Source organism: Neopsephotus bourkii, unplaced genomic scaffold (assembly GCF_033783945.1).
Source record: "Neopsephotus bourkii isolate Nb327-2 ecotype Australia unplaced genomic scaffold, CSIRO-AGI_Nbou_v1 NB_1792, whole genome shotgun sequence".
In the NCBI taxonomy this organism is placed as follows: domain Eukaryota; kingdom Metazoa; phylum Chordata; class Aves; order Psittaciformes; family Psittacidae; genus Neopsephotus; species Neopsephotus bourkii.
The window spans coordinates 7,998,900-8,438,805 of record NW_026902266.1 but is presented as its reverse complement, the minus strand read 5'-3'; the positions used below and the strand labels follow the sequence as shown (position 1 = coordinate 8,438,805).

At 40.8% G+C, this 439,906-nt stretch overlaps 5 protein-coding genes and 7 long non-coding RNA genes across 18 annotated transcripts; 4 read left to right on the top strand and 8 right to left on the bottom strand.

The window, feature by feature from the left end:
• Positions 1–45,225: 45,225 nt before the first annotated feature.
• On the top strand, positions 45,226–56,803 carry LOC133226525 (uncharacterized). Of its 2 annotated transcripts, none has more exons than XR_009729532.1 (3): positions 45,226–45,276; positions 53,672–53,772; positions 56,350–56,803. It is a non-coding gene; the product is annotated as an uncharacterized LOC133226525 (long non-coding RNA). The 2 variants fall into 2 exon arrangements; XR_009729533.1 differs by lacking the exon at positions 56,350–56,803 and adding an exon at positions 55,414–55,956.
• Positions 56,804–64,802: 7,999 nt separating this feature from the next.
• Positions 64,803–120,696, bottom strand: LOC133226584 (uncharacterized). Its single transcript, XR_009729568.1, has 5 exons — positions 120,636–120,696; positions 118,282–118,374; positions 112,448–112,541; positions 66,645–66,865; positions 64,803–64,975 (listed from the first exon to the last, which is right to left on the bottom strand). It is a non-coding gene; the product is annotated as an uncharacterized LOC133226584 (long non-coding RNA).
• On the bottom strand, positions 95,233–105,258 carry LOC133226585 (uncharacterized). The gene is made up of 3 exons (XR_009729569.1): positions 104,489–105,258; positions 97,904–97,999; positions 95,233–96,006 (listed from the first exon to the last, which is right to left on the bottom strand). It is a non-coding gene; the product is annotated as an uncharacterized LOC133226585 (long non-coding RNA).
• Positions 111,126–115,909, top strand: LOC133226580 (ferritin light chain-like). Its single transcript, XM_061380263.1, has 3 exons — positions 111,126–111,430; positions 113,833–113,979; positions 115,264–115,909. The coding sequence occupies exons 1-3, from the start codon at positions 111,248–111,250 to the stop codon at positions 115,741–115,743; spliced, it is 810 nt and encodes a 269-aa protein (XP_061236247.1). The 5' UTR covers positions 111,126–111,247; the 3' UTR covers positions 115,744–115,909.
• A 996-nt stretch (positions 120,697–121,692) lies between the features above and the next one.
• On the top strand, positions 121,693–124,989 carry MYOD1 (myogenic differentiation 1). The gene is made up of 3 exons (XM_061380262.1): positions 121,693–122,493; positions 123,973–124,051; positions 124,674–124,989. The coding sequence occupies exons 1-3, from the start codon at positions 121,933–121,935 to the stop codon at positions 124,922–124,924; spliced, it is 891 nt and encodes a 296-aa protein (XP_061236246.1). The 5' UTR covers positions 121,693–121,932; the 3' UTR covers positions 124,925–124,989.
• Positions 124,990–133,343: 8,354 nt separating this feature from the next.
• Positions 133,344–142,925, bottom strand: LOC133226541 (uncharacterized). Its single transcript, XR_009729541.1, has 3 exons — positions 142,826–142,925; positions 142,167–142,276; positions 133,344–133,496 (listed from the first exon to the last, which is right to left on the bottom strand). It is a non-coding gene; the product is annotated as an uncharacterized LOC133226541 (long non-coding RNA).
• LOC133226540 (uncharacterized) lies at positions 133,512–138,549 on the bottom strand. Its single transcript, XR_009729540.1, has 3 exons — positions 137,165–138,549; positions 136,014–136,142; positions 133,512–135,193 (listed from the first exon to the last, which is right to left on the bottom strand). It is a non-coding gene; the product is annotated as an uncharacterized LOC133226540 (long non-coding RNA).
• A 121-nt stretch (positions 142,926–143,046) lies between the features above and the next one.
• On the top strand, positions 143,047–267,350 carry KCNC1 (potassium voltage-gated channel subfamily C member 1). 6 transcript variants are annotated; one of them, XM_061380241.1, is made up of 4 exons: positions 143,049–144,148; positions 227,711–228,644; positions 245,337–245,525; positions 265,323–267,350. In XM_061380241.1, exons 1-4 carry the CDS (start codon positions 143,579–143,581, stop codon positions 265,502–265,504), a joined length of 1,875 nt encoding a protein of 624 aa, XP_061236225.1. In that variant the 5' UTR covers positions 143,049–143,578; the 3' UTR covers positions 265,505–267,350. The 6 variants fall into 6 exon arrangements, with proteins under 6 accessions (XP_061236229.1, XP_061236231.1, XP_061236225.1 ...); XM_061380242.1 differs by lacking the exon at positions 265,323–267,350 and adding an exon at positions 247,541–249,726 and having other exon boundaries at positions 143,050–144,148; XM_061380244.1 differs by lacking the exon at positions 265,323–267,350 and adding an exon at positions 247,259–247,559 and having other exon boundaries at positions 143,050–144,148.
• Positions 217,048–232,977, bottom strand: LOC133226587 (uncharacterized). Its single transcript, XR_009729572.1, has 3 exons — positions 232,919–232,977; positions 218,641–218,746; positions 217,048–217,184 (listed from the first exon to the last, which is right to left on the bottom strand). It is a non-coding gene; the product is annotated as an uncharacterized LOC133226587 (long non-coding RNA).
• Positions 256,383–408,753, bottom strand: SERGEF (secretion regulating guanine nucleotide exchange factor). Its single transcript, XM_061380261.1, is given in 12 exon segments — positions 256,383–258,898; positions 258,901–259,050; positions 324,118–324,154; positions 374,264–374,424; positions 398,909–399,067; positions 402,447–402,509; positions 402,811–402,924; positions 404,243–404,303; positions 405,641–405,735; positions 406,062–406,217; positions 406,922–407,060; positions 408,629–408,753. Coding segments are annotated over 12 exon segments (1,302 nt in total). The 5' UTR covers positions 408,653–408,753; the 3' UTR covers positions 256,383–258,755.
• Positions 408,754–409,203: 450 nt separating this feature from the next.
• On the bottom strand, positions 409,204–424,363 carry TPH1 (tryptophan hydroxylase 1). Its single transcript, XM_061342540.1, has 11 exons — positions 424,290–424,363; positions 420,630–420,767; positions 419,467–419,650; positions 417,962–418,062; positions 417,234–417,301; positions 415,541–415,737; positions 414,930–415,065; positions 413,758–413,884; positions 412,571–412,666; positions 411,894–412,027; positions 409,204–411,592 (listed from the first exon to the last, which is right to left on the bottom strand). Exons 1-11 carry the CDS (start codon positions 424,356–424,358, stop codon positions 411,418–411,420), a joined length of 1,425 nt encoding a protein of 474 aa, XP_061198524.1. The 5' UTR covers positions 424,359–424,363; the 3' UTR covers positions 409,204–411,417.
• Positions 424,364–426,225: 1,862 nt separating this feature from the next.
• Positions 426,226–437,780, bottom strand: LOC133206493 (uncharacterized). Its single transcript, XR_009723791.1, has 4 exons — positions 436,878–437,780; positions 428,532–428,588; positions 428,010–428,357; positions 426,226–426,334 (listed from the first exon to the last, which is right to left on the bottom strand). It is a non-coding gene; the product is annotated as an uncharacterized LOC133206493 (long non-coding RNA).
• Positions 437,781–439,906: the final 2,126 nt, after the last annotated feature.

Here is a 439,906-nt window from a genome sequence, read left to right as displayed (position 1 = left end):
TTTATTCAAAAGTTGGAAAACCATTGCTCATCAAAACAAAACAACACATTTCTGACACCAAGAGTCAGAAAGGCTGTTTGCTCTGAAAAAACTGGGGAAAGGGGTAAATTTCTGCACAGTACCTTTCCCCAGCTTCTTTTTCCTAAACTGCGCCTCAGTATTGATTGCAGTGAGTAGACTGTTTTGAGCGAGTGTAGGCATTTTCTTACAATATAGTTTTGTAGTGATGATTACCCTGCAGTACTTAGGGCCAGGTAAGTTGTTAAGATCTAACTGTGGTATGTGCAGTCCCTACCCATTTAGTTTCCTTTGCTCTCAAGCAAGACAGTATTAGCTGTGAAGCGCCAACCAAGTGCACGAAGGACAGAATAAGAGCCGGAATTAGGCCAGCCACCGTGTTTCCCTTGGCTGCGGTCTGGTCCCTTCTCTTGCCACTTGAGCCAATAGCAAAGCCTTCATTGCTTCCATCAGCACAAGGCAGCTAACTCTGAAAACTATTCAAGACACAAACTTTGAACTCTTGATTGAAGAGCAAAGTTAATACTGGCAGTGAGAGTAGAAAGCAGACTGTAGTGTATCCAGTAACTGTAATCAAGCACTGCTACTGCTTCTACTTCAGGAGTAAAACAATAAATATCCTGTTAAGTCCCTTCTTGTGGTTTTGTAACCATTAGGCTTATGCTGACAGAGACAAGGGGAAAGATCCAAACTGCCTATAGCTTGATAGGGGAAGCCACTTTTGTCCTTTTCTCATTATTAAATTCCTCCATTGTTAAATTCCTCCATTAGCCTGTCTGTGGTTAGTTCAACCTGGGCCCTTAACATGTATTTTCCTTATGCTGTCTTCACACAAAGCATCTCAGCTGGAAAAATATTTTTTGCCTTATTTGTACTTCCATGTCTTCAGAAACCAAAGGACCTTGATGAGCTCTGGGTTTCATCTGACCCTCTCAAGCAGGAAGAGGCACTTGAACTGTAACAATATCTGGGTCCTAAACCAACTTTACTTTCTTTTTACTAAGAAGTTGTCTTTTTGCTTGATTAGATAGGCACAATACAAAAGGTATACAGCACTGAATCTGTACTCTTTAGTATACATCCATTTTACTATCACAATCTTGTTTGTGTCTGTTTTACATTTAAAGGCAGATGAACACTTGCAGATAATGGACCTTTTGTATAAGATCTCACAGTGGCAAAAGTTAAATCCTGTATTCAGTTCTAAACCAAGTTGCTGCAGAGAAACTTGCTTTCAAAAAGCATTGCTGCCATGACATGCTCTATTGCTACAGTTATTCCTGTTGCAGCAGTGCAACGCACATGCTTCAGGGACAAAACCATGACTGGATCCTTCACTGATCCTCCACAACTTTTGCAGGTTTTAGAAGCCCAAGAGAACAAAAAGCTGCCTGTGTAGCAAATACCAGATAGTCTTTCGGAGGGCCACATCAGCTGGATGACTGCTGTGCCAGCAATAGGTGTGAAGGCTGGAGCAAACACAGGGATGAGGCAGAAGAAAACACCTGTGCTGATGCCATTCATTTACTGCCTCTCAGAGGGAAGCCTGAAAGCATTAAGAAGAAGCCTCTTCCCTCCAACTAAAAAGCCAGTTTGCACCAGCTGAAGCTTGTTTCTCTGGGGGAATAAAGGTGGAGGTGGTAGTGGGCAGGGTGACTTTGAGATAAAAAGCAGTGTGAGGTGGGTGTTACTTTGTTGAGTTACTACTTTATGCTAGAAGGGGGAAAATCCCAGCTGATGTGGCATCTTGGGGCTGTAAAATGAGGGTTAGGAGGTATGTGGCCTTAGAGCTCTGGCAGAGGTCTTTAATCTTTCCATTGTGCTGATCTTGGTGTGGCTGAGATAGGTTTGAAAAGGTAATCCTTTGTTCTGCAAAAGCTGACTTGCAGGTGGTGAAAGAAGAAAAAAAAAAAAAAAGGTGATTGTTGGAAAGCTTTGTGCTTTCAAACAAACTGTGGTGTTTCCAAGGTGTTGGAAAGCTTTGTGCTCATACAACAGTGTTGAATTAGCTCTTCAGACTCTACTGAGAGAGGTGGCTCTTGGCTGGAGAGCAGACCTGTCTCACTTCTGTAAATCTGCAACTGGTGGTTGTTAGAGGAAAACACAGCTACTGATGTCCTCTACTTTTCTTGCCTTTTGTTGGCTCCAAGGCTGGCTGCAAAAATGGACTGCTAGAGGCTCATTACTTTAGATCAAATTCAGCTATGTGCTCAGGTGATTCATCCAAGCAAGCACCCTTGGTGCTCTGGTGGCAGACGTTTTGTGACTGCTGCTCTGCAAGACTGAGTGGGTTGTGGAGTTGTTTATCCTCAATAAAAGAAACCAAATTTGAAAAATTGTTTTCAGACTTTTTGATCTCTAACATCACAGCAAATAACTTTGTTTAACATGAATGAGAATGCTGAGGGAGTGAAACCTTGACCTTGAAACTGAGGCCTGGTTCATTTCTTCGCAAGTCTCCAAGCTTTATTGCACCTCTGAAGGCCATGTTCTACTCACATGTGTTTGCATATCTGGAGTTTCTCCACAAAAATGATTTGCAGTGTAGGCACAAAACCACCACAATTTGTATCCTGTTAAAACCAGCGTTTAAAATCTTTCCAATGATGGATTATTTTCCATCTTTGAATAAAACATTTGATGATTTGAGTATGGAAACACTGCTTGTTGTGGTCTTGATCACTTATTGGTATCTCCTTTAAAAAAACACCTTACATGCATTGCCTCAAGCAAGCTTACCCAGTCATGATTCACAGGAAAATATAAATGAATTGGCAGCTGGAGCCTTAAGTATGATGGATATTGGCCATTAAGGAAAGCCTTTAAAAAGAAATGTAATGATATCAATTGTGCTATCTAAACTCTCACTGTCTGGGTTATTAGTACATCGTCTGGTCTCAGGATAACAGTCTCTGGAGTAATGCTTCCTCTAATTAGCGATAGTGTTGCCTGGTGGTTTGGTAAATTAATCTGAAATATTGGCAGCTGTTGGCCTACAGTTTAGTGTGAACTATTAGTCACAATTAAATAATTGGCATCTCCTCAGGCAGCCTTTCAAGTACACAGTACATGAAGTCAGACCAAAATCACTTGAAAAATCTCATCCTCGCTCTTCTCTGGCCACACCATCATCCTACTCCCCAGTGCAAGTGTCTAGCCATGAGTAATTAAAATGAGGTAACAGCTGCTATGCAGGTGGGGAGTTTTTAAAAAGATCCCCTCTTGGACTGATGAAGACATTTAACCCCTTTAGAAATAGTACCTGACAGACTGCCACTCCTCAGGTCTGCTTCCTGTATGGACTTCTTATCATGTCAGCTCACTTCAGCTGTTTAAAACAAGATATATGAATTAATTCATGTGTCCAGGTTCTGTCCATCACCAAAGAAAGGCACATCCAGGGGGTAACTCATACTGTCCTAAAATAAATTTCTATGATTGATGTGATGAATCCAGATGTATCATCTTTTCACTCTAAAGAGAACCTGGATAGCAAGATGTGGTTAGGCACCTCAGTTTTAGGTTGTTAAAATGAGTTGGAATGAAATTCACCTGTAGTGGTTAAGGATATCTTGACAGGCTCTAAATCAGCTACTCTGACAGTGTATATGGCATGTTTTATCTGACCTCTTCATGAGGTAATTAATGGTAGTATGCCATTTGCATGAAGCTGAATGTTATGTGATTTGTCTTGCACAGTTTTTCTTTTATGTCTTAAGGTATATTCATTTTGTATGGCAGCTATACCTGAACTATCCCTGTATCTCTAGAGCTGATGAAAGATGTTGTCATCCACCAAAGATTCAAGATGGAAAAGCACAACTGAATTTCAGAAGATGTGATAACTGCCATGACAAGGTGTTATATTAGCTGGAAAAAATCTTTAAGGTGAATGAATTTTAAAGTATTTCTGTTTTATAGACCTTTTACAGTGTAGGTGTTGGCTTCAGCCTTGTGGGTGATTTGTGATCTTGCTTTCTAAGCTGTTGGCTTCTAAGAGCCTTAACGCAATGCAGTTCTTCAGAAATTTATGTCACCTACTTTGTGTTTTAGCTCTACAGATTGTCTATGGTTGAGGCTTTTCAATGCTCAGGTATTTCCTTACTGTTTGAGATTTTGTTTGGGTTTGTTGTTTTTTTTGGCTACAGCTGCCCAGCAGCAGAGTCGGACCCTCATTAACACACTTGAATGGAATATTCAGATTTGGTGATATGTTTGTTTGGTTTTTCTTAAGACTTATGGTTGTCAGTTAAATATGTGAGATTTGTCCAATATGCACCTTGTTGTAGAAGATTGGAAAGGGGGGGGAAATTATAGCAGATCACTTCCTCAAAATTTCTTTTTGATTAATAATGCAGAATTCTGACCTTAGGCATGAGATATCAAAGGCAGAATAGCTGGAGTAATGCCTAATGTCAAAAGCATGCCTGCCCTTGGTCTCTACTCTTAATGCCCCGACTGTCTCTTTTGGACCCCATTCCCTATTGAGCTCCATGTTGATGTTTTATTTCACAAAATAGGGGAAAAGCAAAGAAAGACCTTCTGAGAGGATGGTATCAAGGTGCCTCATATAGATCTGTCATGATCTATACCTGGCTGTGTGCAGCATGGTGTCCTTTGAATGTGAAACAGGAATGTCACTAATAATGTGCTCCTCCATCTCCTATCAGAACAAGAGAGTTGCTATATTTCCTTACCCCCACTCTGCCAAAGCAAACGTATTTTGATGAGTGGTAAAAGTTAGCTCTGTGACAATTAATCACTGCAAAGTGTTCTTGTTAAATATTGCTGGAGTGATTAGAGGTTGCTAGATAACCCAGTCAGTAGCATGTGAATATCACTATTTTATATTGGAATGGTAACTTGTATAGCCCATCATTGTCTTCTCTTGCTCCTGAGGAAACTTCAAGAAGGTGGAAGTTTTAGATTGGTGGTTTTGGAATAAAAAAGGTGATTTAGAATTTTGCATGTGAAACTTGCATTTTTAAGGAAATACACCTGTGGGCTAACACTGTACTATCAAAGTCTCCCATCTCTTATGAATCATTAAAAAAAATAGAACCCAAACCTTTCAATGATATTTGCTCACAAATTCACAGGCCAATTGGATACTGTGAGGAAACACATGGCTTCACAGTTAGGTGCTTTTCAGTTTACAGGAGAGGAATAAGCCCTGGCTGTTGGTGCCATTATTGTTAGATGCAGGTTCACTGTAACCCTCTTTAAGGCCACATTGTGCACAGGCAGCTAGAGCACACTGCCAGTGCAGTCTATATGCTCAGTTTGGTAAAAAGCTTGTCCTGTCCTAGCACTACTGTTTGTTTCCCCACTGCCCATCTGATGGGATTGCAAAAGTACCACTCGGGGCAGGACCACCTCTGTGGAGAAAGGAGGACAAGTGTATGTTGCACTTCCACTTACATATTTTCCTAGAACTCAAAGTGTTCCATATGAAAACTTCCTAGATGAAAACTGAGGCCTAACTAAAGGGCTGGCTAAAAAATGAATAAATGCTTATTTTATCTGCTTGGGATAACTTGGAATAAATAGGGGGGGAAAAAAAACAACAACAACAAACCCTTTCAGCTAAAATGCTAAAAATGGGTTTCTAGCAACTTCCTTATTTCCAGGCATGTTGTTGGAATATCAGTATTAAAGATACAGACTCTCAGTCTTTTCGCTTCTCTTCTTGAAGGCAGGGAGAAGGGAGACGACGGGTGAGATTTTTGAGGGAAACAGAAGTTTTTCTTTTTAAATTGGACTGGCAAACAGAATTCTCATGAAGTTGTTATAGCAGGGAAAATGGGAATCGGCACCTAAGGGGCCTATTGTGACTTTAGGCATTGGTGGGGGGAACCCTCTCTTGATGATGGAGGAAAAGTGATGTGTTTTGTGATTATGATGGCAGCAACAGGCTTTAGTGCTGCTTTTGGTGTAGTATTAACATAGGTTTGCCATGTGTACCCAGTCCCCATTGCCCATGTGTTTTGCTGGCTATGCCAGAATATGGCCAGAGTGAGCCAAAAAGGCAGCAGTTGAAGACTGCTGCTGGTTTCCCTAGCAGATGCCTGTGGGATATTTGAGAAAGGGTTTTGGTTCTCTGAATTCTTTCATATCTGGATCTGTCTGTGCTTTTTCAGGGCTGTGGTTTGGGACTTGTCTGTAAGCAGTGGTGGAGCTGTAGTGGCTACACAGGGCCACAAAGTTCATTCTTTTTATAGCTTGGCAGTGAAGTTTTGGGCTGCCCACCAAAATAAAGAATTGTAGATCACAGTTACTGCAACACAGAAATCACACCCTTGCATTATCAGGAAATGGTACTTTGTTACCAGGTCTCTCTCCTGTATTCTTTTAAATAAGAAGAAATATTCTGCAAACCTGCATTTAATGGGAAATTCTGCAAACATTGCTGTGCATAAAAAATATGATTTTATAATATTTTTTAGGAATAGGTACACTTCTATCTTGTCCATGTGTCAGGATAAAGGAGAAATACGAGGCCTTTGGTTAGCTTTAGTAATGGGAGTCCTATAACTACCTACAGTGGACATGAAATGAAAGAAAATATCACCTAGTGCCCTATAAATACTGTACTCAAGCTAATCCCTGAATGAAATTCACAGCACTGTTGCACATTTGTTTTTCTGCTCCATGACCAGAGGAGAGGGGGGAAGGGAAGGTAGTGTTTTTAGGCTTTAGATTTGGCTGGATTGTAGCATTTCTAAATCTTCTGTCAACACTGGCGTGACGTTGCATTTGTTACAAATGCATGACCTTTTTAAACATCCATCTGTTATATAAATAAAAATAATGCAGCCCTATATTTTTATGGTATGCTAATCCTGCGTGGCCATGGTCTAATAATCAAATGATTTCATGCTACCTTGGTGGCAGGCAACATCCAGACCACTGAACACTTGCTATGGATCTCTTATTAAATCCCTCTTGCACAGTTTCATTCATAAATTTACCATGGCTTTTAAAGCAAAATAGTTTGCTTATACAGCAATATCAAATAAGAGCAGTATGTTTCCAGAATGCAGCAACATTTTTTAGATACTCCACTTCATGCATGACTGAATAATTGGTGGCAAACTCTATTACTGATGCCTTTTACCTTGAATGGAAGACATGTTTCTGGTAGGTAGTGCTTGCCAGTTATGCTCAAAGATGAGATGCCCTGGGTGTAACCTGTTCATTCTTCTATGGAGTGTGAATGTTCTACTCTAAGTAGAGCACTAAGTTTCATGTTGACAGTGGATGTCTTAAGTTGGGTATCTATGCTCCTGATCCACACTGTTTTCCCTGCTCTGTTCTGGCCGTGCTGGAGCACCACAGATGTGCTGTGGTGCCTTGCGGCTTTTGCTGGTCCAAATATTTCTCCAGCACTACCCCGTGTCAGACCCCAAGAAAGACACGGTGCCTTAGGACTGACTTTGGAAACATATCATGTTACACTGGGAGAACCAAAAATAAATAAATAAATAAATAAATAAACTAAAAAAAAATTACTTGGTGGAATTGGCACTTTTTTACCTTTGAATACAGTGCAAATGGCTTATTCCCAAGGGACTGCAATTGAACGCATTAGCAACTGAATGATTGAAAACAGAATTAAAGTGTTTGCCCAGATTTATCTTACACTGCAATTAACCCTAAACAATTTCATGCCATCCATGCCAACCTAGTGCCATCTGGTCTTTTAAGAAGGAAGATTTGCAGCTTAACAAGAAATCTTCCTTTTGTCTTGTAACTAGCAGTGCTCTGGTAGTATCACTTTCTCTGGGCTTGTATCATCCCTCACTGTGTTTTTTAAGGCAGAATGTATCCCATAGATCCATTTCTTTTGATCTGCCTCTTGATCTAGATCATCACTGTCTTCAGTGATACCCTACTGGAGTGGAATTGCATAAAATTGTTTCTACCCTTGTGTGAGGACTGCTACAGAGCCACTTAGCTGGGCACAACTCATGGTGGTGATAAAGAGCCTCTGACCCATTGAGGGCAGATGAAAACACTGACAGCAGTAAACATCACCAGTATGCAGGTAGCTGGGGGGATGCTGGGGAGGTGGGAGCGATAAGCCTTGTAAATGTGAATTTGGATTAATTTCCCATCCTTGGTGTGGCTTTTTTTCTCTTGCTTGATGAAAGTTTTGTCACTTTCAGTACTTCCATATGCTAGTTCAGTCACCTCACACAGACCAAAATATTTTTATTGGCTTTTTATGTTTGCCCAAAACTGTTTCAAATAAAAATGAGATAGTACCCAAGGAGTGATGTACATCCATGTGTTACCACCACCCCTGACCTCCTGCTGAAGTTTAACAAATTAATTTCCCTCTCCTCTGACACAACTAATTCTGATTTAAGTAGTTATAATAAGCTGGAAATGTCAATGACTTGTGTGCTTATTCACTGAAGTATGTGACTTGCTCACTGCTTACAAAGTCTATTGTTTTGGTTTTTTTTACCAGGTCATTTGAAGTTCAAAGTTGTTGAAGCTGTTTGCAGCATGCTCTTTAAGGCACTCTTATTCCCTGCGTAAGAAAATCATTATCTGCAGCATTTTGAGAAATGCTTGTTGAATATGGAATTTGGGCAAATTTTCTTCTAAACCATTTGAATAAAAGGTGTCTGGGGACTACCAGGGTGCCAGTCCATGGTATCATTCCAGCCACTTCCCTGTTCTCTTCCTGCCAGTAGTGGGTCTGCTTGAACCATGTCCCATGCGCCCAGGTGTCTGAACTGCCATTGTCAGCAGAGGTTAGAAAAGCACAGGCAAGGGACAGTGGCATGTTGGGGCATTAGATGCATGTATTTTAAAAATAAAGTTTTAGGGTTTTTGTTGTTTTGGGGGGTTTTGTGGGTTGTGTTTTTTGTTTGTTTGTTTAATTTAACCTCTTCTGTTGATTATCTGAAAGCTGTGGCAATACAGATGGTAACAGAAAAGTCCCCAATAATCAGAGCAGCCTGCCTAATCACTACGAGCTTTCTCTGCTTCTGCCTGCTCCAAACCAGACTCTGACTGTTCTGTCAGCTGGTTTGCTCTCTCCATGGTCCAGCTGGTGTGTATGAGGTACAGAATGGTGGAGTGTGGCTGAGCTGGGATGTGGGGAAAGAACTATCTCTGGGCAAACCAAATGAACTTCCAGAAGCTGAGGCTTTGTGCTCAGGTCAGTCTTGGCCATGTTTTTGTTCTCAAGCCTTTAAGTGCTAGAAGGCAAATGACTCCACAGACATATATATATACTTTAATTATAGGGACAAGTAAACAGCTATTTCCGCTGAGATTTTCAATAGCACAGGTAGCAAACTTAGAGAGGAGTACATCCATAACAGGAAACTTCTGCCCAAATCATTTGCTTGTCAAAACTTTAAACTTGCAAAATTAAGATTTTTAAAAGGGAGAGTTCTAGGTAAATTACTTGGGGGAGTGCTGCCATCAGCTATGGCAAATAGTAATAATGCATGGAGGATTCATGGATGTATGATGTATGTATGAACTATAATGGATGTATGAACTTTGTCCAGGCTGAGAAACTTGGGGCTGTTCAGCCTGGAGAAGAGAATGCTGTGTGGAGACCTCATAGCAGCCTTCCAGTATCTGAAGGGGGGCTATAGGGATGCTGGGGAGGGACTCTTCATTAGGGGCTGTAATGATAGGACAAGGGGTAACGGGTTAAAACTTAAACAGGGGAAGTTTAGGTTGGATATAAGAAAGAAGTTCTTTACTGTAAGGGTGGTGAGGCACTGGTATGGGTTGCCCAGGGAAGTTGTTAAATGCTCCATCCGTGGCAGTGTTCAAGGCTGGTTGGACAGAGCCGTGGGTGATATGGTTCAGTGTGAGGTGTCCCTGCCCATGGCAGGGGGGTTGGAACTCGATGATCTTAAGGTCCTTTCCAACCCTAACTATTCTATGATTCTATGAGCTGCTGAAATGTGTTGCTTGCTCTGCGGCAAGTGCTAGTAGGAAGGAGGAGCAGGAGTGTCAGCTTACAGGTGTTTTAATTTTGTCTTTGTTGGATATTTCATGAAAACATCTTTCATTTTATACATGTCTGTTTGTACAAGTAGGTAAAATCAGATGTTACTGTATAATATGTGTGGTAATAGGGTTTTTTATTCAAAGCACTGGTTACTAATCAGATTTTCAGTTCAGTGACCTTGTCACATCTCTGCTGAGTTTTGAGATTTAAGAATATTTTCCAAACGGCCAAATCTCATATTTAAAATTCTAATGTATTTTGCATAACATAAGAGGGGTTTAGTACCAGAAAAATTCCATTTTCCTCAGTCCAGTTTCAGGTTCTAACCTGATTTTCTGGGCTTAATCCTCTTCCTGTTGAAATCAATAAGTACATTGTAATATAATGATTCACGTTTAAGGTTCAACCATAGAAAATTAAGGCTGCATGCTGATTTTACTGCCATTGTTGAAAGATGATCTCTTAAAATGTGTAAAAGCACAATAAACTTTAACTCTTTCATCCCTATTCTTTTTTCTCTTCAGAGAGTCTAAACACTTAAAAACAGATCTTTGTTCTAGACCTAATGATGGCAAGAATATGTTATTTAGATAGGAATATCTTTTGTGGTTTCAGTTACTTCATGATGGGTCAGTCACTGGGCAACATGGATGATCAGGAGATGCCAGGAAAAACATAGTTACTCTCTGCACCTTTCCTGATGCTTGACTGTTACTTCGTATTTGCCACACACAAAAAAGACACATGCAGCTTCAGAAGAACTTTAGTCTGAAAACATATAGTTACAAAGTACACTTTGTATGGGTGTCCCTATTGATTCCAGTTCAAATTTATCTATTATAGTGCAAGATGCTACATTTGGTTTTCCTTATGGCCTGACCCACCAGGAAAGGATTGTCAATTTGCAGATACTATCCTCTCTATCCCCAGATGCTGGTTTGTGCTAAATCGGAGAGGGTTAGGCTCTTTTGTTGGACAAACAATGGCTGATGCATGTTTGACCAATGAAACTTCATTGAGGAGAAAAAGGCTTAAAAGGGAGCAGGTATAATAGGATACAACTTGATCTCCTTGCGGATGTGCTCCACCCTGCTTGTGGAAGAAAGGAGTTGGCAGTGGGTGGTGCATCAAGTCAAAAGTCACGGGTGTTCCATACTTTCCAGTGAAAAGGAAACTTCAAAAGAAACGCTAGCACGGCTGGCACCTCCTGGTGTCTTGGACTTCTCCAAATGCTGTAATGTAAAGCAGTGACGAGAAAAAGTGGATGTTTCTTGTCTGGCTCATATACCTATGTGAGGAATACTTGGACAATCATGTTAATTTCTTGATCTCTTAAACAAAAAAATAATACGAAAAAAAACCCACCCTGGTCTACTTTCTCTTTGGTTTTCAGATTGGTTTTTGTGGTCTCTTAAGACTGAGATTTATATGTAGCCTATACAGACAGCCTCAGATGCTGAGAGGGAGGACTGCGTGATGAAATCAAAGCAAGCTGAGAAACTAATTTCGGAGGCACCATTGCCATTTTATTTTCAAGTATGCCTTGAAGCTCATAACTTACTAGTATAATAAAAAGTGGTGATTTGTTCTCTTCCAGGGTTTCTTTCTTTGACAGGTAGTGATTCTGGCCTGTTTGCTAACAGTGGAAGAAAGGTTGTTTCCAGGAGCTGGTGACTGGTACTTTGCTTTCTGGATCAGAGCAAATGGACTTATTTTTAGGTTGGTCTTAATATGGCTGTGGGCTTCCAGTACACTCCAGGAATTTGTGTTGCATAGTTTCCCCAGCAATATCTAACCCTTGACTTCTAGAAGTGTAATACAATATACATCCTAGATAAAAGCATCACAGTGACAATGCTACTTGGAATCAGTAAAAATTTTGGAACAAATGGAAACGCTTCTTAGAAAGACATTACAGCTTGCACTTGCAAAAGCTGTAATGGACCATTACTTATTGATAGCCTTACTTTTATTAGATGATATCTTGAAACTATGAGATATATGTAAATAGCTTGAAGCTGTTGCTACCAAGTATTGTGAACAGAACAGAAGGGTGGCTTAAAACTTAAATACAGGATTTATATTTTTTTTCTTGACAACTAGAATCTAGTTTCTAATTTTGCTGAGGATGATGTTTTTCTGCGTGTGAAAAATGACTCCCTAAATATACCCTGTGTTTGGTGCTCTGTTGGATTTACACACCAGATCCTAGATGTCTTAAAAAAAATACGACTTATCAATATGCATGCTGAGGGATGCCGTGAATATGAACTTTTGTTAAATTTTACAGCTTGTAGAAATTTTGAAAGACTTAATTTTGGATCAACCTGGGAGAAAACTCTAAAAAATTTTGAGAATTGCCAGCAAGACATCAGAGCCACATGAGCTCACGGCCTCTGGGTTCATGGTGCCTTCTGCCATTTTGGCAGATCCGCTGCCTGATGCAAACTAGTTTAGTCCCTGGGAACTGCAGTGAAAGGTAATGCTGCACCTTGTCTAGTCCTAAGCTATGTGCTGAAGTCACAAGGTAGCTGGTTGACTGATAGTGATGAGAGTTTACTGCCATCAGGCCTATTAAACGTACTGAATGGCATTTCTACTGTAGCACTGTGGCAGCTGGACAGCTGTGCTTAAAACAAAGCAGTAACTCTTAAAAGGCAGTTAATAAATACCCAGGGTTTGAGAATTGCTGTCAGGATATTGTTACTGTTTATTTACATATACTGTTTAAAGCAAGAATCCTTTATAGATGAGTTCCTTACCTGATGCTGAACAGTTGTTCAGCTGATGACAGGGCTTACTGTCTGCATTTACATTTATTTCTGTAGTTGTAGTGTTGAAGTGTTTATTACAAATTTAGAGATGGAAATGTTTCTTTGGATTGTTTTTGACTTTAATGATGCTCTTTCTGCTCTTGTAGTTCCTCTTGTAAGTGCCAAGATTAAGTATGCTGGGAGACAAAACTGATGCTTGGCATAATTACTGTAGATATTGTTCAATATGGGTGGTGGAAGACTTCTGTGAGGCTACTTTATCAGAATCCAAAAAGGGGAACGTGGCAAAGAGGTTCTAGAGTCCCCAGTATTCTGTGCCCACAGCCTCAGGAAGGGGCATGTCATCCCCTAAGTACTGGTAGCTAGTAGCAGATGTAACTCTTGAGGGAAAACTATAAAAGTAGTAGTCAAGGAAACCAGCCTGTGAGTATAGACTGATTGACTACCCCAATATATTATTACCAGAAAGAAATAACTAGTGATATCAAAACTGTCTCTGTTAATGTGTTTATAAACACTTCTGGTAAATAAGAGGTTAATAACTCTGTTTATTGTAAGAAAAGATCCCTGCCCAAGGATACACACACTTCACTGTACCCAGATAATCCCTGAAGCAAGGAGGTTTAAAGTAATTTGTGGTGCAGCTGTCCTTTTCTGGAACATGAGCAAATTCTCCTGCACATGGTCAGCTGCAAGAACAAATGTCTATAGCAAATGAAAAAACAAGATGTTCAACCACAGCCCTCTGCACTTGCAAAAGGGGCACGTGAGCTGGGCTGTTCCTCCTGCATGAATCAAACTCCACAGCACGAAAGGGTTTAGTGTGTGGCTTATGGCCAAGTGGAAGCAACGTGTCAGCGGTGAGGGAGGAATGCTGGTGATGGAAACCCAACTGATTGACATACGGTGGCTATAAAGTCATAGTAAATCTATTGTTTCAACAGAAGGAAGCAGGATTAGAAAATGTATAATCATTACAATCCCTGCACTATACAGCATCGAGTGACGGTTGCTCTCCCATTGGTGGTGTGGCTCATACTTGCTTAATCCCACCAAAGTCTGTACTTAGGTTAAATCTACATATGTTCTGTGTGGTTCAAGCCATAGTCACTGGGATGTTTTACCCAAGGAATACCTCTATGGCACTGCAGAATTTAGCTTGGTAGTTTTAAGGAGATACATTTTTCTGTTGTGTTGCTGCAGAGTCCCACTACAATGCAAGTGGAAAGTTTAAAAATTACTGTCTGGGAACCAATTCCTAATAAAATTACAAACAAAAATCTAATTACTAAAAGGAAAACCCAAATCTCTGATACCTATTATTCACAAAGAAGTAAAAAATAGGAAAAAAAAAAAAACCCAGAAAAAAATACCATTAACGGCTATTGGCCACCGTCACTTGTGCCCTAACTGAGATGAAGGAAAAAGCAGCATTTTGAAGCCTGAACCAGCATCATACAGAAGTCTGAGTGGCCTGAAAATGTTTGAGAGGGAAATAGCATATGCAACTGCACCCTCAGTTCCTTATTAGCTGACAAACAAAACAATTGAATTATCAAAGTCTGCTGCATTTTTTTTAACACCTTGAGATGCAAAGATGCTTCTGCATTTGAATCATGTGTTGCCCCCAAATGTAATGTTTTAGATTTCTGCAGTTCCACTTGTGTTGCAGGATAAACTTTGAGTCTCTTTGACTCTCTGCACAGGATGCTTTAATGTCATGCAGAGGTCTATATTAGCTATTAGCACAAATGTGCCTCTCAGGCAGATAAAGTGAGGAAAAAAAACAAACCCTAAAACCCAAAACAACCACCAAAAAAAAAAAAACCTCAAGGAATTTCCTATTAAGGACGAGAAGCTGAAGTCTCTAAAATAGCTTTGGAGGTTTTCCCATTACGTGAATGAAAATTTTGGGGGGAATATTACTTACATGGTGGATTAAATTGTAGTTAGAATCATAAAATCATAGAATAGTTAGGGTTGGAAAGGACGTTAAGATCATCAAGCTCCACCCCCCCCCCGCCATGGGCAGGGACACCTCACACTAAACCATGTCACCCAAGGCTCTGTCCATCCTAGCCTTGAACACCACCAGGGATGGAGCACTCGCAGCCTCCCTGGGCAACCCATTCCAGTGCCTCACCACCCTAACAGGAAAGAACTTCTTCCTTATATCCAATCTAAACTTCCCCTGTTTAAGTTTTAACCCATTACCCCTTATCCTATCACTACAGTCCCTAATGAAGAGTCCCTCCCCAGCATCCCTATAGGCCCCCTTCAGATACTGGAAGGTTGCTATGAAGTCTCCACGCAGCCTTCTCTTCTCCAGGCTGAACAGCCCCAACTTTCTCAGCCTATCTACATGTGCTCCAGTCCCTGAACATCCTCGTGGCCCTCCTCTGGACTTGTTCCGACAGATCCATGTCCTTTTTATGTTGAGGACACCAGAACTGCACACAATACTCCAAGTGAAGTCTCACGAGAGCAGAATAAAGGGTCAGGATCACCTCCTTTGACCTGCTGGTCACACTCCTTTTGATGCAGCCCAGGATATGGTTGGCTTTCTGGGTTGTGAGCACACTGAAGCCGGCTCATGTTCATTTTCTCATCGACCAGCACCCCCAAGTCCTTCTCCGCAGGGCTGCTCTGAATCTCTTCTCTGCCCAACCTGTAGCTGTGTCTGAGATTGCTCCGACCCAGGTGTAGGACCTTGCACTTGGCATGGTTAAACTTCATGAGGTTGGCATCAGCCCACCTCACAAGTGTGTCAAGGTCCCTCTGGATGGCATTCCTTCCCTCCAGAATATCAACCGAACCACACAGCTTGGTGTCATCGGCAAACTTGCTGAGGGCGCACTCAATCCCACTGTTCATGTCAGAGACAAAGATGTTGAACAAGACCAGTCCCAACACTGATCCGTGAGGGACACCACTCGTTACTGGTCTCCAGCTGGACATTGATCCATTGACCACAACTCTTTGTGTGCGGCCATCCAGCCAGTTCTTTATCCACCAAGTGGTCCATCCATCAATTTGATGTCTCTCCAATTTAGAGACAAGGATGTTGTGTGGGACAGTGTCAAATGCTTTACCCAAATCCAGGTAGATGACGTCAGCTGCTTTACCCCTGTCCATCAGTTCCGTAGCCCCATCATAGAAGGCCACAAAATCAGTCAAGCAGGATTTCCCCTTAGTGAAGCCATGCTGGCTGTCACCAAGCACCTTGTTGTTTTTCATGTGCCTTAGCATGCCTTCCAGGAGAATTTGTTCCAAGATTTTGCCAGGCACAGAGGTGAGACTGACTGGTCTGTAGTTCCCTGGGTCATCCGTTTTCCCCTTCTTGAAAATGGGGGTTATATTTCCCTTTTTCCAGTCATTGGGAACTTCACCTGACTGCCATGATTTTTCAAATATGATGGACAGTGGTTTAGCAACTTCATTTGCCAGCTCCTTCAGGACCCACAGATGGATTTCATCAGGACCCATGGACTTGTGCACATTTAGATTTTTAAGTTCCTCTCCTACACTGGGCCCAAGGTCTTCATTCTCACAGTCCCTGCGTCTGCCTTCCAAGACTTGGGTGGTGCGGTCAGAGCCTTTGCCAGTGAAGACCGAGGTAAAGCAGTCATTCGGACCCTCAGCCTTCTCTAGATCCTGTGTAAATAGTTCTCCCGTCTGTGCTCTATGTTGTTCTGCATTTGACCTGCACCGTGATCCCATTGTGACTTCTTGCTGGCTGCATGTACCAAAGTTGTTTTGGGGATGGGTTTATGTTTTAATATGGTGTTTTCTGTAATTAACATGTATCCTGTTTTCTTTCTGTGTGCTGGGAGTATAAGAGGATAGAATATGCCCCTTTATGAGCTATTTCTGAGACAGGAGACTATGTGTGCCTTATAAGTGCCACAGAACAGGAAATGAAAGTCCAGATGGGATGATGTTTGGATTTTACCTACTCTTGATGCTCAAGAACAGCAAGTGCTCCTTGTTTGTAGGAAGACCATATGAGAGGATATGAAGGGGTTCATCTGTTAGTGTTTACAGTACAGAGGCAGGGAACTTTCTAATTACTTTCTGTTTTAAAATATATTTATAATTGAGATAACTATGAAAATGGCATTTGCTATCTAAGGGTTGCACCTACATTAGCATACTAGCTAGTGTAGGATTGGTAAGGTACTACTGGAATGCAGAGGGCAAGTGTTCAGACAGTGGTGATTCAATCTCATCTACTAAAAAAGGTGGAGAAGTTTGATAAACCACAGGCTTTAGACTAAAATAGTGACATTTTGTCATATAGTGAAATGGCTTTGTATGTGCTTCTTTTCTTTTTTATCAGAAATATGTAACAGGAATGTTATTAACTGGAATACCTAATGCATACATTTCTGCTGTGTGCTTATGGTTACCCTAAGCTGCACATAGGAGGGTTTCCTGTTGAATGTGGCTAGTACTGCCTTTTTGTGTGTGTTAAGGCTATCACAGATCTTGGGAAGAATGAGAATACTATGAATTTGCCTAGGATTTTAAGGGTTTGGAAAAAACACTTTTTCCGTTTAGAGTGGAAGCCACCCCACCCCACCCCCACCCTCAACTTTCTGATATAGAAATCTTTTAGTCAGTTATTAAAATAATTTTGGTTTTAGAAAAAAAAAAATCCCAATTTTTTCTATTGGCGTTTACCTTTTTCTGTTCATACCATCTAGATCAGTTATACCAGGAGTTCTCCTTAGAAAGTTGGAAGAGGATATTTTGATGTGAACGGAGTTCTAGAATCTTGCCCCAACTTTGTGTTGAGTAAGATTTTCATTTCTTTCTCCCCTCTGCCCCCCGGGAGGCCTTGACTTCAAACTGTCTATGAGTTCAAACAGGAGGTAAACAAGATGATGTTGTTTGAAAAATTTTAGCAATAGTAAGGTTTATTTTTCCTAGAGTTGAGAAGCTAAAATCATGAGCAATGCATGATGAGTACCTTGGGAAATGATGTAAGGTTTGGAGTTTCATTTTGGTTTTAATTGGGTTGGAATTCATGACTAGAAAATAGAGCTGCAGTATCTCACTCATTTGATTTAGGATAGAGCTTGATTTTGCATTAAATGCTTGTGCTTCCTGTATCTTACCTTTGTTTTGAAGTATGTTTCAGGTTTTGTGGGGGTTGAATCTAACATTCGTAGGTTGGGATAAGGAATTTCTCTTTATATTTAATTAGAAGGGTGAATTTGACTGAAACACAAAGCAACTCCTTTGTCTAAACTGGGAACTGGGTTATGTGGGCTGTTTAACAGCAGAAATCTGCTCCAGAGCTTTTAGAGAAGTCACTAAACTTCTCTCCTTGTTTTTGATCCTTCCTTAAAATGGGGCGAGGGTTACCTAGTCCAGTAAGAAGTTCAGTAATGGCAGGTTGTTGAGATTCTTGACTAGGTGGAAGAGAGGAAGCAGGCTTTAAATTCATTTTTCTGAGAAACATGAAAGCCCTGAAGTGAATAAAATGGCAAAAAGAGGGGGAAATGGAAACAACCATAATTCATCCCTGGGATTTTGCAAGCAGCTGAGCCCCATGGAGGTGATGCCAGGAAGGGTTAACTCAGCAACAGCTGGCCATCAGTGTTTGGTCCTTATCTCACTCTTATCCTCTGCTATTAACTGGCCACAATTACAGACCGTATCGGTTACTGCCATCTGTTTTTTCACGAGGCGTTGGTCGGATTGCGGCCAGCAAAGGGGATTAGGAGGAGAAAGGCAGAAATGACAAAACGCTTCTGCGGCACTGGGGCGCTGCGGCGGGGTCCGTGTGTGGCTGGTGCCTGCCGCCATCCCCGACAGCTGAGGAGAATTAAGCGTAAAGATAAACTGTGAAGGCTGTTTCAAAGCTGCTGCACAGGAAATGCATTTCTGCCTGCAGTTGTAATGCAGGGGCTGTGCAGAGAAAATTGAAGTGTAAAGTGAAGGTGGTCAGTGGTGGGGGTGTGTTTTGGGTGATTTCTAACTTCCAGTGTGGATTGTTATTGGTAGGGTCAAACCTCACCAGCCACAGGCAAAAAGCAACAAAAAGATGGATACTGGATATGTTGAAAGGGAGAGAAAACCAGCTTCAGACTGTTGATTGAACTACCCCTTCAACACTTATTTTTGCAGTAGAAATTTCCATCTGGGCTATGGCTAAAAGAAAAGGCGTGCAAATTGGGGACTGCTTCAATCACCAAAGTGTGTGACCAGGGAAGGAAGTGTATTTCAGTCCTGATTATCAGTACTTTAAAGAGCAATAAGACTTTTGACAAATATTAATTGCCTGCAATACTGTTTTTCTAAGCTTTCTCAAATGTCAGACCATCTTACAGTAATGCGAGAAAGGGAAAGTTTTCAGCGTGATAGTAGGGATTCAGGAATCATTATGGCTCAACAGCTGTACTTTGATTCCAAATTTTACTACAACCAGATTAATTAAATTATTCCAAAGTATGACATGCTGCCAAAATAAGGCTCTCTTAAGGTTGGGTTTTTTTTTTTTATTATTATTATTTTGGGTAAATTAAATTAAGGCTAATACAGATTTTAATGCTGGAAAAGTAATACTTAACTAATATTTAATATCTTTTCTTAATTTTTAATACATGATAGTTAATATTCTAAGGATTAACATCAACAGAGGGACAAATCTAATTCTTTATAACACACTACTTAGAGGAATAACTAGAGGTGCACCATACTTGGTAAAGCTACTTCTTTCCTTCTCTCTCTTGCTGATACACTTGAGTAACAAATGGGGAAAGGTGTGGAAGCATGTAATGCCTTTTGGATTTTTCATTATTTCAGGTCAGTTGATGGTTTTTGGCCAGGCAATACTGGTGCTCTTTGCCTGCTCTGTGCTCTAGATTTAGGGTTTATGGTTTTGGGTTGTGTTTTGGTTTTTGGTTGTTTTGTTTTGGTTTTTTTTCCTCTGTATATGCTTACAGCTTCACTTATTATTTGGACTAAGACACATATGTATGAAAAATAAAATGAAGCTGACATTAGAAGTCAGTGGTATTAATCTAAGACATAACTACCCTTTTATTCTGTATTTAAATAAGGATAGATGACTATTGTAGTACTGTTCATTAGCAAATACTGAGAAGTAATAGGTAGTTCTTTGTTACTGAATTCTTTATCTCTGTTTTAAAACAAGCAGAAATTGAAGAAGTGATAAGATCACTGGCTTCTTAGAAATTATGTTTGGTTATTGTCCTGGATACTGTTTATGCTGCAATGTTTAGCCATTACCTGGGCTTGGATCTGGCAGTTACAAAAGTTACACGGCAGCTCTTAGTTTGCTCATAGCCTGAAATCGGGCAATATCTAATAGTGCTTTATGCAAACACAATCACTGCTGGCCCTTCTGGATACCACTAAAATTATTCATGTATGTCATGGTATTTTCCCTGAGCAGTGGTGCTTAATCCCTCACAAACAAGTCCTTTCTTACTTCGGCCATCAGAAGAAATCTCGGGAGCTCAGGTTCTCTTCCCTACTGTGGTGCCTGCAGAACCCCAGTGTTTTTCTCCCCTACAAATGCTAGTTTAACCCCTGTGGCAGATTATTACCGTCCAGGGTACATGGCTGCCCAAAGGGCTAGTGGGGGTAGTCTGCATCCAGGATAACTTGAGCAGAGTCCTTGCCAGCTTGTGCCAGGACCTGGCATGACCTCTTTACTGTCCCACCTTCACCACACAGTGGTGACTTGGGATTGGTGCTGGGCTTGCCTGCTTACACTATTTTCAACAGAAGGATGTAATAATCTCTTAAATCGTCGCATCAGCTGCTTTTACTTCTACACTGTTCAGGGTAATTGCTGAAATAATATGTGTTTGTTTGTACATTGCAGAATTATGTTATTACTATTCCTATGCCCAAATGGGGTGTAAAGTAGCTCAGCATCTATTTAGAAATGTTTGGGTTGGTTGAAAGTAACCCTTTACACCTTCACACACAAGGGAAAACCTGTGTTGTTGAACTCTGTTCCCTTGAGACTCAAGGTTAATCTGTCAACAGAAGTCATAATGTTAATGTTTCCCACTTGCTGAGATCAGTTTATTGATTTTGAAAATTTGTACCTTCTTTCCTTGACTGTTTATGCATAAATACTAGAGTGCTCTTCACTTACCTAAAAGCACACAGAGGCATATTGGCACCATATCCCTTCAGCTGCTGGAATACGTATATCTCTATCAGAATTTCTTCCTGCATGATTTAAAGATGTGAAAAGATATGCACAGAAAGTTATAGTGTGTACACATGTGCGTTCTTATATCCAAGATTAAATTCAAACTCTTCAAAAGTATTTTTTTTGGGGGGGGGCGGGTGGTTTTGGTTTTGTTTTTTTAATATCTACTATTTGATCATTATTGCTCCCTTTATATTCCTCCAGCTATGAGACAGCTGGCATTCCAGACCTTTTTTGCACAGTGTTCATCAAACTCATGTATGCAAGAAAGAACTTGACTATGTGATGGTTTATGGTCTGCCTGACAGTTATAAAAAATAAAAGCTGTCCAAACCTTCAGTTCTTTACTGGAATCTTCATGGGTGAATGGCAGATGTTTAAAAACTATTTTGAGGAAAGAAACACTCTTTGCTTATTTGACTCAAGTATAAAAAGTGAAGTGGAGTAAAGGATGTTAAATAACTCTGTCTGTTGTTATTTGCGTTTGCATGTCCAGTGATGTAACCTCTGCATACACTTGGGTAAAGTATTTAACTACCCTTGTAACTGGTCTGTGGAGATGAGTCTTTGGTGAAAACTTTTAGCTCTTAGAGCTATGTTAAATGCTCTTGGGTCTGAGCTGCCTACCCTCCCATATGTCACCTAGTGTGGTCTCTAGAGCTATGTTATAAACTTTGTGCCAGTCTAAATTTTTCAGAAACGTTAAAAAAATAAAAACCTGTGAATTTTGCTCGAAGCTTGTAATTCTGTCTGTTCATTTTGTAAATATTGCTAATTGCCATGAATTTTGTTTGCTCCTGTTTAATCGACTCTTCCCTATGAAGATAAGCACTGGTTTTACTTCTGTATTATATTCTATGTTGTGCAAAAAGCTTGCCCAAAACATTTATACACTCACATCATGCCAAACTGAGATATTGCATAGATATTTCTTGCCATTCATTTTGTTCCAGTACAGATGGCAACTTGGAGAGAAAAGAATTTGTTTCAGTGTAGGTTGTCAGATTGTCATGCTTGATTTCAGTCTGGGTAACGTGTTTGCTGCTGGAAGGACTCAGTTGTGTTTATTGCACATTCCTAGGAGACAGGAGTGATTGCCTTCGCTGCAGCACAGCCCGCTTTGCAGAGCTCAGGAGTGGCCTTCCTCGATGTCTTTGGAGAGAGGGACAGAGTGGAGGTCAGGTCATGGCAGAATAGTTTCAGCTGTCAGGGCAGTCCATTGCACCCTCCCCTTGAGGGAAGAACAGGGTGGGTATGAAGATACAGCATAGCCCAGCAGCACACGCCACCACCACCCCCCGCTCCCCAAGGAGCATTGAGTAAAAAGCAGTTGGTGGTCCCCACTGCAGGAAGCTGGGCTGTGCTCACCAGGCATGGGGCAGAACTAGTAAAAGCCTGTGCTGCTTTGTGGGTGGCAGTGTCTCACAGCCAGGGGCTTACAGGTAGTGTGGCAAGGTGGAAATGATTTGTGAGTGACTGGAGGGCTCATGGTTATCACCAGTCTCCCTAACAAGATGTCTTGTAACTTTATGTTGTGTAAAAGGGGCTGTGAGTGTTCCAGTTACTCTGCCCAAAGCAAGTGATGACAGTGTGTGGTGGAAATCAATAGTGGTGAATGTCTTATGTGGCCTTATTCATTCATTATTTATCTGTAGTGTTTATATCTCTCCAGTCCTATAGCTAGAGAGAGAAGTAAACTTTCTTTCAATGATATCAAACCATGCAAGGTGCTATGACACTGAATGCAGTCTGTACTGCCAGAGCTTGTACGAGTGGTGGGGCGAGGTATATCAGGGGTGGGGGGGCAGAGAGGAAGGGGAACTGAAATAATGCTTTTAGAATTGTTTTTTCTTGGAAGGTTTGTAGGGATGCACCAGTCATGGAGAAAAACCTTGTCCTTACCCCATCTTGGCATCAGTCTTGTCAGGGAGCTGGAGCCTTGGAGCACACATAGACCTGGACAAGTGCTGTGGTCTGAGTGGGTCAGGGAGGAGACATTAGTGTTTAATAAGGCATTCAGTGTTTGCCAGCTTCTTTCAGCTGTAAGGAAAGATCACTATTTCCACAAGTCATGGAGCATGAAACTTGATCTCTCCTTACCCTAGCAAATATATTTGGTTACTTTTCCAGAAGATGACATGGATTGGTATTGGTGTTGCGCTTTGCTTAGATAGCTGTGGCAAAGCCTGTCTTCTGTCCCCTGTTCCTGCCCCCCCTCCCCCATCCCCCAAATATTTAACGACTCTTTGACTGGGGGAGCCACTTCTGAAATGCAGGAGATGTATGGTTGTAGGCTGAAACCAATGGATTTATTTTCAATTTATCCTGCAGGTGTGGAGACACTTCAGACTACCGTGTTTTCCATTAGCAGGCAAAAGGAACCTCATTTATTTTCTTATCCTATCTTTCAAAACTTTTTTCACGATCCTGCAGATATTTACAGCAATCTTTGGTTAAAAAAAAATGCACTAGATTTATTTAGAAACATTGATGCATTGTTAGGAACATCAGATAGCAACATATCTCAAACCTCTTTGGTAGTGGAAAAATGAATGTACATTTGTGAAACGTACTGGTAATAATACTGTGTGACAGTGGTAACTTCACCTTAAGTCTGTCTTATAAAGGGCTTCTCAAATTATCATGACTGATGCTTAAACAAAAGCAACAGTTTGAATTCAGTATGAAAACTGAAACTGGGCAGCCTCACTCGGATCACTGATTAATCTTCTCCCATAACTCACTTTCTTCCACTTGAGGGGGAAACTAAATGCTACTTTCTTTTTTTTTGCTCCCCCCCCCCCCCTTTTTTCCCCTTGAAGACCAATACCAACTAAAATGATGAACTTACCTTTTTAAAACTGATCTCAGCTCGAGACCTGGGAATTCTGTGGCTTTGAGTAAATCACCGCTAAGCTTAGGTCATTTCTTTGGATAGAAGCTAGTTTTTCTGTGATTTCTGGTATGTTTCATTTTTTTGCTGTCATAGTGAGCAATGGCTGAGGTGATCTGTTAATTACATTGCGGCACTTGGCAACCTTCTCAACAAAGAATTCGTAGCCAAATGCAGGGACTGTAGAGGGTGACTAATTGGGAGCAGTGTGAGGTCTGCCCTATATACTGTATCTGCATGAGTCTAATGGAGCAGGCAAGTGTAAGTGCGAAGCTGATGCGTATGTTGTTCAAGGGTGTTATACATCCCATTTTATAGCTTTTTCGATAGTCAAGTTACTATATAGAAAGCAAAGGAAATCCTGTCTGAAATAAAAAATACCTCTGACAGTAAATCCTGAAAAAGAAACTTTTCCTTTATTCAGTGAGTGTTGACAACTTCAAAACCTTGAAGTGTAAGTGCATACTCACCCACAATAAAGGGGAGAGTATAAATTAGACTAATCCAATCTGGCACACCTTGTTCTGTGGAAATATTAGTAACTGGAGTTTTAATCCAAAAGGGCTTAGGTAAATCAAATGAATCAAACTCAAATGAAATATGACTATAAAATAAACAGTTTAGTCAAACCATTGCCTTGCAATGGACAGAAAGCTTCATTTGGAATTATTTTAAATTACAACATTAACCACCATAGATTAATAGAACAGTTTGGGTTGGAAAGAACCTGAAAATTTAGTTTCAGTCTTGTGCCATAACCAGGGACACCTTCCACTGAGGCCAGGTTGCTCAAAGCCTTGTCCATCCTGGCCTTGAACACTTCCAGGGATAGGGCATCCATGAATATCTGTAGATACCTACTAAATATTGCTAACGAAATAAAAGCAGGCTATGATTTCTATTCTAATTGCCACTAGGGGTTTGCACTATTTCCCGCAGTAAGAGTGCCCGGTATTTGGTGACTACTACTGCTGATTTCTGCCTTGTGTCATATGGCTGCATCATGGCTAACCTGTGTGTTTCTGGCACAGGTCCTGATCATAACCTATATTCAGCACTGCTTTTGAAACTATCTGCCTCTAGTAATACAGTATCTGGCATTTCTGTGTGGTTTATGTGAACTTATAATATCTGTTGCTATAGTGGTTCTTTTTGCATGACTTAACACTGGAGTAACATATTGCACACTCGTGGTTTGATGTGCTGGGGTAAGATAAAGTTAAGAAAAAGGACAAGGGATAATGTTTTTAAACTGAAGAAGGTAGATTAAGGATAGTTATTAGGAAGAGGTTTTTCATTATGAGAGAGGTGAAACACGCAACAGGTTGCCTACAGAGGCTGTAGATGTCCAGTCCCTGGAAACATTCAAGGTCAGGCAGGACAGAGCTCTGAGCAGCCTGCTCTAGCTGAAGATGTCCCTGCTTATTCCAGGGGGGTTGGACTAGATGACCTTTAATTGTCCTTTCCAACCCAAACTATTTTGTGAATCTATGGGATAGTAGTTCCAGCATTTGGATGAGAAGGGTTCCCTTCACATGTTTTATCATATCTTCAAATACTTCCCCTCTCTTTGTAGATGTTAACGAGAAAACAGTCAGTGGTATAAACTTGGAAACAGTTCCTTGTAAATGACACATTTTTTCAGATCCTTAAAAATCTCTTCCTTACCTGCATATTGCATGCTCCATGAAGTGCTACTTCCAGACAATGGTATAAGCCAAAGCATTTCTGAAGGTTTAAGCCAGAAGAAATCAGCAGTGGTGCTGCATGAGGAGCTGCTGACTGTGAGGGAGTCAAGTTCTTGCCCTGGAACAAGGCTTTACAGTGAAACTTGGTGTAGAAAGATAGGGCTGAAAACAATTCAAGGCAAATTCTTACCCCCTCAAAGGAAAGAAATGAAACAAGAATTAGGGTATTGTTTGGAGTGGGGGCAGGATGTTTGTTTTTTGGGGGCTTTTTTTCTCTTGAATTAATTAAAACTTCAGATGGAGAAACTTCTATTATATGTATTAGCTCTTATAAGCAGATTTCAAACAAAAGCTATTGTCCCCAGTTTAACAACTCAGGGGCCAGTTATCACAAACATGGTGAAAATGTGCACATGGGTTTGTGCTTTGGTTTTGTGGTTTTGGTGGTTTTTTGGTGGTTTTTTTTTTTTGTTGTTGTTTGTTTGTTTTTTTTTTTTGCTGTTTTTTCCATCTGAAATGTGCAATGTTTGCAAGTACGAGTAGGAAAGAAGGACAGTGCTGGCTGGTGGTGAAGCTCCCAGTGTAGGGTGCATGATAACATTCAAACTATGTCCCTCTCTTAGACCTGGCGAATCATTCATTTATAAACAACTACATCCCTTTTATGAAATTCTGGTCTGTGAATACTATGGGAAAAATGACACTGAGTTACCCCTATCTGGGTTGAGTGCAGTTCATATATGTCAGTCCTAACTAGAGTGGCTGTAGAGTAGCTTATCTCATACAGCTGCTTGGCATGAGTGTGGGTAAGATAAAATAGACTCAAAACCCACCAAAGGTTCTCTTTTTATGGGGCCTATACTACATCCTTTATTAGAGAAAGCACTTGCAAGACCAGAGGCGAATCTCTTCTAAATTTGGTGTCGGAGTGCTCTTGTGGCTCATGCCAATTCATCTTCACCCAAGGGCTGCTGCAGTGCACTACTGAAGTTGGCTGCACACAACCGCATGTGCTGTTAATGCTACCAAGTGCTCTGCAGTTCCAGCTGTCATATCTGCTTCAGAGCAGAAGCACAGTGATGCCCTAACGGGCCTAAAAGCCCTCACAAAACACATCCTGAGAGAAAGAATTGTATCGCAGCTCCCAGCAAAAACATCGTTAAGTAATCTTTGCAGATGAGTAAAACGCTGTTCATTTTAATCTGAGTAATTTCTTGGTTAAACACGTAGCTAGGTTGAATGCTGGGCTATGTGGGACACCTTTAAAACCTTTTTCTTCTTCCCATTATCAGAGAACTGGTGAGCAAGAGAAACAATTTCTAAAATGTTTTTTTCGACACTTCCTGGTTTTGTAGGACTTGACCTGTTTGTACGTTGAGTGGCAAACCTTTAGAGGGTTTCCTCACATGGAGGTGGCATAATAAATTATTTTTTCCTATGGTCCAGTTGCAACTGTGTTATGAAACTAAACACAAGTAGAAAGCTGGAGAGTTGTCTTCAAAAGGAAATCGTTAAAAAGACCATTTATATATATATATATATATATATTTATAATATATATCTTATAGGATTTATGTGATCCCTCTTGTTCTTGAAAAGCAGAAACTGTTATTTAAAGAAAAAACAAACCCAACCAAACAAAAAAAACCCAAACCGAACATAGCCCAAAAATATGAGCTTAAGATTTAGTGGCCAACAGTTGCTCTTTTAAAAGTTACATGGAGCTAAAGCATTTGCTTGCCCAGACAAGTAAAGTGCTGGGGATCTGCTAGTATTTGAGCAGTCGACTCCCTGCCACTAATATCATTATTTATAGTGTGGCATAAGGCAAAGTGACTTACTCCAACAGACACAAAATAGATGGGTAATATTTTTACACTCTGATGTTTCAGTGGAAAGTAATCAAAGAGGACTTGCATTAGTCATGGGGTAAGCAGTTGAAAAAAAATAATCCTTCAACTCTTTTCTCTATTTCACCACTTATACAAGCAACACATTTCTGCGGATAGAGTTATAGGTTTTTCTCCTTCTAAAGATGTCACATAACTTTCAAAGAGCCCAGTGTTCAGCTTAACAGCTGCTCTTGCTTTTTTTAAATGGGGCTTCTTCATTCATAAGAAAATAAGGGAAGTGTGTCTGTACAGTGTCTGGCAAAGTAGTCCCCTGATCCCTTACTAGATAGGTAGGTGCCACCAGTATTTAGGCATACTTCAAAGATTGTTTCATGCATTGAGAAGGGCTTTCTCCTTCATGATCTTTTGAAGTGCACTTATTCACAGTTCATTCATTAAGGGTGGAAGTGTTAAAGTCCCAAAACTATTACACACACCACATGCACAGCAAAATGACCATTTACTGTTGTGTTAAACATTTGCCTTTGGAGCCATGCATTCGGCTTTTCTGTTGGCAGCTTTTTGGCATTTGCCTTTGGCACTTGAATGTGGTGGGGAGGGCAAATGCTGGGCACTAGAAGAACAAGATGTTCTCATGCTTAGGCTTTGAGCATTTACAAGAGAAATAGGAGGAAATGGCAAACCAGCCAAAAAGTTTTTAAGAGCTCAGTGTGATGTGTCACTGCCTTAACCTAAGTTCAATTTATGTCTTGGTTACTGTCAGTAGTAGCATCATGTTGCTATTTTCATGAGTGGAATAGCAAAGTACCACAACTCATGATAGCAATATTTTGAAAAACCCTCTCCCACTGGCTATTATTTGTTCGTATTTCTGCCCTTCTGTATTTTCCCCAAGAGCAGTACAAGTTTTAAACAGAGATATTTTTAGATGTAAGAAAGACAGGCAGTGTTATATGTGTGTACCAACAGTTTTCACATCTTCATATTAGTATATGAGTGTTTCAGCAACCTGGATTTATAATACTGGTTTTGTCCTCTGCCACTGTCTTTATGAACAGGGCTCTTAACTCTAATCAGAGTGTTAGAAACCATCTAAGTTTTCAGAAGAGGAATAATCATCTCAGGAAGTGGTGTTCTTCACTCCTGAAGAGGTTGGATAACTTTGAGGTCTGTTCTGCTAAAGGATGATTCAGATAGTAAATGGTAGTAAAGGTTTACTCTATTCTGACAGATCGGACTAGCTTTCCTTCCTATTCTGAATTGCCTATTTAATGTGTTTGCCAAGTGTCTGTTGAGTCATTTCAATGCCTCTGCTCCTCCACAGTGTAACAAAACTTGCTTGGTCTGCTTCTTTTTTTGTATTATTATTATTATTATTTCTAAGACTAGAAATGGCATTATACAAAGATGCAATTCAATAAAATTATTTTCACATCTTATGGCTGGGGAGGTGCGTAAGGCCAAATGCTCATCTGGTGTCCTGCTATGGTTCTACAGGTTTTTCAATGGATTTCTGACAGCTTACCCCACCAAAGGGCCTGCCTTTTCCTCCACAACTCTCAAATTATATTGACCAAGCATTCTGCTTGCAACAGAAAAGTGTAACAAATTATGATTAGTAACATCAGCTGAATACCAGCTCTGAAAAAAGCTTCAGTTATATTTTGACATGACTTATTTACAGTGAATAAGAAATGCATTTAGTCAGATATGTTAGTGTATCTGTTAAGGAAATTAGTAGGCTAGGGAAGAGAATGTAAAGATTTCTTAGACTGTTAAGCAAGCGTGCCAGTAACCTCTGGCATAGGGAGTTAATTTGTGTATTAAATCATGAAGAATGGTGCAAGAAGCTGGAGAAAAGGACCAGATGTAAAAACAAAATAAAATTCAAAAAAGGAAACATCACCACCAGGACTCCCAAACAACCTGGGAGCACAGAGGTGCTGAGGCAGAAGCTGCCCCTCTGGGGTCAAAAGGGAACTTTTGAGGTGCCGGGGCCCTGGCCAACTCCTCTTTTTTGGTTTTCGCTCTTTTGTCTTCAGGCAGACAGGACACACACCACTTCCCTGGCTCTGTGGAAATACTACTAATGAGAGGATTAAAAGCCTGTTGATTCGGGGCACTTGGGTGCTGGGTTTGTCATGATTAAGCAAACAAAAAAAAAAACAAACCAAACCAACCAACCCACTTCTTTTTGTCTTCTTGGTCATCTTTTCAACTAGCAGGCTGGTTCTTTTTCCAGTTCTGCAATGCTTTTAAAAGATAAAAAGTGTAATACACTAGAGTGCGGCTAACCAGGGCTGCCCATGATTTCACTGTTTGTGGCTGTCTTGGGGAGGGGAGAATTATTAGTAGGAAGCTCACCAAGCATTTCTTGGTACAGGCAGGATGACGAATGTAATAATTATGGAACTTATTTTAACTTTCTTAAGTTTTTAGTAATTTCTCTAGATGGAAACCTATGTTTTAGTGTTTGACTAAAGCCAAATCAATGGGACTCTTTGGTCCTAGGTTTCATATTAGAAAGTGAAGGGCTGTATACCTACAGGTATTTATTGTGCCAGTGTGTTTTCCCCACTCTGTTTTCTGCTGCCTTGTACAAATCAACCAGCAGTACTTCTAGCTGCATGTTGTTGTTACATGGGCTGCTTTTGTATACCCAGTAATCAACCTTAGACTAGAGGCAACAGAACTCAGCTCTACAACTCAGTTCTCAAGCAACAGATAAAACTGTGTGAACATTGCTGTGGAGAGATGTATGTTTAATATTTTAAACAGTTGTAAGATATGGAACTTAACGTTTACTAGCTTACAACTTGAGAGCGATTTCCAAAGTTCAGTTTATAAGCCTCTGGGAGGGTTTTGCAATAACTAGGTATTTCAGCTATGGCAGGACTGAATTTCATGCTCCTCTAGTATCAGACACTATTACTTAAAATAGTTCCACCCTGCTGTGGGCTGAGCTGGTTTCCCTTACGCCATGGCAGACAGCAGCCCACTGGGAGAAGGGCAGTGTAGGGGCATGCCTGAGCTGCTCAGGAAAAATCTGCTCAAACAGCCATCTGCAGATGAAATCTAGGGATTGCTCATTGGGAAGACCAGTGATTTAACCTTTAGCACCTCTGGTAGAGTCTTTGTCAGAGACAGCCCCATGCTTTCTGCTAACCTTTCCTGACTAGGTATTTCTAGCCAAAGCAGCCTCTGGTAAGAGCCTGAATTGCTCCTTTTAGCTTTTCTTTTAAATAGTCCACAGTGTTTCAAATGTATGTGCTGATGAAAATTGGTACAGCAGGATGTCCTTTGGAAGAGGTTGTCAGATGGAGGTAGATGTTACACATTCATGCACCGCAGCAGAGCTTAAGCAATTTCTATGGTTAAAGGCTCTGCTTTGATGTTGCTGTGTGTTGCTTTAGGCGGCTATGCTGTACATTGTATCTGCTAAGAGTGGGTTGCTCTGCATGCTGTTCTCCCAAGCTAGAGATTTTCCTTTCACCTAGAAAGCCTGTCCTCTAACAAGCATGGATCATTTTGGACATTATGTCTGAAATGAAATGACGAAGGAGGTCATCCTGCCTCTCTACTTTGCTCTCATGAGACCTCACCTGGAGTATTGTGTACAGTTCTGGTGTCCTCAACATAAAAAGGACATGGAACTGTTGGAACAAGTCCAGAGGAGGGCCACGAGGATGATCAGGGGTCTGGAGCACCTCCCATATGAAGATAGGCTGAGAAAGTTGGGGCTGTTCAGCCTGGAGAAGAGAAGGCTGCATGGAGACCTCATAGCAGCCTTCCAGTATCTGAAGGGGGCCTATAGGGATGATGGGGATGGACTCTTCATTAGGGACTGTAGTGATAGGACAAGGGGTAATGGGTTAAAACTTAAACAGGGGAAGTTTAGATTGGATATAAGGAAGAAGTTCTTTACTGTTAGGGTGGTGAGGCACTGGAATGGGTTGCCCAAGGAAGCTGTGAATGCTCCATCCCTGGCAGTGTTCAAGGCCAGGTTGGACGGAGTCTTGGGTGGTATGGTTTAGTGTGAGGTGTCCCTGCCCATGGCAGGGAGGTGGGAACTACATGATCTTAAGGTCCTTTCCAACCCTAACTATTCTATGATTCTACGACTGCAGTAAAAAGAGTTAGCTGGAGCTACTTGGCATCACTTTCAGCATGAAGGAGTGGAAGCCACAACATCTCCAGCTTGTGCTAACCTGGCTGGAAGGGCTGAATTAGAAATGAGATGTGAATGTGGATGTGGGCATAGCCTGTTAATTTTTGATGTTCATATGCTATTCACAAGAAATACTGTCTTTGGAGACAAGAGTTGGTACACCTTTTTTACTTCTTTTCTCATATTATTTTTTCCCCTTCAAAAATACTCTGAGCGTAGTCAGCCAGGTGTGAGAAAGAGGGGGGCAGGCTGTGGGGAAGGGGAAGGTGGGCACTAGAAGAGAGAAAGTGAAAGAGAATTTTTAGAGTTGTTCAGAGCTGAGCAGTACCCACAATATGGTATTTAAACCCTGTGCATGTAACTAATGAGGAGAAAGGTGCTGATTTTATCCAACTTAAAGGAGACCAAAATACCTAAATATTTCTTATACAGAAAAAATAAATAAATAAAAAATGGCTGGGACTATGGAACTGCCACAGAATGAGCTGCTTCAAACCTACTGATAATGGTAAAGTATTTCCACTATGTAAATGATTGTCTACATACTAAAGAGAGGATAGCACCAAAGCTTTTAATTCTTTTACATATAAAGAAGCAATTACTATTGTCTGCATTATTGACAGTAGTTGATTTTGTGTACGAAGTTCAGCAGGGATTAAAATCAGCTTGTTAAGGTGCCAGGGAGCTATAAAAGAGAAGAAATTTGGTTTATACATAAGATCATGCCATTTCAGCATTCAGAATTTAGTCACTTTATTGGAAGGATTTTTGAGATCTAGAGATTGTAGTGAAGAATAAGCTTAAGGAAAAAGTTGCAATAAACCGCAGCCACCTGTAGGAATGACAAGCAGTTGCTTGGTTGAGTTAAAGTCTAGAAGGTGAAAACATTTGTGTGTAACACAATAGTTCTTGCTGAACAGAAACTCAAAATTCAAAAGGTGTATCCTTGATGGAATAATTTAGAAATGTCACACCTAAAATTTTAAAGGTAGATACAGAACCTTCAGTTTCAGTATTTCTAGAATTATCAGGGAAGGTTTAAGGAGCATATCCATATTCATAAACTGAGGAAAAACTCTGCCACTTTGCCTCTTGCAATGAAAACAATATAGAAACAAGTGTTACATGTCCACAAAGCTGTCATGCACTGTGGAAGAAGGTAAGTCAGAGAAATATCATAGAACTTGGTCTGGGTTGGAAGAGACCTTAAAGCTCATAGAGTTTCAACCCCCTTGCCACAGGCAGGGACACCTTCCACTAGAACAGGTTGCTCAAAGCCCCATCCAGCCTGGCCTTGAGCCCTGCCAGGGATGAGGCAGTCACAGCTTCTCTCCGCAATCTGCCAGTGCCTCACCACCCTCACAGTGAAGAACTTCTTCCTAATGTCTAATCTAAACTTGCCTTCTTTCAGTTTAAAGCCATTACCCATATTCTATCACTACATGCCCTTGTAAAAGGTCCCTCTCCAGCTTCCTTGTAGGCCTCCTTTAGTACTCGAAGGCTGCTCTAAGGTCTTCATGGAGCCTTCTCTTCTCCAGGCTCAACAACCCCAACTATCTCAGCCTGTCTTCATAGGAGAGGTGTTCCAGCCCTCTGACCATCTTCATGACCCTCCTTTGGAGTCACTGCAACAGGCCCATGTCCTTCTTATATTGGGGGCCCCAGAGCTGAAAGCAGTACTCCAGGTGGGGTTTCACAAGAGTGGCGTAGAAAGGGAGAATTGCCTTCCTCGTCCTGCTGGTCATACTCCTGTTGATGCAGCCGAGCATATGGTTGGCTTTCTGGGCTGCAGGTGCACACTGCCAGCTCATGTTGAGCTTCTTGGCATCTAACAGCCTCAGGTCTTTCTCCTCAGAGCTGCTCTCAATCCACTCTCTGCCCAGCCTGCATTTGTGCTTGGGGTTGCCCTGAGCTGGGTGCAGAACCTTGTGCTTGGCCTTGTTGAACTTCATGAGGTCAAGCAATTTGGTGCTAGAAAGAAAATAAAGAGTTCCAGTCCAAGATCACTTTTGTGCATGGAAACTGAAGTCTTTCAGAAAGTTTTGGAACCTTAAAGCATATGAATGTAAAATATGCTTTGTAAGAAGGATATCACCATTGAAAAGAGAATGGAATGTAGCTATAAAACTACAGTGTGAAAAAAATCGTTGTAGATAGTATCTTATTTAATTATATATACTGTTATAGTGGAATGAAAATAGATTTACGAGTATGTAAATCTCACAAAAACAGTGAGTCCAGGTGCAAATCCAAACACCCTCATTACTGGAGGCTGCTACATCTACTTTTTTTTTTTTTTTAATGCCTAAAGTTCCAGGTCTGTATATGGTACAAATTTTTGCTGTAGAAATGCATAAAATGGTTGAATTTGTTTTTGAATATACTGAAACCTAGGTAAGTTCTAATATATGACTTCTTGCTACTCTAGTCTATTATCAAAGGTCAGGGCACCATTCCTGGAGGTGCTAAAGAGGTTGCTAAGAATACTACTATTGCAGAGAGCTGACAGTGTCTGAGTGGTGATTGCAAATGAAAGACCACCCACCCTCCCCTCTTCCCCACAAAACCCACAATGAAGACCACTCACTATGGATGAGGTAATGAAGGAGTAGCTGCCTGTGCCAGTGCTGATGCTTTAACTGCTATGAAATGGAGGGGAAGAATTATTTATTTAATTATAAATATGCCTTTGGAGTTGGCTTCAAGTCCCTGCTCCATGGTGGGTTTGCTGTCTAGTATCAGACACTTCATATAGAATTCCCATAACACTTTCTGTATTGTTATTTTTTAATTTTTATTAAATGAATCTGCCTCTTGTCTTTGAGAGTTTTGCACAAGTTTTCAGTTTGGTGTAAGAGCTGTGAGTATTATGGGAATGGGTTTTAAGGGAGTTGGTTTTGAGTATTAAGTCAAACTCAAGTACACTTCCCGTGAGACAGTTGGTCTCTTAAGCACAGTGTGCTTGGCACAGAGGAAACCAGCTGTGGCAGTGCTTCTTTCTAATTCTTCACATAGCCTTTTTGATGTATAACTCTGTATTGTTCTTTGCTTGAGGAAGAAAAAACAAAGCTGCTTTGTGAAGGTGACTGCATGATCATGTAGATCAGTGGTTTTGGCGTGATGCTGGCTGGCTGAAAGAGAGAATATCTTCAAGTAATGCTTGCTTGCTGTGGTTGGTGACATTATCAAGTTTCCCAGTGCAAATACCTTTGAGAAGAGCAAGCCTTCAGATTTTCTTCTTAGGATCATTTAATGAGTCATTATTTACTTTTGTCACATAGCAATGTAGGACATAATTTCTGGGAAAAAAAAAAAAAAAGGTAACTCTGCCAAGTTTGTTGCTGAACAGAAGCAGAATACTTCCCATAACAAAGTTTCAGGTCATCACATGCGAAGTTTCCAGATATAACTTTGGTTGTGATTTCTTATTTTCCACTACGTTCCTGAAGGACAGCAGCTCCTTTCAGATAGTCTGCTAAGGAATGAGCTTGAGAGCAGTTTCTGCTTGGAAAAGGGAAATCCATTAACAACACAGGAGAAATATTATAAAAAATTAGGACGTAAAGCTGGGAACCGTTCAGTTTGAGTTATGACAGCAGTAATTATGGGATGGTCAGATGTAGAGTCTTTGCGTAGCCTGTGTATTGCTGCCCTCCTGCTGCAGGGTGGGACAGAGTGCACTTCCAGATTACAGTCCTGGATTTTAGTTTCACCACAACCCTTCAAGCCAAGTAGTTTCAAGGGTCTGATTTTGCTGCTGTCCTGATGGGGTTTGGAGAGTGGTGGGGGAAGAAACTTGATTTCTTTTGTTCTGATCTTCTCTGGTATCTTGTTTCAACAGGGTGGGTTGTGTTTAGGGGGTTAGTTTCTCTTTTTTTAAACTGAGTAACAAAGCTAATGGGCTAAGAAAGTTTATAGAGTGCTCTCCAGCTTAATAAAAGTGGGGTAGACCATACTGTGCCAAACCAAGCCCTGGAGTGATGGTGTGGCAAATGCTTCTCTTTCATGTCTCAGATGAAAAAGAGACCCATCTATCTTCCTGTGTGAGAATAATTTCTAACCTTCATTCAGACAGAGAAAATTGTTTAGAAGGTGTCCTTTGCAAGCCTGCAGTACCAGGGCAGTACGAGAAACAGGCAAAGAAAGAAGTGATAAGTTTTCTTCAGACTAGCTTGGACAGTTTACCAGTTTGCTAGAGAATTAGGAAGAAGTAGGAACGATTTTTAACACTGTGATGGTATGTGAGGTTTGCCTCTGTATCATACTCGGCCACGAAATTGGTAGGAACAGCACATGCACAAAACAGCTCTTAACTTCTGCACGACTGCAGTGCCAGGGTCTGATCTGTTATAAATAGAGGCAACTTCAGCAAAGTGACTGTGATTTATGCTGGTCAGCGAATTGGCCTAAGGTGGCAGGTGACAGGAGGAAGTCTCTCTGGCTTTTACTTTCACAACTCTGCATCCAGCTAGGGCTGCTTCTTTCTCTTTTCTTCTTCTCTGCTGCTCTTGTACATACTGTACATTTTTGTTTGTCCTTTGGAATTGCAACAAATCAAAACAGAGGTCTTGTGGTTTGTTTGTTTTGTTTTTCCCTGTTTTCCTTTTGAATGTCAACTCCAGTGGAAATATAAGAACTTTTGGCTGAACTCCTGGCCTGTGAACTGACAGTAACCTGTTCCTAGGATGTCTTTCTCTTAACCAAAACATGTAATAGATACCTTGCAGTGAAGACTACATGAAACTTACAGAAGCTTTCTTAAAAACAGATCCAGGCAAGCAGTCAGCAGTCTTGTATGTGGGTCTTTCCAGTTCTTGGACTGCTTGTTTGCAATCCATGAGTAACCCATGGCATCAGCAGTATTAGCAGTTAGTATGAGGCTGAACAAAGCCTTGCATTAAAAATATGGAATATGAATCACTTTTTACAAAGAGCGAATGCTAAAACTGACAAAGAGAAAGAGGAAAAAATGAACTTTGATTCTTGAAATGCTTAAGGGATGTTTCTCAGCCAAAGACTGAGAAAGTGTTCACAAATGTCAGCATGAAATCTTGACTGTTTGCCCAAATCCCATTATCATTCAGGAAGTTTGTGATGAGTAGATTTAAGCTCTAATCATGCAAAGCATAGGAAAGTATGTGAGAATACCCAACTTTTATGGCATGGCATTTGTTGGCAGTATCGGCTTGGTTGTAGCTGACAAGATTAAAGGATTAGGAAGTAAGCCAGATACCAAACTGCTGCTGCTTAAAGTTGCCATTTGCCAGTATATTGATTACAGAGGATTTGAGTTTGGTTTGGTTTTTTTTAAGCCTTCAGAACAACATCCTGTGTCCTTATTTTTGTATTAGCTGGTAACACTGCATCTTTAATAAAAAGACCTTATTTCATAAGAAATGTGATGTCTCCTGCTGCTGAAATGCAGTCAGTTAGTTTGGCCCATTTCTGTAGCTGTGAATTTGTTTTTTCCTTTTTTTCCTATTAAGTTGGCTGGGAGAGAGAGAGAACCAGACCTTTGAATGTAATGAATTGAATGTTAAACTCCTGACTTTCCCTTTTGTGTGAGTTTACACTCAGTAGGATGCTTTTCCAGAAGGCTCACAATATGGGCTTGTTTTTTTTAACAGCACCAAGGGAGCAAGCTGGTAGGAAATACTCCTGGTGGATGTGAGGTAGTGTGGATTAGTCTGGAGTGGGATGCAGCAAAATGGAAATCCAAGCAAACTGCTCCATCAAGTGTTGAAAGGTAAAACTGGCACTACAAGATGCCAGGAATACAGGTCTTCCTTGGGCCAGAAGCAAGGTATTCTGCAAGTGTCCCATACAAGTGAAACGTACAAAATCCTTAGTGCCTTTCATAAGGACAGATTTCACTCTGAGCTGCATTTTAAGGGATAGCCTTCATTTTAATTTGATATTTACTCCCTTAAATAAATACACTGCAGTGGCAGGTTAAAAAAGGCTGACCTTTTTCTTCCTTAACAGCTCTAACAAAAGCAAATTGGATGTAAGGAAGATAGATTGGATATAAGGAAGAAATTCTTTACTGTTAGGGTAGTGAGGCACTGGAATAGGTTGCCCAGGGAGGTTGTGAATGCTCCATCCCTGGCAGTGTTCAAGGCCAGATTGGGCAAAGCCTTGGGTGATATGGTTTAGTGTGAGGTGTCCCTGCCCATGGCAGGGGGGTGGGAACTTGATGATCTTAAGGTCGTTTCCAACCCTAACTATTCTATGATTCTATGATTCTAAATAAAATTCAAATGCAGACTTTAAAAGTGAAGATTTGCTTGCATTCCTTTGAAATTGTATAATCAGAGTTGTAAGGTTTGTGGAGAAAAGTAAGCAGTCATTTAGTCTTGAATTTTAAGATTGTATTTAATGATTCTGTTAAATGTTGAGGCTGGTAAGGCCTCAATAAATAATGAAGGCTTGTCTACATGGACAGATGTCATTGTAGGTTTAGATATGGCGAGCTGACTTGGTTTCACCATGGAAATTGGAACTTTCCTGACCTAAACCTATACTTTATCTATTTACTTGTTCATTTAGGATATTTGCATTGCTCACTGCTTAGAAAAAGTTTAGCATCTACGTGTAGACTTTGATTATTTCCAAGATATGGTTTTTTCCATGAGATGAGTCCATTCTCCCATAGCTACTTGAATCCAGTGAAGTAGCTTTTTTATAAAGTTCTTGGCTTCTAGGGCTTTCTGTGAGAAGTTATGACAAAAAGTTTCTGAAACCTTTTAAGGAAATAAAAAAGTTATTGGCTGGAAAAGCCAACTAGGAAGTGTACAGGAACAACTTAAAATGACTTTATTTTCATGCAATTGCACTCCTATGAATAACTGCATTTTTGAAAAAGGAGGTAACAGCTCTTAGATGTCAGGTCTTCAAAATGTCAGAGCTGTTTAGACTTAAAAGCCATTGCTGACAGGTTTGGTGGGGGTTTGTTTGGGTTTGGATTTTTTTATTTAAATCTTTTATTATATTTTTTAGCTGGGTAGCAGAAAACAGGTAAATGATTTCTTTTAGTATTTTTTCCTTAAAGCCACTTAACTTTTGCTTCTTCCTCCTTCGCAGGGTTGCCCCAGACTTGTTTTATTGCATCCTGATGAGCCCCTTGAGGAACCCAAAAGCTATGTAGAATCATAGAATCATTTAGGTTGGACAAGACCTTAAAGATCATGTCCAAACGCAACCACACTGATTTATCATCTCCATTCCCAAATGCTGAATGAAGCTGGGGGAGTGTACAAAAGCTAAAATTTTTCTTGTAAGCCTCAGAAACAGGTGCCTAATATTCATGCTGCTGATCTGCCAGGCAGAGGCTGGAGCTGAGCAGCCCTCTGGCCATATCCAGTAGCTGTTCTTCATCATTGCTTTGTTTTGTGGGGTAATGGCAGCTCAGAAAAACGTGCAGCTGGGAAACAAGTCCTTAATTGTGAACTTAAGTTGGATTATTTCATTTAAAATTTGCAAATTCCTAAGCTTTTTTATTGATTTCAAGGATATAACATGGCATTCGTCTTGCCTAACACTAGATACCTACAAATGGTACCTAAGCTAACTTAGTGGAGAGGAAAAGGTACTTTTGGGGTGCAATTCAGATGAATGTGTTAGTCACCTTAGATATTGCTGGGGACCTTATCTGCGCTGCATACAAAGGACGTGCAGATGTCTTCCTCTGGTGCGTATGTCTATGTTGTAAATGTACCGCTCTGACATGGACACTCCTGGCCACCCCATGCAAGTTGCTAAGGGGAGTAAATGCAGCTCAGTGTGCTCCTCTCCTCAATCCTGCACCCTGTTTGTAAATAATTATAAACAGTATATTTTATAAATATATTTTTTATGAAAATATTTCCAAATTGCACTTTTCTTAAAAATGTGGGTAAAAATTCAGACTGGGTTTGTACAAGAGCAGCCCAACCTGAGCAGCACTGTGCATTTCTCTCCATTTTTATCAGCACCTAGTGTCTTTCCTGAATTTTGAACTGGTGAGAGAATTATTAGTATATAGAGAAAACTAACAACCAACCCTACCTTATTTCAGCAGAAGACGTGGAGAGTGAGTTACTGTCTTGGGACCTATTGCCTTCAGTAAGGTGCAAATAGTGCATGTTGGACAGCTTCAGGTGCCCCCCTGAGTTGCAGGGTGGTTTTGTATTGATGTATTCAGTTAATTTGTCAACATGGCTGAAAACCGGCTTGAAAAGGGGAGTAGTAATTGTTGGGGGACCTGTCAGCAGAGAGTAAAGAAAAGGAGGGTGAGTCAGTGTACAGTGATACTGGGTTTGTTCCAAAATCCCCCAAACCCCCTTCACTGCTGTGCAGAGTAACAGGTGTAACCACAGGCCTTTCCTGTGCCCTCCCCCCCACCGTACAAGCTAATTTGGGTTTCTAAGCCTATGGAATAAGTACAACATGAAGGAGCCAAAATCTATGGAAAAATATCCATCCTAATACAGGCTGTAAAATAAATACAAATGAAGGCTAAAGTAAACCAGCTTCTATTCACATGGAAAAATAAACCTGTTAGCTCTGATAATCAATTAAAATATGATAGAATCAAGCAATCACAGATGTAGAAGCTTATCTTTCTTAAAGTCATTATAAATCGCATCCTCTCCTAAATCTCTCTATTCCCTCTTATTACTTACTTTATAATCCCTCCCCGGGTATCATTTTCATTGCTAAACATACTGTTTGCCAGCCAGTTTATTAAGGTTTGTCTTGACAGTGCCAAAACAAATGCTTTTTTTCAAAGATAAAAGGAAGGCTAATATTAAAATAATAATTTCACCTCTCTGCTAGCAGAGCCTAATTATTGAAGAAATTGGCACATGAAATCTCTGAGGTGATAGGGAATTAGTATGTCAATAGGATCCTGGTTTGAAGTTGACCCACACTGTTCTTGGTGGTGCTGGACATGTCTGGTCTCTTGTAATACAATATGGGGAAAGAGAACTTCTCTTTTTCGGGAAAGTGGAACAACTAGCAATAAAACTGTTCTTTCTTTACTATTTTTAATAAGTAAAAGCTTTCCTAAAAGTACGTGGGATACATCTGAAACACAAAAAATAAAAGCAAACATAAGAATTATAGATTTGAAACTGAGAATAGTAAAGAGGCTTTTAGGGCCCTGGGACAATTCAAGAAATGTGAAACTATTGTTTTTGTGTGGGAGTCGTGGTTTGGTGACATCAAACGTACAGCAGTGATGTTAATAAAGTGCTCCTGAATACTGAGAGTGCATTAGGTTTGAAGAGCTTTATTGGATATAGTGAGAAGTGCTGTAATTACTGCTACACAAGCAAACAATAGCCTGAAACTGTTGCTGGTCGACTTGAAGCCTGGAGGAAGGATGAACCCAAACAGCTTAAAACCCCTACTGATTTATGTGGAAAAACTATTGCAAACAAGAAGCACAGCTATTAAAACATGTTAAAACAAGCTTCAAAACAGATGAGATGTAAATGAAATGTTCATTTTTTTTTCTATGGTTTCATTAGTGGCTGGTAAATCCAGTGCCAAAGAAAGCTGACAAGGTCATAGCTGTGCCAGTGTTCAGTGGCCTGAGCACAGGAAAGAGAAGCTGTGAGTAAGTGGGAAGGCTCTCAAGTCCTGCACAATCATAGAACCATAGAATCATAGAATAGTTAGGGTTGGAAAGGACCTTAAGATCATCAAATTCCAAACCCCCTGCCATGGACAGGGACACCACACTCTAAACCATATCACCCAAGGCCCCGTCCAACTTGGCCTTGAACACCGCCAGAGATGGAGCATTCACAACCTCCCTGGGCAACCTATTCCAGTGCCTCACTACCCTAACAGTAAAGAACTTCTTCCTTATATCCAATCTAAACCTCCCCTGTTTAAGTTTTAACCCATTACCCCTTGTCCTATCACTACAGTCCCTACTGAAGAGCCCCTCCCCAGCATCCCTATAGGCCCCCTTCAGATACTGGAAGGCTGCTATGAGGTCTCCATGCAGCCTTCTCCAGGCTGAACAGCTACAACTTTCTCAGCCTATCTTCATATGGGAGGTGCTCCAGTCCCCTCATCATCCTCGTGGCTCTCCACTGCATTTGTTCCAACAGATCCATGTCCTTTTTATGTTGAGGACACCAGAACTGCACACAATACTCCAAGTGAGGTCTCACGAGAGCCCAGCAGAGGGGCAGGATCACCTCCTTCGACCTGCTGGTCATGCTCCTTTTGATGCAGCCCAGCATACGGTTGGCTTTCTGGGCTGCAAGCGCACACTGAAGCCGGCTCATGTTCATTTTCTCATCAACCAACACCCCCAAGTCCTTCTCCTCAGGGCTGCTCTGAATCTCTTCTCTGCCCAGCCTGTAGCTGTGCCTGGGATTGCTCTGACCCAGGTGTAGGACTTTGCACTTGGCATGGTTAAACTTCATGAGGCTGGCACCAGCCCACCTCACAAGTGTGTCAAGGTGCCTCTGGATGGCATTTCTTCCCTCCAGCGTATCAACTGAACCACACAGCTTGGTGTCATCGGCAAACTCGTTGAGGGCGCACTCAATCCCACTGTTCATGTCAGCGACAAAGATGTTGAAAAAAACTGGTCCCAACACCAATCCCTGAGGGACACCACTCGTTACTGGTCTCCAGCTGGACATTGATCCATTGACCACAACTCTTTGTGTGCGGCCATCCAGCCAGTTCTTTATCCACCAAGTGATCCATCCATCAAGTTGATGTCTCTCCAATTTAGAGACAAGAATGTCGTGTGGGACAGTGTCGAACGCTTTACACAAATCCAGGTAGATGACATCAACTGCTCTACCCCTGTCCATCAGTTCTGTAGCCCCATCATAAAAGGCCACTAAACTGGTCAGTCAGGATTTCCCCTTAGTGAAGCCATGCTGGCTGTCACCAAGCACCTTGTTGATTTTCATGTGCCTTAGCATGCCTTCCAGGAGAATTTGTTCCAAGATTTTGCCAGGCACAGAGGTGAGACTGACTCGTCTGTAATTCCCTGGGTCATCCATTTTCCCCTTCTTGAAAATGGGGGTTATATTTCCCTTTTTCCAGTTGTCGGGAACTTCACCTGACTGCCATGATTTTTCAAATATGATGGCCAGCGGCTTAGCAGCTTCATTTGCCAGCTCCTTCAGGACCCGCGGATGGATTTCATCAGGACCCATGGACTTGTGCACGTTCAGATTTTTAAGATGGTCTCGAACCAATTCCTCTCCTACAGTGGGCTTAGGGTCTTCATTCTCACAGTCCCTGCATCTGCCTTCCAAGACTTGGGTGGTGCGGTCAGAGCCTTTGCTAGAGAAGACCGAGGCAAAGAAGTCATTCAGAACCTCAGCCTTCTCCAAATCCTGTGTAGCTAGTTCACCCGAGAGCTTCCTGAGGGGGCCTACATTCTCCCTAATCTGTTTTTTATTTGCTATGTACCTGTAGAATCCCTTCCTGTTATCCTTAATATCCCTAGCCAAGTTTAATTCTAACTGGGCCTTAGCTTTCCTAACCTGGTCCCTAGCTTCCCGGACAACATCCCTGTACTCTTCCCAGGCCGCCTGTCCTTGCTTCCACTTTCTATAAAACTCTTTTTTCATTTGAATTTTCCTCAGCAGCTCCTTATCCATCCAAGGAGGTCTCCTGGCCCTCCTGCTGCACTTCCTTCTGGTTGGGATGCAACACTCCTGAGCTTGTAGCAGGTGATCCTTGAAGACCAACCAAGAGTCGTGGGCCCCCCTTCCCTGTAGGGCTATATCCCATGGAACCTTACTAAGCAGGTTCCTGAAGAGGCCAAAGTCTGCTCTTTTGAAGTCTAAGGCAGTGAGCTTGCTGCACGCTCTTCTCACTGTCCTGAGGATCTTAAATCCATCAGAAAATTTCAGTTTGAAATCCTCAAGTTACACATGGACTTGAAACAAATGTGGACATGAATAAAATCTAGATTATATGTCATCCTAACATCTCCTTTATATATAAGAACACAGATATATATATATATATGCACAAAATCTTATTGCAAAGAGTGAGCCAAACAACATCCCCTTTTTTTTTCATGGGTAGGACCAACTAAAACAAGAAACAGAAATGTCTCCAGTTCATGGCAAATGGATGATGTATCACTGTGGTTGGACTTGTATGGACATCAGGAAAAATGGCAGTGTAGTCTCTAGTAGACCAAAAGATTAGGAATATCAGTACTTGAGATAAAGAAATAATTCAAGGTGAAGTGAGGTAGTATGGTTCATGCTTCTTTTTAACTGAGCCTGAGAGATATGGCTGGCTTTCTGGGCTGCCAGGTCATGTTGAGCTTCTTTCTCATCAACCAACCCTAGTCATTCTGCTCAGGGCTGCTCTCAATCCACTCATTGCCCAGCCTGTATTCGCGTTTGGGATCCAAGTGCAGGACCTTGTACTCAGCTTTTTTGAGCTTCATGAGGTTGCATTGGCCCACCTCTCAAGCTTCTCAAGGTCCCTCTGGCTGGCATCCCTCCACAGAATCACAGAATCCCAAGGGTTGGAAGGGACCTCGAGAGATCATCTGGTCCAACCCCCCTGCAAGAGCAGGGTAACCTAGAGTACATCACACAGGAACTTGTCCAGGCGGGCCTTGAACATCTCCAGCACATCATTGTTGCAACACAGCTTGGTTTCATCAGCAAACTTGCTGTGAGTGTACTCAATCCTACTATCTGTGTCACCACAATGTTAAACAGTGCAGGAACTAATACTGACCTCTGAGAACTGCCATTGTTATGCCAAATTATACCAACTGGTAGTCTGGGTATGGAGATACCCATAAAGATTTACAGTAGCTCAGAGAAAGGCAAATGTTAAGAGTAAAGTGAAAAGTTATTTACTATTGAGCTTAGTATTTGCATTAATGTAACCATACTGGCTTTGGTGTAATTTTTTCAAGTTTGTCTCCTAAGAATAAGCTGTCTGTTAGGGTTGATCAAAGGGCAAGTACTTACCTATTCAGCTGAGGGAAGGACGTTTTTATTTAACCCCTCTCCCCCCCCCGCCCCCCAAGAGTTATTATCAGATTTGAGCACTTAACTTTTCATTATAGAATTTGGAGAAGAATGCATGATCCCTGGGGCACTCATCCCCATGACCTAAGACTTTTTTCTGCTTTGGAAATGTCATCCAGAGATGGGACACTCTGTGAACTCAATGTACAGGACTGAAGTTCTTATCTTTTAGAGTCCTCATTGCATCAGTCATATCAAAGTCTGATTTTTAAAGAAATGGCTGTCAGGAAGATCTGTTTTGTTTTCTGATTGTTATGTAATTGTTGCAGAGCTCTATTTTTGACTGCTGCTGTAAAGTTAAGCCTAGACCTGAGCTCCCCTGATACATTGGTTAGTTGTTTCCAGCAGTCTTCTTTATAAAAGTCCTGTTTTATTAAATTTCTGGGCTGTGTAATGAGTTCCTATGTCAAAGTTGATGAGACTCCAATCTCTCCTCACTGCAACCTTGCCTCAAGGCAGTAAGTGAGCTATAAACGTTCAGCTACTTCAAGACTAAGATGAAACAGCTGAAATCTTTCACTTAAAAAGGTACCTAAAGTGAGTCTACTTCTAGTCACAATTTTTCCTGCCTGTGTGAAAACCTGAGTTTCTTGGTGTCCCATTCATTTAATGGAGCCATTGGACATTTGGTGATACTGAAAGCTGTTTCCAAGCTGCTTCAATGTGAATAACTTTAAACACATAATGCAATAAATATTTCCTTGAATGTATATAGACCACTATAAAGACATAAGTGAGCTACTAATTCTTCTTTTGATCTTACTATGTTTAGTTGAATTTCTGGAGCAATTAGAAATAACTTTTTTAATGTTCTATTAACTACAGAAGATGATGTGTGTTAAGATTGATGTAAAGTTTGGGTTACATTTTTAAATGTATTCTGATTTGGATTAAGTGGTACTTTTCTGTGTGAGTATATGTATAAACATGCATACGTTCTGTTAAATTTTCTGCTTTTAAATTCATCACTTTGGTGTAGAGAGAAGGTTATCTGAATTGATAGCTCAGTTTGAGACGCTCATGGTGGAGTTGGCCTGGTGATGGGCACCACGTGCTCAATGCTGAAAATGGTGTCCTGACCCTTTCCTGGCACGCACAGTCTGGATGGAAGCATATTTTGACTTTTTAATGTGATATGAAAGCATACTGATACCCTCTTGTGAAACACAACCAACTTACATGTTTTATGTCACTCTGCTTTGAGACAGCTGGAGCTGCAGACAAGCTGTAAATATAAACATCATCAGTCCTTTTTTTTTTATCTGTATGAAGCACAGCACTCCCTCCTCCTATGCTTTTAGACCCATAAGGACGTCTACCTGCCCCACCTGCACAGCATAGGTGTGTGGAAAGGTGCCAGGTAAACTGAGACAGTGGCAACTAAACTTTGGTAGTTTGAAGGCTGTGTTAGTATTTCCTTGTTGAGCAAATACTAACTAAAAATGAATGTTAAATACTGCTTAAGCCATAAGATTTTTATTTAAAAGTCATAAGAGATCCTTCAGGTTATTTAAAAATAGGCAAGAAGAAAGTAAGACTTAGTTGCTGTCCGTAAGGAGATGCTTTGGATCTAAAATTGTTTCATGAAGCTCTGAGAAAATTCTGTGGACTTAACTGGGTAGGCGGTCGAGCTGGTGCTGTCTGGTCCTAACAGGAGTTTAACCTCTAGTAATTAATCTCTGTAAACTGAAGATGAATTTCAGTGTCTAGTAAGAGTGGTGTGATGGAGGTTTTTTGCCTTTTAAAATGCGTAACATGAGCTGACATGATTGTAACAGGAGCATCTCCAGGGCAGCAAGGAGGAGACATGACCTTGGGAGACTGATTGCAGAGGCTGGGATGTCCCTGGGCATTAGGGCACACCAGGGAGATGAGGACAGGGACTATGTCATGGGCAGGGGGATGACCAGAGGGATGCATACAGCATGATTGAAAAAGTTTCCTGGCCTTTCATCCCATCAGCAGTAAAGGCTGTTGTCTTTGGCCATCATCCCCAACATCAGTGTTGAAGAGCATGTGCAGTGACACTGCTGGTGACCAGAGGGAGGGTACTGAAACCCTCCCAGCTGGCTTTTGAAAGCTGGCGGGAGAACATAGGCTAAAGGAGGGTGTTCAACATGAGTGCACTGTATCTGGATGAGCCCCTGGACATAACAGCTACTTAAAGCACACCCCAAACTCTCCTTAAGGAAGGGGAAGGCTTGTCCAAGGGCAGCATCTGAAAGCCTTTTGCAGTCATTAGTGCTGTCCCCTGTGCTGCAAGCTGCCTGCAATGAGCATGTCGACATCCCTGCGATGTGCTCAGATTTCAAAGGCAGTTCTCCCAACCAGCTGCATCTGAAGAAATTGAGAAATTTTTTTAATTTTTTTTTTTGAAGGTACCATGCCAAGTCTTTTGAAATGAAAGCTGGGGCAGGACTAGTGGAGATTAATGTAGGAAAAATGCTGCTGGCTTGATAAGCCACAGATGTCTCTGAGATTTGCTGAGGCTGTTGACAGCTTGCGATGGGTTGCAGCTTGCAAGGTGCCCCTGCCCCAGGACCAATGCACCGGATACATGGCCTGTGGTGTGGGGCAGGGTTTGGGCCAGCATGGTTGTTGGATGAAGGGTTTGAGGAGACCTGGAAGAAAAAGTGATGGGAGCTTTAGACCTGTTCTGGGCGCAGACTGCTGCTGCAGGGTTTTCTCGTGTGCTGTGCCTATTGGTGCAAAAGGAGTGACATTTTAAAAAAATATGTCACTGCTGGCAACTGTGTTATAAAAACAGTAACAGAAAGACATAAGCTGGTGAAATTCCACAAAAACGTAAGTTGGTTTTGGATACTCAACCTGTTGTGCTGATCCTGGGGGATTGAAAAGGTGACTAGTGGAACCGTTGCCGGGGGTAGATAGGAGCTGTGCTTCTGTTAATTCTATGTATATAACTAACACCACATAACTTTTTTTAGAGAGCACTGTCATTGAGTACTGCCAGGTAGCAACACTGACAAATTGATAACAACTTGTTTGCTCTTTTTAAGAGCATGGTCTCATCAAACACTGTTACAGGAGCTGTGCAGAGTGTGACAGGAGGTACCCCTGCAGCATGCTAGGAAATGAGATGGTCTGGATGTTTTGCTTTTAGAAAATTGAAGATAATTGCTTAATATCATAAAAAGATATGTCAAAACTCATAATTTCTTGACCTTGTCCACACATATAGCATACCTTTTTTGTGAGATGCTGCCAGCTAGACTATTTTTGAATTGTGCTCAGTTGCATTCATCATACCAAGGCCAAATACTTCACTGACTTGTGGTGCTAATACACACACGAAATTATCCCTTGCACACTGTCAGTGACTTTTCATGCAAAAATCCTCTGAGAGTCTCATCTTCTGCTTGGATTAAGGTTCTTCTGAAGCTGCATTCCTTCATGCCCTGATATTGTATGTTTAGATCTATTTTTAGTAAAAAAAAATAAAAATAAAAATAATTTGTTAGTTTTAATTCTGAAATGATGCTTTTTTCTTTACCTTAAAAAACCCTTGCACACAGTGATGTTTATATGCAACTTCTTGGTACCCACACTTCCTACATCTGGGTAACAGATTGGAATTGGTACAACCTCAAGGTCCAACAAATGGAGAAAATTGCTTTACCAAATATTTTGAAAATACTTGGAATCAAAATAGCCTTTTCTTTTCTTTCATCTCAAAACAGCAGCAAAGTTTTATGTAGACTTGTGATAAACACTAGGTAAGAAAGTATATTCACATTAACTTGAAATAGCTGTAGTGATTTAAATGTAATTTTTTTCTATAATACATAATGTGCTTGTAAATGAATTATCAAATATTTAAGTCTTTCTTGTAATCTTTGTGATACCATCAGTTTTCCCTAGTGGCAGCCTTTGTTGCATACCCTGGTTGGTACAGTTTGCCTTGTGTATAGTCAGCATCTCATGGTACAGCTCAAAGGCAGTTGGTATTTTGCGTTTTTATTGGGACAACCTGTCCATTGATAGCACACACATGGTTGATAAAGACAGCTGAGAAATAATTTCCATAAATCATAGGGAAAATTTTATTCCCTGTACACTCTACAGTAGTTAAAATATGAGGGGAATTTCAAAGGAAAATGGTATATAACTTTTTCAACAACATGACTTTGGTTACGTAAAATGTATAGAAGAAGTAAATTGAAAATTGTTTTATTTCAATTTTTCTATAACATAAAGAGGTTCCAATGTTGGCTTTTTTTTTTTTTTTTTTTTTTTTTGGAGAAGGTGAGAAGTTGTTTTGTTTTGTTTTTGTTTTTGTCAGGTCTCTTCCCTGGGGCTTCTCAGTGCAAAGAAATATTCTATACTTGTAGGGTTTGTGGCTCCTGTGGGGTTCTCTATAAAACTCCCACTATGCTAGATGTCACTATCTAAAATCCTGTATCCTTGGGTGGCATTTAGACCTTCAGTATGCAGGGTGCTGTTTTTCCTTACCCAGAGGGATAAATTATCATTTCATCAGCTGTAGTTTGGTGTGTGCCTCTGCAGGAAACCCAACACTGTAGTGTAATTTCAACTGTAGGAGATGGGCAACAGGGTAAAAACATCCCTCCATCTGGGATGGGAACATGCCTTGCCATCTCCAGACCAGGTTTCTATTAGGTAGCTCATCTGTTGTGCCAACCCCAGCTGCAGTGGGGATGATTTCAGCATTCTTCACAGCTTTCTTATGGAAGTCTGTAGGGTAAGACATAAGGTCAGTTTAACGAGGTTCTAAGAAAGAGTTTTGAGTAACTTTATATACAGACTGCTGTGCTGTAGCTGAACTATGACTGCTAGGTAGTTCTTATTGCCTTAAATTTCTGTTCATGCTCTTAATGCTTATGTTATTTAAATCCATTATTTGTTGGGTGGAATGGGTCTGTAAATGATGTGTATGGTCTGTATGAAGTGTATGATCTGTAAATGCCTTAAAGTGGAGGTATCTGAATAAAACTGCTCTTGAAAACTTCTTTGTGGAAATGAAAATACAAAACTTGCCACTTAAAATGTCAGCAATGGCAGTGCAACATAAAACCCCTGCAGGATTTCTTTTTTTTCTTTTCTTTTTTTTTTTTTTGAATAAGGAAAAAGTGTAATTCGTGCCTAGAAAATTAGTAGTGTTTTAGCACTGAAATGTACACCACTTGGAGGACCAGCACCAAAGCCTTTCACACCTGCACAGCGTATGAAATTCCAAGCAATTAAAACAATATTTGCTTCTGAAAAGAAGTCTGTTGTGCTTTAGCAAAAACCATATTGCAGGAGTGAAAACAAATGGGGTTAAGGAGAAGGTGTGATAAATAGAAAAAGTACTGTCAAAGACATTCTGACACATCTTTTCAGTGCTGAAATTAAATATGGAATGACTTTGTGAGCAAGTGTCCCTTGCGAAGATGAATTTATTGTAGTATTCCTTGTGAAAGGTTTTTGCTTTTCAAGAAACAGGAACTTGTGTGGTTTTGCTTCTTTTTTTAAATTTAAGCAAAAAAAAGGCATAATGCCATTTGGTCTTCCCTTTTACACTTGCATAGTCCTTGAGTATCATTAGGTCTTTAGCTGTTAAATATAAAACAACAAATGTACCTTGGCAAACTGAATACCTAAAAGGGATCTTTTAGTTGACAGCTCCACATGTAATTCCTGAGTGTTTGTGGAGGTATATTAAAATTATTTAGAAGAAAAAAGGAGATGAAAAAAAAAAAAAAAGTGTGTGTGTGGGAATTTGATTTTCATTAGTTTGTGGTTTCATGGTCAACTTGTGAGACCTCACTTGGAGTATTGTGAACAGTTCTGGTGTCCTCAACATAAGAACAAGTCCAGAGAAGGGCCACGAGGATGATCAGGGGGCTGGAGCACCTCCTGTATGAAGATAGGCTGAGAAAGTTGGGGCTGTTCAGCCTGGAGAAGAGAAGGCTGCGTGGAGACCTCATAGCAGCTTTCCAGTATCTGAAGGTGGCCTATCTCATGCTGGGGATGGACTCTTCATTATGGACTGTAGTGATAGGACAAGGGGTAATGGGTTAAAACTTAAACAGGGAAAGTTTAGATTGGATATAAGGAGGAAATTCTTTCCTGTTAGGGTGGTGAGGCACTGGAATGGGCTCCCCAGGGAAGTTGTGAATGCTCCATCCCTGGCGGTGTTCAAGGCCAGGTTGGACAGAGCCTTGGGTGATATGGTTTAGTGTGAGGTGTCCCTGCCCATGGCAAGGGGGGTGGAACTTGATGATCTTAAGGTCCTTTCCAACCCTAACTATTCTATGATCTTTGTATAGAAAGGGTGAAAAAGCATTTAAGAAAATAAAAGCTGAAATCCTTCATGCCCCTGGTGCAAAGCAGGAAGATATGCCTGCGCTCCATAAGCACTTGGTGCCATCTCTTTCCCAGTTCCCTATTTTTGGAAGCCTCTGTAGAAGGTCATCGGGAAACATAACCCACAGATCCTAAGGCAAAAGGAGCCTGGATTATCATTCATGTGAAACTAAAAACGGAGTGCTAGCAGAGAACAAATAGTTTATCCTTTAATATTTCCTAAATGAACTCAAGTCTCTTAAATTTCAGTTGTTCAAAATTAGTAGCTGAATTAAAAGAAAATGTTTAGCTCTTAATTTCTGGTTTTTTTTCCTCTTGGTCCATTATTCATTATTTTGACCTAATGTTTGAAATCTAATCACTGCTGCTGAGGGAAGTATTTCAGGAAGCTATCTAGACAAAGTATTTTAACATAAGTATTAAGAGAACAGCTATTCGTCAATTTGATAAGAATAAATTGTGTATTGTACATTCATGATCACATGCTTTATTCAGTTTAAACTCGCAATCGCTACACTCATCATAGGAAGCAATAAGCATCTATATTTACACTTTGTGTGTTTTATTAGAAATAATAATTGAAAAACACACAGCAGATTGCAAAAATATTCCTCATTTCTCTGATAGTTGTCTTACATTGAGGCTTCTTGGTTCCTGTCTCTGTGGTCAGATAGGGATGCACTGGACATAGAAGGGTGCTTCCCATATCTGTGAGCTGTGCTGGCTCTTCTCACGAACAAAAAAAAATAAAAAATAATCAAACCCAAAACAAAAGACACAAAAAACCAACAACAGAAACAACAAAAAAGGTGGGAATTGAGATACGGAAGAGTGTTGGGATGAGATAAATGGAGGATCTGACTCAGGGTTTTGGTCCCAGTACGCCTGTGTCCATCCTTTCTAGCTCCAGTTCTCCAACAAGCACATTTACATGACTACAGCAGCACTGGGGAAGTGTTTTGCCTGTGGTGTGGTTGGGGTCTGCAGCTTTGTCCCTCTCATGCTGATTGGTGGTTGTGACTGTCTTGATGATATCTCAGTACAAGCCTTTACCAAGGAAGCTGAATTTGTGTTGTCTCTTAAAAATCTTTTCAATTTTAACTAAAATAATAAAATTCTGAAGTATGTTTAGAAGCTGCATTTAAAAGTCTAGTCCTTCAGAAGGAGAGAAAGTGACCATTTCACCATTTGATGAATGACATAAATTGATTTACAGCTTCTTTTGACACTCAGTCATGCAGCAGATGCAAAGGAGCAGCTGGTAATGCAACCAGTAAAAGTTAAAATAAAGAGGAGGAAATGCTATATAACAGAAGCAAAGGGATATTATTAGCTCCTGCATTCTGGTAGAGAAGAGCCGTGGGATGAAAGAAGCACTTTAGGAAGCCAGGGCAATTTCCCTGTGGCTCCCATACCCATCTCACACACACAGGACTGGTGTTTCCCAGCAGGAGCTGGTCTGGACCAGGCTGTGCCACCAGAGAGATGAAGGGCAATAGATACAGAGAGGTGCTGGGTGATTGCAGAGCCAAACCCAACACTTGCAGTAGTTTTGATAAAAGGGATTTCTTCACTGTACTTAATTGCTGGATAAGAAATTAAAATGTCATGAGTTGAGGCAGCTTGGGGAATTAAAGTAAACCTTTTCCTGTGTGTTGCACTATCAAATTGGGCAAGACCAGGGTGACCATTTTAAGGCAGGTGGTAAAGTACATTGATAATTGCACCTGGATTGCAATGCTTAGAGGATGCCATGTCAATAACACATGGAAAATCAGGGTTCCTTTTCCTGTGCTGTAAAGCCCTGGATCATGGGTGTCGTGGTTTAAGCCCAGTCGGCAACTCAGCCATGCAGCCACTCGCTCACTTCCCCCCCCCCCTCCTTCCGCTCCCAGAGGGATGGGGAGGAGTATCGAAAGACTGTAACTCCCACAGGTTGAGATAAGAACAGTCCAGCAACCAATGTACAACGCAAATCACCACCAATACCACCAATAATAACATGATAAGGGAAATAACAAGGGAAGAGAATACAACTGCTCACCACCGGCTGACTGACACCCAGCCCGACCCGAGCAGTTATCTAGCCCTTCTGGGTAACTGCCCCCCAGGTTATATACCGGGCATGACGTGCTGTGGTATGGAATACCTCTTTGGTCAGTTTGGGTCAGGTGTCCTGTCTCTGCTTCCTCCCGGCTTTCCCTCCTCCCTGACAGAGCACGAGACTCACAAAGTCCTTGGTCAGAGTAAACATTACTGAGCAGCAACTAAAAACATCAGTGTTATCAGCGCTGTTCCCAGGCTGAAAGTCAAAACCACAGCACTTCACCAGCTACTAAGAAGGAGAAAAATGACTGCTACTGCTGAACCCAGGACAAGGGACACTTGGGGCAGTCCCTCTCCTAATCTTACCAAGCTCACCCTTAGAGCCTAGAGATTTGCTCGCACATCTTTCAATGAGGAACTGCTCCAGACATTGATTGCCTGACAGGGCAACCTCCTCCTCCCAACTCCTCAACTGCCTACCTCCTAAGAGGAGCCATCAACTGCTCGAGCTCAGTAGGCTGGCAAAGTGTGAGATGCTGTAATGTGTACAAATACAAATTTATGCAGGGAGTGAAAAAGCAGGAAAAACTAACATTGGTAATACTCAATTCTTAAAAACAAAACAAAAAAACCAAACAAACCAAACTCCCCACAACCTCCAATCCCAAATTTCTTAAAACAGAAAGCTCTTCACATAGGAAACTATAGAGGGAGCATTTGGAAGGGCAAAGAGAGAAGAATTCAAACCCTGGAAAAGGTACATGTGATACCAAATGAGGCCACGTATGGCTCAGAATTATTTTTCTCTGTGACCCTTCCCAAATGCAACATATTCCAAATAAAATTCCTTTTGCTGAAATACTGAGTTGAACCATATCAAATACACTGAAGGAGGTACTGTTGACACTTACATAGTGGCATGAACACTTCCCCATGTCTGCTAAGAACTCCTCTTCTGATACTGTAAGATCACGTTCACCGTTTTTGTAAGTGCATGATGTTGATGCTGGTAGTTATTGCAGGACCAGCTCAGGCACACAACTGCTTCTCAGTCCTTTGCAGCTTTTAATGAGCTAATAAACTGTAACGATAAACCCTTGAAATTAGTCTTCAGCATTTAACATTCTGTTTTACACAATGGAAAGGTCACCTTCACTTGCATTCTCTTCTTAGGTTTAGCTGGTTCCTGGTATACAGCAGACCCCCAGATGCCTTTCTGCTGGCAATACTTTTCAACATAATTCATTGAAAGATTTTATATTTTTGTCTCAAGATAGTAAATGAACGTACACAAAATTCTGTCCCATAGCTATTCCTAACAATCTCTTCCAGTCATTTTTCTCTAACCTAATACTTCACTTCTCAAAACATTAATTTCCATTTTGTCTTGGCTCAACTTCTCATGCAATTCATAGTTTCTCTGCTAATCTTTAGTCTTCTTTTGAGTAACGTTTCTCGTGTCAGCATGTCAAATGGTTTATTAATGTCCAAACATGAGAGCTCTTACGTCAGCTTTCTTTGAGAAAAGTTTTCTGTGGGGAAAAAAGTCACTTAGTTGGTAGACACAATACTTGGTAGGTTGGTCTCTGTCATACAGTCACTTTCCCCTTTGTCTCATCAAACTTCTCTCCTCCTTCCTTCAAGATTTCTTCAAAAGCACTAAACACTTCAATCTATTTCTCTGGAGTAATTTCTCTGAGCTCTGTTTTTAAATATCAGCACTCCTTGGCACTGAATTCTTTTTGATCAGCTGGAAGCGTCTGTGACTGGGAAAACTTATACTTAATGTAGCTGCTTCTGCCTGCTTTTCACTTCTGTGTCCACGTTTTGAGTTTTGCTTCCATCTTAGTTATGATCACCTCATTTCCTGATCCACCTTGAAAACTGAGGTCAAGTTCTCATTTAAAGCTCTGTCTAGATAAGCCTAAATCTATGTCCTATCTGTATTGTAAAACACCTTTTTATTTTTCTCTTCTGTTCTCTTATTTGTACACAACCTTATTGCTGTTTGTTCTGAAATGCAACTCTTCAAATTTGCAAAACGTATTTTTTCAAATTATGTTAAAAATAATCTTTCTTATAGTGTTCTATTTTTTATACATCCAAAACTTGTTTCTAAATCCATTTTGCACTTTCTAAAATCGTGTGCATTTGTACAATCTTAGAAAGTGAGGAATGTTTTATTTATTAAAAAATAGAGCTAAAAGAGAGAAGCAACAGGCCCAAAGTGCAGATTGAAAATTAGTTTGTCCTTAGCAAGTGAGATGGTTTTGGCAGCAATTGCACTAAACAGGGATTTTCCAATCTTGGCTGCTAACATGAGATTCCTTGTTTAGGATCACATTGCTTGTAGATTACAGAATTGGCCACAGAATAGACACACTACTCAAATGACAGATTTGTCCAACCTGTGCTGTGTTACAGGAAACGGGGCCATGTTTCGTAAACCAGAGCTAATATTTTCCATCTGTAACCAAGTACAAGACTGATGAAGGACATACAGAATATTCCGCAATGGAGAAGGTCTGGAAGAAGAAAACCCTACTCTTTAAAAATAAAAAAGCAAGCAAAATGAAAACCCAAAAGCACCAAACTGCATTTAATTTGAGTTTATTTCTCTCATTATAATTTGTAGTGTCCTTAAAATGAATGCTACTTTTTTTTTTTTTTACAGAAAAGTGTGCCTTAAACAGCTCAAAGCAGCTATGAGCAAACTGATTGTCCAGAGAGAACTTTGTAGCTATTTTGCAGTTTAAGACAAAACATTTCAATTTAGTAGATCACTTTTTAACATTCCCATGAAAATGCATTGCATATGTTGTTGGGCAAAGTCTCAAAGATGGGCCAGTTATGATCTGCTTTCTTCCTATAGGACTTACCAGGATTTGCCAAAACTGATTTATTTTCTAGTATACCCAAACTTATACATGTTATGAGAAAACCAAGACTCCTGCTTTACCCCAGCAATCCCCACTGAACATGACTGATCTAGAGATGCAGTGCTAGATACTGGCCACAAAGAGCAAGAGCTTCCTCTTTCTCACATGAAGAATGAGCAGTGGTAAATATTTCATGTGTGTCTAGTTCCACAGATACCATAGTACCTGGGGATAGTCAACTTTCAGTAATAGATATATCTAGCTTATTGTAGTGCTGAAGTGTCCCCCTGAAGTACCACTTCCCATGTGGGGAAAAGGCAGAGGGACTTTCCTAAACCACTGAAGAGATACATTGGAGGTGCTCCTCTTTGATAGTCAGTGGACAGAAATAATGATGTATCTCTTCCTGAAATAGAGATCTGCAGTAGGCTGGGTGAATCCTGCCCTCAACTGGTCCCTTTTTCCCTAACTGTAAAGGGAGATATGCAGGTGTTTGCATTGTACATCCCTGATCCTCATAGTTGCTGAGCATCTTGCAGTCTATAAGCATAACATGTGAATACACATCTCAAAGGAAGAGCCCCATACTATGGCGTGAGAGCTGAGCTGTGGGTAAGTAAAGGACCTGCTCCTCAGTGCTCCCCACCTTTATCTCATGGTGCCCTAACGCCCTGGGTCCCTGTACAGTGTGTTGCAGAGTCCATAAATGGATCAATGGCAGATGAGCTTGTGTCTGTGGATAGCTGCTGGGTTGTGGGCCATTCCTTCTTCCCCTCAAAAGAAAAGGGGATGGTGATAATTTGAGATGTTTTTCTGATTTGTCCTCACTAGAGGAGAACTTGCTTGAGAGATGATGTGTTTTCAGAACTGGTTTGGAGAGAAGGGGAAGCTCTGGCTGGGATGGCAGCAGGGTAATCCTCTGTCAAGAGATCTTGCTGAACTCATCACATGTGGACCAAGTGTGTATGGACAGGAGTTCACATTTACAAGACTGGAACCTTGTTTTAGAAGATGGGGCCAGAAGTGCCAGTGCGAAGGCAAGAGCTGTGTGAAACTGAGAGCTGTGAAGAAGGAAAAAAAATATCATAATGACCCTGAATGGATGACAGCAGAGTGTGAGAGGGGAGATGCTTTCCAGCCTGGGACTTCGAGGGTGCTGAGCCAGTGCCTCCAGCAAATGATGCTGGGTTTGTGCAGAACAAATGGCCACAGAAGTTTCACACCTGTGGAAGGAAATCTAAAAGGGCAGAATTTGGCTCAAAGTATTCCCTAAGGTTGTGGTGTCTTCAGCAGTTGTGGGGCTGTGCTTCAACCACAGTGTGAAAAATGCTGTATGTAAAAAAGTAAAGAATTCTCTGCCCAGTTATATTCTATAGCAGTGACTGCACAAAGTGGCTAATCACTTTTTTTTTCATTAAGATTGTCACTCCTGTAAACCACTGCACACACTTCCTCCCTAATTTCGATCTGCACAAAGTAGCACATGCATAATCGAGGACCATGGTAGAGGTGTATAAATATTCTGAAGTGCCTCTAGAAAGCAGGTTTTATGTATACAGATCAGCACATCATTGGTGGGAAACACACTTGGCTCTGTTTCAAGAGAAATAAAGCAGCAGAGGTGACTTTCTTTTACCCTGCTGTAAAATGTTAGTTAGTAATCTGTATTTCTAACAGAGAGAGATAATTTAAGTAACTTACTTTCAATTAAGGCTCAGTATCAAACACAGTGGTTTTCTCATACGGCATAACAAACTTTTCCAGGAGGAAGCAGCTTGTAGTGATGTTGCAGCCCCAGCCTTCAGTAGAGTACATAAGAGAAAAACTGGTATCCTCTCACATGGTAACAGATTTAGGGGCTGTTACTTCAAAAAATGTGCCATCCTACCCTAGGTAGTCTGTGTCTATTAAAATAATGATGGAAAAAGATAGATACTGTGATCAATAGGGATTCACCTGAGGGAATGGGTACCTGCTTAAGGTGGCTGCTGTGCTGAACTGGGAGTCTGTGCTAGTCTTATTGTAAGTTAATTAACTGTGAGCAATTGTCTGGGACATATTGTGAGGTTTTTAACTATCACTCAAGTGAATCCTAATTTAAATTAGTCACAAAGAGAGGGTTTGAGGAGTTTATCAATAAGGTGGAGTGTTGCTTTTTTTTCCCTGTATTTTCATTAGCTAAAAGAGGGAGTTTTTTCCAGGGTAAGTCTTGAATTTGCTTTACGTTGGGGTTTAGGATAAGAGTTCTCCTTCAGCCCACAAGTAGGTGTACTTCTGTATTTGATAGTACCAATTCTTCTAGAGTGAACACTGGTATTGTTTTAATGTAATATCCTTTTCACCTTATGAAGCAATAATCATTGATGCTTGGTACTGGTTTTGTTAAGTCTAGTGTTCAAGTTTTGCTTAGGTCTGATTTGAGAAACAGAGAAACAGTTCACCTTCCTCAGAGGGAGATGGAACAGCCGAGCTGATTGACATTTCCCACAGTTTCAGCCAGGAGGAATTGAAAGAGCAGCACTCTAGTGATTGCAGTGTGGAGATGAAATTAAGTTTGGAATTGGAGAGCTTGTTTGACCCGGATAACAGACACAGTAAAACTGACTAGAGCTGGTGTTGGAACTAAGTGCTGCCTCTCTCTTTCAAAGCAGGTCATGGACAATGGGCTATCTCTGTTCACTGAGTCAGGGCTTAGAGCAGTATGTTTTTTCTGGTTGGTTCAGCTGAAAGCTGGTCATAAGTCTGCTGTGTTATGCCAGTTTGGGCCAGTTTTTAAGGGCAGACATGAGCTGTCCCACGCACAGGCTGCTCCCTTTTCTGCTGACGTTGATTTTAAGACTGGTAAACAAGTCGGGAAACAGGGTTGTTTCAGAAAAACAGAGGTAGCTGAGCCTACATAACTCGTGGATCTCTTACTGTTTGCAGCTATAAGATGAAGGCCAGCTTTAGCAGATACACACATTTCTGTTCAGTCTTTGCCAGAAATGCCCATGATGACTGTGACTAGGTCTGCTCGTTGTGGCTTTATGACTAGAACTGGAGCCAGCTATATGGCTGTCAGCGCAGGGATTCAAGTACACATTTATTGTGGGAACACAGTCCTGCATCGGTTGGATGAGACCTGCTGCAAGAAGTTACTACTCTTTCGAGCAGGGTTAAGTTTTAGTTTTCCTAAATTGAACTAAGCACCTCTGCAGTATTAAGGCAGTGGATAGTGGTGAGATGGAGATTCCAGCTAATGAAAGCCAAAGCTGTTGGCTCAGTTCTTGGCAGTCTTCTACTGCAGTCAAATTTGAATGAGGAAAAGCAGAATGCTTGATCATGTCTAGCACTGGTCAGGGGTACACTGTCCTGCTAAATAGACCCAGCCTTTCAGCTAGCCCTGCCAGGACCTCAGCTGGTCCCTGTAACTGGTTTGCTGTTGTTGATTCAAGAATAACTTTCCAAAGGCCCCACCTAGTGACAGCCAAGGATGGAGGTTAGCAGTGGGACTGCAGACTTGCTTCTGGTCTTTGCCCTGCCTTTCAGGTTTAGGTTGGAGGCTGGGTCTGATTGTGTGGCTGTCTAGTGGCTCATTCTGTGGCAGTGCTTGCAGGTGGGATTACAGTGGATTAAATAAAATATGGGACCAGAAGGAACTAACACATTGTTCAGTTCTTCCCATTGTTCATTCCTCCCGTCTGTTGTGGAAAATTTACTTTTCAGGCTCTGTTCAATCCACTTGGAATCTCCATTGCTGGGTGATACATGAATCTCTGAGCACAGCTCTGACCCTTTACATTTCATTTCAATGGTAAGTTGTTATTTATAGCAATGAGCTTGACAGAGGCTGTGGAATTATTGGCTGTATGTTTTATAAGCCAAGCCAAACATGGAACAAAAATAATTCTGATTCAAATTCCTCTAAGCCCAAGCTCTGCTGCTATTCATGGGATCCACAAAAACATGCATTTAAAGTCTTTCAGATTTGTTCGGCTCTTCTGTTATCTTGCAGAATTTGAACTTTCAGCCTAATTAAACTCTGGAAATAGAAGGACTTGGTGTGGCTGAAAATTTTATAGCAGACATGGAAGATGGTGCCTCAACTCCTAAATTGCTGCCATGCAAGGGAACTTGATGATCTTAAGGTCCTTTCCAACCCTGACTCTTCTAGGATTCTATGACATGGGACAGGAGGAATACATGGAGCAAAGGGTACTCTGGCATTACTGTTTGGGAAAAGTGGTTGCGTTTTGCGGAGCGTTTCTCCAGGACAGGGAACGACCTGGGATGCCCTGGAGACATACCTGGGCACCAAGTCAGAGTCATGTGCAAACACATGGTGAGGGACTGACTTGCACTTGGCCCTGACCATTTGCTTTTCCATTTGCACAGCGTGTAGGTTGGTCACTGTGCAGGCAAGTTAAGAGGCTGCCATCTTCCTGTGGCACAAGAGCAAGTTCCTGGGGTGATAAAAGCCATGGAGAGGGCAGTAAGGAAAGCCATGGCTAAACGGGATTTGGAAAACACTAGGGAAGAATGGGGAAAAAAGTTGTAATGTCTGCATTACCTGCATCAAACTGTATGCATCTTTGTGTTGTAAAAAGCTGTGGCAGTGCTCTGCAAAGAATCAGGTCTGCAGTGAAATGGAAGCAGATAGAAATTGGAAGAGATCATGCTACATACTACCGAGGCTTTACCCTTCCAAACATTTACATTCCCTTCCTCATAAACACCAAACTTGCTCAGCACTGCAGGTTATGGTGGACTACGTTCAGGTCTGCGGCAAGCCTGGGCTTTCCAAGTCCATCCCCTATCCTCCAGCATACTTGCTGTGTGATTAGAGAGGCTGGGCTGCGTGTGTTGAACCAGAAGGTCGTGGGGGCCATTCCTGCCAGTGTCCCTGCAGTGCACATCATCCACACTTTTCTCACCAAAGGGCACACTCCCAGAGCCTGATATTTCATATTGCCACGTTGCCATGACCCTCCATGACAAGGAGAAAATTTCAGGCACTTGCCTCACTGGGTTGCAAACCTTTATGAATACTGCAACTAATAGCCTGGGTAAATGGAAGATTAATTTCTATACCACCTGGCAACAAGCTGTGGATTAGGCTGCTGTCCCTCGTGTGGGTTTAATGTTGGAGGAATGGGGCACCCGAGCACCCAGACAATCAGCCTCTTGTTTAAACAATAAGCTTCTCGGTCTTGTTAGCCAACGCTCTTAAATTTTCATTTTATTCCGGTATGCAGGCGTGTGTGATGTGGAGAATTGCTTCAGCACAGAAAGACTGCAAACCTGTTCAATTAAAGGAAATGCTCAGATCCAGCTGTTGGCGTCTGATGAATGCCAGTGCTCCTCGTGGAGTAAACAAGACTGACACACTCCGCCCTTGGAACAGATATGATGATTTGCGCCTTAATTCTTCTGAAAAGGAGCCTTTGTTGGGGAAGGATGGTTGGGGAAAAAGGGAGGAATGCAAAGCTTGGTGCAGAAAATGACCAGTGAGACAAGGTCTTCTGCAGATAACAGTGAGGTCTCTATAGCATAAGCCTAGTAACAAGGCACCATACGATGCACGTACAGTACAAGCTCCTGTTACAGCAATGGAATTGTCTTGTAAATTTAGAGTGCTTTCCTCTCATGAAAAAAACGTGTCACAGAGTAACTTACCCTATACTTTCACCTCCAAAGAACAGGCTAACAGGCATAGCAGTGGTGTGCATGCACCCACCCTATGTGCAGGCCCCTGCTCACATTTGTGTCTGGTTTTTCAGTTGCCTTGGTTTTGGGTGACATGCTGCTGCACTCAGTCGTAGGCGACAGGATTGTCTGTGCAGTATTGGATGGTGAGATGGTTATGCCAGATGTCTTTGTTTGGGTCAGCAAGTGTGTATATATTGTTTCTCTCTTTCATATATATTTTGTATATCTACAAATACCAATATATATCGTATATTAGTAAGAAAAATATAATACTTGGTATATTTATATAAAGAGTTGTAGCAGTTTTAGTAGGTATTGAATACACTTCCAACTACAACTGCATGGCAGCTGACCTCATGCTTGTGTCTCAGGCAGGAGCTGAGTACCTGAGACTGGATCAGGAGAAGGCATAGGGCTGGGACAAACTACAGGAAGAAATGCTGGGCCACTGACCTGGCTGCAGCTGGGCAGCATGACCCATCACCCATGGCCGTGGGGGTAGTGGAGCCTGGCACCCAGAATCCTCACCATGGAGAAGGGGCTGGAACCCTCTTGTCTGCAACCAGGAACCACTGTGTCTCTGGGAATACAGCTTTCCCCATTCCTGAGGGCTCTTCCCCAAAGTCTATTTTTTTTTCCTGTTTGAAATCTGTGACATGGGGACTTTGCAATGGTACCAGCAGCAGTTTCAGCTGCGGAGTTGGAAACAGGTCTCTGGCTGGACAGTGAGAGGGTACCTGCTGCTGGCCCTTAGTTCCTTAGTTTGAGCATTTCTGCCATTTGTCACACAGGCTAAAATGGGAAAGCTGCATTTTATCTTACTAGCTGGGCCTGTGCAGTGCACAAGAATGCAGCCCATGGTGGAACTGGGTAACCATGTGCTTGGCTGTTAATGGCCACTCCAACTGGTTTAGTCAAACATATGTCCTATGTCATCTGTCTACCTATATATGTATTTACATGCAAATAAATATATGTGTGTACATTATATATATATTGTACTTGTAGCATTTATGTACATGCACATATTAAAAGAAAAAAAACGCCTTTTGCTCTTGCTAGGTTGGGAAAGTGCTTTGAACTTGTGCAGAAGATGCAGCTGCCAGTGGCTCCAGGCTTTACATCTTTTCTAATGTGTGTTGCTTGTTCCAGGCAGCAGCTGAGCCCACAGCCTCTGTGCACATTTTGATGAAGAAATCCCCTCTGTACATGAGCAGTAGCCCAGATCAGCCTTCTCTGATGGATGGCAAACACTGGAAGAACCCTGAAGGAAACTTAGCATGTGGTTTGTCTTGCTGTTTAAGTGAGGTACAAGTAGCACCCTTTGTCCCTGATTCGTGTATTTATTACTGTGCCTATTTTTTATTATTGTACTTAAAATACACACTACTAGTAACAAATTGAAACAGCTGCTTTGCAAATCAACAAACAAACCTTCTAACATTCAGCATATAATATGCATATGTTTGGGGTTTTTTCAGCAAAGTTAAAATAGCAGAAAGGGAGAAGAGTTGTGATCCGGTTGCTGAGGTGGTATAAATCAGAGCCAGGGCACTAAGGTGAGTAGGCTGAAAACAAGTGATGTTCTGCTGTGTTTGAAGCAACGGTTACCACATCAGAACACAGACTTAATAGCCAAAGCTTCCACACAGCTCCCCAGCCAAAGCCCCGTTTCTGGGTGGATTGTTACAGATGCTTTCCAGACTTCAGCCCAAGCAGACTAACTCTAGCGTTAACCCAAGTGGTACACAGCCAGAGGGGTGCAGTGAGGGAACGTCCCTAACCCTTAACCTCGCCTTGGATTTAGGGTTTTTCGGATTGCTGCCATGAGGCTGCAGAAGGCTTAGCCCCAAAGGCACCACCTGGGACATGCTCCTGTGCCCTCAGCATTGCTCCCGCTGTGATGGAGGTGCTGAATGTGAGCTGAATGTGCTTTGCCTGGCCTTCACCTTGAGGCCTGGCCTGTGGCTGATAAGGGTGGGCCTTGCCGTAGTGAAAACCCACTGAGTTGCAGCATAGAGCAAGTGTTACCCCTCAAACACAACCCCCTGCTGCAATAGGCCTTCAGCTCATACAGAGGAAAGCTGCTCAGTGAGGGATACATAAACCCCCTCCAGCCTTGGAGAACAGCAGTAGGGCTGCAGGCAGCCAGACTGGCCAGCATCCCAACAGCACACTTCATCCCCAGACAGCTACAGGCAGCCCCCAGCACCCATGTGGAGCAGGAGAGAGGGCAGCGAAATCCCTCAGAGATGGGTGGAGGAACATCGGTGCCACTTCATGTATCACTCCAACTGCATGTGCACACCACACTTGAGAACAAACCACACCACCCCCTGGAGACAAACCCCACTACTCAAACCTGAACAGAACAGGTGCATGCTGCACCCTTGGGATACAAACCACAGCATGACAGAAGGGAGACAGGACCTGGCTGCTGCTCATGCAGGTGAGTCACAAAGTGGTGTGTGCCCTTCAACACCTCTGCTTGCTACTCAGAACAGACTTCCACCACAACACACCTGTGAGTATGCAATACTCCTGTGTGCCTACACCTGACCATCCACATGTATTGCAGAACTGCACCACAAACACTCCGATATTGTACTTATGCTCCACAACAGTTGCTGCATCCACAAAACACAACTGCAGGACACACTGCACTTCTATAAGACCATACGTTTGCCACATACCTGTAACATACCAAACATTACACCCCACATATATAATGCTGCACACACAACCCCATGCTGCTGCACACCCATGACACTACACCCATGCTTGTAGACATGACACCACAAATGTGTGCTGCATACCACATATGACACTGCACACACAACGCATCCCACAGGACATTCCATGGGTATACGCCAACATACACTGCTCATGATACAAACCGCATCACACAATACCACTTCCTGACCACACGCAACATGGCTACCTATGATGCACTGTATGTGCTCACTGCACACTCACCACCATACATACCTACATGCAGCACCATGTACGTCCTCCCCTTGTTTCTATCCTTGTCATGTTCCCATCCACAGGTACTTACTGTGTGAGGAAGATGCTGTCCCATAATACAAGCTCAATAAAGTCTTGCAACATTAATCACAGTGGGTTTGTTTGTTTGCTTTTTTAAGACATGTTTGTTTTATTACATTGGACGTGTTACAGCAGAACAGATATTCTTAACAACATTGTACAGCCACTCTTAGTCCATTCCCTGACAGCAGCCCCCACTGTACACCAGGGGATGTTTTTGCAGTTCTGGTTTCCCATCTGCCTGCTTTCTCACACTGGTGGTAGAGACAGGAAGCAAAACCAAAGCACACCCCCCCCTTGGCAGTAGAGCTGAGGGTGAAGGCAGCATCCATCCAGCTTCACTCAAAGTAGGCCTTTCTTCCACCCACCACCTTTAACAACACATCCAAATAGCAACAATAGCATCTCTTTGCCCATCTCAGTCTTTTACCTTCCCAAGGCAATTTTCCCTGTGACCCTCAGCAGCGCCAACGTGCTTTTGAGCATCACTTGAGGCACTACTATAGGTGGTAACAGCATGTAAGCAAGCCCCGTACGGCTCTAATGATACAGCTGGACAGCACAGCAGTAGAACACTGTAGAAGTTGGCGAATGACACTCATTCCTCCAAAACTATTTCATAACTTCGTAACAGTGGTTAATTTCAGTGACCCAACACAGCTGCTCTGCTTCTCTTGTTTGAAGAAAATAACCCAACCCAACAAAACCCGTAAGCTTTTATTGCCTTAGCATTACATGCAGAGTACAGCACCCATGCCTGTGCAATCTGGGTTTTAGCTTGGATGACTTGGATCACAGCTCTCTGGTCAGAGCTTCATTTTATTCGCCAACTGTGTGTCCTCCTTCCCAAGTAAAGCATTTCATTTAAGCAATCTGGCTATCAACTCACCCTCTTGCCTCTTTTGGGAGAACTGGATACACACTCCAACACCCTCAGGTAACCTAAGTAAGTCCATCATACCCATTCTGGTCCATAAAAACGTATGTTAAGCAGTTTCTAAACGAGCTACTACATTAGTTGTGTTCTTAGAATCATTCATCAGATTACTCACAAATGAACATCCCTTCCCCCTCCTGGCACCCACTTTTTATTTCCCCTCCACTCCCTCATTTATTTAGTTATTCAGAGCCAGGTGAGCACACTCTTCCCCTCTGGCGCACTGACCAGCAGTCATGCACCACAAGTAGCTCACTCACAGCTTGAGGCCATCAGAACTGCACATCTGTGAGAGCCCGTGGCGGGGGGGGGACGGGACAACAACATTACCTGCAGAATTTATGAAACCTGGACGCATTGAACAACTCAGAATTGTCACACAACGAGTACAACTTCCACTGCATAACACTACTGCCAACTATATCCCCCCAGGAACTGTGACCACTTTAATGAGCAGTAGTGGGTAATTTCTCCCAGCCCATGTTGAAGGGCAAAAGACACCTTGGATCCTTTGTTATACCTGAAAAAGAACAAAAAACAGAAAAAGTTTGCAAATGCAGTGGGTTTCTACAGTTCTTACCAGAAACATCTTTAAATTTTATTCAGACTTTTCATGCTACCACAGATTTGTTAGCAGTTGTTACAGCTGCAGTCTAACATAGATATTACAGGATAACGCCACCCCATGGTGCCACGGAGTCAAAACATCTGCTGAGCTACCACCACCACAGCTGAAGTACAAAAGATTGACTCTATCACCTCTAACCTCGAGTTTAATGCATCTTAAAAGCAAATTTCCATGTTACATATATTCTGACACCTACCGTCTAAGGTGTATAATACTTAACATTTAAGCACTATGCACAAGACCAGAGTCACAGAAACGGAATAAAAGCAACTTCAGAGGTCATCTGGTTCTTCCCACCATTATTTTGCAGTGCAGATAACATCTACAACAGGCCCACAGATGTATGGGCATCCATACCTGACCCACGCTTGCCAGCTATATAATGCACACTACAGAGCCCCTTGCTCAGTCTGTACATAAAGTACTGCTAGGCAACCTTACTTCTAGGGCAATCTGTGGTATTGTCTAAACTTACTGCTTTTCTTTGGCAGCTGTACTTCAGCTTTCGTTGTCTTCTGATTGAGGTTAAGCAGATAATTCCTCGTATTGCCTTCCTTGGGTGTCATGTTTTCTAGATGCAGTTCTGGGTTTATCTCCAGTGATACAGAGAAAGAAGCATTCTCCCCCATCTTAGCTTAATGGTCAGAAGAGTCAAGAAACAAGTCCCTCTGGAGTCAGTGATTTTTATCCTGTGACCTGGGAGACATCATTTGCATTACAGCTTGGATGATATTTCTGGAGAAACACATGAAATATTAATTATGGGAGCCCGGGCCTGTGGAGAGCATTCCTGTGTATCACTGACTCTCACCAAGGGCTTTACACAAGTGTTTTGAACACAGCCATGTTAGACTGATCAAGTCCAAACTTACAACTGTACAGAGCATTAGACTTACCTAGAAGCATCCCTTCAGGAGGATGACAGACTTCATCCAATAAAGCCTAAGGTGCACGCAGGAAACAAGTATACTTTCTGGGTACTCAGGAGGTTAAATATTTAGCTGTGCTTTTTGTAGAAACTTGAAGGTTTTCCTGCTGCTTAACATGTTCCTGTGACATTTTGATCAGTTGCTTACCTGTCACAATGGATGTATTGTGTCTGGATGTATTGCTCTAATCATTAGATTAGCACAGGTTTATTCCCACTTCTATCTGGCATACAGTCATTTGTCCCTAACCTCAAAGATGAGAGGGCAAAAAGAAAGTGACCCATTGACCTCATTACCATGTCAGTCATCCTCAGACAATGAGGTTTGTATGTCAATTACACCACACACATACAGCCTGTGTTAAACTGGGGTTTAACACACACCATTTTCCAGGGTTTTACAGAAGTTTCATCAGTCACTTCATAGAAGTACCATTTACCTGGGCTTGGGTCCATGGTCTGAGACCACTTAGTCCAGCACTCTGCACAGGATGGTTACAGCTAATAAGGGTTCTTTTGCTAAACTAGGAATAGCTTTGAACCAGCTGCCTTCACTAAAAGGCAGGCCACAAAAAACTTATTTTGCCCTCTTCTTCCCCTGCATGTAGATACGTAATATGTTCAGGAGACTCTGAATATTTGAAATGAGAGATAGTAATTTGTCTTTATGGGCTGCATCAAATGGTGGATTTGAAACAGTTGGAAGTATAGAGGGCAAGGGTAGGAACAAGGAAACTTAGTTTGCTTCCTTGGTAACAAAATCTACAGCACAGCAGGAGAACAGAGCATGATAATTAGGGAATTACAGCTGTTAGTCACAGAAAATATGCTGCAGTTGCAGGTCACAGACCTGAGGTTGTGGCACAGGAAGGAAAAGTGTAATTTAGAGTCTGCAAGGAACTCACTGCATGCATTAGACTTCTTGCTACTTATAGCATCTCTACACCTGTTTTTCAGGGCGGAAATCAAACAGACAAGAACACAGATCAGCAACAAGCACCAAGAAAATAGTTCCTCCACAGGAGTCGAGAGAAGAACTATTTTAATTGGAAAAAACGGCTATTCCATCAGCTTATTCACTGCCCCTCCTCCTTTGTTGGAAATTCTTTCTAATCAGGACAATCAGAAGCATGAACTTAAAGATGGAGAGGACAAAACATGATCCAGGCAGTTATTCTGGTAGATAGCAGCTCCCATAAGAAGCACCAGTTGTTACAAGGGATGTATAATGCAAATCCCTTTGAAACAGGGCTTGGCTTGAAGACATTTGTATATTAAGCCAGAGCCTTACATCAGTTTCCTGCAAGTGGTAGCTGTTCCTGAAGGGAACTTTATGAAGGACATAGAGAGAAATACAAGCCTGAGACTAAAGACAATAGCACTAAACAGACTTCACCTTGCAAAAAAGGAGAAAATAAATAAAAATAAAAGGCAAACTCCAGTCAAAGGGACGCAAGAACAAACCCAACAGGTACTGCAACTGAATCATTAAAGCACCTCTGATAATAGTTCGGCCAAAAGCCATTTAAAGGAGAGAACCTGTTGGTATAGTTTATGACTAAGACACTCGCCAAGCACCTTCTGTGAAATCCTATGCACCTCCTCTTCTTCCAGTGGGAGCTGGTCCCATCCCAGAGGACCAGGACACTCCATAGCTGCACACACCAGGAACCTCCACCTGACTTCAGCTGTCCCCAGAGCCGGGCAAGAGGCTGTCATGACTTGTGGAGGTGCATTTTTATCTGGACAGAGTCCTCATCATATTCCAAGTGAAGTTACATGCAAACCATGTCCAAAGCAACTTGAAAGCTGGACTCCCATTTCAGTTGAGAAAGAGTAACTTTTCCAGACCCTGAAGGATGTTAAGTTTTAATATTCTTTCAGCGAGTTAAGCAAATTCATAGAAGATAAAACACATTCACACTGCACTGATATGCATGACTCTTGGAAAAGCTGATCTATTAAACTTGTGTGCTTTACTATAACCTTTGATCCAGGATTTATCCTCCATACGGAGTTCCTCATTGCCATTCCACTCAAGAGGGGAATTTTTATTCGTTTACTTCTCCAAATCTCCTCCACCCTTTGTTCTGGTCATGTTTGGGTTTATTTATTATATTTGGTTATATTTTTTAGATAATCTTCCTTTACTAAAACTTTAGCGCATGTGGAAAAGCATCTTTCTAACTTTTCTGTCCTTAAATCAAGTTGCTTCAGAGCCAGAGCTGACTCCTACAGATGAGAACTGAACATACGCTAACTTGAGGGAAACTAAACTTGCTGAGGAACAGAAGAAACATCCACCATATCCTGAGGCTCACCAAAAGCTGACAGCCTCTTTTCAGACCTGCCCTTGTACAGCCTGACCACACAGCTCAGATTCAAAGGAGAAATACCTCAGGCCATGAGGCTCAAAGCTCTCCATAGAGCATAACTTGCTCATTCAAATGTTAACACGTAAGACTTTCAGCATTTGCTCGCTGTACTAGCTACCAGCTTTGCATCTCAACTAAGCCAAACTCATTCTTTCCATGGTAGAGCAGCTATTAATAACTTCCTATTGCCCAGCCCAGCCTGCTAACCAGTAGCCAGGCCTCCCCACTTCTCCTTGAAGGCTGGAAGCATGCCAGCCAGATCAACTAATTCAAACTATTTTGGGCAGGAAGGCATTTCAGTGTTCTAGACCCTCAGGATGCCCTAAGCCAGGCTGTTTCAAGGTGATACTCCAGGAATGCCCTCACTGCTCTCAGTTGTGCAAGGTGTCACACAGAGGTGAGAAACCCCCATGGGCTCTGGGGTAAAAAAAGTTCCTCACTACTCTGCCAGCTGCCTGATGTCATGGTTTTCTGACCTTGTGAGCTATGACGACAATTGGCAAGTGCTTACCCTCAACCAAAGAGCTAGAATACTTTCATTCTCCTTGGTGAGTTGCTCAGCCTAGGACCTGTGCCTCACTCAGAGTTAGCTGTCACAGATGGTTTACTCACCTGAGGACTGGGAGTTATGTCATATGTTTGATGGAGACTCTTCCTTCCCTGTTTCTGGTTATTATCAGAGGTGAGTTGGGTCTCAATCTCTACTCAAAAAAAACCCTTTATTCTCCACCTTACTGATATCCAGCACCCCAAAGAAGAGGCACTGCTGCCATCTGGGACAGACTTCCTTACGTTATGAACAAACAGCAGCTGAGTTGTACCTTGGTCCCATCACTTTTTCACAGAGCTACTTAACCATAATAATGTGATGTTTAAAACCTTGAGAGGAAGGCTGTAATTTGCATTTTAGAGTCCCATGCAGTGACTTGCCTGAGATGTACCTACATGTGGCTACACCCAGCAGTTGTTCTGCTGGTACATGTGCAGCCATTTCTTTGGGGAAGACAAGGATTCACTAGGCCTTGGTGAAACACAGCCAATGCACCTCAGTAAAGTTTTGAGTCCGTCCCGATAGTGCCAAGTGCTTGATGCCATTTTTAGCAAGCAGAATAACTAAGTATTTAAGGACAGATTCTTCCCCAAATAGACGAGAGGAGCCAATCAGCAGCTGTTTCTCTGGAAAGATTTTGCCAGCATTACAAATACTCCATATGGAAGCAAAAAGATGCTAGTTCTGAGCAATAAATGCATGTCAGATGACACTACCACTAAATATACCTGGTGACTGTTAGCACAATTGTTCTGCTTACAGTCCGAAGCCCCTCTTTGATGTGGGCAGCAAGGACATCTTAAATGAAAAAGCCTGAAGATGAACTTAATTTAATCACTGAGTGTGAAGAGGGGGGGCAGGGAAGAAGGAAAGAGAACCAATATTAAGTGTGGAAATTAATACAAAAAGCTGCTGGGATATTAATAGTGTGCTGAACTAATAAGATGCAGTCAAAGCGATGAAGTTTCTGTAACACTGCAGCAGCTGCTACTGTGAAGTAAGAGACTAGAGTAGATCTGTGTATTTACAGCAGTTATCTGAAAGCCTGGGCATGTAATTCCACTCAGTATCCCCACCAACACAAACACATTAAAAGCAAACTCAAAAAGCTCCTGTAAACCCACTAAGCACAACAGCTAAAGTTTCCACAAAAAATAATTCATAGCACTACAGTTATTCGCACATAGATGGGCTAAGAGCCTTACAGGAACAAACATGGAGCAGAAGCTCTTGATCACTAGGCTGTAACTGCAGCAGCCCAAGTGCCTTCCAGCCCTCTTGATGGCTTAAAAAGCCTTCTAGGACATGAACTTTTAACATAAATGTAAGTCTGCCCCACAGAAGTTATGCTAGACAGGGAAAAATTGATTTGTCTATTATGAGATGAGGCAAGGCATCCATTTCCTCCAAGAGTTTAATTCTGGAGACAAAAAGCCCCTGTCAGCCAAGCTCTCAGCCCTGCTTCAGCTGCCTCAAGAACTGGGAAGCTAGCAATGCCTGCACCATTCAAGGGTTACAACCAACCACATGGAGAAGGAATACCAAGGCCCAACTTCACATGTCTTAAGGGAAAGCAAGCGCTCCTTTGGAAACACTATCTTCATGCCGTTTCTGGCAGAGAAAGGACAGCCATAGGAGGTCAAGAATACAGGCCCAGCACAGACTGCTGAACTAACAACAAGCAATGCCACTTACCAAGTCTTTGAAGGGTTGGCGCTGTAAGCAATTCCTTTGAGTTAGTTCTGTCCTAATGCTTTTGTTTTCGAGACAGCGAGGATTTGCAGCATAAGGCAGTTTGCACAACTTCTGCTCAGCTCTTGCTCTTGCCCAGACAGACTCACTGCCGTTAGGCTTGCAGATGGTGGAGTGACTTGGCCTTGCTGCCTGGCAAGCCTGAGTTAGAATCAGCTGCAATCCCTTTGTGCTTCAGATCCTTTCATTTGCTTTAAGGACTTGATGGACACTTGAGACACTGAAGTCTTTGAGAAGTACGTAGTGCAAAGGTTGATTTGAACACAGCTCTAGGAGACGGCTTCAGGCTGAACACTTGGATGCTTTATGCTCATGAGCCTTCATGAAGTAGCCAGTACACAGACTTTTCTTCTGTAAGCAGATCACAAGAAGGACCCAAGTGCAGAGAAGAGCCCCACAGAGCTCAGGCAAAGCCCATAGCACCCACCACAGAGGGTGGGAACTCTCCATGCTAGCTGGCAGATGTCAGCAGCATGCTCATTCCCGCCTCTGTTGTGCCTCTGTGCTCAAAAGCCGCCCATAGGCTTTTACACCTCACCACAACTTTGCAAAAGGCTGAAGAAGCCTACATGATTGGGATCTCTTCATAGAGGACCACAAAGGTGGTATTCGGTGAACCCTACAGAAGAGGGGGAAAACCTCAACATACTGTACAGGTGGCACTTGCCATAGTTAACTATTCTAGTGAGAGCCCTCTGAAGGCTGCACAGCAGCCTTATGTCAGATAGCAAGACATTAAGGGAATAATAAATGCCATTTTGTTAAGTAAGTTTTAGAGAACAGTTACAGTTTTGAAAACTCATTTTAAGCTTTCATCATTGGCAGGGAAGGGGGTAAGTCAGATTAACTGCTGTTATCACAATTATCAAATGGAAGAGACCAGCGACTTGAAAAGAACACTGCAGTTCACAGCAAAATTCCACCTGGTTTTTCATTAGGTGTGTCCAATTACTTCCAGTATAAATTAGCCAGGCAGTTGAAGGCAGGCTCGCAGAAAATTAGTTTAACACTATTATCAAGTGGAAAAATAAAGAAAACAAGGAAAGATTTGTTTCCCATGAGAGTCAGAAAAGTCTAAAGCTACGTTGGAGATCTCTAAGACCCTGCAACATCTTTTAGGCTTCCCATATGCTTCATCAACAAGATCCAGGACTTCAAGATAGCACCTGATGCCAAGTTTGTGCAAAAGTTCTAGGAATAAAAATCATCCAAGAACTTACTAGGGTCATCTCCGGTAGGGTTGACTTCAAAGGGCACCTTCAGGCTGCTGAGCAAGTGCAGACGCAGGCAGATGGCTCATAACACTATTCTACCAAATTACTCATACAAAGTGTTGCTAATAGAGCCATTCAAGTAATATTACAAACCCAGTCCGCCACCCTACCATCTCAGTGACCATCCATCTTGTAAATTAACAAGTCAGCTTCAGCACCTTCAGTTAGGTCAGAAGGCAAGTATGGAAAAGAAAATAGGAGTGATACCTTAAACTTTACCACTGGTAGTTTGGGCTGTGGCTTTCTCTGAAAATTTAGGTAATCCTGCTGACTGTGACAAGTTTCTTCTAGAACACCTTACAGTTTTCTATTGTACTGACATGCAGAAAGCCTCATCCTATTTGCAATACCCAGCTCCAACAAAAGGGGAGAGTACATCATCCTATTTGCAGTAGGAAACTTCAAAAGCAGAATACATCAACACCTTGTTGAAAAGGTCTTTTAATCAATTTCCATGTGGCAAAACTCCAGAGGCCTATTCACTTTATTTTCACTTCAAAACCAAGGCAGGGAGGGTGAGAAACCTTGGAAGAGCCTGGCCCCAGCAGTAACCCCAGGACAGAAGGGCACTCCCACCTGAGCCCAGTGTCTGCTTACCCCATCTTTTCTCCCCCCATCAACGACAAGGGGCCAACCCTCACCGAGGCAGCTTTCGGGAGTGCTTTACAGGATTACATATTGCAAGGAGACAGGCATATCATTGGCTTCAAGGCACACTGCTGTCAGGTGAGCGGCAAGTTTCTCAGTGGCAGTTTATCCAGCCTGCCAAACACTAAGGGTGCCCACACTCCAAATTTGGTCATTAGCTGCTGAGCATCATGCAACTTAAAACTATTCTCTAGAAGTGAACCAGCCAGGGCTTCTTCTTTCACTCTCAGAAAAAGAGGGGAACAGATCTACTTAAGAGAACAAATGAGAGCCCAAAGCACAGCTGTGCCTAGCTCCCCTTGTTGCCTTCATCTTCTCCTTACTGAGTGGAATTAAGACTGGAAAAAACTTGATTATCTGGAACAGTGCTGTGATCCTACATTTTGCCCTTTTGCAGTTGGGTGGAACCAGACTGGCTGCACAGCACTGAAGGCTGAGCCATTCACACATGACTGAGATAGGAAGGGACACTAATAAAACCTCCAGGGCTTTCTCAGACCATCCTGTCATTCAGTATAACAATCAAAGAGGTAACCCCTCCTTATCTGAGCTAGGCATTGAAAATAGTCAAGCTCCAAAATTAAACAAGCACACACTTGCTCAAGCTCAAGTCAGTGGTACAGAAATAGGCAAGGTTAGGTTTGGTTGGGTTTTTTGAAAATATTAACACCCAGTTTCAATCAGAAAACATTACAGAGAAGAGACAGTCATGGTTTACAGTGATCAAGATAGAGTTGGTTGAAGGAGAATTTCTCTATGATACTTTGCTCAAGGCAGAGTCTCATGGCAAAAGGTTGCTCTTCAAGGCAACTTCTGTTGCCAGTTACAACAGCCATATGAATACTCCAAGCTCTTACTACAACACACTCATAATACAGAGTTAAAGGCTGTAATATCTATACAATTGGACATGCTAGTCCATGACTACCATTCATGTCAGAAACATGGATGCCTGCGTTGAGCTTCATGCAAAACAGTTTCCAGTGATGCTATCATGACTATGCAGGAGCCAGGAGAGAACATTAAGATTTCATAGACTTTTAAAGAAATTGCTTTCCACACACATTCAAGGATAAAGCCACCACTGCACACAGTGACAGGAACCATATGCTGCCTCAGTAGGTCAAGGGTGTCTCAGGCATTCCAAGGAAGAGCATTTCTACTGCTACTCTTTGCAACTGTCACAGCAAACCCCACTGTGGAAAGCATTGTGCCTGCTTGGCAAGGGCAGTGGAAGTTAAAATCTTTTCACACGAGGGCTGCTATAATGCTGTTAACAATGCATCCTGTCCACCCATGCAGCTTTGTAGCTTAAGTGAAGTTCAGGCATCTAGCTTTAGGTTCTAAACATTTGTTTTACCAATCAAATCATTACTTCTGATATTTGCCTTTATTCACAGGCAGATTTCAGCATGGACCAAACCTGCAAGCTTTTCCCATCCTGTGTCTGGACCAGCCACTGGTTAGTCATCAGAATTCAATTAGAGAAGGTCTTTAACTAAGAAAAACAGATGATGAATTTAAACTATGTACATGATAAACTTAAGATACAGAGTCATAAACTAAAATAGGTGTTGAAAGCACAAGTAAAAGGAATCAATGTTCACAAGGAAAGGGCTGAATGACCAGGCAGGAGAGACAGTGACAAGCAGGTCACAGACGTGATACTAACAGAATTATCTGAAATAGTGGGATTTCACCTAAAAACACTAAAATCAGAAATTTAACCACCCTACAGACAGGTCAGAGACTAGAAACATCTTCATTTACTTCTATCTAATCACACAAGTATCAGCTGGAGTCAGACTGGATGATCACTGTAGGATCCTTACAACTGAAATATCCTATTCTAATTGTCTTCCACAATGATGATCTCCAGACAAGGACCTGGTCAGTGCCACAAGACTGCACAACACCACCCCTTTCCTCAAGTCCCCAGCTCCTCCAGCTACACGGGGCTCATCCACCAAGAATTTACCACATTTTTGCCAGTGAGAAAGAAGTAAGGAGGCAGAGGGGCTGCTCATTTGTATTTTCGCTCATCACTTCCATGGCGCAGTGATATCCGGAAGAACCAAGCTCGACCATATTTTTGGAAGTCTTAACTCCTTAACTCAAGAGACCTTGCAACACCCTCGTGTGGTTAAGAAGATATTGGCTCATGCCACCCACCACTGAAATAGACACCCCTAGGCTGGAACAGAGCAGCTGTATGACACCACGTAGCAACACTTCACAGCATTTTAGGGTAGAAAGCAATTAACCTTTGGCTGAATCCCCTTAGCTCCAAGCTACAGAAAGAATGTTTGTTCTGTTTTCTTCTCTACCCCCACCTTCCCCAAGTGTGCACAGCTCTGGTGTTCTCATTAGCTCACAGTGCCAGCTGCTTGCTGGACCCTGAAATGGAGAACAACCATTGTCATCAGATTAATGGACTGTTTATTCAGATATTAATTTTGGTTTTGATTCCTTCTGCTCCAGAGCAGTAGCAGCTGATTCAGATAAAATCAGGGTGAGACTGCAGTGTTTCTATTCAGACAGTAAATACGCTAGAGCTGAGACCTGCTTGAGATCTCAGCAATACTTTAAAGGTCAAGGAGTTTGAGCAAGGTCCTCTTTACAGGTCTGAAAAGAGGGACAATTTCAGCTGGGGGAAGGTATCTTTCTGCTCACTGCTATTTCTTTATATGTCTGACTGAAATTTAGTCCTATTTTCTGTATTAAACAGAACCTTAATTTTCAGGTCCTGCCCTAAGACAGAGCATCCCAGGCTCCAAGGGGGAGTGCAAAGTCAGCCTGATTCAGGGGCAACATATTTGGTGTTTTGGAAAGCAGCCTCAGGAGTAGTCTTTCCAGTAACCTTCAGGGACCATAAAGACCTGCCTGCTCATAGGACCAGCAAGTGCACACGCTTTCTAAGCTGGTGAGAAGCAGCAGCCCACTGCAGATCCTCAGCCCCAGGCCAAAACCTTGTTTTGCTCCTTTTTGTTCCCATCAGCTGAACAACATGAAACTTTCCACCAGCCCTTCCCAAATTAGGTTTCTCAGCTAAGGAGGGTGTCAGACTAGAGACGCATAAAGCTGCCTGGGTTTAACTTGCCTCTTAGCTTGGCTTCAGGTCATTACTCCTGTGAGCCTCTGAGTCCTAAAAGCTGGTCTCTGGGCCACTGCACCTCCCCTTAGGCTGTACCTGCACAACAGAACATGTAGTGCTAAGCCAGGTCAGTAGCAGAAGTGCCACTGAACTGCTGGCAACAGGTGACCCCTTTCCTAGGTGTTATGAGAGGAGATTTGAGTACAACCCAAAACCTTCCAACCCCTATTGTGAGTCTGCTCTCACATCTAAACATGAATGCTACATTCATGTCCTCCAGTACCTGAAGTTCCTTTTGCCATACTTATCTACAAAAAAGGTTGCTGTGAACACTCCTTCTGGAGACAAGCAAGATGTCAGTAAACAAAGCAGTGCTTTCCTTTAAGGCAGCCTTACTAGAGTCATGCAGGCAGGAAAAGAGAGCCTGCATTATCAGATACCCTGCTAGTAGGCTTAAAGGAGAAGGAATCCATAAAACCTCCAGGCATTCCAGCAGGCTGGGTACCCAGGATCACTTTCACAGTTTAGGGAACGGTTTCATCTCAACCCCCACAAACTGACCTTGGCAGAACATAGAAAATTTGCACACAACAGCCATATTTGTGCTATGAGTAATCCAGTACTCTCAGCTAATGCTCCATTTTGTTGGTCAAACAAAACATCTTGTTATCATGTGAACAAGACAGAAAAACAACCTCAAAACCAAAAACCCCCACAACACAAAAAACAAAACCCTAAACCACATTAAAATTACATTGATGAGTATTTCCTAAGTCCATTTAACAAGATGCATGAAATTTCATTTCTTTGTGCATCTTCATGTCTTTCCCATGTAATTTTCAGTTTTCCACATTATCACTTTTTTCCAATACATCAAAGTACTTACGCTCAGGCTGAAACAACAATGTATGGTGGCCAGTTTAATATGGGAATATCTTCTCCAAAAATAGTCAAACATGGATTTTTCAATTATTTACAGCTCAGTGAAAGGAGAGAGGGTGATACATTTACAGACAATATATATAGCCTTATAGTAGTATCTTCCTTCTGCTTTCTGTTTCGTCAAGCTTATTGCATACACTCAGAATATCACAGAGTTTTTTGGGTTGGAAAGGACCTTAACATCATCTAGTTCCAGCCCCTGCTATGGGCAGGTATACCTCACACTAGACCAGGTTGCTCAGCCTGATCTTGAAAACTGCCAGGAATGGGGCAGCCACAACTTCCTGGGGCAGCCTGTTCCAGTGCCTCACCACTCAAACTCCACAGTTCAGCTTTGAGACCCACTGTGTACCTGAACATGAACAGGAGACTCTTGCCTGCTACTGGGCAGCAAGGGAAAGAACAGCTCACTGGGACAGCAGAAAAGTGTTGCTTGCATATCCTCTATCTTATCCAGTCAGCTAGGTTTAAAAAAAAAATAGAGTACTGCTGTTGTGGTTTAACCCCAGCCAGACAGCTTGATCCACTTGTTGGTTGTTCTGGTGTTCCTCAGTGGCCCTTCCGCCTCCATCACCCACCCAAAACATCATTATTATCAACTCTGCTCCCAGCCTGAAAGTCAAAACACAGCACTGCACCAGCTACCAAGAAGGAGAAAAATGATTGCTACTGCTAAACCCAGGACAACTGCATTTAAGGGTTTGTAGCCAAGTTGCATTTCTGGTTTTTATTCATTTGCTCTTCCAATTTAACTAGTTACAGCAACTCTCCAAAAGAAAAGTCTAAGCAGACACAGACTTAGAATCCAAGGAGAAAGATTCAGAAGTCTCATCTGTGTCCTATAAATGCTCCATGACTGCTATCAGTACTCTGCAAGGCCTGCTTTTATCTCTTAGAAGAGATTGCAATTTCAGTAAATAATCTGTGCCAGTTACATGAAAATTAGGTCAGGTACCTTACCTATATTAGACACACTTGTAATCACTTCAGAAGCCCTCTGAGATAAAGCAGTATCTAGAAATAAGGACTAATGGATTTGGCCAAATAAGCTGTTACCTGGGGGCCGGGAGCAGAGAAATATTTCAAGGCTAATGAGGAGTTCACATTCAGTGGAAGAAAGATGCCTGCTTCACTAATGGGAAAAGGTGCCTATTTCTAGTCCAGCTGGGCCAGGCAACACAAACCGCTATAATTTAGTTATATTTAAAAGCTTGAATCTAGAGTCAGTGACAGGCTGGCTTTGCACAGCAAGAAGATGTTGAAGGAAGTCAACGCATGAAAGAGAGATTTAAGTTGTGGTATGTCTCTGAAGCTCTTGGGAGACTTGGTGTTAGAAGGATCCACAGAGGAAATAAGAAATACTGCATGAAGAAACGTGTGGCATCCAAGTTCATATAGTTTATGGCTTTGCAAGTTCTCACACAATTAGGACATCCACATGAATTAAAGGGTGGGTACATAAACAGACTGTATCTTTGGCTGCATTAATACCACACTTATTAGGACTGATAATATTCATGAACAACCCTCTTCTCCTGTCTCTTCCATACAGACACTAATATACTGAAGTGCATCAAGTAGTTCATGGGTATATGCTTCCAACAGTATCAGAAGTGCAAGACTGCCTTGCAAAGGATGAGTGCTCAGCCTCCCAAGGAATTTGGGAGCAGACAGGAACCGATGTATGGATGAGGAAGTTAAAGGTGACCAATGGTTCCAAATATTTGAAACACACCAGGTAAGGACAAGGCAGCAGACAGCTTACACCAGACAAATGCATGTAGATGGTCAGGCTGCGCTCAGAGGGATAAGCAGTTGCCCACACCACACTTGCCAACATCAGAGGTTCTGTAACTTTTAGGCTGACATCATGCAACTATAGCTTTTCAATATGGAAACAGGATGACTCCCTATGGTTTCTAATTCCACTGTGGTCCAAGACAACACAGGAAAAGAAAAATTCCATCTCTTCTAGCTGGTCCTGTCTGAAAGGTGAGCCTAGGTATGGATTCATAGCTGAAAGCCGGAGGCTGAAGAACAGCCCATCATGAGTCCCTGCCCGCCAACCAGAATAACTAGCACAGAGCAAAGATGACCTACTCCACAGGAAGGGCTATAGAGGCAACTGACTTTTCTGGAGCAGAAAGAAAAGCCACAGCTTAGAGGTGTCTGCATACAGGTCCTTCACAGATTTCCAAAATGATGCAGCAGGCACTACCCCACCTATGCTTCCTGCACACAGAGAGGATTTTTAAAGCAGCATTCCCCAGGATGGGGTGAAAACGTTATTCCCAGCTCCCACGCTTATTCTCACAGCTCCCATCTGCCAGTGGCTCCCACTGTGTCAGTCACACATGCACCACACAGGCTTCCCCCGCGGGGGGGCCCCCCCCCCATGCACATCCAGGCTTTTTACCGTTGCAAAAAGAAGGGAAGCAAATCAAGGAGAAATATATTCAGCCTAGTGCTATCTGGCAATGCTGAGTGAGAGAACAAGTGTTAGGCAGCTAGTGCAAATGTACAATGCAATAACTAACTGACAAGCTATTGGAAGATCTATAAAGTGTCCTTTCATTCCTGCCTGCCCTCAGATGGGCAGGTGCAGGCAGTAAGGCAGAAGTGTAGAAAGAAACTCTCAGCTCTCCAGACAGTATAGTCTCCAAAGCTGATATTATGGTCAAATAGCACAGCCCATAAACCAGTCCTTTTCTGTCTGTCATCATTCTTGCCTTATTGTCCTGGGCTTTGCTTTGTTCACTGTGAGCGGGCATACTCCAGTTCTCAGCCACATGCCAGCAAACATGCTGGCATGCTGCCCACCCTAAGTACCGTGTAAGCAGGATGGCGCCTCCAATACTTAAAACAATATTTAATGTTTTACATCATTGTGGGCCTGTAGATTATTTTCTAAACCCATGCAGCAACAGTGGATCAGCATGTGGCTTGCTAATGCTGCACAAGGTAACAATGCGTGAGGGGAAGAGATTAACATGGAGCACTTGAAATTACAGTTGGCATTAGCTATAGAATAACATATAGCATGTGATGACCTACTTGTCCCAGGCTCCACAGTGCTTCTAACAGTGGACTCTTAAGCAAGGCTCATATGGAAGGAAACCTGCTCAAGAAGCAGTTTCACTATTCTAGTTCTACCCTTCCAGATCTTTAAAGAAAAGTTCCTTTAAGAATTGCTTAGAGTAATACAATTGCTAAATATTAGCAGGGAGATTGTTTTCAGAAAAGAGAACACAGGTTTAAGATAAAAACCTCAAACACAAGCCTGCTTCTCATGCACAAATTAAAGGTAATGACAGCCAGGGAGTAACACACTCTGGTTGATGCTGACACGTACCACAGCGACCAAGTTCTTACTTACAAAGCATCAATGGACTGTTTTTTATACCACTAGGGTGACCACACTAATGTTAAAAATCACCTTAAAAGACCTGAGTGAACACCATGGCACTGAAGTGATTATTAAGATAGTGGTATAAAATGCAGGAGTTCGACAACAGTATCAAAAGTGAAAATATTTGGCATTTGTTAATAGGAAAAAGTTGCCCATAAGCGCATGAGGATATCTTAACACTGTCTTCCCAACTGTATTTGCTTGTTCAGTGATCAACTCTTTTATGAAATTAATTTTGCAGGACTACTGATAAATCCCTTTTGATTGCCTTGTGTTTGTCATTGGTGAAGGTGACAGCAAGGAGCACATCTGCCTTTCCAGAAGTCTGACAATAAAAAAGAATCTGTCAAAGATGAGCCTCAAGGTCAAATGGCCCTCAAGTCTCCAATACCGCAGTTTGAGAAGCCACCCACACATTTGTATAGTAACTCACATATGCATAGTAGGTACCAAGAGCAGAGACTAACACTCTAGACTGCAAGTACCTAGATTGCTTCCAGCAGCCACCACGAGGAAACTTAAGCAAAGGAAAGAAGTTCCCCTTAAAGATGAGGACTTAACAAAAAGCTATTTCACCACACAAGCAGCCACCTCTGAAATCCAAGTTCCCTGGTCCCACTCAGATCCTAATACAAGTGCAAGCTATTCTTGTCATGGTGAGTAGCCCTGTGTTTTTCAGTAGACTCTTCAGAAGACTGAAGATTTAGCCCTGGCTATCGGGTTCCAGTCGTTGACCAGAAATGGCTGAGAGTGCCAGTGACACCAAGATCAAGCACAGTATAACATAAAGTCCTTCCCTGGAAGGAGACACTGATAGCAGAGCAGCTTATGTTTGTTTCCATACCAAAAATCTTAGCACCGGGCTCCAAAGAAAATGTAAGCATACATAAATGTGTTTCAATACGACAACTAGTATTTACTTATCTGAACTGAGCCTAAACTCAAGTAGTGTTGGGCAAGGTTTATCTAGGAGAGCCGTCCCAGCTTATTTGGGGTTGTCTGTCCTGCCCTGTCTCCATTCTTCCGCCTCAGCGTTACAGAAAACACTGTGTTTTGAAGCTACACCTGCATGGGAACTCAGACAGTGCTCACTATGGTCATTCTTGTTAGGTTTTCTCACTTCAGACGCTTCACCCAGTGGTCAGAACTGGGTCTGGATATAGAAACTGGAATTCAGACCCTTTTTATGCTCTGCCAGGCTCACAGGACAATTTCAGCAGCTTTGTAACATACCCTACACTTCGTAACACTCACCCTACCAGCCACATGTAAAGAGGTAGAAGACTCCCACAGGTGTCTTGGGAGCGGTATGTGACTTCTGAATCCTACCCTCTGAAAAACCAATCAACCAACCAAAAAAAACCAAACAAAGCCAACACAAAACACCAACAAAAACACCAACAACCAGATTTCTTGCCTTTATGTAGAGAAAAGGTTTGAAAATGTCCCAAATTGAAGCAGCATTCTGGTTTTGGAACACATTAATGCCTTAATTCTCTAAATAAAGTTTGCAAGTTTGCATGGCCCCAAGTAATTTTTCCTTGCCTGTCCAGATGCCAAAGTGAAGAAAAACAGCCAATTATTCACAGCCCCATTTTTCAGCAGAAGTCCATTTAAAGGAAGCTTCACCATGTAGCCTTCACTGCTTAGCATCGTCTCAATGCTACGAGAGCTACACCACCCAACATTTTCCCTCTTCAAAGAGTACTGACCACTGAAGTCACCCAGCAGTGCCTTCCCTGCTTATTTACAGTACTGCAGCAAAATGCATTTCTGAAGTTATTTGTATCCTAGCGAGTGTCACTATCACACATGCAGTGCAACTGTTGCTCTTTTTACACTGGACTGGTTTTTTTTTTCACTTAATGGCATTTTTCTGTTATTTCTCTGTAGAGACTTCCAACTTTTGCTGGATACAAAAATACATCTAAAACAGTTGTGCTCCAGAGACATATGCCTACCCTATGACTCCAAGATTATTTCCTCTAAAATTTGATAGGGAGATGTGTACTACTTTGTAGTATGATCCATTTCAACTGTGTTCCACCAAGGTAGGTAATCCTACACTATCCCAGTTTTATAACAATCCAGGCAATTTGAATTAATAGCATAAAAGGATAGTACTTGCCATAAACATGGAACATTTGCTTTATTGCACTTGTCAAATGCATTCCTCCCTTTGGTCACAGTTATGGTAAAAGAATTTAAAAAAAAACCCCACACTAAATGGCAATTCACAATAAAAAGGAACTCAAAGTCAAGGCTGGAGAAAGCATCACGTACCCTGAATGTCTGAATTCTTACGTTTTGGTAGGTTTTTTTCCAGGCTGATTTCTTAGTTCAAAAAGTTTCTTATAAACTTGTTCAGTACAGATTCCTTGTTCAGTACAGATTCCAGAGTGGAAAGGGTACCAGAGAGGGTCTTCCCCTCAGTCTACCAATAAATACAGAGCTATCAAACAAATAGAGCTTAGTAAACACCTCTAGAACGTTTCAAAGTTTTTCTGGTTCCACTGCTCCATAGACCAGGCAAGAAGAAATGGTCATCCTCACCATCTCACCTTCTGAAACATGCTCATGACCAGCTTTTATGGTGGGCACCACTCCCTTTGGGAAGCTTCAGCGCTCCCAGGACTTAAGGAAACCCTGGGCACTTTGCACAGCCTCCAGCTACTCCCATCTGCCCTATGGTAAATGGGGGATGACAACTTGAGAAGTATTGCCTTTTGCTCCTCACCAAAATCCTCTAAGGGCCAAGTGGGATATGCAGACAGCCTGAGCTTATACTGAATGCCGGCTTCCTACATGAATAAGAGCACAGGGTCCAGACATCAGCCTGGCAAAGGTCTGTCCCAGAATTTACACGCTTCAACAGGCTCACTTTGGACAAACCCTTAAGATCATGAGGTTCAGAAGTACTCTGAGCCCTGACACAGAGCACTGGCTCAAATCAAAGAGCATCACCCAGTTTCCCTGGAGGAAACATCTGAGCCTTGCAGTGCACAGTTTGGAAGAGAGAACAGCAACATTTACACAGCTCCTTTGAAAACCATTGCTGATGGCAAGAGATTAACAGGTGTGACTGGAAACACTAGAGTGAACGGATGCTGCACACAGGATAAAGATCTGCTCTATTTGCTAAACAGAAACAGAAGCAGTAGCTATGCGCAGAATGGCTGACAACATTACAGCCCAGGTTATTAACCTAGATGGCTCATCATGTGTACAGCCACCTGCCCACAGCTTCGCTTCAGACCCAGCATCTGAGGGAGAGCCCGCAGGCTGCTATGCCCACACAGAGCATGGCTGGAGAAGACAGATCCTGCAGCACTGCCAGCCCCACACCCTGCTGCCAAGCCCCAAAGTCTAGGGAATTCTGTCCAGCAGCAAAGAACAACAGTGGATAGAAAGAGATCTCTCACATGGTGTTTAGAAAACAAATCCATTTATTTTTTAAGCACTACAACTGATACAAAAAAAAATCATGTTTTTGCTATAGTAGAGGCAAACAGCTTGACAGACCCACTTGACAACAATTTACCATTTCTAATGTGGCATGGTGGTGGTAGAAACCATAATTTCATCTGCTTTTGCTGTGCTGACCTCTGAACCCCTGCATTGTAACATGAGAAGCAGATGTGTGTTTAGACTCACAACACCCCACTACGTTCCTCAGTCTGCTGGGCATGGCAAGTGTCACGCCTGGCGATCAGCACAGCCACCAAGGCGGCTGCCACAGGGGAAGACCTAGTGCCCCCTGCCCAAGACAGGTGCACACCACTGTCACTTCCAGTCGCATGTCCTCCAGGCTCATTAACAGTACTGTCATTAAAGCGGGCTATTATCAGTAAGAGCGACATCACACAAGAGACCCCCAGTAGTTTAACATCTTAGTGGTGCCTGTCAAAGGCTTATTTTCCTCCAGAAGTGCAGCAGGAAGAGTTTAGAGATAAGCCAGTGGGGTCAGAGCAGAAGATGCTGCAGGAAGCTTTTTTGTTCTCAACAGAAAAAAGTATCTGACTAGATAAAAGTAATTTGAAATCAGAGAACAGTTTTTTCTTCAACTCTGCCACAGGCCTAGTTAAGAACTGTTCTTTGTACACAAAGTGTAAAAGTCATAATAGAGCAAAAAACTTGAGTTTTTGCTGAAAATGAAAAGTTTAAGAACGTGTCTAACACTTGCCAGTCATGGGTGTATTTCATTCAGTAATCCTGCAAGCCCAGGGGTCCACACGAAGGTTCTGAACTCTGCCTGTTACTTGAGAACGCAATGGAACCTCCAGCACATTAGCATTTTGGCCCTGACCCAAGAAAGCACTTAAGCACATGCTTAAATTTAAGCACATGAGTGCTCCCACCCACATAAAAGGACCACTTACTGAAAATCAAGCATCTGCAGAAATACTTTACTGTATCGGCTCCTTTGCTGAGCATCTTACAGGATTACATCCTATCAAGTGGCTCTGGAAAAAAATAAAGATACCACCTAAATAGGAATTGACTTGAGGCTGGACTGCTGATTGCCAAAAGTTGCCTAAGCACATGTGGCACCACGCTATGGAGGCCACATCCTCCCTGGCTCTCACAACAGCTGCACAGTAGCGAGGATCCTCTCCTGAGGGCAGCACATGTTTAGAGATGCTGTTTCAGCCTTTGCCTTGTGGTTCTAAAAAAAGTTCTGTAGAAGCTATTCACTGTGATCATAAACTTGCCTGCTTCACTGAAGGCTAGGGTGTAAAGTATGGACCTGCCACAAAGCACTACATTGCCTACACAAGGCAAGAGTTGCTTTCAGTTAACATGAGTAAGGTGTTAGAATGAAAACATCAGTCCACTCCAGGTTCATTGCTTTGGATCAGGCCCTAAAGACCTTAAATTATATACAAAGAAGGTGGTGAGGGGATAACCACAGCACAGAAATCAATCTATCCAGGCATAGGGTAAGGCAATAAAAAACAATTCTAAGCAGGCAGTGGAAAAAGACTGTGTCATTGTCACCCACATGCATTTTTTGAAGGTCACAAACACTATACGGCTCAGGCTCCCACAGCAGAGTAATACTCATCAATTCCTCCAACTAGATTTCAAAAAGATAAACTACTTCCAGTGATGGATTACGTAGCCCCAAGAAATGCCCAAGCACTCTGAAGTCCTTCCAGGATGAAGCCTACTATGCCTCCCTACTGAATGCTGAATCCCCCTCCCTGGGAAAAACAACTGGGTGCTGAAGGCTCAATCCAGTGAGAGCAACCAGGGAACTGAAGATACAGTTCTATGTTCCACAAAAAGCGCTTGCCTTAACATTACAACTTAACATTACCATGACCGTTTCAGAGCTAGAACTGGTTTGTTAGAGACAGAAGTTTAAAGGCATTTACATATGAGTAAGTATATAAGAAGTGCTGGTGGAAACAGCAAGATAGCAGTTTATGGCTTATAAAAAAAATATTAGTCTGACCAGCAGAGCTGCTGGACCTATCTGAGCAGCCCTAAGATACAGAATAAACCCTTCCTTTGCAGTGCAGCTACATGGTGCTGCCAATGCACCTTGAAGTCAGAGCATAAGCAACTATTACTGCTTCTGCACAGAGTTATGCAACAAGCTGCTCCTAAGCCCAGAATGTGATTTATTTGTACTAAAGTCACAAGCTGGCCACCCACCACGCAGGTTTCCTACCTGCTGCTCCACACACACCAAGGCACATCCTGCATGCAGGACACCAGCACAGGCACCTGTCAGCCCCTGTAATTTGTGACACATCTGACAAGGGCGGCTGGAGCCACTGTTTACAGCCCAGTGTCTCTTTTGGCTGTGTGCATTCCAGCTGCTGCTGTTGGGAGCACTTCCCTTGCCAACTCAGATCAAAGGCTGCACCAACACAAACACGAGTTTCACAAGTCAGTCAGCTGTGCGCTGTAATGAAGGTGTGCCTGAGATGCTCCTTAACATTTCTCTCCCCATACCTAAAATTGGTATCAGCTTGTGCAAGGATTAAGATCAGGTAGACAGGAAGTACTATCCACAATGTTGGCACCAGAGGACAAAGTGACTGTAAGCAAGATTTATGAAGTAGTTTCGAATGAACATGCCTTAGTTTTCAGTCACCTTCCTATAACGGACCAAATGCAAACCAGCTTTTTTTACTACCTAATCAGATACACAGACTACTTCAAGATCTAGACACTTCAAGATCTATCTCACGGCACGTGAGAGTTTCAAGTGGTCCTTTTTCAAGTGGCAAAGAAAACCTTCGTGCTTCTTAACAACACCATCTTAAAATTAGAAGAACAATAAACCTTGCACAAAGATCCAACATGCAGGTCTTGTTGCGGTAAAAACACCAATACACGAAGCATGGGGCAGTCACTGACCAGGCTGGAGCAAATGCAACAGAAGTCAAAGTTTCCTGCACCATTATTTTGCTTATGAGTCCTAACTTTTAAGTTTTACAAGGAAGAAGACAACCATTTCCACATTTGACTATTTCACTTTGAAAGGAATGTAACCTAGTCTTGGCTATTTTCTTTCCACGTGTATCTGGTAGATACATTTATCATGAAGAGATTTTTCTCCTCCACCCACTTAACAGGTCTTGACTTTGTGTGGCCCCTCCATGCCAGCATATTGTTTGTGCTTTTCGTAAGGGCCTACTTTAAAGTATGACATGTTTATGTAAGAGGCATTGATGGCTAACACAGGCCTCAGCGCAGTAGGGCATTTGGGATGGTGTCACAGAGGAATGCTCTCCCCTGATTTATGAGCATGTTATAGTTATTCAGGTGGAGTGGCAGGACCTGCCAGTATGCACCATCATGCAGATCAAATGTGTTTTAAGTTCACAGATCAGGCTGAAGCACTGCCAGTTGCCAAAGGGTAGTGGAAACTAAGCCCTCTGTTTTCAGAGAGCAGTCTCTGAAGACAAGGAGCTGCCTTTCTCCTTAAGCCTCACTAACCAAAATCTTGCACTGTTCTCATCAACCCTGTTCTGCAACTGGATGATGGCACATGCGCAGATTCAGAGACAGATGATTATGCTAGCCTTCAATATTACACTATTCTTTTCATAAGACAAATCTGATTCACTTGACTTCACACACTTTTTTAATTGCTTGAAGTCCTTTGACACTTTTAATCTGCTTTATTTATAACAGATACAAATTGAAGAGATGTTCTTTAGAGACATGTGACAGGTTTTCACGTTTATAAGCCCATACACTGTATAGTGTGCTTGCCTATAGAAAGCAAAAGCAAGCTTTGAAGCAACATCTGCTCCCCCAGCACCCAAGCCCCACGGCCAGTGTTTGGCTGGACCCTTTCTAAACAATGTATTTATTTAACATTTTCAGCTCTCAATTAAATAAATTTCCCTCATTTCCTTTGCAGACTGTTCACATCTGCAGTTTGCATCTTTGAGATGCCAGGCTTTATTTTTTTCCTTATGCTGTTATACCTTCCCCTGATACTACCAATTTGGCAACACAACTCTGTGAACCTGCTCTTGTATCAATGCTTATGCAGAATTAACACACCTCCCATGAAATAACAGGAGTACAAGTCCTTCACAGTTTGTAAGAACAGGTAAAAAGAAGCAGGAAAATAAGTTCTCAGCATCTCTCATACTAAAACTCCTGAAGTTACTTAAGTGAAGCCATTTAGGATACTATCTGTTCTTAGGAGAAACTTACGACTTTTCCTAAAAGTCTGTTTAATAATTATGAGCTTTATGTGCTACTCTTGCAGACCTAGTAGAGAAGCTAGCTCTTAGTTTAACGTTAATCCCTTAGTTTAACATTAGGGAGCTACTTATCCATACAGTGACAATACAAGTGACATAGAACCACAGAATCATTGAATAGTTAGGGTTGGAAAGGACCTTAAGATCATCTAGTTCCAACCCCCTTGCCATAGGCAGGGACACCTCACTCTAAACCTTGTCACCCAAGGCTCTGTCCAACCTGGCCTTGAACACCACCAGGAATGAAGCATTCACAACTTCCCTGGGCAACCTATTCCAGTGCCTCACCACCCTCACAGTAAAGAACTTCTTCTTATATCCAATCTAAACCTCCCCTGTTTAAGTTTTAACCCATTACCCCTTGTCCTGTCACTACAGTCCCTAATGAAGAGCCCCTCTCCAGCACCCTATGGGCCCCACTTTGGATACTGGAAGGCTGCTATGAGGTCTCCATGCAGCCTTCTCTTCTCCAGGCTGAACAGCCCCAACTTTCTCAGCCTGTCTTCATATGGGAGGTGCTCCAAGTCCCCTGATCATCCTCGTGGCCCTCCTCTGCACTTGTTCCAATGATTCCATGTCCTTCTTATGCTGAGGACACCAGAATTGTTCACAATACTCCAAGCGAGGTCTCACGAGAGCAGAGGGGCAGGATCACCTCCTTTGACCTGCTGCTCACACTCCTTTTGCTGCAGCCCAGGATATGGTTGGCTTTCTGGGTTGTGAGCACACGCACACTGCTGGCTCATGTTCATTTTCTCATCAACCAACACCCCAAGTCCTTCTCTGCAGGGCTGCTCTGAATCTCTTCTCTGCCCAACCTGTAGCTGTGTCTGGGATTGCCCCAACACAGGTGTAGGACCTTGCACTTGGCATGGTTAAACTTCATAAGGTTGGCAACAGCCCACCTCACAAGCATGTCAAGGTCCCTCTGGATGGCATTCCTTCCCTCCAGCACATCAACCAAACCACACAGCTTGGACATAAGACATCATGAGAAAGTATTCACTAACTGTGGCTGTCAACCAACTCAAGTGTGTTACTCTTTTTCAATGTCAGGCAGAGCTCCCCCCACACACACACATTAGGGTCAGTAACTAGACTCAAAATTCATCTCAAAATCCCAAAAGACCCAGCCCAGTAGCTTGACATACAGTTCTGTATATAGCAGATACATATGCTGGTAACCAGCCTGTTAAAAACTACTACTTTAAAGTAGTGAAAACTACTTTAAAGGGACTTCTAATACAAGACCCAGAAGAACCAGTCTCAGTGGACTCACTACAGCATATCCCACTGCTCTTTTGTAAGACCTTCATTTGTTACAGATGAAATTTTACAAATTACTTTTAACTTCCTTTTTGACAGCTACAACTCCAGAACAATAAATCAAGCTTCAAGGGTCAGTTACATGCACTACAACCAAAATAAAAGGCATCAGAATCTGCTACCGTATTTCCTTACACTGAAAAAAAACAAGCCCATAACCCCCAAAATAACTGCCATCCCAGCCTCACCACCATTTTATCCTTCAGAAATGACCTTGTACTTGTGATCACTTTAAGATGAGTGCCTTTTAGAGGCTCTTTGCTGCTCTGTAAAGAAACCCACATCAGCAGAGTTTATTCCAACTCAAGCACCTTCCAGAAGCCTCAGCCTCCCTTACTGCCCTTCCCAAATGACTACACGTCTTTCTTTCCCTCCTCCCTCCCCCTGCCACTGCCTCTAGCCTTGGTGGCAGCAATCCTGCCCAGGTGCCCACACCTGCAGCCAGCTCGATCAGGGAAGCTGGGGCTGCACTTGGGTGCACAAAACACAACCCTTAGAGCAGCCGTCTCACCTCTTTGCAAAGAGCACTCAACCAAATTCCTATTCCTTTTTCTATCTAGCCTCCTTTAGTTATAGTCTCAGAACTGAGATACGAAATATCAAGTCAAAGAACTTATCCCAGATTGGTTTACAGGTGAGGAAGGTTCAGGTGAACCTGATCTGTGTGGAATTTGGGAGAGGAGAATAAAAGGAGTCACCTGTAGCTGGGTTAATAGTAAGTGACATTATCTGTGTTGGAATAGAACTGGACTATTTCTGCCTTTCTATTTTTTTTTTTGGGGGGGGGGGTTTGGTTTGGGGTTTGTTTGGGGTTTTTTGTGGGGGTTTTTTTTGTTTGTTTGTTTGTTCGTGGGGTTGTTGTTGTTATCGTTTCTGTCTGTGCTCAATGCACAATGACCACAAACAATGGAAAAGCCACAAACATAGTTTGGTAGGTTTGAAAGGTTTTTAAGTCTGCTTAGGACTTTGCGCAAACATGAAAGGACTGTTAACTACATGCAGTTGCCTTACTGGCTTTGCAATTTTTCCATGCCAGCACATACCCAAATTTACTCTACGCCAGATCAACTGCTTACAAAGTAAGCTCCACTAGAAAGTTCTCAACTGACATGTAATTCAAGGAGCTATGAATTACACAGGAAAAAGTACTCTCTGCTAATAGTTTCATTTACCTTTTTAATTTCTAAGTATTACCACAGAACCACACATACTGGTTGGCATGAACTTCCAGTGGTCTCCAGTTTAGAGCAGAGCCATGCTAGACCAAGCTTCTCGGGGCTTGTGTGGTCAATTTTGAGCATCTACAAGGATAGAGATGACACCTCCTCTGCGGACCCCAGCCTATCATGTTTTTTGGGAATATTTTTTCTAGAATTTGAAATTTCCTTTGCTCCACCTTGGGCCTCTTGCATCTCATCCAAGACACGTCTGACGCAATCTTCTATGCACCCTCACAGCAGGCAGCTCTTGACTGTGAGGGACAGCATCTCTCCATGACAAACCAGCCCAGTTCTCTCCTATGTATCACTGGCTGCAGCCTCTCATCTTTGTTCTGTTCCAGTAAGACAATGTCTTTTTTGTTTAGGGCAGACCAAAACTGGACATCATGCTTCAGATGCTGTTTCTCACAACACTCTGCAGAGGGGAATAACCACTTCCCATAATCTGCTGCTCCTGCTAGCTGAGGTCAGATTCACAGAACTGTAGAATCATTTCAGTTGGAAAAGACCTTTAAGATCATAGAGTCCAACCATTAACCTATCCTCAATGAAAACAAGTTTCAGGCACTTTAATTCCTACCAACAGGAGTGGCAGCAGAATTGGCCTGATGGGATTTCCTCCATACATGTCTTTACACTTTTATTCCAGTGGAAGCGATCAACTACAAAGTGATTTAGCTGTAATAAAAGCATGAAGGACAGTATCAGCCTTTTTTGAGCTATGAGGAGAGAGGTCTTCTGAAGACAAATAGGAGGTGGGAAAAGACCTACTCCTCAAAAATAATAAAGAGTTTCTGAACTCTTTGTCAATATTTTAAGAAGTCTTCTCTTCATTCTCAGAGTAAATACAGCACCTTTCAATCCAAAAAAATGTTCCAAGCAAAGTATGTGTCACTGAAGATAAGGCAACTGACTGGCAAGTATTTGTATAGGCAACTCTTTCTGTAAAAGTGGCCAGAGAAAATAAAATATCTGTACAAATCACTGTGTTCAATTATTAGGCTACATAATTGGAGAGTACGTGTACAGTATTATATGGACATTTCCATTTATATCTATTAATTAACAGGTGTACAAAATTAATGGGTGTTAAATTGAAATTGTGTCCCCCAAACCTGAGCTTCATTCAATCAAACATTCATCTTCCCTTTTAGCAAACATACATAAGTAGTGGTATACTATTTTTTTTCTTAGCATGAAAGAGAATACAACAGTCTGTGTGGCATATCAGACAGCAGTTATCACCAAAATGCCCTTGGGCCATCAGACATGTCTTTGCTAAACAATCTCAGTGTATTATTTAGGTTACATTACCCCAGTGTTTAGAGACCTAGAAGCTGACTGATTTGGAGAGGCCTGGTGAGCCGGTTCCTCCCGCAGGACTCACAACTGATTCCACTCACATTCACCAGAGGGTACTTGTGTAGTACAAGGCCAAGCTGCATAAACCTGGCTGGCAGTCCCATTTTGAGACCAGGCTGTGGTAAAGGAAATAAAAGTCTCATTTTTTTAATCTACTGAAATGCTTTTAACTCCTTTCAGATTTGTCATAACAACAATACACTTAAGGAATAATCTGCTGCTGGCTTAAACCTGTGTTCAGTACAGACTGCAAAAAATGCTGTTCTCAATTTGATATACTACAGTGACATATTGCATCTTTCTGTATGTTTCATTCCCTTATGGTGGATGAAATTTACAGGTATTACACAATGTAATAGCTAGCCCCAAGTGAAGCAGCTAAACCTACAAATCTGGATGTACAACAAATATGATGTAGTAGAAGCTATTTAATTGCTCTATATCCATCATCATTCTGCCACTACAAAGTTTCTTCCCCTTCCTCTCAAGAGTTGTTTTCCTTCACTCTATACCATTTCTGACTTATTTCCACCAATGTCCAAAGCTCTAAGGCTCTCTTACATAAACCTACACTTCTTCCCCAGGCCTACTGGCACCATTTCCATGCATTTTTGACTTTCTTCCTGGTTTATTGCACAGGATGTCTATCTTGAGTTTAGTCCTGAACTCAGAGCAGCCCTGCAGAGAAGGACTTGGGGATGTTGGTCAATGAGCAAATAAACATGAGCCGGCTTCACTGTGTGCTCGCAGCTCAGAAAGCCAACCGTATCCTGGGCTGCATCAAAAGGAGTGTGAGCAGCAGGTCAAAGGAGGTGATCCTGCCCCTCTGCTGGTCACTCGTGAGACCTCACTTGGAGTATTGTGAACAGTTCTGGTGTCCTCAACATAAGAAGGACATGGAATTGTTGGAACAAATGCAGAGGAGGGCCACGAGGATGATCGGGGGACTTGGAGCACCTCCCGTATGAAGATAGGCTGAGAAAGTTGGGGCTGTTCAGCCTGGAGAAGAGAAGGCTGCGAGGAGACCTCGTAGCAGCCTTCCAGTATCTGAAGTGGGGCTATAGGGGTGCTGGAGAAGGGCTCTTCATTAGGGACTGTAGTGACAGGACAAGGGGTAATGGGTTAAAACTTAAACAAGGGAAGTTTATATTGGATATCAGGAAGAAATTCTTTACTGTGAGGGTGGTGAGGCACTGGAATGGGTTGCCCAGGGAAGTTGTGAATGCTCCATCCCTGGTGGTGTTCAAGGCCAGGTTGGACAGAGCCTTGGGTGACATGGTTTCATGTGAGGTGTCCCTGCCCATGGCAGGGGGGCTGGAACTAGATGATCTTAAGGTCCTTTCCAATCCTAACTATTCTATGATTCTATGAATTGAATACAAGTCCTCAGTGCCATCTGGATGTGGCTCCATAGATGTCTGCTGCTCCTGCTTCACTCTCTCAGACCTGTTCTTTAGTCAGCAGAGACAGAAGCAAGGCATTGTAACTACCTTCTCTCAGTATCTCCTCCTGTTTCCGTGGAGGGATGTCGAGGTAGGGAGCAGACATGAACTCTCCTTGTGCCCCTCTCTAAGCAGAGACCAGGCACACCCACAGAGAGGCACCACACTAACTGGCAGCTGGCACTGTCTGTCTCCCAGCAGTAGGGCATTAATAACCATTAACAAAATACTATACAGTTCCAACATGATGTCAGTGGTATTAACCTCTGTCATTCCTGTATCAGCAATAGTGAATGACTGGGGTTTTTTTTTCAAAACTTACATTTGAAATATTCCACAGTATTAAAACCAACAGTGGCTACTTAGAATAGCTCTTATTTTCCAGTTTTGAAAATGAACTATCAGTTACCAGTAGTGTCTATGTTGAGCAACAGCTGAATTTCTCTCATTCGTAACTTCTTAAAGAGCTTTTAAGAAGAGCCAAAGCAAAGCCTTTATACTCTATAGGCTTGTGAGCATTTTTGGGAGGTACTAAGTATTTGGCACTTATTAAGAGAAAATAGGTGCAAGAGATTTAAGACTTTTCTTGAACTGATAGTTTATGAGCAAATCACCCTGAACTGGTGTATTATAGCAAATACACTACTGCTTTTAGGAGTATGAAATATAAGTATCTTTTCTCAGTTCAAACTAGCAACCAGAGCACAAGCAATTCTTTTTAAATAGTATACTTATAAAGCCTCTTACAATCTTACAGTACCCAGGTATGCACTGTTTCCTAGCTCAACATAAAATAAATTCCAGCACTATAAACACATGGGATAAGGCCTGCAGGGAAAGAGAATGAGAATCATTTATTACAGTAATAAAGATTACTGGAACAAGATAAAATTTTCATGTATTCAACAGTATCTCTACTCTTAGATCATTAACAGGAACAACCCTGTTGAATTTCACTGTCTTAAGATGGTCTGAAAGATTGCTGGACTTTCAAGACCATCCTTTTCTTTTTTATAGTTACAGATTAAGATCATATTTCCATTGATCATATACTGTGTTATTTACTGTCAAACTCCAAGGTATGAAACATGCCTAACTAAACTCAGATTAAGTGCAGTTTTATCCCCCTACCTCCTACAATGCTTTAAGATGTCCATTTTATCACAATTAAGTCTTTGGTTCTAGAAAATAGGATGGGGCCATCAGATAAATGTTTGCATGGCAAGCTAGCCCTTCCCATCTCTGAGTCTACACTCATGCCTAAAGGCTATCACATTCAATAGGTACAGGGAGTGGATATGCAAGATCAGAAGGAATGGGAATGCTTTGTATCCCATGCACTGTATCATGCACATACATATTGCAGCTGTTTCTCCAACTGGGGTTCAACAGTTGCATTTTTTTAACCAAAAAAGCTTTACCTCTCTAAAAAAAAACCACACCAAAACCCAAGAAGTTCATGTCATGTAGACTTTCAATTGAAAATTGAAAGAAGATACAGAAGATTTGCCACTTTTGGTATGTAGAACACACCAAACACTCGTCTCAGTGGAACAAAGGCGAGTATAAACTCATCTTCTCTATGAACAACATGGCAACAAGGGATACTGCCACCAAGAGCAATGTCCGTTCTGTATCAGCTTAGTACAAACCTCCACCACAGGGCGTTTCAGGGTGATTTTGCTGAGAGCGCAGCGCAGGCTCTGCAGTTGTGTGGAAGCAGATGACAGGAGGGAAAGGATGTAAGATTTCCAGTTCTTGAGCCCTGTTGCAGACCTCCTGAGAAATGGTATGCAAGGTTAAATGAGGTCTTAGGGACACCCTCTACCACAGCCAGCAACACCTCAGTGAGAGGCAAATCTGTGCCCCGGTGGAAATGGTAGAAGACTGATTAATTTAATTCTATGTCCTTTCCAAGAAAGGATACTAAGTGATAGTGAGGGGCAAAACTTGTACACATGTTCCGGTGTCTTCATCCTTCTTTGGCAAAGAAAAGGAGGAGCAGATTCCAGTTGTCCACCCCTCCCCTCATCACAGCAGTCAGTAGAAGGCGGGGGGGGGGAGGAAGGGGCCTTCTGCAAAGCCTGTGCCTTTGAGGCAGCAGAAGGGCAAGAGCTCAGTTTTATGACTCTTGGCCCCAACACAATTTACCATTTACAAACTAATCCTCCTCCATTCGAGAGCACAAGGCCTGCTAAATCTCTCATGTCCACTTCTCTGATTCTTCATTGTCCACAGTGACAGAGAGAAGCCGAAGACCTAATCGGTGTGTAATTCAATCGCTGTCCAGGCTGTGTCACAACACAATGCTCTGCTTGTAGTGCCACGGGTTAAGTCAGCCAGCTACTGTTATGCACCACAGCAGGTGTGAAGAATGTTGCTCGGGCTAACTGTATGTTACCATTCTGTCAAGGTCCATTTCTGACACTACTTTCACTCACCACTTAATGATTGTTTTTTCTACTCGCACCAGGCTAATTGTCAGCTGTACCATAGAAGGGCACTTGCAGTATTTTTAACCCTGAATTGGGAATTCCTGCACAGCATAACATGGGCCTCATACAAAGTAAACCCCTCAGTTCTCCAGATCCCCAAAACATAGAGGCCTGTTAAAAGGCAATTTATTTCCTTAGCCTGAATCCAGCAATTAGTAAGTTTTGACTTTACTACATCCAAAGTGCTTCACTTTCTTGTTCCTCACAAGACAGGACATTGGACATTGCCACACACCTTTTGGGAATGGCTTAAATCTGTGAAATTCCGTGGTACCTAATTACATTTAAATTAGCATGAGACAGGCACTTCATCAAAAAATTCTTTTCCACATGTAGGTGGTTAACAATCTGAAAAACAAAATTAAATGTGCCGCCACACTTAAATACAGATCTTGGGCCACACTGAGAATGGTATTTGTTTGTTTGTTTGGGTTTTAATTTATACTCCAAAAGGAGTAGAAAGTTGCTTCAATTTTTCTTGAGTCACATCACTGTGCAAGGAAGCTGAGGTAGAGAAGTACAGAGACAAGGCAACACCTGCCACTTCACTACTGCTAGTGAAGCAGCAACGGGTGTGTGTACCATCCAGCCATGATACCAGGCAGGGGGGGCAGCGGGGAACTACTGCTGATAGGCCCACAGACCCACGAATGAACTGTAATTTACTGAAAGTGACAAAAACATAGGGACAGTAACCAGGAGCACATCAGAGGATGTCTTCCCCTCACATAGATGCACATCACACACTTATTAACAGCCATGTGTAGTGTTTCTTTCCACGTGTAACAGTGACAAGTCCAAGGGCCGTAAGAACAGAAACTCCCTATTTCTAATGCAGCTATTTCCTTAACAGCCTTGAGAATTTCATTCGTGTAGATTTTCTGGTTCCATTTCTCTAATTTTCATGTAGAAGAAATACAGGTAAGAGGAATACCTGACGAAAAAGCTACACGGGGACAGAAATTGTACAAGCCTGTACCATCAGTGGTCATCTTTCATCTAAAAGAATGAACAACTGAAGTCAACTGGGTAGCCTGGCCAATTCAAGAAGTGGATAAACCAGAACAGAAACCATTTGCCTGCACAATTTAAGGTCACACAGGTGACCTTAAATCAATATATTTGGCTGTTTAGAGTATTTCTATGTAATTCTATACAAGAACTATGGTTACCAATCTTACCTAACCCTGTAAAGGGATGAAATACTTCATCACACTTTCAAATCCTGAGAAGGCATCAAGGAGATGAAGAAAGATGATCCAGCTTCTTGCCACTTGCTACAGAAAAGGTCATAATATTCATTATTCAAAATATGAATTGGACATCTGTATTTACAATGTTTAACAAGTCTTGTTTAGTGCTGAAGCCAAGCTGCTCATTTCACCCATACTCATCTACTGTCATCATTGACGGCTGATTTCCAAACATGGCCAGACAGCAGTTTACATGGCAGGGGTTATAAGACATTCTTGAATCCTGAATCAGGATTTAGCAATGACATGTGCCAAGCCTTAGAAGCATGCAGAGCATCTGCAACTGAGCACCTGCGGAAATCCCATTTCCTGACAAAGAGAGGCCTCCAATATTCATATTTTCTCTTGCTCATAGGCCTTGATGTACTGAAATATGGCCTGAATAATCCTTTTATAGTTATACAAAGAAATGTCCTTGCTTATCATTTACCCCTACTTATGGAGGTTCAGTGGGAACTTGGTTGAACAAAGATACACAGAATGAAAAGCCTCACTGACGGGATACAACTGAAACCACACACAGGGTAAAGGTACAAAGTGGACATGCAGGTTATCAGAGAAACTGGAAGGACTCTGGTAGCTTTAGTGTATATAGGTAAGAGGACAGCCCCCTGTGGAGTGTTAATGCTGGCAGTGACATATGCAGGCACAGCCATGAGACTGCACGCTCATGGAAAGAGGCCCGGAGCAACATCACTAGTAGCATGTGAATAATCAGAGAGCACGGGATTGAACAGAGACCTCTCCTTCATCTGTGAGAGACAATCCAAAGGAAATACTTTGAAGGCAAGCTGGAAAGAAAGCAGAAGGGGCCAGTTGTGAGGCCAGCTATAGGAATGACTTTGGTCAGTTTATACTGTAAGACTCCCTGCTTTGCAAGACACTCCCCCAGTACCTCCTGCTGCAAATTTAAGATGCCTTCTTCTCTTTGAAAGTTGTGATACCCTTACCCCAAGCTATCCTCTCCTGCCCCTTCACTCTAACACTGGATTGCTGCTGCTTTACCTCAGACATGGATTATTTGTGAGCCATGGATTATTTGTGAGCCCTTCTCAAACTCTGGCTGCTACTTCCCAACACATCCACATGTCCCACACTGTCTCCTCACCCTCATTTCCCTGACACTGTCTCCTATGGCTGCTTTGTAACCCCAGATAATCTCTGCTTTTGTTCTCTCCTCTTGCTGCTGGCTTTGGCAGCGTGAATGTGAAGCCCAAGCTATCACAAGTACCAGACTATTAGCCTGGACACTGTTCTGTGTCTAACCTCACTTTTACTGGGCTGCACATTGCTGCTTTAAACCAGTGACTACAAACACTGAACAGCTGTGAAACACTACCAGCCCTCAATATCCTCACATGCTACCATGTACCTATATCGTATCTCCAAACTACAATACAAGCTTGGCAGCTTAGAGATCAATCATTTGTCATGACCCTGCAGGTCTTCAGTGGTCCCTCAGCCTCATTTTGGGAACCATGATCCATCATGGTGCCCTGCAGGCTAAGTGGATGCAGAGTGACAGCCACTATTTCCCATTTCCACAAGGAAATGCTAGAACAACTTTTGTCTGTTAAATGCTAGGTATAAAAGTCAAGTCTCTGTGGCACACTCCCTTTTCCCTCCTTGCTGCTGATCAGCTCTTTTTTCAAGGGACCTACCCCCTCCTCTTGGCCATGACAGTGTATATTCAAACAGCTGCTAGGGCTGGATGAAGCACCTGCTCTGGGCAACAGCAGCTGGAGTTCATTTTGGGTCCAAAGAGCCGAGGCCAAGCAGGCTGACCGCATGTGCACTAATCCAGTATCATCACCAACTCCACCAACAACAGGTGCCTCTTTGAAGAGGGAAGGAAAAACTATTTGGGGAGGAATCAGAGCTTTATAAAGGACATTATGGGCCAAGCCTTCAGCAGTACATGCTCAGTTAAAGCATGTACTCTGTTGAAGTTACATGAGTAATGCTCATATTCACCAGTAAGATTTGGCCTACTCTCAGTGCTGCTTCTCTTCTGGTTTTGGTTTTCATAAAGATTTTTCACCTCTTCTCTCTGCACTGATCTTTAGAAAAAGAAAAGAAACCTTCCTGTCCCTCACTCCAGATCAAACAGTTGAAGCCACAAGCTACATATACCAAACTTCAACATCCTCCTCATTCCTGCTTGAGTCCTGAGTCCAGATCATGAGCATCCATAAACAGGAACAAGGGCAATCCTACCCTGGAACAAATCGAATCAGACCCTGTCAAGGTCCCTTAAGAGAAGTCTTTCAGCTTCTAAACGATTCTAACAGGAATCATTAAGAATTGACATGCGCTTGCTCAGGCCATTGGTCCACAAAGCCCAGTGAATTATTGCAGCGTATGGTCACTACAAAATGACATGGGAAGCGCAAAAAAAACCCCTGCCGAAACCAGCTATCGGTCAAAGTGGCTCCAAGGAAAATTTTCTTATCTTACTTTGCTAGAAGCTGGTTTATGACCTAAAGCATACAACTCTCTTCTTAAAGTCCCTTTTAGTGTATTATGGATAAATGCTTGTATTAATGAAAGCCTTTACATTTTTTCTTTTGTGAGTCCTTCCATTCTGATCTCCAAAGGTCAGTTCTGCAAATCTGGTCTCACTCTTAGCAGTTACTCTTGTGCCTCTTTCCAGAGAACCTCCAAGTTTTCTGGAACCTGAAAACAAAGCTGAATTCATAAAAGCAGCTCCACAGAGTACTGCCAAAAGCTCACACAACGTGAGTAAAAGTAGGCTTTCCAAATTCCTGTTGATACACTATTAGAGGAAAACATGACCTTGTTGCAAGCTGCTCACATGAACTGGGCACAGGCTTCCTAACTTTGTGTTCCAAAATTTATTTTCCTGAATTGTGCATCTTTTAATTCATGACTTTCTGAGATTAAGATTTGTTTAAGTCACTTTCTCTTGCGACCAAGTCTCAGCTAGGTTATATTGCAAAAAGAAGTAAAACAGAGACGGCTGAAGGAGCAGAGCTGGTGGTGAGAATAGCACAGGCAGAAAAAATAGTCTCCAATCCATAACAGTTACTGGCATTTTATCCACAAGTACACACAAGTGTAAATTGTACTGCGTTGGCTTTCCCATTTAAATCAGTCTCTGAGAATTTCCCTTGACAAACACTGAGTACAGGCTAGCCAACACCATTTCCTCACCAATGAACAGACATTCACACAACCACACAGGAATGCCCAGTGCTAGAAACATATTCTCAGCTGGTGCAGACTCACATATTTCCTTTGTGGCTTTAACCACAGGTCCAAAGTTGGAAAACATCAAAGTGCTATCAGCATACAAAGACAATATTGTACACTTATGTGTTGGTTTTGTCCATATATATACCTAACAGAACCATGTGGCAATCATCACTTTGTGTACTCCACCACTTTGCGTACGTCATACTGAGCAGTACAGATACTCTGTGCTGCTGCCCTTCACAGCAAAAACAATAAAACACTCCTAGCATGACAGGCACAGAGCTCTCCCTAACCCTCTGAATCCTCTCTGCGGCTTACTGTCACTGGGCACATTTCACGCAGGCCAGCTGCACAGGATTTATTCTACCAGTTTTGGAGCGTCAAAGCTAACTTTTTTTGTCTTTGCCCCAGGCAAGCACTTGGTATGCAGGATTTAAATCAGAGAACAAAATGTTCTGTGAAATTTGTAAATACTCGTCACAGTAATTTCTAAATTTAAAAAAAGACAGCAATTAGAGGTAGGGGTTTAAAAATCAAAAAGCATTTCACTGCATCACTGTGAGTAATGCCACCATGTCCTAAAGATCAGAATAAATAACTTCCCAAACTACTAGTTAATGGGGCTGACCACCTTAAGTGACAGGGATCAAATATACTCTTGAGTTACACCTCATAATTCTAATGAAATCAGGAGAATGCCCAGTCAGCAAGTGTTCTGCATAAAGACACTGAAATTGAGAACAACTTGTTTGATCCTTGCAAATTGGCACAGAAGACTTTCCCTGGGATATACTGCCACAGACTACAACCTAACACCTACTATTGTAAGTTTTTTTAATAACGTATCTAAACCCATTAAAATTAAATTAGGCAGAAAACAATAGGGAAGGAGATACCTTAGGGAATCACAACACACCACAAAGGATAGAATGCAGTGGCCTAAAAGAGGAGTTTTGAGCAGGAAGCAGCAATAAAGGCTCATCTGTGATGAGAAATTACTTCATCAGAATTTAGCATGGCCTTTAAGGTCTATGATGTTTGAGTGAAATTGTCCACTTCTGTTTTGTCTGATTCACCACCACTAACTCATGTTAATATAAAACTTAAACCAAACATTCTGCTGATGAATGTTTATTTAAAGTTTCAAATAAATAACCTTTTCATTTTTTTTTCTCAATCAGTTTCATTCAAACTTTGAAAAGATTCTTTGTCAAACAAAAACTGTGAAAAGGGTTCATTTGTTTTTTGTCACTCTGAATGCTAAAACATTTAGAATCATTTCCTCTTCACCTGTAAACATATCACACACCTCTTACCATAGATGTGGCTTTAACTTCTCTCTCAAGACAAGTAGCAAATGGCTTCAGTGAGGGGTACCTGTACTTCAGAAGCAGGTGCTCTTGATAATAGGCAAGAACTCTACAAACACCAACTATCTATAGCATGTAGCAGCAAGGCAAGAAATGGTTTCTGGATCTTCAGCCCTTGCTCATAGTTAATTCTGCTAGCCCAAATATTCTGAGTATGGACAGAGTGCATCTGCTCAGGCTCACCTCAGAGAGGTAGGTCTGATGCTCCCTCAAGGGCCATCTGGAGCACAGAGTACACCTACTGAAGTTTATACTCCCTGGAAGGCATTACCTGCAATCACTGATTGCAGATGGCACAGACTGTACAAAAAAAAAAGACACTACCTTTTTCAACATACCAAGTCTTATTTTCTCATTTGTCCAAAAGTAAGTACAGATTTTTACCCACAGCTATGGAAAGGAAGATAGAATAGAAAGGCAAGATACATAAATTATGCCAGGCTTTAGTCAGTTTGGGATTGCACAACCCCCTTACGCAATGTTGCCTGGGGTATGCCACGTTTTCAGAAATTCCACAGAATTCCTTTACATTTGCTCCAGATCTGGGACCTGGTGGCTTTAACCTCCAGTAAGGGACTGGACTTACAATATGCCATGGACAGATTGCAAGGACGAGCCTTAAGTTTGCTGGCCTATGTTTTTTTAAATGTGGCTTCAAATAAGAATTGCAGAATCGCAGAGACAGATGAACCCTGACAAATTGTTTTAACTTACCCCAAAGCACATCTCTTTGAAAAAAAACAAGTGGGTAGCATCAGCCAGTACCACCTGAAATTAAAAATCCACTTACATCTTAAGTGTATTTATAAAAGAAGAAATGGAGATTGAAGGGCTAGTGCTGCTGACCAGGATGAAGCTCAACTCAGCCTGTCTGCCCGTCCCCTGCCGCCACCAGGCAGGGAGCACAGCCAGCCAGCCCCCATGACTCCAGCTCTCCCTCCTGCCTGTCTGCCTAAGTCAAACCACGGGCTTCCTGAGCGCTGGCAGACGCAGGGCTCTTAAAGACACAGAACTGCCGAGAAGCCTAGTCGCCACACCTAAGTATTTTGTAAATACAGTGAGAAAAGACCAGGGGAGAACAACTCAGTGTAGGTGAATCGTCAACATTTAAAACTGCACTGTGAAGAGTGATAATGTGCTTCAGAGAAAACAGTGATATATAGCTCCTAGACAACTTCGTAGCAGCTGTGGAGCAGTTTTACCTGTAGCCCCAGCATTAAGCCTATGCACACATACACAGTCTCACACACACTCAAACACGGCCCCATGCAGCTGGAGATGAGATGCAACAAGACAGCTGAAGGTGTCAACCATAAACCAGGTTAAGGCAGGACAACAATCACAGCCAAGAGTCTACCTATGCAGTTCACCAAGATGCAGTTACATCTTCTTGGCTGCACACGCACACAGCCCCCAAATCTGCTATTGGCATGGTGCTTTCTGCAGGTCTATAGAAGGGAGGGTGGGAGCAAAGGGAGAGGATGAGTCTGCCTGAGCACTGCTGTTGTGGCAGCAGCTGGAAAAGAACCTACAGGGAGAGAGAGGAGAAGGGAGGGGTGCCTGGGAGCCTGCAGGAGAGTGAGGGCAGGTGCTTATGTAGGCAGGATGTGCCCTGAACAGCAAAGTTACAGCTCAGAGTGGCCACAGTGGCCACCAAGGCTCCCTGCTGCCCTGCACAGCACCAACCTCTCTGGGTCCCTGCAGCACCATGCCAAGGAGGAGCTGAGGCCACCTGTCTCCTCTCGGCATTAGCTGAAGCAAACTCTCTACTACTGAAAGGGTCCCACAGTAAAAGCAAGCATTAGTTACAGATTATCTAATTTAAACACTGCGGACAAGCAAACAGCATGAATCAAGAAACCCTTCTATACCTGTACTGTGACACGAGGTTAAAGATAAGCTTTGCTTGTATTTCAGAAACTCTTACAAGCCCATCTTCTACATCTCAGACGTGACACAGATAGGCCCATGGCCTGTGCGCATAATCTGAAGCACAAACTGCAGTCAGTAAAGTTTCAAAGAACTCTCCATATATCACAATGTCTTACGTTGTTCAGCATTTCCAAAGTTACTTAAGGAAGAGCTTCACTGCAAAAGAAGAAAGCCAGATGACCCAAATTCTCAGTATCTGTGCCATGCAGACTTGTGTCAAGGAAGGCTGTGGAATTGAACTGCCAGAGATTAATTTACACCAGAGGTGCGAAGTGTCGCAATTTTACCAGGCTACAGATGCAAAGTGGAAAACTGAATGAAGGCAAAAAAGGCATGACTGTTTCTAGGACAACTGAAGAACACCCTCAAATATCTCAACTGGCTTTAAAAACAGCACTAACGTCTTGCAAATACAAAAATATCCATGCCAGGAAGAAAATCTTTGACTCTAGAAAAGGAAAGCAATGGAAAACTAAGTTTCAAGAGTATGTGACGGAAGTGCCAAAAAAAGGCATTTTCAAAAATTACCTCCAAAATAAAAATGAATCCAAGCATTTAACAAACAGGATTTGTGGTATCTCATTTTAATAATCTGAACAGATGTAAAATATGTGTGGCCAGAGCACTGCAGTTATTTTCAGTACTTGTAAGACCAAGAAACAGGCTTCTGTTCGCTCTGTTTTATACCAACAACATCAAGACTCTAACTTCAAAGTGAACAGGTTTTAACTTTTACTTTTGGGAAATCCTTCTCTTCTACAGCTAAAAAATTGCACAGCACTACTTTCCATTTGCTCAGTGACTACAGACAAAAAGCATTTTCCAGAGGGTCCCCCTCACAGCCTGGTAACAGTGCTACTGTCACCAGCACTACAACAAACTGGACCTTTCCGTTTACTCAGTAACTACAGACAAAAAGCATTTCCAGAGGGTCCCCCTCACACCCTGGTCACAGTGCTACTGTCACCCCAGGGCCATCTTATGTTTTGCTGATGACTACTTTTACTGTGAGACAGTTAAAAAAGGTTATTTTTTTTCTATGCTTACTTAAGTAGTAAGCTCCCAAATTTCAGGCTGTTTTTTTAACTTTATGAGTCATACAGCGCAAAAAGGCAACAAAACAACTCAGAGGTTTTGCTAGCTTTCCCTCCATGGAAAAAAGAAATGAAAAAGACTGGGATCAGATAAAATAGTGAAATGAAGCACCTGTTGAGAATGGAAAAGCATACAAAAATGGGTTAAGTGACCTCAAGTCCAGTATATGAATACACGTGAATTAATTCATGTTTGTATGAATCATTCTCCATTTCCTGCCAGAGAGGTTAATTACAAAACAAAATTATGAAGAAGGCTAATTCATAGGCATACATATCATACATTTATTCACTTACTATTTTTTCCACACATAGCCTTCCACTTTCATCATAGCAATTGACAGGCACTAAATGATCGCATAGGAAAAAAGTTTGGCAGCAATAGATACATTATCTGCAAAGCCCATGAAAAATCTGCCACAGTTAGAAATAAGCTAACAGATAGCAACTGGAGAGAAGCAACAGCCACAACTCCTGCTACCTGGGGTTAAAATGAGAGAGAATCAAGGTAGAAAATGGACAGATACAACTAAAAGTAGTCTCAGCAGAAAGGATATTTGCAGATGACTGCTAAAACCCACCGACACTGCTGAAGAACAGAAAGAAAGGGGAGGGAGGAACATGTGTGTGTGTAAAAAAGTTTATTTTGCTGGAATTTTAACTGCAGTTCTGTATACCACACTGTGGTTGTTTAGCTTCCCACTCTGCCATACACTTTAAACACTCTTCAAAATGTTCTGTACCAAAGTCATGCCAAATCATAAAAACAAATAGATACGTTTCATTAAGGCTCATGCCTAACACTACACATTTAACCCTAGATTACGGGAATAAGCAGGATCAATCCTGTCATCAACCCTATTTACAGATGTCACCGATCCTTTTTACAGTGACTTGCACATAGCTACCTGCTCTTGCTTTCCCTTGGCCAAGATCACTCAGTGTCCAACCCTCTTCACACAACATCAGTTTATTGAGGACATCTGCGAAGTACCTTGGTACTTCAAGATTTCGTGGGAGTAAGGATCTAACCCAGATTCAATTATAACAAAGTCATATACAGCTATTGCTACCCCAAGCAGGCAGTTTGGAAGAGATATGTAAGACTTCCCCTTCAGTTTAGGGCAGGTGGGAAAAAAAGCAATCCTACCTGATAGCAGGTAGCTGCACTTACTCTGTGCCATGTTGAAATGTTTTAACTAAGAAACTGAACAAAGTTTTTGTTCCCTAGAGTACAGCATTTCTTGAAAATCAAGACTTGAGATCACAAGTTTTTGGAAAAGATAATACTGTTCTCAGACCAGATACAACCAGTATGTGACAACACCTCATGCTATGTAGCAAGAATCCCTAAATTACTTTGTAATGGAATTTTTCCACAGTGCATTTTATTACAATACAAATGACATGTACTGCCTTTAGTTCTATGAAGCACAAAGCAAAATAAATTGAATGGTGTTCTCATAAAAAGAGGAGTTAAAGAACAGATGGAGACTAAGGAATTTAGAGTCAGTTTTCAGATCAGGCTGATATATCATAGGTACTCTTAGGAAATGTCTTTGCATCTTAGCTCTCCATTACTGAAAATGGGTAACTTAACATTGACTTCCACGGAACCAAAATCCACCAACACAGATGGAAGCATCTATGAGCCAATATGTTCACAAATTGTTATGAACACCACCTAACAAAACATAACTGTAAACTTTTCCACAGACACTAGCTAACTTGCTTTCTATTGCAATTTAAAATTATTTGGACTGCCCACAGAAACAAGGTATTCTATTCAGATTAGAATGTCAGTGCATACATGCACACACACTCATTCCTCTTCTGAGGCAAAGGATTATTCTGGAAAAACAGAACATTAGCAACTATTTTGCTTGCCACAACAAAGACAGTTGGAATGAAGGGAGCTAAAAGGTAACTGCTAGAAGTACGTGTTAATAGCAAAAGACCCTAGAGCCCCAGTGAAAGAGGGCATATAGGCATTCTTGTCAATGAATATAATGTAGCTTACGAATTTAGGTACTTATTTTAGCATTGAAAACATTACAAGTGTACTTTCCTCACATGCAGTTTCACTCAAGTGCTTAAAATAAGGATATGCTTAAATGTTTGGGATTTTTTAAGGTAAACTTAGCACACTTTTACAGTTTATTTGCTGGAACTTCAAATTTAAATACAGCATAAAGAATCAGAAGAATGAAAACAGCACAATTACAGTAAACAAAGAGGGGTGAACAGCATATGAGATGGAAGCACCTAACTAGTATTTAAGTTTTTTTGTCATGAGCAATTTTCCGACATCTTTACGTGACTACTCTCGGATGCATGCTCTGCTCTGGGTAGTCAGATCCAATAACAATTAACATGTGTGACAGAATACACCTACACCTGGGTCAGAGCAATCCCAGGCATAGCTAGAGGTTGGGCAGAGAAGAGATTCAGAGCAGCCCTGCGGAGAATGGCAGGATCACCTCCTTCGACCTGCTCGTCACGCTCCTTTTGATGCAGCCCAGGATACGGTTGGCTTTCTGGGCTGCAAGTGCACACTGAAGCTGGCTCATGTTCATTTTCTCACCAACCAACACCCCCAGGTCCTTCTCCACAGGGCTGCTCTCAATCTCTTCTCTGCCCAGCCTGTAGCTGTGCCTGGGATTGCTCCGACCCAGGTGCAGGACCTTGCACTTGGCATGATTAAACTTCATAAGATTGGATCAGCCCACCTCACAAGTGTGTCAAGGTCCCTCTGGATGGCATTCCTTCCCTCCAGCGTATCAACCGAACCACACAGCTTGGTGTCATCGGCAAACTTGCTGAGGGTGCACTCAATCCCACTGTCCATGTCAGTGACGAAGATGTTAAACAAGACCGGTCCCAACACTGATCCCTGAGGGACACCACTCGTTACTGGTCTCCAGACAGACATTGAGCCATTGACCACAACTCTTTGTGTGCGGCCATCCAGCCAGTTCTTTATCCACCGTGTGGTCCACCTATCAAGTTGATGTCTCTCCAATTTAGAGACAAAGGTGTTGCGTGGGACAGTGTCAAACGCTTTGCACAAGTCCAGGTAGATGACATCAACTGCTTTACCCCTGTCCATCAGTTCTGTAGCCCCATCATAAAAGGCCACCAAATCGGTCAGGCAGGATTTCCCCTTAGTGATGCCATGCTGGCTGTCACCAAGCACCTTGTTGATTTTCATGTGCCTTAGCATGCCTTCCAGGAGAATTTGCTCCAAGATTTTGCCAGGCACAGAGGTGAGACTGACTGGTCTGTAATCCCCCTGGTCATCCATTTTCCCCTTCTTGAAAATGGGGGTTATATTTCCCTTCTTCCAGTCATTGGGAACTTCACCTGACTGCCATGATTTTTCAAGTATGATGACCAGTGGCTTAGCAACTTTATTCGCCAGCTCCTTCAGGACCCACGGATGAATTTCATCAGGACCCATGGACTTCTGTAGGTTCAGTTTTTTAAGACCGTCTTGAACCAGATCCTCTCCTACAGTGGGCCCAAGGTCTTCATTCTCACAGTCCCTGCGTCTGCCTTCCAAGACTTGGCTGGTGCAGTCAGAGCCTTTGCCAGTGAAGATGGAGGCAAAGCAGTCATTCAGAACCTCGGCCTTCTCCAAATCCTGTGTAGCCAGTTATCCTGATAGCTTCCAGAGGGGGCCTATGTTGTCCCTAGTCTTTTATTTGCTACATACCTATATAATGCCTTCCTGTTATCCTTAATATCCCTACCAAGTTTAATTCTAAGTGAGCCTTAGCTTTCCTAACCTGGTCTCTAACTTCCCGGACAATATCCCTGTACCCTTCTCAGGCTGCCTGTCCTTGCATCCACCTTTTATAAGCCTCTTTTTTCCCCTCTAAGTTTCCTCAGCAGCTCTTTGTCCATCCAAGGAGGTCTCCTGGCCCTCCTGCTGCACTTCCTTCTAGTTGGGATGCAACACTCCTGAGTTTGTAGCAGGTGATCTTTGAATATCAACCAACAGTCTTGGGCCCTCCTGCCCTCCAGGGCTGTATCACATGAAACCTTACTAAGCAGGCTCCTGAAGAGGCCAAAGTCTGCTCTCTTGAATTCCAGGGCAGTGAGCTTGCTACACGCTCTTCTCACTGTCCTGAGGATCTTGAATTCGACCATCTCGTGGTCGCTGCATCCAAGGCTGCCCTGGAGTGCCACTATTTCCAACGAGCCCTTCCCTGTTGGTGAGCATGAGGTCAAGCATGGCACCTCTCCTTGTCGGTATCCTGGGCTGCATCAAAAGGAGTGTGACCAGCAGGTTGAAGGAGGTGATCCTGCCCCTGTACTCTGCACTCTTGAGACCTCACCTGGAGTACTGTGTGCAGTTCTGGTGTGTCCACAACATAAAAAGGACATGGAACTGTTGGAACAAGTCCAGAGGAGGGCCACAAGGATGATCAGGGGACTGGAGCACCTCCCATATGAAGATAGGCTGAGAAAGTTGGGGCTGTTCAGCCTGGAGAAGAGAAGGCTGCGTGGAGACCTCATAGCAGCCTTCCAGTATGTGAAGGGGGCTTATAAGGATGCTGAGCAGGGGCTCTTCATTAGGGACTGTAGTGACAGGACAAGGAGTAATGAGTTAAAACTTAAACAGGGGAAGTTTAGATTGGATATAAGCACTGGAATGGGTTGCCCAGGGAAGTTGTGATTGCTCCATCCCTGATGGTGTTCAAGGGCAGGTTGGACAGAGCCTTGGGTGACATGGTTTAATGTGAGGTGGCCCTGCCCATGGCAGGGGGTTGGAACTTCATGATCTTAAGGTCCTTTTCAACCCTAACTATTCTGTGATTTTAATAATGATTCTGTCCTTAGCATGCTGGGTTTGGGGAGGAGTGGGGTGATCTGCTAGAAAAACATTCCACAGAACAGCACCTAACATTAAGCTTACTAAACATAAAGTCACTGATCAGAAAATTATTAAATTTGAAGGGTGTTGAGATTACTTGTATTTCCACTCCACTGGCCTGAGTCTATTAAAGGTAAATAAGTGCTCAAGCAGTAACATGCACGGCTCCATCAACAGTATATCAGGTGAAAAACTCAGAAACCTTAAGTCAGAAACCTGTATCTTTAAATCACTCTATAAGCTGAGAATTATTAGTTACAATACAAAAGATGGCTCAGTCTGCCAAGGTAGGACCAGTTCGACACAAACATTTCTTGTAGCCAAGACCCATTCATATACACTGCTCAGTTCGCAGGATTTTCACCGAGCACACCCTCCCCATGACTGCACCTGACCGCAGCTACCATCAGCTGCTGCGGCTTCAACTGGGCCCCGCTGCACTCTCGTAGCTCGCTCACTGTTAAGCGACTGTCCCTCAAATAAGCCCCACGCAGAAAGGCCGAGTCACTGCGTGGCCTTTCCCACCCTACCGACCGACGCCAGGCCGAAGGGGGGTGGGCCGGCCCCACACCGGTCCGGGCTGTTTACGGCCGCACTAGCCCGCGGGCGCGAGCACCATGGCGGCCCTGCCCTCCCCCGGCGAGGGCGGGCAACCGCGTGCACCTCCCGCCGACACGGGCCGGGAGGGGGGCGGGAAGGGGCGGCCCGGCGCTGCCGGGCGCGGCGAGGTGTGTCCCAGGTGCCCGCGCTATATCAGGCGGCGCGGTGGGGTAGCTGCCTGATGGCGGCGCCCGCCATGGCTGAACCGCGCTCCAAGCGGCCCCGCGTCACGCTGCCCGCCTGCCAGGCGCACCGCGCGCTGCCCGGCAGCCGCGTGAGGCAGAGCTTCCCGCCCGCCGTGGAGGAAGGCCTCTGCGGCGTCACCAGCGCCCTGCTGGAGCTCGCCTACTGCCTGCAGGCGCTGGTAAGGCGGCGGGACGGGGCCCAATTCGGGACCGGGACAGGGCGACGATGTTTCGAGAGGCCGGCGAGGGCGCAGCATGGCTCCCCCCGGGCCCTGCCAGAGCAGCCGCCCGGCGGTGGGGTAACAGGGTACCCGGGGGCTGGAGCAGGTCTCGTCGGCGCTGTCGGGGGTTAAGGGGGGTTTCAAAGCTGGGCAGGTATAGAAGAGTGGTTCTGCCCCATGAGGTGACCCAGCGGGATGTGGGGGCGCTTTTCGCATCCAGACGCGGCAGCGCACCAGCGCTGTTGTCGGAGTCGGCTCCAGATGGTCGCTGCTACCGCTGCGCTTAGCCCGGTGCAGCCCCTGACACGGCTAGTGGAAAGACAGCGAAAGTCCGGAACTAGCGGGTGATGAAGTAGGCACTTGTGTTATCCCTGTGAAAAAAGGGACTGTTACAGGGAACACCAGCAAATCTGAGCTATTAACTTCTCAGAGTTTGGGATTTTTTTTTTCCTCCAGACTTTGTATGTAAAATAGCTGTGTGTGGTTAACTGGTGAAGTAAGTAAGTTTGCAAACATCACCGTTTCCTTTGGGTGTTTTGCTCCACATGCAGGAATGCTGGACATGAATTAAAAAAGTTATAAAAGTTATTTCTGATACCATGTAACATGCATGCCAAAATTGTGTCCAATTACATACCAAATATTAAGGCAACATGTATTTTAACAAAGCAATTAAAATCATAAACCAAATCATCAATGCTATCCCTTCTGATGCCAAGCATCCACTGAGAAGCAATACAAACTGTATTCCATATATCCCCAAGATCTCTTGATCAAGCATGGTGTCAACTATTAGTCCACTAAAAATGTAAGTATGCAGTAAAACCTCTACTTGTTAATCATGTGCATTAGAATGATACTAGTGATTGGCAGCTGGGTGGGATGGGGAGAGCTCAATTAGACATTGACTGTGGATACATCAAACCTGGAAATGTGACCATATTAAACAGTTAATGATTTACATGAAAGATTTACCTTAACAGTTAAACAGGTGTGGTAACTTGTGCTCTACTTGAAGTCACACAGCACGCTTGCACTGAGGAACTGGTTATAAAACATTGAATCTTGACTCTCCTGTCAACAGAAACAAGAATGAGTGACTTCAGGAAAAGGATTATGCAAATACTTCAATGAATGTTCTTAATAAAAGATTCCAGTATGTGTTTTCTCTTGAATGGTTTTATGGTCACACATGCGTATGTGTGTCACAGGTCTGGGGTATCCAGCTGGCCACAAAAATACAAGAGAAACAACCTTGTACTGTGTATATAACTCTTCTGCATTTGTTCTGAACAGAGCAGCATAGATGAAACACAAGTATTTAATATCTAAACAGTAATAGATGAAAGCAGGGAAAACAAGAAGAAGCAGAAAAACTTAGGAAATGCACATATTTGTTCCTTCCCCCTCACAGGCAGGCTACAAGCCAACAGCTTGAGATGTAGTGCTGCAATCCAGAGCATGTCCAGAAGACAAAAGCTGTATTGCGTTACATATGCATGTCTAGAGAAGCAGCAGATCAAGATACTAACTACCTCAATTTGGTTCTTGGCATATTCCCAGCTACTGCCTCTCATCTTTCTCAACATCACAGCTGTACAGAGCCAGTATAACCTGGTGGCTCTCCTTTGCTGCCTGTCTCCAATAAGTTCTCTTTATGGACAGCACTACCATGGATAAAATTCTTCTAATGTGAGAGCTGACAGATCTATTAGCATGATTAAAATACTGCAGTGTTTAAAGGTTTACTTTCCCATACAGACCAGAACAAGACCTGCAGCGTGTTTAGGGTTATAATACTTAAGCATTCCTAGATGTGCATACAGTACAGTTCAGTAGCAGTATTCTTTATTTTGGAATAACATTATCCATAACAAAGCTAATAAATAGATGCAAAGTTATGCTTTTTTATTTGCCTCATCTTTTTCATATCTTTGAAAGCTAACTTTTCACTGGAATGCTGACCTGAAGGGATAAATTTGATGTTCTTTGTGTGACTGTGTTTAAAAAATATAAAAAGTAGCCAAACAAAAAGCCCACATAAAACATCAAAACCCATCCCCAGCCACTCATAAATAAAATATTCTGGAGGTCTCTGCTGCTGAGACAGAACATAACTACTGCAGTTACCTGTCCAGTATTAAAGGGCAGAAGGAGTTCCAGTAGAAATATATATATTTTTTTCATTTAAGACCATAACTACTTCATTTATTGCAGAAATTTGGATTAGGTCTTCAAAGTGATTGTGCTGGTAGAACAGCTTCCATTGGAAGGCTCTCCCACGTTTTCATAAAGCCATGTTCTGCTGCAAACGAGTCCCATCTCCAGCAAATCTTAATACTCATGTTTTGTGTGCTTAGGGTGAATATTTTGATCAGTCACATGTGGCTCTACCAAATGTTTCAAAGTTCTTCTTGCATCAAGCTCTGGAAGAGAGAAAAGCTGCAGAGGCTTTGATGAAGTATCAACAAGAAAGAGGTGGCCATTACTGTTCTAAAACAATTCAGGTGGGTAGTAGCTGATAAGCTGTCCAGCAGTTGCAGTCCTCAGTAATTATTCTAACTTCTTGCATTATATTGTTGGTACTTCAGATGTCTGCATTCATCCGCTATTAGATTTCCAGATATAATTTCCTTGTCTTATTAGTGGTCATGGGTTTATTCTTGATTGTGATGCCTAGAAACTGTGAGACATACAGACCTAACTATGTGGTTGCTTTCTAGCCCAGAAGAACAGTGGTCCCCTTTTTCTTTTATTCAGCTGCTGTTTCCAGCATGCTGTAACGGATTATGAGACTGAAACAGCCAACTTGTCTCCTTCACACTGGAATTAAACAGAAGCCTAGAATCTATTAGCATCTAAGACAGGTAGTAAAGAAGTAGGTAGGAGAAACATCCAGCTTGGGGCAGTAGTTGTCCTGCTGGAGCACAGCTCAAGATAAAATTTGACCTGGAGATCTGATTCAGGCTTGCATAGGTACAAAGGAGTAACTGAAAGCTATCAGGGGAAAAAAACACCCACTGCATCTGTTAAAGACCAAGTGGCTGATTCTCCTCAACTAAATCAGTATTCTGTAAATACTTAATACAGAATGCTCTTCATTGGCCTATTACAGCAGTTGTTAAACTGAATAAAATGAAAATAAAAAAGCCATCTTGAAAAACTTCTAACTATTCAGTTTCAATCAGGGAAGACTTTATAATGGCCTTACAGTATTTAATGGGTGCTTACAGGAAAAATGGGGAAGGACTCTTTACCAGGGAGTGTAATGACAGGATGAGGGTAAGTTTTAAACTGAAAAAAAACAGATGTAACAAAAAAGTTCTTCCGTATGAGGGTGGTGAGGCCGTGGCACAGGCTGCCCAGAGAAGCTATGGCTGCTCCATCCCTCACAGTGTTTAAGGCCAGGGTGGATGGGACTTTGAGCAGCCTTGTCTAGTGGACGGTGTCCCTGCCTATGTCAGGGAGATGGAATAAGATGATCTTTAAGGTCCCTTCCAAACCAAACCATTCTGATTCTCTGGTAAGTTTTCCTGGGTTAAGAACGCTCCTAAAGCATAACTGCTGCCATGTGTATCTGTTTCTTGAAAAAGCGCATGGGTTCTGCCATTTTTGTATGTTTACAGCATCCAACTCTGCAAAATAACAACAGATGCTCCCAACTAGAAGGAGCTGTTGCAAAATCCTAGCCCATCTTGTTTATAGCACAAGGTAAGTTGCAGGAAACCATCAATGAATACAGTAAGATGAGCTGTTCTTATAAATAAATGTAATTCTGTCTTTGTTTTTAGAAACCAAACTGTGAGTATGCAGTTGGTCTGATGAAAGCCCTGGAACTAGCAATGGTACAGTGGAAAACTATGGTACGGTATTTTGAAGAGCTTTATGCCCTGAGTATTGAAAATGCTGACCCTCATAGCGCAAGCACTATCAAGAAACAATTTATCGGGCCCAAAATCCGGAAGATCAAGCTGATGGGAGATCTGCTGACCAATGCTCGCAGGCTTGACTGTTCCCAGGATGGCAGGAATAGTCTTGGGGATTACTTTATGGACCGGTTGCAGGAAGAGTTCAGAGCAGGCATAGAGCCCTCCCTGCCTCTGCAGCATTGTACAGGAGCTGCAGAGGGTCTGAAGGAACCCCCGAGAGAATCTTCCCAGCATAGAAATGGCATAGGGCCAATCTGTGCAACCATATACTGCACTACCACGCTGCCACAGCGTAATGATGGGACAGGAGCAAAAGTGAAGCAGGGCAGGGAGGGCCTTTAACACTGTGGCTGTTTCAGCTACAAGGCAGCTCCTAAGGCAGACCTGTATAGAGGGTGGACTTGAGACCAGGACTCAGGAGACATGATGCTGTATTGATCCTCCTGCCTTACACTCTGTCCTCTGTTGAGTGACAGTTCAAAATCTAGCCCATTTCATTATTGTGTTTAAAGGGCACTCTGTCCTCTGTTGAGTGACAGTTCAAAATCTAGCCCATTTCATTATTGTGTTTAAATGACAGCAAGGTTGCTACTTACCTAGATTGTTTGCATTAATCCCAGTTTTATATATGTAATTCTTCCTAGAAGCTTTTAAACCTCTTTTCTATCTTAAATGATTAGTTAGTGAAAATTATTTCTAACAGTATATATAACTTTTATTAAAAATAAAAAAGCAACTTTAGTATACGGAAACTTCTATGTGGCAGAAAATCCAAAGATTTAATTTTATAATATTAAGTATTTTATATTACTAACATATTTTACATTACTAACAAGTATACTAACAAAATGAACTTTTTTTGAAAAAGACTTTTAAAACAAGGTTTTCTTATTTCTGTAATAGTAGTCTAATGAGTAGTCTAATTCATTTACTTATCACCCAGCTATTTCTACTGGTGTACTTCTCCAGGATGAAGGATGCAAACATTTTCTTAACAGTGGGAGTAAGATAATGCGCTGGTATTCTCTACAGTTATTTGCCTGTTTGGCTTTTCTCATCCTCATAAAGCAGAGGAGAGACATTATGGGTTCTCATTAGATGTGATCTTTACACGTTCTCGTGCATATTTTGCAAGTGTCACTGAAGACACTAGCTCTAGGGCTCTGTTCAGACTTAACCTAGGGTGGATGTTTTAATTAGCATACAGACCCCTCTTTCAGCTAGATAAATTATGGTATTAGGATGACATTACTGCTCTTTCTTGTATTTATCGTGGTAATCAGTAGAGGAGTAAGATCCTAGTGAAAATACAGCACGATTAACTAGAATTGCATCCTAGAGAGCGGCCAGTTCTGCATTTCAGTTACAGCAGCATTCAGTTAAGGAGGCTGTTAGCACCACCACACCTAAGGCCTTTGCTTTAGCCAGCTTGGGTAAAGTTCAGAGCTGTCCAGATTCTTTCTGTTCATCTCTTACAGAAGAGCCTCTCTGTACACTGGCTACCAAGGTCACCTGAGAAGAGCAGCTGGTTAGATCAGCTGCCTGCAGCTAGCTTTTTCATCTCTGTATACATTACCTTTTACGTACCTGGAGTTTGCCTCACTGACAGATTGTCTCATGCTTTTATGTAATACCATGATACTTTTGTTATGCTTGACAATAAATTCAGTTCAGAAATGGCAGTTTGCATCTATACTCTATTCCTCAATTTTTACTGCATAGGCATGCTGGTATTCTCTCCAAGAGAGTTTTGCATGTGTCTACAAAACTGCACCAGTACGTTTCTGCTAAGAAAGTTGCACGAGATGGAAGACCACAGAATGACAATAAATGCCAGAAAACTGCATTAAGAACACTGTGCAACAAAACATTTTCAGTAAACTGACTTTTATACACAGCTGCAGTTGTGATTTCTGCAAAACTGCATTATCCCACCTACTTTCTGTTGGTGTTTTAATGCAGGGCAGACAACAATGCAAATGTTTTCCCAGTCTTTCTCTTAATATGATTCAACCTTGGGAGTGGGGGATGGGATCACTTTAAAACAACCCCTGCATTTATCTGTAAAAATACTACAGTGTGCCACAAGAACAGCTTGAAGCACTTTTAGCAACGTGCTAGATTTGCCTGTATTAAGATGGCTGCTCTCTAATATAGCAGTGGTTTAAAAGATATTTCCATCCGGGCTAGATTCCACACCCATCCTCATGCTGAGCATACCTTATTCAACAATTAGTTCCACTGACTGCAACTCAATATGAGTTAAGAGCAACGGAATCCATTCCTCTCAGTATTAAAATACAGCTCACTAAGTATGAACAGAGCAAAGCTACTCAGCAACTTACAAACTAGTGCCAGATAAACCCACTCCAAATACGCCAGAAGTAGGTAATGCGTGGCCTACTTCTGCAACAGTCTTCTTTAAGAGCTGGTGACCTTCTGAAATGGAGGTACAGCCTCCTCCATGGTTTCCAGCACTTAAAACTTTTACCTTAAATGAATTCCAACATAACAAAGAGCCCAATATTTTGGGTGGGTTTTTTAAAGCAGGACTTGCTTCTTTTGTCCCTGAAATACTGCCATGTCTGTTTCTCTTCTCATTATTCATCTTTCTAGCCATACATATCCACATACTCTCAGATTGTAGGTCTTTCTCTCTCTTCCTTTTCCAAAACACATTCTGGGCCCTCTGCCTGAAGAGACAATTCTGTTAATTTTACATAAGCTCACAGTCAGCTATTTTCCCAGTCTCTATCCGATGAAAAGGGAAAAAGAAATCAATCAGTTACTGTAGATAGCAAGCTCCTCTTGTCCACATGCTGCTTCTGCTAAAGGGGCATGTATGCTCATGAATATAATCTCAAACTGTGTTAACAATACCTGTCTATTGAACATAGGATGAGTATGTCCATGCTTCTCAGCACAGGAAGTACAACCTGTCCCTGCCTTCTCAGCTTCCTTTTCAATAGCACCCTGCAAAAAAAGGAGATGAAGGATAAATGTGGAACAGGTATAAGAGCAACAACTCTTACAGGAAAATTCAAAATTCTCTTTCTCTGCTTGTTCATATACACACTCGGTATCAGTACCTCCAAAGCAACACCCAAACCATCCACACACAGAGTCTGGGGCAGCTCAGAACAGCAGCACTTGTGCCCTAAATACAGCATCCAAACTGGAAGCTCTGGAGAGACTTAATCTTTACTGGAATTATGAGTTATAGCCACAGATGCTCCAAACAGGTATTCCCAATAGCATAGTTCTAAATGCTTGCCACAAGCACTGCCTATGGGTGCCTACTCTCAGAGTGAAGAATTCACTTGCAGTCTCTATGTGGAAATCATGCTGTCCTTCATCCTCTCTGCTATGACCACACAAAATTGAGCAGAGCACCTCAGGATCTGCTCTTTGCACAGACTTTTTTTTCAGTCCCCACCATACAAGGCAACATCTTTGTGGACAAACCCATCTTGTTAATAATACTGGAAAGTGAATGTTAGTTCTGGTCACAGCAGCAGAAAAGGAGTCCTCAAGGGCACCTCCACTGGAAGATCACTCTGCGCAGAATTCATCTGGTTATGGCTTTCTCATGACTATTTCACTTAGATCAGTTCATGCACTTAAGCTCATTCATGGACAATTACTGGCAGTCTCCTTGTACTGCTTATCCAAGTTCCACCATTTGTCACCACTTTGCCCAAGGTGACCGCTATGCACACAAGTCCCAGAGTGCCATTTCCTAGGGTCAAATATAACCTAGAAGCACACGGTGACAGAATACACTACAACACTGACCAAATATTATGTAAAATTACCTTTTCCACAAATGAAACCAATGATCTAGAGAAAGTGTCTTGAGTGAGTCACACAGCCAGCACCAAGCCTTGATATCCCAATTTACACGTTTAGTTGTTACAACATACAGCTATTTCTCATTTATACTTATTATGCCTTACTGTATACCTAGCACTATTTTTGAATATGAATTATTTTTACTTAAAAACCACCAAAACCAACCCTAACAAACAAACCAACCAAACCCAAAATCTGCTCATTCCTTCTGGATCAAACAACTTCTGTAATAACAGCGAAGTGTTTCCACAAGTTTGCTACTCTGCCTCTTGGAAACAGCTGGGACATACACTTGTAAATGTGTAAAAGTGCTCAATAGCTGATCCCCTTGGGACATATCACTTTTCAGCACTGAACACACTGAAAGAGTGAGTTTGCACAGAGTCTAAAACATATAGCTTAAATAAAATGTTATCTTTTGAAGATAATGACAGAATGTGACTAACAGTCGTTACCTTTAATTCTAGTCAAAGACATTTAAGTAGAAAATTGGGACTGCAGATTAGGAACTTTTGCAAAAAACAAATCACGTAACAACAAAAGAAGTCACCATAGCCCCTCTGAGAAGTCATAGGCACCGGGACTGGGGACTAGATCATTGGTGGATGTCTTTTAACTTTTCAGAACCTCTCAGCCAGCCCTTTGCCTTGCTGAGGGCTGAGCTTTGCTTTTGATTTTGACTGAGTTTCAATTTTACCACCTGCTGCAGAATAGAAATTAATTTTATGGCACATCAAAAATACCCATAACTATTTCAATCGTGAAGTCAATGAACTCACACAGCTGAATTGCTGAAGTGCTTCTGTATTGGAAGAACCAAATTCCTCATCTCAAAGGATTCCAAAATCAGAGTAAAAACTGCCACCCTTGAGAGATGTTACCGAAAACCAGCCCAGTTCTCCAAGGTCCAAACTCTGCCACTGCTAGTTAACCCAAAATAACAAATTAATATTGCACAAGCAATCCAGTTGCAGCACAACTACATGTGCAGAAAAAAAGCAACTTCACAAGGTGAAGTCTCTCTCTTCAAAGATTTCAGAATAAGGGTAAACAGAAGGTTGAGTTTAAAGTACCTGAAATGCAGATTTATATATCATAGCTCATGTGAAATGAGTAATTTGCTGAAGCGATGGTTGAACGTAACTCAGGCCTCAGCTCTCCTTCAGTACATCATTACTAAGCCATTACTACATTGCTTATTTGGAGGAATCAAATGCTTCCTGTGATAAATATGGCTGCAACTTGTTCAGGCATTAGCTGGTGTTTCAGCCACTCCAGACCTCACCCTCCCACACAACCTGATTTTGCTCGGAGCTCAAACAGTTTCAATTAACAGCGCTTGAGTCCTGTTCCATCCTTGGTAATGTATTTCTGAATTGTACCTGGGTCGCACGTGGGCAGGGACACCCTGATTCCCAAGACTCCAGGCACACACGCTTTTTTCTGCTGGTAATTCCACACACACACACACCCCGGCGGAGGGCAGGGACCATGGCTCCAGAGAAGCTGCTCTCCGGGACGAGCGCGTTCACTTCCTCCGTCATCGCCCTGTCCCGGAGGCCTGGCTGCCCCTCGCCCTCCTCCTGCCGCAGCCGTGACCCCGCTCACGGCGCGGAGGTGACGGCGGGGACGATCGGTCCAGCCGGCCCAGCGCGGCGGGCCGCTACCCCCACCTAGAGGCCGCCATGTCACGCCGCCACCTGCGGCCAAGCGCAGCGCCACCACGCGGCCACCATTTTGAAGGCGGTCGCCCGCCGGCTCCCCTCAGCCACGACCTTTCCCGCCCTGCCTCTCCCTTCACACCCTCTGCGCCCGCAGCGCGGGAACGGCGCCGGCTCTCCGCGGCGTCCCTGGCCCGGCGCCGAGGTGCCGCCCACACCGTCCGCCCTCACGAACGCACCCGCAGTAGTTACCCTGTGGCCGCAGAGCCGCACGGCAGGGGCCGGCGCCGAGAAACCCATCCCGGGGCTGGGGGCTTCTTCCCTGGGAGAAACCAGCGGAGCCGCCGCCGCCCACCGGCCGGGATGTGCAGGGAGACGCGGTGCAAAACGTCTCACACCCGCCGGTGCATGCGGGAAGAGCGGAGCGCCGCCAGCCCCGCGGGGCGGAGGGTTGGCGCCTGCCGGCACCTTCGGGCACTGGCGAGCATGGCTTTCCCTGACGGGCTGCGCAGGGCAGGGGCGGGCGGCTTAAAAGTGGGAGGGAAAAAAAAGTACAAAAAGAAGAGAAAAAGACCCGTGCAGCCCAGCGCCGGCAGCTGCTGCCGTAAGCTCTGCAACAGCCCCACCGCCCTCAGCAGCGAGCCGCGGTACTCCCCGCGGCCGAGGGACACTGCTCCCCCCCACCCCCATCCAACGCTGCTCCCGGGGCTCCGCTGGCCGCGGCCCCCTTCACGCCCCGCCCAGTCCCGTCCCGTCCGACGCGCCTCGTCGGGGGCGGGGGGGGCTCTGGCATAAATGCGGCCTCGAGTGGCACTCCCTGACCGGCGCGGTTGGGGAGGGGCTCGGCGGCAGCCGCTGCTATCGCTGGTGGGTTCGCTTGGGAGAGGGTGTTCGGGTCCCCGCGCTGCAGCACCCTCTTGGCCGGTGTCTGTGGCTGAACGTCCCGGTCGAAGCCCACTCTCTTCTGATCTCCTCACTCCCCCCCTCTGGCACAGCCACTGTATCCGCCGCTGCCCCCATGGACTTACTGGGCCCTATGGAAATGACGGAGGGCTCCCTCTGCTCCTTCGCAGGCGCTGATGACTTCTATGATGACCCGTGCTTCAACACATCAGACATGCACTTCTTTGAGGACCTGGATCCCCGGCTGGTGCATGTCGGTGGTCTGCTGAAGCCCGAGGAGCACCCACACCACCATGGGCATCACCACAGCCACCCACACGAGGAGGAGCACATCCGGGCACCCAGTGGGCACCACCAGGCTGGCCGCTGCCTGCTGTGGGCCTGCAAGGCTTGCAAGAGGAAGACCACTAATGCTGACCGCCGTAAGGCTGCCACCATGAGGGAGCGGCGGCGGCTCAGCAAGGTCAACGAAGCCTTTGAGACTCTGAAGCGTTGCACCTCCACCAACCCCAACCAGCGCCTGCCCAAGGTGGAGATCCTGCGCAATGCCATCCGCTACATTGAGAGCCTGCAGGCACTGCTGAGGGAGCAGGAGGATGCTTACTACCCGGTGCTGGAGCACTACAGTGGGGAATCAGATGCCTCCAGTCCCCGCTCCAACTGCTCTGATGGCATGGTGAGTGCCGCAGGGAGGACACCCTGCCACCAAGGTGCCCCAGACACTGTTGGTCCAAACCTCTGCAGGGCGAGTTGCCTTCTCCCACCTTTCCTATAGCAGCTACTTTGCATACCTCTCAAGGCATAAGACAAAGTGCTTTTTCTATTGTCTTGAGCTCCAGCAGCAAAGGGAGGTGGGGGTCCACACATACCAGGATCTCTGGGAAAGAAGAAAAATGTCTTGCACACTTTTTTTCCCTGGGATGAGAAGTTAGGCAGGTCCCGCTGTGTCCTGGGGGAGCCAAAGGAGAGCTGCTGGGGGAGCACCATGGGAAGCTGCCTGGGATGGGGACATGGGGAGCTACAGGAGCCCTGCCTATGCTCCTGTAGCTCCTGTGGTATCTCTGTTCCCATCTTTTGCTTTCAATCCTCTAAAGATAGCAGAGAGGAAAGTCCCCTTGGTCATGGTAGTTACAGGGGAGCTGATAAGTGCTGGAGTTGTTTTCTGCCATTCGTCATGATAACAGGAGGAGGGTCTAAACCAACTAGAGTTTTCTTGACCCTTACAAAAAAAAAAAACAGAAAAAATGTTTTTTTTTTATTTCTCCTCTCACTTCATCCCCTCCATTGACATTTACCAGAAACAGGAAGGAGACCCCAGGCTTTCAGTCATGTTTGTATGTTATGGGGAGGGAAGATGAAGGGTGGGTGCCATACAGGGTGTCTCATCGCCACATCTTCTCACTGCGACTATAGGCTCAGACTCGACTCTGGGGTGGTGGGATGTGGTGGCTGGAGTGCAGGAGAGCTTCTGAGGTGGAATATTGACAGCACTTTAAGACCTGAGGTTTATTTTCTTTTTCTGTGCTCTGGTGGTGATCATCATTACTGAGTTGAATATCTGCCATTATGAGATAGTTGGCAGATTAGAGAGAAGACTTATGGATAGGATCCCTCTTCAAAATACAGCCTTTTTCTTTTGTCAGAAAGAGAAATTTAATTGTGGATTAAAGTATTGGAAACAAATATATTGGTCAATGTTTTGATGCTTTTTCTGTATAAAATGGAATTAGGAAAAGAAACTAAAGAAATATAAAGTGACAAAGGTAGACAGAGCCTTTTTAACTTATGCTTGGAAAACCCTTAAAAAATTAAATGAAAAAAAGACTCATTCCCCTTTTGGTCTCCCTGTTGTAAATTGAAGATATATGTAGGGCAGTATCTGATCAGAATGCTGGAAGACCGCATCTTATTTGTAAAGCTACAGCATTTGATGCAACAGCAGTGGTAATTTTCCTTTGTAACAGCTGTGCCACATGAAGTATTCTGGGGCGAATCCCCTTTTAGCCAAGTTTTGCCTATTCAAAGAACTACAACTTGATGGCATTTAAGCCAGGACTGGAGTGATGGCACAGACTAGGGGCTGAAAGGCAAAATGGGATGGTTACTGGGATTTCAGTAAAGGCAGTGACCTCACCCAGATTGCTCTCCTTTCCAGATGGAGTACAGTGGGCCTCCTTGCAACTCCCGCAGAAGAAACAGCTATGACAGCAGCTACTACACAGAATCACCAAATGGTGAGTACATGCTGTAACGTCTGCATGGAACATAGAGATAGGCAGTCAATGCATCCATGCCTTCTCTGCCTCCAGTTGTTTAGCTGACCTCCCCTGGACTGAAAGAGGAAACTGTCTTTCCAGCTAGGAAGCTGTTGATGCTAGTAGAAGCATTGGATTTCCTCTAGATGTTATTTGCAAATATGGGAGTATGTTATAGCTGCCTTTCCTGTTTTGCAAATATAATATCTGGATGCAAGTATAGTCTTCCCTGCAGTTAATTTTAAGTGTTTAACAATGTGTCTCATGAAGACTCTTCTAACTCTACCTATCATTAATCCAAACTGGAGAAATTGGCAGTTGATTCCAAATGTTACCTTCCCTTTCTATGGACTTAAGTGAAGCCCTGGATCCATCCTGCCCCAAAAGTAGCACTTTGGTTGGATCTTTCTTCCATTTTGTAGTTACCATCTCTTACTTTCTAATAACTGGTTTCCTTCCCCAGTATTAATTTCCTCTGAATCTTTACATGGCCACAGGTGCATACTGTCAGCCAGTCACTGGGGGTTTATGAAAGAACTACATCCTACTGACATTTAGTACACATTGGATAAACTGAGCACCTTTTTTGCCTGTTTTTTAGATCCAAAGCATGGGAAGAGTTCTGTTGTTTCCAGCCTTGATTGCCTCTCGAGCATTGTAGAGAGGATTTCCACAGATAACTCCACATGTCCTATACTGCCTTCAGTGGAAACTGTTGCTGAAGGGAGTCCCTGTTCTCCCCCAGAAGGAGCAAGCCTGAATGACAGTGGAGCCCAGATTCCTTCTCCCACCAACTGCACCCCACTTCCCCAGGATAACAGCAGCAGCAACCCTATCTACCAAGTGTTATAAAGGCAGGTCCAATGGATTTCACTGAAAACTCATTGCTCCACTCAACCACACTCCGAGACCTAAGACAGCCACACTCCAAGACCTAAGACAGCCACACTCTGAGACCTAAGACTGAAAAGGCTTTTTCCAGTTTTAGAATACCGTTCAAAATTCCTTCAAATATATAACTTTTCAAACCTATATTATTTCAAAATACATGTAGTTATTTATTGGTTGTTAAACTAAAGTTATTTAATATGTTTAGAGAAGAAATTGTATACCATTAAATGGCCAATGTTTAATCTGGGCTTTGGGGAATAGGAATCTGGTTCTTGATTGCGGAGGAGAACATAACAGTAATGGCATGACAGATCCTTCCTATTACTCCTCTTCTGGCCAAAATAAGGTTGTGGACCATTTTTTATAAAAGTTTTTTGTATAATTGTAAATAAGAGTTGCTTTGCAAAAAAAAAAAAAAAAAAAAGGGAAAAAAAAAGAAACAAAACCAAAAATGAAAAAACAAAAGGGAAAAAATTAAAAAATATTTAATATTGCTTGGTTTGTTGTGTCAAACTTTATATATTTATACAATGTGGTTGCCAATAATGTTTCCAACAGTATTCTAAATAAAGACCCTTATTTATAAAATCTGTGGTGTTATCTTGACTTTCATTAGGGCTTCTAGAATTACTTGTGCGTTTAGGGGTGATACTAAGATCACTGCCTTGGCAGGAAGAAGATATGAGCTCTGATTCAGCAAAGAAACAACATGCTCCAGTGTCACTACTTTCAGCTACTTTGCATAAATAAGTTGCTGAAAAGGGGTCTACTTTCTTCATGTTATATCCTAGTGATTTGTAAACTGAGTCTCGCACATCACCTTAAGGAGATCTGTAAGATAAATAAACGCATTTCTTTTTCTCCCCCCAAAGTTTACAATTATGTTGTAGAACTTGATCTTACAAAGATGTGTTAGAACTAAAAATCACAATAAATTAGGCTCTCCAAATTCCAGTGCAGCTACCAAAACTTAAAGTCATACAGCAGTATCTCACAAGACCAGGTACAACAATCTGGGACAAAAATTCAGGTTTTTCACTGAAGTTCTAATTTTCAAGTGTTTGTACCACATTCGTATATTCTCAGGTATTAGAAACTAATTGCAAAGGATTTTTTGTCATAAAGTTCAAGGGACAGATCAGAGTTTTCCTCAAGTTCAGGTTGGAATTTAGGCCAAAGATAGGCAGTTTTAATTTGGATTTGAACTTTACGCATCACTGGCAGCACTACTCCAGGGATTTACTTCTTGTTTAGAGCCTCTCTAAAAATAACCAGTGGGCTATGTTTCATTCAGTGTATATGTGTAACCTTGCGAGCTTGCCATGAAACTGAACAATGTTAAGCCCTAAGCAGAGTGTCATTGGTAAGTAACCATTAGGGCATTTCTGTACATTTGGACAAGTTTAACCAGCAGCTACAGCCGTAGTCAAGCAATCCATTTCTTGTCATATGCCTGTGATTTATGGTTTTGTTTAAACATCACAGTAAAAAAAACCAAACAAACAAAGAAAAAACACACACAAAAAAACAACAACAAAAAAAACCCCAAGCAAACAAATAAAAAACAAAAAAACCCCACAACACCCTGAAAGCCAACTTTGCTATTGTCATCAGCTCTAAATACGTGATGACAGATCAGTCATTGTAGTCTCTCTTAGGTGACTATTAAAGAAGGAATTTGTGCAGCTCTTACCTCTTAAGCAGGAAAAAGAAAGGGGGAACAGCTAATTCCATGGGAATGTCTCCCACTCCTTTAGTTGTGGGGGCCTTAAAGGTCAATGCTGCATGGAGAAGAGTGAGTGGCTTTGTGTCATGAGGAGAGCAACACTACACTTGTTTCTCCTTCCTCCTGAGGAAGAGGCATGTTCTGAGCCTGCTGCCTCATCCAAAACCAGAGGGGCAGGGCAGGTAGCAGCCAGGGGGATTCAATCCTCATCTGAGTTCTTGTGACCATGGTGGATGGTGAGTCAGTGTCGAGGCACAAGTACACTCTGTGGAGCAGGCCAGGCTTCCATGGATTGGAGGGGACTCTGAGGCAGGAGTGGCCCTTCAACATCTTCACTGAAGTCCAACTTTCTAATGGTCTCCCATTGATTTCACTGTGGGCAGAAAACAGTCCAGCCTATAAAGATCAAGCTTACCCCTTTCATTTTTTCATTAAAAACAAAATTTAAATGAACTTATGAATGTGTTAATTCATACTAGAATGAATCTGGAGGGTCTCTATTACAGTTAAAAAAATGCCCCAGGTTAGTTTGAAGCCTATATCACTAACTTACAAAAACTAAAGAGACACAGTTGCCTCACAAATCAGTACCTTGTACATCAACAGTAAAATTTTCACTGCCTCCAGCACACACTCAGGCCTACAATGTGAAACATTAAAAGATGCTTTTGTGATATACTACAGACCTTGCTCTCCCCAGACTTTGAGGCGGGTAAAAATATCTATATTACTGTCACGTAGATGGCAACCAAGTAGTCTTTTGCCAGCTCAGGAACTACAGAGACTCTGTACATACTGGTAGCACGAAGTTCATGCCTGCCTTACATTTCTGTGGGACACAATAGGGTGTACCTAGCGGTAAAGCTGACACGGCAGAGTGGACATGGGGTGCTTGCGCTCAACCATGTACATGCAGTTCCACGTGAAGTCATGTATATTGCATTTCACTGATTTATTTTAGCAACCCAAGTTTCCACATACTGATGTTAATGTTACAACAGAGAACAAGCATTTAGCACATCCCAAAATAGATGGATGGATGAAGAAGAAAAAATATTCACAGATTTCCTATGCAGATCCCACCTTTTCCCCACTCATGTCAGTGAGAAAAATCCGCTGGAGTAAGGCCAAAGAGTGTCTCTGCTGATAAATACATGTTTAAGTTACAACTGTATTTATTTTTTAACTTAAATAACAAAAATACGTTCCCTGTGCAATTTCTTCCTGTCTATTTCTAAGGTAATATATCTAAAACAAACGCCTGGCGTTACTTTACTCCCCTGTGTATCAAAAGGGCAGCATGTTACTGACAGAACTATATCCCAGTCTATGGGCAAATATTTCAAAATATTTTGGTTCAAAGCTTTAGTTTTAATTCCAACAGTGGTAGAGAACATAAGCAGAGCTTAGGAACAGATACAAGACTGATACAACATTTGCACACTTTGGTTCTTAAATTTGGCTCCTGGAGATCTGTTCAGGTATTTAGGGCTGGTCCTACAGGACAAACTGCAGTCCAGCTTAGTCTACAGAAGCACTGCAGCGTGAGCTATAAACATACACCAACAGCCTGAAATCATTGGTTTATACCACACAGGCTCTAGTTCAGTATTCTGCACCTAAAGAAACACCATCTGATTTAAAAAGAATGTGAGTCCCACAGATTGCACTGACATGCAGAGCCTGGGAGAAGCTGGGGGTGACTGCAAACCAGACTGATCCTTTCCCCAAGCTGCCTTGGCAGGACAGTACAGAGCCTGCCTCAACATGGGCTTGGAGCTTTACACTAACAGTGTTAGGATTGTCTGATGTTTCCTATGGAACACTACTTCCAAAGGAAAAAGTCATGCAGCTATGAGGAAAGAAAAAAATAAAAGTAACTGTCTTTGAGCATGAATATAAGTGTGCATCTTAGGAATTTGGTTTGATTTTATTTGGCAACTTAAGAAAGCCCTACTGGGGCTGCATAACAAATCCAGTATCATCAATTTATCTTATTCAAAGTATTGCTATGGAAAAAGTGAAGAGGAATAGATTTATACCTCACTTATATATGCTAAGTGCTTTGATTTTAAATTTCAACAGGTCATTTGCAAATATGAGAATAAAGAGGAACCTTTCTCCACTTTCACTGTTTCACAACAAAAAAGTGCAAGTTGCTGTTTTTTAAAAATAACGTTATACACCATTTCCCACATTATCATTGAAGCTGCTACAGGATTTTTTCATATACTGAAAATTCAATTCTAGGTAAGAGAAATATAGGAACTATTCTTGGTATACTTTTTCCTCTTAAAATTTTTCACCCCTGTATCTAAATATATTGAAAAGATATTAAGCTGGCAGTTGCTTTGCACCAGATGCTGCCCTTTTATGCACAAGATAAAAAAAAAACCACTGAAACGGAAAAGAAAAATAATTTCCATTTTACAGTTGGTATCTTGCAGAGACATTTGAAAGGGTCAAACTGTGCAAAGGGCTCGTTTTGCTCATAAAAATGGTATTATCATCCGCAGAACTACATACGAAAGTGAACAGACAAGCAAGCGTTTGTATCTAATACCACCTGAATGTTAATGAGAAGAAATTATTTCCCTTTTGTTTAACAATTTTTCATTTGTTCCTTGAAATCAGTGGCAAAACTTCCAACTTCAGTGGGAACAGTTTCAAGGTACTGCATGTAATAACTGTCTGGGATAGCATTCACATAGCAGTGCAAAGCCATGACAAACTCCTTGCTGTGCCCCTTTGCTCTGCTCGCTGACCCATTACTATCACAGCCTTTGGATGTGCTGATCCCCTGAGCACAACGACACTGAAAAAGCTTGCAGGCTTTACTGCTAACCTGATCTCAAAAACACAAACCAGGAACTATCCCCATAATAACTCTGAAAGTGTACAACATTTCCAAGATACGTGTCTGAGATGGAGCCTGTGGCAGGAGGAGACGGTATGAAGGTCATTGTGCATAACTTGCATATGGCGATCTTGGCTTTGCCAACACTGGGTAAAATAGTCTTCTTACAGTCAGACTGCAAATCTTTGACAACACGATCTACGTTCAGTGTGTGTGAGTGGGGGATGGAGCTAATAGGCACACATGTGAAACTTCCTAGAGATCATCTCATGAGGCATACCAGAGTACCTCATTAACACTATTTACTAATGCTTCTCAGCTTGCCCTGTCAAATCACTTGCTTTCCAGTAAAACTGTGGAACAGTCATGACTTTCTGTCCTTGATCTATGCAACGTGCTCCCTTCCCAAAAGTCTGTTGCACAACTGGGAATGTCATTAAGTGGAGACCAATGTCTCTCCTTTCAATGTTTGAGATTTCAGGGCTAATGAAGGAGAGGACAGTCCCTAGTATAATATAGAAGAGCCTCCATATAGTCCTTTCTCACCCAGGTCCCTCCAGGAGTTGGGAACACGTCTGGCATAATGCCATTCGGGCCAGTAGAAGGAACCCAGAAACTTCCCTGCCAACCCAGAAATCTACCTTTCACCTACAGAGGCACTTTTGAATAAAGACCTTAAAATTGTAAGTTTAATAGTGAAAACTGACCTATCCTGTAACCAAAGGGCAATAGAAAACCTCCAGGTTTTCCCAGTAATACAGTCAGCACGGCACTGAACTCGCATTTCCTTTCTAAAACCTCAATAAATTTTATCTTCTATACTCATCTTCCAACAACAGTGGTATTTTATGTAAGACTCGAGGAATAACCCCACATTCATCAGTAGGGAAGCAAATACTGCACATGAAGTGAAGCTTTCCACTATTTATTAAAAATATATATTAAAAGCTCTGACAGACAATAATCCGCTTAATGAGAAGATTGAGGAGATTGGAATTGTGGTCAGGGTGTTGGGTTTTTTTGCTTGGAATCAGATTTACTCAGAGGCCTGTGTCTCAGCACAGTGACCTGGTGCTGCATGTCCGTGGTTGTAAAAGGGGGTCTCAAGGGACCGGATCTGGAGATGCTGGCTAAAATCATGAAACTGTTGAAACCCTCAGAAAAACTGACCTCCCTAACCCACCTGAACGGACCTTGAGCCGGTTTTCTGGTCCAACAGCAACATCTGCTGGATAAGACGAAAATTGCAGTTCTTTCTGAAATTCCTGGTGAATTCAATGTTTTGTATTTTCATCTTTCTATTATGGAACATCTGTTAATGGGTAAACAGAAAAATATTCACTGTCTTCAGGCAGCACCTAAAGCCCCATACAATAGGAACAGTAGGAAAAATATGTGGGAGAAGCCAAGCTCTTCCCCACTGAGAGCCTTCCACAGAAACAGATTGAAAATTGTAGGAATATATGGGATTTTTTATTACTGCAAAAATTTGGGGGTACCACTTTATTTTTCTTTGCTTTAAGTAAAAAAGAAAGACAAAAGGTGAGAGAAAGTGGAAAGTCTTTGAAGGCATTGTATGACCTGTGCTGCGAGCAATGATCCTAGGGGGTATGAGTTGCTTACTAGAAGGCAGGTGGCACAGATGCACAGGAACAGATGATGACAGTGGGACTATTATGCGATTCTCTAGTGGCCAAGTCCCTCAGTATGGTGCAAATCATTGTGGCATGCAAGGTAACCCCCACATAGCGTGCAGGTGTAGAAAGAATAACCTGAGAAACAGTCTTGCATATTTGGCAAGACCATTTGGAGGCACACAGGGGAGAGGTAAGCAAACATAGAGGCAACATACCTAAAGATTATCTACCTTATACTTTGGCCATAAAACATTCCTTTCTTTCACATTGATGCTGTACTTCTGAATCCTAAAACAAACACACTTGACTGACTGAAAGACGAAACCTGGAGAAACTGTATTTTACCTGCGGCTTGGGATTCATGCTCTGTGAGGACAGAAGGATCCTCATGGTTCAATGACAGCTACTGTGTGCAGAACTCTGTGCCTGAATGAGTGTTGGGCCAGGCCATGTTTTTCAGTGACAGTTCATCACATTTGGGAACAAATGTCCTGCAAGACCCATTAATCTAAATCATGGCCATTTTCTTACATGTGATTCGTTTTCAAGTCAGGGCTTTCTACTGTCACCGTGAGGCAGACTAGTACAATCCTGCCATTTTCAAAAGCTTATTTTTAATCAGTTGGTAGCAGAAAAGAGTCCCTTGGCCTGTACTGGTAAAGCAATACCCTTCTGTTACATATGTCTTTACTTGGTCTTACGCCACCTGTGGGTTTCCTGAGGCTGAAGCCTACACAATCCATGTGCCTATGAAACTAAGAGGTACATTTTATTGCTACTTGCTGCAGTGTAAGTGGAAACTACATTATTGCAATCAATAAGCAATATGTATGGGTTGTTTTTTTTTTCCAGACCACTGGAGGGCAGCATTTCTATTAAAAAAAAAAAAAAAAAAAAAAGGACGTGGACATAATTCCTTTAGTGCTCGTGTGTGGGTTGTTGGTTTCTTTTTTCCCTAAACTTTTATATCCATGCCTTCCTCCATTCAGGTACAGAGTATTATTTCACACCAAGGCAACTGAAATGAAAGAGCTGAATTCCTCCTTAGTGTAAATTCATCATTCTTATTGGCTGTTGACACAATATTGGTACAATTATCTGTTAGAATTAGCACAGCAAGTTCAAATTCCTGGCTTACAAAGATGTGCTTCTACATGAAAAATCCCACAGGCTTTTGTGCCTATAAGGCAAGGTATAAGTTATAAGTTGCCTAAAGTGGGTTAGGATGAAGAATATCTTATAGTAAAGCACTTACACAACAGTTAGTAGAGGGAGTCCTGATCTTCAAACAGGGCACATAATGCTCATATAACAGATACAATACCATAGAAATACAAGTGTATGCAGGGAGGAACATGTCTTGTACTGGTCACGTCATTCCTTCTGGAGGGGAAGCACAGTATGTGCTGGGCACACACGCTTTGCTCTCTCAAAGGCTGTCCTCTACAGAACTAGACACTTGAAGCAGACTGCAGTTTAAAGCCCGCTGCGCAAAATGTAGCCCCAAACATGCCTTTCAAAAGCTCCACAAATGCCAATTACATTAAACAATATGAGAAAAGCAACAAAGTAATGTGTCTAATTAACAAAGCTAGAGATAGGGCCAGCCATTTGGTTTGAAGTACTTCCAAGAGAGATGTTAAAGCCAATGGCCAGAGCAGATCTGGAAGAAATAAATTAACATGCTGGGTTAATATTTCAATCTCTGTGGGAGTAAAAAGTGTATGTGGTGAGGGGAAGCAAAGGTAAAAAAATCACAGGGTGCTATTTTGTTTGTTTGTTTGTTTGCCAAGGACACTTCAGCTTTTGCCATTTAATATTCTTCATGGTATGCTAGAAAATATGCAAGAAGACATAAAAGTATCAGCATTGCATCACTGGATTTCCTAGATTTATCTTTTCCCCACCTGTTAAATCTTAGCTCAAAGTCAAGAGAAACCACTACTTTGAGTGAACAAATTATGGGGCAGACACGTTCACAAAAATACACTAGGAGTTTTCTTTTATCTTTACTACTATGAACAACCACAGATTAAAGATTCCTCCCACCATAGGACTTCTCTGAGAAACAAGTTCTGGTCGCTTGTTCAGAGAATGCCCTGAACATGGCTTTTGTTCCACAACAGTTTTTTGCCCTCATAGCTAAGAACTGAGTAGCTGTCTGGTTTCAAACCTTAGATACCTGTCACTGGGTTAGCTCAGGCCATCGCAAACTCTCAAGTTCCAGCAAGTACTGTGGCTTGAATCCTTTCCAGTACTCATCTGCTGGCAGCTGTTTCCATCTGCTCCTTCTTGAATGGTTCTGCTTAATCCCTAGGGAAGAGCAGGAAGATTGTCAATGCACTGAACTTGCTTGTTGGGATCTGGCTGCTCATGTTTTACCTGAATCTGTCATTTCACCTTGTCTGCTCTGTGGCCTTTTTTTCTGCAGTAAGAATTCTGAGTGCTGCTGTGTATCAAAAAAAAAAAAAAAAAAAAAAAGCGCTATTCCTCAGATGTGGATGATGAAATATTATTCCTTCTTTTAAGTACAGATAATTATTATTAAAAAGAGATATGGAAAAGAATTATCTGTTCACTTAATCCTTACAGCTGCTATGTATGTAGTGATTCCTGCATGCATGTTTTGTAGCTGAAGCTACATATCCTTTATTATGTATTTGCTTTGTGGTGAGTGAAGGCATATGCCCTTCAAGCCCTCCAGAACCATGACCATTACCTGGGGGCTTTATTTGTTTGGGGTTTTTTTGCTTTTTGTGGTAAACCACACAATGTAGAAAGAAAATCAAAACCAGCATCTATTTCCATGTCTTCTATTTTAGACACCAGCGCTTACATTTCCAGACTTGCAGCTGAACCTTTAGGAGCTTTGGGTGATTGAGCAAGTGTCTACACACATAAGGCTCCTCTATTAATCTGTCCCATTGTTTCCTATGTACTTGTTAACTTCCTATGGAAGGACTAACATTAATTGACCAGAGTGAGTTAAAAGATTTTATTTCTTCTTAACCAAGATGATTAGTTTTATATTTTCAGCTCTGAAAATTCTGATTCATATTTTGATATACGATCTCTAGCCTGATTTCTAACTGGACCAAATCCTCTTCAAATCTCTTAGGCCTTCAAACAGGTGTGGCTGAAAATGAAAACATTTTTTTCTCCTTCCAAAGTACATCGAAGTACATTCCTAAATACAAGCAACATTCTGCAGATCCTCCTCAGTTTTAGCTTGGGGAGGGGAGAAATAGTCAGTAAGACAGGCAATATAACATAACATTGAAACAAAGCTGAGGAAGAATCCATTATCAATCCAAATGTAATCATCTGGATTTCTTCCTGACTAGGATTATATGTATTTCTGGGTATATAAGAAAACCACCTCCTAAGTATATATTCAGGAAAACTGACAGTACTTTCATTGACCTCCCACATCACCTTTTCTGTGGTACACTGTCCTTTTGAGAGTACATCTCTCTGCCTGGATTATGCAGTGATCAAACTGGGCTACAGAAGCACAGCACCACTGTAGTACTTCTGAATAGACACTTGTCATATCCTGAAGGTTCTTAAGGGCTTTGGCCTGATAAAGCAAATAAGAAGCTAAAATACTTCTAAATATATAACAGAGAATGCAATCTTTTTCTCTGCTTTTTAACGGGCAGGATGCCTATGAGCTAGAGAGTAATTTTAAAAGAACCTGTAGAAGTATATTTCAGATTTTACTGCGGTCTGAAAAATTCCATAGAAAGAAGGACTTTATTATGGGTTTGAGAGCTGGGCACCCCTTTCCTCTCATCTCTTCGCAGGAAAGACAATAAACATGCTATTGGGGGCTCTCTTACAGGGTAGGAATCCATCCTAGAAGAACAGAAAAGTCCAATTGTGCAAGAGGACGTATCTGAAGTAAGATACACTTAAAATTTCTTCTTGGCCAACTCTGAACATCTTGTGCTACTGCAGTCTTTCTCTGCTTCCTCATTATTCCCCAACCCCTTCTACTTCTGGAATACCTAGAGGCAAGAAGTACAACTGCAAAACCTGGCAGAATCCACAGATGAATCAGGCTGAATCAGTCAACAATGACTAAAAGCTCAGTACCTTAGGAACAAGCATATCACTGTGCTTCTTAAGCTAAACCGTTTAAATACAAATGTGCTGCAAATCCTGTATGTTAACAGCATTCCCAGCCACAGTCTGGAGGGCAGGTACACTTTTGTACAGAAGGCTTTCCCAGGTCCTGGTAACTTTGGGTAGAGCATCTTCCAGTTCCCTGGAGAACACAGACCATTCATTGTATCTCAGAAATGGAAGGCTGAGGACAAGCTAATAGAGGTGCCATTCTGTCACTGCCTCGATGTAGCACTCAACACCCCATTTAACTGGAACAAAAGGCTGCTGCTATTATTGAGCCACAGGCCCAGGCACAAGCCAGGATCAGGAAATCTGAGTTCCCAGCAGCTGGCACAAGATTTGCATCAGAAAGTGGATTCTGGATTCCATTCATTCGCACTTACATTGCATAAATCCTGGTTATTGACAAAAGAACGGTAGCAGATTTAATCTTTAGTAGTAATTATTAAACTAGCATCACTGGAACTGTTATACTTTATATCTCTTCACATGGAGCATACAAATGATTACTTCAACAGGACTAAATGTCATATTTCATGGGACTGGCTGCATAAATATTTACAAAGCTAGAGAACACCAAAGACATCCCAGAGTTACTGACTCATGTCAAATATTGAGAAACTGGGTTAATCAACGGATTTAAGCAATGCTTTAAACCTTTGAATCAGCATTATTGAGACTTTTTTGAATTACTCTTACCTTTTAACATCCAAAGTTTTACAAGCCATTTATAACAATAATGATTTACAGGCTATTTTCCCATCTGCTTGTCTGGGAACATTTCAGTCACTCGTGCAAACTCAGAGTAGGCTGGAGAAGTAATAACAGCTGTGGAAAGTGAATCATTCAACAAGAATAAAGTTCTCATTTCAGTTAAAAAATAATGAAAAGAAAGAAAAGTTCTAATTAATTTTTTGTAGGAAATGTTTTAATTATTTTTTCATGTGGTTAAATGAAAAAAAGATACTTGAGGTGCTGAGAACTGCATGCCTTGTTCAAGAAAAGACTAGCACCTCCTGTTCTGTGTTCTGTATATAGTATATGTGAAATGTATATGTCTGTATCTATGTGTTTGTGCCTGTTGCTATGTTCAGGCACCTGCAAATTGGCTGAGATTTTAAAAACATAGTGACAGCATTAGTAGAGTTATGTTTTCAGAAAAAGCTGACTAGGTCACTCTCAGAAAGTCAAGGACATTTTAGGACTCCCCCAAACAAATAATCTAATAAAATAAAGCCAAATCATTAGTCATTTCTGAAACTCTAGAGTACATGGTAGGAGCTGAATAGGTCAGAGCTGTGTGTGCTCCTTTACTCTCTTACAAATGCAGATTTAGAGCCTTCAGAATGACTGCAATTAGCTCATAGTAACATGTATTTAGCATCTTCCCTAAGCATATTTTTTTGTTATGTGTCATGAATCTTCCAACAGTCTAAATTGAATTTTCCTTGTCAGCAGCTGCTTGTTGTGCTAGATCACACCTAGGTCAGCACAAAGGTGACAAGAGACAAATCTATACCCTTCCTACAGCTACAGATTGTAACAAAGTGGTACATTAACCAAGCTGTATGCCTAATTCCAGTTACTTAAAGTAGATTTTTCTGTGATTTAGCTCCATAATTTCTTCACGAACAATTATTTGTGTTTTGGGGAATGCCTCATCAAAGACAAATGCTGACACTTTTACTACAGCCTTGACTAGAATACTATTTCTATACATCCAGAAACTCACACTGTTTCAGATCAGTGTACGTACTCCAAGGGAAGCAGGACCCAGACCAGCTACATGCTGGATTCAAGCAGTTGCTGGGTGTAAGACAGACAGCTCAACAGCTGTTTATAGTGCTTACTGTCCCTCATGTCAGGAAGGAGCAAACTTTTCTTTCCATACAGGAAAGACAGTTTCCCCAAGAAACCTCCATAGTCCTTTAGCAAGCAGCAGAACAATTCTGCCAACACCTTGCCTTGCTCAGGTGCACCAATCCGGTCATCACATTTACTCAGCTCCAGCTCCCATAAAGTTTCAGCAAAACCGAACATATTCAGGTGGGAGCTTCTTAGTTACAGGAGTAAAGACCAATGATAATCAATAACATATGACAATATTACTTCCATTTTTTTCCAGTGCAACTTCCCTTTATCACAGCTTGATATGCATCTGATTAACACTGATATTTCTACACCAGCAGTCTTTCTGAGGGATCCTAAAGGATTTGCAAAACAAAAAGACCCTTCACTCACAAACGTTAGCCCAGTACAAATGGATGGAGAACAAAATGCAACCCAGCAGGCAGAGCATAGTAAATGTTTCTCAGCTCACAGCAAAGCCCTGCAACAGTTGAAGAAGATATTCAAGAAGGAGATATTCAAGTAAAATTTAGGTAATTAGGAAAAAAAACCCTAGCTAGATGTAGATTAAAGTTCAGGAACTAGAATTCAGGTATCACTTCTGCTGCTCTAGCTACTCTTCTTAAAAAGAGCATGACTTCTTTGAATCAGGCTTTGGGCTACATAGCCCTTGAGACCTGAAGTACTTCTGTGACTCCCTCAATCAGCTTTAAGCACCAACCATTTTCTCCTCCATTCTCATTCTTTCAATGGAAGGCTTTTGTCCCACTGTTGACAGTTCTAAGGGGTAAATCTAACCTTTCAGAAAAGTCATATAATCTATGCAACTGCAGCTTGCTTTTTTTCTAAATGATTTTCAAGGACAAAATGAGTACATTGTACACTGAAATGCACCTCAACTTCCTATTTGAAGACCTCAAACCAAATGATTTACATGAATCAATATTAACAGATTAAAGCAATTCACAGCATGATGTAATCTAAAACTGATAAAGAACTGCACTGAAATACTGCTAAATTGTCATGAATTTGATACAAGAAAGCACAGGCTGAATTCTAGCATTCAAGCGTTACAAAAGTGGTATTCCAGCCCTACCTGCCTTTTGTTTTGAGATTGTAACTCTTACAAATAGGTCTCTCTCTCTCAGCTTCCTCCAGCTTTAAAACATTTTGAATGTGCTCCCCAGTTGCATGCAAAGTCACAGGTTCTCCGAACATCTCTTTTCCCTCTTTATGCTGTTGCATTTGTTAGGATTGAGCAACAAGTTCTACATAATAACCCTTTTCTTTGAATATAAACTGGATGATGAACTCAGACCTAGGCTTAAATTTCAGGAGTAAATGGTTCATTAGCTGTCACCTTAGTTGGTATCCTCACTAGAAACCTCAGTAATGAGATAATCTTGGTATACTAGTGAAGCCTCAAAGCATACAACAAAGCTTCCCTGTGTGCTTTCTGTGCCTATACAACAGTGTGTGATTTTGATCTGTTAATCCAGCATCTTCCATAAGTGGTAAAATGTCTTCATAGGAAAAAAAAAAAATAAAATCACTCCAAAGTTACCAGTTATTAAATTTAGGAATATTAGGGAATATACATTCAGTCATGTCCCACACTGAGAAGAAAGCTCCCTGGGAGCTAGATTAGAAATCACTGCAGTTCTTAGCTAAAGCAGTAAGCAGAGAGCAGTGGGATTAACAAATGAATAGCATGTGAACCCACAAGCTATTTTTTTCTTTGCAGACATAATTTAGACTTCTGTCTGAAAGACAACCTAGCTTTCATTGTGTATTGTTACTCTGAAGCATAGGGCAACAAAGGTGATCCCAAGAAACCAGATACAGAGGTGAAAGAAGGACTTACTCTTCCTGTGTCATCAGAACACAGGAGGGAGTGGAATGACCTAACACAACTGATAAAATCAGTAAGTTTTTCTGCTACACAGTAGCTTAGAAACTAAAATAGATCTATGGCTTAAAGCTATTCTTTCACTGTCATCATTAAAAGTGTTGACTTAGAAGAACAGCTAAGGTTACAAGTAGACCCAATGACTCTAAAAGGGCTGCTAAAAGTCCATATATACTCTCCTGGGTAGCAGCTGTGCAACTGGCCTCTCTGAAAGCTCCCACAAAGGAGGCCTTTAGAAAGGCCTTTGTAAACTCTACAGCTTGTTCCAGATTTTGGTCAGCCCAGTTCAAGGTGGATGATCATCAAAATCTCTCGCCAGTTGTGAGAATCAGCTTAGAAGACAAGATGTAATTCCAAGGCTAATGTTTTCCAATGCATGTAAGAATTTCTGATAACATTACTTGCTGCTGCTGTACCAGAATCCTTTTTCAGACTGTGAACTATTTGAACAACCTATCAACTCCATGCCTCCCACAGAGGTCTCCAAGAACTACTGAAGTTGGTTTAATTCTTTTTAGCAAGTAAAACTTAGTAAGCTTAGAGCTTCTGCAGTTGTGAATATGACCAGAAAGATCCACTGGCCTAGGATTTACATGTCCTTAAATCTCTTTCCTGGGTCACCTGCTTTCCTCAGCCTTCATAACTTAAAATGACAATAGATATCACAGAAAAAAAGTAGATAACTCCTGGACTTACATATACACCTTCACATCAAGTCCTCCCTGCTTAACTTCTCTTCCCAATGTAGAGAAGACACTCATCAGGGGAGTATAGAAAAGACTGCTCAGTTCATTGATAAGGGATCTGAACTTCTAGTCATTCTTTAATTTCATTCATTAACTCCACTGAAGTCAGTGGCATTGCACGAGTGACCAAAAGCATGGTCTTGCCTCTTCAAGTTATTGTACTTGTGTCTAAGGTAAGTCTAAAAGCATAGAGGAGACACACAGCTATGCCAAAACCAAAAAGACTGAACATGAGTTATGGCTGACTGGGGGAAGCTAATTTGTACATTCAGCTCACGTACACAGGGGGGTATGTATCCATTATAGCCTTGGAATTCTTTGCAGAGTGAGGGGAGATCCTTTGACACCCCAGCACATGAAGATGGAAGCTTATAGCTTAAGATATCAAATCTGCTTAAGCAGATTCTTCAACCAAAAAGAATCTTTAAAAATGTCAACTATAAACCAGAAAAAAAATAGTTGTAGACTAAGGGGGTAGAAGTATCACTATACAGCTTGGGATCAAACAAACTTCTGTGGAAACTTTTTACCCATAAATTAGATCTTCGAAAATTATTTGGTGTGCTTTGTCTACCATAGTCCAAATATTAACAATTATGGATATTTTTTTTTTAACTAAACCAGAATTTTATGTCACTGTATGGCATGCTTAAAGCAAAACTTTGCTGATACACAGCACCTGCTGGGCTGACTTAAAATATTCGTTATGTATAAATCAGGAACTGCCTATCTGGTGGTATCAACTAGCACTAACTAATTAAACAAATGCAAATCATGCTGTAATCTACAGTGCAAAGCAGAGTCTTTGTATCTTCCTATGCAGTTATGTTGTGTCACGATCCTCGTTTAATATTATTTTTCTAACACCTTCCTCTCTCAAACCTCAAGGTAAGCTTCAAACATGAAGTTATCTCTCATTTCCCACATCAAAATAATGTATGAAATTCATATTTCAATTTGTATTTCTAAGAGAGCTTCCCATTTCAGCAGCTGTCTTGCTCTGCATCTCAGTTTCTGCTTGATGATCAGTCTCTGATCTGAGGCCCTCTCACATGTATTTTGAACTATCCAACTCTTCCATGCCTACCAACTGCTCCTTTATCAATTACAGTCTTAGTATGTTCAAAGAAACCTCATAGGTCACTTAAGTGTGGCCTCCTCACCCAAGTCTGTGAAAACTATCTTTAAACGAGCTTTCTGGTCTTAACATACACTTTCAGATGACTTCTAAGGTCCTGTATTATGCCTGGATAAGTCAATGATGTGGGATAAGGCAACACAGAAGGCAGGAGCTGATGACCTGGGAAGAGCCTCTACAGCTGTGGATGTGACATGAAAGACACATTGCCCTAGGATTGACAAGTCCTTAAACTTCTTTCCTGGGTTACCTGCCTTCCTCAGCCTTTGTAACTCTCAGAACCAACCCGAGTGCTTTCCTATTGATCCTTCTATTTGTTACTATCAGAAGTAGTACTTACTATGATTACAAAATAATTGTCACTTGTGTTATTTCTGTCAATGAGTCATCATTCTCTTTTCCTTTCTTAATACCAGGCTTGAGTTCACAGACCTGCCCTCACTTCCCTTTCTGCCCTCTGTCTGGCAATTCTCAAGGATTTTAGATAGCATTTCTGTGCTTGTGATTCTCATATTTCCCCCTCTGTCATCAACCTTTCTGCCTCTGCCTGGCATCTCTTCCTGGAGACTTTGTCATCAATTTATGCTTGCTGAGGTACAAGGTTGTGCTGGTTTAGCTTCACTTTCCCTTTTCCCCTTCACTACTGGCAGCAGTAACACACCCCATTTCCACTATTCCCCCCCTTCCCCCCCCCCATGAGTCACACACAGATCCTCGGCCTTCATTCTACCCCTCCAGCTTCAAGACCAATCTGTTATCATTTTCATAGGCAAATCTGCTGTTTAGGCCTCTTTGGTATACCCTACCACAACTACTGCAAAGTTCTCTTCTCTACACTCCAAACATAAAATGCTCCTTTGCAACCTGGGGAAGATGTGGATGATCAAACACCTCTCACAAACCTGACCACGTCACTTACTCCATAGCAGCCCTCCACTTGTTTTTCACCTACTGTCCTACTTCAAGGCCCAACCTAACTGCATTCCCCCAGTCTACTACTCTTCTGTTGAGACCCATGTTGTCCCCACCACTTCTGCACTCCAGCAGTATTTCTCAACCACATACCCTTCAATCATCTCTCCACCTCATCCGCTTATGGTTACACAGCCTCCCATGATTCATCTACAATGGCTCAGCTTTCCAGGCTCTTTCATAAGCCCACTCCTCCTCAGATGGTGTCAGCAAATAAAACACAGAACATGTCTACATACCTCTGTTACTTCCCTTCCACACCACCATCTCCCTGATGTTCTTCAAGCTACTTGCAAGGCAGGAACAGGTTTTCTGTAGATGTCAAACTGCTCTTGGCATTCTTTTTGAACTAATGAAAATTAAAAAAAAAATAAATAAACAACATGAACACAAATCACAGCCCCCTACCTACCAAGCCGGGTTTTAGGGAAGAAACAAGTGAACAGTAGGAAAAAATGGAAGAAAATATGGGTAAAAAGAGCAGGTGTGTGGGACCACGTAAAAGCACGATGCAGTAGGACATTCAAACCCCATCCCTGCTCATGGTGGGAGGAATTTATGTCTGGGGAGATGGTGAATTTTGCCCTTCGGTGCATCCAGTTCAGGAAGGACGACAACAGCCATGACTGACTTCAACAGAGCTAGACAGGGTTACTCCGAGCCCAGTGCAGGGCACCACGGGCAAACCCAGCGCTTCCCGACGGGGATCCTAACTCAGTGCGACCATCGCGCCGCTGAGAGGAAGAGGCCGGTTACTCAGGACGTGAGCGGAGGGCGCCCTTGCTCCAGCCGGGGGTACCAGAGCAGGGAGCCCTATCCCGGCACCGGTACAGAAGTACCCGAGGTGGCGGCCGAGGGGCCGCTGGGGTCGGGGAGGCGGCGCGGCCGGCGCTAGGACCTGTGGAGCGGCGGCGGGGAGGGAGCAGCGCGCCTGCGCGGCGCTGCCCGGAGAGCGGGCGAGCTGCACCGAGCCGCCCGGCGGCAGCGGCGGCGGCAGCGGGAGGAGCAGCGGGGGTGCTCGGCGGGTCCCCGCCGGCAGCGCGCTCCACCCGGCCGCAGGGGCGGAGGCGGCTCGGCGGGAGGGCGGTGCGCGGCGCTGTCCGTTCAGCACCGGCGGGAGCTCCCGCCCTTTTCCGCCCCGCACCGCCCGGGAGGGCGCGGGCACAGCCCCGCCGTACCCCCAAGGCGGCTGCAGCGGCACCCGCGCCCCGAGCATCTGCGGGCAGCGCCGGCGCCGCGATTTTCCTCCCTTTTCATTTTTCCGGTTTTTTTCCCCCTGTGCTGTTGGCCACGTCCAACCAGGGAAGGGCCCTCCCCCTCCGGCACGTCCCCGCGCCCCGGCACCGCAGCGCCCGCGCTCCCGGAGCATGGCCCCCCCTGCCCCTGCCCCTCCGCCGCGGCTGCTGCAGCTACCGCGGCCCCCGAGCGCCTGACTTCAGACGACGGCGGTGCAGCGCCGGGAGCCGCCGTCAGCGGCTGCCCCTCGGAGCGGCCACAGGAGAGCCGAGCGGGGCCGGCGCCCCTCATTCTCACGGGCCTGGATCGGGGCTCGGCTTAGGCACCGACTGCCGCCGAGCAGCCGTCCCCTTACGGGCTCTCTGCCTGCCGTGCTTGCTTGGATGATTCTGCGACATGCCTAATAAGAGACGAGATGGGCCAGGGCGACGAGAGCGACCGCATTGTGATCAACGTGGGAGGGACTAGGCACCAGACCTACCGCAGCACCCTACGCACCCTGCCCGGCACGCGGCTGGCCTGGATCGCTGAACCCGATGCCCACAGCCACTTCGACTATGACCCCCGCACGGATGAGTTTTTCTTTGACCGGCACCCAGGCGTCTTTGCGCACATCCTGAATTACTACCGCACTGGCAAGCTGCACTGCCCCGCGGACGTGTGCGGGCCCCTGTATGAGGAGGAGCTGGCCTTCTGGGGCATTGATGAGACCGATGTGGAGCCCTGCTGTTGGATGACCTACCGGCAGCACCGTGACGCCGAAGAGGCTCTGGACAGCTTTGGTGGGGCACCCCTGGATAGCAGTGCTGAGGACGGAGACATAGATGGCACCGGAGACTCTGGTGATGGTGAAGAGGAGCTGGAGATGACAAAACGCCTAGCACTTAGTGACTCCCCAGATGGCAGGTCTGGGGGCTTCTGGAGACGGTGGCAGCCCCGCATTTGGGCGCTCTTTGAGGATCCCTACTCCTCCAGATATGCAAGGGTAAGCTATGCAATCAGCACGCTCATCAAAACACTCGAACCTCCCTTCAGCCCCACTTCCTCCCAGCATCATCAGGGTTATCTCTGCTGTCACAGCTGAGCAGCCATCCATGTCATATAAAAATCAGGTATAGGCTATGGGAACATAACCCATGCTCTCAAGCAGGCCCCATGCATGGGGCATGAGTGAACACCAAGGAGTGAGCTTGTACGCATATGCGGGCTTTAGGAGAGCCTTATTTTCTAACAGGCTCCTAAAAATCCAAAAAGCCCGGGGCAGGGTCCCATTCATGGGCCAGGGAAATCTCCATTACACCAGGTAGTTTCCCTCCCTGCACAGATTTTTACAGCCAGTCGTCCCCTAGTAAAGACAGACACCTTGTCCAGCCCTCATATGAGCTAACAGCTGTCTCCCCTTTACAAGATGGAGAAAGGATCATGGGAGCAGGCAGTCCCTGGGCAACCAGGAGATTCGGAGAGTTTCTCAGCCTGGACTGGAAAGGGAGCCTGTTCCTTTCTCTTTTCTCATACATACCAAGTTAAATATTTATGATCATGCTTCTCTGAGAATGGGTAATTCGGTTGCTCACTTTCCTCCTCACTCTGTCTTTTCCCTTGTGGGAAATGCAAAGTATTAATCAGAGGAGGTGGTTCATTCATGTAGAAGGGACACTGTGTTTGACGGGTTTCTTGCCTGGCTACTGAAGGACAACTCCTCCCCCTCCTGAGCCTGCAGTTGTTTTGGAAAGTGAATGCACACTGGTGCAGTTCACAGCATAGCTGTGGATAAAGATGGTCTTTAACAGTCACCTGACTCCTCTAAGTATGTACCTGTCATGCTATTACATATGAGGCTAATTACATTAATTAGGGCCCGATTCTGCTTCTGAAGTCTAAAGTAAAGAAAACCTTTACTTCAGGAACAGCAGCAGGATTCACCCCCAAGATAACCATATTGATAAGCAAGAAAACAGATAGGGTAGTGCCTTTGCAAAGAAATTGGTTTGTGTAGATTTTACTCCTCTTTTAAACATACCTTTGCTACAGCATAACCGCTGCCAGACCTCAGTAGGGATGAGTGATGCTTCGGTGTGGGAGGATGATCAGTGTTCCTGAGGAGGATCAAAGAAGTGAGATCAGATTAGGGAGCAAATTGGACGGACGAGGAAAGAGAAGTGGAAATGCAGAGAGCAAGGACAGGGGAGCTGGTTGTGTATGAATGGGTGGTGGAATAGCACTGCTGGAGATTTGAGGTCTGAGCAGAGATCTTCAGCTGGGAGCCGCTAGGTCTGCACACTGAATGAATGGGGAAAGCTGGAGCAGAGCCTGGAGTTATATCTTGGTGCATTTCTACAGATTCTTGTTTGCATACCCTTTGGAGACTTCCTCCCTGAACAAAGAAGTTAATATTTTAAATGAATTCCTTTAAACAGCATAGGGGATAAAAGAATAATAAAATATTTACCATGAGATGAAAGGATGATGCTGTTGAATTGCAGCTTTCAAATCCCTGATTTCTGCCAAGGGAACATGGAAACTGAGGGAAGGCTGGAGGGTATCCTTCAAAAGGCTTAGTTAGCTTCCTTTAATCAAGCCCAATGTTAGCAGGCATTGGTTTGAATAGCAGATCTCTGGTGTCCAGGAATCTGTTGGTAAAACACATTTCAAGTCAAAGCAGTGTGTTTGTCCAGGGTTTTCTGAAATGGTCCAAAAGGCAAAGTGATAATGTGCCAATGAAAAGAATACAGAGGTTAAAAAGCCCTTCTGCTTGAAAGCACTGTGGAATTTTAGGTTGGAGGATAAAATCTATAACCAATATTAAGAGTCTTTGTGATGTACAAGCTGGAATTCTAGGAGGATGTAAAACCCATTTTCTAATTCTTTATGGGTATTTTCATTTAGGAGCAGGCATTTTATAAACTGATTTGGTTTGTGGTTTTTTTCTCGCAGTGGATGTTACACCATTTATTCACAATTACATGCGTGTACCTGGTAGAATTCAACCCTTGATTTACCTTTAACTTGTTCTTTCCTTAAAGTATCATTAAACTGGAGAAATATGAATTCTGATCAAAGTTGAAGTGTATACTGAGTATTTCATGGCTTAAATATGATTCTTTAACTTGTATCTATGGAGATGTAGGCCTATATGCATTAATATTTTTCATGAAGGAAAATGGCTTTCATCATCAACACATGCATATACTGTCCATTAAGAAGACATTATAAGATGCTTAACATTTTCTAATAAAAGCCATATGTTATGGTTATGGATGTAAAAAGAGATGGGAGGTTGATTTATGCTCCTGTAACCTAACAGAGACATGGCAAAAAGACCTCAAACTCAAAGTAGCTAATTCACAGTAAAATAATTGATATCATCATTAATAAGCGCATGGTAAATTAAAGCAATCATAAGTAGAATCCCTGTTATCTCACTTTTAATTGTCTACACTACTTTCAGTTACAAACTGTATTTCAGTCATGCAAAAATTTAAATTCACATTGTCGTTTTGTCAAAAAAATCACAAAAATTTATCATCCTGATTGTATGAGACTTGACCTAATGGTGGTTACTGTATACATGTTTGGTGTCTACATACAGCACCAAACTGCATGTCAAGGTAACATCTTAATACAAGCATCAGTTTACATAACCATCATACTGTTACTCTTGGGAAAGTAAAAGGAATACAGTATATGAATATTAAGATGAGATGAAAACCTGCATACCTGAATAAAGCAAGATTTCTCTGGACTATGTCTTATACACTGTTTCAGTGAATGCTTAGGAACCGTCTGTGGAAAGCTCAACATTTAATCAAATCTAGTAATTCTTGGAGTGTTCTGATGGACACTACTTACAAATACAGGTACCTTTGACTGTTTTGCTTCACTAACACCTAACCCATGCTAAATTATATCCGATCTCATTGTAGATGGGCAGGGAAGACTAGAACAGCATTTGTGTATTTCAGGCAAAATCAGCTAATTCTGCATATCTTGTCTATTTTTAGACTTACTTTGATAAAGCATAAGCTCCCAGTCACTAGTTGTTTGTCTTCAGGTGAAACATAGTCAACAGTTTCTTGTTAAAACAGTAGTGGCTGATTTTAATTAAATTCTATTTTTCTAAACACTAATTTCTTAAATAAGGTAGTTCTTTTCTAAAAAGATAAGACACTTAAAAAAATTGCATTGTCTTCTAAGTCTAATAGAAAACGTAGCTTATTTCAAATCACAAGATTGCCTTAGACATTTACCTTAGTAAGATAAACGGGTGTCACACTTCTCTGTAACTTAAAGGATCCACATTTGGATAAATGGAGGCAAAGTCTGGTACCTGGAGGTCTGAAAGGAGTAACAGATAAGGTGATGCAAATTTGCAGAGATACTGGGTGCATGTGTAAATAGACAGGCATCCAGGTGGATGTTCAAAAGCAGCTGATCGGGCAGCTAAGTATCACTGCATGTCAATGGATATTGTGTACCTAAACTGGCGAGATGTTTCTGTAAAGCTTTTTAGAGCTGTCATTTTTGCATTGTCAGGGAACTTTGTAAATTTATTTTTTGTGAGTAGATGCAAGGGTGAAAAGAGTCACACAGAAAGCTACACAGATATACTAAAACAGCGTATCTGAGAGTTACGTTGTAATAAAGCTGCTTTCTGCACTCATTAGACTTCATAGTTCCCTCAGTTCACAAATGTGTGAAAAGTATTTCTTAGCATCCTCTCTCGTTTATATTCAAGTCTGTCATGCTGGTTTTACACTAGGAAAGCTCCCACTGACTTCCTGGAGTTTGTCCTGCAGGTATCTAACATCTTTGACCCCTTCCTCCTCCTCCCCAGCAGGATAAGGTTGTATTTGTGTTAATTCACAGTTAGGTTAGTCAGTGTTTGGGAAACAAGAGCTTTCAGCTGAGATTCTGCACTAGTGTTCACATTCAAATTGGACATTTAAGCTTCATTAAAGAAGCCTCGGGAGAGCTTTTGCAGTCATTCCAAATAAACATTTTTACTGTTTTTAAATAAAAGCTGGTAGGGGTCCTATAGAAAGTCCTCAACAGCTTGACTTGACATCCTAGCATATGCTATACAGCTCTAATCTGGAAGAGGAAAGGCAAATCTCTCACTTACCCTTCCCTCATAGTCTCCCTTCATGTCCCACAGAACAATCTGCTTTCCTCAGTAGGGTGATTTTTGAAGGACAAGTTTCTGACACTGAGAAGCAGACAGGAAAAAGAATAGTGGGGAAGAGATAAGAAGTTATTCCCCAGGGATTTCTTCCAGCTTTCTTTTGTATGTTCAAGAGCATTTAAAACTTGCTATGTTCATTTAAACTGATTTTTCTCCTTATAAACTACATACTGTAGGCATAAGGCGGCTTACAGGATCCTAGTTCCTGAATAACCATATTGCCTGGAGGCTTAGAGGTTGGGGTGTTTTCCTTTACCCTGGCCTAGTGCAGCTAAGCTCTGAAACTGGGGAAAGTATCAGGGAGTGGGAATAGATACTTATGACCCTTTGCAAGGGGAGCTTATTCTGCAGCCATCTGAGGTGGGACACAGCGCACAGGAGTGCTCCATGGCCAGTGCTCCAGGGGGCCCCACTGAGCACGAGAAGATAGGAGAGAAAGGAGGAGAGCTGCCCCACAGCTTTCCCTTACCCACAGGCACCCCTCTCACCAGGAAGAGATTGCGTCAAAGGGGCCCTGCTGGAGCCCTCCCACCTTGGGCCTTTCTGCAAGGTCTCCCCTGCAGAGGCGTATCTAATCCTGCACTGAAGCTGGCTGCAGTAATTCTCACCATACACTTTCACAATTAACAAGACAGCCTAATTTTAACTGCACGCTGCATTACAGCTCTGGACAAATGAGAATCCACATTAAATGAAGTTTCCCCTGCATTTGTAGTATAATGGAATTACAGCTAGACATCTATTAACTACCGTTCTATCATTCGTTATTAATATAGTTCCTAAAATCCCATTTTATTCTTGTTTTTTCCCACCAAGGGACATGTTACTGCAAATCCTTATATAACCCATTAGTAAGCATGGTATAGTCTTCTCTCCATCCTGTCTGAAGAAGGCTTTGCAGTGCCAGCTAGAAAATGTTCAGCGGTCACACCAAGTCCCACATTCAGCCCCTATCGAACTAGCCAAGGTGGAAGCAGGCGCACACACAAATAACTCCTGAGAATTATCCCTCTGACTTGAGAAGTAATAAATTTTTAAACTATCACAAAAGGAAAAGAAAAAAAAAAGGAAAAGGGTCATAACAGCCATACAGAATCATGACTTCATTGGTTAGAGTTGTTCAGAAACACACAGGAAGATATGTCTGCCCAGAACATCTTACAATCTCTTTGAAGTCACAACCTCACAGGGAGATGAGAGGGATGATGTTATCCAGCTGACAAATATATGGCTGGCTAGTACAGACTTAGCAGTTTCAATTCAAGGAAGTCTTTTTTTTAATTCATTGCCTATTTCCATTTTTATTTCTATTATTCTAAAACCTCAAAAAAAGAACAGCATCTGTTGCCATTTTACTTTTTTTTTTTTTTAATCTTACTTAATTTTAATGCTTCTAGGTTACAAAATTTACTTGTTTTAGCTCAGGCTGCAATTCTATGGATCATACCATCATATGCATACACATATATATACCTTCCTATCACTGCCACCTCCTACAAGGCTGAGTGGGATTTCCATATGAGGAAGGACTTAAAAATTAAACCATACTAAAATACTTCTAAAAATGTTACCGTGGTGCCACTGAAATCAATATGAATTTAGTGACTGGTTTCAGTTGATACTCGGTCCCTTCTCTCTAATCCATCCCTATGTGCCTCCAATTATTATCTTTGCCCTTCTCCTGACATTGGCTATTTTGGTTAGGAGAAAAAGGCAACAAAATACTGGTATTCTCTGTTGGTTTATCATGAGACAAAGGACAAAAGATATGTGGATCAATCATAATATTTCTATTTTGGAACGTCTCACAAAAAGGTGATATGTCAGACTATACCTAGAAAAACTGTTTTTCCATCTTGTTTTCCCTTCTGCTGTGCCATCTAGTATTCAATGGTACTCACTCAGCTTTCTCATTTGCAAAAATACGTGACTGATCTGTATATATTTATAGTAGTACTTTACTAAAGTCTGTACATACTGCCTTTCTTTTAACATAAGGAGAGATGTTAGCAAATCAGCAACAGAGGGCCCAGCCTTAGTGTTATTGAAATTCTATGCCAAAATTACCGCCGACTTCAAGGACAGAAATAAAGTTTCCTGCAGTATGGTTCAGGTTAACAAATTAATTGCAGTGTGCTGCTGTTTTTAACAGGGATATTGCATATTTCCATCCCAAAGCACTGAAGTGCAATTTACTAGAAACAGGCACATTCAAACATATATTTTCATAATCATTTAAAGACATGAGCATCTCTAGCACACTGCATCAGAAAATAGAGCTCTAATACTGACAAAGCTCTTCCTGATCTTACTGGCGTTTTTTTACTGCGAAGGACTGTAGAATACATCCCCATTCAAACCACATGACTTAAATTAGTGTTCAACCAAATCATATCCAAGCACTGCATTTCATAATAAAAAGGGCTAGCAGGGATATTCAGATTGAAAAATGGGGCCCTAATTGATAATCAAGTGTGTAATTCTTTCTCAGGCGAAAACAGATGGCAAAACTGAGTTTCCATTTTGTATGAGCTTGATTTTATGAAATTTCTGTGTATTCTTGGGGTTAAGACTAATAGAACAGCCATTTTGAGATCTTTGCAATTGTATTACACTTAGCTTCTCAGTTACTATATGCTGAATTTGATCTGAGGAAAGAACAGTATTAGAAGGCTGACTAGGCTTTCCTCTACTGAATATTGCATTACATAAATATGTGATTCACTCCAAATGGTACACAGAAGTGTTAGGATCAGATGAAATCAGAGAAATCTATGGAGAACCACCCCCTCCCCCGGAATATAAACCACATGCTGTCATTTCTAGAATAATTTTTACATCTCCTGTGCTCAGTAAGGACCCAGATTTTGCTATCTTTACTCCTACTCTTGTAGTGATATCTTACTCCAGGAATATCCCCATTTCCTTTGGGCTGAGAACAAGGTATTACCCAACATGCATACAGGTGAAAGGGCCAGGCCCTAACTGACTTTCAATTTCTTTCAGATATGATTTATAAGATATAATGGGGGGTCTAATAAATCATGCTATAAAAATTATGAATAAATCTCAGTCCAAGGCTTTTTGCAGTGATTGCTTATGATGTAAGACCCTTTAATGACAGGGAGCTAAAATTGCATTGTAATGGCCCTTTGTAAATGCAATAAATCTCAGATTTCAGTGTGCTGCGGACAGCCAGCAATGTGTGTGCTGCTGCACATGAGCTACCAACACAGGCATACGCTGCTGGCACACGCTTACATAATTATGTTGATAGTTCAGGAGCAGCAGTAAATCTTAGAACTGCTAGATTTACTTTGAGAAAATGTTCGATCACATTAGATGGTTTAAAATATCCTACTGGCTTTTCACTTGAAAACCTGCAAAAGAATGCCCCTTTAAAGAAACAGTAAGATGGATTGTTTGGTTTTAAATGACAAACGCAAAACCTATTCTTACCAAGTCTTATATTTTCGATAGCCAACTGCAAGTTAAAATGAGCATTTATTTGGGTCTGCACAACCACACTGAATGCATCTTCTTCCCTTAATTTCCTGGAGCATGTAATCAGCATTAGCAAAAAAAATCAAAAATGTACGCAGAAATACACCAACAGGATAATAGCTCCTTGTTTCAAATGCAGCAGAATCGCTATTCCTGCCCAGGTTTTCCCTCAAAAAAGCCCAACTTCACTTTTAAAACATTACCTGTATTTCCCTATACAAATATGGAAAGATCTGGTCAGTTCAGGTTGCTTATTATTTGACATGCATCAGAAATTCAGCTGCAGATTTCACTTTGAAAATTTACTCCAATAACCTTGTTCTAGTTTTCAGTTTGGATTCTTGCAGTCTTCAGTACACCAGATTAATTGACAGGTATAGGTGAGGGAGGCCAGTTTTGTGGTTTATCCAGCTATTAATGAAATGAAAACCTTCCATCAGAATGCTCCAATTTGATAACAGAATTTAAAAAAAATAATAGGGGGAAATCCCTAAACATTCTGAGCACCTATAACCTCCAGTGGAAGGGAGGTCATGTCTTATACCAGAAAAGGACATGAGTAAGGAGTTAAGAGAACATCAGTAAAATCCCATCCCACGACCCCGTAGGGCCACTGCCACAGGTATCACCGATTTCAGTGGGATCCAGTGAGAGACCAGTGCAGACCTATTTCAGGCAAATTTTTCCAGGACAAGGACAATCGTGTAATTGCCAGAACACTCAATGCAAAAGGGCTTGTCTTCTGATCTCTGCTCTAAAAACAAGACAACATGGTATCAGCCACATTGTGCTGTTCCTGGGGTTTTTTGGGTTTGGTTGGGTTTTTTTAATGTGAGTCTCCCCATTGCTTCTAGTGTGGAGTTTTGCAAGGAATCTAGTGACGGTACATCTTAGCACTTCCCAGAATGTGTTCCACAAAATGCAGAACTGATTTCAACTCAGGCTTTTTCAAGTAAAGCACTTGTAAGGACAAACCAAGAACAACCAAACTGTGCTATGATACCTCAACCAATCCCAGACTGAGTCAATTGCTCGGTACTGGGGTGATGTTTGGTTTTGTTTTTATGGGGTGCTAGCACATCAGCATAGATCTGAATTTTGCTTAAGCAATATCGCAATTTAGTGTTCGGCTGATAGGAATTCAGTGTTTGTCCTACCAAGAAGTCCCAAAGGTACTAGTGATTTATTAAAAGACCTAATGTAAATTTCAAAACTGTATAGATTGCTTGAAATGTTAGTTATGTCTCAACAGCAGGAAATCAATAGTGCAAAAGTGCATTTACTGTTCTAAAGAAAACATCTTTTGGAGAACCTACTCTGCCAAGAAAAGAAGCTCAGTTTATCTTATGAATGTCACTGATATGGACTAAAGGCGAAGTTTGAAATTCAATAGCAATGCTATAGCATCTTCAACTGCAAACCACAAATCTTCACATCAGCTACGACAACTTCTAAACCTGACCATTTTCTGTCCTGAAAGGGTATCTTGGCTAGGACAGCAGGATAAGCCTTTGTTCTTATTCAGAGATATTTAATATTAATTTGGAACAGTCCACGCTTGTCCACAAACATATTTCACAGACTTACACAGTGTGAATTTACTAGAAAGCAAAAAAACTCCAAACCCTGAAAAACCCCCAAAACCTGAGATTTGGACAGATGATTGCAAGCAACTGAATTAATACAGTTTATCAAGTGAGCATTTGTCAGCAGATCTGACTAAAGTCACTAACTGCACCCTACTTGCTTGCATATGTTAGCTCTGAAAAATCCTCCCAGGGGTTTTAAGTTAGCATCTACAGAATGCCAGTTGTACAAAGGCAGGGCATGAACAAATGAATATAATGGCACAAGCACATGAACGCCACGTTATATTAGCTCATTAAGCCACATTATTTGGGTCTGCTTCAGTCCTTCCCATTTTCTATGAATTTTACTGTGTGGGGAATCATATAAGACATTTAATCTTAATATGTCATTTTCAAAATAGGAAAACACTTTTCTGAGGTTACTTGCTTTGCATTTTTTCATCTCTCCCTTAGTAAATGTTTATTGCAGTAACTGGCATAACAGTGTTTTAGGAATCTCTGCTCATGATTCCTAAGTTCTATTGCCATAAAACCAGCAAGTTAACAGTAAGTAGCTCTGTGAAGAACTTCCACTATACTCAAATGTAGTGTTTCCCAAACCAACCTGCACTGGAGTGTATCACCCAAAGCTATGATCCTTCAAGAGGTGCAGTGTGCATATGAGCTGTGCCAGCCAGTGCAAAGACAGCAAGGCTGGGCACCCACTATCTCCTCATCACATCATCTAGCAGTCAGTTCCTACATCTTCAGTTCTGAGGCCAGACTCATGAAAGGACATAGCCAAATAAGAAGTTTCAGTTTTTCAAACTTACAATTCCCAAAACACTAACCCTGGAGATATAACTTTTTTAAAGCATATTATAGTTTTCCAGTGCCTACAGTATTGTTTCTGCCTGTGCTCAGAACTGTTTTAGTATTGTTGGCAAGTGCCTTATATCAAAGCCTTGTTAATGCCCATAATTTTTCTTTGCTAACAGGCACAGTCTTGCTGCATACACACTGCATAGAAGCTGTTTTCAAAAACATGCTACTTTTTTTTTTTCTTGGAATGTGAAATTTCGGGTTTAATATCTTCCTCCAACTGCACGATTTCACGTTTTCATCTGTCTCTGCTCAAGAGACTTCTCAGCTTCAGAGAGCTGCATAATCCAGGCAGTTAGTGAAGTTGATCCAGTTCACAAACCAATTCACAAACCAATATACTGGTTTGATCCAATTCACAAACCAATATACTGGGTACGTTTCAAAACAGCCTTTCCCAGTAATGTGGAACCAAGAAGCTGTTCCTGTGTGGTAGTTCTGGGCTACTGAATTCAGGAAGACTAATAGCAGAAAACAGATACATGTAGTGATATGGTCAGAAGCAGCATTACTTTACCGTGTGGCAGGGCCAGTTTTTTATTTTCACTCACTACTTTGAAGCCACTTCCTATTAGGAAATAACCATACGTCGTCATCGTGTGGTTGACTCTGGGCTAAGCCATGTGCAGATTCAGTGATCTCTGAGTAGTCCCTATGAAGAAGTAATGGACAAAACATAGAAGAAAGTATGAGATGATATGTAGAAGCAGAGAGAACTTTTACACCCCAGAGTATGAGCGGTTCTGCCACACTGAAAAGCAAGCTCCCAAGTCAGAGTAAGGGCACATCACATAAGTTGTTTTGAAAAGACCTGTTTCCCAGGGCTATCAATCTGTTGCCTTTCACTCATGCCCTATAAATACAAGCATTCTTGAAGGCTGCTTTTTCATCAAAATTTTAACATAAACATTCTTTAATTGAAATGGAAATCAATCACTTACATTTTATTACTTTTTAATAAAAGTGCATTATCACCATTAAAGGAAAGTGGTCTCAATTAAACAATTGCCAGGACAAATTTAACCTGGAAAAGCACTATAAGAAGTTTTTGCAAGGTGAGGGCCTTTTACAGCATGTGTGCTTTAGCTCTGGTATCAACAACCAACACAGAAGCGATCAATAAACATTCTAACATATTCACTGCCTTTCTGATACATGTAATACTAGTTCAAAATCAGACTAGAAACTCTGAAGGATATATTGTTAAATATCCCTCTCTACTGTAATTTACCTTATATAGGAGTCTTGCCAGGGGCTCTAATGAAGCAGAGGCAGTTTTGCAGTTTTACCATCTGTTATCACATCTACTCCTGCTGTAAGAAAACCACTATTTTATTACAATTCAGAAGTGACAAAGATTGAAAAAAATATTTCATTGTTTCAATAGCTTTGCTGTGCAATTTAAGGAATAAAATATTTCAACAATAAACAAAACAGTTAAAAAACATATTTATTTAATACCCAAGATACAGCAAAATAATAGAATTTTGCTCCATAACCATGACACAACAAAGAAGTATAAAGAAGAAATCATGTTATATTCCACAGCCTTCAGATTTAGATTTTAATTCAGCGTAACACGTCCTTTTTTACATCCTGCAGAAGGAAAAAAGACACAACAAACCACAAAACAAACCTGTCCCAAACAAAAATCCCCTTTGAAATATGAATATCATTGAACATTTTACAAATGATAGATCTGTGCTACCTAATGTAGGACCACAGGACCAAAATGTAGAGAACTTAGGAAATGAATCCTGCTATTCCTCTTTCCATCCTAGGAAAGGACTGCAGGTCCTTTTTACCGTGCAGGGGTAAAAACTCCAAAGAACACAACAGTTTAGCTTCACTTTTGTGCAATGGACTAAAAATGAATACTTAAGATTTATATGAATCATTGTCAATGTCAAGTAAGATGAGGCTTATAAAAATAGAACCAAATCAGGGAATGAGTTTTAAGACTCAGTGGGTAAATGCCTCTTTACGTACGGTATTATTTATAGGTATTTTTCTAATCTGTTCTGTCATCTTGTCTCTTAAATTATTGGAAAGGAAGAAAAGAAGGAACTACGGCAAATGTAGATTAAAGAGAAATCTTACTGGGAACTGTGGCAGGAATATGAGCAAAAGCTATGAAGTTTGGAGCTGTGTTTCTAGGCTTCTTGTTCTCTGAATGTTCTACATTAAAACCATTCCAGCCTGTTTCATAATTAAATATGTATGGGTTTTTAACTACTGTCTTGCAACAAGAGGAATGGTGTTTTTAACGCTATGTTTGGTATCCAAAACATACGGCACCTGAAAATGTGCTGAAAACAAGCTAATCATAAGCAGGTTTCAGACATTGGGCCAACCCTTGTGTCAGTGGTCTCGCTAAGCCTTGGGCATCCTGCAGTAGCAAAAATCCCCTTTAGATAGAAATAATGATCTCACAATGAAGGTCACAACAGGGATTTCAGCATCAGATCCTGATTTTCATAGCTCACTTTGAAGTCAGTGACAGCTGCAGATGGTCTCTTTAAGTTGATCCCCAAAGGTTCTAGTATTAAGAACGTTTTAAAATGTCAGTTGCAATATCTTTGTGTGTCTGTTTATCATCATTTGATAAGGAAACTGCCAGCACTAGTATCTCTCTGCATCAAGAGGTTCTGTGAGTCTTAAGCATTTATAAGAACACTTTAAAAACTTTTACAAAAAGGACAAGATATAAACAAAATATTATTAAAATTGTGGAAAAAAATCAATATTGAAGTGCAAAATACTGAAGAGAATTAGCTTCTTACAAGCTAATTTTAAGAAGGGGGCACATCCACAATGCTTATGCTGGGTTCTTGCAAATAGGGGAAAATTATCATCCATGTGTAGGAATCTAGAGAGGTCATCCTTATTTTCTTTCTGCTAGGAGGTGGAGAACTCAGCTAGGCATCAATTAAGCCATTTGTCCCGTTATGCAAAGACTCACATTACACAAACTCCATCGGACAGAAATTAAAATTGGGTAAAGTAGGCATCTACTCTCTTCCCTGTATCTACGTGGTTATGGAATACTGCACAGGGGGACTACGTATCTGTGTACCACTTTTATAAGCACAAATGTGAAGTGCATTTTTGTACTCTTTTCATCCAGGTTTGATTTCAAAGTAGCTGTGTATCTGCCAAGAACACACACAACTGCTCTGTTTTTATGGCATTTCTTGCAAATACAAGCTTTTCCTGCTCTTTACTTCAGCAGCACAGTCTAATTCAGATGAATGAGAAATTTCTTCCAATCTTTTGATCCTGATTGTCCTAAATGTGTTTTAGAAGTAAGATGTATATGCTTACAAGTGCAACAATTATGGTAAATTTAAGGAGAGGTCCTAGATGGGAATGTTAGGAGCAACAGCCCTTCTTTTCTTTTCTTTTCTTTTCTTTTTTTCCACCACAAGGACATCTGATGGCATTGTTCATCCCAATAGCCAACCAGGTTTTATTTAGCAGTGCCAGTCTAACAGCTGTGATTTCCACTTACGGTAGCTGTGGACACATTGTTAATTTTAGTAACTGCAGAACTTATAGCAGAAATCCCTTTCTAAGGCATCCCATTCTCCTTACTTTGCTAACTCTAGCAGAACAAAACAAATAACAAACAAAAAGAGATTTCTATTATAAGCTTGTACATGACTGTCCAGATACAGCAATAGTTTGGTCTAAAGATCTTCCTACAAGGGCTTGTAATGTGCACAGATGGCGAAGGGCTCAGAAATACATCCAGAAAAACACAGTAGACAAGTCATGTGTGGAAACTGTTCACCAACCCTGTGCCATGTTTATTGAGAGACCAGAAGCTGTATTTTTAGAGGCATATCAATAAAGATTTGGATATAGATGGAAAAAAAAAAATCTTTCATTCACTACTTGCACTGCATACAATACTAGCTATAATACAGAAAAATTTCAATATGACATAAAACTATCAAGCTGCATAATTCCTGCTAGTGCTTACTGCAAGTGCTCACTGCAGTCCTGCTATTAAAATGCTCACAGGCCACAAAAACACTCTTAAGCCGACTCACTAGCCCAAATTATGAATTCTTCTAGTTAATAGAATTCACCACACACTTGCAGCTTAGGGCAGAATACATTTTCCCCCTTAAAATACAACTGCCTTCATAAAAACACTAAATAGTCACTCATGGGTTTGAACCTCCATTATGCTAAGGGAGTGATTTTGTTTTTTAAACACACACATACAAAGAGATGAGTCAAAAGTAAAGTCATGTGCATGTCACCAGCCCCTCTTCAACATTTATTCCACAGCCTTGTCTTCCAAATTCAGCTACTTGTGGGGGTCTCAAGGGAGGAAAAAGGTTGATGAGTTCTTGGGGGACTTTGTGTTTTTGGAAACTTTGCAGATGATGTTTAGGGAGCCTTGCCAGTTTGAAGTCTGCAAGATAAATACAACAAATTTTGTTAAATGTTTTCAAGGAAAACAAGGATTTCGTATGAATCTTTCTTCAAATAATTCTCAGCCTGGCTCTTTATTTCTCTAGCCCTTTGTGGACATGAAGCCACTCTTCCTTTTAGAAGGATCAACATCATCTTGTCCTTCTGATTGTTCCTTTCTCAGAGGCTATGGCACCAACTCTGTTTTTTAAACATCATTTTAATTGTTGGATAACTGATCTGCTCACAGAGCATGGGATGCTATGCAGTGGAGGAACTGCAGTCATCATCAGACATTACAAAGACACTCTTCTGAATAGGAACTACAGAAAATAGTGATTCCAATGTCAGCAATCGGAAGGAAAATGTCTGGTGTAAGATGTATCAACAGTAAATAGGAGATGGAAGGAAGCTTCAGAATCAGAAGAATAAATCACTGTGAAGAGAGGGAAGTCCCACCCCTCAATGTTCACTGGACATTGAAGAACAAATAGTGTTGGGACTCTGGAAAAGGAATGTAGGGTGACAAATCATAAGCCTACTAGTAGAGAAACAAGACCATTTAAGAAGTTGAAATCTCAGACTGTGCAACGTACAGGAAATCGTTTTCCAGCAAGGTGAGAACCCCATCAGAGTAATTCAAATGAGTTAGCAACATGCCAGTACATTCTGCATGTGCTGCAAGCAAGAAAGCAGCCCTCACAAGAGCTCAGGAAGAAGGGAATTTGCAGTAATAGATTTTGTGGTCACATTTTGCTGTTGTGAGCTTGCCAAAGAATAAAAAAAAAAGGGTTAGATTTCACAGCAAAAAGCCTCATATACTAAAACCAGTGCTAGCAGTGGAGAAGCATTTGCTGTAAGGACATTTGAGGACTTTGGATACCATGTTGTGATGCATTCAGTTTTTCTGGTGGCCTGTGAAGGTCAAACACCATGACAGCTGCCACAAGAGCTTGACAGGGAAAAAAGAGGCCAACTTCATTTCTTTAAGAGCTCCAGGAGTTCAGCATTTCAACCCAGCCACACCAGCTTTTTTTTGCTTAGGAGGCCTGCACAAGAATTATGGCCTTCACCACGCACACGGAGATTCCTTTCAGCTCTAATCCAAGACTAAATGGGATTTCAGGAGAAAACAACTGACCTAATAAATGTACAGAGTGCTTACAGAAATAAGAAGGAGCCATAGGCTCTCGCTCTGTCAGATACCACACAAGTTTTGGCAGCAGTCCCCATAGGCATTATTCTGGGGACTATTCTGATTGTATGTTAAATCCATGGGACAATTAGCATGCCTTCACCATTGCTGATCAGATTAATAAAAAAAAAAAGTCTAGAATAAATGGGCAATATTTAATTGAGAATATATGCTGTCTAATGAAAAGATGTGACTGGTTAATGTTTCTGTTCACTGAGGACTCCAATATGAATATGTATTTAAGTTTCAGTGGCAAATAGAGCAATGGAGTTGAAGCAATAAGGAGAGATAAGGTAGACAGAGTGGTACGATCTTGCGTGGTAAGCACCAAAACTTGATCGGACTTCAGCTGTGACCTCTGGCAAGTTGCAACTTCTTGACAGTGATTTAAACCTATAATCAGGATAATAGGACATTATTTATCTACCTCTTCTGGGTATTGTGGAGACTAATTAATGTTTGCACAGTAATCAGGAGAGAAATTGGAGATGCTGGATGAAATTCCAGTATCATGTTTGCTTTCAGCAGGTGAAATAAGGACATCTTTTCAACACAGAAAGAAAGAAAGTTGTTCTCAAAATAAATCAGAGGCATCAGAAGGCAATCTTAGCTTCATTCTGATTATTCAGCATTCCATAATAAGTTTGACAGGAAATGAGAAAGCAAAGCTTCCCCTGATCAGGGAAATAAAATTTAGGAACATTTAACACTGTATCTACAAAACCTTTCTAAACAGTTAAAAATTCAAAAGATCCTTTTTGCTCTTTCAGAAGAAAACATAAGACACATACAGTAGAATGCACATAACACACTGACAGATCTACTAAATAACTTTTAATTAAATAATGACAGGTTAAAAATGGAATAAAAATGTACAAAATTAAAGCACTAGCAGACTTAATTATACCCTGTATTTTAACTGGCCCCAGTTTGCAGCAACCTCATAAAGCCAGAAAAGAGTCTACGTGAATTAACCCATTTTCTCTATAATCTGTGTATTCTGAATAGAGATTTCAAATTGAAGGAGCAAGTTATACATCAGCCCTGAAGTGCCAATAGAATGAACTCTTGATTTTTATTTTTGTTGTTGTCAGAAAACATGTTCTGCCTTCCCAGAACAGTCAGACTAAGTACGAGCTGAGAGCTGTGTCTGGCAAAGTGGGTCTCTTCCAAGAGGACAAACACCCTACAGAGTAAGATGCCAGAGCAGATGCTGTATATGCTGACGCCCAACATACACTGAAGCTCCCTGAGCAACCACAGAAACGTACAGAGCACACTGGGAGCAGTCACTTTTTTTTTTCAGTTGTGTTGGCTTTATCTCCAGAATCATCTTTTTATGACACAAAGGCATCAGACAGGTATTGAAGATAAGCTCTTTTCTTCTGAGGAAACATTCAGTGAGAAGTGGCAGAGGTACCATGACAGATCAGGATGAGAGGCAAAGAAGTCAGGAGAGACACAGCAGAATGACACTTGGACCTCTTCTGTCACTGGCAGTATGTTGGGACAGAGACTATCTTAGTTATTCCCCCCAAAACTCAAGGAGCAAGGCAGATGATAAAAGAGTTGAATATCTGCTGTATAGATGCCAATCTCTTTGGAAATAACCTTTTGACTAGGATGCAGACCACAGAGTGTATTTGGGAGTGTGAACAGCACAAGACCCACTTTTGCTGGTGCCTTCTTGCTCTCTAATAGTCTGGTAATTCTTGGTATAGAAGAGCAGAAAATAGGTAGGTGCCAGTGACACTGCTCTGGAGCTATTGTGTTCCTCAAAAAAACCCACCACACTGCTTTTGAAGAATGAATTCTAACCCATGTTTACCATGGTTTTGTTTCCTTATGGCATACATATGGCCTGAGATTGCTTATATCCTAGTTGTCTAATTCAAGGGGTCAGGCGTATCAAACTTGGCCTCCCTGGTGTTTTGGCTTTTTTGAGTAATTCCCAAATCTATCATATTCCTCTTCCAAACAGAAGAACAAGGGAAAGCTGCTGTAATTTTAATAAAACACCTCTTTCTTCCTCAGTGTTCACTGATTATAATGAGTATGAAGTTAATCAAAACTCAAAGCAAAACAAAATAAGGTCAGAAAGCAATTACATTAGAAATATGTTCCCCAGTCATTTGCTTGCTTTTCATGCTTTAGCAATATTGTAATTTCCGTATTTACACAACCCCCATAGAATTTTCTAGGTCTGAATTCCACTTCAAAAGCATAAACTTCTCACCAACCAACCCCTTCAGGTCCAAGCCCAAGAACCTTTTCTTGGGAAGGGTGTGGGGGAGAGAAATAAGCTTCCATTTAAGTCTCCTTCACACTTTCAGCTGCCTCAGACACTACCACTGCATCAGTATCAGGCGCCTTCCTTCCTGCTTACTGCAGATCAAGTAAAGGGTGCTTTGAATCATCTGGGAGACACTGCCTCATAGCACACAGCCCTTGCAGGAATAAAACTTCTGGGGAAATCAGTTTATCAGTTTATGGCAGATTTCGAATTGTACCAGGTTAAACAGCATATGTATCCCTGTCCTTTTAGTGCAAACCGGAATAAATGTTATTTACTGAAGCTACACAGCCAAAAAGCATACTTTAAAAATACACACTGTAATCAAATGTCTGTTTGTAATACTTACAACGAGGCAGATTGACTTACACATCAGGCATACGTTTTGATGGTTAATTTTGAGACCTAATGCATCAGTCTTCTACCTGGCTGGTGTCTATCCTTTTCAAAAAGCAAAGGAGTGCATAAATTATGTTTAAAAAGAGGTAGGCATTTTCTACCCACAGTATAGAGTCACTGTAGGCGGATTATTATCCAGGAATACCAGAGGTAAGAAGTCTGTGATTTAACCCATTCTTTATAGTCTCCTTGCCTGCTATTTTTTTTACTGCCAACAGGCCGAAATTATCCATGTGATGGGATTTTTCAGTAGTTCAGCAGCATAGCAGCTGCATTTCTGAGAGTCAGCAGGAGTTAAAGCCTAAATCAAGGATTTTATTCTGAAATAATACCAGGTAAGCCCAGCAGTAGCATCCAGTTGCCTCCGCTGAAGTTGGCAACTATGAGATTGCTCCAGTTTACTCCTGTTAATATTTTCCTCACTGGATCCTGCACTACAAATGCCATCTATTAGCATAACAGGATGAACTCTACACCGTCTTACAGTTGACCAGCAGGATTTTTAAGCCTATTTCTTCTGCAGTATCTTTCCTACTGGGGAAAACAGAAATCAATAGCTTTCACACTGCAAACTGAGATATTTATACATCAGATTATGGACATGAGCTTTAGCTAATACAAATAGGCATAGAGATATTCAGCTGAACAGAGCTACCTGCACTTATTCCAGTTGAGAACTTGGCCTTCTTCATGGAGCTCAAAGCAAATATTCTGAATTGTGATTAAAAAATAAAAATAAAAACTAATTGGCACAGGCTGAGCATCCCTAAATTCCAGTGATTTGCCTACAAGTTGCTGACAGTGAGCAAAAATAGGACCTGTAAGAACAGCCAAAAAAAGAAGAGGATTTATAAATGTTTAAGATGAGTTTTAGATTATCTTAGGTATCACTGTTCAACTTCTACACTTATTTATACAAAGAAACTAAAACTTTTCTTGTCCATAACACCATTTTTTTCCAGAAATCCAAAATACGTCACAAAAATGACTTAATCCTTTCAGCATTTCACTCCTCTCTGTGGCAGCAGCATAGCGGCTGCCCTCCCACCTTCCTCTGCAGATATTACCAGTAGTGACTTGGCCACACTGGCTCACAAGCTGCTCAGTTTAAAACTATCACCAATAAACCGAAATTCTCATTTCTACTCTGAACCTCAGGGGTACTCAGCAGAACTTCCATCATGGTCAGACGTCTCCTACCCCATAACAAAGGATACTAAATAGTATCAGCATTCTTTCATCTTCATCTTCCTTCAGCAGCCTGTGCATGGGATTGCCTAAGGATCCCATTTTAAAACCCACACATGTGGAATTTATCCCTTTGCATTTCCATTTCTTCTTATAGCAATACTTCAGTTATCAGTTGAGATCAGCTATCGTATATGGAGCATTAAAGTAAAGGCTCCTTGCTAAACAAGAGTCTGGGCACTTAACTTCTGACTACCGTAAACTCCTGAGGTACGTCTCTCAAGTAAAGTCCTGCTCAGCTCTGTCCTGGAGCTCTTGAGTAGCTGTATTTTGTTTGGTAGTTGACCCCTGCCACCCTGTACTTGCTGTTACAGTTGAGCTGAAATACTTATCTGTGGTCTTCTCAGGACTGAAATTTTTGTTTTGCAACTATTGCCACTTTCCTCCCAAATAAAAGAGAACACAAAGAAAGAAGAATTTTATTTTCCCACTCTTTTGTAACACAAATCACAGGGAATGATTTTAAGATCACATAGAAACTGAGGGCACCATCAGCATAAGTCTAAATTCTGTTTCAAGGCTGCCAAATGCTGCTGCTCAGGAATAGATAGATACAGAGAGTTCCAAAAATAACTTTTCTACCCTGAAAAATTCACACAAGATTCCCACCAAAAAAAAAAAAAAAAAAATAAAAATCATACTACAGTGTTTATTACTTGATCACACAGAATCACAGAATCCCAAGGGTTGGAAGGGACCTCAAGAGATCATCTGGTCCAATCCCCCTGCAAGAGCAGGTAACCTAGAGTACATCACACAGGAACTTGTCCAGGTGGGCCTTGAATATCTCCAATGTGGGAGACTCCGCAACCCCCCTGGGCAACCTGTTCCAGTGCTCTATCACTCTCACAGTAAAGAAGTTCTTCCTGATGTTCACGTGGAACCTTCTATGCTCCAGTTTACACCCATTGCCCCTTGTCCTATCACTGAGCATCACTGAAAAAAGCCTAGCTCCATCATCCTGACACCCACCCGTTACATATTTGTAAACATTGATGAGGTCACCCCTCAGTCTCTTCTCCAAGCTGAAGAGACCCAGCTCCTTCAGCCTCTCCTCATAAGGGAGATGTTCTACTCCCTTAATCATCTTTGTGGCTCTGTGCTGGACTCTTTCAAGCAGTTCCCTGTCCTTCTTGAACTGAGGGGCCCAGAACTGGATGCAATATTCCAGATGTGGCCTCACCAAGGCACAATAGAGGGGGAGGAGAACCTCTCATGACCTACTAACCACACCCTTTCTAATGCACCCCAGGATGCCATTGGCCTTCTTGGCCACAAGGGCACATTGCCGGCTCATGTTCATCCTCCTATCCACCAGGACCCCCAGGTCCGCTTTCCCCTTCGCTACTTTCCAGCAGGTCAGTCCCCAACCTGTACTGGTACATGGGGTTGTTCTTCCCCAGATGCAAGACTCTACACTTGCCCTTGTTGAATTTCATCAAATTTCTCCCCGCCCAACTCTCCAGCCTGTCCAGGTCTCGCTGAATGGCAGCACAGCCTTCTGGTGCGTCAGCCATTCCTCCCAGTTTAGTGTCATCAGCAAACTTGCTGAGAGTACACTTGGTTCCCTCATCCAGGTCGTTGATGAAAATATTAAACAGCACTGGTCCCAGCACCGACCCCTGAGGCACTCCACTAGTCACAGACCTCCACCTAGATCCTGCACCATTGACCACAACTCTCTGCCTTCTTCCTTCCAACCAGTTCTTGATCCACCTCACTACCTGATCGTCAAGCCCACACTTCCTTAGCTTATCTATGAGAATGCTGTGGGAGACAGTATCAAATGCCTTACTGAAATCAAGAAATACCACATCTACTGCTCTACCATTATCCCTGCACCTAGTCACTTCCTCATCCTGAATGTTACATAGTGTTTTTTGAAGGAACACTCAGAGGCCCCAGTAAAGAACAAGGCCATACTATACTAGCTCATTTAACTAGGGAGACTTGATACTGATTTTAGTAGTAATTACAATGGGCAAAAGAACCTTAATTATATAGATACATACATATATATATATTTTTAAACTCTGAGAAACATGTCCTTTTTTTCTACAAATGTGGAGCCTAGCTGAAAACTAGAAAATACATCTTTCTACAGAAAATAGAGCAGACATCCTCTCCCAGAATTCACCTCTGAGATCTTAAATCATTACATTGTTAAAGTTAGAAAAATTGCTGGGATTTTTGAGAAGTTTTCTTACTCTTGAGCCCTGAAAAGATGAACTGATAGCAGCCTATTTATTTGTTTCTATAGGTGTGACTTATGAATAAATAATCCCCACATGTTTCTGAATATTTCTAAAGCATTCATAAAATAGTTGTCTAACATATCCCACAGACAGCCATTTGTGGGAAGACCTTCGGCCTCCTCTATCAATCAATCTAGTCTTCCCTTTGCGTATTGCTAAATTTGTGCCCCTCTGTAAGAAAAGGGTAACACCAGTGGAAACAGTCATTTAAATGCTGTTTCTCTTAATACTTGTATTTTCTTTTACTGCCTATATACTGTCACTTTTTTTCATCAGGATGATTCCTGTCACAAGGCGACAGAAAGTAGGGCAGTGCATTAATGTCCATGTGTCCAATTTTAAATCCTATGCTACTCCAATATAATATAATCAGTTTTTCCAGGGAGAAAGATACTTCTCCCAGGGATAGCTGTCATCTTGGGTCTCATCAGCTTTCAGATTTCTCAGCTGAACAGTTTTTATCGATACTCCAATTGTTATTTCTTAAAATAATCTTTTTTTTTTTTCAAGGACCACCCCAAGGAAAAGCAGATTGAGAAACTACAGGTTTAAGAAATTGAACACATAAGGGGTTGGAGCTTGCTAATGCAGCTGATGAATCCAGGTATACTATAATGTGCTACACTATTTGTATAGAAGAATTAGATGCTACATTGCTTATACAGTGCACACAGTTATTGTGACTTTTGTCTGGAGACTGACTTCTCACACCTCTAGTTTACACCCTCTGTTGAGGGAAACAAATGAGGAAGCCCAGCTTTAGGCTTTATCTGACTGAAGCAGGACACATTGGCAACCAAAATACTGGGAGCCCAGAGATCCAGAACAGCAGCCTGGATGTTATCCATCTAATTTCATTATCTAATCTCTCTAGACACTTATAATATGCCACTCACTGGTGTGCTCCATCTTAGCTGATAGTGAAATCATTTAATACAAGTGGGTAGCAAGGTAGGTGACAGGCTGATTGATGGCAATATCTTCATTTAAAGCCATACAACACCACCAGACAGAGGTCTAGAGCAGCTCAGTAGAGGTCTGTCTAAATATGTTGGTATCCATGCAAGTTTATAATGCCAAACTGTGGCTTATACAATCTACTAAATCATTTACCTGAGAAAAAAAAAAAAAAGATATCTTAAACCCATTTCTTAAAGCAAAAAGCACCAGCATTTCACAGGATACTTAAGAGTGAGATTACACTGAGAATTATCATTTCTCTCTCTTGAGTGAGAATTTGCTTTCCCACTACTTAATGGTAACCAAAGTGAATACCAGCTTCTTGAACATATCTGTATTTTAACTGTGACCTCTAATGCCTAGGCAGCAAAGCTGGTGCTGTCTGACAATAAGCACGTACACACCCCAGCACTGCTCATGCTTGGTGTCACAACTCTGTCCTGCATATCGTAAGAGTGGGAATCAGACAGACCCTTTGAGGCAAATTTGGCATCCATCATTTGCTACAAATAAGGGAAGCCAGCAAGCACCAAACACACAGATGGAAATAAAGAGATGCTCCTGTAAAAACTGGTTCCTCAACATTAATACCAATAATTAAAGCTTAGGAAAGCTTTCGTCCCTCTATTTCTTCATGGCATTCCTGCTCAGAGTTCCCAGAAGGACAGGCTGGATCCCAAAGTGAACACTCTAGAAAGTCCATTCTTGATGAGCCTCCAGTTGGAAGTGTAAAGGCAGGGTTTCGTGTAAAGGAAAAAGAGGCTGTACTGAGTTTGGAACAAACAGGAAGGTTTGTTCCTTTCCTTTCTTAAGGGCCTTAAGCATGTGAGGTTAATAATTTGTGCCCGCTTTTCTTTTCCATTCCTTAAGCCCAGCTGGTTCTAGGGAAAGCAACGGAAGAAGAGTCCCTGTCCACCCTTTTATTGCCACGAAGACACAAGCTGACTACAACCTCTGCACCCACAAATTCCCCCAAACCCAAAGAGCTTTTTGCCTACAGACAACCTATTGTTCTGTCTTAAGGAAAAAGATAAAGGCAAATTAGGTCCTTTTCACCTCTACCAGCACTCTCGTGGAAACTGAGTCCAGACAGCTTCAAACTCTCTTTTCAAGAGTGACCTGCAGAAGAACTTCTGAATGCATATTTATTTAGCTCTTGTGGAAAAAATCAAAACATGTTCCCCTTAATTCATAAAATAATATCTGTAGGTGGTGGCTAATTCTGTCCCAGTTCTTCCATGCTCCATTCAAGCTCCACATTGTGGGGCTGTTGCCAATCCAACAGCAGCACAAAGACAAGCTTTCAGTAAAACCTGCATTTTCCAAGGTGTTCAGATGGGCATAACTAAAAGCATTTCATTTCCCTATGAAAGTCTGAATTGACATTTGCAATGAGACTGGCATACCAGTGTTATACGCCCTTCAAACAGCAGGGATAAGATGAAGAAAATTTTTATGCTAGTGATTGTCCTTCTTAATGAAGGAGCTTTATCTCTCCCAGTGCTGTGTGTTGTTGCAGTTTCTGTGGTAACGACTGACTGCATAGAAAAAGCAGTGGCAGCACAGAAGTCAGTGTAAATTGTCAGCGTGTAAACAATGGCTACCTTGGGGTCTGTTTTACGTCCATACTTTTCTTGACTCAGTTTATGATCAGTTTCTGGAAGGTAATTATTAAAGTCTACAATATTTATTACTTATATTTTAGAAACCACTGAGTAAATATCTTACATGACGTACTTTATATGCCATACTTTGCCAATACGTAAATGCAACTTCTAATCTGGGATAAAACCCATTTGATTTTTGTCCAAACAGGAAAAACTCATTCTTTAGTCCAGCCTAGAAAATGAAATGTAAGCTTGTTCAATGAAAATCACAAAATAGAAGATATAAAAGCATAGAGCATAAAATATATATACACATATACAAGCAAAACAAAGCAAATGGAAGATTACTTGATGTGAAAGATAAGAGCCAGTAAAGCCTTTTTCCTATTCCACTTTCATGGAAGAAGTTGATGTGTGTTAATCTCAGGAAGCAAACATATCAGAACACCAAAACTGCATGAGCACTTCAAATGAGTGAGACAAAGCAATGGAGACTACCAGGCTTAAAAGCTTTCATTTAAAAAGATAGTTCATATTCATTTTAGTAACCATACGCAAAACCTTTAAAATATCTCAGGAAATGCCTTCAGAAATAAAGACTGCAATGATTGGTGCCATTTCTTTCACTACCCACATCTACTCACACCCTACTTCTCCAGAAACACATTCTCAAAATGGAAGCAACTTCTCAAGCACCAAGCTGTGTTTCTGGTTTACTGAATTCCTGCAGAGTATTGAAGTTTCATTGAGTAGAAACTAAGGCATCCAGACCGATTTGTTTAGTCATGAAAATAACAGAAGAATGGAAGGCAAACAAGTTGCAAGGATGGAAACTCCTGAACTAGTTTTCTACCAGCTTTTCACAATGCACATATGTTTTATGAAATGTGTTTGTGTTGGCTAGGAGGCAGGGCTAGCTGCTTAAAAAAATGGGGCACAGTCATTCACTTCTCTCAGTCGAGATCTGAAGAATGCTCTTTACCACAGAGATTCAATGCTGTTGTAACCACTGCATCAACTAAATCGCTTTCTTACCTGAAGGGTAATGGTGATACCAAACATCCCATAGAAAAATGTTGGCATATACCAACCACTTTGCAGCTCAATCCTACTGCAGTCAGTAACAGATCTATGCTAGCAGAAACAAGATTTTCCTATGTATGGATGTCACTTGATGTACTGGTTACATGGCTGAAAACAAACAACCCCGGTTGTTCTGCTGTTAGGTTTGACCGTGGCAAAGCTGACTTCACTCAGCTGTGGTACCCAGGAGCCAGGGTAAAGGAGGTTTCCAGCTTGTCCTGGAGCACTCAGACTCAGTGGTGCTACAACTGCATTTCCAGGTGATACAGCACATTCTTTAATATTACATTGCTTCAGTTTCTGAGTGAAGGTAGACCTCAAGTTGCTCTTCACAGGGGAATCCTTCTAGGCAGTGCTGCTCTTTGGCTTTTAGCATTTCCTTTCATAACAGGCAACAGCTATTCCCATCACCTGCTGACTGTTTGTCATTGCTGTCCATCATATCAGGCTGTCACCATCAAGACTGCTACAGAGCTACAGGCATACTGCAGTCAGCTCTGCTTTGCAGTGGGCATGATGGCCCTGAAAAGGCAAACAACAGCCCTCCTCTTCCAGCTGAACCCCTGCTGTGCTGCGGACAGCCTCAAGTCATCCAGAGCTACTCTCACACCAGAGGCACTGAGGCTGCCCAGTACTATGGCGTAGGCAAGAAGGAGGAAAAAAGCAAAATCCTGAAGACCACACTAAAGTTGTCCCCTATGGTTAGCTTTTTTTTACCAATTGAAACTATACATCTGCCATGAGTCAACAGAGCCTTCGTTTCTCTTCACTGCAGTTTCTCCTTTGTGTCTCAGTACTATCATCAAATCTCAGTCAGTTCAGAGGGACAAATCTGGGCCCAATCCACTCAGTTTGCCTTGTTCCTGCTCAGGATTTTTAGATAAACTCGTGTTTGAAGGCAGCTAGCATCCAATTCACATCCTGGGAAAAGGATGGTCAGCAACCTAACTATCCAGAAGCCTGATCTTGAATGAAGAATTCAGCACTAAGTTCAGTCAGCCATTTCCTTGAAATGAGTTACCTGGTGCATGCTGAATACTGAAGCAGAGTTCTAAAGCACCCTGAAAGTACTCAGTGCTTAAGTTTTCCAAATTTAAATAAAAAAGAATAATTTCAAGAGGAATTGGCACCTAAATCAACAAATCTCATTACAGATTTTCCTTTTGAGAACTGATCTGCTGGTTAAGTTTTTTAATTGTATAACAACTTTACTAGTTGATATTTTCTAAACAAAGGAGAGAGATTAATATCAATTCTTTTATGAATTGCTAACTCTCCTTCCATTGAAGGTAACACAGTTTTTCAAATAGAAATGAATGTAATTTGCAGGTTAACTACAAATTTGCTAATTGGCTAGCATTACACTCTATCAAGAGAAAAAACACTCTGTTTTTATCCAGTTACGGGGGAAATGTATCTCATTGCTTGGGTATGTAAACTGTCACCCTTTCATTTAGGAGATTAATGTTTTAAAATTATGACTGGTTAATATTTATCCTAGGATAAAAACAGTGACAATACTTATGCTATTCTTCAGACTTAAATAATCAGACCCTTATCCCAGTGCAAGCAGAAAGGAGAAGCAAGGTATGTGCAAAGCAATCAGGCATTTCAAGATACTAATTAATATTTGAGGACGCCATGGGTTTAAACATTACCCCAGATATTAATTATACTGCTCTTGGAGAATGGCAAGCATTTCATTATTGACTGCAGTGGGAACAGAGCCTCACCTGTATCCTGTTCTCCATACTTAACTAAACAATTCATCTAGTATTGACAGATGTCTGGGATAGCAGAACTTTCATGCTGCACTGATGCTAAATAGAGCAATTGGCAGCATTCTCTCTGGCCAAATGAATTTATGCCATCAGAGAAACTACTCCTGACAGGAAGAATTATTTTCTTGAGTATTTTGCCCAAGATTTTAAAGCCTGTATTAATAATTTGCAAGCTCCTAAACTGAATGACAAGTTGGTGCCAATGTTTTCTCAGGGTCTTGCTCAGAATCCCTTAGCAGTCTATCTTCTCCTTAAGATGCAGACGTTCTTAACAGTTTTCTGTAATTTATGAAGTTGACAACATGTCATCACCGTAAGATCCCAAAAGTCTTTCAAGACAATGTCCATGGCCTCCCCTCCTTCATATTATCAGGGTGCTATATGGAAGAAAGGTCTTCAGACCAATGAGGAACAGACTGCTGCCACAACTATCATAATCTGTTTAGCTGATGGTCCATTTCTTATGTGATCAGAAGTCACCATCAAAAGAGGAGACTGTTTCAGGTTGCTGGTGACCACATTCCATCATGGAGCAATGCCTGGGCACACCAGGACACCCCATGCTCTTGTGAGCAAGTCAATGATAAACAAACACCTTGGGTGTAATAAAGACATGTAATCTACTTTTTCTGTCCATGTAGATGAACAGTGGTCAGAGCACAGATTTACCCTGTGCTTCTGGCTTAGGTAACTATTTCCTTCTGGGAACAAAGATGTTCAACGGAACAGCGTATTAATGGCCAAGGTTTTTTGTTTCTGTTTAGCGGGGAGGGTTTTGGCTAGAAGCAAGCCTTGGATGCCAAGAGATCTATATAAAGAATGTAGCCTTAGTGATTAGGTCCTAGGATGCGGGATGCAAAACAAAAACAAACAAGAGCAAGAAACAAAGATTAAGATTCATGGTCCAAACCAAGAAGCCAAGAGCACTTGTGGAGATTCCCATAGCAAGCAAAGAGCAATGAGTTAAGAACACGAAGTACAACAAAATTATAGGTTACCTAAGGCAGAACTGGTAAAAATGGATTGGAAAGTTTCCAAAGGATGCCTTTTTGCTTTATTATTTATAATGGCAGCTGCTTTTTATAAACTACCTTACACAATTGTTTTTGCCTTCATCCTGATTTATCGTACTTTCCTTGACAGATGCTGCCAGAACTGCTTAAATAATAATTTGATGTGCTACATGCAGATTTTCCTCCGTCTACCCTCCGCCCTCACACGCACACAACCCAGCAGTCTAAGCGAAAATTGCACAGGGATCCACCAGGCAGTTTCTCTACATAAAAGTTGCTGCTCTGCTTTCAGACAGAAGAGCTTTGACTCTCTTGAATGCTGTACAGACACAAGAAATTAAGGCGGGGGAGACATTACCACTGTGACACTTAAAGACAATTGACTTCTTAGGGGTAACACCACACTCCCCTTTCACATTCTCTGCGTCATCTGCATGCAGAGCTTTCAGTGACACTAAGAAGAAGCCTGTCAGGGAGAACTGAACTGAGAAATGCAAAACTGGTTAACAGAGATTCTTGCCTTTTGAGCACATTACCCAGTTAACAAAATAAATACATTTGCTTTGCATGGACTCTTCGATGTTTTCTAAAGTGCTTTGTACTGTTTGAAAAACATTAAAAAACAAGGAGATTGAAAAAGCTTACAAAGAGATATAAATTCAACGTAAGTATTAGTTTAAATGCAATCTGAAATCAAAAATCATAAAGTAAATACACAGAAGAGGATACAAATTACAGGAGCTGCAGGAGCTGATAGCAGTGAATGATGTGGAAGGGTTAAGCCTTAAGTCCATTTTAGGACAAGCAAAAAAGACACAGACATAGACAGGATTTGCTTGACAGGTTGGAGTAAATCGTGAGAATTTGCAACATGCCAAATATATAAAAAAAAAACATAACTGATTTGGGGGGATTTTGGTTTTTGGGTTTTTTTGTAATTTGCTGCAGTTGACAGTAATAGGAAACCATGAGCCTGTTCTTTAAAGCAGGGTGGGCATGGAAGGGCATGCCCAAATGTTACCTGCAAATTTTTCAGTTTTGTGTTCAAGTCACACATGCGTGCTCCCCTAATTAACTGGATGAAACTGGCTGGGCAGTGGTTTCATTTGCCCACAGGATAACGTCTGGGCTAGGCATATGATTTTTTATTTTGGTTGTTGGTTTGGGAGGGGGGCTGGTTTGGGGTTTTTTGTTGGTTCTTTTTCAATACACACTGAATTCAGATTTTCTAGGATGGTTGGAAATAAAACATGCCAGATCTTGGCGTGACACTGACTCAAGTAGGACAACAATGGTGCTCTTGCATACACAACCTCTTAGCTCACTCAAACTTACATTTAAGAGTTAGCAGCTAGACAGTTCTCTGTGGTGCTTTACAACAGCAAGCTTTCTTCCCTGTGTCACCTGTGTGAAGTCATGGCTTGTAGATACCCGCAAAGTCCATTCAACCAAAGGGCAAGAGCTCCAAGTATACTTGAAACTGCAACACACTTCAAAGGTCATTATTTATCACCATTCATCAAACAAGCAGCAATGAATTTTTAATGGAAAATCAAGTCAATACATCAAGGGCTTTTTCTGACATGCCACAACTTCATGAACTGCTGGGAGAAAACGAGGTAGCCTGTGGGGAAGCAGGAAATCTTTTATTTACCAGTAAGGAGGATCCTAACAGGTGTCTCTTTTGTTGTCGTATGTAAGGTAAAACACAGCCAGATATTACAGCAGCATTCAAAAGCACATAGCACAAATATTTCCCTCACACACAGCCTGTTTTCCTTCCTTCTAAATATTTGCAGTGAGAGTTCATTTTCCCTCCTGCTTACCCTTTCACCAAACAAAAATAGTGCTAGAAAAACACACTGCACACAAACAAAACGAAGAAATAGCTAACAAATATCATGTAGTCAGAATGACCCAGGCTAGTTTAATCTCATTCTGATTTAATGAGCCTATTTTGTTTAAGTTACTCCACTTTCTTAGGAAAAAACAAAACCAGAGAGAAACAGTTGAACCATGCTGCTTCATTGCAATTTGTGTAAATGACTGGTGTAAACCAATTTGTTTACACAAATCTCATCTGAATAACATGAGAGGAATGGAAGAGTCTTGTAGTCTGTCACCTCTTAGGATATTCCTTTCTAGGCCAAGTGCTTTTAAAGGGATGCTAACCTGGAACATAGCCACAAAGTCTTCCTGCCTTGGGCCTGGCCCTCAGGCCTTAAAATCACTAATCTCTTCAGAGGCAAAGACTCTTCATAAAGATCACACTCATATCAGCTTCGTTTCAGATAGCCCCTGCAACTCAGATTGTGGGGACAGGTAGAGAAGCAGAGAGAGGAAAAGTTTTTTCACATATTGGGTTATCACAGCTTTTGTTGCGGATGTAAAGAGACACTGGAAACTCAGGGACTGCCTGATGTGGAGGTAGTCATTTAGCAACCAGCACAAACGAAGGGGATGGACAGTCAAGTGCTCCAAAAATGCTGTATCACAGAGTTCTGGAGATACTCTAAACTCTGCTGATCAACCCCCAAGATACAAAATGAAAAGCAGATTCCTGCAAAACGGAAATCATGTTCCCGATTCCTCCTGGCTGGGGGATGGAAATGCTGCACACAGAGTAAGGTAGCTTTTCCTCTCCTAAAACATCTCTAAAATATCAGAAACTAAAGTATAATAGAAAGCCATCAAGTCTCCTTTTGTCAGTCACTTGAGGGGCTATGGATCCTGGGTGTGACAGACATACAGAAGGGCAAATGAATATAAACGCAAAAGATGACTCTAGCAAACACATGGGACCATGGGACAGAGAGGTTCAGAAGACACAGTCATAAGCCAGGGGTGGACAACTGCACTGCAGAAGCAGACATGAGGCAACCAATACAAGTGGGCGCAGTTGTCCAGATATGGAGCTGACAGATCACACCCTACACTGGATGAGTGCCCTGGTAACCAAGAGCAAGATTTGCTCGTGATTGTTTCATTCCCACATGGTTAGGGTTTAGTCACCCAGCAGCTCCTGACTGGCTTCAGTTGACAGGAAATTACAGTCCCTGATGGTTTTCCATTATAAGGCAGAAAGCTAAAAGGACTTCCAAACAAGTAAGAATAAAATTATTAGCTGTAATGGAATAAAAACTTCCCTTCTGCCCCTTCTCTGTGCCACCCCAATCCAGCTTTTCTACCATCTTTGGCACTTCTAACATGTCTGTCTCCCCAGAACAACTATATTGCTGGGACAGGATGGAAAAACGTGATACTATATTTTCCAGCCATAAGAATAAACAGGACACTAAACTCAGATTAATTCTCACTAGGATCATCTAACAAAAAATAGCAGCAACAAAACATTTGAGTCCTTGTGCATATGTTGTAGAGAACAGCTAAATTGGGGCTGTGCTACTGTGTTCAGTGTTAATCGTTTTGCCACAGAGATCATAGAATAATACTTTTTTCAGAGTTTGCTCTGCAAAAGGGCAAAATCCTGAAAACACATTAGTGATAACTTTTTGACACAAAGGGAGAAGAAACTAATTAGGAGCAAGACTTCTCTTCATTTGACTCTAACAGGAAATGATGTAGAAAGCAATTCCACTGCCACCAGCTTATCATCTTTATTTTACAATTACCACTCTGCAGTATTGCATGGATCCTCTGAATACTTAAAGCAAGTGGAAAGCCAGGTGAGCAGACAAGTATGGAGGAGTGAGTACTGGTAGTGTGGGCTGGACCAGCTGGGTATGAACCACAACTGAAAATGCAACAATGCATTTAAGTGTCTTCAGCAAACACTACAGTCTCAGCCCTTCTATAGTGACCAGAATTAGGAGTTAATAGATCCAAGTATGTTCTCACACCACTATTACCGTAGTCACTGCATTAATTTTAGATGGTTGCCTTACTGATTTACAGGGAGGCCCAAGAGATCAAAAGTAAACCATTGATCTCTCAGCTCCTTCCCTTCTTATATCTTATTGCCAGAAAATCCATAGTAGCACTGGTGAGATTTAGCCTACCATAATTCTACTAAGTTCCATTTCAAAGCTCTAGTGTGATGTGAAAATTGGCCTTGTTTAGTGTAATTAAAGTTCTAAAGGGATTATTCTAAGCTTAGTATAAAACATCATGGAAAATATCTGCATGCAAGTGTGGGGATTTACAGCCTACTTAATAACTTATCTGTACTCTCTATTTCATTCTAATGAAATAACTGGAGCTCTCTGACCCTATGAAATGTCTTCAGTACCAAAGAATCATTATTAAAGATACATAACTGTGATGTTACAGAAAAACCTAACCCCAACCCTGTGCCCCTTGTCTTGCCGTTCTAAAACTAACTTAAATTCAATGTAGTCTGTAAGCATCAGAAAGCACTGAAAGTCTGCCAATGTCCACAGGAAGATTAGTGCTAATTGGTAGTGATCTTTGAAAAGAAATCAGTGTGGAAATATTAAAAGGGAAATATAAAGTGGCAACTTACCAGTAAGTCATGGGAAATATCTTTGCTGAGCCGTTGCACTAATTAGAGAGAGGGGTAAAAAAAAGAAAAGAAAAAAGTGACCCCAATCTAGCAAAGGGCTCAAATAACTTAAATCCATATGAATTGGGCATCAAAGTTGTTCATTCTTCAGAATTAAACATGCATTTCTTGCTTAGCTGGACAAGGGCCCAGAAATAGGAGACATAACACATCTCTCCCTTTAACTTTGAAAGCTGCTTTAACAGTATGTTGGTGATCCAAGTAAGGAATAACCCTCAGTTCTTTGAAAACAGCCTTTAAGTTTTGCAGTTGTCAGTCTGCCCACTTTTAGACCCATAGTGCAAAACAATATGCCAGATATGTGCCATCATAGATGGCCTAGGTGCTGGGTGCCACATGGGATTGCAGACTCAGCATCTGCCTCCACCCTCCTAAGAGCCAAGACTGTTTCAAGCCATTAGCCCATCCTCCCCTGACAGACAAACTCGGAAGTCTTTCAGCCTGCCCCTGCCAGGAGTGCACCTCACCTGCCTGAGGGCATCTGTCCTCCCTGCCTTACCCTCCTACTGCACCCCACAGAGAGGCCTGCCCAGCTGTGCTCATCTGTCTCACCAGTCTCACAGGAATCCAACCTGTTCCCTGTAATTCTTTTCTCTTACACCTAACCTTTTCTGTAGTTTCTGAAAGATATTGCTGTTCTCCTCAGGCACCATACCTTTAGTTAAAGGGCAGAAGCCTGGGATGGGGCCTTTCTCCCCATTAAACTGCCAGTGTTAAGTATTTAAGATGATTTTCTAGTCCCACTAAGAAGGGAAGATACTAAACAGTTTTGAAAAAGAGGTCCATTTTTACCCAGGTACCACCTTGTGTCCCAAAGAGCCCTAAAAGCCAAATTAAAGGAAATGTTCCCTGAAGTGGCATCCTATTCTTCACTCTTGATTTCAAATGCAGGTATTCAAGATCCTGTAGTTCACAGTATTCCTTTATCTTTTGCCAGTTAAGAGAGGATTTTTCCCCCTACATTTATTTTATCCACTATTTTTCCCCCTTTGGAAGGCCTACAGTGAAAGACAGCCTTCACTGAAATCAATGACAGCACTAAATGAGTTGAGGCTGGGTCAGTATTTCAATTCACCTCTTGTCTTGAGACTAATTTCTAAACATGCATAAGGATTGGATGATGATGTGACTCCTTTGTAAGGGGGCCTATAGGGGTGCTGGGGAGAGACTCTTCATTAGGGACTGTAGTGATAGGACAAGGGGTAATGGGTTAAAACTTAACCAGGGGAAGTTTAGACTGGATATAAGGAGGAAATTCTTTCCTGTTAGGGTGGTGAGGCACTGGTATGGGTTGCGCAGGGAGGTTGTGAATGCTCCATCCGTGGCAGTGTTCAAGGCCAGGTTGGACAAGGCCTTGGGTGATCTGGTTTAGAGCGAGGTGTCCCTGCCCATGGCAGGGGGGTTGGAACTTGATGATCTTAAGGTCCTTTCCAACCCTAACTATTCTATGATTCTAAGATGCAGCCTTCATTCTCCCCTCTAGAACAGAAGTATGATCAACACCACTTATTTGCCTGTTCTTAGGAGTTCACAGGAGTATCAGTGTTCTTGGCTGTGCGTATGAGATTATTTCAATACATTATAACACTGTAAAAACCACTGAAATGCAGTAATACTGTTGCAATTGCTTTTAACCAACTATAAAAACTAAAATGTTACCTTTTTTCCCCCTCCATCGGTTTTGGGAGAAAGCCAACCCCCACTCCACAAAGTGTTATTTGCAAAATGCTCCTACCTTGCCAAATCATTAGATGTAAACCTTTTTAAACAGTGAACAGGATATCATAAACCCTAGATAGGCTTTGAATGACTCTACATCTCCATTCTGTCCCTTTGGAGTCATACAAGTGCTATTTAAACATGATACATGTTTTAATACACCCTCATTACTTCGTATCTTTAGTCAATCACTTCCCAAGCAATCCTTTTCACTTAATGTTAAGGACGTAGAGCCAAGGCTGTTATTGAAGACGATGATGTGCCTTAAGGATAACCAGATATTTTCTGGATACTCCCAGAGGAGGGGAGAGGTGAAGATTGGGGTCTACAAGAACCCACACTGTTACATTAATTCTAATGTTATATTAACACTGCATTAACTGTCTTTTTTTTCTTTTTTTGCCTTTTCACTTTAATAAAAAAGGATGAGAATCTCAAGTCCAAATCATTGAACTTTCAAAGAAGCTTGACTTTTTTCTTCCACGTTCAGATCCATAACAAATATAATTTTGCTTCCAGGTTCCACATTTAAAGCTGCAAGGAAGCATACCTACCTTTATTGAAGAATCTGAGATTTATGCTTATTTATGCAGAGCCCTAACACACAAAATATAGCTGGCAGGATTTTAATTTCTATCAAACTCAAAGTGCAGAAGGTCCTTACAGCCTGATTTAGCATCAGTATAAGGACCTACTATGAACCCAATCAGGACTCTAAAATTAATAACAGCTTTGGTAAGAAACCTGAAAAACCTGCCATTCAAAAGGTAAGAAAAAAAACCCTTGCTCAGTTCCAAAAAGATTAGGATAATATCCTACCAGTAATATTTTCTTGGCTTTCCAAGAGAATGGTCTTCCTGCTTGAAATCCATTCATTTGGCAAACCAGAATTGCCTAGATGCAGTTCTCTACTGCATAAGCTTTATATTTTTATTCTCTTTTAATTACTTTGATTTAGACAAAATGAAGCCACTTAAGACCTGGCAGAAAAACCCAGTTAATATTTCCCTTCTCATCAAGCTTGGAGATTAATTATGCATTCTAATAAAGGCTTAAGGACTTGTTTCTGACAGCTGCTGGCCATTTTCATCTTAAACCGACAATGCCTTTAAACACATGCTTAACCTAATTGTCTAAAAGTCCTTTCACAGTAAATAGCACTATCGAGAGCCACAAGAATTTAGGCAGAGGAGATGACCAGAACCTGAGAGCTGAGAACCTGTCAGGGCTTGGGGGTGGAGGGAGCAAGAGATAAATGATCTAACTTGAAAAATGCAACAAAGCAGGTAATAGTTTCTGTTTCTCATATCTTAATACATTCTAGCACTTGTATCCTCTAGATTTGTAAAAGGCTTGGGTAAGTTAAAGTCTCAATTTGTTAAACATCAGTGGAGTGAGACTAACTCTAATCTTCCATTAATCTTAAATGCCAGCTACTTGTCAGCCGTAATATGTAATTATTGTATATAATAATATTCTATATTCTATATGTTATATATTTATCATTTATAATATTTATTAATACTAATTATATAACTATCTAGAATGCATTATAATTATAGTTATAGTTGTATGCATTAATTATATTTATAAATTATTTATATATATATGTATGTATAAAAAAAGAATATATATGGTCTTCCATCTAATTTCAAGAGAATGAGCAGGACAAATTACAGTGTCCTGCTCAGCCAAGAATTCAGGGATTGTGTGATTTTAAGAGAGAAAGGGGGAAAAAAAGAAATACAAAAGAAAGCAGGAGCCAGATTACTGGGCTTGTGATTTCACTGAGTAGTTGGCCTGATTTAACTGCATTCAGGAACTGATATGAAGCTTGCTGGAATCAAGGGCAGTCTTTAAACTAAATATCAGTAGAGCTCTGCTGGATGTGTGCATTAATGACAAGTATTTTCTGGAAAAGCTATGTACTTTTTCTGTTTGCCGAAGATACCTGAAAATGATGGTTGAAAACACAACACAAACCAGATCTCCTTTCTTAAAGATCTAAATGGAAAGAATGATAAATTAGATATGGTGTCTCCACACCCATCTCTAACTGAGAAAGTTTTCACATGAATAAAATCATTCTGTTGCATGACTGGATGTGATTTAAACTACTTTCCTGGGTTACAGAAAATAAAATACGTGCAGGAAAGCAAAATCATCTGAATTCACTGCAGTGACTGAGTCTGGGCTGAGTTCCAGTCTCATTAAAATCAGAAAATCATGGACCAGCCCAAGATGCTGGCACAGAGACAAGAGCAATAGGGAAATTCCTCCCTGCTTTCTTCGTCTTGACATTCACATGTGAGGACAAGGACATGTCAGTATTGCCCCACATACAAACATAGCAAGAAGGACAGTACAAATAAGCTGGCATAAAGATTGGTAACTAATTGTCAAGGAAAGCAGTAGGTAGTTCTTCTGCAGAGTTATATAGTCGAAATGTAGCTTTGGCTTAATAGTTCACTATTCTGAAGATGCACTGTCTTATCAATGTACATAGCTTCAGCCGTTTGGAAATCTGAAAGTTTGGGGTGTTTGGTTTTTTTCTTGTTTTTATTTTATTTAGACAACTAAGATAGAGTGGCAGAACATGGGCAGAGTGTGGCTTTATAGAAAAGAGCCTCTAAGGATCAGTTTCTTTCTCAGCTCTGCTCAGGGAGATGCAGCTGCCCAGTCTCCAGGCTGTTTAGAAAGTACAGAATTTACAAAGAACATTTTTTCCCCATTTGTATGGTAATAAATGAGCTTCAAATTAACATGATCAAATGATCAAAGCTGCTTTTCCTCCACAAATACCACTGATCTTGAAAGACAATTGCTTCCTCAGTGCCTTCTGCACTGAGAAAAGAGATCAACATAGGAAAGTTGGGTATGTTTTGTGCTGTTCTTCACATCATTGATCCTTTCTGAGTGGAGATCCGTGTTGAATTAGAGCTAGTCATTTCTGACAGATCAATACTACTGCAGCTAGACTGGTTGTGAAGTTGCTGTGGAATATCATCCCTTCAAAGAATCTAATACAATTATTATCACTATCCTAATTTGGTTTCTTATGACATAAATTCATAATGGAGAAGAGTGTTTTATAAGGGTGGTGAGGTACTGGAATAGCTTGCCTAGGGAGGCTGTGAATGCTCCATTCCTGGCAGCGTTCAAGGCCAGGTTGGATGAGGCCTTGGGTGATATGGTTTAGAGTGAGGTGTCCCTGCCCATGGCAGGGGGGTTGGAACTTGATGATCTTAAGGTCCTTTCCAGCCCTAACTATTCTATGATTCTATGATAATTGATCCTTAACAAATGCGAAGGAAAAAGAGGCTTGCTTTGTCCTTCAAGCAGTTCCTCCTTTCATTAACATTCAGAGCCATGCTCCAACTGGAAATAATTCTTTACCAAAAAAAGGTGGGGGAGGGGGGTGGGGGTGGAAGATAGGTGTCAAAGAGAGTTTCTGATACAAGGGAAAAGATCTTCTGAAAGACAATACTTACAGATATACCCTGCACAGAGCACTTCTCATTAATAACATCATAAACTTGTGCAGTTTTAACATGCAAAAGGAATATATAGGTCAAACACTACAAAGGAGGAGAATACAAAGCAGCTTTCAAACAGATCTAGATGGAGTTGCATTGAACAGGCTAACTTGGGTTAGAAACAAACGGAGAGGAAGATCAGGGCACACAACTCTTTTTTTTTTTTTTGTTAATTTTTTTAACTAGGTCTTATGCAAGTGATTCTTTTCATTTAGATACATTCACTGTGACTTTCTTATCCTTTAAAAATGCTAGTGCTGTAAAAAGAGAGAGGGAAGAGAGAGAAGTATTGGTTGTGTGAACACAATTTTTGTTAAAACTCTATTTATGTAAAATTATTCAGCTGAAATTCTTCAACTGTTTTCAAACATTTAAATAAGTGATAAGAGCCTGTGAAACTAATAAGAGATATTACACTAATTTTACAAAAGGGGCTATACAGCTTGGTTGAAACTCATTGGCAGGGTTGAAACTAGAGGAAGAACCTTTCTTTGGAAAAGGAGAGCTGATAAAAATCACCGGTTTGAAAACAGCATTTGGCTTTAATCTTCTTTTGGCATAGGAGAAATGTCCAGGAGCTATCACATTCCACTCTCCAGATCAGATAATTTCTAAGTCATGGCACAGCTTTTACCTTTAAGGTCTAGGGAAGAATATCCCATATTCTCATTTTCTCCTGTAATGAGATATCCCTCATAGGAATTACAAATCGTTGTCCTAAAAGTTAAAAATTTAATTCTGAAGTGGAACTTCTACTGTCAAGATCTTTACACCACCAGAACAGCACAGTCTGCGTGCTGTTAAGGATGGCCTGTGACTAAAATCCTGTGGTTATAATCAAGAAGAAGGTTTATCAGTCAAACGGTGAGGGCCCATCTTGATCAATGTGAGTTGCAAAAGTTCACCATGTAGCAAAACAAGAACAGGGGCAAAGGCATCAAGGTGAAAGAAATAACAGTGAGGTGAGAAGTTATACACTTATCCAAGGGAAAAAGGCAAACATATACAGGGGGAACAGATATTCTCTAGTCCTGGGAAATGGTTTAAGTCCTAAATTTACAATGGCAATTCTGGAACTCAGCTCCTGCATTCCGAGCTCTGTAAGAATGCTGAAGCTGCTGGATTTGGGGGACATTAATGGAGCTTCTAACCCAATAAAATGAAGCTATTTGAGGATTTTAGGAGGCACCCTTTATTGGGAAGCTGTGGGATATATTGCATGCTGTTAAGTTTAACGCTGGGTTTTGCCTGAATTTTCTTGATGCCAGCTGAGTGGGTCAAATTCATTCTCAATGCCTTGTGCAATACCCACGTTGTGGCTCAAGCTGAGAAGATAAACAGAACCAAAAGAGAAAAGTGGAAAACAGAGTGTAAATAATGGATAACTGCCACTTGAAAGTAACATTAAAATACCACAGAAATAATGCTACAGATCTTTTTAATATAACTTGTTCACTAATTACCTACTTCTCTAAAGTTTTATGTGCCATCTTTTCTTCACAACAGCTGTACAGAATCTCAGCCTCCAACTATTTGCAGGCTGGTTGTTGGCTGTGTCATAATGCATGACAGCAAATCTGCTTGCCACGTACCAACAGCTGTAGTTTGTGTGCTGCCATCACCAGTCCATCTGCCACCATCACCCCTGCCAGTACAAAGGGCATCATTATGCAGCACTGAATAAAAAAGCCAGAGGAAGAAAATACTCTGGCAGCAAAACATTCCTGCTCCCAATGCTCCTTTCTGCTTCCTTGTTTTCATCAGTGTTCAGTTCTCCATCTGCTCTCCAGGGGTGCTATGGCAAAATGCTAAAAATGAATGCAAGGCAACATAAGGCAAACTACAACCAGAAAGGTATTCTTGGGTCATTTCTACTCTTGCCCTGAGAGAGGAAGAAACATCAGTCTGATGCTTAAGGTGTAAATGAAGGTACACAACAAGAAACATGGGAGAGTTTGAGGCGTGTCTTACTCAATGGAAAATTCCTAAGTGTTGCCACCTAGTCTGAAAGGACAGACAGAAACCTGCCACTATTGAACTTCACATTAACAGCTACATGTTATGAACAGGGGTGCAGGAAACAAGGGTCACTGTCAAGCTCTCCCTTCCACTTCCCAGGGCTCAGCTATAGAAATCCAAACCTTTCTTCCACCCTCTGACACCGTATCTCAGGATAGGACTGTGGAGCAGCAAATTAGTCAGCTAACTCCCAATTGACACTACTAAGCAAGCAACAGCAAATCCTTACTTCTAAGACTGTGAATATTCTCCCTACCAAAAATACCATTTTTTTGCCTCCATTAGTAGGAATAGTGTGAGTCAGACAATGCATTCTCTTTTCAAGACTGCATGACAAGTGTAATTTCACCTTTAAGTCATGGATTCCCCCACTTCAGGAAACCAGCTTTGTTTTTAAACTAACTGAAATGAAACATTGACATTCCCCTTAGAAACCAAGCCTCCTTTCCCATTGCTGGGGAGGAGCAAATAGGGATTGAAATACAAGCTTAAAGCTTTACAAATCACCTCCATACCTGACAGGTAAGATACCTGGAGCTAAGGTCAATACAGCAGAACCTGCTGAAAATTAAACAAACCAAAAAAAATATAGGATACTATAGCAATTCACAGTGATTACGGATCTGACTCATTGATTCCAGCTTTTCTTTTCCTCTCACTTATGGAAACCAGAAGTTGTCTCATGAAAACAACAGACAGGCATGCGTGCATAATAGAAGAAATGGACCCCTAGTTTTTGGTAAATGCTGATCCCCTCTTTTCTATACGCATTAGTTGAAGTACTGTATGCATTAGTTGAAGTACTGTAAGTTGGCAGTAAAGACATCAGTTCTTTTTGCAGTTACAGCTGAATAGAGTCAATGCTTGGGATAAATTCGCCTTGAGCAAACCTTAAAAAAATTGAAGTATTTCCTTGCTAAGTGATCCCAAGAGGCATATGTCTCTATAAAACAGTTAAAGGGAAGCTGCTGACTTGCACTCAGTGAGTTCAACAATTTGAAAATGATTAATTTTGTTTTAAATCTTACAGACCCACTTATGCAACAGACAGCAAGGAGAGAAATTAATTCTTTTTTAAGATACTTCCTATTTGGAAGATTAAGAGATGGAATCAGTGGTACATTACAATGAAATTTTAATTATCAGAAGTTTGGCACAGTGATAGATTCAACTGCACTGCTTTGCCAGTGAACTATGTCTTCTAGAAACTCAACTTCACACCCAGCCTTGAGCTCCAGTTCATTCAGTTTGGAGCTTGCCTCTCTACAAAGTGCTCTGTTTTGGAACCGCTGAGGGAGGAAACAATCATTTGCCATTGATAAAGACCTTATGGTAGCTTTCTCAGTGCAGCTGCATTGGCCCTCCTGCAGTCATAGGGGAGAGGGTCTTGTGTGCCTCCTGAGGGCTGGTAGCTCTCAGGAGAAGCTTCTCCAGCATGAAGGGAGATCTACAGCGTGCACTCTAGACTGACAGAGGATTATGATTGCATGCACCCTCACTGTCCTGTACACAAAAAAGCAGTGGGACAGCTAGTGCAGTAAACAGCTCCAATACGTTTGTGCCAGCACATTACTCCTTTTTGCCAACTGAATTCCCAGATGGCCATTAGCACCCAGCTATTTGACTTGGATACTTTCAAAGGCTCAGAGCACAGTGTCTGCACTTATGCCAGATTCCTATAGGGTAGCTGTAACTATACCATGCTCACTTCAGCTCTTCCAACAGGTCTGCTCAAACGTGGAGCATACTTAAAATTTTCAGTCCCTCATTACAGTGGCTAAACTTATGCCGTCTTCACTCCATTTGATTCCAGAGGTGAGAAAACTCACTTGTGTATGCGCTTTATACACATACATTGTATACGGGGTTTATATTTATCAGGGTAGGATTCTCAGTTGAGATAAACCAGAGTAGGTTTAGAGATGAACCAGAGTAGGTTTAGAGATGCTCTGATTTATGGCAAAAGAATTCATGCAGACAGAGGCTTTAGGATAAGAGGCGGTACAGAAAAGCCAGGCATTCTTATTAGTCTCTGTTTTAGCCCTCCTATGTAAAAGAAAAAATTCAGTGATGTGGAATCAATTCAGGAGAAAACACTGTTTAATAGTAAAGGCTAGAGATTAAGTATATTATTAACTACATGTTCTCTGCATATTTTTTTCAGAGCCTACTGTGCTATTCACAGTCACTTTGTCTATTTAGGACAGAGCTGTCCCTGGGGACTCACCCAAGAGTTAATAGAGTTACTTCAAGAATTAAAATAAATTGGTGGAGGTATATCGCACCTTATGGCAACTGCAATTTTCCTTTCAATTATGAATCAAAGAGACAAAGCCAAGGGCTGCAGTAGAAGTGGGGCTGGAAAGGGGCTGACCACAAGGCAGGTAGGATGCCAAAAACATTTTCTTGGGATTTTTTTTTCCTTTGAACCATCCCTGGGGTTTTTGGGCTCAGCATCAGCCCCAGTAGTTGCCTGGGTTTGGAGCTGGGATAGAGACAAAGCAGAGAACTGCTTTTGGAGTGGTAGAAAGGGGCTGCCAATCCTGCTGATAAACTTCGGGTTTCATTAAGATAACTTGAATGGAAGGGTAAGAAATGCATACTCCCCCTTAGGGCATTCTACGAAGAAAAACCCTGGAGGAAGGACATTGATAAGCTTTGAACTTATGGAAGGAATGTATAGCTTTCTGCACGTAAGCAGGGCTGAGGAAATCTGTGTAGTCTTCCCAGATTGCTAGGAGTGAAGAAATATAGCCTGTTACATTAATAAGGAAAGGCAAGTAACCAGTGACTTACAGGATCACACCTACTCACCTGCAAGGAAGGTTAATTTTTATGCATAAAACAGGAACTAAACACGATTGTTGTTGACTTCCATAAGACCTGGAAATAGAATAAAACAAATGGATCTGATTGTAGCTTCAGAATCTATGCAGAGAGAAGCTAATTTCTTTTTGAATATGTCCTGTGTTTGACTGGGATAAAGGTAGTTTTCTTTTTAGTAGCTGGTACAGTGCTGTGTTTTGGATTTAGTCTGAGAATAATGTTGATAACATACTAATGATTTAGCTGTTGATAAGTAGTGCTTACCCTAAGTGAAGGACTCTTCAGTCTCTTATGCTCTGCAAGTGAGCAGGTGCACAAGAAGCTGTGAGGCAGCACAGCCAGGACAGCTGACCTGAACTAGCCAAAGGGGTATTCCATACCACAGCACATCATTCCCAGTATATAAACTGAGGGGAGTTGGCAGGAAGGGGCTGATCACTGCCTGGGGACCAGGTGGGCTTTGGTCAGCAGGTAGAGAGCAATTGTGTTGTGCATCACTTGGATTTCTTGGGGTTTATTCCTCTCTCTCCTTTTCATTAAAATTACTATTATTATTATTATTATCTTTGCTTTGTTGTGTTTTTATTATTATTATTATTAAACTGGTTTTATCTCAAATGACAAGTTTTATCTTTTTCTGATTCTCCTCCCCATCCTTGTGTAGGGGGAAAGAGGGCAGGAGAGTGAGTGAGCAGCTGCATGGTACTTCGTTGCCAGCTGGGGTTAAACCATGACAGAATAACATGCTTATATATACAGGATCCTAAATCTGTATTGGAAACCTAAGGAGCTGTCCTGATATTCTGAATCACCCAGTGAATGAGTTGAAACATTTTTAAATGGCTTCAGTGGGAATTGCTGTATTCAAGAGCTTTGGATGGAGAGAAGGAAACCAAAGTCTCACTCTGTTTCTTAACTTTGGGCTTACAAATCTAAGACTTGCATTTTCAGAATTCATCACTCTGCAGTAATGCCTGGGTTTGCTTTAAATACTGTACTGCCAGAACTATTAAGTGTGTGGATTTTTTTAAAACGCTTTCAGACTCTCTACCATTTAAATAAGGATATTTAACACAGAGTAAACATAACCCCACTTTGCTGCCATGCGAGTTTCAAACCTAGATAAAATAATCCCTTCAGCAAAAGCAAAGCTGTATAAAAAGTGCCATAGCAAAGCCATGTGAAAGCCAATAGTAAACTACATTTGGGAACATTCATGGTATGTAAAAGGTAAATTTCTAGTATCTCAGTTGAGGAAAAAAAGCAGAGTTCTCATGATTAATTAAACTGTAGAGGCCTCTATTTCCCACAAATTGGCCTTTCTTCAGCAGATTCTCATCTTTTTTGAGGTTGCTCTGTTCCACGTCTTAGGCACTGGTATCAGTATCTCCCATTCAGAAACATTCTTTTATTCTCCCAACACCACAAGACTGTACAAACCTTTTTGGAAAAGAGCTTGTGTAAACCTGTGGCCTAACCAATCCGTGCCAAAACACAAGGGGACATCATGTATTACTGCTGTATTATTTCCTCTAATGGCTTCATAGCATGAAAAACCCAGAGTTCGTTATACACAATATTTGCAAGTGCAAACATTTTTAAAGTGTTACTGATTTTCTTTAGAAGTTTTGAAAGCTGGGAGAAGAAAAAGGTATATTCTCACTGCATTCCTTTTATTTCACTGTGAATATTTGTAAGTTTTAGTGGAATTTGTTATTTGATTAAGATATGGATGGAATACCCCCAAGAAAGAGTAAATACAGGCATCTCCACCTGCTCTACACATCTCAGAGACTTGCCTGATAAATGACTTACACATTAAGCCACATTTTAGAGAATAGATACTCTAAATTAGGCACACCTTTCTGCAGAGATAAGTTTTAGTTTAGTGTACTCTTCATAGTACAAAATACACATACACACAGGGTACCATTATCAGCAGTCATGAAGTAAAAGCTCATTAAAAAATGAAAGACAATTGAAGTCTTACTTTTTATAATGCGGAAATGCTACTACCCAGAATGAGAAAAATGTCAAGACTATTATTTTCAGCATAGAAATGTCTATGGGCACCACAAGCAAGGCTGGCAACCCTTTATGACAGGATCTGCTTGAGTACTAGCTAGAGGTGGTCATTACCAGCAGTGATCATATTTGTAAACTGACAGACCAAAGACAAGGAGTGGAGCAGAACAGAAATGAGCCATCAGACCAGACTAGTGAGGAATTAAAGAAGCTGCTCCCATCACCCCCTCCTGCAACACCACCAACTTTTAACAGGCCAAATTTACCCCTCAGATAGGCTCATGTCATTTCTGCATTTTCTGAAATCTTGCGTGTGTATGAAGTGCTTTCAATACCAACTGTAACAAAAGCAAAGAATCACAACTGAAATTTATACATCAAAGCCTTTTTGTGAAGTCTTATCACCTCTTTCCAAATTCCCTATTGACTATGGATTGCCACTATGCCCAGGCAAAAAATTTTCCACACCCTTCAATAGCCATTGGCATGCAGATGGCAAAATCAGGCTCTCTGCTGTCTGAAAGCTTTTATATCACTTGGGGGCAGAATTTCTAGGCAAGGTTTTCAAAGCACAGTAAGGAATATAATCACCTTGCATCATTTTCAGTGGAAAGCACATGAATCAAAGCCTGCAACCCCTCAAAGAGTTCAGGAGAGGCTTGCCTTCTAATCCCTGACCAATCCTTAATCTTTTGAGTAAACTCACCGAATCTGAATCTATACTGTATTTACTGTTCACAAAAATGTGTAAAAAGAGAGGACTTACAAAAATTCTTCAAGTTTACTTTTGTTGGTTTTATTTTTTTTTGTTGGGGGTTTTTGTGTGTGTGTGTTAGTGTTTGTTTAGGGTTGGTTTTTTTTTTGTTTTTAGGTTTTTTTTTGTGTTTGTTTTTTGATTTGGTTGGGTTGTTTGGTTTGGTTTGTTTTACTTTAGCCATGACAGTTTTCCCTTAAAACATTCATTCTAGGGCAGGTGATACACCCAAACACATGCACTGCTGGACAGCACCGTTATCTTGCAATTGTAAAGCTGTTTAAGAGTGTGGTACTTCCAGTACTACATCTTTCAGATTGCTTTAAAGCAATGATTTCATGGAAAAGCTGACTATTAAACTTTGCAGTCTTGAGATAGACACTAGTAAACACTAAGATCCCAGCTGGGACCGAAAGCTTCTTCCCTGGGAACCATTCAACTCATAATTCAGCAGTGACTGCAGTTTCTGCAAGCAGGCAGGAAGTAAACAGAACATCCGTACTGCCTCCTGTCATGGGTGTCACAGTCCATATAGCAAAGGAGAGGGGAGCTTTCCCGCTGCCCCACAGATGGCTGAATGTGTTGTTCTCTCCCTAAAATAGGCACAGAAGTGAGTGCTCCTGAGCACACCACATAGACCCTCAGGGTACATCTCCAAATGTCTGGGACCACTGAAGAAGAGACTTGAAAAGGAAAATAAGAGGAATAAGAAGGAAGCTTTAACTCCCTGATTTAAAGTCGTTTCTTAATGCCATCCCACCAGAGTACTGTGCAGCCCAAACCACTTCTGTCTCCAGGATTAACAGTATGTGCTTGCAGAAGAGAAGTAGTCTTGTGGATGTCAGTAAGTCACACACATAAAGCCCAGAGGAAATGCATCAGAACTAGACTGCTGGTTGTATGAGTACCGCTATGCAGTACTTATTTCTCTACTGTAACAGCAAAAATTTCCATTATATTATTGACTGATCTATTGGAAGGGAACCTACTAGAAAGCAAATTTCAGTACTGAAAAGTGCAGAAGTAAAATGACAACACTGTTTAATAGCATAAACAACTGGTAAAAGACATAAACCCAAAGGATTAGAGTCCACATAGCAATACCCAAAGCTGACAATCTTTCATTCCATCCCTTATATAAAATACCCAGTGAAAGGTACGGAAATGGCCACTTTATATATAATCAGAAACCCAATGAAATAGTACCAATCTAGATCTAAGTTGCCTGTAATAGTCCTTCATATTGTATACCAGCTATTTCCAAGTGGACTTCTGTACTGAAGCACACAAGTCTAGGTACAGAAAGAGGACCAGCATGATCTACAGATATAAAGCTCCCCACAGCTGGTAACAAGCTATAAAGCTCAATGTTTTCTACACTGCAAAGGGGTAGCTTGTGGTGTTTAAAATTATTTAGTAAGCTGCAGTATTTCAAACTGAATCCTTGAATCAACGGGAACTTCTCTCAGGCAAAAATGCTATAGGATTTAGATCTCATTGACTGAAGTGACAGCATTCCTTCACTCTGTTGATAGCACAGAATTCCAGTGTAAGAAGAACAAGATGACATACACAGTGATTTCCTCCAAAAGATACTTCAATACCATGAAAGAGAAATTGCAAAATAGGCAGCCAGGTTCTGTTTTCTGCTGGAGTATGTCTGCTTAGCCAGTTCTTTAGGATACAAATATGATTGGCAAAGTCTATAGCGAATCAGCTGACAACAAGACATTAGTCAGGGGAACGCACAGATGTTACAAACACCTACACTTCATTCCAAAATTAACTTTTCTATTAGCAAACATTTGACGATCTCAGGTCTGACTTAGAACAACAGTCTGCTCATGAATGCTCATCGGGAAAATGTTGCCTATTAGTTCAGGTAATTTGATTTTAGAAAACACAGATATAATATTAACTTGAACCAATAGGTAGAGGAGAAAAGAAAGAGCTATTTAACCATATACTCAGCACCACTAATTACTTCTCCCTTGCTACTGCTACTGATTACAGTCATTTACTGCACACAGCAATGTGTCCTGGATAGTTTAAATATATCATTATGCTGATAAAGCCATTTCTGATGAAGTTCTGAGAGCAGTTTTCCTGCCAGATTTAGTATTTGCTTATGGTCCCAAAGTTTAGGTTCCCCTATACTGATCTTCTTTATGCATTGCACTGTCTTCCAGGACATTTGGTCAGACTCTCATCTGATGTAAGTGAACCTGGCAGCACTGCAGGGAAGAGAATCATTTCCTTTTCCACCAGCTGAGTGTCTGGCACATACTTTCGCCTAATTAGGATTCATCTTTAGGTCTGTGTAATTTGTGGGAGGGAGTTAGTTGCCCTGGAAGTCCTAATTGTTTAGGAGCCTGGACAATTTTCCTTGTTGCTTGCAACCCTCACTGAGAGCAACTTACTTATTAAAAAATGAGACTGTTATATCAATTGTCCTCAGTAAACTGACACTACACAAACTAACATGGATCTATAAAGATATTCATAGTGCCCTTCAACCTCTCACCTCACATAGCTTAACAACTAAGCAACAAATAGCACGAATAGCGTGAAGGTCATAGAAAATTCCAACCGTATTTGGAGAAAATCTGTATTTCATTTTCTTTACGAAATCTGTGGAGAAATTATGGAAGTTTGGTAAACAGAAAAGTAAACAGTTCTGTAAAGACTTAGAATGTTTTCAGGAACACAGAAATACTGGAAGAGTTAAAGTTCAATTATCAAAAGGTGGAAGAACTCTAATCCCATAGACATTGAAAGAAATACACCTAATCCTTGAAATTGCTCTTAGACTCCTAAGTCACTTGGGCACACTTAACATTTTAAACCTGGATACACACACACAAAATACTGTAGTCTTTCAAAGCCACAGGGAGAAACATTCATGAATGAGGAGTTACAGAAACATTCAGGAATTCTGTCTGCTCCCTCTCACCTCCTGTCAACATTGTCATGTAGTATCTAATCTACAAAAATGTTGTATATTTTCATTCTTTAGTCATTTATTTATCTTTCAAAAGAAATACCTGTCCCAACTTTTGTTTCTTTTAAGTTGTCATTTTCTCTACCTTTTCTTTTTCCACTTATTTTCCTCATTTTTAATCCTTTTAACTCTGCCCATCGAAAGAAAAAGGCTTTCAAAGCCAAGGGACAAGGTCAGACGATCTACAATATGGATGACTTGCATGGGTGCTAGGCACAAAAGCTGACTCTAGTAACTGGTCAGAGTTAACAGAGCTGGAAATGGTAGTAGCTTCCTGAGGCTCGGTACTAGATTTTAGACACTGAGCTGTGACTCCTTTCTCTCCCCACTCCCTTTCCCAACATTTCATCTGCTGTGAAATTTGCATGAGAACTTCATCTCCAGTTACCCTTCCAAAGCGTTTCCAAAGAGGAAACATACAGGGTACAAATTTCAGACGTACCTCCAAATGAACTGCCAACATGATTTCCAGCACTAAGGCACACCTACATAAAATGAAAGAATCTTTTATTTTATGCAAGTGGCTTTGAAGTCAACCAGTCTTTAAAAGTGACAGATGTGCAGCTCAGTCTGAATGAATGCACTGGATACCACTGCAAAATGGTACTGATTTTCAAACTTCTTGAAAAAGATTAATTTGCTTGCAGCCTAAGAACTCAAGACATTTGCAACACCAATCCCAGTCCCACGACAAACCACAGACACTTCCTTAATCTGGATACAATCCCAGGCAGCTTCACGTCAAAAAAGAAAGAAGCTGTTAAATAAAAATTGCACATATGCTGATAGAAAATAATAAACTTCCTAGCTTCCATCAAGGATTACCTTCATAAAACGCAAAGTCCATACAGAAAAATTGCAGTGATCTGTGTGAAAAATTCTTCTATGAATGATAACTGAACTCTACTATATTTTTTCTGACTGAATATAGAATTTATTCATAATTCCTGTATTCATTTTTTCTATATTTAGTTTATTCTATATCCAGTCAGTTAGGACTGATTTAAGGATTTTGATTCTGGATATCTCCACATAGAGGTCTATGTGTTTTTACATTTAAAAGTTAAGTAAGTTTAGTGTGTTTCTAAACATAGTCGAAGGTATGGCAAAGCTCCAGATCTGGTACAGGATGCTAATTAATGGCTCCTTAGCTGATCACTACTCGTGTGCATTGTTTTACAATTAATGTTTTATTTTGTTTTAAAAAAAGTACATTGAATTATATTGAATGCTTTATAATAAGTGTTTAATTTGGTCTCTCTGACCAAACTTGCACTTCAGGAATCAGAATCATAGAATTGTAGAATGGTTTGGGTTGAAAAGGACCTTAACATCATCTAGTTCCAACGCCCCTACCATGAGCAGGGACACCTCACACTAGACTGTGTTGCTCAAAGCCGCATCCAACCTGGCCTTGAACACTTCCAGTGATGAAGCAGCCACAGCTTCTCTGAGCAACCTGCACCAGTGTCTCACCACCCTCATAGTGAAGAATCTTTTCCTGATATCTAATCTAAATCTTTCCGTTTAAAACTGTCACCCCTTGTCCAATCACTACATTCCCTGATAGAGAGTCCCTCCCCAGCTTTTCCGTAGGCCCCTTTTAGGTACTGGAAGGCTGCTCTAAGGTCTTCCCAGAGTCTTCTCTTTTCCAGGCTGAACAACCCTAATTCTCTCAGCGTGTCCTCATAAGGGAGGTGCACCAGCCCCCGCATCATTTTTCTGGTCCTCTTCTGGACCCATTTGAACAGGTCCATGTCTGTCTTGTTTTGGAGATTCCAGAGCTCAACACAGTTCTCCAGATGAGGTCTCACAAGAGCAGAGTAGAAGGGGAGAATCACCTCCCTTGACTTGCCTGTCACGCTTCTTTTGGTGCAGCTCAGCATACCTCCAGACTAAACAGCCCCAGATTTCTCATCCTTTCCTCACATGAGATATTTAATATTTCCCTAATCACTTTTCAGATGAGACATTCCCCAGCATTTTTTTTTCCTGGTTACTTAAAAGGCTCACCTGAACCACTTAAGCATTTAATTCAAAATGACAGCAGAATGTTTCCTCTGAATGACATGTAGTCTGCTCTACACTTCAGAGATGAACAAGGAAGAACACAAGTTCTCCATAAAAAAAGAGAGTTCCTTAAAAGCACCCTATAACAAAAAATTACATTTTTGCATCTGTTTGTTCCACACAACATCCCCCCACCACACTTAAAAGGGAACTTTCAAGTAGAAGTCATATGGCATTTGTTAAATTCATGGCTTGGATACTTGCAATTAAACTATGAGGCTATATTTTTTCAGAGACAAATTATTTTAATAGCCATAATCAACACAATCAAGTATAATCTGTCTGTCAAGATAACAACACTTCAGAACCATTTACAATAATTTTGTACCTTGCCAACTCACGTATATATGATTACACCTGGGAAAGATGTGCGACTCTGAAGTTTATGCCTCTATTTCATTAACTGCGCTATGTTATGTATTTTCATTTTTGTTCTTCTGTATCCTTACCCTCACCTCTCCCACTCTCTTAACTTTTCGAGAATTTTATTCTTGGTCTTTTCCTTTTCTCTCTCCATTGCCCTCTGTTTCACTTAATTAGGAGAAAAATTATTTGTTTACAGTCATCGGTGAAAAAGAAAGACCAAGACATTACACTATACAAGATACATTTCCCCCTCCTTGAAACCATTAGATTTATTACATCAAGAACCAAATAAGGAGCTTAGTCTTTAGGAAGGCAGTGTATTTCAGTGTTCGGTAGCTCTCATGACAGAAATTAAGGAGAAAAATCTACTTGCTCTTGTTTAAGTTATTGTGATTGAAGAAATTGAAACTAGGTTGACTTGTAGCATGTGGGAACCTAGCCTTCTGTCTTTACTGCAGTCTACAAATACTCAGCAAAAACAATAGCTGTTTGCCTGACCTTCCAAAGAAAACAATCTATTCAAAACCATATGATATAGAGCCCAGGGAAAAGACATGAAGGAGGGAAGAGTGTACAAATCCTATGCTAAAGACCAACGTAGTTGTTCTTCAAGGGAGTACCATTACATATATGACTTCTGTTGCATCTACTTCTCATAGACAATTTCATAAAACCATGTCACTGTCGGACACATTGTGCTATTGGGGTTTTTATGTTTGTTTGGTTGGTTTTGGTTTGTTTTTTTCTTTTTAAACACAGAACTCCTAAAAGCAGTCCAAGAAACATGGGCAGTTTTATGGTGACGTTTGTTATTTTTTGTTATAACATTCAATATGTTAAAAACCTTAAAATGCTTGCAAACACTAACAGATATCAATTATTACTGATTTTCCTGTATGGTAAATGGGAAGGAACAATGCCTATTATAGAAACTGTCTGGATATAAAAACTGATGACCACATAGTTGCAAGCCTTAGCCATAATTTCCTTTTTGCTAGCAGGAGTGCTTGAGTTCTTTCTGAAATCCTGTTGCCAAGAGCAGACCTAAGCTTCATCTGGTTAATTTGCAAGAGCATCTGTCCTAAAAGCTCAAAGCACTGGAAGCTAGAAAATTCTGGACTGTATTTTAGAGGGCTGATGATAATGTGTCATGAAAGGGTAATAAAAAGCTTCAGATGTAAACAACTCTGTATATAATTCACTTCCATCTACAGCAGCAGCACCTTTCCCTAACTCTTTGCCTGCTTCTTCCTCCTTTGCCATCAACTCACTTGTGACACGAACCTATCCCTCTGCCAACACAACTGAGGTGTTTTTTGCAATGGCAATACCATTAGCTTCTGTCTTTATTATTGACAATGCTTTCTCCAGACAGATAATAGATGCAGTTTTAGGCATAGCAAGAAATAATGAGACATGGACTATACCTAGAGTTTAAAGTCTGTTTAGGCCTGTCAAGTGGTAAGAAAAACAAATGTAGTATGGATCACGTTTTACCAGTAAGTACTGAAAACGACCACGATGCTGCCAGAGGAAGTTTGTTGCAGAGCTATGAAAAATCCTTTATATCATTTGAGTCTTAGTCCAGCACTTTGACTGACTCTGTGCTTATTTCATTAGAGGGTTTTGCAGGGAGAAGGACCTTGAAGTGAGGAGGAGGGTAGCATGGAAGAGGACATTTTGCATTGCTTCTTGGGCCCTAAGCTAAGGTAATTTACAACAGCCTTACCTAACCAGAATTTTTTGTGATTTGGGCTTTTTTTTGTTGTTGTTCAGGGAACTTTGCACAGGAGTACATACAAAGAATAACAAAAAGATATGAAAGATAGTACTTGAGGAAATTTAAAGGTATACAGCAGCCAGTCACAGCCTTAAGAGCTCTTTTGAAGAGGACAGCTCAGTAACAGAGTGGATTCTATTCATTGCAAAACACATCTCATGTATATGAACAGATGGAGAGGGTTTTTTTAAAAAGCCACAATGATTTGGGCACCTCAAACATTTTTCATATTTAGGATGACCCCAATGCAGTGGCACAGGTTCACATTACAGACGTGGTTGCATTTGGAATATATCTTTGTTTCCAAGATACACAGAAGCAGATGTGCAGACATAAATATAAATAAAACTACCTACTTCAAGGAAAAAAGATCTTTTCATTAAATCACAAGGCCAAGAATCAGAAACTCCATTTTTACTTCCACTTAATCTGACACATCAGCATCTCTAAACAAATGGACCACATTCATAGAATCATAGAATGATTAGGGTTGGAAAGGACCTTAAGATCATGTAGTTCCAAACCCCTGCCGTGGTCAGGAATACCTCACTCTAGACCATGTCACCCAAGGCTCTGTCCAACGTGGCCTTGAACACCATCAGGGATGGAACATTTACCACCTCTTTGGGCAACCCATTCCAGTGTCTCACCACCCTCACAGTAAAGAACTTCTTCCTTATATCTAACCTGAACTTTCCCTCTTTAAGTTTAAACCCATCACCCCTTTCCTATCACTACAGTTCCTAATGAAGAGTCCCTCCCCAGCATCCTTGTAGGCCCTCTTTAATTACTGGAAGGCTGCTATGAGGTCTCCATGCAGCCTTCTCTTCAGGCTGAACAGCTGTCTTTAGACTTCCAATATTTAAAATACAGCTTCTGTAAATTGTACTTTCATTGTACTTAATTTTCTTCCTTGATTAGCCAAATAATTAATGGGAAGAAGGGGAGGGATGACTTCAAGTTTGTTTCCTTGTTTAAAGAGCTGATTTCCATTGTTCTAGGAAGGTTCATGACCTTTGGTCATTGCAGTCATTCTGGGGACAAAACACATAATTGAGTTTGTGTCCTCAGCTTAGCAAAATGGCTTTACATCAGTAACTTTTCAAAACACAACCTACTTCTAAGTATACTAGCAATAACATCCATGTGAAGAATTTAAAATATATTTTAAACTGTAAGAATTAAACCTGCCAGTTAAGATGAAAGCTATCAATGATAGCTGGAGTTCTTAATATTCCTATAGAATACATGACATCCAAAATTTGGAGACTATATATTTACTTTCAAACTCATTCTCTATTGTCACCTAGACTGCTCAATGTAGCACCTGACTTCTAGCACCAGTTTTACATTACATGTTCTGAAATGTTTAGCAGACTTAAGTACGTGTTGAAAGCCAGGTGAAATCAAAGCACCACTGAACCTTGTATTAAGCAGCAGTCCTTCCGCAAGGAAAGCAGAGGGCAAGGAATTCCAACTGGGAGCACTGAGGGAGAGCAACACTATGGTTACCGGACCCAGGCGACTGGCACAAAAGACCAGAGGGAATCCAAGAAAGCATAAGGAAGGAGGATAACAAATACAGGATAATATACACTAACTGCTATACGTTTAGCAAAATCCCAAATGCTAGAATAAAAAGCAGAAGAAGTGGGGAAACAATAATTTCTACCCTACTCACTGGACACTATAAAAATAGGAAAGCTTGACTGAGGAAGAGATTTCATCAGAAGTAAATCTTCAAATGTACTAAATGAGATTGTCAGCCAATAAAAGTCAATGCAGTGGAGCTCCATGCACACACAAAACGCTCAAACCACGACAAATAACCCACTCCAAGCACCTTCCCAACCCCATTTTAGATTATGAACCCCTCAGATCCACTCCAAAATCTTGCCTGTGTGAGCAATTTCATTATGAGGATACATGGGTGTAACTTACAGGTGCCCCATGCACTCTGTCAGTATTAAGACTGCCATTCAAGACAGCTTAAAAACTAGGAAAACCTAGCAGCAGCAGCTTTGGTCAGGAAAAAAAACCCTACAAAAATAAATGGCAAATTTCCTGCATTTTGTTTCATAGCTAAAGAACCATCCTAATTTTCTATGTAACACATTTTTCCTATGTTTCAATTTTAGAAAACCTTATGAAGTTACAGAAGAACTTTGAATTTTTAAAATGGAATCTGCTTTTCAAAACCAAAAATCTTCTCTTGGTTTAATACTGTAGAATATATCTGTGCATTTATAATATCATGAAGGTAGACATCACATTACCAGGGAGGATAACTTCACAGTATGGAATGCTAATTTAAACAGGCACCAAAAAGTAATTAGATCTAAAATTACTTGCACTGGTTTCCAATTTGCATACTGACATGAAATGCAAGGTTTCTGCCTTATTAATGATAGACACATTTTGGCCAAAAGCTGCAAAAGTCCTTATTCATTGTGTAGGCTCAGGACAACAGTCCAAAGTGAGGTGAACCTGAAAGTTTTGCAAGTACCATGTATATTCCTTCTGTCAGGTGCTGTACGTAAAATCCACTTCACAGGTCTTGGCCTTTCATGTGTACTGCAGCAGTTTTATAAATGGATTTCTACTTCGTGATCATTTTGTTGGAAGTAGAAGGGGCTGTCATATGACATTACTGGTCAATTTTCAATGACGTCCATATAGGTGGCAACATCTTCTAAAGACAAGAATGTAGGTTTTAGTGCTTAGATTTAATGTGTCTTTATTGTTTTAATACACCAGACTCATTTTTACATGTAAAAATAATATCTTTGCTTCCTTGGGAGCTGAGAATGCGAAAAGATAGGTGAACATTCAGGTCCCTGCATTGCCTGAGCAGATGTCAGTTTTGGGAAAGCAACTGAATGCTCATATTCCCCTACAAGAGCTTTAGTCAACTGAATATTAAAATCCACTCCTGAAATGAAACAGATCTGCTAATTATGTGAAAAGAGTTACTAAAAATATAGGAAAGAAGAAAAGTGAGAAGTCCAAAATGTGTTCAGTAGATAAGCAATTGCTCAATTCTTCTGCCCTTAGCAATTTGAGGAAGCATTTAATGCTGTTATGGAGTATCAGAGGTGGTTAGGTAGAACAGAGGTAAACTTGAAGTTAATTAGAAAACATGTTTCACGTTACTCATCCACTCTCTAGTAACAGCTGTTTTGAGATATTGCTATAGGGATGATCCCACTGCAATACTGGTTTTTGAATGCCTTCCAAACCCTGTAAAATGTATTAATCTGTGACATTCATATGAATAGTACAGACAAATTACTTTTGCCCCTCTTCGTTCTGATTCATTACCTTTGATGTGCATAGCCTATGCCAAATAGCTATCAATGATACTTTGCTTATGATGTGATTTGAGATACCTATTTTAAATTTGTTCTGTTCGGGGGCTTCAGCTAATGAAAAAAAACAACCTTACTATGTAAGAAAAAAAAATATAACTGGCTTCAATACTCCTTCAGGAGCCCCCAGATTTGGAGGTCTTTGTTAAGCTAGTTGTTGGAATAAAAAAGACAGCAGTGGGAAGGAAAATGGAGGAAAGATGTTTTTCTGAAGTACTGCAAAATCTGCTACCATAAGCAATCTATACAAAAATCAGAGGAGGAGAAAATACTGCATGTCAGTTGTCATGATCGAGATAGATTTGTCGGAAGGTGCAGCAGGGAGCCTGGCTGCAAAATTCCCAAGCCCAGCCAGAGGCTATCCTGCGTACTTTGGTTTTCCTTACATTGATTGAATGTAATTAATAAGAAAGAGGCTCTTCTGACTATCCTGAAGATGCAGTATGAACAGTAGCAGCTGCCTGGACTGGGGGACAAGAGGAAATGGCACCACAGGTGGATCCTGTTACTTTAGAATAGCTAGGATACTCTCAGAGCTTTTTCAAAAACACGGCCAACCCCAGGGTCCCCACAGCACATTGCTATAGCTCTGCTAAACTATACAGGGGATGCTTGAAATCCCCTGTTAATGTAAACTTGTCCTTTAAGGATATTAGTGAGCTCTACCATGCCAGCACGGCTGGGAACGGGAACAGAAATTAAGTGTGCTCAGGCCCATCTAAAAGGATGAGGACAGTCAGTCTGCCTCAGAGGCTGCTAATGTGAGCTCTGGGTTTTGGCTTCCCACAGAACTGCACTGAAACCTTTTCTCTTTGGAAAGGGCCTAGAAGAGCTGAGAAAGGTCACTGGCCATATTTTAGAAGCATTCATAAAAACAAATCAGTGACCTGAAGCCATACTCAGCACAGAGTCCCCAGCCTTGCTGCCAATATTTAAAACAGAAAGATTTGATCCAAAAGCCCAAATGGCTTTGGATCATACCCTAAGCCTGCAGCATATCTCATGTCGTTGGCACTTTGAAATGGCATGTGAGGGGCAAGGCTTCCAACTGCCCTGGATCAAAACTCAAACAAATGGCAGAAAGGGAAGGGGGAGCCCAGGACAGGAAAATCTGACAGATGCAAGCCTGTTGGGAGTGCTGTTCTCCATGGACACAGCCAAGGGGACAGGAAAGAAGGATGCATGAGCAGGGGGTGGAGGACAGGGACGACATTCTGACATTAAAAATACAAATAGTTGTGTTGAATATTGTGTACAAGGCTTAAAAATAAGTGTTTGCTGCTGACAGGGGGGTCGGTGGTTTTGTTGTGCCTTGTTTTTTGTTTTTGTTAAGTGCATACATCACATTACCCCAAGCTGACAACTCCAGTCAACCGTTATGCTAGAGCCGCAACCCTGCAGATTCCCTTCTGTGTATTCTGCTTGCTTGGGCACCCTGACACTTCCTTCATGACAGCTCTGGAGACCTAAGGACACACTCTGCTTCTACTGCACGCACAAAGTCTCAGTCATGCTGATAATCAGCTACCCAGGCAAAATGAGCTCACCATCACCACCACCGTTCTTTTTTTTTCAGTCCACAGCAAGTATCCTTTCATGGGAAACTGGAATCCCATGTTGGTGAATAGCTCACTTCCACTACATGCTGGAGAGGGTGTCTGATATTTGTATCTGTTCATGCTATTCCTGGCCCAGTTTTCTCACAGAACCTTTAGAAAATTAAATCCAAGCAGTAGCTGTTCATAGTCTGACACAGAAGGCAAGTGCAGCTATAGAGGAATAAAACTCATGACTGGCTTCTTAGATTACATTCCAGTCATTATTTCAAAACACCTGAATGCATCCATTTGCATTTTGCAAAGTTATACAGAGTCAGATTTTGTGAGGAATCTTCAGGAATCACATGCCCCATCCCATTTAGGTGGGAAGAGTTCTGGGTTCCTAATCCACTTTGGTTCACATATAAAAATACCAGCTCCTGCAGCTAACACCCTCAAATCTTTTATTCTATTTCTGGTGCTGTCACCACCTGTAAATTTGGACAAAGCCAGAATTTTCTGAATGACTCATCCCCAACAACAGGGAGCAGCAAAAACTCAACTTCCATTGCAGGAGAAAAGCTAAGAGTACCCCCTAGTGTTCTGGTGCAATCTTAAAACCTGGCCAGACCATGAAACCAGAGACAAGCTCGTTTAAGAATATGGCCGTTAGTTGTTTGGCATCTGTCATTTGCCTCTGGAAAAGGACACTTGTTGCAGTGTGATTATGTGAACATGTCTCCAAACCATTGTTTACCACAGCTTGCGAGTGAAGTCATTACTAACCAACTTTATGACTTAAACATACTCAAGTAGATTTATACCAGTGAACCCTTCTTTGCATTTGCAGTGGGTTAAAGGTGCTCTCAGTCACCTAGAGCTGTTCAGATGCAAAAGTCATTAGGGTTTTGCTAACTCAAGAGCTTCTGATGCTCTATGGATCTGTGTCTTAATTAATCTGTCGAGTGTTTCAATATCCATGGAGAGAAGGTGCAGTATAATGTAAGCAATTGTTATTTATAACTCTCCCCCCTTTCTTCACAAAAAGCCACATTACCTCACATTAAATCCTGTTTTAATGACAGTAAAGTTAAAAAATAAAAAGTATAATTTCTGTTAACTGAATCCGTTCCAGACATCCAAGTTCCTTGTCCTGCTAGGTAAGAAGACCAGCGGGTTCTGCCATTAACCTCCTGCTGAATGAGTACAGCACATCTTTTCACTTTTCTAGGGCTTCTCTTCCACCTAGTCCCTCTAGAGATGTTCTTCCTGCCAGGGTTTGTCACCATGTGCATTTACTAAGTAGTAGTAGTTATTTTGGCAATAACAACAGAAATTTGCTTTTGTTGTTAGCAATAGTCTGAATTCACTTTATCTTCATTGCTTTTCTGGGATAATAACAACTGAGGGCAAGTTCCATTTGCATCCAGGGAGGCACATGGGAAGTGCAGCACTTAACAGGATGTATGTAGGTGATAACATGCTTGAGCAGCCTTGCCAATAGAGTAATTGCAGTAGCCCATCCATCTTGACTCAAGTTCTAGCCAATGATGCAAATTTAATGACGAAAAATAAAAGTTTAAAATGCCAGCTAGTAGCAGCAGCTTAGAGTGGGGGAAAAGTCATGAAAGCCTGTCACCTAAGCATCTTACACTAGAAAAAATATCTTTTTGGAGCAAGGCAAGCACATTAATAATGCAGCAGTGCTAGCTGAGGAAAATGGCTGGTTTGAAAAAGCAATTCCAACTGTAAGGGTCCAGGAAATGGAATCGCAACAGGATAAGCAACACTTACATGCTCCTGCTAAGATGACTCCTTTAGCAAGCCAGAAAATAACTTACAAACAGGTCACAGTTTACACTCCAGCAGCACAGTTAATACACGTTCCAAGCGCCCAATCTGGAGGGAGAAACACTGTAATTATAAAGACAGTGCAACTTGTGCAGGCCAGGCCACAAAATGCCTGTTGTGGGTCTTTCAAAGCATCTTCCAGTTTCACATTAATACAAAGTTCAGAGCGTTTTTTGTTGCAAACCCTGCAAGGCACACAGGTTTGTGACTTTCTGCAATGTTTTGGGGATGTTTACTTTCTCTGAGAGTCTGTTTTTCTATTTTCCTGTGATTTTAGCTGGACCAAATATGTTTTACTATTAACAGGTTTTCTGTGCTTAGACTCTAAGTGTAGCTCTGTGGTGTTAAAAACAGGAACTAAAACGAAATGCAAGGCTGTCTGAAGCCACAGAATATAAACTGGATTCTCTTATTTTTCCGCTTAATCCAGGGTTCAGTGTTCCCTTCACTTGTTTCTTTTTCCTGATTTGTCCTGCTTTAGGACACATGAAGAGGGTTTGGGGTTTTTATTTCTAGACACACTATAGCTTAGCAGCAGAGAACTGCTTTTCAAAGAACATGGCAAGCATGCTACAGAGGCTGCCAGGTGTACATATCACAATGTTTGAATGTGTCATTGTTTAGAATTACACAGCCCTGACCAAAACACAATCCAACCACAGTTTGTTTTCCTGTCAGGAAGCTGAATTGAGAACAAACATAAGATTCACATAAAAAGATAATGCAGCTTTTCTAGCTGTAATAAAAACAAAAAAGCAAATGGGATATGTCCCACCACTTACACTCAAATTCACTTGTGTATACCCGCTGCCTCTGAGTACATTCACAGAGAGAGCCCAACTTTTTCTTCTGCTCCTCTATCACTGCATAGAAATCACCACTTGAGCTCCACACTGATCCCCTCTAGCTTTTTGTCACTCCCATGCCCAATTCCACATCGGTAGAAATTCTGTTGTGGCTTCAAGGAAAATTAAGGAGAGAACATTTTTGTCAAATGGAGTCACACAACAATTTATCCAGTGCAGAACTTCCCACATCACTGCATGACATCAATTTGCTGTGCTAGTATCTGTAAATATGCAGGATGCTGGGAAAAGGTGGATAGTGTCAGGCAGAAGGCACTTGGAATGAGAAGTTGTGGATCTGGGGTATTTGGTTAAACCTCTGTGTGGAGAGATGGGGTCCAGGAGGTCTGAGGACTGCTGAAGGGTTGCTCCTTCACTGTCAAACATTCTTTTTAGGGCATACAATTCCAGCAGTTCTGGTCCTGTTTCACTGACCCTTCCTCTCCACATCATCACCAATTCCAATTTAACAAGGATTAACAAGGCTACAGCATGCTGGGAAAACATGGGACTTCTGCAGATAACAGCTAGGAAAGTTGACTTGCCTCAGACTAGGTGAAAGATCAGTGCAGGCTGTTGTTCTGATGCGTCATTAGTGAAAATGGATACAGGAGCTCGGATAGAGCTATTAAGCTATTTCTCCTAGCTTACTGAGATGCTCAATATACAGGCAAAGTATGAGCTTTGAAGTTTCTGCCTTCTGCTACCTGCTGTCAAATGCCCTAGTTTAGGTAGTGAAAAACTAATGCCAGCTGTAACCTAATAAAGAGAAAGGGTTTGGACTTCGCATGCATAACCAACACCTGTCCGAATGACACTATAAACCTGCTGCTGCAGCATTTGTTCTCTCAAGGGTGTATAGTTCAATATAAAATGGAGGACAACAGAGTAAGATACCAGTATCTTTGTTGCACATATCTACAAACACCTAAAATTCAGTATTTTGAAGCTGAAGCCAACAATGCCAACTTGCTATGTGAATTGTGAAGTGGGAATTGGTTAGCATGTACTGCATATGTACTTTTGCTTTAACTCTGCCTCTCTCTTCCCCTGCAAAAGTCAACAACTGCCAACTCCCACCTCACTCCCACCAGGACCTGGCCACTTTCCTCCATTACTGGCATTATCAAGTCCTGACCGTGCCCAGGAATTTCATTGCCTACCCCACTGACGTTACTTCTTGGCAGTCCTTCATAAATATGGGACATCATGTTCTGCCCTCAGGAGACTCACAGCATGAGAGTCAGGAACCTATTTTAAAAGGACAGGTATTCCCCTACCATGAAGGGCCAATATTTCTGTCTGGCTATATGTATTTGAGTGCATATTCCCTGGCAAAATGAGACAGTGAAGAAGGGATGAAACCAGGATTCATTTGATGTTCTAGTCCTCAGGCCTGGTAAAACCAAATATTTAACAGATACCCTTCTGAAGTGAGGGATCTGTCCAAACTGCTAGGTTTGGGTAGTGATCCTGAAGGACACCTCTGTAATCTTTTTCTAGCCTACCCAAAAGAATGACAAATGGCATCCACTAGTTCTATTCTCGTAGGATACCAAATTCCCATTTTAACAGATCCCTTGCTACATTTACAGATGCAAGAGCTTTAGCTCTGTTGCAGAAAACAGGTCAATCCCAAATACATTGTCCAACCTTTTCACTTATCACCAACATGCACCCAAAGCATTACACAAAGGTGTCTCTCCTTCTCCCCAGAAACATTTTTGGTATCGCTTCATCAGCTGCTACAAAATGTGGTAAATTGATTACAGGTGGAAGGGATAACCTTTCCATGCACTGCAAAATCAACATGGCAACAAGAAACTGAGACAGGGAAAAGCTATAGACTGAGATTTTATGAGTGAGTTTGGCTCAATAATGAAAAGTTCACAACTGCTCTAGTGACTGCAAACAGCTTTGAACAAAAGACACTAATTGCTTCATGGATATTAGAAGCTGAATTTTCTACACACTGAAACAAGCCACAGAATATCTACTGATTTCAACAGCAGCATTATTTTGGCCTAGGTGGATGTTTTTTGTGCAAGAACAGCAGTGTTGCAGCTCAAGTACTGAACTCCAAGGACTTGTACGTAGCTTCTAATTCTGCAAGAAGCTTCTTAATTCAGTCAGGCAAGTCACTTCAGACTAAAGTCATCCCCCCTGGGATGCAATTCTAAATATTATATACTTATAAATTGCAAAAGTAATGATATACATGGGTTTCTTGTTTCCCCAACTGAATAGGAATAAAAGCAAGCATTCCTCAAATTGTCTTTGTGCTTCTAACCACGTAGTTCTGCGCAATGGGCAGACAAATTCCATAATGTTTTTTTCTTTGGCAGTTTTGTTCAAAGAAGTTACTTCCCAAGTTTGGGAAAAAAACGTGCACACTGTTTTGTAAATATAACCCTCTATGACAAAGAAGTCTATCATGAATATCTTGATGCCCAAGTTAAAAGGACAGCCTGCCAAGAAAATGTTGATCACCCAGTTTGCAAAGTCTTTAACTATTTCCATAATTTCAATATTCTGAACACCAGTAAAACTTGAATTTTCCCAGAATAAAGCCAGTGAGCAGACTCACAAATGCAGCATATGCACCTACAGTTTGTCCTTGCTCTCCCACCAGTCTCATCACTCACCAATAGCTACTTGGGAACTGATTTCCTGTGGGGCTAAATTACCTTCCTTTGTGATATTCTTGTTATCTTTCCAACCTCCTCTGTTACCATAATTTGGTCTGATGTAGACATTGGGGAGATAAAACATACTGTACATAATTTTAAGCTCACAGTCGAGAGCTGCACCCTGAATGCAGCCTTAAACACAACAAAGTGCTTTCCTGAAATCTGCTAGATTTAGAATCATAATGAGGGTAAAAACCAAAGCTATGCCTTGACCAAGTTAATTGGACAACTATGTTCTTTTAAATAAATTACAAGCCTACAAATGAAATTGCAATATGAAGCCTGTATCTTTTACCAGTCTCAGCAGTTCTTTAAATAATGAGTCAGGGAAAAATAAGCCAACAAGCCCTATCATTTTCTGAAGACAAAACATCCTTGGAGGTAGATAAGAGCATTCTTGTTCTAATTTTAAAACAGCATGAAATGGACTACAGAACTTTGTTTTCTGAATGGCCTTACGTTCAAAACATGCCTAACAGGCTACATCGACTAAAGACTGATGTTTGCATTTTCTCTGACTGTCCCATTAAGCTGTACCATTAATACAGCAAATGAATAGAAGCATCATAAGCCACAGTGCTACCATTTAGAAGCTGGCTGGCTTCTGTCCCGTTTACTTCTATCTTAACAGAATTTTCAAAGAAACTGACTTAATGAATCATGTTTAGTTATGCCAGAATGCTCACTGACATGATAGTTTAAAAGCAATACCTGCTCTCAAGGGACATTTTGCCATATCTACATTCCACACAAAGTTCTGGGTTGTATTTCTTTATTTCCTAGAAGCATATATTTGTTCACTTCACTAGTGAACAAAAACAATTTCATATTTGCAGCTTAATCCTCCCCATCCACAAGAGAATTAATGCTAGCATATCAGTTTTTGTAAATCATTTTGAGATATGCTCATGGGAAAAGCCATTTAACACAAAACTATTAAACTTCACCACTGATTTCTGGGGAAGAAGGAACAGAACACTGTCTTTTTCTTATCTGCTTTCCACCTGATTTTCTCCCACTTAGGTTAAAAACCTACAAGGTAGTAAAGTGCAAAACGTTATTAGCTGACACTGAGAGGTCAGTTCTGCAATTTGGCTCACCACTGTAGAAATAAGTTCCACTGGACGGAGGTTTTTGTGAGCAGATTAGAACACAATTAATATGTGAGAAAAGGTAAAGTAATAGGACTCATTAATATAAATCAGTATGCACTGCTACCAAACTTTGAGACAGTCTCTCAAGTTGGGCTTTTACTTAGAAATCCTGATGCCTCATTACACCTTGCTCCAGGTACAGAAACCAACTGCAAAAGCATGACCTTCACTGTAGGAAAAGGGTCTGTAAGCATCAAACACAGTGGAGTTGCTTCTACTACATATGCTGTTAATGTGGCCTTACAACTGAAAAACAGATTTCTGGAGATCACTGAATACAAAACCTAATACTGGTCTAAAAAGCTTTCAGGAGTGCTTTATTTTCCAACCACTAAGCTTTTCTATAACTTCAGTATATTTTGTTTGCATCTGATATTCTTTTCATGCAAACATACTCCTGTCCCACACACTTTTTTTTCTTTTATTTAAAGCAACAAAGCCCATCATAATGGATAAAAAAAAGCCACTATTTTCTGACATCTGGTGGACAGGCTCACACATTTGAGATTCTACAAAGCACTGATATCAAAACCTATCAGATACCTTGTGCAGTAGGTTTTTAGCAGACTGAAAATTAAAGTGTCACTTGCAAATAATAAAGGCATAAAACTAACTAACCTAATTCCACAGTGCAAGGAACAACTGGAGCAGCTGAGGGGTATGAAGGGAGAGCCAGCTGCATCCTCACTGGGGCATCATGGGGGAGATGGCTGAGGATCAGCTCAGGGCATTCCACCAAGTGATGCAGATGCCGTCAGGCACAAACCTGGAAACAGGGAGGCTATAGTCCTCTGCAAGTCTCAATGGCATGTTCTAGATGATTATGTGAAACGGAGGTGAAGATTTGATTTTAATATGCTTTCTACTTTGATGATCTCTCTTTTCAAGCACGTTATATCCAAAATAATTATATTTAATTTCCCATTCTTTTCCCAATGCCACAGAGCACCTGGTTATTTCTAGTCTGATCTTGATGATTTCTAGGAAAAGAAATATGGCAATTTTTTCTTAGCTGAAAGCTCTGCAAAGATCTCTCTCTGAGCAAGGTGCATAAGAATACAGATTTACCTAGCAAGCTTTACTGGGAAAATGAAAACAAAACAAGCAAACAAATAAGGTTGGGCAGCCAAAGGCAAGCAAACCTCTATCATGCTAACAAAGTAATCTGTATCTAGACATCTCCATCACTCTGGAAAGGAAAACCACATCTCATCACACTTCCACTTCTGTGCAGTCCTTGCTCAGTGCCCAAGACTTAGTATACTAATGAACATATACTATTTGGACATTATATGTTGTCAAAGGATGTTGTGCCAGGATAGGGGATGAACTCAGCCTCGACCCTATTTTCCTATTCATGAGTTGAAAAAAAAAAAAAAAAAAAAGAAAAGAAAAAGGAGAAAAGGGTAGAATAAAATAAATAATTAAATAAATAATATGTCAAATCCTAAGTCACTTCAGCCTCTTGCTTTTCCGTTTAGTCTTACTCCTATTGCTCCCAAGTAGTATTTAGTTGTTGCCAAGCAGCAGAGAGCTAATTAGTGCAATGTCATGTTTCCTTGTTTTCATCACTTGCTCCTTCCCACTTACATGCACACTGCTCCTCAGTTCAGCTGTAGACGATGAAATCCCAGAATAAAGAGAAAGGGAAATTGGCTGCAACGAACAAAAGAATTAAAAGCACAGTCTTGCATGCAACCTATAGGAACACCCTCCCTCAAAGCACTTGTTCTTATTAGTAAAAATCACCCCTTAAGCTTTGGGCACAGAGCACACATTAACACCTCTAGCCAAGCAGCTGGCAGGCTTGGGCTGTGCTGCTAACCCACCTACCAAACCAGCCAGCTGAAAGCTACAAGTATTCCCACAGGAGATACAGTCACTGCAGTACTGGTGAAGCTCCTGTGGAGGGCAATTTAGAAAATCTAATATTTGTGCTGCAGTGCGCATAGGACAAAAAGCTGTCAGAAAAAACTAACAGCAGCTTCTGTCAATTCATTTCCTAGGATGAAAGAGATGCGTTATTTTAAAGCTACTCATTATATCCTATTCAGACATGCCACCTTCTCCCCATTTTGTATTTCATTGCTTCTTCACAATAGATACATATTTCAGAGTGGTGGAGGGCAAAAAGATTTTGTCTTCCAAAATACAGACTAGCACCAGCACTCCTTTTTTAACCCAGAGATACATGTCCCTGGTATTGTAAGAATTTACTGCCTTCTCAGAAGGCTCCAGTCTATTTCTGTATATGAAGTAGCAGAAGGACCTAAGAGCAAATACTCCTCCCATTTCACACACACACACAGATGGGAAAGGGATCCCAGAATGCAGAAGCTGTCTGCACATACAAATCAAATAGAGAATGCGTTTAAAGGGTCAAAATAAGGCAGCCATGGCAATGCCAAGCAGAGACTGACTGCACTGGAAAGCAAGATTGTCTGGTTACATCACAGCAAAGAAGGTGGTTTTCCAGCTCCTATAGCCACTATCCTGTACCATTAGGCTCTAGTTCTGTGTGTTGTTTTTGACCCCTAGCACTTTTCCCAAATGCTAGAAGGATGTGACAAACCAGAGGCTGTATCTGTGTTTCCGCTTACAAGACTGGGCTAAAAGGTCAACCCAACACTCATTTATAACTCAGAAAAATCAGTGGCTATGAAACTCGTTGTGTTAGGAGTGGAAGGAAACTCCAGTGTTGCCTTCAGGGGAAGATCAGCAGTTACCCTCTCTTTCTCATAATTCCTCATGTATCATATTCCACTATAAGAGCTTTCTTTGAAAAATACAAAGGCAGGTGTAAACAAAGTAACACCTCTCTGTTCTCTGCTTCCCCATGTTTGACCCAATTACCTTCTATTCTAGCTCTAGCCTTAACAACCACATCACATCCAGAGTCCCTGGCCCACAGGATTAATGAAGCCAGGCCACTTCCCAAACACCTCCCAGGTAACAACGTCAGTTGGCATTTCAAAGCCTAGAGTAGAAAGTTCATCCATGCGGCTACTATTAAACCTAAATGAGAGCTGGGAAGGGAAATCCTCTAGTCAATGTTGAAAATACTGTATCCCAGAGAGCAAGTCAGAAATTCAAGTCCACATACAAGAGCATGACACTGTAATAAGCACACTGCATGATACTGCTTGCATTCATGAGCCACTGAATCAGCTTAGATACTCTTTATGTTCAGGCAGCTCAGCTATCTTGATACAGTTCCCTGTCTGGCAAGCAATGGGGAGGGCTGTGTAAGTGAAGTGTATCTGTCAGTTAAATCAGACAAGAACATCTTGTACTTGAGCTGCTTGTTGAGTAGGTTTGAAAGGCAGACAAACCGGCAGACTAATTAGGTTTTTTGAACTGTGGTATTGAAAAGTAAAATCCTTATAACATGCTATCAATTTAAACATGTCTGTGCATGATAAGAAATTCTCAATAACAATAACATCTAAGCTTCAACTGAACACCAGCGAAAGTGTTAATATTCAAATTAAAAATGTTCCAATCTAAACTGAGCTTTGAAAAGATCCTAGCATTCCCCATCCTTATTTTTTAGGCAACCATCACTAAAACCAAAAGATACTTTTGCAACCTGGAATAACTGAAATTAAGATGACAGATTGAACCAAGTCAATATATCCATTTCTGATAAGAAACTGACTAAAGAGGTTAAAAAGTAGTTTGCAACGATCTGATAGGCACTTTGACCTTGGAGGGAAAAGCTAAGCAAAAAAACCCCAACATCTTGTAAATATAAATAATGGGATGAAAGAGCATGATAAGGCTCAACTGTTACAATCCCCTGAATAACCCTGGAAAGGCCTCCTGGCTGCAGCAGGATGTACAGGATATACCCTTTGGAGTTTCTCACTTCCAAGATTTCTAAGAATGATGTCTCATCTGAGATGGCAAAAAGCTAGGATTAAAGCAACACCTATTACCAGATTTGCTCATCTAATGGGAGTTGATGCACATGAAGAATGAATAGGATTTTCTGAGCAAGAATGACTCATGCTAGTGGTCATTACACAAGAATACCAAGAGGACTGTAATAACATGCTCATGAGCAAGCACATGTTGGTCAGAGAAAATAAGCCAAGCACCTTCAAAATCCAATGGCTCTGTTAAATCCCATGACATCTGCCTAAATATTTATGGGATTTTCATGGCAGGTTCTTAGTCTTGCCAGTCTTACGGCATTGCTGACACCACTCATCAAAATAAACAGATCTGAGGGAACCTTCTACAACTCCCCTTTTCAGCAATTCAGAATTTTACTTGGTTTTAGACTGTAAGATTTGGAACTATTGAAACAACACAGCTATAAACACAAGAAATGAATGCAGCAGGCACTTCATATACCCAAAGAGCTAGATTTTGCTTGCCTACTAGTGCTATCCCCACTGCATGTTCCTGAATGAGTCATCTGTGCAGGGGAAATACCTCAAAATTAGAAGATTAGGAATGGCAGATCATAGAGATTTGTACACAGTGTCATGGCTACGTTCCTTCCAGACCCAAGCTGTCTATGCTCATGCAGCTCTGATGACCTTGGACTGCATATCCCAGCACATCCTCCTTCCAGAGTCAAGCAGCTCAGAGTCTCAGCATTCTGCTCCACTTCAACAAAATTGTGTTCTCCTATACTTCTCCTTGTGCACATAGGCCAGTGGCAAAGTCTGCAGAGTGGAGAGTACAGAAGGGGGAGAGGAAAGCAAAGGCATGCAGTGCTGGTGCATCCACCCAAGCTAGCAATGACACCAGAGACAGGGTCTAAAGGACAGGTCCTGGCCTTCACTGCACATGCATATCAGAACACAAGTGTGTTAGCCTATTGCATAACTTACACTGAATTATGCAATCCTTCAGTGCTCATTAACAAGCAGAGGCTACCACAAATAATTATCAAAACCAAGCTCATAAGGGGAAATTCTGAATAAACATCACCTGGTTTAATAATAGGCAAACCATGCTTTTAGGCCAAGAAATTATGCATATTATCCCAGGAATAAAAGTTACTGAGCTGTAAGTAGTAACAAGTTCACTACTAGTATTAGAGAAGGCAAGCCTATGTATATGCTGGTTTGAGTAAGTAACAGTTAATCTTATTGGGTAAGACTAAAAATGTCCTAATTTGTTTTTAAAAGTAAAATCTATTGTAAATTTATTTATACCAACTTACCTGCCTGCCTGTTCTACATCACTGGGCCTGCATTGATTGTTTGAGATGGAACTCATTCCACATTGTATTGATTTAATTCACTAGCAAATTTTTAGCAAAACATATTTTGTGGTTTCAGGACAGAAGTACAGAAAACTCCATTTAGAGACTGCAGGACTGGGGCAGGGGGTATTGGGAGGGGACTAGGATTTCTCCAATGAATAAGACTTAAAACCAGCAATAATATGAATAATATGTTTCAGATAGAAAAAAACATTTTCTAAACAATAAATAAGAAAAACTAGGAGCAGGAAAAGCCTAGATACATTGATAAGGGGAAATAAAAATGGGGTGAATAATTCATAAATAGTAGAGTGCATTGGTCATTTTAACAGACATTTTGATTTATGGATTTAAGTGCCTAAAATAGCTCAACAATTTATAAAGCATTTTAAAATCAACAGATCATGGGTAGATTTGTCTGGCTTTACAGCAAGGCAGTCGAGCTGCATCTGTTACCTTGGTAACTGAAGGTACCACAGTTACCATGGCTACTGCTCCTTTAAAATACGATTGGCAATTCCTCCCGCCCCAACTTTTGTGACTATTTTGAAGAGGGGGAAAAAAATCCTAGTACTATGTAAACACCTGCATTGAGACAAAAGGTCTGTAAAATGCAAATTTCTCAGCCCACAAGGCCAAATTAAGAATAAGCTAATTTTTCTGTTGCAAATCTTCAGCTCTCAGAGAGGCTGTGTCATGAAGAACTTGGTCATCACATACCTAGCACAACAGTTCACATCAAAAACCAGCTTTACTGCTCACTGGAAGAAAGTGCATAAATGGACTCCTACCACACTGCAATTTCTCTGTGTATCAAGGTTCCCCTCAACAGGGCAGCTTCCTGAATTGTTTAATGAAACATAGGGGAATGGGGGAAAAGATATGCTGGGTTATTGTTTCTGAGGCAAAGGAGTTGGCAATAGGAGTGCATTCATTTCCACGGACTCCAGTCAGTACCCAAGATAATTTTCCTGTACAATCCAGAAGGGACAGCTTTATGCAGGAAACAATTTACTGCACTCAAATTGGTGTGTTCTGAATTACCCTGAGGTTGGAGGAGCATTTATGTTGCCAGGTTGCAAGTAAGGTGTTTATGGAAGTTGTTTGCACCTAATACATGAAGATGAGAAAAGGGCTTTTCCACCTTTCTGGAAAATTGTGCACCTTTCTCAAAGCACAGGGCATTCAAGGAAGACGTCACAAAGGGAAGCTTCCTCTTCCTCCTCACTGAGGTTATACTGCAAGTTAAATATAAAAATACTTCAAGCTCTGATGGAGAAATAAACAAATTTTTTTTTAAATATCACAAACTTTGATTTTGGCACCTTTTAATTACCCAACTAGTTCTATGCATTAAAATAATCCTTAACATTTTCTGCCTGGGAAGTAGTTTCTTGTGCTCTTCTTGACGTTCACTCACACATTGTCCATGCCCTAAGCAGTCCTGTGGCAACACAAAATTGCCACAAACCACTCAAGAATCAGAAAAGGAACAGGTGAAAACAACCCCTCTCGGGTGAATGCTATTTTCCATCCTTGCCAGCTAACAGAATATCTTGCTTGAATGCAAGTTCCAGCTTTCTCCTCTGTTGACTTTACACAAAGGACCCTCTCCCCATTTGTTTCCTGTAGCTGACTGTATTTACCTTACCGCCCCCAAGTCTGTGAATTACTTTATTCAAACAAGTCAGCATTCCAGACCACTCCTTTTTTTTTTAAGACCTTATTTCTAAATAGACTTTTGTATGTAATAGTTTGCCCAAGCTCTTCTTTAAGCAAAGAAAGGTATGCTACAGAAAGGACATGGGACAGCAGGCTGTCTCACATTCAAAAGAGAAAATAAAACTCATCCAGATGTTCCCAGAGAAAAATTACATTCTTGGAATCAATGCATGTTCAATGTCAGTTCATTTCACCCATTTTCCCTTAATTTTTAATGCAGTTTTGTGCCTACTGTAGAGAAGAAACAATAGGGAAGAATTGCTAGAGAATTCTAGAGGATTCCAAAAGTGATTAGTGATTTCTGGTGATTCAAACTTAATGAGTCTCCAACCCCAAATCTCCTTACAGGCCAGATTTTCATAAGCTGTCAGTCTGATCCTGTTAAAACATATGATAAGAAATCATAGTGTTAAGGAATTCAGAGTCTCATGACAAACTACTGAAGTCACTAGAAAGGGTAGTGGAAAAGTTATCACCATTCTGTAACCCAGAGTGGCCATTTCTAGAGGTACTGGTGTAGTAGAGTTGCACAAGAAGAACAAACCTCTGAGAGCCTATGTAAATATACAGAGTTGCCCCCCCATCCTTTATACCCCCACCCTCCACGTTTGCTGCATGTTGGGACTCACTGAACTGCAAGGTTAAAAAGAAGAGCATGGGTGAAAGACTGAGCTGGAATTTCTCTACTGGATGGCTTTGATCTCTGCAAACACAAGTTCTGGGGGACTGTATCTTGGCTACCAGACACAGTATCCTAAAAACAGCTCAGCACTCAGAATCTGACAGTCTTATCCATCCTTGTGGAAGTCTGGTTAGTAAGACACGTTTTGAATGATAGCTACTAATTTAGCCCCAGTCTAAGGCCTCCATACTGGCAGTTGTGTAGTCAAAGTTAAAACAACACACTTGAGAAACAGAGGCTCTAACATTTCAGCCTCACAATCACCTCATCTATGGAATAGTATCTATTTGGTTTGCCTTACAAAACAGCTGCAGAGATTGATACCTATATGCCAACACTTCAACAGCACTTTCAAGGCATAAAGAGCTTCACACTGTTAAATGCTATGCAATATTTCAGGTTCTTTGCAGTGCAGGTAGGTGAATAATATTCAAATAAAGCTACTTCAAAAGAAGGATATTTCCTTTATATCGGAGGATAGAAGTCAGAAACTAAGTTGGCTCCTCAACCACAGTTCACATCATACCTTTATGTGCACTAGAATAAACTAGAGAAATGCAAATACAGCACAGATGGTGCTGTATTTGGTACAGCCAGAATACAGCAAACAATAAAAGATGAGAGGATCCTATTATCCCACAAGATGTTGAGTGTACTGCAGGACACAAGCTAAACACAGTTGCATAATATTGCTAGTGAACCTTTTAAATATTGTAAATTGCTTTCATCTCATGTAGAAAACAATTTTCCTCTAGGTTTAAGCTATGACTTACCTTGGTTCCTTTTCCTTCCATCTTTCTTTTAACCTTGACTGCATGAGAGGTTGTTTTTTGTATTTGCTTGTTGTTTATGCACCTCACTGTAGATGTTTGAAAGTCTCCTTGTCTCAGTAGTGCTGAGCCTTTTACAGCCCCAACTAAGAGGGGTTAACAGAGGGAGATAGTGCAGCTGCCCAGCACCAGATGGGATTGTAGCTGCCTGCAAAGGGCTGTAGGAACACTTTTGAACTGCTGCGAGCAAGATGACAATGCTGTGCAACCAGCCCTGCAGCAGTATCCCTGGAAATCCAATCTCTGCAAGACCTTCACAGTTGCTGACATCAACCTGGTTTATTGGAGAGGGTTAACTGATAGAGGGTTAGTATCACAGCTGCTATAAGTGACTCATTAATTTAGCCTTAAAAACATAACAATGAGGACAGGTTTTTTTCAATTGCTCTCCTGCATGTAAGCACAGAGGTTTTGTCTGTCTGTAAGTATGTACTAGTGTGGCCAGATTGGGTACAGTGAATATACACAGTAGGAGAAAATATTTTACCAGGGAAAGAAAGGATGATACCTCCCCTTTAAATCAGGATAGTGCTGTCAGTGAGGGGAATGGGAACCACAACATGCACGAACTACCCTATAGTGAATATTATGATAAGTGCTCATGGGATGGCCAGTGCCCTCATAAGTTTTGGTTGGAACTGTCCTATCTCTTCCTGAGGTTTTCTATGGTCACAGTGTGCCTTGTAATTACTTGAAGTCCCGAACAGGCACATGATTTGCCACAGTATTACAGAGATATCTTCATGGTCAAAGAAAGAACTAAGTAGAGTTAGCCAAGCCGAAGTGATTCTTTTCATGTAGGCAAACTCAAGCTCTGGAAGGCATTTTTGAAATGAAAAATGCTGCCTATGTTAAAGAGTTACTCATCCTGGAAAATAGGAAATCTAACTAGTGTTATCAAACTCCACAGCAAAAGGACATTTTTCTTATTTTTCATGTATAGGAGCAATAATTCTTATAGACAGCATTCAAAGAGATTAAAAAGACACTCTAGGATAGTTAAAACAGACTAAGGTGCTCACTACTGAGAAAAAAAATAGCTTTCCCTAAATATTACATTTATAGCCAGGTGTCTCCACAGTCCTTGAGACAAGTATTACATACCTAATATATAAACATGTGCGTATATTTAACATTTTTCTATGTGTAATTTGGCATATTATAGGTTTTATATAAGTTATATATTAGTAGGATGTATTATTGTATGTATATTATAAATGTTAAGCCGGACATAGTATGTAACATGTATACCATGTAGTATTGTAATAGAGTATAGTGTAACTAGTATGTATGCAAATATATATGTGTTCAGAATTTATATCTTAATCTTATTCTATACATATATATATATACAAAAAGATTCTTTTTATTCTACCATCAGTGACACACATCTTCATATACACTTAGGATTTTATTATTAAGTGGAAATTTGTAGCCACTCTGCCACAGCAAGTGAATTCTGAAACTCTTCAGCTGCTTGTGGGGACTAGCACTGGGGAAGTATTCTATATTTTGGAGCACTACCATGAATATATACATTACCATTCCTCGATCCTGTGTTGCAGGCAACATAACACCTTACTGAGAACTTACTCTAGATAAAAAACAGTCAGCACTCACTGGGTCCAATACCTTCAGTCTTGGTGGTCTAAAACAAGACAGGATATACGACAAAAACTGTTTCAGAAGTTGCCTCAAAAAAACTACCAACACAGTTTTCTAAGTTATTTTGTCACTAATTTGTATATCTAAAATAGCTTACAGCCAGTCAAAACTGAGTACTGGCAAATATTGTTGTCAGTGGAGATTTTGTATGAATGAGGATGCTACCATCCAGTGCATTATCCTTGCACAAATTAATCTGTGCAACAGACTCTGCCAAATTGGGAATGAAAACATTTTTTACTTTCCCAAATATTTTCTCATATGCTGTAATAGTTGTTGGAGATTCTTAAAGTTTTATAACAAATGAATAAAGTGATAGGACCAGATAATTTAGATATTTGGTATTTAGGTTTTGTAGAACAAAGGAACAAATGATGTCAATGTTTTTTAACATACTTAGGCTATCTAGGAGCTTATTAGGTCTTTTCTGCTACACACTGCAGTGTTAAGGAAAGAACTGTGGCCATAATACTTTAAAAGCACAAAGTGATAGATACTGCTTAAGCTAAGCGAATTACTGTGGGAGGAAAAGTGTCTACAATACACTGTTGGTCACAATCTGTAAAACAAAAAAGTTAATGAAAAAAGTTTTCACTGAGTAATACGAAATCACCTAAAATGAAGCAGTCATCAAAATGCCTGGGGTTTTTACACCTCATTTTTAGCCACCTTGTTAAGAAGCCTGGCTTTTCAGGGACTACACCATCTGTGACATCCACATATATGAGCGGCAGTAAAAGCAGGAAATCCTGAGCTCTACATTTAGTGACACCAAAGGGATCCCAGGGCTTCTAATTTTTCGGAGTGTTATTTTGAGTGCCTCATTTCTGAGGTGCTCAGCTCAACTGTCAGAGGGTAAGCACTCAGCTGCTCCCGGAATTCAAAGATCTTTGGAACATCTGTCACGGAGAGGTTAGAAAATGAGGTTTCAAAAATCCATTGTCAAATACAAAAAAGTTGGTCTGCGTCTCCAAAGAGGAGTTCTATCACAATTACTTTTGCTACAGTATTGCTTTTGGAGAGAAATTGGATTAAGGACACCACTGCAGCCACTGCAGACCCAAACTGCTCACCTTTGGGGGCTGATGCCTTCTGGATCTTCCCTAGTCCTACATAGGAGCAGCCACCATCTTGACTGTCACACCCTACCAGCTATTGGTGAGTGCTGATTCGGAGAAATGGAGGATGTGCAGATAGATTTCATACACTGGCCAAGGGTGGTTATGTAGCCAGCCTACCCACATTTTAAGCCACTAGAGATTTGACAGCTGCTTATTTTAGTTTGTCTTGCAGCAGAAGCATTATTGTCTGAATACAAACATGATCTGGAACTCACTCCAAATACATTGGCTTAAAAATCACAGGAGAAAAGTTGGCCTTGTATGTTAGGTTAGGGAGTTCTGTATTCAGGACAAAGCCTTGCTGCGTATTTCTGGTGTTTCCTTGTGAAGTTTTGCACTTAATACCTCCACATATTAAGAGTGCTTCCTCTTGCAAAAAACTATTTAAGCAGGGCACATTCTTTGTAATGGAGCTGGAGACCACCAAGTACCCTCTGCTTCATGCCCATAACAATTTTATTCCTTGGGTCCTAGTGCACAGCTGAGTTTGGTGAATGAAACTGCACTGAGGGTGGACCATGAAAGCCTACAGAAATGTGTCTCCTACTCTATGAAAGGCTTCTAGCACCACTCTAAAAGTATGTTTGAGAGAGTCTGTATAAGTGTGAGCACGTGAATTGAGCCACCTTTGGGGAAGCCACGGTGCAGAAGCTGTAACAAGAAGGGGAAAAAGACTGGCAGCAAGTTAGAGAGGAAGGACGTGTGATTTTCTCAGGAGATAAAATAGCATCCAGAACAAAGGTGGTGAGGTGAGATCCTGAATATCCTAATGCATGACACTACCACCAGTCATTGCTACAAAACTCTCCTTTTCAGTTTAAAACAGAAAGTATGGAAAGTCCTACAAAAGGTTATGTAGTGCCTAACAGAAAAAGACTGAAAAAAATAGTAATAGGCAAGTTCCCTGGTTTCATTTGTCATGTTAGTTTATGTTCCGGTGTGAATTGTTACCTGGCTTTCTCAGTTTCTTTAATTCTAGGGCATTTGACAGAACTGTCAGCAAAAAAGTGTGTGGCATCATCTGAAAATGAGATTAATAACTATATTGAATTTATGCAGCAAAAGCATGAGCATATGAAAACAGGAGTCTAGGACTCATAGAACATTTGAATGTTTAGTGGTTATTAGCTTACAAAAGAAGGAAAACATCTGCAAATTTCTAAATGCTTAGCTGTCTGTGATTGGTATGACAAAAATGAGTAAGCATGAGATGTAACAAAGATGATTTAGGTTAGGCATTAGAAAAAAAAAAGAAAACAACAGATAAAATGTGGGATACATTTCCTGCAGGATTTCTACAATATTCACAATTAGAGGTCTTTAATAACAGTCAGCATAGCTGTCTTTCAGGAATGATCAAACACTGTTTTGGGACAGGGGAATGACATTTGGAGGTCCCTACCAAATGAACACTTCTGCAGTCCCTCAAAGAGACATGAGGATTACTGTCACATTTACAGTGTCCCGTATACCTACCTACCTGCACAAGTCTTGGGGTTTTTGGATCAGGACTCTATGCTTGTTAAGAATTTCCCTTTGAGTTGTTGCTGAGCAATATGAAATCTTTCTTACTCCCACCATACTGTCTCCATATAGTTCTCACTACCAGTCAGACTAGGGAGTAGCAAGGAAGCTTACAAAATAAATTCACATCTCTTCTGTGACAATGTTCCTATTAAATCACAAGATTTAATCTATCCAAGATGAAACTGGAAAATTTGCTTGTGAAGAACCATTCCAACCTTTCACTGGTGACCAGCTGGCTGGCCATGTGGTCACTGAGAAATACTGTACATACCATACTTCCAGTTCTGATGCAGTCTTTCTTATCCCAGTAACTACCTTGTCAAAGCACATGGCTGCCTGCTAGGACTAACATTTGAGAGACCTGCTTCTAATTTATTTATTGCAATGTCAACACCGAATAACTTAAGCATATTTTCCACAGATGACTGCACATTCTTTTTAACACGCTGTTTCATGTCTGTGTGCCACTAAGCATTCCAAAATTTTTTTGCAAGCTGTCATATATTTTTTGGCATTATATAACCATTTCATCCATGAGCTGCTAGTGGACTTTGACTCCGGAGCAAGCTTTGTCTGTCTGCAAGCCTACTTCTTCCATTTGTCTCGGCCAAGAAACATGAATCTGAATAGTCTTGTGAGTGAACCAGTATGTTTGCTGATGTGAGCTTCTCTATTGATTGCCTTATCATCTCACTGAAAGAAGACAGCCAAGATAATCATTTCCCCCTTCACAGAAGAGCTTGGTGGTTACATCTGAGTGTGCCTTCGTATACTTCATCACACCTACAAAAGCAGAACTGTTTTTTTCCCTTTGTAAATAATTTCAATTTCATAATCATTGCTCAAAGGATCTTGAAACATCTTACATTAGGATTCTTAATGGAATATTACAGAGCTTGCTTTTTGACAGAGTCCTAGCTCTTGCTCACTTCCACCGCATTATCTGGTTGCTAGTATCATGTGCCTCCATTTAGTCATTCGATCAGTCATACAGATTCAATATTTCTTTCAACAATTCAGCAGAATTACTTGCACATTCAGAATGAGTCATTTGTTTGAATCAGGGTCTGTATCTCTAAGAAAGCCTGGAAAAATCAGTCTTGACAGATAACAAAGTGGTTATACAGCTAAATATTTTAAAGCAGCTTTCATTTAACCCATACTTCAGCTGAACTGCAGCAAAAAGATTGTTAGATCTCTTTTGTTAACATTCTGGTGATACATAGACTAAGTTTTCATTGAAGGTTGGTTGAAGTACAGCTTCCAGATTAAATAAAAACTAGGCAAAGCTTTGTGATTGCAATCACAAGTAGAAAATGTTGGCCACTTCAGGCAGGTGTAATAGTTTTCAGAGACAAACCTCAAGCAGATGGACTACTGTAAAAGAAAGTGAGTAAAGTATCTTAAGAGATGCCTTGTGAATGGAAATCATGGGGGTTTATGCAGGCTAGCAAAAAGCATAAGGCTCTGGGTATACTGGAGTTACTGATGGTTTGTAGACAACCAACTCATGGGTTGCCAGCACTGACCTGAAATTTTTCTGAGCCTAGCTTGTTCCTGCAAGACATACAGCATTTACTGGTCATAGACTGCCTGAAAAACCACTAGGCTTGGGATTTTGTTATTATTCTCCCCACCTGCTCCCTGACTCCCCTCCATTTTCTCCCCCAGCAAAACAAACAAACAAAACACAACGCCAACATACTGGATCTCACTAATCATAATATACTTTCTGGAAGCCCGACAGCACTAATAGCAAAGGTGAGAGTGTTCTCATCTCCCACTTCAGTGTTGGCAAGTCATGAGTTCACCTATGGAGAAGCAGCAAATCTCATGCTGATCATAGGCCTTACTCATACAAGCTAAGATGACATCTGCTTAGCTCCTGTGGTTTGTTGGTTCAACAGGACCAGGAGAGTTATGAGGTAGTGATTAGAATATTTTTGTCACTAAAACCAAATCTCACTTGAATAGATCAGTATAAGGAGATGATGAAACTTCTATCAAAAATGTCCTGATCCTTCAACAGCTGTAGTTCAAACAAAATGCCGTCTTCCTTTGCCTTTCACCCAGACTTTCAGGGAAGGGTAGAAATTTCCTGAATTTCTCTATAAAACAATAAGGATTAAGAAACACTTTTAAAATACTTCTGTTAGTAGTTGCAAAGGGAGAGGCTGACAAATCTCTGAGGGTGATCTATTTCTTTTCTCCCAACTAGCTTGAGACAGGATTGTTAAATGATTCTGAGCAGTATCAGGGGAGAAGAGCACCTGTCTGTGGTGTGCAGCTTCTAATAACTCACTCTGAACACATGATCAGGAATGAATTATGAATGGTGTGTTGTGTAGACCGCTATCTACTAGAAAACAAACTCTTAAGTTACTGAAACTTAACTTGCAAAAGCCATGTAGCTTTTACTGTCACCACCCACTTTTCTTGTTGTCTGTGTTCCAAGAGTAATGTCCCTGTTACCAAATGCTCAGCCAAGGTGTCCCTTCCCAGGTCCCCGCTCCAAACATGCACGCTAAGTGGAAAGATACTGACTCATTATTCATGACAGGCTAGATATGATCCTATTACCTTGCTTCTTTTACAGCTATGCAAAGCTGATCTGAAAAACTATTATTCCAAATTAATTGGCACTTAACACTGAGCTGGCAAAAATGGCTAAATTGGACATAGGACAATGGAGAAGCAGGGAGATGGCAGCCTCTTAGACTGATAGATAGATAAAGATGATAGATAGATAGATAGATAGATAGATAGAGAATCAGAGGTAATCAGAGGCAATGTGAATTACATAATGAAATCCTCCACTTCTGGGCAAGACATCTTTTAGACTCCTTTGAAATAATCTTATTCAAATATATCTGCTATTAACAGAAATTATGCAGAAGTGTAATTTCTTCTCACTCCAGAATGAAGACATTTCTATGATTTTGGACAATCAGATTTTTCTTTGTTGGTATTAGAGCCAGAAAAAAGGAATAGCAGCAGCATCTCTAGTGAAATAGGAGTCATCCACATACGTAAAAGCAGATAAGAGTTTTGATCACTTCAAACACTTTACTTAGGTATTTTCTTTAATTAAAGAAAATTTTAGCTGCCATTATGTAGCACAACAGTATGTGACATCACTTCATAATATCCTCACTCTTTTCCCACAGCCCATTCAGATGCTAGGAAGAAGAGAAATTCTGTTGTAAAATGTAATGAGAAAGAAGATTAAGAACCACTAAATAATACAAGAGCAACCCATTGGTTTGATTAGTGTTCAGTATTAGTGAATGTCCTGGGTAAAAAGTAGGAGGCATTTTTCTGCTTCTTAGTGGCTGGTGCAATGCTGTGTTTTTGACTTTCGGCCTGGAACGGTGCCGATAACACTGATGTCTTTAGTTGCTGCTCAGTAACATTTACTCTGACCAAGACCTTCTGAGTCTCATGCTCTTTCAGGGAGGAGGGAAAGCCGGAAGGAAGCAGAGACAGGACACCTGACCCAAACTGACCAAAGAGGTATTCCATACCAGAGCATGTCATGCCCGGTATATAAACTGGGGGGCAGTTACCCGGAAGGGCTAGATCACTGCTCGGGTCAGGCTGGGTATCAGTCAGCCGGTGCTGAGCAGTTGTATTCTCTTCCCTTGTTATTTCCCTTACCATTATTATTATTGGTGGCAGCAGTAGTGATTTGTGTTATACCTTAGTTACTGGACTGTTCTTATCTCAACCTGTGGGAGTTACATTATTTCAGTTCTCCTCCCCAACCCTCCAGGCGTGGGGGGAGGAAGGGGTGGGGAGGAGGGGGGGAGGGGGGGGAATGAGTGAGTGAGTGGCTGTGTAGTTCTGGATTGCCGGCTGGGCTTAAACGATGACAAACAGTTTTATTTTCCTCTCTGCTTCTTATCTGTGAGTGCTACCGGACTTAACAAGGTGTCAGCATTTCCTTCCTCAGCTTCAATTCTCAAGGCTCTGTGACTCTACAGTAAAAATCTGCTCTAGGCTGAAACAGAGCAGACATGCTGAGGTGCTAGGAACATTTTCTGAGTTCTTACTGCAAGATGCATTTTGTTTATTGTTTTACTCATACTCAGACAGTTGGGGTATTACCCTCCACTTAAGCACTGAATGTTAACAATATCACACACAAACTGACCACTTAAAAGTCTCTTCAGCTTATTTTTCTGGGAGCCTGTTGATATCAGTGTAATTATATACATTTTTTTTTTACCTATTTTACAGATGGAGAAACTGTGCATTGAGAAATTTCCCTGTTTAAAAGGAGAATCTTACAAAAAGATACCCACAGTCCTGCTTCTCAGTTTCCCTGACCTGCAGATTGTTTATCTTCCAGACAACTATTTTATATCAGACATTGATTTTAGCAGATATCAGCAGACATATTAGACCATCACATAACAAGGCTAGGATGATGTGAATCATTTAGTGAAAGGAACTGTTCGTATTTTCTTAAATCTGTGACAATGGCTAAGTTCTGATCTCTTTGGCAACAAAGTTGAATTTGAAAAGCAGAAGAGCCAGTTTGTTTCTGTATCCGTCCAAGCTTATTTGCTCTTACTGGCCAAATACTGGCACAGGCTATCCAGAGAGGCTGTGGGATTTTGGGGGTATTCAGACCTGGGCCAGACAAGACCCTCATCAACGTGACCCAACTTTGAAGTTGTACCAAACAACTTCCAGAGGGCCCTTCCAAACTAAGCAATTCTGTGATTTTATTCTCTGCCAGCTTCTCTGTATTTTGGTAAATGGTTCACCCCAAACTGTGGCAAATCCTAGCTTCTGTGTTTGTTTGCCAATATGGAAGGTCAAGTGTAATTCTGCACTAGGTCTACCCATGACAGCAGATGAGGGACATCTTAATTACAAGACAGGTAGTTTGAAGCATAGGTTATTTTTAACTGGTCTATTCCTTTGGCAGCAATTGTGCTTAATTATTCCACTGCATTTACTGGCAACAGGTAATTAGAAGAAATTTGTTCTTTTAAATCCCTATTTTGGCTACACTGCAGAAAAAGGGACATTAGGAACAGCTGGACAGCATAAGATTATTTGACTAACATTTTAATTACCACAATTGCTTATGAAGACAGTAAAATAGTATTTTATGTGATGTTTCATGTCAAGGTGACACACAAGACAAACAGGAAGATAACAGAGGTAGGGAGTGGAATGGAAAGAGGTTTTAGCATTACTGTACCCCTCCAACACACAGAGACCTCTTCAATTCATGCAAACTACTTAATTGATTAAAGGAGGATTGAGCAGAGGAAATGTGACTGCAAAAGCCTGACTGTACCCCTCAATTATCCTGGAATACACCCAAGAGATCTCCTTTAGGCTGAGGAAGGCCTGAGAAAAGCTGAGAGAGTTTGGGTTGTTCAGCCTGGAGAAGAGAAGGCTCCAGGGAGACATTATTGCAATCTTTCAGTGCTTAAAGGGGGCTTATAAGAAAGATGGGGACAGACATTTTAGCAGGGCCTGTTACAGTAGGTAGAAGTCTTACATTATAATGAGAATCTCTTACAGAAAACCTTGTCTGGTAAAATCCAATAGATCTGTCTCTTTTCAGCTCAGCTGACAGGCTTACTTGAAACCTCTCTCTTCCCCTCCCTGTCCCCCAATCCTGAAAGGTCTGGAGAAGGGAACTGAGGACAGAGACACTTACTCTAGGAGAGCTTGGTCTGATATGTGACTGTTCCTCAATCTGTCCCTCAGATTTGGCAAGAAAGTCTGGTGATGCCAAGCAGGACTCTGCTGTTGTAAAACCCACCTGAGACTGCCATTAGCATTTACTAGCACTTTACTGAGACCTGAAATACCATAATTTTCACTAAGCTAGGAGCAGGAAGCAGCCACTATGCCACTGACACAATACTGCAAAAAGGCTCTTGCATGACAATTGTCCTAGAAGAGGTACTCTATTATTAAAGACCAGGAAGTAACAGAAGACCAAGTTCAGGAAGGTAGAATCTCAGTATGTCTTTAACCTTAAAACCAAGGGACAAGATTTAAGCAAGATTTAAATGCTTGCTTAAATTTACACACACGCTAAACCACTATCGGTAGAGGAATGGATTTTAGCATGTACTTATATACTGCTCTCCCTCCAAGTTTGAATGTTAGGCTGTCTTTGCAGCTGAGACGTGGCATCTGAGGCCCAAAGGAAGAAGGGTTGGCATTATCTTCAGTTTTAATACAGCTCTTGTCTCTTGCTGGTGTTTCAGAATCAAAGCCCCTGTACTTGAACTACTGCTTAACATTTCTCTCCTTTCTTTCCACAGTATGTGGCATTTGCCTCCCTCTTCTTCATTCTGGTCTCCATAACCACCTTCTGCCTCGAGACCCATGAGAGATTTAACCCCATTGTGAACAAGACAGAAACTGAATTCATCGGGAATGACACCCAGGTGCGGCACTACAGGGAAGCAGAAACTGAAGCTTTTCTCACCTACATTGAAGGTGTCTGTGTGGTCTGGTTTACATTTGAGTTCTTGATGAGAGTCACTTTCTGCCCAAACAAGGTGGAATTTATCAAAAACTCTTTGAACATCATTGACTTTGTGGCCATACTGCCTTTCTATCTAGAGGTTGGACTCAGTGGCCTGTCTTCCAAAGCTGCTAAGGATGTCCTGGGCTTCCTCCGCGTAGTCCGTTTCGTGCGAATCCTGCGAATTTTCAAGCTGACCCGCCACTTCGTTGGGTTGCGGGTCTTGGGACACACTCTCCGTGCCAGCACAAATGAATTCTTGCTGCTCATCATATTTTTGGCATTGGGCGTCTTAATCTTTGCCACGATGATCTATTATGCCGAGAGAATAGGTGCTAAACCAAATGACCCTAGTGCCAGTGAACACACACACTTTAAAAATATCCCCATCGGCTTTTGGTGGGCTGTTGTCACCATGACGACCCTGGGCTACGGAGACATGTATCCTCAGACTTGGTCAGGCATGCTGGTGGGGGCCCTCTGTGCTCTTGCCGGTGTGCTGACCATTGCCATGCCTGTCCCTGTCATTGTGAACAATTTCGGAATGTATTACTCCTTAGCTATGGCTAAGCAGAAGCTACCAAAGAAAAAAAAGAAGCATATCCCGAGGCCACCCCAGCTGGGATCCCCCAATTATTGTAAATCTGTCGTAAACTCTCCACACCACAGTACTCAGAGCGACACTTGCCCACTGGCCCAAGAAGAAATTTTAGAAATTAACAGAGCAGGTAGGAAACCTCTTAGAGGAATGTCCATCTGACCGTTAACCTCCATCCCGCGTAGTGATTTCAGATTCAGCCAGACTGCTTGCTTAGAGCAATGGGTAGCACATTTATCCATTCTAGTCCCACCATCACACAGTGAATAATATGTGTGAAGTCTAGGTTGCAGGGACAAACGGTACAGTGGAGGCTGATCAGCAAAACTAAGGATGAGAGCACGCTCTAGGAGCCCAAACTTTGGTCCTGGTTAAGGGCATACAAGTCTCAAGATATTTGAAAAGCTTCTAGTGGAAGAATTTCAATTGAGAGTTCTACAGCTATGTTGCTGGACTGGGTAATGCATCTCAGAGGCTCCTGAGAGCTGAATGCTTCATAGAGCAGAGTAGGAGCCAAGTACTCAGCAATTAGAGTTTTCTGACAAAACAGGGCTGGAATTCGAAACAGCCCGATGCTTTCTCATTTGTTCCCATTTGGGACCTTTCAGCTGTTTTAAATGGCAGATATTGTACATCTCATTACAGAAACTAGGTGCCTAGTAAGTTGAAGGGACAACCATACCATCATGCATATTCATGAGACAATCCCGTCTCTTTCTGATGATTAACTGCAAAGTAGAACAACAGCTCAAATTCTTGACACTAATGCAAAATGACTCACTCTGAGACAAGACGAGATGTAAGGATGTTTATTCCATGGCATGCAAATCAATCTATTCTATAATATTCCACTGGAATTTAGCATTTTGAACTTTGAAAAGCTTTGAGCCACATTTTCTAAAACATGCTCCTTTTGCAAGTGTGGGTTGGTGAGTTACAGCTCCTTCAACCTTTTAGCACACAACTGCTCCTTCTAGCAGCTAAGGCCTACTGGAAAAGGTCTGACTGGTCATTACCGGCCAGTCTGGCCTAAACAGAGTGCCTCATAATATGGTATTCTTGGTTTTAATTTAATTGATTCTCGTTAGCAATAGGTGAAACCAGAGCAAAATTAATCATACTAATTCTAATGGGAGGGGGGCAGAGAAATGGAAAAAAATACTAGTCACCATGGAATATATTATAATATCCCATGGCTAGTGGTTAATTATGGGAATATCTCAGTTTTATGAGAATCCTCCTAAAGCACATGAAATTACGGGGCTCCAATTTGATTATTTAAACCCCATAATCTACCTCTACCCATGGAATACAACTATTTATTCTATGGAGTAATTTCAAGTAGATAACCATGTTGAAAACAAAGCCCACTTAATTTTTGGCAGGTGTTCCAGTCAAGTTGCATAGTAGACATTCTTCAGCTTATTCAGAATATCCCGCTCTTGTATAAGATCGAACAGATAACCAGCCAAGTGATTTTAATTGACATCTAGTAAAAAAGACATGTTTTGAAAGAGCTAGCATATACCTATGATGGTCTTGTGTTACCATTTTTTTACTTTGAAAAAAGTTATAATTTGTTACTCATTGTGAGTGAGGTATTCTCTTGTCATCTCATAGCCATGCATGTTAATGTCATTGTGAGATGCACAAAGAAAGTGAGACTTTCCTTTGTGTGTGACTTCACCAATGCCAATGCTACTTATGGAGGGGAAGAGCTAGTGGGAACCCTTCTCTTCTTTTCTATTCTTTTCTCTATCCTTATTTCTTTTCCCTTTTGTGCAACTATGTAAAATCCATTCAGAAGGTAAATACCTTTCTTTATTATTTTTTGTTAAAGGCTATTCCATTGCAACAGGCCAATCACAATTCATACGTGAGAATAGACTGTCTCTTTCCTATTGTATATTTGGTGCACAAGCATATGGTTTTATCATCCATCCCCCTCAGGTTGCAAATGCTTATCACAACTCATGTCCAAGCAGCAAATGTTCTCATGAGTAGATGTCGCTGTGGCATCACGTGTCAAGAGGGAAAGAGGGCACAAACACTACTGTTTGTCCCCTACTATGAGCAATATGCCAACTACCCAACTGTAACATGCAAGAGATGCCAGAACCTTGAGTACTTTAGCAGTCAGCTACAGAGTGACTTTCTTCTCAGAAACCCCTTACTTTACAAAGTTGCTTCCATTACCTACCCTGGTCCTCTCTGGAAACTAAGAGGACTAAGAACTCTACGAGTTCAGTGCAATTCCACACTGGTATCCTGAGAATACATGTAATTTTGGTTCAATGTGGAACTGTTTTGCCACCACCAGTGCTCTAAAATCAGCTGTTACCACAATATCCATGAAGTATTGATAGTAACAGCAACTTATCTGTTTCTGCAATAATTAAGAGAGACTATTTTTATAGAAGTATACAAGCATATATATTTTAAGAAGTAACAAAGCACACTTACACTTCAGCTAACAAAATGGACTTGGTGACACTGTTGCTGGAGTTCAGTTTCTCATAATTATTATGCATCACTAGCAGCAAAAAATAGTGCCTGTGTCTCTTTGCTTCCTAATAGGGAAAAATCTATATGTGTGAGAAGTAAAAGTAAAAAATAATACATAAGATCATACCAAACTGTAAAAACAAGATCTGCATTGCCTTGGAAGTTGAGGTTCACTTATCTAATACGAAGAATTGATAGGCACTGACTTGTTCCTGAAATTATAATCTGCACATTATACGAAAACAGAGTTTCAAATAGTGTTTCCCATACTGTAAAATATCTGGATTGGTAAACAGCACCTAACTGTAAACATCCAGTTAACACTGTAATAGGAACACAGAATGGGTGCCTAATGTTTCTAAAATAATGCCTGTGTTTTCCAAGATATTTCTTGTAAATTTTAACTGTAAAGCTTCAGTGTGACAGTATCCAGGTGATACAAGATCATATGATGTGTATTTAATACATTATTCCAAAAAAAGCCTGCTTAGCTGCTCAGGTGTAAGGGACATCACATGAAGTTATTAATTCCATATATCATATGTGGTAGAATGATTAAATGCTTCACAAAACAGTTATGATTGTGAAACAGTTTCACATATGACTGTCCCCCTATAGCCCTCTAATGGACCGAGTCAGCAGCTCACAGCTGTTCTTGGTCCATACACACAGGGCCAAGGGGGCACTACAGAGAGCTCTGCACAGCCACAGCCCAGTGCCTCCTCTCCGGCTAAGGAGCATTTTCCTGGCACAGACATGCAAACAGCAGAACGTTGCCCACAGGCTGCACAGCTGCTGCTAATGATGCTATTATGGTCATCTATAGGCAAAGCAAAGATGGTTTAAATTTAAATTCTGGTAGGATTGAATTAAATTTTTAAATTGTCCCCAACACTCTCAGCAGCTCAGTCCTGGGCTAGTCTACACCTGGCAGGAGGGTATCTTTAAATAACAGCACTTGGTTTTAATCTGATAGGAAGAATGTCAGAATTTAACCCTACCATGCCTCCCCTTTCTGGGGAGGAAAGGCACTTCAGAGTACAGTATGGCAGAGCTACAGCTGCAAGGCAGGCCTTCACCAGCAGCATTAAGAAAGTAGAGATTTCTCTATACAAAAAAAAGTCTTCTTTGTGTTAGTTTCTGATGCCTGTAAATTTGCAAGATACTGCTTAAATAGTGCCTGGACAAACAGGGCTTGATACAAAGGAGCAGATCCTACCTGACCAATTTGACTAAAACTCCTTGACCCAAGGATATCTCAGGCTATAGATGACAAGGTGTCCCCTCACTTAAAATACACACAGCATGTTGTAGCAGTGTTGTTTGCAGGCCCCATTCAAAATTAAGGCTTCATTTTGCCATCACTATGTGCTAACCACTATATTGCAATCAAATATCCGACAGGCTAAGTAGACAGCAAAGAGAAAAATGGAAGTAATCTCTAGTATTTTCATTTGATAGGGGGATTAATTTAATTGAGCAAGATCACTTGAAAGATCTACAGCAAAGCCATTAGTTCATCGTAACTAAACAAACATCAGTCAATCATAGTCTGCTGTGCTGCAGTGTCTTCTTATGTACAGGCTTCTGAGTATTTCAAACAGTCAGTATTGTAACAGAAGCAAAATAGGAAAAAAGGCAAAGCAAAAATTGCTTCAAATAGAAGCAAACCAGAAAAAGCCAGTTTCAACCACTTAAATTCAGCTGATTTCTGTCCCAGACCACACAGTGTCCTACAGGTATATGTAATTTATCTCAGTGCACATAGTAAAATACTTTAAGGTACAATTTATATGAAAATTATAAGAAAACTACAAAACATGCAAAACAAATCTTGAAAGTTCTCAGTTTTGTTTTAAAAGTGTTACTCAGCTCTTCAGTCCCTCTCTATGTGCTTACCTTAAGGAGAGGTTGACTGCATGGTTACATCTTAAAGTTGCCATAGGATGAACTGGTGAATGTAATTTTCCAACACTGTGAAAGAAATTTAGAATATGATTGGAATTCATAACTTCATTTGATGTCTACAGTACTGTCTGGTGCCACAGAGAATGGATCCATATATTGTAAGCACAGCTGATGTTAACTTGGGTTTATTCAGAGATCTACCCCAACCTTTTATTGTTTTTGTATATCTATTTACAATACCAACACACACAGTGTTTACATTGACTTTAATATGGCCAAGAAAAGAAATCCTCACCTCTCTGATCCTCTCTGCATGCAGATTCTCTTAAGCTAAACTCCAAGGATGTTGTATCTCATAGAAATATATTGTGCACCCTTTTTCACAGTGTACTGATGGCAAAATTCTCTGTTTATTGCATAGCTGTAAAATATGGAAGAAATATAACTAGAATTCAGGCACCTAAGAAGAGAGGGAAAATACCTGTCATTGCTAATACAATCTTTAGCTTCAGAAAAACTTCTGTGGTTGTTTTACTTACCTGCTCAAATTACTGTTTTCCGTAACCCACTCCTTGACTATCACTATGTCTGAAATAGTTCAAGCAATCCAAGTCTATCGCTGACAGAGGGAAATCACATAGTTATAGTGACTCGTGTTCCCATGGTCAAATCAACTGGCATAAGCTGTGACATTAGGGACCTATTATTTCACTGCAATTTCCTGAGAGAGAGCTGATCGCCTTTCAGAGAAATAACATGGAATTACCATTTTGGTTTTATCAGTCATGCTTTCTGAAGGAGCTGCTCTTTTCTCAGGGTTTCATTTTTCATCCCTTCTGTCACCATAGCCTAAATAACCTGTACTCCTTGTGCAACACACTGGTTCTAATGTCAGAAGTGTGCTGAGCACGGTAATTCTAGTGCCAAAGCTCAGTGGGAGTGGGGGGCTCTTGGCAGTTCTTGTCACAGGCCCATTATGCTGCCTAACATTTCACTGTACTGTGTGAACTTCAGTGGCTTTTATGATAGCAAAGCATTGTTAAAGACAGTATTTAGTCACTGTGGTGGTCCTTTAATCCACAGGGAAGCAAATTCTCGATCAAATGCCTTTGAATATTAGGAAAAAAAAATCTCATCTGATTTTAGTGTCATAAAACCTTTGTCCCTTTCTGTAAGATGGGCAGTAGATAGCAATGTAACTGCCAAGAGTTTAGGTCTATTTCAGCTCAAAAGTCTTTGAAGTTTAAATGTGTTTGACATAAATACTGAAAAGGCAGTGGAAAAAGTAATAGGAAGATGATTTTTCTTTCCTGCCCATACTTAGCCTTCCTAGCCTTTAAATACCCCAAATTCATCGCTCCAAAATAGCAAATGAGGTAATGTTTGTATCATATCACTGAAGATGGAGTCTTATGGATCTAATAGAAATTGTAACAGCTCAATACAAAAGGAATACTGCTCAGTTCTTCTCATCTAACTTAAGATGTATTTGCCTGAGGTCCCCTTAAGTATCAGGCAGCCCCAGAGAGTTATTGTGATATGAGCTGCCTTCTGGAGGTGGCTTTCTCCGTAAGTAAACTCAGGTGACTGCACCTCTAACTTAAGATCCTCAGTTAAGTGCCTACAGTTAGGTGGAAGCAATTTGGATCTTTCTTTTCCTCTGTCCCATGTGGCATTTCTGCAATCTCATAGCTGTGGATCACACACAAGCATAATTTATAATTAATATAATGTAACACTTCATTGTACAATTATTCATCTGTCATTTCCTGTAGAGATACAACTGGTGGGTGTCACTTGTACTACAATGCTTGTTTACTTTAGAATTTGGTTAAAAAATACCATCCTCTATACCAAGTCATTTGAAAACAAAAGGGAGGAGCTATGAATTCAAGCACAGTGCTTTGGGTTCCCACTTTTTTCTGTCACCATGTGAGACATTAAAGAAAAATAGTGAAAAAAAAATCTCTCCACACAGCCTCCTGTGGTCTGGCCATAGCCAGGGGTGAGTGTGCACAGGGGCAGGACAGTACTAAGCTGAAAAACAAATGCAAAGCTAAATAATAAATCTTACGAGTTTTCATGCCTTAATAACTTAATGAGCACAAGGTACTTTTAATGATGGGAAAACACAGATACAACCACACAAGCCAAAGAAGGCCAACCTGTGCCAATTCTCCAGCACAAGGCAGATGTAATTATGGTAAATCCTCTTTCTCACACACATGCCTGCCACTGCAGCTCCCATGACATCCAGGGCAGAATTCATTCCTGGGATACAAAGAGGTACTCTTGGCATCTCTCCCTTCTCCTGGCCTGAGTAGACTGGGGTTTGCAGGACAGAATACAACAAAAGGCACCTCTGTGCAAGAAGTACATCTCTACTGCAGTAGAGCTAGACAGATGGGATCACTTACCCATTACTACAAAAGGCCAGGGACAAAACAGTCTAGAGTGTGAGGTGCCAGTTCTGTGCTCAGTCTACTTGCTTATATCCCTCTTACTCTGTACTTGCTGGAAATTTTCTCCAAGCCTTTTAGTTACTTGCTTGTCTGTTTATAAGCACAAAGCAGCAATAACAAGCAATTTACCATTCCTGCTGTCATTGTTCTTTGTATTCATCCATGCTCCATGTCTCAGACACCTTACATACTGTACAGATCATCATACTGTATTCCTCAGTCAAAGCGATAATAGAAGACTCACCTGACTTCATTCTCCTGCAATCTCTACCTGACCTGTCAACACTCACAGCACTCCACAGAATACGGTATTAGTAAGACTCTCAGAATTCCAGGATGGGTGTAAGTGAAACCCCAGAAGTGTCAGGGTAAAACTAGGAAGGATCTTCCAGAGCTCTTTGCAACGCAGCACTTCCAGGAGCAGCAGTTCTCAACACTGCATTAAGCACGTATCCAATAATGCCTGTAATAGCAAGATGTACTGGATCTGCTTAGCTAGTGCTCCTGTATTTCCTCTAGTAGTACCAATAGGTAGATAACCAACATACTGTCACCTCACTTCAAGAGGTAGTACCTTTCAAAGGTGATATTCTCTGGGAGTGATGTTACTATGTTGGCCAGTTAGTACTGGGAGAGGCGGTCACCACCGTCACTGGAGTGCCTTTTCTGGGGGACACGGCTTACTGGAGGAACCCAGATCAACTTGGTGGTGAGTAAATGTTGAAGAGGTAGGTTGGGTCGGAAGGATTCTGCGGATTCATGTAGCATACTAAATTCTGCTCTCATGCCAGTGTAAAGTCCATCAGTGTGATATTTATTCAGAAGAGCTTCATAGCAACTTTCAAAATATGCAGTAATATAAAAATCAGGAAACTTTAATAAAGATACCTAGAACTAATAAAGATTTTTATTGTAATGGCCTTAGAATACTGGGGTAACTGAGTTGGTAATATAGGAATCTTAATTCTTTTACATGTTCTTCACATTTTCTCTTTTTCTCTTTCTCTCTTTCACTCTGTTTGTTAACATTTACTTGTTATTACTGTGTGTTGCTTGCAACTTGTGTATGTTACAGACTGTTACATTTTATTCTGTGAAGTTTTTCTCCAATTCCCATCAACCTGAGCTCCATGTTGGGCAGCCGAGGAGATTACAATACAGTTCTTTAATGCAAAAGAACAAGGAATGTCACAGACTATAGGTAACTTCACTGAGATTGTGACACAAAACCTGATGTAAGGTATTAATGCAAAGAGTAAGTACATGGTATGACGACAGAACTACTTAGTTAAATTACTTTTTTCTTTTTTTCTTTTTTTTTTTTCTTTTTTTTTTTCCAGATAGTCTGCATGGAAAAAATTAATTTTCATTACTCTCCAGCAGAAAAAATTCCCAAACCTACAATTTAGGATTTTTTTCACTGCCATTGTGAAAACCAGTGATACCAGTGCTGACGCATCATTACTCATATTCAAAGGTTTAAACTCATATTTTCTATGCTGTTCTTCTCTATGCTATAGTTCCTTCCATACTCTCCAAGCTGTAATTTCATCATTTCATCATCATTTGTCTGTGGTTTAATATATCTTTTACATAATTCTTTTTCTAATTTAATATAGTTATATCCCTTTCACTCTAAGGACCATATTTAACAACAACAAAAATGAGCCCCTACCCATGGGATCCACATTTCTTAATCCTGCATGAGGCTCTGGAACCCATAAAAATTGATTTCTGTAGCTGAAGATGGTCTGGCACAGAAGCTTAATTATTATTTTGCTGAATCAGGTCCTAGGCAAAGTATTTTGTTTACAATATTCCCCAATCACCCCCAAACACTACTTTGATAGAATGATAAAAAATAGCTGACAGACATTTCTGATATTTTTTTAAGAGGGACAGAATAAAGCTCATTGCTACTAATCATATTCTTAATTGTCAGTAAATTCTGTGTTAACTCAGGAATCACTAGAGCCAGGTATCAACTCAAGAAAAGTGCATTTTTCTCAGTGTGAAGTTCCTTTAGTTCCCAATTCACTATTATGCTCTAACCCTCCCTTAATCAGTGAAGAAGCACAGCAGAGTTTAGATGCAGTCCAATATTCCACTTATGGAATTGATAAGTGGGCAATGAATATTAATGGACAGTAAGTATTATCCAGGCAACTAAAACAGGAATAACTTGCTAAAAGGAGTGAAATTTGAATTTTAAGAGACTCCAGAGAGTAGGGAAATAACTGTAAATAATTCCTTTCCATGCAACATCTCCAAGAGAAATCATAGATTATAGAACCATTAGGCTGGAAAAGACCTTTAAGATCATTGAGTCCAAATGTTAACCTAGCACTGGTAGGTCCACCCCTAAACCATGTCCCTAAGCACCACATCTCTATGGCTTTCAAATACCTCCAGGGATGGTGACTCAACCACTCCCCTGGGCAGGCTGTTCCAACGCTTGACAATCCTTTCAGTGAAGATATTTTAACCTAATATCCAATCTAAACCTTCCCTGGCGCCAACTTGAGGATGCTTCCTGTTGTCCAGTCACTTGTTACTTCAGAAAAAGAGACCAACACCAACCTCACTACAACCTCCTTTCAGTTAGTTGTAGAGAGCAATAAGGTCTCCCCTCTGCCTCCTTCTCTCCAGGTTTCAGCCACTGCTCATAAGACTGGTGCTTTAAACCCTTCACCAGCTTTGTTGCCCTTCTTTGGACATGCTCCAGCGTCTCAATGTCTTTCTTGTAGTGATGGGACCAAAACTGAACACAGTACTCAAGGTGCCTCCTCACCAGTGCTGAATACAGGGCTAAGATCACTTCCCTGGCCTTGCTGGCTATGGTATTTCTGATACAAGCCATGATACTCTCGGCCTTCTTGGCCACCTGGACACAAGATGACTCATGTTCAGCTGACTATCACTCAATACCCCCAAGTCCTTTTCTGCTGTACAGCTTTCCAGCCACTCTTGCCCAAACCTGTAGTGTTGTGACCCAAGTGCAGGACCCAGCACTGAGTACTGCTGAACGTCATGCTTGGTCCAATAATCCAGCCTGCCCAGATTTCTCTGTAGAGCCCTCTTACCCTCAAACAGATCAATGCTTTGAACCAGCTTAGTGTTGTCTGCAAACTTGAGGATGCACTTGATATCCTCATCCAGATCACTGATAAAGATATTAAGCAAAACTGGCCCCAGTCCTGAGCCCTGGGGAACACCACTTGTGTGACTGGCCACTAACTGGATTTAACTCCATTCACCACCACTCTTGGGGCTTGGCCATCCAGCCAGTGTTTTATTCAGTGAACAGTATGCCCATCCAAGCCATAAGCAGTCAGTTTCTCCAGGTAAATGCTGTGGGAGACAGTGTCAGATGCTTTACTGAAGTCCAAATAGACAACATTCACAGTCTTTCCCTCATCAACCAGGCAGATCACCTGATCTTAGAGGGAGATCAGATTGGTCAAGCAGGACCTGCCTTCCATGAACCCATGTTGACTGGGTCTGATCACCTGGTTGTCCTGTTCATGCCTTGTGATGGCACTGAAGATGATCTGCTCCATAACTTTCCCTGGCACTGAGGTCAGGCTGACAGGCCTGTAGTTGCCTGGATCCTCCTTACAGCCCTTCTTGTGGATGGGCATCACATCTGCTACCTTCCAGTTGACTGGGACCTCCACAGTTAGCCAGGACTCCTGATTCATGATAGGAAGATAGCGAGTGAGCACTTCTGCCCGCTCCCTCAGTACCCTTGGGTGGATCCCATCCAGCCCCACAGACTTGTGTGTGCCTAGGTGGTGTAGCAGGTCACTAACAATTTCCCCTTGGATTAAGGGGGCTTCATTCTGCACCCCACATCTCTCTAGCTCAGGGGCCTAGGACCTGAGAACAACTGGTCTTACTATTAAATACTGAGGCAAAGAAGTCATTAATTACTTCAGCCTTTTCCTCATCCTTTGTCACTATGTTTCTCCTCACATCCAATAAACAATAGAGTTTCTCCTTAGCCTTCCTCATGTTGATAATGTATCTATAGAAACATTTTTAATTGTGTTTTGCAGTAGTAGACAGGTGAAGTTCTAGTTGGGCTTTGGCCCTTCTCATTTCCCCCCTACATAACCTCATAACAGCCTTTTAGTCTTTCTGAGCTGCCTGCCCCTTTTTCCAAAGGTCATAAACTTGCCTTTTCTTTCCTGAGTTCCAGTCAAAGCTCACTGTTTAGCCACGCTACATCTTTGCCACTAGCCCATCTTTTGGCATGTGGAGATGGCCTGCTCCTGCACCTTTAAGATGTCTCTCTTGAAGAATATCCAGCCTTCCTGTACTCCTCTGTCTTTCAGGACTGCCTCCCAAGGGACTCTGTCAACCAGGCTTCTAAACAGGTCAAACTCTGCTCTCCAAGGGAGTCCGAGGTACCAGTTCTGCTGACTCCCTTCCTTACTTCTCCAAGAATCAAAAACTCTGTAATTTTGTGATCACCATGCCCAAGATAGCCTCCAACCATCATATCACCCACAAGTCATTCTCTGTTCACAAGCAGGCCCAGTGGGCACCTTCCCTAGCTGGCTCACTAGGGAAATAAAATCTAGGGATATAAAGTCAATGAGTATTTTCAGATGCTGAGCAGCTTTTAACCCCTCCACAGATCAGAGTAAATGTCTTTGAATGCTTGGATTCATACCCTAACTTCATAAAAATTTGCTTAGCACAAGAAGTATCAGGCAAAAGTGATGCTGCAAAAATATTATGCAAAAAGGAATGGGAAACCTTTGCATGCGCTCTAGAACACAGATGGAAGATTCTGTCCTCCAGCAGCAACTACAGCAGCCTCACAGCTGCTCTACTTTCCACTTGCAGCTAATAGGTTTGTGGCTTATTAAAGCTAGAACACAGCAGTTCTCTATTCTCACCTCGGCCATGCCACCTCTATTCGTGTACCATTCTGACACCAGCCTAAGAGCCAGGGAAAACCATTATACCAAAATAGTTTTCCATTGCCAGCACAGTAGGACATAACTAATGTCTGCAATGTTAACAGCCCTTTTACGTCATCAGGAAAGTGTAAGAGGACTGAAAAATAGAAAAGTTATTATCTCACTCAATGGACAATGTATCATTACTTTCCTCAGGGATCCAGTTGGATTAAAGGTCCCTTTTGAGTGACCTCATGGAGATCCTTCTTCATGAGATACTTTAGACAAGTACTGTGCATGTTAGGGTTAGCAACAAGGATTTAAAATGAACAAATGAAAATGACCCTTAAGCTCTAAATGAGAACCAAAGGACACTATCAACTGGTCAGGAGCGACTATCCATAGACCGCAATAATGACAACCAGAGATCAAGGCTGTAAAAACGGTTGAGATCCAGACAAACTGCAGATTGATTTGTAGGTGTATATGGCGTTGGTGGCGTGGAATGTAACTTTAGTCAGACAAGGTCTCTCCAGAAAAAGTTCTTCATCTTTCAAGCAACTTACTTTCTCAGTCCTGTTCCTGCTTTGCACTCAGCTACTCTTACCTCCTTCCTGCTTGTCAACCCCTTCCCTTGTAACAGGGCTGCAGAACCCTGAAGTCAGCCAAGTCTTTGTGGAATGGCAAATGGCTATTCAAGCTGTAGATACTCAAGCTAGGTCCTTGTCTCTTTTAAACAGTCTGTGTTCTTCTGGAAGAGACTGCCAGTGACCAGTGAGAGATCTAATGTGCCCAAAGGAAGGAGCACTGTGTGTCTCTTTAATTGCTATGATTCTGATCTAGGGCTGAGAAGAACCCATTTTCTTCAGCACAATGTCAAAGAATCTGGCATGGTTCACATAGCCAGATACTGACTCACATGTCAAGTGACAAATATGATAAATATACATGGATACCATGCTATGAATTGTGGAATTTCTCTCATCCCTGTTTCAGTCAAAGTGGTTACAACCTACAGAAGTTCTTACAAGGACTGGAAAATTCATTGGATTTCCAATCCTGTAAGAACTAAAGATGGTACACCCTAAGAGTGTCTTTCAACTCATCCAATCTTTGGATTGACCCCTTCACAGCTCTATAGACTCACAGGAGACAAAGGAAGGGGGTCAGCTACAACCCCAAGAGGAAGCAGTGTGAGTTGGAACCATCCCTCGCCCACACATAGTTTCTGAAAACATCTGAGTAAGAAGGGTAGACTAGGAACTTGTTTCTGGGCAGCTGTTGGAAAATGGCAGTGTTTGCTTAAAGGAAGAGGACTGGGGTATCTTTCCCCAGGTAGTAATCACTTCTGTACACGTGCTACATTTCCAAGAATAGATTATGGTCAATGAAAATATCATACAATTACGGCCACTGACACTCTGAACATAAGACGCAGTTCAAACAGGTGGAGAGTCAGTGTCAGATTCTAGCTTAGAGTCAAAACCAGCAGCACCAGTAAAGTCACTATCACAGTGTGTAATCGTTTGCTACAACAAAAGAAATGAAACATGCAGCAAGTACATAGGCAGTCTCTACTGTGCTTCTCCACAATAAGCAGAATATACTAATTCAAAATCCAGCAGTTCTCCTAAATAAGTTTGTTCTTTTTTGTTTGGTGGTGTTTTTTCTTTTCAGAAACCGTCCCCCCATTTTGAAATTTAGTCTTTGCTTTAGAAAGCCCACAGCATCTTAATAGCACTTTTCTGCAAATGGAGATAGATGAGACAGGAAAAAAGAAAGCGGAAACCACACAAATGATAGTTGTGAAACAAACTACTCACCTGGGAGATCTGCTGAATACTTTCTTCAGCCTCTCGGCCATTTCTCTGCAGGAGAATGTTTAAAGCTGGTACAGTTAACTAGGTATTCACAGATAGGACAATTATGTAAATAAGATGCCCAAGCTGGGAGTCAGAAGATTTTGTTTTAAGTAACTTCTTATGCAAGCAGTGGGCAAGTCACTTCACTGCATGGTAGTTTTACCCATCTGTAAAACAGAGATAGTAACATTGACTTTTCTTCATGAAACAGAACCTAAAGAACAAAAAGTGTTTTACAAGCCTAATTCAGATTCTTCTAGCAGGGACGGGAAGACTCACCTGAATTTGGTAGGCCAGAATCAAGCCTTAGAAGTTCTAGCACCTAGAAGTAGTCATCTACTCAGCAGACACTGATGGTTTCAGTAGTTTGCTTTATCTGAAGTTGTTTCAAACACAAAATCAGTCTTGGAAAAACATACAAATAGAAACCTGAGAAATCAACCTAAAATAACATCATTTCATTCCATCTTTATATCTCATTCCTAAAATTGTTCAAAATGTAGGTGTGCTAATGTGAACAACTGGAACTTCAAACTATGGGCTGATGACATCAGTGATGTTTCTTTATACTCACAACTAACTAATCACATAGTAAACAACATCTGATTGCCAAGTCCTACCTTCACAGAATTAGGTGCTGCACACAATGGTTTGGAATACAACTACTCAACATTTACTTATATACACCAGCAATAGATGCAGTCTTCTGTGCTGGTATTTTCTCTGCTTCCTAAATATTTAGCCAAATTGTTATTGTGGACTAAGGGACATCAGTAGGACAGTACAGTGATTTGTCTACATTTCCAGGTATTCTGTTCTCTTCCTATTGAATAGAAATAACAAGGTTGTGGGTTTTCAACAACAAAACAAAGAAATATTCACAGAAATATTTCTCAATAGAGAAAGATGCATCAGTGCTATAGGACCCTGAGGAAGCTGCAAATGCAAGTTCAAGCTCAAGTTGCAATTTAGGAAAATAATTCCAAGAAAGTCAATTTTCTTGTCATTCAAGCACAACAGAACCTACAAGCTGCTTCCAATGGCTGTTACCAGTGAGCAGTCAGACCCACAACCCCTCTGCTCAGAGGTGTTTTGAGATCCAGAAACGGACCAGTCCTCCCTTCCCCAGTCACTAACAGTTTAGTTTGCAAACGCAGGCTCAGGTATAGCAGTGGGAGCCTCAGTGATTTCAGTGCAGAGCTTTGCTGAAACATCTGCCTCCCTCATTTCAGTATTAGAGCCATCAGCTTGTAGCAGTAGAGGCTTACGAAGAAGCTCAGTTCTTTGCTCACCCCCATGAGGACAGCAGCTCTCCCCAAACACAATTAAATGATTTTTTAAACCGGCAGCTCAGTACCTGCAATGTCATGGTTACTATGGCAGCCATGCCAGGTTTTTGTGCAAAGAGAGATATTAAATAGCAGTGAGCATTATAAACAGAAAGGAATGGCAAGTCAGTGCAACCTTAAAACTTTAGAATCCTATCAAAATGAATGTCTACAAGTATTAAAATGCATCTATAGCTTTTGTCATTTTTAAAAATGCATTGAGAGACCTAATTATTCCCTTGCTCACAAAACAAAACATTAATACTACCCTATCTGGGGAAATAATTGGCTAATTCTGCATGGAGAAGAAAGGAGGCAGAGGTGAGATCTGCAGAAAAGACTGTTCATTCTGTGACAAACCAATGACATTTAAATAAAATATAAGTAAAGGCACAGAATGCAATTACTGGCGCATGGATAGATGCATAATATGTGTCATATACATCTGTGTGTGCACGCCTGTGTGCAAAGCAACAAATATAACTTGAAAAGGCGTTTGCCTAGTATTTATGTTGTCCATCTGAAACCAGAGGACTGGAATCATACCTCCAAACCCTACCTAATGTATTTTTTTCTTTTGGGCTTGTTTATTACTCAGCCTCAAAAACGTTGAAAAAATACATTACAGTATTGTGTAGCATTCAGAACAAGCAAGTAAGTGAATCTGGAAGAGGCACTGAAATTAAGTCTATCTATCTGTTGAGTTTGTCCTTCCTTAAAGACTCGCAGGAGCACCCACTGCCTTACAATGTCTAGGTAATAAGCATTGTGCAACCGAGGTGTAGGATGCTGCCAATACTACTCAGTTAACGTATCTCAGCATTTGTGAAACTCCAGAAAGCACATTTTGACTGTTTTATCCTCCCTTCAACTAAAATACTCATGTTGAGCTGTGCCATATTTGGAGTATATTCTCAATACACCAATTTGCGCTTTGAAGCTCTAAAATAAATTGTACTCTAAGTAGCACCTCAATTTGTTTCATTAATGTAAAACAAGCCACACAGAGAAAACATACTATTCTCAGTCTATCCTCATGGGAATGTGTGGAGCAAAATGGGCAAATTTGGCCTCCTCTTTTCATTATTTACAGCTGAGAGTAAATCTTACTCTCTCTGTTTTCCAAATCCATGGCCTGCTGTAGTGTTTTTCATATGTAGTGTCCTGTGCTGGCATTGCAAATGCTGTATGTGTTTCAGAAGAGAATGTCAGAAAATTGATTGCTTTTTTAAAAAATCCACATTCTGCTGTCATATTTCCATACATAATGTACTCTGTGTGTCTAAAATGTGTACAGCCATTCTGCATGACGGATACCAGAAACACTTAAAACAACCTGGGTGAACTTTGGGGAGGGGAAGAGCAGGAATTCTCCCCCCACTAAGATTGGACACAGGTATAAACCAGCACAAACAGAATATACTCAAATACTGAAACACAACTCACAGTCCACTGCCTCTCCAAAGCTCTGAGCGACAGTAGGCTTCATGACAAACAGGTCATTCATATGCCATCTGATGTCATGCAAAAACATAATCTGATTTCTAACTGCAGTCTTCTGCTCACAGGACTAGGAACCAATGCACGCCTGTTTCAGAATCTGCCGCTCTGTGTGGAAGTACAGGTGGCTGCTGTTACCCCTAACGTGATCACCTTTTGTTTCTCCTCCCACTTAACAGACTTTATTTTATTTTGGTGCAGTGCACATGAATGCAGTGTCTAGGACAGATGTGCTACCTTTTATAGCGTTGCTGTAGAACTCTTTAGCTGTAAACCCTTAATTTGCAGCTGGAATTCTAATAAACAGTACATAGTGTTTCAATAGCCTTCTGCTTATATGTTTGAAGATTCGAAACTGAATGGTGAGGTGGCCAAGGCGGCGCTGGCAAACGAAGACTGTCCCCACATAGACCAGGCTATTACGCCTGATGAGGGCCTGCCCTTTACCCGCTCTGGCACTCGGGAGAGATATGGACCCTGCTTCCTCTTATCAACCGGGGAATATCCCTGCCCGCCTGATGGAGGAATAAGAAAGGGTATGTAGCTGGGGTCCTGGAACCACGTAGTTAGCAACCGTTTTAAATACATAAGAGAAAAGTCAGCTGTAGCTGTAGCACGCAATAGTGCGCTTGCTGTATAGATGCACGTTTGGGCTGGAAACCACCACCTGATGTCTGCATTTGGAGTTTCTAACCTATTTCTTTCAGAAAGAAAAGCCTGAGGAGCTGTAACTACCCCAATGCAGCTATGCTAGGCAGTCAAGTCTTCCACCCTAGCTGGTGCAGTAACTTTAGTGGAGGATGTTCTACAATGTCCTTAAATTAGACCATCCTCCAAGGAGAGGCCAATTAACATTTCATAACAATGAAGGTTTGCCACTTGAAAAGCTCACAGATCTTACCAGACTCTAAGGAGCACAGAGTTGGAGGTGGCAGACGGAAAAGACAAAACAAAAAAGCAAAACATCCTCAAGAAATAGGAAATTATTATATGGCTACCTTAACAAAGCACTAAAACAAATTATTTGGATATCATAGCTGTTTAGTTCAACAGAGAAAGAGAAGCATACAAGAACATCTGTTAGCACAGGTGTCTTACAATTGGAAAATAATCCATCTAAAATCACTTTCATAAATAAACCATTACCAGTTAGTTTCTCAGGCTTCTGACAGCTACAGATCTCTCAGAAGTAACTGCATTTTAGTTTGCTAATGGTCAGAATAATCTATTTAGTAATAGAAGTCAACTAAAATAAGAGTATTTCCCTTCTTAAAATAGGCTGGTTTGTTCAAATAATTTGATGTGAGGAAACCATGCAACCAAAATTAGAGTTACATATATATGCATCAAAGTTGATAAGGAATGGGGAAACTGGAAAAGAAATTTCTCTGTGCAAATCAGTGTTTATCACTGGTGTACTGTATATAGTATATGATATAGTCAATATTTTAAAACTGCAAAGATTGTATGCTGTAACCATACACTGAGTATGGAGTATAGAATTACCATGTGCCATTGTATGATGGGCAATAGTTATAGTAAATGCCTGTTATAGATAGTGTATGTATTTATAAGTTTTAAAGTTTATCATCAACAAAGATAGAGTTGGACCACATATGAACTTTCATATGAAAGTATATCCTCTAAAATTTACCTTTGTAGCAAAGTGTTTTACTTGATTCTGTATTGGATAAGCATTGGCCACGTTCATTCAGCCTGGGCGAGTTCGGGTGGTTCCAGTGGATCAGGGGAACACTCCAAATGGCACATCCTTTCGGATGGGGAATGTATGGTTTTCACGATGCACTGCAACCGCCTCTCGTTACTGAATGAAACAGAGGCTGGTTGGCTAAAGAGTCATATATGTCAGCATATTGTTGGCCTGTTTGAAACACGTTGAGAGCATCTTAATTGTTGTTCCAACAGAAAATCATCCATAGTTCGTGCAACTCTCTGTACACTTGCTGAGCTGTTTATGTGCATGTCTTAAAGAGAATGGGGGGAGGGAGGGAGGGAAACCAAATGCATGCAATTTTGTTTTGTTGGGGTTTTTTCTTTTCCTTTTAAAGTGCTGTGAACAAAGGAGTAGTATCTCTATAGCAACACAATAAATTCTATGGATTGTGCTGCCTTTTCCCCCTCCTGCCCCCAAAGATACCAGAAACCTTAATTTTGCCTGAGGTCAAAATGCATGAAGTGGAAGGGAGAAGTATGCGCGAGTGTATGACAGACATAGAAAATCTCTCCCACTGACTCTTTTTCTTTTTAGGGTACAACCATGTTGCTGCCTGTAGGATCAATTACGTAGCCTGACCATCCTTGAGAAACGCTGTTTTGGGGAGGGGGGGGTGGTTATATATATATATATATATATATTTTTTTTTAACTTGTTCTGTACTTCAATGGCCTTCTGAGTCATGTTGCAAGCGATACTACTCTCGGCATGTCCATGCATGCAGATGGTATTGAACTGGCTACAATGTTGACCTCATTCTTAGTCCATTCTGTCATTGATCCAATGCTGTACTTTGCATTTTTCTTTTAAATGAAGGTTACGAAATGTCACGGAGCCTTAACAGCATAGCTGGCATAAGTGGAAAAGCGATAGGATTATCCTCAGTGTCTGCGCCCTACAGCTCTCCTAGTCCAGTGAGACGTTCTTGGTCTCCCATCCCATCTATTTTGTAGCATGGATCAGTAGCAGAGAATGGTCTAAAAAGCTTTATTTTCAATTAGCCTATGCTATGTTGCATATAATCCAGGTGACTAAGTCTGAAGATGCAATGTCTCACAGTAGCACCTGCTGGAAATGGTGTTACTCCTGATGCTAGGTGACAACACTCCTAAATAGCACTCAGATGACAATAGGCAGGCATTTACATAGAACTGGTGGGCCATACATGCTGCATGGTATCAGTACATAGAATGAAGGGTAGATGCACCAGATAGTTTTCTTCCTGGTGCATCCTGCTAGTTTATGCTTATTTTAGCTAATGGTGGATCTACTGGCTCTGTATGGAATGGGGTAGGCATTTAGTCAATGCTGAAACATACCAACGATGGAAGATTTTGCTTTTCTCAGGATATTTTTGAGCCATAGGAACCCTGCAGGAGTTTGAGCAAACAAGCACAGTAGGATGAAACGTTGCATGGGCACCTATTTTAAGCTGAAAGCAATACTCAGACACACTGTAGAGAGGTCTCAGTCTGGCTGACTGCATGGGAAAAAAAAATCCTGTTGAAGAAGAATATGGCTGCCTCTGCATGTAGCTATTACACCTTTTCCTCCTTCCTTTAACACTAAGATGCCGAGCTTGATGTGAAAAGCACAGGGAAGAAGCTCAAGTACTGATTGTATTCTTTACATGCAGATCTTTGCAAAGAAAGTCCAGTCATTGCTAAATATATGCCAACAGAGGCAGTCAGAGTGACCTGACAAGGCAAGATGGAGATGAACATTGATGGCTAATAAGCATCTGTGTGGAACTGTGCAGGCATAGAAGACCTTCTCATTTGGACAAAGTTAACTCGCTCCATGCAGGTTTTATGGATGATTCTTCGTGGGTTTGGAGTTGTACTAGAGATGCAGGCTTTTTCTACGGCCAAAATGTAACAAAACTGTAGAAGATCCTTTTTTTTTTTTTTTAATCTATTTTTTTCGTTCCATAGCATGAATTGCATGAAGAAAATAAACAAAACAAAAAAAAAAACACCAAAAAAACCAACCCACCCCCGAAAAACCCACCAAACCCCAAGAAACACTGCAAATGTATGATTAAGGAGAAAGAAAAAAAAAAAAAAAAAAAAGCAAAGTTATATATTTTCTTTCAAAGCTCTTTACTTTTACATACATTGTTGTAGCCAAAATGTAAAACATTATAAAACTGTACATTTCTTTGCTATGGATAGCTTCTTTTTGTATACAAGATACAGAGTAATGGTTTTAAAAAGTGCAATCAGGCAGTCATCGGTCATATTGACCACGCCTTCACAGTTCATCACACCAACATGGAAATCAAGAACTTTTTATTCAACTAGAAGTGTATAAAAATAAGAACAACCTTTTCCTGTCTGTTTTTGTTGGCATGCTTGTGACACATGGGACCTTCCTTCGGACCTGAGAGTAACAGCTGGCTAATTTTCCAGCTCTGGTTATGTTGTATTTTATTGATGTATAGATCCAACGTAAAGACCCTTCATAAATTGTTCATATTAAGTAATCAGTATGAATTTTAAACAAAACAGGTGTTATTTTAAAACTGGGACTTATAGTACAAAATCAGGAGAATACTCAAGTATAAACGGTCTCAAAGTTTAAGAAACAAGACAACAGCATTGTATGCAATTTAGTACTGAGTAAAATGCATGCACAATGTTATGCAAAACAATTCTAGCATGAAATAAATTTTGTATCATGGTTTCAGTGCCTGCTGTATAGTGTAAAGGGGAATCCTTTTCTGAAGCGACCAGGGGTTTCCAGAGACTTGCTTCTAAAATCTTGAATAAATACAGTGTTCTCAACAGAAATGTAGGAGAAAAGCTTGGTATTGCTTTGGTTCTACAATGCTGATTTTGGTTAGTAGATAATAAATGAAGCCTGCAAACACTTGATACAACTGATGTCTAAAGAACTCTCACCATTAGTAACTTTATGAGGGAAGATTAAATACCCAATATTTATCTAGGTATCTTCCTTTTCCCTCCCCAACAATAATAAAAGTTTGTCTTTTTAGCTGACTACATGAATTCAGTTTTTCTTACTTCTTTGGGGCCCGTCCTTCACTTGTTCTTCACCGAGCCACAGCAGTCCACCTGATACGAAGCTCTGAGAGAAATCCAGACATCCAAGTTGCACTTTATTTGCCACACAAAACATGCAGCACTAAGAACTGAGAAACACAGTGTGATTAAATTTCACTTTAGATGCTACAAATGACAACTATGGACTATGTATCAACAGCATTCTAGTTGCTTGAGCATTTTTGTTAAAGTATTTTTATAAGGAAAGATACACCTTTACCCTCATGTACAAAACTTCGAAAGAGCTGGCAACCTTCTAGGCAAGCTATGGCATTTGCGACTGCTGCTGAGAATGGAAATGTAAGGGAACTGTATCCCTATGGTCTGGAGGAAGCAGACATTAAACCACAAAAAAAACAGAAAAAAACCACTCATGGCTCTGGTAAGTGCTAAATTATAAGCAAAAAAAGCCAACTGCAGCTGGACCTTATCTTCACAAAACTCTACGCCAAAAGGAAAAATCAAGGAAAACTTCAAGCTGTGTTTTAGGAATAGAAGGCAGGCTGATAATCTGAATTTGTATGTAATTAGAAGACTTCTCTGTAGTCCTCAATGTAGTATATGCTTGATTTCTACCTGAGTTGACTTCCCCAAGAGCTATTTTTTTCCCACTGTTTCTATGCTGTTATTTTCAGCTGATAAATGGGCAATTTCTTACCTCCAGAGATAAGATCCAGGTTAATGTAGGATCTGAAAGTTGCCTAATGAACAACTCTTCCTCTTATAATGTACGAAGAATCAAGAAATAGATTTATCTGCCCCATTTTTTCATTTACACTAACTCAAGGGCCCAGCATGAAGGTTGTTCAAATTCTCCATTCCCATAAGGAATACTAACAATTCAGCCGTGCAAATCCTGCACTGATCTTCCCTTTCCACTGTACTTTGCATATATATATATATATATATGAAACTTTGCTGACAGGCTGGGGACACATGCCCATTCTGCACTAATCTTTACACCTACTAGTCCCCTTTTCAGTTAGGTACTTCTCTGAGCTTATTCTGATTTGAGGTAACTGTGTCTTTTGGGTGACTTCTATAAACCCTTCAGAAACAGATCAGCTCTTCCCATTCACCACCCTTCAGGAGGTGTTCTGAAGCTTAATGTCTGCCTGACCCCAGAGTTCCCTTGCACACAGTGACAGCTCTGAAAACACAGGGAAAGAGGGCAACAACTGGAAAATTTCAGAGGCTGATGCACTGAATCCTGGCACTGAATCCTTAGAGAAATTCACATCACCCCAGCTGACTTATATTTAAGGAGCTTTTGCTGGGGTATTACAACTAAAATATTAATTCCTTCAAGCCTTCCCAATTCCACACCAGGAAGTATGTATTCTTGATCAAAGCACAAAAACCATGCATGTGGCTAGATTCTGACCTCAGCTTGCAATAATGCCACCAACTACTTCTGACTTCACACCATCATACCAGCAGAAGCACATTCTGTGGTTCACTTACACTCTGCCTGTTTCCTGATGGAAATGAACATCTGAGTTTCTTCTGCAAACACCTTTCAGCAATGAACCCCCGGCTACAGGACCCGATGCTGGTCCTTCATCTGAACCCACTGGCAATTAGTGGCTTATTACTTGCTAACATTAAAGGCACACTTCAACTGCACCTTGTATACATACAGCTTTCCCTCTGACTGCATGAAGGTACTCATGTTTTTTCTGGACCAACCTGATGTGCCTCCACAACTACAATTTCAGACAGCAAGGATATGAAAAGTGGTTTTTGTTCTCTCATTTAAAAAATAAAAAAAATAAAAAAATCTAGCTAATACTGCTGTGATAACAGTCAAGCTCAACAGTCATTAATCGTTAAAGTGATTTTTCACATAAATTGCCTTCCTTCTCTTTGAAGTTTCAAGGCCAAAAGAGAAAATACATCACTGAAACAAACGGCTGCTAGGACACATGAACAGACTAAAATACAGAAGACAGCAAGCAGGTCTAAGGCAAGGGCATCAGAAAGGAAGTGAGCACAAAGCTGCTTACAAAAAAGAAATCCTGAAGAAAAAACAAGTGCAGTTATTACCCTGACACTTTGCATATCCTTTTGATAGTTTCAAAACAAGGCAGCCTACCTCTCTGCTTTCCATATATATCCTGGAAGCAATTCTGTCTTTGAGCTCATACACAAACTAACTTCACTTCATGAAAACGTGCTTAAATTATGCAGATTATTTTCAAGTCACTCACTTATTTGAGTTTGGGCGTAAAATACCTGTCTGTTCAGAAGTCCCAAAGAACCTGCATTCATCTAGGACTGTGGGTGCCACATTTCTCTCTTTGGGGAATACAAATGCTTATTTTCAATCAAGAACAATATCTGATTAAAATCGAACTTCAAATTAGAAAATAGATCCAAAACTGTACCTCTTGACTTTCTTTCCCTATCTGATAAGCAAATGCTTTAAAAATAAGCACATTCATCTGACTCCATGGAAAGATATATTTCCTGGTTCAGGCTAAGAAAGCCAGGCTTTTAAACCTCAGCATTCACTTGAGCCTTTAAAAAACTTTATGCAAACATCTTCAGGTACCAAATATTAAGAGCATGTGCTCTATGGCTTCCATTGGTTTGTCTACTGCTCATCAAGCACAGCTTTTTAGTCAGCAAAAGACGAAGTATCGCAGTTGCTTTAGCTCAGATACCACTCTAGGGTACCTGCACAGCTTCTGGACCCAAAGGGCTTAGCAGCTACAACACAGCCTATGCACAGGCTGCTGACCATGAGTCACATCAGACATGTGGATTGAGTCCAAGCAAATAAGCTCAGTAGGAGCCATGCGTTGCAGTAGTAGCACCAGTGCAAGTAGGAGAAGAGGCAGCAGTAGGACAAAAGGTAGGAAACAAAAGGACACAGGATGGATCTGTAAAATGGGTTACGCAAGTAGGAGGGAGGGGAGCATATGAAGAAACAGGAATCAGTGCTGAGGGGAAAAGATGCGTACCTAAAAAACCATCAAGGACCACTAGCCTAGAAGGTAGAGCCTTAGCCTGGAATCTGTGAGATGGAAATTCTATTCTTGGCTCCTCTGTGGACATACTGAGTTACCTCGGTTGAGGCATCTCAAATTTTGTGCCTCAGCTTCTGTTTCTGTGACATTATTGTCTTTTGAAATTGTTCTGAGGTCAAAAGAGGAAAAGTATTTAAGTAGGAACAGTCATTAAAATCTATCAACTTTGAACTAAGGCTTCAAAGGAAAGAAGCATCTCTGCTTCATTTAAAAGATGCCATATTTCCTTGTCTGCAGAAGAGTACAATACCCCATAAGAATGCCTTTTCTTTTGTACTTATCTGTGCAGAGGATTATTATGGAAAATGATTAAGCACCCACACAGTTAAAATGACAGAGCATCTTCGTTACTGATTGGCAACTCCTCTACTGCCCTAAATTTAGGTACCACATCTTCATGCATTCAAATCAGTAAAAACAAAACACAACTCATTTGACATTTGCAGCAAAAATAAAAAATCATGTCAGAACATGAAAAACATCCCAATTCTTGGCTCCACTTACATATATATATGTATATAAAGTATGTAAAAACAGAGTCTTATAGCAAAGTGTTTGCAAACACTTATAAGATTGTTATGATCAAGGAATACTGGAATCGAATTGAAATTCTGCAATTTCCACTGACAAAGTCTTGATCCCAAACCTTGCAGACAGAACTTCCCCAAGATTGCATTGTATCTGAATAACAAAGTGGTCCATAGGCAAAGAAACCAGGAAATAGATGAGAAAGGTGAAAATGAACTCAGAGGCTAGCCAACAGAGGAATGGGACTTAGACTCAATCCCCTCCCAACTTGCAAAGGCTTGTCTGAAAATAAATCCAAACCTGGCATGTAATAAAATGAAAACACCTGAGAAAGTTTTGCAAAATAAACATCACCTCTGAATTTTCTCATTCCCACAGCCAGCTTTTATTCAGGAATAATTACTTTGTTACTCTTATTTCTAATCAAGCTTTAAAAAGTGCTCTCCCAATACTCTGAATTTATGCTTCCTCACTCTTCCACAAGGTAACACATGGCTCATCCAGGTCATGATTCAGTAACAGAGACCATTTTCATCGCTGAGTATTTTTAGTCACAAACTCTCTTTCCATGTTCGACTGATGAGAAAAAACTGCCTGTAAAAACAGGTGAATGCAGAGACAACTGACAGATGAATGTGAATGAAATGCACAAACAGCTGAAGAATGTGCCTTATTTCACTTCCTTCAACCTCTAAATGGGTTACAAAATAGCAGTGGCTTTACATATACAGTTTCTCCATAATTTCAAAGGCATATATGGTAAACACCTTCCTTTACAGTTATTCTTTTGGATATTCATCCAACAGGTGGCCATTTCCATAAAGCCAAGCATTTTAATTCAATGGTATTAAATCATTCTTTCTAACATGGAGCAAAACATCCAAGACCAGCATTTATCGTGAATTAAGAATAGCACAAAAGCTAAAAGAACAAAGCAGATACTACCTCCTTTTTTTTTGTGCATAAATCAAGATATTGGTATCTCAGAAGTTCAAATTTCCAGTTACTTTTGCGGCAGCTAGAGTTTTCAACAAATTCAGTGTAAGCTCCATTTTGTGACTGTGCACATTTTTAAGTGCAATCAAAACCACACAAGATGATTCCCTACCACAAACTGCATCCACTCCCAGACTTTGGGAAGCAAGACTTACATTTTCTGCCAAAGTATTATTTTCTTTTTCCCTTTACATAACTCTCAGCTGCTCTGAACTATAAGCTGGTAGTAAATATCCAAAGCATGACTCAAATACTGATGAAAAATTCTGGAGCCTTTTTTTAAGAAAATTTCTAGGTAAAAGAAAAAGCACAAGCCTTGCCATATGCTATGAAAATATCAAAATCCCTAAGAGAACCCAGGGGGAGCTTTTGGTGAAAACAAAACATTGCAATTTCAGCAACAAAGATCTGTCATCATCTTGATTTCTAATACAGGGGAAAAGGAAGTAGAAGTCCCAGAATTAGTTAAGGATTAGTTAATCTAACTAACCCAGTTAGATTTCAGAAATCTAACTAACCCAGTTAGATTAATTAATTAGTTAATCCAGTTTGGATTGGATCCAGAGTTCAAGGAATTTACTGGAAAAAATAGTTAAGTATTTGATTAAGTGCTGGACTAGGTCACAGGCCTGATCTTAAGATTTCTGAGACTGGAAGGTAGGGACAGACATTGCTGTTCCAGCTGAAGAGAACTGGGAATTTCAAGATGTGCTATGAATGAGAAAGAAAACCCACTGCAGGTTAATAATTCATTATTACTAATAAACAGTGGAAGAGGGGGAAAAATGACATCCAAGAAATAGAACAACTTGTCCCCCATTTCACTCCCACCATACCAGCAGGCTAGAATGCTGCTACACCTGTGTGATTATTCCATCTTCAGGACCTGTATCTTAAATCTGACTTCTCCCTTTGTCCTCCTTTTCCCCCATTTTTTAGTCAACTCTGTCAGGCTTTCTACTGCCATTCATTTAAATGTCTTTCCATGGTCACCTGTACATTCAAACTGATCTCTTTTGCCTGTTTTCCATCCTTATCTCAAGTCTTATGACTCAAAAAATGTCACATAAAGCAAAATCAAATCATATTCTTCCCCTCCTGCTTAATTCCTCTAACCTTAGCCATGCACCTGAGCAAAACCTTTTGCCACTCAAGCAGAAGTGACCTTTATGGCAGGTGACAAGAACTAGTTAGCCACTAACAGGACTGACAACCTGCAGTCAGAGGAGAAAAGCTAATGTCATGTAAGAAATGGTGACTGGGCAAATGGGAAGAAAAGCAGGACTGCAGTCTTTCTTTCAAATGAATGCACTTCAAATTCAGGGTCTGGCTATTTAACCAGAAAACTATCAAGTCACTCAGGTACACCACACAAAGTCAAATACCAGTGACTGCCAAGCAGCTTAAACAATTCCTCCAAAACACAGACACTTCTGATACAAAACACACATCTTCCTACCAACATTTCTGAAATGCAACAGGAGCGTCTTGCACAGGTGCACATGGAGGTTGCACAAGTGACAACTGCAGATCTCTAAACTTCAAACAACAGAAGTACACACAACAGCTTCCTTCTCCCCCTCCACCCAAGAACCTGACAGCTCTCTCGAATGAAGGTCAACAATTCACAACTTAGTATCATGGCTGGAGAACAAGTTCACCTTTTCTCCCTCACGAATGTCAGCTCATTGGCAGGTCTGGTTATTTTCAGAAAATGTGAGTGGAGAGCAGCTGCAAAGACACTTGATTACCTTGTTCCAGTGGTATGTATTACAAACCCTGTCAGTGTATTTGCAGCTGAACGTGAATGCAGAATTCCTACATAAATGGCATTCTTAGTTTCGCACTGAAGACCTGCATTCATTGCAAAGCATTGGCATAGCACACTGGATATACATTTTGCCTGGCAGAGACAGACCTCCATCAGGACATCAAAAGGCAACATCAGTAAGCTCTGGACATCGACAAGGAAGGGGATTTCTTTACCTGATAAGAAGCATTCTACCGTCTGCTCCATACCTTACAGTAGAAAGCCTTATTTTGTACAATGCCTTATTCTGCAAACAAGGCATACTGACATAACTTGGCATTTAGTTCTGAATGAATGAGAAACAACGTGGTTTTAATATTCAATGATGTACCATCTACAATGAATTGTTATTCACTCTTTATACTACAGCAGCATCTAGAAGTCCTGACTGACGACAAAGCATTTCATATGTCAAGCTCTCAAGATATATCATTACTTCTTAAAGTTTTCAATTTATATAGGCAAGACAAGGGAGAAAAAATGCAGCTCTCAACTTTTCAGAGGTGAAGATCAGATGCAGATATGAAACACAAGATCAGGACCAGGAAAACCAAAGTATTCCTTTCCTCCTTCTTATCACCCCAAATCACTCTTTGCTCTTCCAAAAGTGTGCCTGTGTTACAGATGTGAAAAAGTGAACATTTCAAATAACCAAGTCATATTTATTTGTTAAACAATTTGCTATATCCCTTTGAAATGGACTGCAGCAACAGCATGCACAGTCAAAATACGCTCAGTACAGTGACCCCTGTGTTACAGGTCACACATAGTAGCTGTGACTAATCAAGGAACAGAATTATTTAATGATTACTGAAACAAGAGAACATCTTTATTTGGTACATATTGGAGGAAATCAAAGGTAGAACTCTCAAAAAGAACCACCCAAAAAACCCCATGAGAAACTGTTCAGTACATGTAAGAGACACTACTGTATCTAGAGAATGACACTGGGGAAAGTCAGCAACTAGCAGCTTAGACAAGTACAAGAGATCACAGCCCAGAGCAGTATATTGCAATGAAGAACCATGACCAGCACATGGATTGAAAATAATAAACCACTTTAAAGTCTCAATTCTGCACTTTTTGCAGAATCCATTTCATTATTGTTACAGATTCTTTCAATATCTGTAATACAGTCATACAGCTCCACAGTCAGTTCAAGTTTCTCATCCATTGAATAGGAAAAGAATATGCCTTTGAAAATTGGGCCATGAACTATAACTGCTGTAAAATCAAGGGGGGGGGGGGGTGAAACCCTTGCAGCCCATATTCCCACTTTAATTTCTTCCCTGTCATGTGTAAGCTGATACATCATTAGAAAGTCTCTATATGATCAGAGCCCATCTCTGAATATTTTGTAATTCTGTAAGCCTTCTTCCCTGGCAAGCCTGCTTTAAAAATTAAACCACTGTTTAGCAACAGTAGGTCTTATTAAAAGGTGCATTTACCACACAGTAGTATTCTCTATATTTAGCACTGAAATACATCAAATACCACAGCAAATGTAACTATCGTGGGTGGTAAACATCTAGTTTAATGGCATTCACTGTATTTGTGTGAAAACCAGTTTTATAAATAGCTTCCAAAACTCTGCTCAACATAGGCAGCTAGTAATATCTGAAGATAATTCACACATTTTCATTTCTCCTATCAAAGCAAGCATTAGGCCTACATTTTCTGCCAAGCATTCACCTGGCATAAGTACTGTGGGCATGCTCTGAACAGTAACTCAGCTGGGCTGCAAAAGTCAGAACTAACCTGAAATTACCAGGAGCATTCTGGTCTGAGTTCTAGTCTGAGAAACTTGTAAAAATTTTCTAGCTAGATTTTGATGTCTTCCCATTCAAATGCAACTGGAAACACAGGAGCTACATTGGATCAAAATTCACTCAACAGCTACCTCTGACTTACATCCTTTGACAAGAACTTTTCTACTGTTTCTAAGAACTGTTAGAAGTTTTTCCTCCCTAAGCAGGAACTTCAGAAACTTCAGGCTTGGTTTGCAAGTTAATGATAATTCATGCAGATCAGCATCCACATAAATTTATAATAAATTGATGTCAGGCACAGAACATAATTCCTCAGAAATATTGCTCCCTTCAGAGTTTAATCAAGATACAGCTAGTTCAGAAGGGCCTCTTTCTCCCCTTCTGCCAGCCTTTTAAACTATATCTCCTTTTTCAGTTTTTAAATCCTAGTCTTCTGGTTAAATGTCTGTATGTATATATTTATGTTCACTGGCATTTCTCTGTAATACAAGCTGCATTTTCTGAGGTGCTGACAAATCCAGTAGAAGTTGGCAGGTGCAACACAAACTCATCATGACATTAAGATGTAATAACAACAGATCAGAAGGGGCCTCCATCTTCTCAGACCATTTCCTCAGACTGAATTTATACACCAATAATAAGCGGTTAAGCAGCTTCTTGAAAGACTTCTCAGAAGAACAAGAAGTAGTCATTCTTTCTTCAGTGGTATTACATCAAGGCAAAATATTTGTCATTCTACCTGTGGGTAAGGAGGTAAATTCCTGTTAAAAGGACCCATTAAACCATTTTTAAACCAGTACGCTTTAATATGCATGCTCATTCCCTTTAGTCTTAGAAAAACTTTTGCAGTTTCCAACTATTGTGTTCATAATGGGCAATCCTCTTGTAGTGCTTCTGAACTGCACAATCCAAAGATGTCCATCCATGTCCATGAGAGTATGATTTCATGTGTGCTGAGTATAATGTGGAGTTTCACAAAGGGCCATGGAGTGTCCTGCCCCACATCCAATTAAGATCTGTTTTGCAGAACCAAGAGCTTTGATTGGCTTTGGGATATGAACATTTGCTTCTGTGTCATCACCACACATCCCATGTTCGTTCCATCCCCAAGAGAAGCACTGGCCACCTAAAAAGAGGATACAAAATACAGAATAAAGGCCACAGAAACACAACAGCTTTGGTTAGTTTTGAGGAGCAGATTTTTCAATTCATCTTCAAATTAGTTTCTAAGCAATTCTGCTAAGGTAGGGAAAAAGTTTTCTTGAAAATAGATAGAAACCCAGATGAATTATTCCCTACCTTCTTTCATATTGGTAAGAACATGAGATTAAAATAACAAATACATTCGAAAAGCACTTAATTAATACATGGCTCAGTATTGATAGAGAGCCCACAAAATCTCTATGCATTTTAAGGACCTTCCCTGAAATGATGTGGAATCCCTGTCTTTAAAGTTCTCCCTAGTAAGCAAAACCAACACGAACCAAGCCCAGTGACTTTAATCACTCACAGCATGATCTGTAGGACTGGGGAACACAGAGTCACAGAGCAGTCAGATTACATTTTATACCTACTTTCAAGTTCACATCTAACCTTTTTCCGTTAAATACATGTCTGCGACAACTTGCCTTACTCTTAATCATTCTACCTCTTATTCTTGCTTTGACATCATTTCACTGCTTTTATTACCCTTACTTTCCCTCATTATTATTTATTTTTGTAACATCAACTCTTTCATATCCCAAATCATGATCCATGTATTAGTATTCCTACATAGTACTCTTTCTTGAAGCACAGCATGCAAATTGTGCTGGCATAATAAAAACAATCCACCAAACCCCCTCTTATCCTGAACTAAAAATCCTATTTCCTCTCTATTTCTTTTATTTGGCTGTCACAGACTGTGCCTGTGAATTTGTAATAAAAAAGAAAGCCATCCGGCAATATAATCATGTTTCTGATGCTACTGTTATTTTTGAAAAGCAGCAGGTATTAACAGCATGAAGTATCATTCCAAATAACGAGAAGTGGCAAAATTCACAAAGTCCAATCTCAGTCATAACTCTAAAATAATTTTACTTTCCCAAAGTCAAAACCAAATTATTGAAAAGCTAGCAGGACTATATCTCTCTCCTGCAAATTCAGTAACATTTAATTATTGTCTGTTTTTTTTACATGTTAGTATAGAATCATAGAATAGTTAGGGTTGGAAAGGACCTTAAGATCATATAGTTCCAACCCCCCTGCCATGGGCAGTATATTAAAGTTCTCTTTCGTAATGAAGTGTAAACAATACTGAAGTCAGATGTAATTAAAAAATGTTCTTTAATTTTCTTGACAATCTTTAAGGCAATGGAACACAATAAAACACCACTAGAACAAGATGGTAAGCTAGATACATCTCACTTAATACAGCAGCTCCATTATTCTTGCCTCAGATGGCACCAGCTTCTCTCATGACTATGCATGCACAATACTGACAGCCCCAACTAAATCATAAATGCACATACATGTGCTGCAGAAAGGTAATAAAAAGTAAATGTGCAATGTATCTCATCTAAGTATCAACAGATCAGAACACCTAAGAGGTTAACTGCACTTTTTTAAGGTTCCAGGTTAAAAAAAAATATGTAAATATTAAGAAGCAGGAAGAAAACATCACAAGCTGAGAGTAGACATATCACAGAACAAATATGCATGTTTGTACGGAGAATACTACACGACTTAAGGATTTCTCTCCACTCCCCACCCCAGTCCTGTACCATCAGGACGACTGAGAGGAAACCAGAAAGCTTTTGGTTACCTTGAGTTACAAACTGCTCATTGGAACATTAATGGCACAATAAATATTGAAAGCAGCAGTGCAGTAGGATATTAACCTCTCAAAGTGATAAATACATATATCTTTTGAAAAAACATCACAGAAAAATTTACAAGCTAGGAAGCCCCAAAGCAAGAACATCTTCCCTAAAATAAGGATCACCGAGTCTTTTGCAGCCTTTATTTCTCCAAACATGTAGAAAGGCCACCAAATAGAATATTCTACATGACTGCTGTGATCTCCAAGGTTACCGAAATGAAGAGTGAAAACTGGCAATAAAAAAACAGAGAGTAACTAGGATTTATGAATGGTCTTATGCAAAAATATCTCATACATAGATGGACAGCCACTCAGAAATGCGTAGGGATGAGAGGGCAGCTGAGAGGTACAGAACAGGACATAGAAATTATTCTCATCACCATCAAGTCATAAGGCAAGCATGCTAAAAGGCAAAGAATTATTGTTGTGAAAGCAAAATGTATACTATACCACACCTGACTTTAGGTGATTTAGAGAAAGGTTTGTACATAGAATAAGACAGATGCTAGATTTGTGTCAGGGAAAACCGACAACACAACACAACAAACAAACAAACAAACCCAAACCCAGCAAACGAACAAAAAAAACAGGAAGCATACCTGCAGAGTTAAGAGAAGTCAAAAGAGGGGAGATTCAGGTTGGATGTGAGGATGACAGGTTTTTTTCATGAGGGAGGCAAAATACTGGCACAGGCTGCCCAGAGATGTGGTAGATGCACCATCCCTGGAGACATTCAAGGCCAGGCTAGACATCGTTCTGGGCACAGCTGAAGCTGAAGGTGTCCCTGCTCATTGCAACGGCATTAGACTAGATGACTTTGAACATCCCTTCCAACCCAGACTATTCTAGGATTCTATAATTAAGGGGAGCTAATGGGCTTGTCTCTGGAAAAAGGGCACCATTTCAATTCTTTTTCCTTCTTCCATATTCCTACCTCATCACCTTTTTCCTTTTTTTTTTTTATTGCTTTCTTTTTGATTGCTTCTATTCAGTTCATTGCTGATAAAAACTTCAACACAGCCCCACCCAAGCAGCTCTACATGCTTTTATGGGAAAACTCAATTTTTATGCCTGTGCCAGACCTTCCCAGGATGAAAGACTATTAGAATTGTGTGTATTAGGTACAGCTACAAATAGCTTCTAACCAAATTTATAAAATAAAAACATTGCAGCCTGATCTCAAACAAAATTATTTATGTTTGGCAAGGGGAGAAGGGAAAGTTGCTCCGTGTCACTGGTTAAATAAAACAGTACAATTCATCACATTCACATTTTTCCCCTTTTAAAATAGAAATACTCGAAGCACAAACAAAACCACAGAACTCAGATGCAGCATAATCCCAAGGAAACTTCACTTCAGCTCACAGTCACCCAAAGGAAAGCCTATAGTAAAACTATGCACATTTTTCCCCTCAACATTAAATCTACAAAAAGTGGGGAGAAACAAAAAGCCTTAACAAATCTGCTGGGTTTGGTCACACAAAACCAGAAGGGGCTACCGCCCTTCTTCTATTTGCAACAATTACCTAGGCTTTTTCTCAGGTAACCAAAGTGGCAACTGCAATCCACAGACTGATTAAACTGGAGAAAAGTACTTTTAGGTAAAATGAAGTTGCAACATTTGGACAGAAGACAGTATTCTGAGGAAAGCGTAGGATTGAGAGTCATTCCTCATTGCTGAGTACTCTGTTCTTCAGATGTTCTTCAGAGTTAGCACATTAGATCCTGTAGGTGAGATTCACTGCAGTGAACTTCAGCCACCTAAAAATCAAGCAACTTGGCTACAGATCAGTATCCTCTAGGTTTCCTCAAGAGCCAATTGAGTCACCTACATCTCTCCAACAGGCAACTCACCCAAACACTGGTGCCTACAGAGGGAGATCAAGTGATTGTCTTAGCCTAGGCACATCAGCTTTCAACAGCTGAAGACAGGTCATGATAAACCACATCGTTACAACTGGTCTGAAGGTAAAGCAAGAAAAACCGGGAACAAGGAAGCTACAAATATTGATGCAGCCTAGTTTCAAACAGTCTGCTTCTAAACCAGCCTGTGCCCTGAAGGCTTATCACCAAGGTCTTGTATCTATTCTGCTTCTCCTCTCCCACTCTTCCAAGCACACAAACGGAAGTTGTCTTTAAAGACAATCCAAGTATCTTGAAACCAAGCTATTCATCAGGTACCTTCAAATTTTAAGGATCCATTAAAACGTTTTAGTACAACAGCTCTACTGTATAGGCCTTCGTGCTCTCAGCAATACCCCACAATACCTCAATTTTATTTCTTTTTAACTTTTAATTAGTGCTACTGTACAGACGGTTATAGAAAAAGTTACACTAGGAAAGAGATCAGCTCAGGGCAAATCAAACAGCATCAGGGCTGGACCAGGAACAAAATTCAGGTGTCTCAGCCACCCCCCTTGACTATTTGAAAGCATTCAAAATCTAACAAGGAGCAATGTAATACTACACAGAACAGATTTAGATGCTACTTCTTCCAAGGAGTTGTAAAAAGCAAGTGAGTAAGTTGTCCTATTTTTTTTCAGGATATCTGGCAATCCAGGGTGCTGTGTAAAATGAAAGGAAAGAAATACCCCTCTGAACTTCAGTGGTTTTGTTAGCAACGATTCAGGCATTAGTGGAAAAGATTTGGAATGTTACAGTATAAGAAACAGGCTTGATACCAATTGTTTTCTGCAGAAAAGCATGGAGATATATTAGTAACTGGAAGGGTATCTAAACGTTCTGCAAAACCTCATTAAAGGCAAATGCTGGTAAGTGGAGTATAAGATGACATGATCCCAAGAAGTTATATGGTACCTCCAAGAGTAAAAAACAACTAAGATATTCATATAGTGGCAGTTTTATTATGGAGCTGTATTTATACCCACACTTTAAGGAGCAAGCTACGGTGGACTCCAGGCACCCAATCCAACTGCAGCTGAGTTGCTCAGGACCATAGCCCTCAGATATGCACATCTGACTCTGCAGCAAGTAAGCTGGTTAAAAATCACAGGCATTGCAGTACTAACACAATTACAACATATGTTTTAGGTATGAAGTATAAAGTCATGGTGCTAAAGACATGCAAGTTAGACTGCAGACCACATTCTGTCCTCACTCCACCTTTGAATCATCAATAGCTCTCTGAGTCAGCAGACCTGGACCACTCACCACTGATTTTACACAAGTCATCATCAGATGACTTCAGGTCATACATCTGTTGTTCATTCTGGTACCTGGAAAGAATGGCATCAAACGCCTACTCATATCAAAATTACATGAAGCCTACACAACTTGCACTGCTCTGACTTGGTGCTCTAAACTAGTATCTAACGTTTTTGTTTGGGGTGGCTTGTTTTTTTTTTGGTTGGTTAGTTGTTCTGTTTTTTGTACAGCAGAAGCACTATTGTGCTAGTTGGACCTTCTTTATGCCTATAATTGTATATTGTGTAATACAGCAGGGACTTCAAACTGGGTCAAGGGCCTCAAGGCCAACTGTCAAAATACCCAATTACAATATACAACTAAATACTGAAGAGAGTCAGATAATCAGCTTGAGCATACAAAATGCCTAGTATGGCTTAGGGAGCCACAGTGATATGTGGAGTACTGTAAAATAAAGCAATTAGGCTACATACCTCATTTGAAATTAATTTCTTTGGGAAAGTCTAATTCTCCTTCAATATCAATGCCTTTCCCACAAATGGCAAAAAGCAGTACAAAGCACATTTTATTTTTTCTATCCTCATTTCCATAGGATCTGAATAGCCGACAGTTACAAAATGGGAAGGGAAAAGAATTATATTTATGGTAATATAAATTCCAAGCATGCAGTGAAGGGCATGTAGCACATCTGGCACAGCCTGAAAACTGTATATGGGAAGGGAGCAAATGCAGAAGTAGGGAAAGACACCATAAGAATGGGACTTATCAAAAAGCCTTAACAGTGTCGTACAAACATACTGTACTATTCTAAGCATCGGACAAATACCTGAGCTAATTCACTAAAGGCAATGTTATCTTGCTAATATACAATGACTATTCTGTGAATTTTGTTCTCATAGGGCACTTCAAAGCAGGAGCTGAATGGCTCACTGCACAAATTAATATAAATCTATTTAAAAGAATCATTCCACATTATATTAAACAAGCCACTGTTTAGGTTACCTTCAAGCTAGTTGATGATGCGTTTTATTTTTTCCTTCTCAGCTATGCTTTGCCACTTCCAAGACAAAAACATGAAGAAGAAATTCATGAAACTGTATACTAGGATTTAAAACCATCAGACCTGTAATTAGAGATTTCTTGGGCCTATACACCTTTAGAGTTTCTGTGGTGAAAACAAAGCCCTGTAAGATGGAGATGTTTGCTTTGCTGTGCATAGGTAGCAAAGAGAGAAATATATTGCAAAGATTAACTATTCACATTTCTGTTTCCACAGGCAAACACAAATGGTACTTACTATGACTAAAGCTTATGGGTGCTGCACAAGGTTTCCCTTTTGGTTTAATTCAAACATGTCAATTCCTTCCCAACAGGAAAGCATCTCCAACTCAACACAGAACAAAACCTGGGCTCACGACTTTGTGCAAGACTGAACGTAACTGGTCCACTGACAATACACGAGGATTATATCATACATGAAGCAGCTGCAGTGCAGAGAGGATTAAGCATTAAAGATGCTTTTTTTTACACCTGTAGAAGACAAGAAAATCTTTAAATTTCTGTGTCTTAAGTACAGGACAAGAACACCTGACAAATTAGTTAATGGAGAGATTTGTCTTGAGGCTCTGAATGTGGCACTAGTGTCTGCTCCATCAGAATATCAAGCATGGCAGAGAGTGATATTCATTCCAAACTTGTATCACTGCCTCTCTAAATGACAGATATTAAATGTGTCACAGTGCTTTAACTTTGTATGACCAGAACTAGGCAATCACGATCTCATCACAGAGCCAGAGACTGCAGTCTCATGACCCTCTGTATGATGTGAACAGAACATACAGAAAAAACCTTATTCTAAGTGCTTAGTAAGAGGTCATCCATGCAAATAAAATGGATGAAGCAGCATGTCAAAGCATATCTAGAAAGGTGCAAGTCATTCAAGTATTCCATGGGACTATACAGTGCCATGGCCATTTGCACTAATGTACTCTGGGTATAAAGCATTACCATTTCAAATCTACACACACTTTAAACTGATGTAAATTATTATACAAAGAAAATGAGAGGACAGCTGTGATTCATTCTAACGTGCAACATTACATCCAAGACCTAGAACTGAAGGCCATCTTCACTAGGAAAAGTAGTAGATGCTAAAAAGTTCAGTGATGAATGCAGAAGCAAGAATCTGAAAAACTCAAACTGTGTAACAGTATTACATGTAGCTTTCAAAGCACTAAGCAAATCATAGGGCAGGAGAAAGTACAGACATATGGCAAGCTAAGCAACAACATGCAGGTGAAATGGTGCTTCCTCCTACTGTTCTGGCTGGTCAGAAACAAGAGATCCCACTGGGCTCTCAAGAAAGAACAGCTAGGTTGGAAAAGAAGATTTTGGAAATGCTTTGGTGCTCAACATGTTTTATAAAGCAACTCTTTGTGTGATACAATGGCCTATTTACAAGTACACAGATTCATGGTGATCATGCAGACCAAGCTATATAAAAAATACTTACAACAAAAGGTAAAAAAAAATCCATATGGTCACATATACCTTCAGTTTCTTCTTACCTGACTGCTGTTTTCTTCCCCTGAAGGGCTGTTTACAGTGAACAAAAGTGAGCATTCTGGGGTTTATCTCTGAAGGTGTCCTTTTCTGCAGAACACAATTCTCAAACTCAGAACCAAGAAGTAAAATGTGTAAACCTTCCATATGGATATCTTCTGTAAAATAGCTTTGCGTTTAAATGGGCTTTAGTTTGGACTTCTCCCCTTTCATTTTCCCTTATCTATTGCAAGGCTGCATTTTGCTCAAGTTTCAAGACACGATATGAATGTGCATTACTGTTGAGTGAAGTCTAAAAAAAACTTGCTTATTGATATTAAACAAGGGAGGCCTTTTTTCCCTGCACTTAACAAGAAATATGAGGTGAAGTCCAGAAGTCATAAGCTGAAGTGTTAGAAATGCAAAAAGAAAATATAAAGGAAACAAATGGTCACTGAATTTCTCAGTTTTCTTCTTACTCATTAAACTAGTAGATTTTCTCACAGCTACACAAACTTTGCCTCAGAACAAAAGTAGTTGCAACTCAGCAGTAATTTTATTAGGATGCCTTACTTTGCAAAGTTTCAAGTTGTAATCTTACAGTAACACAATGGCTCAGATGACAGCTCCCCTGCAAGTGTCGCAGTGCAGTTTTAACAGTGACAGCACTGTAGTACCATGTGTACCTGTGAGAGCTTTAAAATACCTAGCTTGATACAAGCTATAGCACAGCTGTAGTCTGAGAGAGTTCAGGAGGAACTAATCCTCCCCCCTCCCTTCTGGGCAGGATTTGTGGATTACTTTTCCTCTGTGCTGCAACTGTTGTACTTGAGTTAACCTACTTGTATCTGGTTCAAGTGTGCCTATACCACACTGTACTGTAGTGCAAGCGCACATCTAATAAAGCTCCTATGGGTCATTGTGCCTTGTCTGTCTGTTTCAGTTTTTGTGCCTATATTTATAAGGATCCTCATACTTGCCACTGTGTTGTGGTCTAAATGGGGAAACTCAAGATCTACTCAGGTACAACAATGGTTGGGTCATTTGAGCACCTAGAAAAAGATCAAAAAGTAAATGACTTACTAACATCCACTCATTAACATTGCTGACACTTAAAAACCATTATTCCCCTCTATCTCATGTAACAGTTCAGTGAACTAACAGCATCCCTTTCAAAGAAGAAAATAGAGGGGTAGCTGACAGAGCTGTGACAAAAGAAAGCAAGCAAGAAAAAAAATAAATAAAAAAATATGTATAGACAGCTATATTAAATCCCATGATTCAAACTTCAAACACAGGCCTTGAAGAGGTTTATTTCAGGAGTATGAACCAAAGGCAAGTCATGTTTGCTCAAAGGGGCAGATGAAATGCTTTTACCTGGGATTGGTTCTGCAGGGCTGGGCTTAACTTTCAATTGCAAGTTAAACAGTAGCTGAATAGTGAATAAAAATACTTTAAAAGGAAAGCAAACACACACACACACAAAATGCAAAGTAATACCACCACAAACTGCACCCTCAATCCCATCGACATGGCTAAGCTGTTTCTCTGATGTCAAAGTGGGTTTCCAGAGTCTCCTGTAAAGCAGAGCCAGCTGTTGCAGGTTTTCTGATTTCTTAAGGGTTAGGTAAAGATAAGAAACTTTAGCCATATCACCCAGTCAAGAAACTTACGTAAAGAGCCAGATAATATTTACCAGATGGGAGACACAAATCCTTCCTTTACCACCAAAGATCAGGAAGACCAGGCCCTTAGGAATAACTCCTCTATTTTTCTAGCTATACTCTTGGAGAAAGTTTTTTTCTGGAAAGAAAACAAGCAAACAATCGATACTGGGCATAAAAAAAAAGCACAGGGAGAAAAGGCTTTGTCAGGTATAATTAAAAAAACTAAACATCATACTGTAAGAATTAAAAATGGTCAGGAAGAGTGTCAAAGCAGGCAGCTTCAAAAAAAGAAGTACCCAGAAGGCAGGGTTGGATCTGTTTCTCCACGCATCAGTTAAAAATCATACATGGCTGCTGAGTGAAGTTCGGAGGAACTGCTTGCTGATACTAAGCAAAGGAAGAATTCTGTCATCAGTATCTGTTAAAAGCAAAGACTGGTTTTCTTAGATAGAAACAGATACTTTTCTGGTGCAGAACAGAGATTCTGGGCTTTTATATTTTTACATCTGTAAGGACAAATTTCACTCTATTCTGATTTACTTTATCCACTAAACTGTCTAACTACAAACCCATAATTCTAAAATAAAGTAAAATAAAAAAAAAGAATGTTGAGTTTCAATACTGAGCTGGCAAAACTGGAGCATTTCGAGAAATACACAGAGCTAAAGAGACCCTAGCCCGAAAGTGGAATGGAATACATATGGGTGTCCAAATACACCTTTTACAAACTCAGCCCATTTAGTCAGGGAATAACCCTGCTGCAGCTGTGGCTCCTCCACGTTTCTCCCTTCAGCCTCCTCTGTGAGTCAGACATTCATATGCTTACTCTTGATAACACTCAAAAGAGTGCGCTGAGATGAAAAACTCCTGCAATTCACCCTGCAGAGATATTTTGTGAAAGTTTCTGCTCTAGTGTATTTTTCTGGACCCTGGCAAAATAGCCATAACAAAAACATGCATCAGGTGCAGGAATATTGAGGTTGGAATGCAAAATCTGTCTTTGGCACAGTGACAGAAAGAACAGCTGATGGGCATAGGGATTCAGAGGCACTATGCCAGCTCCAGAAGGTCAGAGAACCAGAACGGACAACACAAGCTGGGTCCCTGAGATGCTGTTTGGCACTATCCCATCTGATCCTCTGCATAACCTCAGGGAGAAGAAACTTGCTGGAATCAAGACAGGAGTATGTGGCACCATTTGGGAAGAACGGTATCTGCCAAAGATCATAGAATCATAGAAGAGTTAGTGTTGGAAAGGACCTTAAGATCATCTAGTTCCAACCCCCCTGCCATGGGCAGCGACACCTCACACTAAACCATGTCACCCAAGGCTCTGTCCAACCTGGCCTTAAACAACGCCAGGGATGGAGCATTCACAGCTTTCCTGGGCAACCCATTCCAGTACCTCACCAGCCTCACAGGAAAGAATTTCCTCCTTCTACCCAATCTAAACTTCCCCTGTTCAGTTTTAACCCATTACCCCTTGTCCTGTCACTACAGTCCCTAATAAAGAGTCCCTCCCCAGCATTCTTATAGGCCCCCTTCAAATACAGGAACGCTGCTATGGGGTCTCCATGCAGCCTTCTCTTCCCCAGACTGAACAGCCTCAACTTTCTCAGTGTGTCTTCATACCGCAGGTGCTAAAGTCCCCTGATCATCCTCTTGGCCCTCCTCTGGACTTGTTCCAACAGTTCCATGTCCTTCTTATGTTGAGGACACCAGAACTGCACACAATACTCCAAGTGAGGTCTCACGAGAGCAGAGCAGAGGCAGGGCAGGATCACATCCTTTGACCTGCTGGTCACACTTCTTTTGATGCAGCCCAGGATATGGTTGGCTTTCTGGGCTGCAAGTGCACACTGAAGCCAACTCACGTTAAGTTTCTCATTGACCAACACCCACAAGTCCTTCTCTGCAGAGCTGCTCTCAATCTCTTCTCTGCCCAACCTGTAGCTGTTCCTGAGATTGCTCAGACCCAAGTGTAGGACCTTGCACTTGGCATGGTTAAACTTCAGGAGGTTGGCATCAGCCCACCTCACAAGCCCATCTAGGTCCCTCTGGATGGCATTCCTTCCCTCCAGCGTATCATCTGAACCACACAGCTTGGTGTCATTTGCAAACTTGCTGAGGGCGCACTCAGTCCCACTGCCCATGTCACTGACAAAGATGTTGAACAAAACCGGTCCCAACACCAATCCCTGAGGGACACCACTCGTTACTGGTCTCCAGCTGGACATTGGGCCATTGACCACAACTCTTGCATGTGGCCATCCAGCCAGTTATTTATCCACCAAGTAATCCATCCATCAGTTTGATGTCTCTCCAATTTAGAGACAAGGATGTCGTGTGGGACAGTGTCAAACGCTTTGCACAAGTCCAGGTAGATGACATCAGCTGCTCTACCCCTGTCCCTCAGTTCTGTAGCCCCATCACAGAAGGCCACCAAACTGGTCAGGCAGGATTTCCCCTTAGTGAAGCCATGCTGGCTGTCACCAAGCACCTTGTTGTTTTTCATGTCCCTTAGCATGCCTTCCAGGAGAACCTGCTCCAAGATTTTGCCAGGCACAGAGGTGAGACTGACTGGTCTGTAATTCCCCAGGTCATCCATTTTCCCCTTCTTGAAAATGAGGGTTATATTTCCCTTTTTTCCAGTTTTCGGGAACTTCACCTGATTGCCATGTTTTTTCAAATATGATGGCCAGCGGCTTAGCAACTTCATTTGCCAGCTCCTTCAGGACCCACAGATGGATTTCATCAGGACCCATAGACTTGTGCACTTTCAGGTTCTGGGATAACAAAGTATTCTTCAGAATAAAACAAATAAACCAACAAACAAACCCCAGCTCTATCTCTCAAAGAATATTTGACCAAATAAGGAATTCAAGAGTTTTGTTTTCCTCACTTTGGAGGAAGCTGAAACAGTGGAAACATGGGGTCTCCTTCATGCATTGGCCTTATTGCTCTTTCCAGTGCTCATGCAGAAAGTCAGTTTCATTCTATAGTTGGCACTAGACAATCACAGAGCAGGAGCAGCTATAGAAAGCAACCTAGAAAACAAGCTAGACAGAAAAGAATGTTAGAATTTAAGGTCACATTTGGCACTATGGCAAATACTTATCATTAGTCCCAAAGAAAAATTAATAGCATGAAAAACTTTAAAGTTATGGACAATATTACTGAGTAAATAACGTAAAAGACTGAAAAAAATCAGCCCAAAGTTCTGGTGAAACAGGAAGCTTCAGTCTGCAGCAAGAAAATCAGGGCATGATACGCATGCATATCCATAGGACTATATAAACAATGTACAAATGAACGCTACACAAAACAGTTCTCGCTAACCTGCAGTATAAACATGAGAGAAGCTGAGTTTAGTCTTTAAACTGCTGAAAACCAGGACACCCAAATATGAAGATAACAAAGACAATGTTGAGATGTCTTCTTAAATAACTTAAAAACCATTTTCTCTGACTCTGTTTCAAAGATCTTGTGATAACCTAAAGCCTGCTGAATATCAATAATGAAAATATTTCTTGTTCAATACAACCAGGAGACCTTTACTCTTCAAGATCACTTAATAGGGGAACTGTCTCTACTCATGGGTGAAACAAAAACCATTCTCTTGCTTCTGGAGGCTTCTTAAATCTACCCAGGAACAGATAAAGCAAGAATTTTCAAGTGTCCAATCAACTTTGCAGAAGTGACTCATGTTCCCAAATATTTGAACACTTAAAAATAAAATCATAGAATCGCAGAATAGTTAGGGTTGGAAAGGGCCTTAAGATCATCAAGTTCCAACCTCCCTGCCATGGGCAGGGACACCTCACACTAAACAATGCCACCCAAGGCCTTGTCCAACCTGGCCTTGAACACTGCCAGGGATGGAGCATTCACAACCTCCTTGGGCAACCTATTCCAGTGCCTCACCACCCTAACAGGAAATAATTTCCTCCTTATATCCAATCTAAACTTCCCCTGTTTAAGTTTTAACCCATTACCCCTTGTCCTATCACTACAGTCCCTAATGAAGAGTCCATCCCCAGCATCCCTATAGGCCCCCTTCAGATACTGGAAGGCTGCTATGAGGTCTCCACGCAGATTTCTCTTCTCCAGGCTGAACAGCCCCAACTTTCTCAGCCAATCTTCATATGGGAGGTGCTCCATCCCCCTGATCATCCTCGTGGCCCTCCTCTGGACTTGTTCCAACAGTTCCATGTCTTTTTTATGTTGAGGACACCAGAACTGCACACAATACTCCAAGCGAGGTCTCACGACAGCAGAATGAAGGGGCAGGATCACCTCCTTCTACCTGCTGGTCACGCTCCTCTTTCCCTAAAACAGAGCCTCTTTTTTTTTTTTTTTTTTGGTGATTATCCTCATGATACAAGGCCCAATCAGGTGAAGGTATTTTAGGATGACTACAGCCACATACTGTCTTTATTAATTTACTGTCGAAAAAGGACAGCAAAAAGAAATAAAACACAACTGGCAATACTACACTTCACATTTGTGTTTGTCAAATATTTGGTTGTACATATACACATATGCAGATATGCATTCTTAAGAAAACATACACATAATTATGGAACTTGCATAGGCAGATAGAGGAAATAAGTAGCTAGTATTTACATAGGTAGATGTAGCAGCCAGCATCTCAGATGCTGCCAGAGTAAGTTAAGTCCAAATTGTAATTAAAAAAAACTGCACTGGCAGAGCACGAGACTGAAAAGTCCTTGATCAGAGTAAGCATTACTTAGCAACAACTAAAAACATCAGTGTATTATCAGCACTGTTCTCAGACTAAAGTTGAAAACACAGCACTGTACCAGCTACTAAGAAGGAGAAAAATGACTGCTACAGCTGAACCCAGGACAGGAATACAGATATGAACTAGTCTTCCAAAATGCCACATATACAGACAACTCAAAACGTTGTGCAGTTAACAAAAATCTTCTACAGCATGATGATCAGCACTGCATTAGGTGCCACTTCAATAAAAATCACACTCTAGTTTCACTGCATCTCCAGTATCCAGTTGGCTCAAATATACACTACAGGAAAGGAAGCAAACTGTTGATTCAAAGGCAGTTGTGCATAATTAAATTTAAAGGGGACTTCATAAACTTATTTAGTTACCTGATGGATTAAGTTTATTCCCAATTTCTGCATGAGAATGCCTATTACTATTGAGGAAAAACAATATACTTCGGTAATTTCTTAAGAAATAGGACTTATTTTTATGTCTAAGTAGTAACTATTATTTAGAACTGTCTTTAAATCACTGTGTTGAAATATGGCTCCATTAATTTCAATACCTCTGACTTTCAACACCTTCTCTCCTCACCAGTGTGTCATGCTGAAAGACTGCTGACGGAACTCTTTACTTCCCAGCATGAAAAGCTATAATTTTCAGCAATTTCTTAGGAGATCTTTCCAATTAATTAGTATGCAATTCCCACAACAATTTATTTCATTGTTTTTAAATTAGGCAGGGAGGGGGAAGGGATGGGGGAGAAGAGAGGGGAAGTGTTTGGTTGTGGGGCTGGTTTGTTTTAGAAAGCTCCCAAAGCTCTCACAGGCAGAAATATTTCCTACAAAAGGAATGCAAGACACTGCTTTTTGACGCTCTGTCCACTGAGAAATTGTCTCTCCAGGGGACAATTAAACAATGACAACTTTGTATTCATTTCAAAGCATAATTCTGCTTTTGAAGATTTCATTTGCCTAACTTTATACTGACCACAACTTTTAATCCACAAGGCAATGTAAGTCAAGTTCAGCCTCACGTCAGCATGCACTGGCTAGACCCGAGCCCCAGGAGGTGCAAAAATTACTTAGCTGACAATGTGATTAGGTAACCAGTTCTCCTTCAGGCTGACTACATGGATGGATTCAAAGCTGCTTCTCCAACAGATAATCAGCAAAAGTCTTAATAGTATTTGAGCAGTGAGGCTAAGTCTTGATAGGAATGGCAAGGGGACCAATTGCTTCTTGAAATGAGAAAAGAAGCCATGAGGAAAAAAGTTGACTGCAGTTGAAAGCAAAATCCTGAGTCATGACCAATTCCTTCATTTCCAGCTATCAGTTTCCTTTACTAATGCTTTGCTCCTCTTCGCCCTGTGGCTCTAAACCTTCTCATTATAGAGGGAGAATTACCCTGCACAAAGCAAAAATATAATCCTCCTTCCTGACCTCTGACGGGATCTATTCAGTCTTTCCCTCCTGACAAATGGCAGAAACCCCCAGAAGAAGCAGCAGACAGTGGGGGGTACTGCCTGCATTCTTGACAAAGGCTACTCGCCAGCTGCTGTTTCTGCATTTCCCCACCTCATCTTGACTATTTTAGCTATTTATATTGTTATTTCTTTAGGCCAGGGAACATCTTTCACAGTCACCTCTTACATGGCTTGACCTCACCTTGATTTTGTGTAATGAAAATTAAAAATAACTCCAAAATTCTGTTTTATTTAATCATCTATGGGATAAGATTCACATTGCTCTAAGTCTGGAACTTCAGAAAAAAGTGAATAAAAACCCTGTAGTGAAGGCGTTATTGGGTCCTGGAATCTTGGCTCATCTGTATATTTAGAACATACTTGAAAAATGAACACTCAAATTTAACGCAAGATGAGACATCACGCACTTACTTAACTGTCCTTTCTCACATGGTGACTGATATGAAATAAACCTCTCCTACTTTATTCAGTCATAAAAAGAACTCAAGGAAGGGAATGGCAACTTTTAATACGTCTGCCTTATAGAGCAATTCCATGCAAAAAGGCTTGCAGTGTTTTTCCTTCCCCATCTACAGGCCAGACAGACATTTGTCTATCCCAGGGAAGACTTTTCAAGTTTATGATTTATGGCAGCAATTCATACAAAATCCTTAAATTAATGGCCATATAGGAAAAAGACAATAAACCAAAATGAAAGTAGAATTCAGTTAAGTAACTTCAGTACACAGAAGCCATGTTTAAAGGCACTTAGGGCTCCTGAGTGCACAGGAGATCTGTGAGATAAAAAGCTGTTCCTAAGAGTCGGTGTTGATTTCAACATCTGTGCTGTACAGACCCTGAAGATGAAGTTAAACACTGAATTCCTATCAGGAGAACAGCAGCATTCTATAAGCATGACATTTCTTTCTGTATGAAGGGATACGACTCGGATGGCTTTAAAAGGCAACTTAGTCCCTCTGTTTCTGCAGCTGAGACATGCTATGAACTGAGATTCATTTTAGTTTTATAGAATTTTATAGAATAGTTTTATATTTTATAGAATTGCAGGTGGTTTACTTTCTGTGCAAGAGGCTAAGAACTGCACCATGTAACTATAGCGACAACTACTGTGAAAGCTCTTGATTTTTATTGACATGCCTCACATAATCTCATGGAAAAATTTATATAAACGGAGAAAGGGAAAATTAAACATCCCAAAGGCCACAGGAAAATACTGTGATGATCTGCATCTTCATGCATTGCTTAAATACTTCTCCTGTGGTAATTTGCTTCTTTTACTGTATAGCGGTAACATTAAAAGAGTATCTTAAAATTTACAGTTTAAACTTTAATTTAAGCCTCCACAATGCCAAAACAGAAGATGTGCGTGTAATCAGATCAGAAAACACTGTAGCACATTGCTGTACTACAACAAAGATTCAGCACTGGCAAACTGACACTACACAAATGGAGAGATATAGTAAGGTGTTCATGTTTTTTTTGAGTAACAAACATTTGCATAGGGATATACTGAACTATTCATCTCTTACAGACAAGACAAAAGATGTGTTTAAGAGATATTTTCCTAAACAAAGGATATAGTTTCTAAAGGAGTTTCCTGTTCTCACAGCAGCTGAGAACTGTGAGATACACTGCCCAAGTCTTAGCAATCTATGACTTGATAGGCAAGCTTGACATTCCAAAACCAATAAAACAGTTTCAAGCTCACAGCAAAATATGAATATGCTGCAGTGTGAAATGTCCTCAAGTATCCTAGAAAGCTACCAAATCGCTTACGTTGAGCTTGAAAATGCCACCTCTTAATGTGCTTCCAAGGCCATGATCCACAGTGCTGGAAAATCAATCCTTGCTAACAGCCACCATTTATAGCCTTAACCTTTACTACACTGCTCCAATTCTCTTCAGCAGCTCAAAGAATCAAAAATACTTCCAAAGATTCTAAACATCAGACACAGAACTATTCCTGCTAAAATCCTGACCTTACTGGCAAAGTTTGCATGGTCACAGGAATAGCCAGCTTTGCAGTCAATGAATTGGACCAAAACATGTCACCCCAATTGGCAGTTACTTTTCATTTTCAGCTCTACTGTCATGATTGCTTTCTCTAAAATAGCACAATAACCCCAACCATGTTTTTTGTTCTAATGATCATACAAACCAAAAGTATTTAATAGCAAGGTTTAGGGAAAACTACTGAGCTGTTAATATAGCTCTTCTGCATCTAATATTCTTGCAGTACACAATGCAATCTAGGCTGCCTGGAAAAGATGAAAATGATGTGTTGCCATGGAAACAGAATGGCACATGTTTAGGTTGCTCATCCCTGAAGAGCTGCCCCACCAGTATCTTTACAGTCTGTTAATAAAATTTTAATCAATAATTAGAACACAGTGAATTTCACCTCTTGTTTGACACTAGAATCTTAGTTCAGACATTGTCAAGCTCTTTTCATGTTCCCTGCATCCAACTATGTCTTACAACATTAAGAATTAATTTACACACAAACAAAAATGTCAACACACACTTATCTAGTTCAGCTGCTTAAAATTATTATTCCAGCCAGCAATAGATACCACGTTCCTAATTTAAAACCTAGTTCGTGTAGGAATGGGCTTTTTAATTTATTAATTGATGTACTATACCTCCCACTTCAAAAAAACCCCAACCCAAACCAAATCAAAACCAAAAGGTAACAAAAACCAAATAATGAAAATGTGGCAAATACCCCCGTACTGGAGTTATCACTCACCAACTCCACTAAACACCTGCTATTTCCTAGAAATGATGGTTCCCATCTCACTGTGATTCACCCACAAACAGATCTTCTAAAACACTGGGGTTTACAAAGTAAAAATGCATTTTCAGAGAAAACAGGCCAAGTGCTGGCAAAATTCCACTTGCTTCACCATTAAAATAGCAGAGAATCGGGCTCCAAACATGCAGCCATTAATTATCTGTACAGTTAACTATGTGAGTACACCTATTTGTTATTATACTGGGAAATCAATAAGCAAGACTTTGCTGATGCTATTTAGTTGTCTGTTAACTTATTCTTTATAAATAAATACAATGTTAAGAATATCAACAGTATGCCAATAAACTTAACAAGCTTTGTATTCTGGATCACAAAACAGTCAAGAAAAGCTGAAAAGACAAGAAATCCATACTATGAACAACAGAGACACGTAACAATTTTTTTTTTATTTTTTTCTTAAATGTAGTTGTGGTTTAACATGACAGTATTTTGAAATCCTTGCCTTCAGGCCAGTCCATGATCACTTCCAAGATTCCTCGATGACTGGAATTTCCTATTTGAGCCCACTGTGTGATCAGTGTGACCCACTTACTACATGTAGCATCAGTTGTATGATGCGTACAGGGACCCTCATGAACACCCAGCCCAGCACCAGCAGTTGGGGTGCCAGGAAATGCTGTGCTTCAGTGCCAATCACTTCTGAAACAGCTCGAGCCCTTCATAGGCTGGCAGTATCTTTATTAGTATAGCTGGCCTCAGATCCGCTGTATCCCCGACTCCAAAAGCCAACGGGTCAACCCTGGGTCTCCCCTGGTGCTTTCTGCCAGAGGCTCTGGGTAGGACCATTCTCCCAAGCTGTGGTGTAGAGCATGTTTTTAACATCTTATTCTGCACAGACTCATCCGAATGTCTACTGCATAAAATATCTCCCGTTTAATTTGTTCAAAGACTTGTCATTGCTCAGGACCCATTTGAAATCATTTAGACCCCAGCATGCTACAGTGATTTCTGTATTCTCTGGAATTGCCAGAATGACAGCATACTTTTTTCCAAATATTTGACTAGGTTTTACAGATTCTGCACTTGTTCAGGGGTGAAGTTCCAAAACACTGTAGGAGTCCACTGTCTTAGGTTCTTGCCCATACTATCCTACACACTCTGCCACATGTAACTATCCAGCCTTGCAACAGCAAGCAGAAGACACAGCAATAGGAACATGCTGGTTTGAACATCCCAAGGACTTTCAAAATTCTCAAGAGCTATTGTGACTAGCCTGCAGGAGAAGGGGAAGGTGAAAGAGTGGGGGAAAGTTTTCTTCCTTGTTTCCTACATAGATTGGCTCTCTGAAAAGAAAAGGTAAAGAGTGCAGTTATTAACAGTTTCCAAGAGATGGTTCCTGAAGTACGAGATGATGGCAATGCTGAGTACAAATGCCAGCTTTGCCTTGCCAGTAAATTTTACCATAAGCCAGCGCTACACAGTAGAGCAAAATGATAACCTTAATGCAACCCCCAGAGATGATAAATAGCACAACAGGGAACATATACAGCAAGTAAGCTGTTACATAACACAATTCTCAGGGCAAGCACCACGACTCAGAGCAAATAAATCAACTCTTAAACTAACATAATGAATGCTTAAAAAAAATATGTTTTAACCTGCTTGGTCAGATCTTCTATTACCTCAACCCTTTGTGCCCCATGCTGGGTGCCAAAAAGGGACTGTTGTGGTTTAACCCCACAGGCAGCTACACCACACAGCCACTCACTGACTCCTCCCAAGTTAGCAGGATGGCAGAGAGAACTGGAAAAAAGCTAAAACTCATGCATTGAGATAAACACAGTTTAATAGGCTATAAAAGGGAAAATAACAATAGAATATCAAAACAAGTGATGCACGATGCAATTGCTCACCGCCTACTGACCAATGTCCAGCCCATACCCAAGCAGCAGCCATCACTCCCCCAGCCAACTTTTCCCAGTTTTTTTGTTCCATTTTGTTTCATTCATCATATGGTATGGAATATCCCTTTGGCTAGTCCAGGTCAGGTATCCTGGCCAGGTCTCCTCCCAGCCTCTTGTGCACCCTCAGCCTCCTCACTGGCACAGCAGTATGAGGAGCTCAGAAGTCCTTACCTTAGGGTAAGCACTGCTCAGGATCAACTAAACATCAGTGTGTTATCAACACTATTCTCATCCTAAATCCACAGCACAGCACTGTATCAGCTTCTAGGAAGAAAATTAACTCTATCCCAGCCAAAACCAGGACAGCAGTTGTACATTATAAATGATTCTTTTTAAAGTTCCAATTAATTTCCATTAATGCATACGACATTTCCCTGTTTCAGTATTCCTGGCAGGAGGACTCCAGGGGTCCATTTTCACAGGAAGAAAACCAACACTTATACCTACCAATCATGAATCTTCACTGCACTGAGATCCTGAATCAGAACATTAGAAATGCCAGTATCAGAAGAGATACGAGTGACAACAGGAGCAATACATTCTCTAAAGAGGACACCTTTATCTGGTTTAAGCTTCAGAGATTTAGAGTAAGGGTGATCTTCCACACTGCTCCCAGAATCCACCAGCACTTTCAAGAATATGGCAGTCTCTATCTGCTGGCTTATTTGGGTGTCCTGGTTGACATTGGGCTTGAAGTTTTCTATAAAAACCCTGACACTCATCTCCTCTTCAAATGTACAAGATTTTTAAGGTGTTTGCTATTTTTAAATTAAACTTGAAATACACTGATTTCCTCAAAGAGGAACAACACTCCCATTTCCTTTTCCTGGCTTTGTAATTAATATGAAGGCATACTAATTGCAGGCACAACCCTCCTCCAAACCAGAATCCCACTGCGTAGGCATCACGCAGTAGCTATAAACGTCACTTCAGCTTGAAGCTGAAGTTGCGAGATATTTCCATTTGTCATGAGACCACTAAAGTATCTGAAAAAATACAAAGCCTTTTAGGAACAGCATTTCCAAAAAGATAAGCAATTGCACTTTGCCCACCTTGGGAATGCCCAGCACATTCAGAAATCCATTCTGAAATTCTATTTTGGTTTTTAAAATAGCACATACAGTATCAGATGGCCTGTGAGTTAGTGCAACTTACCTGTGCAAATCTTATTTAAATAGGGCTTATAAAAATCTATTCTATCAAAACTCTCCAAAATAAATATTTGGTTCTTGATAAAATATATTTATCCAGAAACTAAAAGGAACTAAAATTGGTTTGATTTTGGATCCTAAATGGTTCTATTTTTGAATACAGGCATATTTTTGATGTATAACTGGAAAGTCAGCGCTTTTTCAGGAGGACACAAAAATGACAAAAAAAGCTTAAAAAGATAATTCTGTGGGCTATTTTTTTCAAGGTTACAATATTTTCCAGTTGCTTTCATTTTCAATGCACGTTTCTTCCCCTAAGGTATCCACTGCTATATTTAAAAGGATTTATTTGCTTGCAGCTAAACAGATGACATTTACTCACATAACAAAACTCCTATCATAAAACACTGGCATTACTGAACCATCTTCTCTTCAGAGATAAATTATACTAGGGACAGCAAGTCAGGACAGAGTCACACACTGCCTGGAAAGGCTCACATACAATACACACATGTTCCTTCTCCAACCACAAAAGCAAACCCTGAAAGCATTATTATCCAGTTTTATCAGCATGGCAATTGACCTGGGTTCAGCAGTAGCAGTCATTTTTTCTCTTTCTTGGTAGCTGGTGCAGTGCTGTGTTTTGGCTTTCGGGCTGGGAACAGAGCTGATAAAAATGATGTTTTGGTTTGGCCAAGGACTTTGTGAGCCTCATGCTCTGCCAGGGAGGAGGGGAAGCTGGGAGGAAGCAGAGACAGGACACCTGACCCAAACTGACCAAAGAGGTATTCCATACCACAGCATGTCATGCCCAGGAGGTAACTGGGAGCTACCCGGAAGGACAGGGGGTCTGCTAGGTTGGACTCGTTGTTCGGCGGGTGGTATTGTACTCTCTTCCCTTGTTATTATCTCTTACCATTGTTGGTGGTGGTATCAGCGGGATTTGTGTTGTACATTGGTTGCTGGACTGTTCTTATCTCAACCTGTGGGAGTTGCATTCTTTCGATTCTCCTCCTCATCCCTCCGGGAGCAGGGAAGGGGGTGAGCCCCTGGGGAAGCAGGGGGCAGATGTGGCCCTCAACTGCTTCCAGCCCGGCACCACTCACTGGGAGTGAGTGCACAAGCTGTCTGGCTGGGTTTAAACCACGACAGTTCTTTTTGACTTGCCGCTGGGGTAGCTGTGCTGTTCATTGCAGTCAAAGTTTGAGTAGCTGCTGCGTCCATCTGGTCCATGATGTCAGGCTCCATCTCTTGTGTACAAGCTGTCTGGCTGGGTTTAAACCTTGACACAATATACAACAACATCTCTCAGTATTTTGCTAAATTTCTTAATTTACCCCTTCGGCAATAAAACCAGATCTCAGCAATGCAGCTTCCCTTGGCTCAGGAGGGTTAACAGAACATTGTTTCATCCCTGCTAGTTTTCAAGGCCCTGGCTGCTCCCTGAGCATCTGCACTGGCTACCAGATTATTTTCAAATGGCCTTCCATCCAAACATCTCTCTCCTGAGCATCAGTCACAGTAGGAATCACAAAATAAATGCTTTAGATGCAACAGCACTAGCTCTGGCTTTCAACAGAAAATTTTGGAGAAAAACAGCTTACAGAAAACAGAAAATGACATAGTGACATTTGGAGTACAGTGCCCCAAACCTCCTTTCCTTTAGTTAAGCTAATTCATAGTTTTTACTTCTCAAAAGCCAGAGTGTGGCTTCACTGTTCTGCTTTTTTGCCATGTCTGTATTTTAAACCCAACTTTTTGTTCAGAACTTTCACGAATCCCAGACAGGAACAGTCTCAAGACAGGGAAAATTTTAGGCTGGACCTCTGAAGATCACCTCCTCCAGCCTTCTGCTTGAATGCTTACCACTACAATAATCCTAGACCTTGAAATTACTGCACTTCTGTGATGCATTTTGCACCAGGCACTATATGCAGAAAAACTGGGTATTCTGAGGTAGAATCATAGAATAGTTAGGGTTGGAAAGGACCTTAAGATCATCTAGTTCCAGGGACACTTTCCACTAAACCATGCCACCCAAGGTTCTGTCCAACCTGGCCTTGAACACTTCCAGGGATGGAGCATTCACAACTTCCCTGGGCAACCTATTCCAGTGCCTCACCACCCTTACAGTAAAGAACTTCTTCCTTATATCCAGTCTAAACTTCCCCTGTTTAAGTTTTAACCCCTTGTCCTATCACTACAGTCCCTAATGAAGAGTCTATCCCCAGCATCCCTATAGCCCCCCTTCAGATACTGGTAGCTTAATATTTGCTCTTCTCGACCAAATTTCCCATTTTTCCAAACTCACAGGATCTTGCTTTTCCTCTAGCACTTCTCTGCACACAACAATACTCCTTCTTTGCTGAGAAACTGAGTGTGACTTTGCAAAAAGTCCTATGCAGTAGCCAACTCCCAAACTGTACAGCTTTCAAAGAGGGTTGGGTTTTCAGACTTTTAAGATCATTAAGTCCAACAGTTAACCTAACACTGCCAAGTCCATCACTAAACCATGTCCCTAAGCATCACATCTACATGGCTTCTAAATACTTCCACGGATGGTGACTCAACCACTTCCCTGAGCATGAACAAGGAAGAAAGTCTTTCTCATTGGACACAAAAGAATTGCTATAATTCAGACTTTATGCTTTAATACTTAAATTTCCACGAGCTACAGATATGCTGATCTAAGAACAAAGGTCAAATCTATTCTGATGCATTCAGAATCCATCCACTTTGAAATAGTCTATTTCAAAGTCTATTGAAATATGACAGATCTCAGTCTCTTGAGTAAGAAAAGATTGCCAAAGAGGAATCCAACAATACAGTAGAGCTTTCAAACTGCGTGAGAAGACACTATACTGTCATTTCCTCTGTCCTTGGTGTAAAATGTAAGAAATAGAAAATGGCTTTATTTATAAACCTTGTGCCCCTTTGTTCTTATTTTTATTTTCAAAGTACTCTTTTTACAGTGATTCACATATATTCACTGCTTCAACTTTGCAATAGTGACATAACACTTAAGACCAGCTGGGAAATTCACCCTGCAGTGTTATTTTTGCCTCCTCTAAAATATGGCAGGCCTGGCAAACAGGGAGATCACTATAGCTCAGGGCATCAGAGCCATGAGGCCTCAGTGTGTTTGGTTTTGGCTCTTTCTTAAGGAAAGGAACCTTTATGCTGATTCAGGTCTTAAACACTGCATTCTGAACAGTGTGACAACTGGGGAAACAAGATCTACAGTGTCAGCCACTTACATGTGTTCTCACGTAGTCACCATCTGTTTGGTAGTCCCAGAAGTCAGCAGCTCGTATCACAAAAAGCACTGTCATACTAAACACAATGCTGACACAGAGACCACAGAGTGAGGGACAAAGCCCGCTAGCTGCTGAGCCATCAAGTTAGGGCCTCAAAATGTACCAGCAAAGAACCACTGAAAGATAGTCCTCCGAAGTCTTTTCCTTCTCTTCCTTTTCAGGCTTTCCACTGATGACAAAACTGGTGCAGCTCACACTGTATAAACTTGCTAAAACCCTGCAATTTTACAAACTTGCAAGTCCACAAAGGTCTCTTATTGCATGTATTTGCAGGAACGAATTTATGCTGAAAGTAATAAATGAAAAAAGTAGAAACAAAGGTGACAGTCCTTGTCAAAATAAGCCATTTGCCCTTCATTCAGTACAGTGGCTAACCGCTAAGTGAGCTACACAGGACTTAGGAACCATTTTGAATGGCCAAAAGGATTGTCTCTTCTGCTTCCTCACAGAGGAATAATCCATAACTTGGCTGTATGTGTGGGGAATCTGCTTTCTCCAGCTCAAGCGGCCTATGTGTAAGAGTGTGTAGAAGCTCTGGCTTTGATACACAAAGTAACATAACCTGAGATGGCCAAACCCAAAAGCGGTAAGACAACCTGAGGGTAGGCAGCCAAACACAGGCACTGAAGAATTAGGGGCAGCCAGAGCAGCTTCACAATTAGACCTCCCTGGCTGAAGACAGACACTCACAGGACTGACAATGAGCAAGTGGAAGCTCAACAACACAGTATTAGCTAGAAGCAGCAGCAGGAGATGAGCAGGCTTTCTTCACACTGCAGGGGATCAGAAAGAATTCAGAAAACAGAGACAGATCAATATAATATAGTACATTCAAGGGAAACTAAGAGGTAAAACTGGGGTCAATCTGGTATGCACGGCATTCTCATTGATAAACAAGCAGACAACAAGATTTTTACATTTCAGAGGTCTGCAGAAATGAGCAGCACCCAGCAGCTCAGCAGATGGCCTTGGAAAAATGTCCACTTCAGAGCCCCAGCGGGAGCTGAACCCTTTCAAAATAAACTGGAAGAGTCTCTAGCTATCAAGCAATCACCAGCAACAAAGGTGAATTTGCTTTCATAGTGTTTCCACTGGTTCATTCCAAGTTTTCTCTGATCAGGTGTGTATCTCCAATTAAAATACCATTCTTTTTTTCCTAACTGGTCTTGCAGTTAGCAGCAGGGGAGGGAAGAAAAAGAGTACAAACAAAAGCACTCAGTAGTGCAGCCTCAGAAATGCATCTGAATCTGCAGCTCCAGGGCTCTGACACAGCAGCACTGCAAAAGCCTGCTGCTAACTCAATGTTCAAGGACAGTGGGATACACTGGTCTGTGCATTTATATTCCCTGCCACTGCACTGCCCTGGCCTCTCTTCTCGCTCCCCCAAACACAGACATCATCTCATCATTGGAGAGATGACCTGTGAGGGAACTGCACTGCAGCCTGCATTGGCTGGGAACCAAGCCTGAGGTGAGGGAAACAACATGTAACAGAGCTGTATGTACAACAGATGTGTAAAGCTCTTGATATGCCTGGATGTCCAGACACACACACACACTCTGCTGCAACAAGGACTCACCAGCAGATGCATAATGTTGCTGCTACCTCCAGAAACACCCTTTGTCTTTGCTATATGTGTAGTACCAGCATCCAGGCTTATTTACTTAAAAATAAAATAAAAAAAAAAATTGAGAGAAAAGAATGTACTGGTAAAAAAAAATACTTTCCTGTGCTTACCACAAATCTGGTTATATCTCACTGAGCACAAATACAGAAAAGAAAATGTCTGGGAAAGAAGACAAGGCTTTGCTAACACTAATTTTCATTTGGAAGTGAAGGTAGCCCTCATTGAGAAAAAAGAAGAGATAAAAATCAGAGCTGGTGAAAAGGCATTCATAAAGGGTAAGAGGGAAAGGGGAAGGAAATCAATCATAAGTACAGACAAGATCAAGCAGCAGCATACCAGCAAAAGCCCTATTTCCTTGGGAAAATGAGCTACAGGATGAAGAGGCAACACAGCACCATGCTGTGAGGAGTGCTGCTCTTGCTCTCTGCACCCACTGCATAGGAGAGAGTTGTTTTTTCTCCATAGCAACAAGATACTTAAAAGCCAATCTGGAGACTGAAGACCATCTTAAAAACAAAACACAACATGTATCGATTTATTATCTCTATTTTAAGCCTCAGCTGTGAAGTACACAGGATATCATTTGTTTAGCCTGAGGAAGCATCCTCACAGAAAGCTCTCTTCTCCCATTATACCTCCCTGTCTCAGAACCAACCCTTGGTGCAAAGCAAACTGTGGTACTTACCCACTGTCCCTACTCATAGGTAATGCCAAATGCATTAGGCGCAAACACATCTCACTGCAGCTTGAAGTGTTCACAGCAGAAGCCTATCAGCTCCTGTCTTTTGCAGGGATTGCAGGAAGGTATCAGCACCTCTTAGAGGACTCTGAGAGGGAATCACAGCCTTTTGCTATGAAAAAACTACCACTACTATTACTGAAAATAGTTACAGCAAATAAAATAAAGTAAAATAAACAAACCCCCAAACTTGCTGTTTAGCAGTTACCAGCTCAAGTTACTGTCTACAAGGGTTAAGGACATGCTTATATTCCGTCCTTGAAGTCTGCTTATACCTGCTTGGAAACAGCGCTGCTCACGTACCTGAATGATTTCAATAAAGACATTATGCTGACTGTGTTGGCAGAACTCTGAAAACATTACAGACCTCATCTCCTCCTCAAAGGCACTGATGGAGCCTGAACAGCAAATTCCAGACTGCACCAAGATTATTTAAGAAGCTCATCAAGTTTGGGGTGAATGGATCGTACTGAAAAAGCTGTAGAACAGCTAGGTGTTCAGTCCTGGCCTTGGTTTAGCCTAGCTGCTGAGATTAGCTTTCCCATGGAAGGGGGAAATAGAGAAAGATACCAAGTCACAGTTCCTTAGCCACAAATATCACACCTATGTTTTGGTAGTTTATTATTCCAAACAGCTAAAACTGCATCTTTATATGCCAGCTCCAACAAGAATCTTAACACAACAACAAACCTTCCATTACAAATCCTCCTCTATTTTACTTCCCCATTAATAAAAAGTGCTGGAACAGAAAAGCTTATTCAGAATAATTACTGTCTGGTCTGGGTATCACTCAGTTAACTAAGATCTGCCAATGGGAATTTCTACTCTCTTCCTGCAAAGAACTAGCATGCAGCAGCATTAGAGTTATCTAGAACGAACACAGCTGAACTCAACATACTAGCACTGCCTGTATTCAGCTAGGAGTGCTTGTGTAGATAGGGGAAGTACAAAAAAGGCAACTCTCATGAATTCAGTGTCTCTCAGGATAGGATGGCATTCTAGGCTGCGAAGGACGTTGTTGCAGAGAGGTTAACGTGTTTACACAGCACCTAAGCAGGGAGACACTTGTCCAGTGAAAGATCAAAAAACATGCTGAGGTCTTGGAAATACAAGCTAAAAACTCCTAACTGGCACCGAATACTGAAGAGCTGGTGGGAACTGGGTATGAGGTGGCAAACAGCAAACGCAGAAAGTTGTTGATTGCATACAAGCATGCCAAAAAATATCATGTGTGGTGCCAATTTTATTTGTTTTAAAGTTTACCTTCCATTGCAAAATGTTATTTTATTTTAATGTCCAGAGAAATACGAGGAAAGAAAAGCCTGTTCTAAGATTATCCAAAGGCGTATTTCCAGTCTATGCTGAGAGCTATCTTTTGAATTTCATATTAATATTAAACATAGTTTTAGTTTAGATTCACTCATGAGTCATAAGTTAAAAAAAAAAAAAAGCACTGTACTCAGCAACTTTGCCTTGGCTCAGCACTATTATCTTCATCTGTACATCTGCTAAATCCAGAGCTCCAGAAAAATCTGTTCTACATACACTAACCATCCGTCTAACCATTTCTTCTATGGCTAGTGTATCTGAATGAAATTTTGGATTTAAAATGCAGAATTTTTCAATCTGCCAAATATTAGCAAAAAGATTTGTATGGATCTTGGGTTTTAATTTCCTTATGCAACATTTTATTCAAGTATAAATTATTAATTTTTAAGCCACCGACTCAGTTTATTCTTTTGAAAAAAAAAACTACTTTCTCTGACTAGAAGATATTTCTAAAAGAGCTCATAGAAAGGATAAGAGTAACTTTCATCTGTGTACATTATGAAGTAGAAAGAAAACTATGAATCAGCTTGTCCTCATAAAAACACATTTGCTAACCAAAGTCTGTTTCCTATACAATTAGTTACAAATGCGGAAATATTTCTTTTAATAAGTGGTTCCAAAGGTTGTCAAGAGCAAATCTCTGTGGAATACTTACAATATCGTTCTGTTTCTTCTATGCAGGTTATCTTACTGAGCTCAAAACTGAGGTATTCAAAGAGCTTTTTAGGAGCTTAGGAAGCAACACAGCTAAAATATATGGCTGCTTTTTATTTTTTTTAATAACCAGAGTGGAAAATAATGACATTTATGAGTCTTTAGCTCAGACCTTAATGTAGCCCCAGAACAGCAATTTTCTTGCAGCCAAGTTTTACCCCAGCTATGGAAAATTCTCTTGCATCAAGAGACAAGAGATGCTTACCCCACCTCCTATTCCTATGTTCTAAAGCACTCTCCTACACCCAAACAGGCCCTTTAAATCCCCTTCAAAATGCTATGGGACTGCACTGCTGGGAGCAGCAGGCAACTCTGGTGAGGTGTTCTGGAAAGGCTGTGTTACGCTATCAGCAGCTAGCAGTTCCTGTTTGTGACCAGTTCCACACCCTGCTACATCCCACCATCTGCTGAAAGGTGATATCAATGGCAGGGCAGTTTCCTAGCCATCTGGGGAGCTCAGAGGATGTTTTCCCTGGTGCTCCTAGCCAAAAACACTGCATCTACAGGGAACCCCAAAATGCAGATCATTTCACACCAAGGTACTGGTCAGATCTTGGAGCACATCTTAATAAACAGAGTCTGCAAGACTCTTCAGGATGCTTGCCTCTGCCAACATCACCTCTGCCTTGTGATGCTTCAGCCTCTGCCAGCCCCACATCTGTCCCACCACTGAGCCAGGCCGGTGGTTGCACTGTGATCAGACATGGCATTCAGCAGTGTGCACTCTCAAAGCTGATGCCACTCACGCATGAGTATCCAGCACAGAACAAAAAATCACATGCACAGGCTGTAAATCACAAGGGACTAGCTGTTCTATCTTAGGAAGTTTAATTATCCTGATGATGTTATCTTAATTAAATGGTAGTTAATCTAAGTTTATATTTAAGCCTGAAATGTGAATATATTTTAAAAACTCTTGATGATAGCAAATCTGAAGAGGCAGAGGAAGGAAAGGAAAAGTACCAGAGAAAGGCTGACTGAATTTGATAAATGCAACCACACTTCTACAAACACTCAGGTGTTTCCTTGTTGAGGGTTATGTAGGTGAATCAGATTTCTAAGAGGGTAATGGGAGGGTCTCCAAACAAAAACCGAAAGCAGATTAAAAAAAAGAATGGTAAGAGACAACAAAAAAGCTGTAGTCTGGGGTTAGCAGAGAATCTTTGAGGAGTCCTGCTGTGTAGTTATTTACACTTTCCTGGTTCACAGAAAACACTGGTGGTCTTGTAAAAAATTTACAACAATCTAGCAAGGTGCCATGCATACAAGCCAGAAGACAGCTTGAGTGAGTTAATGGAGAATGAAAACCTTTCCAAAGAAGCAAGAAAAAAAATAGCTTGCCTTTTCAGAAATTGTTTCTCCTTTCTTGAAGGGCAAGGAAAATTTAACATGGACAGCACAGAGAAGAAGTGAAAACCAAGAATTACAACTGTGACTCCTGCTAAGCAGCAGTTACAGCTCCACCTCTAACTGAATAGAGAGGACTCTACTGAATGCAGATACTATTATTGCAGCATTTGAACAGTGAGAGACACTAGATGTCCTAGTCCTTCAACTTCATTTCACCCTGTCAAGAGCTGGGATCCTCTCTGGAATTCTGGGGCACAAACCAGAACCCTGGGGAGCTCTGGAAAAGAAAAATCAAACCATAGAGGAAAAAGTGGCAACAACATTGTTTGGTATTACCACGCATCTCTTTTGTTATTCTATACTTTGTCCTGACAATGCCTTTAAATCCCTGGTATGGGGCATACCAGGACTCCTTTCTGCCCTTGCCTGCTCATCAGACCGCACCTGAAACATGGGCTCTGCCCTTGCACCTTCATGCTCCCTGTGCTGCACAGCAGTTAAAAACACTTGCATGCGAGCACACTTTCCCTGCCTAACAGTGGAAGCCAGGGCCACACTTAGAAGTCCCGTATGTAAGCAGCATCACTCTAAGATAACATGCAATCAAGGCTGGCTACTGTGCTCATCTATCCTGACCCTTACACATCACAACATACTCATGCTGCCCTCCCAGAAGTCAATGGGCAGGAGCAGGAAGGACTTCCATACCCCTCCATCACCACTCCCAGTTGTTTCCTGCGTGATTCCCTTATAATTGAGAGATTCTTTTGCCTTTTAGATCTGAAGGATTTAGCTGAAGTGATTACCATAAAATATTATCATAAGGTGTGGTACTGACCTCTTCCTGGCAGGCTGATTTTTCCCTGAACACCTACATTTTGCAACCACCGTGTTGAACTTCCGACTGCCCACTTACAAGCAGGTAGACTTTTTGCACGCTCCTTCTGAGCAGAGCTGGGAAGACCCCCATATCCTCACATGCCTATCAGTAATTTGCACTAAGAGCTTTGCAAGGTAAAATACCGCATCACTCTAAGTTGAATTCCAATCAGAGACACAAATGCACCTATAACCTTTGCAAGCAATTAAAAAATTAATTCTACTGCCCTTGCTGACTTCTGCAATTTCCCCAAGACTTGAATCTCCAGAATTTAGTAATTACTTCTGTGGGCCTTTGTTCTGCCATGAGCTTGAGACAGCAAGTTTCACTTTGAACACGTGTCAGCCATCAGTTACCAGAAGAACCCGCTTTTAAAAAAGGATTCAATAAAACCAATCACAATCCTGTTTTTTCCTTTCAGCAGGATGGAAAAGTCTTCACAAAACTAAGATCTGGCTTCTGTGACCTCCACGCTCTCCAAGCCTTTTGTCAATCTTGTTGATAGCTTCCTTATCCTCATTCTAAATAGGTTTGAGCTTGCCTTTGGATTTTAAGAAAAGTATTTTTCAACTGGAAAATGTGCTCCTTGATTCTAGAAAAAAAAATAAATTCTACAATACTCTATATTTTTCAACAAACCAGTCACTCAGGAACATCTTACTAACTCACAGCTGCTACATACACACAGAACCATAATGAAGCCCACAGACAGTGGGTAAGATAACAAGGAACGTATTTTTTCCCTTGGACAAACTGTTTTGAATCTGAGCTAGAAGAAGTTAGACTTCATACTGATGTACCCACAGAAGTGCACTTAATATTTACACAGATCCTGCAACCAAAGTTGGCAACTAACAAACACAAAATACAGCTCCAAAATGAAAACCAGAGAAGAGGGATCCATATGCTGGAAAAACATGAATGTTTTCTCTTTATAGGCCATTTAAAATACAACTTTATCTATAAATATACCAAGTACATTAGTCCATGAAATTGAAACAGAATGGAAGAAAAGCTATTGTCCTCCAAGGGTATCATATTAGTAAGCAAGACACACTGGGAGTGGAAACTATTCAATTTATAAAACAGAAGAACAAACCTATCTTCACTACTGTCTTTGAAAACAGAAATACCATAACTAAATCTGGAAAGGGAATGAGAATACAGTATGCTAGAAATGCTTAATAAAAAAACTTCATCTCCATCAGGAAGCATAATGGTTCAGTGGTCTACATGCATGCAAAGAGATGATTGTGTTGATCCACATGTGTGTATGAAATAAATGCCTAATTAGAGTTCAGAATTAGATGCAGCCAGGGTGAAGTAAGCATTTTAAAAATTAACTAGCTATTCTTGGTGCTCAGTTTGAGACTCATTAAAAGATTACAGCTTTAGGACAGGCCTCTCCTGACCTCTGAAGTCAGGGCCTTCATTGCTCATTACTAACTCTTGTAACCAAAATCTAAGGGATTCCCCAAACTTAGTCACTTCTGGGAACAATGACCTGATGAAAGAATGAAGCAAGCCAAAGGCAGCTTGTAAACAGGGAACTACTTGTAATGTTACTGAGTCATTATGATCTGGTTTTCTTGTTATTCTTACTCAGCCAAAGCCATTATCTTCAATTAAGGAGGCATATTTGGTCTTGGAGATGACAGCAAATTCAGTGATATTAGGTAAGTCGAGATCTATAAAAACCTAGGATGTTTCTCTAGGAGCTTGCACTGGGTTCCTGAACTATTAACATGCTGGGTGAATACAATGAAAGCTGTCCAAGAAGGAGCACCACAACAAGAAAGAAGAGGCAAGGCCCAGTGAAATGGTGATGACCAATATGCTGTGGCTGTTAATCTCCCAAGAGGCTGTGTGTAAGAGTCTGACATGCTGCTAAATTTTCAGATTCAAGACTGGTAGGAAAATGAAGTGATACAGTTAAAATATTTAGGTTCACATAAAGAAAAATCAATTCTGAGGCTGAGTGCAATTACTCAGCAGACACTCATTATTGTTAATGCCCTGCAAGTGTTAACTTGGGATATTTCATTATTACTGCTCTGTGTTATACCTCAGACATTCATGTTGCTTATTTCAGCTGACTTGGAGGCAGTACTCATCTCTCCCTTCTTTCCCCTCAATACACTTGCAGGACAGAAGGAAAGAGCATACTGTGTTAAATCATCACCCATTTTTAATTGCTGCTGGCAGCAACTATTCCATTTGATCAAGCTGATTGCACAGTGGAGGAATAAGCTCCTGTTCTTAAGTAAGCTATTTGATTGTTCTGATTCCTGAGTGTTATCAATTGCTGCTTTACCATCTCCAGATTTTGGAGCACTGTGCTCTCAAACAAAACTTTGTTAGGATTGGCTGGTCTCTGCTAACTTACCCACAGCACCCTGAGCAGGCTTTTCCACATGCACAGGATTCTACCTGAATCCATTCAAACACCATTGTAACTACATTTGTAGAACGAGAAGTCTCGATATGCAGCATTTGAAAAGTGTGCTAAGCCCCAACTGAAAAACTACCAGCATGTGGGAGAATAGAACTGTTACACACTGGAGATATATGGTAACAATGAAAATCTGACACCCAAAGTGAGTATAGAACAAGTGGGCTTCCACATTTGGGACGTACCATTGTTTGGCCTTATTTAATGTTTGCAAACAAATTTCTTATGGATTTTAATCTTGTCTGAACAGATGCAGATGGGAAGACCCACAAGTGGTCACCACAAAGAGTCAGTTTAACAGTATAGCCTCATTTTTCATGGTACATTTTGTTCTTGCCACCCTACAATTTTTACAATTAAAGATCTACGGTAATTTTAGGTAATGGTCTCAATCTTCCTCATTCTTCCTCCCTCTGATTCTCCTGTCACTCTGCATAAATTCCTGAGATGAAGCAAGCTCTGCCCTGAGGTTTGGAAACCCAAGATCTGAGCTCATTTTTATCTGATCCTGTAGGCGGTCACCATCCTGGACTCAGCACTGAGCAGCACTGGCTTGTGGCTTGTGTGTGTTCCTACCTGCCTACAGAAGGGATAGATCCTCACGTCAGCAGTTTTCCCACAGAGAAATCCAGTAACAGCAGCACAAAGCCATTGTAACACATGGCTTGAACAGCAACTTCCTTCTATCTGAATAAATGGAATATTGGAGCAAAGAAACAGAAAGGTGAGTAGAAATCTGAGTTCTTTCAAGAATGCATCCATTTCAACATGGAGCAGGGGACTTTTGTTTGGTTTGCCTTTAAATAAAGGGTACTAACTTACTTCAGAGTGTAAAAAGAGAGACCTAGCAGAAACTTCAATTTAAAAAACCCCAACATGATAAATCTGGCTTACCTCCTACAAACACAAAGCAAACTGTCATTAAGTTACCCCCCTATGCATAGGAATTGAAGTTGAGCCCAGTCTCTCTCCTTTTTTCACATAGGATTAGGTGATAAGTTAGCCAGAAACAAACTAAAGGCACTCCAAAACCATTCCTTATATGGCAGGTATTTTTGAAAGCTCCATTCTGCCACTTATTTTGGCATTTGTGAAGAGAATATGTCTCATTTTTCCATATCATCTTTTTCCTTACAGTACACTGACTTTGAGGGGGTGCAGCTCTCCTGACATCATCACACACCCTGGAAGTCGAGGCATTATGCCAAGGCCTACATCTTTAGCATTTCTGCAGTTCCCCTAGTATGATGATATTAAGGAAAAAAAAAAGCCTCATAAGCAATCCAAAATTGCAGACAGCTCCCAACTGAATAAGTGTTTGAAAAAGCAACCAACATCAAAACCTACTCAACAGGAGGGAAATGTATGTAATGACATGCTGCAGTTGAAGTGAAGAGAAGGAAAGAACTAAACTTCTATCCTTAGTGCTGACTCACCACATTCTGGCTACAGGATCCAATATCCTTCAAGATACTTCAGTTTCTAGAGATGTCCCTAGCACAGTCAAATGCCTTACTGCACAAAACGATCACTTAGAACCGAGACAAAAATCCGTGTTCTTGAGTCCTTAAGAAGGTGGCTGATACCCTTCAGGGAGTCAAGACAGGTATTAGGAGAAGAGTGGAAAATAACAGGCATTAAACAGGGGGTTTTGTTGCTAAGGGCAAGTGAGGTCATACCAAGACTGAGCTGCAGAAAATGACAAATTTGTCCAATTTTCTCATCTTCAGTCTTTCCTGGACTGAAAGCTATGTTCTCTTACTAGTACCCTTCTTGTTCACTTCAAACAAGCAATCAAACACTTCTCAACAAACGAACAGCCAGAAGCCTGGGTAATGGAGGCAGCAGCTGGGGAACAGCAGGGACATCTCCTCCCTTACTGTTAGGTTCCAGCACTGCTCCAAGCCACAGGCATCAAGGAGCAACAGGGACCTCCTATGCTGCAAGTCAGATATCTCATCTCAGATTAGACAGAGAAAAAATAGTCAGGAACAACAGAGTATTCAGCTATAATGAAGCCAAATGAATAATCAAAAAAATAAAATAAAATTACATCCTAGATCATGCATCTGAGCCTTCTTCATAGTATGTGAATGTATGCATCTGTGTTTATAAGTTACATGCACACACATATATATAATCCCTAACATTTTCATTTATTTAATTTTGGATGATAAGAACATCCCTAGGAAAAGCTCATCCAGTAATGAAATCTGTAGTGAAAAATGACCACCCAGAAGTAAAAGTAGTCATACACAATTAATGAATTCACTCAGCCAGCCAATAAATCAAACCAGCAAACCAGACTCTCTTAATCATGCAGAGGAACATTTTTCAGTGCCTCTTAATATTATACTTTGCTCAAGGCCAACATTACCAATTGGTTGTTTCTTTAATTCTTAACCATTTACAATATAGCTTAATGTTATTTAAAGTTTAAATGTCATTCCAGAAAATTGCTTAAGAACATATTGTTCTTTCCAGGTTTCTAATTCTTAATGAAACTAATATCAAAATATCAAAAGATTTTCTTTATGGGTCAAAAATGCCTGTAAGTATTCAGCAAGTTATTAGTGCACGCATAACTAACTTTCCAGAAAGGGTCCTAGCTCTTCCCTTTGTGGGTCAAACTTGGTAGAAACAGACACTGGCAGACATTCAGAGAGTTATCACTGCCTGGAGCTCTCACACTCTTTCCATCAGGGACCCACGGGGCCCGTGGGTACAGGCAAAAGTTTTGTCAAAGACATTTTGAAAATTTTCAATTGCTATTCAATATTGTGTGCGACAACAGAGTAAGTGAAAAGAAACAGTAACTGAAAAAGCTCAAAGCAAAGGACATTGAGAAAAGAAATGGCAGCTTGACTGAAGGCTGAAAACCCAAGTCAAACTTCCTTTGTCTTTCAGTTGCAAGCATCTTTTTCCCAAAAGCTCATTTACTATCCCCAATACTTCCCTCATCTTTCTTTAGTTTTCACAAAAAATTAGTAATATCCAGATACTGCTTCTGTTGAACTTTGTAATTGCATATGAAGGAGCTCTTCATGTCCTCTTCATGCTTCTACATGTTCACTTCATAGGAACCCACCGTCAAATTCAGGTAGAAGAAGAAAAAAGCCAAGACTGTTCACCTAGAAAGATTGGATTCTCTGAAAGCTCCAAATAATGCTTCCACTTACAACCTTTGAAATGTAGATAGCCACTGAAGGACAAAGCTGCCTGACACTTCCTGGCTTTCCTCCTTTCTACCAGACTCTGTGCTGAAATCATGTATTGTTTTGCTTTTTTCCTTTGGATACAATTTCTACACACCTGTGACCTAAACTAGCACCAGCCGAGCACACAGAACTGTGCTGATTCTTCAGGCCTTTTCCAACAGCAGGGTCTAGCTAGTGCCAACTTCCAGTGCCAGCTTCTTAATGAAAGGTCACACAAATTCCTCTCTTACAGATCTCCATTTTCTCGAGGAGGGCAGTGAGAACAGCCACTACAAGGTGACTCATGATCAAAACCCTGCCTCCAATTGCAATTATTGCAGCTATGATTCCTGACTGAACTTATTAATCGTACTCTCTGCAAAGCAAGACCTTTAATTTAACATAAATCCTTTCAAGTCACCTCCAAACCTGGGAATAAAACCAATTTTTCTCCCCCAACAGTTTCAACAACAGCCAAAACCTTCCCTGCATGTAACAAATAGCACATGTACACTCATTTGTAATTGATATGCCATTTCTGAGCCAAATTTTCAAAAGGTAGTTTCCACCTGCGTGCATACACTGCTGTGATCAAGTCTTTAGCCCACGCTTACCCAACATTTATCAAAATTGCATGCCAGCACTTACATGTCCAAACCAGAACCCTACCACATTAAGCCCTGTACAAATACAGAAAAATAAATGCATGCTCTCTATCCCAAGAAGCCCACAAATATGAACTCAAATATGAACGGGACATGTCTGTACCTGAGCATAAAATCATGTATAGCAGGCACATTCAGAGGTATGTGAATTTGTGCACCAAGTGAGCAAAATCAGGTCTAAATGCAAACATGGCACCCTGGTGCTTCTTTTAAAATCTTGCCTGCAGTATTATTGACATGGATTTTGGCTTGAAGACACAAATACTGACTTTGAAAAAAATTTTTTCCAGGTATCTTACAATAAATAAATCAAAAGACCCACGACCAAAACCAGAAGTTAACTAAACACACTTTAAAGACAAACCCCTGATGCTCATCAGTGAAGATAAAGCACAAAACTAGCTTCACCCTTTTCTAATTCAACTTCTCCTGTAAGGATGGTGAATGGCAGCTTGGAGCACTGGGCCTGGCTGCTGCTGCTGCTGCCAGCTGTACTTGGCCCTTCAGATCAGCACAGCAGCAGGAATAGTCCACTAAAGCAAAAAGTACTGCTTTTGCTCAAAAAAGCCTTAACATCCTCAATTCATCAGGTGCCATACCAGAACAGTAGGAATTAAACGTGATGAGGGAAGGGAAGGAAACCTCCAACAACGATTATTTCATAAACCAGTTTATGTTAGGCAAGTCAATAAGCTGGCTGCTCCAGCAGAACCTGTCCCGTACATTCTGACCCCAGCAAAGCTTGCACAGTTGCAGACAGCCTGCTCTCCACGTAGTAAGTAGAAAGCATTCCTGCTGAACTATTAGTAGGTAACATGGGCAGATTTCATCCTCCTTCTGTGCCCCAATTTCCCCACTACTCAAATGTGTGTGCAGGCACAAAGTAAGAGGAGAAAAAAGACTGGCTTAACTGGCTTTGGATATAACAAGTGTGTAAATCCTGTTTTCCATCTCTGGATTATAGTCAAATTGCTCAAGTAAACTTTAGAGCTACCTGTTCTGGGAAGTCTTTGAGATGAACAAGGCCTGGGATTTTCAGAGCAATGACAAAAGTCTTATATTTTCCTCAGTATTTGGCTAGGAAGACATCTGGAATACAGAAAGCCGCACGCAGTCAGGCCAAATCACTCAGCTCCTTTTGTACACCTCTTGGCTAAAGCCAGTCCTGAAATTTCCCACAAAATTCTTACTATGGAAAGATTAAATTAAAAGTTGATGAATATATATCTTTCCCCTTAAGACCCATAAAGGAGATCATGTTTCGTTACCTCAGTTTTTCAAATGGAAAAAGGAGAAGCACATGATGGAGGTCATTTCCCCCATGCCAACTAAAACACTATCAACAGCATCAGTAATGGGATCTACTTTTCCCATATCTCAGCCTCATGTTTACCCAAGTGTTGGATCCTTCTTACCATTTTTGGTTGCTGGTGCCTCAGGGCTTAACAGAGCTGCCACATGTGCTCGAGTGCTGGGGCAGCTGCTGTGAGGAGAGGGGCCAGCCGGTTCCAGCCGGTTCCTCAGCGGCCCCACCACAGGCACCCCCAGCCCGACAGCCAAGATGGCGATGCCAGAAGTGCTCCAGAACGGGCACAACCTGCACAGGCAGTGAGGAGCAAGGGATGAGCATGAGGAACAGCTCTGCCGGCAGCCAGGTGGAGCGGGATGAGGGGCAGGGGCAGCTTGGCTGCCAGAGCAGGGATCCCCCATCCTGCCACCCAGGAAGGTGTGAGGAGGAGTGAGGCTGGAGAGGGACCATCATGGCTGGACACAGCCCCGGTCACCACCACCCTGCACTGCCTTGGGCACAGGAGCTGGGAATGAAGGAGCAAAGTTGAGCATGGGGTGCTCATGAGCATGAAAACGTGGGGTTAGGTGGTTTAGTTTTTGCCTTTGTTTCTCACTATCCAATTCTACTTTAACTGGCAATAAATTACATTAATTTTCCCTAACCCAAACCTGTTTTGCCTATGACAGCAATTTGCAAGCAATCTCATAGTCTTTATCTCAACTCACATGTTCTTTCATCTTATTTGGTCCCCTGTCCTGTTGAGGAGAGGGAGGCACAGAGTGGCTGGGTGGGCAGCTGGCAGTAGCCTGGTTTGCAGGCATGCTGTCAGGATTAAAGAAAACTGCACAGAAACCCGAAAACAAACACACAAACCAACCAAAACAAGCAATCAACCAAAACAAAACGAAACCCACAAAAACAAAACAAAACAAAACAAAAAAGAACCACCAAAAAACAACCCAACAACAAAAAAGCCCACCCACACCTCTGTCAAAGACAGTCCCTTTTACATTGGGCACCAAAACCCCACTGCATCATCAGTTTTGTTTCCTGTCTACAAGAACCGCAAGGCCAAGGAGGTTATCTGAAATTTAAAGCTCTACTTACACCCATATATAAGGCAGAAAGAAGCTGGAATTACTCATAATCTGAAGAGACAGTGAGCGTTGGCACAAAATCATTGACTTTCCCACCAAACGTTCTACTGTCATATGATCACATACTGCAGCTAATTTTCTCCACCAAGCTCCATACCCCTCCAATAAGCAGAAAGTAAATTCCAGAGCAAGGCACTGCAGCACACTGCATGCAATCAGACTAGTGATACCTACACTAAACATGATTTCATACTAGAGAAAGAAAGCCATCTTCTCAGGTTGCTATTTTGGCACAAATTGTTTTTTGATTCAGTCATGCTGAGAAAACACAAGGAAATAAAGAAAAGCAAGTGTTCCCAAAAATTAATTAAAATAAATTAGCTTCTAATGGAGAGGAAAATTCTTCCTCAAAATTTAAAACCACCATTAAATAACAAAAATATGAGCCCAGCTATCTTTTGAGTGCAAGCTTTCTACTTTAAGGTACTTTTAACGGACATAGCACAGCACATCAAATACTGGACAGGGCAGTAATCTATAGCATAGAAGATGGGGAAGGTGGGCTGTAGCATTATGAACTCTTAAGAAGAGTATTTGTGGATTTTTCCCCTTGAGTTCCTAATAAATGAGCTCCTGTCTCACTGTGCTGTGCTCACCTGAGCTGGCTCACATGCATGCAGTGAACAGACTATGAATTGTCATGAAATCCTAGCTCCTATAATGAGTAGGGTGGACACAAAAAACAAATGACTGGGTTCATATTCAATGATACTGTCAAGCCTCCTTTTGCAAAACCAAGTTAACTAGAAAATATATATAAAAAAATCGCTGTCCTTTTTCGTAGAAAGGGAAGAGCAGGACAGTGTACTCTTGATAAAGAGATGTCCCTTAGACACATTAAATTACACTGATTATGTAACATGATCAAAACCCCTCTTATGTTTCTCAGAGTGTTGCTGAGAACATCCCCTCTGTATTGATCCCACTGGTAATATTTGGAGGTTTTTCACATGAATTTCAGATCTCAAGTGGCATAGCTCTTTATTTGTTATCTGATGTATGCAGTGCTTATCTACAATACAGAAACAGATCTTCTCTGTAGAAAAATACAGAAGTTAGAAATGCAAATTACTTACCTGTTTACTAACCTGTTTTATTCTAGAGGACAAAAAAGAGCTCACCATTTTTATGCGAGAGATATTATTTTCCTTATGAATATGATACCAAAGTTAGATGACCTAAGAATTCTTCAGCACTATAAAACCCCTGCTAGATGGTACTTGATCACAGCTCTAACTAGACAGGTCAGAATAGTAAACATATTTTGCTAGAACAGAAGATAAAGTAAGGGAAAGTTTAAGGGCATCTCTCCCCCATGTCATACAACCATATCTGTGCTTCACAGAGCAGCATAAAACAGAAATGGACAAATGAGCACAAGCACAGCCATGTACATTCACACAACATTAAGCAGCCCCAAGGGAGATAAATGCTTAGTTCCAAAACAGGAGAACTGGGCATTCCAGTGCATCTCACCAGGGTTCATTAACTCCTGGAGATAGCTTCAGCACCAGTCTGAGCATCCTGCAATGCTTTGTAACATGGTGTGACACACTGATACCGATTCAGCTATACCCAGGAGTAGGGATAGCTTGCTTCCTGCTAAGCATTCTTTTTCCAGCATAAAAAAAAATGGCTTTTGGCCCAAACCTACCATTCTTCTGCTGTTTATATGGCATGATCAGAGGCTTTACCACACTGTAATTAACAGCAGAATAGTTTATATCAGCACACAAACTGGGAAGAGGTGCTTTCCAAGTTTTCTCTGAAATACAATTTCAGAGAAACCAAAGCAGTGTCAAGTGGCAAGAATGCAAAGGTCAAGTAACAAAATAACTAAAAGAGACTCGGACTGTTCTATGTCAAAAGACCTGGCTGAACAGATCCTTGGTAAGCTTCCTCCAATTGCCCATAGACTCAAAGAGAAGAAAGCCATGCTTCATCTTTGACACCTTGGGAGGAAGATGCAAGCACTCACCTCCATAAAACACGGAGAAAGCAAACTGGTAACAGAAGCAAGCTAAAAAAGCACACAAGAACATCTAGCAGAGTGGAAAGATAATTGAGGAAAAACTACTTGTCACATGGACAACACTGCAACATAAGACCTCCAGCAATGCTAAAGCCAGTCTTGAGCAATTGCTTCAGAACGCTCTGATCCCTCCTTGGTTTTGCCTTCCATGAATTCCTAAACAAAGTAGCTAGTTACATGTTTTCTTCACTACAATAAAAAGTAGTGCTTTTCCTGCAATCACAATAACAAAATTCTAACAGTGATCACATGACAGTACTGAATCCCATTTCTCCCATCACAGAGCTTCTATACTGGAAAAAAATAACAAGCCCCCCAAGTGAAGGTCAAGATTGTTCATCTATCAGTCTGCACTACCACATCCCCTGACCTATTTTATTACTAAAAATACTCCCTCTTAGGTCACTACTGCAAATTGAATTCTGCTGCTTCATTGCCCACTGCAATCTCACAGAACTGAATGCTGCCTACACACGAAACACCAAGTAGGTTAACTTATTCACTGCCGGGGTATGCAGCCAGCCTCCTCATACGGATCAAAAGACACAAATCATTTTGCCTAAAAGGAGTGAAATGCTTTCTGCAAAGGAGTTTAAATCTAAACCCAATTACTTATATTGCATTGCGAATATAAACACCTAAATGCTTGGCTTGGCTCCCCATTTGCCCGTACTTGCTGTATGTTTTTCAGTATTTTTCTTGCAAAATACGTTTTCAAGGGTCTTCACTGTTACAAGCAATGGAATAGCAGCCCAAATGATCTCTATTTGACAAAAACCTAACAGGAGCAACAATCAAGTCCTTCTCATTAAACCCCCTCACTAAGGTAAGCCTAGGACGGCAAGAGATGAAGAAATAAGTCAAAATGTTCCAAGTTAAAAACACAACACCTTCTTTCAAAAAGCCAACACTTTGTAGTTTTAATTCTCAATCCAAAGCTTCTCACGATTATCATACCACAAAGTGAGCTGGCAAATTTAGACCCAACAGACACAGTACTACTTAAGAGAGGAATAGGAAAGACTGAATTTGACAGAGCAAGAACATATTACAGGATCCTAACAGGAGAACAAAACAGGTATTATCAACCACTTGATGCTTAATACTGGACTAACATATAGAATATACTATGTCCTTGCTATTGTATTTGAGCTAGACAGAATAAGACTACCATAAGCATGTTTCCCTCGGCTATTATCACATCGTCATTTCATTGCTTCAATAGCTTCCCAATCATAAACAAACACACCCAAAAAAAACAAACAAAAAGATCAAAGGCAACTGACTTCATATTAACTTTTTGCTTAAATTACTGCAAATTCTGTTGGGAGTTTCTTAGTATGCAGCAGATGCACACAGAGCTTAACCACTGAAATGATTCATGGCTTCATTAACCTAACTTTATTGTTATTTAGTTATGAAACCCAGTTTCTCACTTCCTCCTGTTCGAAAGATAACATCTGCCAAATCTGGGCTTTCTCGTCAGAGAGAAAATCCAATGTATCCAGGGGACAAAACAGTCTCAGCTCTGCTTGAGTTTCAACTGGTGTCATTTACTGAGAAGCTGGAGGCACTGTGGGTCACAACCTGTGTGAGAAACTCATGCCCTCCCCAGCTGATAAAGATGAGCTGAAATATCTCCCATCACTACAAGGAGAACTACACAGCTTCTTATCAAGGGTATATCAAGTGTCTTCACAGAAGGAAGAGAACCAGCCTTGTCAGCCAAGGTGCAATTTCCCAGTGTTTGAAGAGCCACAGTACACACCCTGCAAAGCAGCCTAGGTCTGCAGCCAATAATCCCAAGCTCCAGATTTTCAGCATCTTGCAAGGTCTTGCTATGGATTAAACCAAAAAAAGATACTATTGTCTTATTTCTAGGTGGTGGGTCAAAGTGAAGTTGGTATGTGGATACCTTTTTTACAAAGGCATACTACCCACTTCAGTATCAAGTCAGGGGGTACAGGTGACCCACTGGAGATGCCTGGGTGTCCATATGTGGACAGTTGTTCTTAAATGAACATGTTCTTTTCTGAAAGGCCTGTTAGTCACCAGAATGCAAGAGATATGGGTATTAAGTTATTTACAGAATCAAGACACGGAGTCCTCATTACTTTTTATGAGACTAAGCATGTTTCACAGTTTCAGCCTGCATAACTAACAAGTCAGGATGTTCTTTCCAACCTTTAGTTTCTCTGAGATGCTACAGCAGTAACTGCTTTTTTACTTCTTAGGAGATTGAAAAAGAGAGTTGTTAGCTTGGAACGCTTTCAATGCAGTCACTGCAATTTGAAGATACTTCATTCATTTTTCAATTTTCCCCAGTAATACTTCTCCTGTATAGCACTTTCCTCTGTTAGAAATCCCGTTTATAGGAATAAGACTGTTCTCAGAGAGATATGATTAAAATACTCCAAGGTCATATGATAGATTATTCAACAGGTCAGACAACTAACAGGAACATCAGCTAAGTTAATATTAGCAAAATAATTGCCAACAGTGCTCAAGCAATGATGCTCAATACAAGTGACAAACTACCTGCACCACTTTTCTACAGTCATAGCACATGAAACCACACAATCTTTGCATAACTATTTAACCACCTGATTAACAGTACAGTCAGCACTGTGGAAGTATCTGAACCTTCTTGAATATAGTTAATATTACAGTTTCCAAGTCAGAATTTAGTGTAAGTTTGCAAGCCAACTGAGTACTTGCCAAAACAAAAACCAGAATGATGGTTTAGGAAGCTCTAACGTCTTCCAAGATCTAGCTAAACTGCTCTTTATAGATCATTAAGTTAAAATCTGTGTGGATTTCCAAATTCCTGGATCCACTAACATGGATTTAAAAGTACAATGGAAACACACATGAACCCCTGCTACTAAATTTTGGGGGAAAGAGTAGCAAATATATAATCCATTTGGGGCTAAAGGTAAAAGACAAAATGAAACCAAGTGAGATTTTTCAAAACATATTTCAGTCCCAAACCATGCAATTTACCATCTAAAACTTCAACCAGTTCATCACTTAGGCTGGTTTCTGCATGTCACTGTCTTCTGACTGTGGGGAGCTGCAGAATTAAGTCTTTTGTGTTTCAGCATCTAAGAAAATTTAGGGCTCTTACCAACCATCTATTAAGCCCACATCATTCTCAGGTACTAATTACATGAACTACTTCTATTATAATTACAGAATATTATAAATTACAGAAATACTGGCACAAAGACAAAAGCAGCATTTTGAGACCTGAACAAGCAGGTTACAAGTGGCATGTGGGTCCTTAAAACACAATATGTGCACCACACCCCACAGTGTCTTGCACGCTTGGTCACTTTTGCAAAAGGTGGACACTGAAGTTCACCTGCCTGAGTGCCCATGTAAAGCCAGGCACAGGTCACTGCAGCATTAAGTGTTCTGCAGTTTAATCTTCAGCTCTGAGTTGTGAAGCTGGTTTTGAAACAGGGCTCTAGGCTGGGAGGCACAGAAGTTGCTCCTTGTGGACAAAAAGTCACACCACTTTTTCCTCATGGAAAGAAAATTCCCTGAGGTTGAGGAGCCTGTGCAACCAGCACTGTTCAGAACATACAGAAAAGCGCACAAGGCTGTCAGCTGATATTCACTTGGTGAAAAAAATAATCAATTGCCATCTCACACTCCATTTTGAACATCTGCAGACAAATGCTAAACCAGCAGGATACCTCCTTCTGCTGTCATTGCTTTGCCTCATGCTCTCTCTTTCTCCAGAAGCACTACTTCAGTGAAGAGACCCCTTGGAAACCCCCACATTTCCTAACACCTATGAGAACACTTGTTAAAGTAAGCTGTATGATATAGGTGCCAAATCATCAGTTGCAAATCCTTCTCATTTGCCTTAGTCTCCCAGCAGCTGCAAAATTAAAAATAGCTGTCATAGGCAAACCACAACTGAAGATGAGAATGTTTGTTCATTTATTTCAGGCTGATGATGGTGTCACTGTTGACATGTTTGGGCTTTGAAAAGAGCACTAATGAGGAAATGGACAAAATTATAAAGGCAGAATAAGGAACATTCTAAAATAGGAATGGAAAAATTACCCTCCTTTTAAATTTACATGGAAAATCTGACCAGCCATGCCAAAAGAATATGCTTATTTGGCTCTTTAGGATGAATTTCTTGTTAACTTCAAGCAGAGCAATCACTTAAAGTAGCTTTTCCAGCTCCTGAAAGTTATTTTTCACCCTGACTGAATGAGACTGTTTTATCAGGTATCAAAACTAGATGCCATCATTGCCTCCTCATGACTTGAAAAAGACATGGCCAACAAGGAATGGAGTAGTATTACTGTAGAATTACTCTCTGCTTTTGTTCACTTCCTGGCAAACCCCTATATTAACAAAATTTCAGTTCACAGAAAAGAAGCCTTCTGCAAGAACGAGAAATACATGTTATCTAGTGTAGCAGCAGTATTACCTGTGTGCCTGTGTACTTTTGCTGTTATATTGTCTATAAAACCACTAAAATACAATTCTCATTCTGTGAGTCACACACAGGGTATACCGACGGTGCACAAAGACTTCCATCCTTGCTTCATTGGCAGAACAGCAGTAGTTTCTATGTAGCTAGTTGTTGCAAGGGAGCTATTTGGGAATAAGGTAGTGTTATTTTCACTAGGTGAATCCCTGTGCATTAGTCACATATTTTTCAGTTTTCCTCTATTACTAATTAGCCATGTAGTCAAACCTCGGGTAAGCCAAGGTCAGTCATAGACGCTTAGAATCATAGAACCAGAATAGTTAGGGTTGGAAAGGACCTTAAGATCATCTAGTTCCAACCACTCTGCCATGGACAGATACACCTCACACTAAACCATGTCACCCAAGGCTCTGTCCAACCTGGTCTTGAACACCACCAGGGATGGAGCATTCACAACTTCCCTGGGCAACCTATTCCAGTGCCTCACCACCCTCACAGTAAAGAACTTCTTCCTTATGTCCCATCTAAGCTTCCCCTGGTTCAGTTTTAACCCATTACCATCATCCTCGTGGCCCTCCTCTGGACTTGTTCCAACAGTTCCATGTCCTTCTTACGTTGAGGACACCAGAACTGCACACAATACTCCAAGGTCTTCATTCTCACAGTCCCTGGGTCTGCCTTTCAAGACTTGGGTGGTGTGGTCGGAGCATTTGCCAATGAAGACTGAGGCAAAGAAGTCATCAAGAACCTCAGCCTTCTCCAGATCCTGTGTAGCCAATTCTCCCGGTAGCTTCTGGAGAGGGCCGACGTTGTCCCTAGTCTCTCTTTTATTCGCAGTGTACCTACAGAATCCCTTCCTGTTATCTTTCACATCCCTAGCCAAGTTTAATTCTAACTGGGCCTTCTTTCCTAACCTGCTCCCTAGCTTCCCGGACAACATCCCTGTATTCTTTCCAGGCCACGTGTCTTTGCTTCCACCTTTTATAAGCCTCTTTTTTCCCCTCGAAGTTTCCTCAGCAGCTCCCTATTCATCCATGAAGATCTCCTGGCCCTCCTGCTGCACTTCCTTCTAGTTGGGATGCAACACTCCTGAGCTTCTAGCAGGTGATCTTTGAATATCAACCAACAGTCTTGGGTCCTCCTGCCCTCTAGGGCTATATCCCATGGAAACTTACTAAGCAGGCTCCTGAAGAGCCCAAAGTCTGCTCTCTTGAAGTCCAGAGCAGTGAGCATGCTGCACGCTCTTCTCACTGTCCTGAGGATCTTGAACTTGACCATCTCATGATTGCCACAACCAAGGCTGTCCTGCAACATCACATTTCCAACACGCTCCTCCCGGTTGGTGAGCACAAGGTCAAGCATGGCACCTCTCCTTGTTGGCTCCTCTATTACTTGCAGAAGGAAGTTGTCTTCCACACAATCGAGGAACCTCCCGGCTTGCTTGTGCTGGGCCATACTGTCCCTCCAACAGATATCAGGGTGGCTGAAGTCCCCCATTAATGATGGTCTGCGAGCGTGAGGCTGTTCCTATCTGTCTATAGAGTGCTTTATCCACAGAGTCCTCTTGATGAGGTGGTCTGTAACAGATCCCCACAGTAATGTCCCCCATAGCTGTTTTCCCTTTAACCCTGACCCACAAACTCTCTGTTGACTCCTCACCTGTCCCCAGACAGAGTTCCATACTCTCCAGCTTATCACTGATACAAATAGCAACTCCCCCTCCCCATCTGCTGGGCCTGACTTTTCTAAAGAGTCTGTAACCTTCCATTCCAACACTCCAGTCATAGGAGCCATCCCACCATGTTTCTGTGATGCCCATTATATCATACCCCCATAGACGTGCACACATCTCTAATTCCTCTTGTTTGTTCCCCATGCTATGGGCATTTGTATAGAGGCATCTGAGCCGAGCTCCAAATGAAGCTGGCTCATTGGCTGGAGCGGCTGGAATCTCTCTACATTGCTCTGAGCACTTATTATATGTGCTGGCAACTGACTGGGTGTGCTGGGATGGAATGATGCCCCACTCTCTCAACACATCTAGTTTAAAGCTTTCTTGACCAGCCTGGCAAGCCTGCTACCAAAACTCACCAGCCTCCAGTAGACCTGGCTTCCAAAATTGAGTCCCATATTCTAAATATCCAAACCCCTGACTATGGCACCACTGTTCTAACCGTTTATTAACATGCCACATCCACCTAGCCTTTTTAAGGTCCTCCCCTTTATCCTGGAGAACTGATGAAAAGACTACCTGAGCTTAAGAGCCCCTAATCACCTCTCCCAGGGCTCTGTAGTCCTACCTTTTGAGCCTACATGCCAGGTTTCTTAAAGAGCCATCAGTGGAAATGAAATTTGCAAGCAGTTTCTGAGCTATAGCTTCCCACCACTGTTCCAGAGGGAACAGATACCTCTGAAATGCCCACGTTCACTGAAAGGCTACCTGATATCCCAGAGCAGGAAAACAGACAACTTTCAATTATTTGCATCCAACCATGAAAGGCATCTCTGGAGGCCTTTGGATAAACATGATTCTAAAATACACAATTAAATGCTGCTAAACAGAAAAGCATCAAGCATACATAGTTTAAGTTGATCTACACACTCACAGGTACGTTTAATGATCTTATGAGGCAAAGGCTTGAATGTTCAGACATAGCTGAGGAGTGGCCATTGACAATGGGCTCTTTCTAACTGGACCCCCACCAGGTCTGTAAAGAACCCAGATCAAACAATGCTATGGATTGGGGGGGGGGGGAGGGTGCAGGTGGAATTTTCCTGCTGCCCTGCAGACAATGGTAACCCTCAGGGCTGCACTAACCCTGAGGCTATGCCTTGTGTGCAGAGAGCAAACCCAGTGCAAGGTTTGCCTTCAGGCCAAATCTAAACAGAAATTGTGTATAAACCCCAAATATGAAACTACAATGTTATTTGAACATGGCTACATCCCAGGATAATGCAGAAACTGGCATCTGGACCACAGCATAAAATAGATTAAATAAAAGCTCACCACTGAAGCTGCTTTTCACAATCCTTACTGAGAGGATGCATATGAAGAGCAAAAATACACTTGTTAAACAGGTAAGACATGACATGGACATTGGGATTGAGTGAACCCTCAGCAAGTTTGCCGATGACATCAAGCTGTGTGGTTTGGTTGACACGCTGGAGGGAAGGAATGCCATCCAGAGGGACCTTGACACGCTTGTGAGGTGGGCTGATGCCAACCTCATGAGGTTTAACCATGCCAAGTGCAAGGTCCTACACCTGGGTCAGAGCAATCCCAGGCACAGCTACAGGCTGGGCACAAAAGAAACTGAAAGCAACCCTGTGGAAAAGGACTTAGGGGTGCTTGTCAATAAGAAAATGAATGTGAGCTGGCTTCAGTGTGCGCTTGCAGCCCAGAAAGCCAACTGTATCCTGGGCTGCATCAAAAGGAGCATGACCAGCAGGTCGAAGGAGGTGATCCTGCCCCTTTATTCTGCTCTCGTGAGACTTCACTTGGAGTATTGTGAACAGTTCTGGTGTCCTCAATATAAAAAGGACATGGAACTGTTGGAACAAGTCCAGAGGAGGGCCACGAGGATGATCAGGGGGATGGAGCACCTCCCATATGAAGACTGGCTGAGAAAGTTGGGGCTGTTCAGCCTGGAGAAGAGAAGGCTGCATGGAGACCTCATAGCAGCATTCCAGTATCTGAAGGGGGCCCATAGGGATGCTGGGGAGGGACTCTTCATTAGGGACTGTAGTGATAGGACAAGGGGTAACGGGTTAAAACTTAAACAGGGGAAGTTTAGATTGGATATAAGGAGGAAATTCTTTCCTGTGAGGGTGGTGAGGCACTGGAATAGGTTACCCAGGAAGGTTGTGAGTGCTCCATCCCTAGCAGTGCTCAAGGCCAGGGTGGACGAGGCCTTGGGTGACATGGTTTAGAGCGAGGTGTCCCTGCCCATGGCAGGGGGTTGGAACTTGATGAGCTTAAGGTCCTTTCCAACCCTAACTATTATGGTTTTATGAAACAAAAAAACTTTAAAATTACTCTAAAAACCTTGGCTGAAATCACTCAGATTCCATGCAAGTGTCATGCATCTCATTTACCATGAAAGTGTACACCAGAAATGTTCCAGAGCAGTAAGGCAGCTAATTCACACCATTCATATTTTAAAGCTGCCAGACCCAAGTTCATTGGTTATGAAGGAGATCAAGCCTTAAAGTTACACTTAGTTATAAACCGTTGATGGCAGCTTGACTAGGTTAGAAGTGAGTGAATTTCATTTCCAGAAAGACTTATTTGGCACAGTTCTATGGGAACTTTTTGGCTACTGCTCTTGCTAGGAACAGCCTAATAGCTGAACTTGAGTTCTTCTGAGCAATGAAGGAGCTTTAAAAAAACAAATAAATAAAATACAAAGACAGTCAGATCATTGCACCATGCAATCCAAGCTTCACTTTCCCACTGTATACTAATGTATCACATAGTTTTGCACTGTTTTGTCAGCAACTTCTTTCAGCAGTTTCCCTATATTTAGGGAGAAACTCTATTAGATCTACCCCAAGCTGGGGGGGGGGGGGGAGTTTAAACAGGTGGAAGAGGTGGAAGCAATTTTTGATAAACATTTGCTTGCTTAAAATAAGGGAACAAACCCTTTTTTTTTTTAAACTTCTGCATCTAGAAATGCCTTTCATTTTTGTATGTCATGTACAGAACAGCAAATGGAGGCATGCTATACTATAGAAGGCATTTATTCAAGTTACAGCTTTGCACTACTGCAGCATCATCAACATTTTACTGCCTTGGCCAGATGCTTAACAGCTTACAATGTGATTCCAAGCCTTCAAGTTTTCTTCTTCTAACCAACACTAATACAGCTTAGTAGACTATTTTACAGTGCTACACAGCAGAATGGAAATCAGCTTTTCACAGGATAAAATACTTGCTTTGTGCCTGGATGGTTTTTCTGTGGAGCCAGTACATGACAAAACAAGTCATCACACTGCATAAAGCAGAGAAACTGGACTTCAGACAAGTTGTATCTACAGAGTTTTCACCTGTATAATCTCTCCCACATCTGTCCCACTGTTTTGTAAAGAGATCACAAAATCTTGAATTAGAATTTTTACTTAGGTTTTAGGGTTGTGGAGAGAAGCACACATGCAAAAAGTTTACAATGTACAGTAAAACAAGCTTTCAGACAGCCAAGGAGTATGGATCTAGAATATCCTAGAGGAAATAAAAACCATCTGATTCATGGCCACATGGACTCCAACAAAGGCGTGATGAGGATAAGATGGAGTGCCCACAGCAGCAGGAAGTGTGGCATTCATGACTCAAACAGAGCCTCCTGGTTTTAGTTCCCTCAGACCCACCACACTTTTCATTCAGTGCTCTCAGCTGTGGAGCCTGCAGGCTCAGCATCTCCAGCAGACAGTCTTGTTGATTTCTGCTGCTCTTGCCCCATATACCTAACTGAGTATCTTCCAGTGAAATTCTAGGCACAAAGAAAGTATAAGCACATTTACTATCATTATTTTATAGGTGACTGCACTGTCATACTTGGATGTCTCAAGCTGAACTATCATAAACAGTCCTGAAATTCTCTAACCCTTAACTCTTACAGGCAGAGGTCGCCAGTTGTGGGCATATTCTTCCCAAGGATCAAGGTGAAATTCAGCACATTCATCTCTAGTCAAGACAGCAGGTTTGAGCTCCAGCCCCAGGGACTTCGATAAGGCACAAAGTCCCTGTAATAATACAAGCCTATCATTCTTAGGCTTTAGCTGTTTACACTGAATTTACAAGTCAGCATCAGGCAGAAGCAAGCAAAAGATCTTTGCAGAGGGAAACAATTCTCAAAGTTAGAAAGCAACAGCTTCACAAAGCATAAGGAAGCTAGTAACTATAAACATAAAGAAGTACACTGCATTTGAAGGAGGACAAAAGACTTATCGAGCATCCATTTCAATTATGATACTTTAATGGTAGCTACCCTAATTACCTCTAATTACCTAGAGAGAAGAAAAGAATATCAACACTCTTGTTCAATTTCTGGCATTTAATTTTCTTGCTGGGGAATCTCTTTGCTTAATCGGTATTTATGCTATTTTCCTTGCAAGAACATGTTGCCATGGAGCACCAATCATGGGCATCAGTAAGTGATTCCGCCTTTTTGAACTGCATATACTTCACTGGAGGGACTGCATCTTTCTACATGCTAGCCTTAGCCTTTTGCTAGGTATGCAGGGCAAAATTACAGTGAGCTGTGATCATATTTGTTTTGATTTCAGTGAATGGCCCCATCCAAAAGCTGCTCTTAAAAGTCTTTCCCCATTTTTCAGTGGCACTGTGCTTTGACAGAATGGAGTTCCCTTTCCTTAGAGTGAGAAGGTAGCAGATGGGAGAAGGAGGAGGATCCAAGCAGAGGGAGAAGTATTGCACAAGACTTATGCTGAACTTGTCAACAGAACAAGATTTCTTTACTATGGTGTTTTAAAAAAAAAAGTGAAAGTGGCTGCTTTTTTTATCAACAAATCTACAAGGGCTACACAGTAGCATTCAGGCTTTTTTATTTTAGGGTGTCCAGAACCTTCCTAGGAAGAATCTTGCCCTGCAGTTAACTTGATCAACACTGAGGGAATCCGAGTGACAGCAAACCATCATGCTGCTTCTGCTGTAAAAGGCAGGCAACACAAGGCTTGGATGCAAGCAGAATACATTTGGATTCTTGCCTCCTTTCATTAGTAGGTGGCAAAACAAGTCTCATGGAAAAAATAAAAAAAATAAAAGAATTTAAAATAGGGTAAGTGGTCTCAGCAAAGATCAAATCCTGGTACTTTTAACATTTTTTCTCTTTTGGGCCTACAGAAATAATTCACATGAGCACTAAGGTATAACATTATGACTGCACCCAAAAAGGCAGCATAGACTAGCAATCCTGATTACATCTCCATTCTGGCACAGGGAGACCTGCAGCTACCTTCTTCCTGCCTGGCATTTTTCTGTACTAGAGGAACAGAAACACACTACTAAGACTAAAGGAAGACTCCAGGTTAAATAAGCATGTCTAGAAGTTGCCTCCAGTATGAATCCTTTCATTACCTACCAAGAAGTCCTGTAATAGGACTGAGTGACAGAGCACTGGAACAGGTTGCCCAGGGGGGTTGTGGAGTCTCCTACGTTGGAGATATTCAAGGCCCGCCTGGACAAGTGTACTCTAGGTTACCCTACTCTTGCGGGGGGGTTGGACTAGATAATCTTTTGAGGTTCCTTCCAACCCTTGGGATTCTGTGATTCTGTGAATAGAGCAGCCTAAAGTCATGTTCAATGACAACAAATCAGATGGTGAGGGGGCTGTCCAACAACACCACACAGGAGAGCACAGAGGCTACTGAGACTTTTCCCCTCCCCTGTACAAAAGTAACATAAAGTACCTACTTTCACTGCCTAACCAAACACCCGCTTCTAGGAAAAGGCCAAAACTATCCATGCGCTGAGCCTATATGATAAGGAACCAGTGAGCCCTTCAAATTTGTCACAGCTAACACATCACCGTTCATGTTCGTTGTGAAGCACACATTAACATGATGGATTCATATGCAACTGTGATTTCTGAAATAATCCCATCTGCAAGGCTCAGTTACAGAACTCCCCTTGAAGTAAAGGTCACAGATTTGATCTACTATATTACATCAGCAGGGAAGAGTAACAAATTATGAATTATTCCTAGCAAAACTAGGGAATAATTTATTTTATAGGAGTTGCAAGTAAGCATTTATTCAATCAGTATCATGAAAGATACACATTGGCAAACGTAACCGCTATCAAGGCTACACTGCAAAACAGTCCTTACCCCTTGAACATACAGACATCTTTCACCATTGACACAGTACACACACCAAGTTCCCTACATGCTCATTTAGAAGTACAACATGTTGCAGGGCTTTAAGAGATACACCTTTCATCTCATTCAATTTTAAAAGACCTTCAAATGTACAGAACTGAAAAAAAAACTAAACAAGCCAACCAACAACAGTACAAGAAGAGCATGCAGGAAGAAACAGTTCAGGGGAAAAAATAGGAAGTCTGTAAGCCAAAGCAAACATACCTTTCAAGCCAAGTGAGCTCCCTACTCAGAATTAAACTATTATATGGATTTGTGTGGCTTGTCATCTTGCCCATTATCCGAGATGTCTCAAATCAGCAAGATGTTGGTGTCACTGAAAATCAAAGGCATAGACAACCTCCAGTTTAGTATCTTTGACGTTCACAGCAAGCATCTGCTTACTCATTCAATTTCTTGGCAACTCAGATTTGTCACCAAGGTGTTAAACATTTTTTAAAATTAATAGCAAAATGCCTAAAGAAGGGGGAGATGATTAACGATGGATCCTAATAGAAGAATTTCCCCCATGCTTTATTAAATTATTGTTCTGAGCATCATTAACAATTAAAAAAAAAAAAAAGCTCATCAAGTTCAGAGTCCTTTCTATTTAAAGTTTGCAAGTGACAGAAATTCTTTCCTACTGAGAAAAATGGAAACTGAAATCTCATTGACAGTGGTATTCTGGGGGATGCAGAACAACCCAAATGTCTTCTACAAGGTAAGAGAAGATTTGCAAACAGCTTATGGATTTTTAAGTCACTAGCTCTGCAGGTCACCTAAGATCAGAAATCCTGAGAATCCGCTCCATTTTCCAAAGCTCCTCAGAGGAGCCCAGGTCTGGAAAAGCCAAAGGAGGGGCCACAGAGAACTTTGGAGGTCACTCTCACAGCTGGTATAAGCATCAGGGATTTCACTGTGGTACAGCATCACACAAGCTGGCTGAAAGTATTTAAAAAGAAGGTGCAGAAAAGAGCAAATGTGGCTGCTAGGCTCACAGAACAGCCCATAACAAAAACAAATAGCACGTGAATATTACCAATCTATATGGGCAACCTTAAACATTGGATTTCATGTCCTCTTTATCAGCTCATTTGGCAGTTTCACCTCTTCCACCTATTGCCTTGGGCTAGTGCTCCCCATGATAATCACTTTATAGTAATCTATGTTCCTATACAAGGCTACAGAACCGGGACATAATAAGATGCTAAATTTACAGAAAGGGAGAGTGAAGAGAGCTAAGCCTATAACATGAATTTCTGGCATCACATACAGGCCTTCCTAGAAAGCATTTAATTTAGCAAACCAGTGCTATAATATATACAAGAGATGTTTAAGCCAGAATCAGTATGTCATATATTACCTTCTCAAGGTAATTTTTCCATTAGATTTATAGAGGGGAAGAGCAGGTAGGCCAGAACACTTGTTAAGCTAGGGAAAATGTCACTACTTCATCTGAAAAAAATAAATAAAAAAATCTATCAGGAAGGACTCAGCATACTGTTTTTTAAAATCACTACAGTTTTGGCCTGCTGTTAGTTGGGTTTCTTTGTTTTCCAGAACACTGATAGATGTGCTACCATCTTTAGCAAGTTTACAGCTATCATGATCAAATACATAGGCAACACAGGCATTCTACTCCTCAAAGACTGACGGGCACCAAGACCTTTCTATGTAGCAGTTGTCTCTCACTTCATTCAGCTTGCTGCTAACTAGAGTTATGTTTGAAACTGTGCCATAAACAACTATAACATGCTTGACCTGATTCCCGTTTGATTTACTTGATTAGCGTGAATATTCCAACTCTTCTCACTGCTCTGCAAAAAATGTTAAATGTGCTGTGTTAAATGTCTCTTAAAGCCCTGCTGAGTACAGCTTTCAGTCCTTTTCACTTTCTTACTGTTCAAATAAGCCCAGCAATTTAAGAATAAAATGATGGGAAGCCATTTCTCAGAAATAATAAAAGTCCCAGTTTCGCCCAGTTGTTCCTCAGAGACTCTACAAAAGGCACGGGAAATAGCACAAAGGTGAAACAAACCATTTTTTATTTTTAATTACTTTGTTACCTCCCTTCCATAAAGAAGCATTTGAGTGAAACAAGTTCAGAAAGTAAGGAGGCATAAAGGTTGATTGTTACAAATACACAAACCTTTCTTTTCAGCCCTGGTTTGACTTTTTTTTGCCCTAATTTTCTTTTTTTTTTTTTTTGTTTTGTTAATACTCACCTCTCTAAAGCCAATGCGTTTTAATAAAATATTTTTACCTTGAAAGTTTGCTCCAGTCTTGCAAGCCTGAATGGCTTCTTTATTAGTAGTAAGTAAAACAATCTTGCCTGCCTAATACCGGCACATTTTCTCCATTACCTTTAAGTTCAAAATCCTAATTCCTGACATGGAAAAAGAGGATCTGCCCTTATGGGAAGCTAGAGGAACAATTCCCTATCCACACTGGTGTACAAACTTTTTGCTTTGGTGCATGCGTTAGTCCTGCACAATTACAGCCGTGAGAGGAATACATGTATTGTCCCATAAATGTCCCTGTTTCATCACTAGCTTTGCAACTTTTCACCTATATCCTTACACCATCATCCCTCAGACCTATGTCACTGCCAGCATCTCTGACTTCCGCTTCAGCTTCTAAGAAATTTTTCTGACCATCATAAGTAAAAGAGAGCAGTTGAAGAATCTGACCAAATCACACTGCCAAATTAAAAAACAGGGCAGCAAAGATGACTTTGAAATGTGCATTTGTGAAAAACTCAGGGTCAAGCCAATCTCAAAAGCTTAAAGAAAAAACCCCTGATTCAAATGTTTTTATTAAGCAGAAAGCTACCTACAGTATTTCAGATGGTGTAAGACACTACTTGCTAAATTTGCACAAAGAGAGCTAAGCATGTTCAAGGTCAGGCTGGACAAAGCCTTGGGTGACATGGTTTGGTGTGAGGCGTCCCTGCCCACGACAGGGTGATGGAACTAGATGATCTTAAGGTCCTTTCCAACCTGAACCATTCCATGATTCTGTGAATTCCTGGCATCACATGCTGGCCTTCCTAGAAAACATTTAATTTAGCAAACCACTGCTATAATATATACAAGAAATGTTTGAGCCAGAATCAATTCATCATATATTATCTTCTCAAGGTAATTCTTCTATTAGAAGGTAAGAGAGAGACACACACAAAATATCAGATGAAAAAAGCTTCAGAGATTATTCACATACCGTGTGTAATTAACACATGTATTTGTGCGCTGACAGAAAAATTTCTTAGTGTGCCATAAAAGAGGTGGATGGTGAGTACACAGAAACACATGGGTGTCAACCCAAGGCTGTGCAGCAAGACGTTCACCGCTGGAGAGACACAAATCCCACAGCAGGGGAAGGGCACTCCTCACACCAGCTTTCTAAATATAAACCACCTTTCCCTCCTGCCAACCCTTAAGTCACAAAATTTCTACTCAGTGATACCCTTAAAAGTTCAAGTGTTGAGGTTGTTACGTGTACACAGGCCACAATTATCAGCACAGCTTACTTAGGCATTGGTCAGTAGGGCAGTACTGAAGCCTTAATTTGTTGCTCTTCCAAATGCTTTCAGCTGCTTTGCTAGCCTTGTGCTTTTCCTTCAGCGAGCACCTCTCCTATGTGCTCTAAATGACTCCCTGAAGCCACGGACATTTGTCCTTGCTCTTATTTTATAGCCAACAAATGCTTTATCTCTCTTTGGTGAGCAAGGTGACTATTATTGTTACTCCTATTTGCTCCCTTGAAAATTAAGATAAATATGCCCCACATACATTGGATATATTTTTCTCCTACTTCAAAGTAATTGCTTCACTTATAGCCTCTGAGTAAACAAATACAATAAAACCTAACTTGTTTTCTAAATACTTAGTATCCATCCAGTGTTTCCTCTGACCAAGGACTGCAGGCATCTGTACTGCAGCTCCTACTCCTAAGTCTTCCCATCCCCCATAATCTTCTAAAAATAGGTGGAATGACTTTTCCATTTCACCAGTATCTGCAAGCAAGAGCTCTCTACTCATTCTGCTTCAAGTGAAATTCTTGCTTGGTAGCATTTGCTGGTTGTTTGTTAGCTTCCTGTGACAATTATCTCCTCTAACTGCCACTCATAGTTCCAGCTAGATGGTTTTAGCTGTCACCAGAGGTTAATATCGCATGCTTGCCTCTTACCCATCTTTTGTAGGGTTTTTGACACAGCAGAATTATGCCTGTAGATGTGATATGGTGTCTCGCAGGAAACACAATGGCAGGTAGTGCGCAAGAGCTCAACTCCAGACACAACTATAAGCTGACACCACAGTGCTGTGTAAAGTTCAATTAAAAATTTTACAAGAATTGTGAGCTTTTTCTACAGGAAAATAACAGCTTTGATGTTCAGAGCCCAAGCAGCTCCCTATCTGGCAACAACAGGAAACCACACTGTAAATCAAATGACAAGCACTACATTATTACCTGCTTATATGCTAAATGGTATAAATTAAGATAGACACACACCCCCCCAAGATTAATTATATCTTAAAATTGCCTCTCCAAGGGAAAGGAAAATGACTGCAACTACTATTACTTGTAATGCAGCACCAAAAAAAAAAAAGGTAATAATAATCGGGTCCCATTAAGGTAGGCAGTGCTAAAATACACTAAGAGGCAGATTTTATTCCAAGATTTCACAGTTTAAATTGACAAGTCACACAGAGAAAACAAGAAGATGAACAAAGCACTCTGCAGAGTCAAATCACCCAAAACAGTGACAAAGCCTGGAAGAGGAGGTAGCTGCAAAATACAGACTTCATTTCAGTCATAGAAGATGCAGTACAAGACCTTATCCTAAACTCTGGAATTTCTTTCTAGGGGAGTCAATGTGATCCCATATTTATTGTGGCTCTAATTAGCTTTTCACAGGAAAATATCTACCTTTCCTATAACCGGTGACCACTGACTTTAGACAACTCGGTTGTTACAAAACTTTTTTTAGCCCCATTAGATGCCTTTTCCAAATGTTGAAATTAGTATTTCCTCATTTCTCTTCACCTTACACCCACAAATTCATAAAATAGTTGGCAGCTTGGCTTTCCATTAGCCCTTGGAATAGAATCTGAAAGAGACCATAGTTTCCAATGCTGTGAGGATAATTTGCTGAAAATATCAAAAAAATCAGACATTTCAAATTCACTTTCAGCTTCTGTCTTACCAGAGGAACAATTAGTTTGCCTGAAGGATGAAATACTCTACAGAAAAAGCACAAAGCAAAAATACAAGTGAACAGCACTGTTAGGGCTCATTGTATCTAAACATGATAAGAAAGCTTGACATCAGATCTGTACCTAGCTCTGTAGAAAGCCCTAAGACAGGTGCTCACTTAATGACAGGAGCACGGCTGCCTTTTTATTTTTCTTTACGACAAATACAACTGAAGTGATTTATATTTTAAAGAGCTGTTTTAACAGTCAAAGCCACACTAAGAGCTACATGACATACAAAATGGCTGTGCCAGGGAACAAATTTAAAATGCTGACACATAAGCCTCATGAAAATGACAACAGTGATGGTTACTCGAAGTCCTGCCAGGTGCCTTTTAATAAGCAGAAAATGTGATCAGTGCTGCAATGCAAAGCGCCAGCATGCTGCAACATGACTCCATGCTGGTCTGCCAGGAAACCCTTACAATGGAGACCCTGGCTGCACTGGGAGTTGTCATGCATAATAAATAAAGCGGCACAGCAGTAGACTGAGGCCCCTTGCTGAACACCAGTGCCCTCCACTGTACATGCTGAAGATTCCTCCAAATACTACAGCAATATCAAAAGGCAGAGAAAATTCATGATTTTTCTCTTTATGACAGACTGCTGAGTCCCCAGCACTGAATGTCAGACCCATGACTACATCCGCCACTTCGTAGGGCTGCTGTGAACATCTAAATAATACTGTCAGCATAACACAGAGCTCCATCCATCAGCCTGCACAGTCTCCTCTTGCCATTGGTGCTCACTCTGCCATAGGAATATGCCTTTCATAGCCTGTTACAGTAGTTCCTCAGTGATGTTTTATACAATAAGCTAGTTGCAATCACGTGACTTCACTAAAAGAATATGACCTTGTTCATTAAGAGGTAGTGACTCCCATCTAAGAACCTTTATTAAAAAATGTGGAACCAAAGTGTCTGGGATGGCATTAACATCACCATTATTTCAGGATCTGTATCATCAACTTCCTAAGTTTGGGATCACTTTAATCACATTTATTTTCCAGCTCATATTTGCTATGTTGTTCCAGCATAAGAACATAAAGAGCAAATTTTAACAGATCATGGAAAAATAATTCTTTTACTGCCCCTCTAATGCTACTGCACTCTTCAGAGCACTTGAAGTAGGACTTGCCATTTGAGTGAAGGAACGTTCTACCATTAAATTTATTATTACTGTCTACTCCCCGACTGGATGAACCGCAGCTTCGGAGAGATGTGATTGCCCATGTCATATTTACAGCAGTGGTTGCACATAAGCCAAAGAGAAGACAGAAGCCTGAAAGAGATCACATGTTCTAAAATGAAACAAACATAAAAGGCAGTGGAAGACAAAACTAACCCAGCTCTGGATGGGCCTATTACTTAGCAGAAAGTTGAGAAGTGATTTTTAAAATGTTATATTAGAACACTGTTGTATTGAACACACTGAAATGGGGATCAACGTGATCAGATAGGGACTTGTCTCCTCACATGTCATTTCTGCTTCCATGTGCAAAACATGCTTATGGTTGCATGGCCAACTTCAGCATTGTGGGTTGTTTTTTTTGTTGTTATAACATTAGTCACATAGTGCCCCTCCACTACAATTACTCATGGGGAAAAAGCAGCGCTAAGTAGCTAGCCTGAAAAGAAAAAAGTCTAAAGGAGACAGAGACAAGTATCAAGGGAGTAACCGCACAACAACAATAATCACAAAGCCCAGATTCTTCTTGTGAATACTGCTGTACCATTGTCACCTGCACTAACTGCTTCTGCAGCGTGTGTGACTAAACAGCAGGGATTTGTGAACTATCTTTAAATCCTCCATGGAAGACAATAACATAGTCCTGACCACAAGTCAGAATTCACCATGCTGATTATGAAAGTGTAAGGAAATGCCATTTGCACCATTTGAAGTAGCTGTGCGTCTAAACACTTTTCCCCTTTAAAACACCATACCTGAAACTGTTTACTTGAAAGGTCCATGTCTTTCTCTTCCAAATGCACACAAATATTTAAAGTGTCCAAGTTACCCATTGTATTAGCAGAAAAATCACTAGCTAGATTTTGTATCAGCCACTGCACTACTGTAGGCATGTACAGACCAGGTAGAGAAGTGACTTCTCATAAATGTACAGTCAAGGGGACTCAAATACCATTTTTAAATGCTACACTTAACTGAAGCTAATCAGCTTTTAGAACTGCTTTTAAAATAAGCATTTCTCCCTATACTTCCTCCAGTATCTTTCTCTTAGATTTTTACTGGTTCATACAGATTGAGAAAACAACTTAAAGGCAAGATGAAAGAGGGACATTATGCTTTACCAAGGTTTTGCCAATGATTCAAATGGTTTCTTTTTCCTTTTCTTTTTACTTCTTCAAGAAGCCTTGAATAAAATTTCTGTACTTCATTAAAATAAGACACTTGCATGTGGAGGCCCTTCAAGGCATTCCGTCCTGTGCCTTGTGGTTACAGTCAAGACAGGCATACATTTTATATCTACTCTATTTCTGCATAGTTAATGTTCCTTATTTAAGTTGCAGCATTGCATGAGCTACATATGGCATGCTAAGTGTTCTCTTAAAAGATATTTATTCTCTTTTTTTTAAAAAGGAGGATCAAAGTCTTAGTGGTGAGCAGTAAGAGCCTTCCCCATAAATGCCATTTTTAATCACATGCTTTTTAGGGTAAGAATCAAATCTCCTTATTTTTTCTGTGCTGCAAAGACTACAGACTCCCAAACCTGGAAAAGCTCAACTTTGTCACAATGATTTAGTTCCCTTATGCATTTCAGTCATTCAAAGATTCTGCCTTAATACCATGAAGTTCAGTGCTACACAGTGCAGGGTGAAAAGTGCTACACTCAGGGTGAAAACCCAGTCATTGTTTTGCCCAGTAAGCTCATACAAGGTTTCAGTGTTGAAAGATATTTTTCAGATATGAGATGTTATACAACATTTATTAAATAACTATTCATTTTTTAGTAAAAAAATATGCTGGCTCCCATGATGATTAATCCTTGACTGAGATGAAAAGTGTGAGGTTTATTCTTATTAGCCAGGGATTTCATTTTCAAGTGAGAAGTGATAAAAATACAAGAAGTATTACAATACTTGCAAATTTTAGAATTAGAACCACAGGAGAACCCCAAATCAAAACAAAAATGTATTTTCACCAAGAGCTAGAAGTGAAGATGTTTACACTGCTTCATGTACTAATTATTATGCTTAACTCATCAAGTTTAGAAACAGATACATTTGGAGACATCCCTCAACTCCTTTTCCTTTGTATCAAATTCACCACATAACCAAATGAAAACTGAACTTCTTCCGATTTACCCACCAAAAATAATGAGTCAGTGCCACCATAGTGAAGAAATAGCCAAACATTGCACTGACTTCAGCAGAAGGCAAGAAAAGAGAATTCAAGCAATTAAAAAATACAAATGGATGCAGACTATATAAAGTAACATGAAAAAAACTAACTGCTTCCTAGCCCTACAATCAGTCTGTATCAGCAAGATGATTGGTACAAAACTTCAGCATTTGTGAAATGAGTCATAAATCTATCCAATATCTCTCTCTTAAGAATGTTTCTATTTAAAAGATGATGCAGCAAAAAAGTACAAACACATTTGTATATACAATCAGAAATAGTGACATGAATATTATGCTGCTAAAAGCTTTTTTTTTCAGTTTACCTTGCATATTGAATTTGAGTTATTTCAGTCCTAAGGACTATCATTCAAGAATTTACTAATTAAATATGAAACTGATGAGATAGTTGTCCTAAACAAACTCTGTGTGAATTATAAGTTATTAGAAAATTGTACGATCAAGCAGACATATTTATGGAAGGCTGTGTGATATCTTTAAGAAATACAACAGTTGACGGCATTGAACTAAGAATGACAAGTGATGAGAGAAATCCTGTCACAGAATATTCTAAAAAGTCAACCTCTTAAAAGCACATGTAAAAATTAATTTCTGGACTGAAATGTATCATAGTTGCTTAGTTCAAACACAATAGTAACATCACATCCTTCTTGTCCCTTAAAACTGACTAGCTTCCAGCATTGGTAATTTTCACATTGAAGTCAATAAGTGTAGCACACAGCCTAGGCATATGATGTTCTTTACATATGCTAAGTTCTTAGTTTATTGTAATTTCTAGAATTTCCTTCCCCTACCCATTTTTTTCCAGAGTTTTCTGCCTAGGAGGCAGAAAGGTTAAAAGGACATAAGGAGAGAGAAGGTTGTTCAAACTCAATGCTTTGCTTTCATGTACACTGGAGGAATCTGCTAGCAATACACTTTCACTTCATCAATTCAGCAAGAAACAAGATTGCTCTTCAGCTGACATTCAGAAGCACCAGCCTGACAATTAATACAGGCATGTGACACTGAGCGAGCAGGGAGAAGCTAATGGAAAAATCTTTTCTTAAAGCCAGGTATAAACTAAGTAGAGCTTCACAAGTTCTCTGCAGGTTTTCACTATAGAAGGATAATTGGAAACTATACTACAGTGTATATGAAAATTTACTACATAGACAGAACACTACTTCTGTGGCTTCTTACTGAAACTCATCAAGACAAGAAGTTTAAATAAATACCATAAAAATTAGGACACAGAATGTAGGCTGGATATCAAATAGCTGTTTTTTCCACACCTGTCATACCACACTTAATAAAATAAAGAAAATTCTGTACTTAACATCTCAACACATCAGCCACAGCAATCAAAAATGTCTGTGTGGATGAAGTGCTATACTGAAACTTAGAAGACGGTTTCATTTCCAGCCCTGATGAGTACAGAATTCCTTTCTTCATCTCTCTCACCCTGTCTATTAACGAGGATAATTACGCTGACTTCCTTTATAAAGCACCTGAAAAATCTACATTTTAAAACGTTCTTAAACATGCATTTATAATAACACTTATTTAAATGTATCAGACTTCAGTTATCAACTCATCACATGAAAGCAACAATCCAATTGTTCCTGGAATTGGCACACAAAGTTCAATTTTTCCACTGACATTAGCTTCCTAGTACTTTCATAATTATTACAACAGCTGCATTATACTGTGACCCACTAAAGAACCCGACTGCCAGTGACTGACGTTTTGAAGATTTTCCAAGCTTTGAACAACAGAAGACCCAGGATTTATTTCACTGAAAATTTCCATGTTAAACAAAGATAGTTTTGACCAGCTTGATGCCACTCTAAGTCTGCAGCTTGAATTGTTGCAATGGCTCCATTCTAAAACAGACTGCAGCATTTTGCGACTGTATTTTGCTGTTTGATGTATGGACCTTTCTCTTCTTACAGACTGGTCAATAAGGGCACATTTCATCATAACCACTTATGATACTGGTTTCTCTTCTTTCCTCCACATTTATATGTTACTTTCCTCTTCTCTGCTGCACACAATGCCCTTAATCACTCAGTATGTTTGATGTGCATATTTTTCTTTCATCTTGCACTACTTAAACATGAAAAAAGGTAAGAGGAGTTGATATAAAATTAAGCTACTTACCAACTACTGCCAGATTATGCTCTGAGCCACATGCGATCTGAAAAAGGAAATATGAATGAATTAAAGAGAACCTGCTTAACAGTAGGAAGACAACCACAATTATGTCAGGAAATTAAAAATTAACCTGAAACAAACAACTATAATTTGTAGGAATCAGAATCAAGGTTGAAGTGCTCTCACTTTTAAATTAAATTTCATTTGTAGTCTTACTAAGGAGCTTCATGGGGGAGGGAGGTAAGTTTGTTTTGTTAATAAAAAGGCATTTTCTTTTCAAAATGCAGTCACCACTGACATTTCAAACTTTAGGAGCAAGACTGGGCACAGTTCCGCAAAAAACATCACCTCATTGGCAACATCCACTGGATTCAACAAGACTATTTATAGGCACAGAGCAAACGCAGATTAAGCCTTTGCAACATCAGAGCCATGCAGAGACAGCTGGGAATTGAAAGGGTGATGAAGATCTCAACTTCTCTTATCTATACTGTTTTTCCAGATGATCCCTGAAGAACTGCACAAAGCATACAGACTCAGCGTGATAAACCTGAAACGATATGATCCCTATGATCATTCATCTAGAATGGAGCAAAATACCATAGAACTCAGCTCTTCTATTACCAGCAAGCTGGTTTCATTTTCATAAGCTGCAGGGGAAAAAAAAGGGGGGGCCCCCCAAGAAACCAGTGCAAACTTTTTCTCCTAAGATCATTAGTGATAGAAATGAGTTATAAGTTTCTTTTCAAAGCAAACTTATATTCAGTGTATTTTTCTTCCCTGCAGCTACTGTGAACATGGCAGATATCGAAGTTACTTTAGCATGTATCACACAGCAGCATTCACAAAGCTTTCCTAAGCTCTTCACAAACGATGGTAACACGCAGTAGGTAAGAAGAACCTACTGCAAGGACTTGTCTCTACAACTGAATTCTTTTGCAGTGTCACTGCTGGCATATCTGTCTGACATAACACAGACTTCTAACACAAAGTTATTCTGCTGAGTGCCCTCAAGTTTTAAATTAAAACAAGCAATCCCCTCAAATCCGGTATCTGGTTCACTGTCTTACACCTACTTACCCATTACACGTACTGAAGAAAATTAATAAGCACATTATTCTACTTCTTAAAAGTACATTTGCAATGATAAAACATAAAGCATAAGCATATGCTCACTTACATTAAAAAAAAGTCCATACCATCAAAATTTTATGTAGTTTTGTGAGTGTATAACTTTATAGTTTTTATGGCCAGAGAAACAGCTACAATCACCTCAATGTCTGTGTAACATAAAACCACAGAACCTAGCAACAGTCCTTGTACTCAGCTCACTGTGGCTGAGCATTTACTAGAAAACAAAATACCCAAGACTGACACACAGACTAGCTTGAGCAATTCTGTTACAAATAAACACTGCAACCATTGCTGCTCATGATGTACCCATACCACAACTCTGAGGTGAAAACATTTGGTCAGTACCATCCCAAAGCAACAACGGCAAAGACAAAGCAGACTCTTTAGGGTAGCGCTGCTCAGCCAAGACATGAAAGCACTTGGGAAAACAGGGCAGGAAAAATAATTCAAGTCACAGCACACTCCAGCATGGCCTCATCTTGAGAAAAATCAAGACAAAGCAGTAGGAAAAGCAATGCCTTTGCAAGAGCACTACCAGGACTGCATCAAGTCTTCTATTCCACAACACTGCAGAGAGGCAAAGCTTCAAGCCCTGACTATTAAAATGCATAAATAATCATCATATGCCATATCATTATCCTTGCCATAAGCCAGAGCCCTACACAGGAGCACAGCAGAACAGCACAGCACAACAGAATAGGTTCCTAACACCTATTCACTGGCTAATGCTCCCACCTATGCTTCTCAAGCTTAAAGATTGATGCCATGGAAACAAGATCCACACATGGAAACACAAGCAAAGGCTTTCTAGAAAAGAAAAAAAAAAAAAAAGGCAAATTCTGCATCTTCATCAAATGCTGAAAATTGGAGATACTGAAGCTACTGCCAATAAAATAGTAAACTTTATCCGAGGTGTGAATAATCCTCACTCTCTCTGGCCACTTCCCTAGGAAATACGCTAACACAGGCATGGATGCAAAAGCATCAGTACAAAAGAACTGAAGAATGGCTTAGGCTGGTGGCTCATACCTACTTGCCAGACTCCCCTCCAGAAATACTACATTTAAAAAGAAATATATAGCACACCCAAACCAGTTGTTGCTCAATACGTGAAACATCCCCTGACAAAGAAGCATTTTATTCCTGTATCTAACGACAGCAGCTACAGAGCCAGCAAACCGGATAAAAGAATGCTGGTGACCTCCATTCATGTAGCCGTTACTCTGCCCACCATTCAGAGACACCCATTAGCCAGCTTACCAGGTTGTAAGGGAGTCAGCCAAACCAGGCTGGGTACAACCAGACCAGGAACTGCTGTATTATACAGACATCACAGTTCTGGGGAGTTGCTCCATGACAGTCACATTGTTCAGCTGCACTCACTGCAGCTCTGTAGCCTAATGGGGTAAAACCTCCTGCAAAGCACAAATGACCAGTGCTGCTGCACCCCTTTCATTCAGGTAAAATCCACTTCAGTGGAAGTGAAAGCTCTGCTAACAATTACTGAAATCAAGCAAAATCACAAGCTGTTGAAGGCAGTGCCCTGGATTCACCTTTGATGGCCCAGGTCAAGGAGAGCACACACCATGTATCAGCAACAGCGCTGCGCTCCATAGAAGGAATTGCTAGATTGAGAGCACAAGGTTCACCACCTCTGCATTATCACAGTGTCACCCACCACCTGACAACACAGACTGACTTTGCTCTTAGGGGACTCTCAAGTTAGCTTTCTGAAACAGCAGCCTTATTCACCACCCAGGCTACCTGCTACACAATCGACCCACAGGATCCCTGGCCTGTGCGCCTATGATGCTGGAGCTCAGAACAGACCAGTCCACAGAGGTAAAGCAAGGTTGCCAATGCTTAATGAGCAGTGCTGCCTTGCAGGTATTTCATAACATCTTTTTTACAATAAGCTTTAAAAAGTAACACCCCTTTTCTTCACAGCCCCCCCATGACAATCAGCCAAAAATGCATAAATTTTACAAATGTATGCATTTGTACAAATTGACCAGTACAAATGTACAAACTGACCAGCCAGAGAAGAGCATTGCTGAACAGATGTTTTGTGCTTACATTAGACTTACTTGCTCTGCAGTCAGTGCAGGTCACTGAGAGAAGCCTGGTATTTACTGCAGCAACCATAATTTTCTGGCTACTTCTCTTCTGTTCCCACCCCCAACGTGCTGCAGAGAAATTAAATTCCAGCAGACATCTGCATGCTCCCAGTGGATAAAAGTACATTCAAGGGTACTTATAAACACACAATAATGCTTTCTAATTGGGCAATATTTTTACATTCTGGTTTAATAACAGGGGAAAAAAAATCACTGATCTTAAAAAGACAAATCACAGTGACTGCTAGTGAGTGAAGCACTATGTGAGCCTAAAAACCATGACTCCCTACACAGAAACAATTCATATTAAAGCTTCTTCTCTATCTGGAGGAAAATTTGAGCAGGATTGTGCAAGGATATTGTGATCTCTACATAAACTGATCTCAAAGCACTTCTTCTGTGAGGCAGGAAAAGAATGCTTAGGGACCATTTTACTCAGAACTTAGTTACCTTATTATCTGTGCCCTTTCAACCATATATAAATTGTTTGTTTCTTCCTTTAAATTGCATGTTTGCAAGCTGTTTTCTATCTAGCAATGGCTGCAGTTCAGATCCATCCATCCAGCTTTAACACATGTGGTAGGAATCAGCCAAGGGACCAACACTATTAATCAGAAACAGTCCGAACATAAGCTGCATGGATGGTGAGGAAAGACATTAGCACAGCAACCACTAACTCTGGGCAAAACACCAACTTCTTTCTGCAATCTGCAGATATACTTATGGCCCAGCCTTAACAAACATTAACTGAATGTAAAAGCAGTGGGTTACACGAAGTATTTAATTTAAGATTAAAATAATTTTATATATTAAAAATACCAGATGAAGTACATAAATAATATTTAATATTTATTACATATACATTCCTATGCCCTATATATACATTCCATGCATGCATGTATACGTACAAGAAAATGTGTGTGTACATAAATATGCATATTAGGAGGAGGAGATTATCTACTCAAGGAGATGTTATCATGGAAGAAGGTTCAGAGGACAGGCAAGGTTAAATACAGGGGGCCTCCCTCTTACACCTGGTATAGAGATCTTCCTGAAAAATAGCTATCCCTCCTTTCAGTCCCCCACAGTCCTATGAGATAAGAAAGCATTGGCCTCTAAATCGTAGACAATAAACAAACATATACAGGATAAAGCTCATACAGACATTTAAACATACAATCTCACATTGATTTCAAAAAGTAACTAGGAGACAAAACACCTTTTATCAACCATTCCCTAAGGGACTTCTGAGAACTGTAACAAAACAGTCTGACAAAGGGTATAAAATCCAAGTTTCAGGCTAATACCTTGACCACAAGGCTATTCTCTCTTTTCCTTCTGTACACCCAGGGCTCGGACCAAGTATCTGCTGTGATCAGGAAAAAGATCAAGTCAGGACTGCAGGCAAAGTCAGCCTAGTGCTGCAGCAGAGGAGAAGAGACAGTTAACAGGGGGTTGCAAGGAAGAGGCACAGGGAGCGGGACTCACAACAGGGATTGCAGAATGAAAATTCAGAAGCATCTGAAAATCAGGGTGCTTAGCTAGAACAATAAAAGGACCTCAATGCCATTTAGCTTTGGTTCACTGCCCTATGAGTGCATGTTAATATCCTACAGTGCAATTATTTCCAAAATAATTCAAGGACACAGAGGCTTCCATCACTTCCCAGAGATAAAAGCATGATATATAAAATAGCTTTCTAAGGATGAATGAAGAGATGATGTTTAAGTTTCATCCAGATTCTAGTCACTAACATTTCTAACTTTTTAAGTGCATGAAAGCACAGCTCTGCAAAGGGTACACGGTAGACAGCAAGAGAAGGAAACCATTATGATGGTGTGTATGTAAGTACTTTTATCCAGGAGTATAGCTATGGCATTTCATGTCTTTTGGCAAATTTCACTGTAAGGAAAATTGCCAAGGCCAGAATATGGCCGATTTCATTTCCTTCTGGAATCAGAAGTCCTAATGGAAGGAGACAAGGTGACTGAGAGACTGCAGATCAAAGCTTACGTAAGACAGGAATCTTCTCTCCCAGAACTGTTTTTCTATGTCCTTGATTAATGTATCACAACAATAATTTGTACAGTTTGACACCCTCTGCCCAACTACATTTGTATGCAGAATTCTACTGATGTGAAAAAGTAAAATCAAATCAAAGGAAACTAATTAGCAAAGCTGTCCTGCTTCCAGTGATCCTTCACTGAGAACTCTCTGTTCTTCCCGATTTGACACCTGATTGGTAAGAAAGCAGCTTGCTAACCTAGTCACACACATTGGCAATTAAGCGCAGTTTAATGCAACACGTTAGCAGCAAACCAGTACAACCTCACCAAGACAGTGCTTTAAATCTGTTCCTAGCTGTTGGCTGTAACAGTTGAAAAGTGAGAGGCTCAATGGCCTACAGCTCACAAGACCTCTTCCATTATTCATCAATCTAGTGATCTATTTAGTGTCAAGTTCTTAGTTTGCACGTAGTTTTACTTTCCACTACAGGAAGTAAATTAACAACAGAAATTAAACCGAAGCCTGTTTACTAAGGTCTGGAAGAAAACATTTCTCCTCAAGACACACAAGACCAAGAGCTAATGTACCTTTTAGGTGGACTTTTGCAAGCATGGAGGAAGAGAGAAAGCATTAAGATATTGGCAGGATGCAGTAAGCTTTCAAGAGAAAGATTTTATAGCTCTCTATGGCTTCCAGGGTTATGATCTCTGCCCTCACTGCCTGAAACTAATCCCAAGCCTTGCCTACAAAAGCAAGTGTGGTCATACTGAAAAACTTGCGATGTGTACTGTTTGCCTCAAATTGAGGATAGATGGATTGAGATGTCAAGACAGAGAAATATCCATGTCCACCACCAAGAAAAAAACTTAATCATCAGATGACTCTACAGTACAAAGTTGCTGAGATGCCAGTAAGAGCACCCAGTGGGATTAGGTTTTAGTAGAATGACAACAACATAGCCAGGACAAGTGAGATAAAAATCTTTACAAGTCAGCAAGGTCAGCTAGCTCTTCTCCATTACCTGAAGATTTTCCAATTAGTTTTTGTATCCTTCTTCAGGCAGTTCCTTTCCTTCCTTGTGGTTCAGAAAGCACTAGCATCTTCTATTCCAGGAAAATCAAGCTCTGCCACTTTCATATCCCTCTACTTAGCAGTCCGCCAAAAATTTCTATTTTTTGCAAACAAAATTACAAAACTGAGCTACATTTTTTTTTATCCCTTCATCATTTTTTAAATTAATCAAGCCATGTCTTCACTATTTTATAAAAATTAAGACTAAAGTATCCTCTCTGACTGATAAAGTAATTGTAAATCACGTCAGCCCTGTCAATGTATACAGGCTTTCGAACCTATGCCTGCACAGTGCAAATCCCACAAGGCCAAAATCCTCATTAACATGACAGACATCTCTATCCACATCCAAATATGAACTAGAGGAATGGGGTCTTCAGCAGATGCACATTTTTACCCAAGAGAATTTCTTCACCATTTTTCTCAAAATTATTTTTAAGAAAACGACAATTTTTTGAGAAAAAAAAACAATTCCTCAGCAATCAGCTCCTTACAGTTTCTTCCCCAAGTTAAACAAGAGGCACTAAGACAAATACCTCACAAGCTATTTGGCCTTGTTTTGGGAACTACATCTAGTTTGCTCTCTGTTTAAGGCCACAGACACCACTTTTGACAGGAGAAAATAAAGAAACGAAGACACAGAAACACAGAGTTTCAAAACCATCAGGTTATTCCGATGTTTTCAGGTCAAGAACGGTAGCTTGTAGCATGCCAAAAACTTGTTATTTGTCTGTTCTTCCTATGCTATTTTACAGCAAAAAGGAAAATGCTCATTATAGCATATAAATGTCATCATTACCTATCTGAATGTGCTAATTTCTAGTACTGTGATCTTAATGAAATGAATGGTTTTATTAAACAATGATTGCAGGCAAACATTCTGCCAAAGCCCGTATCATCACCCAGCATTTCACAGGCTTAGAATAAAAGTCATGACAGCAAGTATTATTTTGCAACACAACATCAAATTCTACTTAAACAACTATTTCCAAGGTCCTTTCCTGAATGCATAGGTGCAGTTTTAAGAGTTTCAACAGAATCTGAGCTTCACATCTCTTTCTTTGTGCCAAAACAGTCCATCATTTTTAATCCATTTGGAATCTTTTCTGGAATATTCAGTGAAGCTGGAGAGAATCACAAAGTAAATGAAATGCAGATATCAAGGGAACTGAGCTCTCCCCTAAATGTGGTGTTATTGCAAGCAATCTCACCACAATTTTTCTACATTGAAAAAATAACCCAGAGAACTCAGCATACAGCGCCTGCAAGATTGCACAACAGCACAAACCCTTGCATTTTATACAACTGAAAGGAAAAACAGCACTTCTTATAAATTTCATACCCTCACACAGTTGACTGTCTGGGTGTTCTATCTGGACACTGTGAACAGGCAGACACTGTCCCTAAAAGACCCTCTTAAAGGAAATGAGTGCTGGTAGTGTGGCTGGGGACATGCTGCCTCAAAAGACAGAAGCCATCAGTTCATTAGCCCTGTACAGCCATGCTGCCCAGAGGGAACTGGCCCCACCAATGAGAGGTCTGGCTTTCCGACTCTCTCTAACCCTTCTTTTTCTAGCTTGTGGTTGGTTTTGATAGTTTGTTTGGGATTTTTTTCGTTGCTTGGGGTTTGTTTTGCTTTGTTTCACAGTATTTTCTTCTTTTATATGCTTCTGACCTACACCATCCTTCATTAAAAAATGAAATATATGATAGAATATATGCACAAATATATGATAGAATTTTGAATGTCTCAGTTATTCAACAGCCATCACCAGGATGTGAGAAGACAAATTTCCAGAGAAATTACTAGATGTTCAAGGAAGCTCGCATGCACAATTGGACTGACCTTTCCTTTCACTGCTAGCCCTACTGACTTCAGCGAGCACTGCTGCCTGTATGAACTGGTAGTACATAAATACACTGCCACTGAAGAGAATTAAAAAAAACCCTACTTAGTCTCCAAAACATTCTAAGTCCTCTGAAAGAAATAATCAGGTGCCTGGCAGTACAGAACCACTACTATGCAATATCATTTGAAGTGTCCCTAATTAGACCCAATGCCTTTGGGAAATATTATTCAGGATAACTAGAATGCAAATCATTACCTGATTTCGAGCACAACCCTGTCTCTCCCTCTCCCACACATATACATGCAAAAATAAAAACATTGTCAACTTAATTCGGAATAGTAATAAAAAAAACACATTACATTGAAAAAAACCCACAGCATATTAAGGCCTCCTCCTAAAACATGACAAAATAAACAGAGGGCAGAGAAGGAAAAAAAAAAGAAAGAAAAAAAAAGGAAGATATAACCCCACACCATGTTTTTCATATACCAACTACATCTACTGGAAGACACAATTTTTTTGGTTCATTTATTTTCCAGCAGAGCTGCAGGCATGAAGCTTCCATAAGGGTTAGCCATGTATAAAAACGTCAAGCCATGAATTTTGCTGACTGCCTGCTCCTTTACCTCTCCAAATAAATGGTGCTTACGCCTTTAGGGTGTAATGCAGCTCTGCTCTTCAGTGTTGGATTCTCTGCTTTTGCAGCACATGTAACAGTACAGCTCCCTGCAGCAAGCTTGCTGGAAATAAATAAAAAGTAAACTTGCTAAGACTCCAATGCAAAAATGAATAGAAAAGCTCTTCTGGACAAATAAAGATACCATTTATAAGGACTCAAATAGAGACTCAGCCTTAATGCTAGTCATAAAGGGAGAATGAGGAAAAATAAAATGTGTGAACTGACTCTCCACAGCTGGTAACAAAAGCATTTTTATTAAAAAGCTGAATTATAGAATCACAGAATTGTCAAGGTTGGAAAAGACCCTTAAGATTACTGAGTCCAACCATTAACATTGTTAAATATTTTGGTCAATGACATCCCAACACAGCAATGGCAAGAAAAGAGATTCTTTAGGATAGAGGCGCTTAGCCAAGAACTTGAAGCATTTGGGAAAACATGGTGAAAAAAATAATTCAACTCACAGCACACTCCAGCATGGCCTCATCTTCAGAAAATTCAAGACAAAGCAGAAGGGGTCCTATTTTCAACCTAGTGGAATCCCTTGATCCATCTGTGTTAAAGACATCACATACACTAGGATGGATAGATGGACAGTGAAGGTCATGCAACGCGAATTCATTCAGAGTTCTTGAAATTAAGAGTTTGTGAATGAATCAAAACTCCAGCAACAGATAATAAAGCTTGATAAATGGGCAGGACAGAGACAGATAAAATTTACTGTAGTCAGGTACAACATAATAAATCTTTCTAGATACTAAAAAGAATCATTTAAGTTGTTCACATATTCCAAATTATTTGGAACCTCTCAGAGGTACTATCTGGCATCACTATGGAAAAGTCACCAGAAATATCTGTTCAATTTGTAATAGCATTCCAAAAAGCAAGAAATTGGACTTGTTTAGAGAAGGAGATTGTATTGGTCATCTTTTCACAAAGACCAATTACATTTTATGGTTTTATTCTGATGCTGTCAGGAAAAAAGGACAAATATCCATAAAAAGAAAGACCAAGTGAAAGAAAGACCTAACAAAAGTGATAGAATATGTAAAAACAAGCCCAAATCCTGCTGAAGACCAAATTATTTATTTCTCAAAGCAGAAGAAATATAGCAGAACACCAGTGTTTCATAAGCAAGCCTTATACACAGTCCTAATTAGGAGTACCTTACATGACTACTCTTAGTAATAGCAAAAGGACTCCTCTTCATTCCAGGAGGACAACTTCAGTTCAACTCGTTACAACCCTACCTAGCAGCCTAACTCTGCCATGCCCCTATTCTCATGCTATTACGACCAAAGAGATTTTGCTAAGGCAGCTCCACAGCATTATGTCAGACTGAACCCACACTGTTCCCAAAGAAATGTATTTTGGAATGGAATAATTAACAAAGCGATGACGTCTTTTTGGGTTGGGGTCTGTTGTTTGTTTGAGGTTTTTTTGGAGGGAAGAGGGGTGAGGGTGTTCTAAAAGCAAATCTAACCTCTTTCATTATATGATAACCTGCTTTGCCAAAGGAAGGACACAAGAGCTGATTTGCTTTGCACATGGAGCATTATGGGTCTTACTGGAATGTTAACTTAAAATCTACCATGACATCAAATGAAGAGAAGACAGCTGCAGGTATGTTTACTAATGTGAAGAAAGCATCTCATTTAGAAGAGACACTGTTTTTAAACCAGATATTTTGATTAAGATATTTCCAGCTATTAAAAAAATAAAAAACCTCCACCATAATCTAAGAAACTTGATTACTCTTGTTGTATATATCTTCACGTCTCTCACTTATCTTGTGAGCCCATCATATCTATTCCTCCGTTACTTATAAATATAAATCAAGATAGGCCTCATCTGTCTGAGGCTAGAGAACATTCCTACCATATTTCAGCATAATGTTGGGTTGTTTTTTTTTCTCCAATGTTTTAATCTTCTCAACAGGTTTCAAGCTGTTTCTTTTTGCTGTTATTGAATTGTTCAAATCAATCCCACACTGAACACAGTATTAAAGCAACAGAGGTTAATGCCCAGCACACCTTCCTGACAATCACTCACCTTGATAGTCAGACACTTGAAAACAGAATTAACCCTTTTGGGCCACACCATAATTCCACAAACCAAACTCAGACGATGTCCACCCCAGCCCTCACATCTTTCAGAGATGCTCTGTCCTGGTAAGAGACAAATGCCTCCTCCTGTTACTATGACCTGTGTTCTTGTTCCCAATATGTATGGCCCTACTGTTGTGCTGGTTTTGGCTGAGTTAGAGGTCATTTTCTTCACAGAAGTGAGTAGGGGAGGTCTGTTTTGGATTTGTGCTGAAAACGGTATTGATAATTCAGAGATGTTTACATTATTGCTGAGCAGTGCTCACAATGTCAAGGCCTTCTCTGCTTATATGACCCCACCAGCAAGAAGTCCAGGGGTGCACAGTGCATAGCAAGCTGGTAGGGTCAACAAGCAGGACAGCTGACACCAACTGACCAAACGGATACTCCATAATGTATGATGTGGTGATCAGCATATAAAGCTGGATGAGGAAGGAGAAAGGGGGGACATTTGGAGTGATGGAGTTTGTATTCCCAAGTAATCATCACTCATGATGAAGCCCTGATTTCCTGGATACCTGCTTGCCAATAGGGAGTGGTGAATGAATTCCTTGTTTGCCTGCTAAATTGTCTTTATCTCAACCCACGAGTTTTCTCACTTTCACCCTTCCAGTTCTCTTCCCCGTCCCACCGATGGGGAGTGAGCGAGCAGCTGCATGGTGCTTAGTTGTCAGATGGGATTAATCCGCAACACCTGCCTAGTGTCTGCCCTCCCAAAGTAGCCAAACAGCTCACAATACTGGTGGTTCCCTTAGAAACACACGTTTGATAAAGATTCCAATTTACAGTGATATTTTTAGGACCTCTCATAACCAGTTTGTAATTTTTAGTGGTTGTTATTGTCATTTTGTATCTTTATAATTTCCTGATCAGAATGTCATACACTGTCTAGCCAACTGCCTGACAGAAATCCAAGTATTGCTGTTTGAAATCTGTGTTACATCTGATTTGACATTGATACATTTATCAAACTTTCATCTCATAAAAAATAGGTATCGAATTAGTTTGACAAGATATATTTTCCATAGCCACATACTCACTGCAAGCAACTATATTATCATCTTTTAAACCTTTACCGATCAAAATTCACGTCAGCCACAACATTATTTTAGCCAAGGAAAATTCCAGGCTGATAGGCCTATAATTGAGTCATTTTGTTCAACCTTTTAAAATATTGCAGTACACTGTCTTTTAACCAGACTCCTGAAATTCCCCTGATATTCAGGGGAAAAAGAATAAAATTCTCTGGATCAAAACCCTAGAGAGTTCTTTGGCCATCTCTTAAAACTCTGAAATGGAAATGTTTCAGCCTTGATTTTTAAAATTCTGCCTCTAGAGGCTGGGTAAATGCTGCTATGCAGAAGGGAACCTCATCACTGTATGATGTTTCTGCTTTTTCCCCAGATGCAAAAAGAAACTATTACTGATTTAAAATTTGTCTTGCCAGCCTTCAATGTTTTGCCAATAGACATATATAAGATGTTTTAGTATTGACGGTGCATAGTCACCTGTGTCTGTCTTTGGGAGCAAACTCACCCACATTATTACAGCCCCTTTTCCTAACCCTGTTAGATGGAGCTGGTCATTCTGTGATGTGGGGGCTCACAGCACACTGCACTCAGTACCTTATACTAGGTGTTGTTTCAGGGCAGTACAGAGGATTTCCCATCTGCTGAACACTCCTTAGGACCGCTTATTTCCAACTTGTTAATGACTGACAACAGGTAATGTTTTTAATGGAAGATGCCCCTTTCACTCCAAGAGTCTTCTTAAGTCTTCCTAAATAAATTGTAACCATAGATGCTGACACTGAAATCACACAACCTTCTCAATAAGGTTTCATACTGAAATATTATATTACATCATGGCTTAAAGGAGAGTATTTCAGTCTTCGACACAGACTACATGTGAGTTGGCTAACTTAAACAAGGTGGGGAAGGCAAAGATACTGTCAGTTACTTCCTGCATTAATTCATCTAACTTCCTACTACTGAGTAAGATTACAACATTCCCACATGCACAGAATTCAGGCTCCCATCCTCCTACTGTTAAATCACATTTTTCCTTTCGTTCTCACAGGGTGGCTCTGTAGCTGCACGGGAATCGAGACAGACAAGACAATTTTTCAAATAATATTTGATGAGCGGTGCTATATATTCATTATAAAAAAGAATCAATACTTTAAAAGAACTCCTGAAGACAGGAACACATTCTTTAATTAATACATCTAGGGAGTCACTGTAAATTACACTGGTCAGAAAGCTTCTACAAGACCTGTTTTCCTTTCCTTTCAGTTTTTTAATACTGCTTAAATAATATGCAGGTTTAAAATTCCATCTTCATCTGATACAGTCTACACCAGTAGACAGAATACAAATTAAAGAAACCTTGAAGGAGTTTTAAAATCTTTTATTGAAGTAGCAGCTTTTTTGCAACCTATGAGAAGTACTACAGGTTATATTAAAGTCAGCAGCCCACCTGACTTCACCAGTAATTACAAAACACACCCACCTCTCATGCATTTGTAATTCAAAGCGGCATCCCTCTTTAGATGGAAGCCAAGAGGCAGAACTTCTCCCTATTTCAGAACCTTTCAGAAATCTGGTGAACTCATTTAACCTGAAGTGACATATGTAGCCCAGCTAAGAACAGTAACTGTAAGGAAACCCTCTTCTGAATATTCTTGAATGTGATTAAACTGAAGCATTGATGCGTAACAGCTAAACCTGACCTCATCTGCCTTGAGTTCTCAGGCCATCAACACCCAAAATGCTTTACTCTCACAATGAAGGTCATTGTGTGCAAAAGATAGAGACTGCTCAGTTATCCCTGCTTGAGGTGAGGTGTACATACTCATGCCTATAAATGACACACACGTTGGAAAATACCATGAGTGTTGGAGTTTGCAAGTAGCCAGTTTTTGCTATTATGACTTTAGCGCTCCCAGGCTAACATAGCACTCCTGAACACAGAGTGATAGCTTGAGATCATACTTTCTTCATCATCCACGTATGCACACAGGCTTCAGCATTTACCCCTTTGCCCAGCCCCTTTTGTATACCCTTCTAAATATAATCTTCCTCTTAATGGAGGTGACATCTCTACAGTATGGCTGCCCTGCTATTACAATTTCACATAACAATGAGAATTGAAAAATGTCATTTCCAATGACTCTAAATGCATTTAACCACTGAAGTCAGGGGGCAGAAAAATATCACCACCTGTGGCAGATTTCACCCAGAAAATATCTCAAGTGTTTCAAAGTACACAGTATCACTTCATTCCCAACAACCTGGTCAAAAAAAAACCCTGGAATGGCAGTTTTAAGCAACTTGCCTTTTCAGTCCAGTGCTGAAATACTGTGGTACTTACTGAATGAGGGAAAGCTTTGTTAGTCATGATACCTTTAGAACTATACAGCCTGAAAAATATTTGGAATAAATAGCTTACTCTTATTTTGAATGTTCTTTTAGCCATGAAAAGACTTTTCACCTGTGGGTTTAATTCCTGTTATATTTTAATACTTTCATTTATTTTCAAATCACTGCATCTTTGTCATCTTTGCATACAGTATGGGAGCAAGCCATTCCCAAGATCAAAGGATCAAAATTCTGTAACTAAGCTGCTTGACATCACTTGACATACATGCCAGAAAATTCTGGCCATTCATTCATTGAATTCTTTACATGACTTCTACGAGGTAAAGCAAAACATGTGCAAATGCCATACAGACAAATTCTTTACCACACACATTCACATACTTTCTTCTTTTTTCTAGACTAATTTTCCTTTTCCCATTATCTCCTTTCACCTCTGCAGTCACCTGCTTCCTTTTCTTTCTATGTGCAAATATAGGCATTCTGACATACAGGCGTCTTCTGTTTCTCGGTAAGTACTGTAGCCAACAAGTAAAAGAACTAAGGTAAGTTACTGGGGGGTGGAGGGGGAGATCTAATAAAAATGATGTGTGTATATGTTTGAGACCACCTGTAGGTGAAAATAATTCAGTAAAATATCCTGCAGATTCTCCTGGTTGACTTCACTCTCTAGTATGCAAGGGTAAAACTACCTTCTAAAACTGAAAGGGAACAAAGACTGAAAGTAATGAAGAAATGCAAAGTGTCTCTTTTTCTGCTATCTGACAATTATCAGACTTTTTAAAACTCCACATATATCATTTTCCCATCCGCCCCCCTCCCCAATTCCTCGTTAAAGACCAAAAAGTCTTGTATTCAGGAGAAACCAGCCTACTACTGCTAATTCACCCATACAGAGGAACATATTTAGCATATCCTTAAATATACCATTATTAGGAACATACATATATAAGCACATATTTAGAAGCTAAGTTTCTATTTTGGACCTTCCTGAGTACAGAAGTCACTGCTAATTTTAAAACAAATAGAAATAAGAACAAGTTCAGAACTATGTTCCAACTTTAAAATGATTAAATTCAGATATGACTGATCTACAGAATGCACAGATTATGTTTCTTAAAATTATTTTTAAAGGAATTATTTTCCACGTGCTTTTCTACACAGGCTCCCTTTTGACTAAAAGGGAGCTAAGAAACATCAAAGGCTAAATTGTTCATGGGACTGCCTGAAGAAAAAGGTTCTTTCGGGTCAGCATGAAGGGTAATAACATTCACCGCAGCCTCAGCAATTAAGGAAATTGTTTCCACCTCTACAGGCATCAGCCTCTTTAAAACTGAAAGAACAATGTATTCTACACAAACATGAATGAAATGTTGACCAGACTGAAAAAAAGAAAAAAAAAAAGACTAAAAATATACTTGGATAACAATAACTCTTTTGGAGGGGAAAAAAATGAGTAGCTAGGCAATGCATTAAATTTTTTTCCTTGGCTTCCATTCAGATGCTGTCCAAGCACAGCTTCATTGTTTGGCTTGTCGCTTGCATCTCCTCACGTCACCTTCATTCTCTCCCTGAGATAACCCACAGATAAAAATATACAGAGCCCTATTCCAGGATTTAACAATATTAACCCAGTAGCCAGCAGCAAAAACTGGGGCCTTCTTGATTCATAAAGAATTTTTAAAGCCCCTCTGAACTACAGAGCATACGGAGAGTGAAAGCTTACATCAAACAGAGGCATATGACTCTTTCAGGTTCACTTACAAAGCAGGACGTGTTTGTTAGCCTACTGCATCTGCATGTTCCCACAGGAAGACAGCGTCACAGAGGAAAGGGAATGCTGAATCTGAATTTCATTTCATCAGCCTAATACATTTTAGATTAATTACAGAAAATTAGTTCCCACTTCACTTCCACATCAACGATATTTTTTTTGTTTCTCAGGCCTCTTTAATACATAATATCAGTCCCCCTCAGTCATCTGCCAGTAAAACTGACCCAGCAAAGAAGAGGAGTGCACACACCTCAAACTGCTTCACAGAACATATATGAGGAAAGAAAAAAATAACCTTATCCAGATGAAATTGCAGAAGGGGATTTTCATTGATGGAACCCACCCAGGACCCTCTCAAAGTAGCAGAAGCAGCACCAATAAGCAGATGGGGATGTTTAATAATACTAATAATGACATTTAAGAGAATGCTGATAAACCGTCTTTTCAGCCCACCTTTCTGGCACCACTTGTGTGCTCTTTTTCTGAGCACTCCTCCACCGTGCAGTACACATCTTTGTCATCTTCTTCCACTGATCATCACTGCCACCTCACTGTCACAGAAGAAAGGCTCCTCTCCCTCTGCAGAGCAAGAAACAGGACATAACACTGCCCTACTGCTACACTGCTGCCTGCCTCTGCAAATAATGCTGTATTATCATTATGAAGCAGAGAGATTGAGCTGCAGCAACATATCAAGCGTCCCTTCAATTTTCAGCATGGTTTTGTTTTATTAAGCAATATGCCTAAACTAGTACCAAACTAAAAGCAAATAGGAAAGATGCATTTGATAAGGGAGGCCTTATCTGCCTTTACTGCCTTCAAACCTACCAAAAATGAGGGAGAGGGAGGCACTTTTGAAGGCAGTGCTTTTCCATCTGCAGTATCTACGAGCTAGACTCTGCTAAAGACACACAGCACACACACAACAGGCACAGTTCCCTAGCAACAGCATCGCAGGGAAATTTTTCAGCAAAGCTTCTCGCTTTCTGCCAAGGTTACTTTCAGATTACCACTTAGCACAGAGATCTGTATGGATCAGACAACATCTTGCATCTGTCTCGAACATGCCTGCATGAAATGATGTGATGGCCACACCACAGGGAAGAATAAGGTGGCTCCACAAGTTTGCCAGGGAACTGGGCTCTTAAACCACCCAAGGCACCATCTGACAGCAACAGCTTGCAAGCTAATGTATCATCACCTCACAAGAGAATAAAACCGATCTGTTGTAATCAAATGTTCTTTAATGTTGCATTTGTTTTCCTAAAAATTGCTCGCTTTACATAAAGGTCTGCAGCATGTTTCTCTTTAGTTTCTAATACTGATCACCACCTCAAAAAATATCACAAGTAGAAAATAAAACCAGGAAATAGCTAAACTGCTTATTCCTACACATAGTTTCATCTTTTCAGTAATGCCATTATAAGGCAGTGAGAATACGTGGTGCAGCATGTGTCTTGGAAAACAATTTGGTCACCAAAAAAATCACTTGAATCATTTTTGAGCTTAAACTACACCATTGACTTACTTAGTTTACTTCATTTCATTTGGTCCCTCTCATTTTTCAGATTAACACATTCACTCCTCTCCCCTTTTCCCCCAGAATGGAAGAAATTTTCCTCAACAAACACTTAAGGTCTGTTGAATTACCACTTCCAAAAATTAAAGAATAAGGAATCGTTCAAAACCTAAACCAGACACCACTCAAGAAAACACTTCCTCTGCAGTTCTATCTACTTCAAGGAAGAACAAGTTTTAAACTTTGGCCTTTTCAAGTTTTTGGCATGCAAGCTCTTTTGACAGAAGATCTACAAAGTAACCCTCTATAATTAAACAGCAAGACAGAACTTTGTCACAAGTTCCTCACAGGATACAAACATTCAAAAAAAGAAGTTGTTGGCAAAGATTCAAAACGAATCAAATTTAATAGGACCATTTCTAAATTTATGTCTTGCTATCTATAAACACGAAGGTATGTTCTTGAAATACATCTTTCTGACAAACAATAGATAATTTCAGCATCAATTGTGTATATGTAGTTCCAACCAATTGGCTGCCACACCATACCAGAGAGGCTCATTATAAAAGAATGCTTCAGGCTCCACTAGAAGATGAGCAGTTCAGAAACTTACCAAGAGCTGCAGAGACCCAATTACGTACTCAGACCTTGAGAGTTTGGGGAATAGAATCATGTCAGCTCTGATGAGTTGTAGAAAGCCTTCAGAATTTCATGGCCCTCTGCTAATAAAGGATATTGCAAAATAGATACTAACTTTACCTCTGGAAGAACAGGCAAGTATAATAGGAGCTACTGCAACAATTTAAGCAGCAGAAGTTGAATCCTTCACCATATGAAGTCATGACTGGGTACAGAATCATAGATTAATTTGGGCTGGAAGGAACCTTCAATGGTCGTCTAGTCAAACCAAGGAGATGCCATCACTTAAATAAAACTATTCTCGTTGCAGGAATAATTTGGATAAAGGTCTCCAGCTTGAATTAAAAGAAGATGACTAATCACACTTGCCCTTATACTTTTAAACGCTTGACACATACAGCAGCATAAGATGGAACCAAACCACAGAAGCAACTCTAGAAAAGGACACACAACATAATTACTTTAAAAAGCCTCTCCAACTAGTTGGAAGGGGCTTCCTGGGAAATTCAGTAAAGAATTACTATTTTCATTTAAGAGATGTAGCTTTTTGATTTTCCTGCTGTCCTTCAAAGAGGGTTCTGCAAGGGATTCCCAACCCTCAGAACTACTCAAGACTCCCCTGGGCTAAATCACACAGGTGTCCACATACTGTAAAGATAATTTCTCATTTCAAACCAGCTTTCTCAGGATGCTCCAAATCAAAGCAGCAGAACTTCATGCAAAAGGGAAGGATGATCTAACAAAAAATGCCTGGAACTGCAATTCAAAGAACCTAGCTCCAGTCCCAGATCAGCCAAGCTGAGCATTTGCTCAGGCAAGCCAGCCAAGCTGGTGACCCTGCTCTGTGGCTGTGGAATGCCCGGGGCAGTACTTCTAAAGCGTTTCCATCTGCAGCACTTGGGCAATGTCACTGTGATCACTGAAAGAGAATCTATAAAGATCAGGAGCAATTAATTCCTAAACGTGCATTTGGAAGGGCCTAATAAATTGCTTAATGATGCCTTTTTTTTCCTTAAGAATCAAAAATTTTTTATGTTTTCAGCCACTCATTTACAGAGAGATAAAGGTGATAAGGTTTAACACACTTTCATCACCGTCTAAGTAAATAATACTAAAATGATTCCCACTTTCAGAACTGCCAACTTTTTTTATAAAGGCCTTACAATTCACTTGCACTTCCAGCCTACATCAAGGGCAACAAGCTCTTGGGTTCCTCTTTCCAAAGTGCCTTTTCATGATCGCCACCTTCACCCACCTCTCAAGCTACTTCCAACTGATGATGTTCCATCCAGTAAAAACACAAAAACAATCAAAACCGACCCACAAGCTTTTGAATTATGTTTAAATGAGCTATTTGCAGCATCAAGAATTGAAATATGCTTATTAACAACCCTTTATTACAGGACCATTTTTATGTCTCTCTCTGCTCATCTGAAAGTTTTTGTGCACCATCAAAAAATGATTTCAGTACGAAATCAAATACAAAGCTTCAGGATTGCAAATGGTTGCAGAGGAAACTGATACTAAAGCATAACACAACTAAGTGCGAAGTGCACTGAGATTTTTAATTATAGTTTATTATGGAAAAGATAACCTACCTCTTATAATGGAAGACATCTCTAATGAATAAAACTGGAAGAAGACAAAACAACACCTGGTAGGCAGAAGCTGACTTTCGGTAGGGCTGGGACAAGGGGAAGAAGATAGCCTATTATTATGTACATATACAGTGGACTTACAATCAGGAACATAAGAAAAATATAAATGAAATTTGTGGGGAAGAAAAAAATACATCTCATTGCCTCTTATCATCAACACCTCTGCAGAAGAAACTCAATTTGAAAGGAGGACTGTTGTGGTTTCCAACTAGAAGAACAGGAAAAGCCTTACCTAATTTCAAATACTCTAGAATAGTAACAGTAAATGTGAAATACTGAAAACTTAACATGCAAACGCCTGATATCTACTGAATTTAAATCTGGGTATATGATAAACTGTTACATTCTTCTGAGAGAAAACAACAAGTAGGTTGATTCTCCTTCTCACTGAATTTCTGACCACAGTTTAGGAGTGCCTAGAAATCTTTTGCCTCTAGCCTAAATAAGACAGTGTTCCTAATCACTCAAAAACACATCCAAAATCAAATACAAGGAAGAGAAATGTTAGCTTAGAACAGAAGTCTGCCACTCCTACTCACATAATTATAGCACCAGGGCTGAGCATAAGGGTAGAAGAATTTAAAATAACAATAAGGATATTAAGGACTCTGAAGTCAAACAATCAAGTGGCAGCTTACTAGGCACAAGGAAAAATACAGTCTAACAATGCAACAATCCCACTATCTGTTAAACCCATCTACATGTTAATGAAGTGTCCAAGTAAAACGATAATCAAGTACTACCAATAGCTTAAAACAGCAGTTTTGAAGAGGAAGAGCTCCCATCCAAAATTGGAGGGGAAAGGGTCATACTTTAATTATGGGAGAAATTCCAAATCCTTACGGCCCAAAATTAGGAATTACATTAGAAAAAATTTTGATTTGCCATGCAACTTTTCAAACAGACTGTTCTAACTACAAGGTCAGAAGCACCAAGTACAGAACATGGGAGCACTGGGAACACCATCATCTCCATTAGTAACTAAAGTTAAATTATTTTAAGATATTCCTGGCCAACACACTGTTATGGTAAGTGATCTTAGGAGAAGTTTTTGCTGAGAACAAGGATTTACACCTCTGAATTCAAGCTAATGCAAAGTTTCTTCAGAAAATTCTATTTTTGATACTGATTTTTGGAGGGTTTGATTGCGCTTTAAGTCACCAATATTTTATTTTTAAACAGAAAAACAGCAGTTAGGAAACTGGTACATTGGTTTGGTTTTTGGTTTTAGGTTGGGTTCGGGGTTTTTTCAAAGAAATAATAAGATGCATTTTGCGAAACACAATTTTTCACTACAGTAAGAAAAGCAAGGGAGGAATTTGTATAACCCAGCATGCAAGCACAATCTTAAACTAAAACACAGTTGTAAACTCAAGAATATAACAGAGAAATTTTCAAAACCAGACATGAAAAATACTTTTTTTTCAGATGAAATGAATCTGAAAAATTATTTTCAGAGGCAAGTTCTTGAAGAAAGCCCTATGGCACTCTACTATATGAAAGAATATTGAGAACAATTCTCTCTATCAGAAGGATACATTCACATATTCATTTGTACAGTCTCATGTGCATTATGCAATCCTTGCCACCCCAGTTCCAGACATAGACAAAGCTGTTCAAAAGGGCTGGTGGCTGGGCCTCAGCCGAGCCAGATGCAGTGACTGAGATGCACCATGCAGCCTCAAGCTTCAGCTCAGGAAGTACAACCTTGCTGGGGGTTGCCAAATGAAAGACAGAGAACAGCCACATCTCTCTCCTTAGGGGTGATGTTCACCAGCTGTCAAGACCGGAAAGGATGAACACACTGCTCACCTCCATGGCAAGCATGGAGAGGTTAGTTAGAAAAAAGCCACAACCCCCCCCCCTGCCATGTCCTCAGAAGACACCCAGTTCTGAAGAACCCCTCTACAGGTCTGTCTGCAGCACTGTCGAGGGATCTCATCTTTCCAGAAGAAGAGCCAAAGATTTATTTTTTTTAATGAGGCCTGATTAAATTTTAAAACAGTTAAATAACACATCTCAGAGCTCAAATCGCCTACTTCTGAAAACGATGGTAAGTGGAAATTGTAAGGCAAGCAGCACCTCTAAAACTTCAGGTGGCTAAAACAGTGCAATGGAGTTTAAGTCAGAGTTTTGAAAATTTGGACTACTACCTGCACATTCCTACCCAGACTGTCACAATACACTGCACAAGTGTGAAGGCGTTTGCATGCCTTTCATTATAATAGTGCTTCTTTAAAGCAAAACTTCTGCTTAAAAGAGTTTGACCAAGCTAGTAATCTCAACCGGCAAAACACCACTCAGAAGAAACTCTATTGAATGAGTGACATGACTGGAGGCCTTAGGAACAAAACAAGACAAGCTGCCAAAGTCCAGAAAGTGTGCAAAGACTACATGTGCTCTCATCTTCTTCTTTGGTTACCACATTAATTTCATACCCATAATTAAAAGCAAAACAAAATAGAAAATAAAAGGAAAAGCCTAGATGGCTTCGTAACACCTTTACTTGATATATAAGCTTAAATAGCACATAAGGCACACAATCTTGTCCACAGGCTGTGGCTGTAAATTGTCTTCTGGAGGTAAAGACATTTCCCTTTGGAGTGAAAGCCAGGGAATGCTGTCACTTCTACAGTCAGCATGTGCTTGCTAACCCCTCTCTGTTTATGCTCACTGTTTCAAGGCTGTGAGCTGGAATAGCTTACAGAGTTATACAAATACAGAATCAGATAGGTTTGAAAAATCTGTTTAATGCAATATGTGAAAGCAGGGCAGAATGTGAACCACAAAATGTTTGATCAATTTCCAGAGCAGCTGATTGTGAAAAGCAGCAGTGGCACAGGCATTGCCTATTTCAGTAATCTGACCAGGATGTATCTGTAGTGACCATAGTTGGGAAGGAAGTTCTTTTTTATTTTGATTACTCTGTTGAATTATCAGTAGAACTGCTCTCTGGTTTAAAGATAAAACTAGTGCTGCTAGCATCCATGATTTTTTATGTATTCAGTTCCCTAAACTATCTATTCCACAGCAATAACTGAACATGTCTCAATCTGAGGCATTTATTCTCCTGTCATAAAACAGTTAGGGTTGGAAAGGATTTTAAGATTATCTAGTTCCAATCCCCTGCCATAAGCAAGGATGCTTCACCCCAGACCATGTTGCCCAAGGCTCTGTCCAACCTGGCCTTCAGCACTGCCAAGGGTGAAGTGTTTGCCATTTCTTTTGGCAACTTGTTACAGCGCCTCACCACCCCTCACAATAAAGAACTTCTTCCTTATATCTAACCTGAACCTCCCCTGTTTAAGTTTAAAACTATTATCCCTTTTCCTATCACTACAGTCCCTGATGAAGAGTCCCTCTCTGGCACTCTGGTAGGGCCCCTTCTTTGAAATGCTATTAATGTTATCATTTATATACTACACTGTCTGGAAATTACAGCACTGAAGATGCTTTTCTTTTTGTTCTTTTTTGGTATCCAAGTTGCTTCAAACAAAAGGCTTGTTTTCAAAAGCACTTTTTACATAGCATTCTACATGCATCTCAAAATAAAACACACACACTTCACCGGTCTGAGTTTTCCACGCAACTGATTTGCCTACAGTCACAAGGAAGAGTTACTAGCAGAACTGTCATTTGTCCTGTCTTCATGCTCTACCATTGTGGATGTATTGCTTCTACATAACAATTCAACGCAAGATTAAAGTAGATTGAAGATATATGATCATGCCCTCTGAATTGCTCTGCTTTTCTTAGCAGAGACTAAGGCTATATATAAGTGTCCCGTCTTTCTCTTCCATCATCTCAGAGATCCAAAGCTTAAGATAGACAGAGTAGCAAGACACAAATTGCCTTCTTTCTCCTCATTTTTATTATTTTAACCTAATCAATAGCAACCCTTCTGCTTAAGTCAACATGCATTAGGATTTACCCCTTCACCAATGCAGTGGGAGCTTCAGAGGAAGCTGAGAACACAAGAACCTCATAGGCACTTCAACCCTGAAGGCCTCTGAACCCAATCCTCTTACATTTTCTGTATTAATAACGGATTGATACTCTGAAAGATTCCTGACACACAATCCCTTTTAGTATGGACATTTCCCAAGTGAAAAGAACAACTACCTTTCTTGTCTTTCCTTCCTACTCTCAAATCTCAAGTAAATCTCAAGAATAAAACAAAATTAAAGGAATTGCTTCGCACATAAACCAAACAGAATTAAAACAATTATGCCTAAGTATAATACATACATTTGTATTATACTCCTTCTATTCAATTAATGTCCCCTGCTTGAGATCTCTTCCTATGGTCAGGACATAGATGAGCATACAGTACGCCAAAAGATTTACAAAAGGATCTATTTTGAGCCACAGCAATTAAGCTTCACAGAGACAAAGGCAGGCAGCAGGGGAAACAGAAGAACTCCTAAATTATCTTTTCTGGTTCCTTTCACCATTCCCTCTTACACTTCAGCAAAAGTTCTTATAACCACTCTTATTATTTTTTCCTCCCTTTCTTCTGTGTTTATCATTGAATCAATGTGGTTTCCACTTTTCGGGTAATTTTGGCAGGTCCCACTGGTTGCTTAGAGATGCTCCTTTTCTGTTTGTACTGTAATTTTATTCCGAATGTCACCTCCAGCAAGATTAGATTTGTAAGCGAAGCTTGGAAAAGCTTTTTTAAACAACTATGCCAAGGTTTACAGTTCAGCATACTACATGCCTTTTTCTCTCCTGTATCTGAAAAGCATATGAAAGACTCCTTAGCAATATTGAACACTGTCTCACACAAAACAGCAAGCATGTCTCTAGCAATCTATCATGTAGGACAGGATAGTTTTGACCTCTGAAGGTGAAAGAATGCTTTTGTGGGCATTTTTGTGCTAAAATCACCCAGCTAAACAAGTGCGTATAGTGGGGGAGAGAAGGGAGAACAAAAGCAGCGGCATCTTTAGCTCCCAGACATGCCCACTATTCCAATCACCTCCTCAGCCGATATGTGCGATGTTTTGTAAGACAGTGCCATGCTGTGGACACTCTGCTCCGTTGCTGCTACACTCTGCAGTCTCTGCAGGTACAATAGGCCTGTTTCCTGACCCACTTTCCTCACCAATCTCTATTTAGCTCTACGCTAGTGATGCTCCTGGCATGACAATCAGATACTGCAGCCTGCAGTGCAGTTCGTTACAACACATTCGCAAGCTCCTAGTAAATTCAGTGGAAAAGTACTGTATCAACCAAGCCTAATTAAAGTGAAGTCATTTTCATAAACTTACATCAAACACAACAGCAAAAAAGTGTTCAAAAGATGCCTTTTTATTTTAAATCCACTAAATCTGCTAGGCATAAAGTAAATCCAAAAGACCTTTTCTACTCAAGGGCTGCAAAAGGAAAAAGCTACTAGAGCTAGTACATCTTCTCTGAATTACCTAATCAATGCTGTAACTTGAGCCACTTACAGCTTGCCACAATTCCTCCCCCTGCCATTTATTTCTCACTAGAGATCGGCTCCACATCTTAATGTCCAGTGAAACTGTAAACATAATCTCACTATAGCTATTAAAATTGTCTTCTTACACACACTGGAATGAAATCCTTCCCTTGGACACAGCCACCTGCAATTAACTTCAGATTTTACTTACACATACATGTGTGAGGGTAAAATTTGTTTTGGGACATTCGCATTATACCAGAAAGATAAAACTGTTCTGGCTCCAACGTTAAGATGTAATATGTGGATATTTCTGAGACCAAATAATTGGAGATTGGTCATATTCCATTTATCTAGAAAAAAAGTGATCTTCCTTACTGGGCCATAACCTGAGCCTCAGTTAAAAAATCCAATTACCCAGCCCATAGGTTATATGGTTGCAATTCACCATACTACGAATCTCTACTTCCTTTCTGTGCACTGCAGTCGAGTTCTGCAGTGAATATAGCCAATGCAGGTGCAAAATATGCATGTGAAATGTGTTGCTAATATTTTGCATGTAGAAGGCACTGAGATATGAAATATGTACTGGTCTTACCAACTCTTCTTTTGGCAAGACACTGTTTCTATTCAGTGAATAATTTTGTACTTGGAAAACTCAGGTCCTTATCAAAAACAAGTCTTGAGAGTTATTCAGCATCACTACACAAAAACATTTTATATTACTTATCTTAGGATTAGAAACACTGAATTTGAAATATTCTAAAAACAGTACAAACTTATGTTTAGCGCTAACAACAAACAGAGGAATTAAGCAGAAAACAGCAGAAAATTAAGTATGGACACATCAAACAGTTCATAAGAGACAGACACTTCAGAGCAATGAATGCCTTCTAGGTGTGAACCATTCATAGAGGATATTATGTAAGAGATGGAGCATGAGGAACAAAGCAGTCCCAGTGGACACTATGGATAACCACAAATTGTCCAAGTGTCTTCTTTGCAGGAGTTTATTCATGTACAATACAGCCAGGTTTGCTGGGGAGCAAGAACTATTACTAAAAAATTACTGTAGCTTGGCATATGCCACAACCGGACAGGTTTTTTGCACTTGCATTATCATAATCACACTAATTTACTGATTCCCAAAAATGGACCCCAAATGCTTAAGTAAAATCTCTGCAACAAGAAGTCTGATCATCCATTAAGTGAGGTAATACCAGCCAACAGCAAGAAAAAACAAAATTAAACATCAATCAGAATGTGAAATTCATCCAAACTTCATTCCACAGGCACCTATAAATAAGAGTCATTATCATAAAGTAGAAAGTAATTATATTTCATCAGTCATTACTCTGACCTAAGGAGGACCTGTCATCTTCACATGGAAGATGCAATCCACACTAGCATTTTTGACTATGGAATCCTGCAACAAGCATAGCTTATATAAAGCAGCATCCTTAGACTAGCAGCTGTGTAGGCATAGAAGAGACTCAGCATTGTAAATCTACTATAGACTTTATCTTTCACCCACCAGTGGCCACCACCACCACCAAGCAGCATAACTCTTGGACTGAAGTCTTCAACCTGGGGCTAGATAATGCACTCACACCAAGTATTTCACATTTAAACCCAAGACAAGCAGACAGAATTCAAACAGGACTCTTCAGGAAGGACATAGTTAGGGCAGTTGTTACTGAGAGATCTACCGCAACTCCAGACACCTGGCAAAGAAAGAAGGTGTTTAGAGATACATACCACCTTTGTTGCTACCTACAGACAAGCCTCGGCGACAAAACTAAGAGATTATTTTGCTGCCTTGTTATTTATTAAAGAGATTATAAATTCACCCTCAGGGCATTCCCAGGGCAAAGAGTCTGGCAAAGCAGAGATCCTCTTGACAGTTTTTCCCTATAAATTTTACATCATATTCATTTTAGCTTACTGAGCCATGGGACCACAAACCTAAACCTAGACCTCTGCAAGTCACTTCTCAAACCTCATGACTGCTCAGTTCAAGTAGAGAATACAGTGAGGCCAGAGAGTTTAGGAACAGTAAAAGAATTACTGTACTGGATCAGGTCACTACAGTAACAGGTGTTTCAAAGGCACGTAACAGAAACCCTCACTAGACAGCTACAGAATAACCTAAAAAGTCTATTTTTCAGGGTCCATAAAACTTTACATCCTTTCACAAGACTACAGAGAGTTTTTACTTGCTTTTTGTTTTCTGGGTGAACCTGGAAATTCTCAATATTACCATCCAAACATTCATTGAGCCCTGATATGATGTATTTCCTTCTCAAAAGCTTTTGTTACTGTTAGGTTTGGTTTTGGTTTTTAATCAAACAAAAGCCCCCTAGGAATCCAAAGCTCTATTCTAAATTGTTACTGCTTGAACACCTGTTACAAAAAAAAAATCTGTCTGTAAATGTAGAAGATTCCGGTTTACACAGAAAACTACGTAACTAATAGATACCTGGCAAGTCAGGACAGAATTTAAGATATAATCATCAAATTGCTTCTTAGTCCTAGAGTATGGAATCAGAGAAAAACCACAAAAAGAAACACTGGTTTCAATTATTACTTTCAACGTTAGTGTGTTTAGTAGGCTGACACTTGGTTGATTTGCAAATCTGCACATGCCCATGGGAGTGGGATCTCAAATCCTTTAGCATCATGGCAGATTTCCAGTTCTTGGCAGAAGGGTTGTTTTTCTCCATGAATCAGCAACTGTCCATCATACTACAATCTGTGAAGTGAAAAACCCACCTCATCAACACAAATTTCATGCATGTATGTGTGTATAGATCAGAGAGGACTTTTTGGTCTCTATCTATATAGCCCACATGCGAAAATTGCCATTTGCACAGACAAGCATGTACATACTCCTTAAAGCCAACCACACAACGAAGTTACTTCTCGCCTTACACAATCATGCAATGCTTTGATAACACAGAACATTTTTTGCATTGTAAGATTTTAAATGCTATGGTAAAGAACAAAAAAATCAACCCATCCTATTTACTGCTTTCTCCCATCAACAGGCAGCTCCAGGTACTGACCCTACTGTGGTCAACTGCAGAACACCTGACTGACTGCCTGCCTGCTGCTGAACAGCAAGCTACATTTGCATTTTCAGATAATGCTTACCAGAGCAGATGTATTCTAAACACCCATCAGCAAGGAAAACGAGAAGCAAATAACTTACATTTGAAATATCTTCCTGAAATGTGGTCTAGAATTTTAACAGCTCTCTAATACAGATAATACTTCTAAAAATGATAGCAAATGAGATGGATGCTGCCCTAGTAAATTGAAATTACTCTCAGAAATACTCTGACAAGCAAACCATGCACTTTGGAAATACATTACAGAGAAGCATGTATAATGCCTCATTTTATTCTTTCTGTGTCTGTCTCTCCCTGATACACAAGAGATTGCAGTATTCTTACTGTACAGCACCACTGTGCTAACACTAAATAACAACAGATTTGCTGCCTCAAGAATGCCACTTTTTAAAAGAGGCTGGGGGACAACTTCTATGATCAGATATTCACTGTTAAGATTCAAGAGTCAGCCTTCGGGTTTGGTTTGGGGTTTTTGTTTTGTTTTGTGTTTCTCCCCAGCCCCACAATGTTTCACAATGTAAACTGCTAGCAAAATTATAACCTGGTCCACTGGATGAAGGTAGTTCAGCAGAATGCCTGGCTCTTCATTGTCTCCCGTGGTTGAATTACATGCTCAGAGCATTGCAAAATTTACCCAAAGCATATACTATTATCTCATTTCCAGAACCTAATCCTAAAACTTACACCTCCCGGATAGTGATTCATGATTTGAGGCTACACATAAAATCACTCAATAAACTGGTTTTGTTTCTTGTGCATTAATTTGCACATGGACTGAAGATCATTGAATACAGAACAGTACAGTTATCAAACTGCAGCAATACTGTTGAAAGGGAAGCATTAGTTTTTTTTAAATACAAAACAGTATTTTATTTAGTTGCATAAGGTTGTTCTATGTTTACACAGCTCAGAGCTGGATTTAAAACCATTTTTAATAGCCAACTGTTTCAACTTGCATGTAAACAAACATACTGCATTTCTTCATTAGCTGGAATTTGCTGCAGTCTGTCAGCCATCTGTACTGTCTTGCATTCTGTTCTCTATTCAGAGCACCACTATCAAATGTTGGTGATATAGCATTGCTCTCTTCAGAGACATCATGACGACACTATAAATAGTTTAGTAACATAAAACACTATTTCTAACAGTTGTCTAATATCTGCTTTCTCAGAATGCATTAGGTTATTCTGTTTCTCATCCAATTTTGGTTTCCATAGCTTTTTATGGATACAAGAAGAGGTTTTATTCTGGCTCTCTCAAAGGTGCAAGCAAAAAACTGCAGCCCAAGAATAACTTTATTCAACTTCTGCACTCTCCAAATCTTGGATGCAGAGGCCAAACCCCAGAGCAGAACCCTGCAAATATCTGCACTGCAGTCAGAGGGGTGAGTGCATAGTGCAGGACAGCCAGGCTGTTGTTAAAGCAACTGGTTTGAGTGCCAGCTGCAGTCATGAAGTGGGCGAGCACTGAGAGGTGAGGTGCAGAGCGACCCATGCTCCCCTGCTCACACACCGATATCACACCCCAGCCAAACCCAGATGGGAAACCTGGTGCAGCCCTGTATGGGAGCTCAGGAGCCCTCAGAGCCTTGCAGAGCCTGAGCTAAGCCCACCTCCAGCCCACCCAAGTCAGCACATCCCTCACTGGCAGCGTGGACCTCAGCACAGCCTGGTTTGTGCTGCTTCTCCCCATCCTTTTCCTAGAATCACAGTGTTCAGACATATCCCTGAGCCAACTTACAGTCTCCTGAGCTTTGCATGCCTAAGGCCTTCCCAGTGGCAGCACTGACCTCTGTACCCCAACACCCTGGGGCTGTCAGGGTCCCCCAGAAACCACCCTTTGCACCATGACAGCCCTCCAGCCTGCAGTCAGACCCAAGGCTTTTTGGGCTGCTCTAAAATGCTCCAGCTCTCTCAAGCAATTAAAAGAGGACTGCAGCTCAGCTGAGGATGTCACCCAGGCAGCTCAGCTACAAATCTGAGCAGTGCGCACTAGTTTCAAACTTCAGAGGACAGGTGATAGTATCTTCAGAAGAACAGAGCTCAAAACTCCAAGTCCCTAATAAGCGCTTTTGTAGCTTGCAGAGTCATCCTCTCTTTGAGGAAGTGAGAACTGGCAGGGAGACAGGAAAGCTCACACACATTAAACTCCAATTTTTCTTCTAGGGACAGCAGAGCAGTAAATGTTACTTGTATAACCAATACCACTTGACAAGTGATGCAACACAAACCACAAAAAGTTACTTGATATCCATGTTAGTTTTCCAAACCAAAAGCTGCCTATTCGAATATGTATTTTCCATTCACCCAGCTGACTGAGTTAAGAACTTTTCAGGAAGGACTTGATGCTCTATCTTCAAGTTGACTCACAGCATGAGACTTCTGATATTCCAGCCTGGAGAAGAGAGTGCTCTGGGGAGACTGTATAGCAGCCTTCAGTACCTAAAGAGGGCCTAAAAGAAATCTGGAGAAGGACTTTTTACAAGTGACAGAACAAAGGGTAATGGCTTTAAACTGACAGAGGGCAGATTTAGATTAGATATTAGGAAGAAATTCTTTACTGTGAGGGTTATGAGACACTGGCACAGGTTGTCCAGAGAAGTTCTGGCTGCCTCATCCCTGGAAGTGTTCAAGACCAGGCTCGACAGGGTTTTGAGCAAACTGGTCTAGCAGAAGGTGTCCCTGCCCATAGGGCAGGGGTTGGAACGAGATGAAGGGAATTTTAAGGTCCCTTCCATCTTAAACCGTCCTACGATTCTATGATTTCGTAACTGCAATACTATAAAGCCTCCTGCTTTATAACAAAACAAATTTGTTGCCCTCCAGGAAGAGACTTGTAACATATTTGTGCAACACAAGAGAGCTATCCCTGATCAGGGTGTCAGACTTCTGAATGCTAACTTTGGGTGTCAAAACACTCAGAAGTGAAGGTGCCTTAGAGCTTCCTTTCAGCTTCATTTCTCAGTTTCTGGCTGAGAACAGTGTGGTAAAACACCCTCTAATGTTATTACCCCATCAGCCATATACAAAGGTGAGCAGGACTCACTGACAATCAAACTGTAAGAGTGAGTTTGCCATACAGTTCCCCCTAACAAAACCAGATACTTAGCATGCAACTCAGAAAAACAGTTCTGCAGATTTCTAAGGATACCCCTCTGGAGAAGTTCGAGGGGGTTTTTATAGCCATAACATCTAATAAAGCTGCCACTGAAATCTTTTCCCAGGTTGTGTCTCTTTTTCTGGAGCAGCAGCAGAAATGCCTACACCCTTGTGTCCATATCATTGACAGCAGAATTTTGTGCGCACTAAACAAGCCAAGCTGCAGGCGTGAAAGCAAGCTGCCAGAGAGGCTCCCAGCCACAGCAGGCTGCTACAGAGCTGCAGTACTACTGTTACATCACCAGGAAAATTAACTCAGACACGCAAGCATTTAGAGGGACAGCGCACAAAACAGTTCTTTCAACGTATTTTTTTCTGCCCTTCTATATCTACATTTATCAAGCAGTAGGCTCAAAGAGGAGCCAGGTGGGGATAAGAGAATACAGGTCTGTTCAGTTCTGTGACTGTAAGAAATAAAAAATGCAATGCCATTGTCAAAGTTTTCCAACTGTATTTTCGCACGCCATCTCTCAAAACCAGCCTGAGCTAAAAATTTCAAGCATGTTTAACTCAAGAGCCCCTGACAACATCTAATGCACATCAAAACCCGAGGTGTTTATTTTTGGACTTCACCTTGGCACATAAAGAATGACTGTTTTGTCAGCACCAGATTAAGTTTATAAGTGCTGCCAAACATGTTGAAATTATGTATTTCAAAGATACCTCACATATACTGCAGAGATACCCACAACCCTCTGTGAAGTTCATTCACCATTAGAGAGATGTGCATAGTTCAAAATCAACGGGAAATCAGGTAATGTTGGTAGCCACCAAGACTTACCATCTCTATATGAATAATTACCTGTCTGAAAGCTTTGAAGTAACTAGTGCAACTTCTAATGTACTTTTTATATGTTTTAAAAAAAAGTTTCCCTCATCAAAGCCACAGGGTGTGATCTTCACAAGTACTGAGCCACCCAAGCCAATACTTGGCCATTTGCTCCACATACACAGTAGTTAGTCCCTTCTACCCACCCATGTTTCAAACAAAACGCTCCCTGGGTTTTTTTCAAAGCCTTTTATATACACTAAAATATAAAGATCCTTCTCCTAAAGTTTTGCCACTGTTATAAACCCACGAAAAGAGGGACAAAGCTGCCAACATCGCAGGCTTCACATTGACTGCAAACCACATGAAATGACAATGGTACTGTTTCCTTGCTGTGTCCTACCTGCAAGCATCTCTATACATTTAGTCTGTAAAGACCCTAAGAAATAGGATTTTTGTTTGCATCTGTGCAATATGATCCTAGTGTAGACCTATTGTAGACCTCCCAAGCCACTGGGAGAATGCAAATGAAAAACAACTTATTTTGAATTGTTACAGACTGAAAACTGCAAGAAAATTGAATTCAACACCTAAGAGCCGTGCCATTTACCAGACTTGGGCTCCTTGGTCTTCTATTCCAGTCAAGACTTTCATCCCACTGTTTGCAGAAGGTAACTAAGCACCCGACAAAACTGCTTTACCTGCGATGTAAAGCTATGAAGTGCACTTCCATTCTCATACCATTCATTCTCCATACCATCTTCTGCAGATGGAAACTACAAGGGTAATAAATATTTGCTACACACCATGCCTTGAAAAGCCAAGGCAGCTCATAGCAAAAGACTGATGCTTCAGGTGACTGGCAAATACAGTTCTTCAAAACCCAGACCCATAAGCAATGTGGATTATAAGAACAGCAGCATTGCTGCTCTTAAGAATGGAAAAGGTTCCGTGTAGCTGTCTTGCAGATTTCAAAGAAAAGTAAAGTCTTAGTCTATATGCTGATTTTCCACAAAATTTATTGTGAGGCCTTTAATTCAAACCCAATGTAGAAAGTCCAGGCATAAGTAGAAAAGAAATAAATGAAAAACAAAAGCCCTACTTCTAGCACAGTTATTTGTGGATCAAGCTGACTTAGGAGTAACTGAGGTGAAAAAATTAGCTTTGTGTTTTAAGGTTCACATATACCACTCTGAGAAAGCACAAAAATAAAGGGAACTTCTTCAGACAAGCAAACAGCCTATATGATTCTAGATGACTAATACCGTAACTCAGGAGAAACACTCAAAAATGATTCTCATTAATCAGGACAATCTTTTCCAGAAAACATTTTAATGCTGACAAAGTCACATCTGTGTCACCTCTGAACAACTCTGTCTCCTTTCAGTTTTCTGTTTACCCTTGCAGAAGAACACAAGATTGCAGACACCGGGCTTTTTTTTAGTTTTCTGAAGAGCAGAGGCTCTGTTTTTAGTGAGGCAATTTCAAAAGCCTATTTGTTACAGAGCCTGTGTCTATTACTACTCAAAGAAAACAGAGGACAGTGACAAGGGCAAAGAATTAAAATTATTCTTATAAATTTAGAGCAAAACTGTCAGCATAAACCAACGTGACTTCATTTTATATGACCAAAGAGCAATTTATGCTAGGAAATGCACATAACTAGAGAAACAGCAGAACAAACCCTGAAAATAAAATTATCAGTTTAAGCATCCAGATCAAGGGCCCCAATTTTCAGTGTATTGATAGTTAAACTGCAGAGTAGCATCTCAACATGTTTTCTACTTTGCAAACTTTGGATCATAAAGAAAATAAGAACAAAGACAAGAGGGCAGCTAATTTTAGTGCTTCTGGGCTAAAACAAAATAACAACAAAGAACCACTGAACCATGAAGCAGTTTTTTCCAAGCTGCTGTTTCAGTTACAGCCTTCCTCTCCACAAGCCAGTACAGAAAGAAGATGCCAGTTTCTACCCTATCAAAGTATTACATGTGCCTTATTTTACCCAGAGGGGCACACTGAGAGCTCTGAACTGCTTACATAATAATTCTACATATTTAGCTGCACCTAAAAAAATGTGTATTACACCTGAGAGGTGAGAAAAAAAAACAAAAACAAACAAAAACAAACCCACCAAAACATTATTTCTTTAGTTTCCTTCTCTCTCACTGGTTGCCTTCCCAGTAAGAAGCATTGCTTCTGCAAACTGAACTTGATTTGGGCCTTGCCCAGTTCATTTAAACAAATAACCTCAAAACTCATCCCTCTGACAGCTTGTTATATTACAGCAGTGGACTGAAGGTTCCTAATTCTGAATTTTGAGCATGTGTGGAATCAGTTTTGAGGACAGAAACAAGATTTTAAGATCACAGGACAATTCAGGTTCAATGGGAACCTCTGAAGGTTTCTAGATTAACCTCCTGCTCACAGCCAAGTAAGTTATGAGATGTGACCACACTCCTTAGATTTTATCCAGATGAGTCTTTCCCAGTCTCTAAAAATATATACCACTCCCCAGGCAGCCTGTTCACTGTTTGATTGTCCTCATGGTGAAAAAGGTTTTCATTACATTAAGTCTGAACCTCACACTTTGAGTCCTTTGTTTCTTGCCCTCCTACCCAACTCCATCATCTTAATGAACCTCGCTGGCAGGAGTACTGGCAGGCTGCTACTATGTGCCCTTGAAACCTTCTCTTCTACATGCTCAGTAAGCCTAGTAAGATCTTAATTATGATTTTTTCATCTGTTAGTATCAGTTAACAGTAAACAAGATACTGAGACAGTAACCACCCCAAACTTTCAGCTCTTCTTCAAAGAAAATAATCATCTCATGTAAGTGGACTTTGGAAGTCAGATTTTTATGTAAGTACTTACTCAGAATAATTCATCTTTTATTTCCATAATCATCAATGCTACTCAAGAGGAGAACAAGTCTCCCACAATTTAAGGGTGAATGGGTTGGGTTTGGTCACTGTTTCAAAATAAGGCCAATTCAGAACAGAAGGCAAGCATGGAAGTTTCTCTCCTGAGCGGCAAATTACTTTAATAAATTTGAGCAACCAAACAGAAAGCTACAATAAAAAATGCTATGCTGCCTACATACACAGCAGCTACAAGAGCATTAAAATATACTGTGTTAGGTTCATAATATTGCTGTTAAAAGTTCACTCTTCTCTAAGGAGTTATGTGCCATTACTCTGCAAACCTTCACAGGAATAAATTATACTTTCCAAGTATTAAAGACACATTAACATGACATAGGTCATGGGAAATTCAAATACTTACTGAATCCAATAGATCAGAGACCAAATCAGTATTAGAACGAAGAAGAGGGTTACATTAACTAAAATAAAGCTCTCTGAAATGATTAATTAATTTTTCAGTCACTGTGCTAACACATACTCCAGCAGCTTACAGATCAGTGAAAGAGTAATTTAGACACAATTTCACTTCTAGTCATTTACTGGAACACATAACCCTCTGGCTCAATTCCAGAAGATTTCTCAAATCCAATACAAAAGGAAAAAAAAAATCATATCAGCCTGAGCAGCCACGAATAGCCTAGACCATACCCCATGAAGTATAAGCTGCAGCCAGACAAACACAGCAACACAGCAGCACACTTTAAAACTGTCTTTATTTTTTGTGCTCTTCAGTTACATAAAAAGCCTTGACAACAGTTATTTGCTTCTCTCACCATTTCACTCACCATGTTATTGGCCAATTCATACGCTTGTCCCTAAGAGACAAAAGCAGCATGCTTATTCTTGCTCATACATAAATGTTACATTCTTTAGGAACATTTGCACTGAACTAAAGTCTGCTACACTGAATCATCTTCAGCTTTACCTTACTTCTCAAATCAATAGGCCTTACCAAGCATACTCTGCATAGCTGAACATAAAACTGGACGCTTTGTCAAATGACAATAAGACTATTGTTATCTAAAAACATCTTAGAAACTCAGTTGAAGCTGCAAGAGCATTGTGAAACTAGTTTAAAAACAAGAAGAGATTTTAGAGAACATAGGACAGCAATCTTGCTATTTCACTTTAGGACTAAAACCTGAAGTTTCAGGTATTCAAGATTTTTAAAAAATAAGATTTCCAGATATATTAAAAAAAACCCACCACAATTATCACAAGGCTTTCAAGAAAAGCTTGCCTTAACACACATACTCAGCCTCTCATAGATGATGCTTATCATCACTACCTTAAATGAGTCTCAGAACTATGCCTTCTATATTGTTAGTTTATGACAGTCACCAGAAACTGAGCAACCAGCATGGCTTTAGAAGATGGTGGCCAACTCCACTGGATACTGTAGAGCTTCACTGACTTAAGTGCACCTCTCTATATCAACACTGGACTTGACCCAGAAATTCCTGCTGCATTTCAGGTCTTCAGTCAAGAGTACAATAGAGCTGTGCTGCCTGCAAACAAACATCAAAGGATTCCATATAGATTTACTGTGAAGAGTTACACTACACATAGGAATGCTTGCTGGATTTTTTTCTTATCACTTCAATTCTACTCTGCTCATCAGAGACTTAAGCATTGCTGCTTGCTTCTATTTAACCATCTGGGGTTTATCTCTCATACTCTTGACAGAGGTTTTCTTAAGATACGCTTTGAACTATGCTGCTGCTCCCAGACAGCTCACCTGCAAAGATGATTTGAAAACAATACCCACTGGACATGACTCAGGGCAGAAGACAGGTGCAGAATGCTTTCCTATTTTAGCGTGGCAATGAGAAAAGAGAAGCAATGCGAACAACGGGTTCTTTGCAACTTCTAGATGGGAAGACGCAGTTGGGCTTCCTGTACACTCGGCTAATAGAACAGTTTTGTGTAGTCATCTAAAACCACTGGTGCATTCCTTCTGCTCTCCTTGGATCATACAGTTTGCCCTTGCAATGATTGGCAATGTGCTGATCACCAATTCTTCTTCTCCATCCAGTAATGCCAGGCTTGAAGTGCCTTACAAAGACAGAAAGACGGGAGAGGAACACTTGGGGATTTTTCTACATGTAGCAGGGTATCCTTTGAGAAAGAGATGCAGAATACAACTATTGACCACTAAGTCTTTTATTAATTTCAGCAATTCTGGTAGCAGAATCTGGCTGGGGGTAGTGGAAGAAATGTGCTGCTACACTGCCAGAAGAAGGAAAATATTATTTACAGATGAGGTAGGTCAGGTTAAACTCAGCTGAAAAGTTTGACACTGATCCAGGGGAAATAAAGCACTACTGCATCTCACCTTGAGGTACTGCCCTTAGCTGGGGAAAAAAAAAAAAAAAGAAAAGAAAAAGCCATACCTTCAGGTTTCTGCAGTATAGAAGTTTCTTCTCTTCAAAAGCAGAAGGAAGTATAGTAGTCTGTAAAGGGTTCTTGAGATAGAGACTTGCAGGCCTCAATGCTGTCCCCAGGAAAGTCCAAACAGACTGTAGACCTTTCAGAATTTTTAAATGCCAATGACAACTGCTTATAGCCACTTAAACACTCTTTTTCCCCAAAGTACAGGGAAAGTGAGAGAAATATGAGAAATAATACACTGAAGTATCCAAAAGTTTATGACCAAACACACGGTTTAGAAAAGAAACAAAGAAAAGGTAACAAAGCTGTCTTTTCTGCACATCATGTCTCACAGGTGCAGGTCCAGAACTATGATAAACGTGAACAGCATGGCAGGCTTGTTTAGGTGTGCAGCGCTGGCTTCCCAGCAGCCACACCAGATGGCTCCCAGTAGGTCTACACAAGAACAACTCTCTTGAGCAAGAGAACAAGAGAAAGAAATGGGGGAAAAGACACAGAAGCAAAATATCTCAAGAGGAAGCTTGTAGTAAGGCATGTGTAAAGATTACAGTCCTTCATGAAAGATCTTTGTTAAATAAATTGAAGTGAAAGCAAGTTACCTGAACTGTTGAGAGGTGCGACTGAGACAAACCTAACAACTACAGGTTTTCTAATACCAGTTCTCTAAAACCAAAATATTCCTCTTCAGTTATATCCAAGTATAACTAAATTACAAGTAATACCACAAGCAAGACAGCTGTATTTTCACTACTACTGACATCTGCCTTACCATGAATTTGATTAAAAATTACTGAGTGAATGACATTAAAACAGCATCATTGAAAAGCAAATCTAGAATCCATAGATTTATTTTTGTTAGCTCAACTATAACTAATATAGCACCACCATTCCATGTATTTTAATGGTTTTGATTCATGTTCTCCCTGATCATCTGCCAACATACATTGTTTAATACAAAAGAAAAGAAGAAAGGTAGATGGTATCCAAGCATGATTATTATTTGGTATATTATAAATTTCTCAATGAATGCATATAAATGCATCACAATGAATCACATTTATCTAACATGAATAAGAGTATTTGCTTCTGTTTTTTCAAACTATTAAAACTAAGTGATTAGCACCCTATTAACAAAAGAAGGGAAAGCAAAATCTTTTTCTTTCACTCTGAGGGCTCAAAGAGAAAGCACATGCAGTAGCACTGAATGGGAAGAGATGTTTCTAAAACATGTAACCTGTTGCCAAAAGAGAGTAAGCAGCATAATCTAAAATCTCTGTAGTAACACAGGTATCTAAACAAAGCTGTCAGGAAGCAAAGGGGAAGAGTACAGGCAAAAAAAGGTTGAAAGAGCAACCTGGAACATATATTTAATTTCAGCTGTGGTACATCAGTAGTCCCTCACGTACTTAGCATTACTAAATTTGAAGTCCTCAGATAAAATGACTTTATTAGAATTCTCTCTAGTATGCCATGCTGAGCACAGACTCAAAAGTGAATAAACCCTCTTTTCTCACTGGCTTTCTGCCAATCTGACTGCATACAGAGTAACCTGCACACAAAAGCAGTCATCCTTGAAAAACCTGAATAGTGCCAGTCTTAGCACACTCTTTACTTATTTGGGTGCAAGATGTTGTAGAAGATGTCTCCATGTACCATGCAAAAAAGTAGAACAGGATACTGTCCACACTTGTTGAGGGACGAGGTGGGGGTAGGACACATTATCTCTCAAACATGAAACATATTAAATTCACATCCTAACCTATTTCATATTTCTGTTCAGCTTCTCAGCCAAGTTTAAACAACTGTATCTTAAGATTATTAAACAGTATCACCATGATTCACAAATACCATCTTAATCTTAAGTAAGAAGACACAACCATTTCACTTTTCATGCCCCTCCAAGCAGCCTATGTTTTAGACCCGCTGTGGCAAGAAAAATCAGAGACATCAGTTAATCCTGTAAGACTTAATACAAACTACGGAACCAAAAGAAAGCCTTCTATTACTCTATCCTGTGTATGCACTCAGTTTCTGAAGCTGCAAATCTCGACCTTATGTTCTGTTTAGGAGATTTCAGTCTAACATCTAAACTGAACAACAACAAAAAACACCCTTCATGAAAAGGTATCTGACCATGTAAATGTATTTCTGCAAGTCTCTACATTTCTCTTAGCCTCAATTCTGTGTAATGGAGATCCCAGATACAAATACTGACTAGAATCAGCAGTATCAAAGAGGAAGAAGTCTTAGAGATATGCAGTGAAACTTTAAGTGATCACAAATGTCCCTTTTTTCATTTAAGATTATTTCTACATGCTATAATAAATCTGAAATAATAGTTTGTATTAAAACAGAATTAAGAATCAAACCATAAGTCCCACAAAACAGCAAAAGAGAAGACTGTGGATTTGTGTCCTGAAGACTGCCAACATCCCCTCCCATCACAGCCCATGACATGCATATTCCCAATGAAAACATTAGACTCACTGTGAAGCAAAAAAATCAATCTGTGTTCTTAAGAAACTGGAATGCAGTTTCAAAGTAATCCTCTCAAACAAAACAAATTTAAATTTCCAAAGGACAAACTGACACCTACTAGCTCAAGATAAGATCACTGCTAGGAGCACTGGAACATTTGCCCAGGGGGGTTGTGGAGTCTCCTACGTTGGAGGTATTCAAAGCCCGCCTGGACAAGCTCCTGTGCGATGTACTCTAGGTTACCCTGCTCTTGCAGGGGGGGTGGACTAAATGATCTTTTGAGGTCCCTTCCAACCCTTAGGATTCTGTGATTGTGACTTACGCTCTCAAATACCCACAAAAGTATCAGAAATAGGAACTCCTCTAATAAATATTCTCCTTGCCCAACAATGCGCTCAAGAACATGAAACAAAGGGTAGGATCAAATAAAGGCTTTGGACCACAATCAGTTCTTCCTACCAGTACTCAAGACAGACCACTTCAGATGAAAAGATTGCCTTTCACCAACTTCTCTAAATATAAGACGCTGAAAAAGAGATTTGCCTCACAAACCCAGAGCAGAATCCTTTACATATCATGTATTGTTTTCAGCAAGATGATATCAGAGCAACTAATGATACGGTGCAAGAAACCTGTGTATTTAACCAAGCTACCAGCAGCCAACACAGGAAGTTACTGTAATGCTTTCCAGACTTCAATTCAGAAACATTTCAACCACTTCTACCTTTGTGCAGGCCCAAAGCACTTTCACTATGGCTGTATGCTGAACTGCAAATTGGACCAGATTTTTAATATGCTAATTTTTCAGAGCTTCATCTTATATGTGTATATATATACAAACATACAGATGTAAATACATCTGACAATCACAGAAAATGAAGACTCGAGATGTTACCTCTGTTCTCCAACAAGCACATTTATCTCACTTGTATTTCTCATCCCCTGAGTTTTTGAGGTGTAGTGATAGCATGAAAGCAACTACAGAACACTGTTCACTAGTGTTGTGTGTTGAACTTTCCAGCCCAGGTACAAACAGGTGAGCCCTAACTATTATTTTGCCCCAGAGGGACGGTAATGGCAGGACCTACAGACTCACATAATGCCACAAACATTGCTTGGTCTCTGCAGGCTTGTATGCAGCCAGGTGAAACACTTCTGCTCACATGGTATTGCAGCAGCCTCAATGATCCAATCCACTGAGCAAACTCAAAAGACCTCAGTGACATGCACTGGAGAAGAGCCATCTCCCTATACAGTTTTCATGGTAAGGAATATATACATCTAAACCAAGAATTCGAAACATCCACACAGCAATTCAAAACCATTAATGCTTTCTATCTCACTTCCTCTTCTTATTTCCTCACAAAATCCTGAAAAATTCTTGTAACTGTGCTCTCCAAAGTCACAAAGGTTTTTTTTAGACCTGTAAGACAATTATTATCTAAATGTGTAAAAATACACAGCTAACAGTTTGCCCAGGGGGGTTGTGGAGTCTCCCACATTGGAGATATTCAAGGCCCGCCTGGACAAGTTCCTGTGTGATGTACTCTAGGTTACCCCGCTCTTGCAGGGGGGTTGGACCAGATGTTCTCTTGAGGTCCCTTCCAACCCTTGGGATTCTGTGATTCTGTGATTTGGTCTAAAAGTGGGTGTTCCTTTTAGCATTTTAACTGTATTACCACAGTCAGTAATGCATCTTTAGGAAAATCATGATACCTGCATCTTTCTTTGCAGTGGTTAAATCCTAAAAATGGAGCAGGAGCAGATCAAGTCAGAGAAAAAAAATAATCAATTCACAATTGCTACTTCTGGTATTCACTTTTGTGCATTTAAGTCATAAACCGTTTCCCAAAACCACTGAAGGAAAGGGGTTTTCCTCCATCCAGACGTTAAGAAAAAAAAAAAATAAGGAAAGAAAATCACCACAAACCCACGAGAAATCAACAGAGGGCTCCAAACAGAGAAGACAGGAGAAGGAAATAAGATACAATTAAAAAAAAAAAATCATCAGACCCTGTGCTCACAAAGTACTGTATCTCGGCATGTACAAAAGCAGTAAAGGAATTGCACAGTTATATACATAGCGATGTATCCTGTCATAGCCCTCAATCATATCTTAGATAACCATCTCTGTGTGGATTAAAGTGCCTGAAATCTGTTCCCTGTTAGATGGCTCTCATCCCTTCCCCCCCCCCCCAGTAATCTCCTGTGAGGTACAGCAGAGCCTGGCTGCCTTTCTTTGGGTTGGTTTTTGTTGTTTTTGTTTTTTACTTTCTATAGAAATAAGCTCAAATCTCAGATTTTCAAGAAAGAGTTTACACTTTCAAAGTCTGAAATCAACTAACAGTGGAGGCTGCAGGTGAACTTTGGCAACTTAAAAAAGCTGGACAGAAGGGATTTCCACCAAAGCGATTACCAGTCAGAAAACTGGCTATTTTTAATGTTTAATTTATCACAAAAGAACACAAACACTATGCCAAACAATGTTCTGGAAAAACAAACACTACATAAGAACTCCTTACTAGCCCTCAAAGCACTCCTTACCAGTGAAGGTAGCACTGGCACTAGCACTACGTCTGGGAAAAGAAGGAAAGAATGGGAAAATGGGAGCTAAAGTGGCAAAATGTAGGAAGAAGAAAACACCAACAAGAGCATAGATCTTAAGCAATTTTTGATGGTATCCGATTACATGTGATATCCACTGAGTTTACAGACCCTCAGCAATCAACTGCCAGGAGACTAAGAATAAACTCTGGGGCAGGTTTTAAAACAGGAAACAATTTATCATTTTTGTCCTCACAGGATTAGGTGCATTATTTTTACTTTTTCTTCTCTTTTCTTTTCACCAGCAAGCTGTGTCGGTTGAATGCTTGGGCTGGGGCAAAGGCACAGGCTACATTAGACCACATAAAAAACACACATAGCTCAGAGGTACCTTTTGCCTTTGACAGCTTCAGATTAGATTAGAGATGAGGCAGTCCACAGGCAAAGGAGAGGAGCCAGCAGGTAGGAGGACAAGCAGGTCATTCAGGAAGACAACCTGTCATTTAGCAGACTACCCAGTAAACCAGTCTTTGAAACTTGCTTTGTGCCTTGGCATAGCAACAACTGTAAACATCACAGCAGAAACATGAGTTTCTCTCTTTACTGAACCTTACAGTAAAAAAGTTACAACATAAGCACAAAGGCTGAAAGACTAGCAAGACTCGCAGCTTAAATGACTCCTTGATAAGTGAAAGCTGGAAAAATCTGAAAAGCTGAAAACAAACACCATCATCAGCCTAGAAGTACAAGCATAACCAAAGTTAAAACAGAATCCAAAATCCTTACATTAAAAAGGGGGAGAAGCAGTGTGTATACTGGCCAGAATTAGAGTGCCTTAGTAGGTTTATGGCCTCACTTTGACAAATAAGTTTGTAAATGGAACAATTCAAATAAAAAGGTTGAGCTGGAACCACTAAGATGTCTCCCACCTCACTCATCTGTAGTACACTACCCAGTAGCCCAGCATATTTTCCAGCTATATAATGCATACTACTTATTAAGGAATAACTTCTCAGAAGTAACACTGTTCAATGAAGAATTAATTAAGTCACTTCTACCAATCAAAAAAAAAAAGTAAACAAGGAGAGTGTTCTATCCAATTCCTATGAGGGTAAATTATTTATTTCTCCTTGACTAGCTCCCCTCTCTCCCCCACCCCTTTGTTTCGTTAATATTCCAGTGAGCTCAGAGTACATTGCAGTCACAGTGCCCTGTAAGAACAATCCGTACAGAAGAATGGGACACACTCAGTACTTCTAATTTAAGGAATATATTATGAGCATATGTAGATCACAGAGTTACAAACAAGGTAACTCAGATTAGACATTTTGCTACTAATAGGCTCATTAAATACATCTGCCAAGTTGGTCTCATTGTTAGGGCTGCATTACTGACAGCTGACGCAAGCCTGTACAAGCCACAGCTACTGCTGCCAGTAGTTTTAGTCTCTTTCCATTTCCCTCGTACTTTCAGGGATCTGCAAGTGAGGTATTAATTTGGAATTCTAACTGCAACATGCTATCAAATGGAAAATGAATTTATAAATTAAGATGATTAAGGCTTCACCCACACTTACATTTATAACACCTCAGTCATCACACGCTGGGTAGGTCTCTAGCTCCCGACTTCATCCCAAACTCTAGGCAAATCAACCCTTCACGGTCTCTCATACAGATAACAAAGCAGCCTGAGCCCTGGCTGACACTTCAGTGCTACAGTACAACCCCTGAAGAACAATTTTTGGTTCTTTTAAACCAACCCTCATTTGCAAAAGTGATAACTGGAAAACCTCTAGTTTATACTCACACAGCATATGCTCTCTGGCATGCAAAGGCAGCAAAGGAGTTCTCTTTTGCCATTCATTTTGCGTGAATTTAATTTCCCATCTCCCTTTCTGCAATGCCAGCTGCAGAGAAAATTGGTATGGGTGATGGGAAGCACAGTGCTAAGAACCAGTATCATCTCCTTTTTGTTTTCCAAAAATTACAAGCCTAAAGTTGGCCACCTAGGCTCTGCTTATAACCACAAGAAGAGGAGGAAAGCAAAGCTTCCCATCCTCTCGCCTAGTGAGATAAAATTGCAACCGGGTTTACAGTTTTCATGGAGCAGACTAATATTTCCAGAGTAACTTATGTTGCCTAACACACTGGTATTCCTAACTCAGAAATCACTTTGCTGTAATGTTAAATGTCTCTCCACCCAGGCTATAAGATATTATTTACAAACCATGATCATGTATTAATGAGATAAGGAAGAAATAAATGGGACAGCTACCTAGCTAAAAAAGTTACACTTGAATTTCAGCAGTTTGTTACTGCTCTCAATTTAAGGCTAGAAGAACAGCAAGTACAACCAACTCAGTAAGTAAATCCCAGTTCCTCAATACCTGTGATACAACTGTGAATTCATCTCAGTCTTCTTGCAGTGTTACCAAGATTAGTGTTATTCTCCTACACAGGGCATGCAGATCACACAAACACACTTCATCTAACACAGTCTTTCTGTACTTTGTATGCAGATTGCAGTTTCATTCTTTTAATACATCCTGTTCAGGACTTTTTCCCTGAATGATAATTTCAACAATTCGGTCTCTATTTTCATCCTTAATTGCAATTTATCATTTACTCAGAACCCATTTCTCCATGGCCTTTATTTTTCTTCATTGTCATTTAAAATGAATTGAGAAGCCAAGAACTTGATTACCACTCTTGAAAGAATATTAAAGGGACCTTCTCTACATTACCATTTTTATCATCGCATGTCTAAAAAACATAACAAAACCAACATGGACCAATCAAGGAAACTTCAACATTGCCATTTCTCGAAGACACAGATCAAAACCAACTTGTAAAAGATTCATATTTATGACAAAAAAAAAATAATCAGAAAACCAACACTGCACTACTTGCTTATGAAGTGAGAAACTCCAATTTAAGAAAGAGATTAACTTACTTAATTGATCTCACAAATGGAGATCCATTACTCAATGGACCTCACATACCCAAAATAAAAGATGATTTGGCCTTTACCTTTACTTCTATGGAAGTCTCTCCTTGTGAAGGATCACTAGACAGATCTAACAGCATTAAACAACCAACCAGGGAAAGCAACACACTCTAACTGAAATATAACACAAATAATAATCTGACCTGTCTAGAACACACAGATTTCAACTAACTTTCCTGTCTAGTGATATCACAAGAGAGAAAGCTTAATGAGTAAAGGGCTGGATTTAAATATGAAGCACCCAGGTTCTCTTCTCAACTTTGCAGCTGACTTGGTGTTGCACCTGAAGTCATAGCATTTATCTATTTCCACTCCCATGGCCTGCTTGTTTTCCTTAAGTATTACAAAGTAAGGGCCACCTTTTACTATGAGTCTTCCCAGGGCCCACATCTGTTTCTGTGGCACAGTTAGGGGTTCTGAGGCAAGCTGGCAAATCAGAGAACAAGGAAGAGTTCACTGAAACTTAGTTTTTCACACCACCATTTCTATTGAACTGTATCCTTGGATTATCCAAAAGGTACTGAGCTCAGAAAGCTAAAAAGACTTTTGTGCATTTACCTCTTTCCCTACCACCCAAAATGGTTTCCCTCAAGCAGCTTACTGGATCAATTACTATACATATATTCTCAAACTCCGAGCAGTAAACTCTTGCTTAGAAAAGTTCAATTTGTTGTTTCTCTCCCACAAAAATATTAAACTCTTGTTTTGACAATTCAAAATAAAGAACACAGCCACAGATACTTACAGTACCCAGTAAGACAACTGAGTATACAAAAGCCACACACAGAGCACAGAGAGAATGTACATGTAATACTATCAGGTTATTTCTTTTAATATCCTTCAAAGCCTCAACTACAGCTTTACTTACAAAAAGGTCTAACAGTTTTCCCTGAGAAGTCAAAAGAATACAAATAATCGTCATTTTTTGTAAACCAAAAGGTTCCGTTTTCAATATAATTGTATCTATACGTTAAGGTAATGATGCTTATACCTTTACCTATCAGCCATATAATAATCAATCAATCAATTATCATCATAGCAGATATCTTAGATTTGCCTTGTAAGTATTTTGCAACATGAATGGGGAAAAAAGGGGAAAAACACAAGAATATGCTAAAAACAAAGCTATTGCTTAAATACTTGACACATTGCTGCAACTGCCACCCTAAACCATGACTGCAAAGGGCAATGACAAACATGTTATTTATATGATAGCATTCCCTGAAAAAAGGAGCCATAAGGAGGATCCAAACCTATCTGTGTTGTACAGGATGAATATACACACTGGGACAAACATACACACTGGAACTGGGGACCACAGTAGGATCACAATAAACATAGCAGGTACAGGTTGCCACAGTTACTTTCATTCCCTGAAACAAGTGGTCCCTACATTCACCATCAAGATTTCAGCTGGGAGATGGTAAAACTGAGGAAGAAATTAAGCCCAAGAAAACCAAAAGATTTCTTTTTTTTTCATTTCTCAACTGAAATTTCAGAGATCCTTTTTCAGAAAACTGTACTTTAGCACAGCTTGCCTTAAGAAAGGATAAGATGAAAACAACCTCATGCAAGCAGTGCTACAACTGTAGCCTTTCCTTGCATCCAGTTCAGCAATAAATATTCAGCACTGCACAGTGACCTCTTACTTGTGTATTTCTGCAACAAATGTTCACTGCAACGTGAATGACATGCTAAACATACCACAAACAGTAAAACAATAGCTATTAAAACCAAAAATATAAAATGGACTGGAAAAGCATTTTGACGAGGAGGAAACATTAAACCAGGTCTTTGTAGCATTTGCGAAATACAGAGGCTCATCATATTTCAGGACATTTGTATTTGTAATTGTCCTTTCATCTGAAGAGCAGTGGATATGAATGCACATCAGGCAGCAGATGAGTCAGATGTTCTGAAGAGGTCCAATCAAGGACAACCCACAAGAGCACTGCACGCAGAATGTCTTGCACAACTGACTTCTGATAGAGCCTGAAGTTTCTTTTCAGTGCCTTACCCTATTTCCATGGTGGTTATGCACCAATGCACTGAGAAGAAAATAATAAATAGACCTGCAGCTGCATAATGCAAAAAGTTTAAACACATGAGACTCTAGGAACCTGATGTCCACACACTGTTTAAAGCTGCCAGGACCCAAATGATTAAATAATTATCTACAACTAGATACCACGCTTTTCTATCATTTCAGTTGAAAGAAAAAGAGTGCTCATATTTCTCAAGGTCAGTGTTTCCAAATGAGTTTTTCAGATGAAGTCAAACTCACAATGGAATAGATCACTCACAGCACTTAAAAAACTCAAGTTTTGGAGTGGTAGACAGACACAGATATCATACCATTTTCAGCACAGATATAATATCTACTTCAGCACAGAGAAAGGAGAATCTGTGGTCTTTGGTGGAGAAGCAGGTAAGCTATCAGCATGGAGACAAGGAGCAGCACAGAAGGTTAAATCTACTGCACTGTCCTTGAGGTAAACTAGTGTGCCTTTTAGAGTGTCCTCTAATCCTTAGATTAGTTTCTCCATTTTGGTTTTAGCAATATTAACTGAAGGGCAGAGGTAATCAGCAGACCACAACTTGGTCAAAAGTTCAGTTGAATCATTTAAAATTACTTATAAAAATAGGCCATGGATAAAAACTGTTAGCTGTAATCCTGAACTGTTAAAATGGCTTTCTGCATTAAACATGCATATTGGAATTGTTAATCCAAGGTAAATATGGGAAAGAGCTCTTATTTCCTGTATTCCTTTTAATTCAGCTCTCAAATCAAAGCTCATCTCAATATGACAACAAATGTAAAAAGGGATAGCTTGTATGTAAACAAGAAACAGCTCACACTCTACACAGCCTACATGCTGAAATTTAATGCATTTTTAAGTATAAATTTTAGCTCTGGCATTAAGTTTGTAATTTGGAAGGGAAGCAATTTAGGCTCTTATCTGCTTTTTCCTTTTCTCATCAACACAGCTCCTCTTAGGGTACAAATGATGCTAGCTCTTGATCACACTTCTTAAATCATCTTCATGCTGTTAGCTCTGTAAAGAATGATGCGTGCTGCAGAACACTGCCATAGCTAATCACTCAAACCAGGTCTCTCGTAAGCTTATAAAGAGGAATATCACTGAGGGCAGCAGAATGAAGATGACATTGGTTGACTCTTCCTTTTCAAGGAAGGTATCTGAACCTTCACAGATATCTTAACCTTCACAGATCATTCGGCCTGCCAAGTGTAAGCTCCTCTGTGCAAAAGCTACAACTGCCTTGGCTTTGTATTGTATGAGAAACAACAAAAACACATATTTCAGGCACTGCCCAAAGCACAGATGAAAACCACCATGAAATAGATTCAACAATGGTGCTGTTCACTAAAGATACCTAATGACAAAAGCAGGGATAGATGTCTCAAAGTAAGACAGCTGTGTGAGTCTCAAGTGGAGTCATCACTGACTAAACAAATTATTCATTAGTGCAGCATCCTGCACTCTGAAGCTCTACTTCACATCTGTGAGTGCGCACATCCCACTGATGATGGGAAAAGGCAGAGGCTGACTCTTCTATCCAAAGTCTCACCATGGAAGACTACCAGGAAGCGAAGATGCAGCTGAAGCCTGCTGACTGGCTTGCTGAAGCTGACTGCTAGCTACCACACAGGAAAATGCATACCTTCTGACTGGTTATCTGCCCAGACGGGACCTGCACATCGCCTGCCAACAGGCCACTTGCAATATGATGCTTCTCAGTCAACAAAATGCCAAGAAAATGGCTTGCAGTCAGTACAGGTTTCATGTTGTGTCAGACAGCAACAAACAACTTCAGTAGCTTTCTTTCCGATCATCTTTATGCTTGAGGATAAATCATTTTGTATCAAGTTAGCCATTTGAAATGAAAACCTGAAATACCACTCAAGGATGTTACAAGGTAGAGAAATATTCATTATATGCTTATATAGCCTGGTGCTGAGATGTGGCATTATTTATCAGCTAGGGAAATGCCATAGGCTAAACCATCACAGAGGACTACAGACAAAAGTATTGCTGCAACTGGGCACGGTCTCACCTCATCTGTTAGGCTGTATGGCAGGTACAACTGCCTCCTGCACACATCGGTATCTGAGAGAGCCTGGCATCTCCATCTAACAGTAACTCTGGTTCCAAGAAGGAAAAAGTCAGTTTCTTTATGCAAAAGCCTTTTAAGAAATTTTAAATAACCGAAACATACTGAGCTTACAGGAAAAGCAGTGAGGACTCATGCTGCGGCATCTGAAAAGGTTCTATTAGGAAGTTGCTTTGATTATTTTAAGGCACACACACACAAAAAAAAAACAAATACAACAAAAAAAAAATGGGGAAAAAACTGCGATTTTATTTTTTACCTGAGATGCTCCATTTAGGCAAGCCACTGAAACAGGGATGTTACACAACCCCTCCAAGTGTTGTTCAGATGCTGTGCAAGCCTCCTGCCCATCAGGAACCACTGCGTGCCTTCCAAGTTGTCCATAGTCTGCTCTGCCCCAGGTGAACACCTTACCAGTTTCTAAACACAAAACACATTTCAAGATTACTTCTTCAATAGGTTCCTGGAAAATCTGGACATCAATTCAAAACAAGAACAACACTTCTTGATGCTTCTTACCAAGCTTCAAAAACCTAGCAAAAAACATGCTGCTGGGAACAGAAGAAAAAGAAAGTAAAGACATATTACGGTCTATTTCTACTCAAATTTCATTAACTCTTTTTCCAGCAGAATTATCTGTAGGGTGGCCAGGGCTATAAATGAAACCATGTCAGTAAAGCTGCATAAACTGAACATTCTGTACACAATATATACACTTTGGTAATATAAAGGACATAGCTTAACAGAAGCACAATAAAAGAGCTTATTCTGAATAATAAATAATTATTCTGAATAATGAAGGTCTGCTCTATTTCCATTCTTTGCCATAGATATCCATTGCATGTCCTTTGTTTAACATACAGTTTATGTTTTCCTGATACAAGTTACCTTCTGTCACAACTGTCAGTATAAGAGTAACAGCCCTCAGGAGAGCAGTATACGAATCACCCTTCTATCCATATATTACATCAGGTTCACTGCTGAAGAGTGCTGATCCCAAAAATTCATTATCCAGTACAGATAACATCCATAAAGCAATGTTTTTTACCTTGGGTTTCCAATATTAAAAAAATAAATGGATAAATAAAATTGTACTGACAGCTTTATTTTCTTATTAAAGTAACTAGATCTCTGCAGGTAAGCAATGAAAAGCTGTCCCTTCTGGACTTTTAGTTAAAAGAGTTACATATACACAGCATAAACAGTGTATTCTCAAATCAGTTTTAACTGGAAGCAGCAACCCACATTCCAGACCAGACAAAAACCTGCAACACGCTCGAGTTATGTACGCATTTCAGCCAAGCCTCAAACTCCTCTCCAGAACTGAATTCAAGTCATCAGGTCATAATCCAAATTCTGTGAATTTGAGGAAAATAACATCAAGCAAGTCAGCCTAAACACAAATACTTCTCCCCTTGTCAGTCAGTACAGAAAGATCCCACAGAAGGGTTAGGAGCCAGGGGTACCAGTCACGCCACCCAAAGATGACAACACATGCCATAACACAAACCTCTGGTAACCTGAATACATCCCTTTTCCTTTGGGTGCTGATAAACTGTCTTGAAGGCAACACAGGTGGGCACAGTTGGTTTGTGGAATTTAAGCTGGTAATGTATCCTGTAAATAAACTAGAAACTTCTAACATTATATTTAAATACCCAAGAAGTATATACATTTTCCTTGGAAATCTGCTAGAAGTGGTAGCCTTTACTCTCATCAGTAGAAGTTTTTCAGATGCATCCTCTCAGTTCACTGATAATGCTTTCCCCAAAATAATTAAGTGATAAAATTAGTTGTCCTTTTCTCTCAAGGGCACCAATATTTTCTTCCTTTGACCTTCCTAGCAGTTCAAGGAAAAGTTGAAGCCAGTTATAGACTACTTTTGATGTAAGTGAGGTCTTTCAACCCAGGAGCTTCATTTTGTTAGGTTAAAGCATTAAAGCAAGTTTAATTAAGAGAACTACCAGTATACCTTACAGGGATTAGGAAAACAGTTTGCAGTTTAAAAAACATACATGTGATGGTGGTAATCTATTTACTTTGCAATTTGTATAGAACTCTGTTAAAAACACCTGCACCTGCAAAAACGCTCCAAGATGACTCTTACATCAGTAAGTTTCATAGCAAATTTAAATGGAGATTAACCTTCAGGCTTTTACATCAGACCAGGTTACTGCACCTAGCCAGAACCCTATCAGTGAGCTGGAAAAGGACAGCCTGGCTGCTTTATTTTATATCAGCTATAGGAACTGAAGCTGCACTTTGTGAAATTCGAAGCCAGGCAGAATTTCTGTAACATCTAGTTAGAACATTAACATACCACAGGCTCTCAAGCCCTACCCCAACATTGCTCTGTTGATCCCACGGACCATAGTTTACCTAAAGCATTTCAACTCTTAGAAGCCAAAAGCATCAAATGCCACACACAAAACCACCAGCAACCTGTAGGGCCTCTGGAAAGACAAGCAATGTATTTGATAATACAGATCAAGATCCCCATATGCAGTCTATAGCACTATCATGTACCCAGGGGCAGTAAAAGTGCCTCTCTCAGGTCTGGCTTTTGAGGAAAAGAAATTCTTCCCCCAATTAAATCTCATGTTCTGTCTGGACCCAGACATAAACAAGACCAGCCACTCCTATAACAAAAATGATCCTTTGCATTATGACATAAGGGTACTGCTCTACCTTGTCTCAAATCTTGTCTCAAATCTGGTGTCTGGACTCTCACAAAGGCAATCTAACACACACCTGACTAGTTACTCACCAAGAGTTTTCCCCAGTGATCAACAGAAATGAGGGTGCAGCTGACATGACCACCATCTTGATCACAAGCTGTCAGAGGAAGTTCCATGCAATGAAGCAAATCCATTCACTTCTGCCAAGGGCCTGTGAAAAGTGGAATAGAAGCGCAAAGGTCTACAGCCCCTCCCCAGCTGCAAGATGAGAGCAAAACACCCCAACCACCTTCTCAGAAGTCAATCTAAACTTCATACATAATTTCCTCTTAGGAATTAAGGGCTCATGAGTCCATTTGCAACAAGATTAATTTGTGTTGACTACCACTGCCATCAAGTGCTTAATGTATCTTTCTCAATGACTGGAAAAAGCCCCTCTAATATGAGCACCTTTTCCATGTGACAGGGGGTGTATGAGTTTCATCCTTTTTTCTTCTACACTGCAGATACTGGCCTTGAGGTTCACTCTGCAATTCTGTTACTGGAGCAATTTTTGAGGCCCTACATTGAAATTTTAACAGTAACACAAAGTTGAAACGGCAATTAATAGAACTGGGAACAGCATAATCCCAGTGCCTTACAAAGGCTTTGAAGTACCCTCATTTCATAGTGCATATTCAGTAAATTCAGTGAAACTGAAGAATTCAGGCATATATGAAGGATTTAAACCAGCCAGCAATAATGCTCAGTGACAACAAAACACCTCCCATCCACATAAGTCTGTTTTCTTTCACTGGACAGGCAGGCACAGACTTACTTACACATGAAAAAAACAAATAGAACAGAACCTGTAGGAGAACATAAACTGTTTCCATTTACAAGCAGAAATAATTGTAATTCAGTTTTTCCTTTTTGCCACTGTAAGGGAAATGTGGTTACTGGTGGGCAAACATGGAGAACATCTGTTTAAAAAATTAAAGCTAGATAAATTTGGTTTTCGTTGTAGGAACAACTTGAATGCCCAAGGATTAGGTAAACAACCAGCTCCTTCTCAGTGCTTCTAATCGGTTGAAATTCATTCCCCTTCCCATGCTCATGCTAATGGTCAATCATTCCTTTATTTCAGCCATACATATCTGCCTAGGGATCCTTTTAAAAAGAAAATAAATGTCTTCTCTGTGAGAAAGCTTAACAGAAGCTGACTTTGAAGTGTCTTCTCTATGAAATACTGATTAGATTTCCAGCAAGCTAAAAACAAAACAACAAAAAAAAAAAATCAGTCTCAAGTAGAAATTTCAGGCTGAGGCAAACACCAATGCATGGAAAATTCCACCAAAAAGGTTAATGTCTTGTCTAAATCGTAAGCAAGAGAAAGCACCAAGTTACAACTGAAAGTGTTAAGCAATTGTAATGAGAGGTGTTGCTACTGTGCTGCTTATAATATGGATGGCATTTTAAAACATTCTAAGAATATCTGGAAAAATACATTAGTCATACAGAGTAAGGAGGTTGCAGGCTGAATTACTTAAGAATGAAGAGTGATATAACAGAAGTGTTGGTCTGGTATTAGAATAGAACAGATTTTAATTAGACGTCAAGAAAACACACAGTGATGAGTCAACTGGACAGAGTACATCAACTATGGAAGTGGCTGAGGCATCAGAAAATGAGATATTTCATACCAGATTCTATGCAGTAAAAGGGCACAAAAGGCAGCTTGAAAGAAAGAAGCATACAACATTGGGAAGCTTTTCCCATTCTTCTAAGGGACTAACAGTACTTCCTAAGACCTTGGTCTTGCCATGTTCTGAGCACAAAAGCTCCAATTCCAGAAGGTACTTCAACCCCTCAACTGTGAGCATCTACAGCGTGCCAGATAACTTCATTGCAACTGCTGGGGTTTTTTTTCAGCATACAAACACTACCTCAAATAGAGGTCATAGGGTTCAGTACTATTTGGAATTAAGGGGTAATAATTAATCCTATGTCATTTCACTGTACAACCTGAACGAAACATACAGTATAGGAGTTCAGAGAGCTAGAAGAATAGGACAGAGGTCAGATATTTAAGGAAAACTTCCCAACAACCCCTTAAGTAAATTATACATATAGCAGAATGCTACATCATTTGAGATTCTACATGGTCATACAGACCTAGTTTCCTCCTGCTCTTTGAACTGGAAACACAGCAGTCTGCACCAGTATACATATAGCAGCAAATTGTCTGAAACACATCCTCACATCTCCCTCAGAATACGGATGAAGGTACGTACATATTCAAGCGTTTACAGCAATACACTATCAGAAAGTCTCCTCTGCATTTTCTTCACATCATCCTGTCCTTATGCTAGACAGTTGAGAATGGTATCGAAAGTACAAGTTCACAACCTTCAGAGTACTGCAAATCCCATAACATTGCAATAAAACACTTCTAGTTGCTTCCCGCCTGACACTGTAGCTCTTACAATGCTGCTTTCTGGTGCTGATGAGGCTGTAGAACGACATTTTTCCTTTTTAGCACTTTCTTAATCAACTTGCTCAGCTGCATAAGTATTTGGAGAGAATTAGCAATAAAACCAGCATTTCAGTTTTAAAACTCAGTAAAACAGTATAGACAAATAGAAACATTAAAATTTACTTGTTCTCACTACATTCAGATTAATCTTTATATCAATTTTCCTGTTTTAAGAAAATATCACAAGTGCACTAGTTTTATCTTCTTGAAGTCCTTATTTAGTATCCAGGCAAGCTTTGAACGATCGTTTCGTAAAAAACTAGATGAAAAAGTTCATCTAGGCTATCTCAATTCATGGTTGCATTAACAACTGCTTTTCAAATGAAGTCTGGATAATCACAGTGAATTCTTAATCTCATTCAGATTTGAAATAAGGAGTTCCAAATAAAATTCCTAATGCCTCCTTTCACATGAAAATTCACAGGAGCAGGTATAAAAATTGGCATTTACGGTCTGCTCCTGCCTCCTCCCTGCCCCACACAGGGCAAGCCAACACTTCTCTCACAACTACAGATCTCTGCTGTCCTTCAGGACAGTCACTTAAGTTCTTGAACAATTTTAAGGAACTTCCTCATCTACCTAGAAACAGCCTTTGTGCAGGGCAACCTTACAGAAAAACAGTCATCCATGCCCAAACCCTTCTTGCCTGAAGACAGCTTAAATTTGGCAGCTGGAAACCAGGCATCACTACCACACCGATAGTCTTAACACCTGTGCATGGTTTCAATACAAAGCAGGATTATCTCCTCTGACAAAGGTTGAAATGGCTCCTTCATCCTCTTACACAGGAGTTCAGTGTACCAGAACTGCCCACATCTCAACGCATCTCCTTTCAGTGACCTCCTTACAGACTTCTGCAACTTTATATAATAGGGCATGCTCCTGAATTTTTTTCCATAGTCATTTATAATAGCTATTAAGAATGCATCACTAAAATACAAATCTATGCATAGTATTGAGGTCATGCCTGAAGGGGGAAATTCAGACAAAACAGCAGAACCATTTCAGGGATGTCAGCAACAGAAAACTAGAGATCATTTCAGTTGCCTTTTTCAGTCTTATGCAGTACAGAGAATAACCCAGAGACCATCTACTCAACATGCTGCAGTTCACAAGGGCTTCCAAGCACCCTATGAATAGGTTTCAACCTGCAACAAAAGGCCAAATCAAAGGGCAATCACCAGTCCTCCTGCAGTAGCTATTGTTTTGTCCCTTAAAACTCCTACACTCTTCAAAGGAGCCAATTTTTTCTGCCATTCTGAGCTACATCAGATGTCACCAAATCTGGTGTCCAATTTATTTGCAAATATGTGGGCAAGACAAGCCAACAAGACACCTAAGGGATTTCACACCACTAGAATCAGTGGTTCATCTATGAACCAAGAACTGGCTTTTCACTGTGACCTGTTCCCACTGCAAAAAAAAAAAAAAAAAAAAAAAAAAAAAAAATTAAAAAAGAAAGGAAATTTAAGAAATCAACCTAGAATACAATTATGCATCAAGAAAGCTAACTCATCCAACCAGGAGGAACTCTGTCGCACGACAGTAATGTAAACAGATACAGCACAAGGGAACATCACGCAGTCTCCTTTCACACACTTCTGGAGCTATCAAAACATTAAACATCCAATGACTCATATGATAATGCAATGTCATGGAAAATACCCAGCTAAGCAGGTAAAGCTATGAAGATGTGGGAGACTTTCCAAGAAGAGACAATGGGACTGACAGCTTTTTAGTAGACGGAACTGTTCAAAGCACAGGCTTAGAACTTCTTAGGGAAAAGTTTACACTGAGACAGCTAGAGAAACTTTGGACCCAAATACCTGTTCTCCCCCCTAGGCCACTAGTTTTCATCATGCTTGAGCTGTATGTGATGGGGGAGGTAAACCAAGCCAAGGAACTGATGTGGCTGAAAAAGAGCCTTGGGAAATAGGAGCTTGGCAACAGTAAATATTGCTAAAGGCAGTGCTGTATTAAGTCAATTTAATACTCTGTATGATAGGCTAGCGATAACTTGCAGTTTCACATGACATGCTAAGTTTATTGTGCACTTTACCAACAGATCTGTCTTTATCAGGGCCATTGACAGCATTAAACATCTACAGAGCTTTGACTTTCATTCATTAAAAAAACTGGTACGCTTTTTCATTTTTGCTTCCATAGTTACACCAAGTTATGTCTCAAGATAGGCAACATTCAGTTAATGGGATTATTCACATATTTAATAGCATGCTTCACTGCTCTGAAAGATTGGACAAAAATAACTTTTGAGTATGGCAAATTAAAAGACTCTCCAGATGCCTTAGAAGTCATCCCTCTGTGTTTGGGTTTTAGATGGAATAAAGGCTGTTTTTCTTTCAGAGGAGAGACTGGAAACATAAAGTACCTTACAAACCTCTGAATTAACTTAAAGAAAAATTAAAATTTAAAGAAGTTAAATCCTTGTGAAGTTGTGTTCATACTGCTGGTATCAGTTTATCTTAGCTCAAAATAGAAAATGCGGGGAGAGGAGGTCACGAAGTCCATGCAACCATGAAATAAAGCTGGGGAAGGCAGGTTGGAGCAAGGGTAAATGTTAAAGCACCTATCACACTTTGCATTCATCCTGCAGGATGAGAAAATTCCCTTCTCATTTCTCTCCACTCATGATTAGAGAGTCATGACTGCCTCACCAGCTGTGCCTCTGGCTCATTTTAAATTCAAACTACGATACATATCTCACTTTTAGACTTTTAATAGCAATGCCTTAAAATGCAGATTGCTGACTAAATTTAGTTACATGATTAAAAACAAACCTAACTCATCTCTACCCGGAAAGCAGAGCTGCTGCATTCAAGGTTCAATAGAGGAGTTAACTCTTCATCTAAAAACAAAGTCACAACAGAAAGAAGAAAAAAAGAAAATCAGAGTACAATTTAGTGATGTTTCTAAAAAAAGCAGGATGCATAAAACATTAACCAGTTATGGAAAACTATCTGCAAATGCATCATAGTATACCATAGGGTTTTTGTTCTGTACTTCTGCAAATATATTCTGCACTACGCTACTACAGCAGTATGAGTCATACACTTTTACTGACATTCTGTATTTATATCTCTGTGCCCTTCTGCACTGCTACATGCTCTCTTCCATATAGGCCTCCCTGACCTGGAATTTCCTTCCTTCTTCAGTTGAGCATCTCTTCCTCTAGCATTTCCCAGAAAACTGAGTAGATATTTCTAAGCACTTACTCAATTCTTTCTGAATACCATTTTGCAAAAGCAACACCCCTGAACTATTATGATAGAAAAGCGTATGCTTTTATTTGTTCACAATTATTTTCTTGTGTCCTGTCTCCTACTCTTTGTAAACAGACTGCTCAGACATATATCCCCTTTGAGATAAGGTCTGTCTTTTTTCATTAGATTTAACACAGTACACTGCTACAGCAAGTCTTATTCAGAGATTACAAATTACAACAGATACCCACTTTTTTTTTCCCATTATTTTCTGAAAAGCATTACCTATACCCCAATCTTGCAAACATTTGTGAATCTGCCTAACCTGAAGAATGAAAATGATCTTGGTACTCTCAATATCCCATTGCTATCTGAGCCCATCTAAGAAGGAAGAGGCATCTGTCTACAAAGGAGAAAGTGAAGGTAATTAAGTTCCCAGTGCAAATATCTCTCTTATCAAAAGACTCAAGGGCATGCTGTGGAAAGACAGACACAGAAGCATCACTAGAAATGCTCTGGAATGGCAGTCTGAAGAATGGGGCTTTTTTGCTGTTGTCCGCAAGATGCATCCCAAAAACAATATTCAGACACCATTTGCACAAAGATTTCACAGATAACAAGCCTCAGACATAAATAATTCTAAGAGTAAGAGTCACAATACCTACAAAGGAACAGGAAGCACTATGGGAAAAAGAGATAGCCAATCCTGAGACTTGCTAAGTGCTTGCTAAGCAGCTCCAGAAGCAGCTGAGTTCTACCCAGTTCAACCCTGGTGTTCTTAAGAAATAAAGTTCAAAGAATAACACAGCATCACAAAACCAACCATGGTGTCCCCAGAGCCTTCCAGATCACCCTGTTTGTTCAGAATCAGAACCATTAGAACAGTAACTACAAATGACTAAGACACAATGGGTTCTTCACCTCAAGTAATGAGCAGTTGTACTTCCAGCATTCTCACTGACATAGTAACAAAACAGTCTAAAAGAGAATGGGAAGAAAAATTTATGCCCTTTGAAGTCAAGAGATTAATAATGAGTATAAAGGTGACGTATGCCCATTTTTCCCTCCCCTAAGAAAAACTGAGTTGAGGTGAAAAAGGGGAACACACAAGATTCCACCACAAACTATGTGAGGGCAAGATGCTTAACATCAGAGACTGCAGAGAGAGACAGAGAGAGGAGACAAAGGTGTTAATATCTAAATGGCATTTATGCCCTGAAAAAAATCCACCCTCTACAAGAGCATGCTATCCAGCTATCCATTTGACTCCTGCCTTCTTGTTCTAGCTCAGACCTTCAACTCATTAGAATTCACAAAGAGACTGACTGTAAGATGCTATCAGATTTCACAGCTACAGGACAGCTGCATGAGGCAACAATTTGAATCTGGAAGTCTAAAAATTTAGAAATATTTTAGAAATGTTACTACCTTTGTAAATACGATGAACGTAATGCAAGTCCCTCCTGTAAAGAAATCTGAAATTGCTAGTCAAGAACGAGTCGTACTAGTGAGATTTACTTCTGATGTATATCAAGCGAAGCAATAGCTGCTCACAACTACCTCTGTATAGCTACCGCATTTGTATTTACTTTGCATGCCAGCACATCTATGTTTAAAGATTACCTGAGTATGTACATGAACAGGGTTATAATGTAAGTATTGATGTGCCATGCTGCCTGTTAATTAGAGGAGTTTAGTTTTCAAAGTGAGAGAGGGAAGAAATAAGAACTTTCCTCCTTAAGAATAAGGAGGGACCAGCAATGAGGATAAGAACAGAAAGCTCTTGGCTTTTCGTGGCCACCTTTGCCCTGACATTAAAAACGAAGTTGACTAAAAGAAGCAGTAACCCTCCCATTCATGCTTCATAAAGTACGAGACAGGACAGCTTGTAAAGATAATGAGTTTTCTCCTGCTCTAAAGCAGGTGGCCAGGTGAGAAAGAGTCATTTCTTTGCTCTGAGGTGAAAAGCTTAAAAATCAGACGCTTAGAAAACATTCTTACATATCAAATTTGTACCTACAGAGGATCAGTTCACTGCAAGGATTTGAATCCCAAGGGCATGGTGCGACCTGATTTTGACAAATGCTGCTCCAACACAGCTCTGGTGGATTAGAGAAACTTTAAATAACTACCCTAGATTTTTAAATCAGAGACATCAGCAGTTTGCTAAACTTCAGCTTTCGGCTTCTGCCTGTGTGCATGCCCAGGGTGGTTTGGGTTTGTTTGGTGAAGTTTTTTTATAATCTCTGACAAAGTGAGCAAGCAAGAGGAGACAAGCACAAAAGGATTTAACAACCTCCTTTGTACTGTGGCACTTGTCAGGATGATTCTTCAAAACAGATGAATTTACAGTAATCCACACTGCCAGCCTTAGATTGACCTCATAGCCTGACCTCTTCTTCTGGCAATTCTGCTGTCCATTTACTTTGAAATGAACTACCCTGGCTCTAGTTGGCTGTTTCACTAACAGGCACGTTGTACAGGAAAATTGCAACAGAACGACCATTGACTGTTACAAGGTCCAAAACTCAAGATGAGAAATGCCAAACTGCTTTTCAGTGTGCTTACTATTTGGGGATAGAACAGACAAGTAAGAAAACATACGCCTAAAGGAGTTTCTGTATGCATATATGTGTGTGTGTGTGTATATTCAGGCAATTTCATAAAGGTAAGATTTTAGATAAAAGTTTCTAGAAAAATAAGATTTCATACATTCATGATGACAAGATCTTAGCAAAGCTGACATAAAACACTGTCCCGGAACAGATCTTTGCTTCACAATATTTTGTACAATTTTTCTTTCAGTTAAATGACACCGAGTTACCTAAGAAAATCCCCCCCCCCACTAAGGTTTCTCTTCTGTATGAATCAAATGCTAATACCTTCTTATCATCCAAGCCTTTGTCCCCAAAGAAGGAAACTGCTGTGATTATTTTATTCTTATTACATACTGTGTTCTTCATCATACTGGACAGAGAAGACAGCAGACCTGAACCAAACCAGCTCTTAAATCCATCAGAACATTCCCAAGACCTAAAGTGCATCCTAAGGAACATACATAAATGCAACTCCCCTTCACCTGCAGATCTCAATCTCAGCTTGGGACCTACACAGAACATATGTGCCCACACCAAGAGACAGTCTTTGCACTGAAATTAGAACAGGAACTTCAAAAAAAAGAGGAAGTTGCACCCAAGTGTCAACTGCCATGCCACAAGCTTGGCTTGAAATAGCTCCTCCTATACAAGAGGACTCAGCACAAGTGTGCAAAAAAGCTTGCAGACTTCCCTTCAGAATTTTCCTTGGGGTACAGACTACACGTTTGCTCTTCAGTGCCGCTGAGACTGAGACTCACTTACCAAGGGCTTGCTGCACAGCCACTGGAGGCCAGCCATACATCACACCTCTGAGAAGGTACATCCAGTGCCTACTGACTGCTCTGGACTTCCTCAAGTTTGTTGGTTTGGCCCTCTTTAGCTTTTGGCTTCAAGTTTCTCAAGATGGCAGGTTAATCTTACTATCTGGTATTAATGCATTCACAGTATATGCTTCCATACATATAATTATAAAAAATTAGTATCCAAATTATACTGCCAAAACAAAAACTGATCTGGAGACCAACACCAACGTAAAAGTTACACAAAACCAATAAACATTCCTACTATACAGTAGGAATTAGTCACAAGGTTTGGATTTAAACAGTATTTATAAGCAAAGCAGTGTTTTTCACAAGCTGTATTTAAAAATCATTAATCTTTCATTTAAGGAAATCAAGTCACAGAACAGTGCAGGAAAAAAACCTAAAGAAAACTGATTTTGCTTATGGAACAGAACAAATGTTAAAGGATATCAGTTGCTAACCACACTTGTGCATGTACTAGACTCAAGTGCTAAAACACAGACGTCAGTTGTGGTATTTTCAGAGCACTTAAAAATCTAGCTCAAGTCAGCTGAATGCTTACAAATACAGCAAAATTAAACCCCCACATAACAGAAAGTACCCCACTGCACATACTTTAAAATAGATATACAACTTCATCTTACAGTAGCACAAAGTCATTCCTAGCGCTCAAAGAAAGTAAACCCTATGTAACAAGTACATATGGCCAACTGAAATTTTCCGTCACAGACTTAGGGTGAATTGGTTCATTGCTCCTCACAACTTCAACAATTTAAAGAATAAATGCCATCAGTCTAGCTACCAAATAAAGAAGTGGATACACTCTCCTGGCAGATTTCATTGTACTTCCTCCGTATCAAAGAAGGGGGAAAAGCCCTTCTACAAGACTACACATCTGGAACTCAGAATTCACAGCTGCTCATCTATCTCCTGTATCCTACTTCAAATTCATTACTTGAAAAGTACCTCAAGGTAGCCATGAAAAGAACAAGGCAGATAGAAATGTACTGTTTTTTCAGAAGCATTCAACTGCCTCTAAAAAGCACATTATCTATGTTCAAATAGTAAAATTCATTAGGCCCAAATAACTAATTACTAAACAGTATGAGTCATTCCAAGGTTATGAAAACAAGTATTTAACAGTTTTAAAATGCTACTAAGGTTAAATGAGATCTCTAAATCAAGGCATGTACATGCACAGATCATTTACACTTAGGCAGCTTCTTTCAAAAGTTGAGCTTAGTAATGTTTAGCTTTAAATGAAGTTACTTGAAAATGCCACGGCTGTTTCTCTTGTGCATGTGTCCAGAGACCAACAGAACTAAGAGAGCACTTTGAGTAAACATACACCGTGTTTGGCAATCAGTTGCAATACAGCTGAATTTATTATGTAATTACTGATTTCAGCTTCCAGCTTTTTATTCTATGCAAAGTGAGTGCAATGCACTTCTACCTTGCTAAGCATTCAAACTGTTTGCCTGAGACCATGTTATATCCACTTTGCATAACTGCAAAATTTCTGAAGTGCAAATTCTCACCATCTGCCTGCTTCACGTCAATTCTTTACATTACCAAGGGCTTTGAGCTGACATTTCAATCAATCCCATCAGCATTTCACTAAACACAACTACGTCACGTGATGTGATTACATTCAACGCTCAAAATGGATCAGTCATTTTTTTTGCACACAGACACACACTACTTACCCCAGATCTCCCAGATGGAAAGGCATATAAGGAGGAACCCCCTAACCCAGTCTTCTAGCCCATAGTTTTTGCTGAATAACAGAGCCTGATAAAGAAGAATCACTGTGCATGGCTTTGGAACCCACAACACATGGGAGTCTAAAAGCTGAATTGAAAGCTAGGAGGCAAAAAGTGACTCAATTTGTATAGTGACTGGGCCCATCTGTCAGAACAGCAACCAAGCAACAATGGTCTTGCAAGTTACTTATTCCACATTTTGATCTCTCTCTAGTAATAGCTATGAATGTGGAACTTGGAGGCAGCTTATGACAAGTTTAGAGCAGTAAATTTTTCTCTTGCCTTTACCTTTGCTTCTTTTCAGCCTCAAATAGGTGAACTGACAGGTGTTAGTATGATGTGAATGAAGCAATTTCAGTATGATTCAGGAGAAATGGTTTATCATTTAAAAAAAAGCCACAACAGAAATAGTTTCACAAAAGAGCAGATGGCTCAGATAATGCCAACAGTTCCAGCTACAAGTATACAGAAGAACCAGAAAGACAAGGATGGCCAGGGATCAGGAGTTTCAGCTTTTGCACTCTTTCATAAATTCAGTTTAATCTACAGTTCTCAGCCTGCTGTTCTTAGTATCCTTCACAGCTTAGCACTGTCCTGTTGTTGTTGCCACTGAGGTCCCAACAGAACTTTCTCCCCTATAATTTTCCACATACTTGCTAATGCATCTGACCTTGGTTTATTACATTTGCTAAATATATTGCTGGCATAAACTGCAGCAACCCAACCACAGAAACCAAAGAAAACAAACAAAAAGGAAAAGAAAAAAAAGAATAAAAAAGAAATAGAGTAATGAATCCCTCATCTCACACACTAATGATCTGAACAAAATCTATGCCATATCCGCATTTCAAAGGTTCCTTTTTCTGAGAGCTTTTTAAAGATCAAGTTCCTTCAATTAGGACAAACACGTTACTTAGGTCCATAAAAATGGCTACTTCCAACAGCAAAAGAGAGGATACGGCACACAAAAACAAAACAAATGGGGAGAAATTCAAGATAGTACAGCCCCTCAGTTCCCCCACACGTGATCTGTGTCAGAAAAAAGGCTCAGACTGTCATGCTGAATGATGACTGATCAATCTCCTAACTCTTCCAGTTATAGAATAGTTAGTAAAATACATCCAGACAGGACTAAGTGAGCATGAAAGGACATCAGGGCCAGGAAAACCTAGACAGACTAACTTTATGCACTGTATCATCCCCTTCTGTGGTGGGAGAGGCAGTCTATAGGCTGCCACACACAGAAATGAACAGAAAAGATTTGCAAAATTTGTCATTGGTCTTTTCCTCCTGGTTTACAACTCTTGCTAAAAACACTCAGCATTTATCATGAGCTAAATTTAAAAAAATCCATGTAAATCCTCCTCTCCATAAATGATCTGAATCTCCATTTTCCAGTACACTCACAGCATAGCTTACAAGGGGAGTTTCAAATAAATATTGATATATCTCTTTGCCCTTAATGCAAATTGCTGATATTTCTATTTTACAATTCAATCAAAACTAATGACAGTTGAGCATCTTCCTGACACCTCTCTCTTCACATACAAAAAACAGTGTGGCATGGCACACCCAACTGTTTATTAACCACTGAAAGGTACTAAGAACAAGGAGAGGCAAAAGAGGGACTGTTACCAAAGAAACACAATTACTCAAAAGACACTGTCAGCAAGCTTCTATTTTCTGTGAAATACCTTTTATATGAACAGCTCTGAACACTTGATACTAACTTTTCTGGACTTACTTTCAGTACACCATGACCTCCTCCTCAGCTGCCAAACCATAGGCAGAATATCTTCGAGACTATTACCAAAGTGATGTAGAAGTAACTCCCAGCAGGGAGCAGGAAAAATAGGAGTGTAGAATCACAAAGCAATATACAGACACACACTCACTAACTTTGTAAGCTTAAAAATAAAGCCAACGAACGATGCCAGCCCATGAAGCCAAAGAAACTGCCAATCCCTTCTAGCTATGTATAGATATCAAGAACTCAAATCCATGCAATTTTGAAAATAAAATCCAGGATGCTTCAATGTTCAGTGGGTTAAAATATCATTAACTTGGTAACAAAAGCTGATAGTGTAAAGCAAGAGAAAACAAGAGACTGTATAAGCCAGAGCCAGCCCACAGGCTTTCTTTATTCAGCTCCTGTTAAAGAACATGATATCTAAAAGCCATGTTTGTGCTGTAAGACAGAGCTAAACAAGAGGGGCTAACACAGGGTAGGATGTAATAGAAGGCTCCTGTTGTGCTGGTGAGCCAGAGATGCTGAAAACAAAGTCTGCTGTGCCCCAAGAGAGCTCACACACAGCAGAGCAACCACTTACTGAGGTCTATCTTCTGGCAGAAAATTTTCCCTGAGATTCAGTGACAATTTTTCAGTTTAAAGAACAATTGTGCATACTAGCTCTGGCAAGATCCCACTCCCAAAACAAAAGGTATTGTAGGATTTGGTTGCTTAAGTTTTATTTGCAGAAACCTTTCATAAATAAACTGTTAATTTCAGTTCATTGCTGCTTGAGGAAAGAATTCCCATTAACACCCTGGGAAAAGATAACAATATGATAAATTTCACAAGCTGCTGAGGAATAAGGCTCTTCAGGTCACTAGGTGAGGCTTTCTGGGTTTCCTTCATTTCTCTTCTCCAGTATATTCTACTTCAGTTAATTTTTAGATTTAGATCTACCATACTGACGATTCCCCTGATCCCATGAACAACGTAAGGTCCAAAACAAATGAAGCAAGGAGACCCACTCACATTGAAACACACCAAACTTCAACATCTGTAGTACAGAGATAGTAGTAACATTTTCTTCAGACAAGATACCTGATCAACATCACTCTCAACTGCCCCAACAACGTAAAGCATAGCATATTCTACCAGGTTCCTCAATCAAAATGAAGATGTTTAATCTAGACTGCCAAACAGCAGAAGATCGCAGAGACCAAAGGATCTTGCTGTACCTTGTAGAAGGCAGGAAAACTATACATTGATAAATATGGATGAAAAGAGGGTGTTGCACACCAACTCCAGAAGTGCACATTTCCAAAGTTAATCTTTGCAAGAGTCTTCCCTTCCACAAAAGGTCCCTTCCTGAGGACTGGTTGAATCTGCATACAGTGGGCCTTACAAAACTCTCTAAACTGGGGCTACAGAAGTACAGACTGAGCCATGCTTGGAAGGGAATCAAGGTTTGTTTCAATCAGCAAAGAGGATTCAAAACAATCATTCCTGTAGGCAAAACAGACTTGGTGACCAAACTCCAACAACAGAAACCAAAGTTGTTGGAGCAGAATTCCAGATTACTGAAAGAAATAGTTGAAGACCATGAAGAAGTGAGGAGTGGGGACATCTGGCTTCAAAGCTCTCAAAATGAAAGAATTACTCTGAAAATGATTCCCTTCTAGTGAGGACATTTCCTCCTCAAACAGGAAGAAAAAGGTATCACAGGGCTGCCCAAACTGTAGTGCTTGAAAACAAACAGAAATGTTTGTGCATCAATTCATGAGCTTTACTGAACCATCCTCCAAGTCTGTGCATTAATGGGATGATTCATGATTGGAAAGGAACTTTCTGCCAAAAGAAAAGACTCCTTTGACATAAATAACTTTACAAAAATCAACACTCTGGATTGACGGGTTCACATAAAAAAAAATAGTAAAGTGCCACAAACTTCCAGAACGCTTTATACTTTACACATGCATTTTGCAGAAGTTCAGTACTTGTTTTCCTATGTGAGTCTATGGAAAAAAAACTGAAATAAATACAATTGAGAGCATTAATTCAATACACCAAAGATTATTCATCATATTTGAAAAATCATGGCAGTCAGGTGAAGTTCCAGATGACTGGAAAAAGGGAAATATAACCCCCATTTTCAAGAAGGGGAAAATGGATGACCTGGGGAATTACAGACCAGTCAGTCTCACCTCTGTGCCTGGCAAAATCTTGGAGCAGATTCTCCCGGAGAGCATGCTAAGGCACATGAAAAACAACAAGGTGCTTGGTGACAGCCAGCATGGCTTCACTAAGGGGAAATCCTGCCTGACCAATTTGGTGGCTTTCTATGATGGGGCTACAGAACTGATGGACTGGGGTAAAGCAATTGATGTCATCTACCTGGACCTGTGCAAAGCGTTTGACACTGTCCCACATGACATCCTTGTCTCTAAATTGGAGAGTCATCAATTTGATGAATGGACCACTCGGTGGATAACGAACTGGCTGGATGGCCGCACACAAAGAGTTGTGGTCAGTGGCTCAATGTCCAGCTGGAGACCACTAATAAGTGGTGACTCTCAGGGATCGGTGTTGAGACTGGTCTTGTTCAATATCTTTGTTGGAAACATGGAGAGTGAGATTGAGTGCGCCCTCAGCAACTTTGCCGATGACACCAAGCTGTGTGGTTCGGTTGATACGCTGGAGGGAAGGAATGCCATCCAGAGGGACCTTGACATGCCTGTGAGGTGGGCTGATGCCAACCTCCTGAAGTTTAACCATGCCCAGTGCAAGGTCCTACACCTGGGTCGGAGCAATCCCAGGCACAGCTACAAGCTGGGCAGGGAAGAGATTCAGAGCAGCCCTGCAGAGAAGGACTTGGGGGTGCTGGTCAATGAGAAAATGAACATGAGCCACCTTCAGTGTGCGCTTGCAGCCCAGAAAGCCAACTGTATCCTGAACTGCATCAAAAGGAGCATGACCAGCAGGTTGAAGGAGGTGATCCTGCCCCTCTACTCTGCTCTCGTGAGACCTCACTTGGAGTATTGTGTGCAGTTTTGGTGTCCTCAACATAAAAAGGACATGGAACTGTTGGAACAAGTCCAGAGGAGGGCCACGAGGATGATCAGAGGGCTGGAGCACCTCCCATATGAAGATCGGCTGAGAAAGTTGGGGCTGTGCAGCCTGGAGAAGTCTGCGTGGAGACCTCATAGCAGCCTTCCAGTATCTGAAGGGGGCCTATAGGGATGCTGGGGAGGGACTCTTCATTAGGGACTGTAGTGACAGGACAAGGGCTAACGAGTTAAAAGTTAAACAGGGGAAGTTTAGATTGGATATAAGGAAGAAATTCTTTCCTGTTAGGGTGGTGAGGCACTGGAATGGGTTGCCCAAGGAAGTTGTGAATGCTCCATCCCTGGTGGTGTTCAAGGCCAGGCTGGACAGAGCCTTGGGTGACAGGGTTTAGTGTGAGGTATCCCTGCCCATGGCAGGGGGGTTGCAACTAGACAATCTTAAGGTCCTTTCCAACCCTAACTGTTCTATGATTCTAAGCTATGTTAAACATCTTGCACTGACTTAAACATTGATTCCACACCTGTAAATCTTAAACGTACCCACAGAATGTCAAGTGAATGCTCATGTTTATTTCACATATGTGCTTTCCCAGACATCTTTACATTTTCAGAGTATCCCCAGGGTGCAAACTTGCCACAGATTTCATCAGAAACCATAGAAGAGGAAGGACATTCCCTGTCCACAGCAGGCTGCCAGACGGAAATAGACTTCCCAGGTAACAGAGTTCCCGTCAACCACAACTTCAGTAGCTGGTACAAACTTCACTTAAAAATACTTGTCGTGAAAGTTGAAACAGCAATAAGATGGATTTGTAATGGAACAAGCTTGGAAGACAATACAGGAAATAAGGCAATTCCCATATGCACCTAGAATCTTTAATCCTGTTACTGCACACTAAATTTCCCACAGATCCCATATGAATTTCCACAAAGCTTTAACTTCTGAATTTTGGTCCCCAAGCTTATACGTTGCTTTCTCTCCCTTTCCACACTACACTTCATAAATCAAATGCAAGACCTTCAAGAAAGGCCCTAAAGTTTTAAAATTTGCCAGCTAACACCAGATGCATCTAATGGTTGGGGGGAGGGCGTTAATGTAACCAAAAGTTCCACTATCAGCTTATAAATCAGCTTATGAGATGTGTATGTTTTAAACCAACCATACTGCCAACATAAACTCCGAAAGCAATGACAAGTGAAAACACGTGCAATACATGCACTAAAAACTTATTTCATGATCTACTTACTATCTTTCAAGTTCCACAGTTTTCAGACGCCAAAGTTATATTCTGCTCATTCTAACTTGAGCAATTTTGCTGCTTAATAGGCCCTCCCATGTAGGTGCTGCATGTGCTCCTAAGAATCCCCAGAGCAAATACATGAAGTCCCACAAGGGCTTTACGCTGGCAACATTTTCCTGTTTGATTCCATTCACGATCTCAGTTCAGCCTTCACCTTGTCTCTCCTGTCTGTTATGCTATTTTTCTTTTTTGTCTTAAGCTGGAGTTTTGGTATTGGAACAAACTAGCAGGGGCAAGCCTTCCACAGAACTGCATGCAGGGAAAAGTTTTCTGTCAAGCAAAAATTACTGGATTTAACACTGGGGCATACAGGTGGAATTCAACATCATACTTCGGAATAACTCCTTCACTCTCCCCTGTGGCAGCTGTTTCCACTTTAAAATCTCTGCATCTTCAACTGACATTCTTTGTTGCTTTCTCTTATAGTGCAAACAATAACAGTATTTATCACAACAGCAAGAAACGTAACAGGAAGGCTCTGAGCCACAAGCTCCCACTGCTTCATAAAAGCAAGCTACAGTATTGTTTAAGGAAGAGGTAATAGCCATGCACCACAAAACCATAGAAACAAGAACATAGAAAAGCAAGTGCATTTACCAGAATTTAAGTAGAGTTTATTTAGTCCAAGGCAGATGAACAAAGGCTATTCTTCCTTAAACACTCATTTTGCAGGTTCTGCTTCAAAAGGGTTTGGAGGCTCCTATCAATTTGCAGCTTTTGATTTAGTCAGTTTCTAGTATTTAACCTGTTTTCCCAAAACCCAGCATACTACCAAATGAAATACAGCTGTTTCATGTTAAAAAAAATATCAAGAGTTCCAGTTTCAAACTGCTTGACTGTCAGCTATAGTGGTTAAAAACAGGAAAGGAGAGAGGAGAGTCCTCATAAACAGTTGCCTTACTGGTATCACAGGCAAGCATTAACATAAAATATGTATGTACCCACATACATATACATTGCTATTTGCTGCTCTAGAGAGATGCTGAAAAACTGAAGGCAAAAGAAAGTATGCTTTCCACGGTGAGGAAGGCTGCAGTCTTGATTCAAAAGAAAACTGGAGAGGACCTCTAGTGGGCTGGAACTGCACTGCTCGAGTGCCAGAGAGCAACGTCCTTCCACCTCCCCCCGGCCGCAGTTACACCACAGCTACCGCATCACTCATCAGCAAAGCCCTATAGTTTCACCTAGTGAGTAGCATCAGAGAAAGCACGTACAAATGCAATTACAGCGGTAAACTCCCTCTTCAGGCCAGCTCCCAGTGTTTGGAGGGAGACATTTTCATTTGCTTAAAAAAAAAAAAAAACAAACCGAGGAGATGGGTTCTATTTTACCATATAGATCACTAACAGGTCAGACCACTTCAGAGCGGTGTTAGGCAGCCTAAATGACACGACATCAAGGGACATTCAAAGACACACAGACTCAGATGTACATTTGAAACGAGGATTCAGAATATTATTTCAGGCTATGTCGAGGCATTTTTTTCTTAAAAGACGTTTTAGCTGTAAGCAGTTTTGCATAGGCAGCAGAAATACCATTTTGACTGCAGTTTTAAGGTAACTCCAGGGTGAAAGATCTTGGAACTCTGAGCTCAAACAAGGCATAATTTCATGTGATGGTACATGAAAAATAGATTAGTAAATGTATTCAGGAGAATTTAGATAATAAAACAGGCCAGATTAAGGAAGCTTATTAGGCATGCCAATTGAAAAGAAGATAACTTGTTTTGAATTGAAGTTGATGATTCATTCACCTCTAAGACTTTAAGAGACTACTCTTGCTATATTTAGGTTTGCCTTGAGTTCTATCATTTCCCAAAGCAGCCTAATTTCCATCTTCAGTGTTACAGGCCACAGCTTAGCTCTCTTTCAAATGATCTAAGCAAGCAAAGGGTTTGTATCAACTTGAGAAAGACTACAAAATAAAGTTGACATCGTTAAGCAGAGTGATGCAAGGCAGCTGCTCATTATTATTCAAAAATAACATCACCTATACTGCAGTGGTGCTCCTTGTGCCATTAAGCAGAGTGCTGGAAAGGAGGCAAACCGTTTTGTAGAGCAGCTACCTGAAAAGAATACCTGCGCTTGGAATCTGAAGCAAGAAAAATGCATCTGGTCTGTCCTTCCCATAACAGTACTGGCCTGTCGTAATTGAAAAGTATGCCTGAAAGTCACTCATACAAGCATTCATGCAGAAAATAACTAAAGACACTAAGAAGTTCACATCTTAGCAGAAACCTGACCAAAAAGTAACTGGGGTCTCTCAACCTTCATCTTTTTAGATCAACCATCACTGACGAGGACCATCACTAGTAGCAGAATAATGTAACTTATTTTGAAACAGTACTAGTGGTGCCACGAAGCCCGGTTGTGGTTTTGTCCATTATATAAATTATCAATCCAGATAGAAAAAGAAGTAGTTACTTGTCTTGAAGGATTTTGTAAGTTATTTTACAGTCAGATTGTGTACAATGGAAACAGTCTAAAAGACATCTCTATGATTAAAAAGAATAAAGAATTGGAGGTGATGAGGATCAGTTAAAGGTGAGGATGAAAAACACAACATACTATAAAAACCATTCCTTAATGCCGTTAAGTCAAGCAATTAATTTCTCAGGATTTATCTTAACAAATCTGAACGGCTTTGTGCTAGAAACTACAGCAAATGAAGAGAGTTGACCAAACTCTAAAGTGAAATGACAGAAAACAGGACTCTTCAGAACTGTGGCTGAATGAGGTAGAATATATAACGAAAGATATGTGGCTATTACAGTGATTTCAGGTGCAATTGAAATCCCTTGTAAAGACAGCAGGGAGGAAATGAAAAAAAAGTTGTGTGTTTTGCTTTAGATTACAATGCAAAATTTTGACAATAGCATGAAGGAAAAACAAAGCAAGCCTTCTAAAACAGGCTGCTTTACATAAGAGGGAAAGCCTAACACAGAAGAAAATATTTATGCTGTGTTCCTTTTCTTCTGATAACAAAGTTGGTAACTTGCTTTAAAAGACTCACTTCAAAAGTGTCAAACCACTGCATTCATGAAACTGCCTTCAGATGGTTCCTTTTAACAACATCACTGTCATTTACTTTTCAGTGTTCCATTAGTTCTGCAGTCAAGCACTCCTCAGCTGGCAGATGAAGATCAAAATGTCATTTTGAAATGGCAGAATTTGTGTACTGATATATTAAGAGTGTCCAGCTTTTATCCACTCAGTTTCTTCCTGTGTTTTTCCAATGAGAAAAGTTTTAATTTGCTGTCAAAACAGCTGCAATTATGAATGTTTTATTACTACTACTCTGACCAGGATTAATGTTCTAGGGAAAAAAAAAGCCAACAAATTCAAACAGTATTTGTAATGGCCTCTTAAAATTTCACTACTTTCAGTGGAAAACACAACACTCCAAAGTGGAATGCACGCTGCCCAGGGGATGCACGAGACAATCCACTGGAGGGAAGGTAAAAAATAATAAATAGATCAATTAGTATTTTAATTACTAATGTTTTTTAGTTAATAAAAATAGTACTTCTAGTAGTGTTTATTTCACCTTTATCTCATCTTTTTAAAGGTTCAACTGTGCGTGTTTTACAGCTTGCATAACAGATGACAGCAGTGCATGTCTAGTTTATAAATACATCAGTATAAATATATTGGGGTGCATGCTAAAAAAAAAAACATATATATAGGAGTGCACAGCCAGTAAAGTTTGGAGAACATTTGTTTATGGGTCTGCTGTTTATGGGTCTTCAGTACCATATAGCAGTATTTGCTTCCTTGCTGGAAGTAGGCAAAAATAATGGAGGAAGTACTGCATGAAGAGAGAACTTTCCAAGTGGGCTGCGTTTTTCAGTTACTTGCAGGTTAAAACTGCAAGTTTAACCACAGGCAACAAGCAATTTTTCAGAAACAGTTAAGTGCTTAGCTCACACTATGCCTAGCAGATGAGAAACCCTTGAAAGTCCCATGAGAGTCTGATTGGTATCTAGAGGCTGCCAAAGGCCATTAGAAAACTTATTCTGGATGATTTAGGTTCAGGTCAATTGACTTTGAAAGAGATTTAATATTCTAAATACATAAAATTCAGTTTCAGCAATAACTTAGCACTGCATCGCTTGGCCCGTTTTCTAATGCAGATGTAAAAAGTCAACCTATTTTTATTTAAATTCCTTTGGAACACTCACCAAAATAAATCCCTGCTAGTCACTTGACACTTCCCTTTTTTTTGACTTGCTAAAAATCACCTACTAAAATATTTGCTTCATTTCTGCAGTGGCCATGGGTAAGTCTCAACAAGGTGAAACAGTAAAGTTACTAAAACTTCAGGGAAATTTTACTTAGTAGGTGGGCATCATTAAGAAACAGCAAAGTAAGGAAAACACATTGACAAGACTTTTTAAAAATTGTATTATCCCAACTAAGGTCTTTTTTCTATCATTTCGGTTCCACTGAGAATGACACTGAGCACTTTAGAATTATACATTTTGAGATAAATTCTTTTAGACCACCTTAAAAGTTTCCAAGCAGTACGCGGCACTGACTACAGCTCTGAAACTGTCAGTATAGCATTCTCTAAAACTCGGAGTTCAAACACTCCTTTTAACTAGCTAAGAAAGCAGCTAGAATAATGCAGGCTTTTTCTAGTCATACATCACATCCCTCCAAATTCTAGCACCAAGAGTTCACAGAGTCATTTCTCTCACATATTCTCACTCTTCTCTTTGGATGCAATTGCTCCTGTGCAGTAACTTTTTCCCCTTCTATGTTACCCCACTACCCCACAAGCACTACCACTATCACTGATGGGCTTAGCCTTGGCCAGTGACAGGTCCACCTTGGAGCTGGCTGACACTGGCCCCAGCAGACATAGGAGAAGCTTCTAGCAGCTTCCCACAGAAGCCATCCCTGCAGCCCCCCTGCTACCAAAACCTTGCCATGCACACCCAATACAACCAGTAACCTGATAATGCACACAGCTTGCACCCCTCTAGTGCATACATGCAGGTGCTACTGCCTTTATAAAGATGCCTAGGCCCTCTGATCTTTAAGAGTAGTAATACTTTAGGGACAAAACCCAAAGGATGTCTGTCCATCACTTTCAAAAGATAACCACTGCTCAGGTTAAACTGCAGAACCCCACATCCAACCAGTATCATTGAGAAAGAACACTGTTTGCATGCAGTAAAGAGAATTTATTGTTTTGGTGCCATATGTTACTCCTTTTCAGTTATCTTACCTGTTTGTGCCACCAAGTGGGTCCAGCCACTCCAAACTGCTCCAATCTTTTCATGTGAGAAAAACTGAGTGTCTATCTTCTTGGGCTCAGCAAGAAAGATCTCTTTGCTCACTAGCTGCCCATGTTTGTTGCTACCCCAGACATACAAGTGTCCTTCATCTACAATAGACAGAGAAATATGTTGAAAATGGTATACATAGACCACCACCAGATACAAGCTTTGACTCCAAACAGCGATGCAAAGGAAAGAACAATATTTCACTCAATTTGTGTTTTCAAAGTATGCTTTTTCCTACTTTACCACAAGCACGCACACTGTAACTAGGACATCAGAAATATTTTCAAGGGCCTTAACAACACAGCCTGTTTTCCAAGGGCTACACTGGCTCCCTGAAACAACCCAAGCTCAAACTGCCTTGACCTCATTTCTGCTGTATTTTTCATTAGAAAACTAACCACAGCAGTCAGCTTCTCTGAGAAAAAAAAAAAATCAAAGCACCTTAGGGACCCTCATGGAGCAGTCCATCTCAGTCCACTCTGGTTTTGCAGGCCTGCTTTCACCTCCACCCCAAAGCTCTGATTCAGTCCAGTAAACTATCTTATGAACTGCAGCAAATAATTTAAATCCCTTCCATTACCTGGGACTCTTCAAAGCCTGCTGGCTGCTCCTTCTCTGCATTACAGTCTCCCAACCTCTCTACAAGAGCTACACACTTCTAGCTCAGCTCATAACTCTGCCTTCTTCAGGTTGAGCAAATTCAGTAAATCCCCCTAAGCAGGGACAGTCTAATGCTCCTTGTCTCACCTTGGGCAGACACACAGCTATGAACATACAACTAAAGCAGGTGCCACCCATTACAAGGCAAAATTAAAATATGACAGTGCCTCAAAACAATGCTAGACAACTAGTGAGAGACTTCAGTAAGTCATCACTTGTCCCTCCACCCTTACTTTTCTAGAGTAAGCATTTGTGCAAGTGCACGCTCCAGGATTCCACCCACAGGAATAATTGTATTTACAGAGACATCCACACTGCTTCATATGTTTTACCAGTGCAAGCTGGAGTTGCTCACAGCGTAACAACCAATTGACTGTAACAAGATGACTGTTCAGATGAATCTTTCTGCAGGTATTACATATAATTAGTTCCATCTTTTCAGCAGAAGATCATTCTGCTCAGGTTCTAGGCCTCCATGTTGAAAAAAAAACCAAAACCAAACATAATCCAAAAGACACACTTAACAGAATACCAAGCCTCTTGAAGTCCTCGCCCATCCTGTATAAGCTGCAAGATTAAGAACTGAATCCTGCACACATGAAGTACATGACCATGGGCCCAGAAAGACTGGAAGCCATATAATTTCCAATATGGAATTGTTCCAAGCGCACCTCCATTCCATTCAAGGCTTCTGAAAGTCTCAGGTCAGCACTGCACTTTACAAAGCAGCATGACAGAAGCAAATCTTTCAGAGGGAGAAAAAAAAGTACGACTTAAGCTACAACAATGATCTCAGTTTGGTAACAGCAACAAAGAATGAGCTATGGTGAAAAACAGGGCAAGGGTAACCAAGCACTTCTCAAGTTACACATTGGCACCACCTCTCACATTCCTCATTAAGACAACACAATTGAAATGAAAAGGAAAAACAAATCAAGCAATTGCTTTACTCAACTTCTCCACAGAAACTGATAAACCTCCTCCCAGAGTGAAGTACCTTCTGAAGAGAAAATAAACAGAGGTGACAGAAACAGCTTATTTCAACAACAACAAAAAAAATAGTATTACGTCATTAATGTTTCCACAGCTAAGATACACTGCCTCTGTCACCTCCTTTGCTTTTCCAGAAGGTGCGTTTGCTTTATCCTGGGAAATATCATATGCTCAACCCTCATCTCATTTCTTGAGTAGGTTTTAAGAAAAACTTATGACACTTGGCAACATATTCCCATCACCAGAGGTTTCTCCCTAATTTGGGTAGAGTACCATTCCCTTTATTTTTTTCCTCCAAAACAAAAAAATGAATTCTTTCAAAAGGATAACACATCTTTTCAAAAAGATCCTTTTCAGGAACCACCACTCACATTTGCAACAACCCGCTTAAACAGATGTGTCAAACCCTGCCTGACTGCAGGTGTTTGGTATCCTACCAGCAGGTGGTTGGCGGAGCAGAGCCAAAGTAAATCTATCACAGCGTGAGATTCCCAGAAAAAAATCCCCACTTCAGTACTGCACCCTGCAGTACTGTATCTGCTTTACCATATCATCTATCCTTAACATATAAAGTATCTTAACCAATAACAAGTATTATTCATGATGAAGGGCAGCAATAGCATCACATTATTAAAGTCTCTGGCACTTGCTCTGTTCATCTTGGTCACCCTGCTGTCCAATATACTGCTCTCTTGAATAAAAAGCAAAAGCATTTAAGAATTATCTTTATTTAGAGTACTAATTAGCTAAAGAAGATTCTATTTGTCCTTATAATCTTCACTAATCACATACACTCTGCATCACAGAATTCAATATAATTTACATCTTGGAACATCTACCCATACAACTAAACCTCTGTAGATCAGCATAAGCAAACACTCCATGCTTCTTGAATGACAACAAAGGTACCAGATGGTTGTCTATTTGCTAAGAACTTGTTCCTATAAAGTCTGGCGAAGGCTTGTCTTCATAAGGTTCAATATTGGACTAGATGATCTTTTGAGGTCCCTTCCAATCTCTAACATACTGTGATACTGTAATATGTTTTCCACATTTCAAAACTGTAAGATTACAGAAGAAAAAGCTATTCTGTTTCCCCTTTTCCTTGTCTACAAGAAGAACAAAAATCTTTATTAGACTTTCATTGCTGGACACTCAATACTCCAGCATGGAAGTACTGCCTAAAGATCAACGAACAAATGACAGACATTATGGAAGTGCTTAAGTGATTAAAGCAACTTCCTACTGCTTTAAATAAGCCTTGTGCTCTCACATGGCTTTACACAGATTTACTCACCGTTACATTAGAGCCACTACCTAAGACAGTTCTTGGCTCTTTCCCACCCTTGCACGGCACACTCCCATGCAGAGGCATTACCTCATGTAAAAGGAGGATAGCCACAGCAGGCCTTCTTGGAACAACCACTTAAGCTTTCTCCATGCACAAAGGGTTGCACTGGTTCCAGTGCTCAACCATCCAGAGTTATCCAGCTGCAGCTGCAGCTCCAGAGATTTACGCAAGCACGTACTTCCACAAATCCTTTCAGAGTTTCTAATCATCAAGTATGAGCCCAGACATTTACTTACTCATCAGGGCTATGTCCAATCTCAAGAAGAAACACACAGAATTCGGATAATTCAAAACATGAATTTAAAAAAAAAAAATAATAAAGTTCTCAGAATCCAAACCTATTACAAAATAATTAACCAGCACTAATGAGGCCAGAGCAACTATTACCAGTCTAACCAAAAGCAAAAAACATTTCCAAAGCACACAAACCTTTACAGGACAAGACGAGGACTTCCACTTCTGTACCTAAGGCCTACCTGTCAGTGACACTGAATCATAGGAGCCTGCAGCAACTGCCTTCACCTTCACATCTTCCAGACCTAAAGAAAAATTGGTGTCAAAATCTGTACAGCAGGTATCATTTTATGCGTAGACATGCATACAAGTATAACAGGATGACAACGTCTTTTATAAAAGCCTCTGCTTTTTAGCCATAGACATTGCAAGACTCTCTAACATTTTCCCTCATAGATTATGATCTCATATGCTCAGTCTATCCTTCAAATACTTCACTGTATGTTTAGAACACCAAGCTGCTTTATTATAAAAGGATGCTGTATATCACTCAAATTATATTTCTGCTCTATCCACCTTTGCAAAGGAGTAAGATTCCTGGATTACCTGTTACTTCACAAGGTTCCTTTGCTGTCAAGAACAGGGGGAGGGTTTTCCCTTGGTGTGCACGCTTTGCCCGAGATGCCATGCCAGTTCCCCACTGAAGCACCAAACCACTCTCTTTCCAGAATAAACACAGATAGAAGAGATTAAAACACACCAATAACTAACAAAAGCACTTAAATCACTAATTAGCTTTAAAGGTACATTCACTAAATTTTTACTCATTCAAATTGCACTTTAAAAGACCGTTATGCCAAAAACCATAAAGACAACCCTGGTGATGTCGTCAAGCAACAAATAGTTCTAGTCTCATTATACCAGTACTCTACTCTCCTGAGACCAAGAGAACACTAAGCAACCTGTCTCAGCCCTGAGGCTTGTATTAGGGACATTACTGAGGACTCAGTAACAGAAATCCCATAGCTGTAGTGCCTCAGGAATTTACTAGTATAAGCTCACTGCACTTTCTCTGCCCTTTCCTTTCTTCATGCTTATTTGTTTGGGCAGTCCAGCACACTGAGAGCATGAAGTCACTTTTCTCCTCAGGAAAATCTGACCTAGCTCTGAATCAAGATGCTCGCTGAGTGCAGAGCTCAGGGAAGCTTAATTCCCTTAATTCATACAAGCACCAGACATCCCACTCTTCCTCCAAGCATCTCTTTTAATCTCCACCTAGATTCCACTACCTGGAACCCATACTGAAGTTCATACAGAACTACAACCAAATAAAAGAGTGCATATAGTTTGTCACTCCACAAGTTTAACACAACCATGCAAATTGGAAGGGTTTGATTTCTACAGTTATCCCATAAACAAACTCAATGTCTCCAAGAACAGCAGGAGAAATATTCAGAAGTCATGACTGTCACAAGTATACACACAGCAGTGGGAGAATCAGAGGACCAAATTTCTCAAGGTGTGAGAGTGAAATTAACCAAGTAAATCCTCTCCCTCCCCCCACAATACAAGTTTCACTTTCACTGTTGCCATTTTTCCAGGTGTCAGTTTCAAATACACCATTAAAAAGGACACATTTCATTTGCAGTTCCATTTTGAGACAACTTATACAAACCAAATCCATTATTTTGCATATCATAACAAATTCAAAATCCTCAGAAGATATTTTGATGGACCAGAAATATTTTCAGGAAGTTTTCCACCCATCAGAAAATTAACTTGTTAATAAACCATTACTCTGAGGTACTGAAGAGCAGCTCTTCCCCACCAATTTCCACAAAGATGATTCTAGGATGTTTATTATTCATGTTAATTTGTGCCAAAATCTTAGTATAAGACTTTCAGGAGTATTTTTGTTCTAATAGTTTAAGAGAAGCTAAAATAAATTTCATCTTCTTTCCCTCCCTCTCCTCCTCCAAGCCATTAAAACACCATTTCATTTGTTAATAAAATTATATTAAAACTATGACGTATTTACCTGTAGCAACAAGGGCATGTCTCAGTCCTGCAGCAACATCCACCACTTTCTCTTTGAGAGACTACTCAAAGAAAAATACAAGAAAAAAAAAGTATTTTAGTTGCTTTTTGCATTTAGTGCCTCTTGTCACAATGCATATCAACATTTTGTATCAAACGGAAGTACATTTTGGCCAACAAAAAGTAGCAGGAACATCTTCCAATAAATAAATAAATAAGTCAAGCAAAGCAACTGTATGTACAGCTTTGTGGCAATAAATAAAAAGCCACAGTCAATACCTTCACATAAAAGCAGGAACCTTGGCAATATAAGTATGTTTATTTCTTAATTTTAACTCAGTGTTCCTCAAGAATTACACCAAAACATCCACAGCAAATACTGGTCACAAGTGTCTACAGATACCACCACAGATACCCAGGAAAAACATGAGTCAGAGTCCAGTCTTCAGAATTTACAACTGAAGGTACTGAAAAATGGAGAAATTAGCATCTACTTTGCCCATCCTATAGTCCTTGGAAGCTGATATTGTTTGGTAAATAATGGAAGTCAGCTAAGAAGCAAGTCAATGTACTTGTCAATTCCTTTATATGTAAACTACACATAATTTTAATCTCAAAAGTGATAAAATTAATGTTTATTCTCTTAAATCTAGTTTTTCTGCAGCTACATACACATTATTATTATTTTGGGGTGACCAAGCTTATTTTTAATTTAACTGCTTTTTATAGCCAAGGAATAATACTACGGTCTTCATTTTGGGGGAAGAAACTCTGACAGTTATAAATGCACTCAATAAACCCAACACATACTTAAAGAAGAGAACTGCTGCACAAGAAGCACAAAAGCAATAGATAAAAGAATTGGTGTAGCTAACTCTGCTGGACTCCACGGTACAAGCTGGGTTTTTTTCAGGGTGGATTACCGTTTTGTTTTGAACTATTGAGCACAAACCTCCAACAAGGTACAGTGAAGGTACATACCCTTTAAGTAGCAAAACATACCTAGTATCTTACAAACTTGAGACAAAACTTAAGTTAGAGAAAATCTGCACAGTTTCACTACGTTTAGTATCACTTTACATCACCTGAGCATCAGATTAATTCTGCAGATGTTATCAAAACACATTACAAAATGTTAGAATCCCTAGTGAAAAAGACAACTTTATTAGAAGTAGGTAACTTCATACAATAAGAAAAGCCATTTCTGGCAATAAGAAAAGGTCACTTCTGGATCAGTGATCACCTTTGGTCCTTTTCTTAAATTTACTGTAACAGATAGGCTTTATAAAAAATAGTTGAAGTCTAGCTTAAAGCCCACTGAGATCAGATGGCCTTTGTAAGTTGCTGGAAGCAATATAAAGTACAGAGCTCTGAAGCACAATTCCTTTCAAATCTTTACCTCAATCTTTTGTGGAATCAAGCAGGGACCTGAAATCTGAGGAACTCCCAACTGTCCAAAAGAGTTAGACCCACAGGACAAAACTAGACCAGATCCTGCAAAATAAAGTGTTAGAGCCAAATCAGTAAAGCCAAGAGCAAAAGCTAAGCACTCCAACATTATAACAAGCAAAATATCTCAGCCAAGTAACTCAGAAAAAGGACTTAACATGTCACATTCCAAAGCCCCATAGGCTTCTGGTCTTACACACCATGTTCAGAAAAAGTCTGAAGTTCACTGGGATACAAGGAACATGGAGTAGCTCTGTTTGCAAGGCAAAACATGTGAGTGCCAGTGTGTCACACAAGCAACAGCAATGTGGAACTTTCAGTGTGTTCTCTACATGAAGATGTTTCTTCAGCTCTTAGAAAGTCAGATTTACCTACTAACATGATTGTGAAATCCCAGCCACAGGCAACTTGCTTTACACAAAATCCAGTCAGGGCAGTGCACAAAGTAAAATGTAGTACATCTTCTCTGTGATTCAGTCCCAACTGCCCATCTTTGTTATGGCCGCATACAAAGAGTTCTCCCTCACCTGGAAATAAAAATATATAAATAAATAAGTTAAATTCATGTTCCACTGCACAAACTAAAATGACAAGTGTACATACACAATATCCTGTCATAAATAATGCCAGTGATTATGTGGCATTTTAGGCACTGCAATCAAGCAAAAAGAAACAGTTACTTCTGATGCATCAGAACCATCTCTGAATAAGTATGACTATGAAGAGTTGGGTTTGTCATGGGAAACAATCCGTACGGTAAGACAGACACCTCTCACTATGATGCATGATGTGCTTTTTTTATCACATTCACGTCTGTCAGTATCCTTTCTTTCCCACACTTAGCTATGGCATACAGCAGAAAGTTTCCAAGACCAGATGCTATCTTCTGCTCCTTACCTTACAACTTCTCAAGACTTAATAACATCCCACTTGACTCCTCTCTCCCACCCCCCATCCTCAACACAAAAAAAATGGCTGCTTTGTATGAAAAGCTGTTATATGAAAGAGCTTAAGAAACAGTCCTCACATAGCCATAAAATGACCACACAAGACAAGCAAAATGGGAATTTTCCCAAACATTGAGCTAATTGGCATAGGAGGAACCTGTTTTGCAGCTAAGAATGATACTTGCTCAGAAACAATCCTCAGATAGGTGAAAGCACCAAACCAACAGGGAAAGAGACAAAAACGTGTTTGGAAGTCACACACTGTGCAAGTGCAATGTTTTTACCAGTGATAACTGCAGAATGTCCCCCTCCTCCAGTAACACTTTTAATATCTTGACATTTCCAGGAAACATCTCTCAGTGCCTGAGGTACCAGCACATCCTCTTTATGACCAAGACCAAGTTGTCCATAGCTGTTCGCACCCTTCAAAAGCACACAGAAGAGCAACATATTTTTTTAAGTTAACAAAAAAGGTACACATCTGCTCCTAAGAGCAAACGAGGGGTACGCCACCGGGTAACCTACCAGTATCTGCTCCTGAAAATCCCCCAAAATGGAAACCTTCTTTCTTACTGCTGTCATACAGGATGTCCAGAACTACAGCCCAGGACCATCCCAATTTTGCTGCCATTAAGGCTGTCCCTCCAACCCCAGAATTTTAAGAAACACACTGGAATATGTCCCGGTAAGCTTTCAGCTGCAGAGGATCAGTTACTAAGGATGAAAGCCTCATTACCAGGATGATTACCACCTGTTTAATGTTACTGATTCCCACTCATCACTAAAATCTTATTCATGCCAATGCTTTCTGGCAATCCACCTCCAAAAAATTAGGAAGATATGCTACCTTGTTCTGGAGCCTAAATAAGTAAAGCAGAAACACCTACCCCTCAGAAACTAAGTCTTTCAAGTGGTCAAAATGAAAATACACCAATTATAAAAGATTTATAAGTACAAAATTATAACCACTAAACAAATCATAGAGAGCCACCACAGACAACCTGGTACGGTGTTCTGGAAATTCTTAGCCAAATTAAGCTCTGCAAAGTGTCCAGCAGTTTTAGCAGCAACCTTCATTCACAAAGGTGGATTCAGTAACCTTCCTAGCCCACACACTACAGTAACAGCAAAACTCAACACCGACATTGCTCCCAGCTGGTGATTCCCAAGGGATGCAGCACCTGGTGTATCTTGAAGAGACACATTTAGCAATAAATGTTTTGTACCCACAGAAACAATGATCTCTTTGACAAAAACATGAGGCTGCTCTCCTCAGCCCGCAGTTAACAGGTGGATGTCAAGATCTGAGCTCAACAGGCAGATCAAGTTGTTCTCTCAGAGTCGCTAACGGTGGTAGACTGTTTTAGAGCATGTTACTACTTAACAGACATAATTCTTTTCACAAGGCACGTCATAAGCTCTCATTTCAGCCTATAACTCACAATGAATGTTCAAGTCTTCAAAAGCAAGCAAGCTGAGATAAGGAGCAGAAAGAAAACAGGTGCCTGAGAAACTGAGAGACACACATGCCTATCCTAATGCCAGCATACCGATCTCCATTCACCCTTCCAAGACTGACGGGTTACTACCAAACATGATTACCGCAGAGCCAAACGCTGTTGAAGCCAAACGCGCGTCCACCCGTCCCTTACACCTCAGCGGCGGCAGCAGGTCGCGAACACCGCCCCGGCCCCAGCGCACAGCCCGAAGCACGTCCCAGCCCCGGCCGAACAAGCCGCGGGGCTCCCAACCCTCAGCTGCCGCGGGAAGCGAGGCGAGGACGAGCCACCACAACTTTACTGTTTTCGGGGAGGGGGGACCTTGGCCCTCCCGTGCCCAGGCAAGCGAGGCGAGAGCGGGGCAACAGCAGCGCGCACGGCCCCGACGCCGCAGCAGCCCAAGGGAGGGAGGGCGAGCGAGCGAGCAAGCAGCAGGCCTCCAGTGCCGCTACCTCGGGGCCGGGAGGCAGAACGTGCCGAGCGCCCACTTACCCACGTATAAAGCCAGGACTCCATGAGACCGCCGGCTCCCAGCCCTTCCCGCCGCGCAGCAGGCCGGGCAGGAAGAGGCTGGGCTGGGGCGGGCTCCGATGGGGCCCCGCCTCACATAGAGCCGCTGCGTGCTGGGGGCGTGTGTGGAGCTGGGTTGTTGGACAGCTGCTCCTGTCGAAGTGGCTACCTGGGGCGGGGGGTTCTCAGAGCCCTCGGGAACGTTTAGAGCAGGCTGTGGCGAGCAGCTGCCGTCTTGATGGCCTCCCCGGCCGCCAGCTCGCTGTACCCCTCTGGTACGCGCCAGCTCTGGCTGCTGCCCGCACGAAGAACTCCCCAAAGCCCAAGCGCCTGGACCTGCCGGCGCTGACAGAGCCCGACGGGTGGCTGGGTGTACCCGCCGGAGCCGGAAAACGCTTCCTCAGCGCTCACCCGTTTGAGCAGGGGAAAAAAGACTAAAGCTTTAAAAAATGAGAGGAAAACAAATTAATCCTCAACCAAATCTGTACCTTTCTGAATGGAGTTAAGGCACATGTGTGGAATTTGTGAACCACAGTATAAAACATACAAACCCTTGGTCAGAAGTGCTTTGTGTTTATTGCTACAGTGCTGAAGGGGGGGTTGCGTATAATAATTAACAAGTCATTTATTTCATCGACATTTACAGTCCGCACCCTAGTTTAAAATGCTTACATTATTACCGCTCTATATTGCTAGATGGTTTGGATGGGTGAAGCCAAACACAGGTGTTGTTATTATTGCAGAAATGCATCTTCTCTGTATTACTTAAAGCAGTTTACTTTTTTTTGCTACACAAGTGCAAATAAAGATACAGTAACTTTCTCCAAAACATTCAAAATTAGGCACTAATTTATCAAGTATAAGGTTTTCTACTTAAAATGTACACTGTTCAAAGATTTGAAGTAACACAGATCTATGTGTATTTCAACAACAACACAATCCCAATGTTTTTTAAAATGCAGCTGAATATAAACTGTTACCACAGAAGCAGACAAAACAGATCCTCCTACTACTCACGTGCAAGATGGTTTCTTTAGAAAGACAAAGCTCCTATAAACTATTTTAAAGTGTAATGTAAGCCATGAATGCTGTAGACCATATTTCTACATCTTGTTCTTTTTAAAAGAGTTAAATGTGTTAACAGACACAGGGGGAAAAAAGTAACCTAGACTTGATTTAAACAGTGAATATACTTGGACCAGTGATTGATTATGGAGTAGATGTGGCCTAGAAAGCATACAAAACTCAAACTGATTTCCAAGCACAGAGGTTCATGAAAGTCCTTTCAAGTTCTCAAAATCCTGGACTAGCACTTACAGCATATTCAAGATTTCAGCCCATTTTCCCAGCAACCTTCAGAGCTGCAAATTCTGGATTTCCTCATCCACCTATGAAGAATCAGTGCTTAGCTTGCTATTTAATACGCCCTTCACATCACAGGCCTTCCATTCAAAGGTATTATATCCTGTACACATACTTATTTCATCAGCAGGGTCAGCAGAAACAGCAGCTGGCACAGCTTTGTGCAGTTGTTCACAGCTTTGTACACCTGAAACAGTGGGGCCCTAAAAACTGGGAAGTTTGCTACTATGGGATACAGGCAATTCAGAAAGACACTGCTTCCCACCCCTTGTAAACTGCTCTGTGGAATTAGATATACTTTCTACTACAAAGTACTACAAGGTAGATTGTTACTACATTCATAGCCACACAATGCCTGTGAAATTCTTGGGCTTTTAAAATCCCTGGGAAATGCTTGGGCTTTTCAGTTATCATTTGCTTGATAGGGAATGAAGGTGTTCTGGTGTAAAGAAGAAATGGAACACATCTGACTCTGCAGGTCAATGAAGTGACTAAGCAATCAAGAAGATACTTATTCCTACAAAAGGCAGACTAGGCTATGAACTCCAGCCGTCATTTTAAACTTTGGTGTTATTTTAGAATCACTGAAATTATTTTTAATACTAAATTGTGATTTGGAAATGTTTTGTGCTAAGTTGGTACCTGATGGCTATATTTTTTGCTAAATTAATTCAATCAAAAAAAAGGCAAATTATATTTCTGTAATGAAAGATCTTACCTCAGGTGCAATATCAACGACAGCAATAAAAATCCTGGCTCTCTGAGCCAATAGTAAATATCCCAAAATAAGCAGGCTTAGGATTTCGTGCAACAGCTCTGTACCTCTGCCTTACACTAGAAGCATCTGCAATTCTTTGGGGGCAAGAATAATCCCTCTAAAAGCAAGATTCGACCCCTCAATTTTATTATGGTGAACCTCTAGCTGTTTGTGTTCTGATGTCTGTATCGTAATCATTCAAGTTTTAAACTTAGTATCACAGACTTAGAAGCACGATTACTATAGCTTCTATGCTACAAAGCCAGCAATGCTATAGAATTAATATCATAGTACTAGAGTCAGAAACTGACATTTCTCTGTGGCAGATTATTCCATTATTGCCTCATAAGCCACTTTCTGCAGCATCTGATCCTAGCGTTGACCACAGACCACACTTTTTTTCCAGTCTAGCAATTTATCTGCACCCCACCAGCTTCTCAAAGGCAACTCCAGGCCTTTTTTATCCAAGGGGGAGGGAGGAATACATTCTGTAAGGGACTCTACACAGAGAAACAAGGTAAAGTTATTATCCTTATGGGCCATTCACTCTTCCATTTGTAAATGAGAGAGTTCTGCAGACAACACATTACATGCCTAAAAATAAAACTATAGGGAAAATAAAGAGTGCAGCACCACACTGCTGACAGGAACGTTAAACTTCCAGCTGCTTGCCCATCTTGCTAAGGGCATCACTGACAATGTCCAGCTCATGTCGTAGCTCATTCACCACACTGGCAATGCTTTTGGTGTCTTTCAGGATCTGCACACTTTGAGTATACGGATTGTACTTCACACCAAATGGACGCTTGATGGTTTTTGCAAACTCCCTATTCAAGTAAAAAAAGACAGGGAGTTATAAACAAAACACAAATGCATCCTCTGTATGCACTCAGGATCAGTAATCACTTTTCTAAACTATTTACTTTCTTATAAATAGTTGTTACATAGCTCATCATCTTTCCCACCCAGTACATGGAAGACCAAGCAAATGCTAATCTCAGCTTTCCAACCCCATTAAAGTTAATCATAAAACTGTGATAAGAATAAAAGGGGTTGGTGCTCCTACTGAGAAATGCACAAAATCAAAACCTGCTTTTATAAACAGGGAAAAAAAGAATAATTCAGTACCTCATCTTTTCCTTTGCTTCTTCAAAACTTTCAGAAACAAAGTAAACCTCCTGGAAAGTTGTTATGAGGCATTCTTGCTTGCAGGTGACCTTTGGATCAAAAGGCTTGACTTTGGCACCACCAGAGAGTGAGTGCTGGTATCATGTGTAACCATGTGTCAGAGGAACATCACCACCCAAAGAATCCACGAGGAAGATGACATGAAGTACAGTGAACAGAAAAAGATTGAGACCATATTTAGTGCATCACATCTGAAACTTTTTCTCTGTAGATGAACAGTGATTAAAGCGTAAAAAATTAGTATCTCTGAAGGTCCATATTCTGCCAATCTGGGTCAAAAAAGAGATTCCTCAGATACAAGGCTCATCTGTAAACAACAGCAATATTTTTAGAAACTGTTTAAAACAGGAGAGCTTTATTCTGAAAATAGTTACTTGGAAACTTATGTTAAGAAATACCAATCATCTAGTGCTTCCTGCAAAAGACATGGGAGCTGCTCAGCAGAAATCCAAAAGCAGACTGTCCAATAAGTATTGCCACAGAATTTTCTTAATGTCTAGTAGGTATCTAGGAGTTTACAAAAGAATGATTTTTGGAATTATACTTCATAAAAAAACAGAGAAAACAGTGACAATAATAATCAAACAAAAAGATAAGTAAGCAGTAGATATTCTTACCCTGAGTTCACTAATCGAAGAAAGCAAGCCAGCCCCATAAACTCGTAGCTGTCCCTCTTGCTTGCACAAGCCAAACTCTACAGTGAAGAAGTAGCACTGAAACAGAGAAGGGAGTAAAACAATTCAGCTTTCAACAGAGATGCTGTGGTGAACTAGACTGGGGCACTTCTATTTATAGGTAGTATCAAACAGTTGCAAATATCAGACAGTCATCACTCAGATATCCTTCTCACATATTCTCAGAGGGAAGTCAGAAGATAGAAAGTTGAAGAACCATTGGACTGCATGTTTCTCATAAGAAAGATTGATATTAGAGGTCACCCTGGTCAGCTAGAAGCTGTTAATATCAGTATGAACACTGAGGTGTAAATCTGTTTTGAGAAATATGGTCATGACATGGCAGCTTCAGCTTAAAAGAAACGCTGGATAAAAAGGATCTCTGAGTAAGTGAAAACATCAGCCCACTACAGTTTCTTTCTCATTTGCTCAGTGGCCTATAAAGAAGCTTAGTCTGCCTGGATTTCTGCAGGTATATGAGGAACAACACTATTTTCATAGATGGTTTAGTTCTGCTCCCAGTGAAGGTAGGAGAAATTTTACCAGTAGCAACAACAGGTGAGGGGAAAAAATAAAATTAAAAAAAAAAAAAAAGAAAAAAAGGGCAAACTTTATATATATATATATAAAGCATCAATTATTTTTCATCTAAATAAGGAAATAAGATTAATTTACATTATTTCAATTTCTTGACTGAGAAGTATCTAATGCTAGCACACACCACATTCAGTGAAAACACCATCATTTCCATTCATTCTACATATTAAAGAAATAAATTACTTTCAAAATCATTGAATCATGTTCCTAGCAGTAAGAAGATTTTGTTTGGAAGAAACTGACCATAGAATTTCAACCTATAAGAAGTGATCTACCATCAGAAGTTGCACACTTAATGGACAGCCAAGTAAATAAAAATACCAGTCATAGCAATCTTAAAATTTTTGTAGTTTTGTTTTTCCTGGCATGGAAAATTGTTACATGCTCTAAAAGCCAAGGACCAGTGAAACCCATAGTTCTAGTAGCTGGTGAGGCTAACACTGACATGAAACTCCAAACATATTTGATGGAGTGAGATCAGACTAGTAAAGCACAAAGCTTTTAATGGGATCACAGGGCACTCAAATACTCACTGTTGCCAGTTTTTGAACAGCCTCGTCTGATGCCCCGAGTGATGCAAGACCAATTTCCTGGGAGAACTGAGCAAAACTGGGTTCAGCCAAAAGAGGGACATGACCTAGGAGCTCATGGCAGGTATCACTGGAAAAAGAAACAAAGAAGACGTCTCATGACCTGTCTTTGTGTCTCTGTGAAAAAGCAGCACCACTGAACGGATACAATGTCTTGCATTAAACTATTTAATATCCAAAGACAGAAAAGCATCAATCACATTTAGCTGAAAGCAGCAGAGCTGGTGTCCTGGTTTCAGCTGCAACAGAATTCATTTTCTTCATAGTAGCTGGTACAGTGCTGTGCTTTGGCTTTAGTCTGACAATAACACTGATTAACACACCAGTGTTTTAATTGTTGCTAAAGTAGCACTTACCCTAAGTCAAGGACTTCTCAGTTTTTCATGTTCTGCCAGTCAAGCTGGGAGGGCAGCCAGGACAGCTGACCCAAACTAGCCAAAAGGATATTCCATACCACAACATATCATGCCCAGTATATGAACTGGGGAACCTGGCAGGAAGGGGCTGATCTCTGTTTAGGGATGGGCTGGGCATCAGTCAGCAGATGATGAGCAATTGTATTTTGTGTCACCTTTTTTGAGTTTTACTCCTCTCTCTCTTTATTTCCTATTATTATTGGTGTTGTTATTATTATTACATTTTACTTCAATTATTAAACTGTTCCTACCTCAACCCACAGGTTTTTACCTTTTTTCCAGTTCTCTTCCCCGTCTCACTGGGAGAGAGTGAGTGAGCAAGCAGCTACATGGTACTTACTTGCCAGCAGGTCAAACTAACTCTTCATAATCTATACATAAACTTGAATTTTCAAATGAAGCCGTCTAAAATTAAGACCTGAGCTCCACATTTATAAGGAGTGTATATTTAACTCTGCGCACAATTACATCAGCAAGAGCTCTCCAATAACATGCTGTACTTCTGAAAATCCTGTACTTATGAAGGTGGCACTTGAGCATGCTAAAACTTCATTACATTCAGTGTGAAGGCTGAGTCTTCAGCACCTTAAAAATAAGTTTTCTTGCTGGTGCTTCTTGAATGGCTTTTAAGTAGCTTGGCTCTGGGCAGCAAGATTCAAAACTGTCTCTCAAATTCTCCCCCAGGATTAAATGACTCACGGTTCTGGTGTATAGAGAGGGTCCGAGCTGTGTCTAACATATTGAGTGCAGTGAAAAACTCTGAAAGCTAATCCTGCCAAGAAGTCTCTGGGCGACAGATATCCAGCAACAGGGCGGATGGTGAAACCTGTGCGCTCTGAAAAGGAACAGAGAAATTGCACATTAGTGTTGAATTGCAGTGTTTTCACCTTTCCTGCTACAACTGAGGTGAAAGCTACACCACTTCCTTGGCTCAAGAGCATCTGGGAAAATTAGGCACAATTGGAAAAATTTGGCCTAAGCTTGGGAACAACCAACATTTAGTAAAAACATCCCTACCTCTGTGTCAGTGGATTTCCTACAGTTTCATACCTAGAGCAAACACAGTACAGCTGGGTGTCTCTTTAGCCAACCATAACAGCCTCTTCAGAGGTAGCATTGCCCCTCAAATGTCACCATTTGTATATATTCAAGATGCAATACATTAAAACACAGGTGGCCAAAAGGCTTCTTAAAGGACCAGAATGAATACAAACAAAAGAGACCAAGGGTGTTTTATTGTGCCCACGAAATAGCTGCATGATTTGCAATGGACTTTAGCCCTTTTTTGTGTAAGAAAATTAGTGTGTTACCCTTCAGGAAGCGGGACACGTCTTCCAGCTGGGGGATATTGTCTTCCCTGTACCCACAGTATTTGGTGAGCAAGGGTAAGTTTTTAAGGTACTCTCTGCAGGCATGAGTTGGGTAAAGCTTGTTAAGCTCTCGGTACACAGTCCCCCAGGTCTTGATCTCCTCTTCAGTGAATTCAATCTTGGGAATTGTGTCACCGCTACAAGGAGAAGAAGAAGAAATTATATTCCTTGCTAAATGGCTAATGACTGTTTACCTACTACTAACATCTACACAGCTGCAACACGTGGTCAAGGCACATTAGACACTGTCAAATACACAGTGAGATCTGGTCTATGCCCTCTAAAGCTTTTAGTCTGCTTGCTTTCTTTCCCACCTAAACCAACTGACTGGAATCTTTACATTGACCTCAATGGAGCCTGAAAACTTTGGTTCCATAAATAGTTTTTTCAGTGTTTAATCTTAAGACTAACCTTTAAGATACCTGCATAGCCTTTACAGCTTCAGAAGCTGAGAACACATCCTTTTCTCTGTTGGACTTCTCTGGGTGCAGTTACTTTCCATTACCTTTTTGATTTGTTTTAGAAAGAGAATTCCCTAAATTATTAACACATTGCTTGGAAGCAGCTACAACTACACATTATGTAAAAGCCACACTATGCAGAGGAGATAAGCGTTTGTCTGAACATATTAATTGTACTCCATCTTTCCTATTTAGCTCATGGGATCTTGACTAACGTGGATTAGAGCAAGGGTGTGACCTAAAGCTCACTGAAAGCCACGGGAGTGTTACCCTGACCTTCCACTGCCAGCCAGGTAACCAGTATGGCAAATGCTTGCCCAAGCGAATTTCTGTTAACAATATATTGACAGTAACCAGCTCTGTGCTGTGGTAACCAGTTGCATTAATACGCAGTGCAGTAGAGCTCAAGATACACACCATTTCTAGGTGTTTTCCAACTGAGCAACTTGGCATCTTAATTCAAGAAGGCAACAGCAACTTGAAAATCATGTTTAGAAAGAATTTATAGCACAGGGCTATGAAAAATCTTACTGCTTTAAGAACTCCCTCCCCCAAGCAGCATCTCTAAAGACAGAAGTTTTTTAAGTTTCTTTTTTTTTCCACAGAAAACTTCTTATCTGCGCATCACATACACTAGTTTGAACAAGGAAAGAAAATTAAAGTATTAATGTTTTCCAGGGAGTTTACACTCAGTGGTCAATGGGCTATAAACTGGGGTTTGCTTCCCCTCTCTCTCTTTTCAAAGAGCAATCTGCCCTAGTCAAGCCAGTACATCCTGGCACAGACAGCTGTGTGTCATGCCTTGTCCACCCTCTTCCTTTGTTGCACCCATTTCCAGAGAAGTGGGGAGGGACCACAGAATCCAAATGTTCCACACTGCAGGAAGCCCTCATTGGCACTGCTGGCCATCTGAGTATCAGCACTGCTGCAGATGCCACAACGGTCAAGCAGCTGTGGCTCCAGACTGATCAGGCCTGGGGAGCTGTAAGATGGCCTACATCTACCTTTTAATCTTGTCTTACATCTAACTTCGTTTCACCCCCTTGACTCCAATTCCCAAGACAAGCATGTTTCAGTGAGATCTGAGCACAGGAAAGGTGAGCTCTTGACAGTCCACTCTACTATTATCTCAAGGCACCCAGAAGGCTTATTGTGGAAGAAGTCAAGCTTACTGTTTGTAGTGCATAGCGAGGTCTGCAAAATACTTTCGCCTCTTACGATAGACATTGTCTTTGAAACCCTGGAGAAAAACGAAGTTAAATGAGTTTCCAAGCTGTAGTAAATAAATTAATTTAAAACAAGACACTTGAAAATTCATCAGTTGAGAAATATGAAAGTAAAATGTGTAAGAGGACAGGGCAGGAACCTCATAGCTGTAGCCTGAAATGTTTAGTAACCCTGAACTAAGCAAATACTCCAGCTCAAATTAGGAATTATACACAACTATATATTCAGTAGACAATAATTCATTTTAGTCACATCACTATTTATATAAACTATGTTACTTGCTTGCTAATTCTAAATTACAGAACAAAGTTCCCATTTGCACTGCCCAAGTCCCAGTTTGTTTGCTCCAATTATTGTGAGAAAGTAAGAGAAGGAACCAAGCCTGCCTCACAACAGCTTTTTAAATTTATTTATTTATTATTTGCGACCACTCTGGGCCCAGACTTGGAAGCCCTCCAGTCCTTGAACATGTGAGCTTGCAGAAAGGCAAGGGAGATGAATTCAGTGACGGCCTACGGAAAAAAACATGAAACCCCCAAGAGAAGGTTCTCAGACCCACAGAGGTGCCGTTGAGAGGAAGGAGAGGGAGAAGGAAAAGCTGCTATTTTGTAAGTAAGCTCTACAAAGTACATTTTTGCTATGGATTGGTTTTAGGGAAGAAAAAAATACTCACTGGATGGTCAGCATCCAAATCGGAACCATACATCAGCACTCGGTTTGCACACTTATCCAAATCTGAGATCTTCTTCGGAAACCAGGGAACATTCTCCATGTCTAGAGAGTGCATGTAATCCACAAAGTTATTAATAACGCCAAGCATAATGCGGGAGGAAATGCTACTTTCAAGTATGGCTATGGTGGTTACAGGCTAAATCTATAAATTAAAAGCACATGAATAAGACAAGGGAGTCTACTGCCTATCTGGCACCAGCCTACAGCTCACACTTCCTCCTCTGTCACTGCCAGAGTCTGCCTACAGAGCACACGCAGCTCCAAAGTGTCCAGGGAAAGGAAACAGTTAATACGGGTTTTCTGTGGCCCTTAACTGTTATTACTGTTAGAGTAGCATCTAGAGGCTTCTACTGAGACAAGGCCTCCTTGTGCCCACTGCTGTGAATCTTCTAGGGTACAAAGTGTGCAAAGAAACAGAAAAGTGATTTGCCTGTGGTCCCTGAACAGAGTGGGAGCAACTTGAGTCCTCCCATTCTGCTTGACTGACCAGGGGAAATAAACACTGCTTGCGGTGATGTACCTCAGAAGCATTCGGCTTTGCTAAGGGGTCTGGGGGGGAAGAGGAAGAGCAGGAGCCCCTGCAGCCTTAGAGAGATACTTCATTACAGTTTTGCTACTGACTACTTTTATTTTTTAAGCCTAAGAGTTTTTAGCCAAGCTCTAGGCAGAGCAGTTAATACGCTGATTTTCCTGCCCCGTGCTCTTCGGTTTTCTTAGAAAGGACAGAGAGAATGTTTAGATTGAAATTACTTAGTGCTGAAGTAAGCCATTTTTACCCAAGAACGCCAGTTTTCACTTTTCCCTACCTACCAGCCTTTGCCAAGCACAATGGCTGACAAATACATGGGACTGACTTCCAGCTGCCGTGAACTTTAGGCATGTCTTTAACTAGAAGCAGAGGCAAAGATGTGAAGCATCCCGAAGTTAAAAGGCACCTCTTCCACACTAATGTGAGTAACTGATTATGATGAAAAGTGATTAAAAAAAAAAAAAAAAAAACCAAAACCAACAACAAAAACCTAGAGCTAAACGAGGAAATTGCAGAATCCATTTCCCACTCTCACCAGTGTCTGAACTGCACTGGGATCTGCCAGTATTATACCTCTGTGATCATGGTGTATAGTCCCTACATGCAGGCATGTGCGGGTGCAGGAACTTCTAGTGATGCCAGTTGTGCTGTACTGTGAAGAGACAGAAGAACAGCTAACAATTTGCACCCAGGTGTCACCTAGGAATACACCCTGGAACAGCTTGTATTCCTAAGCGACACCTGCCAATGCAACCCTGCCCATGTCAACTAACCTATACTCATTCACAACACAGAAGCATAAACCTGGTACCTACGGATTGAAAACACTACACAAATGCAGCCATGGACACCACAAAAAGATTTCCACCTAACACCCCGAGAAGTGCATTTTCATCAGAACCGCCTTTTGTACTTACCATCTTCCTGGACATTGAAGTGCTCTGTTGGGTTCATAGAGACAACATTGACGTGGGATTTCAGGAGCTGGAAGATCTCATTCAGTTGTTCGCTGTTACTGTCACAGTCCACAAAGATCTCAAACTCAGAATTTCGTCTCTTGGACTTCCGTGACTCAATGTGTACCAGATTGACATGCTGCTCCTGTTTTGCAAGAAGCAGTGTTTTCTAACAAACTAAAAATAACTGTCTGAAAATTAAAACTTGGGCTTTTTTCAAAATAATATTCTACTGCTCTAGACTACTCGCCACCTTTGTGAAGCTATTTTAGTTAATTGGATCTCTTGGTAGCAGTTTGCTTATTGGAGCGGGGCTAGTTTGATTTTTAAAAGCCTTTCTTACAGAAGAAAGTGACAGAGAACCTGTATTCTTTCAATTTCGCTTATATTCAGGAAGCACAGAAAGACACAGTCAGGAAGTTTAAATTCATGGACCTTTTTCTTTCATTGCTCCCATAGGAAGCTGATTAGCAACTGGGTCTGGGGAAATTCACCAAAATGCCAATCAAGTCACCATATAATTATCGCACAAGCAAGCAATGGACTTAAAGGCAGTAGTTTTCAGGGTGTAAATTACTTTTATTTGAAAAATTATTTAATCATATGTCTTGTATCAGGAATACAGAGAAAACCTGAGGCTAAGACATGCAGGGCCAGATGACAGAATACGGTGCCACTGTACATATTCCTTGTACCTACCTGCCCAGAAGTCAAAGGGGTGCAGTTGTGCTACTGCAGCTCCTCTGTCACCCTCAGTCTGGCTAGGCGGGGTGACATGGGCACTGGCCGCATCCCAGCACAGGTCAGCACCCCAAGCATCTACCTGCCATCAGCGGGAGCTTCAGACCTGCCTTTTATACGCAGTAGAACCAATGAGTGCCAATGCTCTTTTCATGAGGGGAAAAGACAAAACTGTCTTTAGTCAGTGCAGACAATATATTTTGTGAAGGATTTTAGCCAATCAGCATCTAATTTCCAAGGCATAAATTTGCCTTCATGGGTGATTTTGGGTACATAGTGGGAGGCAGGGTAGGAATCGCATACTTAATAAATGGATTTAATTAATTCTCATGTGTTCCAAAACTATCCTTGAAATTTAAAAATACAGAGCAGCTGATACCTACCTGAAAGAGTTTTAATGCTTTCACAAGACCTCCAACTTCATTCTTCAAGGAAAAAATGATGGCTGTTCTTCCTCTTTCAGATGCATGGTCTTCATTCTCTTTATTATCTTCAATCATCACGTAATTTGATTTATTTAACTAAATGCAAACAAACAAAAAGATTTTCCTGAATGGCTAGTAGTGCAAAAAGTGTAAAGTTTTACATTTCAGTTTGCCTTGGGATAATATTGTGCTCTGACTGATCAACCACAAAAGGAAAGGTTCCCATTAAATCGTTACACAGTAGCACTAGACACACAGGTACTATGTGAGAACTTATGTTGAAATACTGAGATTTCTTCAGTTGAATGATTTTATAGACATCTTTAGGATTTTATAGACATCTCTGCCTCTAGGAGGCAGAAAATGTTTTCAAAGCATAGCTTATGACTAGCATTGGTACTGGGAGGAAGCTGTAAGATAGCAGAAATAAGAAGTTGAACAAAATACTTGTTAGCAAATTCAGTGAAAATTAGTAAAGCGAAAAATCCAAAACCCGCTGAATATAGACAGGAAAAGCTGGATCAGGATTTAGTGGATCACAACTGAAAGTCATTGCCTTTCTCCCACTGTGTAACTGTAAAGCACCGTTTTACAGAGAAAGGAAACAAAACCTAAGGAGTTACACTGTTGTGCTGACCAGAATCTGTTGGCTATAAAGATCAGCCACAAGTGAGCTATTCCATCTGTCAGGGCCCCTAATTCACACACCAAACTCTTATAAATCACCCAAATCACACACTAAAATTTTCAGGCATCCAACACTATAGGACCTTGTGGTTTTGTCCCTTACTAGTGATCACAGTCCTGACTGTGCGGAAACCAGTGGATATCACAGATCATATTCTTAGCTACTTGTAGCCAGGCCACACATAGAAGTAATATTGAACCAATTAAGAATGTGAAAAATGCAAAGTAAAATAAAAATACAAAGCTTAGAAGCAGAGGCTGTATCTCGTAAGTAAGTATTCAAATCTTGCAAAAAGAAACAAAAAAGGTGAAGTTTCTGAAGGAGTCAGTAAGAAAAAGAACAATGAAGGTACATTATTGCTATTTGGAATTATTTTTTGGTTTGACACAGCTTTTCAGGATATGATTATCTGGTGACATTTTCAGAAAATGGAAAGAGCAAGAATCAAAATGCAATCAAAATACAGCAGTTACACTGATTCCCTTCTATAGTCTCTCCAAATTTAACCTCTTTAAAATGAACAATGCTGAACAACTATTTTTATCTATAATAGATAAGTTTAAAAACAAAAACCAGATTTTACCAAAATGTTCCCATAAGAAGGTAATCTGCCCAACAAAACAATTAAATTGAATTCAGTTTAAGTCAAGTGAATTACAAGGCAGATATTTGATGTTGCTCTAAGAAAGGTTTCAAGCAGGTTACTGGATGTGACCTCTTGGAGTGCCAAGGTGGTATCCTATGGCAGAGGTCTTGCTCCAAGCCTACTGGTGGAGGCTTTCTGACTGGGTCCCCACGTAGAATGAGCTGTCACTATATAATGAGCCTGGATGACTGTGTCAGTCCATCACACTGTTTCTGATCCAGCAAAGCCACTGATCTCTATCAGATTGACTCCACACATCAAATTCTCTGCTGAAAGTATGCAATAGACCCAATCCAGCTTCTGCTGAACAGCCTGCAGGTCTCACAGCTCAGTGAGTGTCAGATCACGATCACAAGAGCCAGGAACTGGCACTGAGAAAGGATGCTCCAAACAGAAAAGAAAAAGCTATTAACTCCACAATTACCTATAGGATATTGGTTGTTTTTTCAAGTGCAGAGATTGCCATTTGTATGAGCCAAATCCCATTAAGATGTTACTGCTGTAGAAGCAGCTGGATGCAAAGAAGCCTCCATTAGAAATGGAGCCTGTTGATAGCCTGTTTGGCTATTTCATATATATACAGCTTATACGCAGCATATTGGCTTGATTCCCCATTCAGGATCACTGACTTAGGACAAGATCAGCTTATGAGATTTGGCATAGTTGCCATGCAATGTCATATGGTGCAGAGCCAGGACAAACTACATGCACCGCAGACTAATGTCCTTTCTTTGTATTTTGCTAGTTCAACTAACACCATGTTTAGGATCAGGTGACAGCTTTTATGAATATGTTTAAGAGAACAATAAAGAAAATAAAACTCAATGGGTTCTTCTTACATTAAGTTCTAAAAATGATCGCTAACTTAGGAATTTGAAAAAGAGAAATTCAGATGCCTACAACACCAAATGCACACCACTTGAATCTTTGACCCTACACCAACAATAAGCTTGTGCTTCCAATTAAAAAGTAAACTGAAAACAAGTCTGCATTAACATAGCAACCATTGTGGTGCAAGACAAGGGAAAACAGTAATACAAAACCAATTCCTCTCCTCAACAGCTGCACCTTCACTGTCATTTTATTCTGTATCTGTAACTCAGCTCTAATCAATTCTGACACTCTTCTTTTGCACGGTAACACATTTGAGCTTTTTGGAGGGTGAAGGGGGAATTAATATTGCATTGATGCTTGTTATTAACGATGCAATTAATTAACTGTTTTGTCATCAACCTGGCTCAAGTCTTAATGAAAGTACACAAACACAGGGATACTCTAGAGCCCTTATTTAGATACATACCTAGGTGTTCTCTGGTTAAAGATTGCTCCTTTCAGAGCCCATAGCAATTAACTTCCCTTTCTCCTCCTCCCCAGATATTTGAGGGTATTTTTGATATTTAAATATCAAATATGCTCAAATTATTTTATTATCAAAAATATTTCATCATATTTTGTGCTTTAATTCTTTATATTAATGGATAGCCAAGACCTAAAGTTATCTAAACAGACTTGTTTTAGGGAAATTATGTTACAGCTATAAATTGAAGACCAAAAAATATTTTTAAAAATGTATTTGATACAGATTGCCATTAACTGTACTTGATAAAAAGTCTCAACAGGCATTTTATATCCCCCTCCCTAAGTAGCTGCTTACTTTCTCACTGTCCTTCTGACACACTTCTTAGTAGGGAAGGATGAAGACATGATCTCGAGTAACAACGTCTAGATGTCATATTACAGGGAAATTTTTCAACCATACCAAAGGTCCTCCTTAGATTTAGTTCTCAGACACCAAACCTAAAGCTATGCTGAAGAGTTTATTTGGCTTCCAAAGATCCAAGGGGTATGGCTAAACAATCTCTTGTGAAACTTCAGTGCATCGGTGTTTTTGTTTTCACAAGGGCTTTTGCTGACTTTCTGAACTGCACAGTATCGGTAACTGCACCCAACATATAAGATCTAATTTCATCTGATTTTTGTCTGATGTACTACATATATTCCCCCTGTAACATGAAATAATCCCATAGTGGATTTTTCTGGGCTGTATCACACTGTCTCCTAAACAATGATGCACCAGAAGTTACTTTTGTTCTACCTTAATTTCATCTACTTGCATTTGAATTCTACCACTTTCTTTTCCCCGATCTGTCCAGAAACGGCAGCATCATCAGCCCCATCCCAACCGCCGCGGCACTGAGCACTCCAGCGATGCCAGAGGAGCAGCATCTCACGGCAATTATCAGTTCACCGGGGTCAGAGGTCTCCCCTTACCCTCCAAACTCACCTGGCCGGCGGCCTCCCGCGGGCACGGCGCCGCCTCCAGAGAGCCGCGGCGGCGAGGAGCAGAGTGCATGGCCGGGACGGCACCAGGACCGGCACGGCAGGAAACGGCTCCGGCACCTGCTTTATGGAGGGGGCGAGGGCCGCCCCTAACAGCCCTCCGCGGGGCGGGGGGGGAGGCAGCGGGCGGGGGAATAGCTGCCCTGCCCGACCCGGCCTTCCGAGTAACCCCCGCTGAAAGGGTTTGTTCAAGCACTGTTCACAGAAAAGGGATGCTTGGATGCAACCACCCACCAGCTCTGCATCCCCCCAAAACCCCGCACAGAGGTGCTTTCCCTCTTGAGTTACCCCTCCTTGGTCGTCTGAATGAGGAAGATTAAGGGGAGGTGGGGGGGCAGAGGAGACTAGCTTTTTGTGGGTAACGTTGTGGGTGTTGCAGCTAACATGAATTGGCCCCTGATGGGGCTGAGGAGTGAGTATTTGGATGGGGGGATCCTGACTACCTTCATCGTGTTCACACAGCCTCCTCCCAGCACCTATTCCTCCTCAGTGAATTGATACGTGCTCTGCCCCTGGGAAAAAGAAGGCAAACTGAGTCAATGAGAGGTGGCGAGGGCTGGGTCTGCAGCAGAGGGTAAATAAGCAAACGTATCTATGAGGAATCAGCAGCTCAGGCTCCATGAGGCTACAAAAGCACGTATTAGAGGGCATAGTCTCCAACAGAAACACGGAGGGGAGACGTACTGAGTTCTTAACAGTGCATTTGTTGCTGTGAAAATAAATTGCAACATACTACTTTTCTTACAAACGCTTGCTTGTACAGGAAGAACAACTACATTTCAACCAGCAGGAAAACATATATTTGCATATCCTGTATATAATTATTTTCTCTATAGCTCTAGACAGGTGTCTATATTTTAGAAACTATCACGGTTTTCAGACTCCAAGAAGCCTGGTCCTCACTGTCTCCTCTCAGGTCAGACTTAGCAACATTAAGGCAATTTGTGATATACAGCAGAAGCCAAAATGTTCCCCAGGAACATAATCCCTTGGAGGCTTCTAAGCATTCAGGGGAGGTGAGACTGATTATTTTTTGGCTGTCCAAAACCAAAGACTGATCTTTCTTTACATTCCTCACAAACCTACCTTTCACAGAAATGCTCAAAGAAGGCAATGACTAGTTTTACCTTAATTTACTCAAGTGTCTGAAAAATCTGCAGTATTTCTCTCTTCAGTGCCTAAAATCTTGAAACCTTGACTACAGCTAGATTTCTTCTTCCCTGGTGTAACCCAAATGATAAATTACACTGATTAGGCCAATACCCAGGCTAACATCTAACTGAGGCGAACACAGTCACACTTGTACTGACTGACATCTCCAATGATGTCAGTGTCTTCCATCTTCCTAGATGAGATGGAACTTCAAACAATCTTGTTTCTAAGAACACTGAGGGTGATTAGCCAGCTCTGCCCTTCAGTCACAGCACAGGATTGAAAGAGCATGGTTGTAAGCGATGACATAGCTGGAAAAGCCAGTTTGTTCCAGTTTACTAATGGGATATATTTCATGAACAGATACTTCAGTTTTCCCTTCATAAGGAAAATGCAGTATTTATTCACTATATGTCTTAGCTCGACAACAGGCACTGCACTTCCTTCTTGCAGATCTCCCCATCAAACAAACTGACTCAAAAAGCAAACAATTCATGGGGCCCTTACCCAGAATCTGAAGCATACGAGAGTCTGATATTAATAATGAATCTGTAAACATGAGCACAGTAAAATATTTGTGATACAGTATGACTAGATCTGTCAGGTTTTCCTAGCTCAAATGCACCAATAACAAGAACTTACATGCCATTCTGGTTTTAATCCTCTTTTAATTACTGACTAAGGTAGCCCTCTAGATGCTCTTCTACTGCAGATAAGCATCGTTTTTCAGAAGTCTGGACTCGGGCTGGTTTTCCAGTGCTTCCTGCTTAGCACATCCTGAGAGCAGCCAGGTTGAAACTCCTGTGCTTTCTTCTCTGTCAAAATGTCGTGCTCATCCTTGATAAAATTTGAAAGGAAACACAAGATACAATTCTGGCTGACATTTCCTCAGGCACCAGTTGCGTTCATCAGTTGAGGTCACTTGAACTGTGAATGGAGGATTATTCTGGTTTTTTACTTTTACTCAAATCTGCTCCTTCCATGCTTTCAAAGCTATAACCTTTCACAAGGTACATTAGGAAAGCCAGTTTATTCTTGGTGTACAGGTACTGGTTATTCTAGTGTTAAGGACATGGACATCTTCCCCTACAGCCCAAAGGTGTAAAAATGCTCAAAGAAGCGTCAGTCAGCCAGGTGCTTCTGACAACCCATTCTGATGCCTCTCCCCAGGAGACAATAGAAGCAGTGGCTCTGTTAGCATCTGCAGGTACCTGAAAACACGAAGCACAGGGAAGCGCACAGGACAGTGCAAGGGGCCACACTGAGGCTAAGCTTAGCAGAAGCACATGAGCTTCATGGCACACAAGAGTCATGAAGGGGATATAAACCGAGCTGCCAGCTATGCTAGATTTAAGGGCACTTCCTACCTCTGAGGCCCCAGTTTGATAAACAGACAGGAGTGTCCCTGCCTCCCTTCCTTGCCCTGTCACATCAAATTTAAGCAGGAGCTTTCTGGAACACTGGTCATCCCTCCCCTCATACCTAACACTGCAGAGCCTGTGGTCAGCTTGGTCTGTAACTGCTGATACAATGTGAGCAGTACAGGAACGGCCAAGGAAATTTAACCTAGTATAAAATTAATTAGTTACATAAACAGATAACCAGGGTGCCCAGAATTTGGGGGAGCAGATTCTCTGGATTAGTAAGAAGTGCTTGTTCACCATAGCCAATGCCCTGTAGTCTAAAAGAGCAGAACCACAATGCATGAACTGACTCAATTACAGACAGTTTCCACTGGATGCTTGCTGAAGCCTGCTCTGCTGCTCTCTGTGGAGGGTCTCCGCCTCCTGTGAATCTGCAGATGGCTTTATAGAACTGTTTCATCTTCATCTAGATCAGAGATTTAGGTTTGCAGGGTTTCAGAAAACCGTCACTCTGTCATGAGCACAGCTGCTGCTTAGGGTTTTCACAGCAGGATACTGCTGCCATCTCCCCAAAGCTGGCAGTCTATCCTACCATCTAAGAACAGCAACTTGGGGCTCTCACACAGAAGAGAGCAATACAGCACAGCAGAACTACTAGCAGTCGGGCATGGAGTGCAATGCAAACAGGACAGCAGTGTGCACAGGTGCTACTCTGCTCAACTTGGAAGGAGGCAGCACAAGCAAAGACTGGCCCAGAACTGCCACAGACTTGGTTTGCAAAAGCACTGAGGCAAAGATGCCAGAAGTTCTCTGTGGGACATCAGAAGTCTACACAGACCCTGAGATGGAAGGAGTTCTGAAGGACAGAAACAACCTGGGACCTAACAATACCACAGAGAAAGAGGCCTCTCTATCTCATGAGATAAGGCAATACAGTGGGGATTTTTAAGCCCACAGGAGATTTCTCACATACAGCCTCTCATACAAAGCCCTCCAGAGAGATAATCAGCACCTGAGGATCAAATACAGGTCTGGCCTTGCTCAAAAGTGGGTCAAGCTCGTCACACGTTTTGCAAGACAGCACTTTGCCACGTGCAGCTGCCACAGAACCTGTTGCACTGGCACAGGGCAACTGTGATAGCACTCACCATGAAGGCCACAAGAGCTGGCTTTCAGTCGCATTACTCCCTCATAATTCCTTGTTAAATGAGTCCTCCTCTTTTCAGCAGCCTCAGGACCCGAGTGAGAGAGGGGTGTCCCATGTTTTCTGGGCCCCCTCCTGGAGTAGCTCCGGGAATGTCAAGCAACTCCAAAAGAAGCCACAACGTTATTCCTTTATTCCAGATGCTAACTCAGAAATGACTCCTCTAGGTTTTTTGGGGGGGGTTCTGTTTTGTTCTTCAAAGCAGGAACTTGACAGAAGAGTTCGCAGCCTGACAGTGGTGCTGACGCTTGTGGGTACACACTCGCAGATAAATGCTCTGGAAACTTTTAGGCTAGAAAGTGTTAAAACCAAAGTGTCACACCTCCAGATCATCCCCTCCCTAGAGAGCCACACAGTAATGGGACTCATTTTTCACTGTCTGTGAAACACAAACCTTTGCTACTCCCACTCTGAAAAAGTTTGCCTTCTGTGGGTCATCGGTAAAATATGTAGGGACTCAACTAACCTGACCTATCTTTCCAGACACAGCACAAGTCTTGTATCCACCATCACTTTGAGGAAGCTGGTCTGGGACGGGGAGGGAGAAATACAGCAAAAAGTAAAACCAGTGTAGTACAGGGAGTCCCAAGTGCTCCAGCACTGTGAGAGAAGTACAGGGGGTGATTTTGTTCAACTGGCAACAACTGATGAGGCCAGAACCATGGAAAGGCAGGTCAGGAATGATCCTGAGGGGTATTAATCTTCTGCTGAAAGGTAAGATTATCTACCTGAACGCAGCAAGACTGAAAAAGAGAATCAGCCAGTCCTAAAGGCTTCCCAATCCCACCAAGGTCATCAGTGAGAATTACCCCTTCTCTCTGGTAGGAGAAAGTGCTCTCATCTCCAATGAGGTGATTTCACATCATAACTTCTGGGATATAAACCTCTTGGCCATCCTTTGGACTTTATTTGGCCCAGCCATCTGCCTTTCCAACCAGGAGCATTTGCTTGAGGCAATGTGGCCACACAAGCTTTCCCAGAAAAAGATATGGAGTGTTAAATCCCTGAACAAAACAGGTTTAATACTACTTAATACTAAGTCTGCTCTACTCATAATTACCTTCTCCAGACTAGACTACTGCAAATTCTAATCATAGCCTTCTGCCTTTCTGTTAATTAACTGCTGCAGATGAGTTCTGCCTTTAAGAATCTCATGGCACTTAGGCAAGCACTATGGAAGCTGCAGGGAAGAGTGAAGAAGAACAACATGCGGCCCTCTAAAACGGTTTATTTCCAGTATAAGTTCTACAGATCTTCCCCACATTCTGCTTGTATTTTATGGCTGCCCTCACATACAGATGCCGGAAAAACTGCTGCTTTGAATATCTGACTAATTTTCTTCTACTGATTTTTAATATTTAGAAAGCATTGATCATAACACCTCAGCAACAGCACTCATTTCCATTCACTTTCTCATCTTCATTCTCCCAAACCTTTGGCTTCTCTCACTTAAAGGAGATACCCTATCACTGTGATGTAGGTCATTTACCTAAATGCTGGGAGTTAAATGGCTTAAAATCCAAAAGCTTTTCAGATTTTCTAAAAAAGTATGAATCTGAAGTCACCAGCTTTCAACAAGGGAATTATTCTATTTGCTCCCTTCTGTTACGCACTGTTCTTCCAACAAACACTTCCCAGGGCAATACACCCAACCTTTCAACAGAGTGACGCTACCACAGTGTCATGCAGTGTTCTCAGGGCAACCATCAAGAAACATCTGGAACCCTCAGTGCAGTAAGTCAGCTACTGGGAAGGGGACCTCATCCAGGTGAGGGTGGTTTAACAATCTGTTAACTGTCTGTGTTACTGAGGAGTTGTTAGGTTATAAAGCATATGATTGATAAGCAGTTAATAAGCAACAAAAAGGGGAATTTAAATGATGCAATTATTGAAACCACAAATATATATTTCCAATTAAGAGTGCAAGAACCAATCAGGCAAATTACCCACTCAGCGTGACTCAGGCAGCTGTAATATCAATAGCTTTTAAGCACGTTTATTTTGAAAAGGCAGAGATGCTGTGTGAATCTACTGAAGCACATTTAGCCAACAGACCATTCACTGTTTGTATATTTGATTTGGGCTGCTTAAAGAAATAATATTAGCCCTTTCATCTGAGGGAGGTAACATTTTTTCTTTCATAAAAGCTACGTAAAATCATGAGTGACACGAGTTACCTGCTGCTCTGAGCAAGCAAGGTGGAGTTTTTCCTAACAACCTTTGCAAGTATTTTACAAAAGCTTAGCCAAGAAGCTGCTGGGCAAGGGAGAAACCATGCTCTGATTTGTTTTCACCACTGAATATGGTAACACAAATACAGTATCACCTACATTTCAAACAAAACTGTTGCCTGCCTGGGAACCAAGGTCCTGCAAGAGCTCTTTGCTCCAACTTCTCTGGACTTACTGGTACAGAAATACCAATGACAACCTTTTTTTCCTTATCTGCTCAGTACTGGCCAAGCCACCTCCAATTAAATCTGCAGTACTATTGGGTCCAGGCTCACACACCAATTCTGCCCTCCTGGCAGGATGGTTCAACAACTACCCCAATGGTAAAGCTGATGGGTCACACATCCATGTCCCCTCCTGCAGGATTTTGCCACCCTGCTAACAGTTGCTGGTGGGAAGGTGACAGCCAGGCAGGTGGGCAGTGGCACAGTGCCCGAGCAAAGGGAGCAGGGCAGGCCCAGGTATGGCACCCAGGTGCAGCTAACACATCTCCAGACAAGTCCATAGTGGCAAGCAGGTCTGAGGTCAAGCTGGGAAGTCAATTTGGCAAACTGGCATCAGCAGGGAAACTGCCCAGGCACAGCCCACATGTTGTATAGCCCAAGCAAGGTGAAGAGGAGGCTCCCAGCGGCTCACACAGCAGACTGAGCTGAGGTTACATAGCTGCAGCACACCAATCCTGGCTATCAGCCCCAAAGCCTCGGCCAGGGGACAGAGGCTGAGAAGCTGCTTAGTGCTGAGGGCTCTGGCATTGCTATGCTCTGGTATTGCTGTGAGCTGCAGAGAGCTCAGAGTACAGGTTGCAAAATGCTTAACCTGAATATGAAACACAAAGCATTCAAAAAAGAACAGTGTCTGAGAGCCATAGGCAACCTCAGCCACCAGCACTGGAAACACCCACTCTTAGCACTGAGAGCAATACAGGATCCAAAGTCAGGGATTACTTCTGACCAGATCCTTACACTTGTCCAACCAGCAGGAAGTGTTGTAGGAGTGGACTCCATTCACTGAGGAAGCACCCTGCTAGCTCTATTCCTACTACATTACCATGTCTATTTAAAAACGTCAATAATTATCCAGTTCTTTCACATCACAGGCAAACACAAAGCAAAACAGTCAAATGCACAAAGAAGCCTGCTGATAAGAGACATGACTGAGTGTTTGTTAACCTCAGCCTGTTGGCCTAATTAATATAACAGTAGCATATTTTGTATTCAAAGTGAGGTGGAACAAGCTAACAAAGGAGAAAGCTTTGTAGTTGCTAATGATATGGGTAAGCACAGCTTATGATATGGGTAAGCACAGCAATTCAGCAGACTTTGATCCACTTAGAAAAGAGAATAAGAGCTCTTCAGGCACTTCTGACATTCATTCACCAGTAACTAGGCTCTATCATACTCATTTAGAATTTATCCAACATTAGATTGGGTGAATGTAAGAAACAGAAAGACTGCCTTCAGTATACTTCACACACCTTAAAAATAGCAAGGCCAAGGGAGATCAAGAACTGACTCTAAGGTCCAAACAATCACAGAAGACATTTGGTCTGCCTGTTTACAGCAGGTTTTTTGTATCCATTTCACCTCCTTGCTGTAAATGTCAGCTTTTCTGAAACAGAGGATACGGACAGATTTTTCATTCCTAGCTGATCTGTTATGTTCCGTCAGTGTTTCAAAGAGAAAAGAGTTTGCAGGACCATTCTCAGACTGCAAACTTTAGACACTCCCCTATCCACTGAAATCCTGGTGTTCACACAGCAAAACAGACTACTGAGGGCAGATTCTGGTCTAGGCACTAACACTGGCCAGCATGAACAAAGTAAATTAAATCACAGTTACTTTCTGCTGTAAGGATGAAAACCAGCAAGTAATGCAAACCCATCAATTCACAGCAGAGACTTTAAACACATCAGCAACTGCAGAATGTTCAGCCTCAGAGCTGTAAAACCTATCATCATTTCCAAGACTGGCAAAAGCTGTTCATCTCACTGTGTTCTCATGACAGATGTTTTTTCCCCTCTGAGTTTCTTTCATCTTATTAGATTCTAGCTCCCATTATAGTTAGGACAATTTTGCAATGGGGCAAAATTAATTAGTTTGCATCAAAGAAAGGCTCCTTGAAATGTAACGCTAATGAGTTTCATCTGCCTGATTAGAGGGCTTTGCTTTTAGTAATGCCTGGTACAAACTTTTGTTTCAGAGAAATACAGACTATTCAATGCTAAAAGCATCAGCTGAACAGTAACCAGGATAATGGATAAAAAGTCAGGGTGGTAAACTGTGAGCAGACATATACCTGAGTAGTGACAAGAGGATGCAAGAGTAGACCAGGACAGGTTAATGAAGATTTAACAAAGATGTGTTTGTGCATGCAGAGCTTTGTACAATTCACAACAGTGTATTTAGTGAATTAACACTACACCCTCCCATCTGTTCACAGTGCTTTTAGGAATTAAATGGAAAACAGCTAGGAATGGGGAAAGAGAGTAATAATTCTTAGAAAGATAGGAAAAAAGTTCATTCTGCATCAGTCAAACGAATTCTAACACCTGGCAAACTAACTGGACAAAATATTTGCTTATTTTTAAATCAGTTTTTAGGCACGAACAAATTGTGCTTCATCAACTTTGTTTTCAAGTAATGGGAGAACTGCTCCAGAGAACAAAGGGGAATGAACAGATTTTATATTTCTTGCTTTTATTAATCTTTTTCATCTCACCCACTTTCTCTTCCGCTATCAGTACAATTAAGTGAATACAGCCCAGAATGAATTTCCTGATAGGCAGGTACAAATTCATCTGAAAAAAATCATACAGTAAAAGTACTTATCAGAGATTTGCTGGCAAATTTGCCCTAGCACACTATAAATGATACAAATGATAGCATAGACACATGCTGTGTCATTTGGAAACGACGAACACATGACGTTAAGTGTATGTAGTAGAACATAAGGGAACCGTCTGTCCTGTGATTGCATCTCCCTCCACAAACCTCTCCAGCACATGAACAAGACTAGAAATGAAGAAACACTGTTAGGAGAGGGCAGGCCTAAGTTGCTGTCAGGAACAGCTCCATTTGAGCGGAGACAGAAAGCCCACTTTGCAACAAGGATGTGCTTTTACACAATGCTCTCCATCTGTGGCTGGACGAAGAAACCACTTTAAATTTGTGACTACACTCTCAAAACCACAGAGAGTGAGCACTGCAACTGAACAAATAGCCACTTCTGGCTGTTGGAAAACAATCCATATCTGCTGCTGAATCTCATCACAAGGCACCAAGCAATTACACAGCTTAAAGCAGTTAAATTCAAAACACCTTTGGATAAGCTGAGAACTGAATTCAAACCTATTTTACATCTTTCCTTTGTTTTGAGAAGGTTTCAACTCAACCACTTTTTGTCAAATTAACTTGACCTGCAACAGGCAACACTGAAGCCTTGATGATTTTTATCCTCGTGCCAACCTAACACATAAACTTAAATTAAAAAACAAACAAACAGATTTCAAACCCCCGTATATCCTCTTCCTCTGATGCCTTGCACACACTGCACCTGTGCATATTCTTTCTCCTGATAGCCTTCTGCAACAGGCCAACAACAACAAAAAGACTGCACCTGTTATTCATAAGCTTTTTGTTGTCTCTCGGAAGAAGACAAAGGACCTAGAGCATGTGTGGGAAGGAAAAAGCTTTGTTTAATTTAATTAAGTTTATTTCTTTCAAGTCTAAGTAAACTCCGGAATCAGCAGAATGACTGGTAATTAAATCATGACAGCAGTTCCTTTTCCTATAAAGGCAACCACATTGTGCTATGTTGCATCCAGCAGATTCTTCCAAACCAGCACCCTGGACCTCTATAGTGTAGACCAAATGTAAGCACCACACAGAGGGTACTGCCATATGCAGACCTCTTGTAATACAAAAGAAGACAGCTGTGGAGTAGCACCGTGATTATTTTCAACATCTTTTCAGCATTTTCCAACTTGAGGGTTTGCTCCAGACCTGTTGGTGAAAATTAGTGCTAACATTGTAATAAAAGATCTGATTCTCATCCTTTGATAGTTGAGAGCACTGGTCAAGCGGGTAGTGAGCTGGATGGGCTCCAAGACATACACAGATGCTGCAACAACACAGTGCTGGATGTGGGCAAGATGCCTTGCCCACCTGCTCTGGCATCCAGAAAGGTTGAAGAAGCAGGAACACTGCAAGAAGTTTGTCTCTTGGCTCTACACCTCACTGCTCCTGCTGGGTTTGTCTCTTGTATCTGTAAACACACGCACCATGCAAGAATCAGCTTGGGCAACTCCAGAGCAACTCCATTACAGTGTCTTCTGCGTCTATCTCCCAGTTTCTTACAAGAGTTGCCAAACCTCTCCAAGAGGAGAAAAAGCACAAATCTTCCCTCCATTTGGGGTTGGGATTTTCTCACTTTGCCCACTGCACAGTGCCAATACTTTCAGGTTCATGAAAGACTTTCCTTGGGCTTAACATGATTTGCCAGCTCACAGGCAATATCACGTGTGTCTTCATCACCTCAAAAACATCTTCTGCCTAAAGAGCTCACAAAACTGGAGTCCTTTCTTGCTTCTCCACATTTTCAGTATTCATTTTTCCTTTTCCCATTACTCCAGCCTTTTCTATTCACTATTTCTCCTCCTTCCATTCAGCCATTCTAGTGGCCTCATACCAAGTGACAAAATTTGAGTTATTTTGCAGGTTTGTTTGTTCTCACCTAAGATGAAGTGTTTCTCCTTCCTTTCTACTCTCTTAACTCATGAAATCAAGATCTTCACTAATCAGGGTGGCAAACTTGTGCCCAGCCTTCCTACTTGATTTGAGGAAACTCTCATGTTGAATACAAGAGTTCATGCACTATAGAAAATTTTTAATGGAAAATAAAACCTCCTGACATCACTGGCTAATTACAAGTTGCTGCACTGAAGTACGACACTGTGGCTATATTGCAGGGTAAGATAAAAGTGTGCATGTATTTTCCTGTGTGTTTCAATATCCTCCTATTGACAGGAGATCGGATGACTGGTCTACAACGAGAGACCAGGAAATGAGTAAGGTTAACAGATGGCTTGTTAAAGTTACAACTTCTTTAAACAGCTGTCACCAAAAATGATGAGCACAACAACAAAAATAATATTGATATAAGCTCACTGCAAAATTAAAATGGAGTTTGCATAGCCCAAAGCACAGAATAAATAATTGCCACCACTGCAACACAGAATATCAAGGTGCGTTTACTTTTTTAAGGTTTCCTTGGATGAAGGGACATAAACTGGGGGAAGTGTCAAAGACATAGGACTTCGTTATTACAGGGACAAACATGCAGTTGGTCACTATGCCTACTCCACATATATGAATAAACTACCATGGATGTATGAGCACGTTATATCAAGGGTTGGATATTAATCCCAGTAGTAGCAGAATATATTAATCACACAGAAATTTTAATTTTGCATAAATACATTTTCATATAAAAAATCTGAAGTCAAATGCAAGATTGTAGATTCATACTTTTACTGACTGCTATTACAGAATGAGCAGGGGTTTGTTTTCCTTGAGTAAAAACAGGCAGGTATCAAGCAGGTCCCTTCCCTCAATACCTAACTAGTTATCAAATCCAGGAGCACGCAGCTGTCTGCTGTGCTCATTTCAGATCAACATGCAATACAAGCATCAACTCTGTAGGACTCTGCTTTCACATCTCACCTCTGGCATATACAAGACCTGTGCAGGGCAAGGGCATGCAACACCTGAAACTGCCTCACCTCCCTTGTGAAACAGTTCCCTGATGCCTCCGCTAGCCAGCAAAATGGAGGAGGGGAATGGAGGGATATAAATAAAAACAATAATAATGTAATAAAGGAATATTAGATTGCCCACCTGCTGTGGTTTTTAAGACCCCACCTTTCCATTAGAGCAGGAAAAACTACAAAGGAGATTCAGTTTTGAAAACAGGAAAAGTAATCAATATTGTACTTTTTTGACAGGTGACTGCACACTAACTATTCCACCTGGACAGACCTACAATGCTAACGTTGTTACTGACAATTCTTTTCTTCTTCAACATCACACTTGGTATTTATCCCCTTTATCATTATTCTTGTGGTTTTCTTCCTGTTTTCTTCCTTTCTCCAGCATCCCTTCTTCATCTCTTTTCTTTCCCTAGTACTAGTCTTACTTCTGTTCACAGCATCCTACCACTGTTATCTTTCCAAGCATTATTTTTTTGCATTAGTCTTTGTATAAAATTAATCTCTCAGAATTTTCTGACACATACTGAAGATGTGCAGATAACTCCCAAAGACCTGAACTGGAAGAAAGCAAGCAAACAGAACCCCAGTGGCTTTTTCCTAGGTTTGTTCATTTTCTTCAGCACAACACAGCAACTCAGAAACAAACCTTTTCTATTAACAATCTCAGATGTGTCAGCTCCTTGCATTATAAAACCTTTTTAAGAGCTAAATAATTGAATCAGGGAGACAAATAAAAGGAGGAATAGGAGGCATATTTCCCATTGCAAAACCTCTGTTGATAGCTATTAGAAATAACCTGGTTCATTTTACAAACCTTGTGATGTCAGGTTCACTTAGCACATGCCTTGTCAGCTCCGACTGAGGGGCACACTAACTGCATGGCTGATGCAGGCGGCTGTGACTGGGGAGCAAACACACAGCTGCTCACTATATTTGTTTGCCTTCACATGAAGGAGTTTTGAGAAATTGAGTAATATTACAGCAGACTGGTCCTTGCCCCAGGTGTACCTGGTTCTTCCTTTCTCATTGAATTTGGCAGAGCATATGAATTTCACCATCATCTAGAACAAAATAATAAGCATAAAAAAAGATAAAAATGGCCAAAAATTCATTTTGAGGGGAAAATAAAGGATATGCTAAGGAACTGCTGTGACCAAGAGATTCTCCTCTAAAAACAAAAGCAAATTCCTGAGCATAAAAGGTAACTGCTGCTTTTGTAACTCTCAGTAACAGCCAAAATAGTGGGAAAGAGCATGGATTTTCAAAGCAAACAAACAAAAACTACAGTAACATCCATCCCTTTTCATACCAGTGTAATCAGCTAGGAAGACGGTTGACTTACAAATAAAGATTTTTTCTGGGTTTGGGTTTTATTTTTTTCAGTTAGCCTAGTTACAGCAAAAGGGAGTTACAAGAGGTCAATCTTAACACATAATCTTACAGAAAAATTAACCACCATAGCAGTTACAAGAAAACACGAACTAAAAAAGTAATGGCAAAAAGGAAGAGTAACCTGAATATGGTTCAGTCTATCAGAAAGGACAGGTTTGTGACATGAATATTGGGCAAGCATTAGGTTATCAACAGCAGCAGCAACCTCACACCATCAAGAGAACAAATGACGCATTCTAATATAATTGAGTTTTTCTCCAAATACTAAATTTATTTGGTTTTAAGGTGCTTCGCCTCTCCAGAAAAAAGTTACTATGTAGGATAAAGTTGCTGAGTCAAAAAAATGTTAGAATCCTGTATTTGTTTGAAATTATTATGTGGATCTATTAAGCCTTCCAGTCTGATTCCTACCTCCGTTTTCTAGGCATTCTCATGTCACAGTCAACATCCAGCTCTATCCAAGCAGGACTGACTTTCAGTTAATTAATTATTTCAATGCTTGTAATACCTGCTTTTTGTTCAGAGCTTTGCAGTGACAAGCACTTCTCATTTTCCCCCAAAGGACAATGTTATGGAGGTAATCAGATCTTGGGTCTGGAAGAAAGCTGCTCATCTGCTTGTGGACAGGCATCCATTCTCAATCAACTAGCTCAGAGAGATGTGGCTTGCCAGTTGGTATCAAAGCACGGCTAGGAGAGGGAACAAAGAAACCCGAAGGACAAAAAAACAAACATACCCCCAACACACACTCCTCAGTCCCTTAAAAAACAGACACCTGATGTTCACAAAGCACAGGCTAAGGGAGGTCCCTGCTGGCAAGATGATGAAATACATGTACAGCCTTTCCAAACACACCGTTTACCTGTTACCACTGTTTCTTCCAAGCCTGAATACCAAAACCACTGTGCTTTACCCAGCATTCGGTTTGGCACCAGCCCCTTGCTCCTAAAGGCAGTGGTGGCCCACCCGTGCAGCCCAGACCACAAAAGAATAGCTATCTGGTGGGGAAAAGGGGGAATTAAGTTTCCATTTCACCATGTTTATCAAAGATAAAAATTCCCAGCATACCTGAATTACCATCCTGCTGAAGCAAGGCTGACTGACCCATTTTTATAGCTTCTTCTGTCACTGAAGAGCAGAAAGATGGGACTCAGCTGGTTTCGCACCAACAATGGTCATCTTTTCTACTGCATGACAAGCATTAGGTATCATCCCACTCAGGCAATAATTTTATCAGGGAAATCATGTATCTCACCTACTTGTTGTAATTAGCGATACCACATTTAACAGTTAATCAGCCAATACTGGATATTTGTGTATTGAAACGAAGAAGGAACAAAGTAACAGATCTTGGCTCAGCTTTTTTGTGTATTACAGTAAACAACTACTGAAAATTTTCAACTACATCAAATTTCAAGACACAAACCAGGAATAATTCTTAACTATGGTGGACTATCATAACGTTACTTTTGATACACCAGGGGACAAACTGAGCTGAGAAAAATGTTGCCAACTGGATGACAGACACATTAACTTCCACACCTTAGAAATTACTAAGCAAGCAAGCAAGGGACAGTTAAAATGAATATCCAATGGAGGATAACATATTTTACAGGCCATTAACACTATGAAGAGGTTCACTTTTCCTCTTACAAATTACATACTTGAGAGTAACAGACATTTCCAGTGGCTCAGAAAACAAATCTAATTGACACTTAAAATGAAGGAAAGCATACAGGTGTTTTTTTAAAAAGAAACTTTATTACAAATCTGTAGGTTTAAGAAAATATCTCAAAACTGTCAAAGTAGTATGAAAAATGCTGTCATCCTATTCAGAGTTACCAGTTTTCTTCAATAAACATAACATACAAAAATGGACAGAAACCATGGCAATTCCATTTGGTGACACAAGCCAAATATTTGTAATCCTAAATCCCCTGCTGACAACCAAGATGCTGCTGGACACCAAAGGAATGATTAAATAGCAGTTTTTGAAAACTGGAAGTTTGGATGAAAAGACTATATACATATACACACACTGTATTCTACTATACGTACAGGTAACTCGGCAAACAAAACACGGCCCAGCACTTGAATTCTATATAAACCTGGAGAGCCAGAGAATATGTATATGGTAATAAGTTATTCTCTGTGCTCTGGTTCCCATTTTCTTTTACATCTCAAGCCTTATAAAGACCAACTGTTTCCCATTTTCATTTATAGAATCGGTGAAGCTGATGTGTTACTGTACCGTCTTTTCAGACACAGAAAATGTTAGTTGTACTGCATGCAGGCATGCGATCTAAAAATGTACCACAGTTAAACAGAATATAATTAAAAGTGAGATTTTTAGAAAAATGTAGATAGGCTTTACTGCAAGGGACCTAACACCTTCATCTCCCCTTAAACTGAAGTGCAGACTGCTTTAAAAAAGCAGGAAGCTTGCAAATA

Coding starts and splice junctions, on each gene's coding strand:
- LOC133226580 (XM_061380263.1), top strand. CDS start 111,248: ATGGCGGCGCCCGCCATGGCTGAACCGCGCTCCAAGCGGCCCCGCGTC. Junction 111,431..113,832: donor CCTACTGCCTGCAGGCGCTG/GTAAGGCGGCGG, acceptor TTGTGTGCTTAG/GGTGAATATTTTGATCAGTC. Junction 113,980..115,263: donor ACTGTTCTAAAACAATTCAG/GTGGGTAGTAGC, acceptor CTTTGTTTTTAG/AAACCAAACTGTGAGTATGC.
- MYOD1 (XM_061380262.1), top strand. CDS start 121,933: ATGGACTTACTGGGCCCTATGGAAATGACGGAGGGCTCCCTCTGCTCC. Junction 122,494..123,972: donor CCAACTGCTCTGATGGCATG/GTGAGTGCCGCA, acceptor TCTCCTTTCCAG/ATGGAGTACAGTGGGCCTCC. Junction 124,052..124,673: donor CTACACAGAATCACCAAATG/GTGAGTACATGC, acceptor CCTGTTTTTTAG/ATCCAAAGCATGGGAAGAGT.
- KCNC1 (XM_061380241.1), top strand. CDS start 143,579: ATGGGCCAGGGCGACGAGAGCGACCGCATTGTGATCAACGTGGGAGGG. Junction 228,645..245,336: donor TTTAGAAATTAACAGAGCAG/GTAGGAAACCTC, acceptor ATATGTTTGAAG/ATTCGAAACTGAATGGTGAG. Junction 245,526..265,322: donor TGATGGAGGAATAAGAAAGG/GTATGTAGCTGG, acceptor CCTTCCCAACAG/GAAAGCATCTCCAACTCAAC.
- TPH1 (XM_061342540.1), bottom strand. CDS start 424,358: ATGCACTCTGCTCCTCGCCGCCGCGGCTCTCTGGAGGCGGCGCCGTGC. Junction 415,066..415,540: donor CGTGTCCCGCTTCCTGAAGG/GTAACACACTAA, acceptor GTTCCTTTTCAG/AGCGCACAGGTTTCACCATC. Junction 412,028..412,570: donor CTTCGATTAGTGAACTCAGG/GTAAGAATATCT, acceptor ACATGATACCAG/CACTCACTCTCTGGTGGTGC.